Source organism: Cuculus canorus, chromosome 3, assembly GCF_017976375.1.
Source record: "Cuculus canorus isolate bCucCan1 chromosome 3, bCucCan1.pri, whole genome shotgun sequence".
Lineage (NCBI taxonomy): Eukaryota > Metazoa > Chordata > Aves > Cuculiformes > Cuculidae > Cuculus > Cuculus canorus.
The window spans coordinates 231313-808028 of record NC_071403.1 but is presented as its reverse complement, the minus strand read 5'-3'; the positions used below and the strand labels follow the sequence as shown (position 1 = coordinate 808028).

The following is a 576716-nucleotide window of genomic DNA, read 5'->3' as shown; positions in this document are numbered from 1 at the left end:
TAACACCTATAGCCTCTGCCTGTGCCCACTTTGCACAGTCCTGCTGGCTCGGATAAGGATGGGGGCCGGGTAAAAGACTTGCCTAGAAACAAGCTATTAACATGAGATGTGCTCTACAAATGTACTCTAATTTAAGCAGAAGAAGATCACGTGTGTGCGAGATAATTAATTCGGGGATTTAACAGATCAAAGGTCAGAATCACAACAAAATTAGCTTGTTTCTTTATATCACCACTTATGAGGCAGAAGGTGGGGGATATGCATTGTGAGCACTCTCTAGTTAAACTGTTGTGCTAGCACAAAACATTACTGCATTAGGCTGTAGCCTGTAATCAATCCCAGCTGGAAGCTCATATCAACATTACTGTTCTTCTTGCCAGTTCCCTGTTAATCCTTTAAAAGGGTAGGTAAAAAGAGGACTAGTGTCTTATATTACATAAGTTGATTTATAGAACCCAGCTATTCAAACATTTTATTCTACACAGTTTACAAGCCAAATAATTTTATTTCTGAAATGTTTAATTGGTTAATTTAGACCATACAAAATAAATGACAAAAGGCTCCAACGGAAATTCCATCCCATAGTCTCATTTTAGAGTATTTTGTTCCCATTTGTAATGCTGGGCCTCGTTCTGTTCACTATAGCAATTCTTTGTTGGGCTGAGCAGTGAGCTTTTATATACATATGGAATTCTTAGAAATACTGTCATTGAGCCAGGTATTTCAAAGTGCATGTTTTTGCAGAAAACCCGATCTATCAGAGAGCGTGCATATCTGTGCTACTTCTCTCATTTCTGAGAGCTGAGACAGGGTGGATAGGTGGCTTAAATACTGCAGCTTTAGCTGTCCTGAGAGCATCAGTAACACCCTGATGTGTCTCCCATCTTCCAAGCCAATCAGTCCCATCATAATGAAGCCAAAAAGCCTGCAAGAGACTGTCCCCTCGATGAAAGCAGATGAATTGAAACTGGAAAAAGAAAAAAAAAACAATATAATCCTAAGCAGAATACAACTTTAAAAGCTAGCTAGAGCTTTTTACTCTTCTCTCCTTTTTTGGCTTGAAACCTTTTTTTCCTCCCTCTTGTCCCATAATCTTCAAAGTAGTTTGGATCCTTGGAGTCCAGTTGACTCATTGTGAATCCTAGACAAGTTAGCAGCCTGTCTAGTGAAAAAGCCCTTTTCTTCTGAGAGTTACTGGCAAACTCCACCTGCTCTTCACAGAAGAAGCCAGGACCGTTGTCATCCCACATGTTGGTTTGTCTCAGACTGAATTCCCAAAACATGGTTTGGAAGTAAAGGTAGCTGCCTAGGTTTGGCGGAGCAGGGAACACATGACGTTGTATCCCCTCTTTCTGTCTACTTCTGTTCCCAGACATCGATCACGAGCTTCAGTTTCATATATAGCCAGGAGCAGGTCTTCTGGGTTAAACAGCAGGTTATGCGAGCTCCATCTATGTCCTAGATTCATTAAAACTTGCTAAAAGATGTTTCCAGTTTTACTAAGCTCGTCAGAAAAAAAAAATGCTGCTTTAAACAAGAGTAAACCCAGAAAAGTCTACAGAAAACACTGAACAGAGAAAATACCTCTAGTCTTCAAGTGGCTGCTTTGGAAAAATGCTACTGCAAAGGGGGTGCAGTTTCAGGACACTCCTTGTACAGCGAGGAAGGTTCCAGAGTGATCCAAACTGCCTTGATGCACAGCTGAGGGCAATGTTTCTTTTCTTGCACTACTTATTTCCAATCTACAGCGAGCTGTGGTTCAAACCACCACCATGGCTGGTGGTTTTTATTTTGAAGCTTTTTTCCTAGCAAAGTTGAAAGATTAAAGTAGATCAAAGTTGAAAGTCTGAATTCCACAAGGCAGATTTCAGTCCTTTAGCCAGTAAAGGAAATGGCCCCTTGATAGCAACAACAGATAGCCAGAACCTTGTGGAAAGGACTTTAAGAGCTTTTTGATTCAAATCTCTAGTGGATTTCCTAGTGGAAAGAAACTTAATTATATTAGAGGCAAATGTGATACACTATCTACTTCATTGACTTTTTATTACTAATTTTTTTGGAAACCACCACATCATATTAGAGTCTAATACATTTTTGGCAAACAGCTTTCCTGTCGTAGACAAATGGAACAGAAACCTAATTACTTTACACCCATAGTCAGTGTCACCCTGATTTCAGCTCTTGAACTTTTATACATCTCCTTGACTTTTGGATCCCTATTATATCTTCGACCTTTATCTTGTGACTACTTCGCTCTTCTAAACTTCTAACAATAGGTCCAGTGAGGTAAATCCTGTCATAAAGGTTTCTTTAACTGAATTTAAGTCATCATTTTGTACAGAGTGATATTTACTTTTCTGCATTCTCATTGTTTGACTTATGAAAATATTTGATTTAGTCATTAATCACTCAGATGGCTTTTAACTTTATCAAATAACACCTCAGAGCTGTGAGACATTCTTTTGTGAATTAAATGAGCATTTATTACTGAAATTTCATACAAAACAAAAGCCAAATAATATACAGTGTCGTAGATATAGAAGAATAAAAAAAAAATTAGGAAAAAAAAAGGAAAAAGAAGAAGGAAAAAATATTCACTTTAGCAAAAGCCTACGCTACACATCAATCTACAGTGTCTATGGCTGTCTTTATTTGGTACATGTATCAGGCCCCTATATTTATGTCAGAGTTTCTTGGATAGAGGTAGGTGCGTATGCACAAAGAATCGTATCTGATGTGTTTGGGGTTCATCCAGAACACCGGGCATTGCTTTATGGGGAGCCTGTGTTTGCTCTGTTCACCCAAATACGTTCCATGTGCATCAGGCAGGTAAGGAACACGGTGATGTGTAACCATTCCAGTACACACAGAATACCCAATTTTATTACCCAGGCACGGTGTACCCAAACATCCAGTGAATCACGGCACCTGCCTGTCCTGGACATCTTAGAGTCCCTGCGTGTCCAGCAGAGCTGGCCCGACCGCACGCAATGACTTCTGCCCAAGGACTTATGGCCACTGCACTGATGAGTTCTTGTGTTACACCAGAGATCTCATAGAAAAATAGTAAAAGTTCTCTTCTCTGCCTGGATAAAATTTATAGGTGGGAAAAGAGATGTTTAGAGAAACGCCTTAGGCCTGGTAACATTATATTCCTATGGACAGCCACTCCTCGTCATGAGAAAAATAATAGAATTTCCAAAAATCTACTCCTAACTGATCAGGACTGGTTTAAATCATTGGTTGTCTCTGTAACTAATAGAGTCAAGGAACTCTGCCAGACTTCTAGATAGAATCTTAGATGCTTAGATGTTTAATGATTGGTGTTTTATGTATATTCTTTTTGGTAATATCCTTATTATTAAAAGCTTATATTGTTTAAGAAAACTCCAAATGACGAGGAAGAAGATTTCTTTTGGGACAAGGTACTGTGTGGTGTTTTCTAACCACATCCGCTGTCCTGAGGCAAGTAATTTCTGAGGGTAACTCTGACAAGCAGTTGCATTTCTTAAAAGATGTGGTACCCGATTTAAAGATTTGCCTCCAAGCACTGTCGTGGAGGCAGAGAGCAGAAATGTCCAAAAGGTAAGACTGCCACCTGTGTCCATAACAACAGAAAGCAAAATACTGTTTTAGGTTTCTTCATACAACAAAATGAGTAAGCATAAGGAACCAGCCACTTCCCAGGCGTACTTCTCTTTTGTCCTCAGTAAGCACTGGCCTTATTCACTCCTTGATCTTTATTAAACTGAGGTTCTGGAAAAGATCTTAGCTAGAGTTACAACCCTGTGAATATAAACTGGCCTGAAACCTATTAAGGAGTCCAAGTGGACTGTTAGGTTCGTTTGAATGTAAAGAACTGGTCAGCAAATCAAGGATGTGAACACAGCCCTATCATGTTAAGATATGGTTTCAGATGAGGTCTAAAACCTCCAAGAGCCATTTGCAAAACTCATATCTTCACAAAAGAGGTGTTTCTTGATGTTTGCAAGAGTAACACTACTTGTACTGGGCATTTTTGCATCAGATCATCTATTGCAAGTGAATAACCTTTTTTGTATGTTAACCATATTCTATCTTAATGTTTTTATACAGATTTGAAACTACAAGTGTGACTTAGGAGTACTTATTTAGGAAATACAAGCGTCGTAAGAACTACAGGTCTTCTTTCACTCCTAACTGGAGTTTTTTAGCAGATCTTTCTGGTGAACTCAGTGCTCCTACTGACATAAAGACCTAAACTTTCACCTTCCAAAACACCTTCCTTTTTCTGTTTTGTGAAGATTGCACAGGTTTGTCTAATAATAAAATTTGGCCCTTGTACTTGGATGGGAAAATGCTTGAAAGGAAAAAGTCCTCTACAAAATGTTCTGAAAAGCTAAACACATTCAAGATGTGATAGGCACTTGTATGTCAGAGTTTATTTGGTTTATGGAATTGTTCTGAGAACTGAATATATTGCTTATGCAATCTCCCAGAAATCTTGGAAAGGCTCTTTATAAAAGCTGAAAATCTTTATATAAGTTTTTGCGTACAAAGAATTCTAAGTGCTTAACATAAAAACATGAAAGTGTCCTTTGAACTATGAGCTCATAGGAAGGGGGATTTAGGCTGTTTGCAAAGCCTCAGCTAAAATTTCTCTTTGGGTGAGGTGTCCACAGGCTTTATTGTGCTCAAAAAGAAAGTGTTTTACTCTCAGCAATGTCTTTTTCGAGATCACTTCTATACAACGTAGTCTTCTGTGGCATCACGTGGCAGCTTCAGAGCAAATATATTTTCCTAAAGCCACAGTCACTATTAATGCTGGACAAAAAAGCTACAACTCTATCTCACAAATAATGTAAAAATTCTCAGGGTATCATTTTTTTTGCAAGAGGCAGAACTGAGTCTTTTTGACGAGTGTAATGAATCAGCCCAAGGACAGTCGATAGCTATGAGCAAGTGCTTGAATTTGCATTTGCCATAAAACACTCTGCACGTTGGTACCCAGGCTAATAGTCACATCAGTGTGAGCTCTCTATCTCGACCAATCTTCCTACCGAAGTTTCATCAAAGCTAGTAAATTTCTATTAAAAGTTTTGAGTTGAGTTGAAAAGGTATTTTAGCAGTGGAGGAATAAAAAAGAGGAAAAACACCGTTTGACACTTTTTGTTGTTTGCTGTCCCTTGATTCTATGGCAGAAAATACCAGCAAGATACAAAAAAAAGGTTGCCGTGATTCCACCAGAGCTTATTTCAAAGAAGAAAGAATGTCAGGAAATTTCACATTATCAACAGGCTGAAAATAGCTCATTACCATGAACAGAAGAAAGATACTCAAGAATAGGAAAAAAATAAACCTGTTCATTTCTTTTTCACTGTCCTATAGAATTTAAATTGATATCTAATATATTTCTGCTACAGAATTTGGTTGTAAGGTACAAGTGTGCAGTTCTTTAGGCAATTGAACAAATACATCCCATTCCCCATTCTCTTACAAGTTTGGGTTGTGATTCTGAAGACTCCAACAATGATAGCTCTGGTTGAAGTTTTCTGTGGTATTGGTCTCTGAAACGTGCAGGAACATAATATCCCTGAGAGAACTATCCTTCTGTGCAATTGGGTTGCGATTACTAACACATTCAAAAGTTATTAAGGAGGGGCTGACTAGGAGACAAGTAGATTCTCCTTCAAGCCGCCTCCTCTCCCACACAAAATATACTCTTTAACTTTGGAAACTGGAGTGATAGTCCTTAACTGCACCTTGTCAGAGAAATTACTGGGTTTGGGCTTTAATCCTGTTAAATTCCCTGTAAGTTTTCTCTTAGACAGCTTTTAAGCTTTTGATATTTTCAAAGCAAACTCTAGATACCTTTTAAGTAAGTCTTACATAATTCTTATACAAGTCACTCAACATAGGTACAAGTTAAATGCCATTACTCCTTGTTTGCATATTTAACAGAGAGAGGACAACATTTAGGACTGGATGCAAAAGGCAGGAGAATACATATATGCTGAGACTTCATTGCGAATACCTACTGCCATCAGCCTGTCTTGTGTTTCTCAGCATCCCTTGAAAACAGAGCACTTAAACACATACAGCTGTATCCAGGCAAGCACTGGACACGTGCAAATCTAATCCTACGTGGTCATAGGCCACAACATATCACCAAGCTAAGCTTTTTCAGGAGATAAATTGAATATTGGTTGCAGCTCTTCTCTCCTGCCTGTTCGCATTCAAACCAAGACTGCGCATCACCAAGAAAGGGCCACGCCGTGCTGTTGGCAGAACTTCTGCTTCTTGTTTAAGTCTTGTGTGAGAATGTAAAATGTACTGAAAACTCTGTGTGATTGTTTGTGTTTCACAGACTGTAAAGAGACTGAACCACCATTTTTAATGGCACAGGAACCCTTCACTTGCAAATTATGCATGATATTTTGCACAGCTGGAAGAAATTTGTCTTTTTGGCATCATGAAATGTTGAGTGGCCACGGATGTGTGACATGGTAAGAACCAGCAGTTCTCTGGAGGATTTGTTAATGTCATTTGAAATTGCCTGATTCTATACTGGAAAATATAGAAAACATTCATGTCTCACATATTTCTTTCTGAATAGAAAAATACCTGTTTAAAAAAAAAAAAAGTTTTCATAAATGCAGCACAGACTTAAAATTCTGACTGCTGCACGCATGGACTTTGCTAATTTTAGTGCTATCGTTGTCACTATAAAATGTGATAGGATCCTTAACTGTTCAATCCAAGCTGGGTGGCGTGGGGTTCTTCCTATTGCCAGAACTGGAGAACAATAAAGCCTGGTGGAAGCACAAAGGAAGAAAGCAAGCCACTGCTGCTGCCACTTGCAGGAAAACAGACTTGTCATTTACTGTAGAAAACCAATGATTACACTACAATAGCAGCAGCAGCTCAGTGATTTGCTTAGTTTTTTCAGCAAGCAGAACTCAGCACCTGGACAATGGATCTTCCACCTAATCATCATCACAGAGAGGATGTTCGGTTTGACAGGGTAGATACCTCTGCAAGGAATTACAGGTTTTCGTCTTAAGAAGATGCAACGGGTGCTAATTTACTATTTAGGACATTCCATGGCTGAGTTTCAAAGCACAAAGCTAAGTCTTAAGTATTCATTTATTGCTTCATAAATTAATCAGAAAATTGTTTTACACTTAAAAAAGAGAATGTGCAATCTCATTTAAGACTTACACGATATAAGTGTATTTCAGCCTTGTGAAGACTATTTTCATTTCTTCCTTGCAGAATGATACGCGTCTGATGAAGGTTTGGATTTCTTAGCCGCACATTTTAGTTGTGCGAGAAGCAGGCTACTTCTGCCACTGAAAGACCCAGCCGCCTGCCAAAATCTTTTTTATAAGTGACCTTTTTTAAGTGAGAATTATTCACTCCACATTTGATTTCATGAACGTGTTGCTGTGTGTCTGTATCATTACCACTGAATGAGCTAATCCTGGGAAATATCCTCCTAATTGGTTCTTTTGTTATCAATTAGACAAAAGGGTGCCTTTTGTTACCAATTAGACAAAAGGGTGCCTTTTGTTCTGGGGCTCCTCACACCAGTGATCTGATGAAATGGGCTGTTCATATGCAGCACTGCTTGCCATCAGTAGCAGGAACTGGGATCACCTGGAATCATGGAATCACCCGCAGACGGAGAAGTATCTGATGCTGCAAATTACAACCAGGAGAAAAACAAAAGAGAATTTATTTTGTTGCTGATTTGACAGCTGAAGAGACTGGATACAGTAAATAGAATATATCTTATTTATGACTTTTCATTTTATGATGAGCAAATAGCACAACGTCTTAGAGAAAGTGACTGGAACAGTATCAAGAATACAGTGCTTTGGGTCTTACAAAGTATGTCAAGATCTACCACTGATTTCTGAAAACTCGTGACTGTTCATTTCAATCTATAAACATTTTATAGAGTTTATTATCACAAGCACATCACATACATCAGCTAATTGAATTTATATCATGCTGGTGAAGCAGAATAATATTATTCTTTAATTATAGTGATTTGGACCTCTCCAAGATCATATCATTAAACTGCTAGAGAAAGATCAAGAGCGTACTTCTTAGAATCATAGAATCACAGAACTGCTTGGTTGGAAAAGGCCTTTGAGACCATTGAGTGCACTGCCCCTGACCACAACTAAATCAGACCCTGAGCACATTGTCTGCCTGTTTTTTAAACATGTCCAGGGATGGGGTCTCCTCCACCTCCCTGGGCAGCCTCTGCCAGCACCTGAGAACCCTTTTGGTGAAGAGATTTCTCCTGATGTCCAGTCTGAACCCGCCCTGGTGCAGCTTGAGGCCATTCCCACTCGTCCTATCACTTGGCACTTAGGAGAAGAGACCAACACCCACCTCACTTTCAAGGAGCTGAAGGCAATGATAAGGTCTCTTTTGACTGCATCGATTTTCTACAAGGCACTTTAGGACATTGCACAGAATCTAGTTTTGGGTCCTGAACCCAGAGTTAAGAGTTACATCAGCTGAGCTCCAACATGTTGCTGAGGAACCCAGGCTTCTCCCTGTGCTTGCAGATTCAACCTAAATGTTCTGGAATTATTGGCTTAGCAGACATCAAAATGCTGTGGTAAAGGTTCCCTCATATGTGCTGAACTTCTTATCTAGGGATTGTGACAAGAAGAGAGTTTGGGGCTTGCCAACATCAACTTTACATCAGCAGGAGCAGGCTGATGTTCATGGCTTTCCAGCACCCCCTGTAACGACAGGGCAAAAATAGGACTTTAACACATAAAATAATGCAGCCATGGGGAATGGGAACCACCTCTGGGATATTAATATGAGAAAAAGTTGCTTAATGTCATTTTTGCCTCTGAATTGTATCACATGTATTATGTGTCTGATTTGGTTTTAATTACAAATCTTTTGAACACCGCCTTTCAGATTTACAGTTGAAAACTAAGAGTAAAAGGCCAGAACTTATTTAGGCAGCAGTTAAGTGATCAGTTTAAAAAGTTTTTATCCGTACATCTTATTGTATTCAAAATACTAATTTTTTGCCATTACTGTAATATAGAAATGACTGCTGGAAAACAGAAAGTAGTCTTTACAATTCCCATCTATCCTTTAAAGAATTAGATTGCGGAACTGTTTGCTCCCTGTGTATGTTTTCAAGCACTTTGCTTTCTGTAAGCAGCATATTCATTTGGTGGAATCATTTTCAGGCTATTTTATTGCTACACTACCATATTAGTAATTTCAGGAGGGATCTTTTTACATTACTAGGATATTAAAATCATTCTCTCAGAGGAGATTATTGCATAGTACACTAGAATTTACTCTTCAAAATCACATATAAACATTCAAACTACACATCGGTTGGCTTACTTTTAATTGAATTAATGCTGCTTATGAAGACCAAAGCACTCCTGTTCCTCCGGTTGTTGCTTTGTGTATGTTTTCGTACAGTGCTTTGAACTCTGTTGGTTTCTCATTGTCATTTCATATTTTGCCATGGCTTGTCATGCATAGCCTTCTGTAAGAATTATTGTTTTCTTATTCTTTGTCTCCTAGGATTTCTGTGCATTACACTGTGGTCAGTGGTTCTTTGTTTTTTTTTTTTTTTTGTTTTCATAAGCAATATTGTTGTAGATTTCACATCATTTAAGATCCTAATTCTTAATTCATTTGGTTAAGTTCAAGTTAATTTAAGTTAATTCATTTGGTTGTCTGTGTGCATGAGTGTGTATGTCTACTTGACTACAAACCCTCAGTAATATTTTTAGAAGTCATTATTCATTTTGAATAAATGTTGAGAGAAGGTTGAAAGCTCAAAAATATTAAATTCTTACAAGCTTCGTGAAAGACATCTATGTGAAGGGAAAAGATTCTGTTATTGTTCCTAACTGAGACAAAAGTCTGCTGTGTTGTCAGAGAATACACACAGAAGAGAGATGTTATGAAGGCCTTCATCAAAGGAAGATCTCTTCCACATTACTCACCTCCCTTGGCAACAGAAAAGCCCAGCCCGGACACATGAAGCTATGGGAGCCCAATTTCATTGATTCTCTGCTCATAAAATCATATGTTTTAGGATAAACTAACTTACTTGTTTCCGGTTCCTGCTTTTGACTGCTGTGTTCCTGTATTTTGGCTCTCTGAGGTCTGCTTCTTGCCTTGCGTTGTCTGCCTGATACCTTGGATCAACGACACAAGGATCTGAAATAGTAAGGTGTAGGCCCTCTTATTTCCAGAGAAGACAGTAAATACTCAGGAGGCTCAGCGTATCTAGAAGCCTACATGAAAAGTAAATGTAACAAAAAAGTCATGAATTTGAAAATGCCTGAGTCTCAAGGTGTGGAGGATGCATTATTTGTGGTTTATAATGCCTGAAGAGCTAGTTTTACACATTGCCTCCTCTGAAGAAACAGCATTTTCATCTATGATGTTTTTGTTCGACAAGTCAGTGATATCAAAACTTCTACTGAATTCTAAAGATACTACAAAAGAACTACTTTTCCAAGTAGATACAGGAAATCATATATGCTTTGCACGAGCATGAATCACAGGAACAGCATCTCTACAACCTGTGCTAGAATTAGGTATTGCTTTATTATCCTTACAGGCACATCAAATCTTTCTGCTTCTAATCTTCTGGAAACACTTAAAAAATCTGTCACACTGATGTTTACATGGGCGTTCATCTTCAGGGGCTGGAGTTCAATGTTGAACTTATTCCTGATGATAGTTTTTTTGCCTGTTAGTTATATGACAAGCTGTCTGGTCCTTTCAGCCCCATTGCTGCCTGCCTGGCTGGTAGCAGAGGCGCCTCAGTGCTGCTGCACTACGAGTGAGTAGTGACAAGGCATGATCGCTGACTTTGAACATCAAAATAGTTATTAAAATAACCCTGAACTGTTCTTTTATAGAAGTATTTTCCTTGCTGTTTTTGTGAGCAAACATGAAACAAGGAAAGAAGCTGGATCCGCAGTGTAGCTTTTCCAAAATTTAAATACGTTTGTATAGATGTATGTACGTATGTCTGTGTACATGCGCTCCTCGGAAAATAATGCAGAAAAACATTTCTATTTGTAAGCCAGTTCTACTAAGTCTGTACATGGTAGGTTAGAGAAGCCCTCCTAAATCCTACAGTGCAAACACCCGGCTGCCATGAACAACCAATTTAGAAAACTACCACTTATTTTCCAATATAGACTGTAAGACCGAGCCGTTAGTTGTGAACCAAACCTTCTCACTGGTCTATCTGCTTATTGACTGAAGGCCATCCTTTATTTAGTGGTTAGAAGCTACCTTGGAAATAATCAAGCTTGGACTCAAGACTCTCCTCAGCCTGAACAGATTTCTATAGGCAGCTCCCACCCTCCTCAATCACCAGACTGGCATTTTCTGCCTGAGGTCCCCATGTTTTCTTTCCTTCAAACCATCACTGGAGAGGTGTTTGGTGCATGAGAGATGTGCGACACATAAACACAGGGAGGGAAAGAAACTCGTGGTAGGCACTGGGCTGTTGAGCTCAGAGCAGGGAAACCTGCTGCTTCTGGGGGTCTCAGGGGGAGCAGGGCAGTCAGTTTACAGATTAAGACACTAGATGTCAGTGATACAGGAGAGCTAGGATCATGCCAACCTAGGGAGTGATTTGCTTTATCCTAAAGTAGTTATTTGGTCAGCTGTGCTAGGGGTCATGTTGACCACGTTGACAACTCCATCCTTAGGGAACTTTGTTACTCATATTGCTTATATACACCTATATGAGGACACCTAAATGCAGATGTCTCAATCTGAGATCTGAATCCCAACATTTCTAACTTCTTTGATAAGTATAGTGTAGAAAACATTTCAAGGACCAAGATCAGCAGCTCCAGAACTCCATTCTGCTTCTTCCCATGAGGAGGTGGCCTTATTCTGCTCTTTCCATTTTAATCTCATCGCTAAAAGAAGAGATGCTGCACTTCTTCTGTTCCCCATTAATCTCATACTGAAGTGATTAGGACACGTTCTTGAGATGTAGTGCTATGGGTTAAACCCCTCATCGGGTCAGGAAGAGTTTGCAACTCAAATTTCTTCTTTCCAGTGTTCTCTAGCTGCCCAGTTACTCCGGAAAAGAAACAGGTCACTGCTCTGCCTTTGAAAACGGGCTCTTCTGGGTCTACTGCAGATTGAAAATTACTATATTTCTAATGCAGTTCATAACCATGACCGAATGACCTAGATTTCTAAACAGAGGTATTTGGCTTTCCACAAATTTCTTTACCAGTCAGTATTCACTATGTAACCGGTGTTGACACTGTTGAGCTAAAATACCACCCCTATCAGAATGTTTTGGAGTCATTCTGATTCTGAAATATTTTTTATTTCCATTAGATGATGAATAAGTTTAATTTTACTATCTCCATGGCACAGAATATTTCATATCAGGAGGCTACTGATTATTTAACTCAGGGCTTTATTCTTTCTGCAGAATAGTTGCATTTAGTATTCAGAAATGTTTTTAAATCTTTACTGTAAGTGGTCATTCACCCAGAACACTGCAGCTAGAACGTCAGCTCCCAAGCCTCTGAGTCTGTACCAACACGCATGGGACCTCTGGGATGGTACCTGTTCTGTCAGAGCAAGGCTTCTTCTGGCCTCAAAGGCTCTTTCACCTAACCATATCCATATTCACTTCCATTTATTGCTGGAGGCACAAACCCAAAGCTGGGATACAGGGAGCTATGCAAGGTGTGCCTTGTGTTTAGCAATCGTGGAGGTGAGACGTGAGGTCACAGAAATGCAGTTTTCATGATGCTGACTGGTGAGAGGCAGGGAAGCATGGTAGGACTACAGAGTTTTGCTTCTTAAAGGTATGTTAGAAGTGGTACAGAGACACTTCAATTCACTTCTGAGACAACCCAATACATATCGAAGAGAGATATGGATGTTGTTGCCTTTTTGTCCAGACAAGGATGAATCTAATTTTCTTTAGTCACTAGAATGGACTGGATAGCAGCACTGAGTCTCTGTGGGCCTAAGAAAACATTGCACTCCCGAGTCGAAGAATTAAAGGACACATAAATTTGAGATATCAGTAGCAGCCAATAGAGACGATATCCCTTTGATTTCTAAATGGTCTGATTTCCCATTTAAAAATTTATATTGAACACTTTACAATTTGCTGACCTTTGTAATAGATGTATAATGCATGATGTAAGCAGATCGGAAAGAACAGAAAAAGAAATGTCAATACAAAGCAAAAAAAATATGGATGAAATTAGTTTAATTACAGTGGAATTCCTACTGGATTATATTACGCTCACAGTAATACTAAAGGAGTTCACCATGATTAATGTTATTGAAGTGTGTGCCAAACGACATAATGATTGTTCCCCTTTCATAGGAAAAAAGTTTCCACTTACGCTGTAGTAAGATAATATATTTCACTTTTGCTGTGTAGGTACATTAGCATCTGTAATTAAATGAATCACATGCAAGGACGCATTTCATAAAGAATATTTCTTGCTGTTTGACTCCATCTCTGACCCTCCCTCTCCACCAGGGGAGGTTCAGGTTGGATATCAGAAAAAAATTCTTCATGGAAAGAGTCATTGGGCACTGGCAGAGGCTGCCCAGGGAGGGGGTGGAGTCACCTTCCCTGGAGGTGTTTAAGGAACGGGTGGATGAAGTGCTGAGGGACATGGTTTAGGGAGTGTTAGGAATGGTTGGACTCGATGATCAATGGGTCCTTTCCAACCTGGTGATTCTATGATTCTATGAAAACAGCATTTTTAGAATCCAGTTATTTTCATCCATATTTTAGGAATTCTTGATCCAATTGAGAGTTTATGCTTGGTGTGTGTTCATTAAACAAATAAAAAAGTGAAAACCAGTAAATCACAAGCAATGTCAAGATTTTTTTGAATACTAGTATTTTTTTTAAACTCAATTCCCCAACTCCCAATAACTCAGTCTAAGACGCCTATTTTTAATAATTAATATTAGTGAAGAAAAGTTCCTTGGTGGAAAAGCTAGAGGTTGGAAAAGTCATCAAGGTGCAGCTAGTGGTTTTTATCTCATGCCAGTTTCTTGTTCAGAAAATAATTAATGAGAAATAACAGAACAATTTCTAGAATAGCATTAAATAATAATAATAATAATCATCATCATCATAATCATCATCTTGTCAGTGTTCCTCTGGGCTGCTTCCTGTGAAACCCCACTTCAAATATAAAACCACTTCTGAATAAATGTTACCATCTCTAAATGAGGAATGAGCTTGAAATGCGATATCTGAGGTTAATACATTATTTTTTCACAATTTACCAATTTATGCCTGCTTTACTTCACACATAAACCTTGTGCTTCTCAGGGCAGGATCACAGCACTGTTTATCAAAATAGGTGACAGACTGTACTGGTTTGGGCTGGAATTAAGTTAGTATTCTTTACATAGCTTGTATGGAGCTACAGTTTGTATCTGTGACAAAAACAGTGTTGATAACATGGGGATGTTTTAGTTATTACTGTAAAGTGCGTGCACATAGTCAAGGCCTTCCCTGCTTCTCCCACCACCCGCAGCGAGGAGGCTGGGGGCACGCAAGAAGCTGGGAGGGCACACAACTGGGATAGCTTATCTGACCAGTGGGATCTCCCGTGCTGTATGAGGAGCTCAGCAAGGAAAGTTGGCGGAAGGTGGAGGAAGGGGAGACATTTGGAGTGATGACGATTGTCTTCCCAAGTCACTCTTATGGGTGGTGAAGCTCTGCTTTCCTGGGAATATGTCAGCTGGACAGCTGACTGCTGATGGGAAGGGGCCAGTGAATTCCTTGTTTTGTTTTGCTTTTGCTTTACCTAAGAAACTGTCTTTATCTCAACCCATGAGTTGTCCTCCTTTACCTTTCTTATTCTCTCTCCCATCCCATCAAGGAGGAGTGAGTGAGTGGCTGTGTGGGGTCTAGCTGCCAACCGGGGTTGGACTACAACACATAAGAAGATAGAGATGTAGCACAATTTACTCGTGTTTCAAGAATGATATTTAATAATATTAATCTCTATTTTACTCCTTTGCACAGTTTAGACTAATGGGGTAAAACAAGCAGGAAGCACGTGGAGAAGTGAAGTCACTAAACATTTGTGTAATAGATCTGATCTATTTGTCTAAGAAATCAGGAAAATCTATGGAGACCCAGTGAGATATTTATACAAAAGATAGAGACCGGTCATTAATTCAAAATATCACTCTTCGAAGTACCACTCAATTACACAAACATTAAAAAGAGTAAGGAAATCTGCCTAGAGTGTTGCAAACTCACTGAGCAAGAGACACTTATTAAAAAGCCCCAAACGTAAAATACATTAAATCCCATTGACAAATCAGGATGGGGAAATATTCAACAACTGGCAAAAGTATAAAAACAAGTTCAAATGAAAATCATAAATCCCACAACAATCTTGTGAAAAAAAACCACAGGACTACAAGTCGTCTAAATGCTGATTCAACTCACAGGCTATCAGTTGACACCGCGTGATATATGTAATCCCAAAGATTGCCAAAATCCAACATAATATTTAAACTATAAAGGGGCCCTACTGACCCATTCCAGAGTTTTTCTTATTTTTTAAATTATAGGTTGGCCTCTTAGACGTGCTTTGGCCAAGCTCTCAAGAAAAGGGATTTAAGTCTTTTTTTTAATTTGGAATCATGATTTCCTTGAAGTTTCTGCTTCCCTGCCCAAGGCCTGAGCGGGGGCTCTATGGTCAGTGCATGACAGCAACATAGAACAGACACACCACGTGCACTGTTACCTTCCAGGTACTTTAAGCCACACTGCCTATGCAAAAGAACTGTGAACTTGAACAGATTTGGAAGTTTAACCATGTCTGCAGCTGCTTTGCGTTGTTGAAGTGTCACGAAGAAGCAAAACGGGACCAAGGAGTCTGGCCTTGAGGGTGGAAATAAGAATGACGTTGATTAAAACTCGTACATACTGGTGAAACTCGGATACCGCAAGATATTGCAGTATTTGTGTTAAACACCAGCTGAAAACAAACACCTTTTTTCTTTTTTTCCCTAACAAATGAGTAGGGCAATTCTCAAAGACTAGAAAATATCATTTAAGAGACTAAGGTTTGCTTATTGTGCCTATAATTGTAATGTCTTTCTTTTTATTATGTTAAGGTGCAGAAGGATCAAAATTCTGCAGTGTGGCAGGTTGTGTGGCATTTGTGGTCTCACCAGCCCTCAACATTCTGCAAAGAGCAGAAAACTGTTTGAACTCTCAGGATTTATAGTCCAAGCTCTAGACTTCCCAGGCTACCTAACTTTGTTAGAGACAAATTAATGCTCAGTTCTGGACATCTGCAAACCACAGATCAAAATCTGTATCCACGCTCTGCAGCTCTGTGCTTTTGTAGTTTGGATGAATTATCTGAACCAAACATCCAGGGCAACAACAGGGAAAAATCAATCAGATACATATGCCATTTTAGAGCTCTTCTTCCAGCTGCTGAAGGAAATAGAGGGCTGGCTTCTTCCACAAATCCCTTAGGCCTTCCGATCCACCCCGAAAAGCAGCAAGTGGAAGCGAACATGATGGCAATAGTAGTGGAAGCTGTTGCCACTATCCTCTTATACACCTGAATTTTAGGATAGCGTGGTCACCACTCTTATGTGACGACAAGTGTTATCGGTCTCTTCTGCTTCGGTGTCCACACAGGATCGCATAGTTCTGCACTTTTCTTTTTTAAATGAGACTCAATTATTTAATTTAGAACCTCAAGATGTATCTACTTAAGACTCAGAGCTGGAAAGAAAGGGGTTAACATTTAAAAATGTTAATTGGAAATTTGGGGAGGAGGGGACGAAGGTTTTTTTAGAAAGTAGAACATAAGATTTTGCGCAGAGGCGTAAGAAATCTTAGTGTAAGTGTTTATATGTGTGTGTGTATATATGATTTATACAATTTTTAAATTAAGTTGAACTCCGGTGATGTGATCCAGCTACGATTTCCGCTGTGCTCTGTCGGCTGCTGCCTCCCTCACTGACAGTCTCTAATTTAGGTGGTTCATCTAACTGCTCAATGTCCCGTGCCACCATGGGACAACGAGAAGCTCTAGATTCAAGAGGCCTTGAGCCCTCCCAGTGCAAAGGACGCCAGGGACTACAAACCCGGGAAACCAATAAGTCTTTAACCACAGAAAGTCCTGGACATCTGCAGACAAATTCAACTGGAAAGAGACCAGTCAGGCACCTGACAGAAGCCAGTTGGGAGCTTGTTGCCTTCACTGTATGTCCACCAAACATGAAAATCTTCTTTACTGGAATATGCCTGGTGGATTCTGGGCAGCGCTGCCGCATTAAGCTCATGGTTACTGAAGTGCTTTGGATTAAAACATCACTGAATTTTGTAAGAGCTGCCGGAAGGAAGACTAACAAAAATACCATTTAGCTTCAATGTATCCCCCAAACTTGAATATTGTTTTCAGCATAACGAGGCTTATGCAGTACAAGAACAGGAGTTTACCTGCAGTTGTGTGTACTGCTGAGTGCGCAACAGAAACAGCAAAGACAGCCGGGAAATGGGCAAAAATGTTTGTAAGAAGACAGACACTTGTAAAAACGTGTTCACATCAAAGTCTCTTGAACCGTGCAGCATGCACAAATCTGAGATAATTTTCTCAGACCCTCTGAAGAGGAACAAGAAGCCATTCAAAATGTTTCTTGCACAGGACTTTGGTGATATTCTCTTCAAAGTACTTTGCCAGGTTTTGGTGTGCCTCTGTATTTTTATTTTTCCTGTCCCTTTACTTCTAAAGACATTTATGCTAGAGTGGAGTCAGCACCAGTGCAAAAGAGTGCCGATAGCTCAATTTTGTGAAGAAAGGAATTTACAAAGATAAAACTGAGGAATGGGTTTAAAGCTGGTATAACGTCTCTGACTACTTTTATATCTTTTACCATGTTATGTCCACAAAAATATACCTACGCTTAATTTCCTGAGGGAACAGAGTAGCCTGCTTTTCATATGGCTGAAAAAATATTTCTTTAATCTTTACGTAGATGGTAAGCTCAGATTAAGTCAGTTGCAAGAGAAGTAAGTGTTAATAAGAGGAACAGCCTTGGAATTGCTGCAGGAGGGAGCGATATAGAATAAGTGCATTGAACGCCACGTTCTACCACTGTCTGTTTGTGTTATCCCCAGCCAACTCGCTTGCACTTTCTATCCCTCAACTGCCTAACTGTAAAAAAGGGATAATACTGCCTTTTTAGCACCTTCTCTGTTCTCTTTTGGACAGAGAGCAATTCTTCCCATGCGTGCTTGCGTGCTGTCTCCCACAGCAGTAGGTGACTGGTAAATTATACTCAGAAAAAAAGAAAATATTTGCCAACCGGACAATAAATTTTCATCTGAACCAAAACTTTTTGTGCTTACATTCTGGTTTCTTTTATCATTTCTTTAACATACTTCTGCCAGAACTGATCTTCTAGAGTGACACACAAACAGCAACCATGTAGGGAACTCATATGGAATGCAGGGTTTGCATCCAGTCAATTCAAAACAAGGATCCACACTCAGGCATCACAGCAGGAAAGTGCTTTTTTTATGAGTCAAGGTCTTTTATCCCATCTTCTGCAACCATTTGATATCATGTAATTAAATATTCTGTGGAAAAGAAACATCCAATTCACCGTGACTAATTTCAGCAACCTAACTGAGGTTCCCTAATTAATAGCTTAGGTATCCTATAGACTCAGTAGAACGATATAAGCCTCTTGGATTTTTCCAGTGCTCTGTTTTTTATTTGTAATAAGGAATTAATCCTGAATCTTTTGCATCACTGAGGCAAGGTTTAGCCATATTTTTGGGGGAGATCCTATGATAATTTAGAAAAGATTCATTTGTGATCCAGCAAAAAAAGCAAAAGCAATATTGGCATTTTAAATGTTTAAAGTATATAACAAATCTTCATATTGCAAGGAAGAAATAAACAAATCTTTTAGAAAGTGAAGGCAACTCTTTATGTCTTTGATCTGATCTTTCTGGATAGCTAGAAGGAATGTACATATATTCTCTGCCCAGAATACGGTCTTTCTAAAAATAACGTTTCAGCTGCATCCAGAAACACTAAAATAAGATTTATCTGGTATCATTTGGGATCATCTCTTGCCATAGGAGAGTCGCATATCATTTTTAAACTAGAAAACCATACTGTAAAAATGGTGCAGCAAAGTCATTGTTATGAAGTCCTTAACTGAAGGTGAAATTAAATTTAGCCTCAAAAATTTGTTATACTTAGAAGAGATTTACAAATGTAAGTAAACATTGCAACTGCTTCATTATTTATTCTGCTTTTAAAAAGCCTGAGCCAATGAAATGATGTAGTAATTTTTAGTTCTCATTTGGAGAACTAAGAATGGAGAGGGGGTGATTATTCACTTGAGAATTAGGAGAGTTATTTTCTACATGTCAAACACAGTAGACAGCACAGTTATTGTACAGAATTTCATTAGCACTCCGGTTCTTGTAGAAGCATATATAGCCATGAGGGGCGACATATACTTAAACCGTTCTGATACTCTAAAATGTAGGGCAGCGATGCATTTATGTAAATATGTGTATATTTTTCATACATATATTATGAGGGAAAATGGCAAGGCTGCCATTCAGAGAGACCTAACCAGGTTGGAGGAGGAGGCCAACAGAAGCCTTATGAAATTCAGTGAGGACAAATGCAAAGTCCTGCATCTGGGAAAGAAGAAGCCTTGGCAGCGGCACAGGCTGGGGCTGCCCGGCGACGATGCATCTCATCAGCGAGCAACGCGGCCTCAATCGCCAACCCAGGGCCAGAAAGCGGGGCCGAGAGTGACCCCGCGCTGGCCGTGCTCTCACCTGCGGGGCACGGCGAGGGCCACGGGCAGCCCCAGCACGGCAAGGGAGCAACCGGGGCCCACGTACAGCCCGGGCAAAGAAAACAGGGGCACAAATAGGGCTGGAGACCAGAGCCCCCGGCCGGGCTGCGATGGGATCCTGGGCAGGGAGAGCCAGGGGGCGTCCCAGGGGACCTCTTGATGTACTCGGGACCCCGAAACAGCTCTGTTAACAGGACCTGTGGGTGCCGCAGGGCACAAGGTGAAGGCAGGGCAGCTGCGTGTCCTGGCGCAAAGACAGCAAGCAGCACGCCAGGCTGTCCGAGCGGCCCCACGGCCTTCAGGAAACTGGCTCCGCTCAGTACTTGCGAGACCATACCTGAACACAGAATATGGCTTTGAGGCCTCAGTACGAGGAAGATATGCTAAAACTGAAGTTCAGGGGTGGCCTCCAAGATGGGCAGGGTTGAAGCACTCGCCCCGTGAGTGTGGCTGAGGGCACCGCGTTTGTGCCTCGCACATCCTCGCACAGAGGCAGCTTCAGCAGGGCCTGAGAGCAGCCGCCCAGGTCCACCGGGAGTTTACCAAGAAGACCTGAATGTATGGTGGAAGTCTAAGAAGCAACATGCACATGTTGTAACGAAAGAGATTCGGTTCGGCTATCAAGAAAACCTTTTCATCGCAAGGACAGCCAAGCAGTCAAGCAGGTTGTCTGGAAAGATTGTGCAGCCTCTGTTTTGGAGGCGTTAGAGACTTGAGTAGATAAAGCCCAGTGCCACCTGGCCTGATCTCTTAAGTTGATCTGCTTTGAGCAGGAGATTGCACTGGACACCTCCTGAAATACCTTCCAAACTGAATTATTGCATCATCCTATGTATTTTCATAGCAACAGGTACCGATTATATGGGGACCAAGAGCTGTTCAGAGCCCTAGAATAAATTCAAGCTGAGCTACTTCGTTCAACAGGCCAAAATATTTACTGGACAGTGCAGGCAATGCCATGGGCAGAATTCTGTGGCTGTAAGATTGAGTTTTTCTCGGAGATGTCACTCTTTAGATGGACAATGTAAAACTACAGTTTATCCTGTTATTGCTGTTTATCCTTTCTGTATGCTCTCCTAAATCGCTCATCACGGAAATGCTGCCTCACTAAGTTTAAATTAGAAAGCGAAAGTCACAGCAGACATCCTCCTCAACTTCTGCATTAATTTTTGCTTCAATATACTGCAGGCTAAGAAATGAAATCAAGTCCATTCACTTATGTCTTCACCCTCAGGCTAGAGGTAGCAGGTGTTAAACACATCAAGAACACTAGTTATTTCTCAGACACGAGAAGAATTTGACTTTGAGCTTGGTTCTGATTTGATTGTCCATAGTAATGCAAATCAATGCCACTTCCACAACAGTGTGCTTCAGAGAAGTATAAAGTCTTAGAAATGCTATCAAATAAAGACACATCAAAAGCACATTTAGAGCTGCATTAGTGTGCATATTAACTGTAATTACAATAATTAGAAAATAGAAATTAGAGGAAGAAGATTCAAAGAGCACATGAAAGCTTGCTTGTCAACATATCATTAAAATGTTCAGTCAAAAGTTGGACTGAAAGATCTGGCATGGGTGAAATATGGATTTTCTTTTCTATGTTTATGTTTCATTATTGACTGTTTACATTCATTGACTTGAGCCCAATTCCACAGAAAGTATAGTGTTTAGTCTGACTGCTCATCTGATCTCCTTCTGACATCAGCGAGTAGAGATGGACACCCTCAGAGAATGATTTATTTCACCTGTCTTTACACCTACCCTGGGAAAGGCTGGTCAGTTTTCCGAAGGCTCCTACCCTTTGCCTCCACTGCCTTCAAGAGAAAGTGCAGGAGACTGTCTTAAAACAAATGCTCAACTTTTAGACAAATTCTCTTCTTCTTCAATTCCAAATATCGATTCTACAATGTGTTGAAAATAACCTACTTTTCAAATATTTCTTGGACATATAAAGCATTCCAGAGAATCTGGAATTTCTCTTGTATTGCTCCCCTTCCAGTTTTGGTGTCATAATTACAGTGAAATTAGACTTTCATCTTCATTTAAAAAACATATCTCCAGCTAGTTTCTTCCCTATTCTGCAATTCATTGGTCTTACTTGTAAAAATTACTTTTGATCATAGTTTCTGAATTGCTGATACGTTTTCCCCTATCTGGTATTTAAGCTATTTGCTTACTACATGGCACATTTTCAAATGTCTGTATACAATTTTGCATACATTTTCGATGTGCGCATGCAATGAAGGGGGCTATTTTACAGTGTGTCTGCAGTATCACTTCTTCACTTGCTTTTTCTAACTGGATGAAGGCGATTATGAAAGCACCTTTCTCAAATTTCAAATGATTCCTGGAGCTCGAGTTGATGGTTCAGAGGTGGGTCTCTCCTGCACTGTGGTGTTAAAGAATGCATTTCTATAGTGATACTTCAGACTGAGAAGTCTCCAAAGATGTTGTCCTCATCTTCCAGGGGAAACAGTGAATACACTTAAGATGGTAAAAACATGCACATTTTATGGCAAAGGCTGACGGAAGCAAATACACAAATGTAACAAAACAGAAGAGAATATTCTGTTTGTAAGCCTGTTAACAGGGTGGTTTAGTACAAATCAGTTGCTGTAAGGGCAGTTAGGACATATTTATGCCTACACCATCTGCTGTCCTGCTTCTACAACCCTACAAAGCAAACCTGCTGTTTGACATGAGATTCAATATGATTATGACCTATACCTAATAACCAGTGACTGACATCTGATATTTCACATTGACGCTGTGTTATATGCTGCCTGGTGGTGAAGGAAAATAATAGCTCCCAAGTTCTTTTTCTTAATGCAGATTGATGGCAAGAATAGCTAATTAGCAAACGTGCTTCACAATGTTATCCTCTAGAAAGTTCAGGCTTACTCTAAAGCCTTAGGCTGTGATATATGGGATCAATAATTCCTAATCACTTAATATTCTATCAAGTCCATGTCCTGCAGATATTTTAAGGCATTTGTCATTCCTAGCATTTAAATTCTTCATAGTGCTCTTAGAAAAGACTCCAAACTGTCCAGCACAGTATGCACTGCTCACTCAGCTGTAAAATGATCAGCTTGCCTTGGAATTCATCTCTGCTGCTCCTTGCCATCCGACCCAACACCCCTTCCAGCTGGAACAGCATACTATCACCATGGAAAACCAAGTGCCCATTCCCTCAACACCAGATGTCAGTCATCCTCTAAAATCCATCTAGCCTAAAAGGGAAGCACATTTAATTCCCCAGTACCCCACAGGACAAACTGCAAAATGCCAAATGACAGAGCCTTCCCCAGATTCTCAGCCTAAAATCAGGCTCATTGTCCGCTTGCAGAAGGCAGAGGCAGAATAAGTTCTGCTCAGACATATTTACTGTCTGCCCCACTCCCCATTTTCATCTACACTGAAAGCTTCTCACTAGGAAGAAAAGAGAAGTGGAGCAGGCAACATTTCTAACTTCTAACATGTCTAATGTCTTTCAAACAACACGGCTGTAACGGTAGATGAGACACATCAGGATATCACTATGTATATGCAAATGGAAAAAAAAGACTACAAAAATGGCATGGCAAATGGCATGCGTGACTTCAAAACGCGTAGCAGACTTCCACAGAGACAGCGCAGTCCTTCAACATAGTACTTAAAAAAAAAACCTTGAAAGGCAAGGATTGGCAGATTGATTTTCCAGTATTTGTAATATTTATTTGACGCAAATGAAGCTAATATTGACTTACTTGTACTTCTATTGCCTTTTGATTTCTGTATTAGTGCTTGTTTGAATTAATCAGAATATCCCACATAATTTAAATTTCAGCACATGAACTGAATTAACCTCATTAATGAGAATTTTGCCTATGACACCCCTCTTATAAATGCTTTTCCCATTGAGAACCTTGCTAGGAAGACTGCTTGAGTGTGATTATGTTGCCATTCAACTTGTTACTGCAAATCTCCATTCTGTTTTAGAGGTTTTCTTATCCGATGGCAAAATTGACCTGAAAATGTACGATATAAAGAGTTTGATTCATAATTTCTTGAGGACACTGAGCGCAATATGGCTAATTTGCTATGATCAAAGCAATAAATATTAGACATTAATGTTTTCTCAAAAGCTCATCATTATCCTCATTGTAGGCGAGAGTTGCTGTGGAAATCATTACCAAAAGTTAGACATTAATATTTTTGAAGCTGACATGAGACCTGCTGTACTTCCCATTCTGATGTACGTGATTTCAATATCTTTAGCTGGATTACAACACTTACCTATTCAGTATTAGAAGTATATTTTAGGATCCTAGTGTCACTAGTTATTTATAGCTATAGACAATGTGATAAGTGGTCCTGTTCTCTCTTGCTTATCATTATACAAAAAAATATATTATCCAGTTACAGATAAATAATACCTCCACAGAGAAATTCACTTTCAGAAGAAATCAACTTTCCGTTCCTACTAACACCTTGGTAGAAGAAACAGAGAGAACAACTGAAATAAAAAATGTCAGTTGGGTGACAAATTTCTCATTCTGTAATTGTTTATAGAACGGTTTGGTTTCTACTTTGACACTTTGCTATAAAACACTGCGGGTTCAGCCAGCAGCCATACCTATTCTCAGCTGCAGGGCTCGGTTGCTAGTCCTTGGTCACCTTGCTGCTATGGGGTTGGCAGCATATGCGGGTAAATTTGTTACCCAGGAAAATGAAGGCAGAAAGGACAGTCTTCTGAAGTTATACACTAGAAACCCCACTATGACATGGCAAAAAACATCTTGTGGAATCAGAAACCAACTGCATAACATTTTGCTGTTTCCAATTCAAGTGAGGTTGGTGTTATCTGACAGCTATTGTCATCTGACTGCTGTTTCATGTGAAGCAACCAGGCAGACTCTGTCCAAGCTTCACTATTGACTTCAATGGCAGTGGAATAATCTCCAAGTGCTGCTATGATTTAAAACAGCAAAACCAAATCATCAATATTTCCAGTATTAGAAGTTCCTTCACAAAAAGCCTAGAGACTAATTATCATTTTGCCCAAGCTGCCTTTCACTCTCTCACCACAGCAAAGCTGAGGCATGAATACTGAAGACCTTCCAGGTCGTGCTGTGCCGGTAAACTTCCCATCCCTGTGAAATGTTGCAGGACTGGCTTCTTTTATACCACAGAGAAAGCCATAGCTTGGCAGGCATTTTATAACCTGTAATGAATCTCAATCATGAGCTCATAACACTGATTTAAAACTGATTCCCAGGAGGACAGGATTGATCCCATACATAAAACCAGTCAGACTCCAACAGAAAGTCACCAGAATGGAAAGATATTGGGTCTTCCTTAAAAAGATAAAAATAGAAACTTTAGCACAATTACTACAAAATGAAGTAAATTCCTACGAAATGAAGAAATTTGCCTGGATTCTTAGGCAGAACGTAATTTGTGTAGCTCATCTTGTAACCTCTGTTGATACTGTTAAACTGAAATTTCATCTCACAGGGCCAAATGCTTAAACTGTAAAGTTTAAGTAACTCTGCAAAGTTAGCATGCCACAGCTCTGAATCATGTCCGAAAGCGATCATTTCCACACTACAAGGACAATGAATACACAACTATCTAGTCCAAAACACACTTAGCTGTTTTAAAAATACTTCCAAGCTATATTCAAACCATATCCTATAAAAGATGAACCATTTTAATAAAATTATTTTTAAAGCAGTATAATATGTTAAAGCTTTTTTTTCCTTTGAATGTCATTGTATAGCATAGATCGGGTAGAGTACATAAATAGACCAACTAGTTCTTTGGTAGCTCCATGTTGGCCTTGCTTTGCCAAACTCAAGATTCTTCTATGACTCATATCCGCATACATCAGCTGAAAATTTCTCTTAACCTCTGAGTCGAATGAGTATCAACTACAGTTAATTAGAAAGTCTCTAAAACCACTGTAGAATAGCTTGAATATACCTGAAAAAGAGTGATGCTACTCCTATTATTGGGTCACAGGAACACAGGTTTCAAGAGGTAGATTTACTATTGATGAAGAAAAAGCATTTGTCTGTGTCCTGGCTTCCATAAGGGCATAGGGAAGAGGTAGTCCGGGTGTAGCACAAAGCACAGTTCAGTCCTTGTAACTCCCATGGCTATCAGATAACTCAGCATAGCAAAATTAATCTGTGGTCTCATCACATCAGTGATATATCTCAGTACCTTCTCAGTCTTTGCCAGTTCCAAGATCTCCACATGTGACCTTCATGTGTCTTTCCAAGTTCTTTAAGATCTCTGGATGAAAAGTTCAGTGCAAGATTTAAGTGGCATTACCATACCTCTTCTGCCAAACTACCTATAACTCTTCATTCAAAAGCTGCTTTATCAGCCTGCTCACTCCTCTCTTTGCAATAATCTTCATCCTGATAACATTATTAAACAAATATTACGAACCAGCTTTTATCAGACCTCGTTAACTAGATCCTGAAAGCGATGATAACCTGATCTGTAACCTTGTGCCCACGACAGCCGGAGAAACATTTTACAGGAAAGATTCAGAGCTACGGAGCTTGGATGACAAGGGGATGCACCATTCCCCCTGGCACTGTATTATTTTGTTTTACTTGACTTTAAAAATGCTTTCTGGGAACAGGAGGCTTTGTGAAATGTTTATGCCATAGATCGGATGCTATTCAGAAAACAGAGAAAAGCTGAGAAAAATACTTGTTACTTCTTTTTAGTTCCCTTCAATAAGGTGCAACAGTGCAGACTCATCCTTAGTGAGCTGGGGGTGAATGGCAGCTGGCAGAGACGTTCTCTCACCAGATAAAACTCTAGACTAGTTTAAACCTGACATGAATGACAGCAAAGCAACTGAGGGAAACAGAGGTGTAGCCCAACAGGACCAAAGCTGAGCATTCTCCTTATCACCGAAGCAGACCTGCTGCTCTGGTTCTTTGCTTCATCTAGATTGTTTAGTTTGTGTATATTAGTATGTATTTTTTTCTTTCCCTTCTTCCCTGCCTCTCATAGCTCGCTGGCTTCCCGGGGCTAGGCTTCTTCCTACCACCTTGATTTTGCACTTGATCAACGTAACCTTGCTACCCCTGCATCATCCAAAAATTTTCTTTCTAATTATCGTTACCAGAAATTCCCCCTGCTGGACCCAGCACTAGACTGTTTGTCTCCCTGCAAACATACTGGGAGCTTTACTTGATTAATCTTTAACTTACTAGGAAACCTGCTGTAAAACTTTTAAAGATATTTTTGGACTATTCTACCATTTTTAGACAATTAGATACATTATATATCGAAAAGCTGGTAAAACAATCACTTTCTGTGGTGTATTATTATAAATGCTGAAGTAGAGAGACAAAAAAAGAGTAAGAGAGAGGGTGAAAAGGGGTGACAGGAGAATGAAATCTTCCCTCCATAAACACTGGAGCTCATACTTCAGGCTACCTAAAGTCAGTTGTCCTCTGAAAGTGCCTATTCTCTTCACCAAGCACCTGTGAGCCCATCAGACTCCTACCTTAGTTGCTTCCGTTAGGATCTTAAAGCTGGATGTCGAGAAATCAAATTTTAGAGCCTGAAAGAGCCAGTAAGTCTTTAAAAGATTATTTCCAAAGGAAAAAAAAAACCACAGCACAAATCTGCAGAATAAATTAAGGTGAGATTCGACACTGCACTGTGCCAGCTCTCTGTATGACCACATCCCACCAAAGTCAAGGTATATCATTTCATTTTCAAATAATAAGAAAATTATTTGCATGTACTGTACACAAAGAGCATCCAGATGGGAAAATGGAGAGGAGAAGCTAACCCCACCTTGCCCTGTGGTAACATTCCCCTGAAAAGAAAGTGTAAAATTTTGGATCTGTTCCATAGAAATAAAGTTTCAGAGACATTCAGCAACATGCAGGCTACTCGGCACTCGGCTCAGACCTGGAGTCCTAAGTCTTCAGTGAAGTTGGGTCTTGTCCTCAAGATTCAGATGTGAGCACAGCCACCAATAATGACAGTGAATACAGACTGAAGACCTGTGTTGGATGGGGAGGGGGGTGTTGATCTCTAAATGTATTTATTAACAAATATACTCCCATGTGAATATTCCAGCAGCAGCCTCTGGGCTGTAGATTGAGTGTGCACACCCTACCAGGGGCTCCAGCCAGTCAAGCTGGAAAGCTCGTGGGTTGGTTGGTTGGTAAATGGTTTCCTCCTGGCTTACATGTCTTGTCTGTCATCTTATGGCAAAGCTCACTCTTGCATGGAGTCAGAACATAGCTAAAGGCAGAAGGAAGCAACTTCCACAGTGAAAAATCATTCTATTTATACACGTATAACACCCACGGAAGATCAAATTGAAACCAGACAATGGACTTTCTAAGAGTATCTATCAGAGACTGATAGATAATAGCCTACATAACAATTTTATATGTTTAATAGAACAAAGAAACATAGAATCATTAAGGTCTGAAAGGACCTCTAAGATCACCAAGTCCAAACATCAGCCCGACACCACCATGCCTACTAGACCATGTCCATAAGTACCATATCTACACACTTTTTGAACACCTCCAGGGATGGTGACTCCATCACTGCCCAGGGCAGCCTGTTCCAATGACTTGTCACTATTTCAGGAAAGAGTTTTTTCCAGATATTTAGCCTAACCTCCTCTGATGCAACTTCAGGGAATTTCCTCTTGTCCTGATATTAGTTACTCGGGAGAAGTAACACCTTACTACAACCCCCTTTCAGGTAGTTGTAGAGAATGATAAGGTCTCCTCTCAACCTTCTCCATACTACAGTTTCCTCAGCTGCTCCTCATAAGACTTGTTCTCCAGCCCTTTCACCAGCTTCATTGCCCTTCTCTGTATGTGCTCCAGCACCTCAACATGAGGGGCCTAAAACTGAATGCAGGACTTGAGGTGCAGCCACACCAGTGCCAAATACCGGGGCAAAATCACTTCCTTGCTCCTGCTGGCCATGCTGTTTCTGAGCCAAGCCAGGATGCTTTTGACCTTCTTGGCCACCTGGGCCACTGCTAGCTCATGTTCACGTGGCTGTTAACTAAGACCCCTGGGTCCTTATCCACCAGACAGCTTTCCAGACACTCTTCCCGAAGCCTGTAGCATCGCATGGGATTGTTGTGACCAAACTGCAGGATCTGGCATTTGGCCTTGTTAAAGAATTGACCTTGGCCCATTGATCCAGCCTGTCCACATCCCTCTGTAGAGCCTTCCTACACTCGAGCAGATCAATACCCCTCCTTATTTTGGTGGCACTGCAAACTGACTGAGGGAGCAGTCTATCCACTCATCCAGATCATTAATAAGGACGTTAAACAAGACTGACCCCAAAACTATGCCATTGGGAACACCATTTGTGACCGGCTGCCAACTGGATTGATCTCCATTCACCATAACTCTCTGGGCTCAGCCATCCATCCAACCCAGCAAAGAACACACCTGTCCAGCCATGAGCTGCCAGCTTCTCTAGGAGAATGCTGTGGGAAACAGTGTTAAAGGCTTTGTTAAAGTCCTGTAGATAATATCCGCAGCCTTTCCCTCAACCACTAGGCAGGTCACCTGGTCATAGAAAGAGATGAAGCTGGTCAAGCAGAACCTGCCTTTCATGAACCCCTGCTGGCTGGGCCTCATCCTCTGGTTCACCTGCACATGCCTGATGAGTGCACTCAACATGAGTCACTCCATAATATTCCCTGTGCCCAAGTCAGACTGACAGGCCTGTAGTTCTCCGGATCCTCCTTCATGCCCATCTTGTAAGATCTGGAGAAAACAGAAAGGTGTCTGGTGGTTTATAACGAATTGACAATGCTGGTTATTTCTTGGATGTTTAATTATAGAAGAATTCTTTATACCAAAAAGAAGTAAGCAGATATCTTCACTCTCTGCTGCATTTCTCTGGCTTTAATACCAGTTCCACTGACAACACTGAGAGAAAAGGAATTCCTGAACTAACAAGGTCAGCTTGCTTGGAACGGATAAAGAAGATGCATTAGCTGATTTACACAGAATCACAGAATCACAGGATTGGAAAAGACTTCTAGGATGATTGAGTCCAACCATTTCTATCAACCACTAAACCATGTCCCTGAGCAATCATGTCCCTGATTTTTCTTTCTTTCCTCACCCCATATTTCAGCATCTTCAACATTAACAGCATTTACATGTTACCCCTCTAAGAGAGAAAATGGAATGAATGACAATGAATGGGAATTTTAACTACTAGTTTTCTTGTCCTTTCCACCTAATGACAAAGACGATCACTCCTTTGAAGCCAGAATATTAAAGCTGTTATCTAAAAGTAATAGAATCTGTTTGTCACATGCTTAGCTCCGTGAACAGTCATTGGCACAAAGAGAAAAAATTGATCCACCTATTAGTAATTGAGGCAATCATGTTTTGAATTCACCTTACCCAAAGGTGAAAGTGCAAAGCTCTGCAAAATCACAGACCACGCTGGCATGCAGCTGAAACACCTCGTCAGTTGGGAAAGTTCTGTTGGTTTGCAAAGGTCACATTTACAGTTCAGTTACACAGAAAACTATAGACAATCATATCTGTACCAGATATTTTTTTGAGGGGAGGGCTGCTCTTTTTGTGCTCTCAGCATCTTTAATAAACACCTCCCAATTCTGTTTGAGAGGATGTGGTTTCCATCAGAAACCTTTAGAAGCTAATCAACAAGAGCAGAAAAACACACCTACGCAGACACAGGTGCTTTCAGATCCTCTCGCCGAGGGTGACTGAGTAGCCCAAATGTATTAATCTTCTTTCTTTTCTATTAGCCTGTGAACTAAGTTTAACTATATATTTGAGCTGTTTGGTTTGGACTTTTTTTTTTTTTTTTAACCAAGAGAATGCACAACTCTGAAGATATGGATGTAAAAGACCATAGTTTCAGCTGGACCAGAGGATCTTTACTTCTCACCTTCCAGCTATTTCATGACTTAAATTGATACTCTTAGGTAAAAATTCAGTAGTTCACAGCTTTGTAATAGACTGACACTCAGTGTAGCTCCATTCCAAAGGGAATATACATATATATATATATATATATGTATGGAATCTCCTGAAGATCATCTGAATGTCTTCTAGACTTCTTGTGTTTGACTAAGATTTTCTGATATTAACAATCAAGTCCTGAAGACTATAGATGGTAGATCTGAGGTTACTTAGAGTGGGTGATATTCCAAGGTGGAATGAACCTTCTGTTTTGCAGAAACTACCTCTGACTGATCACCTCATTTTGATATTTTTTTTTTCCCAAACGATGCTCCTGAAAAATGCCTCTTTGTAAAATAATGCTCTGTTTAAAAAGTTGTCTGTTTGTCTTAGTGCATTTGAACTGTTCCATGCTCTCCTAAGACATCAAAGGCTTAATAAACTGGCTGTAACCCCAGTATTTAGTCAAAAGCATAGCTGCTTGGCATGAGTCAAGTGGAATAACAAAAACTGGTTCAGGACCCAAACCGGGTAAAGTAAAGTTTAAGTGGTATCAAGCCATACATCCTATATGTTCACAAAATGCTGATTTGCTAAGGATTGGGGATAAATAAAAAGGGAGCAGAAAGGAAATATCCTGAGTCAGCCATGAGGACGCAGAGAGCCGGAGGAGCCGTAAGGGCAGGTGCAGATGCAGTGGGGGTGGATGGGAGTCTGTGGAGAAACATCTGGTGACAAATGTAGAGGTCAGTGCCTAAAGTGCAGTTCCAAGCACCAAACCTCCCCTCTTTTCTTTGTGTTATTGCACTACAAGTAGTTTCTGTAGGGGGTGAAGGAGAATGGAAGAGAAAAGTGAATGCAACTGGATAAAACTATCTTCTGTTCAATCTAAGGCAGTTACAGCAGGGATGCCAATGGGACCAAGATTTCTCCCTTGATGTGTCAGAAAGAGTATTTTTAACTTGGAGAGTGGGATACGTAGACCAGAGGAAGTCCTTAAGTCACAAATTATTGAAGGCTGAATGAGTGTTCAAGGAAAGGGAAAAACTGTTCTCTTGTTCTCATACTCCGTCCTAAGCATCCACTTTTCAAGACTGTAGGTTGAGCTTGGACAGTGTGATCAAGTACACATGTGCTCATGTTGTATTTAGTGATGGTCTAAATCAGCGGGAACTGCTCATCTTAACACTGGATGTAGTCACCGTGGCAAAAGCCGGAGTGCCAGCAAACCGAGTGTCTATTATCCGCTTTCGTCTTACAATTGCATGTGTTGTGTTTCTTCCCAATCTATACAAAATCTATGCTTTTCAGGGTGAGTATTATTCCACAGTAGTACAAACACTGGCATTCTTTGCCATCTCAGCTGTGACTCTCATGTTACCTAGAAAAAGGGAATGCAAGGAAAAAGGGAATTAGAGCTAGGTATCATCGTGGCTTTTCAAGAAGAAGCACTTTCATCTCTATAATGTGCACCAAATCATCACATCCTTTTACACAGCCTCAGCCTTGATGCAAGTGCCTTACTCGCCAATTCCTGTTCATTTGTTGCTAAAAGAGGAATGCTTTGCATGGCTTGGTTCAGGGTAGATGAGAGTGAACTTTGATTTTCTTTAATAATTTTTTAGCAACTCTGTAGCTAAAATAACTACAAACCTTTCATACACTAAAAAAAAACATGTACAGGGCTGCAAAAATCTGTCAATGCATTCACAGGAGGAACAAACAGCATCTAATGTAAGTATAATGGAATTTGGAGTGACATCCAGGCTGTGAGCAGCCTTATGTTGTCATGCCTGGTGTGCAGAATATCAAAAACTCTTTTAAGAAATCAGGCTTGCTTTTCATCATGATTTTTCTCTTTATTTTCTTCTGTAAGCAATGCATGAGCCACCAACATTGAAAAGGACTGCAAGTGTGGCCACTATTCTGGGCTTGTGTTGGTCCACTCAGTCCTTACAGTCAATGTTGCTTATAAGCACAGTAGGTGGCAGTTGTTATCCCAAAGACCTTATAATATTGAAACACAAAAGCAAAGGGGAAAAGTGATTTTCTGTGTGGATCGGGGCACTCTGTGAGGCCCCAAGCTTCTAATACAGCCTTCATCTTATTAAGCTTATTTCACAGGGCACTCAGCTACCAGTTAGATCAAACCTTAACATTTTACTTCAACAATAATAAATTTCCTCTTATGAAGCTATGGTAAACTGACATTATTTAAGAAAGGCCCCTCTCTGCCTCAGAGACAGATGCAGTTTATGGGTGAACCTCTTTTATAACATTGACTAATCCTGAAAGAAATATTGCCTGTTCAAGGGTTTCTTGCAAGATCAGAGTAACGATTGGATAAAATTAAATTTAAATTAAAATTAAATTGAAATTTCTGTGAAACTAAGAGAATTTATAGATTTTAATATACAGCCAGGCAAAACTATGGCTATCTTGGCTGAATTTCTTTCTGTATTGCTAAATTTGGTTGAACTGATTGTTGAAGTGGATGAAATGTGCTTCTGAAAGTCGTGAATGCTGCATTTTTAGGGATAATGTTTTCTGAGAATGTCTTCTATCTCGCTTTTAATCTAATGGTTCTTTTGAGGTACTGGACATCAGAAATGGCCAGATTTGGAGGCAGAGGTTAACTTCATTCCTCCAGTGTTTTAGTTTCCTTAGGCAATCTTGATTTGCATTCAAAAATTTTAACTTTAGGACATTTTCAAACCAAGAGACGTATTTAGTTATGAGGATCTACACGTGAAGAGTCCACAGTTATCTAAATAAAGCCTATCAAGCCACAAGAGAGAAATTGATCTATCTACAAAAGTGCAGGAAACAAACCCACTGCCAGGGCAGCCATGTTTTAAAGGGGCAGGTCAGATGATACGAGAAATTTTCACTAGTTTTTTTATAGATTACTTTATCCCAAACATGCGAAGCAAAGGTGGAAAAATATAATTTAGACTGTGTGTATGATCACCACCTAGAATTAGGAATTTGGCTGCCAGAGTTCAGCCACCAGTTAGGGAAGATAAATAGAACCATTGACACAATAACAAGTACATAGGGACAAAGATGAAATAAAAGAGAGGAAGTTGGCTGCATTTTGTAGTGGAGACTATAAAAGGCTACAGTATGAACTGAAAAGGAGTTGGATCTGCCAACCTTGCTGTTTTTCACTGAGCTTCATCTTTTTACTGTTCTGTTTCTCATCGACACATTAGCTGCTGCACCAATACATCACATGCACACGGCTAAGTCAATCCTGAATTAGATGAGCCATGGAAAACCATAGAACCTGCCAAGACAGAAGAGATTTAGCCAAATATTTCTAAGTAAAGCCTGAGTATGCTCAAACTGCCAAAGAACAGCATTTGCAAAGACAGCAGGGAGGTAGACGGACCCACTCTGCACTGATCTAATCAACTGATCTTAAACCTTTGCTCGTCTGACACTTCTTGCTCATAATACCATGGAAGGAAGGTGGCACGAGAATGAGCTGTAAAAATGAGCTGTAAAAATCAAGTTCTTTAACTATGAAACGAACTAAAATGAAAGATAGAAGGCCTTTGAGGCAGGTTTTTCATTTCAGATGATTACGGAATAGGCATCAGCATTATATTAGGTCTAATTAAAGATGCTCTTCTAAACAAAACAAAAAAGTTATCGTTTTTTGTCATCCAGTCCCATGCAAGTGCTTCACTCGTTTTTACTGCCAGCATAAGGTAAATGTGATATGACATGTAACTTTTTTTGATCAACCACAAAGAACTTTTCCAGCATCTATGGAGCTCAGCTAGTAAGCACAATTTATAAAACAATGAATGACTAACCCCTGTAACCATTTTAATGACCCTAAAATAAAGTGCTTAGAGCAACATCTGTCTCAGCAGCTGGGTTCTCTGCATGAGTGGGCAGAGCGACACATTGGGACAAATTCTGTTCTCCCTTTTGACAGAAACAATTGCAGCAGATCATTTTTATCGTAATCAATTTAGGTACAGTTTCTTGGAAACCATCTGTGTAGTGTTCATAGATTGTGCTTAAGAATTTAAATGTGTGTATTTTTGGTTGCTTGATGTAGCATCTGCTAATGACCACATAAGTTCCACTTTTTATGCATAAAGCTGTTTCCTTGTAAAGGGATTAGTAGAATGACTACTTGATTTTATCCTTTTAACTACCCAATAAGCTGTCGCAGCTTGAATGACATCCGCCACAGAGTGTAAGTTACAGAATTAATTGCATTTTTGAGCTGGAGTTGAAGCCATAAGGATAACAAAGCATTAGCAAAACATTTTATTACATTTCTCTCTCAAGTCAGTAATTTAAAATTAACATAGGTTTTGTGTGAGCATTTTAAACTAAAGAGGAAAAAATGCCTTTTTAGATAACAGATACTTTTTCAGTTCTTTGCTGGTTTTCATGTCGTCCTTTATAAGCTCTTTCAATTAAGTAACATTCTAAACAAGTGGAATAGCTGAAGCGCAAACCCATATTTTATTTCCCAGGGTTATACAAGAATTGCCCGAAAAGGTAACGATTTTGAAAATGCTGGGAATATATTGGGAGGGCAGTTTTCTTGAAAGGAATATGAAACGGTGAACTTTCGTTAAAGAGTAATAATGAAACTCAGGACTGATTATTTCTCTAGTCTCACACATTTGTTGTCTTATTAATCCATTATTATTAATGCTTTTATGTTTTCATAATAAATGCAGTAGTTAAAATCTACGCAGCAGCCCCCAGGTGTGCTGAGGGGTGCGCAGGTGCGCCCTGTGACTGGGATTCACAGGGTGCTTGCTGAGAGAAGAAATATCAGTGAAAAACTCAGAGGAATTAAACAAAACAATTTAAAAGACAGATATTTACTATTTGCTTGTTCCAAAGGTGGTTGCTGATGGAGCTTCGGAATGTTCTTTCCCAAACTGGAAATATAGGGCCACTTTTCAAAATGATGAAAGGAAAATCACCTCTTCCCTCAAGGACTGGGGAAAACCTCTCCTGAGAGTTCTATGGAAAAGTCCAACAGGTGGGCAGCCAAGAGACTGCACGAGACAAGAGCTGATGTGTATATAGAATCGTAGCATCATTGAATCATTTAGGTTTGAAAAGATACTTAAGATCAAGTCCAACCATTAACCTAACACTGCCAAGTCCACTGCTAAGCCACATTATGAACAAAAAGGAAAAGTACGCAAGGAATTGCTAAACTCCCTAAAGAAAGCGAGGGAAGCATGATAACAAATCATTAGCGACAGGTGGTTTTAAGGCTGTATCCAGGAATGATTTCATGTGTTTATTCATTATCCAGAAATGGGCTTAAGTAGCAAGATAGTAAAATTGCAGATAATATGAATATATTCAGGCTTTATTCAAGTCCAGAGGGACAGTGAAGAATTTCAGAAACCATGAGCCACACTAGAATAATATAGTGGCAGATTAGCAGACTTGATGGAGTTTGAAGGCAGACAGCTGAAAATGTATAAAAGGAGGAAAAACAAACAATGCAATCATGTATGAATCGCTGACAGTAGATACCACTAAGGCCAGCAGGTTAGCGAGTTAATGGGGAACTGGACATCTATGGGAATACCGAGTGTACAACGAGTTATAATAGTGAATACTAAAAACAGAGCACAGGAAGTCATGTGAATGTCTTGTTCAGGGTTTTAAGCCAACTTCCAACTATTAGGAATGAAGGTGAGAGAATTTCATAAGCAAGTGGATGACTTCTTGCTGCCCACTGCGAGACCTGCCGCGCTGTCCTCTGGGTGCAGGCACAGAGCAAACACCCACACAGCTGTGACCCAGCCTGGAGAGACGCACTCCTCTGAGTCAGTTCTCTGTGCTGCACTGTATCCCGAAACAAACCTTCTTCTTGGGATTTGGAGATATTTGATCTATGTGAGACTTCCTAGACAAACTGGGTTTGCAATAGGAGTGTAGAACACTTTTCAGGTTCCAGGAGCTCGTGGACTGGGGCCACGCTCTCTCTCTTAGAGGAGGAGGAGGAGGAGGAGGGTGGTGAGTCCCAGCTGAAGCATGTGGGGTTTTTTGTGTGTGACCAGGACCCAGGCCAAACAGGCAAACACAGCCCAGAATGATCTCAGAAAGGGTCCATGAATTAATCCACTTCCGCAGTCCAAGAGGCCATTTCAGAAGAAACATTTTGCTAATTAGAAGTGTCTGTGGTGTCAGGAAGGCTATGTAATCTGAAATCCTAATTAGCCCACCTTCTACAGTTTCATTGTTTAGGTGACTGTTCATTACTGTATTCTCCTAAAGGTTTTTATTATAATTTTTTTTTGTTTAAAATTCTTTTTATTTATTTTCAACATAAAGAGAAAATGCAGATATAATATTAACCATTTGTAGAAGTGGAATTTGATGTATGGGCAAACAACTAGGTTCATAGCAAACCATCTAGTCTGCCAAACTTACCTGTCTATGAGGGAGCTTAACCTTATTTTACAGTAAAGGAAAAGTAATCTGTTTCACCTTTGCTCTGCTCTGATGTTTTGCACTGAAACATCCACTGAAACAACCGTGGAAGCTAATGGGCTTTAAAATCGCACCATAGCTAACCTTGCTGTAATTTTTTCATGTGCCAATGTCCTAGCTCTGTCCAGAAATGAGTGAAAAGCTTTTTGTAACTCTGATCTGCATTGTGGAAATAAATTCAGTCTCCTATCAGATTTCTAGGGTAGCACAGGATATGAATTTGATATGTTCCTTATCTAAGCTGCTTTGTTCATCTCTGCTGCATAATTAGTGCCCTTTGTGTGAGGAACACAAGGCTATCATATAAAATATTCCCCTGTTAAAGGATATAAAATGGTAACCAGCTGCAGAAATGTCTCAGAAGCATCTTCAGTCGGTAAACAGTTAGGCCAAATGCTGCTATGATTTTATACCTTGCCTTCTATACATGCTGAATGCATGCAAACACACAGAGGTGCAGAATCTTTTACCATATTCCTCCCTTGTATTTTTCCACTGTGATTTAGAGGGAGAATATTTTTTTCTCCCAAATGATGCCATTCAGCCTTACAGCCCTGAAAGATTTAATCACAGCCTGTTATCATTAGCTGGTGTTTTCCAGCATATTCAAAATACCAGAGGGTGGATGGTAGTACTGTACAGCAGCTCGTCTTTCTTCCATTCCCTGCAAGCGTATCAATCTATTGCTCAACAAACAAGGAACTGTGCCAAAAGATACTCTGTTAAAAGAAGGGTTCACGGCAGTGGTAGGTAAAGGACATCACGTGAATTTAAACAAAGCGGTAGTGTACTCAAGAGGATAAATGATTTGTTTTAATAATAATAGCTTTATGCTCAGATTAGAAACCTAATTTGGCATGAATCAACAATAATGCTAAAACCATTCTCATGATCTCTCATTTGCTTTTCCATATGAACAGTGCCTTGGAAACTGTGAATAATGACCTACGTTTTATACTTTAATACATATTTTAGTGGTGCATTTATCCAAACAATGGTAATTCTGGTTAGATCATCTGCACAAGCTCTTATACAAGATTTTATAAACGCTCTGTTTTCTTCGTGTTTGTAAGACATGACTTTACAGTCCATGGTATTTTCTTGACTTACTGTGCCAGAGGAATTGTGCCTATTCTGTGCTCATTCTGTGAGGAATGAGTTCACACAAGAAAGCTCCCTTGTCTTTCCCAGTGGCAGCCGGATGATTTCCTCCAGAAGAAAATTAATAAACACTTCAAGATCTGAGCTCCTCCTTCCTTTCCCTTTCCCTTCAATTGCAGTACCTACATTTTTTGGTCACAGAGAGAGAGCTTTGCTGCCTGCTCTCCTCAGCGTTTGCTACCTTGCCTCTTCGCATCTCCATTCCTATGGCTCTGCCTGACCCTATTTTCTGAACTGCAACTTGGCTTCTGCCCTCCACTGCTTTATCACAGTGTCCCTCCCTCCCTCTACCCTCTACATCTTTCCCTTCACAATAAAAGCATCCTTCAGCTCCTCCTTGCTTAATAAATTTTGATGCATACAAAAATAAATTTTAAAAACTGTCAAGTGAACACCCCTGCTTCTCCAACTGTTATTCTCACTCTCTTCTTTCCTTTTTAGATTTGCAGAATATATTCTTAATGTTAATTATGAAGATTTGTTCTCACTGTGTTTTCTCATCTCCATCTCCCTTTCTCCTCTTTCCATCCTCTTGCTTCTGGCACTTTATGGGATCTGCTCTTAACAAAGTTTCTAGCGCTTCTGACTTTTTAGCAAAAACACCACTGGAGTATTTTGTCCTTACCCTGAACCAAACTCAGCCCCTGCCTTCCTCTTACCTGATAATTTTCTCTCTTGGTATTTTGCCACCACTTGGCTTCCGTGATTGCATTTATTCTATTCTTCCTCTTAAACTTGTTATTCTTCCTATGTTACTTTTTTTTTCTCTTTTTCCTAGGGAGTCCCGGTACAGCCACCCCCATCCTCCTTTAGTCTGACAAATCATTATGTGTCCACTTATTTCTTCCTTCACCTCACCTCCAGCTAATTCAGACACATGTTCAATAGCTGTTTCTATGCAAAGGTCTACCTCTGCTTCAGACCACTCTCCTTCTGCCCACACTAAAACCTCATCCTGAGCAGCTCTTTGAGTATATCTACTCATCTCTTCTTTTTAACATGGATGAAACAAAGTTCTTAATCTTTCTGTTTCTAAATTCCACAAGCTCTCTCCACATTTTTTTTTCTCAGTCGTGGTTTCTACTATCCCTTAATGAATAAAGTAAAATAAATCCTCCCAGAAAGTGTGTTTAATACATGTGTATTAAATATAAACTACTAAACAGCAGGCTAGCAGTGAAGAAACTATTTTTTGGTGCAAACACTGACAGTGCTTGTGATTAGTGCAGTGCTTGCAGGGCATGAAGACACAGTTGAATCTCTGACACATCTATTTTTCCTTAAAGAAAGAAGTTGTAGCTGTTCTGAATAGAAAAACGTGTTTGCTAATAGCTAGTCACAACAAATTCATCCCAGACTTTTGATTTTGTAAAAAACCAACTATAATAAAAATGCTTCAGACATTCTTCACAGAAGCCCTCTGAAAAGAATAAACGGAAGAGCCAGAAGTGCTCTCTACCAGAAAACCTGGACCTGAACTTTATTAATATTCTTAATAACCAGAAAACAATTAGTGGAGTGCCATAGTTACATTGGAATAATTATTGTTAAATGGAAAGAATACTTTCTTCCTTGAAGTCGCATGCGCAAGTTTTATAGCTGGAAAATACACATAAGAGCGTTTTGCACAGACCCTGAGTATAAAACCGGGCGACTGTGCCTGCATTCGTTTGTAGATAGCAGAGCCAAGGGTCATTAGTTTAATAGGATATTGGGTTTTTTCTGTCTCTCTAAAACGTCTGTTGAAACATCCTCCCAGGAGCCAAATTGAGGAGGTGAGGAAATAAACAGCAACTGACAGCTTTGATCGCTGACAGCCAGAGATCCATTCAGTCCAGAAAGTACTGTCGCGTAGGAATCGGAAAAAGCGTTCACCGAGCAAGGCAGTAACGACCATGCAAACAACGATTCCAGGTAGGTACCCTCTGACCAGAGAGCACCATCTGGGAAGATAACACAGAGGGACTCCGGCCAAAAAGGAATCACAAGGAGGCAACTTGTGGGTGGTACAGTGAGAGAGATGGAACTCACAGGAGAGGATACCTGAGGTGGAAAGAAATGAGGAAGACTGAGAAGGAACTGCTGGGTTATATGTCCACATGGGTTAAAAGGTGAAGAAAGTATCTCAGCAATAATTTCCTCGCTTAAACGGAGGCAGTGGATAGTATTGGAATGATTTCATTTGGTGTTTGATTTACCAATTATCTTTTTCAGCCAGCAACATAGTTTGAGCTCCAGTACGATGCCTGTGTGTCTGTGGAGAGATATAAAAGGGATTGATTGCTGCAGAACTTGTTGCCTTCCCTACAGTGATCTGCTGAAGGGGAGATTTCAGGGACAGCTGGGAGCGATTTATGATTGTTATAATTTCACTGCCAAACTGAAGGTAAAATTGGGATGATTCCCCTTCCTCTGATAAAATTCTAACTTAGTCTAGATAGTACTGAATAATCTCTGCCAGAAATGAGTCACCTGTCAGGGACACAAAAAGATGCCGAAGAACATTCTAGGAGCTTCAGAATAGATTCTTTCACATTGGACATAGGTATTTCCAGTATATATTAGATAGGAATGCATCTGGAAGCCTTCATCTATTTGGTTTTTTTCTCATCTCCGTTTCAAGCTTTCCAACCAGAGAGACCAAGGCATCCCATAAATATTTATCAAAATATAGCAATGGTGTATCAAAGGCAGTCTTTTCTTCAGGTATAGACTTAAGCCCTAGGCACCTCTGACCACTTCTGTTCATCTTTTCTCCTGTTGTTAAGAGAAAGTGGGTTTGTTGAGCTGAGAAGAGGCACATGTAATTCAGAATATTTCCTCTTTTTTTCCCCTCTAAGTAAAGCCACTTCTTCCTTAAATACAATATTAAAACCTGAATAAATATAGGGTGGTTTTGTTGAAAATTCATACATTAGAACATCAGTAGTCATTCACAGTTTGGCCATGTCACACTTTCGTGGGTGAAAAACTGATTTCCTGAAAAATAGTGTAGGTATTATCTGGATCTGATGTATTACATTGTTCTGGTTTGCTTTGCACTGCTTTACAAGACCTCCCTCTGTTTCGATGTAACTCTCAACGTGATACAGTCAGTTCACAGTCTTCTGATACAACATTTTTGTGAAGCACTTCTGGCCCTTCTGCCTTGGGTAGATGGTGGCTCACCAAACATCACCATCCAGGGCAGAGTATTTCCTCTGGAAGAGAGGAGCAGGAGCCACACATCAAAAGCGGTGGGAGCAGCTGAAAGCCATCTCCTGCTTCTGACATGCTCAACATATGGAGCAAAGCTGCCAATGTCACCTGTGGGAGGGAGTGTGGGCACTTTCCCTCACCTTCCTGAAAACATCTCCTTTCCCCGTCAGCAGCAGCCGCAGCCAAATGTCTGTGTGGAGCTGCAGCTGTGAGAGGGGAACGTCACGTGCTCACTTGGAGGCCCCAAAAATCTCCATCTGGCCCTCATTGTTGCTAGGATTAGACCACCCCTGACTTACATAATTAAGATATAAGTAAACAAATATAGAAGCAGAATAGATGTAGCAATAAATTATTGTATAAATAGCATTATAATTCACTTCTAAATTCATTATTTTTATAATACACAGCTATATTTACTTAAGGGTCCTCGTGTATAGAAGATTGTAAATGAGCTATTGCGAAGGATGAAATTTCATTTTTGCAGGATTAAGAAAAGAAGTAGACCCCAAATACTAGCATCAAGCTTAGAAGCAATTACATAGAACCACATAAATATTGTATGGCAAAGTTCTTACTTCTGTTCTATCGTATCTTATAATCACTAATTGCTTATGACTTTAAATATGCATAGCTTCTCTGCTTCTTATTTTTCACTGTTTCACTTTGTTCTCTTTATTTGAGTTTTAACCTGATCATACCTCTCTCTGCTGCTCAAATCAATTTGCTCATGGAGGGAAGTCCACAATTATCCTATGAAATAAGTACAAAAATAAGCAACGGCCTGGAAAATGGTGAGCCAGCAACTCTTACCTTACTTCTCATTATTTGGCTCGTGTTGCCGTAAGTGAAATAAAAATAACTCTTTCCTCATGCACCTTTAAGTGCACTGCAGAGTTTTCTCACTCTCTCTCCTTTCTTTGCAGGAGGCTTCGTGGATGTGGTTTGGAGAACGCAGCACAGAACACAAATAATCCCCCGTAACAGCTGGGAGTAACCCTCCATCAGAGCTGCCCATATACTGTTGTATTTCCCACAACTCTGTCAGTGAGAGAACAGTTTCAGACTGCTGACATCCAGCAAAACTGCACTGTGTGTGCGTTATGAAATGATTCTGAAAATGTAGAGCTGACGCTTGACATTGCACACACCTGCATATTTGGGGAACAGAAAGCCTTCCTGTCCTTGAGTGTGCCCACATCCTGTGCAGGTGCCTGGAGAGGGATGCGTACACAGCCAATCTTCTCCAGGAAGACTGGAAAATTAGTTCTGACGGAGAAGTTTGCAGTTGATACTGCTCATCTTCAGCTGATAAAGCCGCCTCTTCTGCTCTGAGGCTGATTCAGGGATCCAGTAAATCTCACACTGCTTTCTTTCACCCTCCATCTGACCCATAAAGAGTTTCTGTATCTGCTGCTTAGGCCAATGTCAAAATGTGAAATAAAAAGGTTAAAAGTCAATTACTTGATAATGTGTGAAAATAATCCCCTTTCATCTCCTGAGCTTGTAAAGTCTGTTAGGTTCTGGGAAACTGCTGGTCTTAGGCTGACAAGGGTGAGAGAGCCTTCAGTCACTGAGGCCTGACAAAAAGCCACTTTTCCTGAAGAAGGGGACGGCCTCGTGGAGGTTGCACCAAGAAAACTCGATGCAATCTTATTTCTCAAAACAAGATCATCCACAATGTTCACTACTATATGAAAAACCACAATGGGAATGATTCATCTCAACCATCAGTTATTGCACTGCTGTCATTAGACTGATGCATTACCTCCTGGTCAGCACTGGAGTTTTCAGGAGATGCAGATGATGCAGGAGATGATACAGACCCTCATGCTGCAGCATTCAATATGCCAGACGGCCTTTCCTTCACAGGAAGCGGGGTTTCTCTTAAATAAAATGATATTTTGTTGTCTGTCTTTCTGCAGGAACGACCAAGTAGCTGATCAGTTCTTTGTCACTTTATCTGGGTTGTGAAGTTCGTGCCATGCAGCTGGAGTTCTCCTGGAGGTCATGACAGGAACAGGAATAACTCACCCAGTTCGGCTTCCTGAAAACAGACTGGAGACACAACATGCCCCAGAGGGTCGGAGGACTACGTGCTTGGTGAAAACTACTTGAACAGACACTCTTGGTTCACCAGGACCTTGGAGAAAGGTGAGGACACGGTAATCCTTCATGTTGTGAGATCCTGCGAGGGGACACATTACTGTCTCCATATCAACTCTGCGCAGAACTCAAAGCTCCCTCTAAGCCCCACAAAGGTGCCTGTGAAATGATTAATTTTAATTTCCAGTTCCAGCAGGCCTTAAATATTTCTTCGACTAAGCCACTAAAATAGCAACATTTGCACTATTTCTGTAAGCGCTCAGAGAAAACTTCATTTTCAAAAGTATCTCATAAAATCAAATATGATTCTGCCTTGCCCAGAACTCATCTATTTTTGGCTCTCGATTGTAGATTATATGACTTCTACCTGACTGATTGTGGGGGTCATAACGAGGAGGCCACCCTGTCTGACATACTTCTTTCCATGCTCTCCCCTTAATGTAGCGTTTCGATTAACACATCAGGACACAATACACACTGCATAATCTTTTTTTCTTGTTTTTCAGAAAGCGTTGAGGGGATGGCATAGGGAATGGAGCGAAGCTTATCATTAACAGAGCTAGCAAATGCCCCATCTGAAACCCAGGTGGGTTTGGCAGATGGATATAAAGTAGTAAACGGAATATATTGGTAGAGTATGCAAGCTGGTGAGAGCTAACTGCCTGAGTTATTTTCGTACAGTTCAGCTGATTGCTATTTTCTGTAATGATAAGTGAATTTGGTTTTCCAGATTTTAAATCGGTATATTTTTCTGTATTTTCCTCCTTTCTGACAAAATAAAAGAACCATTTAGAAATTAATATAACCAGGTCAAAAAAAATGATGAAAAAAAAAAAGTACAAAAGGCTGTTTTTCATTGTATATATAAAAATGTATACTTTAAAGTTGCAACATAGTGTACATTTCTCCATATTTACTAAATAGACATTTTATTATCAAATTTACAGATCTGCTAAGAACTTTCAGTCTGATGCAAAAGAGTACTATAAGAAGTGAAGTTCACCTCGATTGCCATGCAAAAAAGCATCTCTAAGATGGAAAATCTTGGGTTTGGGGCAGGTTTTTTGTTTTATTTCACTGTGGTAGCAATCAGCTTTTAGAGCAGCAATTTTCTTATATATTCAGAGCAAGTGACGTGAACGTACCTGAAGAAATATCATATAAGAATGGGGGAAAATAAACATATAACTAAGTTGTCATGCTCTATCTTTCTCTTTTGACCCCAACTCTGACACCTTCCTGTGCTCCGGCACTTATCCTTTTCGTTTGCACAAGTTTGCTTTGGCCGTTTCCTGATGTGAAGGGTCGTACCTGCACAAAGTGGGAGACTGGTAGATGATTTGTGGGAATGGAAGAGCCATTATGGCAGCTTAGAGGTAAAGATTTCACATATAAGATGTACGACATCTCGTATATGCACGTTTACCCACAGCGTTCTCGGTCTGGGGGCCGGGGCAGCTCCTCCCCACATCCCCGTCGCCGCTGCTTCCTAGAAACATTCAGTTTCTGTTTAAAGCTTATTTTCTTTCCAAGTCCTGCCTGCCTCCCCTGTGTGCTGCAGGGTGCTGGCAGAGAGAGAGCAAAGCCTGTGTTTTAGGGAAGGGCTTCTCTGGGATTTATTCAGGGTCAGCATGGGAAAACCTGAAGAGATTTGGATTTATTAAATTTATTATTCATTTATTAAAATAATCTATTTCCCTTCAAATCAGTCTTTTAAGTGTTTGTTTAAGCATCGAATGCCTAGTATGACCTCTTCTTTGGTGACATAACCCACGAAGAGTCTTGCCATGTTCCGAGGCTGTTAGCACAGGATGACTGTTCATGTTGATGCGTTTCCTTGTTTCTGAACTCTCCGGTCAGCCAGAAAGTGTTCGCTGACTGCCGGTCCTCTACCAGTCGGGTCCTGCTCCTCCTTCTATACCCTGAGACAGCAGTTGGGGCAATTAACACAGATTCCAAGAGTTCCATTTGAAAAATGGGAGACGAGAACAATCTCCTACTAAATTCCAGGGTCTGTTGCTTGCTGTTGCGAGTGCCTTTGCCTGCTTTGCGCTCCCCTCTGAATTCACGCACAGCTTTTGTCTGCTCCAGGAGTCATTGAAGCAGACACTTTGCAGAGTTCCAATCAGCACATCTTGTGGCAAGTTATCTCCCACCGCAGCCTGAAACAGGAGATTTTTTAGCCCTGCTTGAGTGGCTAAATTGGCCATAGATTTTTTTATTTTGTACCATGCCTAACTCCGTTTCAAAACTCCTTTATAAAGAAGGCAGTCCCTGAACAGGAGGTTTTAGCAGTTTACATACCATGGCAACTACAATAACATCTATAGCATCCTGGAGGTTTTTAGATAGCCAGTCAGGTTTTTTTGGTTATGGTGGGTTTTTTTTAACATATTGGCATAATTTCTATAGAGAAAGATGGTTGAATGATGAGTTTTGCATTATCAGAACATTTCTATTTGTCCCTCAACAAAGTGTCTCCACTGTGGATTCTGTCACAACTTTTCTAACACTGAATTCCAATTATTATAAGATGTTGCATTTTGTGGGTATATACACAATGTTCAATGTGTGGACTCGAGGTAGAAATAACACTGGTGTTTTTGGAGGTGGGGATATAGAGCAAATGACTGCTGTAGAAAAGAAACGCACGTAGTGTTTGTATGGTTCCTTCAGCACATAAAAGGCACAAGAGAATCTTGAAAGTTTCTGGGTGTGGTGCTTCCAAAATTTGCAATGGGAAACACTGTACCCCCTGTTGATGCTACAGCATTCAGGACAACTGAACTGACTTGTTTGCTTGAAACCACAGCTGACAAATCTTACAGTCTACTCCCCTTCCACTCAGCTTCTTTATTGCTCCCAAAGAAATGAGAGACATTTAAAAAAGTCCAGGCTCAGGGACAGAAGTCAGACGTCACCTATGGATCACCTATGGATCACCTATGGATCCTACTACCTCTGTTCATCATGTGACATTATTACAGGACCCTGCAGGGTAACCGGTTTTATGCCCATACACTGTAGGATACACCTCCCACCCTTTCCTCAGCAATGTTTCTCTGCCAACATGAAATAAAACATAAGAATGTTTCTTATCAAACCCTCTGACCGTGCAACGGTGTTCTACGAATCAGATGTACGTTCTCCGAGGATGTCTTCTTTCAGATGAAGCATTCTATTTTCCTGGCATTGCCCAAATGTGAAGGAAAGTGCTACTCCAACATCCAAGGTAGGAATACACTGAGTAATGCTTTCAAAATTTGTGGGTTTGCTCCAGCAACTAATGAAACACAGACTAGAATTTTTACCTTGACTACTGAAATCTGCTTCCCATGTGAACCGCAACTATTACGGTAAATATCTGATGCTTTAGGTTTGTATCTGCAGTCCGTGGCTAGACTCCTCACCACTAAAGGGAACCAGCTAGCTTTACGCTGAAACTGTTAGATATCAAACAATCCCTGTCTGAGTGCGGCAGTAGGGGGTCCTGGGTGGGTGCAGTCAGACCTCACTGGTTTGCGGTCTTTCCACCTGCAGGTCTGTGCCCTAAGACATAAATCTGATACAAACATGTTTTCTTTCTTCCTCTTAAGGGTTTCTCATTGTTTTGATTCAAGAAAAGTGTGCAGTAAGAAGCAAAATGGTCAGGAAATCCAAATATCCCGATCTCTACAGATATTCTTTTCAGTATAGGATAAGAGAATCAGTAACTTCTTAATCCATTCCTTCTCACCCATCCTTTTCTTCTCATACAAAGATAAGGCAATGTTCTGATGATATGTTGTTTGCATCAGCAGTTTGGGTATACATCAACTCGTTCACAGCTCATGCTCTGAGGCAGACGAGGGAAGAATTCGGGCATTAAGAAACAGTAGCGCCATGACAGAGGAATCTTGAGGGGCTTTTTCAAAGCCAGATCATTTCCCTGATCCAGTTCAGAGATACCCTCGCTAATTATTGTGTTAGAGTAGGGACAGCACAGTTCAGTGTAGCCACAGAAGGCCGTGCACTGGTGAAGAAGCACCGAATGTGGAAGAGTTCAGGTCTGAAATGCAGTGTATGCTTTCACTTTACAAAGCAGAACAGTTCCTGCAGCAGACAAAGATAGAGGTGCACGTGAAGAATTGCACAGTCTGCGTGATAAACACGCAGCTCGGATGTTGGTGACCGACGCTTGTCTCTTCTTTAGGTCATATTCAGATGAGATGCGGAAAACAAATAAATCATTTTTGAGGTTAATTCCTTAACTTTCTCATCAAAAGAAGGATAAAGGAAATGTCTTCCTCATGCTTTTTCCTGCTGTCCCAGCAAGTGAAGATGCTGTGAGGAAATCCCAGTATTGAGGGCAGCTCTGTTCTGTGGATCATAACATCTCTCAAGACTTTTGCCAAAGTTACAGTATCATTAACTTAATCTCATCAAGATTTGAATGATTAGATATGCACACATTGGCAGAAACTTAAAAATGCAGGTTGAGTTATGCAGTGGAACCAGTGTGCTCCGCAGCATGCTCCTGAGTCTCATCCCATCAATGTCTGAGCGGAGGGACCCGCTGGAATATCTACTGCTTCCCTCCTGTCCTGAGACCCGTGTTTCCTCTGCAAAGAGCCAGATATTGGCAAGAGATATGCAAGAAGCAGACCCAGGTGTCCTTCTGATGCTGCCAGGATGCCACGTCAGACTTAGGAAACGTTCCCAGATTTCACGATTTAGACATAGTCCTTGCCCTCAGGGGGGGAAATAAAACTCTGAGGGACATATTGCTGATGCCTGAGTTTCTTTCCCATGTGGGGAGCCCACAGCGGTGGCCGCATGCCACTTGTACCTGGACAACCCCAATTCCTGGCAGCCGCCCCCCTCACCACATCACACCCGGTTTGTCCAGTCACATCAGAGAAGTCTCAGCAGCAAATGAAATAGAGAGCATCATCGCAGTGTTGAAATACCCTCCTTACACCAGAATTTCTGTAGGTAGTGCCATTCTGTTAGACCTTCCCAGTTTATTCCAGGTATTTTAGCTCAGCTCCAGTCTTTTTATCTAATAGATAGTTAAAAATCAACTCTAAATATAGTGTAGTGTAACTGTGTAATGATATGTTTATGTTCAGCTAGGGGAAAAAAAGTAAGTGAAAAGAGTAACAGTTAACAGTGTCACCTCCTGTTGTGCCCAAACTGTGAGATGCAGAAACTGGAGACAGCCTGCATAAAATTATCAAATAGCTGATCCATGGAACCATGTATTCAAACGTGTCTACAAAAGACTCCTCTCCCCCTGCTCCCCTGCTCCATAAAGCTGTGTCACAACTGAATATGACAAAAGTACTTTAACAATCACAAGTCCATACCTGGAACTATTTAAAACAGGTAATTTAAAAGAAATTTTTACCATTACAAATCCCACTCATTTTAACTACAATAAAGCCGTTAAAGAATAGAAGCAGAAGAATGGATAAAGCTGTTTCATTGCAGCTGTGTTGGAAAAATTAGCAGCTCCCATGGGTTTAACAATTAACCAAAGGGTGGTGCGGTTTTTGTTTCTTTTTCTTCTTTCCTTTTTAAAAATTTTAATTAGTTTATCATTATACAACGTATCTGTGATTTCAATTTCTCACCGTGTCTCCTGCAAACTGAACCAGCAGAAAGCCAGAAATAGGTTCAAACTGCAGACTCTGAATCTGGATTTTAGAGACATGAAATCTCAATCTGGCATTTTGATATAGACTTTGATATAGATAAAAAGATATTTCCAAAACTGATCCTCAAAGCAGTTGGTTTCGTGATACTGACAGCCCCGTAACGCAGGAGCATCTAAATCCATGGATCATGTTTAGCTTCTATTTCTGCCTATCTTTTTGATCTAAACTCCTTGGGAAGATCGGAACCTAGCGGATCGTAGTGCAGAACCTGCCAGTATTTTGATAATGTGATCTGCATTATCAAAGAGCTACAGCTCACGGCCAAAGGGTATTACATTTCTGCAAGAAAATGTATTCTCAAAAATTTGAGAGGAACTATGCTTGAATTTTTTAGTATTATTTTTCTCATTTATTTATGACCACTTTTGAATGCAGGATACAGGGATATGTGCCCCGTTAAGCTATTCCTAGACATAGCACAGACATCTTCTAAAAGTGTACTTTGCCATGAAATGAAACAACAGGATCTTCTTATTAGAGTATTTGAATTTTTGGATCTAAGTAAATGATCTCTTTTTCTGGAACCAATTGCCTGAAAATGAAATCAGCTGGGTGATAGCATAGTTGAACTGATCTGATATAAAGCCTCATGCACTCTTTTTTATGTCTGATCCAAATACCAGGCTGATGGAGAAGCCAACAAAGAAAACTTTCTCCCGAACTACGCCAGCATCTCTAAGTGGGCTTTAGGTCAAGGCCTCTCATCCATCTCAACCGCCAACTGATCTCTGCAAATCTGAAAGTCTTGAAGCTAATCTGGGTCTAAATCCAAAAAAATAATAAAAAAAATAAATAAAATAATAAATTTTTAACTTCTGTATCAAGAATTCAGACATTCATGTACCCATAATTCACTGCATCTCGCACTTGGAACAATCTCTTGTCTGTCCTTCAGACTGAAGGCTTCCTTGTAGTTCTGTGTTCGCAAACTCTGGGAGGAGAGAGTTGATGCAAACTTCTTTAGACAATCACTCGATTTGACATCCACTAAAATTTATGGGGTTAGGCAAAAATAGAGTGTTCTGGTTTTGCAATGAATAAAATGCAAGCATCATTTGCCCAGTGTGTGACTCTAAGATGGATGTTTCATAACTTTTCCTCTGTTCAAGATGCAAACAAGAAGTAACTCCATGCATTTCATTTAGGCCTATTGCAAAAATCCTAAAACTGCTTGTCTGAGTTGGCAGTTTTGTAGACAGTTCTTTGACAAGCTGTGATGTTACTTTAATCAATGTAGAAAAATTCCCAGCAAACTAGGAATTTTCACCACAGGTAATTAACACAGTGTTTTGTGAAGCAAACCTCCCAGTCATTCGCTCTGAAATCTGGTGACCCTGTTCTGAAGCTTCCATCTACACTCGGTAATTTAGTTTTTTTGCTCACATATCTGCACATTTCTTATACCACAATTACCAGAGAATGACGATGTGCTGGAAGTCAAAATCCCGCTAGCAAAAAGTTTCCAAATCCTGCTCACAAGAAGTTTCCAAATCCCGTTTGATGATGCGGGAGTTTAAAGAACGGAGGACGTTCTTAATGAAGTCCGGCACTCGGACGTGTTTACTCTAAAATGATGCAATTTTCAAAGGATTAATCTGCAACACAAACATCCCAGTCCCTGCACAACTTGGGGTACAGCAGTTTTATTTTTACTTTTCTGCTGTTAAAACTCAGCAGAAGATGTGGTGGATCCTTACAAAACAGAGAATATTGCCTCTGAATGTCTCATTTGTGCTGCAGTTGGACAGTCCCGAGGCTGAATTTGACATACCTTGTGGTTTGTGGACTGGATCGTTTTGATGGCTTGCCAGAGGGTGTAAGTCTTTATGCTGGTTCAGAGGAGCAATTTGGCCAATGCACAAAGAGAAGAACGATGAGGGAAGCTGTTGGCCGTGTCCGCAAATACCCCAGAACCTGCAGCGGCCGCTGCAACACAGAGACACGTCAAAGGATGTCATCAGACAGTAGGACTCTGGCTTTCAGTGTCTCTGCTGTGTGTGCCTTTTCCTGACAGTACGTCCCTCTTGCTGAGGTTCCATGCTGATTTTCTAGGATTAAGCTATATCTTTAATAAAAGATAATAATATTTCAACGGTGCATTTTGAAAAGCTTCAGCCAATCTTCTGGAATTATTGCAGAGTCAGACAAAAAGCCTGGAGTAACTGCAACAGAAGCATTGTTTTCTCTAGTGAACCTCAGTCATCCTCTAAGCCACGTTCTGTAAAATACATTTTAGCTGATAGAGCTCTTGACCTTGCAGCTACGATTTCTAATTAAGTAAAGTTAGTCAACGAGCTCTTATTTTTCTAACGCTGCATTCCCTGTGTGGTGGCTTCTCCATGCACTCCCTGGCCGTGTTGGTTATTTTAACTGAAAACTTGCTTTAATATACTCCACGGCACCTAGAACAAGAAGCACACACGCTGTATATCCATCATTTCCATCTCGATGAGGAGAAAACAAAGAGATAATTATAAACTGCATCTCATATTGTTACTCTTACACTCGACATGTGCATCTATTTTTTTTTTTTTCCATAGTAAAGAGATTCTGCTGTGGAGATAGCACCAGGTGCATGGGGGTGACCTCACACACACACCAAATCGGGAGCTGACATCCATCACACTTTGAAATTCTGGATTTCATCATTTCCTGATCTTTCTAAAGGGATCACAGCACCTGGCCCTCACAGCTGTAGTTCATTTAGAAAGCAATTTAAAAACCGAGAAAAAAGCAAATGACATCTTGCTGCCTCAGCCTTGTCATTAAGTATAGCAGAATGGCCTTCATTTATGAGACACATGGCTAAGAATTAATATCTTTCAGTGCTTTCTCAAGTCGAGATTACAAAAGGTTTGAAAGACCACTAAATAATTAGTAGTATGACTGAGGAAAAAAAAAAAAAACAACCCAGAAAAAACAACTCCTGTTCTTCATTATCAAGAATATTGAGAATCACACTGGCTTCAGCATGTTCCAAACGCTGTGGTCTTTGAGCATTGTGTCCCCACTATAGAGTAAACCTTCAGCTTTTATTTCCTCTCCTTTTCATCCTCTGTAGCACTGGAATATGGGTACCTCCTCCGTACAGTTAAATACCTTCATGCACAAACAGTTTCTCTGCTTACAGGGCTGGGTTTCGATCTTGAAGCTAAAGTATTTTGAAGTTTTCCACACTATCCCTTTCCCTTTCCTGCTCTGTTACAGCAAGGTTAATTTTTTTTTTTCATTTTATTTTATTTATAATTTTACGGCTACGTTTAATGCTGATGAGATGAGCGGCTGATGGCACTGGCTAGAGGCAGCGATCGGGGGGCAGGTGCTGTGCAAACGCTCCCCACACAGCTCTGCCAACGCTTGCCAGACTGGCAGCATCGTGCCATGGCGCTTGCCTTCCTCCTCCCTGTGCCCCACTGCTCCCCTCTCCGGCAGAGCCCGGCGCTCACACCGCCCGACAAAAACTGCACAGAGGCTTTTTGAATGAGAGTTCAGAAGGTTTCTGAGTCCAATAAAAGCACCTGGGCTCGGCTGCGTGTCCGTCCTACTGTCAGTGAAGTGTCCAAGTCGTTTTGCCAAGACTCTTCATGTTGGGTTTGAACCTGTGCTGCCCAAAGTTTCCCATCGCCTTCTCTATGTTAAACTCATCATTTTCTGGAAGTGATTATAGAAGCAGGGCTCAGATACTGGGTAAGCAGAACTGTTTAACCCTTTCACTATAGCTGGAGACATTATCTTCCAGATGTCATCTCAAAACAGACCCAAGCCTTCACATTTATCCCATAGAGTTCATAGGGCACCAAAAACTCTCGTTTGTTCTGAACCGTAGAGTTTTGGTTTTTGACTCAGCATCCTTGGATGAGTTCAAAAGAATTGTACATGCAAATACAACTCAAACAATGAAAGATAATATTTATTTTTCTTCTTTTGTATCGACTCCGTGCAATACTGGCTGCTGTGATTAGGTGGCTCCTATTTCGGTTCAGGAAAGTGTCAATGGGAATTCTGGGCTTCCAAAGTTACCTCTGAATCTTTCCCTTGGAGAAAGCTTTCAACCTTAGCACTAAGCAGGATGTGAGAACTCACAGGTTTCGGGTTCATCTCACCGGACAGGGTAAGACGCCGTGTTTGCAGATAGGAACTGGGTGCTGGGACTGTGTGTGTGTGTAATTTATAGCTTAGAGCTGGGTCCCAGTCTCTTAGCAATGATACCTAATTGAGTTCCTACTTAGTACACTGCTGAAATCTTCTGGAAATGAATCCACTTACTCTCCATTATCAAACAAAACAATTCGAGCCGTATATTTAAAATCATTTTGACTGTGGGGTAGACATTTCAGGTCTAGGACAAAGCCCACTGAAATCAATTAACCCTTCTATGGATTTCAAAAGGATCTGTATAATTCTGTTTCCTCTATCACCATTCTCTTTACTCCCCCATCTCGAAGAAAATCCTCTGCCCAAAAGGCTATGCTGCATTTTAGTTAAAGTACCCATTGTCTTAGTACTCTACTCATCAGAAATTCATTTTCCTCTGGGCCTTCTTGGGCTGCCCTGTCTTGGCGCGTGGTTTCAGGCAACGGGATACTCCCCTCCACTTGCCAAACAGTATTTCTGTCTCCTCTCCTAACTCATTTCCCAAAATGCCACAACCACACCCAACTCTTTCCTCTGAGAGTCGTATCTGACTGACTCCGTGCATGCAGAGCTTTCACTACTAAATAATCTCAGGGAGCCAAATGATGTGTTCAGGAGGGGGTAGTGCTCTCGGAGGCTATTGGCAGTCATTCAGATGACAACCAGCTGCAAAGAGCTTTAAGAACAGTGTTATACACATACACACACACACAAAGAAAAGAAAAAAAAAGGGAAAATTGTTGACTGAAGACATATTGCCCTTGATTGAATAGTGAGGAACCTGCTGTCAAGAAAATAGATATTTTGGGAAACAAAAAAACCCACAAAAAATATTTGCCCATTTCATTGGCTGTAGCTCAGGCACAATTGTCAGCCTTCAAGAGCTGAGGACAGGCAGTGGTGATTGCCGCTTGATTACCCCAAGTTCACAAAAATTGCTTTTCTAGTTGCCTGTTGATTTTTACTGCAAAGACATTGTTGCCTTTTTGTGAGTTGGGAGCTGTGTAAGAGGAGAGTAACTTACAAGCACTTTGCACGACTCCCTGTAGCAGGGATCGAAAGAGACGGTAGCAGAAAGCCTGCGTGTCCCGACCATCTCCACCACCTCCACTGTGGCCTTCTAGTCTGTCGCACATTGACAAAGGTATACATTTTTTATTAAAATTGCATTGCACGTAACTGCTTTCTAAGTCCCGGGAAGACCAAACCTGAAAGGGTTCTGTTTCCCCTTGGAAGGGATGGAGCGGAAATATAAATACAGCTGTATAAGCTCTCTGAGGGGTACGGTGGTTCCTGTCATGGGGAAAAGCCAAATATTCATCAGTGTTTCCAGAAAACAACATAAAATAATTTTTTCAAAGAGAATAGTTTAAAATCTAGGGAGAGAAACAATAAAAAAGAGAAAAACCTCAAAATATGAAATGTGTGAAAGTAAAACTTCTTCTTCTTCTGTCAAACACTTCTGTACAGTGGTCGAAACACTTTTGCCACTTTCTGAGACGTACTGTCTTTGTTTTCCATGTTCCAAGCTCCAATAATAAAAAATATTTGGTTTCTACTGGATGTTGGGTTTGCTTGCTTGGGTTCTTCATGTGAGCTCATTTTCCCGGCACTCATTTGTGCATGTCAGCATTTCTATGAACTCCGTAGGAAGGGAATAGCAATTAGGGTGGGAATTTTGAAGACAGATATCAGGCTTACACTCAACATGTAGTCACATCAGCCCTTTGAAACACCAGAACTGCCTGTTGGAAATTCTGCTTCTGTTCACTGCCTGTAGACGAAGACCAGAACAGTCACACAGCCGACTGAAGTCACCTTACAGCTGACTGACATCCAAGTCAACACAGTGTGGGCAAACAGCAGCCCAGCCACAGCACCTGTAGCTAGAAGATAAAACACGCGCTGATGACTGTCACTGTCCAACTTGCTAAGTTATAGCAAATCTGTAGGTGTCTGAGCACTTAACAGTTGCTCAAACACAGCCCGGGATTGCTTAGTGCCCACCAGCACTGCTGTGGTGTAACCAACGGTGATGTCACCAGAGCGCGCTGCTCCGTGTCCACCGCGGGCGCGCTTGCTGTCAGCAATGTGAGCAAAAGAAAACAAGGATTCAAAAATTGGTCTTCACTCAAAGAACTTCAAGAATGTCAACAGCTAAAGACAGAGAAATTTACCCAAAGCTTTTGAATCTCTACATTAGCAGAGTCCTGAGGAACATCAGACTGTCGTTTCCAGAACTTATATAACTCGTTCTGTTTTAAAAGCATTTAATAATACCATTTACATTCTGAATATTTACATTCTGGATTCTGGATTACTTAACTGTAGATGTACATTGATCTCCCACCACAAAGAATTAACATATCTTAACACCCTGAAGTACAAAACTTATCCCTGAAAATCTTTTTCTGCAAACCACAATCTACTTAAATTCCCATTAGGAAAAAAGGACTTTCTTATGGAACTGATATATATATATTTCTATATGAATATATACACACAGAGAACATATATTGGTGTTCTTTTCAACTGCCACGCTTTGCACAATCCTGCATTTAAAACGCAGCAAGGTTTTATGCTTTCATCTCTGCATGCTTTCCATCTGAGTGTCCCAGATTTACTGTGTTCTGAGAGTCAAACTATACAATAGCTAAAAGTTAATTTTCTTTCCTGCCTCCGAAAAAACAAACAACAGAAGAAGGAATTTAACCTCATATCCTCACTCTGAAATTAGCTCTATTGTCAAAAGATGACAGCTGTATCCTGATTTCAAGAATTTCATGTTGGAATTAAGCAGCATTTTTGAAACCATTGTGTTACTTCAAACAGATCCATAATGGTCCCTCAGCAAACCATTTTCAGAAGACTTGTGTAAGTAAGATAAAAAGACACCATTTCTGAAGAGATGCTTTTATGGGCTAGGTCAGAGTGCTCTTTCCATGTTGTTCATTCCCAGTCGAATTTCCTAATAGCCTATCTCCTCAGCTAACAGATGCCCAGCCTCATGTCGGAACCAGATCGAGCCACCACTGAGATGATATCCAGCTCCTTTCTTATTGAGCCGTTTCCCTAGCAGATGGTGCAATGCTGCAGGCACACTCCTTCCTGTTAATTACCAGCCTTCGCTACAGATGGAAATGTCAGTCAGCCTCACAGGTCCTGGTTCCTGCCATTGCCTCAGTCCATAGCCCTCTACCTAGGCAAGATGCTGCCAACACACACCATGTGTTTTGTGACTGCTGACTAGGCAGGCAACAAAAAACAACTTAGTTCATGAATATTCATGGAGGAATGTTTAGAGTTCTGTTCATCTGCAATGCTTATAGATTCGCTTAGAGGAGATTGCACTTTCCGAGGAGCCCTGTGCCCCTTGTTTAACTACGGTGCGGGCAGAGGAGTTATCAAAGTGTGTTGCTATAGTAACATATAAAGGGCTATTAAATGTCTGTCGTTTGGAGACTTCTATAGGCACATCGGTTTCTGGCTGGCATTTTTTCCATACCTTAAGTGCCCTTTAATTATTCTTGCCCTGCAATAACAGACCAATAGTCACCAGGCTGAACTGATTATCTAATAACTGTTGATTTTCATTAGAGCCTGATTACCTCATTACAAGTTACCAATATGATTTCCTTGATCTTTCCTGGTATCTAAGCACAGGAAATCCAGATAAATGAAATTCTGTGTAGCCCTTGTAAATTCATTAGATGCATTTATTTTAATAGCTATAGAAAACCTATTTGAAATCGAAAATACATTTTCAGAAAGATTTTATATAAAGTTTGAGTAAGAAGATTAAGAAAAAATCTACCATGGTCTTTTCCTTTCTTCTTTTTCTATTTTTTCTTTTTCTTTTTTTTATTTTTCTTTTTTTAATTTTTTTCTTTTTTTCTTTTTTTCTTTTTTTTTTGTCTAGAGGTAATTCATTCTCTTGTGAGAATCTGTGCAAGTGTAATGTGTAGATATTAAAATAGCACTATGACTCAGAACGTGCCAATAATATTCTTCAGTTTTTCAACTCATGACTGTTCATGAAGTGCGAGTTTAGATGTTCCAAATCAGAAAAGCAGTCATCTAGTTTATGGTAAGAACACACTTTTCAAGAAAAGGAGAATTGTATTTCATTTCCAGCATGCAGAATGAGCAATAAGCACAGAAGTAGGAGATGTTCAAACAATAGTATTTGAAATCCACTCTGGGTTGATTGTTGTCAGTCTGATAATGCTCCAACAGCAAAGCACCCAGAAATACCTGAGAAAGACACATGCTGTTCCTTGGAAAGAACTGCAAGCCTGACCAAAAAAAGTCCTTGTAAATCAATCAAGTACACTTTCCAAGCCCTGCTCCTCTCCTGCAGGTTTATCTCCACATGAGGGTTGACAGTGACTGCTGAGATATGTCTGTCTCTCGCTTTGCTTACATTGTTCTTATGACTTGACACCACTCCCGTCTACATTGCTAACTGCTAAGGGATGGTGGTTTTCAAGACATTGCAGCCCTTTCTGTAACCCTAAAGAGCACAAAATCTGTCATATTTGTCCATACGTTATGTTTTGGGGTTTCTTACAGAAATATATTCTGGATATATTTTTACCCTCATTACAGTGGATCCCCAAAAGAAATGCTCTTCCAAGGTTTATTTCTAAGTCTTACAACACTGTGCTATTTCAATAGTAAATAATGAAAGGTAATGCTGTAACCTATTTGTTTCTAAAATATATCTGGCTTTATCCTTCCAAGATGAAACTACTAAACATAGGCTGCTCTCAAATTTCTGTCAGCTGCACCAGGAAACCAAAACTGCAGAAAAGAAATGGTTCAAAATAGGTATAAAAAGGGTACAGAATTTTGGAGATTACATTGTGTGCCGATAAAACTGAACCTTGACTTTGTAAATCACTATCTGAATCATTATGTAAGCTACACACACACTGTTTGACTCTATAAGTTGTAAAATAATTCATGTCTTTCAAAAACAACTAAAACGGGAGAGGGCATGGCATTCCAGCAAGCAAAGCTCAGATCTTGTGTGGGGCAACCACGGATCTATTAGAGCTTATAAATTCAAAAATAACTAGTCTTACATTCCATGCCAATTTGATAATATTCTACAATGACAGACAAAGGGCAGCGTACACTTCGATGTCCAGCGCTCAGCTGCCTCTCAGCTGGTCATCAGCTTCCTTACAGCCAAATTTACACTCAGTGGAAAGTGAATTCATCCTAAATTACTTTTCTCAGCCTTTCTCAACTTGCACCCTAGAGGTACTTGCCTTTTTTCCAATTACAGGAAACCCTTTTTGTTTTCTTACAAGGGGCAGATATGACTTAAAGAGACGCCACCACTGGTGAGGTGGAGCAGATCTACTCCAAAGGTGCATCAGCTCTGGCTGTGTCTCCACTGCCGGGCAGGTGCTCTCTATAGTGACCGTTTGGGAGTGCTCCAGCTCCCTTCTCGTGCATAAGCTCTCTCCGCAGGGACCGGGGCGTTGGGCAGATACCTTATTACAGCCTGCCGCGGGGATAACGTATTTGCAGTGGGTTTCAAAGCGATGTGCTGAGGTAACTGGGGTTATCAGCTCGGAGAACCACGGGGCAGCCGCAGCTCTGGTGCTCTTCTGCTGGTGGGATCTCAGCAGGCAGGCACAGGGACCTCCTGATCTGGTGTGTCCTCGTCTTGGTGACGACACACACAGTGCCCGGCAGAGAATGTTACCAAGGGCGATCAGCTCTGATGGGAGCAGTGTGGGGGCAGACCATGTAGTCCCCAAAGAACAGATTGTCTCTGCTCTGGGCACTGCAGGTACTCTGACAGCTGAGCTCTAACTGACCCAGTCAGCAAGTTTCACAGCAACCCAGCTGCTGATTGGTTAGATTAATAAAAGTAAATCTAAACCCCTAATTACCACATTAATTCTAAAAAAAAAAAAAGTATTGCTTTTATTTTTATTCTTTTAATTATTTGAGTAATGTGTTTGACATAAGTGGGCTCCTCGGACAAAGAAGCATTCAGAGACCAGTCCACATCATGCTTTGTTATTTCTTTATCGAAGCAGAAGCTGGATTATATGTTCCATAGCTTCTTGGGGCCCACGTACCCTGATGACCCTCTCATCATTAAGTGAAGATAACAGCTGAGGAGGATGACAAAGTTGCTGTAGGGTAAAAAAGCAAGTTCATACAAAATTGATGGCCAAAGTTAAGCATGAGCGGGTGAGAATGACATCCAATCATATTTTTTTGAATCTAGCAATGATGCTTTTCAAATGCCATCTCATTCACTAAGCCTTAAATAACTTAAATCATGGTTCAGCTACATGCGGTAATGAGCTGCGTTTTAGCTAATGGAAACACAAAACCTCGCGTGGAAGTACCCAGGGACAGTATACCTCAACCTCTCTCTCATAATATGACAAAAAGAAAGGTATGTCTTAATCAGCTCATTTCTGATGATGTGAAAGGGAACACAAGTGATGTGTAGCAGCACGTGCTCATTTCCATCCAGGACTATGGCACTCAACCATCCCATACGGCAAGCTAATATCTTACAAGATGGTGAAGAAAATATTGTGGAGCTCTCAGAAAAGAAAGGAAGAGGAAATAAGACGTTACAATACTTCATGCAGACAATTAGTTCTAATTCCTGCACTGACTCCTGCATTGGTCTTATATCAAATTGCTAGGTTATATCAAACTGTCACAAATATTTGCTTCAACCATTTAAACTTTTTACAGCCCTTGGTGATTCCAGCTTCACACCATCCCTTCGGTAGGTCTCAGGTTGCGTGGTTTGCTTGGCTGCAGTTACTGATGTAGCCCTTTAACTGTGTGCTGCGTCCCACCGGCAAACTAAAACCATTTGGGCACAGAATTAAAAATGCAAACCACGAATAATCTCTTTGCCACCAGGATTTTGCTTGCAAGGACTTGACTCTTTCCTTCGCATCAGAGCAGGCCTTGGACAAGTTTGTGAGGAGCTGTTGGGAAGATCAAAAGAGAAAATTATTAAAACTTTCAACTGTTGGTATGTATCAATAGTCGCTTGTTACTTGAGGATACCTTCTCTGCAGGAAGAGAATAAACTTGTATAGGAGGAGCTCAGAGCAACTGCAGCTCACATTAAACAGTGCTGAGTAACAAACAGATAGTGGACAATGGTTATGTGCACTGGAAGAGAGGGTCCACTACAGAATGGACAAACGACAACATGTTAAATGCCTGTGATCCCGTAGGTTAACGATTCATCACCACCGATCCCATGCTGACACGTGGGGTTTAAAACACTTCCACAACCAGGGCTCCTAGACAACATGGTGTGGGCTTATTCCCACATACCTAACTGCAGATAAACACAATCCCACTTCTTTATAACTTGTTATTTTTGGCTGCCTTTGCCACCTTTTCTACTTATCCCCTTCTCAGTGTAACTGCTGCCATGGCAACATACAACCTTGTTCGTTCCCAGCTGGAATGGCTAAAGAGTAGATTCTTCTGAAGCCAGAAAGGACTTGCTCGCTGGGTCAGCCGGTGGGAGGCTGTAGACTAAGAAAAAAGTGAACAGACTGAACATGTATCCAAGAGTACTTGAGTTGAGATAGTTCCCTCTTATTCTTCTGCACTGTGGTTAAGAACTCTTAAGAACTGCAATTATGGGTGTAGCACACAGTTTGTAAGCTCTTAGCCTTCTTATTTCACCTATCTTCTTAAAGAATCATTACAGAGAAGCAAGTGAATCAAGATGCTTCTTCACACTGAATGGGAAACACAGCTTTGATTCTCTCAGTCTTATAAATTTATATGAGCACATATGTGTGCACATGCATACGTCTGTAATAAAAAATACAACAGTAAAGGAAAGTTGCTTGGATTGTAAAGTGAATGAAATGTTAGGAAATGCCAAATATATGAGAACCCATCCCTAATTTTGTTTCTGACATCCCTTCAAAATACTGGGCAAGGTCAGATTTTCATGGGAATTGTCATTCACAGACAGGGTTAAATGAAGGCTGTCTGGAGATCTCCTAATTCACAGGACTTGGACTTTGCAGACTAAACAATGTCATTTAAAAAACAAACCCCAAAACTTTTGCATATGATTTGGTAGAGAAAAGGTAGAATTAACAGTGTGATACACCAGAGAATCCTGACCGCTCAGTACCACAGCACAGATGATCAGTGTCTTAGATCTGCCCAGGAGATCAGTTCATTGTCCCTCAGCAATGGGTCTCACTTCCCAGAAAGTTGTCCAAGGACCGCAGAATCACAGAATCATAGAATAATTTGGGTTGGAAGAGACTTTCATTTTGCTTCCCTTCCCCTGAAATGATCAGGAACATCTTCAGTGAGGTTAAGTCCCTCAGACCCCCATCCAATCTGACCTTGGATGTTTCAGGGATGGGGCTTCTACCACCTCCCTGAGCAGCCTGTTCAAACATTTCACCAAATAAGGTCCTCATCTTGATACGATATGATGACTGCAAGACATGAAGATAAGAAAGCCGAGTAAGTACCTACCATGAATGACAACCAACCTTCCCCTTCAGTGTTCCTGGAACAGTGCTGTTGGCTTTGATTCACCTGCTGCTTTTTCGGTAATGCCTTGCACGACCTCCTCTGGGGTCTTCCAGGATTACACTCATCGTATATATTTTCCTGGAAAGGTTAAGAATGTGGCAATGGTCAATAACACACGGCTCAGCCAATCTCTGTGGAATTTCACCACAGAAAAAAAATGTACTACTCTCACCTGTAGAGCTATCACAAACCAAACGAAAAAGCCTTGCAATGCAGATGTTAGAATTCCTTAAAGCAAGGGCCACAAAGAGTCCTTTAGATGATCTGCAGAACGAGATTTCCTCTTAGCTACTTCCTTAACAATTAGTGAAAACTTCCAGTCTCCTGCCATCTCAAGCAAGCACATCCTACAAACTCTTCCCGAAGCTGATCAGTGTATCATTATTCTGCGGCAACAGCTGAAGCCGTGGGTGAGAAAATTACAATTCTTTAATAAAGGCTGCTCTAATTTAGCTCAAAGATTATCAAAAGCTTTACAGATACCCAGAAAAGACAAACAAAAACCAACAATGGGCATCAGTATGTATCCAGAGATTATCATCTGGAACAAAAGACTAAAGGTCTAGGATTGGCATTAGGATTGTCCGGCATGCTCCGAGGTGTGTGATGGGAGAACGGATGTGTAGCCCTGCAGCGAATTCCCCATTTCCTTATAACAGTGTCTGTCTTGTTCTCACTCATACAATGGAAATACCACAGACTCCCTCTTCTCTTAGTGTATGTCCTGAAAGGCTGTGACTTCTGTTATTTTTTTGTCCTTGGAGTCTCCTTTTATTTTGTGAATACCATTTGCAATCGCAGTTTCTTAAATGGATTTCCATAATTTCTTTCCCTATGTTTCAGCACTTTTCCCCAGGGCTCATTTTCCTCTCCAAACTACTGTAGAACTGAGACTGTGTTATTGGGTTTTTGTGGGTTTATATTTAGCTTGCCAACTCCTAATTACTGTGAAACCACTTTCTTGTATGTCTTTCACTTTTAGCGTTAAGGTTTTTCTTCCTAGTGTGTCCCAGGAAGCAGCTCTTTCCAACACAACATAGGTACAGAGAGAATGAAAAAACAGCTAGAAGGCTTTGCTTTTGTTAGCAAAGATTATTGATCTAATTTTATTTTTTTCCCTGAATTCTGGAGAGTATCAGCACACTCCCAGCTGATGCAGTTGACCACCAGGACATGTGAAGTATTTTGTAAATTATTGTAAATAAATTGAGAAATAAGGCTTCACAGAAACTCTTAAAAAATACGACTGAAGCAATAATTCTGGAGGGTCTCAGAATGTGAAAACAGAGGGGAATAAAGCACAACTGGATTCCTAAAGCAGGTCTCCAGCAGTTTGGGGTTAGCTTCCCACTCCATCACAGACTTCCTATGAACCTTTGTGTAAGATATTTAAGAGGTCCAACACAAAAAACCCCACTTGTAACTTTTTTTATTTAACAAATTAAGAAAATCAGCTGTGATCACCTTCAAAACAGTTCCCTTCAGAGCTGACACACAGCTGCATGTGATGCTGTGAGCACCCAAAGCAATTCCACAAACCATTTTCTGAAAGGCTGTTGAGGATCTCCATCATTTTTGCTTTCAGATCTTCTACTGATGAAAAATGGGATTCTTTGAGCACTGTCTTCACTTTGGGGAGAAAGCAGAAATCACATGGAGCCAGGTCTGGTGAAAAGGGGAGGTGCTGATATTTTTATTAGCTAAAAACTGCTTCATAAACAAAGCGTTTTCCCACCAAGAATAAGAAAATGTCTGTATTTGAACATGCGTCAACTCGTACTGAGTGAAGCCATTGAGCTGAGCTTTGCCTCACTATCACAGACTCATAGAATAGTTTGGGTTGGAAGTGAACTTAAAGCCCATCCAGTTCCACCCCCTGCCATGGGCAGGGACACCTCCCACTGGCTCAGGCTGCCCAAGGCCCATCCAACCTGGCCTGGAACCCCTCCAGGGATGGGGCAGCCACAGCTTCCCTGGGCAACCTGGGCCAGGGCCTCACCACTCTCACAGTGAAGAAATTCTTCCTAATGTCCAGCCTAAATCTGCCCCTCTCCAGTTTATCCCCATTGCCCCTCATCCTGTCCCCACAAGCCTTCATGAATAGCCCCTCTCCAGCTTTCCTGTAGCCCCTTCAAGGACCTATGATGTGTTAGAACATGTTCTTTAACCATCGCTTTACCTCTCCCCTCACACTTTTTGTTCATGAACTATAGAGTTAGTCTCAGGTGTTTTATGTCAGACCTTATACTTTCCATGCTTCATCTTCTCAGTAAAATAGGAGTAATATTTCCTTTTGACAATATTTTATTTCTCTTGTGCTTGTTGAACATAACTTCTTGGGGGGAAGGGACTTTGAGTGGTGATTCACATCACTTAACCTCAGACATCTCTAATGCTGCTGTGCATGCCAGAGGCGAGGTTTCTGCTGGAAAGGAAGGGGTGACTCATCCAGGAAACACGCATTGACTACACCTACTGACCACTCCAGACACCTACCTTTAGTTGGAGCGAAGTCACCTCACTGTCCCAAACATGCGTTTGTGTGAAATGCAGTGGGGTACACATATGTATTTATTTAATATCAATTCATCAGACATGAATTATTATAGTTCAGTTGACTTCAAGCAGTAATGTTTCCTCAAGAGGACAATTCATGAAAACACCTTAACACAAAAGTTTTGATCTTTTATTCTGGTTTGGGCTTTTTTTTTAATCTTTTTAAGACTACAGGAGAAAATGACTGATTACGGCTGTTAAAGTGCCTTGTCTGCTTGTGGTTAATTAGCAGGTGTCATTTCCCTCAAGTAGTGTGAATTATTCTAACACAGGGGCAAAACTTGAAAATAATGAAGTTATTCAACTTGTTTACATTCAGCGACAGACAAACTAACTTTGCCTAATTATGATTCTGCTTTTACAGGGCTGGATTGAGAGTTCAGCCTTAATGGCTGTTGGGTTTGTGTTCTGTTTTGGAGAAAATGGAGAGAATGAGCAATTACCTTTCTTTTAAAAAAAAACCTAGAAGATAAAAATTCCAAAATAGACAAGCAGAGAAAGATTGTAAGCATGAGCCAGGCAGGGGAGGAAAATAATACTTATATGAATAAAACTCTATTAAAAAAAAATTACTAGTAAAATAACCATTTGCCATCTCCTGAATGCAGTTCTTTCAAATGAATCAAATTTTTATCTCCTAAATGTATTAGCAATTATCTTTTTGAATAGTGTATAATACAAAAACATTTATCTGTGCCATAGCTATGTATTTCTTCTAGCTGCGCTATCTTCTAAAAATAAAAGGATATATGAAAAATATCCTTTGTTGAAATGACAAGAGGAGAGTTCAGAAACTTTGCAATCTCCTTCCTCAAAGTCAGAAACTCTCATTTATTTGTCTGCGTTAGGTTTCCATCTGTAACAATCGAGTGGATTCAGTCACTGACAGTTTCTCAGATCCCACTTCTCAGAGCTGTACTGCATTCTTCCTTCTACGCTTTGGTTTCTGCCGTTGCCACTTCATGGGCTCCTTCCCCAGTGCATGAAATGATCTCCTGCAACAACAGAAGAGCTATTTTAGCTCCCTGTGTACTTGGGGCAGGTTAATGCTTTATTGTATTGACAGATCAGTATTAATATTCACCTCAGAGGTGAAAAGGCTTTGATATATATTGCGTTAATCTGTCAGAAGAGGTCTCTCTCCTAACAGGTAAGACACCGAGCGGGTGAGGTTTGTTGGAGGCAACATAGCACGTTAGTGTTAGCAGAAAAGAAAGACCAGGGAGTGGAACTAATCTCAATTGACTGTAGATGCCTACGTCTTAACAAGTTGCCTGAAGATCATTTGTAGTTAGTAGACAGAAATAAGCAGAGAATAGGACATTGTTTATCTGATCTATGTTAGATACCTGCTTTGAGATTGGATGAAACAAACGCCCATTTCTATCAGCAGGAAAAGGATTCTACACAGCTACTGGTTTGGAAACATTTTACTCTGCCCGGGTGGTTAAGTGGATCTGACCTGGTACTCTGTTCTTTATACCAGTGCTTTAATTAGAAAATCATATGGCTTACGGCAACGATTTTCTTATGCCTTTTATATAGTGGCCGGGTTGTTTTTCTTAACAAATGCACCTTACCTTCCATATCCACGTTATGTTGTCAAATGTTATTCTTTTAAGACTAATAACAGTAAATCCTTCAATAACCCTTCAAGCAAGACTTCCACCAAACTTAGAGCAGCTGAACTGTTTGAGACAATATCTCAATGAATCTACACAGATCATGTCGTTTTCCGTCTCCTGCTCCATTTCGAGAAAACAGGAATAAAAAACCTTGCAGGCCACATAAATGAGAATCTCTTTCAGTAGAATTTTTGTGGACATTTTTTCAAACAACTAAATCTTCGCCTTAACAATATCAGCAAAATTTGAAACAGTTTTCTTTATAAGAATGAAAAAAACCCCACATTTGGAAACGGCTTCTTAATAAAATAAACACCAAATTAATTTCACAAGAGGCCCTTTCTGTGTAAAGCTGCCTCTTTCGCTGTGGTGCTGGTGATAAGTATTCTTTTAACATGGAAATTACCACTGTGGAACTGCCAGTATGCGATCTCAGATCACTCTTTTGGCTTTGAAATTCAAACCTAATAGAAATCCTGCCAAGTTATTCAATGCTAGAATCCAAGAAAACTTAGCCCCATGTTAAGCTATTGCTAATCAAGAGCTATCCCCCGACACCTGAATGGGTGGATTCCACAAAGAAAAGAAAGGAGAGGTGTCTTTGCAACTTTGCTCAGTTTGCTGCCCAGCTGCAGCAATTTTGTTCTATAAGCAGTCAAAAAAGAATAAAGTGAAGAAAGCAGCTGTATGGGATTATAGGCACATTTGCAAGATGCTCCATGTGTGGGTTCCCCCCCCCCTTAAGTGCAGCGTGAGTGCAGTGTGACTAATTATACCAGAGAGGAAAGCAGAAGCTCTCTAGTTAAAGTATTTGGGTAATCATGTTTACTGCAGGGAAAGTATGTCTGCATTAAATAAGTCAAAACACGGTGCGTAAAATGTGGAATGGCTTTGTAGGCACTGCAAGAGAGAGGAAGATGTAGAAATGATATAAGTCTCATTTGTCCAACTAGAAGCACTACCAAAAAAGATAAACCATCTGCTCCAACTAACTCCGCTCCACTTGAAAAATGCTAATTGTACAAGAGGAGGAGGTTTAAACTTATTCCGAAAAAAAACCCAGAAACCCCAAAAACTTTGTCAGCTTGTATGTTGTTAAGTGGTTCGACAAAATTATACAATTATACTACCCACAACTTGGTAATGAGGTGACAAGGACTGGTTCTGCCCCTTCCATGTCTCAGTTTCCATTTCTTTGATGCTTTGGGTAGGTACCGGCTCCCCCAGCACACCAGGCAGCAAATGCCTGGTTAGGGACACAGATTTCTTCGGTTACTGATTGTACTTTAAATCCCCCTTTAAATCCCCCTCTGCGATGATGCCTGTCAGGGACTGGTAGTAGTTGGGCAGGCAACGTGCTGGGTGCCCACCTCCTTTGGTGCCTTAGGTGTTCTCCTCACGCTTTGCCTCTGTCTGCTGCTCTGTGTCCACCTGCTGGGTCTTTCTCAAACACTGCTGCTCAGCTCTCTGTCGGCACAAAAGACAAAAGGCCAACAAACAAACCTGGGGGTTGTTTGGAGCAAACTTGGAAGCACTTATTCAGAGTAGGACCGAAGAAACACTTGGCTGCACGATTAAATCTAGGTCTATCAATTTAATCCTGCAACCGAAAGTTCTGAAAGAGCCAGGAAAACAACTTCTGGCCTTGTTAGTTTTTGTCGCATTCATGAATAGCAGAGAGATTGCAAGAGAGAAGGTTGGGGCAATATTTAAAAGGGCAAATGAAATGACCTGGATAAGCACAAGCTAGTTGGCCTGAATCTAATTCTGGGCTAAATAATGAAAACATATGTGGATACAATTGAGAGGGAATTAATTCATAGGTACACAATATTTACGATTTTATGTCAACATATTTTTATGGAAATCAATATATGAGAACAAAAGGGATTCCATTCCTTGAGTAAGATTACAGTTTGGCTGATAGAGACAATTGGATGAAGGCAATATCATTGCCTAATATATCTGGGATTTCTGATCTAGCTTTCTGATATTGAAAACAAAAACACAACGAAGCATAGGCAGATGTTACGGTTATTGGGAACCAATACAGCAAGAGCCAGTGAAATCCTGAGATGCACAAAAGCAACGTCATGACTTAATTAGAGAATTTATTTGACCTTGAAAACAAAACTAATGAACCAATATCAGATCAGTTTCTGGGCTTTATATTACCTATAGGACTATAAGGTAACAGTAGGAGGGTTCAGGTAATCGAGATCTCTATCATTTTAAGTCTGAAGAAAATTCATTCAGAAGTCTAGTCTCATTTCTTCGAAGGAATGAAGGATGACCTGAGAAGGATGTAGCATTGCATTGGTGGGCTGGTGGAGTTTTAGATAATCTTAATTTCATCATTCATTCTTTAAAATTTAAACTTATTTAAACTATAAAATTTAAAATTTGAAAATCCAGTTCCATTTATCCAGAGAAGAAAGACATAACAATGACTGCAATGTTCACTTCAGAGAATTTCCAGATTGAAATCAGATATGAATCTTTAGCAGGAGAATAAATAATCATGCAAACAAAATACCAAATGAAGAATCTATTGTAGGTCAATATCTTGAAATCAGAACTATATGGAAGATATGTTTTAATAATTTGGTTTTCTAGAGGGGTATATGGTGAAATTGTCTCTCCTGTTTAATTAGAATGCCTGGCATAATACAAAATGAAGGTTTATAACACCAAAAAGAAATGAACATGCTCATTGCTATTTTCTTCTAAAACTGGGGAGTTAGACACTACAAGATTTTGGTGTCTTGCAACCTCAATTTTCTTACAGTTTTGCAAGCAATGTCATTGCTTTTCTGATAGCAAGATATTGCAAGTCATCCTTTTTTTTTAGTAAAAAATGTTTAAACATCTCTCCACAGTAAGGGTTTGCAGTCAGAACTGGGAGAAGATTTCAGAATAAAATAGAAGTATTACATAGCAGGTAAATAAGAAAAAAAAACAGGGAAGAGATTAGTTTCTTGTATTAACAGAGCAGATCTTTTTTGGCCTTAACTAAGTTCCAGTTTTCAAGGTTATTTTGACATATTTACAAACTGGCAAAAAGAAAAATTTTTCTTTTTTTTTTTAATCTTTTTTTTTCATTCCTGTTCTTCCCACTCCTCACACAAAAATATCACATATATTTCAGTTGAGAGCAAAGTCTTAAAAAAAAGAAAATGCTGCTGTAGTGGTTTTCACAGGCTGAAAATCACAACCCTGACCAGCTGTAGAGGGGACAGTAAATAACCTATGTGTGATCTTCAGGGAAAAAAAATCAGTGACAAATTTTCAGCCTCAGTCACTGTTTTACATCTGGCTGAGTTTCCAAAGATATCTTTTTGTTCTAAAAGAAATCCTTTACCCATAATACTTTATTCTTTTCTTTTTTTCTCCTATAAGAGGAAGCTCAGCTCCCCAAAACATATGAGTGTGCATGTTAAAATACAATATTAGCATGCTAGCTATACTCTAAACTGCGCCAGATTGCGCACGTATATCTCCTGTGGCTTTTTTGGACAATGCTTTTGGACAATGATCTTTTGCAAAATGTTCAGAAAAATATTAGCATTTATGTCCAGACCTCAGCAAAAGCAGTTGGGCTCCAACCCTGCAGCACATTCACAATGAGAAACGTAAAGTTTCACATATTTATAGACCAGAATATATTCTCAAAGAACTCTCTGGTATCTCTCTGTTGACCTTAATCTTTGTAGTGCGATTATAAGGAAAAGAGGCCGGGTGAGGGTGAGGAGGGGCAATAAAACTTCCTGCAAATCCGTACCGTAAAATGCTCTGATGGGTTTCTGGAGTTACAATGGCCAAACTCCACCACCCCACGTTATGACCGCGTTGTTATAATGGTCTACCAGGATAGCAGGAATAATGCACAGCTGGGGAAAAACTCTCGGATGACATCTGGCACATGGATTTGCATGGAAAGTGAAGGCAAAGAGCAGTGCCAAGATTCTTAACAATACTCACTATGTCCGAGTGAGAAAGCAGGAACATGCACACGTACATAAAAAGATTCGCTGCCTCGCCATCTAGTTCTCAGCCAGGAATACGGTTGCACTCAGGCAATCACCCAGCCACACAATGCAGAACGACTCCATCGGCGTGGAGACTGAGTCTCGGAGTTCTGCAAAGCGAAAATGACTGTGTTTCATATTGAAAACACACTGTGCAGAAAAATCATGTAATTCTGCAGTGCCCAGAATTGAAATCTGAGGCCCAATAGGAATTGTGACTCTGTTCCAAGAAAGTGCGGGTGGGAAGAGGAAAGCATTACCGAGCTGCATATCTGCCTAAACAGTGCAGTAAGAAAGGCATTCCTTTGCTATCTGCTGTGATATTTAGATCAATTTTTCTTTTTTCTTCTTTTCTTTTTTTTCGCTGCTCACCTCAATCAGATCCTACTGCAGATTCTATTTGAAATGCTCATTGCTACACTGACAAAACATTGCTAGGAGACTGGAGACTTCGGGGATGTAAAGAACCCCTGGATTGCTGACATGAAGAAAAGACAAAAATTGACAGGAAGCTTAACTGGGACCTTGTTTCTTAAAAGCTATGGTACCTACATGACTGGAATCTTTACTTTGCAAAGAATGACTTTCTTTGTCTAGCTGGCAATCAACAATTTCTTTTTATTATAAATTATTTTTTATAACTGTTTTCAAGCTGTATGTGAAGACAACTGAGATTCAGGTTTCATGTGGAAGAAACCTAAATGAGAGAAGTCACACGTCTGCATCCAGCAAAACTGCGCTCAGCAGTTCTAGATTCAGATTTCAGCTCTAACAGATTAAAAGCAGAAATCTGAGCCTATACAAAATATATACTGTGTCCACCAGTTGCTTAATTTGCTGTGTCTGTCCTTCTTCCTTGTTTCTAATCTGTTTTCTATTTTATCATTTATGAAAACTTATACCTACTAAAACAGAAAGTACCCTGAAGTTTGGCACACTCAACTGTGAGGGAGTGAAGCTGGATCACGAAGACATTCTTCAGAGTCTCCATGTGAGAGAAGGGCCATGTTAGAATAGAGGGGTAACTGTTTAAGTAGCTTTGCAACTTAAAAGTAATTCAACTTGGACAGTACATAGACATATGGATAGTTTCATACTTATTTTATGCTCGTTTATTTATGTAGTTATTAACCAGAGGATTGTGGTCACAAATGTTAACTTCTCAGCACATAGGATGGACAGGAATCAGCTAATACAGAGCTGTTTGATGTATATTTTACCCTCTTCAGTACCCTCCTTCTTTGTCCTCTTAGTTTTAACCTCTTTACTTTTGCTCATCTTTTTCTGAACAAGCTATGATAATTCAATATTTTTGCACATAATTGCCTCGAGCAGGGAAAATGCAAGGTGAGTGAGGTGGCATTCACCTGCCCTGAGCCTCAGGTCCATGTTGAAGTCACTAGAGAGAAACAGGCATCTCCCTGTTAGTCTCATCTCATGGTAAGTTAGAGACAGAGATTCACTGCAACTGTCTGTCTTTGTCGATTAAAATATGTGCCAGTAATGAATAACAGATTTAGACATCCAGATGCTTAAACCTCTACAGGGAGGTGAGATTAATATAACCGGCAGCGACTAACCTTAAAGGGCTACTTTTAAATGACTTTCCTTTCCTTGCAGGTCTTTGGGGTAGTGACAGAGTCCGATTATTCATGGAAAATGCCACTGATTCACCCCACAACCATCTTTCTCTATTCTTGGCTTGGCCACAGCCGTGGTGGACAGCAGGGCAGCCCATCAGTTCATCTCCGTGCCAGGTCTGCTTCCAGCCCTGAGGGAGAGTGCGGTCCCATGGAAAACAGGCGTGTGATGGTGCAGCTGTGGGTCAGGGGCGAGCCTGGGGAGAAGCAGCAAGTCAAGTGCCTCTCGCCTGTGCTTCAGCACACAGCATCGCCGCAGCTGCTTTAACGGGTGGTTTCCCAGTGTTCCCTGACAAAACTAGATGAAAAGAAAGCAAAGCCATCATGTGACTCTGTTTTGACTTTGCTGTGAGTCAGCAGCTACTTGAAAACTTTGTATCTACCACAGAGACCTCTTCTACATGAAAAAAACGTGGTAATTGAGAGTGCTTTGACTTACAGTTTGTGGATCTGTTCTTGTGCTCTTCCCCAGGCAGAGGGGACAGGGGTTTGGGTTGGGTGGTCTGACCCAGCGGAGTCTGTCTGATATACTCACCATGAGGAGCAGCAAATCTGCTGCTGGTTTCATGAAAATGGCTGGCAGGAGAGAAATGGTAGTACTCAAAATTCTCTGGCTTTGCTGCACACTTGAAGAGAGCAAAGGCTGACATGCAGAGACTTGCCGTCCTCCTGTAGCTCTCCTCTCTCTCCCTGCCAGACCACCTTGTTCCAGCATTAGCCTCCAACCTCAGCTGGTTTCAGTTGCACCTCCTGTTCCAGTCAAACCCTCATTCCACTGCAAGTTTTCCATCCAGTCTCCAACACTAGGATGCTAATGCTAGGCCTGAGCTGCCTGGCCCAAATGAAGTGTCTTCACTCAATGGGTCTTCTTTCATTTGCAGCTCCAGGTGAGGGGGCTGGAGAACAAGTCGTACGAGGAGCGGATGAGGGAGCTGGGGGTGTTTAGCCTGGAGAAGAGGAGGCTGAGGGGAGACCTTATTGCTCTCTACAACTACCTGAAAGGAGGGTGTGGAGAGGAGGGAGCTGGGCTCTTCTCCCAAGTCACAGGTGGTGAGACAAAGGGAATGGCCCCAAGCTCCACCAGAGGAGGTTCATGCTGGACATCAGAAAAAAAAAATTCACAGAAAGGGTCATTGGGCACTGTCAGAGGCTGCGCAGGGAGGGGGGGGAGTCCCCATCCCAGGAGGGGTTTAAAAGACAGGTAGACGAGCTGCTCAGGGTCATGATTTAGTGGTTGATAGGAATGGTTGGACTCGATGATCTTAATGGTCTTTTCCAATCTCTTGATTCTATGATTCTATGACTGCTTCCTTATTGCTTCGACCAGACTGCTCCCACACCTGCAGGAGAGCTTTGTTTACAGAAAAAAACCCAACCTCCAAAGAGCCCTGTACTGTGCTCAGTAACCCTGGGGCAGAGGTTCCTTGTGCCGGAATCTGTGAGCGAGGGGAGCACGGCTGATGTTCACGGAGTCCTCGGCTCTCAGCGACAGACCGAGATTTCTCTCCTGGGAGTCACTGAACTCACTGTGCAGAGTGGGATTTTTATACCACCCTGCTCACTTTTCCTCCATCTTGTCTGAGATTCTCCAGTCAAAAAGATCATTATTACTGCATTTGTTTAAATCATATCCAGCGTCAAAGTTTACCCCTTCCCTTTGATTTTTTTTTTTACCCTCAGTGTGTCCATTCCAAGTGAGAAAATGAAGACTGAAACTTTAAAGCTACTGCCACATTAAGGTGCCATCACACCAACATTTTTCAAATATACATTTCTGGCTAAATGTGTAATGCTCCTGTGAACACAGGTCTAAAACCACCTCTCTTCTCAACAGTTCTCTTTCCCTAATCCTGCATTACCATACTGGTAGCTCCAGCTTATGCGAATTTGACTGACGTTCCAGAAGAGCTACAATTTTTTTAATAGCAAAATTGTTTAATTTTGGTTTAGTTCTGAAAAAAAAGTCAGATATTTTGGTTAGAACTTTTAAAAATTCTCCCTCTTAAGGAGGCATCCAGTGTGAGAAATCCCTGCCCAAATAATTAATTTTTTATAAATATATAAACAACCCAAGACACAGTCAGATATGATAAATAAAAACAGATAACGTTACCAGCCACTACTATATAATTTTATGAATTTAATGGATTTGAAGCCGACATTTTCCCTAATAACAATGTGATGAATAGTCAGGTCTGAGAAGAGGAAAGGGAAATCACAATTGTTTCCTTGCTGGAACTGATCCATTCATGATAATGTATGTTTTATCCTTTATTTCATCCACTGATATGAGCCTTCCATCAGTCCCATCCACCACAGCTTGAAAAATCCTGTTTCAAGTGAATCCCATTCAAACCCAAATGGTGAGGCCAGGTGTTCAACTTAAGAGCAGTAGCTTTAGAATTCCCAACTTTTCCTTTCAGAAAGCCCCATAGAAAACAGCCCAATTATTATTGTTGTTGTTATTATTATTCAAAAACTAGTTCTGAGAAATACTTTAAATAACAGAGGAAAGCAAAAATGCTAATCCTCTTACATAACACAAATCCCAGATGGCCTTGTGCGGAGGGGAGGAAGATGCCATAATAGCAGTCACCATTATCAATTGTGCTCGGTGACAGATGTTAAAACGATGGAAGTGCTTGTGCTCACTCGCAGAACTTCAGTAAGTCTTTCTTTGTCATATTTCCCACAGAACAAAATCATAAATAAATAAGAAGTCATGTGCAGTCAAGCATTAATCTTCACTGCAAGTGCACAACTCATTCTGAATAATGCTTAGAGCTGTAACAGCCTCTTCATTTGCAATTCTCCTTTTTAGCTAAAGTGCCACAGCAGCAGTACTGTCCTGTAGATCTCTGCTCTTTAGCTCTCCATCACTCTATAACACAACCAAAATGTGGCATTGATTACTAATGATGCCTTTGTTAGTCCCCCACCTTCTGCATCACAGACTACTTTTACATTAACATGGAAATAGCTTCCTCTCTCTGGCCTGAAATTGTTTCAGATTAATGGCAGGTTCATGTGACATAAAGAGTGCGCAGGTACCCATTTCCCACAGGATTTTGTCACAGGGATAACCTACCATTTAAGGATGACAGGGCGGAAGTAGAACATGCAGAGGTTACCCATAAAACATCCTGAGGCTGCACAGAAATGCTCATTTAGCAAACACACAGCGCGTGAAGAAACACTTCCATAAAACAGCTTCAGTCTCTTAAGTATCCAGTGTTTGTTCTGAGTGTGTGAGGAGGTGGCCATGCTCGGAGCTCGTCAGTGCTCACAATAATGTTACCAAAAGTCACGATGAATGAGGTACCAAACAAAACCAAGTAGAACCAAGTTGCTCACAACCAAATTCAGGGGCAATGTGAGGTCAACACACGTCTCTTTGTCTACCTCTTTTGGAGTCTCCCCGATTCCCATAACCCTGAAACCACTGTTTCCTGTCCTTTTCCCAGGGATTCACGAGAATGACAGAGGTTTCCCCCGTTGCCATTGCTCAGGCCCAGGTGCTGCTGTAAATAGCGCTCACCGCAGGTGTCGGTCTCTCCCAGGGAGGAGCTGTTGGCCCACGAGACGGTGCTCTGTGTTCGCTCAGCAGCTGTCCTAGGAAATGTAGAAATCATTTCCCAGCTGTCCTGCAACTGCCCCTTAAGAAACACCAGTGTTACTCGTGATCCACTCCATCTCCCCTAATGCCGAGGTAAGCGCAGGTATTCTAAACCGTGTGTATTAGGGACAAAAAGTCCTGGCACTCAACAGAGGCTGAACGCTCTCATTCCTTGCCTTTCTATAGCAACCCTGAATATCAAGGATATCTTGTGCTATTGGTCTGCAGCTGCACGTCTGCAGGCATGGATTTATTAAAATATGCCTCTGAGAATCCTATCTGTATCACAGGAGAAAATCTCACTATAGTGCATGAGATTTGGCTGCACATATGAGCCGGTTTTAGGTTTAAATCACAGCCCGATCTCCTTCCCATTCCTTTGCCTGTCCATGGCAATATTCATGAAACAAATGCTCCCAAACACCAAGGCAGGAGTAGAATTTAAACACAGAGCAATCAAATTGTCCTGTTAAGCTATGCAGACTACACCCCCTTTGCTGCTTTTCTCATCTCCCTCTCTCCTATACGTGTTCTAACTCCTGCAAAAAGCCCACAGGCAGCAGAGCAATTCATACATAGCTTCTTTGGGAAGGGTTTCCTTTAAAGACTCCTTCTCCAAACCCCACTGATGTACCCAATGTTCCCGGCCAGGACAGTGACTTTAAGAAGAAAGGTCATAACCATAAAGGAAACGGCGAGGTCCTCCTCTTTCACCAGCAAGCTCCGAAAAGTCTTTTTGCTTGGCTTTATTTCATCTCACTTTGCAGAACAATCATTTATTCAAATTACAGTTTTAAACATTTCCTCAAAGAGTTAACTTATTATAAAGGAAAAATGCCCGTTTACACCCAAATTATAGAGAAGTCTCTTGTCTTTATCAAGTCTCAAGTGTATTTGCACTTAAAAGCTTCTCCCCCCCCCCCCAGCTCAAAACAATAGTGCAGGTGCATTGCCCTTCAGTGTATAATGTATTTATCCTGGGAGGCAGGAAGTTGGTTTCACACCTGTTTCTTCTTTTTATTTGTTCTTGGCCGGGCTAATTTGCCGAATGTCATGATTGGTACAGCTGAGGCTGTCAGAAAGAATTACCACTTTGTAACATGACGGCCTAATTCTGGCAGTTCAGACTTTACAATGATTTGCCTTTTGTTCTTTCTTTCAGTGGCGGTCTGTTTTCTGTATTTCACGCAAACCGAATCCGATCAGTAGAAACAGAAAATGTAAGAAAAAGATAGGCTGCTTTATTAGATGAGAGGCCCTCTTTGATGTTAAACTATACGTGTTCTAAGGACAATGCGGTGAAGTCTCTGGTAAGGTAAAAATGAGTCTTGTCATGGGCTGAAATAAATATTATTTGCAGGAATTTGTGACCTAGATTTTGCAAATTTTTTACTCAGAATTCAAAGCCTACTGAAAATTGGGAAATACTCTGTTTTCAATGGATTTCAAAGAAGTAACAAGATGTGGTGGATATTTAATTATAATCTATTCATTTAGGTTTTATACCAGTCGTCATTTTTTTAATGGAAATCGAAATGGGCCCTTTTAGGAATTGCATTATCACGTTGATCATAGAATCATGGAACGGTCTGAGTTGGAAGGGACCTTAAGGATCATGTAATTCCAGCTGCCCTGCCACGGGCAGGGACACCTCCCACTGGATCAGGTCGATGACCACTTAAGCTCTGCAGCTGACAGCTGGGAAGTTTTCCCTAAGTCTAAGTTAGCCCAATTAATTTTAATTCTGAATTGTAACATTTGTAGAGAGATACAACTCTCTTAACATCCTCCTCACCCACATTTCTTTTTTACCAGGTTAAAGAAAGATCAGACTATTAAAAATTCTCATAGGCTTCACAGCTTACTTCCAAGGCCAACAAGGACACCCCTTTGCAGTCTTTTGTGTTTACTCCTGCACTGCAGACCATTAGAGACCCACCCTGTGTCCCAGTATGTCCTCACTTCACAGAGCACACGCCGCCTGCGGGCAGGACACCCACCATCCCGCAGCCCTTCCAGAATTCACCACCTTGGACTCATCCATACCATGTGTACCTGCCCCAACAAGCAGTCCGGAATCTCAACATTCATACTAGTCTTGTGATGGCAAAAAGTGATCAGCTGCAGCTTGGGAGGACTCGGATGGAGACAGGGGGAGTAGGACTGGGTCATGGCAGGGTCACCAAGATGCAGCCTTTTCCCATAAACCACAATGCTGTGATGGGGATGATTGTGAGATATGTCTCAGTTCCTCTGTAGCACAGAAGCATGAAGCCATCTCTCTTTAACCTGTCTACAATACATATAGTGAACAGTCACATGTGAAACTACAGCTCCTCATAGACAGAGGCCGCTGATTTCAGGCTGCAAAAGGCCACCTGGGTGGTCTTTTTCCAGGAAATGTTGATAGTTCTAGAGCAGCAGCAGGCTTTTTTCTGGACCCTCTCTCAATAGGGCCATTAGCTTGACTAAAGTGGCTCTGTCAGGCATTTATAAAGCCAATGTTTTACAGTTGCAAGTTAGCAAATCTTTTATCGTTGTCATTATACTTCCTTTTATTATTGTCATACAATGCTTCCACCTGCAAGTATTGTGTCCAGTTCTGGAATCCTCAACATAAGAAGAATATGAAGCTGTTGGGACAGGTGCAGAGGAGGTCATGGAGATGATCTGAGGACTGGAGAACCTCTGCTATGAGGACAGGCTGAGAGAGTTGGGATTGTTCAGCCTGGAGAAGAGAAGGCTCTGAGGAGACCTCAGAGCACCTTCCAGTACCTGAAGGGGCTACAGGAAAGCTGGGGGGGTGCTTTTTACAAATGCTTGTGGTGACAGGACTAGGGCGAATGGCTTTAAACTGGAGAAGGGAAGATTTAGACTGGACGTTAGGAAGAAATTCTTCACAATGAGAGTGGTGAGGCTCTAGCTTGGGTTGCCCAGGGAAGCTGTGGCTGCCCCATCCCTGGAGGGGTTCCAGGCCAGGTTGGATGGGCCTTGGGCAGCCTGAGCCAGTGGGAGGTGTCCCTGCCCATGGCAGAGGGTTGGAATTGGATGATCTTTAAGCTCCCTGCCAACTCAAACCATTCTATGATTCTATGATTATCAAGAAACCTCTGCGAGGTTGCACTCTGTCTGCTTTGTTCTTTTCTTCTTTGTCCTGATTTATGACATCTCAGGCAACATTGCCATGTTCCACGAGAGTACCGTATCCAGCTGCTCCAAGACTATCAACAGAACACACTTCCCCCACAGTCTTCATTGACTCTGTCTATCCTTATTAAAATCATACAACGATGCCTCATCCTTGTAGGCCAGTCGCATTCGTTGCCTTCACGAGCCATGTTCGTGTTGCAAATCTCTAGCATCTTCCTCCTTATGCCAAAGAAAATACCAATATTTGCACTTCAAGCCAACCTAACTGAACCTCAACCAAGATTTTTTGCCTTCTCCTTCTGCCCTGTTAACCACTGCATTCCTAGAGAGCGTGCATCGGTATTTTCAGGTTTTGCCAGACATTTGCTGCTGTGCATTTGGTTGTCTTACGACATTATCAATAAGAATGGTTCAACGCTAGCAGCCTGCACCAGAGGCTGTGCAGCTGCACTCACCTCTTACTGAAGGACAAGCTTTACAGACCAATCCTTCCTACCAAAAGGAATTGAGGAGGGGAGCAGCTCAGTTACTGTCCCTGCGCACTGGCTAACCTGCTTTACTGGGGTCCTATCAGCACAGGCATAATTTATTTGGGTCATTTAGAACAGATTAAGTGTACGCAGAAGCCTTTTTAAGGCCACAGATGGGGACAGATTGCTCAAAGGAAGACAGGCGTCTGACAAACAATCTAGTATTAATGCATAACCATAAAAGGAGAGAGAGGGAAAGAGTCTCCAAATCATGGACTGCCTTTCCATGTACTTGATGGAAATGCCTGCTCCATAGTCTGATGAGAAGAAAAGGGAGGGGGAAGAAACAAAAGGAGTAGGAATCATAGTTTATCCTAGGTTAAAAAAACCCACTCCTTTCTGACCTTTCCCAGAAAAGGAACTCGAAGAGAAGAGAAGAGAAGAGAAGAGAAGAGAAGAGAAGAGAAGAGAAGAGAAGAGAAGAGAAGAGAAGAGAAGAGAATGCAGTCCTACCTATTGGAATCATTTCCATAAACTCTTACACGTCCGCCTCAGTGCCAGACCAGCTGCCAGTGGGTACTGCTGGGGACACTGTGCTAATAATTCTACTGTGACTCCAGTAGGTCCGGTCTCCTGCCCTGGCTTGGACAGATAATAAAATCACTGTTGAGTTTGCACCCTAGATGCCCACTACTGCAGAAACACCTGCCACCAAACAGGGGAGCCGGGAGTGAATTCCAGAGCCATGAAAATCTGGCAAAGTCTTGCAAAAAGAGTCATTCACCACCAAAGATCAGCTTTATCCCCTGTGTAACTCTCCCTGCTCCTGGTTGGAGTTCTAGAACAAGACTGAATATTCCTCATGGAACTCCTGCCTGTCTGTCATTCCTCCCAGCCTTGTGTTTCATGATTTGATGGTGTCATCCCAGGACCTCAGATGGCAGACAGACCTCAACAATGCAAAAATAGTAGTCTGTTACCTTATCCGCTGCCTGGGAGAAGCGATAAGGCACCCATCCATGGCCAGAACTGGAGACATCGGCTGCCAAAGTGCTTCCTTTCAGATATAAGATTTTTGGGAAATTGCACTTATATATCCTTGTTAGATGGTGCTAAAATAATGGGGAACCGGGCAGAACTTCAGTATCCATCTCAGTCCATTAAAAACCCCTTAAATATAAACTAGATCTGAAATCCCATAAATACTGCAAGTATTATGGGACATAAAAAAAAAAAATTGGACGTAACTGAATGGAAGAAATCACCCCAGAGATTCATAAGATCTTGTAGATACAAGTGATAAGAAAAATAATATTTTTATGCTCTATATCCTAAATTCTGGTTCACAAATATCTGCCACCTGAACACTCCAGCAGGGGGCTGTATAGCAAAATAACTGCTTAATATGAAAAGCAGTACTGCTGCTACAACCTGGTACGGTCACTTTGGCACACGAAATGTAGCAAAGAAAGCTGTAGAAATAGAAATCCTTTAGACAAATTTTATTTCAGCATTAGATCTTAACAGAATAAACGGAGATCTTTGGTGCAGATTATTTTAGAAAGACAATGGTTGATAATTTCATTGTGCGGACAAAAGAAAGGAGGATTCAAATTCTTCTGGAAGAGTCACTAATACTAATGTGAGCTGACGATATTAAATCCTGTGATGCAATCCTAAGGAAACAATTAACTGATTGCAAATTATTACAAATTATTAAAGTCCAGGGATTAGTTTAAGATAAATCTTGTATTCCATATGTATTAGTGCCATAAAAAGCACAAGGGGCAAACACTTGTTTATTTAATGGAAAATGGCATTTACAAATGGCACAGATAAAAGGAAACTAAGGCCAGAGGGGAGTGTTTTCATCCTGCAGCTGGATGTACGTCAAACAGGACAAAGACTTTAAGACTTCTGTTGTGAGATTTCTCCTCTTTGACTATACATATTTTATGTAAAGACCTCAATACTATTTAAATGTTAAAAATAAATTTTCATGGCAATAATTATTTTTAATGATATCCCATTTTTCTCTGACAGAAGTAATAAATGAAGTTCCCTGAGGATATAGTGAGTCTGAACTGTTAAATAGCAAGATATATTATGTCTTCTAAGGAAATGAGTTAAAACTGAAAAAGTTTTGATAAAAAGTTCAGAGATTTGAGCTTTTAATGTTTGATCATTGGTCACATAGACTACAAGTTTTTGTGTAGCTCTGTGCTAGCGAGAGCCCAGTGGTTCTTATCCACTAGAGCTACAGGGCAGGCAACAGCTCCATGCAAGTTCAAATACTAAGTTTGGGATTTGGTCTCCATGCTTTCCTCCCCTCAGAATATAAAGAGGTTCAGTCACTTGTCATAAGGTGGTACAAAGAAACCCTTCTCTTATTTGGGGACCCTGTGTTACGGCCTCCAGTTACAGAACACTATGATTTCAATTTCACAGTATCAGTTGCAGTTTGCTGCCTGTTTCCTGAAACTATCCAGCCAAACCAAACAACAATGATGCTCTGATTTATCTTCATCTTTGTTTTAGCTCCTCAGATTTAATGTCTGCTGATCAGACTTATCAAAACCTTGTTTGACACAATTTTCGTGCACAACACAACCTTGCATTACCTTCTGAAGCACCTAAAAAGGTACGATGGGAATCTGATGGCCAGACACGGTTTAGAAACGATGAAGGTGTCTGCAAAGGGAAGGGTTCTGAGAGTCTTCTGATTTGCACGGTAAAAGAGGAGCTGTTTATGCGGAGCATTCTCTCTTTCTCCAGAACTGAGAGGAAACTACCTTCATCCCAGTCGAGCACAATTTCTACCTCAGGTAGGTCAGTGCTGTCGCCTGCATCTCCAACTCTTTGCTTTCATCTCTGTGCGTCTTGCTTCTCTTCTTAATGCAGATTTGCAGCCCTGATAGATTTTGGCAGGATGAAGAGGCTCAGCTCTGCGGCATATCCGTATGCACCAAGCCCAGGTAGGGAATTTTTGGAGAGGTATAAACTGTGATGTTGATGTGCAGAAGAATGGAGGATAAGATAAACAGTGTGTTGGATTGCTCACAACCGTGTGATACAGAGGATGGGGACGACACATTATTTGTTTTGAATTCTCAGAGTCAGGAGCTCTCTTTCGACTGAGCCCTACCTAAGCTTCCTGTTCCTCACACCGACTTCCTTTGTGAAATCTAGTTGTGATGCCTGATGGGAGTAAAGCCTCAGGGCTGAAAATATGGCCCTTTTTAAAAAGAACAACCCAAACTTTATCAAAGGAGAATAAAGTTTCTCACTTGTATGCATTCAGCTTACAGGTAAAGAAACATTACTTCCAACTATTACATCTACAAACACCAGCTGAACTTGGAAGATCATTGCCGTTTGTACCCAACAACATTAATGAGGGCTTCTGAGCTCAAATGAGCCCCTTGGATACAACCTAGCTGGTTTTTATTAAGGTAGGAGATTTTTTCTACTACTTTCATAGATTTCTGCAGAAATAATTAAACCGAAGTTAGCAAACAATTCAGCTGAACTATCACAGAAGATTCCATCTCCACCTTTCTTAGGCACATTGTCTTTCCAAGGCTAAGAGAATGATGCACGGTTTGAAGTTTATATGACATCCAATAAGTGGTATCTTTAGAAGATATACACAAAAGCATTTAAACTGAAGTCAATAAAAATGCATTGCTTCACATCGCTTGTAAAGCTGGATCACAATCTTTGCTAACTCCAAACCACAAGTGAAAAAAATTGCATGCGTTTTATAACTGATGTAAAAAAAATAGTTTGTGGAGTTGAAAGGAAAACCAGCTTAATCTTGGTGTCATGGTCTTTATGCATGTTAATGGCTTTCCTTACATTCATCATTCTTCTGATTTTCTGAAAAACACATCTAGCTTCTTATAAAACAATCAATTATTGTGATTAAGACAGGTACACGTACCTTAGGAAAAAAAAAAAAAAACAAAATAAGGGAGTAACACAAAGGTTCAACAGGTACTTTTTACAGCTTTCAGGTTCTCAGCATATTAATTCAGAGAGGTAACTCAATCTATCATGCCGAGATAACCATCTAAATAATCCCGTGCAGTACTGAAAGAGGTAAACAATTCTTGAGAGCAGACAGGTGGTACAAAACCATAGCAACAGAAGGCCTGGACAGTGTGGTACTAATGCAAACAGAACTCTCCATGTGTATTGTTTTGTCCTTTGCCTAATGTAAAACTGTGCTTTAGCTCCAGAGCATCTCAATTTTGAATTAATTTCCTCGCACTTGTGATGTCATCTCTTCACTCCTTGCACCTACCTCCTTGTCATCTTCTGGCTTTGGTCAACTTTTTGTCATCGGGTGCTGTTCCGTCTCCAACCAGGATCTGGACTCAAACTGTGTACATGTTTCCTTACCAGAAAATCTTACCCCTTCTTTTTCTCCCATCAGACCTACAACACACTGTTGTGTACTGCCAGAGTGGGTGCCAGGCTGCTCCTCACGTGTCCCATATAATCAACACAGAGTGAGAGGTGCCAGCATAGAGTTGCAGAGGAAAATCTTGTCCTCCTTAGTTCATGTAGTGAATCTGGCAGCTCTCAGAGACATGTACTTTTCACCAATTCCATCAGGATTTTAGGCAGTTATGTCAAGAGGACTGTTTCATTACAATTTCAAATTTTATATCTAAACTGTCTGTCTTAGGCTGCATTTACATTAGCATATTGGTTCAGAGCAGTTGTGCAGTCTTGAAATAACTCTCTCAGTCATCTCCAGTCATTGCACATTGGCTGAGTTCACAGATAGGTTTTAGTATTTACAGACCAGATCCCTTCTGGGGGCTGTGCTGTAGGTGCACTCCAAATGTGCTTCGGCTCTTCACGGGGTTCATAGGGATCTCAACAAACAATGGGTCCTTTACTTAGCTCGGAAACGTATTCATTGATGGGATGTTCAGTCCAGAGCATCGCACTAAATCCGGGTGGAAATAAAACCCCCAATCTGCCTACAGTACAGATACAAGGATATCATTCTGATCGTTTAATATATGTGTTATATTAAGTTAAATTATTTGCTAATGCGGTCATATCTTTATGCCAGCTGAACTCAGGCTCAGACTTTTCTGCCCCTTCTACTATTTCACTACTTCTGCTTTTCTTCCATTGCTGCAAACCAGCACGCACCTCCCTTGACGCTGCTTTTCCTGTAACAGCTCTCTTTTGTATTTTTCCCACTCAGAATCTTTCCATCTTAGTAATTTAATCCATTTGCAATTACTCAGCACATCTCTGACTAGCAACAAAAGTGAATGTAGCTGTCTACAACTGAGCCATTGTTGAGATTCCTTATAGTCAATAGAAAGAAATAGGCACTTTTAGGGTATGATTCATCTTAACCTACAGTAGACACTGAATATAGGTCAGATGAATCATGTCTTTAAAGTGCCTACTTCTCCTTATTGACTACGAGGAGAGCCTGCTGTGACAGGATCAGATTTACATCTCCACACCGCAGCCGTCTAAGTTCAGCTGTTTTCCAGCCTGTCTTCTATCTTTTCCAGCTTGTTATTGCTTCAATATGAGTGACAGATAAACCCCTGCAGTCTGAATAAACTAGGAAAAAAAAAGGGGTCTCCATGTTTTTCTGGGGAGAAAGGAGAAACTTGGGTGCTGAGTAAATGGTACCCAACAGGTTTTCTGCAGAGGAAGAAGAAGTGGATTAGCTTCCAAGTGATGCATACGCTAGGTGACATTGGCGTTAATCTCTTCTGCCTGATTCCGACCCAGGACCAGCTCACCCTCACTTTGTACTGGTCTCAGCTGAGGCAACGAGCAGCAGCTCTTACACCCCACCCAAACTCTGTGCTGGCACCTTCCTAGAGGAGACGGCTGCCCGGCTGTGTGAATGGTTTGCGCTCTCACCTCTCTTCCAGTGGAAAGACAGATAAAATCAATTAAAGTCATCAGTCAACACTGCAATAACTAATCACTAAGAATCAGGGTATTGACCTCTTGAGGAAAAGAAATTACTTTAGATTTATCCAAAGGTAAACTAAGGCACTGTTTGGATGTAAGTACATGTCTGCCTATGAAATGAGGAGCGGGTAGAGTGTGGGGATTTGGTTTCACACGCAGATTGTATTTACAGGGCATGTTGAGTACTTAAGTATTTAATAACAAAACAATTAGTTATTTACACAGAGGACAATGAGACTCCTTTGGAAATATCCATCTCATTGCCATTAAAAGCAAATAAAGTGGTTATGAACAGTGTAACCGTACAATTAACTGATTAAATCCACACTCTTCTCTAAACCAAACCTGCTTTTCAATATGACTTTTACAATTAAAAAAAATAGGCTTGTGCATGGTGACGCATACCTAAGCCTTATGAGCATAAGTGAAAATTTTAATTAAAAATGTATGTTTCAAGGTAAAACAGCTTTCTCGAATATAGGATAATGAAAAAATAAGGCTCCTGACAGAGGTTCAGAGCTCACAAAAATGGCTTTGGGGAGAGGGAGAGGTAATTAAATGCCAAACAAATCTAAGTATTTGAAAATTACAAAAATCATTCATTGTAAGGATACTCCCATTCTGCAGATACAATTCTAATGACACTGTAAAAAAAAAGACAGACCACAAACTACAATGTTATGGAAAGCGGAAGGGAGAAAGTAGCCGTGTTTTCTTTTTTTCCTGGAGATTTGAAAGTATTGGATTGTTCTTCTCTCTTTGGATTTTCCATGATGCTGTGTTAAAAATATTCAAAAGACAAAATTCTTCACAATGAAATAAATTCGAAAACCTACAATCAAGTGATGAGCACTCTGGACTGTAGGTAATTTTGACTAAAATGGAGGCCATAGAAGGTAAAATGATGACTGGATCATGGAATAACCCCTCCTCCAGACACCAGTTATGGGTCTGGACAAACAATCTGGTATTTAATTTTTCCGGTTCTCAAGTGTAAGTTTCCATGTCATGTGTTGAAAGTTATTTTTTTGGTTCTAGTGTATTTTGGGGTGAATAACAAATTCATTTTCCTGAAAAAGCCACCTAAGAAGTATATTTTATGGTAATTGAATAAAGGCAAAGAGTTCCATGTTAAGTATATAAAGTTCACAATATCCTACCCATCAAAAAAAATTAAATATTGTATTTCCCAACAAAATAGATGTTGGCACTGAAAGATCTAAAACTGGCCATACAGATCACCGTACATAGATATATGGATATATAGATATATAGATATATGGATATATAGATAAATGGATATATAGAGTCTCATTCGTGCACTGACTTGTATTTATTTTTTTTCATGTATTACTCTATGTTTTAGTATAGTGACCAATCTAAATAAAGAATGAGAAACACCAGAGATTTGAAGGTGCTAACACCCTGTCAAGAGAGTGAATGAGAAACACATTCTAAGTCAGCTGCGGAGAAACTAAAGTTCCAGAGGTAACGCTGTTTTCTTAGTGCACTGACTATAACAAAAGGAGAGTTTTGCGACTGTTTTTCATAAGAGCTTCAGGACTAATTATATGCATTTCACAGAAAAGGATCATCCGTTCTAGCCGTGAAAGACACGGGATGTGAGGAAAAAACCTGTCTCCTGACAATGCAGGACGTTCTTTGCTGGAAGTATATTTTTCATGCATCAGTCAGTCTGTTTTAAATTTTACAAGTGGCAGTACCAGCAATCGCCTGAAACTGATAAGTATTATAAAAAAAAAGAGCTAATAGCAAATTGTTTGGGATGTCTGATAAAATAATAAGAGAGCTCCGGCTGTCTCTGCATGGAAAGCAGTCCTGAATTCCCAAGGAAAATGAAATACATAAGTGGATTTTCAAAATGTATGTCACAAGAATTTATATTGGTTGAGGAATGAGAGAGGTTTAGCAAATATTCAGCTGAAGAGCAGTTAGTCTTGTTTTCTGATAAGCTGTCAGAAAACAGCTTTATATTTTGAGCTCGGATGGGCCTAATAGTTTAGTCACCATGTCAAGCATCAGTAAAACTTCATTCTGTCAGCAGCAGACTTAGAGCATGCCACTACATTTTAAAATGAAGAGTTGGCGTGAACTCTGTTAACCATAACCTCAGGCTCTTCCTGGAACTGTGATACGCCCACGCCGTGCAGCCTTCGCTGAATACCGTGTTAGCACTCCTCCCCCACGCACGGCTGTTATACTGTATGTGAACAGCAACAGTCAAATATAAGACTAAGAGCCAGCTGCACCCTATTATTCAGTTCACTTTCAGATTTGCATACTTACCAAATATTCCCTCAGTGGGATATTTGTTATTCCTAGTATTTTTCTTAGCACTGGTACAAAATTTCCCACTAAAATAGGTTTTTATCAGAAAGGACATCTATTGCTTAAAAAGGCGTTAGAACACAGATATGTATTATTTGTAATGAATTGCCACTGAAACACGAGGGAATTTGGCCTAGAATTTCAGAAAACGCATTTTCAAGGCATCTCTGTCTTTTGCAATGCTTTAAGTGCAGGCGTGTCAAGGCTTCCAGGCGACTTTCAGGCAGAATTAAGAACCTGAATCCTAGAAGCCCCATTTCCCTTTTTCTACCTTAAAAGCATACTAGAAATTATGGACCACAAGCTCACACTAAATTTTGAAAACAACTTTCTGTCTTTTGAAAGTCTTATAAAATCTACTTCTTTCTCCACCAAAAAATAGAAAAAGTGAAGTAGGGTTGGGACCCCCACCTCTGCTTCAGGTTCAGGAATGAAAATTCTTTGTTTGCATGACTTCTGCTTCTAGACCAAGAAAAGATATGTTTTCTGACGGGTAGGACTTAAACTGAAATCGTTGATGGAACCCCTCAGAGATCATCTCCTGCAGCCACGCGTTATGCAAGGTTACAAAGCTCACTACACTTCCAGAAAAGAAGTATTATAGGCTAAATTGTAAAGTCAAAGCACTTCCTATAGCAAAACAACGATTCTGTTTTTCCATAAATTAGAACAAATGGAATCCGCACATTCCTGGAATTCACCGATTCTAAGGTAGTAACATATTTTTCAGCACTGAGACCAGCAGTAGGGGGGGTTCTTATACACGTTTGCTTCCCTTTGGGATCTGTGAAAGATACACACAGAGTGACAGACTTGGAGGGCTCCTAAACCACCAACCTGGACCTGACACCAGCTCTTACAGCTACCACAGCAGCTGCTAGGGTTCACTACGGAACTAATCACCTTCAGCTTACATCTGCTCAGATCCCATGGGACTTCATTTGACTGCTGATACAGTTTGTGATTTCTCTTAGAAAGACATTAGAAAATAAAAAGGCTGAGGATAAGGGGAATTTAAAGGAAGGAAACAGCAAGTAAAAGGTGATGCCACAAACCAACCAAAGAAGAAAAAGTGGAGAAAAAGAGTAGGAGGAAGAGAAAACAGATCCCAGAGAAACAATAAAATAGCATTGTTACCATGCAAATCAGCTACCTGTGACTCCCTAATTGACAGGATAGGCACATCCTATAGGTTCTGCCTTAGTATAAAAAAAGTGAGTTGGGCTCGATGAAGTTCATTGCTCTAGGGGCTGAACTGAATGAAGGATATGAGTGACTTGAAAGAAGTAAAAATAAGAAGTAGAAATACTCCAGGATATTTACAGAGGGAGGAAAGGGCAAGAAAAGACTCTACAGTAACATCTGAAAGGGTTCACACACTCCATCAAGTGCTTCTAATGGGAAACCTGCAATATTCTTTGACTCCCTTCTAAATCCAGACGTGGCAGAAAAAGGATAAAGGAACCTCTGTTGCATAGTCTTTAGAATCCTGTAATAATAATATCATCATATCAATACATTAATTCTGCAAGAGTGCAAAGGAGTAAGAAGTAACAGGACAAATGAAATGAGTTGCCTTGAGTCACAAACACTTTAGGGAAGTATTATAAAGGAATTTATCCTGAAACAGTGTTGGAGGTCTGCAGACCACCAGTTTAATCTGAACATGGCTCAAGATTTGTAGAATACTTTAGACACGTATGCATGCAACACACCGAACACACTGTTGGGGACTACATGACCATGGGAGACCCATTTTGGGTATGCAGAATGGGAAACAAATGCCACTGAGGCACTAAGAGTTCATACTTGTGGGAGAGATAACTCACCGGTAGTGACCTCCGAAGGTTAAACCCAGCTCAAGCTGTCTGAGCAAAGGTGCCCCTGAGTCAAGACGCTGAGCCGAGCCTTTCCAGAGGGAGAGTCAGACCGTGCATGGCCTGACTGGAGCTGTCTGTCTCTCCTCATGGTCTGCAGAAGAAACTTTGCACTGAGTAATGATAAGCTGATTCAGTTTAAATGAAACAAATCTATAAATCTAGTTTTTAATTCAAGAAACAGACTGTGGGAAATGAAGGCAATTAGTTAGTGATGTCAACTGAAGACCTCAAAGACTCATATATTCTTTGTCAAAGTTATAAATTTGCTCGTCATTCATTATCCATACAAGGAGAAAACACATTACTTATCAGTGGATAAATACCTGAGAAGGGACATCAGAGATAAGCAGAGGTTCTACAGTCAACTGAAAAAAAGACTGAAAATACATATCTTGAGATATATATATGTATATGTATTTATATCTTGAAGGTGAGAAGTAAGGGACAAAGTGAAAACTGCCACAGTATAGGTGAGTTACATATGACAGCAAAAATAAAGGCAAATACCTTCAACCATATAAGCAAGAATAGATGAAGGAAAAAAGAGTTCCTCATCACTGAGGGTCAGATAGCAGAGGAGAAATTAAACAATCTGGATAAAGTCCAGGTATCAAAGGGATATTTTGCCCCACTTTTCATTGAAATTCATGCAGAATGGCAAAAGGCTAAAAAAAGAAGATAAAGAGAAATTAAAGAACTGAAATCATAATTATATTCTAGGTAGACACAGAACTCAAAGTTTGGCCTGAAGAAGGCGTGGGAGGGAGGGAGGGAAAACAATCCAGAATATTGACGGAACTGACAGAAGGAATAGCAAATCTTATATCCGGGATTTGTACAGTATGGAACAAATCAAGTATTATATGTGGAAATACCAGCAAATAAAACAGTAATATTTAAGAAAGGAAAAAAATAAGATTCCATCTCTGGGACCTCAGAAATGTGCATCGTTTAGAAGGCGGCGGCAGTTTGTACTGAGAGTGACACTTGTATTTGAGGGACAATATTATTAAAGATTCTTAAAAACCTCTGAGACACTAAATGATTGAAAGCTGTCACAAATAATAGCATAAAATGTAGGAACCTACAATTTCAATTTGGTTTCTAACACAAAGCTGAGACACACCATCAGCATGGAGGGGAATGGGAATATTACGCAGTAAAACGTTATGTTGACCCCCAAGGACTGGGCTAATAGAAATTCATGAATTACCTAATTAATACAACATATGGAAGTTCCTGCAATTACAGTTTCATAACAAGAATAATTCCTGTAAGTTAATAGCTCTTAGGTGTTAGTGACAGCAAAGACGAAGGTCAATGTGATCATTTCAGTATTGATCAATGAGGGATTCTTCTGGCCTAACTTCAGATGTCTGCGCTACAGACGTATTTCCTCTAACTACTCAACCCAGCCTGCTTTTGCAGTCAAAGAAGAACAGCCACTTCCAGACATTATTGATCTGACCTTTTCCAGACCTTTCCTTCAGAACGACATGAATCACTTATTTCTCTCTATTGATTACGAAAGAAGTCTGGACAAGAGTGTAAGCATAGAATGTCCACTCTGCATATATGCTTGTAATGAAGGTATGTAAAGCTAACATGAAAAAGACAAATGCAATATTCTGATATGTTACTCAAATTCTTTCTTCCAAGCAAAGAAATTACCAAGCTGGTTTTTTTTAATAAGTACTGTGAAAAACTTTATGTGGAATACTATGTAAAAGCAATGTAATTCACATTCCAGGAAGATACATTAAACCTCATCATAAAGAAGGGATAATGGGATGATCTGGGAAAAAGAGAGATTACTATACGAGAGGAGACTAAAGGAGTTCATATTGTTTGGGCAGCAAAACAGTCTAAGAGGAAATATAATTGCTCTCTATAAAGAAAATGGTTATGATGAAAACCAGCAAGGGAAATGCTGCCTAAGATGAAGGCCATAAGTACAAATACAGTTGGATAACTCAGTTCCTACCTTCACTTCTTTATGCTTATTGCCTGTGCAATATTTATTCACTTGCAGGACCTCTTTGGGAAGAAATCAACCAGTTCCCACCAAAATACATATGAACCCTCAGCCATCCCTGGCACATGCATTCCACAGCCCAGAACATGCAACGCCTAGTCTCTATTCCATGCCATGGAAACGCTGTTCTGTGGGCTGCAACACAGTCCTCACACTTTTAAATATGATGAACTGAACCACCTCCACAGACGAAAACAGTCCTTATGTTTTCGATGTATGGGAGCACCATATGGGCAATGGTGTCGATTGGGTTCCTGTGCTCGTCTGCTCTACAGAGGATTAGCCCTGACTATCAGCCAGCCCGTGCTCCGTGGGCCAGGGGACCAGCGATCACCCTGTGGGACGGGCGTGCTTAGCAACGTAGCTGCAGCCAATGTTGAAGACAGATGGATACGCAAGGGCCGTGGCCATTAGGAGGTTCATGATGGAATAGTTACTATCACAGGAATGAAGCAAAGAAACAGCTTTCCCATTGCTGCTGTGAGGACAAGAAACTAATCAGCTTCAAAAGGAAGCTGATGTGTTTTGTGATGCCTGCCACAACACAAGGTGATTTTTAGGCTGTGTCTGAGCTGTCATGTCATTGTCCACAAATCACCTGTACTTCCAGTAGATACTGCTTTATCTTACTCTCTAGTATGTGCCAAATGGGGCCTCAGTGGAATTCTTCAAGTGAAAACAGAGTCTGGTTCACTTTCGCATCATGTGCTTTGCAACGATGTGTGCTTTCAGTCCTGTTTTCCTATGTACTGTATTCCTACTTGCTAGGAAGTTTTACAAAGAGCAGTCTATTTCTATTTTTTTTTTAACGTGAAGAGTAGCGTGAGAGGTTCAAAGAGTCTCAGACGCCAAGAAATCAGCCCTCACCTAATTAAGAGCTCATTTTCTCCAAACAGTACTGCTACAGTGAGCTACAGACCGTTTCTGATCTGCTTGGAAAACACCTTTTCTGATGATGCCAGATGAAATACCGTACACAAGAATTTTTTCAAGTACTTATACTTGGTTCTTTTTCACATGTAATGAAGATAAAAGCTCTATCTGCGCACAGGTTTTCTGAATACCTAACCATATGCACATGTCTACATCTATATAGAGAAAGACACATATATACAAGCTATATTAGCAGTACATGAAGAAGGTGATCAAAAAGTAACGTCTTCCTTTTTTCTTTCCTTTTTATATTCTCTTCACCATTCTTTCTTCTCTATTTTCTTAGCCACGTTTCCTACATAGTATAGAATAGATTGAGTTGGAAGGGACCTTAAATGTCATCTAATTCCACCCCCCTGCCATGGGCAGGGACACCTCCCACTGGACCAGGCTGCTCAACAAGGTACTTAAGCATACGCTTAACACTATAAACCTATTTAACATACATACAGAGCATATATTTCTGCATGAATGCGGGTTGCTAAACACAAATTGTGGTGCACTTTTTCCAAGGCAGACGAAGTAACAGTAGCCTTCCTCCTTCCTTCCATCTACACCGTCCTTCACAGCGTGTTCCCATCACAGCCGTGTGATGTGGCTGCAGTAACACGGAAATATGCCCTTCCCTGCTCACACTGTCGCTTATCAAAGAGTCAGCTCGACGGGCGTAAGAATCCCCCTGTGCTCCGGGCTGAAGCCGGTGTCAGAGCATCACAGTGCCTTCACGTTTACTGTTGGTATTGAATAGTGTCTGGGATTTACCTGCAACTGCCACGGACAAGCTCCTGCTAATGAAATCTGAGCAAGTGTCAAAAAGGAGAGGACTCCCTTAGTTTGTTTACCACCTCATTAGCAAAATTAATTAGCAAAAACACTTCACCATGACAAACACAAATGAACCCCCGTGATATCTACCTGTAGATTTGGGGATTGAACCTTTTCAGGAAGGACTGTTTTCTCCAGAATCTGGAGTTAACTCATACACTAACCCAGTTCAGGTTTTCAGTTTCTATGTGCTCGCAGGGATATAAAGAAGCTCTGAAAATAATTGGAAGTGTTTGCAGTATTCACTGGCTGCTAAACATTGCAAAGATTGTTCAGAATTGTGCATTTCAAAGACGAAGATAACATTCAGCAATATAAAATCTTCAGGAGCAGTTAACTTCTAAATTTTGTGCTCAGAAAAATATATCTCCTACTGAATAAACGATTAGTGCAATGCTAAAAACACAAAACCAGAGCAGAAATATATAAATTACGGATTCTCTGGCCACCCTTAAAAGAAAGCATAACACGGATATAATGAAAAGGGAATCTGAAAGTAAAGTCAGGGCTCACACAGTAAAATCAAATAAAAATGTGTTAATTAAATGCCAAATCAAACCGGTGCATTTTTTAACAAGATTTTAGGTCTTGCAGTGATTTGCTTATTCTGCTAAACAAAAGGAAAGGAGTTTCACAGCATGGGAGCTGAGAAGAGGAACACCCTAAAACCAACATCATCTATTTAACACACAGAGTTAGGAAAAGAGTTTTTATTCAGCTAATAAATAGGCATTGTTTTCTTTAACTACTGGTAAATATGCAGCAGAAAGAAATAGAAAATATTTCAGTTTTGCTGTCCTACTCCCAGCCTTTTGCCATTCTGTGCTGTTCCAAACATTTTGGCAGCTGCTAAGCAGCCAGCGAATGCGAGTGAGTGACGTTCCAGAGAACAGGATGACCTTGCCACCAGTAAATCCATGTGGGCAGGTTGGAAGAAAGCTCATGTCTACAGGGCAAGACAGACAGATGACAGTTTTTTCCCAGGGTAAGACAACTCACTTGGTGGACACAACAGACAATCTGGCTACTGCATCTGTAATCCAGATGGTCATTAGTATTTGAGAATGGCTCACTATTACTGAGTCCAGTCTATTTCATTTAATGTAGATGACCTTCTTTGCATCACCTTCAAACCAGACAGCCTCTTCTTGCCCAGAGAACCCCCAGACTTATAAATGATGAGCATTAAAGAACATCTCTGCATGCAGACCCAGATATTCAGTTTGTGCTGCTATTTGTGCAGGTTATAAAATATACATCAGGAATAATACGCTATATTTTGAGGCTTACCACCACACCCCAGGACATGTTTCCAGTGTGTGTAATTTGGGTACAGAGAGGGGGGTTTTTTTATTTTGCTTTGGGGTTTTTGTGAAACCATTTGAAGTTCAGATTTTCAAGTGATAAAAGTGGGCAGAGCTTCTCTAAGATTATCAGATCAAGAGCTGAATCTTAAGGCTCTATTTTAAAAACCATGCAGAGAGCAAGCTTTCAGAGGGCTGAAAGAACAAATATGAGAAGACTGGATGCAAAAGAGATCCCGGTCTTTTATCAAACTTTAGATTGTTACTGCTGGAAGTTAAAATAAGTATTATCTTTTGGGTAAATAATACTTTGTTAAAAGATTTGGGAAGGGATTTAAACCAAATTTACCTCATCTTATTCCCCTAACAGTCTTCTTCATTTGCAGGTAAAGTAGAAACACAGTTTGTAGAGTAAAACTCTGGAATCCTTTCTGTTTGTTTGTTTTTCACTGAATTTATGGTTCATCTGAAGAGTACAGATATTTCAGCAGACTTGAGAGGGTATCCTCTAAACCTTTTCTGTATTTGTGTAAGCCTTTGTGCATATTTTTCTTCATCCTTGAGATGGGAGCTAAGATTTTTTTAAAAAAATGATAATTGTAACTGGGTCAGTGTTTACAGTTTAGAGCGTAAATGTATCAAAGGGATTTTGCAGATGTCCAAAAGGTGATATTTACCCACTGGCACAATTAGTTGACACTTAAATTGTCGTAGAATGGAATTCCAAACCTTGAGATCCTTGAGTTTACCTTTTATTTAAAAAGCGCTGCTCACTGAATTGAAGTGGAAAATTATTTTGTGGTTAAGACTCTTGGGGAGAATATGGGTAATTTCCTTCCAGCTCTTAAAGATTTCCAGGATGGGTTGGGACAGGTGGCATAAGATATTGAAAGATATTTTGACACCTAAGATTTACCATGGATTTACATAAGATTCAAGAGACATAAACAACTAAGCTGTATCTCCAAGGATGTATTTAGGCTGATCAGAAAGATTTAAGCACGACTGTAAGAACTGTAAAACCTCAGCCTTTTGGATTAGATGAGAAGTAAATGCCACATCGTTCGCATGAGAAGGGCATAAACTCTCAGTTGCATCACTAACAGTGATGACTGCTCCATTGTGGTTCAAGGAAAGGCAACAGGTACGTGCAGTAAGTGCCAAAACAGCATTTTTGACTGAGAAATCACCCTTGAAAATGACACAAAGCATCAAGTTCAGCCTAAAATCAAGCTAGTGGTAGTCTTCTCCATTTTAAACAATTGACTTCTCTTCAGAAAATGGGTCACACTGGCTTCAACCTATAGATTTCCAAACAATCCCTGTCCCCACTGAGGAGAAATCTCACCTGATTATAGACTGGTGTTGCGTTCTGTCCTTCCTGTTGAAAACAGTCCAATGGATTCAAATCATGAGAGGCTCATGGTACCAGAGAGAAGAACAACAAATGAAAATAGTTTGGATGTACAGCCCCCTGCCAGGAAAACTCTCTAAATGAGGAATTCTAAGTTCCGTTCATTGCTTTGAGGATGATATTTTTTTTCCCAACTGAGAGTCTTCAGATGTTTGAACTTTGGATGTAGTACGTGGACTGAGAGTGGCTCTATATCTCAGTTACCTCTCTGCAGGGCACGAGAGGACTCCCCTTCTCCTGCCTTTTATCCTTCCTGACATTGCACTAGCATCTTCATAACACAAATTTTCAGAGCAAGGACATCTCTTTGTAGAACCGATGCGGAGGCAGCTCCATATACTGATGCCTGCTGCACTCCAGAAACACCTTGCTCACATACTTCTCCAACACCCAAGAACAAAATCTGTCTATAAGCTTAATGTTTGTTCCAGAAAAAGCCAGAAACTCCAAGCTGTCATTACCTACTGTGTTCATAGCCCTGATTTAGCAAAGCAATGCAGTGGCACAGCTGCCACCTCCCTGTGTCAGCTGGGCTCATTGTCAGGCAGGAATGCCCCGGGAGGCACAGATGATATTTGCGCTCCTGCACAGATGGGCATTTCCCTTCCTGCCCTGGTGTTTGCTGGATTCCCAGCATGAGGCTGCCGCAGGGTGGAGCCCAACCATGATGTCCCCCAGTCACCCTCGTCCTCCACCATCCCTCTCCGGTGCGCTTCCACTGGGAGCTCTACTGCCTGGCTCCACCGGACACCGGCAATAGGGCGAACTCTGCAGCCCTCAACGCTTTTTGTAGCAGACACCAAACCCCATTCTATGTTCTTAAAAGGTTAGTTCAGAAATCAGAAGATAAGGGGATTCCCCAGCTGTTAGGGTTGCATAGGAAAAAAAAAAAAGATGTATATATAAATCCACAGCCATTAAAATAAAATGAGTGCGGTGCATCGGTAGCGCGGGAGTTGGTTTCACTTCTCTTTGCATCCCCAGTCGCTCTCTGTCAGCGTTCCCCGAGATTCAAGAGGGGGAGCTAGTTAGCTAACAGTCTCGGCTGGTTTAAGATCCGCCTTGACAGCAGCCCACAGCTTTAAGATTTTAGGTGAAGCAGAATGAAAACTGAGTTCACAGCTTCAGACTCATCCCCGGGAAGTACTTTGTATGGCATCGCTCCTCCTGCTTTCCCCATAAACCTGACTGATTATTGAAGATATCACACAGACCCAGCACGAAAGCTGATTATGTCTTGACAAGCAAAAATCATAAACAGAATTTTTAATCATGAGACACACAAATGAGCTTGTAAAAAGCTTGAGAATGCATAATACACAGATCTAAATAACCAGGGGAATGTGAACTTACATACGGAATGGCCTGTGACCGAAATTCCTGCACCACAGATTCTAACACGTAAGGAACGTCGGGGAAGGAGAGCGCCTCATCTCCACAGAGCTGAGGGCTTACGGCTCCCAGAAATGCCAACGGTGTTCCCTTGTCTTTAAGACACCGGAGGAGGTCTGGGCCTCTGCAGAATGCTGTACGGGTTTGCTCGGAACAGCGAGTTCTCTTACAGCTCTTGCTGCCTTTGAGTTGTCAGAACAAAGATCAAATGCAGTCCCTTTGTGTGGTTTATCTCTTCTTTCCTCTTCTCCTTCCTCAGTTATAAACCCCCCACCCACACACACACACCTGTGTCTGCGCTGAAGGTGCAGAGGGTGGCAGAGCCCTCTGCTCCTCCCCGGGCAAACCCTCGAGCCAGCGCGCAGCGTGTGCTGAGAAGCGCTGTAACCCCTGCGAGAGAGCTCACTCTGCAATGACACGAAGGTTTAGTGCCAGATCACCGCTCGAGTCCCCAAATAAAATAATATTTTATTTTTTTTTTTAGATATACTCTTTTAATAGAAAATTTGGCAAACAGGATTTGGCAAAATTGCCGTTCGTTCCTTCAGTTGCTACAAGCATTTAGCACATTTAGTGCTTTGCTGCATTTGTGCCATCCAGCTCCATCAAGCCAGGCAGTTCAAAAGGCGAACGACTTCCATAAGCCCTCCTTCCCACCAAGCTCTTGCTCTGAACATTGAGACCTGGCAACAGTGGAGCTGTACAAGGCCCATGCTGTGCTCTGGAAGTCACACACGGTGGCTCTTGTTCTAAAATCATGTTTATTTCTCATTCCTGCTACCAAGCAATACCACGACAGGTCAGGTCCCACGGCGTGCGACTGTTCCATTTTGGACTCTAGCTTTTCTAAACAGCGTTGTACAGCTAAAATCATCTGCTGAAGTGGAGCAAGTAGCATGTCACATTGACATTGTCGATGCTCCTCTGTGATTCTCTGAGGATAATCTTCCGCAGCTGATACATTAACTCTTGTTTTCTGTAAAATTACTTCCCATAAGGGGACAAATCTTCTGTTCCGTGGCAAAACTGATGGGTTTTATATGTGTCTCTTGATACGAATGAAACCTTAAAGTCAGTGGAAATCTCACTGACTTATTTCAAGTATTGATTTAGAATTGTAAAGCTACTGTGAATTCTAGGAATACAGGGAAAGTCCCAGAAACCACCAGGATTTCATACTCTGGAAACATGGAGTCATTTTTCATTTTTCTTTTGACTTTGTATTATTTTATGTTTTCAATTCCATTCTATTTTCTGAACCTTATGATGTAACTTTCTTTATGTTTTACATGTCAACTGTTTCACAGCTCAACCTTCCTCAATCAGACACGTCAAACAAGTACGAGCTGATTGTTACGCACAGAAATGACAATATTTTTGGTAAGCTTGGCAACAAATTCCACCCCTAATATACAAAACTATAAGGAAAAGAGACCAGTTCAGAACATCTGGCCAAGGTAAGCCACTGTGATCAGTGCATCCTAAATGCCATCGTGGCTCTTCCGAACTGAAAGCATGAAAGGTGAGCAAGTTTCCACTCCCCTCCAGATGCTTAGCAAATAGTAATCACCAATGAAGGATCCAAATAAGAGGAGATAGGGTAACATGGCATCTGCGAGAACAAGAGTGAGACAAATAGTAACTTCAAAACATTGCAATAATAAAGTAATTTTATTCTTAGAGGTGAAGTAATTGTGTGCTCACTGAGGGTACTCAATGATCAGTGTCTGTATCAGGTATCAACAGAACCTTTGCAGATTACCTTGTGAGTAGATACACTGATCACTTTTGTACGGCAAATTGCATCACTGTGGTTGCAGACTGTGACTCACAGTTACGAGGCAAACTCTGAGCTCTTTATGAGTTTGAAGCAGAGAATCAAACTGAATCACTATTATCTGAAACTTTTCTGAACTAGAATTTAATATTGCTCTGACCATCACCACATTATTGAATTGAAACCAGTGTGTTATTTCCTTTGCTGCTAAGAGTTTCATACTCTTGGAGAATAATGTTCTCAATTTCATCTGAATGGTTTCTTTCAAGGTATAAGATGAGGCCCATCAAGCCACATTGCTTTATAATTATTTGGATAGTGTTTTCTGCCTTGATGGATGTACCAGAAGCATGAAGTTAGCTGGTAGTGGAGGTAGAGATAGAGCTCATCATTCATTGTCTCCATGGATGAAGCCGAGCTGCATTTAGGTTCTGAGAAAGGGTGCATGCCCTGTTCAGAATGTGAAACCTCAGGTGGATTTGTTTGGTACTCAGGAGATCCTTTCCATTCTTTGGGATGGAAAAGACATGTGAGTATCTGCTCTTGAGCTCCTCCTTCCCTGCCTCTGATCTTCGTGCTTGCCAGATGCGGTCACGGAGGGGACATGACATCTTTGTTCATTCGGTCTTTCAAGGTGATGTCAGCTTCAAAAAAATAAAACCAATGAAGAAAATAGGAGAAGTGAAAACATGACGTGTAGGAGGAATAATTTTTTGGATGATTCTGTCTCCATCTTGCTATGCAAAATGATTCCTGAAATCATTCACAGTCTGCATGGCAGCAGGATGGAGAAGACGGCGTTGATGCTAAAATAAAGCAGAGGGGAATCTTCTAAGGCCAGGTTTCTCCTTTCCGAGTCTTTTTCACTTCTACAGCACTCTCCCCAGTCAAAGAGCAGACGCCCTAGCCCGTAGTGCATTGAAGCTGATCCACTTCAGCAATTCCTAAACATTGATTCTGTCTTGTTATCTAGTTGCAGTTACCTTTTACCACCCCCTTACCATTTTCTTCTGTAATAAAAATTAAAAACTTGATAGCAGCATTTAAGACTCCTTAACAGAATCTTTACTCCTATATAGAGATGCTTTTTAACACTTCTGTTTTTTCGCTTTCTATTTAGATTCCATGGCTTTTACAATTATACCAAAATGGGGCCATCAGCTGAACAGCAGTGAACTTGCTAGCTGAAGCCTACAAGCTTTGTGGGACTTGTTTACCAGGCTTGTGAGTTCTGGCAAAGAGACAGCTGTAGATTTTCAATTAAATGAACAGATTTGCACAGAGCCCTAATACCTGACCTGGACTTCTTGCTAGTAGGAAAATTATTGCATTCCTCTTTTAATTCCTTACCTTTCTCAGCTCTTAATATAAGCGGGTAAGAAAAATTTCTTTAAAACCCATGGGGTACATTCCTTCCTCCCAGTCCCGTCATGAAATTTTCCTGAGGTGGTTCAGAAGCCCTTGTATAGAGCAGTTTGCTCGATCATAGGAGGGTCATCTAGAAAATCCAGATACTCTGTGGTGAATTTCTGAAACCCAAGGAAGTTAAATATCATATGTTTTGAGATCCAAACATCTTTGCTCATAGCTTTTGGCCTCTGCAGCCGTGAGCCTGTGAGGAACTCATGCTTCTTAACTGTTTCATCCAGGGACCTCCTTTATACATCGTGTCTCAATGCAGCTCAGAGGTCCCTTTTTTTAACTTTGGGATTTCTGCTGCTCGAGGGGAGTCATGATCCACCACAACTTTAATTAGCACATTGACACACATTTCTCCTTTGCTTGCCTGGTTTTCACTCCTTAAAGAGATGGCTGAATGCCCCAAATATTTCAATAGCCCAGTGGCATTTTGCAAAGTCTTCTGCAGGTGCGGGTCTTCATCTGTGGTTCAAGCTGAGCGACCCTAAGGAGGATGGGGGCAGAAGTTGACCCTGCCTGTGACACTGGCGTGGTTTCAACAAGACCAGTGGTCAGTCCACTGGAACCTGGAGTTTGGAAGGCAGCTGGCTATTAGAGAAATGACTGCTGGAGCATGTTTGTAGGTACAGTACCAAATTACCAGCTGTCCGGGTGGCATTGCGCTGATTGCCAACTGGCATTGGGACTATGTACACAAAACGTGTCTTGTGACCGCCCGTCAGTGACGTCACAGCTACGTCAACAACCTTCAGTAAATACACAAAGTCTGACTTTTATCCTTTCCCTTACAATTTCCATTACATAATACCTGAGAGACTCTCCAGGCATTGCATTTCTAAGGCGATTAGTGCATTTCTTCAGAAGCTAATGTCTCTTGGCCTCTGGCTCCACGCCTTAGAGCTCCACAACCAGGGCCAGTATTAACCATCCAAACAGCACAGCTTGTTGTGCCTGCTGCCTAATCAAATGCCTGCAAAAATGCCTTAAATGTAAATTGCTTTAGAGCCACTCTAAATGCAGGAAAATATTACAGAATAATTAGAAAAAAGGATTTTCCTTCTCTTATCTCCTGATAAAGAACATGTGAAGCCTCCAAGCCAAAGTTATTTTTCCTGAGAATTCACAATTAAAATCTTAAGTCTTCTCTGTGTGTTAAAAAAATACTTATTTTCTTTCTCATAGAGTGGGATTAAATCGACCATGTTTACTATGCCTCCTTATAGACAGTACAAGCAGACGAGAATATGGAGTGGCAATAGTAAAACCTCAAAATGAAATAACATGTTCGCTAACTTAAGTGCTGTATGACTCTCTGCGGTAGCAGAAAACAACATATTCCATTTCACTTACTGCCAAAAACATGTACATAAAAGCAATGGGACTAGCATGCTGTTTCAGCTCAGTTATGGGGAAAAGACCTGCAGTTTCCTCATCCTCTCAGCAACCTCTCTGCCCTCAGTCTCACTGCTTTGGTTCTGCTGTGCATCATCTCATCAAGCGTGACAGTCTCCCTGTGGCGAGAGGTGCAAGATGAGGTTCGCACTGGCTAAATTTCTGGGAGGCAGAGGTCTCATTGTCACTGGCAGCAGTTCCAAGGAAGAGGAAAACACAGTGCATCGTAACACCCCCGTTCTTTGGAAAGTGGATTTGAATGTATTACAGTGCAGGAAGGCTGCGGGGGAATTTATTAGCCATGATCTTACAAAACTGAACTGCGTTTTATAAGGTGGATTTTTTGCTTTGTGAAGAGTAAGTCAGATCTGACTTCAGTGCTCACTGACTGAATCTTCATTATGAACTAACAGCAGAATCTGATGTTGTAAAGGAACTGTTTTTCTCATTCTCCTCCCAAACCTCTGCTCACTCCTGAGTCTGAAGTTTGAGCCTGGAGAATAAGGAGGGTTTAGATGTGGAGGAAAAGAAATGAGCATTGACCTTGAAAAAGAGTCTTCCATAGCATGTGTTTTGAAACACTGCTGCTCTTTTTCCCATTTGGTAATTTTCCTCCTTCTGTTTTTGGAGTGGCAGTCTATATTTGCACAGTGCGTGCTTCACAGTGAGGATGTACATTTCAATATTTCAACCCTTTCAATCTCTAAGAGCTACAACCACTACAACTAGCAAAACCAACTGTCGTTTTGTGAGATAAAGCTGACTATCTTGTCTTAACAAAGAAACAGAAGCTGAAGACACTAACGTTCTCAGTAGTAACTTCCCAGGGGTCTGGTTTTCTCCAAACTCTCACAGAGCAGCACAGTGTGCTTGTTGGATGCAATGCCATTGATTTTAGCATATGGCATTACATGTATGTAAGAATTACATTCAGTAGCAAAGGCTCAAAGGATCAGTCTTGCTTTTTAAATGGGTGAACACTAATCATTTCAATCTGTTTGTCTCTCGGTCAATCATATTAAAAGAATGGTTCATTTGTATTTTATTTCCTTAATGCACTGTTTAAAAATTATATTATGTTCCACAATAGTTCTAAGATAAACCAATTTAAGATAATGAACCTAATTCTTCCTTTTGTTTAGCTCTGCTTAATGCTCCTCTGCCAGAGATAATGCCATTTTGTAGGTGGCAGCTATTAGCTACAAAGGCACAGGGATTTGAAACAAAAAGAGCCCTCCTGTTGCTCGCTGCTGGTATTATTCCTCTCCTGCCCTTTCTTCAGAAGTTTTGCCATGCAGATGTCCTATGGAATGTACCTGAGGAGCACAGTATTGCACTGACAAGTTTATCCTTCTCTGTTCCACACCAGATTTTTTGTTTCTGTGCAGGGGGGTCCCAGCAGTTATTGAAGCCGTGGCCGTCCTGATACTCTGGATTACACATATTATTGCCATGGAACAGACAATTGCAGGATTTGAAGGATAACTAGAACGCATTCACTTTAAAACAGTGAGCTTCCACTTAGCTGAAAGGTAACTTCCACTCCAGGAAGGGTGGAAGGTTCAGCTGGATGAAAAATTCTGATGAAATATTTTTTTCTTTCTTTGAAGTTTTCCACATTTCATGAAAATACTGAACTTCACTAAAATTCTGGTTGCTCTGCATCACCAAGATACGTGTATCACCTGCATCCTCTGTGCAGGCTTTTTCTGTTAACAAAGGAGCCCAAATATCCCCTGACCCAGAATATCAGGATGACCAACGGGACAAGCTGCCTTTAACCCAGATTTTTCAGGGCTTCCGAGGGTTTCCCAGGCCTGCTCCACACATGAGCTCCAAAGTCAGACAGCAAAGCTGATTTAGGTATCAGTTATACCTATTACTCACCAGGTCACTAGGCAGACTCACTCTTCAAGGGTTTCTAAGTCTGTGTCGATGCAAATGTTCCATTCTTTTCCCCTTTTTTCTTCATAAGCTCTATTACAGACAAAAAGCATTCAAGATTCATTCTTGGTGGAAATCTAATGATCACAATGTGTTGTATGACGATAAAGAAATTAGTCTTGCTGGCCTAGTTTAGTTCATTTACTTTATGCTCTCCTCCAGTTTGCTACATTGCTGCAAATTAATATATAATCTGGATATCCAAATGTCCTTCAGTCTCTGTAATATTCTGTGCCGATAAACTGACGCATAAGAAGATGTTTTCTGTGTTAACAGCTAAAATAAAGCAACTTCAAGCAACACTGCCTCGGTGAAGGTAATCTCAGATCTGGTACAATTCATTGCAGAAAATGCCAATGGAATTTGCACAGAAACAGCCGGCATCACCCATCTCTCGTCATCCCAGTGATACACACCTCAGCAGCAGATTTCTAGGGAACGTGGAGGACTTTGTCCCACGTACATCGCACTGGTTTCCATTTACACAAGCCGGTTTCCTTATCAAGGAACAAGCTCGATCAATGTGTGAAATCAGCGATCTGTATCATTTTAAATCCTCACGGTTTAGCTAGGGGAAGACAGACTATTTCATTACCTGTTACTTTTTTCTCAGCTGACAAAAGGATTCTATTGCAAAGAGCAGAGGCCAAATTTATACTTCGTCTGACATGCACCGAGCACTAACGAACAAAGCAGGGCGGGAAGGGGAATATGTGACCTGCTCCTGCAATGCCCACGGTTGCAGCTGGGAGATGCGGATCACCAGGACGTTCTACTCAGTTTGTTTCTAGATTTCACAACAGTTTCTGAGCTATTCTTAACTTATCTCATATTTTTTACCGTTTATGTTTCAAAATTCATTTTCAAAATCAGACACAGGCATGGAAAATATTGCCTTGAAAGCACCTTACGTAACTGTTTCAGTAATGATTGCAGGTAACTAAAGTGATATCCACAGCGACTCAAACAGCTAACAGGGAATCCATTTAGAATACCATCCTTCCAGTTTCACAAGCATCCATGGAGCTATAAAAAATCTGTACTGTAATATGCTTTTCAGGTGACTAATGACCAGAATTAATTTGTTTTCACATCCCAAGATTCCTTTTCTGTTTTATCAACATTTAATTAAAACCATTCAAACCCCTTTGTAAAGTGCAAGTTGCTCCACAAATTCAACTACCATCAAGCCTGTGAAAACAAGTAATAATGAATCTTGGTGAACAGTCATATTTGTCATGGCAGTGAGATCCTGTCTTGATGTGAGCGTCCAGCTTCAGTCTGTGAAAACTGCAACACTTTTCGTGATAGACTTGAAGTATTATCTCATTCGGAGATACAGTCAAACCAAAAAGGACAGCTAGCATCTACACTCCTGTTTTCCATTGGCAGTTTCAAAAGATTTTTTCTTATTATTGTTTTAATATAATTTTAATAGAATTTTAATAGAATTTAAAGATAATTTAAAGGGAATTTAAAGAGAAGAGTGAGAAAAATAAACTGCTTGGGTAGTGAAGGTCTCCCAGTTCCATCCATGCTGTGAGATTTACAGTGTAAGGCAAAGGTTTGCTGTGCAATCTTTCCTCAGTGGCACCACTCAGGAGGTTCAATTTTCACCACCAGGGAGCTCTCCAGAAACCAGTCTGATAGAACTCTTGCAGTGCAAATGTATTTGCCCCTGTGCTGCCATTCATACTGTAGCAGCGTGTCCCAGTCACAATGAGGGTCTCAATGTCTCAGTAAGGTAGAGAGATCGCCTCTGTCCCACTGAATTTGTGATGCAGTGATCTAAACAGAAATAATCTTCAAAAGCACCTGAGTCAGAAGAATGAGGATGTGTTTCCAACATGTCAAACCTAATGAGTAGTTTTAAATAATGACCTAATACTCAGACAATGTACCTGTTCAAAATGATGTATTTGCTGGCATGCTGTTAACATACAACACCATATTTGTACAATACCAGTAAATTAATCAATTTGTCAAGTATTAATCCAGAGATTCACTTTTAAAATTCTGGGAAATGAGGGAGGTAAGCTCCAAGTCACGTATGCATTTCTTATGGTGCTTCCCAATGAGGACAAATTGACAAACACCATCTTCAACTTATAAAGAGGGATTATGGTAAATACAGATTAAATCAGTTCTCAAAATTAATGCAGAAGATCTGCAGCACAGATGGGAATTCGCTCAAATTTCTTGAGTTCTCATCCAGAATATCATCCTTCCCTTTTATTTTAATGATTTAATGTCTGGATGAAAAGTTCTTTTAAACAAGAGATTTTGCCTTAATCACATGACAACATTTTTGAACTTTCTGCTAAGAGTTTTAAGAAAAATCTTATAAGTTGGATGCCTTTTTTATATAATATTGGAAGTTATATGATTTAATTCAGACTGCTACAGCCAACATTTATCTCTTGAGATATTTACATGGTGTTTGTCTTGCATTCATTTTTAGAGTTCTGTATCAATACACTTCCCACCAGCACAGAATCACAGAATCACAGAATCATTAGGACATCAGTTGTGACTGGCCTCCAGCTGGAGTTAACTCCATTGACCAGCACTCTCTGGGCCCGGCCATCCAACCAGTTTTCAACCCAGGAGAGAGTGCACCTGTCCAGGCCAGAGGCTGACAGTTTCCACATCCTTTCGCCCATTCAGTAATAGAGTCACTTTGTCATAAAGGCCATCTGGTTAGTTTGGCAAGATCTGCCTTTCGTAAACCCATGTTGACTGGGCCTGATCACCCCGTTCTCTTGCATGTGCTTCGTGATAGCACTCAAGATCACCTGTTCCATGACTTTCCCCGGCACTGAGGTGAGACTGACAGGCCTGTAATTTCCTGGATCTTCCCTCAGACCCTTCTTGTAGATGGGTATAACATCAGCCAGCCTCCAGTCCAGTGGAGCTTCCCCAGTCAGCCAGGACAGCTGGAAGATGATGGAAAGGGGTTTGGCAAGCACGTCCACCAGCTCCCTCAATACTCTTGGGTGGATTCTCTCCGGCCCCATAGACTTGTGAGTGTCTAATTGGGCAAGTAAGTCTCTAACCACCTCCTCTTGGAAGCTGGGAGCTTTGTTCTGCTCCTCTAGCTGCTGGGGGTGTACACACAGGGAACAACTTTCCTTACTACTAAAGACTGAGGCAAAGAAGGCATGAAGTACCTCAGCCTCCTCATCATCCTTTGTCACAGTTGTTCCCTTTGCATCCAATAAGGACTGAATATTCTCCCTGGTCCTCCTTTTATTGTTAATGTATTTATAGAAGGATTATTTGCTATCTTTCACCAACTTGGCCAACCTGAGCTCTAGTTGGGCTTTAGTCCTCCTGATTTTTCCTCTGCATGATCTCACTTCCTCCCTGTAGTCTACCCAGGATGCCTGTCCCTTCTTCCAAAGTTCATAGACATTCCTCTTCTTTTAAGAAGATGTTAAGCAATGTTAAATGAAAAGATGCTTTAATCTTCGTTAAAGAAACAAAGATATCAGGCAACGATGCAAAGTTTTAAAAGATGCCAAGTTATTCCTTAAAATATGGCACTGATTCCCTGCATTTGTTCCCTTGAGACAGGGAAAAGTTTGGCATTGTGTATTACGGTCTTCTAAATATGACCATCGTGAATAAAACAATCACAGTGAAGCTCTGTGCTTAATGTCATGTCTGTAAAACTAATATGTCATCAGAGCAGCAGTAAGAGCTCCCAGAGCACAGATTAGGATTAGATCAGTCCTGTTAAGGTGAAAGCAAAGGAAGATTCTTGCAAAAGGACAAAATAGGAATTTGGTTTGGAGTACTCACTTACCTGTAAGTCACAGAACATCTTCAAGTAAAGTCAGGATTTTCTAAAATCAACTCAGAAATCTTAAGGGTTTTCTCAGCTTCTTGTCAAATTGGTAATGCTGTATCTTCTCTGAGAACAATAGAGTAAATTCTTCTGGATTCTAGATCAAACAAGAAAATCACTCCTTAAGGATGCAACAAGTTTTAAAGTTCTAAAATAAATCAGTATCATAAAAGCTGAAGAGTCATTGCAGTCTGATTTGTGCTTTGTAGCTATGTCTTAGCCACCTAATGAAATGACAGAAAGCAACAGTGGGAAAAAGCTGGCCACCTAGAGAAAATGTGAGCTTTAAAGAAACCTCAGTTGATCGGCATTTTATTTCTGGTGTTTGATTTGTGCTTTCACTGAAAGAAAAAAAGCAAACAAATAAACAAAAGAAACAAATTTTTAAAAGAGAAGAAAAAGTCCCTAATCACAGCCAATTCGACCTCAAAAAAACCCAATGCAACAATTAACATAAAGTGCATTGTCTTCAAGTAGAACAGGCATGTGATTTTTATGATTTTTCCAAAACTTGGCATAGGCAACAAATTATTAATGGCTAATAACAATCATACTTTAAAGAAATATTTTTATTTAAAAGTTTAAATCCTGCACTGGTGTTAATGGAAAAGCTCTTTTCTATTTTATCTACAATCTTATATTAAAATTTTAGTGATCTTTAACTTAGGAACAACTTGGGGAGTTGCTTTCAAACACTGCAGAAACGTTTCTCTTTGGAGTTTACCCTGAGCAAACCTGGCCATTTGCAGACAAAACACATTTCCCCCACCTAAATTAAGGGATGAAGAGGACTAAAACAAACTTTTCAATTGTTACTATTTCACAGACCTGAAAACCGTTCACACTTTTCCTCTTCCATAACCTACAGAAAAAGTTATCCCAGTTTTCTTGGCCGAGGCAGCGCGGTGTTCGCTGTGGCTGTGTGGCGGTGACGGCATCTCTACAAAGCACAGCTCTGAGCTTCACCACCCACCGGACTTGCATCGATTCGTCATATTCATTTTCAGTGAAACCTCATACATGTACTGGGTTCTTTCCTGGTGACTTCTCTTTTTGCTTTGCCCTTTTCATTTCATTTATTATGTTACTAAGTCGGAGCATTTAGCATTCATCTTTGATTGCTAATAAATTATTAATCACAATCCATCAAAAAGGCTGAAGTAAAACTCGCTCTGTCACAGTGAGCTGTACACTTCTGTCACTTACAGACGGCACTGAAATAGAAATATTTTCTCTCCCAAATATCTCATATTCCCACAGTTTCCTCCAAAACTCTTGCATTGTCTCACTCTTGGAATATAAAATAGCATTTGCAAATGCAATAGGAACATAAAACAGATTAAGAAGTGTCTTGAATTGTTCCCTGCAGAGTTCTGTCTTCACGTGTAGGCTCTGTCGTTTTACATCTCCCTTTGTGTTCGCAAGGCTGCCGGTGGCTTCCAGGCCGGGTTGCTCTGAGGGGAGGTTGTCGTGGGTGCCACACTGCAGCAGGCTGCTGCTCCCTCAGAGCCGTACTGTTATCCATGTAATTAGTTCACACAGACTGATTAAGAACAACAGCCTTAAGCCTGGGTGACTAAGGCTTAGGTCTGCACTACCAGATACTGAATTCAGCCAGTTAGGGCCGCTCAGAATTTCTGGAAATAGAGATAGTTTTGATCCGTGTGCTGTGATACAAATACAGGAGATTAATCACTGATCTGGACAGGGAAATATTGCTTTAAGACAACAACAGTGTTATCTTTAATAAAAAGAAAAATACGAATGATTGATAAAACCATGGAGACATCATGGTTTCCCACAGTTGTGATTTCACACCATGGGGTTGTGCAGAGGAGTAAAAAATGAAAGAATAACATTTTAACATTTTTTGTTCTTGATGTTCTTACATTAACTACAGGGGCACAGTTCACAGATCGGTTTGTGCTTCACTCAAGCTTCAAGATAACCTTAGAAATGATCCAACGTATGGAAATGCTTCGTAAGCATCTTTTGATTGATTAAAATGTCATAGTTTTATCTAGTTACAAACACTTCTTTCAGAAATGAAATTTTAACAGAAATTGTTGGCACCATTTCTTAATTATTTTCTTCAGTATCCGTGTGCAGAGATCCATTGTCACTGTGGCTATTGATCGGTGGCCCCTTTTGAATACCTTATGCTTGAAAATAACTTATTACAACATAGCAGAAAACATAAAAATATCTATGGCACGGAAAATAACGGAGAGAAACGGTACCAGCTTTGACATGTCTTTCCAGACAGTGTTTTTTCATCTGCATGAGCTAGACAGCAGTTAGAGTTCTGATGAGATTTAATATTCAGATCAACCGGTTTCCTGAGTGCTAGAGTTAACCTGGTGCGGGAAGCAGTAACCAAGGGGAACATGTGATGCTATTTGTCTGTCTGCATGTTGTTTTCTGGCCTCAGAAATAGTTGTGCAGCACGTGTGGCTATCGGAGAATTTGACCGAGGCAGCCCCAGAGCAGCTTCACGAAGAGCCCGGCTGGGGGAGAGGCTGGATGTTCAGACAGGATATTTGTCTCTCAGTCCAGCGATAGCTCACGACTGCAGCTCTTGCTAAAGAACGCCGCTGAACTGCTGAGAACTAAGCATTTCGCTTGTTCTGGCAAAAAGTCAATGAGTGAAAGTAAAATTACACACACACACCCTTCTATTGTTCTGTTTGGAAACCTTCCATTGCTTAACAACCCTTTTCTATGAAAGGGGAGAAATGATGAAAACAATATCCCTATCTGAGGATTTGATAACACTCATTTAAACCTCCCCTCCGAAATATCTGTCTACTGCAAAAATCCAGGTGAAAATTTCTTTTGTGAGATCTTTAGTTCTGCAATCACTATCACAATAGCTTTCAGCCCACCCACCTGGAATTCCTGAAAGAACTACCATTATTTTATGCTGAAAGTCCCTTTTGCAGAGATCATTATAACTTACATATTAATGAACTAATTCGGTAGAATTATTCTGCACAGTAAGTCATACCACAGCTAACAGTCATATCAAAAGGTCTAACTTCTGTGTCTCTGATTATTTCGCAAAATCCTTAATCTTTGCCTGACAGGTTCACTGTAATTTTGCTTCTCCCGGGAAACCTTTATCTCCCGCACAAGTTCAGACTCCCCATTTTCATTATCTGTACAATGTGTTGACATATGATATAACCAGCAGCCGCACAGAATAGTAACACCGAATGGCGGGAGAGCATCTCCCTGTTTATATTACATGAAGGCTGATTTGACGGCTGCAGCAATTGCCTCTGAGAGCAGACAGAAGAGCAGCCTGACTCTTTCAAGTTGACACTTTGCAAATACCATGCAGGGCTCGCCACGGCTGCATGTTTTGTATCAGTTGCGCCAGGAGATACAGTAAATGTCACTCCCCAGAGCTGCACATTACCAAATTAGTCCTAGTGTCAATTGTTATCTGGCAGCGGTCACTTGCGAAGCCGGCACCGTATTTCCAAGGGCTTGCTCTTTTACAATGAAAAAGCACAGGCCTGTAAAGGCTGAAGAACTACAGACGCCGGCGGCTGGAACACGTGAGGATTGCCAAGCGGCGCTATTTCCTTCTGTGCTGCCTAATAAGGCAACTCGTGTCATCCCCTGGGTGCTCGCTCACAAACAGAGCACCACAGCTCTCCCTCTCGTGTACTCTTCCATAAGCTCCGCTGAGTGTAACCAGTGGCAGAACCTGGCCCAAAGGGAACAGCGTCCAAAGCAAATACGGTGTCACACAGCCCAGGGAGAAGTCAATTTTCCTGGTGAGAAGAACGCTGTGAAGTACCACGACCCCACATCTGCTGCCCAGGAACAGCGTGTTAGCAGCGTAAGGGGTTCTTATTCTTCTAGCATTCAATTGTTGCAGAAAATAAACTTGTTCGGGAGCCGTGCACCTCATTTCGCATTTCATATATACAGCATTGTTAGAAGGAGATGATAGGGGAAAAAAAACCACTGGTTATATCTGAATGCTGTTTTCATAACAGTTCCTTTCTGAGCACATTAAACAGTCTATTAGACAAGAAAGGAAAAAAAATGTCTTTCTAAGGAATATGTCTTAGACTATGTTTTGAAATGAATTCGAAGTTATATCTTCTTTACTTCTCTGCGTGTCAACTCTTAATCTTCCTCACCTCATATTCATTCCCCCACAATATAGTTAACTATGGCTTCAACTTCACAACTGAAGTTAGACAGCTGACTTACAAGACACCTTCAGGAGATTTGCCCTAATGCCTTGTCTTCACTGAACACTTTTACAAGAATGTAGAACTAGTCTCAGTCTCAAACCCCTCAACAGAGTCAGTCACAAGCCCCTCGCCTTCAGCATGGTGTAAATAATTCTTGTACGCCTGCACTGGATAATCTTTTTCTTATATTAGGTATTAATCTGGCTTTATGCTTACAATTAGGATTAAGTCCTCAGATGTGAAGTTTGAAGATTTCTAAAAACATATTCAAAGGTTATCTTTAACAGTGGGAGTGGGGAGCAGTCTCGCTTTCTCTGTAAAAGCACTAGCCTTGGCAAAGAGCCCTGGAGACGACTCAGTAGCCAGCTAGGAAATCACGGAGATACAATTTCACTCTCTGATTTAGACAGAAGATAACGAGCCTTTGAAATTCAAAGCCTTTCTCTTGCCACTGACCCTGTTCTCTCCCAGTTTCCCCATTCTCATGTATCCTTAGCATCTCTTTCACACAGCAGGGCTGTTGTTAGCCATGGGCACGGATCTTCACATTCAGGCCTGGTTTGTGAGTGTGGAACTTGTGTGATGACAAAATAGACCTCCACTATAACTGATACTCACTTTCCTGTTTAGGAAAGAGGAATAAAAGGCTACACAAAGAACAGACCTACTCTGCCGGGGACAGTTGCTGAAGAGAGGACTACGAGGTGGTGACATAAGTATGCCTGGCACATAATCAAGGAGAAGCCTCAGAGAGGCACATTTCCATCTTCTACCTGGATGCTGCAGACAGCCGGCTGGAGAGAATTGAAATGCCGCTCTTCTGTTTGCTGGGTGTCTCACTAGCAAAGAAAACAAAGACATATGAATCGCATTCCTCTCTTACCTGGTTCACTGATGCCAAATGAGGTCCTATGAATACACATCAGCACAACTGGCCTTAGTTTTTTCAATACAGTGAGAGGAAAATGTCCTGTGAGTAGGTAACATTTTTTCAGGAGTGTTATAAAATGGCTTATAAAATATCCCACCTAAACCATAATAATATCTTTTGAGATATTTATGTAAAGTAGAAAACCTTTTGCAGAATAAAACGTCAAGAGTGTTACAAATCTTCAGGGACACCCACTTTCTGGAACTGTTCCTGCTGTCTCAGCTCAGAGCTAGGATTTGTGACTGATGCTTGCTGGGTGCCAAATCTATCATGGGGATACCCTTGTCAGGGAGAAGAAATGAAATTAGTGGGATTATGAAAACTTTTGCCAAGACACAAAAGTCCTAAGCAAACGGATACTTGAAGAGGACGTATAGACAGGCGATTGGCTTGGTTCAACTACACTAACATTTACTGTCTCTCCATACACTTTCGTTATGTGTATTTTCAACTAACAATACTTTAAAATACTACAAAGCTCCATTTTCTTCTACAATATAATTTCACTATAACTTTGCTGAAGGAAATAATTTGTAAATCGGCTGAAGGACGTCTCTGCCATAAGTACGGAGTGACTTAACTTCCTGAAGTTGTCGGGCTTTTCAGAGTTCTTGTACATAAATATGGAGGGGAGTGACAGGCTTTACCTAGTCCTTGGTGAAGATAAGGGAGTCTTTTAACAGGCGTTAGTAAACATTATACATACTCTATTATTCCTTCTGAGTGATCACCACTAAAGTCAAGTAGCATAGCCCTGTTGGTACAGAGCAGAGCTGAGATGCAGAGACTATTCCCCCATCAGACTTCTTTTATTGGCAAGTTTCATAGCATACCTTTTTCCTTACATTCCCCCAAGCAATATGAAGAATAAATGTTTACAAGAAAAAACATTTCTTTTGGCTATTTCAAGGTGCCTGGATCACTTGGGCCTTCAAAATCTTGATTCATTCCACATAGATGCAGGTTTTCAGAAAGGTTCATTGTGTCTCTGCAATGAGACACAGACTAAACTTCCAGGATAGTATTTTTTTAAGCTGGACCTCAGTACAAAAGGGACAAAAGAGGAAAAAAAAGTGCTTCTCGTAGAAGTCCAGTCCTGATCCCATAAACTTTACCTCCGAAATGTATAACCATATTGCAAGCTTTTAGGACTTCACAAAAGCTCAGAGGTCTGCAAAGACGATTAGAAGTTGTATTTCAGCAAATTTGTCCTGTGCTTAGCCTACACCCTCAGAAAACTTGCTTCATAACTGGTATTTGCTTAATAAGTTCTCTTACTAGAGAATTTCAAAACAATATTTCTGAGTATTAAAATATTTTGATTCGTAAAATCCCTATGAGATGATGCCAGTCTAACATTGAGGATAAGGAAAAATCTGTGAACATAGGGGTTAAATACCCATGCCAGGTCAGAAAATAGAACTTAGTGGTAGAGCTTGGAATATAAACCAGACCTTTCAACAGCCAGCAATTCGCTTTAGCCACATGTTCGCTCTTACACAGACTGGGCCGCCAAAATAACAGGCAGTGTTTCTCCCTGCTTAATTCAGCAGTCGTGAGCTGTGGCAGGGAGTAAAGCAGAACTGTACTTAGTGGACCAAATTCCCTCTCCGGCCAGTTTAGAGCTATTTATTTGTATGAAGTAATTCTTGATTCATCCTGATGCAGCTAATAATAAAATCAGAAACATTAGGACAAGGATACTTCAAACAATCTTTTACAGTCACTAAAAACCATCTTTACATTTCATATATGAGGATTCAGTGACTTTAAAAGATGAGCAAGGGTTGTCATTTCTCTTTGTTGTTTTGGCAGGACTTCAGACATTTCATTTTGCTTCTTCAGCTGCACAACTTAAATCATACACAGATTGGCTTTGCAATTCTCAGACAATAGTGATACAAAGTTTTTCTACACTTTCCCAGTTTCCCTGCTGACTTTTGATATTATTAAACTAACAAAATAATACCCCATTTTTCCTCCCAATTTTTCCTGTATTTGCTAATGCTATGAAAGAACACAGAATGCAGACCCAGGCTCAATATTATAAATCTACATACTATTTAGGCATATGCACTAAACCAACATGCCAAAATAAACATACAGTAGGAATATGGAGCAAAGCGACTCCTGAATTGCCAAAATACACATAGCAGCATGCCATTTGTAAGCCTTCATCGTTACCAGCCTGCATATACAAGCACGCACAGATCTGTGGCAAGAATGGGTACTGTGAAACAAGTGTATTTCTACCATAAGAAGCCTACGTACGCATTCTGAGTATATAGTGAGATTAATTCCATGAAAATGCAGTTTGAGTTCTTTTCATAACCTTTCAGGACCCAGTGGTCAGTAACAGAAAGCCTCACGCCATGATAGAAAGTACGAAATTCTTCAATTTGGATATCTCCATAAAATGAAGAAAAAATAAGATTCAGAGATTCTTCTCATTCAGAGTTGGAAGATGTGAGGATATTCAGCATCTTCATCACGTAGTAAATCCTTCTTTCTTCTCCAATACTTCTCTTTTTTCTTGTTCTCGATGGATCACAATGTAAGTAGCGATCTAACCCTAGAGACACTAACAATTTAATCCAATGCTTTTATGATTTGTCACCTAGGTCAGATCACCACAGTCAGTTCCAATGCATGTTATCAAGACTCATTAGATAAATACACTCAATGAATGCTATAGCCCATGCCATCTAAAACCTACCCGCAAAGTGACACAGGCCTGCCTGCTTCGCGAATCATTTGGCTCACTGAAAGATGCAATTTTTTTTTTTCTGTACTTTTGCAGACAGCTTGTTATTGAGTGTACACCCATGAAGATCTGTTATTTCTTACTTAATTATATGTATTCAATCATTCAAGTAGTACCTCAAAATTCTACATTCAGGCAGAAGTACTTTAAGTGACTAATGATTCCTCAGGATAAAAGCCAAATAAACTAATTGCAATGATAGTTAGTCAATGTAGATCTCAAAACACCTTTTGGAAGGTAACAATATTATGTTACTTCTACATTTTCTCTACTTTCCTCTCGGACGTGTGTTTATTCCCATATTGAACAATGATTGTATCTCTGATTGGACATAATTTATCTCTTTCTCATAAAGGAGGATTTGAGAGAGCCTGGGGCCTACAGGAAAGCTGCAGAGGGGCCATTCATAAAGGCTTGTGGGGATGGGACGAGGAGGAAAGGGTACAAACTGGAGAGGGGCAGATTTAGGCTGGACGTTAGGAAGAATTCCTTCACCATGAGGGTGGGGAGGCCCTGGCCCAGGTTGCCCAGGGAAGCTGTGGCTGCCCCATCCCTGGAGGGGTTCCAGGCCAGGTTGGATGGGCCTTGGGCAGCCTGAGCCAGTGGGAGGTGTCCCTGCCCAGGGCAGGGGGTGTGGAATTAGATGATCTTTAAGGTCCCTTCGAACACTTACTATACTATGATACTATGATTTAGCTTTCCTCCATATACTTACCTTTAGTCTACAGATCATGTTTTGACGTATTTGGAAAAAAAAAAAAAGTCACAAAAATGTCAAAAGACTTCTAAGAAATTCCTTCTTTCCTTCCGGGGCATGGAAGGGCATTCAGTAGGGTAAAGTCAATCACAATTAACATCAGCTACTTCAATATAAACATATATAAGACTGAAAGCATAAATTTTGTCCATTCACAAGTGATTTTTTTTTTTTTCCTGGGATCCAGGGGTATAATCGCCAGAGACCCTTTCCATCACTCAGACTTATATCTAGTTTTACGATAAACTCTACAGCCTGAATACACAAGAGTCGAGTCCAGGCTATCATAGAAATCTTCTCTGGAGACAGAGGGTAGAGGTCTACAAAACCACTGAGTTGGTGTCTCTATTCATTAACCAGGGCATACGCAACGGGGCACAAATTTATTGCTGCCCTCTGTGTGGGAAGCAGATCCTTTAGCCACAATCAGTAGACACCTCTACTTGGAGAAGCCATGCTCAGTCCCGACAGACAACCCAAAGAGAACTTTTAGTTTAGTAACTTCTCTAGTTTTAGGCCAGTCTCCCAATTTTCTGCCACGGCAGGTGGCAATATCTGTCAGATGATTCCTTGTCCCCAGAGGTGAGTAAAGAAGAACAAGGGCTAGAGACAACAGTGAAGAGAAAGGAATAACACAATGTTCTGCCAGAAACTAATCTAATGTAATGGAAATTATTTAGCATTGACACAAAACCAACATTCATGGGAAAATTTTTGCTGCTCAGGACTTTATTTAATATAATTTTGGAAGATGTTCCTTTTAGAAAGTTCAAAACATATGAAAAATGTATGAAATCTGCTTAAAGGACTAAATTTATTTCCAAAAGATACCATTTAAAAAGCTTACATATGTGCCATTTAATTGTTTTGACTTGTAAAAAAAGGAAGAATTTGAATTTATGGAATTATAATTGTTCTAAAAAAAAAAGGCTTAATGTATTAAACTTGTCAAGACACTTTAAAGAATTTTAAGTTGTCTATCAAGAACTGCTCAGGGATAAATTAAGATTAGTATTTTTTCACTCTATCTCTGTCCAGAAGAGTACCCTTAGTTCCACAAGTCTTTTACAGAGATTTCTGGAGTCAGTTTCTGTTATGCAGGAAATATTGTTCCATCTTTACATGTAACAGCTTAAAAATGCAGAGTAAACATGTCTCAACCCATTTCTCTCATTGGTAATTTATTGTTTGTTTTGGCTTTTTGGGCATTTTTTTACATCACTCCTTAAATTTCTTAATATTAAAGACTAAGAAGTAATATTCTTCCGTAAATCAGAGAAAAATTTTGAATATGCAACAATTAAAGCTTTGCAAGTTTACAATCTGATTTCATAGCACTTCCAAGAGAAAAACTGTGGACTAGAACTAGATACGTATTTCTGGTATTCAAAGGGCACAGTATTAAAAACTACATGTAGTGTGGTGGGTTAGCCTTAGCTAAAAGCACTTTCTCACTCTCTATCTCACCCTTCACAGCGGGACCAGGAAAAAAAATAGTAAGAGGAGGAACGAATAAAGCTCATGGGTTGAGACAAAGACAGAAAGATTGCTTACCCGTTCCTGTAAAACAGACTTGACTTGCAGAAAATTATCTTAATTTCTGTCCAATTAAAATAAAAATGTAATTACTAATTTAGGTAGTGTGGAACAAAAAGGCAAACCTTAAAAGCAACACCCTCTCATTCCCAGGCTCCACTTCTCACCTTCACTTCTAACTCCTCTACCTCCTCATATGGCACAGACTGGATCAGCTGTGGTTCCTTGTGCTAGAAAACAGGGAATGGGAGCAGAATGGAGCCCCATAATCCAAGGGAAAATGGTTAGTGAGCTGCTATACTATTTAGACATATACGGGTATATGGGGTCAGGTAGGGTTCGCTCCAGAGCACTGAGGGAGCTGGAAGGAATGATCAACAAGCAGCTTTCCATCACTTATCAGCAGACACGGCTAACCGTGGAGGTCCCGATTGGCTGGAGGTTAGCAAATGTGATACCCATCTACAAGTAAGGCTGGAAGGAGGATCCAGGGAATTACAAGTGTGTCAGCTGCCCAGTGGAAAAGGACCAGAGGGTGTTGGTTGACAGCTAGATGAACATGAGCCAGCAGTGGCCCAGGAGGCCAAGGAGGCCAACAATATCTTGGCTTGGATCAGAAACAGTTTGCCCACCAGGAAAAGGGAAGCAATCATGTCTCTGTACCTGGCACTGGTGAAGCCGCACCTGGAACCCTGTGTTGAGTTTTGGTCCCCTCACTACAAGAAAGACATCGAGGTTCTGGAGTGCATCCAGAGAAGGGGAATGGATCTGGGGAAGGGGCTGGAGAACAAGTATTACGAGGAGCAGCTGAGGCAACTGGCATTGTTTAGCCTGGAGAAGAGGAGGCTGACGAGAGACCTTATCACTGTCTACAACTGCCCAAAAGGAGGTTATAGTGAGGCTGATGTTAGTCTCTTCTTCCAAGTAGCAAGTGATAGAATGAGCAAAAATAGCCTCAATTTGCATTAGCAGAGGTTTAGGTTGGATATTAGAAAAAAATTATTCTCAGAAAGAGTTGTCAAGCTTTGGAACAGGTTGATCAGGGAAGTGGTTGAGTCATCATTGCTGGAAGTATTTAAAAGTCATGTAGACATGATGCTTAGGGGCAAAGTTCAGCGGTGAATTTGGCAATGTTTGGCTAAGGGTTGGACTCCATGATTTTAATGTTTTTTTTCCAATCTAAGTGGTTCTATGTTTCTGTGTTTTCCCAGAGGTGCCATCATCTTGGCTGATGGGATCAGCTGTCCTGTGGTGGGGCCATTGGAGCCACTTGTAACCAGTGGGAACCAGCAGGAGCCTGCCGTGTCCAGCATGGGGCAGCCCCAATCCCCCTCACAGAGAGCCCTGTAGCCCCAAATGTGCAGCAATTCATCCTTTTCAAAATGAGAATGATGTGTCCTTTCGTGATTTAAGGACAGACGTAGGGACAAATGACTCAATGACATTGTTTCTCGTACCCCGAGATCAGTCACCACCATTTTTTCTTTTTTCTTGTAGAGCTGTGTGTGTTTGGTTTTAGAGTATTGCAGATAAGTATATGCGTTCAAGCACACGGAAAAATCCCACTGAGGTCATAAGGTACAGCCCAGCTTTCAGATGCTGGTCTGACCTGTGTCACTGGTTAAGGGAAGGCTGGTTGTCCTACTGGTCTAGTAGCCTTAGATAATAATCCTAATGCTGATTGAAACAGAAAACAAAGAGGTCTATTGTCCAGATGGCTTATCCATCTAAGTTTTCTTCTTTAAACAAGAGTTTTAGAACGTATCAGGAGACCAAAGCTGCCACATTTTGCTCCTGAGTGAAATTCTGCTGGCACCCAAGGGTGTAATAACCACCTTTAACTTTACACAATGCAGCATTAACATCATATCAAAAAAAAAGAAAAAGAAAAAAAAAAATAATTACTACAAAGACCTGGATTTTTTTGTGTCATTGATATTAAGACACGCAAACTGGATCTCAATGTACTCATCAAGTGGCCACTCTAATTATCAGACCTATAACCTTTGAGCGGGAAAGAAGGTAACAGAAGAGCTTCGATTTATGAAGATCCAAACCACACCATGGCATTTGGAACAGTCATTACTGCAGGCGGACCTGCAGAACTCAAAAATTACTTTCTACTAGACCAACAGTGGAGGGAAACTATGAGCTATCTAAGCTTGAAGGAATCGGATAGAAAATGAGAAAAAAACTTACCAGAGGGAAGCAAAAGTAGCAATAAGGGTCCCCCACTACCACAACCACCTACGGCATGTATTACCTGAGATTTTCTCTGCAGCTCCAGAGTCATTGTTAATTTTCTGTTAATCATGAAACACTCATTTTCCTTTGCATCGATGTGGCAGGCTGAGAACTGTGGAGAATCAGGGGCAAAAATCAGATTTATCTAATTAAAGTAGTTGCACATATTGCAAGTTTTTCAAGGTATACCACTTCTTGTCCTAAAGAGGGTACCCAAAATAAACTTGAGAACTCGTACTGCAAAGTATTTCTCACCGTTTTGGTTACAAGTGGAGCACAAGGAGACCAGCTCGGTTGCAGATGAATATGTTTGGTCAGATTAATTTCAGAATTTAAAATGATCAAATGTGTCTCTTAGCAGGCCGAGGCTCCTTACCACTTCAGATACCAGGTCTGAGCTCTAATATCGTTTTACTGCCATAAGAAAACAGAAAATACTACAGCTACATTATTTCTGTAATGGGAGACAAATTTTTGTTCTTCCACTGTCTTCATACTTAAAAATACATATATGGGTTTTGTAATTTTCAAATGTCCAGTGGAAATAATGACCCATGAGAGGCCAGGCACGATAAAAGTCTCATTGAAAAGGTGATTGGTTTGGAATATTATATTACTGAAAACAGGAATCATTAGTTACTGAACAAGAATTAGCTACTGAACGGGAATGAAAGCTGCTAAGCAAGACCAGTGACATGGAAGGGAAAACAAATATAAAAGGAACAATGGCATAAAGAAAGAGTACAAAGCAGAGAGGGCAATAAAAAAGGAGGATAGATTAATAGTGGCCTTGTAATGCATTCCTCCCTAACCATTCCTTTCTGTAGTTTTGAATACCTTCTCTCTTTAGGCTTCAGTCTCACAGATAGGTGTGAAAATAAAAGTTGATTCATGATCAGCTCAACAGGAGTGCAGTTATGTTTACACTTCATTACAGCTTCAGGGTCTGAAGAAGTGGGAGTGACCTACTTCTTACTGTTTGTAAATAGATGAGGTTTGTAAGTGGTAAGACACAAAGGGAAAGTGTATGTTTACACGGATGGCAAGAATCTAGAGTCAGAACAGCTAATGCAGCTATTGAAATCATAGTAAACTTCTTCTTCAGAGCCTTATCGAATCTCTGACATTGAGTAGAAGGCCTTGATACAGCATATATTATACTCTGCCTGTAATTGTTTTGGATTGTGCTAAGAAGCAATTGCCTTCAAAGACAGGATTTTTCATCAAATGACTCAATGCCTGATGCAATGTTATAATTTTAGGGACCTACTCGCCCACAGTGCTTTCACCTGTGTTTCAGAAAGTGCTAAGCACCTGCAGTTACTGTTGAAGTCAGAAGACACAACATTTGGAGAGTCAACACCATACCAACCTGAATCAATGTTGAGAAACAAGCTGCTATGTGTAAAACCCAGGAATGTGCTTCCTTGTGTAGGCAACAGGAGTCATGTTCAGGTAGAGAAGATCTTCAGTGAGTTCTCTGTACTCCAATATGTTTTAAACCCTCTGTGTGCTTAGGAAAGGAGTTGGCAGTATACCGGACCTGCAGAGCATGTTGCTGAACACTGGAAATTAAATGCAGAAGAAGCTATTTCCTATCCTAAAACCCTAACAGCCTTTGCATCAGCTGGCCCACTTACACTTTTCTTGTGTTCTCCTGAAGCTAAGAAAAGAGTCCTGCCTCGTCGTGCTGTCTCACCACCTCCAAGATGTTCAACTCAGCAGGCAGGTGATGTAAAGGAGAGAATGAAGAGAGTGGGAGCCCAAGCATGTGTTAACACTATGTGTAGCTATGGATCTGACACGTTCCCTCGCAGAATTTTTCCACTTCCCTAGACTCTTCCCTGGGCATGTAAAAATCCACATTGCTTCAACACAGGGAAGGGCAGATGAGAAATACAATCATATTCCCAGCTTCACAACCTTCAGTGAACACGCTGTCTAGAGAAAGGACATTCGCTAGGCAGACTCCTTGGGACTCTTACAGGTACGTAGATTTACTTGCCTGCAGTCAGGCTTTTTGTCTTCAGAACTGATCAAAAGCAGATTTTGTGTTAGTGTAAAGGCTAAGAAATGCACTTGGAAACAGGTAAAATGATTTATACTTTTGCCATCTGATTTGCACCAGAAATCATCCCTCTTGAAGTTCTGTGCCACCACTTCTCACGTTGGTGTTTCGTAGGGAGGTTTAGCTTTGAGGAATCAGAATCTTCCTGAGATTTTACACGTTACTTCCCTTTACAGTAAATGTTGAATTCTCTTGTTAAACCAAAGAGTGGAAGATCCTTCTGTTTATGCTTCAAAATAATCAAATTTACAGAGATGCTGTTGCACTTCACTGCAAGGCAGCATTTTTAGGTTTGAAGCTAAAAAACTCTTTCCTAGACACTTCTACTCTAGGCAGATTTAACCAGTTAATCTATGTTTCCCTAAAGCTTTTGAGGCTACCCCAAAGTTCAGACTGGTATATCACAAGAGTCCCTGTGAGTTTTTTCATTATTCTTTTGCTTAAAGCAGAGTTCTTACAAGACCTGTGCCCTCCATGATTCTTGGTTGGTGAATATTTGTACCCTGACATCTTGACTCACCAGTTATATGTCCTGCCATTTATATGTTGTACCACGAGTGAGAAGGTGTAAATTCTCAAAGATGTGTGAGTTCTCATATCTCACTCTGTTTAATGAAGCTGGCAATTCCCACATATATCACATCACCTAGCTGAAATGACCAAGTGCATGCCACGCTGGCTTCAAGGATAAGGAAATTACCTCATTTGAATATTTGTCAGCTGTGCTTCCTGATCTCTAAGGAAATACTGAAAAATATATAGATATGCCTGCAGTGTCTGATGTCAGCCATGATCTGTTCTCCTTGCTTTAGATTTCTATATTTCATTTGAATTCACACGGCATTAACCATACATGAGGAGTGCATTATGTGAGGATTTAGGTGTTGCTTATCCTTCTCGTTTTTAGCACCACAGTAATCCAGTATTTCATATCCCTGGAGTTTCTCTGCCTCATTGTGATTGCTTCAAATTCATGCAGAAATGGAAAGCTGAATAATCGATCAGAGCCCGTATTGACGTTTGTGTCTCAAACCACAGATTCAACAATCTGTTAAGCTATGACAGACGTCCAAATGTTATTCAGCATCCAGTGTTTACCAGAGTACCTTGATGCCTGTCCGTTCAGAACAATAGCATTTCTCAGTTCGCCAGAGTTTGTTAGTCAGCCTCCCGCACCCACAGATGAGCAGCACCAGACAATTAAGACCCACATTAAGCAAAATTGCTTCCCTCGGACACTGCGGCTCCCAGTTTCCCTACATTTCTTCATGAAAAAGAACTTCTGGCATGATTCTATAAAAGCTGATGAAAAACATGGGGCAGCCAAACAAAAACGACATCCTAGGGCTCAAGTCAGACCTCAGGAGCCTGGAAGGGGTAAGTGCTGAGGGGAGAGTGACTCCAGTACCATTTTCATCACTCCTAGGCTGCTCAGCGCTTCTTCTCTCCATGACCAGCAACCAGCCCTGTGTTTCACCCGTTTATGGACGGTTTTCTCCAGCCTTAAGGTTGCGCAGGAGGTAGGCTGGCACAGACTCGGGGAAGGCACCAACGTGCTCTCCATTCTTCCAAACCTCTGTCCTTCTGCTGCTTACTCCCTGCTCAGTTGGGTAAGAAAGGAGGCTTTCTGTCCCAGAGCCCTTCTCCAGGACAGCTGAGCCATGCAAAGGGGCATTATTGACACGCAGGCTGCGATTATCCCTTTCAAGGATCAGCAGTTAAGCAGAAATGGAATCATTTTCTGAAACATAGTTAGGGGTTTTTTTCCTGTTACTAAAGTATATAATTTTTCATCTATGACACTGTGGTAAAATCTCAGTCTTGGCCTGAGATTCAAGGGGCAAAGCTAGGAGACACCGGGGTCTCCTCATAGAGTAAGGAAAACGGAAGGAATTAGGGAGTTACATAATTAGACAAGTGACCTGAAATCATTTCTAGGTTCTTTTATCTGCTATTTTTCCATCTTTCACAGTACAAAGTAATCATTTAGCATTGACAGGCTGAGAGAGTTGGGGTTGTTCAGCCTGGAGAAGAGAAGGCTCAGAGGAGACCTTATAGCGACCGTCCAGTACCTGAAGGGGCTGCAAGAAAGCTGGAGAGGTGCTGTTCACAAAGATTTGTGGAGAAAGGACGAGGGGGGACAGGTATATACTGGAGAGGGGCAGAGTTAGACTGGACATAAGGAGGAATTTCTTCACCATGAGGGTGGTGAGGCCCTGGCCCAGGTTGCCCAGGGAAGCTGTGGCTGCCCCATCCCTGGAGGGGTTCCAGGCCAGGTTGGATGGGCCTTGGGCAGCCTGAGCCAGTGGGAGGTGTCCCTGCCCATGGCAGGGGGTGTTGGAATTAGATGATCTTCAAGGTCCCTTCCAACGTAAACTATGCTATGATTCTATGATTCTATGACTCTATGATTAACTACTTTCATTGCATTTCCTGCTAGACAAGGGTACTTAAGCCATATATTTGTGATAAAGAAACAGTGGATGATTCTGAAGGAGAGCTGGCTCTAAAATTATTGGGAGAATATGCTGTGTATCTGTCTGAGTCTACCCAAGTACTCTTAAAATTCACCAGTACTTTCATTTTTACAGAAAAAAAAAAGGAGATGAACACTTTTGACTATTTAAACTGTCCCATTTCTATGTGTTTGAATCAATATGAGGATTTCTTTTTCATTTACTTCAAGTATTTATGTATGTCGTGTGCTATAAAAAAAAAGCCAAAATAAAAAAGAAATATTGTAATGTTGTTTAAACAGAAGGCTTTGAAAGAAATAAAACAGGTTGCACTATTTCTTTCAGAAAGAGATCTGGAATTGTCATTTTTTTGTGCTGATGCTGAACAAAGCCAAGTTTTGGAATCATTAAATACAGCATTCCTACTCTTGGCACTGGATTTGTAATGAATTTCTGCTTTTTCTTTTGTTGCCACTGACCACAGAGGGTATGTTGACCTGCACCTAATTCCCCCTAGCAAATTATTCCACTGTAGTATTTTTCTCTTTACTTGGTAAATTCAAGCTCCTGCTTATTACTGTTCAGTTATTCTTTTTGCTCAGCATTACGTAGAAATTTAGCGAACACAACTCTTTTAATTCTTTTTTCCCCTTTCCAGTCAGATGGCTGCCTTAAAGCAATATGTTTTGATGAAAAACAGAGATACTCTTAAGATATGAGTTTCTCTTTTTTCCCCTCCATAATTTTCGGTGGCACCTGGGGTAGGGAGTCCTGCTGCCTGCAAGAAAGAATGTTATATATGTGGTGTTCGTGAGTGAGGCAGCATCACAGGAATGGAATGTGGAAAATTGTCTTGTCTTGCTTTTCCTTTTCCCATTTACTTTTGCCTGTTTGTGTCTACAGACTTTTCCTTTCCTCAGTTGTTTGGAGGGGTGGGGGCTTGGGTTTGTTGGTTTTTTTTCCTTCCTTTCTTTTTTTCTTTCCTATGTTTTAGAGGCACTTTTAGGAAAGTCGGTTCAATTTATGCTAGCAATTATCCCAGAGGGGCAGGTACTAATTGCTCTAATTATTACTTGAGGGTCATATGAGGAGATTTAAAGCCTAAGGCAAACTTCAAAGGAGTAGGTTAAAAATTAACTTGCTTGAATTTGAGAGGCAGCTGATAACTCCTGGTATTGCAATGTTCTTAACTACTGAGGGAGAACCTGATAGAACAGGTGGAACAATGGAACAGAATTATGTTTATATCTCTATTGCCCTGATTTTTCAAAAAGACAATAGGCTATATTAACAAAACATGGTTGCAATGAGACTCTTATTGGTTTAGAGAAATAAATTTTAAGAGTGAGTAAGAGTACCCCATGAGAGCACTGATAGACAGAAAATGTGAAAGGACTAATTCCTACCATCCCTGCAGCAAGGTGATTGAACTCATCTAAAAAGAACCAATTGTAAGAATAGGATCAAGCCCGGAAACAAGTAATAAAACTCGTCTGAATGTCCAAAATAGGAATCCATAGTTACCGATGTGACAATTCAGTCATCCAAATAAGATATTTGCTAGTTCAGCAGCCATGTCCAACACTGAAGTTTTGTTTTGGGAAAGATTTAGTAGCTCTAGGTTCATAAAACTTCCTGAAGTGGTTGTAGAAGAAAAGTCTTTCTAGATCTTGGCATAATACCTAGTACAAATGAAAACCTGCTTGGAGATTCTTGTGGATATTTTAGCATTAATACAAATAATCATAATTATTACCAACCTGAAATAATCATTTGAGGGGCCCGTGTTCACCATTCAACAGTAAAACCTCAACTAAGTCTCAAACATTTAGGAAAAAATGGGAAAAAGGAAAAAGAAAGACGCAGAAATAAACCAGGTAAGAACTTGTTTTGGTTATTTCTGTTTGGACATGATTTTTCTTTCTTGTCTGGACAAGGTCTAAAGATAGGTTTACACCAGTTTTGATTAATAGATTAAAACACATCCTGGTTTTCATGCCAGAGTCTTCCCTTGTGTTAAGTGACAGAAAGCATCCTGACCTGGCAATAGGTTGCGTATGTGTAATGGGAAGGAAAATTTATCTTCCAGATTCTAATCCCTACTGTAAATCTTGTAAGCACATGTACTCACCAGGGCTTTTTTATATTAAGAGATAAAGAAGACTTAGCTGGTACTAGCAGGTACCAGTAAATGTAGCCTAGTTTACAGTCACCTCATCCACTGATAGCTGACTGTAATGGCAGGCAGTTGGCATGAGATTCTAATGGGAAGACAGATTGCCTGTCTTGGCAAGGTTTAGTTAATGACTGAGAACTTAGTCAAAAATGTAACAAAAAAGCTGTTATGTAGGTTATGTATAATCACCAGGCTCTGTCAAGTGTTGATGTTGATTGTGCTCGAGCCTTCACCTCACGTAAAATGGTGCTCACGCCTTTAATAAGAGACTTGATTAAAATTCCATAAACACACAATTCTGTAGGAAAACAGCAGTTAAAGAAGCAGGAGGCACTGGAAGCAGACAATAGAAGGTGATGGCTATGTTTTCTAAAGGTTAGAAGAAAATTTTCTTCAGCAACAACATCTTCCCCATAAACATGGAAAGGATATTTCAACATCTAAGTTGAAACAGGCAAAAACCAAAACAATCAAACAATACGTCTGTCAGAAACTTAAGTGAGTTTCTTATCAACAAAATATTCATTTGAAAGTAGTCTCACTTATCATTTGAGTTGTTTCTTTCCAAGAAGTCATAGAAAACCAGGCAGAAGGAGACACGGCAGAGTCATTGTGTCCATCCCAAACTAGGAGCTACTCTGGCTACATCAGCCCTGACAGAGGCTTGAGAAAGCACCTACTCCATTGAGGAAGAACAATCCTAACCAGGACTTTGTAGCTCTCAGCTAAACCTCCTGAGTCTTATTCTCCTGCTCTGCTCCAGACCTGGCACCCCAAGGCACAGAGCAACAGGCTTCCTCTGCCTCTGTAGCAGCCCTTAGAGGAGATTTTATTGGCTGTCCCCAGTCTTGCAAGGACAGTCAGGCTTCATTTTGAGTGTTGTGTAAGAAGTTGCGCACAGGAAGGATTCATAGGGTCCTCTACAAAGTAATGGTTTTGGTGTTTTAATCTTTTCTAGTATATAACCACTGAGCAGTCCCACAATTAGTATTGTCTTGTTAATGGACAATCTAGAATGCTCTCACTTTATAAGAATTAGTTCCCTTAAACCTTGGTTGTGTTGATGCATATACATAAACACACACACACATACACACAAGTCACTTCAAAAATTTCAATTGAAATCCCCATCAGCTGAAAACCATTAAAAACACCCAAGGGAGGCTCATGTGAGCTGTTGTTAAAACCCTTCAGTTTCAAAGGCCACATGGCTCTCCCAGCCAGTGATGCTACAGACTATCCTTTCGATCATAAAGCCTTCTCTGATGGCATGTTTTTAATTGCCAAATTCACTTTAATATCAAAATTCAATTGAATAGCTATAAGAAGTTTCTCAGAAAGTATTTCCACGGTACCGATTACCCTTTTCACCAGAGCAGTGTCTGACAGGTGTGTTTCTGAGTTTTCATTTCCTTTATTAATTTTTTTAAAAGTGCGAAGTTCAGCCAGTACTGTTGAAGTCTCAACTTTGTCTATGGTCCAACCCTCATGACAAACACTGGATCGTATCATAAAAGATTGTCTGATGCCCTGTCCTTTTAAATGGACAAATTTGCTTCTTCTAGTACACCTGCATTTTTGGAGTGCATGTTCTCCTCCTCCACTCACAGCCGTCTTTGGTTCCTTTTCCAGTGCCAAGATATGGGTAGTGAGTGGGCTGTAGCATCTTCCTGGGGTCAGGGACTTCTCCTACAACAGTCCCTACACAGAAAGTAGAGGACCACACTTCTCCTTTGATCACACAAAACACAGGTTTTCACACCCCTATCCCTTGGGAAGTTTACAACCTGTTAGTGAAAGGTAGGTTCATTGCATATCACAAAGGTGTCTGAGATTTCAGGGATCTGGTATGTTGTGTTGGATTGAAATTACGAAGATGCAAAGAAAAACAGTGGAATCAGACAACTCTGAGTCACGTGATGTTTCTCCAGAAAGTCGTCTTGCTTGGTAACAGATACGCTGAAGCGATGGGAACCCCGAGTGGGACAAAGCCGTCTCAGGACATCAGATCTTTTACCTTGTTAATTCCAAACTCACTGCGTCAAAGCCGATTGAATTGACCAACAGAAAGCATTAAACCCTTGGCATCGTATTGTGCTTTATTACACAGCAGAGAATTCAATGTGCACCTTCTGCCACTATGCCCATACCTGTGGGAATACTCCCAATAGGCTTTAATACATTTTGAATTGTTAGTTGTTAAATTAAATACTAAAGTACTAAACATGAAATGAATAATTAAATAAGTCCTAGTGCTTTTAACAGAACAAACCCACATGGCCAACAGCCTACCAAATTGGAAACGATTCAGACATAGATGATCTCATTTCCAGATTTGGGTCAGATTTTGTTGTTAATTTAGGAAGCACAGCTTTGTAGAATGAGTTGCGTGATTCTGTCCTTAAACTCCTACATGGCCTTGAAAACAGTTTTGTATCTTACCCATTTTCTGATAGTCTGTCCCATCCATACATGCAACAAGCTCTTCAAAGCACAAGTACTTTGACAGTGAGCTTCTACAGTCAGTAGAAAAAGTAGTGTCTGCCTTCCATAGGTATCTCTAGAAGATCCAGAAAAAAGGGGGGGGGTGTACAGCCAAGCCCGTGATCTAATCATAGATGATCTGCAGTTGTATGATTTCTTTCCACATAAAAGTTGGATAACAGAAAGGAAGATGACCTGCCAAACCTGCTGGGGATGTGCTCTCGGTAACACAAACTTTTTTCATATGACTTCCAGAGGTGCCAACAGGAATTTGTAAGCACATCGTTCTACCCATCAGAAAAATATGTTGTGATCACGAGCATAGTGTGACCTGCCACACAGAAATCCCTAGTCGGACCGGAGGACAGAGTGCACGGTAGCCTCAAAATTAGAAAATTAAATTGTGTGAGGTTTAGATGGAGAGTCCATAAACACAAACCAATTCTAACATATTCCAGCTGGTCCGAGAATGCAGGCTGAATGAACACAATAACGGGAAAATTTTATTTTGACCTAGGTTTCACTCCAGCCTTTACCATAGATTTATGTGGGTTTGGCATATATGATCTGAACTGTACTTTCAACTTCAAAAGGGGATAATGACTAATTAAAGGATCCCAGACTGCTGTGAGGGAAAAGAGAGGGAAAAAGGGTTGGGGAAAAGGTACTGGGCGGTCCTGGCTTCGTCAGGCCATCACCAATGGTAGTCACAAGGACCGTGCTGTGCCTCTGTGGGCCGAGAGTGTGACATGGAAAAGAGTAGAGAAAAAAGTCCATAAGCTCATGGATCTTTATTAACACGGAGCTTACGTAAATTGCACATTAAATTGGTTACAATACTTCCACTTGGCAAGAAGAGAGGCAACCATCTGGACTGATGTGATTAGCAATGTTCATTTTAATATTCTTTGACTAAAAAGCACATAGTTCTCTGGAAACAGATATACATGAGAAAAAATGGAGGATTTCCTTAAACTGTATTAATAGTAGAAGTTGTGCTGTGTAATTCTGATTCATTTGGGTAATGAGGTGTACTAATTTTCAGACTCAGTCCAGTTTAGACACACAGCATGCATATGCCCTGTAATAGGATTGTTTATTAATTATATTTAATCGTCATCGTTCTTCCTAATGATAGTTGTGTTCACCCTCGTTCATTTTGTTTCTGAAATGGTGATTAGTGAGAGAGAGGAATATGGGTGAATAGGCAGCTGGAACTAAGGATTCATTGGTGGCTGCAGCAGAAAAATTGGCCCTCAGCAAGCCAACCATCAACACAGTCATCCAGACCATCACGCTCCAGTGGTTGGGAAAGGAAAGCTTCCCCAGCCCCATTGCTGCTCTCCGGTGGCAAAAGGGCCAGTCGTACAGATAAGTTGAGTGCCTTTCGTATATGGCTGTCTGCACCATGAGCACAAGCTTAATTAGAATTTTCCAGTTAGCTGATTGCACCTTTTTATGGGGTTAACTAGTGGTAACCTCCACATCACTCATAGCAGGGGCATTAGGGTTTATAGGCCTTAAAAATGCCACCAGCAGGTGGAGAACGAGTGACATGAATCACACACACATGAGCACACATGCACTCAATCTTCAGACGTTGCTGTAACTTGCAGAGTTGCATTCTGTTGATAGAATACGAGCTCCCAAACACCTCCCAGTTGCAAATTTGCATGTGGTTGCAAACTGATCTCATGGCTTAGCACCAGAACCAGAACTGCAGTCATGGCTCTTCATGATGTTGCCACCTGTATATTTGGAAAAGCTGTGATAGGAGGTGATGTGTAGCCTTCACACACACTTACCCCTGTCTGAGGTGGTTGTATATTTAAACGCTCTTCAGTTTCTCTGAAGGTGCACCATGCACGCTGTGCCCAAGGTAGTATTTTCAAGTTCAAGATGCCATAAAATTACTGACAGTATTCATTTAATATTCTGGCAAGCACAAGCACATAGAATTCTGTGTGCATCAGAGGTGAGCTGACGAGTGCTCCATATATCTAATATGTCTCTTATCTGTGTGTTCACTTGTGTTTTCTTGTACATTGTGATATAGTGAGAAACACCTCACAATTTCATCACATAAACCTGGGGCAGAGGGAGGCTGTTGTCAAGGGTCTTTGTTGCAGCCCTGGCTTTCTTAGTGCTGGGCTTCATGAATTCAGTACATACGTGAGTACAATGATGAACAATTTCATTGCACATCAGCCTGTGGGGCAAAATGTTCTTGAAGCCCAACTAGTTCTGTTGAATATTTTTTAAAATGAGCAAATATTTTCCTGTCAGCATACCTGACACAGGCCACATAAGGCTTCTTAGTTTCTAAGCCCACACAAAGTCCCTGGGTATTGTTTCCTTTCCCTTTTTCAGATGTGTGTTTCTGGGAGATTAGTGTCATTAAAAAGGAAAAGTGCTGCACACCACTTTCATTTTTCATGAGGCTGGGTATTGTTTCCTTTCCTCCATTCCATGGCAGTATCCATGACCATCTTGGACAGCCTATTTCTATGTTGCAACCTGTTCCCCCTCTGCTTTCTGAGCCTCTTCTCTAGCGGCAGAGAAGGCACTGCATCTCAGGGTCCTGCATTTCTCTTTGTAGGACCTCCTGCCTGAAAGAAATTCTTGGGCCTTCCAGAGCAAAAAATACACCTGAAGACTAATAACTAGAACACAGCAGGCAGAGAGATAAATAATTTGTATTGAGAAGACATTTTCTACAGCAAAGATTTCAAAAGGGCTTTAAGAGACGTGTCACGGAGAAGAGAGGGACAGTCCCAGCCCCTCGGCACACTGAGCCAGAGCTACCAGCCAGGACAAGGGGCTGCTTGTGCCTACGGTTTGCAATGCTATCCTCCTCTCTAGTTCAACACTTGCACTCCTCTTGCCAACCTTTACTGGATACACAGCCATTTTCCACTGTTCCACAAACGCTTTGGATCAGAAAGTCGATGGGTTGGAGGGGAATGAGCAATTGCACATTGACAGTTGAAACAGTTGAGGGGAGACCTTATTGCTCTCTACAACTACCTGAAAGGAGGTTGTGGAGAGGAGGGAGCTGGGCTCTGCTCCCAAGGGACAGGGGACAGGACAAGAGGGAATGGCCTGAAGCTCCGCCAGGGGAGGTTCAGGTTGGATATCAGAAAAAAATTCTTCACAGTAAGAGTCATTGGGCACTGGAACAGCTGCCCAGGGAGGTGGTCGAGTCGCCTTCCCTGGAGGTGTTTAAGGAACGGGTGGATGAAGTGCTGAGGGACATGGTTTAGGGAGCGTTAGGAATGGTTGGACTCGATGATCCAATGGGTCCTTTCCAACCTTGTGATTCTGTGATTCTGTGAAACACACTCCTATCTTTGTTCTGCACCCAGCAGTGCGCCGTTAGCCATATCCTGATGCCTTGTTTCACACTCCAGTTGGGACATCTCGTCCCCGTGTTACAGCCTTTTGCTGGAGTCTGAGGCCACATGCTCTACCGTATGCAATTGGGAAGCTGTCACATATATCACCGACAAAACCACGGTGCCCTGGGAGAGCTCCAGCCACTCTGCACACCCAGAGGCCTCCGAGCACACTCCTAAAAGAGCAGCCCCACATTTCAGGAAGTAACACATTACAGAATGATTCTTCCATTGAGATTTATGCTTAAAATAGCGGAGGCACAACCTCGTGCAACAGCAGAGTTTTCATCAGCTGATTAAGCATGACAGATGAAGCAGGCTCCTGACCTTTCAGAGGCTAAGGGGGGAAAGGGGAGAAAAAAAGAAAAAGGAAAGAAAAGAAAGAGAAATGGCCTCTCTTTCACCTCTGCATTCAATTGTGCATTTCCTCAAACAAATAAAAAGACACTTTTGCGGCTGAACAAGAGGCCGTGCAGTTAGCCATGGGCCCCTGAAGTTGTTCGATCAAGAAGGAACATGATACTATATGATTTGTCTCTTCATCGCTCCTGGGGTGGGCGATTGCTCCTGAATGAAGAATAATAGCTGCCATTTATGTTCAGATCACTGTAAGGGTCCCGGCATCCTTAGGCAACCTGGTATTAAAACGTTAACTTCCTGATGTCTGCCTTATTACTTTAAACACACAGACCAAACTGACATTAAACATACACACTGAAAACATTAATAAATCTTCACTAACACTGGGAACTTAATATGCTGAGAGCAATCAAAATTGGGATGTATGCACAACCTGTAATTTTTAATTATTTTTTTTTTTTTACTTTTGAAGAGTTCTGCACAAGTAAGTTCCTTTCAGTGAAGTTATACTTTATACCCTACAGAACGTCCCTGTCACGGCGGTGTCCTGGATCTGGGCATGACTGTAATAGAGGACAGGAACTAATATGTGGGTAGAAGGAATTATTCTTATTTCTTAAAAATATTTTTTTCAAAAAATAAAAGCTAGGAGACTGAAAGCATGGAACAAATATATTTTATACATGCTTTTTGAAGTCTGATTTGGTCTACACTGGTATTTAAAGAGTTGTATAGAGCTTGGTGCGCTTGTGACAGCACATGTGGCACAGCTCATCATTACCAAATTTCCTCCATTTCTTAGCACAATTTAGTCACAATCCAGTTAAGTATGCATTGCCAAAGATGTTAATTGAGATTAGATTCTTTCCTACAAGCTGTATCAAGTAAGAATTAATTCAGGGAAGCCCTATGTTCAAAGTGATGAAGTAAGTTACTCTAGATGATCCCATTAGTTTCTTCAGAGTTTGTGGCATAAAAGTCTGTGAAGACTTTTCACACACTTACAGAAGACGTAGTTAGTCAGAGTTATATATTACTGCAAAGAGAAGTGTTGTTTTACCTTATAGCCTTCCTGGTTTTACACTTGAAAAGTTACTTAATGTTTAAAACTCGACATTGCAACCTTTGTCATTCCAGTTTCTTCCTTTCTTGCACGCAGGAGAAGCAATTGAGACACATTGTTCCTGATCTTCATGTGGTTGCAAAGGTGTTTCTAGAAAGAAAAAGGCTGATAATATGGTGTTCATTCTGAAATTTTGCATTAACTGAAAATACAAAGAGAAAAGTACTGTTAGTTACATTGAAAAAGCTCATATCTATAGGGTTCCTTATCCCTGTGAGCTCCATAGACCAATTCCAGCTCTGTGAAATATTTCTGAGCTCACCAGCTTGTTCTTGGACAGCAGCAGCTTGGCTGGTGGAAGGTACCCACCAAATGCTCTGATTGCCACAGAGGAAATGCAGCCATCAGAGAGACAAAACCGGCTCACAGAAACTTCTAAAAACAGAAGGCGGAAACTTTAATTCAGACTTTGAACTCTTAGGGAAGGGGCATAGAATGAAGCAGGAAAGATACATTTGCACTCTGGCTCTGGAGTTACCTTTCAACAAATCAATGTTTTTTTCAGTCACAATGTGCAGGGATTTGAACATAAATCCCTTGTATCATGCTTCTTTTTCTTTCCCTTCTATTCTCTACCAAAAGATTTTGTAAGATCCCTGTTCATCCCAAAGGAGAGAAAGATACGGAAGACACCTGAAGGATTTTACTAGAGGGGAGCAGTGTCTCTTCTGCAGCTCTACACTCACCTCCAGGCAGATGGCAATCTGGAATTATTCATCTAGGTGAAGGCTCCTGCCTGGACTGCTGCATTAGGAGTGCAGTTACTCTGAGCTTTTCCAGAGGCAATGAAAAACGAAGTCACCAGCAGAGCAGAATACGTGAAAGCGCAAATACTTCTCCGGGGGTTACATTGATTGGGCACAGGGAGGAGAACATGCAATTAGGCGTATACTTTCATTATATAAACCTAATTGCACGTTCTCTTCCCTGCGCTCAATCAAGGACCTGTGGTGCCCCTCTATGGACAACTGAGCTCTCTCTAGTACTTCCCTCACTCTAGAGAACCTCTGTCATCTCCCATGTGGGAAAGTGAGCTCCTGGCTAGCCAGGAAAGCACAACACATTTACTCTTGGCCAGTTGATGTCAAGATCTATTAAAAAATGCAATAATAGAGGTAAATATTTTCAGATGTTCTTATGTATGCGTGTTTATTCTATTAAGAAGGGTAATCCGTGCAGCCTGTTTTATTTTTAAATGCAATAAATTAATCAGAAAAGTCCAAAAGTACACATAATTTTTGCCAGGTCTGCAATTGATAAATAGAAATAGGAATTTTTTTTTTTTTTTGTAGAACATTTACCCTCCTGTGATGGATTCAATATCACAAAAATTGCTCTTTAATGGAATACAAAATACATAAATTAAAAAATTCAAAATACATTATAACAATACTACTTGACCGAGATGTATAAGCTCTGTTTATTGAACTGAATTACCGTGTTTCACTTTTGCTGCATTTAGGAATTAATTGTGCCTGCACCAGTGACTGCAGCATTCGGTGCTTCTCATGTTCTGTTTTCTTCCACAAATCTCCAGCATTCGAAGATATCAGAAACAAAACTTTGAGGATGCAGCTTGGCAAGCAAATAGCACATAAACAAAAGTAAAATCAGCCTTGAATCAAATGTTGCAGTGTCAATCCCGATTGCCTTACCTCAAAATATGTTGTTAGTTTTCCCTAAAAAGAATCCCAGCATTTTTACGAAGCCAGAATCTCCAGGAAGGACAGAGGTCAGCGTCACAGTTGGAGGCTTAGCCTGATGACAATGCTTTTGTGAGGTGTGGGGATGGGCTCAGTAGCAGAAAGAGAACATCGTCTCTGTGTCTATTCTCAACTTACAAAAAAAAAAAAAAAACTGTCTCGCAAAGCTGCCTCAGATGTTTGTTAAATGAGACAATAATTGATTGTATTGCAAAAATGTGCCTGATCAGAGGCAACCAGGATTCATGGAAACACTTCCGGTACAGAAATATTTGCCACAGTCCAACTTTGCTCCTCCTCACAGCTGTGAAAACTCAAAGGAAGGATCACCTCGCTCTCATCTTCCTCCAGGAAGACACAGCACATAGTCGCTCACACCTAAAGAAATATTGAAAGACTCTGCACAGGCCCTCATGTTAAATGTCTTTTCTTCTTTTAGCAGAAACAGTTTAACTTTACTTCATAAAAACTGATAATGTTTTAAACAAGAACGTCAGAAAAGAAACATCTTGTCCTGCCTTCCCATCAGACAGAACCATCCTTTGCTGCTGGGCTGCCCAGTGAACTTTTCTTGCCCTATCCTCTGTGTTAGAAAGGAGAGGAATAAAGAATTTCTCCCAACACAACACAGGTGATTCCTCCTTGCTTAAACCAGTTTACGTCTGCATCATCGTGTAAAGTCATAGACATCCACAATCTGTTCCGAATTGCTGTTCAGCAGAAATGAAACAGCTTTTCCCTTTCCTCTTGCCCTCATATCAACCACCAAGAGGAGCAGAGCACTCTTTCTGTATCCTGGCCATCTTCTCTTGGGGACTGACCTTTCCTGTTTCTCCTTGCAGCTCAAGCATCTCCTGTACTATCAACATGAAGATATGTTTAAGCCCTAGACGTTTAATGCCCAGAACCTGGAAAAATTGTCTTGTAACATTAGACACCCCATGGAGTCTTTCTTTGCTCTGGTTTCCCATCTATGAAAGCAGATAATTATACCTGCCCCTCTGAGAGCTTTAAAGATGGAGAGCTGCTCAAGTACTGCAGCAACAGCGGGCACATCAACCCCTGACACACGCATTTATGGAGACAGATAGTCTCCCATTTTGGACAGGTAGAGCAGAGAATCTGGACCTCCTTCAACACAGTCAAAACAGGAGGAAATAAAACCAGCTGGTCCATGAGTGGTCCTGGAAATCAGCAAAGAGCTACATCACACACGTCCTTTCCAGACAAACTTCGGGAGCCCATTTTACAACCAGTCAGAGCAAGTGTGTGGTCAATAAGCTTTCACTGATTTTGAATTGATGTTCATCCCATCAGAATTTTACGCTTAACATATATCCAGTATTGGGGAAAAAAGTAATCATTATATTGCCTGCCAGGTGCAAAACCAGGCAAGTCTGATGCAAGCAAGAACATTTGTTATCAGTTAACGACTGTAACTATTTGCTATTTGTCACTCTTCTGCCTCTCATGGAAGTTTCAGGCATATGACAAGATAGTCGAAATTACTCCAGAAACTTCAGCTATCTGTCACATACTGCAAGTGTGAACAGTCAAAATGATCAATGTTTGAACATGCCATGTGAAAGGAATTGACACAACAAGGAACAATTTCACCCATACTGAAGAATTAAGAATAATCAATATATTGGCAGGACTGATTCGCTGCTGATTTAGAGACAAGGAAAAAAGCCATATTCCTTGAATCATTTATTTACCATGACTAGTTCTGTCATATCAAACCGCAACGCTGCAATAACTTACTAAATAAGCATTGATTTCCATCAAGCATTTAGTGAAAGTTTACAGCACAGTTAGACTGCTGACATGTGTTGCTTCAGACACAAAGCCCAACGCCTATTTTTCAGCCTGCAGTCACAAATCCCATCTTCAGCTGGAACAACGGATTGAGGTATGGAAACAACATGCCAGAGAGCAGCAATTTTCAAAGCAGTATGAGAGACTGGTGTTTCTATGTAGCTATGTGTCTGTCTTTTCTGTTGGAATTCCTTGATTTAACACAAGTTCAGAGAAGATTAATAACATTTCACTAAATTGCATGTTAAAATATATAGTTGGCTATACAAAGTACAGATACTTGGCACAATATATTCACTATAAAACACAAGCCTGTCTGTGGTTTCCTTACTTTCAGGTGTTCTGTTTTTCCTCCTTGCTGACCATTTTGACATTTCTCTCAGCTTTCTCCAGATTAAACATCACATGTAGTCTCACGCTCAGTCTTTGATATCATCTAGGTAAACTGTCTTTTATGTGTTTTTTTCATAAATACGTCAGTGATTAAACAATTTCTTGTAGGAGTAGTTCCTTTCCCCTCTGCCTTTGCACGGTTGTATTCAGCACGATCCATATCCTAATCACTGTTGTCATTTATCTCTTCGTTTTACTTTGTCACCTACTTAATTCCACTAGAGGCAGTTCTAACATCTCTGTCTAATAATCTCCGTTAACAATGCAGAACACTATTAGCATAATAAGCATTTCCCATCTGCACAAATGAGGCTCCTTCTCATCAGTCTGAAAACTAACTACTGTACATAAAAATAGCCAAGAATCGTTAGAAGCAAAGAGAGAAGACATTCCCCTGCAAACAAGCTGCTTCTCTCACCCTCTCCTGCTGGTGGCAATGACTTCAATTGGTTTTGTAATAGTAAATTATTAGAAGTCCAGGATTGAGCCCGAGGTCCCAGGCATCCTTGCAATTTAATGTTAGAGTGCTCTCTTACACAGTTCTGAGCTAAGGCAAACTGTCAGCAGTGCCCAGACTCATTTTAGGAGTTTAGTACAAACCACGAGCTCATCTCAGTGCTCAGTGTAAAAAGCCACGTTGTTCCATGGGCAAACTCCACTTGGCTGTAGGGACCACACATCCCCTTCCTTTACACCCCTGAGTATGGCCTAAACCCTACGAAGCTGGTGGAAGACTTGCCAGGGAATGTACTTGGACTTTGGATATAGTCTCTCATCTGACTGAGCAATGTTTGAATAATGAGGTGCATATGTCTGTGCTTATCATCTTCAGAAACTTTTCCACCAAATGCAGAAGAATAGGTGTCGGTAGACCCTTATATATGTGTCTTTACGCCAAATTAATTCCTTCCTCACAGCGTCAGACTTATGTGAGAGTCATCAGCCATCACTGGCCCCACTTTGTCCTATATTTACCGGGACCTTTAATTTGGCAAAGTCCTTTTCATAGTTATTTCTCTGGTCAGTATTGTAATGGATCAACTCATTCCCATTATCTTGGGAGAGACCGGCAATCTAAAATCCGACCAAGCAAACCCACTCTTTTTAACCATAAGCCTCTACAGTTTCAACAGCATCTCACAGAAACCAAGGGAAAAGGGGCTGACAACCAAGTAAACAGAAACACAAAGTGGCACCTTATTAATGCCCATGAAGTCATGTCTGTGCAAGATGGAAGCTTGTGTAAAATAGTCTCCATTTTTTCAATGCAATATGGCTTTTGCTCCTGAAAACTTTTGCTCAGATTAAGCATTAAAAACAGGTTTCTTGCCATACCCAATGACTGAAGAAAGTTTCAGAACATCGTTGGGTTTGGTAAAACTCCAGTTCTATGCTTGCCTTCATGTAAGAGCACAGAAAACGTTACTTTTCTGCATTGCGTATTCTACCACATTTTCAGGATCACTTCTCTCTTTCAAAATATTCTGGGTCTTTCTTTGCTATCAGGTCTCTGATAAGAAAGATGAACCCCAAGTCCTTCTCTGCAGGGCTGTTCTCAATCACATCATCCCCCATCATGTACTGAAAACAGGGATTGCCCCAACCCACGTGCAGGACCTTACACTTGTTCTTATTGAATCTTGTGAGGTTCACACAGCCCCACTTCTCCAGTCTGTCCAGGTCCCTCTGGACATCCCATCCTTCTGCTGTGGCAACTACACCACTCAGCCTGGTGTCATCTGCAAACTTGCTGAGTGTGCACTCAATCTCACTGTCAATATCATTGATAGAGATACTGAACAGCATAGAGGCTCAGGGCTTTGCAGAGGGGTTTGGTCCGTGGCCAGTAGGCTACTGGAAAGGAATGGCAGCAACTCTTCAGCTTCACTGACCCTGTGAAGGATCCTTTTGCACTGGTTCCCTTGAGACCACCACTGGCCACATGTGGGTGAGTTGTGCGGCCACCTTCAGTGTGCAGAGGAACAAGTGCTGTCATTTTGATGAGTTTAGGAAGCTCCTTCTTGACCAATTTGAAGTGATTGTTTCTGATGGAGTAGATTTAATTTTCTAACTCCATTTGTACATAAAATCAGGAAATCTCAGGAAATCAGTACATTGTCAAACAAAGACTTTTGCTATGTTGGTAGAATAGGGCCGGATGGTGTAGACAAGCCCCAGTAAGTGTTCATCTCTGCTGTTTTTGTCTGTTCTCTGACAAACACCGAGCACAACGGTCTGATAGCAGTCAGGGTGAGGTCACCCTGCTACGGGACACACGCTTCAGCCAGTTGGCCACAAGGTCAAAGAGGCAGAGCTGGTCTGTGTTATTTGCTGGTTTAGTGTCTCTAAAAGCCTGCGGGTCCCTCGTGTCTGAGGCACACTTTGGTGCCCAATGCACAGGCAACAGAGATGAGTTTGGCTGTGCCAGCCCCTTGGCCTGCTCTCTCCCCAGAATGTCATTCAGCTCGGGAGACATTGCAATCCACCTCATCGTGAGAACTGCCACTACAAATATTTACAGATTATTAAGGTACTAGAAAACATGATTGTTGGTAAACTAGATTTTTGCATCCTTTGCCACATATTTTCAGGCTGAAAGAACAAATTTCTAGAGAGACTCTTCAAACAGTGGGTGGAAAACACAAGGATTTAAATGAGGAGTTAGATAATGTTAAGCAGCTTTCGTCTACTTTAATTAGAGATAATATTTTTCTTAGTAATAAAATTGAATATATGAAAATCAATTTAAAAGTGTGAATTTTTTAGTAATTGGAGAAAAATAATTTTTCTTTATACATTGAGAACATTTCCAGGCTATAAAATGTAAACAAAAAATTCGTCATTACTGTGTTCTGATCCATATCTCAGGTCAGAAATACCTGATTAATCTTAGTGTTCACAAAAAACATAAAGACAAAACATGAAAATTTTCCACATCCACTTGTCTACAGCATACACTTCAAACTCCACATCCTTATCAGTTTGCTTAAAGGCAGATTAAAGTGTTTCTTTATTTGAATTTACCTGAACTCTGAGACACTGAAGCAAATGTTTTAGTTTATACAGGAACAATAAGTAGAAATATTTCCAGCTTTTAGATACATTGTCCTTATGGCGTATCTGTTGTGTTTGTGTTCATGTACGCAAATACGCTGGGAACATCTGATAGTCTTGTGTTTGAGACCAGCGAGAGCACTTGTTATGATAAAGGAGTGTGTCCGTGTCTATGTGCACATTTGTGCTGAACTCAGAAAATTTGTTTCTTTTTTGCCTGCTCACTTTTCAGGTAGTGGGTTATCTGCATGCCGGGTCAAAGCCCTGCTAGATGTCATAACAGCAGGATGCAGACTGGCTGTAAGAGAGAGAACGGTTTGGGCAAAGCCTCTGGTTCTTTCAAAAGCATTTGTAAAGAAAAAATAATAACATATTTTTTCTTCATGTCACCCTGGTAGAGATAGATGATGAAATTATATAAATATTCTAAGAAACAGTGGTATCATTCTTCCAAAGATATTCTTGTTAAATAGTTACTGATGCTGAGCATTTCCCTCACTTTTCCCCCCTTTCATTGCTTGTAATGCCTGCTTAATGTAATAACGTTGAATGTTGCCAATGTAAAAACATTGAATTTTACTAATTTACTAAAACTTTCAGCTTTGCATCTTTCACATATAATAATGTATCTTTCGTATATGTATCTATATCTTACATATATACTCAATATTTGCATATGTGTATGTATATATAATTTTAGGTCATCTATTACTATATCATATGACATGAGTTTAACTTTTCATGGGTTCTTACTTTGAGAGATCACCAATGCCAGGATTCGGAATCGCAAGATACACGCAACAAATAGACAGCTGAGGACTTTGAAAAGAGACCTATGAACTAAAATGGGTGATACGAACAATTCTCTGGATAAATGCAGGATTTAACATGTTGAATGGTGGTTTGTATTTCAATATTATCTTCTCAATGGGTTGCTAACACTTGTTGACATATCAGGGATTTTTTTAGTAACGTGTGCCTGAAAAGGAGAATATGTTTATGGCCTTGCACTGTAGACCTCCACCCCCTCATTTGCAGTCACTGAGATGGAATGTGGAGAACTTAACTTGGTTGATATTAGAATCAGGCCCTGGGACTGTAATTGGACACGCTGACATCTCTGCTGAAACAGTTCCTTAAGGCAAGTGATGCACTTCAGAGGACATGACCTAAATACAGCTTATAGGGCTTTTAGGGAAGCAGAAGTTTGGATAAGAGAGCTCCTAAGACACATGCCTTTCTTCTTCCTGAACAATGTGAACATTTAATTTTTCCTACACATCTCCTCCTCTTCTACTGCCTGTCAGATAAAAAAAGGCTCACAGATGGTTTTGTGGGGGAGATAAAAGACCCTCTTTTAACCTCTCCCCACCCCCCAAATAACTGCATATCCAATGCGAATTTATCAGAAGCCTTATGTGAGTTTCAAAACTTTTGCCAAGTCCACATTTTCTGTTTTACCAAAAATCTAATTTCAGATTTCATTCTTTTAATTAACAGATCACAGATACTACTTTAATTAATTATGCTCTACCAAATTAAATAAACTAGATGTGGGTGCTTGCTCTTCTGCTGAGCTCAGTTGGAATTACACTATCAGCACAATTGTTCACTGATGGAGGGGACCTGTCTTCTCTTATGATGAATGGGATCATTCTTTAGAGCATTGCCTTGGGTCTCACTGACCAGATCTCTTCTAGGCTTACACAAGGACAAGAAAACTTTCCTAATGAATTCCATATCAAGTGCCTAATCTACTCTCTACTAAATTCTAAGAACTTTTACCACTGATTTCAACTGAAAGTTGAGACTGTTTTGAAACTCCCCCACAACTATATTTCCTATCTCATGCATACATGTTGTCCTTCAAGCAAAGGGACCAGATGTCAGGTTCATTCCTGACTGTTCCCCCAGATTTCAACACTGTACCGTATTGCAGTGTTGCACCGTGTGACGTACAGAGAGCTCATCCTTCCCTCAGGACTTTCGGGTGTGCATTTTTCTTGTATTACACTAGAGCCAGGTTGATGGGCTTAATTTAATACGTAGTAAGCCAAAAGTGCCTTTTCCCATGACCTAATGAAAACATTAACATTTATTCTTTTCCTGTGGTCATTCATCTCACTCTCAACTGTGTGTCTTAGAATAAAGCTCAAAAATCAGAGACAAAGGGAATCCCAAACTAAGCAAAGATGTCAAGAGTGGAAAACAATTCTTGGCCCACAGCAAATCAATACAAAAACATGGGAACATTTGAGTTCAGATGGAAGTTCTACAGTTGAGAACAAGAAAAGGACCATAGCATAATAAAAGCAGTTTAGGTTGGAAGGGACCTCTTGAGGTCCTCTAGTCCAAACTTCTGCTCGCAGCAGGGCCAACCAGACCAAGATGACCAGGGCCTTACCTAGTCTAGTCTTGAATCTCCAAGTAAAGAAATCTGACAGCCTTTCCGTGGAAAGTGAGTTTTCTAGGATCACATGGCTATTCGCAGAACCACGGTGGAAGAATCTAGGACACGGGTGATATCTTTGATCACACCTTCTCCTTTGCATGTAGCCCATCACAGTCTTTTACACCATCTGGTATTTTGTCCTAAAGGCTACCAGTTCTGTGGCTACCAGTTGAGTGCACCAAACAGAAGTTCTATGAAATCATCTGGACTATATATCTATTGACTGCACTTATGGCAACTGCACGAGATGACCCAGACGGTCCTCCTGCAGGTCTCTGCTCCTAGCTGAATCTGTAAATATTAACTGCACAAATAAACCACTACTTGCATGAATGACAGTTTGTTTTTCATAGTCTACAACAGCATATTTTTGCATGTGAAATTACCTGCTTGTGACAGCATAGGCATGTTTTGCATGCGTATTTTATGAGAGTTGCCTTTGAAAGATCGTCTTTGGATAACCTATGTAGTCTTCCTGGAAATCCATATAAATGACTTCTGTTCCAAGGGTAAATGTATGCAAATGGAATAAAGAGGTCCCACCCTTCCTAAAAAATTTCAGCTTCACACATGTCAATCCAAAAGATGCATTTTGCATATCTGCTTATTAGAGGAACCACACAAAAAATAAATGGAGTTGTACACACCTCCTGTCAGACCATTCTCTATGTAGGGCTGCAAGACTTGGAATAGAAAAGATTGTCCAACCCTTCACCAGCAACTGTGATTTGAGAGAATTAGACTACACCTAGCTTGCAGATTTGTTTCCAACCACAGTTCCATTCCCTACCATAAATTATTTTGACTGCTAAGGAATTGGGAAACAGTGAAAATTGGAATGTGCAAGAAATTAGAGAAGATAAATTAAGGAGAAGTTATGGAGTAAGCATAGTATTTAACAAGACACATGCCCTGGACTGCTTAACCTGCTCCCCAGGCCCCCATTGCAAAATGACTTTGCAAGCAGTGCTGACTGCTATGTTTTACTGTGGACCATGTAGATAGTAAATGGGAATAGAGGGGGGCATACTACCATGCAATGGAAGAACTCATCAGCAAGAGAAAAGCAATAAAAGAATATATACTGTGTCTTATGTTCCTCAGGCCCACACTGAGATACTTCACAGTTTCTGAATATTGTATAAAACATAACGTTTGTCTTTCCAAGAGCCCTGTCAGAGTCTACCTGTCAAGTGAATAACAGAAGTAGGGCATGAGCAGGGCTGTCCATCAAGACGTCGCAGACATTCTCCATTTGACAAGGGTCCTAGCCCTGCAGAGATACACAAAATGTTGGGGTTTGTTCCTTCATGAACACGTAGGTGGCCAGGAACAACTTATCCAGGCTTCCCACTCCCAGTTCTGCACCTGCAAGATAACAATACCTCACTGAGAGCTGTAAAAAAAAAATGTTAATTACAATGAATGTTCTCTTTCACATTTTTGAAGGGAAAAAAGCTAAGTATGAACAAAAAATAACCTTGACCGCAAGTAAAAGCTGAAAGAACAGGAAAACACCTTTTCACTAAAGATAAAAACTGTGAATAACATTTCTTCCCATCTTTCTACCACCACGCTGAACATATCTTTCATACTCTTAACGACTTTGTGGCGACAGGCAAGCCTTGCCTTTGTCTGTCTGGTGAGCAGATTCCGAGCACCACTTCCTCCGTGACCACCACGGGGAGCCCTGCTCTTCACGGTCTCTCTCAGTAGAAAAGAAAGGCAAAATGAAGTGCAAGGGTAAGACTCCAATGAACCTTTACTTTGGTGTCCAAAGTGATTCCGCAGTGTGTCTCAGCAGCAGGGAAGTGCTTTCAGCAATCTGAGGTGCAGGAGCAGGAGAGAGGAAGGGCTCTCTTCACACAGATAGCAACCTGTTCTTGCACAGGCAAAGTCACTCTGAACCCTGTGAGAGTGCAGATGACTGAGGTTTCCAGAATGGTCCCACCCTGTTTGCATGATGTAGGATGCAATACCACTATGCCAACAAACTGCTTATGAGCCTCCTGCTAATTGTTGTACTCCAGAAGCCTTGAATTTACCTCCTCCATGGCCTACCCCAACTCCCACCAAAGCAAAAGAAATAAACCTCTTTTGAGAGGAGTGCAGCAGCACTGAGGTACAGAGAAGGCAAAGGCTGCTCCCACCACTCCATAAGATCTCTGCGGCAATGCTCTGTTAACTGAGCATGTTCTGCCATTTCTGTAGTTCCAGGAACCAAGTGCAGTGCCATTCACACTCAAGCTATTCAGTACCTCCATCATCTCATGAGCTCCAACCAAGTGGTATTGGTTCAAGTACTTTATGAGTGTTCATGGTACACCTCCTCAGGAACAACAAAGTCAGACTTAAGTTCATCAAACTTAAGTTCATCTTCAACATTGGAAATATTTTGTATAGCACATAAATGTTTAAAACATGATTGCCCTCTGCCTCAGCTCCTTTCAATACTGTCTTAAATTCAGGTAAATAAGTGAATACAACAAAGCCACATGGAAATCCTGGTGTTTCAATATTCACGATGCAGATGAAATTACTGATGTTGTAATTCGGATGATTTTATAAGGAAAATTGGCAGAAAAAAAATGTGTATTTTGAAAGGAAAGTGTTACTGAATGGGGAAAAAAAAGCAGCAGAATCAAGCCCTTCATCAGTACAATGGCTTTTCTAACTATATGAATGCCCAGAAGGACATTGAGCTTTGTCTCCTTGTTATAGCAGGTTAGGCTTATCTTTTGATTTGTAATCTCTGAAAGATGTGTTCCTTATTACTTTCTGACCCCTAGTCATTATTAAAGTATGAAATAAAGCTGAATTATGAAATGATCCAGGGACATAAAGTTAATCAGTATTCTTTAATGAGGGCCAAAATATTTTTCTTCAATTGCTTCAAAAATTTTTGTAAAACTGTCTATCTTGAGTTCTATTTTCAAAAAGAAAAAAGAAAAAGAAGGGATGTAAAAAGACCTCTTTTAGTCCTTGCTCTTTCTTCAAGCATCTTGGATAGATTTATTATTCTAAGAATAAGAATGCCAGTATAATTTTCAGAAATCTTTTGTTTCTGTCAGAGAGTTGCAATATCTTTTATTGATAAATCTTCTGTCTATTATCTGTAATTTAACCACCCAAGATTTAGCTTGTAACATCATGATATTTTCTGAAGGAACTGTGTAATGTGAATTATCTTATTCTGGGTCCCCGGTCCAATGGGGACATAGACATACTTGTGCAAATCCAGCAAAGGACAATGAGATGAAGGGTCTGAGCCATCTGACTGTCTCTGTTCAGCATGGAGAAAAGAGTTAATGGGAATCTTATCAATATAAGTATCAGATGGGAGGGGAATAAAGAAAACAAAGCCAAAGGATTTTCATGGGTCCCTAGTGAAATGTTAAGGAGGAATCAATTTAAACTTAAGAAAAAAAATTCTTTATCTACAGTGATGCTCTCCAAACACCAGAACAGGTTGGCCAGTCAAAGTGTGGAGTCTCCATCCTCACAGATACTCAAAACTCAGCTGGGCACAGCCCTGAGCAACCTGCCTTAGTCAACTTTGTGTGGAGAAGAAGTGTTATACTCTACATTCTCTTGAAGTCACTTCCAGCCCTCTGTGTCTTTGAAAATCTGCAGCCTGTAGATTGACAGGTTTGAGGCAATTTCAGTCTTTACATCACTAACGCTGACAAGACAGCAATCTCGCTGCTGCGGAAATCACAAAACAGTTGAGGTTAGAAAGAATTTCTGGAAGTCATCTAATCCAAACCTTCTCAAGCGGGGCCACCTACAGCAAATTTCCCAGATCCATGTCCAGACAACTTTTGAATATCTTTAAGGAGGGAGACTCTGCCACCTCTTTGGCAAACCTGTACCAGTGCTCAGTCACCCTCAGAGAAGCAGTTTTTACCGATGTTCAAAAGGCAACCCCTCTGTTTCAGTTTGTGCTCACTGCCTCTGGTTCTTTCACTGGGCACCACTCGAAAGAGCCTGGCTCCATCCTCTTTGACCCTCCCTTCAAGCATTTCCACACATTTATGAGATCCCCCTTGAGCCTTCTCTTCTCCAGGATGGACAGCCCCAGCTCTCTCAGCTTCTCCCTATAGGAGAGATGCTCTGGTCCCTTCATTATCTTAGTGGCCCTTCATCAAGCTCTCTCCAGTATGTCCATATCTCCTGAGAAGTCCAGGACTGCTTCCAGTACTCCAGGTATGGCCCCACCAGCACTGAATATAGGGGAAGAATCACTCACCTCTCTTGACCTGCTGGCAAGATGGGACACCAAAATTTGTGTGAAACTGAGAAAAGGTTCCTTGATTCTGGTTTGTGTTCAACTCGGTGTCCATCAGGACCCCCAGGACCTTTTCTGCTATGCTGCTCTCCAAGCTCTTGACCTCCAGCACACACTGGTGACTGGGGTTACCCTTCCCCAGTTGCAGGACTTGTCACTTCTCATGAGTTCATAAGGTTTCCATCAGCCCTTTACTCCAGGTGATATTTTCAGCTGGAAAGACCTCCCAAAACAACTTGATTGTGATTTATTATGATTAAGATGAAATAAGCCCTTCATTTATATACAAATGGTTTATGTTTAGGAAATATGAACTCTTCTACAGAAAAAGGATATGCAAACAGGTAAATGGAGGAAAGAGATCCCATTTTTCTTTTTCAGACACAGTCAAATAAAATTAGGAATCATTTACTGAATCTAAAATGCATCAGCTTCTTAATGGTATTCCAGATGTCACTAAATTATTTTAAGTTAATATAAAGCAGAAATTATAAATAAATACTAAAGGCCACATCAGATAAGAATTCACATCCAGCCTCCAACCCAATCATGGACAAGATAGTCCCCAAATCAGTTAACTACAATTTATGAAGTCTGGTTTCTGGTGTTCTTCTCCTGTATAAATTATCTACGTCTACTGGACAAGTTTTTATCTTTTCTTTCTTTGCCCTCTTTCAGCTTGCTTATTTCCATGAACCTTGCAAGAATACAATGTCCTTCAAACTTCTGCTTCCCAGTCAAATGCGATTGCAAAGTAACAATATTTTCAAATGTTAATGTATGATAAACAGCCACACTTAAAACACATTAATAAGCACAGGATAATGAATCAAAGCTGCTCTGAATTTATGCTCCTTACAGTTATGCTCCAGAGAAACAGCTTGTATGAGATTATCTCGGAAAGTACTACAGAGGTAAGAAAGCCCTCTTGCTTACCAATGCAAGCTGACAATACAGAAACTAGTTCCCTCTGTAAGCTGTCGCAGCAACGATGTAAACCAGGTAACGCTAAACATGCTTTAGCTCTAAGCAGTCGTGTTTCATAGCACCGCAGCTAACTTAGGAAAATCCAGCTCCTTGATTTAATCAGATTAATAAAGCATCTGAGATGCACTGACTTAAACATAATCCTTGGTCGGGGTGAAGGTTTACTTAGAATGGTTGAAGATAGAGCTTTCATTTACTAATTTTTAGGAAAAGCAAAAATTCCATGGCAATAACTAGGTTTGATTCCCCTTCTGCTCAGTCAGAATACAAATGAGCTGACCTACAATGCAAGAAAGATATGTGTGTTTATCCACGCTTCTGCCTGGACCAGTATTAGATGAAAGATGTCTCATATTTAAACAATCGTGTGCTGTAGGACTTCCAACTTCTGGTATTTGTTAGTAGCAATTAATACCAGGATCATCTCCTTCCTGACAGTCTCTGGCAGTTTGTTAGGAAGTTTTTTTACTAATATATATTTTAAAAGTTAAAAAGCCATGCAATAGGTGCACGTTTAATAGATGTGTGGACGTATATTTAAAAAAGGAGTGGAAAATCCCAGCAAACTGAGAATGTGCAAAAAAGCAGAACCAAGGAAACAGCACCTTCCACCGTGTTCTCTACCTTTACCAGCTTTATTCATTCCTACTTGGTTTTCCTGGCCTGGTTCATGTTTTGTCAGAAAGAGATCATATCTGTAGTTTGTATCCTTCTAGAGACTTAGAAAGGATGAAGATTTGGACTGCAGAAAGACAAATCACAGACAATTATTGAGAAGGAACTACTATATGGTTTTAAAGATGTGTCTAAAACACAACCAGCTAGTAAAAATAGACATATTATTTAATTAAAAAGCATTTCTATGGTTAATGTCTTACTCAATCTGTGTATGTTATTTGATTATTCCACGTATGTTGCGTTTTGTATCTTTTTTTAAAAAAACTGGACAACAATCGTGCATCAATACTGATAAATTACTTTAGAAATAAGAATTATTTACTAAAGAAAAACAGGTGTCTTTCCTTTAATTTTACATGCCTTCTTGTGGTATGGCTTCAGTAGCAAAAAAACAATATTAAACCAAGTGCAAAAAAAACAAGACAGCGAACCGGTGTAACATTTGTCTTTATCTGTGTGTGGCTGAAGGAACTCGTAGGGCAGGGAAGGCTTCACTTCAGTTTTACAGCACTGGGGGTTGCAAGTTGCAAGTCTGCTTAATAGAGAAAGCTAAAAGCACCCCTGTATGGATTTAAATGCCAGTCTCATCTATTCTACAGAAATACACCTTTCTTACTACTGTGGTTTTGATCACCTGCTGTTCTCCAATGAAATGATGAACAAGTAAAAGGAAAACAATATATTTGCATGTGAAATGCCGCATAGTAACAAACAGAGCATTTATAAGAAAAGATCAATTTGGGAAGAACAACGTGTGTCTGTAGTGTAGAGTGAAAACTCCTTTATTCTTCTGAATGGAGAAAACAAAGTGCTGGGAGCTCTGTTTTCTTAATGAACGTATTCTAGGACGATTTGCCACCCACGTGGGACTCCGCGTGGCATGGTGAGTGGAAGGTAGAGAAACTCTGCATCTGATAGAAATGCCTTCAAGAGCTGTTGGTGGAAAGGACTAGTTCAGAAGGTAGAAAATATAGGTTATAATCTTCACTTTATTGCCTACTTAGTGTGGAATTAGTAACGTTATTTCATGTCTCTGCCTCAATTCTATCTGTCAAACAAGGATTTTCTTTGTTTTGCAATCTAGTTTGGTCTAAAAGTGCAGGAAGGTCTCGGTTACTGAGCTATTACAGTGGTTTGCACCATTCTTAAGTCATGCCTGCTTTGTTTCACAAGTTTAACATTTTACATGCACAGAGCTCGGAAAGGTAGGAAGAGGTGCATGGAAATAGCATCCCTGTTGTTACAGGAGAGGGAACTGAGCTGCAGGGAAGCGAGGTGCCTGCTGGCAGCCACCTCACACAGCAGCCGGGAAGTCAACGATGGCAGCTGGGTCCCCTGGTATCCCATAAATGCCCCAATCCATTAGATTATATCTCTGTCATCTAATAATAGCATAGCTCTGACACAAATTAATGCATAAAGGAGGACTCGGTCTCCTATCAGTCCTGTTTTCTTTCAGATAACATAATTATCTGGGCTTTCAGAGATGCAGTTCACATAAAAAATACCCAAACAAACAACAAAACAAACAAAGAAGAACTTCAAAAAGCTGGGATAATTGCAAAAGGAATTTAAAGTGGCACAAGACAGGTGGGGAGAGTCAGTGCTGGGGGTGCCCTCAGAGCTCTGGCAGAAAGGCGGGTGTGGAGTGACTCACTGTGCCGAAACGCACAGGTGACTTTTTCCATCTCAGCCTCGTTTATCAGATGCAACCCATTAGTCTCCCTTGTATTTTAAACCCCACACTCCAGGATTTCTGAGTGCAGAGTGCTGATATATTTGTTGTTCACGAGGGAGGTAATACAGGTCTCTGCTACTTTCTCCCAGAGGCTTGTGAGATTTTAATATAACCTTACACTCGCCTCTCTAAAGATTAGACAGGCAGATAAGAAAATACAGTCCTTGCAAATGTCCTTTGAAATAATTCAGCCTAGAAAATTACCACTTTTTCAGGGTCAAGGCATTTTCTTTGCCACCTCCTCTGCAAATCTAATAGTAGTTTCAGAGGCTTCATAAGGCTGGAAAATTTCAGCCTCGAGAAACCATCCAGCAATGACCACTGATGTCTCGGGGGAGTGAAAAGAAGGAATCCCACATGGATCACAGTGCTTACTGGTTTTATTTCCATAAATCCCAGTGCACAGGGTGTAGGGTTTTCTCTCTAATTCAGACTGGTGTAGACACAAGGTCTGATGGTCCATGGCAGAGGCAGCAGCTGAAACCATCCTCCCAGGCTATCACCCCACACGAACACTCCCGTTTATCTGACCAAGGATAACCTTCAGCACGTGCTTTTCTATAGGTGTCGGGAATCTGGTGTGCGTAGCCGTACAAGCAGCAGTTTGTGCAGTGACAAGAACAGAATCAACATCAAATTTAGGAGTAAGAGAGACAGGCGTTGGTGGTTGTCTAATTCTATAGTCCCTCTGCCTTTATTGCTTTCTTCCAGCAGATCTGAAAGATGCGTTTTAGTTTGTTTTGGGTTTTTTTTCCCCACATATTACCTTGATGAGAACAAAAAAAGGAAGGCTGTGGAACTGCTGACCACATTCCAGCAGTGTGCCTCTTATAAGGAGACACTTAAACACTTGAGAACTAAGAACATGTAGTTTTTAAGTAACCCAGTGATTTACATTCTCGCCCACTAAAGTCAATGAGGATTTTGCCATTGATTTGAAAAGAGCTTTACCAGGTACAAGTGCTTTGGAGAGTGCAGTAATACCACCGTGTTTCTAATCACAGGGCAAACCTTTTGTTCTGATGTAACAGTTTCAGTTACACGTGGGTAAAAATCCCCCAACGGACTATAGACCATCAACAAATTACAGATTTTTCATGAGTCAGACATTTCAATGTATGTGCCAATTCTGAAAAATATAATTCTGAAAATAAAATTGGAATTTTTAATAGGAAAATTCCATTTTTCCTTCCAAATTACTTTTTTAAAGTTATTTGGTTAACTGCAAACAGCATATTCAGCACTTCACTTCCAGAGAAATTTCAGAGGCTTATTCTGTCCTCTTTTCCTTCATTTTCAGAAGGGAAAAAATATTACAGGTCCAAAGAATTTTGTGGCCTCACATAAGAAAGCCACATTTCAGCCAGTTCAAACCATACCACTATGTGCTTGTGCTGATGTAGTACCTGTGCTGGATTCTCTCTTGGTTCTTATTTACTACCTTCATAATATTGCTGGATTTCCAGAGCAGACGGGATAGTGACATTTTATGGTGAAATGAGGTTTAAACTGCATACCAGAGATGAAAAACTGACACCCACCATAAATACACTGTAAACCATCCCTGTCTGAATCTGCATTTCTGGTTTCGTTCTGCTGAAAAATGCATGGTGTTTGTAACACTTACCTGACAACCGCATTTATTTTGCTCAGGTGAAGTTAGTTGTATTTCAAGTTCCTAAACCCAGTTAAATGTTTTTCCATTCATTATTATAGTTGGAACAGTTCACTTCTCAGTCAGCTAAAAGAATCCTATTGCATACAAACAAGAAATAAAATGGTTGCAGCTTGTTATATTTTCAGGCCAAGAGGTGTTTCTTCTTTTTCAAGGTTAAAATTAATTGCTTGAGGAAAACAGTTAAGTATTTCTTCAAAGACAAAACCAAGGAATAGTTCACAGAACATATCTATAGGAAACATTCAGGACCGTTACTGTTGTTCCTCTGTAAGTATAAGGAGTATATTTATAGATAAGAGAGTAAATAGTGAGTGAATATCCTTCCAGGAATTATAGATATCCTATTCAAAGATGTATATAAAATAAATTAATAAATAAGAAGCATGCATTACATTAAATACTAACCTAGATTATGCCTGCATACCGGTGCCTAATTACAGCCTCCTTAAAAATACATATTAGCAGGCAGCTTAGCAATTCCGCCTTCAAGAAGCCTTCACCAGGCAAGTCATTCCATACAAGCTGTAAACGTGTCATTTGTAAGTATAACTCAGAGCCATAACCTGGATTACGTGTGTGGTGTTCATCCCTGGAGAAGGGTTACGTGGTGTGTCCTCTCTCTGTGGAGAAATCTGGTAGTTCATCTGCAAAGCCAAGCAGAGGAACCTTCCAGAGGCACCAAAGAGCTCCCCTGCTGCCTCTGCAGGGTCAGCTACCACAGTCCTCATCCCACCATCTGTCTGAAAACGTGCTTTCACTAGCGTGAACGAACCCTGGCACCTGTGTATTGACATCTCAATATCTTTTTAAAAACTGGGCTTTGAAAGTTTCTGTTGGGGGTGAACGAAAAAAGAAGCAGCTTGATTTTCATTCGATTGTCCCGATATCTTTTGGACTACAAGTGAAATCTCTCGCTGCAGATTTGAAGAAGGAAGATGATTTTAATTCTCCGGCCATTCATCATTGCCCAGGTATTTTCTCTGCCTCTGACCTTATTATTGCACACTGCTTCGACATAAATACACTGCAAAATATAATACCAAACACCAAGATATAGAGGAAGATAAGAATGACCATTCCCATTCAGACTGCGGGTCCACCTAGCATGACAATTTGCCACTATCAGCAGCCAAGAGAGCCTGAGAAAGAAATGGAGAGGGGAATGCAGGCAGATACATCCTCAGCTTAGTTTTATACCTTCCGGTGGAAAGTCGTCCAAAGACTTCAAGACAGAGTCAACATCTTTGTGCTTAACTGTTCTTATGAGCATTCCTGCCACGAATTTGTCTAAAAGTTGTTTGAATCAAAGTATTTCATATTCACTTCCATTTGTTGTATATTTCAAAGTTGTTCAGAGTAACAGAACTAATGCAACTTTTTAGCAAGTTTAGGAACTTCTCAGGTGACAAATTTTAGACATATGCAGACGGACAGAAGACAGCTCAGCATGCCGTGGTCCCCTGCTCTGGATCGCACGCCGGCATTGTGGCTGAACTCCTGTTCCTGCACCTTTCCTTCTCCACAGCGCTGTCTCGAAGGCAATCATAAACAAACATCTCTCCCAAATCCCAGTCAAGCCACACACACACACTTTATTGCACCTACTGCCCTACCTTGTAATGTCACACTGGATCAAACCTCTGTGAGATATCACGAGCTGGGTTTGGATCACGGTCTTTCACCACCACAGCACGTACAGGTATCGTATGTGCCACGGGATGAAATACAGCAGAATGAGGTGACAGAAACACCATTTGTGCACACAGGTGGGTATGCGCATACCCTAAGGAAAGCGTTAATATATGGGCTCAGTGCTTGTATGCAGCAGAACAGAAAAATTAACTACTGGTCACATAAGCCATATTTCTATTGGCTGTCATGATTAGGGTCTGCCTTTATCAGGAAAAAATAGTTTTCCTCTGAGCATTGCAAGCAAGCAAACATACTGGATTTTCCTGTTTTTCTTTTCCTTGAAACCCTAAACATTCAAAACCTGAAATATTTTGACTGGAAAGGAAGGTGTCAAATCAGTATTGACACTTGTAAAACGTTTGCCTCCTCTATCTCACAGAATAAGCTTTGTTTGTATTAGTGAGTCCCAGACAGTGTTTTGTCATTTCCAGTGACTTTCTCGCTGCTGAGACACAATGTTTTCATACTTTTCAGGAAATTATGGAACTGAAGAGCTCTCACAGGCAGCCACTTGCATTTATTTTGGGAAGGGAGACAGGAGAAAAGTGGGACTCACGGAGTGCATCCGTGAGCAGATAAAACCATCTTAAACGTTTATTAAACGTACCGCATATTTGTAGAGCGTCCAATAACCGTCCGTCCCTTGGCCCCGCAGCACTGCTGGCTGTTATCTGCTATAACACAGTGCTTTGGGGGAGGTAATGGGCACTGTGACTGCACACCCACAGCCAGGGTGGTGCTTTCTCCCTCCTTTCACCGGCAGCTCCTCCTCTTCCTTTCAGACGGTGCAACTCTTTACTGAAGGCTCCTACACATAAGGGGCCACACATAAAGCATTCATCAGGAAGCTTGCCAAAGTATTGTAATGGGAGGTAAGAGCCTAATTGCCTCACAGGTGAACGCCTCCAGCCTGGATCCAAGCTGCAACGTCTTTAAAAGAACTCAATCAGTTGTTTTAATGCCATTATGTTTCAAATTTTAAGTGCAGACACTTAAGGAAAAGAATTCCCCAGTTCAGGCCTATCTCGTAGCTCTTTATGTTTGAATGAGTGACACCTGTTAACTTAATTAGGTAATTAGTTTACTTTGAATTATTAAGGGAAAGATCTGAAATGATAAAAGCTATAACAGGGCTGGAGGGCTTTATTATTTTTTCTCTTTCTTTTCTGGTTTAGCTGAAAAGATAAAGAGCAACTGCACAGAAACATATGGCTCTAACCTTCTTGAAGATAGGCCTGTGGGGGATTTTTACAGGTTTGTGAAGTCAGCTCCAGAGTGATGTTATCCATTTTCAAACATTTTCTTTCCCTGTTTAGCATTTCGAGTTTCCGCAGACTTCTCCCTCTCTGCGGTTTTGATGAGAAGCAGTCATTGATTGATTGAAGTATTTTGAGAAAATATCATTCTACTGGTACTTTCAGCCTGGCCAAAAGTAGGACAACACTGCAGTTGCCATAAGGAGAAGGCCTATTCCCAGGACATTTCCTAGCTGATTTTCATAACAAAGAAGTTAGAGAAAAACTTTTTGTGTCGCCTGAACCAAACCTTTTCAGATTCATCCTCTAGTGGAAGCCTTTCGTTTTTAACAAGTTCCCACTGATGTGTAGAGTGAAGACAGTCTCTGTGCATCAAGAGCAGCTCACAATACAATGGGGTTTGAAAGGCAGTGGCTTCCCCAGCTTTGAAGCACCTGGTGTAATAATGGCTCTGCTGATGGATGAGCTGATGTGTTACCCAGACAGAGTACAGCCCATCAGCATTATGCTGATGAGTCTCTCTAGTACCTAAAGGAGGTTTTGAAAGGAAGACCTATTTCAACTTCAAGGAAAAAACAATGGGTCTGCAAAGCTGGGGGGAGGTGTGATGTATTGCCACACTACAGCTTCTGCTTCTAGGTATGCCTGTCAGAGCTTCAGCGCTCCCTCTTTCCAAATAGGCATTTTTAAAGGTTGATGAGATGGATGGCAAGAAATCTAGTAGTACACTACGTGGCCTTGGAAGCATGATTATATTAAGCAGAAGAATAATAGGTGAGTTGTTCCATTACAACATCAATGTTATCTCTAAGGTGAAGCAAATGTATGCTCTAGGCGATACGTTAACATCACTTGCTTTGGAGAATTATGAATACAAACCACAGAATTCCTTAAGAAACATAACCAGTAGTAACATAGTGTAGATGGAAGAGCACTGATGTTATTTCAGTTCTATTTCTCAGTAACCCACTTTATGATGTAAAATGCAAAAAACTTAAGATAACATTTCTGAGGCCGTTGATATCAGTTCCTGTTGGGCACCTTGGTAAAAAGCAAGCTCAGAAACCCTCGCAGGTGGGGGATATGGTGTCCACTACCTGCAGCACAGTCTCCAGGTACCATAGGGCACTTTTCTACACCAGCGTGTTGAGATCAGCTCACTGACCAGAGCCCAGCTGACTTGGAATTTCTGATTGGATAATTACATAGAAGTCTTAGCACTGCCTTGTGCCCAGGCAGTCAGCGGGGTTAAAGGCAGGTTATAATACTCTGGACATTAACTACACCTACAAATACCAGGCAAAGCTGAAAGTACTGGCAGAATGTGTCTCTGTCTCCATCAATATAAACAGGTAAACATCTATGCATCACTTGTTTTGCTAGACTTTTGTTGCAGTCTTAAATTGACTGAATTGCAAAGTGCCGTTATTTCTTTAAGTGTACACTGCACTTCCTCAGCTCACAGATAAAGCTGAGAGCTTTGATCAGTGGTAATCACATGCTCAGGAGAATTCAAAAGGTGCAATGTGTTGTTTGTCCTCAGACTGAGGCAGCACTGATGTTGCCCCATATCAGCTTTCTCACAAAGCATAAATGATCATGAGAATTCTCTTTCAGTAAATACCGGTGAGAGAGAGAAGGTACAGACAACACAAGTTCTTTTGGAAGGGAGGAGGAAGGCTTGGGAGGTTCCTAGCCACAGGAGTTTTCAAAGGATCACGCTGTAGGTAGATAATTACATTCCTGGGAACCACCTCACTCCTGCTTGCTTAAGTAATTCACTGCTTTAATTAGAACCAACCACAAAGCACGGATAACAAAGGGGAGTCCATATGATATATGACAGTTATTTAACTTGCCTTGGAATCAGACAAGCAACATTATGTCTCTGGCTTCAGGTGACTGAAACAAGAAAACCATGATTAGAGTTAGCTATGTAAGAAAAAAAGTCTCTGTGTGGCAGTGGAAAGGATGCTGCACTATTATTGTCACAGACACAGGTGACACCAAGTGTATCAATGTCTTAAAAAATTCATTGTCAATTATATATACATCTCTCTAATTTACACTTCAGGGACTTACTGAGGACAAAAGAAGCTGTGAGCATGACTCTGTGCGATGTGTTACGTTTTTGTATGGCAAGTCTGAAGGGCAAGGATGATATTTTTCTGTTTAGACTCAAAACAGTAATGACCATGCGCTTAACCTAGGAACCAGACAAAAATGAAAATGAGTGGTCTTCCTTCTAAAATCAATAAAGAACCATACAGAGAGTGCTGTATTTGCACAGCTCGTAGTTCTACGTGGGTGCGTGGGGTCATCTACCTGCAGCTTTCAGTGCAGCATTTTCCTCCTGCACAGACTATGGGGACTGCAGGCTGAACCGTGCCCATCGGCCCTTTTACAAGACTCTCTTTTACTGTCTAAGTGAAGGTCAGGATGCAGCAAGTAAAGAAGCAGATGCAGTGTTGAAGCCTGGTGTGCTAACAAGGCTGCAGGCTTGCTTTCCTTGATGCCAGCCACATAACGGCCAGAGAACTAAAAATGAATCCAGAAGCTGACACGACAGAAGGACATGAACTGGAGATATCAGCTCTGACCTTGGAGGCGAGAAGCAGAACGGTACACAGACATTATGCCGGCTATAGAATTTCTCACAACGGACCCTCATTAGATAGAAAACTGATGTTAAGCTCAGGCTGGACTGCCAGGGTTAGATATTACACTGACAGCAGGTGAGGAGCCTGAAAACTTTGTTGAGGTCAAAAGAAGCTGTGAAAAAGACATACCATGTAAAATGTGATTTTTTTTCCACCGCAAGTTTGAAGTTTGTGTCAATATTTAGCACCACCACGTTCCATACAGAGAACGTGAGAGCATGGCACAGTCCCGTCCAGGGATAAATGGTGATCAGCCATGGGTCACTGCAGCATGCGAATCAGCAGGAGGTTTTGTCCAGCAGGAGGTTTTGTCTTTCTTGCTCACAGTGCATGAGCTCCCCCATAGCTCCACTGAAATGAATAGGAGAACTCCTGCAGTGAGGTGCCACCAGCACGAGTGAGCAAATCAGAATCTAGCTTCTGATCATCTAAAAACACAGATTTTGTGCTCTCCAGCCAATCATCACATCAGCAGTTTTTACACCGGTTTCCTGACCCATATGTTCTCTGAAAATTTTTCCCAACTCTTTCTTTCTTTTTCATTCTCTTTTATTCGGTAGATGTTTCTAAAACTGCAGCTGTCAAACCAGTTCATCTGAACAAGGCATGAAACAATGAAAAGCTTCACAGCCCAGGGAGCTTGGTGACAAACAGTCCTTTGGTGAAAGCCTTCCTCTTTTTCACAGCCTTCATGAACAGAAAGACTTTTGACCTCAAAAGCCCCCTCAAAAGGAACATTTATCCAGAGAATGAATGCAGGGGAAAGTTGCTCTGAGCCACTCAGCAAGTGATCCATCACCTGGGACCATTTCTCTGGCATTTGTCTGGAATTCACTGCAGAGTTCCAGGAGGATTTTTCAGTAGAAACCTTATGCCGCCGTTGATCAGAATCAATAAATTCATCAATGTTTTCTTTTTACTCTCATACAAGTATTTAATTTCTTTTCCTTTAAGCTTCACTTTGGGACATTAAGGGATAGTTCTAAAAAGCAGCTCAGATCTGGTCAAACCAAGAACTTTAGGGACTCTCCACTTGCATTCAAACACTAAAAGAAGTGGTGACATCTTCAGAAAGTCTCCAACACAGTCACCTTTAGTTCTATCTGTCTCTAACATTTGCCACATTCTGCTTTTGAGTTGTTTTCCGTCTGTTCTTCTTAGATATATCTATACAGGCCCTGCAAAATAAATGAGTGCCAAAGGGCATTTTCTGGTCCTGAGACCAAAGTGCACACATGGGTGTCATCTACATCATATTGTGCTTAGTCCAAAGACTTCTTGGGACTTCAGGTACTTCCAGGAGACAGTTATTGTGTGTTGTATATTCCTCAGTTCAAGGATCTAAAACAAATCAAGGACCATGTTAGAGTCCACCACAGTGAGACAGTTTTTGTGGCACAAAAGGGAAAGTTACATACCAAGATCATAGAATCATAGAATCATAGAATCATAGAATCATAGAATCATAGAATGGTTTGGGTTGGAAGGGACCTCAAAGATCATCCAGTTCCAACCCCCTTGCCATGGGCAGGGACAGCTCCCACTGGATCAGGTGCCCAAGGTCCATCTAACCTGACCTTGAATACCTCCGGAGGGGGCAGCCACAACTTCCCTGGGCAACCTGGTGAAGCCATGCTGGCTGCCATTAATCACCTCCCTGCCCTCCATGTGCTTTAGCAGAGCTTTTAGGAGGATCTGTTCCTTGATCTTCCCAGGCACAGAGGTGAGGCTCTACTCTTCTTAAAAATGGGGACAATGTTACCCTTCTTGCAATCACCAGGGACTTCTCCTGATTGCCATGACTTTTCAAGTATGGAGAGTGTCTTGGCAACCACATCTGCCAATTCCCTCAGGACTCTGGGATGCATCTCATCAGGTCCCATAGACTTATAGATGTTAAGATTCTTCAGCTGGTCACAACCTGATCCTCCTCTCCTGAGGGAGGGGGTTTACCCCCCTGGTGACCTTCTTGCTGTCCCATGACCCAGGAAGTGTGAGGAGAGCAGTTATCGGTGAAGACTAAGGCAAAAAAATAGTTAAGTACCTCAGCCTTCTCCTCATCTGTTGGTAGGAGCTCACCATTTTCAGCCATCAATAGGGGTACGTTCTCTTTTGATTGGCATACCTGTAGAAGCCTTTCTTGTTAGTCTTTACTTCCCTTGCCAAGTTCAGCTCCAGCTGTACCTGGGGCTTCCTGACCCCACCCCTACACAACCGGGCAGCGTCCCTATACGATTCCCAGGTTGCAAGACCACACGGTATTTGAACACCCACAGCATCCATGGACCTAGATGGAAGGACATGTAGAGCAGAGGGAAACAAAACCGGTCCTATCCATAATGCCTCTGGGACATAGTCCCACCAAACTGTGCCCAGACAACATCTAGGAGAGCACTAAATCATTGCCCTACACACTGGCAAACAACCACTATGGACAAGCATTTATCCAGTGCTCAAGCTCATGCTCTGCTCCTGCTTCATTTAGCAGTCAGTCTCTCATGTGATATTTAGCGCAAGCAGCATGGTGTTTTTCATCTTCATGCTTCCAATCACAGCATTGCAGTCTGTGTTATTTTCCTGTCCTTTAAAAACATAAATATTTCCTCAAACATTCTAGCTATGCCGTTCACATCATCCAACGTCCATACTAACTGAACAGTCTCAGGCCTTTTAGCTCTGGAGGCAGAATCCATGAGGCAGAGCTTGACCGTGATGGGTGTCTTACAGACTTGAAATATTACATAAAATAAAGCACTGTGTCATGAAAAAGGTTGATCAGTACTAAAACAGCAGCCTGAGATACCCATCTCTTAACTTGCATTATATACACTGAGAAAAATAATTATTAGGTGTTGGCCATTAGAATAGTCCTGCCTTCTAGCCTTGCATCTTACCTGTTTCAAAGAATACCTCAAGCTGAATATTTGGTTAGTAGGTATACACACATACACATAGACCAAAAGAGAAGCACAGGTACAGAAAAAATAAAAACAGATTACATTGCTAAAGGCTCTGATACCAGTTTTAGGAACGAAGGTAGTGTATGTTTTACTGACGTCAAAGGTTAAATATTCTTTAGCTGATTATTAGTGTACTACTTAAAATATTCCCTTGGATAGTTCATTTTCAGTGTTTTTTTTTAGCGCAGTGAATGTCAAGCGTCATTGGAGAAACATATTACCTGACACTAATAGGGTTTTACAAAGAAGCAGACAGTGTTACTAATATCCCTATTCTGGTCCCATAGATAAGGAACCTTTTTAATGCTTTTCTTTGTAGTAAGAGAAATTTCCCATCCTTATTTCAGATTAAATGTCAGTGGTTGTTGAAAGCACATCTGAGCTTTCAGTTTAACAATTTGTTAATGGAGTGGGGTACACTACACACTTTCCAGGATCCAATTTATTTTTTCTGTATTTTAGCCAACAGCTATGGTACCTGTTGTGTTTCTTACAAATACAGCCCTTCACCAAAAAGTTGGAAACAAGTACTGAAATAATACAGAATTTCTTTGTTGCCACCACCCATCTCTGCCTAATCTAATTAAAGATGCAGTTCTCAGATCTGAAAACTTGAATCTGACTTCATGAGTACATTCAGTGTGCCACATTGCAACATCATCTCGTGGTTTGCCTGAAACAGCAGAAAATATGTGATCCAAGAGATCTGAAAATCCAACACCGTCTTCTTGTATGGTTAAATACCAATACTGATCACTAGGTGGTTTTTTGGTCTTTGGGGCTTTTTTGACATTATCCCTTCCCTCAGACTTTCACTAATGAACCAATAATTCTACTCATTTACTTTCCAAATCAAGAATAGTCCTAACAGGCCTCCTGTTGACATGCAGAAACCTCTGTCTGTGTGGCATTGATCGAAAAGCAAGATAAAACTGTATTGAATGCATCCCAGAGTCCCTCTAATAGTGTAATCGACACAGCAGGTGAGACCATACCCCAGAAGACACCACAAATTCTCCTTTAATGTCTACCTACATCTACCCTTACCCTGAAATGATGTCAAGCTGAACTAGGCAGCCCATTCCTGGACTCTATACCTGCAGCATTCCTAAGCTGTTCTTCTCCAACACAGTCATGTTAGACAACGTCCAAGACAGCACTCACTTATTTGGATTAGCTCTGCTGGCAAAGCTACAGTTAATTTGTGAAGAAAGTACCAAAAATCCTGTAGGGCCAGTAGCAGATAACAGAAAAATCTGGGATTTCATTAAAGGCCACACCGTCCAGTAATGCCCCCAGGTCAGATGGCAGAAGCTGGATCAAATACTCCTCACCACTTGGAGGAAAGACTCATCCATCGCAGAGTTCTGTCCAACATCCCTGTGGTGAAGAGGAGGGAACAGCTTCAATGTCTTTTTGATTGTAATGGAAACTTTCTTTTGCCATTGAAAACACCGAAAAAAATTCTTAAGGAGGTTTCAGGAGGACTCCAATGGAATTCTGAGATAATCCCATGGCCGTGGTCACCCTGAGAGCTCTGAATCTATGACCGTGGTTGGTCTTCAATAACACTCTAATAAATTGTCCTTCTATGAGTTGTTGCTTTACCTCTTCAAAACTTCTTTTAATATTTCCTTGCTCCTTGGCTGTAGGTGATTAAATGTAAATTCTGAACAGTCCTTGAATGTTATCAGGCAGAAATATATTCATACACTTAAGGAAAAGGCTTGTTACATAAGATTACTTTTGGAGGGAAAGTGCTGAAGAGTCACAGTTTCAGAGTAATTTAGGTTCAGTCACTGAGACTGGGGTTTTTGTTTATTGTTTAGGCACTTTGGGAAAATAAAACAACCTGGAAATCAATATGATTTTTAAGGACTGAAAATGTCCGTACGTCCCACGTCCCTGCTGTAACACATTTCTGCCTTTGCCTCCCATCAAACACTAAGAAACTCTGTTCTCTAACCCCGGACAATATATGGAGACTGCTCACTCATGAAATGCTCTCTCAGCATGCACAAATCTGTGCTTATGTAGCGGTGAGAAGTCAATAATATGCAACGTAACTTTGCATTGAAAGACATTACAGATACATTCTCTTCTGTACCGGCACAAGAAGAACTTGCTAAAAGCTGCTCTTAAATGCCAAGTGCAGTATAATTGCTCTTAAATAATGAAATGTGAGAAAAATAACACAGGAATCAAAATAGGAGAAAGAGGTTTTTAGAAATAAAGTGCAATATTTTACTAAGTCTGTGTTGTATTTCAGATCCAGCTATTCCTAAATATATATATCAATCCATTTTGCTGACACTATGCTTCTTTTGGCCTGCCAGCAGATTACATCCTCAACATGGTTTCACCACTGGCAAGTAGCCTAGCAGAGAAGTTTGCAGATGGAAAGGGATGGAGAAATTCCCAAATAATCTGTTCTGTTCTGGCCAGGTTCTTACACCATGCCCACCACCATTGCATCAGGGACCTCGCCTGCTGATGCATCGGGGCCTTGCTTGCAAAACACAAGCTCTCAGGTCTGAAATAATGATGGATGAACATTAGGTTTTGGTTCAGTTACAGGTCTGGGAAAAATTAAAAACACTTCTCATTTTATCAGAATTAATTCACCCATCCCTAATATAAAGCTGGCGAGGGGTTTTTTTTGCAGCATTAGAATACTGTTGCATAAGCATAGTGACTAAATGATAAATGTCTCTGATGGGGATGGAGTAATGGGCTTGAACTACTGTAGGTAACTCCACCGGAGCTGCTGTTCGTCGCTTACAGCACTGCTCTGTAGGTTACCAGTAAGACAGACATTCTTCTCCCACCCAGTCCTGCCCATTCCACTTCCACTGAAGTGCTGTTAAAGGGAGCGTCGTCATTGAAAAAGGAGTCACGGGGACTGGGGATATACAGTGCTGCGTTAGAACTTACACCATCACTCCTAATTCTTCATGCTGACCTGAGCATCTCTTTCTCCAGAGTTAGTTGACATTCCACATCAAAAGTACTTGTCAGAAAAAAAAGACTTGGTTATTGATGGTGCAAATATATTTCCTCGTTATTAAGTGAATTACAATTAGCTTGGATTTTAACGTCTATTCATAATGATAGCAGAGGGCAACTTGCAGCAGAAAAAGGGTTGTAAGCTTTCCACTTACCAATTAATTCTATTATCAAATGGTAAGAAAAAAATAAGTGCCTGCCAGCTGTGGCTTTATTGTGTTTTCCCAGAACTAATAATGGGAAAGCTGTGAAAGTTTTTATTTTTTCACGGTTTTTTTTGTTAGCAAACAACAGCTACAGCAAAAAACACAGTCTTTTGTTTCCCTCAGAAATATTTCTTTTCAGGAGGTGATCTAAACAGGACGGTCGCATTAGTACTGCTAAAATTAGGAAGCTCCATTTCAAGCTGAAACGTCCTTCCTGCTAAGCACGTCTGAGGTGTCACAGGTAGTGATTTCCCTGACACGTAGATGCAAAGATAAGGTGAACTGATTTGGATGAGTGGCAGTGCGGTCCAGAGCAAACCCGTTTGCACATCTAGCGCTGGCGTTTTCGTCAGTCATTACACATTCAGTCTCGCTGCACTCCAGCTGTTTGCTGAATTGACCACAGAGAAGTTTAGGGGCAGGAAAAGCTTCCCCTGACTTCTGCAATGGCCTCTACAGTATTTTTTTATAGAAGTATGTCAATGCCAACGATTTGTTTCTGACTGAGATGGCAATACCAAAACTTCTAATTTGAAATTCTCAGTCATGAATCAAACTTTTAACCATTTGACCCTGCTTGGTGCTCGCCTGTTTGATGGACTCAAATACTGGGCTCACAGGCAGTCTTCTTATTTTAGCATGCTATGATCAAACAAAGGATTTTAAGCTATTGTAGTTACATTTTCTTCGTGGGATGAATTTCACTCTGCCCCCTAATTTGTGAATTTTATTTCACCAAAACTTTGAATTGAGTCTAGCATGGCTCCTGGATCAACAAACGGGAAAGGAGTACCAGCTTCCCTAGGCCAAGCCTTAGGCAAAAAACAATGAAACAACCTTCTCAGCTTCTTTCATAAGGGATAAAATTTCCTCACTGAAAACATAATTTGACTGTGGAACTCACTGAGGCGGGGTGCCACCAAGGCCAACTCAAATTAGGATTTATAGAATAATAATGTCCAAGGTTATAGTGGCTACTGCTAAGAAAAAAGAAATGTAGCAACTAGAAAACTTTATACTTCACAGGGTGAAATGCATTTTATGTCGGGGATTAGAATTAAATCTTCTTGAGGAAACTATTACCATTTCAGGGAAGTTCTAATATATTTTTCTGAGGCATCTGATATCGGCTTCTCTCAGCACCCGGAAAACTTCCAGTGGATGGAAATCTGACCAAGTACAGCAGTTCTATGGAAGCGAGTTGTATAACGTCTACCATAGATATTTTAGTGACCTGTATTGATAGGGCAGGGTGGCAAGTTGTAACCCACAGCCCAGGTTATTCTGATTTATTTTATTACATTTAATTGCTGAGTGTGAAATTGAAGAACACTAAAGAAAACGCTGATTTTTTATTTAGTTTTATTATTTTTATTATTCAGAGCTGTAGCAGTTGTGAAGTTCCTTTTGATCAACAAAGAATATTGATATATGCCTTCCTCATTAGCAGCCCCGATACCTGACAGACCCTTGAAGATTTAAGCAGACTGTTTAAAGTATACCAACCGCCATGCTTAATTTTACATCCATTTTAAAAAATACACTTTATAGCACAGTGTTGAATAGGATGGGGTTGTCCCTAGAGAAGTTGTCAAAAACCAACGTGAGTCTGTCCTCTCTGAACATAAACTTTTAATGTACACACACTGTAGAAATGCATTGATAGGTCAGGAGATAGTATGTCTTTCATAATTTAAGACATGTAAAAGAAGCACCTAAGTGGAATAATGTCTAATTATTCTAGACTGTGTAATAAACACTTGGGTTCCACAACAATACAAGTTCTTCAGCTTCTTCCTTGGCAAGCTCGTTGTGTAATTTGCAGATGAGCTGGCTCTGGTTTGGTCTGATGAGGTAAGCTGTAGGGCTCATAAGGATTTATGTTCACTTGGAATCAGTCTGGTTTCAAACAAGGATTTTTTTTTTTTTGCTATTGTTTTCAATACAGATCTGGCCCAGAAATGGAATTTCAGCTCCAGAAGACACGAGGTTTTGAAAAAGAAATGTTTTCTAAATCAAGTCTATAACACCCAACATGCTCACTCCCACTCCCCATCTCTCCCCAGTGATATCCTCACAGACCTCTAATCCCACAATATCTGGTTTAGGAAACACCTTAGCACCACTGCTGAAGGGAAGGAATAGCGTTTCTAAGCCAAAATGTGCCCATTCTCTCCACGCTGTGATGGGAGGTGCAGCCAGGGAGCTGCTGGGCAGCTCAGCGACCCCGAGGCTCCGGGCAGCCTGTCCATAGCTGGGGCCGCCTGGACAGTCAATCACCCGCCCAAAGCAAAAGCAGACGTGGTCTCCCAGGGAATTCTCTGCTTGCTGTTGAGGCAACTGTGTGAATCGCACCTAAGAGCCTGTGCCCAAACCTACAATAAGAATCAAGATAGAATTAATCTCTTATGAAGTCCCAAAGAGAATTTTTGTCAAACATCTAAAGCTGCTCACTTCAGTCAAGCTCTGATGTTGTCTTCACTTGCTCAGAACAGATATAATGTCTTAGAAGAATAATTTAAATTATAAGCAAAGCTGTTATTCCTGTATCTATCCCATGGTAAATTGCTTTTAGAGGATTTTGGTTGGGTATTTATGAAACACATTCTAGCATCTAACTTGAAAGAATCTTCCAGCCTTTTTTATAGCCAAATTCATCTTTCCTGTCCAGTCAGACAAAGTGGAGGTATGATGGCAAAGAGAACCTTCAACAGCTGTCAAAAAGGCTTTACAAAGTTTTGCAGAGTAAGATGAGATGGTGCAAGTTCTGGCCTTTCGACTTCTTAAGGAGTAACCAGTGGGGAATAAAAAGCAATCAGACAAAAATAGAGGAAAATAAAAAAATTAATCCAGAAAAACATTTAGAAAGACTCCCAACTGATTTACCATACCCCGAGAGACACAAAGGTGTGAATGCAGTGACTTGATGTTAAAAATAAAAATGTAAAAAAATAAAAAATAGCCTGTATTGAATTGCTGTCAAAGAGAATTTATTAAATAATGAGATAAAAGCTATTATAAAATGCCCTCAAAATGCCTTTCAAGTTCTATCTTTTGTTACTCACTTCCCCAAAGGTTAGAAAGTGTCTAACATTTCTTTTCTGGCCAAACACCTGTCAAATTCCTATTTTAGTTAGATTTTAATTAGGAGCAAGAACTAATACCCCACTAATTAATTGAGCATTTTCCTTTCCCAATTCCTCTGCTGTCTCTTCTTCTACAAAGATAACCCACAAAATAGGGTTGCTGTACAGCCATGAAATTCCCTAAAATAAGACTATGGAGATAATAAACAGTTGAACACTCAAAAAAAGTAATATATTCAAATTTATTCACATACTCTTAATTAATCATTAAAATTTTGTTGGAACTGAATATCTTGAAAAAATTCATTTAAACAGCATATTTTCATGTGTCTGATAAGAGAGTTGCTATCTGCCTATATCTGCAGATTGCTTAGGAATTGCTTGAATGAAAGCAGAAATGGATCTCCTTGTCTTTTAATGCGGTCTTTTGTTCATCTTAGATTGCTCTGTTGATAAAAGACTATGATTTCCATGTGCGTTGCTCTCAAAGTGCTTGCCTGCAACTCAGGAGACTATGCATTTTCTATAAACTTAATTCCACTGACCACAGGAATTGTATGGTGCATTTCAATCAGGGAACTGCCCGTATCTGTTCTCCAAAGCTTTTCAGCAGCAACCTAATCTCCTGCATCACACATTCGTGATGGGTATTGAATGAAAGACACTGCAATGAGAGGTGAAAGAGAACTACAGAGAAAGTGTGCTTCATAAACTCTTTAGAGCAGCTGATCCCCTCTTTAGCCTCAAAATGGGCAGAGGCTGCACAAGTTGGAAGAAAAGTATTTCTTTCACTTCATCTGAATTAGTTTTCTCCTCCTAAACAGCCACTTATTAGGGGGGAAAAAAAAAGTGCTTTCTTCTGAAAGCTTGGAATAATAGTTCTGTATATTTACAAAGCAGTTCTTGGGTGACACCACCAAAGAAGCACCTCTGGAGGATGCCCAACTGTGTTATATTGCCATTGCCCTTAAAATAAATCTCCTGATGCCATCATACCTCACAGTAGTACTTTCAAGAGATAACATCACTTGTGAAAGCTGATGAACCCCCAAATAAATCATTCCTGGGTCCTATCATCTAGAAAATCTGTCATGCTGTCACAAATAAAAGAATGGACCAAAAAGAATATACTAGAGGTTCAATAAAAATCATGCATCCATGATGACTTCATTGGAAGATACGCTTATTTTCAAATTGAATGATGAAAGTAGTCTGTCATAAACCTGTGATTATTCTATGATGGTTTTGCAACAGGTTTTATTTTCATCAGCTATTGTATATAAGTTATTCACCCTTTTATTTTATTTTTATTTTTTATTTTATTTATTGCTAAACTCCTGCAACGGCTTTCAATGCCTTCGTCTTGTTAGGTCATTCTTTGAAACAATGAAGGAACCAGAATGAAGCTTATGAACCACTCATGAAGCTACACTGATGAGTTCTACTAAATGCTGGGTTTAGGTTTAAACAATTGCACATGACAAAAAGATCCTACGTTTAAAAAATAGTTGTCTCTTCTGACAGTCCCCAAGTCACTGATATGACTGAGACATTTCTTCAGCACTGATTTTGGGTTTGGTTCTTCAACGGGCAGGTCTTCCAGTTGAAGGTCTGGCATATACCAGAGCAGCAAAAAAAAATAAAAGAACGACTTGGGCCATGTGGGCAGAGTGAAGACAAAAGAATTAAAAGATTTGATAATACTCTGCTATTAAGTTCTAAACCAAGCATCTGTCATGGGCCAGCACTGGAGACGGGGTGTGAGGCCTTACTCAGATGGAAAACTGACCCCATTGAAAAAAGCCAAACTTACGCTGCTCTCTTTGGTTTAGATAAGGATACATTATTATACAGTGCTTAATCTAAACTTAATTTATTTTACCCTGGAGGAAAATCTACATGATGGCCACCCATATTTAAATAAAGGTAGCCCTTTTCCTCCAGGTTTCAATGCAGCAAAGGTTAGGATTTTATTAATATGCTGAGAAATGTATTTGCATTATATTCTGTAAAGGGATCTCAATGTCTGCTCGGGTGAAGGTAATTTAAAAGCTGCTTCTTTTTAAAATAGTTTTACAGACTTATTAAAGTAATTAAACATCTCTATGAGAGACAGAATTGCTCTTACACTGAAGTCTGAAGCAATTTATAGCTGTATTTCTTAACTAGAATAGTGCTTTAAATCTATTCCATTCCGTTATAACGATCTTTTTGCTAAAATACATGATTTGTGGCATTTCTGTAAAAGCAGTTGATAGCAGCCTTTTAACACAGACTCCATGCACCCATCAGGCTGTATACGCGAGTGTGTTAAACACACCACACCTTTATGAAGCACTTATAAATCGTTTAATTGCTGCCATAAATCATTTAAATTAATCTTAGTCTGAGTAATTACTTTTGATTGGTCCAGTGTGCTGTTTTACTTAATACATTGTGTTTTTCTAATTGGCCAAGGTTTTAATAACAAACTACAAAAGGGCGGGGGGAGGATGGGTAGTACAACTAACAGTTTTAATATATGTGGTGTCCTGAACTCAGTTAATTAATTCAGCCAGCAGTGTTTCAAATGGCACCTGGTTGATGCTACTGGAAGCGCTTTTATAATCCTAAAATGCTCTTTAAATAATCTGCTCAGGCTTCTTAAGTCTTTATTTTTAATTACTGTTATTATTTGAAATAAAACAAATTTGGACAAAGAAGTCTATGGTGACTGGAATCTTCAGGTTACAGCCTCCTCACATTTTCTTTTTTATTCAATTGGGAACTCTTCCTCCTTAAAGAATTTTCAGCAATATTATAATTTAACTTTCTGCCTTGAGACAAAAAGTAAGCTGGTGGCTACAGCATCCTTGGAGCAGATGAGAGAACTTGCTATGGCGCTGAGGGCTGGTCTGGTCAGGGAGGCCGTTCTAACTATAATTATGCCAATTCTATTTCTTTTTCAGATAGTCTGTTCTCAAATATTTTTTTACACAATAATTGGTATTTAAAGTACAGAATTGGTAATTAAAGTACATAATCAACAGGGGTGTGCAGGAGAGAAACCAGCTGGGGCTGTGATCCTAGAAACTGGTGGATTTTAATCATTCTTGTTTAGGTTTCCCAGGTGGACACTTTTCTATGGAATACGTCTCTACTTCATGAAGAGTAGGTTTATCTCGACATGAAAGATGGAAATTCTGGAATTACAGAATAGAGAAAATTGACTGTGCTATTTCCACAGAAGATCCTGAACTAAGACTGCTCTGCAAGGAAGAGACATCAATTCCCTTCATTTTGGCTCATTCTGTAAATTCAGCCCCTGCATGCTGGAGAATCGAGACTAGATCTTTGACTTCCATATGAGCACAGCTGATGGATAAAACAAGGGATTTATACCTGCTGCAAGTTCCGTTTGCATCCCTTTTAGAGACCATCAGATTTGGTTACTGTGGCAAGAGGGTGACAACACCAGCTTTGTGAAGATTCCTCCCAGATATCAAATGCCACTGCCCCACTGATCAGCCCTTCTTCATAGTCCCAGAGGCTGTGTTTATGTCAGGATGGTGGGAAGACCTTGGCATCTGTTGCGTCCTGGGTATTGAACCAAAGACGCTGAAGTAAGTATCACTTGTGGCTCTAAGACTTATGTTCTCCTTCTAAGATATTTCTTTTAAGTAGATGTAAAAGAGTGCCTATAATTGAAACAAACTCAAAAAAGCTTTAAGCTCTGTGTCTCAGGTCCTGCTGGCTGTTCAGCTGGAGCAAGACAGACCTCAGCTCATATCAGCAAGCCGTCCACGAAACAGAGGCCATATTCAGGATGCAAGAGGCATCTCAGCATAGGTGATTCCTGAAGCTGTACGAAATGGCTGGGAAAGTTCTTTAAATATTTTGTATTTTAAGCCTCTGACTTATTTTTACAAATTAAATTAGTAAGAACAGTGCTCAAAATGTGTAAAATTAATTCAAAATAAAATTTAAGAGGTAAAATTGAAATTTGGAGCTCACAGTCCTCTTCCCTGCTCCCGGCTTTAAATGGAGAGTATAGTGCTACGTCTGTTTCAAATGGATTTATTTGAAAAATTGGTAAAATTCCACAAAATATTTCAGACAGAAATATTTCCACAGAAATATTCTGAGGCAATTCTGAGGTTCCGAGGCAACCCTCTTCACCCCTTGTCAGATTGCAGGGTGCTTCTTTAACAAGAGAAGAAAGACCCTGTACCTGAAATTCCAGCAGCATCTTCACATCAGCACTGCTGCCCCCACCTCTTCAGAGCCAGAAGGAGTCTCCCTGAGAAGCCCCGGGTTCAGCTGTTTCCTTCCAGTCCACATCGTGCTCTTTATTTTTAGATGCTAACAATTACCAGAGAGTTTCAGAGGAAGGACATCTCACTCCACCCGCAACTCTCCCAGGACCTAGTTATTTGTAAGATTCTCAGAAAAGGCTGTGATCTCACACTCCGGGGCTATCCAGAAGAGGGACTTCAATCCGAGTGGAAGTCTTGGCTCCAGATTTTTGGAGATTTTCAGTTTACAGTCAGCCAGGCAGTGTTACTCAGCAAAGTTCTCCTATGCGAGTTGTTATTGGACTCCTGTTCCTATTTTGTTGCTTTGTGCTGTATTGTAGTTTTTTTCCTCGTAATTACAGGCTAATGTTGTAATTATAGCCTTCTTGATTTTTATTTATTTTTGTGGCAACACCTCTGGTGATTTTTTTATTTAAAAAGCAGATACAGATTATAATGAGAGTCGTGTAATTTAGGGGAATCTGTGAAAACGGATCAGTAAAATATCAGGTTAGCGGCACAGATCAAAAAGCAAATACAGACATTGAATAACCTTTCTAGGTTGGAAAGCAGGTAAAAAAAAGTTCATTTCATCTTCTCAACAAAGGTTTCAACATCTGGACAGCAGCAGATCTCTGTATGTGTTCAAACAGGCAGTCCAGTACCCTCAGCTTTCATAAAACTTGAAAATCGGGCAGCGATGGTTGGGATTGGGCCCACAGTCTGTTTTTCTCATCCTTCCGGGATCCCCTTCTCTTAGGAAATGGAACCCTCATTATAGTAGGTGGAGTAAGAAACAAAAACACAAGCCTCCCTGACAAAAAATAGTGAAGAGGAGAAATCACCCAACTGATTAACAGCTCCTGTATTGCAGCGCCATTCAGAAATGTGTCCAAGTAGTTGGTTTCATGTCCTTTGCCACAGGCTTTGCTCAGCCCACGAGACCCCAGCTGTATCTGCAGCAGTCTGCCGGTTGCCACTGACTGTAGAGGAGCCAAAATTTGCCACTCCTGTATTAGAGAGTCAATCACTTGCCCTCTAGAACACAGACTGTATGGGACAGAAGTCACTCATCAGCCAATCACAGTTGTACTGTATGTGCCAACCGCCAGACTTTGAGCGTTATGTGAGCACAAGATGGATCACTGAGTAGTGGCTTAACTTTGAACCGCGAGTTACCTCTTTCTGTGAAACACTATGCAAAATAAACTGCGTTTTCAAACCTTTTAAAACATTTATTTGAGATTGCATTTGAGAGTATGGGCTTGATTTGATACGCTGGCTTGGGTTTATCTCTAATAAGTTAAAACTTCAAAGAAGGCTTTCACCTTTTGTATTTGACTAATGCTAATTACTTTATTCTCCTCGGGTTCTCGTTCCGTTGTCTTTACCGCTATGAAGAATCTTTGTTTAAGATTGCACAATGCTTTTGATGGGCTCGTGTTCTTTTTGTAGAATGGTTTTCTGCAAACAGTGCATTTAAAGCATGCTTTAAATCAGTCAGTACCGTTCTCTCCTGTCCCATCTTCCATGTTCTGCCTTTTCATTTTCATAAATAAACGAATACACAAATAGTTTCTCAGATAAACATGTCTTCCAACATTCTGTGGGTGTTCACATATGATACACACTACACCATTTGATTAAAAAAAGTTTCAACTAAAATAAACAATGTAAATGGTACATTCAAAATATCCATCTGAAAAAGTATATTCTTAGTAGAAACACCTTGTGTGCAACCGATCATTGCAAGACATGAAAAGCTCAGATTACACTCTATGATGATCTTGCATCAAATCACAAGACTGTGAGTACTCTGTAGACTTAACAAATTATTAATGTAATATACAAATATCAGTTGTTCCACCTCAAAAATGCAAACAAACCTAGGGTGCCAGAGGCAGTTGTCTCCCAACACATGATAATGCTACACACAGGTTTAGAGAAGAAATTAAAAATAACACTGAATTGAAACAGCCAAGGGAATTTAGGTAGGCAGAACGTAATTACCCAAGCTGGAATTTGGCCAAGACACCGGGGCTAACACTCTTTCCCTTTTGAAAAGTGCCAGGAGATCTTTAATGAGAACAAGTACCCAGGGATCTCTAATGAGAACAAGGTCAGGACCTTCATTTGATATCTCAGCTGAAACACAGCAATCTCAGCAGCACCACACTACCTAAAACAAGGCTGGGGCAGAAGTTCAGGTCTGATTCGGAAAGAAGAGTAACACCAACTGCATCAGCAGCACCTTCTTCTTACACACCTTGCTCTGCCTGGTTTTCCCGTATTCCACAGCGCAGCAAAGCGCTGTTTGTCAAGTGTATCAGAATATAAGACCGGCATTTCTTTTTAAATGTATTCAGCTCAGCCATTATTGTTCTTAGTTGGTATATTCTGCTGGGTAAATCTGCCCTTGGGTACTGGCTGACTATGAACACTGAGCTAACCAAGGGCACGAAAACAGAGTCTCTTGACATGAGAGAAGAAAATTATGACCAGAAACACAAAAGCAGAAAGTGTACAATTCTAGTTGTTTTAATCACTTGCATTTGTTAGTAAAAGACCTTAAAATAGTTTTGCAATGACAGTTTTAGATTATCAGAAGAGTCTTTACTATATAGTGAAACATTTTAACACGTATTTTTTCTGTCCAAATAGAATCATAGGATCATAGAATGGTTTGAGTTAGAACGAACCTCAAAGCCCATCCAGTTCCATCCCCTGCCATGGGCAGGGACACCTCCCACTGGATCAGGGGCTCCAAGCGCCATCCAACCTGGCCATGAACACTTCCAGGGGTGGGGCAGCCACAACTTTTCTGGGAAACCTGGGCCTCACTATCCTCACAATAAAACATTTTTTTCTAGTATCCAATCTGAAACTACTCCCTTTAAGTTTAAAGTCATTACCCTTTGTCCTATCACTATGTGCCTGTGTAAAAATACTCTTTTTGACCTCTCCAGTTCTCTGTGTTATAAAGGTGAGAATTTGGCTATTATTGTTACCACTTCTATGGTTCAGGTATGACATATTGTAGTCATATTTAGACATATTTACATATTGCGATTTAATCATTTCCAGAACAGCCACAAAAATATCAAAGGAAAGGAAAAAGCGATCATAATTTTCAAATGCTTCTGAATTCAAACCCCACATGTTAATAAATAGTCCAGTTTTCAGAGGCACTGAGCACACTCAGAATCTGTTTATTTCAGTTTATTCCTACTGATGGCACATGATCACATGCTAAAATTGGGCTTGGCAGGATTAGGCCCCAAGCCGAAACAAACTAATTTAAAGACACTTCAATAGTATTCGCAAGGGCAGCAAAATAAAATCACAGGCAGTTGCTCTCTTATTTGTCTTCCATTTATTCCTACTAGGTCAACAATGAGCACAGCTGGTCCCAGATGGTCTATGGCTCACACAGACAGAGAACGCTGTCCTGGTTTGATTGATCAAGATATACAAAAACCTCCCATGTTATAGGTGTCAAAGTGTGCCTTTAACCTCCTAACACTACAGGAACCACCATAAGAAAGGCTTAGTTGAACTTATTAAACAATCTTTTTTCCTACTCCTTTCTGCTCACTCTCTGCAAGCCCGTGAGCTCATCCTCAAAATAACACTAAAGAAAAGTAACCCTGATGTTTCTGCACCAAACAGAAAGCTTTCTCCAAGTGGACAAGCCATACTGTCCATACACTTTGTGGAGCTCACATTTACATCAGTCTGTTGATGAGCTTAATGCGCTGTAGTATAATAGCATGATAGCTTACTTCAGCTTGACTTCTCTCCATGCCTAGCGGATCTTAAAGATCCTATTTCTGCATTATTTAAATTACACGCTATCTTCCTTCAGAATAACTGCTTTGTTCATAGGATCTTCCCTTGGGAAAAAAACTACAAAGCAATGAAGAGTCAGGAAATGCAAGTCAGCCACAGATTTCTTGGCATAGCAGGATGACTCTGAGTAACACACATCAGGAACACAAAACAACTCATGCAGTCTGTTTGGTACTCATGTTAAACACTTGATTTGACAGAGGAACCTAAAAAAACCCAAAATAATCTGTCTCAAAGGCCTTATTTGCTAGGATATTTGTAACTATTGTCCTTTATCTGACACCTTGATGATAACGACACACCATATATTACCTGGTAAACAGCAATAACAAATTGCGTTCAAAATTCAGTAATCCAAAGGCTTCAGCATGAAGGGATCCACCTGACACAGGAAGCGCTTATTATGACAAGGAACTGGCACCTGACACAGTTACAATTGGACATGGGGAAGACCACACAGCCACATTGCCACCTTCTTTTCAGCTAACTACAGAAGATGTCACCATATCATGTGGATGGTTGGAGCGAGAAAGAGTTCAGCCTCCCTCATCCACCGTTTTCACATGTAAACCTGCCTGGGAATGAAAAGGGTCCTGTGTCCAAAGTGCAGCAGTTCACTCAACTCAGGCAACTGTCTTGAAATCTATGTGACTTCACGTTTCTTTACCTGAATTTTGAGCTGATAAAATTTATTTCCTTTTTCAGCCATAGTGTATATGTACATGTGTGTGCATCTGTCCAGTTTAACAGGAAGGATATAAATGAAAGTCTAGGTATCTAGACGTTTCAGTGTCACTATGCTCATGTTATTCAGCTTTTATTCATGCTGCACTGTGTACATGAACAGACACTATCTACATGATATTCAGCACATAAGAGCTTGAAGCCCTTGTCCAAGGCAGCACCTAAATTTAACTGAGAGAACCTGCCAGCGACTGGGCAAGTACTTAAATACCTGAAGTATTACAGCTGACTTCATTAACTGTGTCAGATTTTCTCATTTGCAAAACAACAGCTCTCAAACAGGCATTTATATCCTCAACTCGCCCCAAGTAGGTTTCAATAGATAGAACAGATTACTTGTATAAGTGTATATTTGCACTTAGCAAACACATGTGAAAGTTAAACCTGAAAATGTTGAGTCCTAGTTTGAATGAGCAATGAAAAGCCCAAAGGAATCAAGATAATGAAGGAGTCAAAATGCGTGCTGAATTTGGATGAAGAATTCTAAAAAGAGACCCTCCTTTATCTGTGCAAAAAGTGGAAGAAAAAGCATAGTGTTACCACTATGATACCATCCCTGTCCCTGGGTGAGCTGCAGCAGCTATGGTGCTTGACAGGAACATTCGAAGAATCATAGAATTGTTTAGATTGGAAAGACTTCTAAGATCATCGTGTTCAACCATTAAGCTAACACTGCCATGTTCACCACTAAACCATGTCCTTAAGTGCCACACCTACACATCTTTTAAATACTTCCAGGTACCCTGTTCCAAAGTTTGACAACTCTTTCCGTGAAGAATTTTTTTCTAATACCCAATCTAAACCTCCCCAGCTCAACCTGAGGCCATTTCCTCTCGTCTTATCACATGTCACTTCGGAGGCCAACATCCACCTCCCCACAACCTCCTTTCAGGTGGTCGGAAAGAATAAGGTCTCCCCTCAGCCTCCTGTTCTTCAGACCAAATAAACCCTGTCACGGCCGCCCCACGTGCTCCTCAGCAGGACAATACCTCATCACTGCACATTTCCCCAGCTGCTTTCTCAGCAGAGTGGGAGGGATGAATCCTGCCTTTCAGCTCATCGATCTGCTCTGGTCAAGTGTTTGCCATGATTCCTTTGCTCGTGCTTAATGTCTCTCTCACCTGGGTTTTGGATAAGTCCAAGAAATCTTGATTTCCAGGACTAGAGGCAGTAACCCAACACAGCCAAGATCTCAGAACATAGCAAAGATGTTTGAAATGCCCGTCAGTCACTTAGCCAGTACTAATAGAAGCTTAACTCCAGTCTCACTTGCCTTTCCTTGGGCTTAAGAAAAACAATGAGGATATTGCAACCCATGGCAAACCAGGACACTGCACAGACAGCGGCACATCTAGTGCCCAGCCCCAGTTTAGTTCAGAGAAGGGGTTTACCTGAGTGCACATTCACCACTGTATTGACTTCACCTCACAGCAAGGTCTTTTACAACTTCTGTACCAGGTGGCTGACCAGAGAATAGAACGAAAGGTGCATGTTTTCACTTGCCTTTATATACAGAAGATTAGTGTTCAACAAACCCCAGAAGTGCCGAGTATGTTTCACACAACCCCTAAAATGCTGCCGTGAGTATCTCAAGTTTGCTAACAGATTCTTGCTATCGTTTCCTGCACCTGCAAAATTAAGCTTGGAGTCCTGTACGAACAAGATGCAACAGCCTATTGCTGAGAAACGATTAGGGCAAAGCTAACATTTCAGAGCTCTCTAAAACATTTAGTTGTAGCAATTTGCAAAGGGTTAAAGGTAAAGAGAGATTGTATTTTATGAGCATTGCCTCACCAGTTCTTTGTTAAGATACTGACTAAGCCTCAATATGATAGAAAAGAAACTGAAGCGGTCTTTGCTTGGCAGTGGGTCGAGAACAGCTGTGAAAATAAATGATGACTAGAGAGAGACAGAAAATGTATGAGGTACCAGTACGCCTTACTGTACTTTTAAATTTATGCTGCAGATGGTGGAGTGTTTTTGAGTCTCAGCACTCTGAAATAACTAACCTGGCAGGTGCACACCTGGTGGACTTCTAAGGGGAGCGATCCAACCATTATTATCATAGACGATCCAGTTGTTAAAGATGAAGAACTGCATGGCCATGCAGGTTTTGGTGGGTTTGTTTTTTTTTTTTCAGCTGCATGCCAAATCTACATATCAAACCACGGGCAGAGATTAAAGTCTGCACGCATGTACAAATACTTGTCCATGTTCACCTGCATTTCATGCAAATACACATTTGTGAGTATCTGGAGTTAATGGGAGATTAGAGCATTCCAAGGATTTTTAATTTTTTTTACTTTTATTTCGCCTTTTTGGCATATTCTTATCAGAAGTGCTGATAATAAGAAGGAGGCTCTACCTCCAGTTACAAAAAAATAAACAAAAATAGCCCTCAATTGACGTGATTCTTTTCAACATCTGCCTCTTTTCTTTCATAGAAAGCATACATGAATAATCAGACCATAGCGCTGCTGTTAATTGTAAAAATCATTAGTAAACTTCCAGGTGCTGTTTACTATATAACCATTGTAATTTTCTATCCTAAAATCAGCATCTCACCAACATCATTGTCTGCCCTGGGGCATGGGGATTGCGTAGCTTTTACATTGTCAAAGGCAGTTGCAACCCCATTTGCCAGCAATGAAAGAAATGGATCCACACCTGCAGCGTTTGAGGCAATAATTCCTAATATTAGCCAGACCTCATGAGGAGAGGGCTTTTTTGCCAATCCTTTATGATTCAACACTTTACAATCCATTTGAAATCATTTAAATATTCTTTTATTTTGTTACTCCTACCCCATGTTTATTCTTCCCTTCATTTCCCCCTCCTCCTGAAGCAGACCTATGAATACGAGATGGGCTCTATACCATACCTATGCAGCTGAAGAAACTGAAGAAATAAAACTCACCTCTTATTTCAGAGTATGATTTATTAGACCTATCCAAGAAAAGGGCAAAGAGGCGTTCTACAATACAGTATGACTAAGTATAGATGAAATCCAAATCTCTCTTGGAAATAACACTTGGTTTCTACCCAAAAAGTTATTTCAAAGTCAGAATCGAATCTCTGGGCCAGAACAAACTGTATCTCGTTAGCCAAACTGCAGGTAGCAAGACCTCAGCTGGTTCAAATCAGAATATTTTCCCTCGACTTCAAGAGGGCTGCACCTGTTTGCATCTACCAGGGCTCTGCAGTTCTGTATTGTCAGCCTCCCACAAGTCTCTGGCCCTCTCAAAAATTCCTTTGGAACTGACAGATTTATCAGTGTCTCTGAAATGCCTCCGGAATTGTCATCTTCAGTTTTCCCAAGAGACCCTGCTCAGAACAATTCATTCAAAGACAAGTCAAACCATCTCCACTCTAATGTGGTTTCTGAGAAACTTTGAAGAATGCTGGCTGCCAATCCAGAATTTGCTAGAGATTTAACTGAGGGAATTTCATCTTCAGCATTATATATATAACATTACTGGGATAAAATTAATACTAGAACAACAACCACAGTTATTTTTGACAGAGCGTACTCCTCATAGGATCGAGGCAGAGTAGCTGTGCCTAAATAGATATTTTTGACTTCTAGCACAGACAAAAGAAGAAGAGCCACGTGAATACAATACTGAATACCTTAATTAGACACAACACAAAAATAACATGTGATTTAGAAAACCCCTACTTCTGTGAGCTGGCTTGGAAGCCAGCGAAGCTGCTGGGAAGAAATAAAGGTCACAGCGCTATAGACCAAAGAAGACAGTGGAGATCCTGACTTTCATAGCGCCGAGTCTCCCACAACCTCTTGGAGTTCCTGCGGACTGGAGAAAGCAGCTCCTCTGGAAAGAAGAGAAGCCGAGAAAAGAAAACCAGAGTTTTTCAGCAACAGCAAGGGGAGAGGCGGCCAACAAGAAAAGGAGGTATTGCTGGGGCTTTCTTGAAAAATGAAATCCTATCAGCTCAAGAGCAGGCCATCCCTGTGTTCCGGAAAAGGAGCCGGCGGGGGGAAAAGCCAGCTTGGTGGAACAGGGTGATCTCAAGATGCGTCAATAAGAAAAAGAAGCTCTATGTGCTCTGGAGGAAAGGACAGGCATCTTGGGTGGACTACAGGGACGAAGTGAGATCGTGCAGGGAAAAAATCAGGAGGGCCAAGGCCCAACTAGAATTAAAACTCGCTAAGTCTGTGAAAGACAACAAAAAGTCTTTCTACAAGTACATTAACAGGAAAAGGAGGACGAGGGAGAATATCCAGTCTCTAGTGGATGCAGAAGGAATAACAGTGACAGGGGATAAGGACAAGGCTGAGGTACTTAATGCCTTCTTCGCCTCAGTCTTTAATAGCAAAGAAAGTTGTTCCTTCTGTTTACAAATCCAAGAGTTAGAGGGGCAGATTGAGGCTCCCGTGATCCAAGAGGAGGCGGTTAGAGACTTGCTTGCCCAGCTAGACGCCCACAAGTCTATGGGGCCGGATGGGATCCACCCAAGAGTATTGAAGGAACTGGCGGATGTCCTTTCCAAACCCCTATCCATCATCTTCCAGAGGTCCTGGCTGACTGGGGAAGTTCCACTAGACTGGAGGCTGGCTGATGTTGTGCCCATATACAAGAAGGGTTGCAGAGAGGATCCGGGGAACTACAGACCTGTCAGTCTCACCTCAGTGCCAGGGAAAGTCATGGAACAGGTAATCTTGAGTGCTATCATGAAGCACATGCAAGAGAACCGGGTGATCAGGCCCAGTCAACATGGGTTTACAAAAGGCAGATCTTGCCAAACTAACCTGATCACCTTCTATGACAAAATCACTCAACTACTGGATGGGGGAAAGGCTGTGGATGGAGTCTTCTTGGACTTCAGTAAAGCCTTTGACACAGTTTCTCACAGCATTCTACTGCAGAAACTGTCAGCCTCTGGCCTGGACAGGCGCACACTCTCCTGGGTTGAAAACTGGTTGGATGGCCGGGCCCAGAGAGTGGTGGTCAATGGAGTTAACTCCAGCTGGAGGCCAGTCACAAGTGGAGTTCCTCAGGGCTCAGTACTGGGTCCAGCTCTGTTCAATGTCTTTATCAATGACCTGGATGAAGGCATTGAGTGCACCCTCAGCAAGTTTGCAGATGACACTAAGCTGGGAGGAAGTGTCGACCTGCTGGAGGGTAGGGAGGCTCTGCAAAGGGATCTGAACAGGCTGGACTGCTGGGCCGAGACCAATGGGATGAGGTTTAACAAGACCAAATGCCGGGTCCTGCACTTGGGGCACAACAACCCTATGCAGCGCTACAGACTGGGGGAAGAATGGCTGGAGAGCTGCACGGAAGAGAAGGACCTGGGGGTGCTGGTTGACAGCCGACTGAACATGAGCCAGCACTGTGCCCAGGTGGCCAAGAAGGCCAATGGCATCTTGGCTTGTATCAGAAATGGGGTCACCAGCAGGTCCAGGGAGGTTATTCTCCCTCTGTACTCGGCACTGGTGAGACCGCACCTCGAATACTGTGTTCAGTTCTGGGCCCCTCACCACAAGAAGGATGTTGAGGCTCTGGAGCGTGTCCAGAGAAGAGCAACAAAGCTGGTGAGGGGGCTGGAGAACAAGTCTTATGAGGAGCGGCTGAGAGAGCTGGGGTTGTTTAGCCTGGAGAAGAGGAGGCTGAGGGGAGACCTTATTACTCTCTACAACTACCTGAAAGGAGGTTGTGGAGAGGAGGGAGCTGGGCTCTGCTCCCAAGTGACAGGGGACAGGACTAGAGGGAATGGCCTGAAGCTCCGTCAGGGGAGGTTCAGGTTGGATATCAGAAAAAAATTCTTCACAGTAAGAGTCATTGGGTACTGGAACAGCTGCCCAGGGAGGTGGTCGAGTCGCCTTCCCTGGAGGTGTTTAAGGAACGGGTGGATGAAGTACTTAGGGACATGGTTTAGGGAGTGTTAGGAACGGTTGGACTCGATGATCCAATGGGTCCTTTCCAACCTGGTGATTCTGTGATTCTGTGTGATTCATTCAGCACAATGTGCTGTAAAAACAGTACTGCTCAGCAAAGCATTTAAGTATTTATTTAATGGCTAATGCTTGATTAAGATCAAGTCACTGGCACATAAATCCTGCCAGACTTGAAGGCTGACATACTCCGAAGCACTTTATTGAACTGGGGCCCAGGCAATACTGACTCAATTAGGAAGCAATTTTAAAAACTCTAAAATATATCAGTGTCCTTGTAACAGATTGTATTGTTTTCCATAATGAAGACGGTTCTGTATTTTCATCAAGGACACGATGAATCGTCTGGTAACATTTCTGTCATGAAAAGACATTTTCTAGGACATTTGATCTTACCTTTCAAGAATTCATCCACATAAACTTTATTCTGATAACATGGAAAATCGATCATATAAATATGTTCTCTGAAAGCACATTTTAATGTCTTAGATTTTTTCATGATCTCATATCTAAAGGATACAACTAAACTGTCCCAGAGCTAGAGCTGGGGAACAGTTAAGCACACACTTAGGACAGCATTTCCACACTGCCTACTTTAGGAATTTTACTTGTGACGTGATGCCTTCACAGGACGCTCCAGAAATTTTAGCAAAACTTCAGAGTTGATTTAGTGTTTTCAAACAGATTTAGGTCCTTAATCATTTTAATGCAAAGACCATATATTTGTAAGTATTTGTCCCCATTTTTACCTTTTACTCAACAGTAAAATGCCTCGAAATGTAGGCTGAACTCATTTGGGAAGCCCTAAGACCCCTGTGCATCTGTGAAGGCTTTAATCTGACTTCTCAAACCGTTCATCTGATCCGAAGCACTTTGAAGTAAATGGAAAGAACTTTAATAGACATGGGTATGTTTAACTCAGACCCACTGGGTCTTCCGAGAACCTTTGTTTGGAACAGACAGACTATTGTGCTTTTCATTGTTAGTACCGACTGTCTTTTGCATCACTAGAAATTTATTTAAAATCTGCTCCATAAATAATGTGGTATTTACAACAAGAACCGTACAGTGCCATTTCCCTCCCTGGCTTCCACATAGCATTGTTCCAGATACTCGACTGGAAGTTTTTAGTGGGTTTAATTTTCATAACTCTATGAAGTTTGTTCCAAGATTTCCAGGTGTGTCTGATCACCGAGTTATTTGTCTTTAAATCTTTCAGGGTGAATTCTTGGTAGGTGCCAACCTTGCATGTGTCTGTTAATTGATGCTCTGTTTTCACCCATGGCAATTGCACTCCATCAGCCTGCCAGGCTCCGAAAGCTTGAGCCAAATTAAAAGCCCATTGCTAAAGCTTTACATTTGGTAATTTTAAACCTCCATATTTAAGGTTGGCAAAATGTTTTGTACTTCACATCTTCTTCCTATGCTTTGGAGAAAGAAAATAGCAGTGGCCTTAGTCACTTGCATGTAATCTGTGCAAAAGCAATCTTGGAAATGCACAATTAATTTGTGAAGCTGAGATGATTTAAAATGTGGACTTGAACAGATTCTGGTGTCTGAGATGTTCTTTTATATTCTGATTTATATTTACAATTGTTATGACTTTCAAAGTTTCTTTCTGAAAGTAATTTCCTATCTTCCACACATTAATAGGAGCTGAAGGGGACATATACTACACCTGAAAGAGTTCTGATTTCCGACCACTTTGTGTGGTAGGTGGATACCTGAGTGAAGGCAAATAGACAGCCCAAATGTATGCAAGTATACGGCTACATCTGTACCATCCAGCCAAGCCAGCTGCCTTCGTGAGATCCTCTTTTGTTTTAAACCGTTTTTGCTAGATGCTATTCTGTAGATTTCTGCACAATCGTGGAGTTACATATTTAAAAAACAGCAATTACTTTACCTTCATATGTATGGAAAATTAACTTGACACAAGGCAACATTAACCTGATTTTATTCCTATGTGGATAAAAGCTCAGGGAAAACGAATATATTTGGTTGTGTCTCTTAGCCTTCATCATTCAGATGCTGCTTCCCCTGCTAATCCTGGAAAAGGTCATTGTCTGTTAATCTGTGTAGGAGGTACAGGGATATAAATATTACTACTAATAATACATTTTTGACACTTCTTCATCACACATGAGTTAAGCAATCATCCAGCAGAAAACTGTCAGAGCAGCACCAACCCTGAGCGTGCCCGGCGTCTCCACGCCTCGCCCCACCCTGCCCACGGCTCAGGACTGCACCGCAGCCCCTCTGGGTCGGTCGGTCCCTGCCCCAGCGGTGGTGTAGCACTGCTGGTCTCAGGCCCCATCTCTGCCTCACGTCCTTTTGCTCCTGGACGGAGCCCCTGGCCGAGCCCTGGGTCATCGCTGGCCGTGTCGGGTCCTGCCGATGGGCCCCACGGCCACCCCACGGGCCGCGCTCCGCAGGCGTGGGCACGGCCAGTGCCGGGGCACCCTCCGGCGGGGCGCCGCCAGCCCACGCTGCTCCACCGCTTAATTGTACAGTGTGAAATGAAGATGCAATTTATGCATTTCTTGAAATAAGAAAACACACCCAACTTACCAAGCAGCTCTTACAAAGGTCGCACCATTCTCTGGAGAAGAGTTTCTTGGGAAATTAGGCCCTGATTGCTGCATTGATTTTTTTCTTTTTTTTTTTGAAGTTATGTTTTGAATTCACTGAGAAATTCATAATGACACACCCTGCGGGCTGAACATGTTTGCAAAGAGTTTCATGTCAGTTTTAAGACTACACTGTGTAAGGGACAGAAGAATATTCTTTCCTGCACCTTAGGAAAACAGCGATGGCCTGACAGCCCACCCAATGAGACCTGAGGAACATTGTCAGGAGCACGGCAGCATCACGTGCCCCTAAAGCCATCAAAGCGATCTCCAGAAAGCACTTCTCAGGGCACCTGAACTCGTTCTCCAAAGAGAGTGGGTTTTGCAGGAGGAGAGCTGTGTCCCTCCGCACCATAGCCGCTCTCATAACCACAGCTCAGTGCATAAAGCAGGTGGCTCCCACGGGGCTCTGCTTCGTGGCGATCCCTTCACACTCCAACAGCTTTCTCCAAGCGCTGCTTACGGGAACCTCCATTAGAGTCACACAGAGCAGAGGTAGGTGCTGGCGTTCACCGCCACTTCTGAGACATGAACCAGAGGCTGTCAAACAACGTAGGAGGAGAGTGATTCAGGCACAAACAGTAGCCAGCAGTGCGCGCTGCAACTCCTGTAGGCGCGCATGTGTTCTATGCAGGCTGTGAATCGCAGCTGTGGACTGTTGGGGGTAACGAAATGCAGTGGCTTTGTCACCCTCCCACCCCAGCACCCCCCGTGTCCCCTGTAGCTGTGACGTCGCCGCAGTGCCGTGTCCCCAGCCGGTGGCAAGGCTGCTGGGCACACGGGTGTACGGCTGGCCACGTGGATCGGCACAGACAGCACTGCCTTTGGTAACTCTCATGCAAGAACACGCTCCACTCAACAAACATCAACAGCACCGAGGCTCAGTCCTGTCCCTCCTCGCCAGCTATCAGGACTGAAACCCACTGGTGGAGTAGGCACACACAGAGTTTGTGTCTCCCCAGTAGCTGTTCTTAGGCAGACGCTGGCACCGGGACCTGTGAGCCCCCAGGCCCGACAGCCTCTCGCTCCAGTAGCTGGCACTGAGACCTCTCGTGTCCCCTGCCAGCCCAGCTCAAAGTTTGCTGGCTTCCACACTCACAAGCTCAGCATAGAGAGTGTACCCACACAAAATATAGTTATAAACAGGATTTAATAAGGTTATATGATAGTCCATAGAGTCCATAGAGGCATCATACACAACAGGGGACACGGACAAGGGTACTGACCTGTTACCCTCGACCAGCCTCTTTTATCTTCTCATTGCAGAGAGACAGTGTCTTTGACCGGCTCAGCTCTGCATTTTCTGCTGAGTTTCACAGCAGGACCAGTGGTCTCACCACTGGCCTTGGGTTGTTTCAGGAACAGCTAAAGTTTACACACATTCAGAGGAGAAATGGTTGAACTCATGGGCGATAAATCCATTGGAGATCAGCATATGCTGCCAGGTCAGGAAGCCCCTGAGCTGCAAGCGATGGAAGGATGGGAGAACAGTAAACTGAAGCATCTTATATACTTGTTTTGTTCTTAAGCTCTTCCCTTGACAGCTGCCTTTGGTTACGGTCTGAAACAAGGCACTGTGGAGATGATTCTTCAGACTCCTCCACGGTGGCTGTTTTACAAAGCACTTCTCCACCTTTAAGGGCAATGCAGACCTGCCCCCTTCTGACACACAAAAAAATGACTTGGCTGCCATTTTAATAAGCATTTATCTCTGTCACACCTTTCTCTACTTTAGTCCTGCTTCATGAGAAAATATATCAGATGTCTAACCCAAATGAAATTACAGAAGGAAGGTCTCATTTATCACATGAGGGTAATGGCAGAAGCAAGGAGGAGCAGTGAGTCAGAGGGCAGGTGAGAAGCATAAACTGATTTGGGGAACACTTCCCATGTTGCAGATTTAAGGCCAACCAGCACAAGCTCTCATTTTTGTAAGCTAAAATGTGAGATTGCTCTTCTAGCACGCTATTTGCCATGGGTTTTCTGCAAAGCTTATTTTAGCCTTCTTTTATCTGAGGACAGGGCAAGACAAAAGGCAAAACAAGATAAAGCAGAACAGGAAAAGTCAGGTACTCTGCAGCCCCGAGATCTGTTATCACAAGCTGTTTCTTCATTTAACATCTCCACCGTGCCTTTCTCCATAAAGCATTATGGTTTCGCTCTGAATTAAAACTGAACTATTTGCTGTTTAATGTGAGGGGTTTTTTTACAGATTATTTAAGGCACAATTTCTGTTTATGGTCCCAGGGTATATTCTAATCACCTTTGTTTACCTCATATTCCTCTCCTAATTAACTGACAACCTATTAGCATACTTTTTTTTTATCCCAGGAGTATTAATTATACATAATTTATATCATAAGCATTTATTCCTTATCAGTCAGCTGAATAAAACATTTACCTGTTTATAGCTACTCAAGGTTAACACTTTTATACAAAAAACTCACCTGAGACTTCCAATCAAATTATCAGATTTTTAATTTTCTGTTACATAATGGTACTGTATTAGTCATTGTAGTATTTTATTCCACTCCAGGCTAAACAATCATTTAGAGGAGCAGAGTGTTGGCAGCATTAATTAACCAATGATACATGCTCAGTTGAACAATAAGCTGCAAATAATAAAAATGTAAGATGAGATAATGTATAGACCTTCTGTGTTAATTGTATGCTGGAGAGCAGTGCTAAACCCTGCCCTCGACGGTACGGGCGCAGCTCGGTGGCAGCTCCAAGCTGAGGGCAGGCTCTGGCTGACAAGGAAGGGCTGAACATTGTCACTCTCAGGCTGCAGTGTTCATTGTGAGGATTTTATCTTTGCTCACTAACACAGCCCTTTCCAAACGCCTGCTGCAGAGGAACCAGGTGGAAAATGGACTAATCTATCACCTCAGGAAAATAAGCTGATAAAGACACCATGGCAAGGAGCCAAACAAGGGAAAAAGAGAATGCAAACGGTCCACAGGTGGAGTAAGCTTGGTAGCCTCAGCTTAGAACATTGCGCTCTTACAGGACCAGAGTCATTCACTTTATCCCAAGCCATGTTATTGCCCTATTGGCCTTTTTTTGCCCCACAGCCCTCATCCTCGTGTTTTCTTCTGAGCGTCCGGGGTTTTTCTTCAGTCCTTCTGTGGCTTTCTGAACTAGTTCCACATTATACACCTTCAACTGTTGCTTTCATGAAGTATCTTTTTTCCAATCTGATTGTTATTTTCCATTTCCCTCCTAATCCTTCGGCACTGTGAGTTTTCACCCTCAGACTCCAATAAGTTTCTCACTGCACCTTCTGATTCTTTCTCCCTTTCTCTGTGTTTTTGGTCCATGGACTCCCCTCTCCCTCACCACAGTTCTCTATTTACTTAGCTCTTACTTCATTTACTATTCATTATTCCCCTGTTCGTTGTACAGCCATTGTGCTTGGCCACGGACATTGTACAAGGCACTATGGAAATACAAAGCAAATCATGTGTCTCTGACCCAAGCATCCAGATACAAGAGAAGAAACTAGAGCAGACGATTGCTAGATCAAAAGAAAACTTTCTCCTTTCACCCCTGCGTATAGATCATTCTATTTACTTTGGAAGAGGGACAATAAGGGCAGCGTTGTTAAACAAAAGTAGTCAGGGTTGGAAGCACATGAGCACTTGGGAATAAAAAAGTAAGGGAACAACACAGAAGAAAAGCTTAAAAATGTGGGCCAAAAATGTTCATAGTGGGAGATCTTCAGGGGCAAGAAGCACATAGAAGGACGTTAAAAGACCATACAACATACACGGCGCACAGTTCAAATGGCAAATACAGAGACTCAAAATGACCAGTTCTGGGGTCATGATTCATTGAACTGACTTAGATATCTAAAATCTGAGGTTAGTTTCTTGATTCTCTCTATCGCCAGCCAAGAAAGGGAGTTTCTGAACTGCAATTCATCACTAAAGTAAGTATCTGAAATAGCCAAGGTTAACAGCGTATTAAACATGTGTCCACTTTTCCCTTTGGCTGAGAAGGAACCTGACTACCTCAAACACTGACTCTGTGGAAACTTAAACCTGGGTGAGAGGGACCCTGCAGATATGTCCATCCTTTGTAATCAGTGGGTCTGAGTGCTAATTTTGTCCTTTGTGTTCCTAAACCCAGGATTCGAGTTACAGCCGCACAAGTGCCGAGTCCAGGGTCAGAATCCCTTCCCTGCTCCTGCTGGCCACGCTGTCTCTGATACAAGCCGAGATGCCATTGGCCTTCTTGGCCACCTGGGCCACTGCTGGCTCATATTCAACCACCTGTCAGCCACCACCCCCATGTCCTTCTCTGCCAGGCACTATCCAGCCACGCTTCCCCAAGCCTAAAGCTGCACGAGGTTGTTGTGTTCCAAGTGCAGGACTCGGCATTTGGCCTTGTTGAACCTCATCCTGTTGGCCTCAGCCCACGGATCCAGCCTGTTCAGATCCCTCTGCAGACCCTCATCGCCCTCAAGCAGATCAACATCTCCACTGAGTTTAGTATCATCTGTGAACTTACTAAGGGTGCATTCAATCCCTTCTTCCAGATCATGGATAAAGATGTTGAACAGAACTGGATCCAACACAGAGCCCTGAGGACACCACTTGTCACCAAAGCATAACGATCATAAATACTGGGTCACCTTTGTGTTCAGTAAAACTGTAGACCAACAGGATACATAGTGGCCTACAGGAATGCCCAATGGTTGGCAAAAATTCTTCCTGGTTTGTCAGAAACGTTAAGGGTTGAATAATAGCTTTGCAGTCAAAAAAGTGAAAAATTCTGTTTCAAGCTGTACAAGTGTTTTAACTCACACCAGACATCGCATGAAATCCCAATTTATGAATTTAGCAGTTTTGCTGCCTGCATCTCTTCAGATCTCTCTCTTCTTACTTTGTTGATGACAATAAGGCTTTGGGGCTTTTAATTCTTCTCAGTCCTTCTGATCCAGCTGGGGGTTTATTTCTCCTGCTGTAGCAACAGTGCCTTCGGTGGAGCCACTCCTGCCTGCCCAGGCAAATCTGAAAATACCGAGGCTCCGTCATTGCCACCGACGACACAATCTGGCTTCCCAGTACCTTTGATGCAGCTGAAGAAGCCACTGGCATCCTTGACCCCAGAGAGAGTTCACAATATGATAGCTGAATAACTATCTTCTACTTGTGAACTTGGTACAATTAATGCATAAAATCTGGTGCAATTAATGCATGAAATTATTTCAAGACCATCAATATGCGATATTGGCAATTTATGCGCATATGGTTAGTATTGTACAGTCACTCTTAAAGCTTTTGAGCCCTGCTTTTACAGGTCTGATGCAAATGCCTCTCAGGAGCAGTGAATGAAGACAGCAGTGCTTACACAGAGCAGAACAACAGCCTCCTTTCAAAAGGAAGTCACAAGGTCAACTTTTCCAACTTCAGCTGCTTAAAATTAAGCATCTTGCTCAACAGGGAGGCATTTAGGTGGCTCCTTTTTTACTGAGGGGCATCACATAAAGCAGCCAAGATTTCAAACAACAACAAAAAACTTGGCTCAGGTCCTGAGGAGTGTTGAAACCCTCAGCAGTTCTGTGTGGGATATTTCATTCTCAGAGCCGTCAGCTCTCCAAGTGCAGATCCTCGAAGTTTCCTGCCCCTCAGTGAGCGCTGCACCTGTCTAAAAATGGAGACAGGGATTATTTGGGACCCCAGCTTTACTTCTGCTGTGCAAAGTCTCCCTGTGAGGGGCAGAGACCTTCCCCGGGCTACTTCACTGCTGCCTCAGACAGGGCTGTCCCAGCCCGTTGGCGAGGGATGCTTCCTCCTGCCCAGCCACCCCTGGGTCCCTGCCCTGGCCCCACCACCGCCCCCACCCCACTTTCCCACCAGGGCTGTCCTTGGCTGCCACCCTCCAGCACAGCCCGGGGCCCTTCTTTCGCATGCTTGCCTGCCTCCTTCACCCATCTCACGTTCATCACCGTGACTATGAACTTCATTACTCTTTTCTCTGTCTCAGTTAAAGAATAAGCCATAGGGAAGCTCCCCTTTGGGGAAAATATCCCATTTGGGGGATCTTTCAGACACTGAATGTCTCATAAAAAGTAAGAGAGGCTGAGGACGGGGTATGCAAATCTTGATACCTACGTGTCTTCAGACACCGTTAGTGTCTGTGCTTCCTGATATACATCTCACAAATAACCCCAAAATAACACAAAACTTACACTTACAACCTTCAGAGCCCAGAAATGGAGGAACCCCAAAACATTGGTCATTTTTATCATCACAACCAGTTCTTCCACAGCCTGCAGCACTGGTTAGTCTGTGCTCCGCCGAGCCTAGACACAATGTTGTGTCTTTTGCCATCAAAAGTCAAAATTTCAAATTATCTCAGAAAAATCAAAGAGCATGTAAGAATCTCCTGAAAGAATAAAATCCCCACCTTAAATAATAAGGCTTACTTTCTCAAAGGCAATGCCTCTGGCTCCATCCATAGCGCATCAAGAACTTGCATTGGTGCAAATTCACTTGATCCCCTTTGCTGAACACAGACACAAGATATAGGAATGATTTTGCTTCCCATTTTGGTTGCTCCCTTGCGTTCTGAATAGTAAAACAAATATTTATGTTCCAGAATCAAAGCAAATTTTCAAAAAACATCCTGCAATGTAAACACTCTTTCAGAATTACAGCACAATATTAATTAACTCAGAGTACATTTAATGCTGGAATTGGCCATTATATGGAGTATTGAAATACTTTGTGATATTTTGAGCGTTCTGATTGTGTTTTATGACTGATGTGATTTTTTAATATGTTAAAATATTTTTAAATTTAATATTTTTAAAAATTTTTTTTATCAGTTTTAATATGAAAATCAGCTTCATGTAAAATGCTTGAAGAAAGCATTTAATTCCTTTTCCTTTAAGAAACAAACTTCTGCCAAATCAGTATTTCGGGTGCGAAATATAGAGGGAAACCTGTCTTACATGACCAAGAAATTAAAACAGCAGTTGTCACAGGAAGTGATCAGTTAATAAGGGGCTTTCCACAAAACTTGCAGCAATTTGAGATGTCTTCAAAAGCCAAAAGAATGTTGAGCAATTCATCGATTTACTATGAATACTGCAGTATTTGTCATTTTTTCCTGAAAAATTAGCTCCCAAAGTAGAACAGCGTAAGTTGTTCTACTAAATGTCACCTTCCAGTGTAAGACCAGCAGGTTTCAAGCCCTTCCACAGACTACAGAGAAAAAGAAGCCGTTTAAGATCTTTGCCTCATTCCCTCCATTTTTCCTTTGGCCGCCCAGTGGACAATGAAATCTGCACATTTCAGTGGTAGCTGGCGATTTCACGTACTGCGTGCTCAGAACAGGCAGGTCTGGCAAATTATTTCTAATGAACAATGGCAGCAGGAAATGTGGAAGCTTTGTCTACATCCAGCTTCAGACCTGACTGTCCTGTTCACCCATCTTTATTCATCCTTTTTTGATCTTTTTGCCCATTCTTTCTTCCTCCCGCAGATTTCATCCTCTTCTTCCTCTCTTGATCTTTGGCATTCTGTCCTTATTTCCACATAACTGGCCATTCTCTAGTCCTTGGGTAAACTGTTTTGTAAGTCCCAGCCCCACCAGCCCCTCTTGTCTTTCTGCTAGCCGCCGCCGGGAGCCGGCAGCAGAGTGATGGAGATGAAACTGTTGCATTCAGATAGACCTTTCTGGATTCTGTTCATGGGGGAAGGGAATCCCAAGAACCACACTGGAAACTCTTTCAATTCCCAATGAAGTCTATGAAGAGACCGGTAAGCCTAATCCATCAGAAATTCATGTCAGCAGCTGCTGGACCACAAATGTTTGGCTGCTCTACAGACCACATATGGTAACTGATGCTTCGATAATGAGTGAGAGATCTCTTGTCCACATCAGCTGTACAAAGCTTAATTATATTTCACCTTGCCCCTTTCCCAGAAATAGGTCAGCTACGTGGAAGATAAACTAATATCTCTGGACAAAAGATGATGGAAGAGCATTTAGTCATTGCATATATTACTAGAAATGAGAAAAATTCAGTTTCTAACTAACAGCTTTTTCTATTCCCTCCTCTCTTGAATATGATGAGCTAAGGTGTACCTTTCCACCCCTCTTTGGTTTCTTTTTTTAAGCATTCTCTGGGTAACACATATTTTTGTGTTGTTGAAACAGACAATATATTTCCCTGCTTCTTGAAAAGTCACACAGTTTACACCGGGAACTTCTGCCTATCCTGATTTCTGTTCCAGAACCACTCAAACTGAGAGCTGAGTACATTCCTTTGTATGAATGTATATGAAGCTAAACTGGGGTATTATGAAAAACAGTTCACAAAGCCAGTAGAAAGCTATATATAAAATGATATTCTCATTTCAGATGAAGCCTGAGACAAAAGGGATATAGGTAAACACAGCTGCAACATTTTTAGGCATATAATCAAAGGCACAAAAAAAATATTGGAAAACTATGTTAATTATTGTAATTAAATTGTGAACAGTATTGATAGAAAAATATCTTTAAAGCATATAAAATCAAAATGAATATTTTAACATATGGGAATTTATTCTAGAGGAAAGATGTGTCAGAACAAAAGTTCCAGTTACTTACTTGCTTCTTACTGCTAGTAGAGGTTGAAACTTAAGAGAGGGAAGCAAGAAATGGAAGAAAAGTTCTTTGATTCTGGTTCACTGAGTCCCCTAGTTTATGAAGAAATAGAAAACCAGCATCAAAATGACAGGCGATTTTTGTCAGCGTTCTGCTTTAAGACACTGCCCTCTCCATCTGCGAATCCAATGTCATACCCTGCTCATATTGTGTTTCTGTAACCTTTTCTTTCATTCCTTATCAGAGTTTTGATTCTAATCTTGCCCTTATTCCCTGTAGATATGTTCTTCTCACTGTGAATGTAGAAGTGAGTGCATACTTAGCTTTCAGCTCGACTTGTTCCCACTAAGCTTAAGCACATGCGTAGAACAGTATTTGTCAGTGGAAGACCGTGAAGGTCCCTATGCAGCCTGTGGAGACAGTCAAGCTCTCCCCAGACGTCTTCACATTCAGAGTTGAAGCTAAATTAGACAGTTTGGTCTTCCAAAACATGCTATGGCTGCTCAGGCAACCATGCACCTGACAAAAGTCCCCATCAGCTCTTGGTCAGTCCATCGAAGACAACCAACGCCCCACAGACTTCCCACTGCTTTGTCTTTCTCAGGTTCATGCAATATTTTCAACAGATATAATTAACATTCTGATCTCCAGAGCCCTTCTATTCAACAGGATCCTCTGAATTAAGTTACAGCAAAGGAGGAGGAATAATCTTGAATACGTCAGGCAGCATATACCCACCTAAAGACATTAGGACTAAAAATAACCATATCCTATTTTAATGTCTACTCCTTGCCATGACTCTGGCCACACGGGAATAAAACCAGCTGCAGGACTGCTAAACCTCCTTTCAAAGTGGGGCATGAATGCAGTGGTTGTGGCTCCACCACTACCAGTGGTTTGCAAGTACAGCTGGTTGCTGTGGTGCAGAGCATGGGCTGAGCTTCTGCACAGCCCTGGTCCTGCTCCTCGCTGCTTGGAGCACCCTTTGCTCCATGCAGGCTCCGAAGCCTCAGTAGTGCGAGGAGAGGGGTGAATTACCTGCCCTAGAAAGTCAATCACACCTTAAAGCAGGATGTGAGAGCTCCACGTAACTGAACGGCTACGTTGTAACTTCGCAGAGGTGGGCTTTTTCTGTTTTTCCAATCAGAAACTGTTTTTCTCAATTTATCTTTTGGAGAGAGAGCTGACATCTTATTTCCACAGCGAAACATTTAATTTTAAGATAATTTGCACATAATACTTAGCTTTTGCATTGCTTTGAACAAAACAATTTTCCATTAAAACAAAGCAAGGATGAGCAGGCTGTGGTCACCGAACAGCGTGCTGGCAGAGCACAGCAGCAGTATAATGACATTAAGACCTAGCTTTTTAGAACGTTTAGAAAATAAATCAAATTACAAAAGAAAAAAACAGTCCAAAATTGTCTGAGCAGCACAGTGTCACTTGAAGGTCCTTCACAAGTGCAGAACAATTGGCTTCACCTACAGCCTTAACTGCTCCAGCTGGTCATTGCCTGACCACTAAAGCTCTTTGGACGAATCGGTAATGTTTAAACGATCCACGTCCAGACACTGACTTACACCTTCCTCAGTGGGCTGCAGCGCAAATGCACGGTACAAGTAATTAACACTGGGACCAAAACCAGAGTCTCCAGCTTCCAAAACAAATGCTCAGCCATGTAGCCAAAAGCACAGCTCCAATGGCATAAGCCAATTCACTCTCTGTTTTATTAAACTTCCACAGCGTTTTGAATCACTAAATCACAGTGGGTCTGGCACTTCTTCTGATGAACCTTGGTGAGCATTTCCCTACCCACCCAAACACACTTGTAAGCCTGTGTTGCCAGCTCCTCTATCTGAGACGCTTCTGGTTTCCTATAAATCGTATGTAATGATGTGAAATTTGGCAACATCCGTAAAAGTGTCTGAGCCCAATTAAGACGTGCATGTGCCTGTGTCTCCTTTCCTTCTGAAAGTCTGACAATTATTTTGCAGCCTCTGTGTTTCTCGCGGCACTGCCTGAGAGCTCTCTTGAGGTGCTGGCCTCCAGCCGCAGGCACCTACCGTCACCTTGGCTTTGTAGCCACTATTCACCTGCGTCTACTTGGAGTCATCTGAAAGTTACTTTTCAAACGTGCTGATTGTCTGGATTTCCTGTATATTCAACAGACCGATGCTCCAGAAGGCAATCTGTCCTGCCCTAAGCTTACCTGTCAAAGAGACAATGGCTCATATGCTCTGAGGTGGCCCTCCATCACTGGAGGTATTGTCTCCATCCCTGGAGGGATTTAAAAGATGGGTAGATGAAGTGCTTAGGGGTATGAGTCAGTAACAGACAGGTACGGTTGGACTCAATGATGTCTTTTCCAACCCACAGATTCTATGATTCTATGATTCTCCGATCTCTCTCTGCCAAGAACAGACGTGGTGTAGATGCTACTTTACAAATAAACAGTTTTTTCAGACAGCAAGGATCACCTGCGAGGCATACCATCCTTACAGGCTATTTGGCTTCTAAATAATATCTCAGTTTTTTAATTTCATACTAATTCCCCTTTATAAACGGGGAGATTGAAGAAGCTAAAGAAAGTACACTTCAGGATATAATTTCAATTAGGTTTGAACACTGTATACAAATAAAGGAGAACAGCCACAGGTAAATTCTAGAGCTGAGCAAACACCTTCTTTGTTTTCTATTGATGCTCTTAATGAAAATAAATTTTATCTAAATATTGCTTGGACTCCATGTGACCAGAAGCAACCTGCCTGTTGATTCCTCTTAGCTCTTCTCATTCCCTCATTGGGAGTGGAAGATATAGAATCATACAGTCATAGATTGCCAGGTTGGAAGGGACCTCTAGGAGCACCTCTTCCAACCTTTTTAGGTGATCTATAGTTTAAATGAGATGGCCCAGCACCCTGTCAAGCTGAGCCTTAGAAGTGTCCGGTGCAGAGGAATCCACCACTTCCCTGAGAAGATTATTCCAATCTTTAACTGTTCTCATGGTAACAAATTTTCTTGTGGGATCCAATCAGAATCTCTCCAGGAGTAACTTATACCCATCATCCCTCATCTTTTCCATGTCACTCCCTGTGCAAAGGGAATCTCCATCCTCTTGGTAGACACCGTTTATGTACTGGTATATGGTGATAAGGTCTCCCCTAAGCCTTCTCTCAAGGCTGAACAAACCCCATTCTCTCAGCTGTACTTCATATGGAAGCTTTTCCAGTCCTCTGATCATCTTAGTATCCTTCTCTGGATCTTCTCCAACCTGTTATCAACTGGTTTTTTATAGTGGGAACCAAAACTGGACACGGCACTGCAGGTGCAGCCTGACAAGCGCTGTGTAGAGTGGGACAATGACTTCTTTACCTCTGCTGGTGATGCCCTTGTTGATGCACTCCAGCATCCTGTTGGCCTTTGCTGCCACAGCACACTGTTCACTCCTGTAGAGCCTGCAGTCCACCGAGACCACTAGGTCCTTCTCCACAGAGCTGCTCTCCAGCCAGGTGGAACGCAGTCTGAGCTGCATTCCAGCTTTATGTATTCCCAGGTTCAAGACCTTATACTTATCTCCATTGCACTTCATAAGGTTCCTGCTAGCCCACTCTTCCAGCCTGTCCAAGTCTTCCTGGAGGGTAGCTCTTCCCTCTGGAGTGTCAACCTTCCCTCTCAATTTAGTACCATCTGCAAACTTAATGAGGGTGCTCTTGATCCCAAATCCAGGTTACTTATGAAGACACTAAGCAGCATTGGACCCAGTATCAATCCCTGGGAGACTCTGCTTGTGACTGGTTGCCACTGTAAGAACCATTTACCACCACCCTCTGGGTACGGCCTTTCACCCTCGCACAGACCACTTGTCCAGGTCATAGCACATCAGCTTCTCCAGGAGGAGGCTGGGAGGAACTGTCTCAAAAGCCGTGCAGAAGCCCAGGTAGATAATATCTACCTTTTGCCCAGCATCTATCCATGGGGTCACTATGTCATAGATGCCAATCAGGTTTGTTACGCATGCCCTGTCCCTAGTGAATCCCTCTTGGATTTTCCCAGTCACATACTTCAGCTGACTTGTGACTGTCACCAGGAGTATTCACTCCATAACCTTCCCTGAGACTGATGGGTCTATAACTAGATTATAATATTAAAACCTAGTTAATATTAAAAAAATTAATATAATATATAAAAATGTATATTCCTTTGCTGGTTCCGTTCTCTATTCTTCTACCTTCTTGCAAGAAGCAATAGTAAAGAACATTTTTTAAGGACCTAAGTATCTTACATACGTAAATTGGTCAAAAGAGTGTTTGTATCAAGGTGAGAACCCAACGTTACGACCAGAATTCATTAGGTCTCAACACCAGTCTGGGCACCCTAAGCTCCTTTGGCAGAGAGAAATGACCTCTTTTATATGATCTGATGTCCTTTAGACTGAGATGAAAACTTGGCCTCTGGAGGGCCCTTTTCTCTCTCTTGATGACAAAAGAAGTTTATGGTGGCTAAATCAGTTCTAGAGATCTTAAACACAGACAGCAACAATTTCATCCAGTGAGTCTGGGGGTCACGGGGACGGATCAATGAATTTCATATTTAATCACTTCTTAAATGGATTAAGGCAATTGAAAATTGCCACACAGAGACTGAGACGCACTTAATTGACTAAATTGCTCTCTAGGCTGTATTGTCCTTATTGCTGAGAACACCCCATCCCTCTGGGAGCTCAGGCACCTTCCTCGCATGAGGATGGTGCATTGCGGAGGATGGATCTGAAGCCAACCATTGTTAAATGTTCACATGTTGCAGCACTTAACCATGATTGAAACATTCCTAAAAGACCAAATCCTAACCACTATCAGGGATTACGTAACACAATTTCATATCAGTCCATCTGTATCAAGAATGTTGCGAGATGTAGTTTTCTGTTTATAATACACAGATGAATACTAGAGAAATTTTTTCACCAAGTATGAGCTGGATGTCTGAATGTTTGAAATCTTCCTGCCCTCCTAAAGCACCAGCCCTTTGAAGAACCCTTTCTAGGCTGGTCAAGTAAAACTGTGACTCTTTGTTCCCACATATTTAGAATTTTACAGGTTGATGAAATACCACAAATTGGAAATTATTGCGGTCAGCTGGCATAGTGCAATAATTCCATTTTAGTTCATTTCTAGCCTGTGCTTGTTAATAAAGCATCTTGTTGGTTTAACATCTGTCACTGTCTAGATGTAATTATCACTTCAGTTCTTCTATTCTGTTTCAAAATAATGCTGAGCAAACAGAGGTTATTTGCCTGTCTCCCTTTTCCATCCATAGGTGTAGCTGACTGATAGTAAACCGAAGTCCTCTCTATTATCTGTCCTCACCTACGCCACCTCCTCTGGTTTCCCCGTCCTGACAGAGCAGCAAGATCTCAGTCTTTATTTCTGCTGTAAAAGTGACAGCCGAGTGCACTGTCCTGACTTGCTCGTAACACTTGGCTTTCTCTTTTAAGTAGTTCTACCGTATCATCTTTGACAGTATTTAAATGTGGTATTGAATGTTTCTTTATAATGTTAATGGTCACCAAAAAAGGACATGAAAGTGTTTCCAGTAGAAGACCCCTTAGCTAATAGAGGCTGCCTGTTGCTCTGTGCTGGCAAACTTCTTTCATGATGATAAGATCACTCCTCATAGGAAATGTTTTGAAGGTTTCCCTGGCACCTACAACGCGCGTTTAATGCAAATGCTGTCGTCATTAAAATGGCTTTGATATAATTCCTGAAAGTTGCATTAGGGTACCTGCAGAGAGGAAAGGAGAGAGGAGAAGGACAGAGGGAGAGCACCTACCCTGGAGCCCCAAAAACAGCTACCAGTGTCCAGATTTCTTGAGAACATGAGACACTCCTGGAGCGAGTAGAGGCCATTTGGCTCATCATGTCTCATTCCCTTTTCCATCTACACCATCATGTCTTCTAATTGTTTCTTTAATGACCTCTGTGTTCTTGCCTTAACTATCTTGCTTAGTAAGCCATTCCACATATTTATGATTCGCTGCTTGAAAAAAATGCTTCCTGACATCTGCTGTGAATTTGTTTTTCTTTAATTTTCATTTATGCCCTCTCATTCTATCATCTGTGTTGGGCTGAAAATAGGAAACCATGTTGACATTTTCTGAACCATTTAAATTTTATATTCTTTAATTAAAAATTCTCTCTTAACTAGATGGAAGTCCAACCTGTCAGTAAAGAATATAATACTGTATTTAAAACAAAATATTAATCTTATAAGTACATAAATTAATTGAGATATATATTTAATATTCCATAGATCAGCTCATTAATGTCTCCTAAAGAAAGAATTCCAACATTTGCTAAGGTTCACTCATGGCAAGGGCATGAAATGCACCAAAACACTAAGAAGTGCCAGGACCGAAGGTTTTTTCCAGTTTCATATTTTATGGTTTCATTCATCTTTAGATGTCCTAATGTTATGACCATCGTTGGAACTCCAGTTTTGCCTTAGTCAGATTTTCACATTAAAAATCCAATTTTCAAAAAATGTTAAACCTTTTACATTTTCAGGATTAGATGTTTTTTAGGATTTCTCAATTTGGACTGCCACAGATCGGAACACCGTCCCAGTCCCTTTGAAAACAAGGAACTAGTTACGTTTTAGTTTGAGAGCTGTCAGCAACTTTAGTCACCAGGGCTTTGCTGACATTAACAAGCCATGCCAGGCTCGAGCCCTTCACACTGCATGCGTCTCTACTTGGTGAATTCTGTGAATTTATTTAGGATCATGTTGTTCAGCACGTGCTTCCTTCCTTCTGTTTATCCCCCATCTGCTTTTTCACTCAATACTTTTTCTCCTTCCCTTCTGCAAAACAATGACCAAAGTGTCAAGATGACCCTAATGCTCTAAAATTTCGCCCTCCACAGCCAGAGACGGTATCAGCACTAAAAGAGATTTCATTCACTAGATATAACTAATGAAGAAACTTCTCATCAGTTGTTCCACTTGGTATCCTCAGGCAAACCTTTCATCCATAGGTCCTGAGGAGCATTGCCTATTCTAGCCTGGTGTGCCAGCAGCATCCTTGGGAAGGAGCAGCACGAAAATCCAAACTATAGCTGTGCAAAAATATGATGATGAAAGTCCTCTCCTGGGACTCAGTGACATTTTGATACCTTTGAATCCTATTAGGATGCAACAGACCAGTAGCTAAATTCCATAGCAAAAATCTTTTCTAAAAGCCCAGCTATTCTTGTTAGTACAGAAAGAAGAGTGAGGGGAAAGAAGTGCAGACTGCAAAGCTTCCCAAAAAACTGAATGAGAAATCTGACCATTCTGAGTATTTTTTTTTCTTTTACTGGTCACCCGAATGCCTAGTTTATGATCCTACGCATTTAAGCAATATTTCCAGCTATTTCTGAGTATGTAATTGATCTGTGAGGGAGGAATCAGACTCCGGCACTTCCCATATGCCTATGGAAAAGGACCTCTTGTTCTTTCTATGCAGATTAGAAGTAGCCCGAAAAGCAAAGGGCAAAGTGTGTGCCATTTACTTTGACCTGAGGGGTGCAGGGGAGAAAAAGGGCAAACATTAAACCCCTCCAAGTACTTTAAGAAATAACCCTTTTCTGCTTCACGTTAGTACCTTTCTGCTTGGACCCGAGCATGCGTCAGCCAAATTCTCACTGCCTTTCTTTTCTCTCTTATTACCAATACTCTCTGATCTTTTCTGCTGATGTTCTAAATGTGTGTTCTGATGAGGTCACGTATTATTACCCAAGCAGATAATGGGGCCCAGGAGCTTCCATGTGCCATGTTTGAGTGCCATATATCCTCTGGAATTTTGCAGTTTCTGCTGCTTTTGGGGCCAAGTGCCTCGACTGAGCCCACACCAGAGGAATTTAGAGCAGTTTCAGAAACTTACACAGAAACAAAGGAATGTAGAATCAGTTTAACAGAACGAGAAGCAATAGCCATCTCGATAATTTTCCAGGGTAATTTGGCTTGGTGCTTATGCCTAAAATTCATTTTGTTAGAGTGACTGATCTTCAGTGGAAGAGTGTAATGAATGGACAGTTAGGTTAATGTCAATGTGCTGTTAGAGGCAGAAGCCAAAAATTCTCTTTAATGTTGTCTCATTAGGAAGCCCCCGTGAAAGCATCTTTCCCGGAATGCTGTGAGAATCTGAGTGCCAGAGCTGGTGGGAGGGATCCTCCACCAGCTGCCAAACATGACATTTCTGGACAGGCTGCTGAACCCTCAGCAGGTGACATCTGTGAAGCAGCCTTTCATCTTCCTGTCTCTCGGTGGCTGGATACCTGCATGGGGCAGGGATCCCAGAGAGGCTCTATGAATGCAGCCTGTCTCTTCCTCCCAGCTGGGCTTCCACCGCCACAGGCCGAGGAGCCCACAATTTGAGCTTCCAGTGTCAACATCTGCTCTCAGAGCCTCTTTTGTCCATTTCTCTCTTTATGCGCTGACAGCTAGAGCCCAGTTCAGCCAATATAAACCGTCTGTAATCAACAGAACACAATCTACTGACTGTTTACAGCCTGCAAGCAATAGGTATATTTTTTTTTCACTTCTGCGGTGTATTCAACTGCATAGGAGAGCGATGAACCAGCAGACAGACTTGAGCAGCTCAGAGATTTTTCAGTTGCCCTAAAAAAAAAGGAAAGCTGCAAAGCATGATCTGAGTGAAAATTTACTTATAGATGATAATAACATCAGAAGCATTTAAAATTTTAAAGCATTGATGCACAACTTCTGGCTTTCTTGCATAGACCTGCTGTTAAATGAACCGGTTTTGGTGGTGGGAAAAATAACACAAAATGGAAAAAACAGAAAAGTGGTTTAATTTTTCCTTTTCACAAAGCCACCGAAAAGGCAAATGTTCTCTTCAGGAAATTCCAGGTGACGCTAAATGTAATTTATTCATCACAATTAATGTTATCGCAATGAATACCAAATGAATTGCTAATCATTGACCACCTTGTTTGAAAGTGTTACCTATCCATCTGTCTGTTTTGCTAAAAGTACTTTTCACAACATATGTTTCTTTTGGCTCTTTGAGCGCCACTAGCAAAGTCATAGCCACCCATCAGAAGGACATTCAAATAAATAATAAGCAGAAATTTGCTCAAGAGCATTTCCGTGTCTTTGCTAGCTACTTCTGGTTTACTTTTCTAAGTTTTACCTCGGTGTTGGATAAATGTCGGTGGAAAGATTATTTCTTGTGGCCAAAGGATAAGAATAGGAAATATAAGGTCTGGATACTTTTCTTATTTCTGCTACGGGCAATGAGGCTCCCGTGATCTTGAGTCTTTCAGAACAGAAAAAGAACTAAGCAAGTATTTATGGGTTGAAATGTCATTCAGTTTCAAATTGAATTTGTGTCCAAAATCATCTTTGAATAAGTCAACTTTTGGGCTTTTCTTGTTTGGTATTTGTAAAATAAGCATCCCAGCAAACCCGGGATAAATATTTTATGGCCATTCATAGTGTACGTTGGGAGCCTTGGAGTAAAGGAGCTCAGTAACTGTGAGCTATAACCGTCTTCATGAAGTTCAGCCTCCTTGGGTGAAACAATATGATGACATTTTCTGCTACCACTTCTTTGCTTCACTTCATATAATAGTTGATATGGGTATGGAAGTGCTTGGTGGGGAGCACTGCTCTGTGCCAGATACGATCTGTAAACAAACCTCTGGCCTGGCCTGGCTCTTCAGCAGGGGCACTGCACCCACACTCGTCTCAACAGTCACTGAGAGTGACAGTAAAGATCTGACTCATAACATGAGGGAAGGAAAGAAGCCCGAATAGGGTACCCCTCAGAAGGCCAGCGGTGCACGGGCTGGTACCAAGAGGTGTCTCCGGTACAGGAAAATAAATAGTGCATTGCTACCCCAAAATAATTGAGAAAAGACTAAAGACTCGGAGGAGGTATGTGATATGAATAGAAAGGAGGCGACGTGAACAGACTTATAATCTTAACAAAAAGTTTAGTTTTATGTTATAGCCAGATAGATATCAGAAAGATATTTACAGTGAAAAATATATGAATATTTGAATATATACTTATTGAATATATATATTGAAAATATATTTAGAAATTAGTTTTGAATCTCTGGGTATCTGCTTGTGCATTTAGATCATGAGCAGTTGAGAAAGCACCAAGTCTTTCTCTGTGTGTACAATGTATGGGTGAATGTTGGATAGTGTTTTGTGAACAGTGTAGCATAAATACAAACAATACAACAAAAGCTTTACACTTAGCTGCTTAGTTTTAACTCAGACCACACTAAGTATGAAGTAATCTCACAAGCAGGATTTAGATGCAACATCAATGTTACTAGATCCTGAGAACATTTCCAAAGGGCTACAAAGGAAGACAAGAGCTGAAATATCTCTGATTTTCACCACTTTAAAAAGTCACTATTGCTCACGGGAAAGCAAGACCAAATAGATCAGAAGGCAATACAACCACTCTCCAGGTCATCATCCCGCTCGTCGTCAGGGGCTTTTGGAATCAAATTGAGAAAAGAAACTCACAGAAAAGCAGTGTAGCAGATGTTCCCAACTCCACTGCTGTGGAAAACATAGACATTCAAAGATAAAAGTATAATGCTGCCCTCTTTAGCCATTATGTCATTCAGGTAGCTAAGAAATGCCTTTTATGTCATACACCTTGCTACGTGACATTGGGGAATCGGTTAGTCAATACTATTAAATAAATATCGTCCTCTGTAAATGTGCACATCTCATTCCTCTCTTGTATCTCCACCTATATCCAATCTCACCTATGCAACCTCACCTCTCTTCAATCTTCAGTCCACAAAACCAGTATCCCGGTAAAGGGCCTTCCCAGTGAGCAAATTCTTCAGAGAGCACTGACAGGCACTGACAGGCTTCTGCTTATCCCCACCAGCACGAGGGCAGGGGAACCACCTGTTCATGCCTGAAAAGCTGCTTTTAAAAAACTGTTGCCTTAAAATTACATCATCTCCAATTCTTAGACATTGTTGGAATTGAAATGCTCTAATTTCTTGCAGATTTATTTTCCCAGTGCTGGGTGTGCAATTATTTTGTCACTTCGAAGTGCAGAACATCAGTGCGGTACTTAAAAAAAAAAAACAAACCAAAAAAACCCAAAACAAAGCAACCTGGAAAGGAGAAAAAACAAATTAAGAACAAAATTATCAGGTGTTCAGGATATTAAAAGTGTTTGTTAAAAACGCTGGTTAGTGAAGAACGTTCTCTGGCCAAGGACAGGAATGCAAACTGTCTTTGAATTTATGTCAAATGCATCCATATTTTTTTAAAGATTTTTTTTTAAGTTATTGTAAAGGAAATCATTTGCATGATAATTTTTGTGGAAATAATGATACCTTCCATCTGATTCTAATTTACTGTCAGAAAAATGTCAAGGAAGGAAGGGCAGAATCTTCTAATGTTTATTTCTGCTGTTTGAAAATGCTCTGAAAAAGGCACAGTGACTCTGGCGGGGGCTCTTTGATGGAGGTTTTTATGAAGTTAATGTTGCAGAGAGATGGTCGGAAGCCCCCAACGAGTGGACTGTGGCGTGTCGAATGGTCAAACGATTCCATCTGTAGTTAAACTTGCTACTGGAAGCATTTATCAACCTCCCAGTTGTTTAATTTGGGACCCTGCTGCTCCCACACTCTATCTGGATTTTGTCATTTACTAAAGCAGCACCCTTGCTATGTCTGGAAAGAAAAGCAAAGCCATGCAAGTGTTCCAACTGCTTCAGATACTCTGTTCTGAAACCAGAAATACTGACAAACTCAATAGTCTTAAAGCTTTCCTCATTTACTCGTATAATCTATTTTTTACCTAAGTGAGGAGGGTTTGAGTGAGGGACTCTTTGGAAACTTTACTGACGGTGTTAAGTAAGCTACATTGACTTTATTCTGAGCTCAATTCTTTTTACTGGAGAGACTCAAAGCCAGATTGCAATGGGAGCCATCCTCCCTTGAACTTGTAAAAATCTAAATCTCAGTTTTATAGCTCCATCCTTCTTCTCCAAACAGCTCAATCCAGCAGCCCAAGCCAGCAGAGTTAACACTTTTTCCTCCTCTCCTCTGCCTTCATCTGCACCTTTCTTCCAGTTCCACCCCAGGCCTGCGGCAGCTCTCAAAACAAGGGGAGCGAAGAGTTTCTGCTCTCAGACCATCTCCTCTCTATGCTATCAACTTACCACGAGACTGAAACCGAGACACAAAACTTATTGACCTGAATAAAGTTAACAAATGGTTTTTTTTATACAATGGAGCCTGGAGCCCCAGGACGCAGTCTGGGATCTCCTCCCATTGCAATAGTCACTCTCCTTTATGACAGCGTGACCCTTAAGCGCCTTAGCTGGAAATTCTCTCTTTATCACAATATCTTACCAGCACACCTCAGCCATGCTGCAGGACCCCTTCTGGGCAGAGTTTCATCACCATTTGATTCTTCTTCAAGGAGGAAGAGGGCACCACAGAGAGCTGTTACTGCGAGGAGTGTCAGCACCCATCAGGGGCATCTCGAGATGGAAGGATCCAAATACTGCTAGTAGTCATGTCAGCCAAGAACTCCGGTTAAACATTATCAAGTTACTGGGAGAAATCCTTCTTCCGACGGTGCTGGATTGGCAATGCTGTAGAGGAGCTGCAGAGACCAGCAACAAAAGCAGGATGAGTTAATGGACACTTAGTAAAAATGAACATGTCACCCTAAAAATGGCAAATGAATGAGAAAGAGGGAAACACAACGAGAGAGAGGAAGTAAAGCAGGAAAAGCCACAAAGTACAAACCCATTTACATGATTTCTAGGTGGCAACCATAATATGTTGATCCAACAGCTTTTTGGAACTAAAAGGTACATGTTTCATTCCAGTGCTGGCAGTGTGGTTAGAATACCTGATTGTGCAACGTGATCTCTTACTGCTGGAAGCACCTACAGTAGGACAAGTTTCATAATATTTCTTTTATTGTGGAACTGATAGAAGAAAGAATTAATTACAGGAACGATAACTTGCCTTAATGTCAACTGTATTTCATACACTGCTTCCATACAAACTATCATAAAAGGAAAAAAATGAGATGACAGAGTGAAACCTGGAAAAAAAATACCCGAAACAAAACAGAGTAGTAAGGAAGGAAGGAGTTGGAAAAACGCAAATAAAATTCCTTGCTGTGGTGAATGTGCCCTGTGGGTCTGTTTTGGAGATTCTGTTTCTATCTGACACAAGGCAACCCCCGTCTCTTCCCCCACAGACAACTCCTGCAGCCATCCTTGCTGACAAGACTTTACCATTTACACCAAATACACTAATGAAGAAAATGGACTTTTGGGAGAAGATCATGGGAAAGTTAGACCTATACTTCCACTGATACACTCGATGACAGCATTAATCAGTGCCAGAGGTGAGAGAGGACCCAAACCACTATATACATTATCTGTGTATGCAAGGATGCAAAGAAGGCGTGGGCCCTTCCAACCCCCAGACATCTCTTATCAATGGCTAATTCCTTTCCTTCCAAATCAGAGTCTTTTTTTCACAAGCAAGAATAGCTGTGGACCAATATGAGATGTGGTGGCAACTTGCTCTTTTTGCAGTTACTCAGAGCTGGGAAAAAAACCTAACAGACTTGCAGAGCCTGTCTTACAACCCCAGAAAAGTTACACATGAAATTAAACCAGCTTAAGTCATCAGTGCTGGAAGAATGCTTCCAGGTACTTCGGTTCCCAGTATCCAATGTACGCACCAGAGGAACTAATTTGACTCCCTGTGTGTCAGCTGGTCTGCCAAACTCAATGTGCTTTGGAGTAGGCTGTGAATTTGTTTGTTTAACATTCAGGCATGAGAAGGATTACAAAGTCAGTTACTGAAGTAACTCGGATCTTCTAACATTATATTCATAATGCCCATGTTTAGCTAATGCATGGCCTAACAGGGTGAGCCTGGTCTGCAGTGCAACATTGTCCTCAGCTCAGACTCTGGTTAAGTAAAGGAGTGGAAATGAGGACTGATTCCCAGCTCGTTTTCAAAATTAAAGCATTAGCACTGTAGCAAATGGAGATCATTGCAGTTGTGTAGCTGTGGGAAGAGCAATACAGTGTAAAAGCTAGATAGCCCGTATATTAGGTGCCCCAAGACAGAACCAATAAGTGGTATAAATGCATTCTATATGGCCTTTTGTAATTAGTAATGAAATGCCTGAAATAAATCCAAAGCCTTGCAAGAAGTCAGCTTTCCCTAGAAATCCTGTTTTCAAATGGTATCATACTTCAGCATTCTTAAACTTCGTGAGTTCACAGCATCTGCTGCTTAAATATAACAGCACATATGGCAGCATCATTTTGGAAAGCGATGTAAAAAAAAAGACTGAAGAAACTATTATGAGGACTGCTGTCATGCTCTTGGGGCACAATTGCAATCTTGTGTTCCCATACGGCACCGCTGGAAAAAGAGCATGAAGTTTGAGTAGGGTAGATAGGGTCAAATGCTGTATAAGAAACTTGACTCAAATATTCCCTGTTTGTACTTACATTTTACAAGTACCGATTGAAATACACAATATAGTTTAGGTCCTAACTTTTCACTAAGGGGACCAAACGAGGTTCTTCAGGTTTAGCATTCGGGTAAGTGCTGTTTTAAAGCCTAAATCAGCAAACGCTGACATTCTATCTCTGGCAATCCAAGTCTATAATTAATTTGTAGATCATCACACACCGCTTTTGTGAACCGGTATCAACATCTAGCTATTCTGCCACTGGGTAGACATGTGGCTTTTGTCAATGAATGGGTTTTTTCTGCCTGACTGTATTATAGTAGAGCGGAGCTGTGTCTCTCTGGAGTTAGCACATTCCGCTGTAATTCTACTGATGTTTCATTATTGAGGCAGTTTCATAACATGAAAACAATGAGGGTGCAATTACTCCGTTAGGGCACAGCCTCCACCCAAAGGGAGAAGAATAGCCAAGTTGTTTACGAAGATACAATTATTTCATGAATTCCTGGAAACACTATTTCCTTTCAACAATATCAAAGGAGAATATTATCCCTTTTTGAGGAGATTTGTACCTTTTGGAGAATTTGGAGGAAGTCTTCTGCAAATATGAATACCAATGGCCACCATGAGGGGAAAACACTTATTTTCTGTCACTAATCACCCACAGTAATTTTCAGGTTTGTGGGGAAGTAGTTATGAAAGAGGAGAGTAAGTAGAGGTTTGAGGCCCTAAACGAGCTGAGCACTGTGAAGCTTTACTGGGACCAAACATAAAGAATCTGTGCCTTCTCTTGGTTCATGGACTCCCATTTGATAACACTTATGTCCTGTCACAGCAAATGAGTGCACCAGGAACATAATAAATAGCAAGCAAAGAGCACAAGGAAAGTTACTGAGAGACTGATATAGTCCTGTACCTTCTCTGATGTTGCACATCTTTGGAAGCAAATTCAATAGTGGCCAAGGGAACTCCTTATCAAAAAGCATTAGTGAGCTTAGCAAGCCTTTCAAAAAGAACTGAGCACCAATGAGGTTTAATGGCAACTATTTTTCCCTCCTTTCTGCTTTTTCTCTTGCAAGCAACTTAAAAATACACTTTTTTCCCCTCATTATTAGGTTATTTTTAAGTTATTGCTAAGTAATTTTATAACAGAAAAAATCCCAGAGCAGCAGAACAGCACTTCATGTAATCACTGGCACGTTCTTATTCCAACCACACGGCATTGCCTTGTCTTTCTGTGACAGAACTGTGTTAGAAAAAATGATCTCTGCTGCTGCCGAAGAGCCCCAATTTTTACCACAAAAGAAGCGCCATGCTTGAAGCACGTTTTCTTTAAGAGCTATTTGTTCTTTACTGGTCATCCTCAGGTTGAAGTGATTTGTCTCTGACTGACATTTTTAGCTCCGTCTATAGCACGTAAGGTCATTTAGAACCCAAAGGTTTATCCCGTAGTGTGAGATCTTGGACTACCCGGGTAGTCATTGCTGGCCTGTAAATTAAAATCATTCAAACTATTCACTCTGGAGACTCCAATTGCGCTGTAACTGGTCCGAAGATTGCTCTGCCATGCAGGAGACGTACAAATTACAGTTTTGCTTAAAGGAGGTATCTACCTAATTATTTATTTCTTTGGGCATTATACTTAGATGAGACACTGTAGAAGTTAAAGATTTAAAGTTATCAGCATAACATTATGATAACAGAATGCATTTGCTTGCATACTGTCATCCCTGCAGCTCTTGATCGCATATGGGTAGAGAAGGATGTATTCAGTGTCTGTTCCGCTGTGCTACATAAACCAATATCCACTTAAGAGCACAGAGCCTAGGACCACTTTTTGGTAGAAAAAACTGCTGGAAAACTGGAACTGTTTCACTAATTCATCTTGAGAAGGCGAGCACAGATCAGTTATTAACACAGCAGCGAACATTTTTGTTTCAATAACGGTCAAAGGAAATCATATTGAGTCTTAAAAGAGCTCAGTAGGTTTTCGAGAAATATCAAGAGCTGAGAATATTTTAGACTGCTTTTCTCTTTCTTTTTTACTACTTCACACCTCCTTCCTTTGATATATGGAGTTTGTTTTTTATGAATACAAAAACAGGAATTTCATGCTGTGACCCAGATTTCTATCCCATCACGTACATTCCCCTGTGCATCAAGTTTAAAAGCTAAAAAGACCCAGAGTTTTGCATGAAATTTGCAACTTGGATTTCTTTTTTTTTCCCAACTTTTGGATTTTTTGAAAATGAGTCATTTTGTAGCAAAGGAAAAGGTTTCTGGGGGAAAATGATCCTTTTACAAGTAAGGTCTCTACAGGAGAACATTAAGAGAAATTTTGTGTTACAGACAAGGAAAATCAGCTATAACGCCATAAAGAAAGCTTTATCTTTACTCTAATGTCCAGCTACTTAATTTCTCTGGGCTTTATTGTGACTAAGTTAAAAGCCCATTACAATCTACTGCACTGTTCCAGGGTAGACAGAGGCTTTGAGACTGGGCTCAACAAGATAAAGAGATTTAAAGCAACTTCAAGCTGCGATAACAGAGGAGGCAATAACTTAACACAATAGTACAATATTTATACAGTAAGTGGTTGTACAGAATGTCTTTTTTAACTGTATTACACGTCTGATTTTCCCCTAGCGATTTCCTCTCTTCTAGGCTCTTGTTTTGACTCCTTTCCCTCTACTTCATGAATGGCTGTATTCATCATTTGTCTTCTGAAACATGGGTTTCAGAAGATGCTAATCTATCTCGGTGGTAATCAGTTCTTCTTGACAGTTTCTGTGAGTTGAACTACTTTCCTTCTAAAGTATAAGCCCTGCACCGATCCTCAACTGATTTTTCAGAGCAAGGTACTCGAAAGAGCAAGCTTAACCCCATGCATGAAGCTCTACGTGGCGTTTTACTAACAGGCACCAAATGCTAAATGTGGAATCAGATTTATCTGAGGAGTCTCACAGTAGCAGTTTTATATTTATCTCTATATTTAACTTCAGCTCAAAACGTGAATGATGTTGATGACTGTATTAAAAGATCCGAGGCATACCTGCAGGACCTGGAGTCTGTACATTCAACCATGAAAGAAAATAAATCACATGTGATTTTCATCAAGCCATAATAATAAAGTCCCTCCTTTTTTCTAGGGTGGAGATTCTTCCATGTTTTGAAATGAAATTTACTTCTAACACTTCTCTTTGCTTTTGTTTTAGAAAACACCTTGATAGATCTCTCTACAAAGCAATCTTTGAGAGAGGAAAAGGTTATACTCTCATGATATGCCCATTTTTCTGATCTCACTGTTCAATACTTTTCCAAACTGCACGCAAGGCAGCAGGGCTCGGGTCTCAGAGTCGAGTGAGAGGGACATTTCTTCCGAAAAAACTGCTAAAGACACTCAGCAGTTTCAAGAGAACATTCAAATTAGTGTAGAAACTGGTCCCAATCTGTAACTGTGCTAATTACCAGATTTTAGCTCTCTACACAAGTCAGACTCTCGCGCAGTCACCCAGGTGGGGCTTTAAGCTTAATCTCTGCTTACCTCAACTGTCCAATGTCAGTAGCGTTGCTTTTTGCACTACACCCACGTACTGAGCTGAGGAGCACATTGCAAGAATTTCTACAAATAAATTTGCCTCTAAACTAGTTAGACCGGGGGGTGGGGGGTGTCCTTAGGCGAAAGAATAAGTGTAAAACAAATTGTTTCTCAGAACTGGAAGCCATACATTGCCAGAGTCCTGAGCGCTGCAAGGCCATCAGAGCGAGAACGCCACAGCAGCACTCTGCTAGGAAAGACGCTGCATCCTGCTTGTCTGGGTAATAGTTCTTCCATTAGAGGCAATATTAGAATTTCAGCTTCTGATCTCTCCTTGTGGACCCCTTAAAATCCAAGCTGTGAAACAGCAGCTGATGCTTTACATACTATCACAACAGCCGCAATATATGAAACCTGGAAACGGCATGCCAGGGAAATTAATGACGGGCTGTTAAGGGATATACAGTAACTCACGTTTGCATTACACAACATACAGCAAATTAAAGCTGCCTTTCCTTTGTTTTGCTGGGTTGAATGAATAAACATCAAGCAGCACTGCAGAATGGCGCTATCTGAGATTACTTTTAATTGCTAGAAAGCCCAGGAAAAAGGGATATTTTTTATCAACAGCGCAGAACAAGCTCAGAAAGTTGCACTAATCAGTAGACACAGAATGAGCTCTGCGTCACCACCGCCAGCTCGAATAATAGCATATGGTACGGCAGATCCACACCGGCAAGAGCCAGGACCAGATCCTGGAGCAGTCGTTTGTCAAATTAACAATTGCTAAAAGCACAACAGTAACATTAATGCATTTGTTCCTTATTTTGTGCGATTTTATTATACTTTTGCATATGATAACTTCACAGGGGCTGTCTTGGATGTATATATTTTGTTTCAATGCAAATGAATCCACGTAGCTAAAGGACTAGAACACTGTAAGTACAATGCAGAAAGAGTACATTTGTGGAAATATCCCATAGGTTACACAGTTTTTGCGCTACGTGTAGTATTTCAGCTTCTCTTCGACATAAACATCGAGTGATTTGTGCTTAATATTTTGCTGTTAGGTGTTTTCAGGCTGAATACATATTAAGGAAATTTTCGATGGATTCTCTATAAACTGTGAGAGCAGTTAAATTAGTTTGTCTGAGTGTACTGTCAATTTGTATTGCATGATCATATCTTTAATTAAATCAAATATCAGACACATAAGCTTAATTACAAAATACAAAAAAAAATCAAACGCACTTTCACTTAAATCCCAAAGCCATAGAATCTGTAGCCTTCCTTTAAAGTAAATTACTGTTTCCTGGGTGAGGTCTTTTGAAGCCTTCCAAGCTAATTTGCCTTAGCTCCCATTCACCTCGACAGATGCACAGCTGGACCCAGGGGAAGGCTCTCTCACAGCAGTCCCAGTCACTGAGGGAAGCAGAGAACTCAAGGAGCCTTGGAACTCTTGGAACTTGGAATATTAGTATTCTCCTTATTAGTGTTATTATTAATATTTTCACAACTGCTCTGTAAAAAGGTTTTTTTGGGTTTGTTTTTTTTTTAAAAAAAACCATCTACAGGCAGATAAGAGCTAAACCCCCTCACAATGGTTGTGCTGCAGCAGCCACGAGGCAAAAATGCTATATGTATTCTTCTGAACAATGGCACACCATAACCACGAATGAGAAGTGTTCCAAATCTGCCAAATGAGATATAGGAAATATTACTATGTCATACCAGGTTTTCTGAAATCTAAGTCAGAAGATTGAAGAGAATGGGGCAGAGTCTTTTATACTCGTGTATGAGGAAAAATTCTGCCCCTGTCTCTCTGAACTCCTATATCCCTACTCCATCTTGCTGGACCACACTGGCAATGCTAACGCCTCGCCATATCGCCTTATAAGCAGGATGTGTAGGTTTGCAGCACCATGTGAAGACCACTACAGGGCAGTTAGTTTGTCGTTGGCACCCTAAGGTGGGCTCAGAGCACCCGGAGATCCTGTCTCAGCCTGTGCTGTCCCCTGCACTTGTCCCGTAATTCCTCCATGTTGTCTCTTACCAGACATGGGACACCAGGAGCACCCACATACCACCTCCTGGTGCCATTCCTGACAGAGCTACCCAAGGTAGCTATAAAATAAGCCAACTTTCAGACTAGAAACAGTATGGTCACCTGGTGGTGGGTCCTACTTAAGGCTGATCCCTTCGTTTGAGGCACAACGCTTATTAGCTTGGACTGTCGCATTAGTAAAATTACCTCTCTTTCAGGTTCAAGAAGATATCTTCCCACACGATGGTCTGTCTCCCGGCCCACAGACACACGCTCGAGTTACAGTTCTATTCTGTCAATATTTTATTCTCCCTGCAGCAGAAAGTAAAGCACTTGGGAAAGTTTACTGACTGAAACAACGTGTCTCAGAAGATGGACAACAGCTGAAACAGTCGGAACGAAGAAGGAAAGTGTTGAAAATATGAGGTTTTACTTTTATGCCTAAATTGGCAAATAAATACCTATGTCTTTCTGTCGATCAATTCCTTTGTGTGCGATCTCCCTGGTCCCTGTTCTCAATCTCTGCCAAAGTTGTGCTGGAAAAACTCTGCTCTGAGAACTTTTGATTGTCATTTATTTTATGTTGCGTTTATAACCTACCTATCATAGGGTATTTTCATAACTTAGATTTCATAGGAAGATTAAATATATATTTAAGCTGTGTCTAAAGCCGTATGTTTCGTGTACAACCATCAATTCAATAAATCTGTCAGAATCAGCACTTGACACTACTGCTGCATCAAAAAAATAAAACTATCCTACTCTAAATGATATCCAAACAGACTAAATGATCCTTTTCCTGTTTCAGAGCAGGAATTCAAACCTTATTTGTTCAGGATGTCAAATTGCTGGCAAAGAGTACTTGGCTTGGCACGCTCTAAATCCTGTACTTAAATTGAATCTGATACCTTTTGAGTGAAAACACTCTGCCAGTTTTTAAGGCACACACAACGGGGATAAGAGACACTAATGGTGCGTTACTCGAAGGTGTCACCAGTCACAGAAGAAAAGCAAAACCAGTCAAATGGTTTTAAAGGCTGCAAATCGGTCTGAGAAGTCAGAACTGGTACAGACATGGGGATCCCAGAGTACGGCCATTGTGTAATATCCAGACATTTATCATGTAGCATAAACCACTCAGACATACCTTTATCTCCTCCTTCATTCAGTCAAGTCTTGTTCACTGCCGGTCTTCTCCAGGAGCAGCAATAAGTTCCCTACTCTTGCTACCTCCCAATTTAGATATTAGCATGAGCAAAAATTATCCAAACACCCCGTACATGTGCACACACACACACACATATTGCTGCACCAAGTATATTTGCAGTCATATCCTGAATTGCTCAAAAAGATGTCAGCTGAGATTTTTCTTAAGCAAAACATGTTAAAAATGCTTTGCTTCAGACTTCTGCATTGCCAATAGTCTGCATAATAACCAGTCTACTTAAAATCTAACAGCTCAGGTTTCCTACATAACCAACAGAAATAAAAAGTCTGTTTTATGGTGCAGCTTATCCAATCTCTTCTGGATGGCCGTTTGAGGATGAGGTGATGTGCACTCCAGAAGTATCTACTGATTTCTATTGCTTACCAAGGAACCAGCACACACGCAGATGGTGGATGAGGTGAATCCTACCTTAAATTTCCTGTGTTGTCGATATGTATAAAATGACTCCCAGCTTTCATGTCCTAGTCCTACGTGTAAAGCTCTATGTCTCGCATGACAGAAGTAAGAAAGGTGAACACCTTTGCTCGCTTACTTTTCCAGGTGTTCCACCCATGCCTCCTACTCCGCAAGCGCATCTTTGTCCTAAGATTGGATCCTTAACTTTAATTACGCCATATGGTTCTTATGCTTCCATCCTCAACTCTCTCCCCTCTTCAAGGGCCTCTTCCATCCTCTTTCACAAGGGCTTTCAGTCCTGTATCCCTCCTCGTTGGTCTTTGCTTCCAAATCCTTGATAATGGGCAGCTTTATAAAGAATATTTTTTTTTTTTGTCTTGTGAACATCAACCCATCTCAGCTACAACAACTTCTGCAGCTTCTCTTAATGTAGCATGAAGTAAATTCACGTAAAAAGTACCATGGCCAGGCCTATGCATCACTTCAGATGCTGAATGGGCCTTGTGCTGGCTCCGCAAAGCGGAGTTCACCCTTCGGGAGGAATTCCTCTCAAGTCAGAAAAGAACAGAAGGGAACTCTGTTCTTGCTCTCCATCAAACTGTACTCCTCTTATAAACAAACTTTGAATGTGAGACGCTTTGTATTGCCAAGGCTTCCAATTTTATCACAAGCCCAAACACGGTGGATATCCCCCCTCCTTCCACCCTGCCTGTTAAATCCCAGGACCTGGAGTCATGTGAATATCCAAGGAATTTCAGTTGTCTTATAAAAAGATTGCATTTCTGGCCCACACAGATGCAGAGGAAACCCAGCAAATGTGACCCCATTGCACCCTAAACACTCAAAACCAGAAGGCAAATAAAAAGAAGCCAAGTACACTCAGTTGCATGATTTTCAGGCCAATCTCATGATTATTTCAAGCCCGATTCAAGATTTTTGGATGGTTTGGGTTGGCAGCACTGAAGACTTCATTATAGTTTCAAAGACTATAAAAAGAAAAAAAGTTTCCAAGCTGTATAATTATCAAAATGATGGAGAGTCTGAAATACAGCAGAAATGACAGGCACGCTTGGGCCAGCATTTTCGAATGGGGCCTGATAGAGCACGCTTCAGCTGTTTCTTTGCCACATCCAGACACAGTGGACCTGATTAGCCTAAATATAGCTCGCACTGGAAATCAATTGGCTCAGGCAGGAGTTCGGCGACACAGGTCTTGTTCTTGACAACTGCCAGGGGTGAATTTCACCCTGAGAAAGTCAAACAAGAGGAGGGAAGGATTGCTGACCTTATTCAAGCTGTGTCTTGAGAAAGCAATTTGTAAAATACACGACAGAGATTTATTCAAAAACATGTGGAAGTGATTTATGGATTCAATGGAAGGTTTCTGGTGTCCTCAACATAAGCACTACTCCTGTATTTTGGTCATAAGAAGGGTTATATTGTGATGTTTCCTCTTTAAACAGGCACTCTAGCTTCCTAAATTCCATTGCCCTTTCTCTCTCCTTTTCTCTTTTCCCGCATTTCCTTGTTTTTTCTTCCCAGCAGTCTAAGCTTTGGTTAAAAGGTAGGCTTCAGAGACTATGGAATTGCATGCTCTGTATTTTCTTATTTGATGAGAATTTTCTACCCTTTCTTCATGTCAGCAGCACATTGTTCCGCAAGCAGCCCCACCGCCGTCCACCGGCACCTCCTGATGCCGGTGTGGGCATAACACAAAAGAAGGAAAGGAGGGAGAAACAGGCAAAGAAAGCCAGGAGGTAATTTAAAGGATATAATGAGACAAACAAAAGCTTGTAATCTTTCCATGGATTTTTCCATAGTGACTTACTTTTTCTTTCATTTAAGTCAGTGGGAAAATTCCTATTGATTTCAGCAGCAATAGGCAATGTTTCCTCTAGCCTGTAACCTTAATTAGGATCTTACATTGCAATATTGAAGTTTCCTATCTATATTAGCATTCTTTTGCATTTAAATTTAACTCTTACTTCAGGAGCAGAAATTCTACACTAAAGACCAAATTCACCACAGTGTTCACGTACACCCCAAACTTTACGCACACAAGCAGGCCCACCAGTGAGTGTTAAGGAAGCTTGCCAGCAAATCAACCCCGGTCATCACCAAATGGGAATTCCTTTTGTTTATCAAAAATAAAGATACGTGCAGAAACCATCCCCTCAGCCTCCTCGGCTCTGCTGCTGTGCAGCACCAGCAAGAACAGCAGCTAAACCACTCTTGGTGGCAACACCAAGCGAGTTGTTTGCGTATCACTAATAAGGGGGAAAAAAAATGAAAGATGCAGGAGTTCATGACTTTCCAGGGCCAAAGATTTAACATCAGTTACTTAATGCCACGTACAGAGGAAAGTCACTTCACTTATTTATTTATTTTGGGGGAAGGAAGAGGGGGTGAGGGGCTCCTTCAGAAAACCTGCAGGCAGGAGGCCCCACTTGGTGGGGAGAGAGGGGGTTATTTCACTTACAGGCATCCTGGTAGCTATTCTACCTCCTTGAAACATTTTCCTGACAATCTTCAAAAGCAAAGTCCCAATTTGCATTTTTAATACTGAAATGTAATACGCTGTTACCGGGAGACACCCCTGAGTGTTATTACTTATCACTGGGCCATTATAAACAATCATGAAAGATTACAGTTGATCTGCCTGGCCAGATGCATTCTTGAAAACCCAGAAAGAGGGTTAAATGAGAACCAACATATGTAAAAGATTCACAATGCTATATTTCAAATAAGAAACATGTCGGGAGTGGAAAAAAAAAAAAGCCAAAGAGCATAGTGGTTAAAGAAAAACTGAAAGAAAAACACATAATTGCTTTTAGTCTGTCATTTCCCCCCACAGAGTAGTAAATAAGAGCTTTGATACATAAAAGCCGTTATCAAACAGTAACAAATTAGTTCTTCACCATCTGTGATCCACGCGAGGGGGGTGACAGTTATAGGCAAGATTTTAAAATATGAAATCAACTATTTATGAACTGGTTTCAGAGTCTTGCTGTCTACTTTGCCTCTTAAAACGTGGCCACAAGAAAGAGATGGGGTTTTCAGAGCTAACAAAAAACAGCAGTTGTGGTTCCACTCTTTAAATGACGCTAATTGCTGGCTGACATTTGTAAACAAGATGTTTCCTTTCCTACCACTGCCTCCTATAGCTCAGCATCGCTTTCAAGAACAATATCTCATTTGAAAAAAAAAAATATATACTCTGACCTTACCAAATCTCATTACTTTGGACTCCTTTACGTTACACCATTGGCCCATTATCTCATACTGGATCCACTGCAAAAAGAAATATTGCAACTTAGGTCAAATTCCTTCCTTCCTTCCTTCCTTCCTTCCTTCCTTCCTTCCTTCCTTCCTTCCTTCCTTCCTTCCTTCCTTCCACAGGCACACTTTCTCACTTTCTTGCTTTCTCACTACCTTCCTTTCTCTCTTGCTTCTATTTCTCTCTCTTTCTCCTTTTGCTCTTTCTGTCCTTTCCTTTATTTCTCCGCTTCCCTTTGGAACTCGGCAGGGGCACAGATATATCAGCTCTTTATTTTAACAAGGGAAGTACTGAATTCTTCACAATGTGCAAATAGCTATATATTAACTGACAAGTAACCCTATGTTAATTTAGAAGGAAAAAACAACTCAAAAGCACTCATTCTTCACCAATTCACGCAGCATTTCTTCTTTTGCTTCATTCCTCTGTGCAGACGGGGTGTTTTTCTGGAGTGAAAGCAATTAAATCTCAGAGAGATGGTGGTAATTTGTTTCTGCTTGGGAAGTGAGCACATTTGAAAAATGAGTTTGAATTGATCTAGGGGTTTTTCCATCTCCTCAGTGGAAAAAAACAAAACAGAATTAAAAGCCTGAAATGTTAAGAGACTCCATTACTTAGAAACTGCTGAGAATCATTACTATTATTTTTTGAAGACAATGTTTTTTCTTGCAGTTTGGGGCAATATGAAAAGAAACGAATATTGCGTTAACATGCAGCGGATTGTTGTATTTCATGGGACAATCCAATGCCTTTGCAATGTGTCATTTTTACTTTCAGTGAAATACAATGGACATTTCAGCAGGAATACAAAAGCGAAAAAGGATTGACCATTTATTCCCGCCACCCCACATCCATTGACTGCAGCGCCAAGAGCTCTTTCATTTAGATTAAGAGCCTTTGACTGACAACAGTGTATTTCTCTGCTATCACCAATTTCTTCCAAGACAATAAAATATGTTCATGTGGTAAATCAAAAAGACTACACAACGAGACAAATGTAGATGCATCTGCTTATGTTCGTGAACAGTGGAAGAAGCACACCCAGCCTTGGGTGCCCTGGGGTAATCTGATAATTATGTGAATTATATGAAGTAAGTTGAATTTCTCACTAAGATTTTGGCATCTGTAGTGGCATTTATCTGGCCAAATGTAAGCATCTATAATGCACAATATGCATAAGAGCTTGTTGTCTATGGCAAAAGCAGGTTTATCACAAGATAGAGCAGCTTAACATGTCTTTATCACTGAAACTGTGGCTTGGAGACAGGCAGACAACGAGCAAATAAGTGGAAGGAGACAGATGCTTTTACCATTATTCACCTCAAGTGAAAATAGGTACTAAAGAGAGCCGATAAATTGTCCTGTGTTCTCTCTTTAGAAGAGGTGCGGGGGTGTTAGGCAGAGTCTAGCTGGCCTCGGGCTGCAGCAGTAATGGTCAAGAATATGGTCAAGAATTTTCACTTCCGGCATTTTTAAAATTAAAAATGAAGGAATACTTTTCATTAATTGCACAATCCCTTTGCTGGGTTCTAAAAAATGTTCAGCTTACACTGCTACGACTGAGGTCTTGGTAGCACCAGTAGTGACAACAGTATTAATGTGTAACCCTTTCGTTTCTGTTCAGATAACTTAAATTATGTTGAGTGGCATCATTCTGTTATCATAACATAATTCATCTAAGAGATCAGTATATTTCTGAGATAATAACAACATTTTGCCAGGATGGTGTGATTTAAATTCACTTCATAGCTTTTAGGATACTCATGACTCAGAAATTAAAAGACCAGGTAGGCTGCAATCGCAGCTGGAAGCAATTTGTACCGGTCATTTCAGTGTTCCTGGTATTTATAATGATGCTTCTGGAAAGGATACAGTGTATCTCCTTCTTACCTCATTTAACAAAAAAAAAAACCAAAACCCAACAATTTTTTATCTTTTCTTCCACTTTCAAGAGCTATCTGAGCTTTCTCTAATAATTCAAGTACCTCTCGCTGATTCTTCCAGTACCATTCTCTCTCCATTTCTACAACAAATGACTGTGGCTCTACCAAGGCAATAATGATTTTTGCTGCCTTCCAGCTGTTCTTGTTTGGTCTCAGGTGGCCTGGCTACCAGCCTGGACAGCAGTTTTCTATGTCTGTCATAACACTTCTGTTTCTTTTGCCTTTAAGCTAGATTTGGAAATTTGGTGTTTGCTCAAGTTTGACTCCTGTGAAAAGAAAAGCCAATTAACATCTGTTCAGGAATAGGCAATCTTAGGCCATTTCTTATTCACCAATGGAAAGAAGAAATTTTCATCTGTGTGTTCAGTTTCTGAATTCAGTTGACTGAATAATAGCATTCAGGAGGACAAAGCCAGCAAATAGCTTAAACCCTTGCTTAACCAGCACAAGAACAAGTGCAGTAACTTCAAGACTTTCAGCTATTTTCCTGCTTCAAAATCCCATTGTTTTCAAAAAAAAAAGGTAATACCTGTAACTTCCCGTGCAGAACAGTTTTCATTGTTTCATTTTGCTAATAACTAAAGCTCCATTAGAGACAGGTATAGCAGCAGTTAGGCACTTTGCTCAAGGATTGGCCCTGATGTCTCATTAATCTTGAAAGAATGTGAGGAACAAAACCAGACCAGAGTTAATCCGTTAGGTACTGCGGTCCATTTTCAATACACTGATCTCTACTGTATGTCTTACATATTGTAATTTCATACAAACATCATCCTAAACCTCAAACTGATTTTGAAATTTTATGAGAAATTTTTATAAGTTTCCGCATGAAACAAATCCTTTTCAAAAATACTTACTATATCACTACTTTTTTGGGGTAGTTTTTGTTTCAGAAAGAAATGTACATCTTTATAGATACCTTGTTTCTGACCAGAGCAAAGCAAAAAAACCCAAGAGTTTTCAGAAGTCCTTTGTCCTCAGCAGATTTTAAGTTGAGCTTCTTACACATACTGAAAATATTCACCCTTGATTCTTCTTTGTGGGCATGGGATCCTTGCAAGAAAGCAGAAATATGAACTGTTTTATTAATATGGATTTCCTTGGAGAGGACTTAAGACAAGCCACAGCTCCTTTCATCCGGTAGATAACGTGTAGCTGGTAGATCTGGAGGACTCTAGGTGCCCCTTCGCTTACACGAGGGACAAAACAAAAACCACTTTTCAGGAGCATAAAGGGATGCTCCACCAGGCGCTTTAAGATTTAATCAGGGTGCCAACCTGAAGAAGGATCATCACATATTGATGATGAGACATATTGAAATTCTTTAATTAATCTGTTATCTGAACAACGTGGTGATTATTATCTGTGACTATGTGATCTGAGACAATAACTAAATACATCTTCAAAGAAGAAATGAATGTCCTAAGAAGTTTTAAAGTAAACTTTCACAAGTAATAAGTAATCACGATCTTCTTATGTCAGAGCTAGTGATGGATTACCAAGTTATTGGTATAGCCCAGCAAAGTTATATTTAGCTTTCATCACTGCAAAAGCACATGACTGAACTGGTTTAATTTGATGTCGATGAGGACTCTCGGGTACTTTTTAGTTGCTCTGCTGAACACTCACTCTCCAGTTTGTATTCGTGCACACAGTTAGTTTTTTCCCAGATGCAGCACTTCACACTTGCTTCTGTTGAACTTCATGAGATTCCTGTTCTTTGAGGCTGTTGAGTCCCACCACATGGCAGTCCTGTCCTCTGGGTTCCAGCTCACTCCTCTAGCCTGGTGTTTCCCTCAGACGTTGTCTGTATGAAGACAAACTTTACAAGCCCTGGTCTCAAATGCAATGCAATGCTGGTCAGTTCCCTGGTATCCTGGGGTGCACTAAGAGTAGCGTGGCCAGCGGGGCGAGGGAGGTTCTCCTCCCCCTCTACTCTGCCCTAGTGAGGCTGCATCTGGAGTACTGCATCCAGTTCTGGGCTCCCTGGGTCAAGAAAGACAAGGAACTACTGGAGAGTCCAGAAGAGGGCCATGAAGATGATGAGGGCTCTGGAGCATCTCTCTTATGAGGAAAGGCTGAGACACCCAGGTCTGTTTAGCCTGGAGAAGACTGAGAAGGGATCTTATGAATGTTTAGAAATATCTAAGTGGCAGGCGTCATGAGGATGTGGCCAGGCTCTTTCCAGTGGTGTCCAGCAACAGGACAAGGGCAATAGGCACAAACTGGAACACGGGAAGTTCCACCTGAGTGTGGGAGAAAACTTCTCTACTGTGGGAGTGATAGAGCACCAGAACAGGCTGCCCAGGATGCCTGCAGAGTCTTCTTCTCTGGAGGTATTTGAAACCTGCCTGGACATGTTCTTATGCAATCTGCTCAAAGTGACCCTTCTCTAGCGTGAGAATTGGACCAGACGACCTGCAGAGGTCCCTTCCAACCCTGACAATGCTGTGATTCTGCACTATAGGTCAGCTTTAAATGGTTCCTTTGCCCTTCAAGGCAGCCACACGTAGGATCCCACTGATCTTCAGAGATCAGTTATTTCATGTTATAACTTTTTTTCAATATGTAAGGTTTAGGAGTTCAGTAGACAAAATTTCTTGAGCCAAGTCACTTACAACCTGTTCTGAGATACCTGGCATGTTTTCAGGGTAAATAAATGAGATACATAGACATCCCAGTGGGGAACTGTTTCTTTAACTTCGTCTTCTCCATCATCCACAGTAATTTCTCAGTGTTTTGTTATTGTTTTAAAATTCTGACAATTTTGAAGCTTTGGTGTTTTAATTTCACATTTATCATTCTTACAACAAAAAAAAGCAGAGGACTCTTTCCTAGGCTGCCAACAGAACCTGTACATGTTTATTAATTCCTTGACATTTAGCATTTCATGTGGCAATTGCAGATTTTCTGTTTCAGCATTAGAAGTTGGATTCCACATGAAGGTAAGAGTAAAATATTTTAAACAAACTTCAGCTGCCTTATGATAAATGAGATATTGTCCTTTCGTATATACAGATAGAAATTAACCATGTACGGTCATCAGAATCTCCTTTCCACCCTTTCTTAATAGCCTTTCCAGTAGGTTGAGTGTCATCCTTCCAAAGTCCTGGTCCAGTGAGTTGCTGACCTCTGCATTTGGTCCTACTTACACCATCACCAAGTGCTCCCTTTCTCTCTCCAATACACTTTTGCTGTCAAGGAAACTATCTTGGTTCAAAAAATAATATTTTTGTTGGTGTTTGCCAAAACACCTGCTTTGCCAATATATGCCTCATTTCAGCTACTCCCTGAAAGACAAACACTAACCCTTTCAAATCAAAATAGTAAAACCATAGTTAAAGTTAAAGTGATTTGATTTGAGTGGGATCTGGAACTGCATAAAAATGCTGAGCCACGCAGGTCACTTTCAGATAACTATTTAAAGAAGGTACTTGCATTTATTGAACTGTGCTTTTTGCAATGTTCACTGATCTTGGCTTAGGAAATTATGCAAATGCTATAAGGAAGACAAATATCACAGCGTGATAAACAGCCAATGTTTACAATCATTCCCTTTCTTCGAAAAAATGCTTTGTTTCTGTCTTAGAAAAAATATACAGTAATGATCCAAAACAGTGTAATCTTGTTACACTATGAACGTCGAATGCTCAAGTGTGTTTCAAGGGTCCAATCTATTTATATATGTTTGTGTATACACATGACAACACTCTTGCCAGTATGCTCAGAAGTATAATTCTTATGCAGTCTATAGTTCCTATAACTCAGTATAAAGTGTGCTTCGCATGAGCAATGCTCAGAGATTTTGCAATGGAACTACTTTGATTCAACGTTTATTATAATGGAGTTTTATTAATGACATGATACCACTACTGAATTGTCCCATAAACAGATCTCTTTATTGGCTGTAAGGGGGTAAATGCCGAAGTTTTCACACTTGGCTTTGGTTTAGAAGAGCACCAGGCAGCTTGGATGCACACCTGAATGCTCTTGCGTTTGAAAATTTAACTGGCAATCTTAAAAGAATCTAAATACTTCCTGCTCTAAACCAAGTCTGAAATATCTTGAGCACTGTCTTTGTTGTGGTGTTTTGATACTTAGATTTCCAGTCTCAGACAGAAAACAGAAGTGCAGAAGCTTGTAAAAACCAGAAGAATGGAAAAAAGGTTAACCAAACGTTTCAGAACGCTCAAAAATGTATGACTGTTTGGAGGTCTGAGGTACATACTTCAGGGTATTCATCATTTATCTCTGACAGAAATATGCAAAGCTATTCTGTTTCAGAGGTTTATCATCCTCCACACAGTATATTGTGACATATTTTTTTATTTAAATATATGTGTATATAATCATAAGCTATACATAAGAGTGGAGTCCGTTATATCTACATTATATTTTTTTTGTATTACGTTTTCAACCAATATTATATTTACTGCATGAAATCCTGTGGGTGACCAAAAGGATAGTTCACTGATAGCATTCATTTTACTGTTAGAAGGGAGGAAGATAGAAGAAACATATATCATGGTGACACTACTGTCCTGTGTGCATTCTCTGAGGCTCCATATGTACGTTACCAGAAGTTCATGCTCCACTGGGATGGATCAAGATGAGCGAGACTCCCACTACAAATGCGGACACTGCTCCCCAGGCTGTATGGTCACACCCACCAAGCCTTGCTTTGCAGCCCTACCTCCTTCTGTGTAGGCACTCTGGTCAGACCTCTCTTCCCTGTTTTTCAGCCACACTCCAGATGCAGTGACAAGAGGAAACAGGCATAAGCTGAGACACAGGAGGTACCTTCTGAACACACTTTTTTTCTTGTGAGGGTGACTGAGCACTGGAATAGGTTGTCCAAAGAGGTTGTGGAATCTCCATCCCTGGAGATACTCAAAAGCCATATGGACGTGGTCCAAGGCAACATGCTGTAGGACCATATGACCCCTATAGGTCCTTTCCAACCTCAGCAATTCTGTGATTCTGTGTGTGTGATGTAATCCTTCCTTTAGGCTCCTTCCAGTGCAGTGTGAGGATACGCGCATGGCACACAGCAGACCCATGAGTTAGGAAGTCCTGGAAGGGGACCTGGAAGTCCTGGAAGTCATTTCCATCCAGACCATTATCTTCCAAATGTTTTCCCCAAGACAGATAAAACCGACTTCTGTCACTAACGAAACTCTTCTGCCTAGGATTTTACCCTGTATCTTCTTTGAAGCAAGGTCATGTCTTAGGGTGGTTGATGTCACAAGACTTAAATAATAACTAAGAAGATATTTTTTAGACTAGCAAGGATAAACTTTGAAATTAATATTGCATTCAGCTTAGTGACTTAGGATTTTACATACCCTTCTTTTACAAAAAGGAATAAGAAGAGTATTGAAAGAAACAACTTCATTGTTCTCCAGCCAGCTTGCAATCCAAATTCCTGTCATCAAAAGAGTTTTTTACATATACAAGAGAGAAACTACATAATATTGATTCTCGCTTACCATTGCAAGAATACTTTCTAAACCAGGAAAATTTCCCTGTATTCAGCATTTCCTCCTCTTTCTCATCTATATTTGTGTGGCCTTCCATGATATATGACATCTCACTCTTTTAAAAGATAAAAGATTTCATTTCTTTCTCATTTTGACTTCCTCTCCTTCCTGCACATCTGATGGTTTTTAGAATCACACAAGAAAATTTTAAGCATAAGACCTATCTTTTTCTTTAAGAGTCTAAAAGACATTCATACCTAATTCATTTCTGGACAAATTCGAGAAACCATGAGGAGCTCATTGTGTTCAATCAGTAGAAAATGAATAACTGATAGAATTTCAAATGTAAAATTCCATTAAGAGTTCAAGTGTTGACATAGCTGTAACATATGTCCCACATTACTGGCTTGTGTTTTACATCCATTGCAGGGTTTAGGGTTTTTTTTAATTGTTGCAATTTTGTACAAACATAGCAAAATCTGTGGATTATGTAAATTGGGATGTTTTGTATTTAGTCACTGAGCAAAGTCAAAATTGGACTGGAAAATCACGTCCAGATCTTTTTTCCCCTTTGTTTTCATGGTCATTCTTCATGTAGCCTATTCACTACCTTTTTCGACTCAGACCCTTGAGTGAATGTATGTGAGATGATAATTCATTTCTAAAGCGAATATAACACTGTAATAGTTGACATACTATTTCAACAAAGAGTTTCTACTACAGGTATTATTCTTCCATCAGAATATATACAGGAGTCAAATATGAGCAAGGAAATGCAAAGTAAATGTCTCTTTTCTGGTAATGTTATCAGTGAAACCAAAAATGCTGCGGTTTCATTTTGGTCTCCAAGTTGCAAAAGTACATTTTCAGTCCCTGTAGCAGCATCCATATGGATGTAAATGTAAAAACAAGGCCTCCCTCGTGATTTGAATTCTCATTAAATTTCTTTTTTTTAATAAAGTAGTGATAGAAACCCTATATTGCTTTTCAATTCATAATGAACTAATATTTTTCTTGTTTGAGCTAAATTGTAGTAGGTGGATTATTTCGTCAGAGATCAAGGACTTTGGACCAGGACCCTTCACCAGTGTAAACGCTACCATTGCAAAGGGAATCCTAAGGGAAAACTGTACACAGTGAAGTGTTGGGTTCATTGAGAACTAATGAATTTCAAATGTTTTTGATGGAAAGTGGAACCTTTCAGTGGAAATTATGACGAAAATAATGCTGTTTTTCAAAGAACGATCAGCTGGTCTGCAGGCTAGAGCTGATCCAGCAGTATGTGCAGCATACTGTAGATACTAAATCTTGGCGGCAGAAATCTTTGTGCCTGGATTTATTGTTCTTGAGCAATACATTCCACGATGCTTTTTGACACTGGAGTTTATTTAATAGGATCAGTCCCAGACTCATTCTTTCAGACTCTCCTATTTCATTGCTCACAGTGGGTTCTTAGAAGTTCGTTTTCTTACATGTGACTTCTTCATAAATATGAGACAGAAAGGTCTCATTTTATTCACCATCTGTTTATACTCCTTCATTGTTCTTTTCCTACATTAACTTCCACATCTGGTTCCATACTTTCTATAGCAGGCCAAAATTATGGCCACAGCCACTATCTTCATGACCCCCTCTCCATTTCGTGAATTCACCCGCAGTAAAAATTGCCAGAGTAGCAATGTGATCTGAAGCCTTTTGGGAAGCTCATTACTTTTGGGTGCTTCGACTTCAAGATTCTCTCCACTTTTTCCAGGCTGAGCAGAATCCTAGAATATAATGATTACTTCTAGGAGTTACCACTCTAATACTGTCACTGTATCCTGCTCAGGGTGAGGGTGGCTGCCAAGCGTCCATTGTGGTGGTAGGTTTAAACACACAGATTTACCCACAGAATTCTGACTGAGTTCTCTGACTCATTTCATGTCATTTCTGAGAATAAACAGTTCTTACATGGCCATGATTTTCCACCCTTGTAAATTGACCCAGATTTGCAGTGGTGGACTAGAAATAAGCACGCCTATTATGCCGTGACCGTCAAGTCACTGTTCCCCTCTCCCACCATTCATTAAAGTTGTTTTGGACTCTTTTGACTTTGATCAAATGAGACCATTAAATGTTGTGCAATTTGACGGCTCATGGCTATTCTTCTCAAATCTTTCCATTTCATCAGATTTTCATTCAAATTGTTGTTTCCTAAAAGCCAAACATTGCTCACTCAAATCAATCATAGCTCCTGCTCACCAGCCTGTGCCCTACTCTGGCTCACGCCAGTGTTGCTCACACCACCTGTGGAAAAAATACACAAGTATGAAGTGAGGTCAGAACGTCAGGACAACGTCTTTGGCTGAAGGCGTTCAGCTGCATCACCAGAGCACCTGGAAGTCAGAGCATATTCTCTGCCCATTCACTTTGTGTCTCCTGAATGCCCTTCGAACATCTGAGAGCTGCACACGTATTGCCTGAGCTCACTCTTTGAAGACGGATCACAGAGTTTCCCATCTCATCACCGAGCAGCTCCACCACAAAGAGGTTGTTCCTCAGGAAATGTTACTTACTATTTTCTGGTTTAGATTTTCAATTTCAGTAATGTCATGCCACCCATACTTTTATAGGATAATTTTAACTGCATTGTTTTAAAGACAGATGTTTTCTAGGAAGTTGCAAGGCAAGTAAGGTAACTTTTCATTGCTACTCAAAACATCCAGTATATACTTTCTAGGAGGTCCTTAGTGTTAGATTTCTAAACTACTCAGCTTCTTTTTTAATGCCAAAAGACGTTGCCAGCCTTTTTGGCTTTAGTTGCATCCAGGTGCCAACCTTTCTAAAACAACTGTCTGTAGATGTTGCAACAAGGACTGCAAAGGTCCATGAGGACTTCAGAAAATTTGGCTCCTTTTCAGTATCAAGCACAAAATCTGACCGTGTTAGATCAAAAATTTACCTCCATACATTGCAAAGTGGTTTCCACCTCTCTGAGATGGTTTAGCGAGATGATGCATATATATATGATCTTCTAGCACAACCATTCAATGTGCGTTCATAAAGTACAGCATGTTTCTTACTTTTAGGAGTTCCTCTATCATAGGAAAAGGAGGAGGAAAATGAAAGAACTGCAAATTTAGTATTATTTACAACATCTAGGCAAGTGGGAAGGAAGGAAGTTCTCCATTTGCTCAAAGGTAGAAAAGCTGGTTTTGATCTCGAGAGCTTTTGGTATTTTGATTAGCAAAAACAATAGCTAGAAGAAGATGAGAATTAGTGGATTGATAGCTCTACATCCACTGGCACTCCTGGACAAATATCGCTGTTAATCACATCTCACCTGTGATTAACCTGTGATTTACGTGAACACCACGTGCAGCAGCCGGATGAATACAGATGACCAAGTTAAAAGATCAATTCCAAATACTTTCCTCTCTGTTTTCTGGTAGCAACCAATTTTTTTCCTACTCTAGTCTGGCAATGTTTTCAGTGATACCTAAATTATTTTAGGGACTGAGCATTTCTCAGAATTTCACAATAATTTGAGATCTTTATGAGAAGTTTAGTGAACTGAGCCATATTCCTTCAGCTAATTCTGTACAATATCACATGCCAATTAAATTTATAGATGTATTATTTTTTTAAAGTATTTTTTAGCTATTCTCCTTTTACTTTCTGTAATGTCTTGAGTGCCTCCTTAACACACCCAAGTGGAATTATTATGGAAATTCATGGAGAAATATTTTGATGTTACGTTGTATGATAAAAACATACTCAAGTAATTTCTGGGTTTTATATTTCTGCAAGCTGATCTCTTGTATTGTAATAGGACCAATTTTCACCATTTTTATTTAGGAAAATATTACATCCAAGAACCGTGATATACAATCTGAATTAAATTTTCTCTTTTACAGAGGATCCAACTAGCTTTGTTTTGTTGATTTCTCCAAACAAAAGTGTGTCTGGTGGGGTGACCCTGTGTTGTGGCCCCATCTGGGATGTAAGAGGTGGGCCCTGGGTCCCCCCTGTAAATGTAGGGACTCCCCTCAGGTGATTAAGGTAAAAAAATAACACTAATGATTGATCTAAAAGGTATTTATTCTCACAGGGAAAAATCTTGGGAATAGGAAAAACATCGGATTATCAGACCCTCAGTAGAAACGACAGAGGTGTGGGGGAAAAGAAGGAAAGGAGTGAAATAAGGAGGAAATAAAAGAAAAACAGTAAAGTTTCACCACTCCAAAGCCCCAGCAGTGAAAGGACCCTTCCAGGATCGCGGGCATGCAAATGGCCCCTCTTCCAGAGTTTTATTTACAGTTTTTGGTGGGCCTGCAGAGTGCTGCTTCTAGGAAAGTTCTGGAACTGAGCTTGGGGGCTCTTTGGGAAGCAAGCGCAGCTGGGAAAGTGAGCTAAGGTGCCTCTGCTACAGTCTCAACCATGATGGAAGGCTGCCAAAACAAGTGATTGATGGCAGCCAAAAAGGATCAGTCCCTCACACCCTGGCTGGATGCCAGATGCCCACCAATCCACTTGATTGCTCCCTCTCCTCAACTGGACAGAGGAGAGAAAATACAATGGATGACTCGTAGGTTGAGATAAGGACAGAGAGACACTTATTGCCATCAGGGGCAAAACAGACTTGGCTCAGGGAAATTAATTTATTACCAAATCAGAGAAGGGCTATGAGAAACTAAAAAAACCAAATGTTAAAACATCTTCCCTCCACCCTTTTCTTCTTTCTAGACTCAACTCCACTTCCAATTTTTCTCTGCGTCTCCTCCTGAGTGGCACAGGGGGATGGAGAAAGAAGACTGCAGTCAGTTCATCACACAGTTTCCCTGCCACTCTTTCCTCCTCACGCTCTTCCCCTGCTCCAGCGTTGGGTCCCTCCCATGGGAGACAGCCCTTTACTAACTTCTCCTACATGAGTCCTTCCCATGGGATGCAGTTGGAGATTTCCTCCACCATGAACCTCCATGGGCTGCAACGGGGACAGGCTGCCTCACCGTGGTCTTCACCACAGGCTACAGGGTGCCTCTGCTCTGGTGCCTGGACCATCTCCTCTCCCTCCTTCCTCACTGACCTTGATGTCTGTTGGCCTGTTCCTCTCACACATTGTCTCTTCCAGTTGCTGTTGTGCAGCCTTTTTCCCCCTTCTTAAATACGTTATCCCAGAGGTGCCATCATCATTGCTGATGGGCTCAGCCTTGGCCAGCAGTGGGTCCATCTTTTAGCCAGTTGGCATTGGCTTTCTTGGACATGGGAGAATCTCCTAGCAGCTTCTCACAGAAGCCACCCCTACAGCCCCCCGGCTACCAAAACCACGCCTTGCAAAACCAATGCAGTTTGAAAGGAAAGCTCAAGCCTGAGATACGGGTCTTTCCTAGGCTTAATAATTTTTAAAACTTTGTCATTTTATTGGACAAAATATATTTTGGTAAGTGGTACTTCTAAAGTGGTGTTGAGGCATTCTCAAAAATACTTAGCATTAGCTAAGCTCTGCTTCTGTTAAAGTCAAAACGTGTATTACCACCACCTCCAACACGCTGAATTGAGACAATAGCCCTCAGTTTTCAAAATTTTAGTCAGAGTTTACAAGCAAAAATGTATCTTTGAAGAAATACAAAAGTTGCCTGCTCTGACAACTCTTCTGCAGACTGCGAATTGAGCAGGATTATTTCTGATTTTTGCCACATAACCAATATCAAAATCCTTTGAAAGCCCTTTTTTAACTCATTAAGCTTATGCAGCTCCATTATGCTGAAGAAGATTGTACAGTTCTTAGCGATGATGACAGAATTTAGCCCAGCAACTAAGGCTCAGTTTCCCATTATGTTGACAATCTGAAAAACAGTAATCTAGCACACTCCTCCCCTTCAACGAAATTGTGTTTGTTCCCATTCAAGCAGATTAGCTCCAAGTATACACAGAAGAGATGATGTTTACTGATAAAAGTGTGATTGCATAAATGGGTCTGTTATTTTGCTCTGTGAACAGAATTCCTCATAGAGTTAATAGGACCTGCTTGAACATCGTGGAATGAAACAGAGAGACACCAGCATTTCGTACTTATAAATATTTGCTCACCGTTTAAGAGCAACAGTAATATACCATAACTCACTGCTGAGTGGGTTATAAGTGCCATACCATGCCAATCCACAGATGATATAATGTGCTACTTCCCTCTCGCCAGCAGCCTGAGTGATCGGCTCAAACTGGACGTACCTCTGTCCTAAAGCCCCAGAGGCACATTGCGCAACTTCTCCACCAGACTCTAGAAGTGGGCATCACATTCATACGCTGTCCTCTCTGTATGCAATATTATTTTCCCAGTCTTTGGTTCATTTTGCAGAGTGATGAAAAGAAAATCTCATCATACAGTTTTCAAGAAGCAATAATGAAGCATTCTTGTATAATGCTATTTATCCTAAAATATCCTGACTCACACATACACACACAAACCCTCTCACACATTAGGAAACTCAAGTACCTCAGGGCTGTTATCAGACAAAGGTCGTGTCATCGCATCCCCTCATGACTACATATTGTATCATGATACAATTTCTAAGTGTATTTTAGTCTCTTCCTTGAGGTACACTGCACTGTTCAGAAGGAAATATCAGCATGCTTTCCAGTTTTAAAGTCCAAAGGGTTTAAGCACACACTTTTAATCAGGAAAAGGAAAAAAAAAATCAAATTAAGTGAGTTTTTAAAGAATTCAGAGCGCAATTCCCCGTGTACCAAGAGACCATTGTCCCTTGCGTATCTTCAGCAGCTGCCTCCTGTATCAAAGGTACCCCCCTAAGCTGAATCCCACGGAGCTGAATCCCAGCTCTGATGCACCGATAATGCCAGAGTTTATAGGTTCCAAGGATTTTCTTCCCCCATCCTCTCCCGTTGTGCATGCCAGAGGTCCCCTGCTTCCTGTCTCCAGCTGATAGTGGTGGGATGGCGGAGGGTCAGGGAGAAGGGGAGGCGAACAGCCCCTCAGCGGCTCGGGGCGGGGGGCTGGCGGTGTCTGACAGCTGAAACAGATGATGCCGCACACCACCTATGTAAACAGAAATAGGCGCTGGGGCTGATGGAGCACAGAGATATGACCCTGCCCATAGAGCCGCTGAGTCTAGACTCCAGATGTGTTCTCACTGTTACCAGGCCAATTCAGATCCAACTGGTAAATATTTCTACCAGATGACAGTGGGCTCGGTTACAGAAATGAGGACAAAGGACAAAAATAGGCAGAGAAATGAGTACTGGGCATTATTGCTGCTTAGAAAAATATTCTGCATAGTTTTAGAGATGTGAAGGGGCAATTATTTAAATAGATCGTATACATTCTTTTATTTTCTTACCATGCTCAGCTGAAAAAGTTCCAAGGCAAACTGAAGGCTATTTAGGCAAATTAGTCACTTAAAATGAACTGAAACAGAGGTCTGTAAAGGATAAAATAAAATTTATACTAGGGCTTTACCATGTGGACATAAAGAAATGAGGGAAAACCGTAGTGTTGATAACCTCAGGCTGGTAAATACCGGTTTATTGGGAAGTGAGTGTTATGTGATTTATTTACAGAAATGAGTGATTTTAGACCAAGAACATGCTACAGAAACAAAAGTTGGGAAAGAAACCCCTGGCTGCTGGTGTTTCATCTCCCCAGATGTAGTACTGAGGCTCCTGGTCTGTGTGGCTTTCAGAACGTCATAAAGTGTGTCAATTAAGCAGCAACTGGCACCGCTGATGCAATCGAGACTCTGACAAGTTTGAAGAGGTCACCAGTTTGCATCTGCCTCAGACAACTAGAACAAAGCAACAAGAGATCTGCAGTGATCTGGGCTCTTATCTTATGTCTTTTTCCTCATACATGGCATCCTGCCACGTAACGAGGGACGAAAGATTTGTCTTTGCAGAGAGTTTCAATCCTGGGACAGTAAGCATAGGAGAATATAACTATATCCAATAAAACCGTATCCTTTATGAAGACATTTGTAATCAGCACAAATATTATATGATCCTCTGTTTGAGTCCCATGTTTGCAAGATGATTGCCAATAAGTGATTCCAGCAGGAGGTAAGTGAACAGAAGATATATGATTTTAAATGGTCTTCGTTAATATTGCTTGGGAAATGTAGGAGTCCTGCTTTTAAAATTTCGTGATGAGCCTTCCTGAGATTAATTGGCCGGTTGATGAATAAGAAAAAATACCACAGTATATAAACAGGGGAAAGATATGGTGTTTCAGCTAAAAAAGGAAATTATTAAATAAAGATATTTCTTTAAATTTTCTTTCACCAAATCAGAAGTTTGTATGACTGTTGTTATATTGGTTTGAAAACTATTTGTCAGAATAAAGATATTTCCTTGTATGTCTAATACTGAATGCATCGGTGAGAAATGTACAGCCTCTGCTTTGCATCACAGTATTTTGGGGCTGTTTTCTCCTCACTCCAGTAATTGGTATCCAAGTAGTTACTTTTATGACAAACACACACATATGAGTAAGCAAAAGGGCATTCGGATCAGCAAAGTCTGGAGCCATGCTATCTATAAAAGCAAAGTCAGAAATGGCTTAGCTATTAAAACGATCGCATTAAACAAGGAATAGCTTGGTTCCTCACTTTGGACTCATAAACCAGCAGCAGGAGCTTTGAACTGAAGAAGAAAGGCTACCCTAATCTAGATGTTCCTTGGGATGACCTTTTAAATAGTTAACCTTCTGGTTATGTTATAACTGCAACCTTTCTGTGCACACCTGTGAAGATATTACTTCGTGTTCAAGAGACAGAGTGGGTTTACTTTCTAATTGGCTCTCATCACACTGTACTCCTTTGCTTTTTCTCTCCCCTCTCATCTTCCCTTTGTGTTTGAGGAGCTCTAGCCAAATGTTAAATATTCCTAAGGAGAAGTTTGCAAGCACTGGTACAAAATGGTTTGGCTGACTATTCGGAGAATATCGGTATGTATTCTCTGGTGAGCAGTAGTGTACTGTGAAATTGCTGCGTTTAATTGGGTTACAGCTGCTGATCATTTTGTGCAGCTATACTGGGAGTTTATGAACAGATTCTCTGACTTAACACAGCTTTTTTTTTTTTTTTTTTCTTTTTCTTGGACCTTTTCACCCATATACAGAGGAAAAGAAGATACAAGTCTGAGAATTTGTGAACTTAGACAGGGACTCTGCCTCTGTACAAAACCACACTGCTTCATTCTTCCGTAAGGAGCACACTTCTGGTATCTCTTCACCCAACACGTTGACACCAAGGTTTCTGGTACCAATATAAACAATATTAAAGATGAAGATGAATTAAACATATAAGGCTGAAGTCCCTGAAGGCACAAAAGAAGTTTTTATTTTGGTGGAGAACAAAGAAGAGCACTGGGGAGACCCTACATGGAAAAATACAAACCAAACCCCCACAATGTTTGGCGTCCTTCACCAGAGGATCCCTTCTCTTCCATCACTGTCTGTTCTCAACGGGATCTTCATCTAAGAACTGACCCCATCGTCCACCCCCTTCTCTCTTGAGAAGAGCTTTTTAAGCCATGGATAGCTCTTTGATCCGCTGGCTTCCTGCAGTTACTCACACCATGGTTATTCAGCAACCTCACCTCACTGACCAGGTCAGCGAACACACTTGAAGCGATATCACATAGTACTGTCTACAGAATATTAACCTGTAGCAGACTTCCATCTCCCAAAGCCTGTGTCTCAGAAAATCTGCTGGCTTCCCAGCTTCGGACCCATGAATCCTACCAGAATCACCTATTTTGAGCAGACTGAGCGTAGGTGAGGACCTTCATGTCTCAAGAGTATCCGACTTAAAGACTGGAATGCCACTTTCCATGTTTTCCATATTAAGGGAAATGTTAAACATTTTCAGCCTCAAGCTTAGTTAACCCAATGGTGTACACAAACCTTTTTCCTCTAGGAAAAAAAAGCCTGGAAGTTAAAGGATGAGAGAAACAGAGATAGAAATTCATGAGACAGCTTAAAGCTAAGTAGAACAAATTGGAACCAGTTGACATCTTAAGGTACCATAAATACCTTGCCAAGAACGTTCAAATTGCCAAAACAGCGACAAATATGCTTACACCAAATCGTGGTTTTACACATTTTTTCAAGAAATTTTTAACCTAGAATCTGAAAAAAGTCCATTTCCTTCCAAGCTCCTATTGATAGCCACAGTGAATTAATTTTTTAAAAACTGCCTGAAACACACTCATTGATTTTTCAGTTCTGAACACATTTATTTGCCCATACAAATGCAATGATGTATACATAACAAGTAAATATTCCTTCTAGCCTGTGTAAAAGAATTACTGCCTATCATGAACTCTCCCACCTTTTCCCTTTCCCTCTGCTTTTCCCTTTCCTTTTTCCTTTACACTTTTCTTTACCTTTGACTGTTTTGGGTATTATTAACAGTCCTATAGGCCTCTTTTAGACCTGAAATTATAGCAGCCTTCAAATCCTTAAAGGGGGCTACAGGGAAGCTGGGGAGGGGCTGTTTCTCGGGGAGTGCAGGGACCGGATGAGGGGGAACAGTTTTAAGCTGAAAGAGGGGAGACTGAAATTAGACATTAGGTAGAAATTTTTTACTGAGAAAGCAGTGAGGCCCTGGCCCAGGTGTTCAAGGCCAGGTTGGATGAAGCTATGATCAGTTTGATCCAGTGCGAGGTGCCCCTGCCCATGTTAAGGAGGTTGGATCTAGATGACCTTTAAGGTTCCTTCCAACCCAAACCATTCTATGATTCCACGCTATCTTTAAACGTTCAGTTGTGTGCTCATGTACATTTAAATCCACACTCATAGACTCATAGAATCACAGAGTAGTTAAATATCATCCAGTTCCACCCCCTGCCATGGGCAGGGACACCTCCCACTGGCTCAGGCTGCCCAAGGCCATTCCAACCTGGCCTGGAACCCCTCCAGAGATGGGGCAGCCACAGCTTCCCTGGGCAACCTGGGCCACTGTCTGACCACTCTCATAGTGAAGAAATTCTTCCTAATGTCCAGTCTAAATCTGCCCTTCTCCAGTTTATACCCATTCCCCCTGGTCCTATCCCCACAGCCTTTATGAATGGCCCCTCTCCATCTTTCCTGTAGCCCCTTCAGGTACTGGAAGGTCGCTATAAGATCTCCTCTGAGCCTTCTCTTCTCCAGGCTGAACAACCCCAACTCTCTCAGCCTGTCCTTATAGGGAAGGTGCTCCAGCCCTCCAATCATCTTTCTTTGTAGCCCTCCTCTGGACTTGTTCCAACAGCTCCATCTCCTTCTTATGTTAAGGATTCCAGAACTGGACACAGGATTCCAGATGAGGTCTCACAAGAGAGGAACAGAGGGGCAGAATCCCCTCCCTCCCTGCTGGCCACGCTGCTCTGGATGCAGCCCAGGACATGGTTGGTTTCTGGGTTGTGAGTGCACATTGCCGGCTCATGACGAGCTTCTCATTAACCAGCACCCCAAGTCCTTCTCTGCAGGGCTGCTCTTGATCACATCATCCCCCATCATGTACTGAAAACAGGGATTGCCCTGACCCAGGTGCAGGACCTTACACTTGGCCTTGTTGAACCTTGTGAGGTTCACACAGTCCCACTTCTCCAGTCTGTCCAGGTCCCTCTGAATGAGCCCCCAGTCCAGTGGAACTTCCCCAGTTAGCGAGGGCCACTGGAAGATGATGAAAAGGGTTTTGGAAAGGATATCTGCCAGCTCCTTCAATACTCTCGGGTGGATCCCATCCGGCCCCATAGACTTGTGGGTGTCTCACTGGGCAAGCAAGTCTCTAACGGCCTCCTCTTGGATCATGGGAGCCTCATTCTGCTCTTCCAACCCCTGGGTTTGTACACAGGGGGAACAACTTTCCTTACTATTAAAGACTGAGGCAAAGAAGGCATTAAGTACCTGAGGGTGCACTCAATCTCGCTATCAATATCATTCATAAAGATACAGAATAGCACTGATCCCAGTACGGACCCCTGAAGGACACCACTCGTCACGGGTCTCCATCTGGACTTTGAGCCATCGACCACTACTCTCTGAATAGGACCATCCAACCAGTTTCTTATCCACCTTACCATCCACCCATCAAATCCATATCTCTCCAATTTAGAGAGAAGGATGTTGTGGGAGACTGTCAAAGGCTTTACAGAAGTCCAGATAGATCATATCCATCAGTTTACCCGTGTCCACTGCTGCGGTTACCCCATCACAGAAAGCCACTAGGTTGGTCAGACAGGACTTGCCCCTGGTGAAGCCACGCTGGCTGCCATTAATCACCTCCCTGTCCTCCATGTGCTTTAGCAGAGCTTCTAGGAGGATCTGTTCCATGATCTTCCCAGGCACAGGGGTAAGACTGATGCGTCGGTAGTCGTCACAGTCGTCTTTTCTATCCTTTTTGAAATTGGGCATACTCCGAGCACATGTGGATTTCTTCATTTTTATCCCAACTATTCTCAAAAAAATTTCTTCCAGTCTTTGGTCACTGGTTGTCCACAGGACATCAGAGGGTAATTCACAAAATAATAATGAATTTGAGTTTGGGGAAAGGAAAAATATATGCATATAAGAATTCATCCGGACAAACAAATAAACGAAAGAAAATAAAAGTAATTAATGGATGTTTATTTTAGCTTATTATAGCTTTATTTTAGCAAAACAAAGAAGCCATAGCACCAGCAGGGACATATAAAATGGGCCGCAGAGGAAAGGCAGCAGACAGGAAGAGGTGAGAACTCAGTCCACTCCTAGAGGGAATGTGAAGGGAGCTTGAGCTCATTGAGGAACCAGTCAAATTCAGGAGAAATTGTCCTGGTTCATAAAAAAAAAAAACCCTCTGTGTTTCTGGAGAAAACTCACATAGGGAAAGGATCCGGATCTCCAAAAAGCCTCAAAGAAGAGTCCAGAATGAATGATCCAGACCATGAAACTGTTGGCCTATAGCAGGGAAATGAGGATAAGGATTGTAATTTTTGCTTTAATTTTGGAGGTTTTTTACTAAATCAGTACAATCTTTTGCTGTATTTTTGTAACAACTCAGGTTTGCACGGGTAACTACACTTAGAATGTACGCAGTGCCAGGAAATGTTCCCAAGGGCTGGCAACTGATCATTTACGCCTTTAAATTGTCAAAACGGTCCCAGTACATTTCTAGCTCAGGCCAACAAGCCCCATCCCAGACAATTCCTGGGCATGGTGCAGGAGCAAGCATTGGCCAACGACCACTCCAGGAGGCATTTGGGAAGGGGCCATCCTGTTTGGAAGGTAGGGGAGCTGAACAGCATGAGTACCAATCATTTCATTCCAGTTTGCCTCAGTGCCAAAGAACCACACGATTAATTTGCTAGCATGGATATAGGCTATGTATGTGCGTGTGCTGTGTTTATCACGGAGTCCTAAAAAGACAAATTATAAACTGGCAATATCAGACCATTCTGTAGGATTATGGAAACTATATAAGAACAGCAAGAGGTATAGTATTTTGTTTCAGGGCTATAACATCAGTATCACAGGGAGAAAGAAATCCCAACCTTGACTGCTGGGATTCTCGCTTCAATCATTTTTACAGAATAGTTGAGTTTCTCAGAATAGTTGAGTTTCGCAGAATAGTTGAGGCTGGAAGGCACCTTTGGAGACTGCCTGGTCCAACACCCATGCTCAAAGCAGAATGAAATACAGCAGGCTGCCCAGAATCATGTCCAGGCAGTTTTGAATAACTCTGAGGATGGAGACGCCGCAACTTCTTTGGCAACGCATTCCACTGCTCAACCACCTTTATATTAAAAAAGTGTTTCTTATATTCAAATTGAATTTCGTTTATTTCGGCCTGTGCCCATTGCGTCTCACCCTTTATCTGGACACATCTGACTCCAATCTGTTCCAGATCTCTTAGTCTTTCTTCCTATATCTCATGCTCCAATCTCTTCATTCCGTTCATGGCCCTTTACTGGCCTCACTCCAGTATGTCCATGTCTCCTTTGTACTGGTGAGCCCAGCAATGGACCCGGCACTAGAGATGTTACTCAAGTAACTTGAAACAACAGTCCCACTGTTCTGTCACAATAGTCTATACAAATCATGGGAACCAACCACTAATGTTTACTACTGTGCTCTGTTTGGAGCTATGCTAAGCGTGATTAGGGCCTGCATATTTAAAACTTGGTTTAGATTGCATTAAGTGGTAAACAGGCACGGGTCCGGTTCATCTTTTCAGCAATGTTGACAAAGTCACTGCAGCATGTTCAGTATTTTAAAAGTATAAATATTTTTAAGCAAGTACATGGATTGCCTCTAGCAACGTTCAGAATCATTTAGAAATAATCTGAAGGCTGAAAATTTGGTTCAGTGACAACTTACGCTTCCTCTCAACATTTAATTTGGCACATTTCATTAATAATGTCAGACTAACACAGTACCACTGGCACGTGGTAAGTGGAGGATATTATCTCTGGATTTCACGCTCGTGAGGCTCTGCCGTTATTATGGGAACCCCACAGTGTGCCCTGCAGCCCTCGTATCCTGATAGACCAAATTATAAACTCTGCTTAGAGGTCACCGTGACTCCTTTCCTTCAGATTTCACATTTCTTAGAGACCCAAGTTGAGATAGCCGGGGTACATAGTGTGTGCACTGGTATTTCCTGGTAAGAGGGAACACAACTCCATCCTTGGGAGCTGGGAACTATATGGTTCAACGTGTGTGACAGAAGCAATACCAGATTTTCAAACCCTCCTGTCCATTTGTCTAAATATTCTCCTTTGGCAGCGCTGAAATACCCAGGGTTTCACTGGCAGAGACATAACTCCTTCCTGAACATACCACCAGTAAGGAGATAAGATGTCTACGACTGCGAACACCACTGAGTGTGTCTCGTGCTGCCCACGTGGCAGTCAGAGCAGGGAAATGCTACATCTCCAGCAGTAAATGAAATACCATGCATCATTTTAAAGCACTGGCACATCCCTGGAACTGATTTGATCTGCTTGTAGTTGGCACCTCCCTTAGGCAATCCCCAGCCATGGTTTAGAGCCAGGGATCATTGTCAGGAGACAGTCCAGCCAAGGCTACAGAGCTCAGCTACGTGAACACCAGCCCTGGTCCTACTTTGTGCACTACTATAGACACAGAAAGTGTAGCAACTTCCAGACTTGTTCCATAATATCAGACTTTTACATAGAGGAAACCCTACAGAAAATGGCCCCTCCCAGAAGCTACTGTTGATAATATAGAAAATGGTGAAGAAGAGTTGTAAGACACTTGTTATTAACCTTTTTTCCCTAAGTGCCCCGTTTTTCTGAGGTTTTGTGCAGCATTTAGCACAAATCAGACATGGTCGTAATTTGGCTACAGCAAAAAATGATGCACGTAGGTCAAACCAAACTCTTTACCTGCTCCTCTGTTTTAATGGCAGTGAATTTCAGATGGCCATGAGTTTGCAGCTGCAAAGGTTTTTTTCATTGTGAAAGCCAGTCTGACATACAGGTGACACTGTAGGCACAGGATTGTACTATTGTTATTGACTTTTCCCAAGCAACCTTCCCTACTTTTCTTGCAAATTAAGACAGAAATGAAGATTTTGATTTATTGTGTGTGTTACTTTTTGATTAACTGACATCTCCAGGGTAATATAAGAAACCTTCCCCGTTTCCACCTCTAGAGCCCTGCAGAACAAAATAGCAATGCTTTTCAGTAATTCTTAGTCATACTGATAGATTTGTCTCTTTCAAGTGACCGTTCATTCATAGTCCTGTTCTACAAAACAGCTGAAACCCTTCCAGGTAATATCTCTCTTCCTCTTGTTTCCCCATTAACTTTCCTTTTGTATTCCTGAAAAGTCTTTGTGACATATGTCCTCAGGAACATCTTCATCACACGGCAACTGCAAGTCCACATTAGCAGTCATCTTTGTACAAACTAAAAGGTAATTCATCTACACAAGGAAAGCGTCAGAGACGAATGGCATTATGTCATGGAAATGTGCTGAAAGATTAACAGAGAAATGACATGGAAGTTGCAGGCCCAGCCATTTTGTCACTGGCCAGCCTAAACAGGCTTGACACCCAACAGCGATCTGGGTAGAATCTGTGAATATTTTGTGTCTCCTCCTGCCTTCAGTAAATATTACTGTATTGTCATCAAGAAGCTTCGACAGAAACTGGACACTGATCTTATAGGATCTCTGCAAACATCCAGGATCCTGGACAGCTAAACAGGTGATGAAGAGCAAAGAAAAACAAGAGGATCAAAAGTACCCATTCCAAAGGGATGTGTTCCAAAGGGTGATCATTCGTCAGGCTGAGGGAGAAGTCTCCCAGTTGTGTTTTCCGACAGCAGCGCTGCATCTAGCAGAGAGGCTGCCTGCCGAATGCAATTTGAAAATGTCTTAAACAGATTTCAGCGTCGTGAGGACGGCTCCAGCGCACTGCATGAGCACCGGATTACACTGCTGGACTGCAGGGTTTCTGGAGGATTCATTCACACACATAGGCACTTTCAAAACCACAGGTAATTTCGTGCCCCTCAAGTTTACAGTTAGCAGTGACAAACTGGTATGAATTGCTTAGCATTCAAAATCATAGTTAGAAGAAGTGGAACCTCCTACTTAGATAAAAAACCAATAAATCTATCAAGTGTTCAGGGCTGTTTAAAAAAAATGGGCTAATTTCCAGTCAAGTGTGATTAAAAGCCTAAATATGTTGTCCATTTTAAAAATACAGGTTTTATTCAGTCACATAAAAATTCTGGTGATAAAAGTAACTTCTGTTTCAAACTAATAAAAAATAGAATCTGCTAAAGAATCCTCAGTATAAGAAGGAGAATTGGCCTGTTGCTGTTTTCCCATTAAACCATCTATAATAGAGGTCAGATAAACTAAGTGTAGTCTGATGGAGAGTGACACTTTATACTCTTTTACTGAAAATAACACATTTTTTCAGCCGAAGCACTAACGCATTATCTTCCACATGATGTGCATTCATTGGAATCAGTTTATACAGACTCATCTATTAGAAACACATGCAGACCCAGGTCACACCCAGTATGTCGTTGCATACAACGCGCCAACAGGCTTAACATCTGCTTTTGCAACCTGCCTTTTGGTCGAGTTGTGTGCATGTGTGTCATTAGCTAATCCACAATATCAGTTTCCTGATCTGTGTACTGTTAAACACTCCAGAAGAGGTTTTGATTTGAAACTTAACAGTTGCAAAAACTATCATTTCCCGAAGCCCATATGCAAAAGCACTGTTCTTCTGTAGCTTTACAGACTGAACATTTCCTGCTACATCCAAGAAACACTGACTCCAGCAGGGTGTGGTACGCAATTGCTTTGTTAAAATAATTGTCTAATGTCCTTCAAGTAAAGAAGAAAACCTAAATTATTTCCTGAGACCTGCTGAAATCAGTGGTTCTTATATTAATAAATATATTAACCAAAATTAACCATCAGAAACTGATGGTTTTTTCTTTTTTATTATTTTGTTTTGTTTTGTTTGACAATCCTTTTTCCGTTTTCTTCTAGAGAATGGAAGCATTGACTACTGCATAACAGCATCTGCTGACAATCTGAGCTCTCACAAAACATAAGCAATCTCTAAATCCTGAAGGACTGCGTCAGGGCTTCCTTCAAGACTTTCCTGCTTTTATTTCATTTAACTGGAGCTTGGTACAGGACTTGTCCAGGGTGGAGAACAAATTAATTCATGTGAGACCGTGTAGGACCTCCTATTTTCCCGTGCTGACTAATAGCAGAGAGTGAAAAAATCCCTATGTATTACTTTTTCCTCCTGAAAGTAAAGGTGTTGTAGCCTGCAACCACAGTGCATCAACTCAAATCCCTGTATTGTCATAATGAGAAACTTGCATTTCACCACTCAGGGCACCAGTACAGCTCCACATACTCTTTCACCATGATGCAAAGTTACAAATAATTGAATGAGACTGTACGTTTTGAAGTCATGGGGATTGAAAAAAAGCAGGATATCAAGGGCATCTCAAAGAGAACAAGATAGCAATGTGGCCTTTAGTCTTGTCTCTAAAAAGGTCAGGAAGACATCAATTGACACTTTCCCTGAGCTCTCAAAGTTGTGCCTAATACATCACCTTTCACGATGCAGGTAGTTACTGCAGTAGATGCTGAAATACCATCACAACCATGATGTTGCCACAGGCAGGGGCAGATCTAGGATTTGACACTGACTACAGGAAATGGTTGGGTTATCCCGTAGGCGCACTGCAAGGCACACTTGTACAACACCATTTTAGTTCTTTTGGGAAGTGGTTCTTCTACATGAGTGCCTGAATTTCTTCTATGGCTCATTAAAGGCTATAATTTCCTTTCAAAGCCACTAAACGGTGGGCACAAATGTGGTTAAAATCTATTTCTCCTCTTATTGACTATGAATACTTGGGCACTTACTAAGAAACACTGCCAATGCTTTAGGCACGTAGGCCAGATGTATTGGTCCGACCTTGAGCTACTTTCCTCTTTAATTCCATTCCATTCACCATTGCGTTTACAGTGTTAACTTTAATGGCATTTCAGCTCAGCTCACAGGAGCCTTAATGTGTTTTCCCAAATTTTCGCTGTAATCTCCTCCTATAGTAATAATTTTTTAATAATATTAAAAGAGAGTCAATATGTAATGCCAGTGCCAAACAAGAAGCTACATTATGCTACATCCTCAAAGGAAGCGATAGGTTCTTGTTGTTCTAGGGCGTGCTTTCAGTGGAATGGGAAGGTAGAAAGTGGAAGATAAATGCATAAAGATAGATTATTGCAGGAAGCTAAAATAACAAAAAGCAGCTAAAAAGAGGAAGTCACCCTCCTTACAAAGATGCTGGAGAAAAACAGAGAGACAGAGAAAGAACTGCAAAATGGATGAAATGTTTGGTACAGGCAATTTTTTTTCATTCTCTGTGTATGTCTATGTAAGTGTCTATGGGATCTAAATATGTCTAAATATTCTTGTCCCCTTCAGTGAATATGCAGTACTCCAAGGGAAGTCACGAACCTTCTAGAACCCTTTGAGACAAAGTACATCATATTCCTATACTTTTACTAAACTCTTCTTCCTCAGCAAGGAAGCACCGCTGGACCTCTTCATGCAGTGAAGATGTGATTCTTCAGCACTCTCAGCACTCTACTTCTGCCAAATTTTGCCCAGAACAGAGGAAAGAGACTATTTGACCGAATACTTTTGCAAGAGAGAAGACTTTCAGTCAAGGCTGAAAGACAGAAATGCTTTCTTTGGGAAAACAAGATTTTTTTCCTGTGGAAATAATTTACATGCTAGTATGATTTCCAACGCCAACCGTGCTGCTAGAGATCCTACTGAGACAAACCATTATGAAAGGTCTCTGGCCCTAATATTTCTTGTTTTATAACTTCAGATGTGACAGTCACTGTATGACTAGCTTTCTATCCCAGGTGCAGTTCTGCTGGTAGCAAGAAACTTGAAATTCAGCTCGTAATAAATATAACCTGTTACAATCAATGCATTTTGAAATTTTCACTTTAGAAGTAATTTATAAAGATTGGAGGCTGTACTTCATGGCTCATAGAAATAATATAGAAAAGGCAATTATTAGAGATAATTAAAAATTCACAGATCTGGGGCTACGTAAAAACACCTCAAGATAACCATTTATCTACCCAAATTGATATCAGACACAGTGAGCATGCAAGAAAGACAGATGGGTGCTGTGTTTCTGGGAACATATATACACTATTAGCTGTTAGATGTGTTTTGTTCATATCTCTGTTTCTTAGTTGGGAAAAAATAGCCCTCAGGTTCCAACAGAGAATGACACAAAATGCAACTTGTGCAAATGTAACATGTTGGTGCGATTGAGAAGACCTCCCATATGTTGAATTGACTGCAGCATGGCACCAGCCACTCAGGGCATTTGGTTAATGCATTTAATTTAGCACAGTAATTGCTGTATCAGACCAAACAAATTGTCAAGCTATTTCTTATTCTCTGCTTAAGACTAGTTATTTCCCTTTCTTTTACCATGTACTATTTACTAGTTCTATTTCCCTCCTTACTGTCTTAAGGAAGTTTTCTGTGACTCTAGTTAAAAAAAAAAAGACTCTGCCACATTCAGATGTACAAAAGAGCTCATTTCTGACTGCAGGGTTACTCAGGCTGATGAGATTGCCTGGATTGTGGTCTGAGTAATCCTGAGGCTTTCCCACCTAATTTGCCTCTTGACTTAACGTGCTTATTTGTTAGAATCAAATCAGCAGATACATTTTCCTACCACATTAGTCAAGCCAAAAGAAATGCTCCTAAGTAATAACTTGTTTCATTATCCCATGAAAACAGTTGTTTGACATATTTATGAACAGCTGAAAGTACTAAGTAGTTCTGCAAGTGCTTCATAAGGAGGACGAATACGTCAGGTCACCTCTTTGAGCTCTCTGTCTGTTTTGTATATTATCACTGTGAAAAACTATGAAAGTAAACCATGGCAGGTAACAGGTGGAGCAAAGATGGAAAAATAGAAAGTCCCTACTCTAGAGGCAGGAATCCAAGGGAAAAAATATTGGTAATACCTGAATCAAAATAACAGAAGATAATGGGATAAAAAGAATTAATATAGAATCATCTAATCATTTTTATTGGAAGAGACCTTAAAGATTGTCTCATTCCAACCACCCTGCCACAGGGGGAAGGAAGATAATCCAATGTACACTGACTGGTTTCATACATTCATGATGTCTGTGCAGGAAATATCTGCTTATTTCTCTTTACCATAAATGTAAGAGATATATGTGAACTTTAGGATGAGATCAATCCATTACTCCTGTCTGACTTGACTACTGAGTGAGTTGTGCCTAGCTCAGAAGCAGCTCCTATATGAAGAGCAGTGACATTTGAGCAAGTGTATCCTACTAAATCTGTCAAACTATTCCTATGTTTTCGTAGGTTTCTCAGCAGAAGTTTTACAGAAAAGCTTTGGAGAAGTAGAAGGAGGTAGTTCTGTGGATGTTTAAGGTTTTTTCCTCCTAAAGAAAACACAAACAAATTCAAATAAGGACATTACAGCAGCCGACATCAAGTGCTAACTAAGGTCAGAAATCAACATCTCACCAGCAAATAAGAATGGAGTGGGGACAAACTGTGAAGGACTTTGAAGGTCAAGACAGTGATTGATTCAAAAGGAAAAGGGACACCACTGAACTGAGATGTAATTTCCTTACCGTAGTTGAAACAAGAACCTACATAAAAAAAGTCTTTACAGCAGAAGAGAGAGAACATATGTAAAAGGGCAAAACTGCATCTCTGAAGCGATGCTAGTATTGAGATTAAAGACGTTGGAATTAATTGGGAATGAAGATGTAATGAAAAGTATCACGACAAAAGTTTTCATAGTGTGAAACAATGAGAAAGAACACACCTTACATACCTTAAAGATGTTCCAGGAAAGCATCCACAAGACCTAGCCATACCCGAGCTGACAGAACATGATGAGAGGTCCAAGTGAAAAGCAACACTGAATTATATTGGTGACTACGAGGATGATGTCACAGCGATGAAGATAAAAAAAATTAGGATGGGGAGGGGCTTTTTACAAAGGCTTGTAGTGATAGGACTGGGGGCAATGGCTATAAACAGGAGAGGGGAAGAATTAGTTTGGACATTAGGAGGAAATTCTTCACGCTGAGGGTGGTGAGGCCCTGGCCCAGGTTGCCCAGGGAAGCTGTGGCTGCCCCATCCCTGGAGGGGTTCAAGGCCAGGTTGGATGGGCCTTGGGCAGCCTGAGCCAGTGGGAGGTGTCCCTGCCCATGGCAGGGGGTGGAACTGGATGGGCTTTAAGGTCCCTTCCAACCCAAACTATTCTATGATTTTATGATATTTAGAGTTAGAACTTGATTTTTACTCAGGCTGATCTTTAAAAAGACTTGTAAGAATCCACAAAGACGTAGCATAGTAGTTGAGATTTTTCTGTTGGTAGAGAAAGCAGAGAAATCTGAAGGAGATCTGTCTGAGTCATCTGCAGAGAAACAGTAGTTGGGTTTGCATGTGTTAGTCAGAGATGCAATATAGAAGGAAAGGAGAATGAGAAGAGTGAGTTTTATTAAGGGATAATCAATAAGAAGAAACTATCAAAGGAAAGACTCAAAGAACTATCAGAAATGTCAGAGGAAAAAACAACAGATGTTGACAACTTACAAGCCTGGGGATGGCAGGAATTTAAGAAGAGCGTGGTTGATTGTGTCAAAGACACCTGACAAGACTGAGAGAACAGGGTACAGAGTAAGATTTGGCTAATGAGAGGGCATTTGAAATTTGACAAGAGTGATTTCAATTGAATGAAATTGGTCCGTTCTAGGTTTGGAGAAGAAAAATGGAGTGACAGGACATGGTATACACAGGAGTGAAATGCAAAGTGGAGTAGTAACTGGGAAAGGAAAAAAAGGACAAGGGTCAATTGTTTCGAATAGGAGATATTAACACAAAGTTCCAAGAAGAATAGGAGAGGAGCAAGCACTACCTTTGTTTCTTCAAGAGAATACAGAATCACACAATTGTTTAAGTTGGAAAAGACCTTTAAGAGCATCAAGTCCAACCAGACACCTAGCACTGCCAAGTCCACCACTAAACCATGTCCCTAAGCACCATACCCAGCCATCTTTTAAATAGCTTCAGGGATGATGCTCAGGAGGTGACACAGACATAACATAATAGTTGCAGGACCCAACATTTAGCGTTGTTGAACCACTTACAGCTGGCCTCAGCCCACCTCTCCCGCTACTCCCATCACGTTTGTTGCTACCAAATTGCTTTAGTAATAATCCCCATTTTATTTATCATACCACTTTATCACACTAACAATCTAGCAAAGGCCATTCCAGCATTCCACTGTCAGATTTCCAGACCTTTCTTCCCAAAGAATAGGATACTTTTACCCACAGATTGCCAGCACTCACTGATAGTTAAATATGTCCCTCTTTTGTGGGTTTTATGAACATAACCAGTCCCTGTCCTCCTTCAAGCCAGCAGTGTCTATTCCGGTCAGCAAGCTTCTAGCTCTCTAGCCGCAGATGGTCTCTCTGGTAGCATGGCTACTGACTCTGATTTTTATTGATCAGCAGCAGACAAACCTCGCTGTGCACACAAACTCAACAGCTGCTAGTTCTTGAGCAGTTCATAATTCATGCTTTCTAACTTCCTTTACCTATAGCACACCAACAGATCTGCACTCAGCTTTTGTCGAAAGCAGGCGAGAGGGCAACAATACTGATGGCACTGGAGACCACGAAAGGCAGACTTACATTACGCGAGTGGAAAGGTGGAAGAGTCATGCTGAGGGAAGACCAGGAGATGGTCAAAGCCAGTGAATTCTGAAACAGCCTTTTGTACGCGATGAGAGGCAAAAAAGGAAACAACCCTTAACGACTGAGTCATGTGAATGGCCCTTTGGCCAGCTGGAGAGTTGTTCCAAAGCTGCGGGTTTAATGAAGAGCTGAATCGCGCGACACACAGCTGAGGCATTAGATGGGTCACAAGTATGGAAGTTAATGTCAGCGATGATGCAGAGCAGAAGACTACGAAGGAACGAAGAACAATCTGGGATGTAGATAGGTAGAATGAGACAGAGAGCAAAAGACATCAGCTTCTTACAAGAGAGTAAAATAGAGTCAAACACAGAGAAGGGTATAAAGGAGGGAACTTGATAGTATAAATATATTAACAATGTACATCCTTCAGCTCTGTGTCTGAGATTTGGGGCTTGTATCCTACTAGTACTAAAACATAATGCTTTATACGATGGCACTTTATGCTATTTACAAACATACATTACAACTTATCTCAGCTCTCCCTCCATAATATCAAGAATTAACAAAGCCTACTGTCTTCTGCCCTACTGCCATACACCAGCATGACTGTAAAGACACTGCCTTTTTTCTGTTAGGCTCTATGTTTGTCAAGATTTTCTTTTTTTTTTTTTATAAAGATAATAGGTGCATTAAGTTTCTATATTCCTGTATTTATTTCCATGTAACCTCTCTGATATCATTCTCTGCCCAGAGAATTAACCTTCAGTACCCTTAGTAGGGTCTGTTCCGCCAAATTAAGCATGAATCTGCCCTAATTCAAGAGTACGGAAACTTATTATCATTCTGATGGCTGCTCAGTGCCCTTTTTCGAATCAAACTGTGGTTCTGGTCCAACTCCTGGTGGATGGTCCACATCTCTAAGCACTGTTACAGCTGGCACTAATTGGCACCCTTGTTCTCAGCCTTAGTAGGCAGCTTAAGCACCAGATTGTGCAACGAATTATTTTCCCGCTCCTGGGTGTTATCTACCTAGGTCAAAGTTGAAATAGAATACAGAGGCAGGGAAGGAAAGACCACATAATTGCTCCTTTTGCTGTACCTTCTCTGTGACTCAGGTCACCAGGGCTTTTCAGATTAACGTTCTCCAAGGTAAATATAAAACAAAGTCACTTACGAGATGTCCTTGAAAAACTGTTTCTAGACCATTTGTGTAATTCTGCAGTGACTGATAGCAATCTGAAAGCTAACAAAATAACAGGTTGGCAGAAACAGTTTATTACCTTAATTGTGGATGAGAAGAAATCCTGCAAAAAGAAAGAAGGAACTTGTCATCCCACGCTTCAGTGGGATTCTCAGACATATTCGAATAGAAGCCGAGTGCTATGAATGTCAGATGGTGGGTCCCCCAGGCTCCCTGGCAACCTGCAAGCGACTAAGAAAGAGGCAACAGCTTGCTTCAAGTATCCTTCGTAGAGATGACATAGTTAGATAAACCCAACAGGGAGCATAGCACGTGGAGGGAGCAGTCTGGTAAGAGGAAACCATTCCCTGTGGGACCGGCTCCATATTGCTACATGAAATGTTCAAAACACTGCTAGCCAGAAAAGTTGAATTTATTGCTTAATGAGCAGAGGACCCGGAAAAGATCATTGACAACTGCAGTGTAAACACAGCCACTTAATAGGGTGTTACTGAATGCCAAGAGGAAATTAAAAAAATCTGTCCTACAAGCAGCACTTTCTACCATATAGAATATGATTGGAATAAATAGAGAACACAGAAAGCAGCTGTAGAGAACAGATGAGATATTAGATAGAGTGGAAAGAAGAGAAGAACTTAAATCTAGAGGGCATTTATTTTAGACTGCCTTGAGTATAACACTCGTGAAAAAGAAATGATGAAGGAAGACATGTTAGCATAACAGCAGCAGAGTGACAGAGGTAACACAGAATGACACTGTGACATTATTAAGAAGCTCAGCAACACACTCAACCTCCATCACAATGTCATCAGGACAGATGGCAACAATTGGCAAAGACAAGGCACAGCATGTCTGGAAAGCAGTAAGAGCCTATAGAAGAAAAAAAACAATATGAGCAGTTACGGAAAACACAAGAGTATTACAGATTTTTCTAGAGGTAAAACAACAATTTGGTCTCCACACTAAGCGTATTTTTCACAACTGCCTGATAGATGTGACATCACTTCCCAATTTGTCAAACCTTTGTGAAGAATCAGTACTTTCAAGGAACCCATTACTATCATTTATTATTCTTGTTAGTACCTATCAGACCCGTTGTGAAGGACTGCTTCGTGCTAGACACTTCCCTAAATCAGGATTAAAAACTGGTCCCTGCAAAGCGAGCTTACAATTCAATCATAGCATGAAACAAAACACTGGGGTGCAGAAAGAAGCAGGGGTGAGCAAAGACGCTTACCATCTAGACAAGGTCACAGAGAAATGACAGAAAGAGGAAAGAAAAGCTATGGAGAATAAGGAAATATGGTTATTTGGTCACAAAGATCTCACTTTTAAAGCTAATGGATGAAAAGACAGGACAGCTACAGTAGGGGTGAAGGCCATGAATGTGAGAAACAATAAATCTCAGATAGGAAGCAGAAGCTCTCAGAAAAATTTGTTGAATGTGCAATTATATCTGATATCTATTAACACAATAGGAAACAAAGAAACATCTGAGGCAGGGAAACCACTCAGAAAGCCAATTATTAAGTAACAGACAAAACACCAGTCCAGCCAGAGCTGGTGTAAGCTAAGCAGGACACATGAACCTTTTCTTCCTGCATCAGCAGTGTCTGCCATGAAGTCCATTCTACTGATGAGCAATACCACCAAAAGGCAAGTCTCCACAGGCTGATCACTCGCTGGAGGAGAAAGTTAATCTCCTCTGGCTAACTAAGCTCCTGGAGAAAACTGAACAAAAACCTACAGCCAGTAGGGCAGTGGCTGCAACAGGTTGGAAGAAGGAAATCTTTTGTTAACCAATAATTAGAATTACATTGACTTTGGCAAGCCACGTTGTGGTCAGGAAGGGCTATCCACTTTTTTTTTCTTAGTAGAAATTCATACCATTTATTTCTGCCTGAGTGTTTTTGCACAAAGACACATTCAGAACACGAGTGGAGGGAAATTTGCAGAAAGGTAGAGAGCAGCAATACATAAAAAAGCAATGTGAGAAGCCGTATGTGGCACCAGGCCCTGCTGTTCAATTCCATGTGTGTTGGGTATTTGCTTGACCCTTCGCAGCTGTTGTGTACTTCCTGATCCCCCAGATGATATGAGCCCCTTGCCTGATCAGCTTCCAGATGCTATACTGTTCCCAATTCCTCCTGATCGTAAGTCTCAATGCCAACTCAGTTCCAGCTGCCACAACTCTCATCCTTCCTCGCCGAAGAGCTCTCGACCCAACAGTTCCCCCAAATGTCATAACCTGCCTGACCCCCTCCAGCTGTTGCAATCCTCCTGATCCCACACTGCAAAACCTCTTTGATTTGTCCCCTTCCCAGCTGCTCTGCCCATTACCACCGAAGGCTGTGGTCCAGATCCTCTCTCCTTGAAGTGTCCTACAAGTGCAAAAATTTACAATTGTAGCTCACAGATACCTTGGTGAAAGTCTTCTTTACAGGATACGACTTTTCAGCCAGATTTCAGACAAGCCTTCCTTCTGCAGTAGATTAACAAGTAAAAATCTAATTTCATGTAGATTTATCAGCATCTAGAATACTACATAAATATGCAATGAAAAGTTACTCTATTGTGTAACACTATATCAATATTCTATTTCAATAATTGTATATTATATAAACAATATGTAATGTTAGTATTATAAGATGAATAAAAACATAAATTAACAAAATATACTATGTGGAATATAATGCAATCAATGTATTCAGGATTTTCTTTTAGATACGGCAAGTGAAAGGACACTGTACAGAAAACCAAGGTTCCTTTTACTTATGAGTTGACCCCATAACACAGGCCTAATTTAATTATCCTTGGGCTTCTTTATCCCATTCTAACAGTATATTCCAAATCCTTCTTAACTTGTGTCCCCATTGTAAAAGCAATGCAAAGAAGCACTTGCATAAAGAGAACTCGGAGGTCCACAGTTTGATGCTAAGGTTCAGATTTTTTTTTTGTATACAGATTATTACAACTCAAGAAAGAATCACTGTGTTTTCAAACAAAATTACTAAATACATTAGGAGAACAATCTCATTATTTACATGATTTTGGTATCTGTTGAATATACATTAAATTTTTTCACAAATCAGTTTGATACTATGTCAAATGGATCATTTTCTCCAGAACTGCTAAAGTACTTGTTATACTCCAATTGTTATAGTCTTCTTTTAAAATATTTGGTTATTTATTTAGAGGGAGAGGGGAAAAAAACAAACAAAACAAGACAAAATCTATGACTTCACCACTACTCTAGCTTAAATAATCTATATTGACTATATGGAGAAAGCATCTGCTCTTTGATATTAGTCTCAATCATTCAACTGTACCCAAAGAAAAAGAGCAATCAACATAATAAGATTGTCAGATTTTCAGTGCTGGGACTACTCCACCTCTACCCACAATTTCCCTGCTGTCCCACATACACCGTTAAAGGCATTTTGATAGTTTTACTAGCTGTCCTCATGCTTCCTCCCATTCCACAACCATCTTACAGCCCTTCACCATACCCTTTGGATAAGTGAGCACTAGTGCTGGCTGTGGCTGCTCTCCAGATGGGTGTGTAAAGATTGACTGCAATGTATGGCCCACAGCAGCAGCTACAGGTATCAGAAATACCTGTTTAGATAAAGGAATAATGAACCAGTCCCAACCTTACCAGCATCTCTATGCCACCATCTAGACTTCATGTAGATTAGAGATTTGGATACATGGAGTTAACTGAGAGCACGATGCCTGAAATCATCATCAGGAATTTTAACGAGAGCTTTAGACAACTCAAGACATGAGGAACTTTTAGATCTGAAGAATTGATTTTCTATGATATGAAGGAAATACGGCAATTTATCTTTCACTGTTTTAAAGGGATTTTTGTTTGATTTGGATTGGAAAGCACAGATTTGCTAATGATACTGCACATCACTCTCTATACATGGTAAAGGAACATTTTTGTTTTCTTTTAAAGAAGACAATGTAATCCATAAACCACGTTATTCATTCTGCCTTCATGCCCTTCTATGCATCCTAAAACAAATCAGAATAAGCTTACTTCAGAAAGATCCCCTTCTATTGCAAAAATCTCCCCTAATGTCACAAATGTGCAAAACTGTTATGTCATGAAAGACATTTCTGAAGTTCCTTCATTTCTGTTCAGTCATTGGCACAACACAGGTAAGAAAACAAAACAGGAAACTGGAAAACAAAAACATCAGCAAAACATTTTAAGCAGTCAGACACAGTTAGGTTTTCTTCCAAACTAACAGATTAGGTCGTTGCTCTATACAGCTGAATTTGCAGCCAACTACAAAATAACTTGAGGAAGGGTTGGGTTTTTTTTGTGTTTGGGGCCTTTTTTCACTAAGATGCCAGGCTAAAACAAATTGTATTCATGATATAACAGACTGAAAGAGCTAAGGAAGGCAGCAATGCCTCAGCGTTGATTTAGAGAGGCAAATATAGGGGAATGTGAAACACAGTTAATATATATCTTTCAGTGAAAGAGACTTTCACATACTTATCATGCATGTCCAAATTAAAATGTAATATTTTCTTCTTTATTCCTTAATAAGTAAAAGGGCTAGCCATTAAACAGCTTCATTTAACATCTTAGTTATATAAGATAATAACTTCTTCTGAGAAGTCTTATATGGACAGTGAAGAATGGGCAAAAAGGTGAGAGGGGAGAGATGGTAGAGGTACTCCTCACAGACAGGTTAAATGACTGACAGGCTTGTCAGCCTCTATTAGCAGCAGTTCTCTTGATGACATTTTACAGATATGGGGATCTGAGGAGAAGCGCAGATCGAAAATTTTTAGCACATGTAGGAAAATGAACTGGAGTAAGAGAAACCTTCCATTCCCCATTCATGTATCTGTGTGTGTATAAGAGAGATCCAAAGCAAATCATATCTCCATGTCTCAGTTTCTCATTCATAAAAGAGAAAGCATTGGGTAATTTATATTCCTTTCACAAGATGTATAATTCCTAATGCACAATATTTGTCATCACCTTTCTTAGTGCATTTGTTGTGCATAAAACTAAAAAGGATTGTTCACCTCATTAATAGAATGTGTTTCTATGGCATTAAGCACTCCATCAATTTTAATCTCGGTTCCTATATTTGAGTAATGGCTGAATACTTCTTTTCTGGTGAAGTGCAATGCCTTTCATTTCTGTTTTTTCCCATCCTCTATGTGTAGAGAACTTACACCGAGTCTCTTGAGGTCAGAAGAGACCAGAAAGCCAGGCTGATTTGTTAGGCCCCAAGGCTTGGCCTCAGGCACAAGTATGTACAGTCTGAGAGCTTAATTTTCATCCTCAGTGCATATGTAAGCTCTGTTATTCTTAATAGAAACGTAGCACATGCACAGAAAGACCGGATAGTTTCTTTTGTTGTTTCACTGTCAAAGCGTATCATAAATACAGAGCAAAATTATCCACCCAGACTAGAAATATCTCAGTCCAGGACATGTTTTGCAGAGGAACTATCTGGGATATAACTTTTAAAATGAGAATTGTGATGTGTTCTTAAATGAAAATATGTTGGATATACACCAGTAATGAAAGCTTCTTCAAAGCCCTGAGCAGTGACAGTGGACTACTCAGTGATAACCTCAGGAGCCAGGTCACGGCATGGCAGATGCAGTTGTTCCGCGCAAGAGAGAGAAGGAACTACAGTTGTTTACATCTCAAGAGGAACCACTCTGCATTGGATCAGCGCCCTTAATACAGCACCCTTAGGCTCAAGGATAACTTACAAAGGAGATGTAGTTTCCACGTGTGTACAACCACGTGAAGCTTACTTAAGACAGATGGTTTGCCACAAAAAGGAGGGAATTAAATTATTACAGGCTACCAAAAGTCATATTCAAAACCTGATTCACAGTCCTTTAACATCAAATCTCTGATGTCTCATGGTGCAAATATCCATATTCCATTTCAGCAAACTCTAATGAAAGACCTAAATTCATGCCTGAAATACATTCACAACAAGGATATCAGGAGTGTTACTGCCTCAGTTCAAATCATCCTTAGCAGTTTATTTTGCCTCATACTCTCTTCTGCCCATTTTAAGGCACATAGTTTCACATGTCATATCATAAGATGACCGGACCAGTAAATGGCTCTGCTGGTGAGTCACTAGGGATGGGACAAAGGAAAACTAATCAGGATGGCAGTTCCTCTGAAGTAAGGATGCGGGTGTGGATTAGCAGCTATCAGCCAGATGCTGGAACACACGTATGTACTGCTGGTCATTAAAGGGGAAGAGAGCCTGTGGTTTGACTGGGAGGTGAGATCGTCTAATGAGTAGACTTCCATTAGAAATTGGATTCAGTAGTTTCATAAGACCTTAGGTGTGAAAATATTATTAATAATAATATTAATAATAATAATAATGTCTCATTCTTTCATTGACAGGTTTTTAATGGTGTAAGAACACATGGAGAGGCAGTGAGGCAGACAGAAGGGCTGCATATGTATACAAGGAACTAAATTTTGTGGCTTTATGAAAGTTTCATCAGTCTCCAACAAAGTATTGCAGAAGAAAAGTTCAGCATTTTCTGGCAGATAGTCCGTAGAGATAACCACATAGGTTATTTCTTTGCCCCTTCATGATTCAGGAAGAAATATGTTTGCCAAAGGATAGGGCAGTTGTATATGGGGTTTAGAGAGATTCTTGTTGTTGTTTTTATTGATACTTTTATTATTGTTGCTACTGATGTTTTTATTATTATCTAGATTTTGCCCCCCATGTGAACCCCCACCACATTTGGATGATTAGCCCACGTTTGGCCTACACTCCACTGGTTAGAAAAGCCTTCCTCCTTTGTATATTCAGAACAAGTTTCACGAGAAGTATCTTGGAAACATCTGCCTTCATTATAATTATATTTCTATTTCAGCTGCACCAAGCTATTTACAGATGAGCCTGTTCATAAAGAGCTTTATAATTAAGCAAACAGAAATATCTTTTTATAGGATGCAGATCTAGGGGTGATAATCACACACAAAATACACAGCAACAGTTGCAAATAGAGTGTTTAATGCTAGTTATATAGTTAGTGATGTGCTCAATAAAGCCTGACATGCCTTTGTTCCTAAATGTAAGAAAATATGGTCTTCGCTACACAACTGTGTAAACTGCCTTTTTTATATACAAAAGGCCATATATTTCAGTGGGGATTGCTTGAAAGCCATGACGAAAACAAGCCTCCATGTCTTTAGTGTGACATGGTTACCAAGCTTTTGGGTGGAAAAAGGAGATGACAGCATATATATGAATTTCAGAAGTGTGATGTTGTCCTTATGTATGAGATGTTACCTGACACTTCCACTGATGGACATCAGAAGATGGAGAAGTGAAATGAGCAGGTGCTGGCAGAAAAGAAAAAAAAAAAAACCAAAAAACAAACAAACCCCCAAACCCCCATTCTATTATTTAAAGAAATTACTGTCTAAGTTACTATCTAAGGTCTTTTCACAGCATGTATGCTCCAGATATCCAACCTTATCTCTTCTGAACATCTTTGTCACTTGCATTTTTGAAGATTGCAAACTTGCTCTTTTGCAGAACTTCTGAATTTTTATAACAAATTGTATTCCAATAAGTGGGTTTGTAAACTGAACTGCTGTGATGCATCATATGAAACCCAAGCGTGAGCAACATGCCAGAGAAAACCACACAAAGATTAAATTAAACTACACATGACACCTCATTTTTCAAAAACAAGGTTTTGTTTGTAGGAATTTCAGTGGCGGTGGGGTTTTTTTTTCCTCTTTCTTCACATTTAAATCAGACAAAATAGATGTCTGAAAGAAGAAAGCAGAGAGCAGGCTCCTATATATAACCTAAAAAATCCTTATGAACAGAAGTGATATGAATCATCTTTGCTAAAACCATGTAGAATCACCTTAATATAGTCCAGGTAAACAAAATAGTCTAATTTGGTTTAGAAGTTGCTATTAATTTATGCTTCTTTTACGCCTTTGAACAGATTGTAAATATTCTGGTGAGATAGTCCTAGAAGGAGTTGAAAGGGAAATATGTGGAAAATTTCAGTATTTGTCAGTGCCCTTTAGTACGAGTTCTTAGATGGGTAATTCCTGCTTTCGCCTTCAGGTTGGTTTTACACATTCAACATGGGTGCTTTGTCTGTCTGGAGGACCTTTCCTTTGTCTGGTGACTACACAGAGTGCCTCTGGAGGCAGAGCTACAAGTGGGCAATGTAAATACACTCTTACATTCAACTGGACCACCTCTAAAGCAGTTGCTGCACCACAGATTTCAGAAAGCATTAAGTGGTTCTTACAATCATGTTAGACAAATAGTTTTAAACTCGATGATGGGATTACAAAGGTGTTCTGATGCCTGATTTGTACTGCTGTTTTATTTGAAAGGGTCTCACGATAAACATCCAAAAAATACTTCATTACACTCCTTGAAACCAAAGACCTGATGGCTACTCAGCACTGGGTGAACTGTGATATTCCCTTCTTTTTCCCATTATGCCAACCAATATTTCATTCTCATTTCTCCAGGCTCCCTCTGAATCCACCCACTGCCTCTTGCCCTGTATTTCAATTGCAAGCTCTTGGAGAATGAGATCTTTCTATTCTTTCTGTGCAGTGAAGCATAATGGCGTCAAGAACTGTCACTCTTAGGTACCACAACAATGCAAATAACAAACAGGGCAATATTTCTTCATTCACAGCACTGCACAGAGGAAGGGACTCGAATAGAGAAACATATTATGCAAAACAAGAATATTGTTTCTCTATTATGTTTTCACGCACTAAAAGCAAGCGTGTCCTTTCAGTATCACATGGTTTCTGGTTTAAATTACAGGGGAGAAAGAACTATGTCTCTCCAAGGGTATAAGATGTATGTTGCCTACAATGTGGACAGTAAAATCTCAGAGAAAATAATGCCTTAAGGGATCAGTGCTATTAAAATTGTGACAGAGACCATATCTCAGATAAGACTAGGCAAGAACCCCACAATCTCCTGATGACCAACACAATCAATCCTTGAAGCCTGGCTGAAAGTGTGACACTTAGTTAAGATGTGGGAATGCGTGAAATTTGGCATCCCTGAAATCTCAAGTCTCACACGCAGAAAACAGAAAGCATCACTGCTGTCTGTTCCAGGTTCGTTCCAGTTGTAGCTTCCTACCACCACTACTCCCTGCCAGACAGACCCCAAATGAACTGATATTTCTAAAATTCGAGCTACATTTAATTAACTTAGTCTGAAGCTTGTGAGGCTAAGAACATGGTCCTAGGATTTGTGTGAAATTCCCAGCTGGATAAAGTGTGGAAAAAGAAATGTTAAAGAAGAAATTAACATTGAACTTATTGATGGTTTCCATCATCTCTCTCTCTCCCCCAGTCTGAAGTTGGAAGCAATGTAAATGCAGAACATCTGATTCTTGAAGTCTTTACTCCCAGAGGTGCTGGTTCTGGGTTAAGCACTCACTTTCTGGCTCACTCCCAGCTTGCTATCAACTCAGATTACTGCACCGTTTCAGACCAAAATCCAATTCAACAGAAGAATGTTAAATGCTAGAAATGGGGGAATTGTAACGGAGCAGCTTTCTATCAGTTCTTTTTGATTGTGGCTGACAGTTGCATTTACATAACTGCTGGTGAGCATGAATTACTGGTGACTACCGGAGAGCCTTTCCAGCGGAATAAGTAATACGGATAGCTCTGTGCACGTCAGGTACGCAAAAAATTTCATCATAACCAAAAACTGCAAATGAAGACCTGTTGCTATTTAGCCTGAAATGCTGGCAGAGTGTGTGGGAGATGCAAGTGTCGATACTGTAATTTAGTGCTGTCCCAGGGCTAGCAACGTGGCACGAGGTTTTAGGTGTTGTCATGTTCTCACGTGTCAAACCATCTGCTTTATGTTGTCCTTATGATGTGGTCAGAGCCTTATTATAGAACTCTTTGATGCATCTCAGTGCGGGCTGGATGAAAGAATAACTTGTAGTAGACAAATATAAAGCCTCTTAACTAGGGTTGTGATGTGTTCTGTGTGGGACATGTTTCATCAGCATATTCATAGCATGCGCCTCTGACAGATATGAGTTTGATTCTCAAGGTGTGAAAGTGTCAAGCTATCATCAAGTTCCATTTTCCCATGCATCAAGTTTCTCATGTTTATCAGGAGAGGAGAGCCATAAAGCTCCTCAGAACGGGTATCTCCAACTGTGACTGCCAAAAGAAAAAAGATGAGAGTTGTAGCTGCCTCTATCAGCCTTCTTCTCAGCCAAACAAGAGGTTTTCACTTCTTTCTTCATGCAAGAAGAACCTGGCAATGCAGGACTGCTCCCAGTTTCTTCTTGTCAGTATCAGAAGGAAAGGAATCCAGTCTTTCTGTCTCTCTTGAAATGACAGAAAAAAAGGCATGGAAGGAATTAGCTTGGACAATGCATGTTGTTAACAGTCTATCATCCACATTCTTAATGTGCTGCGTGTGGTCTCCAATATCTGAACTCTGGGAATAACAGCAATATTGCAAATGTAATAAGTTTTATTATATCTAATTCATGGAATGTTGGGAAGACAGTTTTTTAAACTATCTTCACCAGAGAAAAATGAGCTAATTAAGGCTTTAACAGCAGACTTGGAGAAGGTGAGAAGTAGGGAGAGTCAGAATCTGAGAATGAAAGATAGCCAAGTCAAAATAACTCTTAAAACCAAATTTGGCTTATGAGCTGTCAAAACTATGTTGCCATTGGCTAAGAAAAAAATATGAGTTATCAAAATATGTTGCTCTATATCTAAGGTAATGTAATTTTAAAAGCAAGAGAGAGGGAGGAAGAAAAGGGCAGAAACACTGTCATCTTGAAAGGAAAAGATGAAGGGAAGTCCACTGGGCTTCTGCACTACATCTAAATCTAGATTCTGAAGAGGTCCAACGTTCAGACCACAAGGTAAACAGAGATGTGTTGAGACACAGCTTAAGATGAGGGGGACTAAACAAATAAGAATAGATCTTATTATGGGTATATTCTATGACTGAACTGATGTTTTATTTACTTTTTGTGAATGTCTTTCCGACTTCTCACTAAAGACCTTAACGCATTGAGAAGGCTTTTGAGAATGAGTATGGAGGGATGGAACTGCAGAGTGGCAACACATCTGGTCCTACAGAGCCCAGCTCCCCCTCACCACCGCCCCAGCTCCCTTTCCTGGCAGCACCATAGCATGACATCAGTCAGTCCCCAACTCTTGCTCCATACCATGGTCAGAAAGCTGGAAAACCTATTTGTTTTCCCCCACGGCCAGACAGACTCGGCGCCTAGTGAACCCTGTACGTGAGTCTGGGGCAGCCAGAATGCCAGTGACATCGAGACATAGCAAGCTGTAAGCTCGGAGGACGAGGAAGAAGTTGCAACAAGCTGGACAAAATAGCTTTCCTGGACTGCAATAGCCAGTATCCGTTGTGAATGAACTGATGAATAACAGCTGCATCTGTACTGTAGAAAATAAAATCCTATTTTATCTATATATATTTGTTTTAAAAGAGCAGAAGGCTATTCAAAGCCGAGTCAATAGTGGCATTACTGGAACTCATTTGGAATGGACGATGTTTGGCCTATTGTGTTAAATTCCTGAGGGTTTGCCTATTTTTGTATCAGATTACAGCTTTATTAGGTACAACTGTTTTTACATTGCATTTTTGTGATTAATGATGCTAAAAGGATTTTGGCATTTCCAATGTTGTACACAAACCTAATGGGCAAAATCTTCTGTAAACTTCTTCTAAGCTCTTGGCAAACTTTCCTCGGGAGCAAATATTAACTCCAGATAGTGTTTATTAGCTTTTATAAAATAATCACTGTAATAGTGGCATGTAATTGCTGGAGGTAAGAGAACATTCACGCCAAGAATTAATCAAGTTTGAGCCCCTTAATAGAAACAGGTCAGGAACAATTTATTTCTTGCCCATTTATATTTAAAATAATATAATTTTCCTCTGATTCTTTGTCATATTCCAAGAGTGATTTCATACACAACGTTCCCTGAATAAACTGTGTTCTTAACTAAAGACGGGTCTGAACAGCAAAGTTCAGGACCCACTTTGTAGTCTGACAAAATACGGAGGCGTTTGGACTTTAAGCCTTAATTTGCACATTACGTGGGGTAAAATGAGCAAAACATTCAGATCTGGATCCAACTCCACTGCCTTCTTAATCCGCTACCCAAAGTCTGAATGTTTCTCTAGGCAAGCTTTTATTTCAGGATGTCCTGTCAGCATCAGACAAATGGGAATCAAATACTGTTCTTCAAAGAGATCAGAGGCTGCATGCTCCGCTCATTAAGCTTTTACTTGTAATCGGTCAGAGGTTACAGCTGATCTGCAGGAGAAATGCAATTATGACCTCTTGCATGCAGTATCTTTCACGTCATGGGAATAAAAGTCTCTTGCAATTGCCCTCTAGAAAGTCACTGAAGACTTCCTATTGACCCACTGTGTGTCAGGTAATTCCTTGAGCAGAAACAGTGCAGAAACAGTCTTTTGGGAAGAGGCACGAGGAGTGGTTAAAGCATGAATATAGACATATCTGTGTATCGTGAATATAGACATATCTAAGACAATACCAGATGAAAGAAACCTGGAAGTTCCACCAAAAAATAAGGACTTAACCTGAGTTCAGTCCAGTATGACCACCACGACATGACCTCACAGTTTCCCACACTAAGTAGGGTAGATTTATCACTTAGGCACCTCTGATTCCCACTCTATCTAGAGTGAAGCTGTTGGTCATGCATTGTCTTTGAATTAAAAGGCACAGTGCAGGATGCATATCAGGAGACGTGATCTCTCGGACATGTCAAGCTGCATCAAGGCATCCAAGTACAGGTTCAACACAGGAGATGAGTTCTACTCATCAGCTTAACCGACATCTCTGCAAAACCAAATATGCCCCAGACCTTCTTCTAGCACTGAAGACAACACACTTGGAATAGTCTGTGTCCATATTCAGCTCTCTTACCCTCCAAAGCAAGGTGATTGCATCTAAAACACTCGCCGGGTAAAGTCAACTCCCCGCTCCTGTCTGGATATTGTCTGGGATCGTGCCAGCTAGCTCAGGCAAATACCATGCCTGTGATCAGCCTAACAATTTGACAGCATGGATAACTGAGTTCTGGTACCTGGCAGTGTACTCTGAAGCTTTTTAATAAGCTAGGAATAGAGACAAAGAGGCTTCATGAATGCTAACCCATACGGGGCGTTTTTGTCAGTTTGTTCTGGGAAAGAAAGGCATCCTTATTCACAGGCCATTCCGGGAATCTGCCATTTTCCTGCTTATAAGAAAAGTGAGAGACCTGCCAATCAAGTTTTAGGCAGTGCTCTGCCTGGATAAGCAGGAATCAAAAGCACAATAACCCCACTACAGAAATTTATTGATTCTGTGGTGCTAGAATTCATATTCGTATACAAAACAGCTCACAGGAGCTAGTCCACTCTCCTTTTATAATCTGTTGAATATCAGCCATCAATCATATTTAATGTATATAAACACCTCTGCACAAAATCTTAGGGGATTTTAATTCAAATAAAACCATTAACTATAAGCTTTGAAACTCCTTTTTTTTTTAATCAAAAGATTTACCTTTAGATTTGTCCTAACCAAACCAAAGCCATTTCAATGTTATTATTTTCCTAACCCTAACCTTCTAGTGTATACTGCGAAATCACAATACTATACAGAAGAACACTGTAAATGGATAACGACTCACAGTTGTTCTGCATTACATCATGGAAAGGAGTGTTTCCCACTACTCGTTACTGGAGCTTCACTTAGAAAACCTGCCATTTCAGTGCCTCACGGGGCTCCCCAGGTCCACGGGTGTTAGAGACTTCTATTTATCTAAATCACTTCAGCTATCAGCAGTGGAAAAGGTAGTATTAAAAGTAAATATGAAAGCCTGTCCAGACCTGGACCTCCTCCAGCTCCATGCAGAGCCATGCAGGTGTCTCCGAACGCTGATCTCCAGGGCGCCAAGGGAAGAGAGAGCAGAAAATCCCATGCTGACCCTGTCCAAAGACAGCACAGGCTGTGGATTACTTCATTTGCATGGGCTCTGTATTTAATGATTGCCCTGCAAGATACAGCTCACAGAATAAAATACAGTGATCATTTTAAAGAAGTTTTTTATTAGATGGATACTTTGTAGGACTAAACATTGACACCTAACTGCTATTCAAGAGCACGGTCAAGAACTTACCACTTACATGGGAAAAGAGTGGAATAATTCCCACGAGCTATTCTTCAGTCTGATTCATGAAAACAGACATCTCTGCCTTTTACCTGGATTCAAAATCCTAATATCAAACTCAGTTCTACATATTGATTAAGAGCCTATTGGTTCACATTTACAACTCAGTTTCCCCACAGCCAAAAGAACTGTGGAGTTACAAAACCAAGCTGATTTCTGTGCTGGAAATGAAACGCCAACTGAGATAAACCTGGTTTTGGTTGGGAGTACTAGCACGAGCTAAGTTTATAGAGGCCCTATGGCTAGAATGAGGAAAGAAGCAAAACTCACAGCGCTATTCAGTGGCATTTACAAGAGTCCACAATAACTCAATTGTTTTCAGTGTTCCGCAGAAAAATCTTTAACAGGCTTGTGAAGAAACAAAAGGAGTTTTCTCACTCCTCTTCACAAATTGGTTAACCATAACTGCAGCATAAGTAAGGAATTCACCTTCAGGAAAGAATCTCCATAAGAGAAATGAAAAAAAGCAAGAGAGGAAAGGGCCCTTCCCTCTGCAGCTGGCCAGGAGCGTGAGCCGGCCATTCCAGGCATCGGCACCACAGCACACGGCAGCACTGACAGAGATCCTGAGCTCTCACTTTGCCATACGTATCATCACTCAAAGTAAAAAGTTCAGATTCATACCAAATTACGGCCCTCGTGAGCACAAATGCCATAGGTTTATATTGCTCTGCAATTTTATATTATGGATATAAAAGTACAGGGATTGCTGCACAGCTGAGTAAAGCGAAGATTTCTCCCTAGAAAATCCATGTAATCTTGTGTTTGGTAGGACATGACAAATATCATTCATGAACGAAAGAGAGGGGAGAAATAGAAAGACAACGACAACATGAGGTATTAACTTGAACAGACATTCATCAAAAATTACAGTTTTCATCCATTTCTGGTTACTTATTGTAAGCTTGTGGAAAAGATAGCATTTAGAATGAAAATACATGTCTCAGAAGTAAACATGGCTTTCTGGATGGAATAGGCTGCACAGGAGGCGGCACAGAGATGTAACCCAGGAATACACACAGGACTCGGCAAAGTTTGTTTTGCGTGTAAAGGCATGAGCCACAGGGAATGTGAAGGCTTCCTTTCAGCCTGGGACCATCCCTGAGACCTTTTGGGGGGATCCTAGAAAAGAGTTATAGCCGCTGGCATGTGTTCATCTGCGTCTTCACCAAAGCCTGTAAATTATGTGAAGCAAAAAACTCTGACTTGATTTCCAGACCCTGAAGAATCTGCTCTGGACTTTTGACAGCACATCATGCCAAGCAGAGTTGCATCTTGAGCTGCACACACACACACACATGAAAGCCACACTGCTGGGACTGTTCCAGCTCACTTTTACCAGTCGGGCAGCACTTGCATTTGTCACCTCCGCAGCGATGGTGTCAGGTACGTGTGTTTCAGACGCATCATTAGGCGTAGGATGAAAGTCTACCTATAACTTTATAATAGCTCTGGAAGCATATTGTTATGCCAGTGTGACACTTACTCCAGCAAGCAAAGACTGTTTACAAAACCTTTTTCTAACTGCGTATTATCTGCCTCACACTGAACATTTTCCTGATGATTAAGAATCAAAGTCCTTGCCACAAAAGGTTTGTAGCCTAAATGAAAAACACAGGCTCGGGACAGATTATGAGATGCAAGTAGTAAGGCAATAGGAATAAAAAAATTGAGAACACAGCTCTTCAGGTTTGGCCCGTTTTAGAGAATGATAAAAATCAAGATCTCCTAAAGAAAAAGGGAGAAAAATCCTACCTATTAAAGCTGCAATAGGAAAGCATTCTAGAATCTTCCATGTTTCTCGGTTATGTTCTTTTTGGGTCTATTTTCATCCACTTTTTGCAGAGCTTTCAGCCTGCGACTGAACTGAAACCAGCCAATCTCTCTTTCTGGTTCATGTATATTAGCTCAGTGCTGTTAGGTTTGTTTCTCCAAAACAGCAGGGTGCTGGGATTTTTTAAAGGTTTCCACAGAAATTAAGAGGAGAGGGATATAATACCTTCAACTCAAATTTATTTCTTTTAATTCATTTTATATGCACTTGGGGCCTAAATAACTCAAGAGTAATTACTGAAAAGTAGCCTATTGTGTGACTTGCACCCCTTTGTGAGCAACTATTGCCTTAACTCCAGATGCAGAGTATTTTGTAACATGACTACGCTCCGTACTCCCTTTGTGGAGCGCACAGACAAGCAGTGGATCCATTTTTCAGTTGCATGCCAGAAGAGCTAACCATATGTGTTCGGTTACCCACGTACATAAAGGCCAGCGATCAATTCCTACTACCAGGAGTTAGAACAAACCAGGAGACAGACGTAACACCTCACAACCGTCTCTCTAAATAGCAGTGCCCTTCCAGCCTACCCCTATAACAGATTAAAGTTACTCCTGACAACGCAATGTAGTCCTTAATATTTTGACTAATAAGTGCCAACCTCTGGAAATGCAGCCTCGAATAACAATAGCAATGACAAGCAAGACGTTTAAAGCATTCATTCAAGTTTCTGGTCTCTGTCCAGATTGTTACCACTCATAGTGCAGCTTGAAAACTTTAATCCACACGCTCATGTGAACAGAGTTTACTTTGCGCAGGGCGAACGAGGTATCTCACACAAAAAAATCTGTCAGCTGCACAGTACGTGGTCATATCGTTCTCACAGGCCTCTGGGGCCGGTGTGAAACACAAATGAATGTGCAAGTGTTATCAGAATGAAAGGGCAGAAACGAGGAAAACCTGGAGCCAGCGAGCCACGTTTCACCCGGCTAGATAACTACATCTCTCCTCTCCTCATTTTTCCTCTCCAGTACAAGCATCTGGAAAAAAAATGAATAAGGTGTGTGGGGAGAGGAGTCATAGCTGAAACTTTTTTCTTTGCTTCAATAAGCTGGAAATCTAAAGATCTTTAACAGCTGAGGTTTTTTCCTCCTCAGTCCAAAGAACGGGGGTTGGGCTTTTTCCCTCCTCAGCATAAAGATTATTAATTTTTCATACAGAGACCAACGCTTCTGTCTCTTAGAAATTTTCTTTCAACAGAAAGCATTTGTTATGAAATTAGATTTTAGATGAAAGCATTAAACCAGTACTGCTCCGGGATGGTTTATGTTTAGGTTTTCCATGTACCTATTAAGATAATATAACTCTGAATCTACATTGCATTGTGTAATGTAGATGGATGCACATCTGGCTGAACACACATACACTGCAATGTAGTTTAGAATTATGTGCTCTTAATGAATACATTGAAATATATACAAAAGACATCAGTATTACACAATCTGCCACTCAGAAAACAGCAAATCACAGAATTAGCATTGTCCACGAAACCTTAATTCATCCCCCTTTGGGAATATACATCATGAGGCGGTACAAGATGGTACAACTGCACCACATCCTATTTTTGCAGAGGACCTTGACTCATTCTTCTCATTCTCATTGCATTCTTCTTTCAATATGTGATGGCATGAAGTCATGTGCTGAGTATAGGATTAATAATTTCCTTCTAGGTATTATGTCCAGCCTGTCACCACAGTAACGGAATTTTTCACAAACATGAGTAAATAGCTCTGCCTGACGCATCTTAAACATAACAATAACAACAACAACAATAATAATAATAACAACAACATTTTTGCAATTTATTAATAATAATATACTATATGTATATCATGTGTATAATATGATTATATTCATAATTATAATTTACAAGTTAGGAATAAACGAGATTAAAGCTGAAATTTTCTATTTAGAAGAGTTTGTCATCTGAAGACCCTAGTTTGAGACCTTTAGAACCAGATGTCTCAGAATAATTGATGTTTTAGAGATCTTCGTGTATTCAAACACAGCAACAATTAGCATTAGTTATACCTGTTAGGAGTCAACATTCCTGTAAAGCTGTAACAGCATCCTGTGTTAAGCTCCCTATAAATAAGGAAAGCTCAGTCAGGGGCCAAGAGTAAAACTGTAGGTTTAAATAATGTTTGCTTAGTCACAAAAGAACTCTGTGGAGAGCTCTAATCACAGAGTGAAATTGCATGGCACTGCACCTCTTGAGCCAGAAAGCTGTTCGTCCTCCCTGCAGCTCCCCTGCTCTTTGCCCGTGCACACTTACAAGACAAGGTCAAGAGAATGTTCTTTACTAAATACCTTCCGAGCAAGTGCATGCTCTGTCTGATCCACTAAATAAAGCAGTGATTTTGAGGCAAAAATAAAAATAAAAAATCACATACTTTTTTAAGTGAAGACCAGGACGGGGTGGGGAGCAGTATTTTTAAAATAAAAGGTACAAAAACTTTGTAATTAAATATGATCCATCATACCATATCAGTTTTGGAAAAAAGAAAATCAACTGCTGCAGAGATTTCAATTGTAAACACATTTTCTGTAATATTCTGAAATTTGGGTATTTTAGAACACCAAAACCAAAATTTCTATTTGAAAATTTGTAACTTTGATGAGACAGGCAATTGATTTCCTGTCAGCTGTGTTACAGGCTGTCGTAATTAACATATGGAAAGAGATTGAATGAAAGTTATGTAGACAAACTTAAAAATTATATTTTCTTCCTTTTCAGCCCTTCTATTCACGGTGCTAAAATTCTTCCTCTCTCTCCTGTGTCCCACAGATAAAATTACAACCAATCATATTATCATATGGAACTTAACTGGTTACCAATAGTCTTTGCAAATCCGCAGTACCAGCTTTATTCCTTCGAGCCAACCAGCAACCAAGCATTACAGTAAATAACTAATGTCTATGCAAATGTTATACACATTTCACAAGGGCATCGCAGAAATAAGGAATATGTACTTTCAACAAGACTGAGCTAGTATCAAACTCCTGGAGGAAAATGTCTCCTCTCTCTCACAGAATCATAGACTCATTTAGGCTGGAAAAGATCTTTAAGATCATTCAGTCCAACCGTAAACATAACACTGCCAAGCCGACCGCTAAACCACATCCCTCAGCACCACCCCCCTTGTTCTGTCCAGTCACTCAACACCGGGCAGTTCTCGCGATCTTCTTCTACCTGTGGTTCCTCAAGGAAGGGCAAAGCCAGTGCCTCAACCAGCACCAGGACTGCAGTTCTCCCTCCAGCCACTGCTCTGGGAAGAAGACAGGCAGCTGGACACGCCTGCCCCTTCCCGTGCTGTGGTCAATACTCACGTAGAGAAGAGGCACGCATGTTGCTGATGGGCACGGTCCAGGTTGACTTGGAGTGCGCATGCCTACATTACACCATCCAGTCCAAGAAGAAAGGTCATCAGTGTCTCACTGTGATACCAGTGTTTCCCTTTCCTAAGCACTGGGGTCTTAGGGCTTTGTAGCTCATCTTCCCAGTGAATAAGAACTAAAAAGCCAGGGACGGTCTGTGAGTACTTTAGCTGACATATTTACCTCCACACACAGAGGAACACTGAAAGAGTAGAGACTGAATTTATAAAGGGACTGTACATGTCTTCTTTCAGAGTTCTCTGTCCAACACCAAAGCCTGGTTGGCAGCCAGCAGCTTTCCCTGAAAACATCAGGGCACCGGAGCAGGATAGAGCAAATGTCTAATTTGCTCCTATATGCCCTGCTAATAAAGTGTTGCGGGTTACTTATGTCTTCTCAAGACTGAACATTTGCTCAAACACAGAACAATAACTTGGCAGACTATGTATAACAGCACCACCTAATGATTTCCTGCAAGAACCACGTGCTCCAGCACTGGTACTATAAAATTAAAATCATTTTAAAATACTTAAACAGTGATGCTAATCTATATGGTCTATTGTGCATCTTAAATTATTTGTAAAGATTTCAAAACAAATTATTCTTAGAATAAAGTGATTTTTCAATGATTTGTGAGCAAGCTCACAGGAGATGCAGAATTTTTTAGAACAGTATTGAAAGTAGTAGAAAGAAAGTTTTTTGCCTTGCTCAGGAATTCACCTAGGATTAACCTTTCAAAGGGAAGATGCTTTTTTAATTGCTTACTTGAAAATGTACCATTATAGTCTAAATTATTCCCTTGCAGCAAAAAGACTGACTTAAAAAAAAACATACATGGTTTAAGAGAAATTTGGACCGCTTCTGATCAAAGAGCTGGAAGGATTGTAGACCACACAAAGTTCCCCGGTTGACAAATATTGCCAGGAATAAACTTCCCCCTCAAAAACCCCACCCACTTTTTCAATATGTCACAGCAGCAAATACCGAAATACTTTAGCTATTCCTTTTTTTGTCTGTACGAGGAGCTTTTACTCAATCCATGTTTAAATTCGGATGTGGCCTTGTGACATTAATGCTTTAGATGCACTAAAATGTGGGCCTACATAGAACTTACACGGTTTAAGTTTCAGAAGTAAGATGAACATCAGTGAACACAAAGATTAGATAGGATCCAAGTCCTTGGCCTGCCCTGCTGAAGGCAATGGAAAACCTTCGAATGAAGCTAATTCCAAAAGATGCACATTGTGTGTATACGTGTGCATAAACATCTACGTTTGCATATATACACACCGACATTTCCACGGGTGCGCATATCTAAGTGCAGATTGCCCTCAGAGGAAACCAGGCCCTCTGAAAACACAATGATGATTGTTGTGCGTTGGGATTCTCAGCTTCCCCAAAGTTATGCATATGTCACAATGCGCTAAAAAGCATAAATAAATAATTAAGATTATTCTCTTTTAAAAGCGAAATGTCTATACTCTGCCTCTCCTCGACTGCAGCCCTACCCCTCATCGGGATAAATGAAGGCGCAGTGGTTACAGGCAGCTATTTAAGGGAAGAGAATGGGGCCAGAGCCACCGTAAGTGCAGCACTGTCGCTGCCTCATCCACAGCCACTGCATTCCTGTGCTCCAGACTGAGTCACTCACAGTAGTTCTTGTGAGCAAAGCTGTCACCGGTTTGACTTTTTGTCTCTTTCTCTCTGTTTGGCATCTTCCTGGACACAGATCTCAATTATTCCCCCTGAATTTGTGCATTATTTTAAATACTTGGGGGTTGTTCAGTTTTAGCTTAAAGTTTTGAATCCAAAGATGCATTGGAAATGCCTTCAGGTAAGTGGTTAAGAGCCGGAACCTTTAGATCTGGTGATCTAAAGTCTGTATTGTGTTTCTTCTTCCTTGACCAGACAACCTCTCATTAATAAGACCGAACAAATAATTGCATCATGCCATCAAGTCAGAATGAAGTTGCCTGAACTAATATTGCTCCAAGCTGAATTTTCCCTCAGTGCAGCATGGCACTAGGAAAGAATCTGTGCTCCATCGGAAAGAAGCAAAGCAGAATCAGTACCGCACCAACTGACGTACTTGCTAACCCCTGACCAACGCAGCACTGACTCTGCTGCACCACATGCAATAGTGCAGCAATCCTGCTCTCTGCCACTCATCCACCCAACCCAATCTGCACCCTGGGCCAGCTGGGAGTGTCACCTCCTAGTACTACACAGTGAAGTCTTCTTCCCTGGGATGTCTTCCAGTTGTTTCATTTAGTTTGAGAAAAGAAAAATCATCATCTCTATCGCCATCTCCTTCTCCTTCTGTGACATCTGCAGGAGCAGATTCCGCCTGGCTGCCCGCCACTGGTGCCCGTGTGGTGTCAGGGTGACTCTTCACCCTACAGCTGAGCACCACAAGGACAGAATGTGGTTCCAGGGCAGTGATGCTCACGCCACAGTACCCAGCAGGGGCTAGAAATGCTCTGTTGGCAACAGAAGATCTACAAGACACTCATTTTCCTCTGTGACCATGGGACTGGGCACTCGGAGACTGTGTGATCTGTATGGAATGCTACGAGAGACTCGTGGGCTCCTGCCCCGTGCAGGCACACCACTCTCGGGTTGTTCTTCTTCAGGTAACTCACCTCCCCCTTACTTCCTCTGGGAACACGAATATACCTTCATCTATGGTACAGACTGTATCAACTGCATGTCAGTACTCTATACTACACGGAAATCTTAAATGTGGATCTGCATTTTTCTACTATTTTTCTGTGGCATCTCCCTCACTCACATTCTGTTGTCATCTACACACTGTTTTCACAACTCATTTTCACCTTCCCACATGAAGGATATCTCTGGCAGGGGACATTTCTATTGTAAGTAACCTAAACATTTTAGTTTGTGCTCACTGCTTTGGAAGCGGCAGTAGCCTCAGAGCGACATGGAAACGCACCTCCCGCGTGGCCTTGAAAACACAATGTATTGCACACCGGGCCTACAGTCCCTTGAATTTCCTGTGTGCGCGCTCCTGCATTTCTCTACATTCCTGTTTGCCCATAAAACTTAAAACTTCTTTTTGGTTCCTCAGTGCAAACTTGAAAGGCAAATGAAGGGCTAGAAGAGGGCCGAGGTCTGTCTGCAGATGATTCAATGGAGGCTTCAATGAAGAGAACTGCCCTGTTCTAAGGCAGGAGAGAAGCACAAACGTCACTGAGTGTTGCCACCTATTTTGATCTGGGAACCAGCTTTAATCCTACTGTGGCACTACTTTGCAAGTTTCCCTTTGATTTGATTTTATTTTATTTTATTTTATTTTATTTTAAAAAAAAGGCAAGTAGGGAAAGAGGTAAAAGAGGCTTAGGTTTGGCAGTAAGAAGGGCTGCTGAGGAAATCCAGCAGCTTGCAGTGCATGCTTCATAAAAAGGTTTCTTAAGAAAAAGAGAAGTCGCTGTACTCTATGTGGGCACTTCTCCCGAGGGTCTTGAAAGCAACCCTGGCAGATGAAGTGCAAACTCACATGGGAGACTCAGGAGATGGCACTCCTCCCCTTAAGTCAATGCAAGGGCTCAGCTTTGGGTTAAAAGCCATTCTTCTAAGCATAATGGGGTAAAACCTCTTTTTGAAGATATAGGATTTAGTGTATATATATATATATATATAAACACACAGAGATAAATGCACACGTATATTCAAGTAGTAAATATGTATAAAACTTGAACAGCCTAGGACCCAACTTGTTTGGAGACTACTTTTCTCCATATGTCCCAGTGTGACCCATTTCCTCCTAACTCCAGCCGTGGCAGTTGGAGTGACAGATGCTGTGGGTCCTGGCATGGACCAGAGGAGCAGACAACAGGCTATTGCAATATGAAATTGCCTTGGAGTATGACGAGCGTCTGTTAAATCTTCCTGCTTGCACAGGACAAGGCAAATCCAGTTCTTCAGTTGCCCTGCCTGGATAACTTCTTCTGTTTGAAAATATAAAATCATCCCCTTGTTCTACCCAGGAGATGGTTGCAATGTTTGGATAGATAATTCCTGTATTTATACAGAATTTGTAAATTCTTACACTATCTTTAGTAACAAAAGTCCACGATAAATGTTTACTATTAATGTGTACAGAGAAAATATCACATTTAAATCTAGCTAAGTCAGTCCTCATGTCAATGATATTAATTTACACTGCAGTTCCTTCATCATGGAATTTCCATATATTTTACTCTGCTGAACATTTTCTGAAGCACTTACCAATCCAAAAATACATTTCACATACCTCTCTACTATCTTTCAAATCAGAGTTTGGAAGAAAATTGTAAAGTGAAATGATAAATAATCCGAAGAGGGAAAAGTAAGAAGATCTAGAAAATAAAGAAGTGTTGGAACAGATATTAGAATTTTCCATTGCAAATTATCACCACTAACCGGCTGTCTGGGAAGCACTCCAACCTGATGTTGGGTTCTCTTTGATAACGTGGTGTTTCTAAGCAACATTTCTAGTCAGTCCATGTGTACGAGTGGTCAGCCACCACTCTGCAACTTCAAAACAAGAATTCCTTTTGTTAGATGTAGATCCAATTTGCTGTTTGGTTTTCATATGAAAAACACAGCAGGCTTTTTAAGATACAGAGTTTTTTTAAAAAAGGAAGTGGTGCTAAATATTGTAACACGTTTCAACACATATAGCTGCATGGCTAATTTATTCAATACTACATTAATGAACCCCTTTTTTGTTCTTAAGCTAAGCAGATGGGTATTCAGGTAGCACGTGTTAAATTTGTCAAGAATTTATGTTCTAATTCCATTCACACAAGCAGCCAAAGGCACTTCTTACATAGGAATGACAGCGATAACAATTAGCTGGTCTCTTCACTCAATATGTTTCCACTATAATCCCAGATGAAATGTTTTTCAGGACTTGAACCTACTGAACTACAATTTCTAAAGTTCATTCCTTCCCAACCTTGTATGTGAAAAAGATGTGAATTCCATGGACTTCCCATGCAGCCTGGATCTGCGCTTTGCAGGCGTCAAGTGCAAAGCACACATAATGATTAGGTAATTCACAATTTAATTTGGAAACTGTTCCTATCTCACCCCAAAATATTTTTAGTTTGATATGCAAGGATTCATATCACTGATAAATAAAGAACGGGCATGTTCCTGTGAAGTGAGAGATAATAAGTTTTGCAACAGACGGGATCTCTCACTGACAGTAGAAGGGAACCGGACCCGTTCTTGGCTGATGGGCGCTGGGCTGGAGGCCTGCAGACTGCTGGCAGGAACGGGGATATGGTGGAGCCGCGGGAGATCACTGCACGCGCTGAAGTTAGGCACCATTTTCTGCGGTTGTGCTTACATCTCAAAGAGACTGACTTCAGATCGCTGGCAAGGACAGTTGCATTCCACACTCAGGCAGAAAATATTTTAGACTTCTATAAAATCATCCTATCAAAATGAATATATTTTATCAACTCAGATCTGGAATATATGCATCCTACCGGTGCTAATTATAACGAGACATATGGTTAAACAGCATTTCAGATTGAGACAGTTTGGGGAATTTCTCCATCTATGATTTCTTCTTGACACTGGAATCTTTCTTAGGGACATCTGTCAAGATGCATGTTCCAGCAGGAACGTGGCACACTCAGCTCCTTCTCCTGATCCTTTGCTTCCATGTTGACATAAAACCCACAGTAGGTGACAGAAAAGTTGCTTGCACCTGGCTCACCGCTAAAAATAGTGAACCATTAAACTTTGATGATCCTCCATTTAAATGGAGCTCATTTGGATAAAAGATGGCAACTATCCAAAGCAAACGGTTATTTCAAGTCTGATTCCCAGGAAAGATAGTAACTGAACTACAGATTAGTTACCGAGAAACAGATCATCTGACACACCTTATCTAAAGATCACCTGAGGTATAGGAAAGGGACTCACAGAAGTTATTTCCTCTGAGATGCTTCAGAGAAAAGAAAGAGGGAGTAGACTGAACTGAAACTCAGTGGTTCAGACCTGAAACTGGAGAAATGTCATGGACAACCCAAAAACCTCAGACTCAAGGACAGAAACCACCCATGGTAAAGAGGGAACCGAAGCAGGAGGCTGAGTGTGCAAATGTTTTGCCCACAGATGTGTACTTCTAACGCTAGCTGAAGTAAGACGCGATGGGTTTTGCTACCCATCTGTTCACCTCAGCTATCTCTGAGAGGAGAAACTGCAAGTTTATGTTGACCATAATGTGGAGTTCTGGGAAAAGGTATGTGTGGAGAAGTGGGGAGGAGGTGACGGGCTGTAGGAGTCTTGCTTTTCTGAAACAATAGTAGATAAAAAACATAGCAAAGAAGTCTGCCAGAAAGAGACACTAAAGCTTACTGAGACATAAGAAAGCTTAAAACATTTAGATATCTTGTAATATTACCCAAACACAGCAGCTTGGAGTGTACAAAGAGAAATGAATTTTATCAAGGCTGTGACACACACAGTCCTAGAAAAATTAATTCACATAGCCTGCGGCTATATGTTCCTTTCTTAGCACGCTGGCTCCCCTCGTTACAGTCACGAGAGTAATTCTGTCCTGCACTCCCTTTCACAACAGGCAGTCTTCACACAGGCCTGGATCTTAGCTGCTTACGCGGACCATGCCAAGGTACGACACAGGCCTTTTGACCTTTCAAAAGCATCCACGAGGGACCTAAGAAGCCTGTGGACTCCCTGAGTGCAGTGGAGAAACCACCAAGTGCCTCTTGTGGCATTTCACAGCCACGCGGAAACATGACCAGACATATCAGGGTGCAGGCAGAATCCTGCCCTCAATCCGGCTGCACGCACTGCGGGCATCTCTCACATAGCACCGTTGGAACAATATTTGATGGCTTTCTCTGCCAGTGCTGGCTGAGGCATTTTTTCCTCAATACCTCTGGGATTCCCCATGTTTTCCGGAAGTTTCCTCTAGAGACTTACTGAAACCACTGAAGTTCTGCATCATACAGTCAACATGTCTATCTTCCAGCATGCAGCATGAGCAGAACTTAGATGACACAGCTCATAACACAGAACCCGCATTTAAATTCCTATCATAAAAAAATGAGTCTCAGTTTAATTATATCCAATCAGAAAGACTACAAACATGGGCCTTGGAAAATACAAGTGGAGCTTAAGCAAAAAAACTCATGGAAGAGGTTTATCTGTAGAAAATTCATGACAGACAGAATGAATTCACAGTTAAATGTAGAACTGAGAAAAGCATTCCCAGCAAACAATTAATCTCTGTAAATTAATCCTTACTTATCTTTTTTTAGCTGGTGCTGAGTTTTGTGAGTTGTAGCGTTTGCCCACAAATATGTTTGTCACCAAATGTTGTGAAGAGATCTGTTTGATGGGGAGTCCCTGTGACTGACTTGGAAAACAGCAGCACAAGCTTCAAACCAAAGGTCCATCTAGCACAGCATCTTTAAATAGCAGCAAAAATAGACGGTTAAAGAAAGTGTAAGTGCTAGGAAAACAATACGATATTTTGTCCACTATATCATTCCAGCTTCTAGCGCTGTGTAGATAAGTGACTTCATAAGCCAGATGTTGTAACTTTGTGGTAAGCACTGCTTGATTGATTTTCTACTCGTGATTTCAACTGGTCAGTACATCTGTGGCTCAGACCACGGGCTCATTTAATTTCCTTCTCTCATGAGCATTTCCATGCTTTCTACCATGCAGGCCACCACACTTGAAGTAACTCTTATTTATTACTTCATTTCATTCTCCCCATCTTAAAACTCAGTGTTGCTCCAAGAAACCTCTGGGAAAGTATTAATGAAAAGATTAATGAATGTATCTTTCAAAATTCTGTGTGTGCTCTAAAGCTTAATCCAAAATCCCACTGCTGGCTGAGTAGAAACCTATACTGATTTGAGTCAGATACACACTGCTTCCAATGTGATTTTGTTCTGAGAGATGCCAGTAAGTCTCAGGGCACTTGAAAACTCAAAAGTCATGTAAATTGCATTTGAACATTAGATCCTATATTACTGGGTTTTGTTCCCTGATTTAATTAAAGCAATAGTGTTTTCATTGCAAATACGAATTGTTTTGGATTTGACAACGACATTTGGAATGATTATTACACAATGCGCATCAAAATATTTTTGCCAGTTAACATGCTTGGTGAATATTCACAGTCAGAACAGAGTTTAGTATTATAGAAGCAATAAACATTACAGTCCCTTTTGACAACCATCATCATTCTCATCAGTCCATGATTATGCCACTGAATACTGTGTAAGAAGTAGCAGAATCATCAAAGCTCCAAGAAGTCATTCAAACCTCTTTGGGTGTTTGGTAAACTTGTCATTGAGTCTGCAAATACGAAATCAAGAGTTCAGCTTTCTATACCATGAATGACGCCCAAACTTTAAATTCACCAGATGGATGGGAGTCTTAAAAGACTCTCTTTTCTCTCTTTGCAAATGGAGTGGAAAGGATAAATAATCTATGTCACAACTGATCAGTCTGGCAGGACTACAATTTGCCATTCCTTTTTTTTTACTTTCATAAAATTTCTTTATCAGATACCATATGATAAAGCCATCCTTACTGGGAGCCTTTTCATTTTCTCTACCAGACACCTGTTGAAGTCTGAACACAAAAGCATTTTCGATGTCTGCATCCTTTGCACATATATACCCCAACATGTACTTCAATACAGTATCCCAAATACCAGCTCTTTCTATTGGATCCCATGGTTCCTTTGAAGCTTTCCTATTTTAAGATAGACTGCACATCTTGATTATCTTTCCCTGCTCTACTCAGTCTCCACTATGATGTTCTCCTTCTCTGTCCAGGACCAGTTAGGGTGTAAGCCCTTCAGTGGCACTTCATAGCCTGTTATGGGGAGCTTCTTAAGGAAGCCAGTGTACCAGCTAGTCTACCTTCAGATTTCACATTCTTCCAGTGAGAAGCCAGCAGGAAAGCCTTCCTCTTATTCTCCTGCCCCAAGCCTTTTCCTGCACTTAACCACCCAGTTCTGCTCTTCTCCCTGGTTCAGTTTTAAAAGGTTCGTTACTCCTCCACTCTGTCCTATTCTGCTCTCCCAGCTCTCAGCTTTTGCCAAAACATGTTCTGATGTCCCCATAGGGTCCCCTTGCCAGTTAACTGACTTCTCCAAAGAACCTCTGCAAGCCTGTGACCCCTCACACCCCTCTTTTTCCAGTTATTAGATTCAAACCTTACTAATCAGTTCCAGTTGAGGTGCAAATACTCAACCACAGGAAATTACACTTTGGTTTATTTGGCATCCTTCTGACAAACACTTCCCTACTTCACAGGATTGTACAGAGTGAGTCCATCCAAGATCAGAACACGTTCCGAAGTCTTGGTTTGATTACCCAAAATATTTCAGAGTGCAGAATCACATTTTATTCCTAAAATGTTCCTATTCTTTTAGAAGTCAGGACATACTTTACTTGAACGTTCCACCTCGGTGAATAAGAGATGTGTTCTAAACGCCTTGTGAGAGACACGTGGAGCTCCTTACTTGCATGGAGTCGATTAAAGCATGAGCAAGAAAGGCTCAGCACCTCGGGGCTCTCTCTGCAGTGATGAGGTGGTATGTGCCCTGACAGTACCTTTGCAAACGGAATTGCTTTTCTTGCATGGCATTTTTTTTTTTTTTTCCAAAATAACTTCATTGCAGGCTCAGCCCTTCAACACGTTTAGCGCTAAGAACACAAATAGCTTAACTGATGCGAAAGAAATCGTCAACATGCCTGCACATGTGATTAAATGCTTTGGCGGAGCAGGCCAGAATGCCAAACACGTTGTTGAATCAAGCAATGAGTCTGTATATAAACAATATCTTTACAAACTGACATAAACGCGGCTATGCATTTCTTTAAGAATTGCATAACTGAGTTCAGCCCTGGCCAAAATGCATTGACTTCAGCAGGAAAAGGCCAGCAACAAGTTTAGACTCGCTTCTTTTTTGATGTAAGGGCTTAGGTAAAAATCCATAGTTCTAATTTCATTAGTTACAGACATATTCTCACCAGTTGTTATACGATCTCGTGTGATGATTTATAGTATTGACAATACGCAAAAACTTTCAAAATATTTGGATTTCTATTTTTACCGAGCCCCGATTGCTTTCATGAAGGACGATGTTTGTGTTATTGGCCACTGGAGCCCAGCTAAGAACTTCGGAACATTATCCTGCCCTGCCCCAGCAAGTAATGAACTCTTTTCCAGTCTGCAAAATGTTGATGTTTAGTGGTTTCCTGGAAGGGAGATAGCAACTAGCAGCGCCTGCTCCCGCTGAACATGATGTCAGGGTTGTTGGTTTGTATCAGAGATTGCAGTACCAGCCCCCCTGCAGGCACTCGTGCACAATTAGGGGAGCAACTATTTCTTACTTTATTTTATTTTACCACCATGTAAGTAATCTCCAGCCTCCAGCTGGTATAGCTCCAATAATAGTCTATTAGCCACAACTCCATGCACCAGGACAAGTAGCAGTGATGCTTTTATAGCATCAAAAGTAAACAGGGATTTACATATGCTATTTTGATCTTGATCTTGTTCCAGCTTTTTTAGAAGTTTAATTACTTTTAATAGTTGCCGTGAATTTTTGTTAGAATATATAGCACTTCCTTCTTTGCTCCTACTTCTATGTCGAAACACATCACAAGCCATCGCAAATGGGGTTAAACTAATCCTCCCCAAAGCCTCCTGGTAGAATTGCTAAAGTTTTAATTTCCTACTTTAATCAGTCATTTATTCTGCACTTGGAGAGATTTCTATGAAGACAGAACTTCCATTGATTGCAATAAATACACATAAATGGGATTATTTGCATAGGTTAAGAAAGCTGATAAAAAAGTAGAAGTAACTATTTATTTTTGTAGATGGCTTCAGAAATATTCCATCTTCTCTGGCATTCATCTTTTAGCAACAAGTGGAAGATCTGCATGCCTCAAACCTGCCAGTGTTAATGAGAATGATCTCTGCAAACTTACTGCATGGAGCGGGGAAAGGAAGAGACTCCAGTGCTCTTGCCTGTTAACATTCTCCTTTGTTTCTGCCCTTTCCAGCTCAAACGCTTTCTAGCTGTTTTGCTGGCAGCTTTAGCAGCATTAATGCATTCCAAACTAGAAAAGTTTCTACTTTAATATCTTACAACTAGCTCAATATGTACTGACCTCAAACCCAGGATAGCAGTAATTTGATATTGCAGCTCATTATTGTTACTCCCAGCAAGTTTCCCCTTGAAAGTGCCTGATGCTTCCCCCTCCCTCTCACACGCACCCTCTTACCCTCCATTCAGAATTTGTTTTTAATTGTTCAGGAGAGAAAATTCAGACTGTGAGCCAACAATATATTTCCAGGGGGTACAAGATATTAATAGAGCTACATCATGGCCCCATATATTGTAATAAACTGTGCTGTAATTTGTTTACCCACCGTAGACAGTAACTAACATTCAGATAAATGGAGTTGGCGCCTGCAAGATTTATGATATACTTCTGTGCTTAGCAATGTTTAATCAGGGAGTTAAAATATTACAGTGTAAAATCCTTTACAAGCATGCACAAACAGAGAACTACCATTAGAGGCTTGGCAGACACACTCAGTGTCAAATAGTACCTCCAGACACTCTCGAAACACAAAGAGGAATATTCAAAGCAGCTACTAACTGACTAGCATTATTTGAGAACCACGTCAGAGCTCATTTTTTTAGGGGGACTTGCTTTTGAAGTGACAGAATGATAGGCAGGGACAAGTGGGCTTGTCTGCAGAGCCCATCAAGCTGAAAGAAATTGGGGTGGGTGGAAAGAGCGGGGGGGGGGGCAGGGAGGGAGGGAGGTGAATTTTGGTCAAAAAGGTGGTAGATGCCTGTCACAGAGCTTAGTGTGTTTGGATAAGACAGGCTAGCATGTGGGGGGATCAGCATGAAGCATCACACCTGGAGGAAAAGACAACTAGCTCCAGCCTCAGTGCCATAAGCCTGGCTCCACGAAGTCTAGCCAACATCTGGAATGGATATCAAGAGACACAGTGCAGCCCTGACTGGCGCTCTACTCTACCTTTGTACTTTTCACTGCAAATTGAAAAGCAAAACAGACATCAAGGATATATTTATATAACTGTCTTCAAGCTGCATTTTCTACTCCCATCTGCTGCACATGATAAGTTTCAAGTGTTTTCTAATAAAAAAAGGATTTTTTTTTTACTCCTTGTTCAGTATACAGACTGACCTTTTTTTTTTTTATTCGCAGTTTTAAAGGAACAGTAAATATTTTACAGCCAGAGGAAGTGTCAGCACCATAAGACTTTCTAGTATTGACATTATTTAACCACGCTGGCTATCGAGCCAAATGTGACGGGGAGTGAGTTTGTGCGTGTGCAGATGCCTACATTTGCCCGAGTGTGTAACAGAGTGCACCCATATGCATTTGTATGTGCAGATGTGCTTCAGAGAGGAACATTCCCACATGTTTTTTCCTTTATTTTCACATCATGTTGTTGTCATGTTGCTCAGAGAGGGAGGGCAGTGCTGTATGTACAAACAGGAGACCCTGTGGAGGGCACGCCGAAGGAATGCAGCCACTATATCAGAGAGGCTCTGGTTTTTCTCTCTCCCTTCCCACTATGAAGCTGATGAGACCAGATCAGCCTTCTAGTCAGGTTGATTAATTACGAGGAAAATAGCCAGAATGAGAAATGGTTACATTTGACTGTGAAAATAATAACTTCACCCTCGGACCCACAGGGTACCAAAATCAGCTTAGCCATACGCGGGTTTCAGCCGAGACACAGGGAGCACAGCCTGATGCACTCCTCAGAAAAAGCCAGCTAGATTCCGGTGTTCCAAAAGCCATTCTGAGTCACACGGAAAATGATGTGTATGAATAGCCATGAGGAAGTACAGGGAGAAGACTTCAACCCATGAGAAAGGATAGGAACCAGAGATGCTCATCCAGCCCTAAGAAATAGCTCCTCTTCAGCACAGAGCAGTGAGCCTCACCCCCTTCTACCTCATTCACTGACATGGATTAGAGATGGCTGCGTTTGCTGGAGTTACACTGGTATAAAATGTTCAGAATAAATGCTTTCTGTATACACCAGTGAAAAGTTTCACCAAGAGTAATAACAGGAATAACAATCCTGTAGAAACGGGATGGAACATCAAAACTGTTATTTGCTATTACTTATTGCTCTCACGAGAAAGGAGAATCATACCGGAAAAAGCCTCACTTTCTCTCCTGCATATTGTAAAGTACAATTTTCAGCTGTTTTAGTGCTGTGAACAGGAGATGGGGATGTAAAACCTACAGTTCTGTTGTGAGTGCACCAATTAACCTTATAAACCTAAAGAATTAGTAACATCTCCACCTACTCCGTTGTAAAATATATATAATTGACCCATTACAGGAAGAACATGAGGCTTAAATAATGGTCCTAATAAAGATAATCCTGAATTTTGTGATGGAAATGTATTGCTGTGTTATAGTTGCTCACTGAAACAGAAATATTTTTCTTTTCTCCATGGGAAACAGTACTTTTTTTCCATAAGAGAGCCTTAAAGGAAAAAGATGTTCTCTCTAAAGAAAGTTTTATTTTTGCAATAAAAATATTTTCGAAAGTGAAAAATGTTGTTTTCACCAACATTTCTCATACAAAAAAGCCCATCATTCCTAATTAGCTCTACTTGTAATATGCTTCAGCTGTTTCAATGAAAAAGCCCACTATAAGAGCAAATATTATATTTATAGCATAAGAAGTAGTCATGCACCCTACATCGTGAGACCTCATGAATTTCAAAAGAGCTAAGAGATGTTCGTAGATGAACTTTTCTAAAGAAATATCAAAATGAGTGCAATTTGAAGAGTGGATCATTTCATAACATCTATTGAGAATCGCTCTGTGTTAGCTAAAGAAATGTATTTGCCCTCTTCCATAACATGCAGGCAAATACAAAAACATGGTTTTCATTTGCTGCTGTGTTATCAGCAGCAATTATTTCATTAAGTGGTTTGGGTTTGTTTGGTTTTGGGTTTTTTTCAATCAAAATGCTATAACTTGATTGAACCTCCCAAGTTTTATTTGGAAAAAAGGGTGACACAGGATCTGTGAAGTGAAACTCCCAGCGCTGGTAAAGCTGATGAGAAATCACAAAAAGGAGAAGCCTTTTCTCTGTCTGAAACCAGACATTCTGCATGAATCAGGCAAATTTCACAGGCCAAAAAAATTCGCTTGCTCTCTTATTTCTGAAAATATTGTTTCTCTTTGCAAGCTCACCAGCAAACTTCAGGCATCTTCCCAATGTAATTTTCGGGTTCGCTGCTTCTAAAGCTACGGTCCAAAGTGAAGGTGTCACAGCAAAAGTAGCACTCGACAAAAGCTTTGCTCACACTTTTAATACGGAAACTCTGGGGAAAGAAATTCAGGCCAGTGTTTGGACAGAAAGAAGGAAGTGCTTTCTTCTTTCCACATTGAGACTATTCCACAGCAGTTCTGGAGATGTGCTTTGCCCTGTATATCCATCCAAACTAAAAGCTTCACGAGTTTGCTTTCTGCAGAGTAAAACATTTCTGGTTGCCTTTTAACAGAAGGGGTCATAGATCAAAGGAAAAGCAGCCAGGTGGGGCAGAGGGAAACATCAACATTTCCCGCCCCCCCCTTACTTGTTTACAGATAAACGCCAGATAGCCGTACAAGTGACAATTTAACGTGTTTGCAAGAGTAAGAAGGAAATAGAATTGAACGAATCTGAAGAAACAGGAATATGTTTCCAAATTTTACAACTCTTGAGTTTATTTAAGAATGAATGTTTATGTAGTGACTTGGAATATGTTCAATATTATGTATCAATCCTGTAGGTGTATTTGTATTGTCTCATTTGTTAAATTTGGATGGAAGGAGTTGTTCTCTACAGGGGGTCTAAGGAAAACCGAGAGTCATCTGCACTAGTCACAGTGGTAGTGAGAGGGATGGTCTGCAGCGGATCAAGCTACCACGTCATTTTGTACACGGAAAGTAATTAAATTAGCACTCTGTAGATGTAGACATCCCATGCTGAAAGGCACTGCCTACAAATTCGGTATCAAGACTACATTAAACCCCTAAAATGTGCTGAGTGAGGTTCAGTTTCTGAGCTTGTTCCTCCCTCACATCTCCTGTGGGATGTTTCTCAAACGGGGAACATGCTCATTCTCTCTGTTTACCAGTATCCTCCTGACAAAGTAGAACAGAAAACACTGAGTTGTACTGGAACGTGAAGAAGTTCAGAGTTCAAAACAATTGCTTGCTGCAAAAATAAAGGAAGGCCTTTCCTAAGAAATCTGTGAACTCGAAACAGGGATACAGAACCAGTCATTGCCAATAACTTTAACTTCATTTATCTATATTTGGCAAAAATTGTGCTGCAGCTGGAGATGAAATGCTGAGCTAAATAGCTGCAGCGACGTGAGCTCCAAAACAGCAATTACTAAGCTGTGCTGCCTTGTGTAAGATTTTACTTTTATTTATTGTATTTAAAGCAACTCTCTAGCTATGTACAGTACAACAAGAACAGCCTGACCAAATAATGCCTGATTGGAAGGCATCTCAGATTCACTGTCAATACAGTTAAGTGTTCAGCAAGGCAAACACTTTCATTAAAGCAGATTAAGGTGGTAGGCATGGTAGTTTTACCATTCCACAAACCTTTTTATTGTCTCTAATTGCAAGGAATAACTCATTTTAAAGCTAACTCGGCTTATGACAAATCCTGAATGTATTAAATTTATTTTTTCTTATTATTGGAAAAGCTATTTATAGTTTTAAAAGACTGAAGAAAAGGAGCATGCAATCCCTATTCACTGTTGCAGTGAAAACCTCCATCTCTAAGGGCTTGGTTGTTTAACACTTCTTAATGGTTATGAGAACAAAAAAATACCCACAACATATTAATAAAGCTGTTGGAGGAGCTACTTACCAACATGATTTCTATCACCTACGCTTTTGAAAAAGAGGACAAGAAAGTTGGGGGGGGGAGGGTTCTGCAGTGTCCTCTCTTCCTTCCTGGTGGAAGTCTCTGTTCTCAAGTGTGAAGCCCACATACCTGTAATTAAGGGTCTTCTCCAACACTATCTAACTCCACGTGTGTCTGCTATTAATTGGAGCCTCACAGTGTCTTCTATCTCGAGCACAAAGAAGCAATACAAAAACATTGAACAAGTTTCAACATGCATAAACAACTTCATCTAGGGAAACGTTGACATTTCTGAGAAAGGAGAAAACAAAGTGACATATGAGTATTCTGCTAGTTGTTCTAGAAAATGGATGCTGACATCATAAATCTAGCTCATTCCCCAAAAAAGTAACGTGACTGAAATATTACCACAGTGCCAGAAAGGCTGACTAATTGCCTAGATTCCAAAGGTGACATAATTTTTCCAAGATGACATAGTATTGTTTGTAATATTCAATTCTTCAAACAGGAGACTTTGTCCTCATTTACCATATTCCCAGATTAACTCTCTTGCACTTTACTTCCACAACCAGAAATCCTGACACAGAGCATCTCCTTCTTCATTTTCTTGGTCATTCTTGAGCTTTTTAAACCTAAGCGACTGCAAACTTTTAACTACCTCAGTCATTTCCTAGACGCAGACAGCAGCACTTCTTTGGGACATTTAGCTTTTCAGCAGCTGCTTCCCAAACGCTTAGGGCTAATGGATCATTGCTGTCATTCAGATTAATCAAAATTACTCTGCACTCTTGCGATCTAACTTTTACTTGAATGTAATACTGAAAATCATTCTTAATGGAGATCCAGATTTCACCAGTGGACAACCTCCCACAACTTCATGGACTGACCACCAGCCACTGGTGAGTACAAAACTACTGATCTGTTGCACACAGAATTGGCATCGTTTGGTCCTCATCATTTACATGCTGGAATTAGCTATGCCAGAGGAAGCAGCTGCCTAGATAACAGTAGGCTGCATTGCTTAATTTCTTATCAACTTCATCTAAGGAGAAGCAGTGTTAGACTTTTCCTTGCTTAGGGAGCACCAAGCTGGCTCCTTGTATGCCCTAGGATGCCTTTCCATTTATCTCAAGACATTGAAACTTCTTGTGAGAGGTGGAAGTGGGAGACTTGTTTCTTGTCACTTTCTCTCAACTTCTGAGTCTGCCTCATTTAAATAAATAAATTTTAGCCCAGCACTGCGCACACAGATACGCCTTTTGCTCAGATTTTGTGATTCCAGCCTAGCAAGGGGAAGCAAGGCAAGGAGAGGAATACAGGTCCTGTATGAATCCAGAATTCTTGACAGAATGTATCCGTCTTTCATTGCTGGATTTAGCCCTTCTAAACTTGGCTTCTCTCTGTATTTCTTTACCCATACTACGGGTACCTCTTACAGTTCCACAGGCACAATGTAGAAACATTTCAACATGTTAAACCTACAACTGTGCTACCATTAAAATCACGTACAAACTACAGTTGTTCTCGTATGCCTTGTTACTACAGGAGATCTTTCAGAATGGAAATGAGGAATTGCTAAGCACATGCATCTAGTGGCCATTTACATCCCCAGTCCAACTCTGTTGTACTGACTGAGAACCTAAGGCTAAAGCCTCTTTAAGCTTCTAAGATTCCAGTCTGTGTAGATCAGTGATCAGCTGCTCTTCACACCCAGGTCCGCGCACCTTGGAAGACATGAGAACCATATCATGGTTTCTTCTTCCTTTGCAAAGTTCTTAAGAGAAGGCAGAACTAAACATTTCAACGGCCATCACTAAACTCAGTAAAAAACAAACACGTTGGAGCATTCCAGCATCACTGCTTGTGCTTTTAAAGCACAGCCCCTGTTTTCTGTTTTTAATTCAGAAGGCTCATCCTCACGTCAACTTCCTACTAAAGAGAGACACTGCACACATACTTCCAGAGCAATCCAACTTGTACTAGAGGCTGCTAGAGATTAACTTACTGGGTGTTACTGATGTTGACACTGATATATGGATCTCTGCTTCCACTTTAATATCCCATGGCCAGTGCACATGTTGAATGTTGTTTGGACTGTGGCGCTCCAACATAACATGAAGTAGGAATTACAGCAACATATAATTTACAATGGAAAGTCTAAGTTTTACTTTCATGTGTAGAATTCTTCCTTTTAAAGTAAAGCTTCCTTGTCCATTCATCACACACCACTAATCGCCACCACTTAGGCATCGTAAAGCAAATGCTGCACCACGTATGGGGAAAGCTGACAGGGCAAACAACTGAAACTGAACACATCTGTACAAAATGTGAAGAAACTGCAGGAGCGTTATACAAACAGTAATAATGGCAGCCACATTTCTTTTCTAAAAATGGAATCATTCCCCTGCCACTTACAACAGTTTGGTATTTATACACCTCCACAAGTCTTCAAGCCGCTCTTCCTGAGTGATTCTGAGGCCTGGGCAGTGGTTCTGTTGTTTTGGAAAGATCAACAGCTAGTCAAGCACATAACAGAATAACAATCTGACTAATTCCCTGTATTATGCAGGATAATAACGGTGAGGAATCTTCTCCTTGTTAACAAGGTTGTATTCCGTTTAGGAAGATCTACGTGCACACAGATCACTGATTGCATTTACTTTTGCATTCAGTTCTGGTCTCGATTATGCAGTTCAGTATCCTTTATATCTTATATTCCATTCTTAGCTATTAAATAGGAAAACTATGGCATTGAAGCTTGTGTTAATGCATATAATTACCGTGGTAATGGAAGCATTTTGTATGTTTTTTTTCAAAAATTCCTGATACGCATAGGCTGCACTCTGTGCTGTAAAGTCTTCCCCCTGTTGGCTACAGTGTCCCCTCTTCTGTTCCCAGTTCCTCTGTGGCAGACTGGACATAAAAGTCTATGTCATTTCCACAACCAGACACATAAAGACACAAGAAAACACTAAGCCTGCTAAAATATGGAGCTTCTTCTGGAGTGGAAAGCATTTCAGCTGAAAGCCAAGGAGTAAGACAAAGGCAGCCCTTGGTTTTTCCCAGCCCTGCCCCAAGCAGATACCCTGCTCTGCCCTCTTAGACACACAGCCTCCCAAGGTAAATTATTGTCACAGCAGTAAGGTAATTCCTATTTCCACACTCTTCTAATCTGCCTCTGCCTCATGTTCACTTCAGCTCTTTATGCTGATTTTGAGACAGTAATTCTCTCTTTTTTGTGCCAGCTGAGGGCCAGGCTCCACCATCCTCCGAGCTTATCATTTATCACCTCTGTGAAGCCCATGATCTTTCTTTTTATAGCACAGAATTCACTTTCACCCGTGAAAAGAATGACTTTGCTCTGTACACAGGACCATCCTGCCTGTTTCCACCCAGCACAACATATTGCTGCCATTCCAGCATGACTCTACTGCAAATGACTACTCAGACACAAGACCGTGCGAAACCTCATGCCCCTGTGCAAAAGAAGAAGCTGAAGTGGGTCTGTGCCTTTTACAAGGATGCACATTATTGATAGCTTATAACCTGCAATCACCTAAAAGCTCCAGCCTACTCATATTGGGCATCGTGAATTGTGGTTTCAGACAAGGAAATAACTGAGTAGCTCATATTCTTTGATGGCAGCCGTTTTCTGGAGGGAAACTGTTGCCCTAACCTTTCTAAATAAGAAAAAAAACTTATGAGGCTTATACTAGACTCAAGGCCCTCAGTTTTTATTCGTTTGTTTGGTCTGTTAGGATTTTTTGTTTGTTATGGAGATATTTTCCTTATAGAGAATGCAATATTGTTAAAAACAAAAGATATACTGTTGTCGGTAGATCTGGCCTGAATATCATTCCACTAACGTTACTTATTAGGTCAGAAATAAAACTTACCCTGTTATTAAATCCATATTCTACTACAAATACTTTGCTAGTAAGAGAGCACATTTCTTCATATCACAGACGGGAGCTCAGGAGAAGCAATAGTGAAGGATAATAACAGTGGAATCTCATTTATCCTAAACCATTGCATAAAATTAGGTTGTAATTTTCCCCTGCCTTATGGAACTGGTTTCCTTTAAATTCCCAAGAGCAGCCAGGTGAATCAGGAAAGCACAAGAATGAAGATTAAACAGATTTCCTTTCCTACACTTCCACTCAGGTGAAGGGAAAGGATTCCGAAAAACAGTTGTTTTAACTGCATTTGTTGGAGAGAAAGAAGAAAAAAATCAGAGACATTGCCTTGTCATTTACAGATTATTAGCAACTTTTAGCTAGATTTATAGATTATTAGCAACTGTAGAGAACAGTGCAATTACAGGTCTGCCCGAGTGGCCGGCTTCATTCGATAGAGATTCATGAGAGAAGGAGAAAAATAGAAAGTGAAGGGATGAAGATCTTGGATAATCCAGCATATTCTGCCGAAGCCAACAGTGCCAAGGATGCAATTATAGGTGCATAGTTTCCAATTTTTTGTTTCCTGTATTTTCACACATTGCCTACGAAAGCAGCCATTACTCGCAACTTGATAGGTGCCGTGGGCTGATTACGTGATAAATCGAGTTCAGGTGAAATAATATACAGCGTTTGCCAAAAAGTATAATTTCAGTGATCCTGAAATTATTCCTGGATTTGCACTGGACGAATGGAATAAGGATTTGAGAGAAAGATGCTGATAATACTGCTGTCACTCTGGTTTTGTACTGTGTTCTAGTATTTAAGGCTCTGCCGAGACATGTGAGACCAGTTCACTTCTGTCCTTCACAAAACACAATTTGAACTCAAACCACTTCTCTACAAAGATAATGCCCTAGACATTGAACTAGGCATTCAGAGTATTCAGTCTCTCTTTAACTGTATTTTAATATTACTTGGGTTGACAAGAAAACATCCCAGTAGCCTAATGGCTACTAAGCCCCTAGAAGCTTCAGGTGCTGTCCTGAACAGTCATAAGATGACCTGAATGGGGTTCTTGCATTTTTCAAGCACACATCTTAACAGTCTGTCAATCAACCTAAGCACAAGCTTCTTCAACCTGCTCCTGGTGGTGTTCCACAATAATTGGTTATTTGTCAATCCAGTGAGCAAATGATGGTTTAGCCTAGTGGTTAAGGCATTCCCCTAAGAAACATGACAAGTGGCTTCTCATCCTCCTCCACCGATTAGGTCACAGATGCAATTGAAACAGCAATGACTTAAGACCATTTTTACCTTGATATCTTAAGCAGATGGCTCACATTTTCTGTAATACTAAAAATAAGACACTGGGATTTGGTCTTAATTAGGAGAAAAGGGGACTGTCTCCCATGCTAAATAAATGTTCAATGCTCCAGACAGACACAGTGTGGGAGGAGGAAGATGGGTAAAAAGGAGGTAACGATGGAAAGGGACCCTGTCTCAGGTCGAACAGACAGTAGTGTTAAATGTGGGATTAAAATTCAACCCCCTGGCAGACAGTGCAAGACGGTGCAGCCTCGGTTAATAGATGGCCTTGCTGGCCCTCACTTCATTTGTTGCTGGTTTTCCTGACTTGTCAGGACACGTTCATCAAGCCAATCCCTGTCACCTGGCTTTAGAAATTAAATATGGGTTGACAAAATGTCCCTGAGCAGCATTTCTGGGCAGTGGAGACCTCTCTTCCTCTCATCCTAGGACAGGCTCTGACACAGCTGAGGTAAAACATCCCCATAAATTGCAGAGCATTTGACTCTAAGAAAGGCCTCAGGTGATAAACTAGACTGAGATGACTACATTTCAGATGTGTGAATTAGGCAGGAGGAACCTCTAGGGCCCAGCCGCCCTCTCCAGACACTGCACCTTACAGAGACATCATGATCGTTACTGCACGTTCCAAAATCCTCACAAAAAGATATTAAGTACACATTATTTTCACCAGCTTTGCAGAAACATTCAGATTCACTTATCAGCTGCTCTTACTTTTCAGCTATTAACAATCTCATTGTATACTTTTACCAAAGTTTGATTTAACAATGGAGCTGAGCTCCCACAGCACAGTAACCATCCCTAACAGCTGGCTTTTTTAATGGCAACCAAGACAAAGAATAGGAAATGTTTCAGTGATGCTGACCAAAAAGATGTGCCATCTCTTCATAAATAAGAGAAAGGGAAAAGCACTCCACAACTGAGCCTACTCACCAGCTGGAACAGAAGGAGAGGCAGCGAGCAGGTGCAAAATAGCCATTTCGGGGCTCCAGCCGGTTTTCTCTGTATTCCAAAGGACCAACACCAGAACAGCTTTCTGTGAAAAGCGACAAATCTAGACTGAGTCCAGAAGTGACTAGTCAATGAAAAGGGACAGTATCCAAACTCCTGCATTTTTAAGGATTAGGCCCCTCACACACACACTGTTTTTCAATATTGTTCTCTGCAATAAAAACTGAGATTGTTTTCCGAGCAGGACGCCAGCTGCTTCCTGTTCATGCTACTAATGCATAACACTGCCATTGTACCAAATCAAGGGATCCTCACTCTGATCATCAGCCAGCAGAACAAATGCACTATATTAAGTAAATCCTCATTAAAGCTTCGATTGGTGCGATTCAGCCCAGCCACACTGACTTGAGCAACATTTTCCTCCTGCCTAGGACCTAATCTGCACTGAAATTTACGTTTCACATGATTAACTAATCTGTTGCGCACTTACATATAGAAAACATTGTTCTATAGGTCACACACGTAGAATGTTGGTCACACTGGTTGTGACCTCACAGCTGCACGAAAACATACACAAACGGCACAAAGCTCCCTGTGGCACGAGGCGAGGAATGCTCTCCTTTGCCACAAAGAAGCATCCTCCGACCTTGTTGCAACTCTTGCTGTGAGCAATCCCTTCCTGCCCAAGAGGCGATCCTCCCCAAGAAGCCACTGCCTCGCTCCGTGCAACTCAGATCTGCTGTTACCATGGTTAATATTTCTGACTTGATTGGCACCACTGGTAATTGAACTGCAGTCTCTCGAGCGCAGCAAGCTCTGTTCATTAGCCCCTATTGTGTTAGGACATTGCATCAACCCACAGTATTTTTCTGTGTTAAGAGGAAAAAAATCAGCCACAAACACAAAGTTATGTTGCCATACAAGATCATGCAGTTTTGCTCTTGGATTGATTTTATGAAATTAAATAAAATATTGCCCATAAATTTTATTGATATCAAGAGCAGTGCAATACAGAGGGAGGCGCCTTCATTTTAACTGCATAATGTTATATGTATTTAAAACCTGAAATAGCTCAGTATCAGCTTTATAAGAAGAGTTTCAGTTTCTCCATGATATGAGCAAAATATTTGCAATCTTCTTTCTCCTTTTTTCCACTTTATACAGAACTATACTTTATACAAAGTTGCTGATTTGAATCTATGTGTGACAGAATGCTATACAGGTAAAGAAAAGAATCATATACGAACAGCACAGATAAGCTTCACACTGCAGCTTCCAACTGCCTGTGGAAGTTGGAAGTGCCTTTATATATATTATGTATCTTTTAGCAGATATTATGGATGACCCGATGGTGTACATAAGTTAATTAGACCAATTAGAAATTACATAGTAAATCTTGATGATTTTGAGCTGAAAGGTTTAATAGAGGTAGCCAAAGGATGAGAAATATTTGGTATGCTGTTCCCATAAAGTCTTCCACAAATGAGTAACCTCTGACAACAGCGAGATGGGCGCTCCAGCAAGGTGTTCCAGGCTGATCCTTTTGTGCATCCGACCACATTTTTACTGTGATAAATACCCTCCTGGTTTCATCTTTGCAAAAACGGTCCTGTTTTCTCTGTTTTATTCCTTCTTCCCTTCCCCTTTAGAATGCTGCATTAGAGAGTCCTGAGAAATATTCTACACAAAGATTCTTTCCTCTGGGGTAAAAGGGAAAAAATAAAAGAGGAAAGGAAGATAAGAGAAACACAGGTCCCAAAGGACAAAGTTCTGCTTTACTCCATCAGTCTGTCTCGGCATTATGAGACAGATCTGGGAAGACAAGGAATTTGCAGGGCTTCAGGAATGCAAGTTTGAGAAATGTGGATGAAAGGGAGAGCAAGAGACACTGAGATACTAACAGCAGACTGTGTCTCATTGTAGATCGGTATTAAGTGGAGTAAACTGTTCTTCACGCTCCCAATGCCAAGGTTCTCACCTTTCCACGATGTCTACGCTGAGTTGAAAATGCAATAATATATTCCCTGTTTCTTCAATTTCCAGCCTCAGCTAAGTCCACTGTATTATGTGGAGCCAAGCAGGTTTAGAAGGAGCACGGCGAGCCACCCGGAGCAGCACGTGTTCTAGCAGAGGGGCACTGATACAACACAGCGCTGCACAAGAGCACTCCTGCGAGGCAGGAGTCCCCGAGCCCGCAGGACGGCTGCACCTGCCGGAGATTCTGACTTGTCTCAGCTCTGCCTGAGAATTGCCAGTGCCTGGCACATCAGAAAAATCTAGTTGTGCCTCATTATATAAAATTACTATTGAAGCACCCAAAATCTGTGGCACTCTGTTTTTAGATGCTCTTCCACAGCACGCAGATAATAACGCTTATCTTTCCATTTATCATTGTAAAGCTTACTTGTATTTGCAAGGCACTCAGCTGACAGAGTTGCCAGAAGAAAGTCCATGGCACTGTGAAAATTCCTTATCTGGTGAATGCCTGCTGCTGGGACGGTGTATAAGGAGCACTGTGAGTGAAAAACCCAAACTGACTGTGAAATGAAGAATTAACTGAACCTGCTTCACTCTGAGCAAGCCCATGTTGATTCTCTGACGTCTAACACGCTGGGTGAGTTGACTTAGAGAGGTTCTGAGGACACACACTACATCCCCTTCCCCGCGTCAAGCTGAGACTAGGCTGTCCCATAGATTTTAAAGTCATTGGAGAGACGACTGGCCAGCAGAAAATAATAAAAGGCTCATTTCTTAAGAAAACAAGGCTAAAACTAATTATTGATCATCTGTCTCAACCAGCAATCTCTGTCCGTGCTACTCGATAAATGAGGTAGGCACCGTGTGGAAAACCACTCGATGTGACATGTAGTGGCTTTCACAGTCCATGTGCCAGTGAATGTGCCTGTAGGCATCCAATAACGGGCGTAGCTGCCGCAACACTAAACACATTCACACTTCAGATTACCACATTCCACAACTACAATTTTTTAAGTGTAATCTGCCCTTAATTTACCTTCGGATCTGCATAATCCAGTTACCGGCCTTCTTGTACTCGTTCTGCACGGTAAGGTGGTGCACCAGCCCACACTCAGTGCCGGGTCCACTATGACCAGAGCATGGACACACACAATCCTACAGCTTCCCGAGTTCTTTCTGCCCTTTTACAGACTCACCACCGTGTGGGATAAGGAGCGTTAAGTTCCCCCACAACTGGTCCTCCCTGACTGCATTAACTATGCACCCTTTGTTTCACAATTTACAACGTCCTCTTCGAGCTCCTGCTGGGACGACTGCAAGCAAGACTCATGTACCACCAGACTGGTTATTTTCATGCCCGTCAGCTTTCATTCTTTTTGTTGGCCAACATGCCTGCTACATAAATAATCATGGTTTAAGAATAGAGCTAAATTCTATTCCTCTGTTTGACATACTGAACTAACTTCAAATATTCTCAGCTCAGCTTTTTAGAGCAGTTTGTAAACAGCACAAAAAACAGATATGACTCAGAAAGGACACTCTCATATAAATATAAAAAGACATAATTCAAAGTACAATGTTAAGTCTCAGTAATTCACATCCATTTGAACTTTACACTTTGATGTCAACAACCCTGACCTGACAAATACTACTGTGTAAATTTGTATAAAATTGAGTACATTACAGGATCTTAAAGTCATAGTCACATTATAATAATAGCAGTGGACTTCTCCCTTGAGCCCAGTACACACACACAGATTTTCTAAAGCGCCTAAGGAATGTAGGTGCATAAGCACTACTGAAGGTCAGAGGGATTTCCATGGCTAAATCCCTAAGGCATTTTGGAATCAGTCTCTTGCGATTACTAATTCAGGTCCAAAATACAGTTATTGACTTCGATATTTTAATGTTCACTGTGGATAGAGTCGCAGGCTGCATTTGGACTGATTCTGAGTCACACCTGCCCGCGCACCTTTCCAGTGAGGCGATTCGTGTTGGTTGAGTCATCTCTAATGGGAGACAGAGCACCTAAGCCTGGCTGTGGCTGTTTATTTTTCTTATCTTTGATTTTACTCTCTCGCTTTCTTATGATGTTCAGCATCTCCCATTCTCAAGCCAATTTTCTTCATGTGCATTCTGATACGTGCAGGGGTTTTTTCTCTTGGCCACACGCTCTTTTCTCTCTGCATCACCAGGCTGAATTCAGAACAGATTAGTGATTAGTGATTCTGCCCCTCTATTCCTCTCTTGTGAGATCTCATCTGGAGTCCTGAGTCCAGTTCAGGAATCCTCAATGTAAGAAGGAGATGGAGCTGTTGGAACGGGTCCAGAGGAGGCTACAAAGATGATCAGAGGGCTGGAGCACCTCCCATAGGAGGACAGGCTGAGAGAGTTGGGGTTGTTCAGCCTGGAGAAGAGAAGGCTCTGAGGAGACCTTAGACCTTGCAGTACCTGAAGGGGCTACAAGAAAGCTGGAGAGGGACTGTTTACAACAGCATGGAGTGATAGGATGAGGGGGAATGGCTTTAAATTGGAGACAGGAATATTTAGACTAGACTTTAGGAGGAAATTCTTCATGCTGAGGGTGGTGAGGCCCTGGCCCAGGTTGCCCAGGGAAGCTGTGGCTGCCCCATCCCTGGAGGTGTTCCAGGCCAGGTTGGATGGGCCTTGGGCAGCCTGAGCCAGTGGGAGGTGTCCCTGCCCATCGCAAGGGAATTGGAATTAGACGATCTTTAAGGTCTCTTCCAACTCAAACCATTTGATGATTCTATAGTACCAGAACACTGCCAGGGGCCAGAGTCCCAGCCAGACAACCCTATGTCCTCTATAATCCCCATCCATCCAGACTTCCTCTCCCTCCCATTCCCAAACAGAGAAGTGAGATGCTACCATGGGCTCCATAAAGAGCTGTGTGCTCGTCAGCAGCTGCTTGGACACACAGCTTGGTGTTAAGCTTCAGATTCCAGAGGAAGAAAATGTTTACTGTTATCCTCCAGAAATGTGAGGAACAAATGCAGCTGAGTCCAGGTGTGTCAGTGCTGCTCACTGCATCGACACTGAACAGGTTCTGAAATTATTCAAACAAAAAACAAAAGTGAGAAGACATTTTGGTAAAATATGATCTTAATATTTGGACCCAGACTCCCAAAGATATTGGCCATGTGAGGATCGAAGCCTCGGGGTGTGTTCAAGCTCCTTCACCACTGGAAAGCAGTAGATTTGATTATTTTGTGGCTGGAAGATACATACCAGTCCCTATAGGAAACTGCAACTAGTATTGCTAAAGATTAGCCTCATTTGGGGTTGTTTTCTTTTACACGGAGAAACATAGCTGCTGAATCATTATTAATAATTGTTTATGTAACTGTAATGCCTTACGCAACCCTCCAGGACACAGAGTGAAAGGGATAAACCCTGAGCAATAGCTCCAGCAGAACAAGGGCATTTTGTTTTCCCTGCCCCCTGAGCCTTTTGCACCTGCAGTTGTGCTGCTCCCCATTCTGCAGGTCCTGAACTGTGCGCTACGTGGGGCACTGCTGAGGAAGCCGTGCTACCACCCGCTGGTCTGCCCCGAAGCCCGGTCACCCTACAGCTCCAGAACTCCCCAAGGCATCCGACAAGGAAAATAAAACAAGTCTGGCTTGCGCTCAGCTATGAGAGTCAATCCGAATAATTCCCTAGCTTTGGTATCAGGCACCACGCAGCTCCCACTCACCTCCGCAGGAGCGAACTGGCCCTGCGCGTTGCCCAATCTATCAACATGATATATTAAGTCTGTCTGGAAGATAAACAAGGGGACATATTGCAGTGACATACGAACTCTTCTCAAGTTGTGCGTCCTAGGAGATGGATTACATGATGAACATGTGCAGCATGCCCTTCCCAGCTCACGCTTCTGTGCTGAGCTGCGATGTCCTTCCTGAGGACAAGCTGCACTTTATCCCATGGATAAAGCTGGCTTCCCTTTTAGGGGGAGCCTCTCAGAATTCGTTTGCTTGGGATATTTGACAAGTGCTTAATGAGAAGAAATCTATCACCCTTTGCCAGATGAGGTTTTTGTGTTCTTTCTGTTGGAGGAGAGGTGAAGAAGTACACTTCTATTCAGAGAAATGCAGAGGAAAAGGACCAAGCCCTGTGGTGTAAAACTGCCCCTAACCCTGTCTGCATCCCACCAAAGCTGACTGCAAAGGCCGTTTGAACCCACCTCCTTCTGTGCTTCCCCTCTAATTCACCGTCACTTGAGGGAGAAGCGAGAGCAGCCAACACACCGTACTATGTTAAAGGCGTTAGTAATATTGTGACAAACAAGTCAGCAGCAATTCAACACCTCCAAACACAGAATGGCAGAAGGGTGCCCATCGAAACACAGCTTAAAAAAACCAATTTCTGGACTTGCTAGTCCCCATGCAAAGTACCAAGGTGGAAAATCTCCAGGAGCCTAAAATATACAGAAAGACAGCCTCCCCTCTCCCAGCCAAATTGATCTGGGGATCTTTGCACTCCTTCTGTCTCTAAAATCTTCCACTTCAAATGTACCTGATGTTAGAGTTATTACTAAACCTGCACGTACCTTGACTGCATTATTGCTGAAAACACTTTATCTGAAGAGAGCAATCTTTTAATATCTTCTCAAAGGATCTGTTCTCCCATTGTCACTGATATGTTGTCATGTGCTCAAAATTCATTACAAATATTGATGTTAATCTTGAGTCACCTGTCTGGAGAAAATGGGATGGCATGGGAATTTTTATGAGAGAAATTCACAAAACCCATGGCCCTTTTAATAAATGTATTAATATATGTGTAATACATATCTATAAACCAGATAGCTGTACTCAACAGGAGGCTGGCACTGGCTACATATTTAGATTATGTCAATGTCAAAGTACAAATTAAGCAGAATTAAAATGCTAGGTGCCATAATCCAACCACTTCCAACCACATCATTTACTCCGAGGCTACACTGAGCTTGTACCTGACCTGGTCAGTCCCAGGAAGAGGCAGAGACGCGTGTCCTGACCCCCCAGCACGCACCAGTGCTGCAGCGGGGCTGCCTACACCTCCCTCGTGCCCTGTTCTCCCCTAGCCTGGCGCCTCTCTAGGAAGGATCGGTGGCTTAGAGTCACTCAGGCAGTGGGTCAGCTGTGTGCTACCACCACCTACAGAGCATCCACGCGGGTCCATGTGCAATATCCCTGTGCCGTAAAGCGTGCGGTTCAGCTCGACAGTTTAGCTCCTCAACAACAGCTGTTGGGTTACCTCAGGGCTACCGGATTGGTACCTGAGTTTGACCCTTTAGGGCTTCAAGCAACAAGAAAAGGGGATTGGTGTGACTTATCTCTGCTCCAGCCCTATGACTGCTGCTACACAGCTACGTCTATACTATGCTACAACTGTACAAACAAAAGCAGACAACAGATTTTTTTGTTTCGACTAAAGATCTCTTTTAGACTAGGGATCTTTTTCCGGCCCTGAAGCCAAGCAGCGCGGCCCAGCCTGCCTGCACACACGCTCAAGCCCCCCCAAGACAGGATGGCCAGACCCTAACTGGTTTTTGGGAATCCTTGTTGTTACATGTTCTGTTCCCACCCATCCCCAGCTGAGATAACGTGCTGATGGGACCCTGCTAGCAGTTAGGGTGTGGACGATCACACACCGATGTTTGAGCACAAACTCGCAGCTCAGGTTAGTTTGCCAGCAGAGATGCAGCTCCTGCTCCACATCTGCCCAGGGAGAGGTGAACTCAAGATATCCACCGCTGGTCTGGAATGCCAATGCAAGGTCTCACCAGCATCCCAGGAGCAAGAACTCGGATCCACTTTATGGTCCTAAACACACTCTGTCCCGGTGCTCAGAAAAGCCTGTCTGGCTGTAACGGTGTGACTGGTAAGACAAGATTTGGAAAGTGGCTTTGACTAAGACTGACTGAGTTGTTGTGCTTTAAAGTCTATATCAAAGCACTCCAAAAGTGGGAAGAGTAATGGGTTCTCCGCATAATGGCAATAGACATCAGAGCAGCCTAAAGGATTAATGAAGCAGAAGGCACAATTTTGTTACTTTGATGCTCAGTTTCCCATGCAGCCTTTTAAATCAGCATCCTCCAAATCTGCACACACTCCCTTTTGCACAGAACCACAATAGACACACAGAGGAACGCGCGATGGAATTTGGAGAGACAATATTAGGTTGGAGAATTTTGGGCCAGAATTACAGATGCAATCAATGCCAGTTTTGTGTATCTTTCTACCTGCACAAACACAATAATTACCAGACTACAGCATTCTGCAGTAATGATCATTAACTGCAGGAGCAATATTGCAGGCTCTGGGGCCTTATTGTAATCTTCCTCATTTCAGTGTTAAACTACTCTAACTTCATTAGCTTCACTGGAGATACTCCACTTTACACCTACATAATTGAGAGCAGAATCAAGCCTCCACTGCTGTGGAAAATACTGTGTAGTGCAGCACTTTTCAAATAAAATGTAATTAACATGAAATTCTAGATCCATATTGCAATTTGCAGAATGATCACTGTGGGTGCAGCATGACTTCCAACTCCCTCTCTCATCTTAATTTAGTTAGAAATAGGAGTGCCTGTGTAATATTTTCTCCATAGCAGCAAACAGAGGCATATTTCTTTTTCTTTTCCTATTGTTATTTTTTTTCTCTTTATAAATCTTTGTCAACAAAGGATTACTGGCTCACCTGAGAGAGGGAGTTAAAGTCAGATACTTGCCCATAATTAGGGAAACTTGGAATCCTTGACAGTGAACACCTGGCTTCTCATTACTACCTGAATTTTATACTTCCAAGTGTTAATCTCTCCTCAGGGTTTGCCATGTAGTTTCGCTCTGGTATTCAATGAAACCATCAGGTTTTCCAGGCACTGACACCTTTGAAATGTTTTCCACATGGGAACCAATATGAAACATGTGTGATTATTACCGATTTCTCTGTGTTGATTTCTATTATGGTAGCGCCCTGGAAAAATAGTGCGTACAGTGGTAATAAAATCTTTTGTTGGATGACTTTATACCAGCGGGAAGAGCCGTGTTTAAAAGGGGCTGCTTTGGCGGGAGGGGCTGCTACAATGAATGCTGTTATCATGGCGATAGTTTGCTTTAAAGGATTCGAAGAAGCAGTTTCTAGCCTTGAGTGCAAGTCCTACCAGCACCTCTTTCCTCTTCAGAGGCAGCGCTGCTGCCGTTCCTCGCAGGCCTGTACGAGCTATCGTGGGCTGCTGGAAGCGGGGAGCGGCCGGAGGGTGAACTCCCAGCTCACGCTGCAGGGTTACAGCTCGGGCAGATTACTATGATTTCCTTTACTTTACTGAGTGCAGAGTTTTCTTGACTTCCCAGCCTTCACCAGCCTCACGGGCAGGAAAGTTTTCTCATTCCTATGAGATCAAATGTGCTGAGAACTTTGTACTTCTACTCCAGGCACTGGAAACCCCAGGCAAAGGAATATCTTCGGGGTTTATCTTCTGTTAACTGGAAGGGCTTACTACCCTGTGCCTGAATTAGAGTTGTTTAAAGCACTCCAGGCCCAAATCTCTTATTCGCTAATGCAAGGCAGTAGTGGTAATAAGAAATCAAAATAATCTGAGAGAAGAACAGCAAAGATAAGAGTTCCCATGGAGCTAAAACTCACTCACAAGTGGCTTTTAAACAATAGTTCATTTGGTTTCTGACAGCGCCAGGTGTCACTGAGAAAGAAAACAGCCAGGTTGTTTTACCTCTATCAAGTCCAAGCCCTGACATGCTTGACAATTTTTAAAGTTTTCAGGGAATTCAGGAAAAGCAGACTATGAAATTACTTAAGGAGCACATAGCACGGTCAGTATCCAAATTAGCAGGATTTTGCTGATAGAAGAGCAACTGTGATTGACTCTCAGAAGAAAAAACCACAGAAGACAACCGAGAAAACTCAAATTAACCTATGGTGGGTTTTGTATCTGAAAAGATTAAATGAGTGAAGAATGCAAAAATGAATTAAAATGTCAGAAAACCAAAGCTGTTGACCAAAGTGGTCTTTGTCTTGCAGTCCAGTGATAAGAAGTGGAGAACTCAGTTGCCTACTACATTTCTCTTACATGTTTCAACTCAGACTCTAATGTTTTATGTGTCATGGATGCTAAAAAAAACGAGCATCGGTATGTTCCTGCAGAAGAAGAGAGTTTGTTCTTCCAAAATGGATAAAGGAAGTTTCATGTCCATATTTGCCAGAACTCAGTCTCTTTTAAAGCCAGCCATAGTCCAGTTCCTACCATTGCCAGAGGACACCTGACAAATTTTCTCAGGAGAACGAGATTTTCTTTCTTTCATTGCATGAGTATCATTTGAGTTCTGGGCACAGCCCTGGGAGAGACCAATGCATCTGCTTTGAAAGAGGCTACATAATCGTGCTATCAGAACTGGAACACAAGCGTGTTTCCCCAGAGTCTCAGCGAGGTCCTAAATGCACGGCATTTCCCAAATTCCTTGAGGATATTAAATAATCCTTACCAGCCTCCTGGTCACTTGGGGAGCAGATGCAGAGCATTGCCTCCTACTCAGAAGAGCTCGGGGGGGGGTGGGGTGGTGGAAATACTCTATCTTCATAAATTTATGCTTCAAATTACCCTTTTTTTTTTCTAAATCCCCAAACGTGCCATAGGGACAGCACACATTATGTAAGCAACGCAAGGGAAAGTTTAACCTAGAAGCTTCATCATTCTCCACTGACTGTTTTTCAGTCTCTGTTGACTGTTTCAATTCCTGCATCAACCCCTTTTTCCTCAATTCCCCCCGTTCTGTTTTCTCTCTTCACTGTAATACCCTTCCTGTCTCTGTTTTTATGCAAATGTGGGTTATCTGATGATTACAGAACTGAGAATAGCATAATGCCATAGTCTTGCTCCAGAGCATTAGGCTCAAAGCACGGTGGATCGGTACCTACTCTGCTGTGAGCATTTCTGGGCACTTAGCTGCATGTTCTGATATTCTTGTCTTCCTTCCTTTGGTTCCCACAATTTCTCTTCCAGTTATTTGCGTCAAGAATGAATTGCCTCACAAGGCTCGAGGGCAGACCCACGCAACAGTCCCGCTCTGTGGTACTGGTGCCTTGCATCACAGATGTGTTCTCTGACACAGGAGCGACACGACGCCGGCTTCCCAGTACGCATTCTTCATATATTTAGATGTATCTGTCATTCAGATACACTTTCTTCTCACATCAGCTTCTCTCATTATAGACACTACTGTTCTCAGCTTTCTGCTAAGAAAAACATCTGCAGAGGAGGTGACGACTTGATGTCACAGTGGTGCCTCCTGTGATGAGCTGTGAATCTGCCCCAGTATAACTGACAAATTCTGGTCATCGATGAAGTTACAAGGAAAATTGTTGGGCTGCAAAATGTTTCCATGAATTCACCTCAGCTGTTTTCACAAGATAAGGAACCCTGAGGAACTGCTAATCTTAATAGCTATGATTTGACCAACTTTGGTCAAGAGATTGACTGATGAGCCAGCTTTAACTGCCTGTCTGCCAAGATGAATGAGAAATAGAAAAATCCCAAGAAGCATTTTAGAGACACACACAAAAGTGGAGAGGGAGAAGCATCACAAAACTCACAGGACAAAGACACGTATGTTCGTTTGATGGGGAGAACCTGACAGGTAATGGATCAGCTCAAGACATGGAAACATCACCTTATTCGGAAAACAGCAAAAGAATTATTTAAAAGGAACCAAAGGACCTGTTTCCAGCCTAATTGATGCACCAGGGGAATAAGGAAAAGGCAAAGAAGCACATACAGGATTTATCTTGTGCTGGTAGGAGCAAAGGAGTTCAGAAAACCTGAACAGAGCCCTCTGAGAAAGCATTAATAACTGTATCCATGCCCTCCTGAACACTTAAAATGTAAAACAGCATGCTCAGTACTTGCCAGGAGTGATTTCTAGGAAAGCATATTTACATTTAGGAACTCTAAAGAGTTGGTGTTTTGTTTGGTGGAAGAAACAAAAACAAATGTTGTTTTGGATGAGTACAAATGTTTCATTTTGTGGTTTGTTTTTTCTTTTTAATTCAGTCAACAACAACAAATACTTTATTGCTACATCACTGATGAGTCAGGGCTACACACAGGAAAACAAAACCCATAGATTTATGTTGTCTTCTCTCACACTGGAGAAACCCAAGGGGAAACTATGTTTGACAGGCAAGAAAAAAGAAAACAGGAAAGAATTTTAAAAATCTCTAACAGGACTGAAGTGATGGGGAACAAATGACTACAAACCTCAGAAACTAAGGATTTCCATCTTTAGGTGTGTTAGCGCTTCTATTATGAGTCCCCACTTCAAGTATAACTACAGAGAAGAAATTGATTTTCTGTTTTTATGACTTCTTAAAGGCACATTAATGTTCTGCATAACCGAGTATTTGCACAGTACTTTTATTATGTGGAATACCATTAATTTCAATGGGAGTTTGTGTAGTGCGGTAACGACGTCATTAAGCAGGGCTGTTAAACTCATTGGGCTATATACCATCCTGAGTTATACCCGCGCACCCCGCTCTCCCCGATCAGCATGCCCTCTCCCACACCTCTACCTGAGCCATACAGCGTGTCCCTGCTCCCCCCAATAGCAGGGGCCAAAGACCAAAGTGCTGCAGCTGCAGCTAATGACTAACACTTTTGAGACACAGCCAGCTGCACGAGAACAAGATTTGTCCAAAAGACACTCACAGACCTTCACTTTACAGTGGTTGTGCCATGGCGAGGAATGGCTTCATTTATCGCTTCATCCTAAAATGCTACGGGTCTTTTCCCACGACACCTTTGCGAAGAAGTAAAAGAGCAACTTAATTCCCTGGAGCAGAACTGATGCACGCACAGAAGATATGGTCTACACACAGCAAATTCCTCCGGCAGCCCCAGCCCCGAGCGGCGCCATGGCTCGAGGCTGCTTTGCAGACCCGTTGCTGCTGCAGGCAGCAGGGACATTAATATATGACATGTTTTAGAGGGGACTATTTCCATTTCAGTCCATGGGGAATAACTTGCATACTCAAGGATTTACAGGACTTTGTCCTTTTAATGCTTAGGAATTAAACTGCATCTTCAGAAAAAGCTTGAAATCATGGGTGGTGAGTAAGCTGCACCATCTTTGAAGTAGCTCCAAGAAGCATTGTGCTCGGCACTGCTCCTCTGAAGTGCTGTCAAGCGTCTTACCTGTGTGCGCTGAGCCAAGAGAAGGTGCCACATTTTCCCTCCCTTCCTTCCCTACCCATGCCTCAAAGGGAAGAGAGAACTTGATGTACGTATAGACTGGGGAACAAGAGGCAGGAGTGGAGCCCTGCGGAAGGGGTCTGGGGGCTTTGGTGGGTGATAACTCAGTCTGAGTCAATAACGCGCAGCCCAAGAGGCCAGACCTACGCCTGGGGGCATTAGGCACAGTATGGCTGAGTGGTCGAAAGAAGTGACCGTCCCACCGAGCTCAGCGTTGCTGCAGCCTCACCTCAAGCACTGTGTGCGGTTTCGGGTTCCACAACACAAGGATACAAAAATTTTAGAATGTGCCCAAAGGAGTGCAACAAAGAGGGTGAAAGGACAATAGGGCACAACTTGAGGAGTGGCTGAGGATCCCAAGAGGATCCTGAGGATTCTTGAGGGGACTGAGGGGTGACTTCAATGCCGTCTACAACCTCCTCAAAAGGGGGAGTAGAGAGGGAGGTGCTGATCTCTTCTACTTGGAGTCTGGTGACAGAACATGAAGGAACGTTTAAAGCTGTGTCAGGGGAAGTTCAGATTGGATATGAGGAAAATGTCCTTCCCTGAGAGGGTGGCCAAGCACTCGAATGAGCTCCCCAGCGAACTGGTCATGGCCCCAAGCCTGTTAGATGTACAAGTAGGGATCGGACAACACTTTTAGATATCTGATTTAACTTTTAGGTTGCTCTGTGTGTAGTATAGCATTGGACTCTGTTATCCACTCAATTGTTAGTCTTTTCCAACTGTGGTCATTTTATAATTCTAAGAAAATACAGTCCCATCCTCAGTGCTCCTCCTGGCCTAGAAGCAGCATAGCAGAATGGACCACGAGCCAGAAAGGGCCTGGTATGAAGGAAGCTCTCACTTTCCATCTTCACACGATGGCTTGCAGCCCGAATCATCTCTTCGACTTGAACCTCTGTCCTTGGCTCTCTTTTCCAGTCATGGACTTTTCTTCCGGATGGTTTATTCCGCCCCATTGAATTCAAGGAGAGGTTTGTCAATTTTGAGCAGAAGCAACATCAAGCTTTTTATTTTTCTTTTTTTTCCTGTTGGTATCTCATTTGGATTGCAGTTATACTGATTGACAACTGCACTACAACTGCATTGAATTGCTGCCCAAATCAGTAATCTACTTTGGTGTCTTAATTAACTAGAGTCAAATTTGAATTGAATTGCTTTTCTTGGAGATCTTTTAGGGTGGCTGTCAATCCAAAGGTAAAGACTTTTATAAAATTGCTGCTGCTTTTTATTTTGTACAATTGCTTTAGATAAAGATATTTTTCTTCATCTCGTACCTCTCAGTACTTACATTTCTTATTTCAAATTCCTTTCTATTTCCTTTTTTCATTTTTAATATATTCTTTTCTCCCTCTTATTTTTTAATTAGCCTTCTATTTGAATTTAATTATTTTCTTCTCTTTCAGCTAACTCCTGTCTTACACAGCACACTATCTCGCCACTGCCTTCAATAAAGCTCTGTCTCTCAGCTTCACCTGCTTCTTTCAAGTCTCAACTCTCTAATTTATTTTTCGCATTTCTAATCCCCCCCCAATAATTCTTTTTTAACTCATGAGTTTCCCTTCCAGCCACAGAGCCTCAGGTTCTCCCCTTTTGCTTCCTCTACCTCAGTGCAATGCTGCAGGTCCCAAACGAGCAGCACCAGACCCGTCTCCTTCCAGTGTAGAGAAGAATCAGGCACACAAAAAATACCCAGTAAAGAAAACTGGGGTATTTTCCTGGACAAAATTGAGGTGTTTCCTTTTGAGCAGACAGGGAAACAACTGTTCAAAGTATGACAAATAACAGGAAAATTTTTCACATTCCTAATCTCAGGAAGGTGCAAGAGCACTGTAATTAGCAGTTAATAAATATTCCTGGCCTTTATCCATTCCCTACCAATACTTCTCTTCCCGCTTCTCTTCTTCCTGCAAAATTCACATATGCCACCTCTCTTGGGCACAGATTCTGATCTTGTTTTTACTGCTTTTACACTGGCTTCACTGCACTGATTTCTGTTTCTTTTCTCTTGAGCTATCCAAGTTAAAGCAAGAGCAGACTTGGGCTCTGGTTGCGTTGGGATTTTCTTCTCTTTTCCTTTTCCTTTTTAAATTTGATGTCCCAGCTGATCATAAACAGCTGGCTTTTTTCATTTCAGGAGTAGCTTAAGTCTGCACTCCCCAGCAGCCTAGAGCAGTTATCAGTTAATGAGATGACTTGTACCCTTGTCCACACTTGCATCACTACGACTGCTTAAATAAACTGATGTGCTGCAACTGAGGATTAAACCGTCTCTTTCAATCCTGCATGCACTGCAGCACAAGCTACTCACTCCAGCAGCCACAGAAGCAATTGCAGTCCTGGGAAAGACAAGATGAGCACCAAACCTCGTGCATTAAAGGTAAAGCAACTTCAGCGGTGGAAAAATTACGAGAGGAACACACCCTCGGCCTGCTGTTCAGATGCTGCTGAAATCCCCTACCTGTTTTTTTCCAAATGTACATTGTTTTGTGCATTTTCACTTTCTTTTTTAATCCACCCACGCTTTCATTTTTGAAAAGTCCTCTGTGAAGGTGCCAGGGTTAATAAGGACACTCCAAAATTCATCTCCATGGACTTCACCATTCCAAAGCCATGCACACACAGCACACGAAACATGTTCTAGGAAAACTAGAAAATTCCCAGTATTAGAATATGATCTTTGGGGCTTCATCTTTTCAGGGCAAGGTAACAACTTTGGTACCCTGAAGTTTAAAGAAGAGCTATTTTTTAATAATGCTACGTTTGCTGACTCCACAAAGAAATCACAGATTTGGAGATATGGTTCCAGAGGATTTATTGCAAGTGTTGGTCCCATGCTGAGGGATATTCAGCTATAAATGACTATCTGGTCATTTAAACTGGGAAACTGAAGATAATTACAAACATCTTTTGGTTCTTATTGATTACAGAAACATCACAACCTAACTATTCCATCCCCAACTATTCCATCCCTAACTAGGTTCAGATGTACCCTCTTCTTGCTACACAGACCACATTAACAAAGATGCCTTAAGGAAGAATCACAAAATCATAGAATCACTGGGTTGGAAAGGACCCACTGGATCATCAAGTCCAACCACTCCTAACACTCCCTTAAACCATGTCCCTCAGCACCTCATCCACCCGTCCCTTAAACTCCTCCAGGGAAGGGTGACTCGACCCCATCCCTGGGCAGCCTCTGCCAGTGACCAATGACCCTTTCCGTGAAAAATTTTTTTCCTGATGTCCAGCCTGAACCTCCCCTGGCGGAGCCATTCACCCTTGTCCTGTCCCCTGTCACTTGGGAGAAGAGCCCAGCTCCCTCCTCTCCACAACCTCCTTTCAGGCAGTTGTAGAGAGTAATAAGGTCTCCCCTCAGCCTCCTCTTCTCCAGGCTAAACAACCCCAGCTCTCTCAGCCGCTCCTCATAAGACTTGTTCTCCAGCCCCTCACCAGCTTTGTTGCTCTTCTCTGGACACGCTCCAGAGCCTCAACATCCTTCTTGCGGTGAGGGGCCCAGAACTGAACACAGTATTCAAGGTGCGGTCTCACCAGTGCCGAGTACAGAGGGAGGATAACCTCCCTGGACCTGCTGGTGACCCCATTTCTGATCCAAGCCAAGATGCCGTTGGCCTTCTTGGCCACCTGGGCACACTGCTGGCTCATGTTCAGTCGGCTGTCAACCAGCACCCCCAGGTCCTTCTCTTCCGTGCAGCTCTCCAGCCATTCTTCCCCCAGTCTGTAGCGCTGCATAGGGTTGTTGTTCCCCAAGTGCAGGACCCGGCATTTGGCCTTGTTGAACCTCATGCCATTGGCCTCGGCCCGGCGGTCCAGCCTGTTCAGATCCCTTTGCAGAGCTGGGGATCTACTTATCAATGCAAAGTCATACTTTGTTCAGAGAATCTAAATTTGTTGTTCCATTTCCATGTTACAGAGACAAAATTAATATCATTTCTTCGTATGTGGAGGCAGCATTTGCACTGAGGTGATCACACTTGCCAAAACAAGCAAAAGCCTCAGTTGCTGAATATTTTTTCTGTTATCCGCTATTACTCCCTTCTCTGCAAAAATTCTGTTTCAGGCTTCTTTGCCTTATTACAGTGGAGAGCCGAGATACCATTCTTAAAAGCAGCTTTATGTAGAACCAAGACTGAGCAGTACACCGGCACAGCTACAGGCGCTGTGCAGACACCTACCAACAGACAAAGCCACACCTCCGCTCAGCCCTGGAAGGTATTTATACCAATGCAAAATGACCGTATTATACTGCCATTCTGGTTTATGGCAACTGAGGTCCATCAGCTAATCAATTGCGTGTGGCGCCAAAGGAGTACTGAAGGGACACGACAGTCCCTGCCCAGGCAACCTCATAAACTACATTCCCATCCCTCCCGTGTTACACTTGTATGAGCTCTACACACAGGCAGCAAGTTTTCAGGCTTAGAAAGGATTCAAAATAAAACTCGCACCAAAACAAAACCCCTATTGTGTATATTCTGATTAATTTTTGAGTGCACCTGAAGCAATTATGAGAGTAGTAATGATATTCTTCATAAAGCCTGTCCCTTAACGTGCACCATAATTAGAGGAAACTTGGATCCCAACAGACACGGTCTCCAAAGACTCGAGGGACTGGAGGGGGGGGTGTGAAAGGGAAAGGGCTACAGCCATAAACACAGCCAAGGCACCTCTGCCTGCCCCTCTCAGCACAGACCAGTGCAAATACATGGCCTGAAAATTAACCCAGCTAGGAAGGAAACATCCCACAGGGAGAATCAATACCCAGCAAAGGATAATGGGAACCCTGTGCAAGCAGCTGTAATCTGCCCTCTGTACATTAGCACCTGTCGGGCGACAGCAATCGATGCTGGTCAATGGGCAGCTCTCCTTACAGCTCAATTCACACAAAGATCGTTAGCTGGAACCAACGCGGGTGGCACCCCGTGCTGCTAAATGGTGTCCCTTTCTTCCTAAAGGGGAACAAACAATGAATTCCTCAAATAACTGGCACTGCGCTTTTTAATCCTTCCTCTTCCCTTCTGCATTGGCCTTTTTGCAGCTCACAAGGACAACCCAAAGATCCCACCACTAGAAATGGGGTTCTCCAGCTTAATTTCAGAATAGGCTCTGCCACGAAGTGAGGGCACTTCAGCCATAACAAAGAATTCAGGCTTCATCATTTCTATTAATACCATGTTTGTCCTACACTTTCTTATCATCACTAAAGAACCTTATTTATTACCCTTTCAAGGACAGTGGAAGAGCAAAACTGGAGATGCTCAGAGCAGGTTGGAATTTGAATTAGTCTCCTCATGACAGAGAGATTTTGCAGACAGTGACATTTATGCCTGTCTATAGTGGTCTAAGTTGCATCACTTCACACCATTCCTGTCACAGCCCTTGTACATGTCACACTGCAATGTAATAAAAAGACTAAAACTGGATATAAGCAAAGAGTTGTGATGCTTTCACTGAGTCCACTGGGCAGAAGGAGGAATCAGCCTGATGTAGTGAGCAGCAAGTCCCGAGGACGTTCCTTTCACTCAGAAGGACCTTGTTTCTGGCGCAAGCACTAGGAAACAATATCAAAGTCTGGAGAATTTTCTTAGAAATTTGAAGTATGCTGGTTTGACCAGTGACCGTATGACTCCTAATATTCTCTAAGTTCTGTTGTGCTTCAGTATCCCGAGCTACTGTGAAACACACACAGGAAGCTGAACTCCAAAGAGATTTAAGCCTCATTCCTCTAAATGCCATGCGGCTACTCACATGCTCAAAATTAAGTGTGCTTCATTCGGCTGGGGTCTGTGGATCTGCTCTAACTACTAAAAGCTAGAAGAATGACTCCAGAAGTTTGCAAGAAATTACAGTGCCGCCAAGAATTACTCCAGATCTTGCGGTTCCTGGTTCCAGGCTCTCAGCATATTGATATCCAGTTTCCCACCGGAGAACCCGGTGGCATTAGCAAGCACAGAAATGCAGATTGAGCTTACTGAGATGCCAGCGATGGCTCTGAAAGGTAGACAGCTGAGCAGCGTACTGGAAAATGAACAGATATATTTAAACTGGCACAATCCAGTTCACTACGTTCTGAACGGATGCCAAAAGTTCAGGGGCATTGCGAGCACATCTTACATAAGGGACACACGTTTCTGCCATCTACGCCCAGCACTGAGCACAGCTGAGCAGAGAGCCGGGAGCAGAGGGCAGAGGATATCCTAGAGTGTTCTTTCAAACTTGACACAGATTTCCATTTTGTCACGTTCTTAGCATGTGTGTTTATTTTCCTTGAATATTCAAGCATTTGGAGCTTTACAGTTGCCAGAGCTTATGAAAAGTGCATATTTAGCTCAAAGAGTTCCCAGATGTGGATTTCAAAATGACACTGTGTTGATTAGCTATAGAAGACAGCCAGTCAAAGAGCAGAAACAACAACACGCGACTTGGCATTCCCCAGTCAGCCAGAAAATAGTCACCCATTGAATTTTTCATGGATTTTTCCAAAATCTGGGAATACAGCAAAAGTTGAAGGCATGCACAAATGTTTCTGTTTCCTACTGCACACCTAATGTCTTACCCTATCATCGCTGCTGTTTCACCTCCTCTTGTTGAGAAAGGTTTGGAGAAGACCTGTGCATCCTCAGAAAGCAGCGGCCAGGACTCCAAGGTTCCTCCGCCACTGAAGTTATCCTGCCATGAAGACACCTGGGGCTCTGCTCCACCTCTGGGAGGGAAAAAATGAAATTAGGCTGTAATGCATTTATTTTCTCTTAATGTTATGCATTGTTTGCAGCTGATCATTCATCATCAGAGCTCCCCCCTATGAATGATTCATGAGGGGACAGCTGCTCCTGGGTCTCGGCTCCGAAGCCACACATACCACAGAAGGCATCTCCAGGCTGCTTGGGGGAGAAGATGAGCACCTGAAAAGCGCTGAGGCCTCTTCAGCTCAAAGGGCTCCTTTTTTTTAAAGAAGGCAAGGCTACAATGCACCCTAAACGTGCAAAGGGCAGAGCAGTGGGTCAGTTACCCAGAGAAATAAAAGGTGCTTCAAGGTATACAACGAGTAGTCTTTAATGAAAGGTAGTATTAGTCTGATCGTCTGGAAACACTGGGACTCAATATCCTGTACAGGATTCTTTTAGCTTACACAAAAAATGTGTGCATAAAACACACAAAACTTCATTAAAACGTTGATATATTTTGTAAATCTTACTTGCTTTGTGTCCTATTTTTCAGGGAAAGGTCTATGCTTAAGCTGCAGGCACTACCAAGGACACAGGGAAGCCAGTTTCCATATCCATTCCCGGTTCCTCCTGAGTGCTATCTTTGTATAACAAGCCCTATGTCTCATACGCCCGTGCACAGCATGTGTAGCGCTCTCCACTGCAGACAGAACGAAACCTCTGCAAATGAGGCTTCCCAGCTTTAAATTAACAGTAATGTAAAAATAATATCCTCCCTCCTTCTTTACTATTACCTCAGCTGAAGGAGAAAGACATAAGAGAGGATGTAAAAATCTACTCACAGAGCACAGTTGGTAATGTTACACTAATTAATATTACAAACTGGCTATTTTTTTTCAAATACAATTTTGCCTTAAGAAAACAGGAAACTAGCAGTAGAACTGAAGTGGCAATTTCTGTACCGTGTGTGGATCTTGCACAAATCAGGAACATATCTTATGCTTTTTCCCTCTCTCTTGTGCTCTTGCCCCTTTAATAAATGAATAGATAGATAGATAGATAGATAAATTGCTTCCAGGAAATTCTAGTAGCAATTTTAGGATATCCCTGGACCCCAGCAATTACACTTAAGAAAGAGAGGTGCTATTTTTTTCAAGCTAAACACACAAAATAAGATTGAATTGCCAAAATCTGATGCTATTCTTAACAAACAGCACAGTTGTTTAGAATGCAAGAGAAAATGCTACTCTAGAATTTCAGTTTCAAAATCTTTAAACCCACCTTGATTGAAAAAAGCATCACAGACTGACATTTCAACAAATAGTTTCTAATAGGGAAGCCTCTAAATCTACAGCTCTTTAAGGAACAGTAGTTTACACCAATGCAGAACAGGAATTTTATCTTTTTTTTTAACCATATGGCTTCTGTGTTCTGTGTTCTTTATCCTATTTGGATAGTGCTTTCTCTCAGCCTTGGGCTGACCTTTCACTCATCCCACCACACAGCTCCATCCACAAAGTATTCAAGGGTATTTATACCACAATGGTTGTTTATACAGAAGTGGGCAAGGGAAACACAGTTGTTTGTAAATGCAAGAGGACAATTTAAAATAGAATGAATTTCAGCTGCAGTGCTGGAATTCTTTACCGTGCCTCCATAAGAGATGTACAAACCACTTACTCTGCAGAGAACAAGGTTACAAGTCGTACATCATGCATACACTGGAATTACATGGTTTGTGGTAGACCTCTCCGGTGCCAGAGCCAAACTCTGTTCTTGATCCCTGGAGACAACGGGCTTGTGTTCATACAAGGTTGCAGAATTTGGCTTTAAATCAGTAAGCAGGCACACCAGACAAAAAACAACAGGCCTCTGCAGACATATGTCCTTCATCAGATGTTACTTGCACATGGAAATCATTTTTAGTTACAGAAGAAAGCCTTTTGTTGTCTCCAGGAAGACCAGTACTATGTCTAGGCAACCGAATAGTGAGAAGCTCCCCGGAAGCAGGAGAGGATTTCTCAGGGGCAGAGGCAATGTGTCTAGCCACCTTTTTCCCCACTAACAACAGTTTAGTGCCGTTCAACCTCCTCATCACATAGACATGTGGCATCAACACCATGCCCAGGGAACTTATTATGCAGATCTCTGCCTCAGGGAGTTGGACTCAATGATCTTTATGGGTTCCTTCCAACTCAAGATATTCTATGATTCCATACATTCCCACTTCCTTCAGATAACATTTTCCAATGACAAAAGTACAAAAGGAAGAAACATCAAAGCATTATTCATTCAATAAACAAGCTGCTATAGGATTCTTTCCTTTGATATAAAAACCCCTGTTAATTGGCTCAGGCTCATATTTCTCTAATGAAGATCACCTCCAATTATATGGCGAGAGAAGACCAAATTTGTACAGAACAGTAGGATCCTTGAAAATGAAACAAGGGCGGTTCCTTCAAGAACAGTGTGGCTATAATATAATGCCTCTCCTCTTCTCAATACCCTTCACACTCCAGCTGTGTGCAGAACACGATACTGTTATCTGTAGGAAAGAAAAACAAAGAGGCAAAGGGAGTTGGTTGTCTGGAACAAAGTGCTGCTGCTAAAGGTGAAGCATTACAGAGCTCAGAAACTGTTAGCATTGGGTACACTGCGTATGCCCATGTTGGTCACTCTCTGGGAAACTTCTATTTTTCTCCAGCCGTTAAGTCCTATATCCTGTATTCCCAGCACTAAAGATCAGATTCAATCTGCACACTCCACACCAAATATTAAATCCTCATCCCTTGTCACTATGATTCTCCCCACATTTGGTGAAGGATGGTGATTCTCCTTAGCCCTCGTTTTGTTGTTAATGCGTTTCTATAAATATTTTTTTATTTCCTTTTACAGCAGTAGCCAGATTAAGTTCTGCTTGGGCTTTGGCCCTTCTAATTTTATCCCTGCATAACCTCACGATATCCTGTTAGTCCTCCTGAGTTGCTTGCCCCTTCCTCCAAAGGTCATATACTCCCTCTTTCTTCCCCTGAGATACAGGTAAAGCTTTATGTTCAGGCAGGTCAGTCTTCTTCCCCACCAGCTCATCTTTCGGCACACGGGGACAGTCTGCTCTTACACCTTTAACAATCCCTTCTTGAAGAACATCCAGCCTTCCTGGACTCCTTTGTCCTTCAGGACTGCCTCCTGGGCACTCTGCCAACCAGGCTCCTAGACAGGCCAAAGTCTGCCCTTTGGAAGTCCCAGGTGGTGATTTTGCTGACCTCCCTCCTCTCTTCTCCAAGAATCAAAAAGTCATGATAGCTCTGCCCGAGGCAGCCTCTAACCAGCATGTCACCCGCAAGCCCTTCTCTGTTCACAAACAGGTCCACCAGGGACCTTCTCCCCATGGCTCACACACCGACTGTGTCAGGAAACTAAAGCAACCGGCCTGTCCCTAAACCTCTATGCCCAGGACTGACCCGATTTCCAGTGTCCTCCGGTGATCTAAGAGAGATCCCAGAGGTGTTACCTTAACTGAAAACTGATAAAGAAGAAGAGAGAAAAAAGATGCTGTGCGTGTAATGGACATGAATGGAAATTCTTTGAACCAATCAGCACAGCAGTATGGTCACAGTGACGTATGGAATAGTTATGGACTTCGGGCATTTTTCTGTGATGCTTAACAAACCTTATAACAAACTAAAAATTGAAAGATCAGGGTTTTTACAGTAACATTCACTGCATTTTTTCTTTGAAATGATTACTTTTCTGTTCTCACAGAGAAGGGCACTTTCTCACCCTTGTTGAACACAGTAAATATTTGAGACAGAACTGAAATAATTCATTCAAACAGTTGCATATCTCAGAAGAAAATCAACCTGCATGAAGGCAGGTTAGAAAGGGAATGATTTTGTAGGTGCTGTTGTTCACCTCCTGGAATATCACTTATTTTTATGAAGAACTTGTCCTAGAACAACTCCAGGCTCTTTTCCACATCACTGGTAGGCTTCTGCGCATATGTTGATATACAGACTGTCCTCTGGATGTTCAGTCATTGGCAGAGATGTCTGTGTGCTGTGGCTTTTCTAAAGACCATTAATTCCTGCAGAAGTAACCCACCGCCCGCTGACCTACAGCCCAGCATCACTACGGGAGACAAAACCTCAGTGCTGCAAACAGATGCTGAAACGACTTCAGATCCACTCTGCCGCTGTGAGTGTGCTTTCTGTAAAGTAAGTAGCAAAGTACAGTGTAAAGCAGAGGTTGCACTAAATGACTTCTTAAGGTCACTTCAAACCTGAATTTTCCTATGATCCTATGACAGGTGGCAATGTGGTACATGACACAGAAGCTGCTCCTGCCGCATAAACCTGAGGATTTACTATTATTACCAAGCTGTTGTTACAGTTCTGCCATCTGATGGGAGGTGCTGCAAGAAATAACATTCTGATCACGTGAATTGACTGCCTCGAATACGCTTTTCCAAATAAATTACTAGTTTATTTTTATTTATGATTTTAAAACTTCTAAATTATAAGTAATGTAATTCATCATATAGGACCGCGTGACAAAACCTAGTGAAGACAGTGTGAGCTAAAATAAAAACCAAGCAACTCTCTGACAATTTAGCAGTGTCTGTGCACTGTGCTGCATCCTTCCAGCAGAAGCCCGCGCGTGAAGATAGAGTGTGAAGTGCCTTTTCTAGGGCTTTACAGCAACCAGGGCTGTGCTGCCAGGAGCAGTACAACTCTCAGCCACGTTCTGCAGTTGTGCCACAGTGATTTGGAGCAACATCAGAATGGGACCCCCCTCTACGACAAATATAGGGCTGACAAAGTTCTGGAAGGAGCCAACACTTAACAACAGATAGAGCACGTGCCACAAGGGAATGTTGCTTGGAGCGGAATGTAAGATAAGATTACACTCATAAAGCGTTGCTGTTTGCAGGAAAAGTGATGTTACCCCTCCAGCACAGACACATTCACACATTGTAATGAATCGCAGATTGAATATTATGTTATTCCTGCAGATTCAAAGGGCTGTTGTAGAGTGGAAGGCTGTGGGCGAGGTTGTCCTACTGCTAACAGTGCCAAAGAGTTGCCTCATTAAACTTGAGAGAAGGAATTCCAGCGTTACACTAGCAGATGTTCTGCTCCAAAGCCCCTTTTCCCACCGATGCTGTGCTTCCCTTCATGAACGCAGTGGGTGTTACCTGTTTCAGAGTATTTCAATAAGCAGTCCACTACCTGGTGTCAGTGGCCGGGCACTCAAAATCCACAGAGTGATTCGAAGCATGCACACTCCCATCCCGACTCCTATGAGCTGGGGGTCAGGCTCTTAGAGTCCACGCATGACTGGTAATTTTTAAATTATTACAATGAAAGGAAAGAGTGCCTTTTTAATGCCCAAGAACAACAGCTGCAATGTCACAGGGGTTGTGTTCTGAGATGCTCCGAGACTGCAGCCCAAATAAGTGTCTTAATGATACTTCGAAAACACGTAAAGCACTTCTTTTATATGCAATGGCAATTCTGTCTGGGTGCATCGCCTGTTTGTCCAGCCAGAACAGAATTAGAATTAATGAAGCAGATTCTACTCCGATTTGCACAACATGCAGCTAGGGGAAATCCAATGAAGCTACGCTGTGTGTAAATAAGGGGAGACTTGGACTAAGTTATTTTCCTAATGACAGTGAGCTTACAATTACAGAGCACCTTTCAGCTACAGGGGATCTCTGGGTTCTCTGAAAAGTGATGTACTGTGCAAAGCTCTGCTCTGTTTACATGCATCTCCTGTTTAACAGCTCTGAACCAACAGCTCCAGAAAGCTCATACGAAAATGACAGTTTTTATCAAAGATACAGAAAGAGTTTGGGGAAGCAGACTCTGATTACTTGCCCAGAAATGTGGAGACCACGCAGGCACTTCATCTCTGCTTCTCTAAGAAATGCCTTTGGAACCTTTAACGATTATACTTGATGATGGCCTTGTCTTGTTGCCATATAGACAGGACAGCTTCTCTGGCACAGTGTCCCAAAGGTGACAGTTTGAGCCTCTCACAGATGACATCAAATGACAGTCCAAAGGTGCTTTACAGATTCAAAGAACTATCATCTCTTTGTTGCAGTAATTGCCAGGCATGGTAATTATGCTATGTTATTAATTATGTTATATAAGGTTCTTGTTATATATGGTAATTTATATGGTATAAGAATATATCTGGTGCTAAAATAGTAATAAAATATAGACTGAGTTCTTGTCTTTAAAAAAAAGTAAATTAAATTAGTTCATTGGGGTGCACAGCACTGTCTACAGAGGGGACGGTGGAGGTCCCACAACTCACTGCTATTGACATCTCAAAGGAAGCAAGTCATGACCTACGTGGGCAGCCTGGTTTAGTGGGATGTCCCTGCCCATGGCACGGGGTTGGAACTAGATGATCTTTAAGGTCCCTTCCAACCCAAACTATTCTATGATTCTAAGTGCAACATGAATTAAAGTAGTGATCATTGACAAAACAGTAGTAGCTGCCTGTAACAGTGAGAGGCGAATTAGAAACAGACAAATGAACTAAAAGTAGTTTCAGCATTTCTCTCATATTGCCACCATCCTTGCACCAAACCAGCATCAGTGCAGCATCATTCCAGACAATATCTGATGTATCTTGAGATTACAGTTACTTTCCCTGATAGACATTTAGGATTTGTGGGTTCTTCTGGAGTGGGCAAAGTGTTATTCAGGAAGGTACAAGACTCTTCCATTCTGAAAGACAATCCACCGCTAATTTATAAGCCCATAAGGGAAAAAGAGGAACTGCTTTATTCCAAAACTCTTAGCTTTTTTTAGTCAATGTCTTGCTATAGACAACCTAATGACCAATACCTGCTTGTCAGCACTCTGCACACTGAAAGGCAGACATTTCCATATACCAACAGACTTATTAAAATTTGGAGGACATTCGTAACTCTTCCCCATTCTGGCCATTCATTTGGGTTTTTTACCTAGAAAATGCAATTGTCTGCTTTCTTCTTTCTTTCAGTGACAGTTCCTGTAATTAAGATCTGGAGAACAGAGCGCACAGACAGATAGAGAGGAAGGATGTTAATGTGAAAGTCCTGAGAAACTTTAAGAGGCTTCAGCTGCTCATTAGGTAACATCTACACAGCCACTAGCATGCAGGTAAGTAAGGAAGCCAAACCTCAGGAACAAACAACAAATCAAGTGTGACACTCCAGCTTATTGGATGGAGAAGAGGCCCCTGGGAAGTGGCAGCAGAGTCCTTGATAGTAAAGTGACTTCAGTGAAAATGTATGGAAGACAGCATATGGTTATGCCATCTGACTCCTTATTAAAGGACAGAGGTCTGGTAATAGCACGGGGTCGTAATGCTACAGCAGCCCACAGCATATGTGCTTCTCTCCCAGTAAAAACTTCTGTCTCCTTCACACACCTCTCAGGCTGTGTCTGTCTGATTGACCACAACAAGTGACTCTGGCAGGGCAGCACACAGCCCGAGCAGGAAGGGCTAGGGCATATTAATATAAGAATGCAGCTGATTACAATGTAAGCCGCTGAAAGTGAGCCGACTATAGCACAAGACTGGAGGAATGTGGCTGTCTGCAGGGTCCCGCCGCGAGAATGCATCTATCTATACCTAGGAGCGTGCGCCTGACCGCGGGCAGCTGTCGTGCCATCGGAGTGGTCTGGTGGGGTTGTCACCTATCAAACCATCGCACCCGCAGTTATTGTGGGTTTAAGTACACCCCCATCCGCCTCCCGGCAGCTAACTAGTGTTTGTCTGTGGGGAGGAGGAGGAAGGGGTCTTGCTGGGCTTGTTTAGAAGTTTCTGGATCTCCTCATTGACAGAAATTTTGTCCTTCAACTAGAAAATGCTGTTCTGCTCTTGTTCTCAAGGGAATGATTCCGTTATTAAGAATCTGATTTATTTTTAATAACCCTTCCGCTGTATATATAGGAACACCCTGGATATTATAATCTAAAAAAATCCCTAAGGGTAATGTGCTCTGGATTAAATATACTGTCTGGGATTTTTTGAATAGTGGGCAGTAATCAAATGAGGTTCTTTTACTATATTTGTTATGTTGTAAGAAGACGCTGCAGTGTATGGGGGTTTTTTGTTTTCTTCCTCTGCTATACAAAAGCAACGTTTAAATAACAAAACATTAGAAAAAATAGATCTAAATAAATTCTTAATAAAGGACAACCAATCCTGCAATCAGACCCACCAGGCCCATCCCGCCTGAAAGCCAAAGAGTCCACCTGCTCTGCGCTGATTTCTATATATATGTATGTGTCAGACTGGGATTTGCCAGTTACTCTCTGCCCTTCGTTAACGGAGCTCAGCCCTGCACGGTCCCAGAGAGGATGCTTAGGATAACTCCGCCTGGGCCTGCTGCCGCCCTCTCCAGCTGGCGCAGCATGCCTTCCCATGCCCAGCTGCCCTCTGGAACGATGGGCACTTCCAGGCACCTGTCCTCTCCCTGTCGGTGGAGCAGCTCACTGCCTTCCAGCTCTCACCTTTCCCTTCCGAATCTCCTGCCTCAGAGGTTTCACACGCAAGCACTAGCTGCCCTTACCTCTCTTTCTTCGGTAACGGTACATGGAAGTCCATTTAAACATCTCAGGTTGGAGCTTTGGACCTCACTCCTCATTTCCATGGATCAAGCAGGCTGCGCTTTTCCCTCTTTGGTTGTATGAGCTATTAGTATGTGGATGTTTTGTCCCTTTCTTCCCCTAGAAAAGAAAGCTTAAAATGTTATTTGCTTTGGATTCTGAGAAGTATAAACTCCACCACATGGCAGACACATGTGAATCCATATGCTAGCATGTCTGTAAAGCCGAGAGAGATTAAAGCCCAAAGCTTCTACTAAAAGCTCTCCATTTTTTTTCTTGGATGTAACATTTTTAGATCAAGCTCTAAACGTTCACCGATTCATGAATATCTTTGAGCTAGCTCTGTTCACTGTGATAAATCATGCTGCTTGTGTGTTGGTTTAGCGACAGATAGATACCTGAAAACTTCCAATATGAAATGGTTTATGGCCATCTGAGGGGGAAAAAATCTGTGATCTTTGCCTGACTGCTGGAACAGTATGACAAGAGGAAACATACTGTATTCAAGCTCCACAGCATGCCAACTTGCTTTCTTTCTTCTAGAAATGGACAGAACTGAAAGGAAAATGACTGCTGGCATATTGTGAAAGCACTTCCAAGTTTGTACAAGCTCCAGTAATAAATGCAAACACAGACAAAACCCTTCACAAGAAACGAAAAGTTTTGCAAAGAAAACTGAAAAATACCCTACGAAAGGCACAGAACTATCATGGTTAGGCCTTCCGACAAAAAGAAACAGATGCTTTCTAGGCTTGTGTTCCAGAGTCAGATTTATTGTAGTTGCTAAACCAAATATAGATATTTAAGAATGTTATTCACACTGGGAAAAGCACATTTCATATTTAAAGCAGTGCAAAGAAACCTTTTCTACTTTTAAAGATCTCAAATACAAGGATTGCCTTGAAAGTTAGCTGCTTTGGATCACCCGACATTACTGTGGTGCATGAGCATATAAACAGGCAGCTGGCTGACCGGTTACCCTGCGTGAACTGCCCTGGGAGAGCCGCTCGTATTCACCCTTCGCACAGCCATCAACGCCGGACAGTCTGAATTAGCCCATCTCAATGGCCATCAAATTCAACTTTTGAATTAGAGATCCCTCTGGGATGGGGAAAAGTTGTCTTGCATTCAGGAGTAGAATGAGAAGGAAACTGCTCAGACAGCAGAGAGCTGCTCTCTCTCCCTGTGTTGTTTACGGGAGTCATCATCAGACACCTCCGATCGCAGACCACGCCAGCCCCATGCTAATGAGAACACACAGACAGGACTTTCAGCTCTTTCCCTGTCAATCCTTTCATCTTAAATCAACCTGAAAAACTCCCATTCATCACAGAATAGGGGTTCTCCCAGTTCTAGAAAAATATGAGATTTCATTCCTTTGGAATAGAAATGAAAGACGTAATAGAAAAAAATTTCTTCTGCTGCTCTGTGGAAGTGCATTACTGTAACACAGCGTTCTGTAGTTTGGCTAATAAACTGTGCAGCTTCTCTTGATCAGAAGCAAATCACCTCACATTGATACTATCGCCGTTAATACAATATGACCACGCTGTGAATACTCCAGCTCCAGGCTCTGAGCGAGACCTGGTAAAGATTTCTGCAGGATGGAAAATAATTCCACTGTCCGTTTTAATGATCAAAGTCAGCAAATCTAGAGTCTCTTTTTTCCAAAGGAATCCAAGGGAATAAATCAGCAAGATCCTACTGATTTTCAGTGGACAGTAACCCCTAGAGATGCCTTTGAAAACATTAGCCTGAAGCACTCAGCCAAGAATGACATTTTGCTCAGTAAATCTGGAGAACACCACTAACGTCAGTTGCACTGAGCGGGAAGGATGGAGGGTAATTAGGGTCCCAGCTGCCAAATTCACCTTGGTTGCAAGTAATCATCATTTGCACCAGAATTAGAGCTGGGGGGGGGAGACACAGACACACTGAAAATCAGGCCACTTTTATCAAATGGTAAAACACGGACATAAGCACTTCATCTGTGTTTGAAAATCTTCACCTTGATGACGAGGGAAGGTCAGAGAGTAAATCTGTGCAGGAATGTGAATGACACCAAGACCACCCTGTTCCCCAACAAGCAGACCATGCCTCCCCTTTTATTAAAAGTATGAAAGAGTACCTTGGTCTCTACCCAGATTAGTACTTCTGCATCTTTTAGAATTAGATAATGCTAACAAAGAATTCCCCATAATTTTACTGATACAGTTTACAGTTACATGTATTTGTAGTAAAAGTACTGTTATTAAACTATTATTATACTATTACACCGTTGTTCTTTATTATACTATCCAACAGCCATTCTTTTACATATATCTGATCAACTAGCCTATTAAACCGTCCCTGCAGCAGCAAGCGGTTATTTACAGTGTAAGGGCAGAGTACTGCAGTAATCCATGGGCACCTGAAGCTCTCTGGGGTCCTCTGCAGGGACGGAAGGCGGCACAGGTCTCTGAGCCGCAGCAGTTCTTTCCTGACTCCCAACCTTCTGTAGTTCCCAGTCCTCTCCACGGCGGCCCCTTCCAGAGGCACTGCTGCCCAGCACTCCAAGCAAGTTCCCCGGCCAGCCCCGCGGCAGCCACTGCACACACTTGCTGTTCTAATTTGGGGGGAAACTCCATCCTGGAGCGTTCAATATAGGGAATAAGGAGACAAGATATTTAGGGAAACAAATAGAGCTCTGTTAAGTCACCTTCCATTTTTAGCATCAGAAGCCTGTTGGGGCCATTTTCATATGATGGTACTAAACACAAGGATCAAAACCAAAACAGCAGGTGGAACCAAAGAGATTTTCCGCAGGAGAAAAAAAAATAATCGGATTTTATGTTTTGTAAATTTTTTGGCTCAGTGGCCCATTGACAACACTTAACGTTACTCTCAGGCTATTCTACATATTTATCAAAAAAATGTCAATAAAACCCAGTATTGTTTGTAAGGGCCTGGGGTCGGCTACGAAGCAGGCGTGTTGGCTTCATAGAGCAACCTCTATCTTACAGACAATCACTCAGAAAACTTCAGTCCAGAGCATCTTATTGGTCTCATAATTGTAGTATCTGGCCACCTTTAAGAGCAGATTATTGGAAGAAGGTAAAGATCAATAAATTAAGGAATTAAGTAAACACACCTGGAGTTTCTCTGCAGCAAACACTCTGGTGATTAGTGATCTGAATCTAATCTCTTTCTTTTGGTGAAACTCAAATTCAGCAGTGATTTGGATCTCAATCCAGATTTGGAACTTAGGTATTTAATAGGCCAAACTAAATCCTCAATCTGAAGACATTTGGAATTCAAGCAAGAATATAACTGGGAACAACACTATGTCTTCTTTAAATTAGCCTTCTGTTTCCAACTTCTTAGCTTGCCAGCTTCAGTCCACCTTAAAACGAGTCACCATAGAGGAAAACACAGTCACCTGTTACTGACAACCTGAGAGGAGAGGAGAAGAGAAGAGAAAAAAATAGCCAACCTAAATTGCTCTTCTCTGAATCATCTAATTAAATTACCTCCCCACAGTAGCTGAGCTAATTGCTCTGACCCTACAATTTTATATTCCCGTTTCACCTTTGCTGGCTATTTTCTAACCACATTTCCTATCAGTTTCCCAGAAGAAACACTCCACCACTTAGAGTAATGTCCTATTTCTTTGAAGGAGAGGCAAAGTGCTTTGGAGCTCCTCCAGAGTTTTAGGGATCTGAATTGCAAAGTTCAAAAGCACCTGCAAAGTTCAACAGCATTATTCAGTATTCCCACGTTTCCATACAGCCAACAGACCCCAACGAAAACCATCCTGCTTCTGCCCCCTCCGCCAGGTGAATAGTTCTGAAGAGTAGATAGAAAACTCCAGCTTCCATCTGGCTGGCAGAGATCTTCTCCTAACGGCCACCTCTCAGGCTTCTCCAGCCTGAGGCAGTTATCCGATATCCCAACTCAGCGAGAATCCATAAAGCTGAACAGAAACTAATTCAGGTAAATTCATGAGGAAGAGTCCAAAAAGGAGGGAAAATATTCCAAATGCCAAATTGGATTATCAAAACAGCCCATTGTAGGCTTAAAATACGTAAGTATAACCTCTTTTCTTGCAGTAGTCTTTACATGGTGCTGTCACACATTTCCTAGTCATAGAGACTACCGATGTCTCTCAAGTGCCCCCAAATGATTGCTACCACACGGAAAATATCCAAGAAAAGAAGCTCCCTTCATTAGAGAATCTCCAAAGTTGTCCTCAGCCACCTGCAATATCAAGCATGCCACGACAGGAAACACCCTTCAAACAGGTTTCCACAATTCCACACACAGTCCTAGTGAAATCAGTCCACGCGGTACCGGGATAAGTGTGGTCTTCACAAAAAAAAACCAGCCTTACTGCTCCCCTTTCAGGTTAATATCGGAGGCTGGGACTGGAAACAATCAGCACATCAGTAGAGATCTATACTTCCACATTTTCCTTGCTTTTTTGTATACAGAGAGAGTACACATATAGGTTACGTGTAAGGTTTTCAAATAGTTATTTTCAGACTAAATGTTGTTGTCTTGATTATGTACAAGAAGGAGGAGACTATCCATTTTCTTCCTCTATTCTGACTCAATATTAGTTGACTCAGAGGCAGAGTGTTTGTTTCTGGTAAGTACGCGCTTTATTTCTTTCAGACTGACATAGCACCGTGTCGCTATTAGGATCACAGAGATTTGCCAAGGACCACTTTTATTACCAGAATCTAAAGACTGGGCCCAACAACTGGATCTCATAAGAAATCTTGGGCACAGAGATAAGTCCAGCAAAGAAGAGATTACTAGATTTATATATATAGATTACTAGATTACTAGTAATCTAGATATACCAGTAATCTAGATATATAAATCTAGTAATCTCTTCTTTGCTGGATTTATCTCCGTAAGATATATCTAGATTGCTAGATATATAAATCTAAAGTTAAGAAGGTGGAAATTACATTATATCATTTCAGAAAAAAAAGGAAATCTTTGTCATGCTTATTTGGAAACAAATATTTACTAAAATCTATTAAAATCTTTAATGAAATGAGAGGATATGTTTTCCAATTTGCACCTTGTCCTGTTGTGAATATCCCAGGAAACCACCAAAAAGACCATAAAATTCCCAGTTTTCAACTGTGATAAATTTTAACTGGCATCTCGCAGGACAAGAAAAGCAAGGAGAGCGTTTCCATTATGTCGCTGCAATTGTGCAAGCCTCCAGCAGCCCGCGTGGGTGAAATCAGTCTATTTAAATCCGATACGTCTGGCTCACGACTATTCAGAAGAGCCTTCTTTCTGCCAATGGAGTGCGCAGGTGTGTGACACCCTGCTCCGATGTGAGTAGCTGAAGCAAACACCTCCTATCGAACTCATCCCTGGCTGCAGCGACTGTAAATGTGACAACCTCAGCACAGCAGTCGCACTCCTGAAACTCCCGCAAACAGTGCCAGTGGAGACCTGCACAAAACGTCCCCCTCCCGGCACCAGGACAAAGTCTTTCACCAAGTACAAAGAACAGGTGTGCACGTGAGCTAAGTTGTCCCTATTGTTTTATAACAAGCCCTCTCATTTTTTTGTACTTCAGCCCTGTGTCCATTAAATGCAATTTAGTGGGATCATCAGAGCTTGAAAGGGCAGATCAAACAGCACGGAGCATCCCAGCTGTGCAGGCCCCGATTCAGAGTGAACATTAACCTTGGCATTTAGCAATAATTTATTCTACTCAAGACAGGGAGATGGTCTATTTCTGTCTCGCATGTCGGTCCCATTGTTTTCCTCCTCCTGAAAACAAAGTCGCATATGCATATACACCTGATAAACCAGAGCAATTCATATACGCGTCTGTGCCTGGACACGTGTATATGTGCACAGAGAATTATCTGTCTGTCTCACAACTAATTTTAGATGTGTTCAGGGCTGAACTAATATCTCAGAAACCCTTCCAGAGGAGCAGACTAGTTTAATATTATTGTTATTGTTGTTGTTATTATTTTACAGTGTCTGAGCTGAAAGAAAAGAAGCCTTGGTAAACACAATGAGTCTACAAGCTCGTATTCACATCTTTGTGGTACTGCAGCCGAAACCTGACAGCTGAGGATCGCGCTGAAGACGCTTTAGGCAGAAGACGGTGATCAATGATTGTACTTTAAAAGTAAACAGAGAAACAATGTTATGTTGGTTTGGTTTTTTTTTCCTTTGTAGTCTGCTGTTAGCTAAAAGCTCTCAAGCAGTGCTTCTCCCAGCTGAGGACGAGGGGCGTGCAGGGGGCGATTTGCCTCCCGGTCAGGCAGGCTGCTCCTCCGCTGGTAGAACTGTGTGTGGTGTAACTGTGCCCCACTCCTGTTCGGTGGTGACACCGGCAGAGTGAGCCTTACGGCTGGACTTGGTCTTAAAGGTCTGTTCCAACCTAAACGACTCTGTGATTCTATGATTCTGTGTGTGATAGATTTCTCAGCTTCACAATGTATCTCCTCCTGACATATTTTTTTTAACTCTATGAGATGCATAAGAGCACAAATCTCAAAAGGTGGTCAAGAACCAAAATCTGCCACTGTCCTTCAGGCAAAAGGCGGCAATGACACGGGGTTAGTGTCCACAGTGCTCATTACACAAATTGTTAAATTACGTACTAGAGAGGTAATTGTTATTATAACGAGCAGTGACAGGGCTAGCAGCGAAGCAGCAGCATTTCTTTTGCCACCCCAGCACCGCAGACATCCAGGGAAAGGTCGACTCCAAAAGACGAGTCATAGAAGCCTTGCGATTAATGGCCAAAGTACAAAAATAACCTGCTCGTGTTTTTTCTCCTTCTCTTTCTCTCTTCCTCTTCTTTGTTCCTGTAGCAGATTGTGCTACATAAAACATTTTGCTTGTTTTGATTTTTACTAAGCACTGAAGTTTATTTTGAATCAGTGAGGTGAGAAACCTTTGAAAGGCTCGTGAGACTCCCTAAGCCCGAGAGTCCAGCGTTTGCACCTGTCAGGATCACAGTTTCCTTCAACAGATTGCTAGCTTGGAAATCTAGCAGACATATTTCTGCATTTTTTTCCTTCTCTGCCTTAACAAGAGAAAAAAGCAGTACTGTGTAGGTAACATGCAATCAGAGGTTTCACTTGTCAGATTAAATGGACTGTGATTTTTTCAGAAGTGAAAATAGCTGCAGCAAACTCAGACTGCATCGCACAATCCTCCAGGTACACAGACAGTAGTCTTGGAGATGTTAGAAGGATTTTAAAAGACTGTATTAAAAAAAAAAAAGAATAAATAAATAAATGGGGTTATTCTGATTAAGGAAAGCAATGGTTGCCTCTGTATTTGTTTAAATCTTCACAGTCATATTAAGGGCTTAATTACTTTTTAGACAAGGATTCAGGTTCTGCAGAGGAAGAGAACTACAAAGAGACAAAACTAATTAATGCAAAATATCCAGAGTTAGGGAGCACAACAAAATTCTTGCAATATCCATTTCCCTTAGATACATATAAGGTAGTGACAGTTACAGCCAATAACATCAGACAGATTACTTCTACTGAATTATTGCAACATTGCTTTTCCTGCATTCTTCCTTCCCTTTAGAAATAGATCCTGTGTGTAAATTCCTTCCACATGTAACTATTCACAAAACAGAAAGTGAAGAGGTCCTGGGATCCGGACATCTGCAGACAGTGCAGATCACAGCAACAGAAAGTCAAAACAGTCCGGAGGTCAATAGTTTCAGAAGCTCCTAAGCTCATTAGCAGTCTAAGAACAACAGATAAGCCCTGCTTTGAAAGGCAAGCAAATAAGAAATCAAGTTTCACCAAAAAGAGAGAATTAGGCTCCCACATCAGTTCCAAAAATCACATGCAATCAAATAAATTCCTTCAACTCTGCCATTTTTCAGAAATGCATGTCTGCAGTCACAAACCCTACTGGAAAATAATATTGTGTGGTATGTGAGCCTCCAGGTTCCTACATGCTTTTTAGAATACAGAATTATGGGCTCAAGGTATCTAAACTTGACCTGCTGGATGGCACCATCTGAGTCGCACTGAACTTGGTGTGGCTTTGTGAAAGGGCCATTTGCTGTCCACTGTATCAGAAATGCTCAAAAATTGCTCCAGTTGGTGCTTACCTGTGAGGTACCGTGAACCCAAATCACAATGAAGAGCCAACGTGAAGGAGCGTGAATGAGGACTGCGTTGCCTTCCCCACTGCCTTCCCCCTTGGCCACACACCTTTTGGATGTTACCCCAATGACACTAAGGAAGAGAAATGTAGGCGCCCCACAGCAGCTCCTCATCTCAGAACTGTGTTTATGCTGAGCCAGGTCCTCCAGCTTCCGCACTGGTTTATGCTGACAGCGTAGAGAAGAGCAGCTGCACAGTAATGGAGACTCCTGCCCTACATTTCTATTTCTATCTAGCCCAAAGGAATCATAAGAGGATGACCACATCAATCATAAACAATCCAAATGTATTTTGATGCATACTATGAAGTTGGATGGATGTTGCATTAAAGAAGGTTGTGCCTATTTGCTAAAATAGAAACCATGAATGAAATGACTTTGTCCTTCGTGACTGTTCAGTAGTATGTAGCGCTGTTAAAATGTTCTGAGGAAGCACACGTGCATTAAAACATTTACAAGCACATTTGTGTAGAAGTAACATTCTCAACGCCGTCTCATCATCTTGTCATCAAAACATCATTTACGTAAATCAGGGGATGGAGACAGTGGTATGTGCCCTTCTTAATCACTGTAATACAACACATAATGCTTGAGGTAAAAAGATCACAAAAGTTAGAGAGATTGCATAGGCTGTTAAACAAGGAAAAGCAATAAAGGGATTATCAAATATCCTATCCAATACATGGGAATTTCATAGGTGAAATATGAATAAATATTTCCTGGAGCTATTTGGTACTTCCCCAACTCATCACAGTGACGTGGAGCACACAAGGACATAAGCAAATTAGTTTTACCTTTTATATTTGCACTGATACCAAAAGCAGTAATACAAAGTGAGAAGCAGTCTCAATCTTAAGGAGCATTTTGTCCAAAATGGGCAAATGAGATGAACACCAGCATGGAGCCAATGTAGATGCAGCCCATAGACGCTCACACTAAATCCCGTCTCCCGACACTGGGGAGATGTGTTGTAGAGGATTGCTCTCCCATGCTCACCCAGCTTTGCGCGGCACGGTAAGTGGTCCCAGGCTGGAATATGGGCCAGGAAGCAGAAGAGAGCCCACACAATGTGTCATAGGTAATCAGCAATTGGAGGCAAACAGAGAGAGGATAGAAATCTCCTCCAAGCTCTCTTCCCCTTGCAAATCCATGCCTAGGTAAGTCATAGAGGAGAGAACCTATTTGTCCTGGTAGTCCAGCTACAAATCTAGGAAACTCCAGGCTTCCCAGCTTTCAACACAATGTGCTTTCCATTAAAGCAGATTTCTTCCAAGAGCTCTTTTAAATTAACGCTACATTTAAAGCCTAGCACACAGCTTGTCATCTATTAACAGGTCACCCAGTTCTCGTACCATCTTTACGTCCCATCCACCTTTCCATCCACCAAGAATAAAAGGGTTTTTTTGAAAATTATATCCTTCTGTATCTCACACTTTTGAATACATCTCTAACAACCGCAACAGCAAAGCTCAGCATGAAGGCTGCAGAATCAGCCATAGGATTGTCTGAAATGAGAGCCACGCACTCATCGCTGCTGGCCTGGGTTTCACCACTGATTTATGTAGAGGTGTATGTGAACTACGCTCACTCGTGAGGAACTTGTCCAATTGCAATTGGAATCAGCAAGCAGCCTTGGAGGACTGGGCACGGGCAAGTCTTCTGAGAAGGTGTTTTTGCTAAAGAAAGAAAATGAACATGGCAAACTGGCACCCAAGTAAAATATGAACCATGTAGCATTTTATTTCCTAAGTCGCGCTTTTCATGCTGCCTACCAGCTTTTAAAGGTCAAACATGAAAACTTAAGAAGTGTCTATGAGTGTATACTAGTTGCAAAGCTCTTTTTTTTGTCAGTTCTATGAAGCAATAACCCATGAAATATGGTTGACATCTCATGGGCACAGTTCTCCATGCCTGCAAACATTTAAAATTGCACTTGTGGTACATAAAAGATTTATAATGATCTCACCCACAAATATAAATTTTATTCCACATAGGAGAAAAAAGACCTAGAAGCAGAAGCAGTGAACAGCTGAATATGAGCACAGTGTCATAAATTCATAACACTTACAGCTTTTTAACAACCAGTCATAAATGTGACCGATTTCAATTTAATTTATGAGACTTTTTGATAGAACCAGGATTACCTCCTCAAAACTGAGTTTTAAAACACAGTGGGTACAATTACTGCCTTACTAGGACGTCAGTTGAGGCAAATGGGATTGGAGTGGCCATCTGGAAGGTCCTTGAGACGTGCTCCATGTGCAGGGTCAGATGACCAGATCTGAAGGGGTTCCACCAGACTGCATGGGAGCCCTTACTGCTGCTCCAAGCCAAGCAGCACATCCCTTCACAGCAGAGGCTGACACCAAGGGACGCGTTGATGGGGGCTAAGCAACTTGCCAACACCAAACCTAGCAATCTTCCTGCGGTCACTGCTGGGCGATAGGTGCAGGAAATATCAGATTCACCTCATCTCCATCACTCCATCTTCTCCCCAATACATTCACATGACTTAATTCTTGTAGCATTTCACACTTATTTAGACAGTTTTGTCTGGACTGGAATTTTTAGTGGCAGTTATTTGAAAGAAAAAGATAGTTGGGAAAGGACTGGAATACAGGAAACAGCACCAACCAAGAGAACGCAGGATGAAACAAAAAGTCATATATGCTCGCTGAAGCATGCTCCCTCAGGCATCACTGGAACAGCTCATGTCAATCAGCTGCCATGAGTTAGAAACCCTTGCTTTCCAAAACGCAATGTTACCTTCCTCCCAGAACTGTGTCATCTAAGCCTGGTACCTCTGCTAAAAAAAATCTGAATTTCAGCTACGTGCGTCTTATAAAAACTGCAAGACGAGCCCTGATTTCTGGCAAGTCAGCAGAACTGTTTATTTTCTTGGACATAGACACTGAATTTTACTTTGGATCTGGCAAGAGGAAAATTTTTTAAATACCCTGGGGACTCAGAGTTTGCCTCAGAGCTCTCTCTTTCTGCACCTGTCAGAAGTTTGAATTGTTTATTTTTTCTCTGCTGTACATATTGGCAGCTTGGAAACCTAACAAACAAACAACTTGTGTGTTTTTCCTGTACCCTCATCAGAAAAAAACAGGAGGAAGAAAACATGTTTTACTACCTAAGCTTTTCACTTCCATTTTTATCTTACATTGCACTTGTTCTTATATGTGGAAGATAACAAACAGTCCCTTGTGTTGCCTATGTGTATGTATTTGAAGGCAAAATATTATGTCACAGTGTGAAGCTGTAATATTGTGCCTATTAAAACATCAAAACGAGCCCAATATAGAAAAAGACACGACGAGGTCAAGCTGCAGATGTATCCCCAAAGGTACTAACTAACGGGGACAGACATTTTACTCCCAATCATTTTTAAGTGTGTGTTGATAACCAAAACCTAATTATTCTGGTTTTGAGTGATAATTTGTTCGCTAATAGTTGATGGTTACGTCATCTGAGGAGGTAAGAAGTTTCCTATTTTATTTCTGTTTTTTAAAAACTTTAAAGGAATTACATTTTCTTAGGAAGAAGAGCACTGATCAACTCAGGAGAGAAACTTCTAATGAGTGAGAGGTTCATGGCATTTGGTACTGGTTGATGTCCTAGTCAAACCGATTGCGAACCCTTGGAGAGCAACACAGCGGACAACATGAAATGTATTTGATATAGCGGTAGTCAACCCTGGCTCAAAAAGTAATGCTGAATTCACACAGTTCTCATAGTAACTCTCAAAGAACATTAGAAAACAACAGAGCAATTTATTACACATTCTCTAATAAACAAGAAAGCAGCTACAAACACCAACAAAAAGTTTCTGGTGTCATCACTGGGGTCTGAGAAGGCGGTCAGTGCTTTGTAGAGATGGGGGGGGGAGGTAACGCCAGTTGGCAGGACAGCCCTGAGGAGCTTGCAGAGCCCTTGACCTCAGAATAAAGTGACTAACACCAAGAGCTCTTCAGCACCTGAGAGGAGACCCTCTCTGTACCACACTGATATCACTGCAGTACCCAAATAATCTGGATGCACCCTCGACTATGATGTGGTGAAAAGCTGCAGCGGCCAAAAGCTCCAGTGATGGCCTTAGACACCACTGGTCTGATTTGCCGCTGAAAGCCCAAATTTGTTTTCCAAAGTCAGCTGTTGTAATGCAAGATGCCTATCCTTCTTAAGATACCTCTCTCAGTTTATGTTCTCCAGACCATCAAAACCAAAGAGTACTGTTTCAGGTTCAGAGAACAAGAACATTTCTCTCTTGGGGAGAAGCAAGGGAATCAATATGCATCCAAAAGTTTCACCAAGAAGTAAAGCTTTTCAGATTACAGAATAGGATATTTCGTTTTAAAAAGACATAACATCATCACCAAAATGTCTCACCTTTCCAAGAAGGTAAAGTGGATTCAAGGTGCTGAAGAAATCCCACTAGAAACTTCATCTATCACCTTCAGTGGGATCTTCCACACAAACAAAATTTGGCCTAGAATGATATTCCATTTATCTGGCCAAGGTATGTGTGTGGATTTGGATGCTCTCCTAATTTTCTACAAATATTTTATGACACATTTTTGCCTCCAGCTCAGATGAAAAGAAGAAGCTGAAGCAAGAAGAAAGAGAATTATTTGTGTAGTCAGCACGTGTCGGCGAGCCATGTCAGGCTCTGAGTGAGGCTTCTGTTGCAGTGGCAGAAGTGCAAGTCTTTCGTTTTCAGTTTCATCATAAAACTGTTAGGGAAGTAGTCTTTGTTGAAAACCTGACTGTAAGGTTTTTCTACACCTACATTTTGTCTTGCACTCACAATACTTCAGATGCTAAATTTAACATTGCCTATGTTAAGTAACCTGCAGGAGGGAGGAAAGGACAGGTATTTATATCCTAATAGATGCAGGAACACAACTTGCGTTTGCACTGGTGCTTCACCTATTAGCTAAAAATGAATATTAATTCCTCAGAGCCTGAGAAGAAGGAATAAAGGTAACCCTTTCTCCTTAAATCAGGGATCAGGAGAAATGACTGGAGAAAACCGAATAAGAGGTTTCTGTTCTTTTAGTTTTTCATGACAAAATATAATTAGTCATATTTGTATGATCTTTTTCAAAAAGTCTTTCAAATAGGGCAGCCCCAGTCCCACTGATGTGGGCTCATCTCCACTTGTACTGGGGGCAATATGACCATATTCAGGTAGCCTGTACCTGAAGAATAACTTCACGTGCTACAGAGTCTAGAGCATCGAGCTTCAGAGGAGTCGAGGAGGCTTTACTACTCGCTGCTGTCACGTCCCGAGTCTCGGTTCACTCAGTGGGAAACAGCAGCCGAGCAGTCAACCCGGGCAGCAGCTGCAGACAGCTGAAGAGCATCTCTTCTGCCTGCGGTCAAGATTTATTCAAGCAGTTTTGTATGTGCCGATATAAAAATAACAGAACCCAGAAAGGCTCTGAAACTGTAAATATTAGGGTTATCGGAGCTAAACAGTTAGCAACTGAGTCACACCAAAAGAGCAGTTATTCATCTGCAGAGCGCAATTTCAGTAGCGGATCCTAAACCTGCCCTGCTGCAGGGACCAAAACATTCTCCCTGGTTTTTCAGAATATTATACAATTGTCATCAACATTTGTCACCTCAGATAAAAACAAGTATTCAACTTAGCACTTTGATTACAGGTGGTAGAACGGCTATGGAGCTGCAGCAGACAAATACCCAAACACTGTTTGGTATGCGCTGAAGAAGCATTGCAAGTAGCATGAAGTTACTGCTTGCTCCTCTTTCTCCTCAGATGCACAAATTCCCGTGTGTGGGATGCCAAGTTTAAACTGAACTAGACACCACTTTGACATCAAAAGAACAATGCGTGATTTTAAACGACTGTTTGACAGCCTGGGTACAAAACTTCCCAGGTAAGGACTGAGGAAATGTTTTCATTTCCATTTAACTGTTCCACAACTCCGCACGTTTCGGATGCAAAACCATGCAAACCATTTACCTACCAATCCAGAATGTATTGCTAGGCTCTTAATAGTCCCCAAATCCTGTCAGGCATTTTCCCTTTACTGGAGGAGATAGCAGAGGAGAGATTTAAAAAAAATCAAAATCAAATCTATTAGGTAATTAATTGTCATTGTTAGCAGTGCTATTCCAGCACCTGTATGCATATTTATTGTGGGATCTTTTATCTACATGTACCTCAGACACTGAGCACACCACATCTGTTGATGATCGGTAACCCAGATTTTGAACTTACCTTTTGATCTTCTTGAGTTTCCTCCAGCCCTTTTCCATTGGACATTGAGACGAAACATTTAGTTACATGATGGAATACAAAGCTTTTTTCCATGAGATGTGAGGCACTGGATAACTGAAAGTACTGGAGACTCCTAGGCGGCAGACCCTTGTTGATCTCAAACATGACCAAAGGAGAGTGGACCAGCACCTTAGCCAACAACTGGGAATCAAGGAGAGACACAGGAGTTGGTGGTGTTGAAATTCAAGGGATGTTGTTTCTGGTCCTGGCACTATGACCTGGCTTCAATGAAACTGAAAAGGGAAGATAAAATGTTGTGCCCTATGCAAAGCACAAGGAAGTCTGTGAGCAAGAAAGAAGTAGAAAGAGCTAGAAATAATCATTATTTCAGCAGAATAATTGCGCAGCCACCAGAGCATGTTGAGTCACACACTCTTTCGTGTGTCACTTGAACAGCTATCAAATTCACAAAGCAGTCAGCCCCTGGAGAAACAGCTTTACTCATCACATTGCTCCTGGACACCGCGGGGGTTCTAAAAGACAGCCGGTGCAGGGTAGGCCACCAGCCTCCTCAGTCTGACCAGAGAGCAGGGCCACGTGCGGCTCTGAAGGGACACCAAGGTGTACGCACATAACGCTGCTCTTGACCACGCTACCATTTTATCTGCTGCTTCTGATCTTTCTCATTCGCCAGAAACTTCAGTCCTGAAAATTCCTCTGTCTTGAACCTGACACAACATTAAGAAGTCTCAGAACCATCAGAACACCCGTGGTGGTGGGAATAAACCTTGGCTGAAAAGGTAAGGGCTTCCATTTTTCTTGTTTAACCATATAAACACAAACAAGAAAGAAGGGATCATGGCATACCTGAGAATGTGCTGTTTCACAGAGGCTTTTCTTCACCTCCACACACAGAGCAAGCTTCCTACTACATCTTTCTTATCTACTTTAAAGCTTGTGAGGAACAGTAAACGAGTCTTATTGTTCTGCAAAGGAATGGGTAGACGGACTAGCGTAACTCAGAGTTGGCTAATGTAGACCAGGAGACAATAAAAGTCCGTTCAATTTATTGCTGGTTTAATGAAACATATTCACACTGAAGAAGTGCTACTTCTTTTCTTTTACTAGCTCCACTCACTTTATTACACAATCCTTTGCGCCCGTGCCATTAAAAATACCAACTTTCTGGACCATAGCCTCTACAGACATCTTCCACTCAGCTAATGAATATCTCCCAGACAGCATTCATTTTATTGGCATGCATAAAAGTCCTCGCTTATTTGCAAAAGTTGAATCTTTATTGGTTATTTATGCTTCATTTAGTTAATTAAGAAGTAACCAGCAACAGCCTTGGCTTATCTCATTTAGAGAACTTAGTTTGGGTCCATTTCCAGTGCTTTAACGTGCTTTATTTTTTTCCTGTACATAGCCTAAAACAACGACAAACAATCATTTACTATTATTTGTTTCTACTCTAGTTGTGTCTGAAGATTCATACTAGACTGGGCATCTGGTATATCTTCCAAACCCATGGTGAGAGAAAGTCCATCCTTCCCAGAAGCTCACAATACAAATGAGAAACAAAAAAAAAAAGTGAAAGTAAAAATTATATTATTAATGAAACGTGACTGATAAAGTGACCTACCCACAGCAACATTTGGAGCTCAGGGAAAAGCCACAGAAGTCAGAAGAGGTAATTAATTTTTTTTTCTACTTTCTGTGTAAATAGATAACAAATTCAGTTAAACTAATTTTAAATTCTGTAAAGGAAGTTTGTAGTCCTGTATCTGAAAACCAGTGAGCATATTGTAGGCACTAAAGGTGATTTTTTTGGTGGGTTTTTTTCTCTCCACATTAGGTTTATTCATACTTCTGAGTATTCACATACTGATGGTCAGCCAAGCCCAGTAACAAAGCTCAGCCTTAGTGAGCCTTCGTGGTGCTCGTTCAGTAATCAAGTCAAAGATGATGAAATAAACAGTCCTCTTGATGGACCCTCATGACTTGTACGCAGTGCCATTACAGGATCAGGCCCCACGAGGCCTCCTCCTCTCCTTCAGACGTGGTGCTGGGTGACCGGCAGGACGGTGATCCGTTCACCCAGGGACCAGCGCCTGGCACTGAAGGCAGAGAACCCCTTTGCAGCGGGGACGCTCACTAGCAAACCTCTTGTGAGACGTGGCAGAGACCCACGCGGGATGATCCACCGCCTCATCAAGTGTCTGCACAAGGCACTGGTGAACAGGAAAACAGTTGTGATTTGAAAATGTTTCCTGTGAGTGTGGAAGAAAATATTTTGTGGACAACTCTGCACATTTTTAGCAGCTTTTCAAATCTGTATCTGTGAAATCCAGGGCTGGTTTCTACCCTATCAAGTGTATATTAGGAAATTCGCCTGTTAGGCAGGTGATTGTTTTGCAGTTACTTCTTGACCAAGGTAGTAAGTGCTATGTAAATCCTTTATACTTTGCACAGGACAATCATTTTATGGGCACAGATTTTGTGCAAGGCCAGTGTAAAGAAGCAGAGGACATGAGGCACATGCAAAGCTCCCCTCTGAAACACACAGCCCAAGGTTTGCTGTGCTGTCCCCACAGCACTGTTCTCCCCAGGCCATTCCAGCCTGATGAACTTTGTAATGCAGAAAGAATTCAGAGACCTCCAGTACATTGATCTTTTGCTTATTATTACCTCCTTATACAAATACATTCATTGACTACAGTCAAGGATCTCCATGCTTTTGTTTGTCCTTGACTTGCAGTTGGCAAGAAGGAACAAAACCCAGCAATGGCTTTTCCTGCCTGTTTTACATTATTTTAATTTGTAATATTTACTGCACCGAACAGGAAGTCTCTCCCTGTCCCTGCGGGCATTTCTAATGCATTGATATACATTCTAAAGAAAGACTGCGGCTTCAAAAATAGCAGCAGCTCTGCAGTACAAAAGGTGCGTTGCTCTGAGGGAATGTTCTGCAGCCAATCTGAAGACTTCTGTGACCTCCTCCGACAAGACGAGGAAGATCATAAGCCCTACGCATTGGCCCCTCAGTCCGCAGCCGCTGTCTTGGTGAAAGCTGTAGCTGCACACGCTCCCTTTGCAGCAACCGCTGCCTGACATTGAAGTTGCCTTCGAAGACAGAGCCAGGCTAACCACACAGAGACAAATCAGCACAGCGTTGAATAGACACTTTAGACAATTTTTCTGATAATTGCACATTATTAAAATATTTCCTGAATTTGTTATTAGAAAAAATAAGCGTAAAAATAGAGAGTCCTGCATGCAGTGGCCCATCATTTTAAAAGGTAACATAAAAATCCCAGCAACATGTGACTGTGCATTGGGAGTGAAAACTGTTTAATGTCTAAAACGGAGGAAGAACAGCTAAGATATCTGGGTTGTTTTCAAAGGTCTGCCACAGATTTCTTGTATCTTTTAGGGCTAAAAGTACAGGAAACTGTCCAGTAGGTGCAGCATGCTTTGGAGCCCTGGACCTTCGGCCACCCAGAATGGGACCCAGCTGGGACACACCAGGGGTCTCTTCTGGCCTTCAGTTCAGAAAAGGAGGCTTCATCTCCCAGCAGAGCTTGGAGAAAAATCAAAGAAATCATCCAGGACCTGGGAAAAGCGTACTCTAGCTTCTCCACCAGTGACCTCCCTTAAGAATAAAAGGGTAGAGAGCAGCAAAGGCAATATAAGGAAAAAGATAAAAAGTAGGAAAGAGGAAACTTCCAGCCCCAGAAGGTCCAAAAGTATCAAAAGTCTTCAGGTTAAAAAGACTGTAAGAGTGTGAAGCGTTATTGTCTCTTACACACAAGGTGCTGCTGTGCCTTTGTGAGTTACACCGAAGGAAGACTGCACGAGCTGAAACAGGTCAGGAATCAACACCGGATTGCATACTTTGGGGAGCCGAGAAGTACAACAGACAATAAGAATACTCCACTTCCATTCATTCGTTTGCTTGAACTGTGCACCCAAAATCTGTACAGAGGTCTGGGTAACACGTCTTGCATTCTGACATTTCTAAAGTTTGACTGACAGAAAGCAGAAATGTCATCGAAAAAAAGCGCATCAACAGTAGAGAGAGGAAGAGAGGCAATTAGGCCTTCACCCTGACACATTTCCCCAGGCAAGCACGCTCAACCGAGTCAGAACTGTTGCTTGACCAGGGTCTGAGATCCCCGTGCAGAAAGCATTTAAACACACGCTTTTGATTTGAACAAAACTTGACCAGACACTTAAAGTTAAGTGCAGTTTGATGAACTGAGCTTGATGAATGGCTGCAGGATCAGACCTTTACACCACACATCTCGAAGCCGCTTTTAAAGATCCTTCACTTCCACGTTTATAATGTTGCCTTCTAGAAACATCGCTATTCAATACAAACCTTGCTTGTTTTCCTTTACAGTGGCATTAAATCCTGAAATTAAATTAATTAGTTGCTAATTTTCACTCTGTAAAAATGTGTTGACACAAGGATTATAATAAACAGTGGTTGGGGCAGATAAATAGTGAAGCGTTTACCTGACCCGGAGCCATTATTATAATTAGCTCTCTCCGACACGCTGCAGTCTGCTCTCGTGCTTCGAGCTACCGCTCACCAAACATCCAGGACACCCGCACAACAGCACCAGTTCACGGTTCAAGGCATACTCGGGAGAAGCGGTTTCTGTCCTGCAAGCAGCACAGCAAAATAAGTCTTTTAAGGCTTTAAGCGCTACTGGAATGGCTGCTATTTCAAGTTATTCTTGTTTTGTGGGGTTTCTAAGGCATCGTTTCACAGCAGAGTTGGACATCTCAGTGTTCTGCCGGGGCAAACAACAAATTTCAGCACCTCATTAGGAACAACAGCAATAAATACCCAGGGCTCGTACAGAACCGCACCCCCTCGCGAGCCTACGAGCCAACTGCGCACCACGCTTATTGCCCCTTGCCATGAATTTCCTCTCACTTGAATATCTGGCAATATTTGGGATGGAAAAAAAAAGATTTAATTTGAAGAAGACTATCAGCTGTTCTGAGTCTTTGAGTCAAACACCAGATCTTTCCACTTTCCACTATAAAATACAAACAAGTTATTTTTACAATATGAAGAATTCTGGGTTAGGTTTTTTTCATTTAAAAAAAAAAAAAACCAACAAAGGAATATATGATGTCACGGACAAACAAATATTGTGTTAGTTTGTTTCTAATAACGGACACATTTTTTAAAGTTAAGATAACAGGAAAAAAACAAGATAAAAGGAAAAAAGATGAAGTTAGTGTTGAATGAATTAATAGCAGGCAGGTGGCTGGGTGGGTGTCATGGCAGATAAACACTGAGATGAAGCCAAGGTAATTATAATTATAATCTGGCTAGTAATGCTTTCAGCTGAGGGTGTATAAAAACGTCCGCAAGTTAATACTGAGATGTTCAGATCAACCTCCTCCTTGTCTGCACCAGCAGGACACAATCTCATATATTCAGACTCACGTTTTGTGCATTTTTATTTTCTGAGCATTTCAATTAGTATTTTTTAAGTGCGCTATTCCGTTGTAACTAGAGTTCAACCAACTTTCCACTCTCCTTGTGCAATCCTGGAAAACATGAGTATGCAACCAGCCGAGTCCCTCCTGACCTCCATGCTTTGCTGGACAGAATTCACCTCTTTCTATCATTCTCTTTCGCAGCCTTTCTCTCCCCACTGTGCTATTCACGGGGGTATAAAAAGCTCAGGCAAACAGAAGTCAATGGCAGATGTGTCGGCAGCACTTCTTTCTGTAATTTTACTAAATGGATGTAGCCCATAAAAGCAGCCTTAATTAATGGAAACATTTTAAAGGCACTTATAATAAGCAGGGAAAACAACAGTTGCCAAAGGCAAACTTTATTAACAAAGTATGTTCAATTTTTTTTTTTTTCCTGAAGATGACAGAAGATTTTATGTGCGCAGTAATTAAAAGAGGTATCTCTTTATTCAAATACCTTAAAAATCTTAAAGGACTCAGGTTTGGCACGTATTTTACTTTCTGGAGGATGAAAGCGAGGGAGGACAGTATTGTTGCTCCTGTGTTACAAGGGGGGAAATGCTTTTACTGTGCCTCAAGGCTCTTCTATTATTTAGAAGTCTGAACCTGAAAGGTGCCGAGTGCTCTCAGGTCTCATTGACTTCAACGTCACCCAGTCCTTCAGCCAGCTCCAAGAGGACCTGGGGGAATGCCCAGCCTACAGCAGATGTCTCCCCCACGGAGCATCTCCTCTGGTGCACCCCATCTGCAGAAACACCAGGGCCTCGCTTCCGAGCCCGCGAGCTCTAAGGTGCCCAAGCACAGCCCTAAGCAAACTCCACTTCAGCAGGATTTAGCGACATGTAGAGAAACTCACACCTACTTAAATGTTTTACCTTCCTGGAAGGAAACAGTGTACTTTTTTATTTTCCATGGAAGATGCAAAAATGTATCCTTTTGTTTAAATATTAAGTCATTCTTTTGGAAAAAAAGTAAATAAATATTGAAGGTTAATATATCCTCAGCAGGTGAACAACCTGGGAAAATCCTCTTGTCCAAAGCAATCGCAATTCATTTTTGCCCACATACACTTTGCATCATTTTGTTGCGGCACACGGAGAAACTGAACACCCCCTATGTTCTCGTCTCATCAAAGGAAGTGGCTTCTTGAGGAAAATGCCCCCTCACGCACCATCTGACTCTGGCTTTCCAATCAAATATGAAAAGTAAAAGCAAACTGTCCCCACCATCTGTGACAAAGTCCCTTTAATTCTTCAAACACTTCTCTGTAAAACGTGGCCGTTAGTAACAGCCATACATTTTGCTACATTTGTGTATTAGCGTTGCTTTCTTTCATTCCTCATTGAGACGGAATCATTGTATCATTAACCCAGAGAAGTTCTCTGTCCTTTATAATTCCAGAATAATGAAACTCATTGGAACTTGGCGGGATTCGGTCCTGCTGACTAATCATTGGCATTGGCTAATGGCAATTTTTAATCAAATCTTATTATTAAATCAGAATATAAAAGATTTAGAAAATGCAAGGTTGCAGCTAGAGGTCATTAGTCATGAGCACAAGAAGTAATCAATACAATTATGGTTGCTCAAATTGTGTTGGATGGGCCAGGTGGCGCGGTGTGATAATGCGTTAGCCTTTCACCTCTGCTGTCCTGCTTGCACCGCAGATAACAGCAAGGCTGCTGGTTTCCATCTAATCTCTGGTGGACGCTTGAACGTGCAGAAGCCATTAAAAGGAATTTAACCAAATGGGCTAAATTCAATTCTTAGTCACACTGGTGCAAAGTTTCAGTGGGGTTATTTCAGATTTACACTTGCCCCGCTGCGATTGATATAGCCGTCTCTTCTCTAAACATAACGTATTGTATTGGGTGAGAGCCACGAGCCAGAAATGCTCACCTTGCAAAGCCATCAACAGCGTAACCTATTGTTAATCATTGTAGCACAAGTATGAAGTAATTGAAATTAAGTCATTGTGCATTTATAGTGATGCTAACGAGTGCAGAACTGGATTGTTGAACAGTTCCTTCTCATTATGAGAATGTGATACTGAGGGTGCCTTATTCTGTTTCTCTTTGGAGTGTATTTAAGAAAGGATCCTTAGGAAGAAAAGAAAGGACTAGGAAAGGCTAAAAAAAATGAGAGTGTGGGTAGCAGGTGGAGCTACAAACAATCTGTGAAAAAGCTGCACTTCATCCTAATAAATGAATTTTCCATCTCAAACTGGTGTTAACTCAATGGCACTAGAAAAGTTTACACCAGCTGTGAATCTGGCCCTACTGGCAAGCGTTCAAGCAAAAATATTACCATCCGCAAGCATTTACTTTCCAAAAGACGTGCTTTTATTTATCTCCTTTTGACAAAATGATTGGCTCAGCTCCAATGTCAGGCAATTTTTTTAAGGATTTCACACATACATCTCCGTGGGGCAGCGGCGCGGCTCTCCCACCCCTCGCAGCAGGGAGCACTGAGAAATGCCTGGTTACCAGAAGAGGTTGATGTCTGGGGCATATACACATCAGCAGTATTACCTTCACCAAGAACTAAAAAAATTCCTTAAATACTCATTTTGGACACAATTTGCTCTTACAAAAATGTCATCAATTTCACTCCGTGCCACTGTATTCCTCGCACTAATCTCCACACCCACCCGCTAAAGCAAACAAAGGAAATTCCAATACTGCAAAAATACTGTGTTCACATGAAGGTGAGATTTCCTTATGAAAGCCCAAGAGGCCAAAAACACATGGACCATCCTGAAATCTCTTTTTCTTCCTCTGTAAATAGTGTAAATATCTCCTTTTTCATACATTATGTTTCTCCTGTGTACCTTCATGTATGTATCAAAAAGAAATAAAGATCAGCCCAGCAAGCTAACCACCAACCACACAGACAGAATTGCTTTTGGAAATATTGTACTTGAAGACATTTTCATGTCAGCTGTATGTGTTCGAGTATCATCATAACATGGTGTTTACACCAGATTAATACCATATGCTGTGTGGGAATTATGTCAGGTTATAAATGGAAATACTGTATAATATCTGAAATTCAGGAGCGCGCTAGAGTCTGATTTCTGCTAATCAAAAAGAACATAAGTTTGAATAACATTACTTTTGGTTTACACATTGTAATGAGGGTAGAACCTAATTCAAGCTGCCTTTAAGTTTCGTTACACAACTGCTAAAATTATTACTAATTAAAACTGTTTCTGCATGCTATTAGTGGATTCACAACCTCATTAATGCACCCAGAAGTGCACCCACAAAACCACGGTGAGTCCTCAGATCCAACGAGAATCATTTTTCTATCTTTTTTCTCCCAAAATGACACCACTTTTCTGAGTCTCCTCTAGGCCTCTTGTGAGTCCTGTCAACACATTTTAGCTCAAAGCTAAAAGCACTTCTTTAATCTGCATTTTACTCACTGCCTAAGTAATTTAACAGTTGTCGAGCGGGTCAGGAATAGGAATAAAAGTATATGAAAGTGGGGGAAGATGAGGGATGCGAAGAACGCAGCAGAAGTGTGTCTAAACAGAAAGTGGAGTTAAAAACAGATGAGAAAGGCAAATTAAGGAGCAGAGCCCGTGCACCAAAGCCAGTAAAATCCAAGGGCGATTTCCACTGATTTTAATCAGACCCCTTGGGAATGACAGTGGGGAGAATAATGAAGGACATCGAGAGAGATGGCATCATTACGGCATCAGAGCTCGGCAGAAGCAGGGCAGATGCTGACAGAAAGCGAAGGTTTACCAAGGAAGCATCTTCCCACCCTGCCGAAGAAGAGCCCTTCACAGTCGACACTGACCGGCTCTGGGAGCCAGAAAGTGCTCCAGGTCCTGATCCCACTCTCTGTGGGGCTTATTAGCCGTGACGCCTGGGTAGGCTCCGGCTCCCACGCAGCGCCGGAGCAGAGCAGGAGCGGAGCAGAGACGGGTCTCCTCACCTCTCTGCAGACCTCACCCACCTTTCTTTCACATTCAGGCTGCCAAAAATTAAGTGAACACCTGACTCTTTGGCCAACTCCTTAAATTCACATTCAAATTCTTCTGAACAGCTCTCATTACTCAGTTGGCAGATTGGAATAAAAGAAAACTACCAGAAAATGCTCACGCGTGAAGTTAAAGCCCTGAGTTTAAATAACATTACATTGTTAAATGTACAACATTATATGAGAAGCTTTCAGAAATATTAAGTATTTGAGAATATCACAAAAGCAAAAGGTGAATTAACCTTCCAAAAAATAGAATTCAGGTGTAAAGATCATTTTCATTTTAGAGCAGATACACATGCTGTAGGATCACAGCTTCTAGGGTGAGGAATAAAGTATCTGCGAGATACTCTATGGCGTGTTTTCCTGTGCTGCAGTTAAGTTGCTCCCTGTGTTTTCCATTAAAACACAGTATGTATTCATGTCATTCATTTAAACACTATCTAACTTTCTTAGGGACGACAGATTGCCATTTTGATTAAAAATTTAAGGGTATGTTGTTGATTTGACCCTGATTCATATACTGAGTAGGACGTGGTATCTTTTGTGCTAATCTAGTTCCAAGCAGATTCATATATATATACATATATATACACAGACATATATAAAAATATATGTATACATAAAAAACTGTTGGAGGATTGCATGTAGAAGGAAAGCATTAACTCTCTCTTTACACAGGACCTATTAATATGAAAATTACTGTAATATGATTAACTGCTTCTCTTAATACCAAAGAGAGTGAGTCTTGAAAGATTATTTTGCAAGGTGATAACGTTTCCCTATCCAGTTCGTAACCCTAGGGAAAACTGAAAAAATATGGGTTTTGATTTGAACAATAATGGAAAGGTAAGTGATATAGCTTTGCTGCCTTATAATGACCGTATTAATTTGCAAGCTGCAGTGCTAAACCAGAATAGAAGTGCTCGAGGAGATACGCCTGTTATCTAGGCAACAGTTAATATGATGAAAATGCTATTTAGAAGCAGCTCCATGTTTTTATCATAAATATAACTTTAATTCCTTGAGAATCTCCATAAAGTCCTGGCAGAATGTAATAAATGCAATATAATCTAAAAGAGAAGACTGTCATTTATAACCATTCCCAATATTAGTTATGGATCTTTTAAAGTTTAAAAGCACTTTCTGTAAGAGAATCTATCCTATATTTTCCATCCCATACTACTTCCTCACTTTAGAAAAATGGCTTAACTGTGATAAAGAGATTCAATTTTTACCTTTTGCTTGCTTTTGAGTTAGCATGGCAGACCTTATCTATTAATTTGCCAGGGAGAATTTCTCTTCAACGGTGCTCTTTTCCCCAAAAGCGAAAAAAGTCTTTTCAATTTTAATTTTAGTGTAGGAAAGAAGTGCTCCATAAGCAAATGACAAAATGGAACTATATACAGACGGATGTTTTATCACCAGACTGAAAGGGCAAAGCTTCTGCAAATGCAACTCTCTTACAATTGTCAGAATTTTATATTACTGACACATCTATGACTAGGCTGAAGGAGCCTTTTTATTCACTGGTGAGGCTAAACTATACAGATTGCGTGTCACTGTCACTGAAGCTAAATTTAATTTGGCAAGACTATAAACCACAGTCAATTTTTCTGTACAATGGCCTAACTTCAGGCCTTGAAAAACAATATTTTTAAAGCTGCTTGGAGGTCAGCCTAGTGGCCTGAGAAATGTAGGACTGAACCAAACAATAAACGCAGGCTCATACCGAGTTACCCACAATATACAGTTCAGAGCCGCTTTCATCAGGCTTCTCTGTGGCACTCATGTTTTGTCTTGTCTTACCTTGTACCACGGTGCAAATAAACCGGCGTTCTTGACACACATCTTCGTTTGGGTGGGAGGCACCATAATGGATCAGGATGAGAAGGAGCAGTGGCCTCTACGTTCTGCAATACACCACCAAACGTGGTAGGGTGCTGCAAAGGGCTGTCCTCATTCACAAGCTGCTGTTCCCAATGCTTCGTTCCTGAGAATCTACTTCCCAGTAGCATCAAACACAAGCTACAGGCTGACGTGCATGAAGGGAAAGCATTTCAGACGGCATTTTTAGCAGATTCCTCTTGCCCAGCTGCATAAAATTGACATACAGTTATCTTTTTCTCAGTTTTCTTACAGAGCGCTGAATGAACCTTAGGTCTAAGCATTGTGGGAAGCTCAGAAGCTGTGTACACCTCATGAGGCAGATGTTTGCGACAGTGCTGTTGCTACAAGCTTCGCAGGCACGTGCCATGTTACCAAATACTTTGTGGTACCACAGAGGTAAATGAGGATTTCCTAAAGGATGGGGAGTGCTTAAACGCTTCTGGGTAAGGGCAAAGAGAAACAAAGAAGGTGTGGGGTCTTATAGTCCTACAGAGCGAGCAAGAGAGAAGAGGAGTTATTGGTAAGCTTCAGAGTATGTCTTCTGAAGTTTATCTGTGCAGTAAATTATCATAATTTTTCTCCATGCGACAGTGGCACCAAAATGTGCCATGGCATGTTGAAACAGCACTGGAAAAAGAAAAACAGTAGAGGAAAAAAGTGTGGGGAATGTTTGTATTGAAATGTACGTATTCTGTTTACCCCTTCTCAAGCAAATACAAAGCACCTCCAACTATTCATCAGTCAATCCATTAGCTGCTTATAATCACCGAGATTGGGAATACTATTAGATTTTCTCTGCTTACCATCCACATAAGCAGCTGCTCCCATAAGAAGCTGTCTTCCTTTCTATATATTCTACATGTTCACATGGTAGACACACATGTCTGTATCGTTCAACACAAAAGCCTTTGCCACCCTCTCCTGAGACAGAACTGACAGAATCTGACTTAGAATCTGAAGGATATTCTCCCCACACTGGTATTTCCCTTTAAACGCTCTCTCCTAGGTTCGGGGAGCAGGAAGGAAGGGGTTTTTGTTCAGCTTTGGTGTGCACAAAGTCTTACTTTCTGTGCAGATTGCAGGATGTTATGGTGTTGGCTATGTCAATATTGTCTGAGTGCATTCTTAAACCCTGTAGCTCCGAGCAGGTAGAATTCTGTCTGTAGCTAAATGATAAGGCTGTATCTGCTATAAATATAATAACATCATCGACACACATATACAGATGGCTACAAAAGAGTGATGAGACATCTTGTTTTGCCAAATATAGAACCTAATGAAAGAAAGTACAGACTCTACATTTTAAGCTCTTGAGACTTTTAATCTTTGAACTTTTGAGTTCAAGTTCTTCTTGGCTCTGAGAAAATTCAAGGGCTTATTACATTATTTAGTTCTTCCTTCCCCCACTAAAATGATTGGGCGTGAATTAATCACAAATGTGAATCTTGGCACAGGTTTCAATTTAAAGAGAAACATTTTTTTTTCTGCTAACTTTATGCCTTTTCTTCAAGAGATCCAGTGAAGGGACGAGTTTAAATTGCAGCAGGGAACACAATTATCCTGGAAAGATTTGGAAAAAAGCTAGTTTTCTTCTAGAGTTTAAAACACTTTGCAAAACCACAATCCCGGCAAGGCTCTTTCAACACTGCTATTAAAATACGCGACCATTTTCATTTAGGTTTATGCAAAAGGAATTCATTGTCACGTAAGTCTACCGCCAGTTTCTCAGCTGGTATAAAACACCGTCATTCCAGCTTGGTGGAGTAACACTGCTGCACATCCAGCTCAGCATTTGGCCCCTGCTTTCTATTAATTCTGATACAGGGTAGCTGGATGAAATTCCATGGCCTGTGTTTTACAGGTAGTTAGACTAGATGCTCTACTGATCCCTCTTCTGCCTTTAAAACCTATGAATCTGATGAAAATTATCAAAGGGAAAATACGCTTGTTTGCTGCACAAGTTTCTTGTGCCTCATTTCACAACCAACATAGAAATCTGACTATTTCTTAAGGCAGGATTCCTTTTCACAGTATTGATAATTATATTACAAACAGTATTTAGCACATGAAATTAATAAATCTTTCACTTCCTCGTTTACACCAGTTTCCCATATTGTATTAGTAACCACACATTAGCTAATCAGCAGGTTGAGAGGAAAGCTGCCAAAAGCAGATCTGATAATTGGCAGCAGTCAAACAATCATAGCAGGAAACTTTACACTTCCTGCAGACAAGGCTACTGATGAAGACAATGCTGAGATACAACTTTGGGGAAAAAAATTAGGATGTTTAGCTCTTTCATGTTTAATGATCTCTTGGAAAACCAAATTCACAGTTCAAAGGGAGATACAGGCGTTTTGCACAGAAAAAACACAGATAACAACCTAACACTGGTTAAGGGAAGCTTGGTAATCTAGTGATCATCTAGAAACATTCATGCGCTTTGTTATCTGCCAAATTTTACAAGTCATTTAAAACACCTTCTCTATTTGTCTCAGTGCATATATAGTACAGCTATTACTGTGGTATGCGAGTGCTCCACCCACTTATTTGCCCAACATTCCCCTGAAATACATATCAACAAATCCATCCTACAGGAAGGAATTTTAAATACACATCAGCCGAGTTTTAGACTCGCCTAAGACCTTAGGTGCTTCAGATGGGATTTACATCAAAACTTAGTATTCTAAACTTCCGCTCTTCTATTGCTTAGCCTTGGCTCCATTTGAATTCCTTCAATTGTTTAAACTAAAGTTTCCCAATTCCCCTCAGGGATTCTCCTTCAAGGCATAGATAGAGACACTTCAACCTGTACCATATGAAGAAGCTGGGAATCCAAACTAGTGTTGATCTCAAGCTTTATCCACAGCTTGGCATCCTTCATTTTCTTCTTGGAAGCATTCTTGTTAATGTTTTACGTCAAATATTTCTCAGACTAAATACAGTAACAGTGGCCCAGAAAAGCAGAGCTGATGATCTCACGGTTCTGCTCACACCTGAGTGACCCATCCTCTCTGGGCTGCCAGACTCACACCTGTAAGTCTCTTTCACAAGGAGGAACAATTTCAACATGACATATTCCCACTGCAAAACATCTTGTGTCTGGACAGGCAGGACAACTCCAAAGAGATGAAGGAGTAATAAATACATGTCTGAAGCACTACAGGGCTTTGAGAGACAGAACTGCTGGTCTGCACACTTTAAAAAGCAAAGGAGTAGGAGAAGAAATGAGACTATGAATCCTGAGAAGAATTACCTTTCTATATCTTAGTATATAGGACCTACATTCCCATAAGGCACGGATTTAAGAAAACCCCTGGGCACTAGCAGTTTTCCCTCCCTGCTACAGAAGGCTGATCGGGGCCTCTCCTCGAACTCCACCCTGCTCACACCAAGTTGTCGAATTAGATACCAAAACCTAACAAATTTCTGATTACATAGGAAACCATTCTAGGCAGCTTCTCTGTTCTCAAAGAAACAAGCACCTGCTTTCACTCAACAAACAGGGAATGGGCGGGCCAAAAATTAGGTACGAGTTCTGAACTTGAAATTTTAGCAAAACTCAGAATGAAAGAATTTCAAGTGCCTAAGGGAGAAAAGTCGTGTGTCACATACCCGCCTGTCCTATTCACTGTCTCTACTGTATTTTATATTGTTTCCATTCCATCTATATACAGGGTCCAAAATACATGGTCCTGATCCACACCATGGTCTTCAGGCAGGGAAAACATAAATAAACACAGAACAAATATGAAAATAATGACAGAATCTAACAGCTGAAGAACAGTCAGTGCACTCTGCTCATTTCCGAGTACCTTATGGTGGGAAAGCTTCAAACACAACATGAGGAGTTCAATACAATGTACAAAAAGTGACACAGAGAGTAGAATCATAGAATCATAGAATCATAGAATCACCAGGTTGGAAAGGACCCACTGGATCATTGAGTCCAACCATTCCTAACACTCCCTTAAACCATGTCCCTGAGCACTTCATCAACCCGTTCCTTGAACACCTCCAGGGAAGGTGACTCCACCCTTACCTGGGCAGCTGTTCCAGTGCCTGACGACTCTTTCCATGAAGAATTTTTTTCTGATATCCAGCCTGAACCTCCCCTGGCGGAGCTTCAGGCCATTCCCCCTTGTCCTGTCCCCTGTCACTTGGGAGAAGAGCCCAGCTCCCTCCTCTCCACAACCTCCTTTCAGGTAGTTGTAGAGAGCAATAAGGTCTCCCCTCAGCCTTCTCTTCTCCAGGCTAAACAACCCCAGCTCTCTCAGTCGCTCCTTGTAAGACTTGTTCTCCAGCCCCCTCACCAGCTTCGTTGCTCTTCTCTGGACACACTCCAGAGCCTCAACATCCTTCTTGTGGTGAGGGGCCCAGAACTGAACACAGTGCTCAAGGTGCGGTCTCACCTTGAGAGAGGAGGCAGAGAAATAAGGTGCAGTCTGATCTTTGAAACGGCTGCCTTTGCAGCCTTTGAAGGCATATACGGTCCTTGGCAGGAGAGAGAGATTTGTAGTACCTGTGCTGTCTCAGAACAGGATCACCATCTGCTCACGTCTACTGAATTTTGCCTCTATCATCCCCATTAGGGATCTAAGATGAAGTTCTTTGGCCAGCATAGGAACCGCAGCTTCTGGGACAGAACATCGCACCTTCACCTGAGGTACCTTCAAATACACAGAAAACGAGGCGATAAATTCGCATCACATACTACGTGACGAATCCTCCAAACTATCAAGCATAGCAAGATCTCCAAGGATATTCCCATTACTACCAAGTGTCAAAAGCAGAAGGAAAACGCAGGGTGAAATATCATCATTGAGGTAATCCCTAATCTCACAAAATATCTCTGGGAGGTTTGGTTTTATTTTCAATGAAAACAGATCAGGACCCTCTGGCAAGCCATGTGTGGATTAAATATTCACATTTCCAAGGTCACACAGCAAAATGGAATGATAGTCTTCCCCTACAAATTTCAGATTTACCATTTAATTAATTGACTTTGGCAGTTGGCACACAACCTTTAAAAAAAAAAAAAACATTCTGAAATGTCAGCCTTGAAGGGGGAAAAAAATCATTTGATGAATTTAATCTAAGTGCCAACCAAAGCACAAATGTTCCCTGTGGACCCGTTACAACACTGGAGTTCACAACTGATTGCTTGGGAATGAGCAAACTAATGCAGAAAAATATTTACTAGCTAAGTAGATGTAGTTTAATATATACACTCTACTCGCCAGATATTTACACCTGTACCCTGTAAAATGCTGAAATCTTCAGACTTGTTGAATTAATTAATTTAATTAAGGTAAACAAATAGAAATACAGGTTGCTGTTTTCACCAATAAGTTTCACAGACTGAGAGTGTTCATTTATGATTTCTTTTTCCGTTGTTCTGGTTTTTTACAAATGTGAGAAATCAAAAAAAAAAAAAGAAAAAAAGTTTTCCTCCTGCTTCCTGTACACACACGTCGTGCAAATTATATATAGTTTAATGGATAGTCTTCAGCAGTCAACTTCAGGTACCATCTGTACATATTTCTGGCACTATTTATTTGCAATTAACCAGGGCCTTATGTTTTATCCCCTGCAACTTAAAGTCTTAAATTCTGGAGGAGGTAAGTTTAGCAGAAGGGAATATTGAATTCAGCATTAGGCTTTTTAATGAGAGAAACCTATCCCGCTACTCCATATTTAAACCATTGTGACTCAGAAAGATTGCACTTGCTAGGTAAAAAAAAAAAACTCTCTTGGTTAAAAAAAAAAATGTTTTAATAGCACCTGCAAGTGCAGATTAAATTATTTGTAACGATTCATTAAACTTGATGGCTTAGATACTACACCAGCGAAAACAACCTCCACTGACTTCACCGGAACACAAGGACTTAACTAATAACGGAGAGAATGTGGTAATTTACCCGAGGTGACTCAAGGCATCGAGTCACATAATAACCCTTTCATCCCGCGGAGCTTCTCTTGAGGCCAGTATTGAAAAAGCAGAACCTGTAAGCGAACAGATATTGATGTGAGGCACCAGAAATTTTATTGATGCCGGAGACCGTTTCTTCTTCTCTTCTTTCACCCCACCACACTCATCCCACCCCACCCACAAGCAGTTAGAACAGAAATTGCGCATCTTGAAACTTGCAGATGCACTCATCCACCCGCAGAGACACCCAGCTTAGGAAGAACGCTTGAGCAAAATGGAGTAGGTTCAGAAAAATCCCTCTATTCACAAAATCACTTGAATTATCTATCTGCGGGTTCCCGTATGAGAAGCAGGAGTCAAAGATATCGCAGTGCAGCAGAGCTATGAGCCACACTGACATTTTCAAGAAAGGAACAGGCAGAAAACACAGACGACTGCATCACCTATCAGCTGAACCACTTCTCCGCTTCTGAAAATGTTTGTGACAACACAGTGCACCCAAACTCTTGATAGCGCTACTGTCACTAATGTTCTTGCAGTGTCCTAAACACTGAGTGACAGGTGCTTTAGCACCCTTCCCAGAAACACCCCTCTACGATGGTAAGATTGGTGGAAATGACTCGTGATGCTGAAAACATAAACATTTCATCCCAGACATTGGTCACGTTCTCCTAAGCTGAGTGAAATTCTCTGCAACTTGCTAGTATGCAAGTACATCTGTGTGTCAGCACGTATGAAAGGGAGTGGGTGGGGGAAGTATGTGTGGTACAGAACAAATAAAACAGAAAACCCCAGCCTTATCTCTTTCTATGCACAAGAAAAGTCTATTTGTGCCAGTGCAAGTACTTCTGAAGCAAACAAATAGACAAGAGGGAGTAAATCACCATGTTTCCCTCCAGTTTTTTATACCATCCTTGAATGCTGGTATCAACACATTAAGGAAAAGGAACTGGTGAGCTGTACAATCAAGAGCTGAAAAAATCTCGACATAAAGCAGTGAGTCAAGAAGTGATGAGGATTATTGAAATCTGACTGCATGGTTAAATTAAATCAGGACAGGGAAAAAAAAAAAAAAAGAAAAAAATTTCAACCGAACCACAAAATGCTGCCCTCACCACTTCACAGAAAGAAATGTTACCATTTCTTGGCACAAATTTCCTGGCATTGAGTAAGAGAGACAGAAAGTCTGAATTGTCCTCCCTCTCCTCAGGTTCATGAGCACCAAAGGGCACAGCAAAGAAGCCGCGATGGGGAAGCAGTGGCCCTGCTCCCCACCGGGGTCACAGCAACTGCCACCAGCTACCTCACACATTCACACATCGTATAGATTCCAAAACAGAATACCTGAAGGTACGTTTCCACACAGGAAGAGTTAAACAGTTTTGTTGTGCGAGTCCAAGAGCCCTTACAGCTCTTTGTCACGTTTCCGGCAATGGAGGTAAGGAAAAGAACCCAGTAAATACATACTTGTTTGGCTCATCCCTTCATGATATTAATAAACAGTTAAGTAATATTTTAATAGCCCTCTATGGATTTTTATTCTACTAACCTGTTTAATAACTTTCTGTGCATGTCTAAGTTTTTGCACTCATGAAGCAATGAGCTGCACGGTCTTAACTCTGTGCTGGGTTCCCGCCATCCAGTAGTTTACACGTGCCGTCTTCTGGCTCCAGTGTAGTGAGAAGGGTTGAACAATCATTCATTACTCACCTTCTCTGTGCCCGTCACAATCTCAGGGATTTCCATAACTTCCTCCCTTCAGGCCAAAGATCCCTACCCTGTTTCATCACTCCACCTGAGGAAGTTGTTTCACACATTTAATCACCCTTCTTGCCTTCGTCTGTGCTGAGCCCTGGGCAGATGCTTTCAGGGAACCCAAAGATTTCTTCTGAATGGTGCCGTTACTGTGCGTCTGAAATCAGCACTACTTACACTCTTACCACTGAATTATATCTGACATTCTATCACACAATCAGTACCATCACATCCCTCTGCAACACTTTCTAGCATTTATTTTTCCTAATGGCTTTGTATCAATATTATTTTTAAGCTATGTTACTTCAGTAATTCTTTTGCCAGATCTACTAACAGGCCCTTAAGTATATCTTTGAGGGACTTATTGATGAGCTTCTGCTGGGAAAGCTGACCATTTATTCCCGTGGTTTTAATTGGCCCTTACAGAGGAGCAGAGAACCAGGAGAATGGGGTAGAATATATATCAGAACTCAGCCTGTGCCAATGAAGTGCTGGCAGTTCTGCAGTTTCATTATTACTATGTGGTACCTGTGTTGTGTGGTTCACAGAACGAAGTCTCCTCCTAAGATATCCGGCACCGCAAAACTATGAGCAGAGCTCTCTCTTTGGGTAGAGACCGTTTCTCTGCACACCCCACAGCCCCAGACTGCTCACGAGCTTAAGAATTCAGACTCTGCCTTCCCCCTCAAAACAAAAGCAGAAAACCTCCATTCTCCAACTACTTTCAGTTCTTGTGCTCTCTTTTTCTTGAGGTAAGTAATTCATGAATGTCTGAGGAACAGACACTCTCCAGCCCATTTCAGTTGCTGTTTACTGACCATTACCGATTTTGGCAAATGTTCAGATTCCTTCTGGGACATTGTAAGATCAGGAAGCTGCACTGGCAAACCATAAAATGATACTATCATATAGATTAACTTTAAATAAGCATTTGAAAATGCAGAGTATGCACAGAATTTACCAGATGATTCTGATTCTTTTCTCACGAGAATAACCTACCTCTTCTGCAAGGCTAATGATTTGCTTTTGCTCTGTAGATTATCGCCTGCAAAGGCACCTGATCCCTCTGCTTGCCACGATCATATTCTGCTGAACTGGTGGTACTTTTTCACTTCATGTCTCAAGTATATGAGATGAGCCTAAGCGGCATGGAAGTTGCTGACCAGAAGTTATGTAGAATGACATGAGTTGAAAACACGAGAGAAACACATCTGTGGCTGTGGCGTTCTCCGCACCTTACTTTTCATCTTGTAGTGAAACGCAGAGTTTGCATTAGTGGAGGAGGGGGGGGATTTTCCAAGACACTTTTCACTTTTTTTATATCACTTGCTTCCCAAGATTCTTTTCTTTTGAGCGGGATATTTTCTCCCTCCCACATTTGCATGTCTTGTGCCAGAAACCAAAAGGAGGAAATGAAAATTTCATCTTTTTGGGGGAAAGATTTTTCCTTTTCTAATTCAAAAGACACATACCAGCAGCCCAGCAGAATTTGTATTTTCTTAGGTTTTTTTTTTATTAGTCTCCATCAGAAGTGCAAATTCAGAAGGCCCAGTATGAGCTTATTCATTCAGTTATCCATCTCTGAAATATATTATTATATGTCTGTGATAGTCATCAAAGTGACAGTACAGCAATCCTCTCATTTCCCTCTCTGTCCATCACTCAGTAGTTTTCTACCTAATCATCAAGATACAGTGACAATCCCTAGGAGAAAGGAAGTCCAGAAGCCATGCCTGATGATGCCCAAAACTCAGGACAAAATAAATCCAGACAGGAAGTCATGAACATTTTGAACATATGGTTTTCCTCCACCATGGTTCTACCATAGCTAGGTCCTTCACCTCTGCCTTGCCCCTCACTTTCGCAAATTCATGAGAAGACATAATTAGAAAGCACAACGTGGGACTGGAAAGTTTCTGGATGAGATAGGCAAACTATCTGGCACGCATGAGATTATTCCATGAGTCTGTGATTATTAAGGGCTGGTTGGACTATGACGCCCTGGTATTTGTTACCTAAGTAGTCATTATAGAATCACAGAACCATAGAATGGTTTGAGTTGGAATGGGCCTTCAAGCCCATCCAGATCCAACCCCCCTGCCATGGGCAGGGACACCTCCCACTGGCTCAGGCTGCCCAAGGCTCATCCAACCTGGCCTTGAACCCCTCCAGGGATGGGGCAGCCACAGCTTCCCTGGGCAACCTGGGCCAGGGCCTCACCACTCTCACAGTAAAAGATTTCTTCCTAATGCCTAATCTCAATCTCCCCTCTTTCAGCTCAAAAACGTTACTCTCATCTTATCCTTGCAACCTCTGATCAAAAGCCCCTCCCCAGCTTTCCTCTGGGCCCCCTTTAAGTACTGGAGGGCTGCTAGAAGGTCTCCCCAGAGCCTTCTCTTCTCCAGGCTAAACAAGCCAAAATCCCTCAGCCTGTCCTCACTGGAGAAGTTCTTCAGCCTTCTGACAATCTTCATGGCCTTCTCTTGACTCACTCCAACAGCTCCATGCCCTTCCTGTGCTGAGGACTCCAGAACCGAACACAGGGCTCCATGTGAGATCTCATGAGACTAGGGAGGAGGGGCAGAATCACCTCCCTAAACCTGCTGGTCACACTTCTTCTGATACAGCCCAGGATACAGTCCCCCAAGTCCTCTCTTCAGGGCTGCTCTCAGTCCCTTCTCCACTCAGCCTGTATTTGTGCTTGGAATTGCCCTGACGCGGGTGCAGGACCTTGCACTTGGCCTTGTTGAATTCCATGAGTTTTGCAGAGGCCCATCTCTCAAGCCTGTCAGGGTCGCTCTGCATTGCATCCCTTCCTGCCACTATATCGACTGCACCACACAGTTGTTGGCAGATTTGCTGAAGGTGCCCTCAATCCCTCTGTCTATGTCTGTGCCAAACATGTTAACACCAGTCCCAATACTGACCTCTGCAGAACGCGTCATCTGTCTCCACATGGACATCGAGCCATTGACCACAACTCAATGTGGTCATTGAGGGCAATGATCCAGCCAGTTCTTTCTCCACCAAGTGGTCCATCCATCAAATCCTTGTGTCTCCAATTTAGAAACAAGGACATTGTGCTGGACAGTGACAAATTCTTTGCACAGGTCCAAGCTGATGATGTCAGTTTCTCTTCCCTTATCCACGAACACTGTAGCCCCATCATCAAAGGCCACCAAATTCATCAAGCACAATTTTCCCTTAGTGAAGTCATGTTGGCTATCACAAATCACCTCCTTATTTGCCACATGCCTCAGTACAGTTTCCAGGAGGATCTGCTCCATGATCTTGCCAGGCACAGCGGTGAGACTGGCCAGCCTGTAGTCCCCCAAGTCTTCCTTTTTAAAAATAGGGGGTAAGTTTCCCTTTTCCAGTCAGTAGGAACTTCACTGGACTGCCATGACTTCTCAAATATGATGGATAGTGGCTTAGCAATTTCACCTGACAGTTCCCTCAGGAGCCCCAGAAGCACCTCATCAGGTCCCATAGATTTGTGCACCTTCAGGTTCCTTAGATGGTCTCACATCTGATCTTCTCCTACAGTGGACAGCTTTGATCTCCCAGCCCTTGCCTTCGCCCTTGGCAACTTGGGTGGTGTAGCTTGATTCCTTGCTGGGAAAGACTGAGACAAAAAAAACGTTGAGTACCTCAGTTTTCTCCATATCCTGGGTAATCATGTCTCCCATTTCCTTCCAGAGAGGCTCCACCTTCTGCCTAGTCTTCCTTTTATCACCAACATATCTACAGAAGCTTTCCTTTTTGTCCTTGATGTCCTTGTACAGATTTAATTCTGTCAAGGCTTTAGCTTTCTTAACCTGGTACCTGGCTGCTCGGATAATTTCTCTGTATTCCTCCACGCCACCTGCCTTAGCTTCCTTTTTGTGTTTACCTTTGTCTAGGAGTTCCTTGTTCATCCATACAGGCTCCCTGGCGTTTTTGCCTGCCTTCCTTTCTGTTAGTGAGCATCGCTACAGAGCTTGGAGGAGGTGATTCTTTAATATTACCAGATTTCCTGGGCATCCCACCTTCCCAGTTTTTATCTCACAGCACCCTGCCAAGCTGATGCCTGAAGAGGCAGAAGTTTGCTCTCCTGACGTCCAGGGTAGTGAGCTTGCTGTGCACCCTCCTTCCTGTCCTAAGGATCTTGAACTCCACCATCTCATGGTCACTGCAGCTCAGGCTTCCCTTGAGCTTCCCATTATAGTCCATTTTACAAAGCACTCTTTTACCGGCAAAGGCTGCGCACGGCAGAGCGAGCACTTACCCCTTGCTGCTCGGTGGGTGTTAGTGCCACATCATAACGCCGCTGATCTGTAAAATAAAGGCAAACTTTGAAAATAAGTAGGACCTCTTCTTCTTCCCAGTTAATGAAACAGAGTTTTCACACAGTGCTTTAATTTCAGTAGGACTAACCCGAGAAGGAAGGTCAAGCCCTCGTAAGAACTGCAGGGGCTAATGTTGCTGATCTTGACAAATTAGGCAGAGTGCCACAGCGTTACCCCTTGCATCAGTGTAGGAGGCCAATAAAACCATTACAAGAGAGGGAGTTTTAGAATATAATACTAATAACAGTGTCCCTATAGTTCTAGAGCTAACACAATGCTTTGATTTGGAGACTTGAATGCGTAATTTGGAAACTGGAAGGTACCAAGCTCTGTTTCTTCCTTTGCTAGCAATGCTGTATGTGGGCTTGAGGACCATCTGCCTCTATAACACTACCTTACCCGTTCCACAGAGGTGCAGTGAGCATTAGTTAATGACTGCCAAGCGCTTTGAACACAGAAAGCCCCACGCCTCACAAATACATGTATTGTGAAATATAATTATGTAGTTATTGGAAAAGGCCCTGGTTGTCTTTTAGAAAGAACTGTCACGCAACACTTACTCTACCTAAGGAGTGACACACAATGATGAAGCAGTTAAAACTGAAAATGATACTCTTGCTTCTAGACAGAGCATTTGCATTTTTGGAGAAAATTCTTGTTTCTTTTTAGGGATTGGCAAAAGAAGCTTTCAGAAAGGCTAAAAATACCTTTTTGTATTAACTAGCTTTCCTTTTCTTTGGGCTAAGCACACCAAGGTACAAAACCATTTTGACGAGCTCCTGGATAGTGACGTTACAGCTAGAAAAGTGCAAGTGCTAGTACGTTATATGGGCCCATTTTATGTAGCAGTATGAAACATTCCTTTCTAAAGAATGTATATACTCTAAGATTACGATTGTATAGGTTGCCCTTGAGCACAGCACATACCCTCGCGTTTCACTCAGGGACTTCTACATAAACCCTATAATTTCTGGTAAAGGTAGAACAGCTTTTAGCAAAGATGTGTTTTAAATTCTCAAAATGACAGAGACTCCACCAGTACCCTAAAAAAACCCCAATTGTCTTAGCTGTTACCGTCTCATACTTATTACATCTCGTGTGAACTTGTCCAGATCAAGCATTCAATCACTGGATCTCGCTATGGCTTTGTCTGCTAAATTAGAGATTCCCCACGTATCGGAAAACTGTTTCTCAACTTGGGACTTTGAGACCACGATCAGGTCACCCCTTAACCTTCTCTCAGATAATCTAAGTACACTGAGCTTCTTTAATCTTTCAATGTCAGGCAGGATTTTCAGACTTTCAATTGTTCTTGCTGTTCTTTTTTGCAACCTTTCGAGTTTGCCTTAATCCTTCAGCAGTAAGGACATTCAGCAAAAGGATTACAGGATTCTGGGATAGAAATCCATGGGAAACATCCCTAGCTCTGGAGTACCAGCCATGGGAATGGTATTAAAATCAGTGGCCATCAGCTTTTTGCACGGCTCCAGCTAAGCCAGGCTGGGAGGGTGTTCTTAGCACAGAAATTGAAGAATTTTCTCTACCCAGTGCCTGGATGTATGCGAGAACAAGAAGGAGATCTTCAGAGTCAGAGCCTCTAGAACTTAATCCTCAACAGAAGAATTGATGTTTTAGTGCATTTTCATTTTCCAACCTGAATTAAACAATTTTGGTTTAGAGCTCAGAATTCTCTAGGAAATTGAATCAGCTTTCCTCACACATTTTATTAATGATATAAGCATTTTTTCATTCTTTACTGACTGTATTTACAAGATCTGCGATTTGGAAAATAATTCTTTAAGCTTTGAAGATTGTTTTGCTAAATCACGTAGACAATGTTTCTGTTACAATCAAATGCTAGCAGACCACACTACAACGATAGGGCAATTAAAGGTTGAGAATGCCGGTATACATTAATAATTATACATCACAGTTATGAAGCAGTCTAAGTATTTAAAATTCACCAATTAACACAAAACCATGCTGGTGAGGTAGACAATAAATTAGTATCACACTTAATGTATAGATTTGTGTGTCTAGCCAAGACTGTACAGTTGCATCAAGGTAAAATTACAGGTATGTAGACAGAAGAAGAAAACAGAACCAGGTTTTGCCAGGAGAAAAATACTGTGTACCAGTGCTTTTGGGTGCTCATCCTGATAATTCTAACTCCCTACTGACTTCCCACAAATGGTCATTAATAGGTAAAAACAGAATGAATAACTGAAATGATTAATAATGTTATTATCCTCCTTCCCTCCTGCTGTCATCTGTAAACTGTTGTCTAGGCTAATTCATCATTGCCCTAACACTTATTTACTTGTAACTGGAATATGCATATAAAATTCCCCTAAAGGAGAATAATGTATTGGTGCAAGTTAGGTCACACAGTGCTCAGCAGCAGGGAAATGGGGCTTGAGTTTCTATTTTTCCTCTCTTCTCCTCTCACTGCTCTTGTCAGAGCCCACCCATGTACATCAACCCAACCACAAAGGGATTTATCTGAATATATTTATTTCATTTACTTATAGTGTTATGCCCTCCACTGTGAGCGAAGAGCCGGGCGAGATGCTGAAAAGATCCATAAAGTACCAGCCTTTCTGCCTACATCCTCCCCTCCTTAACCACCTACCCTGCTCCCATCTCTGAAAACCAACACAAAAAAACCTGGAATCCCAGCCCCAATCTCACACAGCGGGATGTGCTCTGCCCAGTTCAACAATGTTCGCTGTAAACCCAAAAAGTCGAGGAAGCAATAATGTAATCAATCTGTGTTTGCAGCCTTTTCTCTAAGCAAACATAAACAACAAAAATAACAACGCCGAAGAACAGCTCTCCTGTAAAAAAGGAGGAGGACTCTCTGTGCCTATCGCAGCGGTGGGTGGACTGGGCAGTATGGCATGGGCTACACCTGAGGCAACAAACGCCGGCTTCAAAGTACAGCTGCACACCGCCTGTCTGAAATACTCCTTAGACTGACACGCCTGACCATGGCTCGAGGAGAGCACCCTCAAGGTCGCCCCTCAGGAAAAGCTGGCTTAGGGTGTCAGCCAAGGTCAGCCTGAGCTCCGACAGCAACGCCCCAGAGGATCTTTCGCCTGGGGGAGCAAAACCTAACTTAAAAAAAGCTACTCTAATTTCAGACCAATCTCTAACACCCATTCCGCTTCTTCTGTGTCGGAGATCAAGATAAAGGATGGGAATGAAAACTTCTACTCCTTTTGTTTTTAATGTATTTCTGTTTATCGCTCCATTGTATCGTTTTGTTAGGCAGCTTCAAAGCTTTGTAGGCAGACTGAATATTAACCATCCGCTGCGATCCACTCAGTCACTCCTGGCACAGGTTAATCCCTGTATCATAGGCTGCCACCAGTTTGCTAAGCAGCTTAAAAGGACATGTTATAACTTTGACAATGACCTGCTAATGGTTTTACATTTCTCAGAAGTATTATGAGCTATCTTTGTCATTTTTATCTTCTAATGAGATCAATAAATTTAGGAAGCAGACATAGATGGTGCAAACTGCAATGCCACAGCCAAGGACGTGGCATGTATAACTGCTAAACTATAAATAATAATGCAGGAACTATAATCAAACCTTGACTTTTACAGAGGAAAATCAAGTTGCAAGTGCCTCAGCATTAAAAAAAAATCTCCTCATTTGTTAGGAAAACAGTATAACCTCTGATTTCTTCTCTCACATCACACCACGCCAATCTCTTAATGAAAAGCTTCACACTGAGAAATATGTCTCACTCGATGATTTTTTTTCTTTTCCAGTGGGAAATAACAGTTTTTGATGTTTTAAACCTTCCTCAAAGTCTTTGGTGCCTCTACATGAAATAAGTGTGTCAGGTTAAAATTTCTGCACAGCTGCACAGCAAATTTTACTGTTCTAAAATACATACCATTAGCTCTGCTGTCACCCCTCCAAACAACTATGAAAAGTCTTGGCCTTCAAAAAGGCAAACAGAGCTCTCAGGGTGCTTCCAGTGCAGGGGACCGCAGCCTGGGGGTCACACGCAGGGACCCCATCAGTTCACATGCCCCCCACACTCCTGCTCTGCCACACCGTGCCCACTTTGGGGCTGGGGTCCTGCGCCACCTCTGAGAGGTGTGAATGCTTAGAGAGGTTCCTCCACGGGCTGATCTCTGGGAAGCACACAGTCCAAATGGTCTCCAGAGATAACAAACCATTCTCGATGTGTTTGCAGATGGGGTAGGGGCACACAACACCTGAATGGCCTGGGAGCAAGGTACCTTTACCCTCCTCTGAGTTTTACACCAGCGATTATCCCCTCCAGCACATATTTGGCCCAAACAAGCCTGAAAGCAAACAAACGTTCAGTGGGCCCGAGACCCACACTTTATTTTACTGTGCCTGCAGTTTCTGTTCTATGTAATGAATCAAAAGCTTAGAGTCAAGCAGCTGCACCATTAGTTATTTCTCCAGGCCAGTAACTGTGCCATGGGAAGGTACTAGTTGTGTAGCAAAACAGAAGACACGCCTCTGTAAGAGTATGTCTTTAGGTGTAGGAGACCCAGGCAGAAAATTATCAAAGCGAGTATGAGATAGCTAAACATTTCGCTAGTGCTCATCTCTGCAGAGTGCAAGCATTTGTCACGTAGTGGTTGCATAGAAGACAGAAAAAGGAATGCACCGTATTAGAATACACAACACAGCTGGTCACAGCTTCACCTGCAAGGAATATAGAGTGCATTTCTCAGAGCGTGGGTTTACTTAACTTATCATAGTTATCAATCTTACCAAACTCAACCTGTACAATATGCTATGACAAACAGCTCCGCATCCTACCTGCCTCTCGTGTACAAAAGAATCGTTCCCTTTAACAGGGCTTGGATCTGCATGCTAGTCAGATTCAGAACTCTCTGACTATGAAATGGATTTGATGGATTTTTGCCTTCTACAACAAAGATATGTTCAAAGCGATTAACCTTGAAAATATTGAAGAGATATTCTATTAGAGCAAAGCTATTCCTCCCCATTCTTAAACACAAATCAAACTGCACTGCTAGATCTCAGAGACTTCCTTTGGAACACTATTTAAGCAGCAACAGTCTTAAATGTAGAAAGAGATTCATACCAGCTGTACGTGTGTCTATAAACAAAGAGAGGGCTAGCTGCTAATCCAAGTACCCCAGGAACTTGACTTGGCAAAGATTTTCCCACTGCAAAACAGAATGGTTTGGGTTTTCTTTTTTTCTTTAGCAAATGATCACAGATGATGAAAATTAAGGCAATTGAGCACCTTTGAAATGTCAGTAGCTCCCGCCTCAGTGCATTGCATTGTTGCGATGTCAGGAATGAGCCCCAGGAAGGCTTTCAGTGGCACCGCAGCCATGCTGCTCTAAGTGCTCACTGCTGACACTGGTGCAGATGAGCCCAAGCTACATGTGAGCAGAAAACCAATTACAGAAGCTACAGAATGGAGAAGGGAGAAAAACAAGTCTCCAGTTATCAAATACTTTTCAAACTACTGTATCCTCACAAACTAAGAACATATTTTTCCACTAGCTTTAAAAAATATTGCTTCTGATTTGGATGACAAAACAGGATTATATTTTCTAACAGGAGTGCACATTATCCCAAAAGGACACAAGAGTCGCATTGCTGGTTTTTGCCCAAGAAAAAGCATAGAGTTCAACACACATGATATCCCTCAAGCACATGTGAGCAGGACTAATGCAAAGATACACGTGCCCTATTTAATCTAGGCTTTACTTCTCCAGCAACATCTGCATTCTGCTCTTCACCTGCTCCAAAATGAGGTTAATAAGGGCTCCAAAATGGAAATACTGGGCCCAGCTCTGCTCCCTCCCTCACCACATGCAGTAGCAAAATCTCTTTGATGTCAATTGAAACAGAATAAACTGCACTGTTTGTTGGGAAGTCTGTGTTGCTCTGTTCCAGATACTGTGAAAATCCACCTGGCCCTTTGTGGAGGATTTCCCTCCTCTTTTATTTACCCACATAAAACTGCTCTTTCAGACCCTCTATTTACAGTCAGGCATTGTGCAACAGATGAACACCCTGCAGTGTGCCTCTGGCGTGACCAGGACACAAACCACCTCACCTATTTCTGATTATCTATAAAGTAGCTGTCTGACTGACTTAGCAGGATAGACCCCCTCCTCCTAGTCAACAGAGAGGAAGAGAGGCATCACTAGTACGGACTTAGATAGCACACTGAGAACGACACAGACCATGCCCTAGCAGTGCCTGTTGCTCTTTGACAGCTGTTAAATGAGTCCAGAAAAAGAGCTCGGACAGCAATGTCAGGACACTCACCTGAGTTCTACCATGTCTTCCACCTATGTGTTTATTTTCCATTCCCATAGACTTCCACAGACATGGTTGCACAGGGCCCTGGTCTTCCTCTATCCTTACTATTTTTAGTCAGAGTTTCACTAACTTCTGACATTATCCAGACGTTCAGCTTCCATTCCCATAGAAACGTAGAATCATTAGATTGGAAAAGACATTTGAGATCATCAAGTCCAACCGTACCCGTCCACTACTAAATCATGTCCCCATGCTCCTCTTCTACCCACCTTTTAAACCCCTCCAGGGATGGGGACTCAGTCTCCTCCCTGGGCAGCCTCTGCCAGTGCCTGAGAGCCCTTTCGGTGAGACACGTCCCTCTATGTATGTATTTGGTAGGGATTAATCTCGCATGACAACTTGGAATCTAACATAATTTGACCATTCAGCCATGTCTCAAGCCCTTGAAAGACCAATGAAAATCATTTATTTTCCACGTGCAGATCAGTAGGCCTAAGGAAGAGAAAACTAAAACCTGTTTTGATCTCCTCCTGTCTCCACATTGCATCTAGTTTGGCTCTGGCACTTCCAGAGGATGTAAAATCCTGAGGTGAGAAACACTGAGGTGATTGTATGGGACTTACCAAGAGCTGAGTGCAACTGCAGCTATTTTTTATATAAGAGTCTGAAAGAGTCACAGCCTCTGGATTTTTCTATACCAAAACAGATCCAGGAAAATGATAGCGAGGAGAAAGAAAAGATCAAAAGATTTTACAGCTATTGCCTTCAGCTGTGTTTCACCTTGTTCCAAATATTTCATGTCAAAATATTCATCTGATTTCTAAGTAGAATGCTATCCTTGTTAAATATATGCTTATTATTTGCTGATAAGGCTATGGCATGATATAAACCATAAAGCACAGTAGACAAGCAGTGAATTCCTACTGTTGGATTATCCCGTGTATGTGGATTTCATGACATTTGAATATTTAATATTTCAACACAAAGGTAAGGATATATATTTTACAATTGCTTAAAACCTTACACATATGCTTCATGCCTTTACTAGTGACAAGCTAAATACAAAGGTCCAGTATTGTTATTATTATTATGGCTGAAAACTTAATATCTACTAAAGCCACTGACCTAAATACATACATAAAGCTACCTAGATGTACTGGGGAAGGTCTACCTTTGAAAATAATACTTCAATGCCAGAATATAAAGCATGGCCCACACACACACGGAGTATCAGTGACACTGATGAATGAGTATTAGCATTTCAATGATGAAATGAGTAGACATGAGTGAACACCACCTGATATTGTAAATAAGCATGCTTCAGAGAAAGGAAGCATAATTTTCTATCTACAATCTAACCATGACCTCAGTCCTGACCTGAAAAGACCACTTTCCCTAGTGATTAGATCAGAGATAATCCTGCTGTGGCATGCACCCAGGTGTGTTAAGCAGAGCTGAAGTGGTTTTGTGATGAACACTGGATTTTTAATATTCAAAAGCAGGACCAGGAATATCTTGCAAACCAAGCTCAATTTGTGCACAGTAAGAATCCATTATTTTTACTCTGTTAACCAACCACACCCGAATTTCAGACAGCATACTTTAATATTCTATGAGTATTCCAATTTACTGGCTTTTAAAAAAAAAAATTACTCATTATTAGGACTGCTTTGTAATCTTTAAAACCCTGATCTGACAGTAAGTTTCACATGATTCTTTATGTGTCCGGAGAATCAATACACTATTGGGCTGATAAGAACGTGGCATTTTACTGATAGGAGTACTCCAATGGTAATCCAGAGTCCCAAGTTTAGCACTCAGAAGAAGAAATACCATGCTCACAATGCAGCTACTGGTGTTGCCTAAACTCACGGCATATGAAAGCACATTTGACCTCTTCATGCAAATATCCATCCAATTCATCTACACAAATTTCAGCTTCCTATCTCCAGATTTCCTTATTTTTCCTTTGCACACATCCATCAATAATCCCAATCTCCAGCAGTAATAGACTTCAGCACCTGAAATATTTATCCTAAAGCATCGAGTAGAAAAAAAACCCACGATGCACATGCTGCAAGACAGCGGAGAGAGGGACCTCCTGCAGTCAGTCAGAAAAGTTCATCTTTTAAGTCTCAGATCTCAGACAGACAAGACACATCCAGGAATCAGTTGATCTGAGTGAATCCACAGAAGGTCTAAGAGTCAAGCGATCTAAGTGCCTACACACTAAAATCAAGGGCGAGCACAACCTTCGGCTTGTCCCAATCCCCTGGTCGTGCAGCTGAGCCCACGGAGCAGCAAGAGACCAGTGAGCAGCTTCCCTCCTCCGCCCGCATTCCCCTACAGGGCCGTGGACACCCTTCTGCCACGCGCCGAGCTGCGAGGCTGCTGCAGCCCGCACGCCTGACAGGCATACTCCCCGATCCTGGGTATTTACTAGCGTGTATCTGTTGAGGTGTTCCCATGTATAAATCCCTGGTTATTGCAAAGGGATTTTGTGCACCCCTATTCCACACAAATTTTTAAAAGTAGCGAGTGCTTTCGTGAGAGTTTCACCTCACAAAGTGGTGAAACCACTGAGCAGTTTCACCTGATGCAGCTCCACGAACACCATGAATACTTCGGTCTGGTGAGAAGAGATTCCAATAAACGGTCGCCCAAGTGGTTTTATTTTAAATGTCACTGTCTCGGCTTCAAGAGACAAATCAATCGTGATGGAGCATCTCCCATCTACCTGTTCTTAGGGTCGGTTTTCAGAAACACAGCTTCATCCAAAATGAATGCAAATCTTTCTTAAGTACAGCAATTTTTTTTCTTATTTTGTACCAACCACCACTTTGGTCTCAGTATTGCAGTTTGTCACTGTACTCAGTGATAGGCCCACTCTCAGGAAAGAACTGAAGTAAGTGAACTGACTTGTGGTGCGTTTCCGCCTACCAAGAAAAGCACTGAGCAATGACAAGCAGAAATTTTAGGTAACTACAAGAGAATATTAAAGTATCAACATAGTAATGCATTCTCCCATTGCAGCTCAGGCTTGCCAAGACGCAGTGCTCCTTACCATAACTATCAACTCTTTCGTATCGATGTGGAAAGACACTCAGGTCCAGAAATACATTCAGGATATGCGAGGAGGAAGCACTCTTCACTCTGTATCCCAATACTGCTACTGACCTTCCCTCTGCCTCCGCATCCTTTGAACCACTCTGAAATGTTTATCAAAATCATAAACGAGACACAAGTCAATTACCCTCTTAGAGCATAAAGCTCTTGATTACATGTGCAGGAGGAATATTTACTTTTTAATCAGGGTTGACTGTGGGGTGTGGAGGTAAGGCTATTTTGAAGATTAATTAGTTAGTATTTGTACATTACTTTGAAGACCTAAGGTACTTAGTATGTTTATGGCACCCAGCTAATGGCCTTAACTCTTTCAGCCGTACTGATGTCAAGGCCTTGAAAAGCGGTCCTTCTGGGCCACTGTTTTCTTTGGTAGGCTGTTCTGACAAAATGCAAAGATGGAACATGCAGTTCCAGTCCTGAACACAATTCCACCTCTGCCAAACCCTGCAAGGAAATGGCATATTTTTAAAAAATCAGAGGAAGAGGCCGATAGTTGCATAGTATCCAGTTTTACCTTGTTTTGACCCAGCGTTTGGGCTTGGCAGAGATCAGCAGTTTATATGTGACAAACATGGTGCATCTGTTCTCATGACATCCTGCCGAAGAAAACCATGAGCTTCCATGTTCACGTTGCAGATGAGATGCTCTGAAAAATGTAGGATCTTTGAAAATTTGGACCTTTCTCCTATCCAGGTGGCTCAATCCCACAGTGGGATTTAGGTGCGTAAGTATTTTCTGGATCTCAGCCTGCAGGACTTGCTCAAGGTCAAGCATGGAGCATACCTATACCGTAAAACAGAAAAAAATTCCCGATTATTGCTCTAACCGCTGCCTTATTTCTCCTTTCCCACAACAGACGGCTGAGCTCCCACTTTCTGCAATACAACAGCCATTTTTAAATAAGAGTTTCAGGAGTTTAGCTTTATTTAATCTCAAATTCACGCAGAGGGTCTGGGGTCACGAGGAGACACAAGCACACCCCCTTTTCTCAGGCAAGCACAGACTATAAAATCACAGGGGATGTTCAAACTATGGGATGTACCAACTGCCTCCCTTTTGTATCCCCCGCAGCAGCTGGCCAGAGCGCAGTATCAAACCCCAGGAGGAAAATGGCTATTCTGTCAGCCACAATGCTGGTGTGCATCTGCCACTGCGAGAAGGGGAGATTATGAAAACAGGAAAAACAATAAAGGTGGCACACTGACACCAGACGATATTCCAAGATCCATCCTCAGGAAAGTTAAGAGGCCTCTTGGCATATGGCTTCAGCTGAGACGATGGGCAAGATAAAACCCTAAGGTCTCCAGCTGAAAACACAAATGACAAATAAAGAGAAATTTCTGGAGGAGAGAGAGCAGAGTGAGCCGCCATGCATGTAACCGGCATTTAAAATCAGATAACAAATGGGAATCTTGTTATCATCAATTATGACAAAGCATAATTTCACATAAAAGCTCAAAAATGGAAAAGAGACAAGGTCCTTTGACTGAATGTGCTCTAGCCACATCCAGCGCAAATTGCACAGGCTCGAAAACTAAGCAGATTCTTACAGGATCAGGTATTATGCGAAGTGTTCAGGATTTGGGTTAATGAATACAGCATTCTCCCAGATGTTCCATCATTGTTCCAGAGTGGGAGGAAAGCTGGCTGCAGACCAAATCAAATTTTTATATTCCTCTTAGATAGTGCCAGACACTAAGATTTCATCAATATAACATCTGAGGCACAGAGACAACGCATCATGGTTGGATAACCCTATATTCAATCCATTTTGCTGAAGACAGGACAAATAAACTAAGAATCAGAACATTCAATGAGTCATATCAAAGGTATAAATTGAAAGTCAACACTTGTACTGCATATAATCTAGCCAAAAAAGAATTTATAGTCTGGAATTTCCCATTTAAACACTGTTGCTACTTCTTGAAGATATACTCCAAATGCTAACTTTAAACACTGCCAGTCCTTTCAAGTTGGGTTTTCTGCTTACTTTATAGCATCTTTAGGATGCACATCCTTCTCCAGGGTAACGGAGAGTTTGAGAAAAGAAAGCAATTGCTAAAAATGCCTAGCTTGCTTAGAAAAAAGAGCACCAATTAGTTTTTACTAAGGAGCTAAAAATCAGTTTAATTTCCTTTAAACATATCATCTTTTTTGTAAGCAGAATTAAACAAGGAAGTTTCTGATATGTGCAGAAACAGAGATCAGTGGAGACAAAAAGGGTGGTCAGCATAACACTCTACAAATGCCTAAGAGGTGATGACAGGAATAAAGAGAGCCAACATTTACACCGGCCAACAGAAACCCACCACGAGAAATAAACCAAACTCTTCAAAAAGTACACAGAGATTAATAATCATTTGCAAAATAAAAAGGTCCAAGTTCACCTCGAGTGCAGGGCTGGTGCTCATGCCAAGCAAGCGGCGAGCCGAAGGCAGAGCAGACAGTGTACCTGGGGAAAATGAATTGCAAATTTGAGGCTTAAAAGTATACTGGATGGGGTCTGTCATTAAAAAGCCACGACACAGTTCAGTTACACTAATCTGATTTGGTTCGCACTCCTGCTTAAACTGGTCACAGCCTAAAGGATTGTGCATGTGTGCACTTACTTGTGCACACGCATCCATGAGACCCAAACACCTGCGCGGGGTTTTTTACACCCACTGAAATCAGGTCAGCAGTGAGCGTTCACTGGGCATGAAACAGCATTAAACTCTGAAGCACTCCCTGCCTGGTGCTGGCGAGGGCTGCGGCTTTGGGGGGACAAGCACATACCCGGAGAGCCTCCACCGGGAGTACCAGAGATATCCACCACAAGCACCTGTGCATTCTTTCGCAGATGCCCTTGCTCGAAAAACACACATCTGGGGTCACATAAGAGAGGAGGAAACAAGAAGGGGAGAAGTACACGGGGTGAGGCGGCTGCCCAAGAGCAGGACCTGCCTGGGGTGGCACCGGGAGTGCCACACGATGCCTCTGCAGCTTCGGAGCCTCAGCAGAGCGTGGAGCTGGCGCCTGTGGGACACGTGAGACAGGGGCTGGGGACAGCTGACCGACGCGCGGAGCATTGTGCTAAACTCAGGGCTGCGCCTTCCCCAGATTCAGCAACGCTGCGAATCAGAACCACAAAAAATATAGTCATGCCATTGAGTATATCAAATCTGAAATTCAGCCAGAACACAGCGCTCACAGGATCTTCTACATGGGAAAAACCCAAATAAACCAACCTTTTAGACTTAAAGGGGACCAAGAAAGTCTCTTCTTTATTTATGTCTCATTCGGATCTTTTCAGTTCACCACCTGCAGAAACATGGCATGTAAGTGAAAGAATATTAACTCGTTCTTAAGGGGGAAAATAATTTGCATAATATAAAAGAATAGTTTTGTGAAGACTATTTCTCTGTGTGTAATAAGCTGACAAGTTGATACAGAGGGAGAGGTATTCTTGGAAATTCAGGCTTCAGATCTCACTGACAGTAGGTGAAAAACTTGAACTGTATGTATTCATCTGGGGAATATCTTGCCTTTTTAGCATAAAACATGTTCTCTTCACCTGCATCTGCCTAAATATATCTTGAATTTCCATTCAGCTCTCGCTTGTTGGGTTTTTTTTTCTTTTTAAGTAACTATTTACAAATTAGATTTCTTGAGCATAAACTATCAGAGGAGGCACACTCCCCTCTCTTCAAATGTATCCAATAGATCTAATTATTTCCCTGTAAAACTACAAACAACCTTCTAAATAATGACAATCATTAGAAAACATTAGGGTCTGTCACTTATAATCTCTGCCAACTGCTGATAACATTTTATTACTGCTTAGAAAGGTTGATTAAAGCTTGTAATAGATTTAGTGAGGGTGAAAGATTAACAAAAAGGTATTTATGATAGAGACACTAAAACATAATATGTTCTCAGTAAACACTCGAAAAAACCCATCCCTGTGACATTTATAGATGTTGCTCAAGACGTAGTTTTTCATCTGCACAACGAAACCGATAACAAGTTTCTACATGCTCAAAAAAAAAAAAGAAAAAAGAGAGAGAGAGAGAGAAAGGGAGAGGAACACATTACCTTTGCATATCTCATGTCAGAGCAAGGGAGAAAGTGCATTTCAGAAATAAACCAGCTGAACTCCCTGAATAAAGTCCTGGGACTGCTCGTTTGTCCACATGGCCAACCTCCTTCTTGGAAATTACAGCAATGGGAAAGTAAAAACCAGTTTGGATTGGAAGGCAGTGATAAAGGGGCATCTACTTATTCCTGGCCTTGGAGGAGGACGTTACCTTTGGCCCTCAGTTCACCCACCCCGCATTCCTGGGAGGGGGCACAGACGCCACGTGCAGCTGGGCACTGTAGGGAGCGGCCAGCAAACGCATCCTAGCCTGCACCCCATGGTGGGCTGGCAAGATGGGCATCAAAGCTGTCCTCCTCTCATCTGTCATGAGGGGAAGATGCAGCCAACAACTGTACAGCAGCTCTGAAGAGCATGTTCCAGTACGTAGCTGTTAGAGCGGATGGAAAGAACTGCAAGAGCATATGGGTGAGGCTCATCATCCTCTGAAGATCCTAACCTTGCAGCATATTGCAAAGGAATCAGAGTGGCTTCATGAGCTGCGCTCATGGTGCACACACGGGGCACCAGGTAAGAACATGCATTCCTGTGGCACAGTACGGTGTCCCTGAGAAGCCAGACTGTTTATTCAGTCACAAGGGCCACTTGCAGGTACTAATTTAGTGGACTGCAGGATCAGCTTGCTTCTCACTTCAGAGCAGCTTCTGCTGAGGTCAGATGTGGAAGACCTGGTGCAGCTGAGAAGCAGGTGTCCAAACTCAGCAGTTACAAGCTCGAGCTGAGGATGTGAACGCACGTGTCAGGACAGAGAGCTTCAGCTGTCCTCGTTCAGTCCTGACCTCCAGGTGTCTGCTCTACCCCTCTAGTCAAGAAGCTGAAGTAGGAGGGCTGGCCTGGCTTGCGCAGCCTGTGGCTTGCTTCAGTGAAACAAGCTGAGGTCTATTCCAATAAACTGGGGGGAGTCAAAGGCTGCTGAACACCCCCACTCAGACATCAAGGAGCAGGACAAGCCTCCAGGAGTGAGCTGGAGCAGACAACAGGGGGACTACCTGGTTCAGAATGCCCACCTTAAGCCTGCACGACAGGACTAGAGCATAGAATCATAGCACCACTAGGTTGGAAAAGACCTTTGAGGTCATCAAGCCCAACTATACCTGTCCACTACTAAATCATATATCTCTAAGACGACCTCTCAAGGTATTTTCTGACCTGATTCTGTAACACACGCACCCCACAAATTATCTTCTTTGTTCTGTTTTTTGGTTTTTTTTTTAAAAAAAATGATGTGCCAGTATTTAACAGTGCTCCTCAACACTGACGAACTGACACCGGGAAACACTTAAACACTTTAACTAGGAATAAGTGACCAGCCACATCACAGCCAAAACCAAACAAGTTTGAAAATAAAAATGATTTGTGCATGCTTTAACAAGTCTACAGCCAGATACACCTGCACAGCCTGTAAACACATCAACGGGTGGCTCATCAGAGAGGCCAAACTGTGGCGATGCAGAATGATCCTGTGGTTAATCCAAGTAGAGAGCCACCGTCTGCAGCTTGTGACAACGGTGTAGGTTAGAGTACGCGAAGTGGATGACAGATTACAGCAGCTGTGAGCACAAGGCAGCCTGCCCCAAACCGTTCCTCAAATGCGCTACACGGGCGACACTCAATACAAGGATGAGTCACAGCTTTCGTGTTGAAAAGTGGAAATTGTTCTTTACAGTCAAGTGATGGTTAAAACTAAGGTTGTTAGTTATCGCAGAAGATGTAAACCCAAATCTGTCCCATGTTCAAACACACTCCACAGTGTCAACAGCCAACACTTGAGCCCAAATGCATCTTCCAAGATTAAGTTGCACAGTGATTTATTTCCTCACTCTTTCATACCTGGACTATGAATAAAGCCTTGGAAACAATATTTCCAGGCTATATAAAGATACACAAAAAGCAATAAATGTAAACAAAAATCTCATATTTATGTGTTGATATAGTGAGTCAGAGTAAACATCACAGCTTTACCTGAGAATTTAGAGTCTGAAAACAAACCTTGCATGTTTGGCAACAGGCACAGAAGACTTCTAAAAGAAATACCAAAAATAAGCTTAGTGACATACTTTACAACTCCCACAGGTAAGCCTCGTTCACCCAGGCAGACTCTCCAAAGTCAAGAAAAATGAAGGATCCTATAAAGAGCGGAGCATCCCTCACGGCCAGTATTCCACGTGCTGCCTGCATCCCACACAGCTGCCAGCCAAAACCCGCTCCCATGGGGGTAACCTGCACAGACAGCAATATTTCTCCCAGAAACAATAACAAACAACAAGTCCAGCAAAGGTTGGCATGGTGAGCTGAACCACAGAGCACCTGGAGCAAGGAAAGAGACTGGCATAGCTCTTCATTTTCAGCATTTACATGCTGGCCACCAGCACAGCCAGGATGTGACACCCCATCCTAGGGCAAGGACTTTCCACCTCCGCAGGAGTGCTAGTGTGAACCTGGCAGCCTCCTCCTCTCCTTCCTTGGTAATGCTGCTCCTGATCCCCGTGGCACTTGAACACCTTGAGAAGATTGACAGCAGCCAGCAATGCCTGCTCCCAGCCCAGAAGGCCAACTGTGTCCTGGGCTGCATCCATGGCAACGTGGCCAGCAGGGCGAGGGAGGGGATTCTGCTCCTCTGTTCCTCTCTGGTAAGAACCCACCTGGAGTCCTGTGTCCAGTTCAGGAATCCTCAATATAAGAAGGAGGTGGAACTGTTGGAATGGGTCCAAAGGAGGCCACAGAGACGATCAGAAGAGGGCTGGAGCACCTTCCATACGAGGACAGGCTGAGAGAGTTGCGTTTGTTCAGCATGGAGAAGAGAAGGCTCCAAGGAGATCTTATAGTGACTTTCCAGTACCTGAAAGGGGCTGCAAGAAAGCTGGAGAGGGACTGTTTACAAAGGTTTGGAGTGAAAGGATGAGGGGGAATGGCTTTAAATTGGAGAGGGGAAGATTTTGACCAGACAATAGGACGAAATTTTTCACAATGAGGGTGAGGAGACACTGGCCCAGGTTGCCCAGGGAAGCTGTGGCTGCCCCATCCCTGGAGGTGTTCCAGGCCAGGTTGGATGGGCCCTGGGCAGCCTGAGCCAGTAGGATATCCCTGCCCATGGCACAGGGGTGGGACCGGATGATCTTTGAGGTCCTTTCCAACTCAAACATTCTATGATTCTATGAATACGATCCAGAATGATCATGTTCTATCAGGGCAACAAGGACAACAAGTGGACTGTGAAAGATGCTGCTAACACCTGATTGTGGTTACGGAAAGTTAACTCTATGTAGTCAAAACCATTTTGAAGTAGACAATGGACTTCCACCTGGTTGAACTTCTGGCTTGACCCAGTCACAGAAGAAACCGAGGGAAATTTTGGAAGCTAGATGGTAAGTCCAATATACATTAAACTAAAGGATAGAGAGAAGTTCAGAAGAACCGTGAAAGCCATGGAAACTTCCGAACCATCAATGTCTGAACAAAGCCAAATATCCTGAGTTCATCAGATATGAAAGTAGAAGATAGCAGAGAAATTCAACTGTGTTGTACTTGGAAGGATTTCTGGCCCTCCGATAGAGACAGTATTTCAAATTTTACCTCCCAATTAGAAGGTACCACAGCACAAATTCACATCAAAAACATTGTTATTATGTCTGTATCTCCTTGATTTAATAAAACTATTTTGATGACAGGCATTCCTCCTTTTTTTTATTACATTTCAATTCAAGGCTAGTGAGTCAGAGGTTAAACTTTGATATTTTTTTTTTCTATCAAGACTCTTCACTGTTGAGTGCCAAAGCACTCTTTTTTTCTGCTGCCTTGGGAAGCAGCTGCATGGGCAGAGCTATGGCTTGTCCTAAACACATTCAGAGAAATGGCATCCCTTCTCTTTTTTTTGCAGAGTACAGACATTTTAGGGAAAGATGCTGAAATTCACAGATTAAACAAGTACATTCAAGCAGCAACAGAATAATCACCGTTCCCAGGACTGTAAACTCCAATTTTTGCCTCTTCTGCTTCTAGTGTAGCACCATTCCCACATCTCAGGTATCACACATTCCCTAATGGTGTGCCGCAAACAGGGGGAGGAGAAGGTATAACCTGGTTCTCTGTATGTTATACCTGGTGGGTTTTATAGGAAAATAAATTAAACCTTTATTCTCCACATACTAATGACTAAACAGCTAGGGTTATAGTTTATCTTTCCATGACCTCAGTTCAGCACCTCTTGGAGTCGGGGAGACTTTTTTCACAGGATGTTGAAATAACGCTTGCTTGATAGCTGGGACTTATGTTCCCCAGATATCAGGAGAGCTTTCTGTGATTTTTCTCAGTTTCATGCCCCACACCCACTCTGTGCTTGTAGCCAAATTTGCAGCATAGTTAAATGGAAGGGATCACTCTTCTAGAGAGGCTTCCCTTCTCCTGGTGGCATCTTAGATGTTGACAAAGCCAATGTTCTTTGAGGATTTAGGGCTCCAAACTTACTACCCTTAGGGCAGGAATAAACTCTCTAGAAGATATCACTGCTAGGAGTGATGGGACAGGCCCTAGATGGTGAAACATCTTTGTTCCCAGCCCAGAAAGCCTTATCACTCCTGGCCCCCAGCTTCAGTGGTGCCCTGGAAGCACCTTCTCTCAAAACAACTCATCATTAATCTTCTTCTAATTCTACTTGAAATGGTAAAAAGCTTCAGAAGTATGATGGGTCTATTATCTTTCCTGAAGAAAAAGAATTTAATTTTAAACATTTCTTCATGATTGCTTTCTTTCTCCAAGTTACTCCAATGTCATGAGTTAACAGTACATAACCTGAGCTCTTAACCTGAAACTAAATCCGATCCATCAGCAGCAATCTTATCTATCTCACCTCTACAAACACAGCGTCCAGAAGCAAACTAGCCAGACGAGAATAGAAGAATTCATGTTGTGTATCAAATAGTCTGGCAGGAACTACAAAATATCTTTCCATATACTAGAGGCAGAGCTCTCAATGGAAAGCTAAAACACATTACTAGCTTTAAATGTGCTCCCCAAGAGCCCTGGAGAGGAACCCAAACCCTGAGGATCACCTGGAGGTGGTCAAGGCCAGGTTGGATGGGTCTCAGGCAGCCTGATTTAGTGAGATATCCCTGCCCATGGCAGGGAGGTTGGAACAAGATGATCTTTAAGGTCCCTTCCAACCCAAACTATTCTATGATTCTAAGAAAAAACTCTTTGATCCTCTGTGTGCACAAGACCTTTTCTGCCTTGTGCTGGTCACCCAAAACTCCAACTTTCAAAGTTTCCCTACTGTACAAGTTCCCAAGGTGTCCCATGCTCAAGTGGCAGCTTCTGTTGATCATTGGATCTCATGGAGCAATGCGTTGGGGATGTGCATGTTACTGAACTGTGCTGCTACGCTAGTTCTCAGGGTAGGTTTCTTTATGTCAGCCTGAAACCATCCTCCATGAGAGCCACGTTAAGTCGAAAGCAAGAAAAATTACTTATTTATCCAATCCAAAATAAGAAATACAGTTGCAGAGTTTTATAAAATATGGATGGCAAAAAGGAAAGAAAACTTTTTCTAAAATCAAATTCCAAAGGCCCACCAGTCTCTCTTTCCTTCTCCCTGTCACATCATGTATCCTGCTGCTAAACACGACCTAAACCATTCCCAATTCTCACGGCCATGGTCTCAGAGCTGTTGTACACTCTCAACCCCAAATATGTATCCACGGAAGGGAGTCTGCAAACAGGGAAGAAGGCTGACATATAACCTCATTCGCCTTGTCGAGTTTTGAGGGAAGTTTCATTCAAATTCATTTCCTCTCCTCTATTCAGGGGGCCTTCAGTGTCCTCTCTCTGGTCCAGTAGCTGGCCTCACTTCTTCAGATGCAAATGTCCCTTCAATAGGCCAGGTGCAGACACCCCTTATCCTCACCGAGCTCCCAGTAAATCATTAATCCAAAGGAGCAAAACACTCCCACTTAACAAGACAACTCTCAATGCGAAGCTTCTCCAGGGTCCAGATTTCCCATTTTAAACCAGTGTATACGTTGGCAATCACAGCTGATACAAACATTGAAGTGTGGTCTGTGCTTTTCAGATGGGGTGATTGATGCACCCCAGCATCTCCTAAAGGGCTACTGTGAGCCTGATGTAACGTGGTCACTGACTCTGGAGCGAGAGCAGAAGGAGTCCCTGTTGTCAAGCGTAGGAGGGACAAGCATTTGATCACTCTTCAGAGTTTCAGACCACTGGAATCTGCAGAATCCCTGACAAAAGGTCTGAATAGATGTATACTTCCACCAGATTCTGCCATGTGTTTATTAACACTATGTAAGAAAGGGGGAGAAGCCAGAAAAGAATCTAAGCCTTAAACATTGCTGCCTCCAAAGCACCTCATCAAAACCACCAGAGACAGTCAGAGAGGCTGCTGACTTGCAGGTGGCATCTGGGACAGCCTGAGAACAAACACCGCTCCGGCACGAAGCTGAAAGAGGGGCAGGTGTGCCTGCCTTCAAAAACTATCAAAACCAAAACTCCGCTCTGCCGTGCCCACGAGCGGCACCTCAGCCTCCACACGTCGCCCAGCCCCGCTCCCGTGATCAGTCATCTGAAACCAGATCCTGCACAGCAGCGGCTGAACACGGAACCGCTGGCGCTGAGTCACTCTGTTTGGGGCTGCCCCCACATATAAAAACATTTTACTTATTGATCTAAAGATACATGACTCACAGGCTCAATATAGCACTGGCTTTAAAAGACTGCTTTGTTCTTGGAAGTGACACATACAGTCTCCTCGGGGTAGGAGCCCTCCCCTGTGACACCTGCTCCTTCAGAAGAAACTCTGCAAGCATTTCAAGACACTCAAAAATAAAGGAACAAGGAATTAAGGAACAGTTCTAACTCCATCTATCCACCCTTTTCCAGCTTGCAAGGCTTGGACGAGGCAAGTTCATCCATGCTGTGGTGTGTCACAGAGTATTATCATAATATCTCTTCTCACAGCAGATGCATCCAAGATCCATGGGACCATAAGAGATCAGCTGCTGTGTGAAGCTATGTTTCATCAAACAGCTTTAGCGCCGAAGAAGATCTCAAGTCAGAATCTTTACACCTAAAAATGTGACCTTGACCTAAAGAAGCACTTTACAGAGCCAAAGAAATATGTAGGGCCCAGACTCCCAGGACCTCATCACGTTTACACACAGAAGCAGTACCAGCTGCAACCGACCTCTTCTGGTGCTCAGCCATTCGCAGAAAGTGCAAGAGCTTTCTCTTCCAGTGTACTCTAGTACACTTTTCTTGCCTGGGGAAATTCGTATGTGATATCTCTTTGAATTAACTGGCACCAGTCTTGTAATCAAGCACTGTTGAGCCAACAGGGAGACAAGGACTTACAGTGTGGAATACACACAAAACCCCCAAAATTGGCCCAATATGCTATAAAAGACCACAATACACGCATTCATTCATACAAAAATTAAGTATATAATCACATGATGAGCAAAGGACTTCATATGATGGTATACAAATTTAAAACACACACAACCCTATTTAAATAAACTGCACACTGTGCTAGATTCCAAAAAAGATGAAGTTACAATAATTGTCACTTTCAGTTTTATATAATTTTCCAAATAAAAATGTGAGAGTTGCCATTAACTAGAGCTGACAATGTGCGTACAGTACACACATTTGTCAACTTCATTAACCTTCCAAATTAGGTATTCACAGGGAGCTAATGGCAGCATAACACATCATTACAATATTCAATGCAATTTCATGGATATTATGTATAGGGAGAAATTTTAGGCTCTCTTGTCCTTACAGCTGTTAGAAAATATTATACTTTGCAAATATCCCATTAGGGATCGGCAAATGCTAAATAGCAGAATCTGAATAGCATGAATTACGTCCCACTCTCCTGCCTCTCCTCGGCAGGAACAGGGTGCCTCTATTTGTGTCATATTTGGCCATAAGTGAGGAATACAAATCATCTGCCTGGGCTTTCCACCCTCCACACCATTGCTGTTACAGCATCCACAGCCAGGATTAGGATCCACGAGGTTTGAGTTTAATCTACCCATTAACTTCCTTTATGACCTTGCGCAAATCACTTAGAATTCTTGCATCTGCAACAGTTCCTTGTTTCACAGGGCACGGCGCACGTAGCTATTATGGATCACGAGGGACTGAAATAACAGTAGAAGGGTTACCATTCTCCTCACAACTCACAAGGAAAACATCTGAAAAAAAAAAAGGTTTTATTACAATGAGAAGAGGAGGTCTACCAGCTGGGAATGAGAGTGGGAAAGCACTCGGTGCGAGAAGAATAGTTGAATGTGGGCAGGTGTGGGAAAGAGAAGAAAACAACAGACACTTTGCATTATCTAAAGTAAGATTAAGTCGGTAGTGAGCTGGGGGAAGACACTCAGAAAAGAAGCAAAATGAAAGGATCTTCAGTAAAAGGAAGATTCTTAGGGAGCCAGAACACAGGAGAAAATAACTTTGTGGCACACAAACCAGAGAGATGGATCCTAGCGCTGTACATGTCAGAACAGAGTATGTTCTCACCACCAGAAAATAAACATGAAGGGAGAGACTGTGCTGCAGAACCAGAAGAAGAAGTGAATGACAGAAATCAGATTTTTCAGCTCTGATGTACTTTTTAGGGATTTCTTTTCTGGACCACTTTGAATTCCCCAAACCAGTCATTCACGAGTCATGAGTCAAGTGAGTCCATCTCATGGAGATCTCCCTAGCACCAGCAAAGGATCCTTACCAGATATATTTGTCTCTTTTAAAGTAGAAAGACTTTGGGAAACTAATAGGGTGTAATAAAGTCTCAGTCTTTTTTCTTCTCATCAGCAATGAAATGTTTTTAAAACAAAAGCCATCAGCAGTCACATTTTGGCAAAATAAATACACACCCATGTGTGATCTATAAGAACAACAAATTCTGATGTAAACCATTCCCTACAGAAATGGTCCAGGTTACATAAAGCAATTTTAACTGAGCTTTGCCTTTCCGCTCGATGCTGTTTTCCCTGCAGGTCCTAACCAGAGCTCAGTATAGGATCTGTTCACCTTGTGAAACAGGACCTGAGCTGCACTCCCCTTACCAAAGACAAATGTTTTCTGTAGGTGGCAGCCTGGTGAGCAGTGTTAGCAGCAACCCTTCCTCACTGTTTCGAGCCCAGTTGGCTATGTTGCATCTTACAATATCCGAGATTCTCTGTTCATGGGAAACGCTTGGGATGGTCCAGCTTCGCAACAGCCAGCTCGTGTTAATTTGAATCACTTTGGTTTTCTTTTCTCACTGTTGCTCTCACTGCCAAGGGCTGTCAAAACACATTGTCCTGCTTTCAGAAAAGAGCCACATACTGTGTCATGGAGAGATACAAAACACAGCTGATAAAACTACACAGAAGAGTTCAGCTGTCTTCCTAGTCTATGAATTTAAATGGCATTCTCCTATAGAAACGAAGCAGCTTTCACATTAAGTTAATTTGTCTTTTTTCTCCTCCATATGGAGCACCTGCTTCTCTTTGCCACCTCATTTTGTATTTGTTTTTATCTCTAGCTCAGTTTTCCATCTTGGACATCTGATGTCACCTATCCTACCAGAAATGTGACCTTTTAGTCATCTTCCTTTCAGAAGAGTCGAGCGATTCATCCAACCACCTCTGGTGGTTTAAAATGGTAGCTACACGGGTAACCTTTTATTGCTCTGTGTCTCAACTCTCTATTATAACCTACAGATGAAGCACAGAAGGAACGGGTGACTGCATCTCCAACAACACATGTAAAAAAATACTAACGTAATGTTCCAGCCTGTTTAAATTCTCGCCAGCACAAAACCGTCTGATAACTAGAGAAAAAAAAAATAAAATAAATATAAACATTTTTTCTTATAGTTGCAGACTTCCCACAGACAGAAAAAGTGTAATCTTTGACACAGGAGAAAGGGGGTGTTTTTAGTAAGGCGCTGTGCCGATCTGGCTGGGTATTGCTATACACAAAGCATCCCGGCGTCCTTTAAATTAAAAAAAAACTAAAGAAACAACAAACCTTCAAGCCAGACAGAAGTGCCAGCAAATGTTATAAACCAGTGGATAGTGGGTGGGTGGTGTGAAAACGTTTCATAACTGCTAACAGCAACCCTGTTGTGAACCAAACAGCTGTGCGCAGAACACAGGTGTGCCAGCACAACAAGGGCCATTCATGCCTCCCCCCGGGCACGGGCCAGGTTTGCAGAGCCACAGCTGACCACATAAAGCGGAGGGGATGGAAAAGGCCGAGAGTGAAACGTCCACTACAAGTGTAAACACCGGATGCCGCACCGGCGCACGCACACACACAAAACACACGGACGCTTTTAGCACGTTCTGCTCGCTACTGAAATAAAAACAGGTAAGGAAAGGCTGCTCTGCCGTGGGAAGCAGAGTATATCCTGACAGGGGAAGGTAATAGGAACATGATATGAGTGAAAAAAAAATAGGCAGGTAAGAAATTATTGGGGTATGGCCAAAACATTAGTATTTTGATTGCCTCTGTTGTTCCAATAAATCCTTCCAACCACGTACCAAAGACATTTCCAAATAAAGAAAATTTAGAAGAGATTCTGAATAATGCTAGCAGAAGGGTTACAGGTCTTCTTTTCTTGTGCAGATCCTCCAAGAGAGAAGATAAATTTCAGCAAAGTAAAATATTATTCTTAAAAATTAAAATAATTTACCTTTCATATATCCTGCAAAAAGTGTTTTTGCAGCTTTTCTTCCACAAATACCAGCGCAGTAAAAGGTTAGGAGGGAGGGCTGAGTTTTGTTTCCTTTTTATTTAAACAGATTCTTATGCGATGGTTTAAAAAAACAACTTATATGAAAAAAAGGAATGGTCATTAGCAATCCCTGAGTTCTAATTCTGGATATAGAAACACTTTGGGCATTTCAGTTGAACAGACAATCAAACATTACAATTCAATTGCAAAAGGTAGAATTCCTTTGTGGAAAAGCAAAGGATTACCTGCCCGAGTAGGTCTTCTCTATCTATTGTACCTATTATGAAAAGGCAATTATTTGTTGAAAACACAGTCTCCAGATACAATATTTGTATCCAGATGGTACACACCAGGAATGAATGCTTTCCATTTGCAGATATATAAAAGCCACCTTTCATTAAAAAAAAAATGGCAATGAAATTACAACACAGCATTACCACAATGCTGACACCCCCGCATCTCCAATGCTCACCAGTCAGTTCGAGGTGAAATCACAGAATCATAGAACAGTTTGGGTTGGAGGGGACCTTAAAGAATATCTCATTCCACCCTTCCTGCCATGGGCAGGGACACCTCCCACTGGCTCAGGCTGCTCAAGGGCCATCCAACCTGGCCTGGAACCCCTCCAGGGATGGGGCAGCCACAGCTTCCCTGGGAGACCTGGGCCTCACCACCCTCATCGTGAAGAAATTCCTCCTTATGTCCAGCCTCAGTCTCCCTCCTCCAGTTTTCAGCCATTGCCCCTCATCCTGTCACTAGATACCTTTTTACAAAGTCCCCCCCCCAGCTTTCCTGTAGGCCCCCTTCAGGTACTGGAAGGTCACTATAAGGTCTCCTCGGAGCCTTCTCCAGGCTGAACAACCCCAACTCTCTCAGCCTGTCCTCCTAGGGAAGGTGCTCCAGCCCTCACATCATCTTTGCAGCCTCCTCTGGACCTGTTCTAACAGCTCCATATGCTGCTTACGAGGATCCCACATTACAATAACTTTGACACAGCAAAGCCCTGTCGGATTCCTACCAGCGCTGTGACTCCCAGATTCATTTCTGCTTTCCAAACAGAGTCCAAGCTATCAAGTCTGAACAGGGTTGCTGTGTCAGCTAATAAAGCTAATGACCAAGTGACCCTATCAACCTAGAAATTCTTCCAATTCTCCAAGAACCCTTTTGCATGAACAAAGTGAAGAACCCTAGATTATCTTTCGTATGAAAGCCCAGTTTCAAAAGCATTTAAATAGTGAACCAAAAATCTTCTTCCTAGTAGATGTGGGGCCTCAGTACAACAGTTAGAAACGTGCAACAGCAGTGATAACCATGCATTCACCGAGCAGCTGCAGCCACACACTTTTGGCTCCTGGCCGCGGTGACCTAGATGTGTATCTGCCCAACGTTCGGAGTGTGGCTGTTCCACTGCTATTACCAGCAGCCAGTGGTCAGCCTCCCCGAACCACGCTTCAGAAAGTGGCATGTACGAGCCCCGCTGTTTACGTGTTACGGCTACTATCTGGGGTAAACTGAACATCCTCTCTCATCAACTACAAAGCTCTAGAGAAATGCTTTTATCGCATTGTTATCATTGCTTTCTTCTAAGATGGCCCCAGCTCTCACAGGAAAAATAGGTCCTGAGATCAACCAAGATCAACAATTTGCATGTGTATTTTTGATGCCACTTGAAAAATCTGATAAAAATCCAGTGTTAATCACCATAAAAACATTTGCAACTGAAAAGTGGCCTGCAGGTCTCACACATCTAGCGAACACAAGCAGCTGTGCTCCAGCAGGACATACATTTCTTGTGAGTCACAATCTTGCCCATAACCCTTATAAGAAGGAGCCATCTCAGGGAACTGGAGCATGGATTAACCCTTGCCTCCATCAGTCCCCGTGCTCTCTGCCAAGCTGAAGAAGAGTGCCCGGAGTAGCTGATCACCCAGATTTTGGCTGAGGTCCCCAGTTTTTTACCTGCACTCCAAGAAACCATTATCATATTCAACCAAAGGCATTAGTTTGTCTTCTTCTCACTGTTATTTCTACACAATTCTACTGATGTTGCAGGTATTAATTAGTCACACTTTTTTGTCTGTAAAATATGCTGTAGTAATTTAAGCAGTGCTCAGGCAAAAATAGTGTAAAGATTGGCTAGCAGCTTGCAGTTATGAACATTTTATTCGTCACAGCTTACTTAGAAGAGATTTACACTTGCCTCAAAATGTTGAGCAAACCTGAACCACATGCTCACAGAATTCTCAAGTTCCTTTTTGAGATTTCCCTGTAATCGACAAACCCAGCTTCTTTCCAAAAGCATCAGAATTTGATGTCTTCCAACAAAATTACATCGATCTGCCTTGCAGCACTGCCGTTACTCGGCGTCCTGTGCTTGAGTCCGCCAGGGAATTACAGGGCCATTGGATCTGCCATCCTTCACTAAGTGCCTGTACCGAAAATTCTGGCTTGTATATAATGTTAATTGTTTTAACTCCAGCAGCCTTGAGAAAGATTTATAAAACACAAGAAAAGCTGAGGATCTAGCCCATCATATCCATCAAAAAGCTGTTAACACCATGGCACTGACTCTACATTTATTCAATTGCTGGCGGTTTACACCACCTATGCCTATGCAAAAGCAGGACTGATTTCAGATCTAACACCTTTAAAGAGAAACCTTAACACTGACATTCTCATCCTAAAGTTTCCAATCAGTCTTACAGAAACCCTATTTTTGTGCTTTTTCATGTGGAAATGAATGACTTGCTGTTCTTTTGTGTGATAATTTAGCTAAGCAACAATTATTACTTTGTGTCCTCAGCTGCGGAAAGGACAGAGTTGAGTTACTTCAGTTCATTCCCTTTTCTCTCTCTCTTTGGATTTTTAAATTAGGTATTTTTGTCTTCCTAGGCAGTCTGCAATAGGAAATAAATCAAACTCATCTGAATATTACCCTCACCTAAATATTACCATAGAAATCCAATTCTTAATCTCGAATATAAACAAAACTTTGCACTCATATTGTTTCTTAAAAATTGTTTAATCCATTTTTCAAATCCAGACCAAATTCTGCCCTTCAGCTCCATAGAGGGATCTGTGCAACAAGGATTAAGAGAAAAAAAATGGACAGAACTGCTGTCGTGTGAAGCAGAGATACAGTGTGCGAAAAATAAAATCTTTGGTCATAAACTCCTTTTCTTCTAGAACTGTGACTTTATAAAGTTTTTAGAGAAAGCCTCAATATAGATTAGTCATGTATTAAAATACATTACACAAAGCTATCTTTGCAGCACTAGATTAGTGTACTCGTACGCCAGGTACATGTCTTCTCCCCGCTTCCTACCGTGGCGAGCCCTGTAGCACTAACGCCACGAATGCCACTGCAAAAATTCAAAGCCCACTGAAGCCTCCCATGCACAAATTGCACTAATCACTTCTTAGAAGCAGATTACCTTCAAATGAGAAAATGTGAAGAAATAGCACCAACTGCAGCAAACAAAAAACCCACTAGTTATTTGAAGAAAATTGCACACAGCAATGCTGCCAAGATGCCACAGTGTCTCCATCACAGCCGGAGGTGGATGGCTTCTGTAGGCTTGGGCAATTCACATTTCAGATTCCTTTCCCACTGCCCACATGTTCAATTTTACTCAACAGCAAGCCCTATTTGTCCCTTATTTACCTTCTAAAGCAAAGCCCACATTGGTGGGAACGAACACCGAAGTGACACTTAGAAAAAGCAACATCATTTGAACAGCTGTAGACAGTCTGTTATTTATCAGAAATTTTAACAAAGGCCAAAGGAAAAAAGCAGCAGTTCAGCAGAGAGCGAGTCCTGCCCTAGCACAGCTGTTACACAAGATGGGAAAATTTCAAAATGAGAAAGTAAACACCACTCTATATTCTAGCAAAGAGGGAAGAGATTTTTCTTCCCAATCCTTGGAAATGGCAAACTTAACACTAATGAAATGCAAACATCCCCCTGTCCCCGGAACATAAAAGCTGGGATCCAGTTGTGATTCTTTCCTAGTGGTATTACTTTGCCCACGCTACCCACAGGGCAAGAAGCTACAGATGCTGAAGCAGACCCACAGCAGCAGTAAACCAGGACGGCTTTATTGATGTTCACGTCCACTGCTCTGACGGTTCGGCTGGACAGGCGCCGAGCTCACGGCCTCTGCCAACAGCTCCCTTCCTGGTGTACTGCAGTCTGGGGAAACACCCCGTGGGGTGAATTCTTCCCCCAGCAAACAGATTTGTTAAAAACACTGCAGAGAGACCCTCTCAAGGGTTCTTTGGACAGATTCTTGTCGAGGGAAGGAATTGATGCTCCTGTGATACCAGCAGCAGGAATTCAAAACTGTCCCCATTCTGCATCTGGAGCCACAGTGACAGCAGCTCTAGCACAGACCAGTTTGATTCAGCTGCTCTGTCATTTGGAGGCTCACGCTCCTCAGTGCTGCCTGTTTACTACTCAGATGGCAAACACAGAGAAGGAATAAAACCCCAAACCTCCGATTGAACTAAGGGGGTACTTAAAAGGACTACTACTCTGCAACAACAGAAGACGAGCAGAGCACAGCTCAGCACCAGCTAACACAGACCTGCTCTCTTGAAGTCAGACACACAAAAGACTTCTGTGGAGTAGTGTGGTCCTCAAAACAGGCACTCGGCACTGAGGAGAGGTGAAGAGGGTCCCACTGCTCATCCACTTGGATGCAGGACTGTAACTGATGTGGGCAGCCTCTCGTCACGGTAAGCAGTGTGTGGGTGAAAGAAAGTCACGCTCCTCGGTCATCAGCGCTCACCACAGAGTCCTCTCAGCACCTCTGTCACCATCCTTCCCAGGAGTTGGCTCCTAAAAATTAAAATGTGCCAGTTTTCCCAGGGCAAAACATACTTCCAGGAAGCTGTTTAGAGTTACATACCCTAATTTACCAAAATCAACATCTCAGGCTGTCAGAGGATGTTAAGATGTGGAAAGAGGAGTTGCTGTTTGCTAGCACAGGAATTTGTTGCCTTCACTCCCAGTTTATGTCCTCATCTCTATAAAAACCGGTTTAGGGTATCAGCATCCCCTCCACATTGCATACGGAGCTCAGGTCCCTGACCCAAGGGGGACCCAAGGCTAAAAAATCCTGCTCTGGTGAAGACAGACACCATTGCTCCACTCAAAGGGATAATGTTGTGGGTCCAAACTCGTCCTGCTTCATATTTTGGACAGGCAACAGCTGATGGAGATGGCCAAGCTCCGTGCCAGGCACAGCTACAACTAAGCGACTTTTCCAGCAAGCGTGACGCTGGCCACACGCACAGCACCCAAGGGTCCATCTGCTGCCAAAGGCATCACAGAGGCAAACTCAGTAACTTAGGACATGATGGGAGATAAGCCACAAGGTAGCAGAGGGGGTGTTTCTTTGTTTAATGCAGTATTCCACTACTGGGAGTTCTCTTCCTGTTGTTATGTCTGGGACACTATGGGAAACAAGGCATGGAGATCTGGGGTCTACCAGAGCAGCTGGTTTTGTACAGAGGATTGTGGCACTAAGCAACACCACCTCTGGGTAACTTCTGAGCACCACCAACAACCTTTGAAGAGCCTTCTTACAAAGCAAGAGAAGGCAGCAGAGCACCACAACCCAGTAGTCTGATGACACCTAGGAGACATTAGATGCGGCTTGGGCTTCAACCTTAATCTACCTCTCACCTGAATGCCCGAGTCACTGGTTCAGGGGTATTCTGGACTAAGCTCTATCCATCTCCTGTGTCAGATTAACTTCATTTTGTGTAAACAATCACATATTAACTGGAGAGGAAATCTCAGTTGTAATTTTCCATCCCTTGTGGAACTCTTCACTGTATAAAGTCCACCTTTTTCCCCCCTGATTCTATTTATCTGTACAAATAAGGACAACTTCTATTCGAGAAAGTGAGAGGCCCATGACAAAAAGGCTCAGGGGTCCCCGAGTTACACCTCTTGCCCACCTCTAACCAGCAGGTGCTATTAACAGCCTGAGGCACAGGCTGGAGAAGGTGACCAGAAACTCTTTCCTAGCGTCACCACAGCTAACGCACCCCATGGTTACAGCGAACGGATATTTGCCAATGAAAAAATGTTTAGTCAGAATTTTTTTGACCATCGTTCCCCTTGACTCCGTTCTGCAGCGCTTTCCCCTGGTTATTCAGCAAGGAAAAATCTGCTGCAGCGCTGGATGCTCCGTGCCTTATATCAGAGCCCAGAGGTCCAAAGCAGGACAGCAATGAAATAACACTCTGCTGCATTTCTGAATTTCAGCTTAGTTAGAACACTGTGGGCAATAAAAAAAAAAAGTGAAGGTTCCAGTTTCTAATAGAAATTTTATTAACTTCTGAAAGCAGAATTTTTAATCACTCACTAGCAGTATTTTCCTTTTTAAAACAAATATTCACATTTCTAGGAATTGCTGACTACCGTGCTTATAAAATGGAGCCCATTTTTGCTGTGTCTAGGGAAGGATAAGGAAAACATGATGCACAAACTAAGAAAACTGTAAGAAAAATATTGGCTGGAAAGTCTGTGTTCCTGAAGACAACCAAGGATAACATTTAAGCTGAAACCGGTTTTGACATTCAGCTGTCAGTAGTTCCCTTAAGCACTGGAGACTCTCAATCTGCAAATAAACCCCTGATTCATACAAATGCATAGACTAAACAAATGCATGAATCCACCAAGTCTTTTTCAGAAAATTTAATGAGAAATAGCCCTTCAAAAACATTTCCAAAACTCCAAAGTCTGTTTTTATACGCATGCAAACTGATATACCTCTTTACTATATATAACGCATTATTTGTAATGTTTCACTTCAATTTCAGTGTAAAATCTACTTCTTATTAGGAGAGAAGGATTAGCGTAGACACATTAGCCAGGCGATTACCAACCTGTGCGTATGAAATATGATCGTTTCAATCCCATTTACACTAATTACATCCACAGCAGCACTTCCACATACCGGCTCACACGTGTTTCAGCTTCAAAACTTAAAGCACATTAGCTCACACTTAACTTAGGACATCGATGTCTTTATCTGGAATAAAGCATTTTTGGTTTATTTTTCCTTATCAATAAGGTACTCATTAGAGATTCAACACGTATTTTCATGTTCACAAACTATGGCAATTGAAATACACAAACTGCAAACCAGAAGAGTGAAACAAAGGCATCAAAAGTCCCATCTGTGGTCAATCTGCATGTAAAATTATATTTATCAATATATATTTTATATAATTTTTCAATATGTAATCTTAATATAATATGTTAATATAGTTTATAATTACATTTATAATTTAGGTATAATATATTCAATATATATTTAATATATTTTTCAATATAATTTTTAATATAATTTTCAAGAAATTTTCAAGAAATTACTTAACACCCCTCCACAAATTTAAGACTCTTCAGTGACACTTGATATAGTCTTGACTTCTGAACAAATTTATCAGAAAATATTTCCTATTTCTCTGCCAAAATAACTTCTAAGTATTCATTTCAAAGGATCCCTATTGCCGGTAGGTAATTCTGCCGTACATGTAACAACTCATATGCTTTCTGCAGCAGAAAAACTATGTCAATATCTTTGCGTCCATACAAAATACGGGTGAAGCTCAAGGATCTTTTGCTGCTATTATTTTAGGTATTCAAAACAGATGTAAAAAAAAAGTTGTTTCCTTTCTAAAACTCAAAACCTAAATTTTAGCTGAGGTGTAACTAGGGACAATTAACAGATGAGACGAGGCAAGGGAAGCAGCACGGTGGTAGCAACTCCTCCGCAAGTCAGACAGCTTAGGGAAAAAAAAAGTCCTTGTCACACTTACTTTCAAACGATAACTACTCGAGGGTATAGAGGCTCTGAGCCAAATCCTGCCTCCGGCAGTACGCAGACAGGTAGTGGCTACAGCCGCGCTTTGGATGGTAACTAATATTGTTATCTAATTTATAGCTAAAGCCATAAACCATCTCAGCTCACTCTGTTCCGCTCAGCGAACCTTACATTTCTGAGACGCCTGATCAATGTCTGAATAAGCTGCACTCCGGGCCAGGGGAGGCTCCGGCAGTGTTTTACATGGATAGCAACGGCTTTCCTCAGAGCGCTTTATTGCTGTGAGAGCCTGAGGCGTGCGGTGCCGGAGGTTGGGTCACACACCGTGCCAGTGTCCGGCTCCTCAACCACCCACAAGCATCTCTGTCGGCCTCGGTCAGACACAGGACACCAAGCCGGGCAGCCTTCGGCTAAAATGGCCTCCTGGTGCTCTTCTGTACTCTACGGGCCATCAGACAAGCGCCTTTGCAAAACTTCTTTCCTGCCCCCTGCTCCTCCCCGCTCCCTCGCGGGTGCAGCATTCACTGTCAGCATTCCACAGGATATCTTTTCAGAACTTTTTCATTTCAAATCGCTATCAAATTGAAATCGAACTCACAAGATCGGCTCTATCTGACTGTAACAAGCAAGTGGCTTAAGATTATTCCTTCTGTTAATAAAGTAGCGCGGTACTCTTCCTGCCTAGCATTTTACCAGAGCGTCTTCCAGAAGCATTAGCAGAAGATTACACAGTCCTCCTTGATTATCTCAGAACTTAAATTTATTATGGCCCTATCACACACAGCTATTATAGTCAACTGCAGGTTTGTAATTGCTCTCAGTGGGAGAAGGTTCAAGCCCTTTATTTCTTCCTCAGAAGGATATTGGGTCTGCTCCAACTCAGGCCAGGCTCATGCTGTTTTCTTCTCTAAAAATCTATTTCCTTATTTTTAGATTAATTCAAGCTACAAGATACCATCTTTCTCTCTGGCCCTTGACCTTGTAGATAACCCTTCTCTATGCCAGAAAATAAATGTGCAGGAGAACATAATATTAATTAAAAGGCAGCATACCTTTGATTTAAGCATCAATTAAAAATACGATAATATCCCCGAAGGAAAAGATCCTGAATATAGTTCGTTGCTGAAAGAGCGAGTAAAATCAAAGTGTAGCTGTGAGCCAGCGTTAACAACGTGGGCATTCTCCCCTCTGCTGCAAACACAGTCACTCAGCTGCATCATCCCTTGAACTCAGGGGTGGGATCCTTGCCCACGTGAGCAGCCTTCCTTTACCCCACCACCCCCTCAGGTTCTGCCACCCAGCTCAGAAGGGAATGAGCCTCACCTGTAATTGTACTACGGTGAGCTTGCACCTCTTTTCTTAAGTTAAGATGCGTTTGCCTCTCCAGTTAGCTGCCTTCTGTGAAAAGACAAACTTCAGTGTTTATTTTTTCAATACACTTACGAAATAACATTCATGATGAATTAATGTGCATATGTGAAAAATGCATCTTCTTTTGCAGGAAGAGATCAAAATAAATGCTTGTTTGGGACTGGAGAGAGGTAGAAATCATGAATTTACTGCTACTTTTATTCTGGCTTGATAGGGTTTCCAGGAATTTAAGAGTTTAACAGTAGCTCAGTAGGGCAAACAGTCAACACGTAGGCTTGGCTCTCCCAGAGACTACAAAAGCTCCCTCTCCCCAAAGATGCACTTGCTACTCAAACTCTTCCCCTTGAGAAACCCCCGCAAAAATTGCTTCTAAAGAGGAAAATCAATGGAGTTCTTCATTGGACAGAGAGATGCTATAATCAGGTTTAGGAAGTGATTAAGATGGAAAAGATGGCTGATGTAGGAATTAAGTGACAGTCCCCTAGCATTTCATTTTGTTCATAATCTGCTCTGCAAAGTCAACTACCCTTCCCAGCCCCTCACTGCTGAGCTAAAACAAGAAAAGGACTAAAATCGTCTTACAATATTTGCCGACTCCAGCTGCTGGTTCTGTCTTCTGTTTAAATGCTATTAATTTCTCCTTTACTACATTCTCAGCAGAAAACAATTGACTCTACAAAACTTACATTTGGAACCAATTCTATATTTAGAAATCTTTCAAAGCTGAAGACTGTTGGATAAGAAATTCTCATTTAACAATATCAGAAGGATTATGGAGTAATAAAATGCTCATATAAATTTTTTATAATACAAGTAACCAAGCTAAGCTGGAAGATGAATATTAAAATGCCTAATTTTAATTGGTGAACTAAAAAGCCTAACAGTCAAAAGCCCACTGCATGACACACAGCACTACTGAGAAGTGTTAATGGTCTTTGGGTGGAGGTAACAATGGTGTATTTTCATCATTATTTCACTGATGTGTCATTTTAGCATTAATTTCCTGTCTTACTGCAATACACATATAATGTACGTTAACCTCATGTCACCAGAAGGTACTGTCAATTTTAACTAAAATGAAACATTCTTTTCTGGTTTAGAGTACAAATCAATCATGGCTTTCTCTCATCCTCTGCATCATAAGTTACCCTTAAGACTCCAAATATTGGTGTCTTTAAAAAAACTTTACAATGTAAGTGCTATGATACAATGTTTTGTCTTACAGGGGTTGAGACACACCTGAGTTTTGATATCTGAGGACTTCTACATCAGTGAAGCACTTAAATTTGGACAATTTATATGCTGAGCTGCCAGAGAGGCTTTGGGAAGGCAAAAGCTCAGCTACAGTGCTGCGGCATGACACAAGGATCCAAAGTGAGGATGTTAGTCAAAAGGTTTTTGTTGAGCCAAAGAGATTTGATGAGACATCAGCACGGTACACCATCGTTAGCGCAGCTCACTGTTTACCCAGCGCCATCGTATTTCTGAAGAACGCAAAAAAGTGTGACAATAAAAACTATGTAGGTTACAAATACAAACTCTATAATCCCCAGCAATTCAGGGAATTTTTGTTGTTTCCTATAACAACCTTATCACACTTTTTAAGAACTGTCATAATAAAGAAACAGTTACAGCATTGATGTACTTAAAACTGTGCTACTGAAAGCAGTCCATTTCACAAATTGCCAATTAGTGACATTCAAGTAGTTACTACTACAAATTTGCTGGAATAAATAAGTTAAATAACAACTACTTTGATTTATTTTTTCATTTTTAATCTTCTGGAACTTGATCTTTGGGACACTGCGATTTTCAAAGTGCTTTACATGCTGATTTAAAATATGGAACCTGGAAGTTGCCCAAAATGATGATATCCCCATAAAAAGGCAGGCCGGTCAAATTTGTTAGCATGAAGCATAGACATCCAGGCTTTAAAGACCCATGTGCTGAGAGAGTCTCACATTGACATGGCTTTAAAGGTCACATGCACACTCTGCCTCATGTGAACCCCAAGGGATGCTGTGGCTAAGCGCACAAGATGTTCAGATACTACAATTAGGTTTAAATGGGCATATGGCAGAAGAAATCTGTTCCCATAGGAGGAGGAAAAGGAGAAGTAATATCACAAGCGAAATTAAGAAAAATCAGGATGACAGCATATTACTAAACTAATAGAACGGGTGATACTAAAGGGAGGAGGTTGAGTTGCAGGGAGACACTTGAAATTAAGAAGCCAATTCTGGGAGCACGACAGTGTGTTCAGGGTTCACACTGACCTTCAGCTGGAGAAAAATGTCATTTCTTCTGATTCATTTGGATTTTGGTACATCTTACATTTATCTTATGCTTTCAGTACAAGGCAACTAATCTCAAAAAAAAGCTTGCGGGAGTTCACACAGGACAAAGAACTAAATAAGCAAGTAAGGAATGAGATTTTTTTCCCTCCTGTTCATCCACCGGTCTCTAGACCTTGCAGTCTTTCAGACGCCGCCGCCCCTCTATGTGCCAGCCCAGCTTACAGAGCAGATGTTAATTTGCTAACAAGTTTGGACCCAGACCCATCTAAGAGACTTTCTTCTTGGGTCATTCTTTCCTTGGGCTAGTAAGATAGAAATCAGCCTCGGAAAGAATGAACATTTTGTGCAATAGCTTTCCTTCTGCCATGCCTAAGCTCAGCTCTAAAAGCAAAGCTGCAAATGCAGAAAGGCTTATTGTCTTCCAAAAGACATTCTGGATAGTTCTCAGCTCTGCATTATCAATGAAAGTGCAAGCAGCAGGTCGGTGACCTCTTTGCTATCGGCACTGGAGTGTGATGCATCTTACTCATTTTTCCCTGGAGAAATACGTTAGAAGAGCACAGGTATTTAAGCAATATTTCTTCATATCTTTTCCATCAGGTATACTTTTAAAAATCCACAAAGCATGAAAAATTCACCAGACCTTCCATTTAAAAACTCCTCAGGTCTACAGAGTGCCTTCTCCACCCATCTGGAACAACATCATTTTGGGGAGGATTTTTCCATATGGACATATGACAAATGATGCAAAAAACCTCTTCTGACACCTCCTCTATTGTATCCAAACAAGGCCGCGCGTGTTTGGTAGCCCTCACCAGGGTGGGGAGCCGGCTGCTGCCGGAGCAGAATACGGTGTGGGAGCAACAGAGTCCCAAAGAAGCACTACCAGGAGACTGCAGGAGAGGGGCAAAACCTTCCACCTCCTCATGGACCCACCCCCCAGTTCGAGCTCTCGCTCGGATGTGGACTCCATCCAAAGCACAGTGCAGATGGCGAGTGCCTTTGCAGTGGATGGGAACGGCTGGATCGGGTTCCTCTTTCCAACTTTCAAATATTTGTGGTGTGTTTGTTTGCTTTGTTTTCCTTAACAGTACATTCTAACAATATTATTTTAATTATACTCATATCTACATAGAACTTTGACTGCATCTTAATGAAAGTTTTTTTGTTAGTGGTTTGAGTTGGTTTTTTCTTTTTTTTTTTTTTGGAGGTTTTTTTGTCTGGTACTTTTAATATCTAATTACCAAAGAAAATATAATGAAATCCATAAATGTGAAACAACAAACGGCAATTCCAATCAGCAAGGGGATTGTTAAAAGAATTTACATTTCCAAAGTGGTAGCCAGATACTTTTTCTTATTATGTTACATGCTATTCATTTCACGCTATCAAAGTTCTTTTGCACAACAGAGAAGCATTTATAAATTCCACCCATGATTCTTCCCCCAGATAAGCAGCACTGAGGGGGAAGGAAGGAGTGGGCAGCAGAGAGAGAAGAAACCTGGGAACTTTCAGAGAGAATCCATTTTGCACCTTTCCTTTTTTCCTACGTGCCTAAACCCCCTGCACAGCTTTTATACACCGGAGCGCACTCAATTCCATCAGGAACTTTTGTAAACGTTGACCGTAGAGCCAGTAGAAAATTGTGACAATAACAACGGCTCCTAAGGCTCCTGCAAGACACTTCCCCGCACACAGGAAAAACAATGCCAGAAGACATCTGACTACGTCTGCTTTCATTGATTTTGCTGCAAAGAAGAGCAATCATCTACCACAACGCCACTCTGCGCCACTCTGCTGAGAAGCTGCACCTCAGCTTTTGTTTACAGACTTTTTTAATTACTTGGCGCATCCCCCACAACTGAAGGATCTGTTGCACACAAAGTGTAAAGTAGCAGACTGTCACCCTCACTGCATTCGGGCAGACTCAGGAAATGATTGGCCCAACACAATTTCTTACAAGAGTAAGAAATATTTTTTTTTCCAACATAAAAAGGGCAATTTAACAGAATTGAGGTGGGAAACATCAGTTATAATGACAGTACTTGAGCGCTTATCACAGAAACCTCAGTCTCAAGCTTAGTTCCATGGCAAGCTTCAGCTCTGTCAGACTAAATTTTCAGCTGCCAGAAATTCAGACAGAGCAAGGGATTTTTCACATTTCAACTTTAAATCCTAAGAACACATGGGAAAAAAAAAAGGGCAATCATTTCTAGATGTTTACAAGAAGTCCAAAATATTTTGTTTAAAAAAAAAAAAAGAACTGCGGAGGATTGCTGATTTTTGCTGAACTGTTTTTGTGGGGAACTATTTTCTTTTCCTCCCTTCACTCTTTTTTGGTCCCTCCTTCCGCTCCCTGAGGAGCCTCTCCAGGGGGCTCTGGGAGAGCAGTGGGAGCCAGGAGAGCCCTCCGACTAAGGGCAGCGTCAGGCTTGAGCCCAGCTCCTGTTCACCAGTCAGCCCTGCCGCTTGGTGCTGGTGTGGCTGGGAGCGGGGTAGGAGGCATGAGAACCAAACTCACCCCTGTTTCAGGCACACCAAGAGCGGTCCCTGAAAGCGCTGCATTCAGCCGAGGCGCTGGCATCTCAGTGCCTTCCTAACGGGGTCCTCTGAGTGGAACCTTGGGCACACAGCAAGAATAGCTGCAGGGAGAAATGAGGCAGAAACATAGAGCAGAGCCGTTTCCTGCCCAGATACCCTTGCCCAAGTCCTGGGAACCCTCTTGACAAATATTGTGAAGGTCAGCTATAGCTATTAATAACAGTACGCGTCACCAGCTCTGGTGATACCGCCAAAGAAAAACACAGAGCTGATTTTTATCCTTTCTCTCAGTCCTCTTTGAATCTTAATTTCAATCTGTTCCATCTTTTCTTATTTTATTATTTTCCTTTGTATTTTCTGCTTCTTATCCCAAAACGCTGGGTAATGCTGCTGTGCGCTAGCAGAAAGACATCCTGCTCCCCAGAGCTCCCCGTAATTCAGTGGTGTGGGAACTGATTCATGTAGCCACATGTAATTTGTATAGCACTTTGGGACCCTTCTAGAAGAAAGACACTATAGAACAGCCAGATCATTTGCATTATAAAGGTTCTGATGGCTGTTTCTTGGATTAGACATTAGATTTGTATTATGTTTCGATGTCAGAAATAGGAGCCAAAATGGAGAAAAAAGCCTGTTCCCCAAAGTCAGATATGCATTCCATATATTAAGTATTGTATATTCATTAGCACTCTGATTTTCCTTTCCACTTCCAAAACACACTTATTTTCCAGATTCCGTCTCACTGTTTAAAATAAAACCTACCAAACACTCTGATTATTTATGTTTAACATAAATACTGCTCCTTCACAGCAGCAAACCCAACCTCAGAGGCCATTCCAAACGTACAGCTTCTCAGATGGTACAATGTAGTATCACAGCCTCTCTGACGGGATTGTCCTCCCCTCACAGGGCCAAGTATTCATCAGCACTTTATTCAAACCAGTATCCAGGAAAGGGCCAGTAAGGTTGTTCTCAGGCAAGACATCAAATCATCTCTTCCCGCTGAAAAAGCATCTGGGGAAAGATGGCCAAGATGAATGTGGAGAAACTTAAATTCTGAATGAAGGAAACATCGTAAGTAAAGAAGGGGTTAATATGAAGAGAAGAGTAAGGAAAATACTTTCTGAATCCTCTGGTCCAGATGTACAACTGATACAACTCAGATTAGCTTCACTGACTTCGAACCCAATGTACGCCAGATAAAGGATTTGGTTGACTTATTTTTTACCCCTTACTCTCTAAAACAATGACATGACACTATCTACAGTCTTGCCTGCAGCAATAGGTGAGCAGAAAATAGTCTGTAACAACGATAAGAATCCACCTTAAAAAAAACATAGCTTTTAGCTACTCTCATCAGCTTAAAGTGCCCCACAGAGAGTTTTCTTACTCATCTTGTAATGCCAACTTCTTCCACATTCAAGAGGGTTATTCCAGACTTTGTTGGAATTAGTCCAGATGCATTGGACAGTAAATGCTATTATGATCGTCCAGTAGCCCTCTGACAAACTTATATGTACACACCATGTGCTGCTCTGCCAGCACAGCACCAGACTGTCATATTTTCATGTCATTTCACATAAACAGGCCCTCTTCAGTTTTTAACTTATTTTTTAATAGGTAAATAAGCTGTCCAAAGGGGTACTTTTCAGTGGGGGGACACAGTCAAATATTACATTTTACATGTACAAAAAAAAAGTGTCCTGTTTTAAGACATTCTAAAGAAGTTCAGCAGTTTATACACTAGCAACATTAGGACTGACTTGATCTGCTTCCTTATTGCATGACGGCCCAATTATACCGCACTTTCTCCCACTTGGAGATGGACCAAAAGCTCACTGCAGTTACCGCAAATCCAGCTTTGGGTCAGGACCTTATTTCATAAGAAATGTTCTGTCTGCAGCAGGACTTTCTGCTGGTACGAACAGCTGTTCAGTGTGAGTGTGGATGTTAAAATCTGGTCCTGAGCAGTTTTAAACGCATTCTTCCATAACTTGTCATGCATGTTCTAAAAAGTTTGAGCACAGCCTTTAAAAAAGATGATGCTACAGCAAGCTACCCTGAAGCATATCACAGTAGCAAATGTGTCAATGTTATCAAATAAAACAAGATAGACATGTTATTTAACCGATTACAAAGCATTCGGTGTCATACTCAATAAATAATAGTCTACGAAACTCAAATGTAAACCTGATGGACACTCAGCAAAAATAATTTCAAAATTAATAGCATATGTTGAGAGTATCTCATGGTTTTCCACTCTGAAAAATGAAAGAGAGCTATTTGTGCTAGGAATTGACACTCTTCCAGTTATCGCCGTGCTAGGGTAGCTGTGCTCCAATACAGTATACCATGTGCATAAAATATTCTCACAGTTTAATGTGGGCCAGAAGTGTAGGAGAAGGAGGAAAAAAACATAAAGAAGAAGAAAAAAAATCCCACTACTGATGTAGTTTGAAATTCCAGGCTGCTAGTTATTAAAGTGCCCTTCATTCACCTGCTACATCCAAATCACAGTGTGGTGATTGGCATTTTCTCTCGTAATCAGGTATTGTGCGAGCAGTGGGCAGCTGGAACCCTCCGAGAATCTTCACTTGTCAGAGATGAATCAATCATCTCAAAAGATGTCAGCATCTGCCCAAACTATTTTATATTAGAATAAATGGCAGATGGTGGTGTTTTTATATTTAATCAGTTCCACCAAATGCAGTTTCATCTCTTATAAAACTAAACCATCTGCAGTGTGTAGGTGTACAAATCTAGCTAAATGCCCACTGTAGAGCCTTTCCTCTTAAAGGTAAACTGTACATGTTTAACACTTGTGCACGCAAAGTTCAATAAATTTCAAAAGCTTTAACAAATTTCTATGTTTTTATAAATACTTTTATTTTAATTTTGTATTTTAAATATTTGGTATCAAGGGTGCATGCCTAACTCTGGCTTCTGAATCTTATTATATAAACTGCTCATACTTGACAGTATTAAAATGCTTTCTATGAAGGATCATTCCTCCCTTCTTTCTACATAACTGTAAACCCCAGACACAGCCTTGGAAAACACGGCACCGAAAGAGCCTTAGTGACTTGTCCGAGGCCAAAAGACCTCAATGTGGTATCATTCAGAAAAGAAAAGGTCTGACCCTGGCAGGAGCAGACCCGAAAGTCTAGCCCTCAGCAAGGCTGAGTCTTGATTTTAGCGAGGTTTTTCAACACTGTCTCCTAACAACCCCACAGACAAACTAATGAAGTACAGATGAGATAAAGAACAGGGAGATGGACGGAAGGCTGCCTGAACTGTTGGCTGAAAGGGTTGTGATGAGCAGCACAAAGTCCAGCTGTGGAGTACTACAGGGGTTGATTCTGGGGCTAGTACTGTTTAATCTCTTCATTGTGGATCTGGATGATGGGGACAAGGGGCACCCTCAGCAAGTTTGCAGACAACACAAAGTTGGAAGGAGTGTGTGATGTCCCAGATGGATGTACTGCCATCCACAGAGACCTCAACAGGCTGGAGAAATGGGCCAACAGAAAACTCAGGAAGTTCAACAAAGGGAAATGCTGAGTCCTGCTGCCGGGGAGGAAAAGCCACCTCTGCCTGTATATACGGGGGACTGACCACATGGAAAGCAGCTTTGTGGAAAAACAGCCTGAGGTCCCTGGAGGACAGCAAACTGAACACGCAACAGGAATGCGCCCTTGCAGCAAAGAAGGTGAACAGCCTCTCAGGCTGTGTTAGGAAGAGTTTTGCCAGCTGGTCAAGGGCTGTGCTCAGCACTGGGGAGAAACATCTGCTGCGCTGGGTCTAGTCCTGGGCTATCCAGTTCAAGACACATGGGCATACCGGTGCCAATCCAGCAAAAAGCCACAAATCATAGAATTGTAGAAACATAGAATCATAGAATGGTTGGGGTTAGAAGGGACCTCGAAGCCCATCCAGTTCCAACGCCCTGCCATGGGCAGCGACACCTCCCACTGGCTCAGGCTGCCCAGGGCCCCATCCAACATGGCCTTGGACACCTCCAGGAATGGAGCAGTCACAGCTTCCGTGGACAACCTGGGCCAGTGTCTCACCACCCTCATTGTGACGAATTTCTTCCTAATATCTAATCTAAATCTTTCCCCCTCCAATTTAAAGCCATTTCTCCCTGTCCTATCACTCCATGTCTTTGTAAAAAGTCCCTCCCCAGCTTTCCTTGAGCCCCTTTCAGCGCTGGAATCTGCTCTAAGTTCTCCCTGGAGCCTTCTCTTCTCCAGGCTTAACAACCCCAAGTCTCAGCCTGTCCCAATAGCAGAGGTGCTCCAGACCTTGCATCATCCTTGTAGCCCTCCTCAGGACCTGTTCCAACAGTTCCACCTCCTTCTTATGTTGAGAATAGATCACAAAGATGATGAAGGAACTGTAGTCCAGTTCTGCGGAAACTAGCGTTCTTTGACTTCACCTTGACTTTATCCCCGTTTCTCTCTTTGTGGCAGGTTGGTGCTGTCAGTTGCATGGAGACACAACTGGAAAATTAGTTCCTCCAACTGCACCTGGGTGAAGTTTGACCATCGGCAGGCTGGATAGCTGATTCCCAACACAGACAGATGGGATTTCATGTGGGCAAGAGGGGCAGCAATAAAGCAGCCACACGTCTCAGCATTGACTTCTGTCTTTGCACTTTTTCCCTTTTATTCAGTCAGCCCTTATGCCGGGGTGCAACAACCAGTACAAATCAGAACTACTGACAAACACCGGACTCTGCTCAGAATAAAATTAAGAGTGAAATCTCTCGTGGTCTAAAGGGTTTAAAAGTTCCCCAAGTCTCGTGATGGTGATTTATCTATCAGAAAGAATTACAGTCCAAAAATGGAATATAATAAGCATAGAACTAGCTTTCTAATATTTCTACAACTTTGGAAAGTAATCTAAAAAAAAAAAAAACAACTTGCCATAAATTTAGAAAAAAAGATCATTTTCTGTGTCATAAAATTGTAGTACTAAATATAACATTTTCCATAGCACAGTGGGAAGAAATATGGTGTGAGGCTCTTGTGTATTGTTAAACGACACTTACTTTCAACCCAGCAGTGGTTATACTTTGGGGAATGGCCACAGACTACAAGATATTGAGGGGAGAGGAGCACGTTGTAATCTTGCTATTTTGAAGATGTGAAAAAAAATAAATAAGACTGAAACGTAGGCACAGAAGATATCTGTGAAGGCTGTAACCTATCGCTTGCATGCAAATGTGCTGCCCACAGAGGCTGTACACCCCAACAGCACCAGCAGGTTGGGGACAAGACTTTGCCAAGAACAAGCTGCCAAGAGGAGAAAGAACACAACTCAGAAGGGTTTATGCCTCTCCCATCTTCCACCCTGCACAGGAGAGGAACAAAGAGTGGTTTGTGCTCAAATACTGGTTCCTTCCCAGCATTGTACCTGAGGCAGAACTCAAGGTCACCTCTTAGAGCTACCTGCTCACCCATGAGGAGCTAGCAAAGGAGGTACCTCAGCTGGGAAGTAGGGCAGCATCTAGGTTAACACAGTGGTTTCCATTTACAGCAATGCATGGAAAGCTTTACTTCAGTTTCAGCCCAAGTACATTCACAAACGCTCCACTTGGGTTTCAGTCTGAGTTCTCCTGTCAAATACGACTCATCTGAAACTCCTTTTTACTGCACAAAAGTGAAAACTGTCCTATGCTGCATGGTTTAAGAGGGGTTTTTGTACCATGGGAGCTCAAAACATTTTTCTGAGTCATTAATATAGTTTGGGGCCTAGGTGAGTCTTTTTTTCCAAAACCTTTTAAGAGTCATCCAGGACACACCCATATACCATATAAAATCTTAGTTTCGGTGTAGGAATCACTTGTACTTTTATGTCCAGCTGTCTTCACCATACCTTGGTTCAATGCCATTTGTATTAATAAGCAGAGAAGTGGGGCCAAAAAAATCTTTGAAAAAGAGTCTTGTAAGGGTTGTTATCTGGGCATCAGAGCAGGGAAATGAGAAGGCTAACATCTAGGGAAAGGTACTCTGTCTGTACGGGGTGCCTGGGAATTTTCCTAAAGACAGAAGAATGAAATGAAGCATTGATACTATCCTAAAGAAACGCATACTTTGCCTCGATAAAATCTCACAGATTAAGAAGCTGGGGAGGGCAGGCTACGCAAGAAAGAAATTGAGACAAAGAGATGGAGAAGGCAGTGGGCCAAGTACGGAAGTAGGAACCAAATGACACTGAGTCCGTGCACCACATGAGGACTGGGGACAGCCTGAGGGCTCTGACAGACAACTGCAAGTGGTAGGGAAAGAGAAGAAAATGCAACGAACATACATATCCTTTCTTCTCTTTAGAAAGAAACACATATCCATTTTTGTACATAAATATACATTTTTGTGTCCGTAAGTATCTATGCATATATATATATATATACACATACACGTACGTATGTATATTGTTATTTCTTGTGCTGTTTCAGTAGAAAAGTGACTGGTGTGCAAAGAGTGTTTGTACGGTTGCTATCAGCTGTCACATCCCCAAAGAATAAATTGTAAACTCACTTTTCCAGCAGAATAGGCACTCTCAGCAAAGATGAGTTGGAGTTAGTCAGGAGCTTAGTGCAGAGGCCAAAGGGGCTCATACAGCTGCAAAAGCATAACAGGCTGACGGACTGTTTATTGGAAAACTGCCAGAGACGCCAAAAGATGAGACCACATTTCAAACCACCCCGTCAAAATGGAGCTTGGGAGTTCACCGCAAACTCGCAAGCAGAACTAAGCACCAGCTCAGAGGTGCCCTGCCAATGCTGTGACACATTTTAAACAGTGGTGTTTGTATAAAATTCTTACTTGCTTCGTTCTGAGCTCCTGACAAATCATCATTCCAAAGGGAAAGTCTCTGCAATATTAATTTAATCAAAACCATTATTCAGAATTTCCAAACAGATATTTTTTTCTCCTAGAATCACTGAAGTGCATAAACACTTCATCTACAATATCTACATTTAGCTGCAAAGTACTGCTGTAATTATTTAGCCACAGATCATGCCGTGAAGTACTGTTTTCAGCCACCGCGCTCGCATCACAGAAATTAAGATCATAGAATTATACAATCATAGAATCATACCTCACAAGGCTCACACCGGCCCATTTCTCCAGCTTGTCCAGTTCCCTCTGGATGACATCCCATCCTTCTGGCATGCAACTGCATCACTCAGCTTGGTGTCACCTCCAAACTTGCTGAGGGTGTCCTTGACCCCACTGTCTGCCATGAGAATAGTACAGATCTTAGCCCAGCCAACAAGTGTAAGTACACAGCATCCACGACAAAGCAAACCCAACTATTCCCTTACTTGGAGACCTAGCTGGAGGTCTCCTAGCTGGAGAAGGCAAGAAAGATATGGGAGGAGAGCAAAGAATTATTGACATGTTGAAGCAGGTTGATTTTCTGGGGAAAAACTGTGCCAAGGACAGAAAATACATGACAGAAAGCACAATGTTGTAGGCAGGGGACAGATGTGAAACTCGTACAATAGTACAGGAAGGTGATGAACAGTGAAGGCAGCGTCTGTAAGGCCCTGAAGCTGAGGCTGGGAAGATTTGATGTGATGCAGCTAAACAGGAAGCCAATGAGTGGCATAAAGGGAAAGCAAAACTGCTACTGGATGACTTCATCTACTGTATTGTCAGCTCTACGCAGCTCACAGCTCACAGATTTACCACTGAACACATCCCTGGCTGCAAATTTCCAACTGAGCCAATTGTGCAGTTTTCAGTTTGGCTCCACCAAGAATGCTGGTTTGTTCATAGCACGGAGCAATGCAGGAGGAGAGGGCGCTCATTTTCTGCCATCACCACTGTATGACATTTGACACGCTGATGGTGGCATCCTTACGGAAACACACTATGCTTCGTGTAACCTTGTGAGGGACCCAGATGCAGAAACCACCCTGGGTTACGCTCTCCAGACAACGGAGGCCACGTGCGTTGTTGTCATGATCAACTTTGTCACTGGAGAGAGGAAAGAGGACTGTGCAAATCACTTTGCTCCAACAATACTGCTTCCCCACCTGATTTATGGATATGGATATGATTTAGAAGTGGACAGGTACAGTCGGACTTGATGACCTCACAGGTCTTTTCCAACCTAGGGATTCTACGATTATTGTGCAATTTTAGCAGTCATGGGGGACACATTCTTTGGCTGCCCAACGGGGAACACAGCTAGCAATGAAGGAGGAGACGAACAGCAGAGGTAATGGAAATCATAACACATAGGCCACAACATCATGAGAAGTTACAACTCTGAGTTACAACCCTTTTGTAACTCAGTGCAGCAAATAGAAGTGGAAAGGGTTAGTTTGGGGGACCAGAGTATAATCTGGAGTCAGTCTCACCCAACTAAATGCAAATGAAGTCCTCTGGGAGAAGCAAAGCAATTCTACATTTACACCAAAAATAAATGAGAGCATTGTCTCACCCAACATAACTACTTCTGTTCATGTCTTTTGGCTTGTTTCTTTCTCACCCCACAAAATGCTGCATAATGGACAAACAAATATGGAGTTCTCTTGCAATAAACTGGATGAGTGAACAGAGGGAAATCAATTTCTTTATGATGGCTCCTACTATGAATGAAACCAGAATGCCTAACGAGTGCTGGAATGATAGATGGAGTTCTAGGACAGAGTCTATTATTACATTATGTTAAACTAAAACAGCTTTATTGACTTCAATACATTTATTCCAAATAGTGCCTGTATCTGGAAGACACACAGCCTACAAAGTTGTGAAGCAAGTTCTGGAAAGTAGGGGGTTTTCTGCTTCTTCTAACGCTTAGAACTAAACTGGATCAATCACCAATTATACAACACCTAAGAAAAAAAAGTCTAACATTACTAACAACAGAAATGCCAGACAAATTAGCGGATAATTTCTCTAATTTATGAAGTTAAAAAAAGAAATTCTTACCTGGGCTGAAACTAAAGAGAGAGAAATGAAACTTTGCAAGGACATTAAATAAATCAGTTAAAATAGCAAAACATGCTCTTTCCCATGATATGCAAGTGACCGACAGATATGCAAGTCTGTATATATCTTATATACAGATGTGTATAAGATATTACCTAACTCAGAGTTTAACTGTAAATAAAAATGTCATATACAATAATTAGGACAGGTGTCTCACACTTTTTTTTACACACTTCCTTTTAAAGCAATAGTTTAATTACCCTGTTTATAGTCTTAAACAAAAAACCAAAATACTGTCTACATAATTCCAGACAAATTCAGAGTGCTGCTCCAAGATCCTACTCCCAGCAGTTGATAAGCTTTGAGGTGGGCTGTCCAGTCGATTCTTCATCCCTCTATCATCCCCCACAAGACCACGTACCTCAAATCTCACAAATCACTAGATTATGACAACAATTTATCAGAGGTACATTAAAGGCAGAAACTAGCACTTGTATTAAGGTCTAATCAAAGCTTTTAAAGACTCTTCCTATTGCCAAGCTTTACAGCGTTGCCCTCTGGCAAATCTGAAGATAGGTACCAGACCAGAAAGCGCTCCTATCTGGATCACTGATTCCTACAATGCTGTAAAAGAGCACTGTTCAACTCGTGAACTTCTTTTGTAAGAGGACATCTTTCACATCAATGCTCAGAAACGCATAAAAATGCTTAAAAATTTAGGAGCCCTCCACAGATGTTTCCTCACAATGAGGGTGATGAGGCCCTGGCCCAGGTTGCCCAGAGCAGTGGTGGCTGCCCCATCCCTGGAGGGGTTCCAGGCCAGGCTGGATGGGCCTTGGGCAGCCTGAGCCAGTGGGAGGTGTCCCTGCCCATGGAAGGGGGTGGAACCGGATGGGCTTCAAAGCCCCTTCCAACCCAAACCGTTCCATGATTCTATGTTAGGATGGAGCATTTGAGCCACGTTAGGAAGTTACCATTTCTGGGACATTCCTCATGGTGCATGTTTCAGAGAGCAGGTAAGGACGATTGTGTTCGGCAGTCTGTCATGGCTGGGAGATCGTGTTGCTTCAGGTCTGCATACAACAGGGGAGAGAGCAAGATACTGCTGCTGCCAATGGCACGCTGAGGCAAAAGTGGTCCCGTGTTCAAACTGCAAACATCTTTGTGGAGTAGACTTTGTGGAACTCCTCTGGGAATGCAGAGGATAGCATTCCCAACAAGCACTGGGATCTAGGAACAGAACATCCTTCAACATGCTGATCCTAACATATTTCCTGATACAGAATAGAAGACTTTATCCCTGATCTTTCTGCTCCTTTTATTCTGATTCCTCATGTCTTCACTGCATCATGCAGGGCAATATCAGAGAAATGGTGGAGCATATCTAAGTAGTTATGTTTATTTATTTGTTCATTTATTTGCACATTTGTACAAACCAGGATCTTGGAAAAATTACCTAGAAAGGGAAAGCCTGTCTGCAGCCACACAGACCCTGAGGGTTAGGACCGCAAACTTTTTCCGAATTACAAATTTTTCACTTAATTTTGAAACAGAAATGTCACTCTTCCAGAAATTTTTTTCTTTTAATATCCAAATGTTAAAAAACTACCTCTGCTTATTTTATACCTACTCACGGGTTTGGCTGTTGTTTTAAGAGGGGTTCTAAGATCTCCTGCTAGCTGTTCATCACTAGTTGTGGTTTCCAGTGACACCTCCTGTGCCAGTCCCTTCCTAATTAAAAAGGGAGAAATGTCACACTATGAACAAAAAATTCATGACTGATTTTCCCATCCAGAGGCTCAAAGTCAAAACGTAGCTTTGCAAAGCATGTAAACCCACTCTTAATTTTAATCTCTGTTCCTGAAGCACGTATTTAAAGTTAAAAATTTTGCAAAATGGAGATTGCTGTAGGCACATCTTCGACTCTCTTCTGGATTTATTTGCAAATGCTGATCAAGATGGAAAGCTAATTCTTATCACAAGGAAGTTAAATACAATCTTAGAAGACATCTATATTTTAAGGTCTGATTCTCAGCTCTGACATAGGCCTTTATCTGTAACATCTCAGAAAATGTATAAACACAGCTGGCAAACGGGGATGCACTTCTGTTGGCCACTCCTGGTTACTAGACCGGCTATCAGATTTGCATCACACACGTATGCGCATTTCCTGGCTCCCCTCATGACCTACTTGAGCTTCCTAAGTGGAAGGTTATGGTTTAAGAGGCAAAGTTCATGAACCAGCCTCTTCATGCACCCTGCCCGCAGACAGCATGTTTGTACATGTAAGCCCCTACGGAACATTTCGTGCTTGCAGCCATTGCAGCAGACGTTTTGAAATGGTTTGCACATGCCAACACCTACCTGGAAGTAAAATTGCGCTGTTAGAGTATACTCAGGACATTCCTTTTGTCAGCTACAGAACACAAAAACTCCTATCATTTCACCTCAGCGCAGTGCTCACTGGCTTAACGAGATTCTACAGTAAGCAAACCATGGCAAGGCTGAGATTTTCAGGGAGGTATTCAACATATCAGCCCTGCAACAGGAAAAAATATTCATCAGCTTTGCAGGAGACCTTTGCATGTAGCACAATGCCTCCTAGACCACTGAGCCAGTCTGTCCATTCACCTACCGCATATACATAAAATACACGCTGCCTCCCGTCCTCTGAGCAGTTTGAGGAGTAAAATCACTGCTCCTTCTGTCAACCCTGACCAGGCAGTGAAACCCGTTATTACCTCACTCCTTGCTCAGCCTCCTCGGAGAGCAGTGTTCAGGTTTCTTTTCTCCACGGTACTACATCCGTCACTATTACCAGCCTTCAGCCCTCGCTGGATCTATTACACATCTTCTGTAAATACGTTCACAAAATTACTTTCCGTCCCCGCTCTGGATTCAATGTGTATCAAGAAGCCCTGTCAAAGGAACAGAGCCATCAGACGTCACGTCATTCTGAAACAACCCCAAAGAAACAAGTCAGCTTTCTGGAGGAGACAATACACTTTGAACGTGGTAATTACCAGCTATTCCTGATGACTGCGTATAGGAAAAGCCACAACCTCTGCTTTTCATGGTCGCTGCAGATATAAACCCTTCATTACTGTTTCTGCTATAAAAATGTTCTTTTGCTTCCCCGTGTATTTAACCTTTATGATGGCAAAGAAATTCAATGTTTAAATCAGCTTTAATTATATTTTTTCTTGAGTGTTGCAATGTGGTCCCTTGAGTTACATCTTTATTTGTGTAAAAGGCAGAAGACTTTGCAAAAATGGGTTTTAAAACACTACTTCTGGCCCACAAAAGTAATTCTCTCACAGGACACAAGAGACAAAGAAATGAGACAGAATTTTTGCCTAGAAAGTAAACTCAGATGGAAAAAAGTTCTCAGGAATCCAATTAAAACACCATGGGTTATAAAGATTACAGATGGCACTGCAACCCACGAGGACCACACAACTTGGGCTGACCATTTTCAAGGCTGTCTATCTAAATCAACTCTAGCGTCCAAGGCAACACAGCATTGATAAGGCACAAAGTCATCTTTGCTCCTCTCCCACATAATGTGCTTTTTGTGGTGCATTAGATTTTACGTGTAAAACGACTGCATTTTTAAAGACACTTAAGCACCTTAATCTTTGGAAAACACAAGTCCAAATACTTTTAAATCCCGGGCCCATTATCAGCTGGAAACCTTATCAGATTCAAGAAATCGGTAAAAGCAATTTCAGTCACTCCTTTCTTTTCTCTGTTCATCAGAACATACCTTTTTCATATATTGGTCTAATTTAGACTGCAAGCTCTGCTGAGCAGGGAATGTGCTTCTACATTTATACAGCGCCCCATATATTTATGACACTAGATGTATTTTTATAATAATAAGTAAGAAAAAAAAAAATCAATGATTTCACTGAGACAACACTCCTCAAAGCAGCAATTGCCACGAGCGCCCCCAGCAATAGCTGGTGCTGGCTATAGCAACAGCAGAGCCTCAGAAAGATCCTGGAATTGTGTTTCTGTGTTTCTGTAGTGTTTGCATTTGGGGTTCTCGGAAAGTAATAAAGCATCGCAATACAAGACTCCTCTCGGCTCCTTGCTGACATAAAGGCACTCTGCTTATCAGTGAATTAAAGGCAACTTTTAACATTCCCGTGGCTAAATCATCACTGATATAGCACCATTACATCAAATGACTCGGATACGTACCAGTGCGACGCACTCAGCTTTTGTTTCATTATTAATTTCTTTGAACATTATGAACTGCTGTACCTCCTTTTATGAAGGTCTTCTGTCCTCTCTCACCTTTTTCAAGTGCTTCTCTGGCCCACATTGCGGGGCACACAGCGTGGTTTCAGGAATATGCTTTGCTCTAGAGGTATGCATGCAAAATGAATGCAAAATATGCAGCCAAGATAAGCCCTGGCAGATCTGGAAAGCAGAGTAGAAGGAATCATTATGCTCCTGAATTGTTACCTTTAAAATCTCTTCGATGTGATAATTACACAACCAATAGAGGGAGAAAAGCACTTTTCATTTTCCTGTGATCGTCCAGAACTTTTCAGGATGCCTACTCCCTGTTTGAATCCTTAGGAATTAATTGTTTCATCCACCCATTTCCACAGGACAAGGTCACTAAGTAATGAGACCCATAAACCTTTACAATTAAGGCAAAATATAGATAAGACAGGAAAAGGCAGAGCATTTGGTGGCATAAAAGAACACCTCTAGCCAGTTAACGGGAATAGCCGATGCATTCCTGATCATAAGTGCAACGATTCTAACAGCTGTTCTCACAAAATAGATCCCATAATTAATACATCCGAAACAAACTTGAGCTGCTAGATTAGGGCACTGTTCGAGCAGTGGGAGCATCAGTTAAATTGCGCATCAGATAGCTATTGTCTGGCTGTGGTACTGAAAGTCGCGCTGTAGAGCTGATTCTCTAATATTCTTGGGATGCAATGTACTGCATTTTTTTTCATCATTTCCTCTACATGTAAACTGATCTCCTGCGTTGAAGCAGTACTATTTAAAACAAAAGGGTTTGATTTATAGCCAGTCCCCAGCCTCATAAATCACACCTGCAGCGTGGTGCTCTGAGCTCCCTGCGTTCTGCCAGCATTTACCTTTTATAAATGATTTGGGTTTACCTCCCATTGTGATGGAGCCTAATACGATTGCATTCTTCTCTCCCAGCATTCACTCTTGCTGTTGCTCATTATTCCCACTGGGAATTCAGACCTAGTTTTTGCAAGCTTGTCGGGGGGAGGGGACTGGTGGTGGTGTGGGGTTTTTTTTTAAATTGAGGAATGTTGAATTAAAAATTTATGTTTGCATTCTGTAGCTTTTTCTGTCGCTAGACGTACTATGCAGCGCATTTCTTTCCTCCCCGTTGACTATACTTATATTTAAGCTCCCATTTGCTAAACTATTGATTTGGAACTTAAGCAGGACAGCAGCTTGAAATGTAAAATAAAGAGAGCATTTGTCCTTCAGAGTAACGCAGGTATGCACATCAGCCAGACTAGAGACTGAATAAGGAGCTTAAATTCTCATTAAAAAAAAAAAAACCAGACCTTAAAATATAAAATAATGACTTGAGTCCCCCAAGAAACTAAGTGCAGGGATTTTATTTTTAACTCTCGGAATGTACTGAAATGCCCAAAAGACATTTATATAATATTTTGCAATTGTGTCTAAAGTTCACAACCGTATACCATATAATAATTCTAGCTGGCCAGGCACAGTTCAGATACTCGGGGATAACACGACTTGCTTCTGAGAGCTGACAGCGTTAAGTCCCGATTCAGGGAATTATTCCTAAGCTATGGCACCTTTTAACTGAGATTGATGGTGTTTATGCACATGCCCTGATTTCCTGTGGTACCAAAACAATCAATGACTTAATTTCTTCGATTAATGACCATCACCACTTAAAGAATGCTACTACTACAAAGTCAACAAAGAATTAATTGTAGTTCGAAATCGGTAAAAGCCAGAACACCTAAGTTACGTTTCCGTCATGAATACTCAATACAGCTTAAATTCAGTTTTGGAGTCCAGTCTTCCGTGCATTTAATGGGATAAATTATTTGATGGGATTGGTGCAAAATTTAGACTTGAGATCTGGAAGGCTGCAACATGTGTCAGCTGAGATCAGGCTCAGACCTAAGTAGTTAGAAAAATATTTGTGAAATGAATAGTAGTTATTCAGAAAAGCTACTCCCTTTCCAACATAGCTCACAGGTGGATTGGAATAAGTGGACCTGTTCCAGTTCAATGAAGGATTAAGCTAAACACTTCTATCTTCAAAGTAGATTAAGTGAAACAAGAAGGCATTTTGATTCTCAAATTAGAACTGTCCACACATGCCCTTAGTCAAGAAGAGCTTTTGCTCTTTAAATGCAAACCTTATTTTCATCAAATTAATTTTCAAATGAAGGCAGTGAGTCTTGAATTATTGTGTCCATTGTCTGAAAATTCATATGAAAGTATTTGTAAGAAAAGTAGGCTTCCTGAGTTCATAGTGTGGGCACATAAAGATAATCAGTCAAAACTTCTTGCTAGGTAATGACTAGCCTAATTTTTAGAACCTGTTTTGGGTTTATAATGTCTGATGTGTAAAAACTATCAACTGCAATAACTGCTTCCAAAAAAATAATCTACTGAATTAAAATGAACAACTGCTTTAATTCTCCAGCAGTTCAAAATCAGACCTTATTCCGAGCAAAAAAAAGTATGTATAAATCAACTTAGAACTATCAAGAAGAAAACACCAAATTATTAATGCCAATATCTGTTACCTCAGATTTAAATTTCTTGGATTTGTAACTCAAATTTGATAGGGCCATGAGAAGAGATGTTAACTCTGCAAATATAGTCCATCTGATGTTTTATTGCAGGACAAGGTAGAAAATCACTGCATGAACCTTCTCCTTCGTTGCAATTGTTGTTCGTTCCACAGGTTAGTTTTACTGTCGGATTTAACTGCAGCAGAGTGCAATTATGCAAATCTTGGTACACACATATAAGGTTAAATTACAACTTGCTGTCTCGCCTTCCACAGCCCCAAAAGCAACCCTGCAAAGTACATAACTCCACGAGCTGTTACAAGTCCTCATTCATTTTATAAAGTACTTCCTTCTACTGAGCCTCTCATGAAAAGGGGTCCAGGATTACAAGCTCCATTCTGAAGCAGCCTCACATGCAGTCATATCCACTGAAACATCAGAGAGCTTCTTTGCAGGTTTGGTCCAGCACTATTTCAAGTCTTTTTTATCCAACAGCACAGTCATGACATACAAGATATCCTTAACCATTGGTTTCAAACAACCCTAAAATGCCAAGGTTTCTACCTGAAAACCTGATAGGACTTTCTTACTCAAAGTCCTATCAAAATTGAACCTGCAACAAAAAAAGGTTTGTGTAAAAGAAGATATTTTTAGTTGAATGCATAAAGCCTGCTTCTCCATCAAAGTAGTCATCTGGGTTACTTTGATGATGGATTAAAATATTAGCAAATGAGCAAGATTTATCGCTGTCTTTACACAAAGCAAAAAGGCATTAAATGTGCCCCAATGGCTTCAGTAAACATAGATACATTTCAGTTAATGGCTTTGTTTAGAATGTGAAACAGCAATTATAAACTATATCTGGAGCTCTGATAAACTCCTCCAATGACCTCTCTGATCCTGTCATGGCCAACTTAAGCAAAACTACTAAACTTATGCCTACTAAATTTCCATTTGCACACACACTGTGTTAGATTTGCATACACAGTTTTGACGTCTTCACAGACAGCACTGAAGACGTATACCTAGTACTCTACTGGAAATTTCCCCCTGTGATTCCTTACACACTAGTATTCTCGTCATGGTCCATCCAGCTGTTTTCCAAGTTCACATTTATATAATAAAATGTTTTGCAATCCATTATGTTATTAGAATCCAAATGCCTGCCCCAAATGTTCCTGCAATAGAACGGATGCTTTGTAAACACATTTCAATATCTAGACCTAGCAGAAGACAACCGCTTATTTCCACTTCTGCTGCTCGTTTACACCTGGGAGAAATCAATAAAGAAACTTTAACCAAGCAACCTGCAAAATAAATATGTGATGGATCCATTAATATGCAATAATGATCAATAAGGAGGGATTTCCTGGCAGGAAATAACTAGCTGGAGGAACCATTAACGCTGAGAAATTTCCAATGTAGAGTACAATCTGATCCTGAAAACACTTATTCACATTATCAGTCCTTATTCTTAAAAATAATCCTTTGCGAGAGCCAGATTTACTCACTGAAGTAACACCCTGCCCAAGTACCACAACATACCTGTCGTTTCTTACGCACACGAAGGAAGTGCCATATTTAGACCATTTGTTAAAAAGTTTTGCAAATACTTCTGCAAAAATCACTTTAAAAGAGAAAAAAAAAAATAAAAGCAGCTGCTTTCTTAAGAGCTTTATATTAATAAGTTGAGTTCTGGGTTCCCATGGATACACTGTTCTGGTCCCACACTGGTCTTGCTTCAGCACAGTAAGCAGCAGGGAAACAGGCCCTCCTCTCAACGTTGCAGTAGGTTTAGCGCCCTCGTTACCTCAGTGGTCCTCCAGTGCTGCCCAGTGGGGTACATTTTTATTTTGTTTTTTGTTCTGAGAAAGAATTAATTCTTGTTTGTGGCCCTGCAGTTGATCTCAACACAACATGAAAATAAATATACAACTGTGTCATTGCTCCCCAGTAGGCTCCAGGCACCTTTCCCTGGCTGGGTCACACACTGCCAGGCACCTGCAAGCTACTCATCACCATCCCGGATCACTTGTACAGCAGCATCACACTGACCTCCCCTCCAGAAATGTACAGGTTTTAGTTAAAGCACAGAAACCTGATTTCCAGAAGAATTCTTAAAACAACCGAATGATTATCAATGCACATAACAGTCAAATGCCTTTGCTGCAACAGACATGAGCTATTCTCAGGTGTCACACCAATCCCATCTCATCCAATCACACGTGCAGAATAATTCTCTGGTGCTACAGGCGGTTCCGCTTTCTCAGTCTTCAATGAAGACAAGCATTATGCTCACTGGGACAAGTCTTAAAGACATTTTTAAGGAAAGTGTTGAATAAAAGGAGAGAAATTTTGAAAGAAAAAGAGCCTATAAAGAAGAACAATTTTCTTAAGATGCAAAGGAGGCAGAAAAGGGTAATGTATTTCTCACAAGGTCAGTAACGGAATACAGAGCTTTTCAATTGTGCGTCACTAGTTGGGATCTATCTGGGGCTGTCAGTGAGCAGAGCGGAGAGCCTACAGATACTGGTAGGCTGCAAAACAGCCAGGAGGCAGAGTGATTATTTACAGCAGCATAGGAGATGGAAAGGAGGCAAAATAGGGTTAAATTAACATTAGTTTTCAAAATAACATGAAAACACATCTCCAGACAGAATACAGTTAAGATAAATCCTATCTTCAGGGTGAGGTGGACCAGTGATCTAACAGCTGTTTTCTACAAGATGTTTTCAGATCTAATAGGATCATTGCTACACTCAGGTCAAATGAAAATTTTCCCTGGCCTAACTTCTAAGACTGCTGCTGGTCTTTCAAACATTCATCAAAACCCCTCCATCATCTGGTCCATAAAAAATCGATCATCTATGTTAGCTGGGTTCAGAATGGCCAGCAAAGTTCTTTCTAATTAAAATATGATTGCCAAGTTCAATATTACTACAGTCATTATTTTTAGGGTATGCCAAATAATGGTAAATCTCAGTGTCTGTGAAGCTAGCCCATGCATCCTCGATCAGCAACAACACCATTGCGTTTGTTTTTTTACTGTTGTCTTTCAAGTTTCACAGAGCCTTCTCAGCCCTGGGGCTATGCCATCCAATCTACTGCTGACTACATTGGATTCTGATGCTGTCTGGGCTTTCAGGACATTGCTGCAGAACAAATCACCATCGTGATCAATATCTGGGGGGCTGTGACATTGCTGGATGTGAGCTTGGCTCAGTGACTCCATTAGAGCCATCAATACACATCCGATGGCCACGTGAGCAGCTATGTGATGTAGTAGCAGTCACTTCAGAAGAATCATTGACTGACTTAGTACACACACACAGAACTGACAATTAAATGAACTAACAGCTTCAATTTACTTGCCATGATCAATTCAAGCTACAGTGCAGTCATGCAGGAAAAAGATGGGAGCAGCATGACCAAGCCTGAACCACAGCTCCCAGTTTGTGACACGCAGTCTCCCAATAAAGCTTTTCCGTCAAGGGCAAATAAGAGGCTTTAAAAATAATTTTTCTTGGTTAATTTTAAAGGCACTCTTTGAGACACAAAGAAAAATATTTTGGCCAAAAAAAACTCCGAAACAATTAAGCAGAGGAGCTGCTGAGTGAGTTGTAGATCTTATTCGCAGAGAGCAGGGAAACCTCCTGCATCTAGAATGGAGTCGGACTCTACTAATTATTTGCCTATAACCCATAACTGGGTCTGATTCTTTGCTATCTCGCACAATGGGTATTTAAATCTGCACAAAGACTGCAAAATATGGTCACTCTGAGCAGACTTTTACAGCCACTTTGCAGCTCGCAGAGCAGGACAGCAGAGAGCTGCTCCTCAGAGCCAGCACAGTGGCTCTGTGCCATTATATGCAGCAAAACCTGTATTTACAGTTTGTTTTTACACACTCCTCCTCATCCACTCTTTTTTTCTTCATTCCGGATACAGAAATGGTTTCTTTACTTTCCATATCCCTATCCTGTCTGAAAAAGGTACAGCACTCTTTAAAACTGATAAAACACTAAGTTACACTGAAGTGGTTTTGTGAAACTCATCCAAGTTCTTCAGTACAATCGCCGTGGTTTCCTTTTAACATAGATGTGGCAGAGCTGAACAGGCTCCCTGGAGACTCCAGCTATTTTCAGTAGCAACAAGAGCCCATCCCAAACATAACTTTCAATCTGCTCCTTGAATACCAAGTAGAGCCTTTTCATTTTATAAAGTACTGAAACCAACTCTGTATAACAAAACCACCTCCAGCACTCCAACACCACCTGAATTACTTTCTGTGTCCTAACGCCACAATTGTTCCCATTGTTAAATATAGATAAGGCAAAAAAGACCATGCACTGTACATATCCGACCCTACCACATGAGAAGTTCCAGTGAGAAAGACACATTTGTGTCAAGGGCAGTATACAGCACCCTGAAATTTAAAAGAGGCACGAATGAAGAGATGATGCACCCAGAGGGCAACAGAGACTTAACGCAAGACAGAATGTATTTGGACTCCTAAAAGTAAACCAATTACCTTTATTCTAAAAGTGCCAACTTAGTAGTAGTGCTATGTAGCAGCACCAGTTAAAAGCAAAACCAGAGCATTTACACCCTATTTTTTTCCCCCAGTGACTCTAAGTAAGTAGAGTATTCCCCATCACTGGTCTTTCAGCCATTTGTATAGATATAGGATCTCTGTAAATGCACTGAAAATTCAGTTTTAGCAAAGCCATGGTTATCATGGAAGCAGTAACTTTAATTTTTCCAACTATCTGCATATAATCTCATCTAAAATCTTACTCTACAACAATAAAGTTTGGAGACTGTTTTCATGGACTGCAAGATTATTCCAAAGAAAAGAAAACAATTAAGATGCATTGTTTGACTGTGATCACTCATTCAAACAAATGTATCATTTACAGAATACATTCCTCTCACATTTCACAAGCTTCACGTTAACAGTGCGCCTCTCTTTCCAACAATTTGCATGCAAAGTCCAAAAAATTTCTCTCCTACTACTACCGCCACACATGCAGGACAGTTTGGACGGCGCCTTGAGCCCCCTGGTCGAGTGGGAGGTGTCCCTGCCCATGGCAGGGGGTTGGAATCAGATGATCTTTAAGGTCCCTTCCAGCTCGAACCATTCAATGATTCTATGCTAGACCCCTTTTTAATGACTTTTCAAAGGGAGATGGGTCCCATGATAAAATGCAAGAGATGAAAGGCCCAAAGACTGCACACAATTCTCTCGTGAAATGAGAAATGACGTTCTGACAGCGCAGCCAGCCTTTAAGCATTACTGTACGTCTGCAACCCAACCTGTCTCCTGGCCCGCAGCACAGATGCGGTCCCATGGGGTGGTTTCCCCCAGGCTGGCTACTGGCTCTGACGTCCCTGGCACCGGCCTTTTCACAGCTTCGCACATCTCAGCCCCTCTGCTGAGTGCACGTGGCCAAGGGCCGGTGCCCAGCTCAGAGGCGGCGGCAGTGCACAGCTGGAATGTAAATGGGGATCTGGACAATAACTTACCAGAGTTATTTTAATTGGCTTAACGGATCCAATTAAAAGCAGTGACACAATGCAAGCGCAGCTATACAGATGTCTATGACAAAGAAAGAGAAGCATGGGGCTGTCCTGCTGTCTCAACTCAGAAGATAATTTCTTCCGACTTTGCTCGGCATTGCATCAGTCAAAGAGTCGCAAAGACATTGCTGTTGGCTGAAGAAACTTCAGTTGCATGACATACACATTCAAAAGACAGCAGCTTTGGTCTGTGAATTCATTAAATTATGTTTAATAATAAGCATAACATTATAAATATTCCTGAAATCATCTTGTTTATCTTCTGTCATTTAATTTGACATAAGTAGAAACAATTCAAATTTTGGTAAAATTTGTAAGCCAAATGTTATCATCATGGAAGCTCATGCAAGCGCTCATGCCCATGTACTGGAAAAATAAGAACATCACATCATATTGGCATCATTATTGGGTGGTAAAACGTGGTAGAACAGGTTGCAAGAACAATTTAGAGTGGTACCGAATGGTCATATTATTAATTTTCATCATATTGCTTAAGACAGCAAGTAGATGATCTCTTTCCACTTTTTAAATTATTATTTATAGGGACGTAGCAGTCCTCTGTTACATAATGCCGTAAACACTGACACAGAAAAACAATTGATCAGCTAATCCACAAAGAAAGATTTAGCATCGATACACAATGCAGCAGCCCTCTTGCAATTTGTGTGCCTAAGATGAAGTACAGCTCCACCAGTGAAATCCAGAAAAATGCATCTCCAAAGGAAATTAGTTGGAATGACTTTAGCTGCCTTGTTCTAGGATTTTAGCGCAATGCCAAATTTTGCCGGGAAACCAGCCGTGATCTCTTCCTATTGCTCACTGGAGGCAGACAGGAGGTGCAGGCGGGTTGGACACTTCATTTTCCATACATTTTTGACTTCTCAGTTCACGGTTTACCATGACTTTGACCTCAGTGGCAGTAGTGACCAAAAGTAAGACCAGACTTGGTGTGGGACCAGCTCAAAGGATAGTTCATTCTCTGGCCACTAAACATGATATAGACTATTAAGAAGCAACTTTTGCTAAACCCAGCTACAGGCTTTGTTGCAAACTGCTTTAAGTTGTACCTCACCAGTGTTTACACTGCCAGCCATTTCCTGGTGTTCACCCTACCTCCTTGGAGAGGATGTCTTCACATGTCCTCCTTGGAGAGGCATTCTCAATGCAACGGTCTCCCCTGCACGTTCAAAAGCAACACCACCAAGAATCAAAATGGTTCTCCCTCCTATGCCATACTGAAGGAATTACTAGAACTTTTAGTGTGCCACGTGACCCACTGCTGACACCAAAACCAACATTCCCAAGAACAAGAGTCGGTAACACATTTTGTTCAAGGCCTTTAAGCCTCTGAACTACAATATGGCAACAGCCCTGATCACAGAATCACTGGCGAGGGTTGGAAGGGACCTCCTGAGGTCATCTGATCCAATCATCCTGCACAAGCAGTGCTACCTGAAGCAGGTTGCCCAGAACCACTTCCAGATGGCTTTTGAATATCTCCAAGGACAAACAATTCACAGCATCTCGGGGCAATCTGTGCCAGAGCCTGACAACCCGCACCATAAAAAAGTGCTTCCTGATGTTCAGACAGCACCTCCTGTGTTCCAGTTTGTGTCTACCTGAGTCCACAGCCTCACAGAAACATGACAGAGAGCAGCCAGCTGCGGTGCTGGGTTGAGAGGCAAGACAAGCAGGCATTGCTATACAAGAAGACAGAAACTACTCCAAATCTTTCTTTGCACAATTATAGGCTCCCTACACACAGGGACAAGCTCTTCACTTCTTTAGTAGTCCTGTCATGAGGTTTGTGATACAACTCCTGTGACAAGCTCAGCTTGCTCCCCTCGTGCTCTTCTATTGCCATCAGATCAGCCTCAATCTCTGTAGTGATGGGCACACTGAAATAAATTACAGTGAAACTTCTGCAAACCGTCATCTGGAAAGGGCCAAAAAGCCCAATTTTCTTCATTACAGAAGATTGGGGGCAGGAGTTTGAACCTTTGTTCATTTTTTTTCTCTAGTAAAATAGCACTTTAATGTTTTTGGAAAGATTTTGCCTTTTTTTTTTTTTTGTGGGCATATCATTAAAGCCTATTAGTGCAATATTCGCTATCGTTCATTTACTGGAGAAAACTCGTTAAACACATGTCACTTCAAAACTGCGTGACATAACGTGAAATTGAAATGACCTTTATTTTGGCACACTACTGCACTGAGTTAGAGAATTACTAAGTCCCAAGTGTTGCCTGTTTACAAATGCCAGTCAGGCTACCACTAAGGCTCTAATGTGCTCAGAGATTGTGCAGCCTATGAGCCACTGCAACTAACTGCAAATAGCAAAGTAGCTGGGGGGGAAGATCCACAGCTTACTGGGGAGAAAAGCTGCTACTTTGAGACAATAGATTAATTTATGCTGGAAATTTGACCGAATGGAAGTGGAAACTTTGACCAATTATTCACTTTTGTCAGATGCTGTTTCAGTGTCTGGCCTCTTGTCTTGCAATCTGTGAACTTGCATCTTGGGTCTAGGTTACTTCTTCCAATCCATATGGTTCTCATACCAAGTCTGTAAGAGTGACAGCTGAATGAGTCACGGTCATGCTTAACTTCAAGCACAAAGGTGTCTAATTCTTAGTCTTAAAAATGCACATGACTGCATCATAAAAAGCCACAGGCTACAACACAGATCTTCAAAGCACTGCCACAGAGCGCACAGATGTGTACGTCAACGTTCTTGCACCCACCGCCCCACTTTCAGGACTCAGGATAGTCAAACAAGAGTCAGATTTCCACTTATTTCCTGAGGTTGCTCAACAGCTTTGGACAGCATCAGATAGATGCTGTGGATCACTAAGTTTCTGTCCCCTGGACCTTTTAACACACATTCAGCCGTCTCCCCCTCTCATTAGGAGATTCCTCATGAAGAAGTGCTGAGCTCCCAGACAAAGACATGACTGATTCTTATATCTGTTCCAACAAGGGGCTCCACGGCTATAGCAAATGCAGCATTTCACTGTGTCCAACTGAGGTCCTTCTCCTGAGGCCTAACAACACAAAAGACATTTTGTAATAGCTTCCTTTGAAATCAAATTAGTAATGTTTCAAGGCGTGACCCGTAAAGGGCTGCTGTCCAGAATCTACATGTGTTTGACAGATACATCTTCCACCTAACAGGCCTCTTCAAGAGTACAGATGGAATCAAGATGTGTGAATAGAGATCCAAAAACAGAGCCATGGGATTATCGGGATACACAGCAAAGAACTCTATCACAACAGATAAAAAGGAAACAATATCAGATAAAGCATAAAATAGCTCACTCCAGCTGGAAGGACAGATTCTGACACCATTATATAGGTGAGATTATCACAGAGGAAGATGGTATTCCATATGTGCAGAAGTTAGCAAAATATAGCCCTGAGTAAATTACATAACCTTGTGCCAACTCCTTAAAGAGGTCATACAAAGTCACAATGCCCTTTTTACATGTGTCCATACACTGATAAATATTAAAGGTTACTGTGGGCTGTAGCTCTGTATGTCCAGGTACCCTCATGGGCTGGAGACTAGAATCTTGAGAAAGCAGCTTATTTTCACCTACCTAGCCAGCCATTTGGTAGCTGAAGGACTAAGCCTGGTAACTTATGCACAGCGTGTGTTCGGTTTCAAAGAGCTAATAAAGGGCAGGGGACAACATTTTGGAGACAAACGTTAGTGTACCCCATTGCACAGAAACTGTGGGTCTTGAGGTTGAAACCAAATGAACAGAGAAGTCAGAAAAGAAGATGAGTTTTCAAGTTTGCCATTGCTTATCTGCCAGAAAACTAACCACACCATTGTCCCGCAGGGTGAGCGTCTCTGGAGCAGGGATATGAAGGTGAGATCTCCTTCCCAACGTGTATGAAAAAGGGAAAGCATTTGGTGGCTGGCCTTTCCAAACACCCAAAGGTGCTGTTTGACTGTATAGAGAATTAATTTAAAGCAGAGCACCTTCCTAATGCAGGCCAGGCCTCAGCTCCATAATTCATTTTCACATGAATTCACAGACAAGGAAAAAAAATCACGCTAGTATATCAAACCCTCCTATAGCAGCCAAATAAAATGAAACACCTGCTGGCAGGAATCCCACCAGCTACTTCTTGTTGCCAGCGTCTCCTTTCTGAACAGAGGACATTACTAGAGACAAACTAGGTGTTTTACAAAACAAAACGGAGAGCAAGGCAAGGCTCTAAAACCAGGCTGTGTGATCGACATCACGTGTCAGGGCCAGGCACTGCTGAGAAGAAAGCAGATACTTTACCAAATCCAGTTGGCGGTCACAAGTAGTGCTGCCCAGGGCTCAGTGTCGGAATCAGTCTCACTTCAGATCTTTATCAATGATCTGGATGAGGGGGTACAGCGCTCCCTCGGTCAGTTTGCAGTGACACCAAATTGCGCAGGAGTGTTGACCCACCCAAGGGAAGGAAGGCCTTGCAGAGGGATGTGGACAGGGTGGATCAATGGGTTGAGGTCAGTTGCATGAGGTGTAACAAGGCCAAGTGCCAGGTCCTGCACTTTGGTCACAACAACCCCATGGAACACCACAGGCTTGGGGAAGAGTGGCTGGAAAGCTGCCCAGCAGGAAAGGACCTGAGAGTGTTGGTCAACAGGCAGGTGAACATGAGCCAGCAGTGGCCCAGGTGGCCAAGAAACAGTGTGGCCAGCAGGAATAGTGAAGTGATCGTGTCCCTGTACTCAGCACTGGTGAGGCTGCACCTCAAATCCTGTGTTCAGCTTTGGGCCCCTCACTACAAGAAGGACATCGAGGGGCTGGAGCACATCCAGAGAAGAGCAACAAAGCTGGGGAAGGGGCTGGAGCACAAGTCTTATGAGGAGCGGCTGAGGGAACTGGGGCTGCTTATTCTTGAGAGTAGGAGGCTGAGGGGAGACCTTATTGCTCTCTACAACTGCCTGAAAGGAGGTTGTATTGAGCCAGGCGTTGGTCTCTTCTCCTACGTAATTAGCAACAAAATGAGAGGAAATGGCTCAAACTGCATCAGGGGAGGCTTAGATTGAATATTCTAATATTGATTCAGGGAGATTCAATATTAGAAAAAAATTCTCTACTGAGTAGTGAAGCATTGGAACAGCTGCCCCGGGAAGTGGTGGAGTCACCATCTCTGGAGGTGTTCAAAAAACGTGCAGATGTGGCACTTTGGGACACAGTTTAAAAGGCACGGTGGTGTTGTGCTGACGATTGGACTGAATTATGTCCTTTCCAACCTTAATAATTCTATGATTATACTTCAGGTTAGGACTAGGAGCCAAGGCTAAAACATCATGGAGAAACACCTGTGATTGACAATGTCTATATATTATATCAGACTCCCAGTGGCTCATTTCTTCAATGACATTCAAGTCCTGTCTCTGCTAGCAACAGGAACAGCAATCATTTCAGGAAATTAAACAAATTTATGCCTTCTCTCAATAAGGACAGAGGTGCATGATGTTCCCTTGCTCAGTTCTGAGATAAGGTTATAGCCAAGATTTGGCCTAATTTCTTACATATTAACATTTTTGGCTGCATTTTATTACTTAAAAATGCCATAAATCACTGACTAACACTCATGATTTTCACACTGTTTTTACAGGAAGTTACTTTAGTGACCAGGAAACACACATTGATTACAGAATTTTGTCAGTGCCATCCTGATAAAATTGTAGAATGACATCCTCATGAGATGTGTGCAACATGAGATTCAGATCCTGATATGAAGGACCATCCCAAAGGAGGCAGGAATTCAGCTCACTCTCCATGTTCAAGAAAATCTCGCTACTCAGACTTTGAAGGTGGTCAGTTATTGCGTTGACTTTGATCATTAAGAGCTGTTCCTCAGGACAGGAGCAAGAAAACCAAACCACTACAACAACAGTTTGATCATAGAATCATAGGACCCACTGGATCATCAAGTCCAACCATTCCTAACACTCCCTTAAACCATGTCCCTAAGCACTTCATCCACCCGTTCCTTAAACACCTCCAGGGAAGGTGACTCGACCCTCTCCCTGGGCAGCCTCTGCCAGTGCCCGATGACTCCTTCCATGAAGAATTTTTTTCTGGTAAATTTTTGATGGTGAATGACTTTGCATACGAATCCTAGTGCGGCCACAGCTCTCTCTTGGTTTATAAACCTAGTTAAATCTTTGATTAAGGAGTTAGTAAATAATGGTAACCTGACCATTCTCATCAGTGTTTCTGTATCAGCAGCAGAGTAACAACCTCTCACGGTATCCGAAGTAGTAACTAGTGTTCTCCATGTGACCGGTAAATAAGCTCGGCCCTGGAAACTGTCCAAGTAGTGGCTAAGAGGAAGCTTTACAGAAAAAAAGCAGCGCTAAAACTAGGACTGAAGCCCAAAGGCAATGATCAGTCTATCTTGCAGACTGTCACTCAGGTTAGGGAACATGAGTTCATGCTTACTCTCGGGGTACCACTGAGAGTGGTACCTCTTTCTTTTCAGTCTATCATGACATATTTACAGCTTTGTCTCTCAGCAGTCCCTACTGAGACTCCAGGGATCCACACTGGCCTGCCATTAATGTTATTTTTCTTGAGCTACCACTGCTTAGAGCCAATGGAAGATATTCGGAAAGGAATTAAGAGTCTGTCTTAATGTGATTTCTGTCATCTCCATACAGCCTGGATTAGGTTAAACATATTCTTTCTCCCCCTCTCTGTTTCAGCACTGCTTACAAAGGTATATGGTACAGAAGCAAGCCTGCACTAGCTACATCTGTACTAGAAAACTGAACAAGCCTGAGACTGATCTTGAAGGCTGAAGCTACTGGTTGCAGATAATTCCAATTCATACTGTTTAACCCTCTTAGCCTCCAAAACAAGATGGTCAGGTACCTGTTCAGAATGGGTCCCTGAACTGTGTTCATAAATTATTTGAAAGAATCCTAGTTGGCCCAAGTCTAAAGCCTACGAGGGACTCTTTTAACACTTTAAGTGTAGAGAATGCAGTGCTTGGGAATGTTTTCTCACAGTTTTTTTAATAGTATAAACATTCCCTATAGAACAGAAAAAGAAACTCAATGTCATACAGAATCCAATGTCTAGAGCTTTAGTTTTACAGTTGCTTTCTTTTGTTTTCATTTAAACTCCTGATCAAAACCACCTTACAAACTACCAGTATCATGTCCTGCTGATTTACAAAACTATTCAGTGCTCCTATGAAAACCCTGATTAGCTGTAAATGTATTCTCAAACCTAACCCATTTATTAGACACAGGAAACACTACGGGTACACAAACTATACAATCACATCCCTCAATGATGCAATCCTTTCAGACCAGAAGGAGTCTAAACGTCTTTTGCACCTCCCTGGAGAGAGAGAAGAGACACAGTCTCTCCTAAGATCTGTATCATTCAGCAGATCTAAAACAGAAACTAAGTCTTCTTAAAGAGCAAGCAAGCATTTACCCTAGGACGGAGTTCCCCAGCTCTTGTCTGAGTGTGACAGATCCCACTCTAAGGTCACCGGTAATTGGGTTATTCAAGCATTCATTGTTGATGCAGAGTCAATCTGTTCCTGCTCAGTTATGCAGGTAGGCCACCTCACCCCTCAGTTTCACTGTCCTTTCTCGAACAGATAAGCAGACACAAGTACAGCAGTTTCAAATCCTTCCAGAGTGGAAAAGACCTCTGCTCAGAGACAAAAATCCCCGTCCCTCCTCAGTATCATTACTTGGTAACAGTAACTCCAAGGTGTTGAGACCACATTTAGTTTTATGGAATAAAACATAACAAGCTGTCAAAATGTGCATAAATAAATTAGAGTCATTATTCCAGCTTAAGGTTCTAGGGACATAAACAATTCTCTTGAAGTTCGCTGTGACATATTTTGCAGCGGGAGCCAGGCATTAAAATCACGTCCGGCATACAGAGAGCTTTAAATGCATTCTGTCTTAAAGCCTGGCGCCGCGGTGCACAAATCAACAGGCCTGCCTTGGAACAGAAAATGAAGCAGCGCAGGGCCAATTCCCTGCCCCTGAGCACAAGTTTTATGGCACAGCCCATGTCCATATGGCTAAACCCCGTCCTTCTGCTCTCTCCCCAAAGGGGAGCCCTCATCCATATCTGCCTGTTTGGAACAGTCCCTGGCTCGCGCTGCTGCCCTAACCCGTATCAGACACCACCGGGGACAGTGCTGGCTGGCACAGGCAAAACCGTGCAATGGAGCATGCTAACAGTTAAACATCACAGGTCACCACATGCCACCACTCCTGGCCCTGTCCAGATACAGTCCGGGGCTTCTGCTAGGATATTATCCTAAAACATGTTTGATTTTCATAAGTGGCTTCCAGTTCCATAACAAGAAATGCAAAAAAGGAACAAGAAATGAAGTTATAGATAGGTTTTGTGCGTACACAGACATAACGGAGCTGTACCAGGAGACCGCAGATCCATCGTACTTCCAGCACTAACCAACAGCACAAACTTTGGAAAAAGTATGAGATGAGGATAAGCATGCAGTGATACCTCCAGAGCAGACCCTCCTGCAGCACTTGTGAGTCAAGGATTTCCCAAACCAAAAGTGGTATCTTGGTATTTAACAGCCCTCTGAGGATTCTTCTGAAAGAAAATGAACTCTGGATTTAAGCGCTGCATAATTAAAAAGTCAGCAAAAATAGGCTTTAGCAATTTGAATTATAAACAAGGAGCAAACCTATTCATTCAGAAAATGCATTTTACATCAAAAGAACATCAAAACAAGGATGAACAAACGTAGTGTCATTACAAGACATTTCATCAAACTCAAAGCTACAATCTTTAAGAGCAAAATGGCACTGACATCCTCACAGAAGGCTTCTGCTAGGGCTCAGTGCACATAAAACAAAAGCAAAACAAACTCCATCGCATACTCTAGGCAGAACCTGCTGTGACAGAAATCACAACAAATGGCTCAGTGGCAAAATATAGGATCTTTTCCTATTTTGCAACCAACCATTTTTATAGACAAGCTTCCTCACAATGTTTTGTGGTACGCCCCTTTAAGGTTCTGAAAACCACGACAGCAGCTGTGTCATTGGGTCTTGATGGGTATTTTTGAGCTAGTTGCGAAATCCATATTAGGAGCTGAGGCAGCCGTGGCAGTATGAAGAGCTGTTCCATTCCTGAGTGGGAAATTCCATGAGATAAAACATTCTTGCATTTTGTCCAGCAGAAATACTGTATTTCCACTGAAAATGCCATACTAATAAGCTCACTAGTGTTTTTTCTACAAATAAATAGGACAGAAAGATTTCTGACACTGTATTCCCTTTTTTCTCTCCATCTTGCTTTCTCCTTCTCTTGAAAAGGGAGCAAGTCGGTCAAAACAAAAATGTAAATGTGTATTTTTCTCTGTAATAATAAAGAAATGGCTATTCCCTTACTTTTGTCTCAATGTATCAAAAACATACCAAAGGAAAATCACTCTGCTTTCCAAAACTGTTGGAGCAAGGAGAGGAGAGACTCCCCAGAAACACTCCTAGCTTATTCACAGCTTGGTCACAGCAAGCAGGTGCAAGTTTTAACATCCGTGCTCGGAGGAGTCATCCTCCGAGACTTCCCCTCACCTCTATGTACTTCGCAAACATGACGCAAAAGCATTCCAATGTTTTTATTTGGGAAATCAGGGAAAACCTACACAAATTAATTTGGAGAAGATGACGGGCCAATTCATACTGGGACAGATATCAAGAAGAACTCACTGTATTCAGCCAAATTTGGGAAGAAGGTATAAGGTGCTGCAATGCAGAATTCCCACATTACACACATATCAGATGGTGATACATAGATTAGAGGAATGTTGGTTATGTCATTTGATTCTGCGCCGCCAAAAATTTCCTCATCTGCAAAATGGTGACAGCAGTACAGGCAGCCCGACAGGGACCCTGTGAGGACAACAGAGTGCTTCGCAGTGCTCCTACACCCGGGAAACATTACATGAAGAATAAGGGAGTCCATCACCACTCTATAGCCTCTTCATATGCCGGAGAAGCATGCAGGGCTCCTGGCATCAAAAGCAGCCCTATTCATTCCCTCTTGTAAATACTGTTATTGGCTATCAGCCATTCAAAGGAGCAAAACACAGGCCCAAGGTTTTGCCAGCAACGGCTGTGAACATCCTCTCAGAGGGAAGAGTTTCATACAACAGTGTTCCCAAGCCTCTCCCACCGCTTTAGTGATCTATTTATCTGGGAACGTACATGGAAAAAACAAAGGAATCTCTACCAAGCATCCCTGGAAACAGGCTAATACACTGGGGGGCAGTTTTGCAGAAGGACACCGTGAGGTTCCTCATTTCTTTCCCTCTTAGCCAATGTTGTGGCAGGAGGAAAGCAGACATAATAAATATGGGAATCCCCCAAAATCTAAGATCGGCTTTTCTGAAAATACTGTCTGTACATTATATCCTACTCTTTTCCTCTCTGGTGACCACAGTCCAGATTACATAGGCACGCCTTATCACTGAAGACAGACAATTGAATATGAGAACGGCTGTCAAGCAAATGGTCTGTGTTCTTGTGAAATTATTTCACCGTTCTTCCACAAACAGGAAAATATTTAGCAAGAGGTGTGCAAACTGGGCACAGATGCAAGAGTGCGATTGAAAGGTGAGTGTCATCTGCTGAAAGCAGATCTCCTTCATCCTCCAGACTCTGAGTTTTCTTCCACTGGCATGAAAATATTTGTTACTTTTATTCTGAAATTTCAAGTGTTTTCTATTCACACTTCCAACAACAAACTGTGTCAGCTCGGCTCTCATATTTACAGTATTTCTCAGAAACCCTATTGACCACAATAAAATATTCCCCTTTTGATCACATAGAACAAAGCATTTGAGCCACTGGAAAATATAGCAGAGAATAAAACATTCAGCTGCTAAAATCCACTTACTCAGTCAGTTTCTCTCTAACAGCCCTTCAAAGTTTCAGTTCAGTGACATTAGAAACTCCCGAATCTGGAAAGTGATCAGTTTGCAGAGAAAGTACTACTTTCCAACAGCTTTGATGAGTTCTGGTGAGACTCTATGTTACCCCAGAGGCCCCGCAGACACACACTGTAGTAATACAAGGGCTGAAATCTGTCCTTATACTTTTGCACCACTAAAATCCTGCATAAACCTCATTCTGAAGACTTAAGTGAGACTTAAGCAGTACATAGCCTCATACCAGGTCTTCTTTGTGTTGGCACAAATTTCACCTAGGCAAGACAATATTTGCTCAGGTGCAGTACCTTGGGTGAGAGTTAATCCCTTTCATTTCTGACACAATAGTTATTATGTACAATAATTAATAAAAGCCATTCTTGAGATCGACAACCTACACATTTTCAATTTCCTCTCATGTACTCTAGCCTTTCATACGCTTCTTTGATCCTCTATAGGTGTCAATCTTTGTGTGCATATAGGTCACAAGAAAGTTCATCTCATGTTAATAGCCCGGTTACCTTCACATGCACTGACTTTAAGCCATTTTCATTTCCAAATTGCAATTTACCATCTTATTTCAGTCACTCCGTTATTCTCAAATACCAAGCTACTGGACTATGATTTTATTTGGACTACGTATTGAAGAGGAAAACGTCAAGTCAAATACCAAAGCTTCCTTCTCAGTTGGAGACGTGCACACACACACTGTATCCCTCCCTGCCAAGGGAAAGGTGGGCCATCTGAGGCAGGATTTTCTAGGGCTCCTAGCCCAGGAGCAATGTTGTTGAGACAGTGATCAGACTGAAATAGCACAAAACACAGAACTGAATCAGGCAGGCTCGGAAGGCCTCACGAAATCTGCACAGAGAACTTGGGAAAAGGCAGAGGGCTGCCTGAGGCAGGCGCCCCTAGAAGAGCTCTGATGAGGGCAGGGTGCTGCCCCAGGCTTCCGTGGGGAGCACCGCCGCCCCTTCCTCCCTCCAGCCCCAGAGGCTGAGCACAGCCCCTCGCAAGCGTACAAGACAGCCCTTGCCGCAGCCTGGACTCCCCCTCCCAAAGCAAGACATCTTCCATAGTTTTTCCCCTTTTTCCACAAATCACCAGCACCAGAGCAACCCACCGAAAGTCCTGCCTCCTCTGCTGCCTCAAACCCAAACAGATGCTGCCTGCGACAGTGAGCGAGGCAAGAGGGACTGGACTTAATCTTTTCTGGGAAGGCAAACCTTATAGAAATGTTTGTTTTCACTCTTCTGTTTGACATTCCAGCTAGTGGGAAGCTTCAGGAACGTGTTCCAATGGCTTGTTTCTCCTGCTCCCTCCCATGGCAAACTGAAATCAATATTTTTAGATTCTTGTCATTCCCTTAAAGACACACTCTTTCTCCTTCCCCCTCCCTTTCCGAGGTCACACAAACTTTGCTTTGGACTCCAAACTATTAATTTTTCACATTACTCATTGTAGGTTTCTGAAAAGCTTCTTACTCATAAGCCCATAGAAGGATGTGTTCCTTTTTAATCTTTTTTTTTCTTTTTTTTAAGAAAAAGAAGAGATACATATCTCAGCAACAGAACCAAAGCCTTGTCTATGTCCTCACAACAAGGTGTCTCCAAGCCTGTAGTCCCCCCCTTGGTACACACTTGTTGGCTTTGCTTCACACTCATTTGGAGCCCTTTATTTCTGTAGGCACAGCAAAAAATTGTGCCAGTCAAGGAAACCTGGAGTGGCTTCTCATCTAGGTAAAGTAACTGCAGGGAATCATAGTGAAGTTTAATTCATTTTTCACAGGACATCAAATAGTGTGCTGAACGTTAATAATTTTTGGTAGCTGCTAGCTTAAGCTACACACTTAACTAGAGTTTAAAAGCTGTGTAGGCCGTTGTTGGCCTCCAGAGCTCAGCAAGGATTCCTCTCAGCAATGCCTGGAAAAGAGACAAGCGTGTAACACAGGAAGTGGCTTGTGAAGCAAGAAGCAGCCTTCCTCATTTACCAAAAGTTCCCCTTTCTGCTCAGCTCCTCTCTCAGAGTAGCTTGAACCAGCAGAGGAATATACCTCTGCAGCCCCACCTGTCAGCAGCTAAGAACGGTTGTGCGTCTGATTCCTCTCTCTCTACCAGAGCTTTGCTCTTGGATCTCCTCAGGCTCTTGATACCCTCCTGAAGTTACCGCAGATGTTTGTTCAACACAAACCCATAAAATTCTTGAGGTTGCCACATCTCTCTTTTCTCCTGTCCACACCCAGGTACTCATCTTCTTACACACAGTAAACAATTCCCTGCAGAGTCCACATTTACTGTGATAACTAATAAATAGCTCTGATGCACACTATCCAGCAAGAGTCAGTGTACTGCTGTCAGGTAAGACTCTGTTGATGCCTTCAGACTTTACCGATAAAATAATATTCAGGCTGTCACAACCATCCATTCAAGTCTCCCAGAATGCCACAGAAGAGCTTAAGAAAGAAAAAAAGAAGAAAAGAAAAACAAAGGAAAAAAAATATTTTTTCCCATTGAGACTTCAGCAAGCCTGAGGTTGTGTAGAAAGGGTGGAGAGTGTTTTGCAAAGGCAAAAAGCAGATGTTGTCACAAAGCCAGTTTTGCCCAGTTCACCTATACAATCCCTTTGGTTCAGAACAAATCGGATGCAAGCAGCACCATAATCAAGTATTTCTGGTTTGGCCTCTGGATGGACAGAACACAGCTGAAATCCAGATGATCCACATTTTTTACATCAGGTAAGCTAGGATCACATACAGGGCAAAACAAAGTAATTTGAAATGCCCCTATCTAGACTTCAGGCCTGAAAACTATGCTGAGCTGCTTGTGCTTGTTTGGAAACACTGTTAAGTCTAAAAGTCAGCAAGAAGGTCGCCGCATTGCTTCATGCCTACCTGGGATAACGTCCCACGCAATTGTTTGTACAGCTGGCTAGAGCATTCAGGATGTCTGCTGGAGGTGCGAGGCCTAATTCCCCTCCCCTGCGGACACTTGAGGATATATTCTGTGATGGACTATATTAGGCACAGTTCCTTCATTCAGTTTTCTCTCTGGCTGAGACTACCTTTTTCATAAATGCCTCCCTCTACGTATACACAAATACATAGGCACACACAGCAAATAGAGAATGAAAATACTCGTCAATCCCTATTAATAAACTTTGTTTTAATAATACAAATATCCAAAAGCGTGTCTTTGTAGTGACCTTTCTGAAAGCCAATAGCCTGTTTCCCAATCAAAGACAAGGTGTTGCCCATGCAGCAACAATAAACCTGTCACACCATCGTCAGCCGTTAACTTCCAATCTGTCCGTGTCCAATACCTCACTGAAGAAGAAAAGGTACAGGCCCTAAATCTGGATGAATTGACTGGCAAGAGGCTGTGCTTCCTAAAGTTCAGCTCACTTTTTTCTTGGCAAAGGCATTTAAATCCGCTAATGTAGATTTATGTCATTTCGTCTGGGTGCCTTCCCCATAGAGGCTTCAGAAATTAATCATGGTTTCTCCACAATCATGGAAACATCCCTGAGTTAGCATGAAACTACCATTTTTTCCCCCTCATTTTTTCCAGCTCTTCCCGATCCCCAAATATATCCGCCCTGGCTGAAAATATCACATACTATATTTTACTCTTCTGGAGAATTTTATCAGTGATCGTTAACGAGATGCTGCAGATTATCATTAGTACTGTAACACCTTTGACATTTCTTAGATCGTTTTATATATATATATTTTTTTGCTATGTTTCATGTTTCACTAGAAGATGCAAAACACCCTGACAAACAGGAACTGCAAAAGAAAACGTTGGAGCAGGGAGGTATGTTTGTAAAGATGTCAGCTTAATATATGCAAAATGAAAGATATTTTATAAAACCTATTAATAAAAAATATTCCCAAGCTAAACCAAAGTTAACTGCAGTATTTCTGCTCTACTTTAAACAGCATTAGTTTCATAACTAATTATCTCACAATTACTAATATTTTTCCTTGATGAACTCTGCGCTGCCTCATCCTAATGAAAGTGCTGCAAGGTAATACAGCAGTTACATGACAATGCAAATAGGACCCATTCAATTTGCACAAAAAAAGGTTGCAAGGAGCAATTAGCACTTCATTAATATGATATAAAATGCTAATTTGCCATATATCCCAAGTGACTCAAAACTCCTTTCCATCCATATGTGCAAATAATAGTTAATATGATGCAGTGTGTGTGAACCAGGTTCACGGTGCATTAGCTGGAATCCCTGTGTCAGTTTTCTGTATAATAGCTATTAGTTAATATGAACAGTAGCTCGTATTTAACCTATGACAGCGGTGTTAAATGATAAAAGGATCTGTTGGCAGCAATATCTCATAATTCCACTCCTGTAAAGTTCTCCCTTCCTTGCTATCCAGGATGAAGTATTGGAAACTGACTTCTAATCTAATTTATAAAGCAGATTGAAATGAGGTGCTGGTAGCAGCACTGGGCTCGGCTGCTCAGCATTTTGAGAGGCAAGATCATTCCTGGTGAATCGCAGAGCTCAGACATTCAAGCACTCACTGGCAGCTTCTAATGATCAAAGTATTTGACTTAAATAATTGATTTATTTATACCAGTAAAGAAGCTCCAGGGGGTTGTGAATATTATGAGATATAATCACACCACCAGGGAATTAGAGACACTCAGATGTGCCTTGTGCCTGCTAAAGCCCTGCGGGTGTGATTAGTATATCACACATCAAAGGAATTTGCTCTAAAATTTTTCATATAATAAATTAATAAAAATAATTTATTTAAATAATTTCCTGATTTAACAGGACAGATCTGATCCGAGATGTGGTGTACGGAGAACTACAATGAAGGGTGTCGATCTAGGACAGTCCAGAAGCCCTGACTGCGCTCACTGACACGCAGGTACCAGGATCCTCTGGCCAGCATGTCCTTACGAGGCATTAGCATCAGCTCAGAGCTCCCTGTCTGTGATGAGCGTTCCCAGAGATGTTAGCCAGCCTGCATTGTCTGAGATGGAGTAAAGCCATGCTCCTTCCACAAATCCTTTCAGGAAGGGAAATGTTGATTAACAGTGACATACGAGGCAGCACGGCATGCTGGCACAGGCAGGCTCAGCAATGGTTCCAATACCCCATGGAGAGCCCAGGCTCCACCGGCCAGATTGTTTACCCAGGTATTTTAGTAGCTATCTTAGTGGTTTATATGGCTTTGCCACTGCAGACTAAGTATTTTACAGTCTCCAATGCACTTCTCACCCCAGCATACAAAGACAATAGGGAAGGTTCCTTATTTCAGTTGTACTCAGAAAAAATCAAGTTACACACAGAACAACCAACTTGCTGAAGGGCACACCAACAATCTGCACAGACCAGGGGATTAAACTCGTCCTGACATTCTGAAGCATGTTGCTATTCCAGAAATACACCAGCTTTTCCACAAAGTTACTACCGGAGCACCTCCCATACGAGGACAGGCTGAGAGAGTTGGAGTTGTTCAGCCTGGAGAAGAGAAAGCTCCGAGGAGACCTTAGAGCAGCTTCCAGTGCCTGAAGGGGCTACAGGAAAGCTGGAGAGGGACTGTTTACAAGGCATAGAGTGATAGGACGGGGAGGAATGACTTTAACTTGGAGAGGGGCAGATTTAGACTAGTCATCAGGAAGAAATTATTCACAATGAGGGTGGGGAGACACTGGAACAGGCCGCACAGAGAAGTTGGGGATAGCCCATCCCTGGAGGTGTTCAAGGTTGGATGGGCCTTGGGCAGCCTGATCCAGTGGGATGTCCCTACCCATGGCAGGGGGCTGGGATTAGATGATCTTTAAGGTCCCTTCCAACTCAAGCCATTCCATGATTCTACAGCAACAGGCAATCAAAAACACACTATCTTTATCCTAGCATGCTGCAAGGAAAGTGTACAGATGTTCCACCTCCAGAAGTACAATCCTTTCCTACACGCCAGGACCCACAGGGGACCATTCATGGCAGTGACAGAAAAAACAAAGACATGTTTTTGGAGAAGAGGTGTGCATAACCCCAGCAGATCCTGTCAGAGCCCTGCATGAAGATGGAAAGCAGTATCTGGGGCAACTTGTACCTTGGACAAACCAGTATTCCAGGTGCAAAACATGACTGCTGTCCTTGGGTTGCAAAATGAATGAGTAAATAAGACTTTTTGAACCCATGTCTTAACTCCCTTGAGGTCAGACCTAGGCTGTCTTACCTTACTTTAATGTCCTCCAAAGACGTTGCAAAAGAGCTCCACAACTGCAATGCTGTTTAAACAAGCCACGCAGCTTCTAAGAAAAGAAATCAACAGCAATTATAAATTCCTGCAAAAGCACTATCTCTGTGACTAAAATTAGAAAGGGAGAGGCTACAAGGGATTTCTTCATGCCTATGGGAAAAGCCCAAGACTGCGCTCAATTTTTCCACACTTAAGCTTCATTCCCATCCTTGTATCTATGTTCCGATTTTGGCAGAAGTAGCACTGTGGGTGCTGGCTGCGCCCATTAGCAACTTGTGCTGCAGAGGCACTTGGGGCCATATCACAATCCCCATGTTCTCCACATCATACGAGTTTTTATTGCAAGGGTCAGATCTGAAATCAACCTCAAATGCACCCAAAATTCAGTCTCTCTCACTCAGTGAATTCAAGAAAACCTCCCCAGTCTTGGAATTTCTGGATTTAAACTGAGCCTGGAGTCATGCAGTCCACCACCAATTAGCCTGACAGCGCTACATGCAGCATGCCGTGTTGAAACCAAATGTATGTATTTCTTTATGTTTATAACCTCTTCCTCTTTCTTTACTTCATTTTTCCACCACGGACATAATAAATACAGTCTGTCCTACAGATGCAGTTTCACTAGGGCGTACGACAAGAGGGCTCTTTTCTCCCTGGCACTTGAGGATACAGCACCTTTCACCTGGCAGGATGTGGCAGAGACTTTGAGGGGGCAGCTCCCACTTTTGGGTAGGTCTTGTGACACGATGTGTATTTGCTTTGTACTGCTTGTGTTCCTCTTCTGCTGGGGTTATCCCGTGCCAATATACCCTTGTAGAACTGAGTTGAATACAATTGCCACGAGGAATCAAAACAACTCAGAAGTAGTCTTCATATCTCAGCCCACTCTTAAAAAAAAGGAATAAAAAAAGCCAGTAAATCATTGACATATCTCTCATCATTAAAGACAGAGTCACATCACCAACTCTGACAACAGTTTCAAATTCTTCCAGTTTTCAGTGACAGCCAACTTGAGCTTCAACAGCTACCTGATCCGAGGGAGTCCCTGGGACATCTCAGATGTGATCCTGGATCAGATTATAACACAATTCAGTAAGTCTGATCCTAATGATATCCCACTCTGCAACCCAGACACAGCTGGCCAATAGTTAAAACTGCAAATACCACTACTCTACCCTTGAGGCACACTGTCCGAGTTTGCAAGCAGCCAGTGAAGATCAAGGGTTATTAACATCAGCTCTTAGAACTGAGGGGGGGCCTCAAACAGTGTCTGTTTTGTTATCCATACCAGCCGTGACCTGTGTGTTCTTCTCAAGTATAACAACAGCTACAACACCTTGAGCAAACCAAGTACTTAGAAGCCCTGCTTACAGAGAGAGCTCAGCAGTGAAAATATCAGTTCCTGATTGGAGGCAAAACTTGAGTATCAAGGAACATAACAGTATTAAAAGCTGAAGCTTACCAATATACTAGAATTTTCCATGTTTGTTTATAGCTGAAGGTATTGCTTATACCCATACACGAAGGTCTATAAGGGACTATGAAATTCTCTGCAAAAAACTGTGCCCTTTCCCTTAGCTGAAGTGGGAGGTAGATAGCAGTGCTCAAAACCAACCCTTAGCAGAACAATGAGCACCACAAAGAGGCCTGATGTCTACTATTAACGCAACAACAGCCTGCTGACTGGCAAGCCTTGGCTGAGCTTAGAAGGAGGAATGTAATTGCATGCCAACACAGGCCTATGAATCACAGGACAAAGGTGATTAAACAGGAGCTTTCATGATCAGGAACTGGCCTTGAAAGCTTGGCTGTAGTGAATAAAGGATGGTAGTGACTAACACATGGCTCCGATGTGCCAAACCACAGCTAATAACCAGAGAGAGCTGGGAGCAAGGTCAAGGCTGGCATGGTAGTGGCTTGTCTTCCCGAAGATACAAAGAAACTGAGTCTCCAGCTTGCCTCCATCATCATCCTCTACTGCAGGAATTCAGTCTGAAGGTAACAGAGACATGAAGCACTATGCCAAAACACATCCATGTGAAGATGCAAAGTCAAAAAACATCTAGAGTTGGGAAAGAAAAATTTCAGGGCATAAGAAACCCAACAATATACGCAGCAAGGGCAGCTGGATTTGTAAATGAAAAGTAAGGGGGCAACTCTCCCTTCTGCAGAAAGCCACCCTTCCTCACAGCCTCTCTCACTGCCTGAATTCAGTTTGAAGCTGCACTCCTTCATCCCAGTGGCTGTGTCCCAGGTATTATGAAATACCAGTGCTGGCAGCATTTGCAGCTGTAGGAAGTCAGATAGAAGCCCTCGTGCCACCAGCACACTGCTGGCAATGGAGCCTGGCAGCCCTCTCGCCAGCTAGGCCTTCAGCACACAGAAAACAGTTAAATAAACCACAGACATGATGATCAGCAACAGACTTGCCTGCTCATTCTGCCTGGAAAGGAAATTCCCTCCTTTCGATCTGGCTGTTAACTCTCCGAAAAATACCCCATGTAACATGGCATCCTCTACCCAACCCAGCCACGCTCCTCAGCAAGTTTCACATCTGGGACTGAAGTTACACGACTGAACCCACAGTGACTCTCCAGGAAAAGACTGAAGGAGTTTTAGGGGCACCAACCGCTCAGTGGCTCGTAAAGATGAGCTGTATGAGAAATCTAAGTGCCAACGTGGGCCACTGGAGCTCAAAAGTGCCGCACAGGGTACTGATCTCCTGGTCTGGCAGCTCCCCTCTCATGGGAGGAGACACCTTACCTTACACGGTGTCTGCTCCACGTTCCTCCTCCCCACGTGTTGAGTAGAGGTCCCATGACTTGAACAAACACAAGGTCACCTGAAGGCCCAGACTCAGCCCCTTTTCTGCTTGTAAAGATACAGCCAACGCCATCCAGGGAGGAACCCAAAGGCACATTTCCACACAAGGGAGAAAGAACATTACTTATCTTTTTAGGGTTTTATACTGCTCCTGATAAAATCTGTAGGGAGTTTTCCTTTAGTTTTAAAGTGACCAGAAAGCCGCACTATAAATTTTAAATGGAGTTTTCAAGGTGTTTCTTTTTTAATCTTTCCTTTTTCAATAAACTCACAAAATGAGAAAAGCTTCTTTGCAGCTGATAAAAAGCCAACAAAGGTACAGCTCATTACTTCTTAGCAGCCATTGTACAGGACAGAAGCACTGGTTTTTAAAGGCCACCCCCCTTTTGACAAAGAACTGCAATGATTTCCAGTAAAACATTTAACTCCTCCTTACTCGAAGTTCCCTCCCCACCATCAGCCTGACAGCCTTGGAGCCTGGGAAAGGAGGAATGTAATGAGTATACATTAATGTTATATACTTTCCACAGCTCTTGTTCTGGTGTGACCGGATTTATGTACAGAGCAGCCCGAATGCTATCCATCAAGGTTATACATAGCACAACATTTCTGCAGGTAGACACCGTCTCCAAACCCTCGTAGCGGCGGTGGTATGAAAGGAACTGAGATGTGGTGACACAATGTTCATTTGTTTTGGTGGCAAGACTCAATTAAAACAACATAACGGGGTTAAAAAAAATACTAATCTGTGAAAAAATGTGAAAGTGAGTTAAGTAAAACCTTCAAGTATTCCCTTGTTCAGGACAAGCTGTGTGGGCTGACAGCTTCTCCCGAGGGAGCGAGAGGTCATAGAACAGCCCTGCTAGGAAAGGACCGGCTGCTGAGGCAACCCCTCACCAGGCAGAGCCCCGAGGAGGGTGAAGCACAGCTATTGATGCCCAAACACAGAGAAGACATTGTCAAGGAAATATGGGGGATGAGAATGGCGGTGGAGGAAGGAAAACAGGGACTGCCTCCCACGCAGAGGGACAACAAATCTGTAAAAATAAGAAACTGCTTTGTCACAGGACAGATTTTTAAGGCAGAAAGGCACGTGCCACGGTTTTCAAAAATGCCACCTGGGACGTTAAGGAACTCCACACGATCGCTGCTTGAGGCATGGAGGAGACACGAGGGCAGGTTATTAAAAGTATAACAGAAATACAGGGAGGCTACTTTGCCAAAAACATTTCAGTTGCTGCTGTCTTCAATGGGGACAAAAAAATAAAGTGACCTCAAGTATTGCTGACTCCCCATTTTAATCTCAAGTTCTGCAATAGCCGATGTTGTTCCCCGAATGCCAGGATCCTCAGGGCTCTCATTTTTCAGTAAGGATTGCAGTCCAACACGATCACATTTAAAGCCTTTTCTCACGCACAAGCTATAATCATCCATGCAACACAAACTGTTAGAAATAAAGTCATTTTAAACAGTCTCAGTTGGGAGTGGGCAAAAGAGAGGAGGAAGAGCCATGCAAGGAGGTTTGAGTCTCCAGAGCTGAGAGTAACTTCACAGAGCTAGGACAGCTGAAGGGAAGAAAAGCTCTCTCATTGTTGGCATATGTTGACAAAAATGGATTGCAATTGAAGGCAATAATAATGTGCATTTAGAGACAGCTTTTCACTGAAGAGCTTACAGGTGATTTTACACATCTGCGGTTCTCATACCCCATTACGCCTCTCTATACAGTTACTCCTATAGCTGTTTCATGGCATCTGCCTGGAAATACACAATGCTATGCCCCAGGACACAAAAGCAGAGCTGCTAACAGGACTACAAAAGCCCTCCTCCCAGGCACCAGGTCTCATCAAATTCCTCAGCATATCTGTACAGCCAGTGCTGCTAAGTGAGACAATTATAATGACTAAAGAAAAAAAGAAAACATAGAAGGCAGATTTAACAGTAAAGAAAGGCAAGAGGCTTCCATATTTAGCACTGAAATGCTGTATCTCTAAGTCTCTTGTACTGCTCCTAAGTTCTTCTAAAAAATGAGCTGCGGGAGAGCAGAACAAATTGCTGGAGTCCTGCGTATGAAATAATTTGTCCCATGTGTGAGGCTGAATTATTTCCCCAGGACTTTATTCCCCCAGAACCTTTTTCCACGAAATAAACCTGCTAAGGGCAAGGAATCTATTTGCAACCTCCATTCTTCACAGTGAAGGCAGAAGTTGTTCCCACAAAGTAAGCAGGGTATTCAGCTGTGGAAGCATAATTAAAAGACATCTGTACAGCTCCTGGAGTACTCAAAGAGAAGATGTGGCCAGCAAGACGGAGGACAGCCCATTAGCAGCCTGGTTTTCTCGTGACATGAACTTTCTTGCATATCCCATGGCAGTTTCCATTAAGAGCAGTGTTGCATTTCTTTAAATTTGCATTAAGAACAGTAATACTTTGTTTCTTCGAAGGCAAAATCATCCGAGCAATTACTTTACAGGATAAGCATCTCTGCTTTCATTTTAGAATATAAAAGGAGCTGTCTCTTGTGCGTGGAGCGCTGCGGGAACAACATGGAGTTGGCAACACGGAACCTACCCAGGAGGCTGGAGGCTGCTCACAGCCCTGAGACAGTGCCAGCAGGGCACTTGCAGGGAGGTGACAACAGGACAGCCCCATGGCCCTATCGTACCCCGTTATTCCTTTCCTGACCCGCTGGTGGCCTCCAGCGAGCCTGTGAGAAGGGTTAAAATGCCCAACAAGCACAACTCCTTACCTTTCTCATTTTCTACAGTTCCTGTCCGGGCCCAGTAATGCTGAAGCTCAGCTCTCTCCACAAAGTTAAGGAGAAAAAAACGTCATGTTTAGCACTCATAACAGCCAACACAGGTCAGTTCCAAACGCTCCCGCTCCTTTCATCGTGCTGCGTGGCTTTATCTACCCCAAACAGGACATCCCTCCTGTATGTACACTGGGCCTCTACCTTGAGACACTGAGATAAAGCCGGGAAAGTGAATTAGCGTGCGCTGCTTTAACATATTCAAAGTTTCTTTCGGCTTTCTGTCTCCTGTGTCAGCACTTCGGTGCTCAGGAACTGACAGCACCAAACCACGCGCAGCCCAGCTGAGCTGAGGCTACACGTGCCCCGGCACTGTGAAAATCATGAATTTGCAACATGGGGCTGTTTAGGAACGCTCCAGCCACAGGGCACTGGCGTTCTCTGTGAACAGTAAGAAACACGGCATTAGTTACCGGATTCATGACAGCTCATTTCTTGTAGAGACAGCATATATTTGGGTCAAAAATGGGTGTGCTTCTATTGAAGAAATTGCATGGATAGAGCCAGCAGTGTTTCTGTTGGCAAAGGCCTCAAACAACGAACCAATGCCATTTCCAAACACCCAAGCTGACCACACAGCCGCAGCAAGTACTGCTGCTGATGCTAATAATAAGGAAAGTGCATCAACATAGGAAGAGTGTGGGAACACCAGACTTTCTCCCAGGTCTCAGTTGTTACTTCATTACTGTTACCATCTCAAAATCCCAGAGAAAGAGCTAGGGATTTAAAACAGATTATCAACATTATAGCCACATTTGTGGAATTTGGGTGTAAGTAGAAAAGTTGCAAGAGGGAAGACTTCGGAGGAATTACTGGAAAGGCGGTCTGTGTGCACTGCTGGAACGCTCAATGCTTCTCCAACAAAGTTTCGGTTTAGTTTTACAAGTATGGCATCCTTTTCACATTAGCGCATGGTATGCGAAACACCACCCTGCTTTCCCAAAATAGCAGCTCTAATGAGTTTCATAGTAGATGTCCTGCTGATCAAACATGGGTTTATGAGCAATACAAAGAATCAATAGGATGCTTTCACTCCATGCATCAGCCCAAGTACAAGCACACTGCAGAATGCCTGCCTCTGCCCACACGAGCACTGTTTGCTGGTTAATGAGCAAGGAGATGCAAATACAGTCGTACTACAGCTCATGAACAAGTTCAGCTGAAGTAGCAGCACACAGTGGAAAATGTCCGACAGAACATTCCAAAGTGGATAGACACAACTTGCTATTTGAAATAGGGCACTAAGACTCCCAATACAAGGTTCACAGGGTTTTAGCCTTTCTCCTCCAGTGGATGTACGAGAGAGGAAAGGAAAGAGACAAAAATGTAGCGTGCTTTCCACCCTCTTCCTTCTTCCACTAAATGTACACAAGCCCCTTCACAAGCCAGCAGTGAGCTTGGGCTCCACCTGAGGGCATCATCTTGGCACAGGGACACACATACATCAGGTTTATGTACAGCATTGGATCCCTAAACAGGAACATTAAACCCCCAAATTGGAATGTTAATACTCATCCTCCATACTTTAAGGCTCCTGTAACAGGGCACAGGAGTTAGGCAAAGCAACGCAGCTTGAGAGCACTGAAGAGATGTTTCTCTGGCAAGGTGGATCACACTGCTTCTTATGGAAGCATGAAAAAGGCAGTCAACATACTGTGATCCCCATTCCTAATATATGAACAGACACATCCTAGATTTCTATTCAAAACATCACTATTTTGGCTCATGATGAAAACACAATCACGCAACCAGAGAAAGAACTGGAATTACAAAACAGACACCTTGGTCCATGACCAGAGTGAAGCTGCATGGCCACAGCCCCATCAGACAACTGAGTGAGATCCTGAGAACGTGACAAGAGCAGAAGCGTGCCAAGAACGTGGCTATAAATCCATAAGCCCTTATACCACACAGTCCAACATGCTGCCATCACACAAGGAAAGAGATTTCCACGTGACAATTACACAAGAGGGAGCGCCCCATCAAAAACAACAGGCAGTCTGCAAGTCACTCCCTCTCTACAGCTGCAGGGAGCTGGCCTCTCCTCAAGCTGGATGAGTTACACAGCCAAGCTGGATATGACTTGCAAGACCTCAAATTGGGCAAACCTACTGCAGAGGGACAAGAGAAATATTTCCTACAGCGCATAGTTTCTAAGCTCTTCCCACTGTCCAAAGAAGCTCAGCAATTTTTCCCCACAATATCTATTTCCCAGGAAGCAGAGACCAAGCCTAGTTAAAATAACCAGGTCCCAGCTCATAACATCTTGCCCTCCTTTCTGCACTGGGAGCACCATTATGCATTGCTCAGCCTCTCACTATCACACATACAATTAAGTTCAGCTTCTAAAAGCCCTACCTGTAATTGGAGCCAGCTGCAACCTTTCTGACACATACTAATTGCCAGTAATGACTTTAATGCAGTAAATTCACATGCTGCAATTGTTTTAAATAAAGGAATCTCTCGTAGCTTTTCCCTGAGAAAAATCTGTTAATCTTTGCTGCTGACTTATCAAATCCTCCAGTCACCTGTTTGCCATCATTTTCATGAGCTGATAACGTGTTTATTAGAGCCATAATATGCAGGTGGAAGCGTAAAGGTCTCATTTGATGGAGTATGAATTCTGTCTTGTATATCAGTATGGAAAAAGCTTGGTTTCACCATTCAGCCGTGCCTCAGAAAAGAATAGGATCCAAAATAGTATCTTTTATTCTTTTCAAATAGAATGTTAGCTCTTCTAGGCTCAGTACATATCTCAAAATACCATTTCGATGAGCATGACAGGTTGGTTTTTGTTAAGTCACAGATATCATCGCTTCCTATGGTGAATCTATCCAACCTTAGTTAATTTCAGCTTAATTGTATTTACTTTTTAATTATTTTTTATACATAAAAACAAGTTCTACAAAACAATAAAATTACATGTTTATTCTACAAAGCTGGTTTAGGAGCATTTAGCAGACGCTATTTAGGTTTCCTGCAGAAGACCTTCCCTGAGGTACTGCAGGCAATACACTTCTGGCAGAATTAACCCAATACCTCCCTGGAAGTTTTGTTCTCACTTCTGCATAGTTTGGGGATTACTGTTGGGGTTTGGGTTGGTTGGTTTTTGGGGGGGAGAGGCAGTGAGGGGCAGCGTCTTCTGTTTTTTAAGGTTTGCTAGTGAAATTACTGCAGTTTGGAAATCAGTGCCCAGGGTTTACCAGTCTACTTTTTCCAGCAGTGAGTTACTCAGAGTGTGTAATTGCATAGCAGATGGATGTTCTGCTGTAGTTGCGTTCACTGGCTCTCTGGTTTATGTGATGTAGTGAATTCCCTCAGCTTCTGGGGCAGAGTGTACTGAAACCCAGCCTGAAATGGCCCTACCTCAGATATCTGCCATCTTCAGAAAGAGGTTCATAACCTTTGCCTCCCCTGTGAGTTTGCAGGAGAAAAAGTATGGACCAGAACGTGAGGATGCTCAACAAAAACTTTCACTATATGAAAGAGAAGAGAAATAAGTACCAAAAGCACTGACCAGCCACTCAAGGAATCAAGGCAAATTTTTCATGTGAAAGTGCAAGCCTCAGTCTGAAGAGAAAAAAACATGAGAAAGAAAAGAAACTGTAAACAAGAAGCCAAGTGTAAACCTAAATTATGTTATGGACAGCCAAACTTTCCAACTGCAAGAGGAATTTCATCTGAGTTGGGACTCCTTGACTTGGCTTCTGAGAATGTCAAGTAGGGGCCTAATTCTAAGACAGTATGTGGTTTACTATAAAACAAATCTAGCATATAATAATTTCCTTCCACAATTCCCATGACTTGTGGCACAGACCCAAAACCTCTTCCATGATTCACGTCCAAACCTCCCAGGAGAGACGTGATGGCCAAACTGTTAGTTTTAGTACATGAGTAGTTTGGGTGAAATGACAAATGCTAACACTCAGTCGTGCTGTGGAGAAGAGATGACCACAGCTATGAGCAGACAGCAGAGCTCCGCTGACAGTTTATTATTAGCATCTTGAACATGCGTAAAAAACACCATGCTTTTTTAAGGTAAATAACATTTTCCTACCTAACTGGCCAGTCCTCAGGAATAATTTGTTAGTCATTCCACAGCACAGGCCAATTTCTCTTTTCCAGAGAGGAGAAAAGAGCATCTCAGCAGATCAAATAATCCAACGAGCTGACATTCCGAGGTGCCTTACAACCCCTAAACTGTGCTTCTGTGCCCAGTAATCTCCTGAATCTGCATTTTATACAAACTCTGAGCCAGTGCTGACCATGCCCAGACTAACACCTCCTGGAATAGCCTTCCCTACTGCTGAAAATCTTGCCAGAGTAAATAATGTACCAGTTTGCTGATGCAGACTATTCCAGAACTCCTCCTAGCTTTAACCTTTCCAAATAGTCTGAATCTGAAAATACAGCTAATCTGCAGCTTCAAGTAGTCAAATTATGCATTCCAAATTTCATGTTTGTTGTTAATTATTGCATTTTTCTTCCTGTTTGCAGATTAATCATGGATCAATCCATGCAGAGAAACAAGTCTCAGCCTCATGGTGTCTGCCCACTACTCATTGCTCCTAATACAAGAATGATCCGTCTTACCACATTGTGTTCTCCTTGCCCCGGACCACATTGCTGAAACTCTCAAGCTGAGAAGAATACTGACAGGTATTAAATAAGGTACACACTTTTGGTACCGCTTTGCAGAAAAAGAAAGTCACTTCTACTCAAATTTGTGAGCATTTCAGATTCACACCTTTCTTAAAATACTTGCTAGATATCTTAGTATTAGCAAACAAAAAAAATAGGCAGTACAAAGAGGAAGAAGATGAAGGAAGAAATGGAAAATACTTGCAACATTTGACTGTAAAAGCTGTGACTAGAGAGCTCATGTGGTGCAGGTAGTGCTATCGAACCACCTCACCTAAAACTCGTGGCAGTTAGAGGTAATTCAATGGTGGGAAGCAGAAAGGCAGAGGTATCCCTCAGAAGACCATCAACATCCTATTTTTCTCTCACAGCAGTTTCTACTTCATGTGTGGTGTCCCACACACCCAGAGGACCACAAGCTCTGAGCAGGCGCAGGAAGCCAGTTATTCCTGTTTTTGAAGGGGAAACGAGGGCAGAGACAGGAGGAGGCGAGAACGGTGGTGACCACTGGAGAAGAAGAATTTGAAGAGGAAGATTTCCTGATTGAGGTTGAAGAAAAGATGACTAAAGAAAGAACTATGCCTCCCTGGATATTTTCCAACACCTCCCAAAAACATATCTGAACAGCACAAGTCTTATCAGATAGCGGCACTGAGAAATGGAGGTGAGCCAGCGGACAGCCACGTGAGCAAAGGAGGGCAGGGGACAGGCGACACAGAAAGCTCATGCTACTGCAGAGCCGGGGAAACCGTGATGCTTACCTCCCAGGCAGCCCCTCAAGCACCAGGAAAGCAGAGGCATAGACAGAGACAAAAACAGGCCATGCCTGAAACCCTGGGTGTTAAATATTCAAGGACAAAACAACGGCAAGGAGTTGCTTAGAGCCATTACAAACCCAGCAGTGCTGACAGGAGTAAGAGTTCAGTTGGGGCCAAGGCACTCCAGCCCAGCTTGCCAAGGTGGAAGTGGCTCCATACAAACCTAAGCAGCCTCCTACCCTCCTATCTGATGGGCTCTTAATGCAGTTCCCTCATCTCCCACTTGTGAATAGACAGTTGTAATGTTGTGTTCTTACTTGCTATAGAATGCCAGAGCTGTAACAGCAGTGGAAAAACTGGAGAGAATTCAGGACAAGAACCAAGGATTTAAGAAAGATGCTTGGTTAATTGTCATTAATAAAAACCCTTCTCAGAGTGGCAAGTTTCTGTATGCTATGTATCATGTGAACTTCCCTTGAAAAGAAACCAGCACCAGCCCCCCGAGGACTTCAGCCATAGAAGATATCCAATGAAACAATGTGTAAGAGACCTAATTATATGAAAAAAATAAACCTTGATAACCATCTTATCCCACGTACAGCTCAAATATGAATCAGAGTTTATTTTAACCATCCTCATAGGTTAACACAGCGCAGTCCAAGCTGCACTGCAGCAACACAGCTCTGAGAGATCATGAAGAGGAGCTGGGAGCTCACCCACAACAGGATGCCTGGCCAGAGGTGAAAGAACAGAGCTGTGATATGGAGGACTGAAAATAGCAGCCTTGAGAAAGCAGGGCTTTGCATTGAAAAGTAATATCATTATACCAATTTTGGCCACTTTGCTCTGATCACCTGTGTCAACAAGGCATTTCCTCTGTTCTGTACCTTGAGCCACACTGCTGCACCTGCCCTTGAGGGAGGAGTTATTGGATTAACCCAGCTTCCTCTTATCTGTGTTTACTCACCAAAACTACTCTGCAGAGAAAACTCCCTGAATCAGTCCCAGAGCTGCCTTTTCACTCATATGCAAAAACCCGGATGTAGCATTAAACATGCAGAGCCAAAAGAAAAAAAAAATAAAAGAAAAAAATATGACCTCATTGTGAATAACCACCACAAGCCAAGCTGGGTGAAGTCACTGGGGATTTTTCTTTCCAGCACGCCCACACCGCCGGGACTCTTTCAGAGGGACAGACACCTGCAGTGCTGCTGGGCACAAGCAAACTTTTCTTCCCCACGTTCCCTGAACTGGGGGGAGAAGAAAGTGGGTAACCAGCAGAACAGACAAGCAAACAAGTTCAGACGCATCACTTTTCCCACTTCTCCTGCCTACACCGGGCCAACAGAAAAAAAAAAAAAAAAAAAAAAAAAAAAGTCCTAAGGAATTCCACTTCCTCACACCAATGCTGGCTCTGCTCCAAACCCATGACCCTTACAACATGTCACCGTAGGATTGCTGGGCAAACTTCTGGAGTCGCTGAAGCGAGACAGAGAAGTCCCCAGATTTCCTACTGTGTGTAATTCTGTATAGCACGAGCTAACCATAAACCCCCCTGAGATACCTCTTGGTTTTAATCTTAAAACAGGCTCCAAAAAAAGAAACAGAAGAAAAAAAAAAATTAGAAAATGAAAACCACACAACCTTTAGCTATAAAGCATATGAAGATCTGATGGCCAAAGATACCAGGCTTCAGCATTATTCATTACATAAAACAGCCGTTCAGCTCAGAATTGGGAATAAAAACCTCAGGGCTGACTGCCCAGGTGCTGAGATGGAGGAGATGCAGTTCCTAATGAGCCTTCTCACCAAACAATCGGCTGCTTCAAGGTGAGCAGAGTTTCCAACTGAAGGACAAACAGGAAACTGTTAATGACAATCTTAAAAGGTTAGATAAGAGAACAGGTGCCAAAGTACCTTATAGTTATGTACTTGGCTTTCTCGTGCAATACTTGTCACCACTTACTGCCGCTTCTGTGGGCCTTTAATGACCACCACATTGCTTACCTAAGCCTTCAAGTAAGTTATTTGTGTACAAGAACTGCAAACTCGTATCTACTTGTGAAAAATCTGGAAATGTTCTCCTTAAAGACAAAGGAAGCTGACTATTTCTCTCACCTGTAAACGGTATTTTGCCTCTGCAGAAGCCATTCTCTCATTTATGTCACAAACAGCAACTTGCCTTTTAAACCCAGGAACCTAAAAGTTATTCAATCAATACATCTCCTGAACCTTTTATCTACGGATCTGTAAGGGACAGAGTTCCCTTCACAGCATCCTCAAGCTCGGGAAGTTCTCATGGTGACATACTGGCCGATACAAAATTTGCCAAAGACAAAGCACACTGATGTAACAGATGCAAAGTTAAATTGTGTCGTGCAGCTTTCCGAGCCCATGTGTAAACTCTGGTCAAAACGAGTCCACACCTACAAACTGCAGCTCCAGAGAAACATACCGCCGTTTTCCAAAAGTGTGCAGGAGAGCAGGGTATCAGCACACGGAAACATTTTCTCCCCCTATATTTCTGAGCACTTACAGCAGCGCTTCTCAAGCCCCCTTCTTCTATCAAGTGGAAAATTTCTGAGATTCCAGAGGCTCACACATGACTTGGCTAGAAAAACGCAAGGCTCAGCCTTCCAGTGCACGGGGCACCCACACGAAGAGACTTCCGACCTGGGATAAGAAGTCTGAACCCACAAACAAACCAAGACTTTGATCTCGGGCAGGCTAAGCAGAGCTTGGAGTGACATCTAGGGAGTCAAATGGATGCAATACTCTGGACATTTGCTGCTAAAGCTTTGTGATAGGAGAAAAAAATTATCAATATTGAAGAATAAATCAATAACAGGAACGTAGAGCGGTGGCAGAGGTACACTGGAACACTAAACATCTCGAGTTTTAGGAGAAGAGGAGATGGGGAAACACAATTTCTTACCAGGGGAAGGAAAACTGGGACAGAAGTGAAAGAGAGTAGCTGACGAGCATAAGAGCACTCTCAAATAAAACCTACTGAATTGAAATGTTCTCCATACCTAGAACACAGAATGCACCTAAGGTGTTTTGATGCCTTGGTACCACATCGTTTTCTCATTGTCTCTAAGTTTACATAGCTGTAAGGCAGCAGTTTTCCCCGATAAAATCATTCAGCAATCAGATTTCTCATGATTCACTCCACTTTTAAAATAAGCACTATCACAGCTGATTATGAGCACTTGGCCGTGCTGTAACTGCCGTCATGTTCAGATACACAGGAGTATTACACTACCTTTTATAACAAGACCGGGAAAATGACATTCGTTTTCTGAGCCAAGCAAGGTCTTACTTGCAGCTTGAGGGCATTCATCTGTCTGCCTGTAATATGGGAACTTTTGAATGTCATCTCCAGGTAAGCCCAATGTTCAGGAGAAGTTCTACAAATCAAAGCACAGACCATATGATTTTGATGACAACCCGTTCACCCAAAGAGAAAAGTGCAGGATGCGTGCAATCCCTCGCTTCTCCCTAGCCAAAGCAACACCTTCGTTTCCCCTGCAATGGCTTAGATACTGAAAAGGAGAATAACAGCAGCTATTAACCATCCGCCTCTCTCTCCATTACAGCTAAAATGTGGGCAACTGAATAATTTGCTACTTCTTTTGCTCCATCTGGGTGATAAGAGTGGAGGAAGGGAAAAGTGCGTTCCCAGCTCCTAGCACAGGGACAGATTAGGGACCTTCAGCAAGTGAGAGGGAGATGAGAGAGAGAAGGAAGAGAGATAAGGAAGTCCCTGTTTCCTGGTAGAGGTGCAGATGGGAAGAATCCAAGCCCAAGGGGGCAAAACTGTGACCAGCAGGAACACCTGAAGAAGCAATAGGTGTGAGAAGAGCGTGGAGAAAGCCCACGGGATGAAAAGCATGATGCAAGGAGCCCTCGGTGCTGACAGTGCATTTGGGGCTGCAGAATACATGTCACATGGTGACTTCCAGTGGCTTTACAAAACCTTTAAAAGGGTCCCTTGAACAGACTGCAAATGTTTTATAAGCCAGGTTTGTCGAAGTGGGTTGAAAGGAATTCATGAAGGACACCGGACTTACACCAAGCCATGAAAAGCAATGGAAAGGCAGAAAGAGATGGGGCAGGCAAAGGTAGTGGCTGAGTGTGGGGATGGCCGGGGAGCGGTGTTGGCCTGCACGTATGCATCCAAGGGTTGGTGGCTGCTGATAAAGAGGCGGCATTTTTACCTCAGGGTAACTAACATGCGTGTCAGCTACCTCGAGGTAAAAAAACAGTGACGGTGAGGCACTACAAGTTTTACCGTGAGGTGACTTGCAAAGATAAGTGTTGTACCCCTGCCTGGGGTTGACCTGAGGGAGTTTACCTCACGGTAAAACTAACGTGTGCTGCGTTCACTGAGCTTTCGTATTCAGATAGTTGACATGTACCTTTGTTACCCTGAGGAAAAACCACTTAGATGTTTCTGACAGTGAAAATACGATGATTCACATCTAGGTGCCCCGTTCAAGAAACTGAAACCATTTTGCACTGGCTCTTGGGTGTCATTAGTATTTCTTCTCCTCTTACTTTCACTTAGAAGCAAATACTTTGACTAATGCACAGATGCATGCGCACACCAGACAACCTTCTGCAAATTCTGCAAAGAATGTTTTCATACACTGCAAATTTACTTTACAAAGATCTGCAGGTACCAAGTGAGTCGCGCAGTTTTGATTTCTGCACACAAACTAAACATTTCATCATGTCACTGTCTTGCAAACAGTTAAGAGGAAATTAATACAACACAAATTATTTTTTTTCTACCATCACCCTGGAGGAATAACTCATCTTTTTTTTATATAATTTGGAATAAACCTTATTGTTCAGCATTAAAAAAAAATAATTAAAAGTCAACATGCAGGTGGAAACCCTTTCATGCATACACGACCCCTTATTATTCTGCTCATGTGCCAGTATTGCAACATACTCAATAAATACATATTAAACCTTTCACAAGCGTTAATTACTGAGACGCAATCTAGATTTTTGCATGAAGTCCATATTATTGAAACATTATCAGAAGCTTCCACACTAAACTAACTGAGGTTCATTTTCATATTCCTTAAATCATCCAATACTGGGCAATAATTAAGCACTTCAGGGTAGGGTCTCACCTTTCCTTATTTAGGAAATGGCCAGAACCATACAATTTTTTGCTCCTAGTTTACTGTGAACAACGACCAGTTACAACCAGTAGCAGTCTTAATGATTTGTGAATGCTCCTTTACAAAGGATTTTAGAGAGAGGTCGTTTAACAAAAAGGTCTTTTAACAAAAAGGTCTTTTAAATACAACAATCTTGGCCTTTCTGCAGAAATACAGCACAGGAATTAGGTTGCTTTTTATACAACAGGATGGTCAAGAGTCCTCTGACCCTTTTCCACATTCTCCCAGTAAAATGACCTTTTCCATTCTGTGGTACCACAAGCAGCTGGGCGATGAATCCAAGTAGTGACTGCCTCCAGTACAAAACTCAGAAAGGCTGTGTATCCGTACACAGCCACCAGGAACACGTGGCGTGTCTGCTGCAAGCGTACTGTACTCAGTGGCAGGTACGCTCTCGGCTGGTGCCCCCAGCATTCCCCACCAGGATAATGGAACACACCGGCAGGCACATCCTGGCCGAGACCCAACACTTCACATCAGCCCTGCACGCAGTGAGCCACCAGCTCCGACGCCTGTCCCTCTGCAGGACCATGTTAGGACTTTGTAAATGTGGGAGATGTATGCAACAACCTAAGTCTCTGGGAGGCTGGGTCATATAACAGTAAGAATTAAGCAGGTATACGTAAGCATCTAGCTTTGGGCCTAGATTCTCCTCTCCAAACATCCTAAAAGACTAAAGCTTTCCAGGCTTGCAGCCACGTGAAGATTTAATGTTTTGGTAGAAACAGTTTTGCAGTCACAACTAAGGCAGCCAGGGAGAACATGCAGGCATAAAACTCACCTTCTGGTCCATCTCTCAGAGCACTTCACAGGTCAAGAGAATTATCCCTCTTGATTCATTTGTTTTCAGTACAGGACAAGGTTATGTATTACACAATTGCTCAGAGTTGGGACATCATCAATCAAAGCAATATACAAACCAGTAAAATATGGCCTGGGTTTTCTTCTATTTCAGAGAGTTTGGTCATGTTTCCAGACCTTACTGCACTGATAAGGGGGCTAGAAAATTTGCATCCTGGTGAGAACAGAGATTCTTATTCCTCTTACTTTCATCCAGGAGCTCAAATATTGCAAGAATCATGTTAAAAGTCACAAGCGACGTTAACTGAAAATCTAAAGGAAGATCAAATCTGCCATGCCACATCAGGCCAACCGCTCAAGTCCAGAATCCCATTCCTAGCAGAGATATTTAATCACTGTCTCAGGTTTAGAGAAAGACAATAACCCCATAATGCACCTGGCCAATTATGAAACGCTGTATATGGATAAGGAAAATCCTTCCTGATCCCTACAGAGACTAGCCAGTGTCCTGAAATATGAGATTTAATTAAGCCTGTCTTATTACTTCAAATGTTACAACTGTTCATAACATTTTCTAGGCTCTTTTCAATCCTGCATGGCATTCACAGTTACAGCCTCCCGTAGCACCAAGTCCACCGGCTCAACCTCACACTGTGAGGCGCTTTCTGTGGATGAATAAAATCATCCACCCTGTTTTCTCATTACAAACCCATACCAGCCAGAAATGTATGGCTTTTCTGGTGGCGTCACCTACCTCAGAGTCAGTCCCAAGCCCATGTGGCTGTTGGCCTGGCGATAGAGCAGGGAGGGTGGGAGAAGGGAAGGAGGCCAATATAGACAATGCACCAGGACTAGCAACACACCCCTTCTCAAGCACGCCTACAACTCACTGAGATTTCCTGCATGGGAAGAATCAGGATTATATCTATGATGGAACAACTATTAATTCAACCAAATAATCAATTATATTACTGTTCCTTTAACATCCCATCTGTAACATCCTCTGTTTACTGCCCATGCGATCTCATAAAAATCCACTATTAACATGACGAAAGCAGCAGAGAAGAGAGAAATGCAAAACCTTAGGTCCAACTATAAAGAGAAAAGGAAGGAAGGAGGAGGGTAGGCTACAAGTTAATAATTGTTCAGAATCTGAAGTCTACAGTAAAAAGGGAAATAGTTTACACTGTTAAACAAACATCTTACGGATGACAAGGTCTCCTGCCCATTTCTCACAATCCTCTAGGTAAATTAATATAACGGATTTGTAGGCGCAGTCTGAGCCTTACGCGAAGTTGGTTCTGGAGAAAATTGCTTCAAGGGGGAAGGGAAAAGGGGAACCGAAGAAGTCAGTTTGGAGAAGAGAATGTTGTAGTTTTGGAAATTCTCCTCCCTGAAATTACACAGTACCTCTTTTTGGAAACACCAGAGTAATGTTTAATCAGTCCTGGAACTACACGAGATCCTTGGCAACACCAGCTGAAAATGTGCCCCTGCAGGGCCCGTGAGGCCGGGAGCCCTGCGGCACGTCGGCTGCTGCACGCAGCGTCTGAATGGGGAGCAGCTTCCTACGGGGGAAACTGAAATTTCTGATGGAAATATTTTATTTTGAAGGAATTAGGTTTCTTCCTGTAAAAATGTATGACAGAGAAGCAGCGTTATCAACAAAACAGAGTGAATTCAGCAGAAGACCATCAGGGCTGGAGCACCTGCGCCACGAGCAGAGGCTGAGGGAGGTGGGCTTGGTCAGCCTGGAGAGGAGATGGCTTTGGGGGGCTGATAGCAGCCCCCACCGCCGCTGGTGCTTATGAGGGGGTTATCAAAGAGACAGAGGCAGGTTCTTCACAGCAGCACACAGGAGGACAACGAGCGTAAGTTGTAAGAACCGTCCCTGAGGAGAAATGTTTTATTGCAATGAAAGCAGCAGAAATCAAGCAGGGAAATGGGCTACCCCGAGAGGCTGTGCCATCTCCATTCTGGGCGGGGGTTAATACCTGACTGGACGAAGCCCTGAGCAACCTGATCTGATGGTTGATCCCACTTCGAGTAGGTTTGACAAGAGAGGTCCCTTCTAACCCGGGTGATCTTAAAGCTCCCAACCTGCTCCACCCAACACAGATTTAAGAACTGAAGCTTTCGGAGCAGATGAAGTCGCTCAGGTGCAAAATATCATCCCCTTTCATCCTAAATCGCCTTAGAAATCATACAGCTTCTCATCATCATCAGTGCCTCTCAATCTGCAGCCTGTGAGACTAGAGAGCTCATCAAGTACTTCTTCTGTTATCCGATACTTGTTTATAAACATGTCTACAGCATTCACAAATGATGTGCAAACAGTGCACTAAGGATAATGAATCGCGGTTCCTGGAACACCCAGAGCACGGCCCGCAGCCAGGACTCCCTGCAGAGCCTGAGGAGGCTCCTTCCCTCCTTGCAGTTGTCCCCCCTTGTGAATGACCCGGCCTGCCACACCGAGGGCTGCTTGCCCGCCTGAAACACATCATGAGATGAGCAGGATGCCATCAGCTATCACAGAATCATAGAATCACCAGGTTGGAAAGGACCCATTGGATCATCGAGTCCAACCATTCCTAACACTCCCTCAACCATGTCCCTCAGCACCTCATCCACCTGTCCTTTAAACACCTCCAGGGAAGGGTGACTCAACCCCATCCCTGGGCAGCTGTTCCAGTGCCCAATAACCCTTTCCGTGAAAATTTTTTTCCTGATGTCAAGCCTGAGCCTCTCCTGGCGGAGCTTGAGGCCATTCCCCCTTGTCCTGTCCCCTGTCACTGGGGAGAAGAGCCCAGCTCCCCCCTCTCCACAACCTCCTTTCAGGTAGTTGTAGAGAGTAATAAGGTCTCCCCTCAGCCTCCTCTTCTCCAGGCTAAACAACCCCAGCTCTCTCAGCCGCTCCTCGTAAGACTTGTTCTCCAGCCCCTCACCAGCTTCGTTGCTCTTCTCTGGACACACTCCAGAGCCTCAACATCCTTCTTGTGGTGAGGGGCCCAGAACTGAACACAGTACTCAAGGTGTGGTCTCACCAGTAAGTATCCAAAAGGTTTGAGGAGTGTTTGCAGCAAATGGATCAATCCTTTCTATGTACTAAATACTTTTCTCCCTGTTAGCATCATGCTTGTGAAATTCATGGATATCAACTGAGTGCCCAGTACCTAATGAAGCACAGATTTTGACAAGCTCTTGGCTGCTCAACAGCCTCTGAAATGTGAGGACATTCTGCACACAATAATAAATACGTTGGTCCATATGGGTCCTGAGGTCATTAAAGTCCAACACAAAGTATATGAAGTTCCTACACAGATTCTAATAAACCTTTACAGGCTCTGGAGCAGAACAGCAGAACGTTATGATTTTAGAGAACTTTGTGATTTTCGCTGTTTGGAAAAGCAAAGAACAAGAATCCAGGGAACAACAACTGTATAGTCTGCAGACTCTTCCCTGTCCTGTACAACCACAGCAACTGTGCACACACCGCTCTTCAATGTACTGCTCCCCGCAACACCGCGGCGCGGCAAACACAGCAGCTCTGTTCTACAGATGCTGCAGGGAGGCACCGGAGCACTAAATGATACCTTGAAAATCATACAACAAACAGAGAACTAAATACAGGTCTCCCAAATCCCAGGCCAGTGTCTATACCTGGTAAACATTGTTAACCTACACTTTCGTGCAAAAATTAAGGTGGTTTTAACCTCAGAAAAGGCTTGCAAAGGTTTTTCGAAAACTTAATTTTCTCTCAATGTACCAAGAGTTCAATTTATCAAAATTTAGTCAAACGTTTGATTGAAATGTAACCGCGCAAGTGTTCAAACTAGATTACTTCTGAACACCATGAAATGGAATTACCTTGGAAATCCTTGAATCACATGTTTTTTCTAACTTTTTATTTCCATTTTTTTACAGCAAGAATAAACCTTTGCTGGCCAAATAATGCAGAACCTGTGGTGGTGCCGACTAGAAACTATAAGATTAGACAAGTAAAATCTACCACAACACCTGCTGCTCTTCTCGATGCCCCACACGCAGCATTTTTAGCAAGAATTACTGAGTTCAAGAGATGTCTAATTAACACTTAGTCCTCGTGCTTTCTGAGTCTGACCCAGGTGCAGCAGTGAATGTGCCAGCTGAAGTTTCAGTTTTCTAGCATTTTGTTTTTAATGAAAAAAAACCTCTATTTTTCTGTCAAACAATAGTTTTAATGGAAGCTTTTTTGAGCAGCTCCATCCCAAGTGCTCTCAAGCCCCATTATTCAGAGAGTAAGGGCATTTAGTATCTCTAAGTGCTCAATACTTTTGTACTTGACCCTCTGGGATCAACATAACATGATGCTTTGAGCCAGAAAAGCAGTTCCAAGTAGCACAAAACCTAAAGTGCTGGTTCCCACTGGCTGGCAGATTTAACTGGGATGGATGCAGCATTCACCATTGCCAGCTGTCACCTCTGTCCCTCTGTTGGAAGCTCCCGTCCCAGGGACAGTTCAGCAGAACAAGTGTCCGCTCTCGAGTCAGCAGCGGCAGCTCGCTGAGCTGGGCAGGCAATAAGCTCCCCTGGCGGGATGCAGGCACACACTCGCGTTCAGGCAGCACCGTGGCAAGGCAGCATCCCGGCACAGGGTGGGGAAGGTGGCTGGGAGCCATCTCTGCACCAGCTCTCTGACTGCCACCGAGCAGGAGTCAACAGCCAAAGCCGGTCAGGTGTCTGCTAGTCTGTAGTGCTGCTGGTTTATAAAAAGGAATGACCCTATAGAAATAGTTAGGGCTCAAACTTTCGGTGTGCACATCTGTTCTTTGAGACAGACTCTAAGGCCACTTTGAATCACGGAATGAAACATACGGCTAGTGAAACCCAAGAAAAACGACCGCCTTTTCCCTTATGTCTGAACTTTTATCTGCTCATCTGAACATTTTGCAAAAAAACAACAGAAAACCTATTACAAAGATTGCTGGTGCATGAAATGATTGAGAAATATTTGCAGTTTGAAAGCAGTTTCACTTCCTGACTGATACCACAAAGAAGCTTTTTAATAAAGTTAACATCATCGTTATTTGTTTTACATCTATGTCCTTATTTCGTCTATTTTAGATTTCTCAAATACTTTTGTTGAAACAAAAAAAAAAAGGGCTCCTAAAGCCAGAGTTCATGGATTTTCATTGTAAGCCACACTGTTGATAATGTAATAGTGTTTCTAATAATAATACTCAGTGCTTACACCGTAAAGCAGCTTTCATCCAAATATTTCAATGCATGCCACCAATTTTAGTTAAGCTACCTAAATATATGCATACCATTTTACAGCTGGGTAGCCTGAAAGATTTTGTAGTCCTCTTTCCACAAGCGTCAAGGCTGAAAAACTAGGTTGTGGAGTCCTGAGTTAAAATACCCCAGGAACCATTAAACTATACTGTCTGTGCAACAGCTATTCACAGTAGTTAAGCTCCAGAGCTGGTAGAATACTAATTAAATTAATTTTGCAAATGTTTCTGTGCTGCTATTTGTGAGGTTGTGTTCCAATATGCAGACAAGCTGTTAGATAGTCATAAAATATATTTGTGAGTCCTGAAAGTAATGAATGCAGGCATGAATAACTAGCTAAAGACTGTCCTATGAAATAGAAATCATAACAAAAAGCTATCGTATGTTCCCTACTATTATTTTTGGTTACTTAAAATGTTTCAGCTACCCACTCAGAAAGCCACGTGACCAGTATCATAATCTTGCAGGCTGTGTCTCTTTCTAGAAACTACTTACAATGTGACCAGAATAAGAAGGCTAAATTTGTTCATTATCGTTTTGAACAATACAGTTAAATACAATCCCAGTACTGTTTTGACCCACAAGGGGATTGCCTCAGGGATGGCTGACCAATAGTTCTCGCTTTTAGTTCAGAAGGAGGGTCACTGGTTTCTATGACATCCTCTTCCAAGGTTGTGTCACTGGCAGTGGTTGTGTGGCAATTACTGGATTAAAACCACGTGGTCAGTCTTTGCTAACACAGTGACGCTTCAGCCTATGTTCTGCTTTACATCCAAGGTCATGTTTCTTGCATCTTCTTCTGAAGCCATCTGGGGGCACCTGCTGGCTGTTGGACTTGCTGGACCCTGGGTCAGCTCCTGCAGGATGTTGGACATTCCTACATAACTAAGTAAAGTGACACATGTATGTTGGAAGGTTTTTTCCCCACCATCTTTTTCTGAAAGGGGAAGCTAGACACGCATATTTAAACTTTATTCCTGTAGGAGTAAATGAGTTGCAAGCCACGCACGAAAACACGATTCTGCTGAGTGACAAATGTGGGAAACATGCAGTAAGGTGAGGCGTGAAGGGCAGGAAGCAAAGATCGTATCTGGGCAATTCATGTGTGCCTCTTTCTTTCATACAAAAATTTCATTGCCCAGGGATAATCCCAGAGCGAGCTGAAGGGTGTGAAACCATAACAATGAGTATATTTCTCCTATGTCGGTAGACTGTGTAATTTAGATCCTGGAAAGTTTATGCACCAGGACCTGAAACAACTGGAAAGAGGCAAAATCCTAGCAAAAAGGTTTTTCTGATGTGCAGAGACTTCCTTCCCCCTCAGGAAGCCCTCACAGCAGGCTGAGGCTACTGCTCTTCTCTGTCTCAGGTCTCACACAGTCTCCTGCCCACCACGCAGCAGGGAAAGGCTGCACTGCCATCAGGCATGCAGGATTTGCAGCAGGTTGTTTCCAGGTGGGAAGTGTCACTATGAGACCTGCAGAATCCCTGATGCTCCAAAATTCTGCCTTTCTTTCTTTCTTTCTTTAAGCATACCATTTCTATTTTGCTGATCATGACCATGCCCTCAAACACAGACCATCAGGTCGCTGGGGGCAGGGCTGGGCTGGCAGTGACCTTCTGCGCATGCACACGGGTGTACACACACACTTCGCAGGATGACCACATTTCAAACCGGAAAGCAAGACACTGACAGTGGACGACCATTCAAGCAGAATATATGAAAGGAAACTTGGGCATAAGACAACCTTTACCTGTTTCAGCAGGGAAAACAAGTCCATTTACAGCAAGGGACAAGGCGTTCTAGTGGCAGGACTTATCCCTGTATGATGCTTTTATTCTGCCACTTCCCAGCACCTCCAGTGTCTGTGTTGGGACATCTTCTATACCCATATCCGTCATCCTTGCATTGCAACCCACTAATCTTACTCTTGCCCCAGTACCTTCATATTCACTACTCCAGCTTCTTATCACTCCAAAAACTCTATACAGGCCTATCTATACATATTTAACATATAGAACATACCTATGTTCATTTTCATCCACATGAAGAACCTTTAGGCAACACCGTCCACTCCGTCCACTGCCCTGAACCCCCTTTATTCTCCAAATCTTTTCCTCTGTATGACCCAAGATTTAGGACCAAACCTTATATATCCTTTTAGAAACAGATGCAGGCACAAACTGCGATGCTAAGAGTGCTGGGAATTGCATCTCTCCATACTAACTTTCCAGCAGACCTGAGAACTTGGCATTCGGTGCATTAGCTTGGCTTCTTAGGTCTACGGAGCCAAGATCTTCAGAGATCCCAGGCTGTATTTGTTCATGCTGTTTGGCTCACGTATATAAAATATATTTGCAGCCATCATATGAAGAATAGATGTTACCATATTGATGGGCACTGTAATAAATAACAGGTCACACAATAAAATGGAAACAATCGGCCCTGCCATAGGAATAACAATTGGTAAACACGCTGGCTCCCTTTTTATGGAGCATTTCAGATTTTGTCTGGGTTTTACTGCACTGCAAGCAACATTTGCTTTGTGTTAGGTTACTCTTCTCTTTTATTCTCTTTTAAAAGCAACAGAGATTTGCTCTATAGTTACTGAATTTTTATTCTTATCTTATATACCACTGCACTATCCACATAAATGCAGTAAGATTAACCGTTCAAGTGTGACTAAAGCAATCTTGCAAATAACAGGAATAAAGTGATACTTTCCCCAACCCCCACTTCAGCAGACAAACAAAAAGTTGCTAAACAGCACAACTCAGCCAACATAGAAATCTCCAGCATTGTTCCTTTCTTGATGTTGATCTAGAAGGCAGAAAAATTGGAAAATGTGGAAGGAAAAAGAGGCATAGACTAGTACAGTTATGAGGATAAACAGAAATTCTCACATAGTGCATCGTATCTCTTTTCCAAAGCTATTTCTAGTGTATACCAAACACCTCCTCATTGATTCAACTGCAGAGGAAACTGTAGCCCATTAATCCAGTTAGCGTTGCTGCAAGTCGTATGTGAGCATGCAGAAACACATTAAACACATTTGGGGAACAAGAAGTAGTTTTTAACACATCACCCCTCTCAACATGGCTGTAGCAATGCTGCCAATTGTGGTGCAGTTTAATATAGATTTCCTGCAGAAATTAATTCCACGTGCCGACAGCTTCCTAGTTAATGCCTACGAGTCCCTCATTTATCTGTTTTGCATTTATCGATGTCAATGGCATAGAATACCCCCCACCTTCTCATGTTATGAGACAGTGAATAGTAGCTCCTCACGTTTCCTCTCCTCAGTAGTTTCCAGTAACTGTCTTGTGCTTCTCAAGGAAATTTTATAGTGTTTTAAATCTCTTTTTACTCAGGCCTCTCTTAACTTGGATCACTACACTCTTACTCAATCTATTTTATTTCATACAAAGTTTGTGGGGTTACCAAATACCTTTAGTATAACTGAGAGCTTCTAAATTATAGAGGTTATTGTTAATATTCTTTTTAATCAATTTAATTATTTGCAGATAAAAAGCAGCTGTTCGATGAAAACATGTAAGCATCATTGCCAAAATTACAGAGGACAAGCTGTGTACTGGCTTTCTCTATGTGATCTCACGTATCTCTGAATCTGTTAAGGCAACAATTTGGTTTGAGATCCAGTTTTGCAAGGAAAGCATTGTTAACCAGAGCCGGATCCTCTTTCTCTTTATACTCCAGCAAGCCTTCACCTAGGAGATTTGGAGCTCCAAAACAGCCTGAAGTCATTGTCTCATATTAGGGATGCACATCTAGGGAGACCAATCTCCCTTCTGTATTATCAGCGCTCTTCATGTACGTCATAATTATAGGTCAGGGCCCCGCTCTCAGCTTAATGCAACAACACTGAAACTCCACTGATGTCCACCGAGTTGTCCCCAATAAAATCGAGATTTCCAAACCCCACAGTCACTTAAGGTAAACATTACTGTTTTGTGAATGACCTCGTGTGGATCTTGCTGACCGTATGTTTGGATTCTAACATGCATGCTGGACATAAACATCACTTTTTTATTTCTCGAACTGTGAAAGTGGTTATGTTAAAAGCAACATTTGGTAAAAAGTCCTTTAGTAGATGAATTTCTGCACTTAACAGAAAGCAAGAAAACAATTGTTTCCTGTAATTGGACAGTTTGATTAGAGGCAGGTGGTGCAGAGCTGAGAAAACTGGAGCCACGAAGCCAATTTTAGCGTCAAGCACATTTCCTTTTGCTTTAGGATCCAGAAGCACAACATGTAAATTGCTTCCAAAAAAGGTGGGGGGAGAATAAAGAAGAATGTAAATTTAGTTCCTATTTATTATCCCTACTGGTAGTCCATAGTATAAGTTTGCAATGTGGAAAGGAGGTGCGTGCTTGATATTCATAATACACAGTGAACACAGGATAAAAAGAACATAGATGTAAGAACAAAATAAAAGATCTTTCAGATTTTCTTGAAAAGGTAGGCAAGAGGTGGTGAGGATTTGTTCTTGCACACCCCAATTCAAACAACACACCCTCATTAACCTGTTATCAACGCTAGCTGTATTACTTGTTTCTGCAACCAGTGCACCGAGGAGCCCCAGTGATGGGCGCTGCACCGGGCACCGTACAAAGCAGTACCTCGGAATGCAATGCAATTAAATTCCATTCAGCTCTTGCTGAGATTTCAGTGGGCATCAAACTCAGTTACTGCACACGTAAATGCAATAAGCAGCCTACTCAACCAGCCTCAGCACGCGTTAAGCCAAACACCACATCTAATCACGGAGAAACTAAAGTCTTGCCATGAGATGAGAAAGAGGTTCACTATTTTATATACAGCCGATTTGAAGGATACAGAAGATACCCAAGACTGAACTCAGACAGAATTAATTTTCTTCTTCATAGCCCACTTCACACTGATCATTCCTAAGAGTATGGTTTAAACAACCAAAGGATGAAAACCCCGGGGACGAATTGGCTGCAGGTACAGACCAACACTTAACTTTGGTCAGCATGCGGTGTAAGAAACATCTGAGCAAAGGAAACCTGCCCCTCAAAGGATAACAACACATCAAGTACTACCAGTGCCACCAAATGCCCCTGGAAGCTGTCCCCCACCTCCTCCCACCGAGATGTGAGATGCTCATCACTCTCATTCTGACGTGGTGCAGAGGACGTGATCTCATCCTACCCACTCCGACCTACAACCTGCTGCACATCTTGACAGCAAGCGAGAACAGAAAAGCGATTCAAGCAGCACTGGGTTCACAGCACTTCTCAGCTGGGCCCTGCGCGTGGGAGGAGGAAGCCGTCTTGGTTAGATGCGCGACTGCGAGCAAGTGCACACTCCCACTCCCACCACCTGCATCCTACTCAAGCGAGCTACACCTCTGGGCTGGACTTAAATGCTGTGTAAGCACAAACTCTCCTCAGCATTGCCGGGAAGGGGACGGGGAAGGCCCGTGCGAACAGCAGCACTAAACCACTAAGCACTGCAAGGAACGCAGAGGCAGGAAGGAGCTGAGCGTCTGAAGTGCATGGTAAAACTTGCAAGCGCTTTTCCCAGGCTTGTGAACATTATGCATCACATACGGCTCACAGCTGGGCCCGATGTCCCCACCTAACCTTGAGCATGGGAGTGCCTTTAGGCAAAGCTCCATCCAAAAGCATTGCCTGGTGAGGTATCTTAAATGCAGACAGATCAAGTTGTAAGTGTGAGCAGTGTGATCACTGGGACAGCCGGCACTCACGTAAAATATCGGAGGATGATTTGCAACACAGGTGAGCAGCACCACTCACGTATTTGATGGGGCAGAATGAGCTTCACCAGCTGATGCTTTCATGAGGGGTGACTGACACACAGAGATATGTTGGTACTGTTATAATAGTAATATTTTTACAAGGAAAATTGGTACTGAACAATATCTTTACTGGCACAAACATAGCTTCAGTCAACATCAACCATACACAACCACTTCTCCATCTATTCTTTCCCTCAAAGAGACATTTACTGTGGGCAACACCAGGTATACTTGCAGGGCAAGTAACTCTTCACATCAGTACTTGCACCTTTTAGGTGAGGGCAATATGCTGTATAGTACACCCTCGGTACTTATAAGTTAGGATTAGTAATAACATGAGAGTAAGGGACAGCTGACATTCCAGGTGGCTTCTTAATGTCAGAAAAAGTTGCTCTTTGTTAAAGAAAATTACAAATTCTGAGGGACAGAAGTGAGGCTGTATGAAATCCAGGAGTGCCTATGTGTCTCTGACACACTTTGGTGGTCAGCACCAGTAAATTGTTAGTTCCAGCTCAAAATAGTCTCTGGCTTTTTCTTAGCTGTTCAAAAAATGTTCTTACTTTGGACATTAATTATTCCAGAGCATTCCAGCCAGGATCCAGTAAGATAATTCTCAAGCCCCGCATTGCTTCAGTTGTGACCAGACACGAGGATCTGATGTAAAAGGAACAGTTATTGCCAACAACATGGGAAAAGAAGAACTTCTTGACCACCTCCCAGAGCTCACAGCTCCCTTGGCAAGTCCCTGTAACATTCCACTAAGAAGTCAGAGAAAGAATCAGTTCTGATTGTAACACTCTGGGCGCTGGTCTGAAAGAGGCCCTCTAAAACTAGGAAAGTCCCCTCAGCACTGAATAAGCTTGATTATCCTATGTTACATTTATAATATCCAGTTGTTCCACAGTTCAAGTTAAATTCTAATCACAATGTCAATACACTGAATTTCTTTGCATTCCCTCAGAGATGTCAAAACCAAACAGATTTGCTTTGGTAGAAATAGTATTTTTCACAATACCGTGCTATGAATAATCAGAACACAGCATTTGAGCTGTCTCACTATATTCTTCCTCAGCTTTTGCAGCATCATCCCCATGGCTATTGTCTCTTTTCATGCTACAGTATTTACCTAAATGATGCAAAAGCACAGGGACACTGGGTACACTTGTGCAATTGCTCGATGGACTAAACTGGAATAAAGTCAACACAGATTTTAAAGATGTTTAGGCATTTAGCTCCCACGGCATTAGGAACAAGACATCTTACAAAATGTGGTTGTTAGACTGGGACTGGAAGAAAACTGCACTCCTCTCTACAGCTGGAGTCTGATGGTCACGTCTGAAAAGGGTCTCTATCTCTAAAGCAGACAGAAAGCAGGCTCAAATCAGCTGGAGATAAGGTCAACAGTTATGGCGAGGGAGGAGGAAGACCTGTCCTGATTTTTCTAAATCTCCAGCAATTTCCAGTCCAACCAGATCTCTTCCAGGAGCAACCAATGCTGTGAAATGCAGCCTCTTCCCTAACCTGCAACCTTCCACTTCAGGAATGAGACACATTTCCCCGTCCATTCTGTTGTAACAAATATTCTGCAATACGCAAAAATAATAATAGCAAAAAAAAAAAAGAAAATGTTACTGAAAGGAGGCCCTCCAAGGCATCATTGTTCTCCCAGGAGGACAGGCTGAGAGAGCTGAGACCACGTGTCTGATGTTACCAAAGGTGCTCTGATACTCCAGTGATGGGTATGGTGCAGAAACACACCTAAAATAGAAACCACCCAGCTGATATGCTCTCAGATACTCTGACTCTCTTTAGATCATCATTGACGTTGCAGTCTTACCAGTCTTCCAGTACCTCCCAGTTTTCTCACGTTGTCCCATTTGCCTCAGAATTCAGAGGATCTGGTTACCCAGACGTGGGTTATAGCGACCTTGAGAAATTGAGTTTTCAGGTGTTTTGATTTCATGATCACCTGTGCGGGTCTGATCCTGATCTTCTCTAGTAATTCTCTTTTCTCCCTTGGGAAATTTCTGCCATCTGTCCTCTTATTCCTTCCTGAAAATGGAGGCAAAAAATATAGCTTTTAGCAACATCCTAAGTAAATGCTTTCACTTTCTCTCCCAGGCCCCATCATCCCTTTCAGTAGCCTGTATTTCAAAAGCACTGCAACCAAATAAATTTATTTATTTTTAAAAGTGAGCAAAGGTTTCAATTACCGGTTTCAATTACCGGTTTTTTCTTGCCCACTGTATGTATTTATTTCAAACACTTAAGCACATTTCCTTTCATTCTCCATCTGTCTTTTTTATTTCTATTCATTCTCTCTGTTGTGGATTGCCACCTAATGTAAAGCATTCTTGTGGAAGTCAGGTCTTCTAATTCAGCTGCTTACCCCTCAAACTTGTGCTGTGACCCTGCGTGTGCCAGTAAACTCCAATAAGCCTCAGTTTCCTACCTTTAAATAGGATGTTGTCTGTTCAAACCATTCCATTAAAATTGTTTCATCAGAATAGTAATACTTTGTAAATGCTAAATAGTACTTCTATTTCATGCCAATCATGCCACACACGTTACTAAACTTCTTTGTGTTTACCTCTGGGCTGACACACTTGTCACAAGCGATTGTCAGGCTCTGGGTTCTCAGTGAACAGGTAAATATCACTTCACAGAGATTGCCTTCGCTCCGGGACACTTTGCTCTCCTGCACAACCTTCCTCCAAAACTGCTTAATGAAAGCACGCAGAGAAAACCTGTTAAAAAGAAAGTGAATTTTTAAGCTGAACAACAGATAATGTAAATAATTATTCTCATTTTAAAAGTTTCAGTAAGAGCCTGTGAATGCATGCGCACACCCAAAGCATTTGCGACACCATGTATCACAGTGAAATGGGAAGGAGCATCCAGTGCAGCCATATGGGAGATGGATCCCGTCTATTTATTTGTGGCTCAGAGAGAACAGAAAACACATAATGCTCAAATAATGTTAACAAATTAAAAATTGATACGTGTTTTGCTTGGTTTGTTTGAGGTTTGTTTTTTGTTTTTTTAATTTCAGTACGATATTATTCAAATTAATTGACAGAGATGGACTACTCTCATTTTAGTTTCGAATGGTCTCATTAACACTTAGCTCCACAAATTGTAGTTTCATTTAGCAAAGTAAAAATGTCCTTCCTACTCAGAGCAACTCAACAAAGCCTCTTGTGGTTACTGCTGCTGGGACCTTTGTAGACACAAGTCTAGGTGGTCTTTGTGCTTCATGCAATAATTTGCTGACACCTTCTGCCCACTGAGCCTTAGCCACGTTCCCCACATGCCCCGAACTACACTCAATATTATTCGCACATAAGGATATTCAAGAAGTTCAGGATCTGACCCAAGGGTAACAGAGTCTGTATTGTACAATTCATGGGAATAGAAACATCTCAGTCATCATTTGTCCTTCCTAATAGGAGGTTATACCATTATACTACTTCTGCTCCGGTTGCTCCAGCAGAGAGGATTGTCTTTACGTTGCTCTCCACTATACTGTCAGGTGGCATCTGCTCTGGGCACCTCCAGTACCGCACGTCTGCGGGAGCGAGTGCGTAAGGGGGAGAGTGTGAGAATTTTCATTATTGTTTTGAAATAGAAAGGCACAATCAATGGCTTCATCCCAGTCATTGGGAGGACTGGAGCAGAGCTCAGTGCCTGGTTCATGTCTGCTATCTCTCTCCTCCGACCAGATAAAAAGGGACAGTGGGAAAACCATGATGCCCTGCCTCAGTAAACCTGTTGGGCAGAACGACCCACAGCAGGAGCACTATAGGAGACTTTGAAGATCTGCAAACCACAACTTTTTCTCTAAGATTCACCTCACTTCTTTTTCTTTTTTAGTGATTTTTTTTAGTGATTCCTGACTAGGCTGTTACAAAACTCAACATGTGTTCATCGTTTCCAAACATGCCTTCACAAGGATGCTACTTTTGTGCCCTGGCCCCTTTGACATTTCCATCTACCCAACATTCACAATTTTTTCCTTGGATTTTGTTTTCTAAAACTATTCTTCTCCGTCCAACATTTAGAATACATATTGCTGCCATGAATTGTAGATAGTTAAAAGAAAAGGAACCCTGTGGAGACATCTGAAATCTAAACTCAGACAGGCAGCAATCTAAAATAAACTACATCCGGTGTTTCAGCTTTGATTCTGCTGCCACCAAAGGCAAATGGCACAATTCCCATTGATTCCAATTAAATCATAGGCTAGGTCCTCTTCTTACTCGTCTTTCTTTTTTAGATGTCTGTACTTGCTTTTCAGTCGTAGGTTTCCCTGCAATACTGTGTGGATCTCAGCACCGTGAAAATTTTAAAAGAGAATTGATTTCTCTTTTACAAGTGCAAATCTTGGTATTATTTTTTTTAATAAAGAAAGTAGGTAAGCTTTTTAACTCCTGTAATTACAGATATGGAAGAAAAAGCAGCATAGTTTTGTACTCATGATTTAGTTGGTTTCACTTCACTCTATAATCTGTCCTAAGATCCAACATTCCTTCGGTACATGCCTCTCTACTTAAGAAAAAAAGAGTCTTATGACACCAAATATATAAACACTGAAACATTTTGCAGTGAGATGGCTGCTTAACCCTTACACATCTTGCTTGAACTTGACATGCTTTATCTCAAACAGAACCCACACGCGCACATTTTAAGGCTGCGCTTTGCACACATGTGCATGAAGGGAGCCACGCTGGTGTGTTGGTGCTGCCATTCTTGTAGGAGTTGTGTCACCACAAGCTATGCAGCTTTTTGCTTCACTCTTCCTTCTTACAAGGGCAGCAGGAGAGTCTCCTGGTTTACGTCTCAACGGCAACACAGAGCATGGTACCAGATCTGCTGTGGGCAGTTTGGGTACAGCTGTGTTGAGACATCTGGGGGTAAAGTTTCAGGGTTGTTCCCTCCGGTGCTCTGCTAGGCTCACAGTCCTCTTTCCCAGAGGTTATTACCCGCTGTCCTTGAAACTCTGGCCTGCCTGGTTGCAGAGAAAAGCCTGAAAACATGGAATCTTACAGTATTTTGAGGTGTGACTCATGACTTTTCGCCATGAAGGGCGCATACTATTGCCTCCTTTCCACTTCCCTTTGTCTCTCTGCATGCAGCCGCACCTTGCAGATGTTCAGGGAGGAGTGCTTGCACTCAGGCACCCTAAAAGCAGCTTCTGTGTATGCAAAAGTCAGCATCCGCGTACCCAGGTGTCACTATTCCCAGCGGGCGGGTTCTGCTTGACGGGGCCGCATGTGTATAAGCAGTTGCCCCTTTGACCACACTAGTCTCTAAATATCACACTTTAGCAAAGTAGTGCAGCTACTTCCATGTGTTCTTTCACATTTTTGAAAGTAGTTTTAGAGTTAGATACACAGCTGTCTACCTCGGACTTCTACTTTTCCACTTGTACGATTTGACACTACCGCGCAGAATTTATGGCTTTATGCCATTGATGGATCCTGGATGAATTTGCTCTCCTTTGCTTATCAGAATTCTTAAAACAGTCAATGTCGGTTCTGAATTTTTAGGCCAAGATGCAATCCATTTCCCACACGTGTACCCAGGCAGGGCAAAGGGTACAAAGAGCCCCCCAGAAACAAATTAGTATCTCTCAGGCACAGAAAAAGACGTAAATATCAAAATGACACTGTCTATCATCCCTTCAAAGTCCTCACTTCTTGCCTTGGTCCATTTCTGGCTCTTTGTCTCTGTGTGCGTATTGTTATGTTTGCCCCATCCCACCCTCCACGATCAGGCCAGCCACTGTCTTCCCGCATTTCCTTCTCTTTCATGTCTTTCGCCAATCTCCCCAAGACATGGCTTTCTCCTGAAGAACAGGATGGGAAGGAGGATGCCCCCCATTTGACTCTCTGAATGCAACTCAGGTAGCAAAGGGAAACACGGACCCCCACACAAGCCAGCCTGAGCATCTGTGCCCCAGAGAGTGGCGATCTTGGGGCAGGAAACACCCCGGCGTTGCTGTTCTATCCAGCGCCAACAGTACCAGACCTCAAAAAAACACCACCATAATATAATTGTGAGATTGGTGCAGGGAGGAGGAGGATGGGGATGCCACGGTGAGCTGGCACGGGATCCCAACAGTGCTGAGCAGGCAGCCCTCGCTCAGCTCCTTGGGGAGCTGCTGCCTCAACCACCCCCCTGGTCACAGCGCCCCTTCCCTCCATATCGATCACCACTCTGCACCTGAGGAAATGACAACCATAACTGGTGCTCAGGCTATCTACCAGGCATAAACAATGCTGTTGATGAGGGTAATTTTCAGATGAGTTGAGATAAGTACGTTGTGTTTTACTGTGACCTTCGCAGCTATTTCACGCAAAGCCCAGGGCTCGGTTAACTGTTTCTAATGTCTGCTGAGAGCGCTCAGCAGAGAAAGAACCAGTCCAAACAAATGGACCGCTGTCCTCCTTATCACCAATCCCCCTCGGCTTCCTCCGGGGCTGGGGGGACGCGTGGCCTTGCCCCATATCTGATGTGGCTGGGGTGGTGGCAGTACAGATGAGATCTAGGCAGCTCTGCCCTGCAGATGCTTCCCAAAAGAACAGCCCTCCTGACCTCACGGCTTTCCAAGGTCGTCTAGCAACACACAACGAAAAACCCTCTTAATTCAGATTTGTCTTAAGGCAGACTAAAATATGTACCAACACAAATGTCAAAGAGCTCTGTCATTTTGCCCCAGAGACAGCAGAACGGGTTTACTCCTTTCCCAAATCTAAAGGCAGAAGCTCTGTCCCTCCAGCAGAGTCACATCCTGGAGCTCTGCTGGCAGAAAAGCTTCTGCAAGCTGGCAACAAGTTTTTATATCAGGCGGATCACTCAAAACACCCCTGCTGCCTTCAGAGCAGCACAGAGGGAGCACAAGTCCTCATTTCTCTTTATACTCCCTGGATCATTTCATCAAGAAATGCCACTAGATGACAACACCGACACCACATCAGTCCCAGAGGAACCTGCCCAGAATGGCCTAAGCCACCTTCGACGTGAAGCTGCCCAAAGAAATCATCACTCTAGACACCTTTAACAGCAACGCCTGTGACTCAGATAGCGCTTCCCATCAGTAAACGTCGAAGGTAGCTAAGCATCGCTACCCCATGCAGATGGGGAAAACCAGAGCCGCTGGGCTAAGTGATTTGCCTGCAGCCCCGCAGCACCTGGCAGACCTCGGAGCAGGAACCGGGGCCAGGGCTATCTTGTGCTGATTCGTGGCAGCCAGCCAGCGCATCCCACCTGCCTCAGCAGGGTTACAGCCCGCTTGCTCCTCTGCATGCATGAGCTGAGTGTGACCTCACAAATTCTTTCGCTTGGAGACCAGATGAAATATAAATTTAACCGGTTATTTTTGCCATTAAATGCGTTCCACCAGCCAAGTCCCACCATAGAGTATACATGAATACAAAACAAGACAGAATGTTAAAAGTTAAAGCCTAAGAGGCTGAATTCAGTAAAACAAATAGTTACATTCAATAAAGTATCATATTTGTGATTATGGAGTTTTGTTAGATAACATCTTATTTCTACAATGTAGCTAAAATGAATGGTTAGGCTAATCAGTGCAAGGGTTTAAATAGTCTTAAATACATTAGCATAATCACTTATAAAGCAATGTGTAGTTTATAAATGAATTAATGGCTACAAATTAAAGAAGAAACATCTGCTTTTTAAAGCACCTGCCCACTTTATAGAGAAAAAAAAAAAAAAAGCAATGTTGGGCATTCAGATTTTCAAATGCTCTCAGGCTGTGCCCTGTGGAAATGCCCACTTGTGCCCTCCCCGGCCCAACCCGCCCGGCCCTCCAGGGACTGCTCACAGCAGGTACGACTCCGGCTGTGAATGGAGCTTTGCAGACTCCAGTCCTGAACTCTAATCAGTTCTACCTCGCTCAACTTCAAGATGTTTTATGTTATGTTGTGTTCGGGTTAAACTGTTCCAGGATTTTGAAGTGCTTGTCCCTTCTCAGAACTTTGCAAAGGTGTATTTTCATTTACACGATGATTTTACAGGCATGTTGAGTCTTCAGGAGGGAGCAGGGTGCGTGGTTCTCACTCTGTGCTCCCTCACCCCTGCACCTCTTTCACGCTATTCAGTGAATAAGGATGGCTTCCTCACGGCTTCCTCGGATCAAGCACACCTCAGCCAAGCTGACTGCCCGTTCCCCTTGGAGTTGAGGGAGACAAGTGCCTACATGGCTGCTCTGCAGTCAAGGAAGGAGCCACACTGAGCCTACACTGAAGAAATCCCTGCTAGAAAGACCCTCTGTAGCCCCATATCACAGCCCCCGCTGAACACGCAAAGCTGCACATATAATGGGGGTTCAGATGTTTCATTTTCTGGAACAGAAACTGTTGGGTTTACAGTTGGGCTCAATGATCTTAGAGGTCTTTCCAACCTAAACAAGTCTATGATTCTTGCAAAAAGTGACATTGAAAAGGCGAGTAAGGAATGTTCACTGAGAATGAGGGACCCAAACAAGAAATCGGGAGACAGAGCCAAAATGAGGAGAGGTACTTCTCAACAGAACTGGTAGTTAAATGGAGGAGCTCCTTGCCAAAGGATATTGTCAATAGTACCTGTGTCTCAAGACACAGTTACACAAATTCACAAGGCAGATATCAATTTGAGTACCAGACACAGACTCCTGTGGCTGAGGAAGGAAGGAAACTCATAGGGAAAAATTCCTGCATTTGCCCTGTATACCATTCCTGAGGCATCTGTTCGACCTTTATCAAGAGACAGACAATGCGGCACCAGCCATTTCATGTTCCTGTGTTTTTTACACTAGATTGGCACAAGCGGAGTAAAGAACCGTGTTTTCCAAAAGGGAAAGCAAGGGGGGACATTTTGCACCAAGGAGGCAGGATATCCCCTTAGTGGTTTGCTGCAGAGTATTGCTTGAACGAGCTCATTAATCTTCCCTTCCTTAACATCCACCCCACCCACTGGCAGTGGGTGTGTTGGGGTGGTGGCAAACACCTCTTTTCCCCTCCCTGCTCAACCCAGCCTGCATAAAGCTCTGACTGAGGAGATCGACACACTCAATAGTCGTGCTTGTGCTACAGTTTCATTCTGCACAATTGTCTTCAACTGTGTGTAGAGCAAAAATTAGTAAACACATTGCCCTTTTGGCTATACTCTCTTTTTTTTCCTATGAAAAAAAGATAGCACTAAAGCATATTTAGCCTTTCATACACACTAAATCATCAAAGGTGAATTTTCCTTGTATTTTGGATGGATATGTTTGTTTTCTTTGTCTTCCTGACTGACTGGGAACCACTGCAAGGGAGTCATCAGGAGCATTGTGCTTGTAGTTCAACCTTCTAGCTCAGCTCCCTAGTAAATGTACTACTATTTTCATCTTAGGCTAAGGGCTGCCCAATCACCACTCACACTGAGAGCTATTAAAAATACTTCCCCCAGTTCTCAGAAAGAGAATAATCTAAAGTCTCAAACTAACTGAACTGAAAAAGAAAAAGGAAAAAAAAAAAAAAGAAGAAAGAGGAAGCTTTATCGTGAAGAGCTATTATTATGTGTTCTCACATTTTGCTGTAGCTAAAAGTATGAGTTGTATATATAACTAACGCACCACCCACCCAAGCAAAAAATACATGCTTGAAGAAGTAAAGGCAAGCCTGTCAGAACTCATCCTCTTCCATTCAGTCTCCATCGTATATTTTTGTTCCTGAGATAAATTAGCCCACTACTTCTCAGGTGATTCTAGCATTTCAAATTCTAACTCGGGACAAGTGAAATCAGCAGCGCTTTCTTAAATTCACTGCAGGCTGAAATCACAGGGCACGCAGTACTCGGCAAAGCAAAACCGAAATGTGAAGGTAATGGGGTGAAAGTTTGAGGCCTGCCCTCCACTTGCACTCGCTCGCACACATAAATGTTTCCATCCTGGCAGCTATAAACACTGTTTACCATCAAACACCTGCAACAGATTTCCAATACTCTCATGCTCGCAGCCTAGGTTAGGATGTAATCTGCTTCGTGTGCTCGTACACAGCAGAAACCTGAGATCGCCCTGGAGGGTTACGGTTTGTAGGTGGAGCTGCCTGGTCACATCTTTCTTAGAATGCTCATTTCTGTCCTTCTCTTTCAAGACTCTAAACGTTCTTCTCAGTATCACTGCCAACTTAAATTCTTCTTTCATCAAGCACAGATACCCTCTACTTCAGTCTAGGCTGTAGTCACTTTGTGGTGTACACGGACTTTCCAGCCAGTGGAAAGAAACACGGGAAGATACACAGAGACACCTCTCAGTCAGTAAAACAGCATCTCTGCACCGGCATCCTGCAGTTTTAGCTCTAGAACCGTGCTTACAGATACAGGGAGCAAAACAAGGAGATTTTACTTTATCTTTTCGTGAGAAGATGGCAGAGTCTGAGAACAATTGTACTTTTGGAAGGCAGTGGTGACAAATTATTAGTATTTCTTTGAATTCTAAAACAAGGTTGAGAATTTCTAGACAAGACTCCAGACATTCAAAGCATTCAGCAACTTCACAGGTTGGTTTTTTGAGGATACTCCAGTAGACCTTTAACTCTACTGTGCACCATTACTGATATGAGGACAGAGAACAGGTATTCTCATTAGTTCTGAGGCTTTCAGAATCTCAAAATGAACTCAAGCTCAATGTAGTCGGCCCAGCTCCTAACTTTCATGCAAAACAAAAATATGCTCTAAGGCAACGTCCAGATAAATCCATAATGTCATGCATTATTCCCAGTCCAGGGCACCTCCCCAGACATCATACGTTTCTCCTTCTCCACCACACCCTTGTGATGCACCCGAATTTCTCCCTAACAACCCACCAGAGAAACCTCAGCAGAGTGGGCTGAGAAGCAATTTCACCATTCCTAGGACAACTGTTCCTCCAGTACATCTGATATTTGGACCAAAGCTGCATGGGCTCCAAGGGAGAGTTTTAATAAGTATCTGGACTGCATTGGGAAAGGTATAAAATTGGGGAGCAAGATGCTTCGGAAAGCACCATCATGTACATGTTTTGCAGCTTGTAGCTGAGGTCAGCATACATACATTAACTGCTGGCATGCAGGGATAGAAGGAAACGTTCCAGAAGATCTGAGATGAAGCATTTATCTGCTCTCTGGCACAGCAATAATTGGTATAATTGCAATCAGGTATTTATGAAGTTCAAAGCCATTTCAAGCCTCTGCTTGGTCACAAGCAGTGATGGATGTGAAAAGTAGGAGAAAATTCTGGTCCTTCACTTCACAAGATTTGTGTGCTGGTTTAGTCAGAAACCACAGACAGCTCTGCTCAGCATGGGAGGAGCCCTTGGGATTACTCCCTATGTATACTTTTACCTGGGCTTGGGGTGCACAGGAAGCTCTATGTGCTACTGAGCCCTTCAGAAAAGTGGGGTTTAGTTTCCTTATGCTGATTTTTCTACCTTTGTTATTATATAAGTTTAACGCTTCTAAATCATGTAAATGTGTCTAGAGATGGCGATGGGTGTGTGTTTGAGAAATCCAAAAATAAAATAATGTAATGCAGCCAAATACTTAATTACCAACATGTGCATCTGTTGTCAAACCATACGCTAAGTGAGTGGCACTGCTCATTAGTTCTGCTTTCAGGAGCTACCAGGCATTCGTGTCATCACTACCAAGAGTCTTCTGAGTCTGAATCATCTCCGGAAGGGACAGATTCTGTCACTCATGCAGTTACTGTTAACAAGAATGCTGATGGCGTAGCAGGTGTTTCCTCCACTCTCTAAACCTGGAAAGGTTCTGGCACAGCTTCCCTCCAATTTTCCCTCTTCAGAAAGGAAAAACAATCTTTCTCTCCTGGCTCACATGAACATGCAGGCATGTTCCAATAACTCGGGTATTGGACACAATTGCTCCTATTCTCTCTGTTGCCTGCAATCCCGTGTGATTATCAACACCGTGCTGGGTCCTCGGGAAATACTGCTGCTTTATCCAGCCCAATCCCTTTTCATGCAGTAAAACTCCAGGCTGAAACAGAAGGGATCTGTGACCCACGACAGTAAAAAAGATCTGCTCATTGTTTACCTGACCCATTAACTCTGCAGCGTGTCTGAAACGCTCTTGCAGTGCCACTGACCGATAAGCCCTCTCAAACCTTTAAGGGCATCTGAAATGAACTTGGAGAACTTCCTGCATTCCATCCACATCAAGCAAATGCCAGCTGGATTCCAAATTAAAAAGCAGAGCATCACTATCAAGAAAACAACACTCAAGCACCAAAGAACAGTAGTGGGGGAGAAAGGACCTGAGAAATCCCAAATATGGGTCACAGCCTGATGCAACGTTACAGCAGAAGTTCTACAAAACTGGCTGCTCCTTGCAGCCTGAAAATCCCACGACTTTGATTAGGAACAAGAGGCATTAACGAGCAGTAGAAACTGAACGTAGCTCCTGCGGTACCGAGGGATGAGGGCTCACTGCTGCTTTGTGGCGATTGCCCAGAGGTGGGGCTGACACCCACAGCAGCCGTGCAGCCTCCGCGGTTTAGTGTGGGCTGTAGAAGGGCACTACTCGCCTCACACCTCATTCAGGCTGCTCCTGTTGTCAGCCAGCCACCTACCATGGCGTGCCAGAGCCGATCCGGCCCATGCCGGGGATGCAGCAGAGGACTGAGGAGCCACAGCTGGGCTTCATCCCAGACGAGGCTTTGCTAGATGCCAGTTAAATCCCGGCCCAGTTCCACTCAGCTCTCTCACACTGCCTCTGAGCCAGGAAGGCACAACTGAAGTCTCTTCCCTCATTTGTGAAATGCCTCATGGCCACACAGAGCTCTTTATGAAGGCAAAAACTCAAGAGCTGGGCAACGCTGAACGTGGCCAAACCCAGGGTCAGGCTGCGGCATCTGTGCAAGCACAGCAATTCAAGGTTGCACCCAGATTCCTACTGTGGAGTAGGAGAGGGCAGGGATTCTCCCTCCTCCTCTCCCTCCCTCCCTCCTTGTGCCCCACTTTTCTATGCAACAAAAAGGCCAAACTAAATCCTTTATTTCAGATTGCTGAAGATGGCTCAGGCAATCCTTTCCACTCATAATCAAAGACACATTTTCTTTTTAGTACAGCGGCGCCCAAGAGCCAAAGTTCAAGCTGGAACATTGAAACTCACATGGCTTAAATCACCAGCGGGACACCCCTGGTGCTGATGTACCCGCTTGGACCTGTTCAGGGCTTGGACAGTATGGGGCCTTCATGCTCCAAAGCTCCCTCTGCAAGCTTTCAAGTCCCTGCCAGCTGCAGCCCCCAACAGTGCCTACAGCAAACGTGTCACATGTAGGTAGGGCACTAAATACTGTGCCCAAATGCAACACAGGACCAGATGCCATTAAAAAAAAAATCTTGTTGATGTAAGCACTACGCTTTTACTTCCCCAAGTCTGACAACCTCCCACACAGCCAGCAGCACGCAGCTATTTCCCTTGTAATATCATCAGCCTCCAGTAATGTTCACTTGTCTGTTTTTAATCCCCTCTGCAGCCCTTCCTACCACCCCATGATAAGTCCCTTCTCCCCTACCTTTTCTCGACCGTCCAGATCTTTTCCTTTCCTTCTCCACCACATAACACTTCTAGACCTTCTCCACTTCTTTCTGTTAACATTTTTGAAGTTTATCTAGGGCTCAACAGACTTTTCTCCCTTCTTGGTGGTGGAAGGAGGAGGAGGGGGAACCTGTTACTCAGCTGGCTTTGGCAAGCCTGGGCAGCTGTGGCTGAGCTCCCCAGCCCTCTGCCAAGAACAGTATAAATAGGAGCACCAGAAACATCTTTTAATGTTATTTGTATTACTACTTTTGGAATCTTCACATGCACTCTCGAAGTGGCTTTAAAAACATGAAAAATAGAGGGAAAGGTTTGGCAACCATGTGACGCTCAGACTGTATCACACACTGTACTGTCACAGGGAAGTGGCTACAGCAGGATGAGAGTCTGAGCCATTTGTATCAAAGGCCTATTTTTCTATCACTTTACTGAATAAAATTGTTCTTTAAACAAGATTGCTCTTAGCCTTTGGACAGAAATGACCATTCCTGTCTTTGCTCCTCCTAAGGAAGGTGCATCAATAGTGCACGTGTTCTCGAGGAGAAAAAGGCCCCATCCACTCACGGTATGTCCAAAAGGGGAAAAAAAAGAAGAGCAGGATGAAAGGGACCTGTGTGCCTTTTCCCTCTCCAGCTCCTTTCCTCATTCACCCGTTTGCCCTGCCAGGAAAGCAGGGTGGGTCTCTGGAAGGCTCCTGGTGTTCTACTTACTCACATTATCACGGCCAAATTGCTCCTCAGAATTTCACTCAGTGTGCCTTACCCTTGGGTCTGTAATCAACAGAGACTTCCTGTGTACTCGCTGGGCCATCAGCTTTAGCGTCTTACAGGATCTGATGAAGAAGCGATCAACCAGCAGTTTTAAGGAGACTTAAGGCCAACCAGATTCCTGGTGCCTTCCTTTGCCACCCTTGCTTTCAGAGGGACGCCATGGGATAGGTACAAAAGATTGCCTTTCAAGGACCACAGCCTGACTTTCAGGCTGCTTTTCTGATGTCCAGATCATACAAACCAGGCCATGAAAATTTCAGGGACAAGGGAACTGGAAACACTTCTTGTGCTAGGGAAGAGGCCGGACCGGGAGAGGGGCTGCTAAGCCTTAGACCCAGGGCGCTGCATAGCTCTCAAGTTCATGCCACCTTCTCCTCTTCCTCCCGCACACAACGCAGCAGAAAGGCTTTAGCCAGTGCTGCGAGGGTGTCACCTAAGACCCCCAATGACATAAATGAAATGCCTCTCCAAGGCAGAGATCACACCTGTCTCCATGCCCGAACTACAGCCCAGACACAGCCAGCGGGTCTGCTTTGGGACAGCAGCAACCTGCAACCACAAGCGAAAAGCCTCCTGACAATAGCAAAACAAGCATGAAAGGAAGCAAAATAATCTGCATGAGTAATCTAGATAGATATGCGCATTTTAGGAGGGAAAACAGATAAGAATCTCTCAGGTGAATTAGAGGGCATATGCTTGCAGAGAAAGAGTGCTTCTCTAGTCTACAATCATTTCATGATTACATCTGCTTCCCTGGCCAAGAAATGCTGGTTTCTATTTTTCCATAGCCCAACCCTTGTTTCTAGCTGCTAGATGGGCTTTTGCATTTTAGTTGTCCCAGTAGGAGACATCATACTCATTCCAGCTCTGTTTGCATTTAACAAATTTCTAGGCTATTATTTGTCCCCTTATTTATTTTTTTTATTTTAATTAAAAATTACACGTAATTAAAAATTGTTAGATTTCTGCTAAATTTCTGATCATCTGTCTCTCGGTTGCTGTTAACAATATGGATCACAGAACAATTTATATTGTGAAAGGCAGAAGAAAAGGAGTCTATGAATTCCACAATTATTTAAAGTCCCCTAAAGCTTGAAAGAGAACTTGTCAAAGCTTTTTAAATGTTTTGGCCTCATCTTGTGATTTCTCCTTTCTGAGAAGAACCTTTCTGAGGTTATTGCAAGACTGAAAAGTTCCTTTTTCTTCCATCAAGGAGAACACCTTTCTTCCAATGAAAAACAAAAGTCGCCGTATAACAGGTGGTGTCACCTGAAGGTTGGTCTGGGATAATGTAAAACCTCCTTTGGCTTCTGTGGCAAAAGGCAGCCCAGTTCAGGAGAGCAGTTAAGCACATGCCTCATTTACGCACATGACCTAACAAGCTGCACAACTGAAAAGCTTTTCTTCCTAAGAGGACAAGAAGGTTGTACTTTCAGGCCACCCCCCAAACTTCATGGGAATTGGCAGAGCTTAACCATGAATTACACAATCTTCACTTTTCCAGAAAGCAAGAGGGGTTTGGGGTTTGGGTTTTTTTTGTTTGATTTCTTTCTGCCATATGCTAAAAGTGACTATAATTTTATATTTATTATAATATTTTGAGTTGTTTTTATATGGTATACATTCTTTCTCCTCTAAAACAAGATCTGCGCAGGAAATTTGATAAAGTCATTATATGTCTTCTATTCATTGCTACGAATTTCACTTGCTGAGAAATTAAATTCCAGCCATCTGAGTCAGCCTCTAATTTCAGATCATCCCATTTTCCCAGTGTTTTGTCAAATAAATACACTTGTATGTGTAACTACACACAAAAACCTAGCAATGATCTACATGACAACCTATAGCAAATTAGAAGAAATTAGTTGTTCTACAATAAGTTACTTAGGTTTCATAATCACTTTCCACCCCACTTTCCAAAGCTATAGCATTACCAGACCTCCATTGTCTTCTGCAGACAGAAGGCATTTTATTGTCTGAGACCCACTTCCTCACCTCAAAGTTCTCTCAGCTCGGAGAACTGCCCTGCGAGCGCAGCTGCAGTGTGGTCTGTACGGGCACCAGTGCTGAGACAGGACACTGACCCTCCCACTCCTCACGCACCGTCCAGCCACGCGTACGACGCCAAAGGACCACGTGCCCCTCCGCTCTCCAAGCAGGCAGCGATGGGCCGGGGGATCCGACCCACTCCAGAAGGCAGTTCAGATCCTGACAACGCTGTTATGAGGCGAACAAATAAAACAAGAACTGAAGCCAACAACACAAAGAAAGTCTGAAGGAACAGGAGGATGCAGACGAAAGTCAGAGACATACAGGCAATCTGCAGCAGGCAACCAAGGAGGGTAAGGGCACGGGCCCGAGAACTGGCGCGGCACTGCTCGACTGTCAGTGCAGTCCTTAGCACAGACTCGTCCCACAGGAACCAGCTCCCTCTCAAACAATGCCTGGACAATCGTCAGCAATAGTCAGGGACCATTCCCAATACACAGCTTGGATGGGCCACCTTGTTGGGGTGGGGGAGAAAGAGAATTTATGGTCAAAAGCCATGACACTCCAGCTGCCCTTGGGGCCAGCAAACAGCTCCCTGGCCTGTTTTATTTACTAGTGTAGAAGTAATCTTGAATACCACAATTCATCGAGCACAGAGAAGTTCACAGAACGGGCACTGCCTCTTACTAGGACTGCCCTCACTGCTCCAGCATAGCGGACTCAGTTTCTTTGTATTCTTTTGTTCGCTGAGATACTTCTGTAGATTCTATTTAATCTTCCCAGTCTTCATGCATTGTCTGGGCTGATTTTTAATTGACCAGAAAATTAGATGAACGCATCTATTAGGCCAGAGCACTATTTCACCTTGATCTGGCCCTCAAACTGAGACTGCAGATTGCATCTCCAAGCAGCAATCTACTGCTGTACAAAACTTCCCTCCTCTCTCATGGTCATTCTGTCCCTGAATCTAAGCTTCTCCCATTGGATTTCATTCCAAATACATTGAGTACAAGCTGAGATCAGTTAGAGGAAAGATAAAGATCCTGTTTAACAGAAAAACAATTTTTGATTGAGTTAATGCTACTTAGCAATTTCTATTTTCAAAGTGCATTATAAACAGGAATTAATCTTTGCAATATCCAAGGGAGTTAGGTATATAAACACTGTCACGCATCTTTTACAGACGAGGAAAACAAGGCAACAAAATCTTCTGCTAAGTTAGGGTTCCTTGGTTTTTGAGCACTCCCATGCCAAACAAAATCAGTGTCTCACATCATAGAGCCCGTGAAAAGCACGGCTTTCTTGTCACCATTCCACGACACTGTGACACCGCTGTCCTGACAAGCTTCCAGTGCCCAACAGATGCAGAAAACATGGAATTAGTTAGGAAAAGAACCAAGACAAGAAAGCATCAGGAGCTGCTGGCGCTCAGCCTGTAGCTCAAACACTGGGCAGTGTTGCGGCTCATGGCTAGAGAGATTCACAGCTCCGAGGGGCAAAAGGGCGAGTGCACGCTGTAGCAGAAGTCTGCCCACTCCGGAGCATACGGTATAGCTGCGCGAGGTAAAAGAATAGGTATGTATGAACACTGCAAAAAGCAAGTGGTTGTACAGACACTGCCTAATAAAGATGAGAGCAGTGTCTGTGAATGCTGCCCAGGTGTTCTGTGCAAAGCTGATCTCACAGGGGCTTTCTTATAAAGAGTCACAGTGAAAGAATACTTATAATGTTTTTAGAAAATGCAGATCAGTCAGTTTTCCCGCTTGGGGGTCCATCGTTGTCCCTTTCTGCGATTGCAGTGGTTCCTTCCACCTCTCCGCTACCGTGTCGCACCTCATCTACACAATCCTGCTTAACCCTGCTGCCGCCCTTACCAGTTCTGATGCAAGAAGGTGTTTGTAACTCAGCGAAGGTGACCAACACAACCTTTCCGCAGACCTTCCATTCTTCCCAGAGGGGCAATCTTCCCTGTGCTGCGGTCTCTTGTCCACCTATGGCTTGAAATAATTATGCCCTCGTTGCAAACAAATACGAATAAATTACAGCAATATTCAAATAAGGGGAAGAAAAATAGGAGTAACAGGGAGGGAAACTAGGAAACCAAGGAAGAAATGCTAATTAATTCAAATAGATTGATTTGCCCTATTTGCCCAAAAAATTAATTACAAAAAAAATTTGTAAATTAAGAATTAAAAGCTCCCAATAAGAGGAGCCAAAAGGTTTTTCTCTGGAATCTATTACGAGTATCTGAAAAGGGATTGTGTCTAATTAGACATTATTTTGCATCAAGATGACCCCATATTATAATTAGAGATATGCTAAATTACTTGGAAATAATTATAATGATTGGATATCCTCCATGACTGCCAGTTTGGGAGCTTTCATGATCACATTGATTCTACCCACTTCAGTTGCTTTTGGTCAGGAGTTGGATAGCAGGTATCTAACCTGCAAAGAAACATCATTCTCTGAAACCTCCATCGGGTGTCACTTTTTATAGACACTTAAAAACTCAACAGAGATGTGTAAATTTCCATGTAGTAAAACCACGACTTAAACATGCGGCAGGTACCCAGGCACAGTTATTCGCAGCCCATTCCCTCAGCAGAGCACTCGCTATGCAGACTGGTGGTGTTAATTTTTATCTTTACAATGCATATATCCACCCCGGGGTTCCAAAACATACTGCTCCAGGACTGAGTTTAATTTTCACCTACCTATTGTGAACACGGAAGCTCAAGCTCTAACAAGCGTCGGTTGTTATTGTAGTGCTGCGGTCTGGTTCAGTGAATCAACTGAACTCCAACTACTCTGCCGGCTGCAGAAAGGGAGGCAAGACAAGTCCAGCACACACGCTGGATTGCATGATACAGGTAAGAAAATGCTAGTTATGCTGGAAAACAGTCACAAAGCTAGGTCAGAAAGTCAGGTCAATGGCAAGGTGAGCAACTGGAACAAGCCAGGAAACAGCTACAGGAGATCCTCCTGCATTTCAGCATCTTTCTAACCTCCATGGAGAGCTGGAAGGATCAGGCTGCGGTGAGCAAAAGACATTGAGATAAAAGTGAACCTGCATACCCTCAAGTGCCACCTGAGGAAGGAAACCGCTTCAAAGTTATCCAAAATGCTTTGAAAGGCGCAAAGAAGAATGGCTTGCACAGCTACCTCAGCCACTGCACGGGGCCAGCAAATGAGTCCAGCTGCAAATCCGGCTGCACAGAACAAACAGAATGTCTCCTCCAGGAGGAAAGAAAATGCCTGCGTCAGCCTTTACGTCAGCGTGGCAGCAAGGTGGGCAACTTCAATTTTGTGGGAACACGTAAGGATGCGATGGGGTGGGCACAGCTGCTATAACTGGTCTCAGGAAACACAATTTTTACAACATCAGCATCTGGTTTTGAGCCCGCTTCACAAAGCATGGATAGGGACCTTCCTGAGGGCCACAAAGAGGACTGACTTTGAAAGGGAGGCACAGACCCTGGCTGTGATCAGCTGGCAAGAAAGCAGACACACAGAACAGGATCCCTGTGGAACAGCCACCTGCTGACATGGCAATGAGGGGGACACATGTCCTCAGCAACCAGCTGCGCTCTCCTGCCTAAGGAGTGGCAGGAGACACGGGGAGAGTGAAATACTGAAACTGTTGGGCAAAGCACAACTGAGAGTTAAGAGCAGAGCCCACCACTGGTTCCCAAAATCACTGGCACAAAGGGTAGAAGGAAGGACAGCAGGACCCCACGTTCAGGCTCAGTGCCCCCATCCACCGGACTGCTGCGCTCCGCGTCTCACCACTGGGCACGACTGTCGGCACAGACCATCCACAACTCCATGTCCATTTCCAGCACAGCTCCATACATCTCAACTGCTGCAGAGGTTCAGAAACAACACATTTCGTATTTTGTGGTGTTGACTTACGCATTCATTGTGTAGTGACACAATTAGCACCCATGAATAATCATAAAATAAAAAGGGGATAATTAATATTTAACTTTGCCAGAGGGACATACTTAATGGAGAAACCACGGTTTAGAAAGAGCGCCTGATATTTGTCTCTGGAGAACAGGACTAATTAGATGCATCAGGCAGTGGTGACATGAAGTTGAAAAACACCTCATCAACTCTGAAATGACTTAGAGCAAATCATTATATATAAAGATGCTTTGTGACACACTCACACACAGGTGTGTTCCTCATTTTCCAAATACTTCCTGCACCTTTTGTTTCTGTGATAAAACAGGTGCAAAGCAGATTTCCTGCCCATAGACACGCAGCAATTATATTTTAGGTAGAGCAGATATGTCGTCCACTTCTTGCGCCCAAACCAACAAGGTGTTGAACACTGAAGCACTCTCCAGTCTCACTGATTTCAGTGGAAAACGGTCAACAACTTATAGGATCAAAGGCCTGACGTCTGAACCCCCTAGAGAAAGGGATGTTGTAGGGGGATGAGGCAACGGACCGGGAGGCCAAATTCATGTCTGTTGTAATGTTGGTTGACTGCAGCCAGACAGTTCATTGATCATAGCAAAGGATTTGCCCCAGGGTGTTTTAATTTAAAACAGATTGACATTAATCTGAAGAACAAATCACCCAAATCCTAAACTCTGATCTGATGCAAGTCAGATGCAATATGACAGCAACTCAATCTCCTGGGCGGCAGAGCTGCTAGCTCCAACTTCAGACTCATTTCCGAATGGTGTCTGGAAGTTCTTGAACGCTGCTGGAATAGGCCCAGCAAGGAATAATTTATCCCAGGCAGAGGTACCCATCCTTCAGGACATGCAAGGGATACCAGGAAAGTGAAGCTTGGAGGGGGAACGGAGGGTAGGTACTGAGATAGGGAAGGGGCTGGGTTAGGAAATGAGTGCTTGTCTAGTGAATGAGCAATATGAATGCCGAGCAGGCAAAACAGAAGCATAAATTCTGAGACACCAGTTAAACTGCAGTCATGAGGTTTGAATCATCAATCTAAAAAGCTTATTAACTTACCCTGGAAGTCGAACACAAACTAATCATTTGCATTGACCTGATCAGACAATAAAAACATTTGAGATGTCCTGGGAGTAACTTGTTTCACACAGCATTTGAACCGTCACGAAAATAAAAGACAGTATTTCTCTCCATCCATAACAAAATCATGCCAATATACACACTTTGGCACCAGAGAAGAATTTCTAAGGCCGTATGTAGCACCTGTAAAACATTGCTTATATTTATAGTCCTCTTATGATTGGTTTCTAAAGAAAAATTATGTCCACAGACAGCAAGTTTTGTTCTTCCTCATTACTCATATGCAAGAACGAAAGATCTATTACAACATACTCTTCCTTCCACCTGCTTTGATGAACTGCCTCAAAGCTCTCTGGGGAGACTGCTGCAAAGCCTGTGACTTAGAGCTTAGGTTCAGGAAACAGATACTGGAGTGCAAGAGCAGACTCAAAGGTCAGTTTGGAGCAGCAGGGGCAGCAGATTGCAGTTCCATTTCTAAAACCAAAGGATACCGCTGTGGTACAGGTGATTCCCCTCAAGCCTGTATGCTCACAAAGAAAAAACTTAACAGATCTGCCTTTAGGGACAAACGTAAAAAGTTCAACTTGAAACTCTAACACCTGTTTTACAGAGACTCCTCCAGATTGCATATTATTTAAAAACTGTAGTTCACCTCAGCATCATTTCTCACCGAGGCAGTTAACGATTTCCACGTCTGTGCAGTTTTCCAAACAGCGTATTTTGTTCAGCTCAGGTTTGTGCAGCAAGCCCATCGTCGTGATATCTCAACACCTCCCTGCAGAGTGACAGCCACTCCCTTGACGTGCATCTGTCACATCGGTCTGTCTTCGTCGCTCTCTTCTCCTCCCAGGGAAAAATCCTTATAGATAAAAACAAATATGAATATATGACATTCATTTTTCCAATATAGCTATATAATGCATTTATATTTTCATACATCATATATAACTTCTCAAAAATACAGTTATTGATGCCTGCTATTATCTGTGCTTTCAGTACTGAAGGCAAAGTTGAAGAAATGTGTCTTAGCGAAGCAGGTAGGTTTCTGGGAGGTCACACATCTTACTGAAATTTATTCTACAGGCTTGTGCAGGAGCCTGAGAAATTTTAGCATAAGCAAAAAAAAGGGAAATAGTTGTTACAGACCCTCAGACAATCCATCAGGTGTTCATAGAATACACTTTGCAGATAAGCTCTGGGATCTCAAACTGGACATAGCAGATATCCAAATTTAACAGCAGGGAAGATAACACCAGGACTAACACAGAGCTTTGTACCGGGCATCTCGATAGCTCTTTTAGCACTGGGCGACTCACACAGACGCGTGGTCGCCCTGCTTTGTGATGGCACTGACTTGGAGAAGTTGAATGCTTTGTCCTTTGTCACATGCCAGGCCACTGCAGGGTCACAAACAGAACCTGGGGCATTGGGACACAGCCCCGTGTTCTCCTTATGTGGCAACCAGCATCTGGCTTAGACGGCCTGACTGCATCTGCACAGAGAGGCGATTGACACACTTCCCATCCTGTTTCTTGCAAGTATGCATGCAACCATAGCGCATAACGTGCAGCACCTACACACGGCTTTGAGTATTTCCTCAGACCTGTTTTCCCTTAACCCTTTCAAGGACGCTGCTCACTGTGGTTAATTACAGCTTTCGAGAAAACCCAATCAAAACACAGCAGTGTATTTCCTAGCTCTTATATAAAGCTCTTAATGTGCACATCTGCACAGCATTGATCGTTTTTCTGAACAGTCCTGCGCAAAACAACATTTCTGCCATTACATTTTTAATACAACAGTTCCCACGGGGAATTGTTGATGAGGACTGGGATACAGATGAACGGAAAGCAGGGGGAGTCCAAGGTGAAGGGTTGTTTTCAGCCCACAGACAAATGACAGTTCTTGTAGAGGTCTACCATTAAATACATATCCATGGTAAATTCCACCATTTTTCGTACAGACTGCTACACCAGCAGGAAGACTGGGTGTCATGGAGGTGTTTTTTAAGTGAAGAACTTCCTTGAGTATAAGAAAATGTTTCAGATTTCGGGTGTGGAAACCATCAAAGCCCACAGACATTACCAAGAACACCCAGAGCCAAAGCGGCTCTTTCGGCTCCTTTCCCATGCCTGGATCTGCAGAGCAGATCTCTGAATCCCTACAGATCACTTCACAGGAGGAAGGACTTTAACACAGGACAGCCAGCTACTGAGATGCTGTGATGGCCGAGGAAGTCAGCGGAGCCACGGCAAGGCTGTCCTAAGGCCCCACAAACGCTGAGTTCCATGGCTGATGTACTGTCACGCACATCACTCGTGACTACAGCACGTATCCTGCCAGTTTTCATAGCTCAGCTCACCACTGGTAACTCATTAACTCAAATGCTTGCAAGTGTCTATCCACAACATTACAGTTTGACCTTGGGAACGCCACTCACACCTGATTCTCTTAATCTACTAATTGCTCCCTAGCAGGCGCTGATCTTCCTTGTCTTTTTCCGAAATGGAGCCATGGTGGATTCAGGCTTTACCTGGCACTGTGCCTCAGATTCCCCACCAGAAACACAGAGATAGTAACATTTACCTACCTCAGCAGGTAGTTTGGATGCTTAATTAATCCTTTCAAAGCTTCTTAAAAAATAGATAAGAAGTAAAAAAATTAACTTTTAATGTAATTTTCACCACGCAATTAAAAAAGCACAAAAACTTGGTTTTTAAACAATAAATAACTTAATAAATAAATAAAAGAACTCAAAACTTATCAAACTATTCATTACATTAAGTTCTGGTAAAAAAAAGTAGGATCCTTTCAGCATTTAAACTGACTCGATGTTTAATTAGAACAAATTCAAAGGCAACAACCCACTCATGATTAAAGTAACATGGGTTCTGCCATTTCTTTTTATCGAGTTCAGAGTTCAGGCAAGTCTCACGTTTTGTAGAGAATACTTTAGTTGGGGTCTGTTCAAGCCTCTGAAGACAGTCTAACAAGAGCCAGCCCGCGGACGGCCTGCGCAGGAGGCGGCTGCACCAGGAACGGTGTCGCTGAGGCACAGCTGCCAAGGCTGCCAGCGGTCCCCTACGCTGTGCACGACATGATGGGCAATCTGGTGGGTGCCGATATGGCTGATCAGGTCTGTCACTCGGTTAGTCCAAGTCATACGAATCAACTCGATTGGAATCAGAAGGATTTGCTTTTGGAAAGAGAGGGTCACAGGCTGTCTGTCCACAGGAGAGGCCATCATTCGGGCCCACGCCTGCTCTTCAGTGCAATACCTTCCACCTAAGAAGTTTTGACCATGGTAGGAGGCACAGGAGACACACGAGGTCCTTTGTGCTGGGTAAGGTAAGAGCGTATGGTGTGGGGGAGCACAAGGACAGTGGCCATAATCAGGAGCACGTGCCCTTCAACAAGGATAATTTATATGGGGTGTTTGCTGTTAATTATTAATATTTAAATATTATTTAACACCTTTAACAGTAACACTTCTGTAGGTGTAGAGGTAGGACACAGTTAAGATATGAAAGCCTTTGATAAAGTTTTGCTTTTATCACTCACATACCAGCACGAGGTATGGCTGTGTAGGACTGTGAATATGAGACTCAACACTATAAAGGTTTCACGTTAAGAGAAAACATGGCAGGTGACCATTGTTGGAGTAATAACTAACCTCACAGTGCCTTAATGCATTGCTCTGAAGTGTTTGCAAACAAGATAAAAGGATGTTTTACTACTGTGTATCCTAAAAGGTCAGCTATGTTTTTCAATGTCTTTGTACGAGCAATATTCATGCACCCAGAAATTTTGGTGACACTACAACGTGACAGAACTGCCAATGTGATGTTCGCCAAGAGACTAAGTTGTTCAAAATACAATGTGAAACAATGAAGCGATGGCCGTAGCACAACAACGTTAAGGCATTAGGAAGCTCCCTTGGTTTCAGAAACATTGCTGTTTCTCCTATAGGAGCAGTTAGTTTTGTCCACAACAAATCTTATGTGGCTTAGCAAAGAATTTCAAACCTGTCTTTACTGCCCGAGCTTTGGTTCACGTTCTACATCAGCTTCATCCTGTGTCTCAGTGGGAGAAATGATGAGTGCTGGGGCAGAGAGAGAAGACAAGGATTGCTCCAGGCAACCAGCTCCTGTAATCGCATTTCTCCAGCCAAGTGGCTGGATTACAGAATCCATTTGTCTTTGTTTTTTAATCAGTTGTGTTTCAGCTCAGAATGCCCCAGGAATGTGCAGCAGAAAACCAATAATACAACAGGTAAGCAACTGAAGGATGCCTGCATGTGGAAATAAAAGCCCAGGCTTAGCTGCAGTAGGAGGGACATGATGCCAATGAGAAATCCACAACCCACCCCAGCAAAAGTCACTCTGTGACTTTTTAGTCACTTAAACCTGTGCAAAGAAGATATAAAAACTTCCTGCTTTTCCTTGATGAAGTTTTACATCTATTATACTTTTCAAAGGCATAAATGATGCCACAAGGCTCGTGGCATTGAATACTTATGGCCTATATATTTCTTATTAGCTATTACAATATATAAAAAATATTTTACTAATTTGACAGACTTTATTAGTACAGAGGTTAATTGCCTTTCTCTGACACATTTTCACTGCCTACATCTGTGTCACAACATTATTTGCTTCATTAATTTTTAAAGTGGAACAGCTAAAACTCAGGTTATTGAAATACTGTGTCTGTGGCTGGGCTCCTGCACCACGCTATCTGCTCGCAATTCAGCTGATGAATCGCCTATATTTCAAGCAAAGCCAGCCTTGCCTTTGGAGGAATGCCAGGAAAACAGGTCAGTGTTATCAGCTGTAGGCACTGCTACCCCGTTTCATTTCCCTTGCCATCTTCCAAAAATAGTTCTTTCCTGCGAGAAGGTATTAAGAGTTAAGATGACAGCAGATGAAATATTCCCTTCTCTTTATTAGGAAGCTTTATTCCTTATTGTGCCAATTTTTTAAAGTTTGATTTGCGGTTTTAGCAAACTGCAAGGTTTGGCGAGGAGTCCCGGTCTTTAGGCCATTACTCAGAGGCACACATCGGTGCCGACTGAATGATTAAGTAGGAAAAGGATTAGTTTTTCGTGCTGAAAAATCACCGGGAACCTCAAACACACACTAGCACCTACTGATCAAAGGAGAAAACAGAAACACGGGCTTCCCACTGTGAAAATGTGGCTGTCCCAACGGAACAGCTCTATCTTGCAGCCCACGTCCAAGAAATGTCAGCGGATGTGTCTGAAGTGCTGATGTGAGCCTGTGTGATACCGGCCCGCTGCACAAATGATGAGAGCGTACGAAGAGCACCGCTGCTCAAGCAGCTAACAACCCAATTAAGGCCAGGAACAGAAAGCAGACATACAGAGAGAAAAAGAAAATGATGAAACAACATGGGCACAATGTGGCTTTTCCGGTTTTTAAGATTGTGCTTGATCGGGAATTACAGGACACGATAGCAGAGATTGAGCACACGGTCCCAGGAGGCTCCTTCCTGCTCTCTGTTCCCATGTAAGATGAAGGAGCATCACGTGTGGCGCAGCAGCTGCCCGGCTCCGGCTGCCTCTCCTGCAGAAGGGGTAACTCTCACGCTGGGGATAAGTGCATGAGTCAGCTGGAGCGCGTCCTTTCACTTTCTGTCCTAAACGTGCCTCTAAGCACCGCTCACCACCCAAGGCAGACACGCTTGTTTGGTACCAGGCCCCTTCACCAACGATGATAAAATGCATTTTGGCACTCCTGACTTCTCCCCATTAATGACTTCCCTGTCAGAGCTCACCTTCCACTGGTGATTTTTTTCTCTCCTTTCTAAAGTAAGGAGGATACTATGAACATTTCCTGACTTTTTCTGCCTTCCGTAATATAAGAATCCAGAAGAAAAACAGCTGGAGGAAAGCCCAGAAGCAACAGCATCAAAAAGATGCCTCCACGTGGTCTGTGTGGCTTGTCTTGCACAGCTCCCGGATCCGGGCTGCTCACCCAGCCTCCAGCGCCGGGCCAGCGTCTGGCAGCACTGTGAAGCACAGCTGAGGGGCACAGCTTCCCCTACTTGCACACCCGCTCCCCACAGATGCAGCTCACGGCTGTCCCAGAGAGAATTCTCTCCCAAAAGCACGGACACGAGCTGCCCTGTGAGAACCTGCCGACCGGAGAAGGCTCACTCCCTGCTGCTGGTTACAAGGGGACAGACAGCCTCGAACTGGGGTTGTTCAGCCTGGAGAAGAGGAGGCTGAGGGGAGCCCTCATCACTGTTCACAACTGCCTGAAAGGAGGTTGCAAAGTGGGGGGTGTTGGTCTCTTCTCCCAAGTGATATGTGACAGGACGAGAGGGAATGGCCTCAAGCTGCATCAGGGGAAGTTTAGATTGGACATTAGGAAAAACTTCACAGAAAGGTTCTGTGGTTTAAGAGGCGGGTAGATGAGGTGCTTGGGGATACAATTTAGTAGTGGATGGGTACGGTTGGACTTCATCTCAAAGGTCTTTTCCAACTTAATGATTCTATGAAACCTGCTGGCCGCAGTGTCACTGGTCTTGTCCCAGGCTCTGCTGCGGTTTGCATGGGTGACCCTGCGCTGGTTTTGTATGAGCTGCAGTGTCTCAGGAGAGCAGAACAGAACTCACTGCGACCGCCTGCCCGGCTGGTTGTCACCAGCTCCGAGCAGCTGAAACACAACTCTGCATCACTATGGCTGCACCAGGTTTGACACCCAGCTCAGTGCTAGCTCAGGCACACCTAAAAGCCCATCTTCAGATCGCAGGATAAACCCAGCGCAAGCAGCCCATCAACAGCAGCAGCTCCCTGCGCAGCTAGTGCCTTGCATGCCTCTTCCTCTCCCTCCACTCGCTGCAGAACAAAACCACCATGTACAGTGCACACAGGCCAGAAACATAATTACACACACACACTATCTTGAGCCCTTCATAATTACATTTTAAATTGGTTTACTCAGAATCCTTTCAGCTAATCATTTTCACCCAACTCTAATCAACTCTAAGCACTAAAACATATATAACAGCATCTTTACCTGGTGTTGCCCCTCTCTTCTACCTTAAGCCCCCATACTCCAGTGTATTGGGCATTGGGAATTTAAATATGGCCAGTTATAGGTTCAACTTTCATTATGAGCAACCACCAGACTTTCTTTCTAAGCCACCAAAACGCACTGGCAAAATTCACACGTGCAAACCAGCGGCAGCTTCTGTCTCTGTGGAATCCCACAAATATTTTCTTCAGTTTCAGTTCCCGTGCCTCTGGATAGCTCATAAATGTATGACTGAAACAGGATGCAAACAGTCAGTGCAAACGGATGCCTGATTCTCATTCAGAATCAGCAATTAGCTTACTTTCCCTTAAAACTGAGCCTGTACCAAAGCCGACTAAGCTCAGCCTGCATCAAGGCAAGCAGTTCACAGCTTCTTACTTGCTATGCGAATGTTCTTACACACACAACTGTACAATCTGCATTTCCATGAGCAAGTCAGCATTTGTTAGAGTTGTCTCTGCCCTATACTTGCCTGCCTGCACCTTGCATCCAGTTTAGGAAAGGAGACTTGAAAATTCAACCCTGAGTATCTTCAGCTTGCCTCACCAGAGCTCTGTTTCCCGTGTCCTCCAAGCTGCCCTCTGTGACCCACCAGATTCTCTCCCCTTGACCTGGGCGGGCGAGCCCGGTGCTGGCTGGAGCCAGGCTGCTGGAGCGAAGCCTCCAGGGCTGCTAAGGAGAAGGGCAGCCACTCTCCTGCTGTTCTCAGGTGCCCTTAATAAGTCTCAGCAGTGCAGCTGTGTGAATCCAGCTCTCGGCAAAGCTTTAATAGCAAACTGAGGGTGTGAAGCTTCATTACTTTTAAACTATACTACAGAGTTCTGCATATTCTCTGGCATACATAGTGCTCCATCTTACAGCCCAGAGTGCTTTCCAGCCACCAAGCTCTGTGCTTTATTCATACTAAGGAATTAAGTTTCCCAGAACTCTGAAAGACCAGCTACTATTTTTAATGTCTCTTTGTGGGTGGTGAGGGAAAAACCAAGAGGCTGAGTGCCTCGCCAGAGGGCTCAGCATGGGCACCACCACCTCCCCCACCTGGCTGTCCGGAGCCAAACCCAGCAGGGGTGTCCCAGTCCTTGATGCCCGTTCCTGAGGTTTCACTGGTGAGGAGAGGTGGATTGCTCTGCTCCAGAGACAGAAAAACACGTCAGTATTTTAATTGCTGGACAGAAAAACAAGTAAGGAGGAAATTAAATTTCCAAAAGCCTTTTTTTTCTGTCCACATCATGAGGCACCTTACCTGCAACCAGCTGGCTCACAGGGATCATTTGCCCTTGGGCTTTGCCTTCCCTCGCCACATGCCCTTCTCAAGCAGCTGTGACCACATCACGCTCCCCTCAGCACCGACTCCCACTCCTGGCCTCTCCACAGGACCCGAGCAAGCTATTTGCCCTCAGTCAACTCTTGTTTATGGGTTCCGATACAAAAGACAAGTGTTCATATGGCAAACTGTATCTAGGAAAATGTCATGCTTCATACATTCAGTTATCAACCACTATGCCAAGTGCTTTATGTTATCTACAAAAAGCAGACTTCAGAGGGAAATGAACTACAGCAAATCAAAGTCTGTTACTGGGAAAGAGAGGAGAGCTGTAAGCCAGGCTTGCAGCGTTCTTCCAGCTGCATAACTTTCTAAATAACTTTACCCCGCTGAAGAGTCAATAAATGGTCACCCAGTTGCAATCAAAAATAACAACTCACCTGCTATTACCTAGAAGGGCTTTTCTAAACCCCTGGGGCACAACATCCTGTGCACTACTGCAGCAGACAGCAGCGTGCTGGTTCAGAGACAGCAGCAAAAAGGGTGGAAAACACCTCACACCTCCCTCAGCAGCTAGCAGGAAGCAATGAGCAAGTCCCACTCATTCCACCCAAGTGTGTCCAGATGCCATGGCCGCCCACCACCACGCTCGAAACACGGCGGCACTTGGCGTACCCTCCTACCCACACACCGCAGGGCTGAGCACTGTGAGCGACTGCCCAGCAGGACAGGGAGGCAGAGAGCACAGCAACAGCCCTGCTTCATTGCAAGGAATTCATTACTCCCACTGTCCCATTACGTCCCATCTTCCCTTATTTATACGCACCACAGCAGCACCTGGACCACAATGCAAGAGGCTCAGCCTCGTACTGAAGAGTTGCTCCCTGTCAGCAGAAATCCTTTAGCCTCTGCAGTCAGCTCTGCAACAGGACTGAGCCCCACATGGGAGCAGAGGATGAGCAGCCCCAGCCACAAGTTACTTCTGTAGCTGGGGATACGCTCACCACCCAAAAAATAACCCAGGTATTTTGCTGTAGTACCAACTAGTTCATCCCTGGTTCACAGGAATTAAACATTTTTTTCCCCCTAATCTTGATGATAAAAAACCCAAGAGCCACTGAATAAGAGGTTGCTTTGAAACAGGCCAGCATTTCTGGATTCGGGGAAAGGGATATGATATTCAGAAATTAAACCTCAATCCAAGCTTTACTGATGTGTTTGTATTGGGTCAAGACAAAAACAGTGGGCTTGGATTCATTAAAACTTCGGTGGTTTGGACTTTGGACCTACATCTGGATTTGACAGTGTGGGTGTACATATATCAGCAGTGAGGAAATTACCATAGGAAATTAAAGGCACCAACACACAAATCTGCAGCCAGCAAGAACAATAAAGAGGAACTGCTTCAATGTATCAGGAACAAACAAAATCCTAACAATGGGATAGCTCTGCAGCTAGACAGGAATCTCGGAATTGTCAGTCATGATTCATAAAAGCAGAAGTATTCAATAAATATTTCAGGTTTGTATTTGGAAAGTAGCAGGATGAGGTATTCTTATCTTACAGCGATAAGGAAACACTTTCTGTTCCGTCAGTTACTTAGGGGAAAGTTAAACAGCAGCTATCAAAACTGAACATTTTTCAATCGGTAGCACTTGGTAAGCTGCACCCCAGCATATTAAAGAAATGTGCCAAAAAAAGTCTGCACAATGCTAGTGCTGATTTTTCACACATCCTGGACCACTGGAGAACTTCCAGAAGACTGGCAAAAAAGCTCATGAAGCATCATTGTTTGAAGAGGGTAAAAGAAACAGCCTGGAACATTGCAGGCTGGTTGGCCTAATGCTGGTCAAGGAATCACGAGGACGGATGGAAAGGGTTAACAAGGTAACAGTCTTTCCCCCCCAAATCCTTTCTCAACTAGCACCACCCAGTGCAGCTCCTGGCCTGGAGATGACACAGCTCAGCAAGTCTCCTCTGCCCCCGTGTCTCATTTGCATCACAGCTTTATCCCACTCAGACAGCCTCGTGTGGGTCAGAGTTGAAAAAGGCTTAAAAGATGGCAGCGTAATTAATAGTCATCAGCGTGGCTTTGTGGAAGTCTTGTCAAATGAGCTTGGCGGCGCTTTTTAGTGAAATTACAAGTTTAGCAGATAAAGGTAGCTGTGTCTACGTTGTGGGTTTCAACATCTGCGAGGCATTTAAAGCAGTCCCACGTGGCATTCTGATTAAAATAATTAGCACCATCCAGAATGAATGTACCTCATATTAAATTGATTAAAAGCTGGTGAGCCAATAGCGCTCAGAAAGGCAATCCTAACTGAATCATCCCCATCTTCAGAAGATGTCTAATGGGATCCCAGAGAAACCTCTTCTTAGCCCAGTGCTGCTCACCATCCTTAGCAGATATGGAAAAAATGAAAAACTGTTCCTATTGAAAGCCAGATCTGGTTAAAAAAATTGCTGGAGTGGTAAATAGTGGAGGGGGTAATGGTTATACTAGCAGATCTGCACCACTGGGTCAAGTGGATTTGCTGGAAAGAGAGTTCCAATAAGCCAAATGTGTCAATGCCTTAAAATCTGTAGCTCCCTCTATACATGGCAGGAGCCCCACAGAAGGCACACTAAGATCCAATGAGTAATTTACATTTAGCATTCTGTGGAGCTCAGCTGGACTGGATTTTTTTCTAGGTATGTATACTAAAGTGACCAGAAGAGAAGCATTGAACACAGAGTATTCAGACATGTTGGCTCTAGGATAGCGAGACAAACCTCCCCAGGCATCCTCAATGAATTGCTGAGATAGACAGACTCCTCCAAAATGTGTTTCAGAATAAGAACATGACCCTCACCCCCATTATCATCATTAGGCTTCAGAACGAATGCTGAATGGGAAAGGATAGAAGCAATCCCTGCTACCATTTGGACGGCAGGAAGACATCTCTGCTTTGCTTCTTGTTTGAGAAACTGTGCCACGAATGCTCAGTGCCCAGGCTCTGCTGCATGAGCGTGAGTTCTTCTTCCTCTTGAGTTTCCATGTGGTCTCCTTCAGCCTCTTGCCTAAGTGCTCCTCTTCCAGGCGTGCAGTTAGCCTGCATGGTTGAACGGGACACGGGCACAGGCTTATCCATGCTCTTATCCATGGCCTCCCTATGTTTAATGACAGAGAACACAGCTACTGACAGCATGACCAGGATTTAGGAAAGAGCACAGAAGTCACAGGAACTTCCGCACTGCCCCACGGCCCAGCACAGGGATCTTTACATGCTGACTCATAAACCTCATCAAGGTTTAAAGCAATTTCTTTTTTCTTTAAAAAAAAAAAATAAAAAAAAAATAAAAAAGGAAATGTTTTGTCAAGGCTCTGAGCTCTTCTCCTTTCACTGCTCCAAAGCTTTTGTTTTCAGTAGGCTGGAGCCCCAGATTCCTGCCCCACTGCACAGCCGTCTCATCTGGGGCTGACGGGGGCACTCCCGGGAAGGGAGCTCCCACACCGGGGAAGTCAGGGCAGAGGGGAAACCTCCACGTCATAGAGCTGAACCCCACACTTGGTTCCCCCAGAGTGGGTGCTTCCCAAAACAGCCCCAACAGTAAACCTGAAATCTGACCTGCCAGGAGCGACAGCAGCAGGGGACCCGTCTGCTGGTAACGGAGCCTCCTCTGTTCCTGCACCCCACTGCAGCAAAGGGGAGACCTCCAAACCCAGATCAGCTCCTGAACTGCGCTTCAGTGCCATCAGCTCAGGCACAGCTTGCAGAAGCAGCAGTTTTCCAAAAGGTTTAGGCAGAGGAATCATCATCCTGTAAGTCACCAAATTCTGAGCAGGGACTCGTGACTTCAGCTGCTTTAACACCTCTATGGGACAAATCAGCAAAGGAGGGAAGAAGGATACCAGACGCTGGGATCAATTTTGTGCTTGTCAAGCCTCAACCATAACACTGCAACAAAGCAAGAACTGAAATAAAATTAATACCGAGCCATACACAGGAGGCGTATTTCGTAGAGTGACATTCCTTAATTGCCACGATGCTACATACGAACACATCCTGTATTTAAAACTGCAGAGCAGCCTTTGCAAAGCCTACATCCAAGAAATAAAGTGTCGAAAGGCTCAGAAAGCTCACCATTGCCTGGCGAAGCTGACTAAAGACCAGTAGCAGCTGGCAGGAAATGGGTAAGAAAGCTGACCACAGATAAACTGTAGGATGCTAAAGAGTAGCAGAAGATATACTCTGGGAGAGGAAGCCAAGCTGTCGGGTCACACTGCAGTCTAGTGCACACAGTACATACAGGCCGCTATTGAAGTATGCGGCCACCAGATAATGGTCAGGGGACACAGCTGTCAGGCGACGATGAAGTAACTCCAAGGAGCCCGAAGCAGAGTGTGGTACAGCTGCGGATGTTTCTGTTGAGCAGGATAAAGCCTGCCTGTCTCAAGGGTACCGTAGCAAATTCAGTGTCATGCACACAGCACTAAATAATTAGGTTCATGATGCTTATTTAAATCATCATTGATCAAAACAGGATAGCGCCGAAAGCTCCTCAGCACACACATACTTACCGTGTAGCCTAAATAAAATGACATTCCGGTTTCATACTTGTTCTGCAGGTAACGCTGCCAGCAGTGTCACGGAGGGTTTTTTTCTCCATGCCACAGAATTGGGAAGTCATCGGCTGTGCGGAGGCGGTGGGGGATTTACCGCCACTTCAGAGGGAGAGGACAGGGCCTCGGGTATCATTTGACATTGGAAGGCTGTGCCTAGGCTGGATGCTAGCGCATCCGCTGTGGAGATATTGAGCTTTCCTCATTATATGAAGAAGGTAATTATGGGTCATTAACCTGCTGGGTGGCAAACGGCGCGGCGTGCTAAGTGGATCCAGGAGAAATGTGATGACAGAGCAGGGCACGTTTTGCCAGTTTTGCCAAACGGCCAGAAAGCGGCTGCTGGATCATACAGGGATCAAAGAGCAGGAGTTTAAAATACACCGAGTAATGGCTTATAAACACCAGTTCTTAGTCACACAGCTCTCCAGGAGGGTATTTCAGATGATCCATTGGCTGAAACCTTATTTCAGGCTCAGGAAGCTCAGGAAGCCTCATCCAGATCCACAGATGTCTGCTTAACATTTGCTCGATGAGAAGGCAGGGACCCTGACGGGCGACACTGGCCTTCAGACCACTGCAGGAGACACCTACACCCACCCCTAGCTCCCAAAGGAAAAATTAACCATGCTCCAGCTGTGCAAAGACCATTTCAGCATGAAGGAGAGCTGCTGCACTAGCGGCTGGCGAGCCCGCCAGGCACAACCTGCCCTTCAGCCTTGAAGCAAACGCGAGAGGGGGGAGCTGCCATGCTGTAAGGAATGGCTTTTCCCTTCTTACTCTGCAGAAGGAGAGGAGTCGATGCACAAACTACTGTGACATTTGCTTTGGCGTTGGGCTTTTAAAAAAATTCCAGGCATCCTCTAACTAATGGAAATGCCGGGGCCTTGCACCTGGGAAGGCCGTTGTGCATTTCTCTCCGATAGGCAGGATATCAGGGTTAGCTAAAATATGAGTTCAGCTGTGGGACTGACTCACCGCTTGTTCCTGGAACTGTCTGAAGGAGGGGAGGATGCTGTGGGCAGGCTCTAACTGTATCATCTGGGTTAGGGCCGGTAGCAGATGGTCCTAAAAACATACTTCCATGTGGGTTTAAAATAGCGCAGCACCCACAATCAGCTGAATGGGGAAATGTGAAAAAGGCTTGTCACACAAGGAATGCTGCTGTGAAGATCTGCAGTCAGGGGGGGATCCAAAGCTTCATGAGCCCTCAAAGCGTGTAAATGCCCAAGCCCCGACCCTCCTTGCTTACACCAGCTCACACCGCTGCCCCATCCCACCAGCCCTGCCTGGGTGATTCTGGCCTTCGTATTGCATTTCATGCAAGAGAACATCATTTTTCCCCTCATGATAAAACAAAACGAGGAAACTTTTAAAGCTGTTTTTCTAGTTAAGCAGTAATCCCTGTCCACTGGAGTGCAAAATCTTCTGCCTGAAAAGCTACATTCAAAAAAAAGAATCCCTTTTCCTTCACAAGTCAACCTGCTGTACGTGTTGGTCAACAGCAACAACAGCCCCAAATAGTCCCGGTCCATAGTTACATCCTGCTGGCTGCTGTGGTGCCACGAGCAGAGTAAAGGACTGGTGACAGAGGAAGAATTGACTGGGAGGGGGTCGGTGGGGAGCGCCCAATGAGCACTGGAAAGATCCCTCGCACACGAGGCACACTGTGAGCTTTCAGACTGGGCAGCAGCCTGAGCAGAGGGCTTGCGGGCCGTGCGGGAGGCGCAGCAGCGCAGGGAGCACCGCAGCCCACCCGAGGCTGACCCCCCATAACCAGCGATGGCTAACTTCGCTTCAGAGGCGCTCGTTCCTTCCAGCTGCCCCTACAGCCAGCACACAGAGACCTCCTCCCAGCGCATGTTCCAGGACCCAGTGGCTGACATTGTCTGCTTGAAAAGAAGCTGGGGTGACTTGCCTATGGAGATTTAGAACAACCCCCAAAACTCCTAGAGCCCAAGGGAGTGCGCTGAAGTGAAACCCAAGGAACCGCATTGCTGTTTGTGTGCCTGGCTTCTTTGGGCTGATGGGTACAGAGATGTGGAGAAGAAAAGAACACCTTAGCGTTTCCCCTGTGCTCCCTGCTGAAAGGGCTGCTACTAGAAAATAAACCCGGTTCCTCCTCAGGTCCTGTATTTTGTCTTCGTAGATGTGCAAACAAAGCAGTAAGGTTTCTCCGTCCTTCCCCTCTCCCCCCCTCCTCCCTTTGTGCCATGCAAGCACCAAGAGCAATTTGGGCTGAAAGCTTTAGAGGAACGGAGATATCACAGGCATGTCTGGTTTTATGGCTAATGGGCCATAGTTTTTTAAATGGGCAGAAGTGGCTCAGATGAGCAAAAAGAGACCTCTGAGAAGCCCTGGCCCCTGTGGGGCCTGGCTCTAGCTCCTAGAGCAGCTTGTGGCCCAGTGACATTAGACAGAGGCATCAAGGTTAGCTTGAGATCACACCGACCCCTGGTGCAGACGGGTCTGGCCCCGTGTGCTCCTCCAGACCCTTGCACGACTACGCAGCAGTGAATTTGTCCCTCTGTTCAAAGCACGCTGTGAAAGCAGAGATGTTCCTAGGCATTACCCCAGTCTCAAAAAGAAAATACATGGTATCTACATCTTGCACTTTGTTTTCAACATCTCCTGTAAACTGTTTTTAGCTCTGCACGAAAGTATTTCAGAACGTATTTCAGAAAACTATTTTCTGTGTTTGGCTTGATGGAATTTTTATCAGTGCAAAACTGTTTTCATAGCATTGGCTTCTTACACGCTTAGTGTCAATGAAGTAAAACCTGCAACAAGAGATGTTTTAGATGAAGATTATTAATTATTGCCAGTGGTTGCAGAGAAAGTGTTCATTTGGGCAGAGTGGGCTGAGGGAAGGGAAGGCTGTTCTGCAGTTTGCTGCAGCCTTCACTCATTACCTTTTCCAAAAAGCATTAATGTTCCCACCTCTACTTGCAGTACAAGTTGCCTGGAGAAGAGAAGGCTGAGGGGAGACCTTATCGCTCTCCACAACTACCTAAAAGGAGGTTGTAGCGAGCTGGGTGTTGGTCTCTTCTCCCAAGTGACAGGTGATAGGATGAGAGGGAATGGCCTCAAGCTGCCCCAGGGCAGGTTCAGATCGGACATCAGGAAAAATTTCTTCACAGAAAGGGTTCTCAAGCCCTGGCAGAGGCTGCCCAGGGAGACAATTGGTGGCCAAAGGCATCTTGGCTTGGATCAGAGACAGCGTGGCCAGCAGGACCAGGGAAGGGATTCTGCCCCTGGACTCGGCACTGGTGAGGCTGCACCTCGAATCCTGGGCGTAGTTTTGGGCCCCTCACTGCAAGAAGGACATTGAGGTCCTGGAGTACGTCCAGAAAAGGGGAATGGATCTGGGGAAGGGGCTGGAGAACAAGTCTTACGAGGAGCGGCTGAGAGACCTGGGGTTGTTTAGCTTTGAGAAGACTGAGGGGAGATTTTATCGCTCTCTACAACTGCCTGACAGGAGAGCGTTGGTCTCTCTGCCCAAGTGACAGGCGATAGGACGAGAGGGAATGGCCTCAAACTGCGCCAGGGCAGGTTCAGATTGGACATTAGGAAAAACTTCTTCACTGAAAGGGTTCTCAGGCCCTGTCAGAGGCTGCCCAGGGAGGTGGTGGAGTCCCCATCCCTGGAGGGGTTTAAAAGACGGGCAGATGAAGTGCTTAGGGATCTGATTTAGTAGTGGACAGGTACGGTTGGATTTGATCTCAAAGGTCTTTTCAAACCTTACGATTCTATGATTCTATATCCCAAAATTTTCTTCAGGAGACAGTCCCAAAAATGTAGACTTAAGAGACTGGAAAGCTATCTGAGTTCACAGAGGGTCGCCCTTTCCACCCATGTTGTCACGCTTTGGCCCTAGCCAGCTGCAGCAAAGGCACTGCCCACCACGTTCTGCACCCAGCAGACCCCATCGAACAGACGCAGTTGTGCAGGAACCATCACTATTCTGCTTAAACTGCAGTTGCCTAAATCGGGCAGGGTACCTTCCAGATGCAGAGGAAGGCACTAAGGTACAGTCTTAAAAGATCTGAATAGCACTTCTGTTCCTGCCTCCAAGTACACAGAGAGGAAATTCTCCAAAATCTCCAAGATAATCTCTTTCCTTGTTGCTTATGCATACTCTCTATATAGGGAGACACACACACCACATAGATACCATATAGATATCATATAGATATATGTGTCCCCTTAACCGGAAATGATCACCTCCCCAGGACCCTACTTATTTTTCCTATCTCCCTCTCATCTCCCCTCAAGAATACAATATACAATAGTGAAATAGGAGCCCTAACCAGCACCACAGCCCAAGTACATAATGTTTTGCAATAAATGTAAATTTTATATATATATATAAACAGAAAGAGCATGGCTGTGAGAAAGAGCAACCCTACCTACTTCCCATTCATGTTATGCAAACACCTTTCACATGTGTCTTTGCTCACTGAATGCAAACAGTGAGTATGCACACAGCCATGCCCACAAAGCACACATTCCTCATTGAAATCTATGCAATAAATTTGTATCTGATTGACTTTTAAATCCTTCACCTTCCCACAACTCCATCTTCCCCAGATCTAGTGATCCAAACCCTGTTTTCGTCCTCAAGCAGCCTGTTGCAGTCACGCTCTTCTGTCTCCATCAGTGGAGAGAGCCCTCTCATCTCTACAGATGTTACTGGCTTGAACCCCAGAATTGGTCACATCCAGTCTCGCACCATCACCAAAAAGGTGAAGAGGTGATTCACAGAGTTTGGTATCGCGCACAGTGAACAGACCGTGCTTTCCAGCAGGGCGCTGTTTTTTGGGAAAATCAAGGCACACGAGGACATTAACATGCTTCGTTTTCACACAGGGAAAGTTTTTCTTAGGTTATTTTTAGAAAGATTTACTGGTTTTAATTTTGGTAGTCGGATCCTAAAAAAGGAAGCATGGCACATGGTCTCTTAAAAAGTTGCAAAACCCACTCTCAATAAAATTTAATATGCCCTGCCTTGGCCTTTCTTTAATGTGCACCGTGTGGAGTGCAGCGGTATAACATTTTTAGCATCAATCATTTCAGCACACTCCTGACTAACGTGACTAACTCACACTTCTGCAGATAGAGCGTTTATTCTACAGGACCTCTTATTTTCTCTACACTATTCACACGTGTGCAAGCGTGTATCACTGGCAGCTTTTCCTTGCTCTGGGATGTTACTGCCCAGTGCAGGAGTCACTAAGTTCACGGATATCAAGAGAACTGTGCTCTAGGTGAGTGCATGCTGGTACGTACACTGGGTGTGGGCTGATGCATATCTCTGTGTGTTTAGGCAAATTTCTCAACCACTAAATCCTGATGGAACAAGGGTGGTCAAATCTTCTGCTGCAGTGAACCGGAGTCCTGCGTAATTTGACAGAGCTGTGACATGTTACACCAGCTGACTGGCTGGCTCACATGCTCCGGAAAGACACTCCAGGAAGGCATTTTGCAGCCATATGTATTACGTGAAAGTAGTGCTGCTATAGATTGTATTATTTATTGCATGCCTGTTGTGCCCCGTGCAATCGGGAGAGTGCAGCATACAACAAAGAGGAGCAGGACCACCTGAGTCACCAAGGTCAGTCCGTCTGAGATCACATTAATAGATATTCTGCGCAGAAGGGCCTCTGAATATTTTGTCCATAAGACACACACACACATAGAAGCACAAACCACAAAGCCCTGCCAACAACCTGAGAATAAACTAAAGGTGTTAGGATACAACACTAAAATAGATAAAATCTGTAGGGTACAGAAGGAAGCATGAGAGATCAAAGTGTCACCAGTTTCCTAGGTCCCAGAAGTAACAGGGAATTTGCTGTCATCCCCTAAAAGAAGGGACCAATCAGAAACCACCATGTATCCTTGATGCCATCTGGAGCTTTGGCTTTGCGAAGCTACAACGTGCGCAACAAGGGAGTGCACACATCAGGGCTGATCACTTATCCTTGTGGGTCATGACGATTAACATTTCAGCTAACAACACACACCTCCTCGAACTATAGCCCAGCTTTCTGCAGGGTGGGGTAAATACCGAGGCCGTATGGAAGAGGACTTCAAGAAGAAGCCCCTGTTGGTCACTTTGGCTTTGTCAGTTAGCATGGCACTGCAAGACTACATAAATAAGCTCATATTCCACAGGTAAGGTTATAAAGCAGCAATGTGAAAAGTACTACCGATTTAAAGCAAACATCTAGTTTTCCTTTAGGGAAAGTTTCTCATAAAACACAAGGATCCATAAGATTTGGGGTTTTAGTGGAGACAAATCAGTACAGCTTTGAACCTCTCACATGAGATATTCACTAAGCTTTTCAAAGGAACAGGTGGATTTTAAAACAGAATTAGACACTTCATATTTAATTATCCAGCGTTATCACCCAAGACTGATTTTCACACAATTAGATGTGAATTGGCCACAGGACATGGTTAAAAGGAAGTTCATAGAAAATAGAGCACGTGACTTCTAGAGCTAAAATACATATGGCCTAATTTAAAAACAGGATTAAAGGAAATTCACAAAGTCATTTTGCTGCCAGATTTAATTAGTATGTTTAATATGTGAGATCACCTGAATTTACTTTTACTTGTTTTGTGTCCCATTAGGAGTTTCACAGGAGCAGTAATATGATTGAGTGGCCCTTGTGAGGGACGGAGCTTCGGCTGCTTTGAAACAAATTGAATTTATTCAAAATGATTCTTTCCAGGTATGACATTCTTGGAAACAGATGTGGGGACAAGGAGGAAGGGCATCAAAAATACAGGCAGACAGACCTATAACCGTGCCCATTTTTTTTATACATTGGTACCTTTTTAAATATTTGCAGAAATATCGTAACACCAGAAAGCCTATTCAGGTAAGATCATAATTGATGGTAGTCTCTGGAATTAGGTTAGTATTTGCGATACTAGGGTGGCAACAGTCCACAAAAATCTTCCATCTTTACCAGTTCCCTAAGATGTGAAAGCTGTGGGGGGCTGGGTCCTGGGGCTTCTTTTGGAAGATGTTGGAGGGCAAATTTGCACCCAAAGGCTCGCAGTGAGTGAAAGGGGACAGATTTCAGGTCGATGGCTGAGTCAGAGCCATGGTGGAGGAAATGGGGCCTTCCTTTAGGTGACATTAACAGCCTTTCCACTTGAGTTCACTATAATTGATTGATTTTACATGGAAGTCACTCAGGAGTTTACACCGCTAAGTAACAGTGCAAACCCTTAAATTGGATAGAGCAGATTTTATACTGTTTCCCAAACAAATGGTATCAGATATGGTTTAAATAGTACCGTTTCATAGCTAAAACACAATGTAACAGCAGAGGAGATGAAGGCAAGGGTGATAGGGATAGTATCAGGGGAAAAAAGTTCCGAGACCGATTTCTGGAGACTCAGAACATCTAAAACTTGCACCTAACTCTGCAAGCTGCAAGTGCTCAGCTCGCCTGAAAACAAGCCCATGCATATGCATTCTCATTTTAACCTACGAAAAGATTTCAAAATCCAGGCCCTGATCTGGCAAGACGTGGAATGTTTTCCCTTTTCATCAGACAAGCCTCTAAAGAGATACTGAAGTGTGCGTACTGTAGACTCCGAAGCGCAGCCACAAAGGCTGATTTACTGAGCCAAAAAGCAGTCACTGTCGCAACTGCGGTGCAGACGTACCCGCTGCCTTCAGCAGAACTTCAGCGAAGACTGAGGGCACTTGTCACTTCACAGGGGGGCACTCAGTGTCCCCCAGGCTCACACTGGGTCTACATATGGATGAACCGAATATTTTTCACTACACTCTTCCCCTTTCAGGCCTCCCTCCCTTTCAGTTCTGAAGGGTGAATTCATTGAAAACATCTGCACTACTAGAAACATTCTGTGCTTTTTCCGAACCTCATCCCCGTGTCAGCTGTGTGGTAACGGAGAATAGACAGAGCTGCACCAGGCGAGCCCGCAAGCGCTGAACAGCAGCAGAGAGGGGCTGTGAGCGCTGGAGCTCTGCCTCCCACGTCTAGGCGCTACCTAGGCTCGCTCACCTTCTGCGCTCTGCGCCGCTCGTGTAGCCGAAGGGTTTCCACAGCAACTGCCACATCACGTCGCATCGCTCCTGCCTCGGCAAGGCAGAGCCCTGCTTAAACGACTTTCACTCAGCAGTCTGTCATGTTAACTTCTGCACACCTACGAGTTGCGACACGTTCCCCTTGGCACCAAGGCCAACCCTGGAAGTGTTTTCAGGCGAATCTTATGTAATATGTATTTCTCCTTCCTTTGTCCTTTTTCCCCCTCTTCTTTTCATACTGCAGACTCGCAGCAGTAAGGGAAGGGCTCTGTAACCATGTCACAGTGGCACAGTAGAGCCGCAAACGGGATTGATCCCGTCTCGCCCACTGGCAGCAGAGACGTACCCAGGCAAAGACTGCAAGAGCGTGTTTATGGCTGTAAACTTTAATGAGCCACATGAATTCTTCAAACAAGAGAAGAGAGAAGATTTATTTTTGTTTAGGGAATAAGGGATGTGGACCAGCCTCCAGCAGGCCTACCAGGAAGGCGTGTGTAAGGGCTTGCGTGACCATCTGTTTCTCCTCCTTATCAGCGCTCTGATGCCAGCTGCCTCTGCGGCTGAGCCGTCCCACGTGCGGGCTCCCCTGCCCGGTCCTGTGCTGCCGTCTGTCTGCTCCTCACTAATCCCACGTAACCGTATGTGCCTGCATCCCACCGACCCTACTTGGCCACACCCCACCCTAAACCCGTATAAATCACGGGAGGGGAAGCTGCCCGTCTCCTCCATGGTGCCAGCTGGCTACACTGCTCCTTCCCTCGAGCGTTTCTGGGGCACATGGGGGATGCCGCACTCGCCTTGCTTCCCACATCACCTTTCCCAGTGGTTCTCTGCCACGCTGAGCCTCCATTTCTTGCAACACCATCAAAATGCGGTCCAAGCCTGAACAACTACAGGATTTATGTTTCCTGATGTAGCACCCACAGCCCAGCGCGGCCGCGCCAAAACTGCAGTTAAAGCTGCAAAGGCAGCCCAGGAGTCAACACCCGACAGACGGGTGAGATACAAACCTGACACCCCACAGACAGGCAGAGAGGCGAGTTTTAAAGCTGCAGCCACCTGGGAGACACGCACGGTGATGCAATCCAGCAGTGGCAGCTGCCAAAGTCGTTCTGACAGCGGAGGCCAAAGGCGGGCAGAGCGCCCGCAGGGGCGCGGGGAGGGGAGCAGGGTCCGCGTCCTCCATCTGCGGGGAGGTGTGAAAACAGGCAGAGCCGCAGGCAAGCTCCCTTCGGGGTGACTCACGGCACTGGCGGCGCGGCTCTCCGCTAAGCCTTGTGCTCAGAGACCATGAACAACCGGGATTGAAAAAATATGTATAACCTGGCTGAAGGACAGCAAGCTGCCGGGGAACGCGAGGGGGAGGCGGGAGATGGCGGGGCTGGCTGAAGGACGCCGACCCCAGCCAGGGCGTGGAGGCCGGGGAAGAGGGCGAGAAATCATCCAGGACGCTAAGCTCTGCGTTAGTGTTCCCTGAATGAATTACAGGATGAAATTAAGAGAAGAGCGATGAAGCCCAGCCAGGCAGAAGATGCACTGGCATTTCTTCTCGTTCTCATTCCGTTACCTCTGTAAGGAGGGTAACAGGGAGGGCGGCAGGGGGGTTGCTCCCATGGCTCATCCACGGAGCAGCAGCCAAACCTGGCGTTCTCAGGTCACTCCCAGAGGAGCAGAGGATCCATCTGTGTCACCAGAATATCTCTGAGCCCAGGAGGCACGGCCACAGACCAAGCATGGACACAATTCAGAACAAAACAATGCTGCTACTCCCTGAAGAATTTACCATCGATCTAAGTGTGAGAGAAGTAACAACAGTCAGATGTAGTCTCTCCATCTGGGATTTAGACATTTGCAGTGAGTTGCCACAGCAGTTTCACCAGCATTTCAGCCTCTCTTCAGCCTAACTCCTTTCCAGCCTGTACAAAAAACACCACCACATGCAATTTTCACTTTAACCTATGTGTTGAACTTCAGAATCTTCGGTGAACACAGGGGTAGAGACGGACTGATGCACTTTTCCGGATGGGTATACAAACTCAAATCTGACCCAGGTTATTACAAACTAAAATCCATAATAACAGCAACTTCATAATTTAACTGTTTGTCTGCCAAAGGCACTACACAAAAACTATTTTCTCCTATGTCCCCAGTACTGCTGCCACCACAGCGGGCTGTGGCTTTGTGACTGACCTCCACGGCAAGACTAAGGCCTGAGCAGGACCAACAGCTGAATTACAGACCCCACTAGAAGCATTTGCTTTGATTCCAGCATTGAAGGGTCTGGCAAGGCAATGCAGCAAATGTCAGCTGAACTAACTACTGCAAATCTTTGACTATGGCTCAGAGAACAGTCAGTCGTCCATCCAACTTATTTCTCATTTTAACTTTTAAGTAGTTATTTGTATTACAGAACAATGATTCCCAACCCCCCCTGAGCTAGGCGCCGCACACAGTTTTTTGAGGCATTTTTTGCCAAGGCAACCTGTAAAGTAAAAAAAAAAATATTTACGGAGAAATGAAAAGGAGAGATGTTCTGTCACAGTGTCAAACCTAAATGAATACTGAAGAACACATTCTCACCTGAAAAAGTGCTTACAAAGGCTATCAGAATTCCTGGGGATTTTACTCAGACTGAGTACTCAAGGTATGAATTATTTGAAACAGGGTAAAACTTCCTAACCAAACACGGTGTACAATGTACAAATGTGGATTTGAGTGAGATATGAATTCAGGCTGGATCCAGTCCCGCAAGGTTCAGTCCCATGTCATACAGTACAAAGCATAACTTTGAGATTAAAGAGAACAGAAAATAAATCCTTGTTCTGCTTTGGTAATTTTCATTTACAGAGATGCAAAGCACAACCATTTATAAACAATATTCTTACAGGACTTGGAGGGTATTCTTCCCTTTCAAATAATTCCTATTTAAAGAAATTCTGACCTCACTTAAAATGAGATGCAGCATGCGAGCACGCAGAGCTTTGTTGGAGAAAATAAATACTATTAAAAATAAAATTAGCTTTGGAAAACCTCAGGCAATGATCCCAACCAATCAGCCCAGCAGGCTTGAAGGCAGACATAGAAGAAAGGCTCAGATAATGCAGTGATGCAAGACGCAGAAGAATCTGCTTGCTTGGGTGAGATAGAAGATCACTATTTAACGCTACCAAGACAACACCTCCAGGCTCTTTTATTTAAGTACTGAGCTAACCCAGCTCTGTTTAGCTCACAGAGTCTGCTGCAACTAGATGGTGATGAAGTCAGAGGTAAGATAACTGGAGATTAACCTTTACAGACATTTCTGTTCCCGAAATTACTTCTCTTTCTATGCTCTGCTGCTGGCACTGGCTCACAAGTTTCTTATTCTCTCTTAATGCTAAAGTTAAAAACAATTCACTCAGCTGAGGATCAGGCCCTGAACATTTTCCGCTCTTAGTATTGGTCTGTTCAAAGCAGGTAAAGTTAATGGTGCTCATAAAGCCTCCAGAAAGTCAGTGAGAGGTGCACAGGGCACCCTGAGACTTGGTATTCCAAGAAAGAATTCCAGTCCCAGTTTCTTGGCCACCATAACTCCAGAGATGCAGGAGACACCATATACATGCGAAGTGCAAATGAGGAAGGGGATGTATGTGATGAACTGGAGGGAGTAGGTAGTTACTCAATAGTGCAAATAATTAGTTGGAAGAAGAACTTATGAGTACAGCAGTGGCAGAGGTGCTTATAAGCCCAAGGAGGAAATGCAGCCACAGATCCATGGAAATATCAGCACTGCCTGCACGGCTCCACGGTGAGTGCTATTCTGAGGAGATGTGGAATACGAGGCAGGGGGTTTGTGATCTATGGTTGGTTTTTCCATCAATAAATATGTCTGACTCCAAGTAAAAGGTTAACGAGACAGCTAGCAAATGTCCTAGGAGGCGAATGGATAAAATGCTGTTTGTATGCGTCAGATGAGGGAGGGCTCATTCTCTCTCAGACTCTGAATGAGTCTGATAGGATGCACACCTGCACCAGGAAGATTTCCTTAACAAGGTAACCCTTTCCACTGCAGAACGCAGGAGCACATCAGCATACAGCTTACCTGACACGTACATTCTTTCAGTCGATGTGGTTTGGAAAGAACCTTCCACCTACTTTTTTTTCTGCATGACGTACACTGCTGCATGTTGCAGAAAAGCCCCAGGTAAAGTAAATGGAAACTCTAACCAGCAGCTATGCACCTGGTGTTTTTGCATTTCCCAATAGATATTACAGTTGCTGGAATGATGTGTGAATCTTCTACAACACCTCCTATTGACAATTTAGTTTAGGTGTGGCATGAGAGAGATCTGTGTTATTGATACTAATGACCCACAGCCTGTTGCTAAAGAGAAGGAAGAAAGGAACTGAGGGGATTTATAGTTTAAAAGAAAAAAAATACCAACAAGAAAAACCATAAAACCCCACAGATATTTACAGTCTATTACATTTGACTGCAACCAGTCTGTTACAGGCTGAAAAGATTGCAGACAAGCATGCTGATACTTTCAGTTTCCAGGGATGGGCAGAACAGCGAGGCTGTCACTAAAGCTCATCCTTCCTAGGGCTCAAAAACCGTATTGCCTTGTCCTCTCCTGTGCTCCTAGTGATCCCTCAGAGCTGATGGTGTCATGCTATTGGCCTGAGTCCCGCTGCAAGGAATGCACTGGCGCCCAGTCACCACCAGCACTAACCACAATCTCTCTGCAGATCTTACTGACCTGGCAGCTTAGCTCTGTGGAGTAACACCACAAAAAAAACAGGAGCACCTTTTCCTTTCCTCACTGCTCTCCTCCTGGTTTTTATTTTTATCTGAAAAAATCTGAGAAAGTTAAGCAGATTACCCAGGGAGCACAGTGACCCATCACATAACACCGTCATTAACTCCAGCATCTCTTGTGTTCTGGTTTCTGCTTTACCTGAAACCTATGAGGTTTCCATTTTCCTTACGCCATGATGGGGAGGAATGCTGATATGTGGGAACTGACAAAGAAGCATGAGGGAACCAATGTTCACCCCTTCATCCCGATGAAATCTGCTGGTGAATCACAGGGTAAGAACTTGACCTCACCCACAAAGCTGCACGAAGATTAAAAGAACTTCCTCGTATCTCTCTGCTGTGCCTCTGACTACCAGATTTATTGGCTAGAGATGAGCAGTTAAATCACCCCACTGAGCTCAAGGAGAATGAGTTCAAGTCTTGTCATGGGTCACCCTTGAAAACTCAGCTCTAAAAAACATAAGCTACTCCTTTTGGTGGGTCAAGAGCAACCAGTGCTGCTGCAGATGCAGTTGGCTGAGGAGGGGGACACGTGCAGCCATCCCAGACCCTTTCACATTAGTGACATCAGATCTATCTTTGTGATAAATGCTTGGAGCCCTGAATGAGAAGGTGATGTTGCAGGAAGTCAGCCCTCAAGTAATGTTTCTATCTCACTCAGGTCTGCCAGCACACAAAGGAGCATGGGATGAGCTTGTCCAAAAAGCTGGAAAACCATTAGAAAATTCTAAGGCCATCTACAGCCACTTCTGAAAAGCTGAAAAAGGGAGCACCATGAACTGAAGGTGATTTGTTACTAATTGAACAGCCTTCTGTATTCAAGGCTCTTTGTCACCTAGGGATTAAAATGGTCCTAATACTCCTAAGACTTCAGCTCTCTTTCCACTCTTGAGCGCAGCTCTTGAACTCTTGGGGATTTGGCCCACAGTCACCGCCAGGGTGCCGTGTCCCTCCTTGCCGAGAGTGCTGCCAGAACGCAGGAAATAAGACACACGGTGGCCCATCCTGTACTGTACTCTTACTTCTATTTTTTTCCTTCTTTGCAGCTGCAAAATAGAACCGAGCAAGTCAAATTCCACTTCCCTTGAACACGGAAGCAAGCAGTGCATTTTGTCACATGGTCACATCAGCAGACCGCAACAACAAGCACAGTCACCTGGTGAAACAATCCACCCGGAGATTTGGAAGGAAAATTTCCTTAGGGCAGGTGACACTGGACATCTGGCAGCCCTCTGCTTTTGTTCAGAGAATAACACCTACGTTGTAGGGCACGGCGCCAGAAGCTGCACCCTGCTGGGATGTGGCCAGCCCAAGATGAAAGGGAACACCAAATCCAGAAGGGATGATTACTGATGTTCGGGACAGAGGTACTTGCGAACGCACTAGTTCCCCTCAGGTGTTCTGTACTGTTTGGTAAAGTCAGGCAACTAAGAAAGTTAATCGGGTCAAAGCCAGGCTTGCATATGCTTTTTCCACAGGGATAATGAACTACTTGCCAAATATTCAGATTGGGTAATTGCTACCTGAATTACCAAGAGCATGCAGCCCAAAAGAAAATAACTGCCTAGAGTTTCTGATGGATTGCATCACTGCCTGCCAAAGTATACGGCAGAATGAGAATCATCAGCACATGATGTAAGGATACAAGCCTGCGCATAGTTCAGACAGCAGAGATGACCCCATCGTGGCTGGCTGGAGCAGAAGAAGCGTTAACCCTCACACACTGTTTATAGGAAAACAATCAGTTGATTCTGAACTCCAGAAGCATATGTGGAATCCAGAGATTCCCCAAAATAACCTTTCTTTTCTTAGCATATAGGGGACAAGCATTCATCCCTGCTCTAAAATGTAAATTTGACCAAAGCTAATTTTACCCTAGTGTCTAGCTATGAGATCATTGTTCTACCAGCAAACAAGTTTAGCCTCATGCTGCCGCATATTTTATGACCAAGCACAACTCGGAGCAGAGCCTGTACTGCCTGTCAGGGGTTCTGCCACAGGATAAAAACCCACCATCGACTTCATTTAACCATAAAGCTCTGATGAAACTCAGGTTCCCTCTAATAAGGGTGGGTGGGTACTGCCAAGATTTACGGAAAAATTAGGCACCCATAATATTATAATAGAATTGATTGTGAGAGCATGAGAGTCCTGAACCATTTTAGAGGTGCTTTTCTGCTTTGCAACCAAAGGGCAATACAATCCAGGGAAGAGAACAAAAATTATTCACACTTTCACTCTATTCCAGCCAGCCATGCACACAGTGCTGACTCAGGAGCGAACATTAAAAAGCAGGAGCCATGCAGGAACTTACAAATCCAACTGTACATCCTCCAGTCAGGGTCATTACAACGGTGTCAAACAGGTCTTAAGCAGGAGGAATGAACAGGTGGGGGGAGATTTGACAGCAGGGGAAAAACAGTGCTGATAGAAGAGGCCCAAATAACAACAGGTCCAATCGATAGGTGCAGCCTTCAGACTGAACTATGATCCTGAGGTTTTCAAGAAGAAAAGTGATAGCCCATATCAAAAGTTAATGAGGAAGACATGGTGCAACAACAACGAAAGAGAGAACATTAAGATATCCAGCGCAGCACCCACTTCTGCGTGTCTGTAGAAGATTACAATCCTCCTTGGTTTGTTAGGTTTATAACTAAAATAGTTAATTTTAGACATAATTGCAAACAAGCAAACAGACTCAAAGCCACATCTCTAAGAAAGCTAGGAGATGGCAATATTATTGTGGCTTATTCAAGGTACTAAACCTGGCCATAGGTAAAACAGTATTCAAAGGCTGCCCTCAGTGCTTCCAGAAAATCATTCAACACTGCAATGATGTTTTGCCTAATTGTGTGATGAAGTTTTATCTTACTATGCAGAGAAGTTTAAACCAAATTGCTAGCGCAAGAAGATCACAGAGCTTTAATGATGGACTGAAACTTGAGAAAAGACGTTTGTATTAACATTTGACTTCCAAAAGTATCCAAATCACTTCAATAACAATGTGTTTGTCTTCTATATGAGATAATGGATAAATAGCCAAAAGCCTTTACATCGTTGTTGAGTAGATCATCAAACTAGTGTCTAAACTAGGGATCCAATTAATCTCTATTAAATAATTTGTCAATAGAAATAAACTCATTGCCATTTACGATAATAATGCCAGGGTGGTTTTTTTTTTCTTAATACCATTATGAATAGGTTTTTTTTAATCAATGTCCAAATCGCAGTCCCCTTAAGGTGGGAGGTATTCAAAATTCAGAACTTGTAGCAGACTTCCCTCTCCTACATATACATTAAAATACTTGTTTAGCTTTTGTGAAAATACCTTTCTTCTTGAGACAGGAACAACAAATTCCACTTCTCCCACTCACACTGAGGAGAATACTACTCCCTAAACTGTGCCACTTAATCCAAAACAAACAGCAAGATATCTAAAATATCCCTTAGTTTACTAAGCAATGTAAGACTGAGAGAACCTCCTTCGTGGGACAAAGGAGAGAAAGAGCATAGATTCAAAGGGACTGTAAGGGAATGGGTCTCGCTCATCATCAAGTACCATGGTCAAATTTGTAAGTGTTTCCACAGAAAAACAAGCGTCAGAAGGACATCCTGGGTTGGAATGTGGCAGAACTGACTTCCACAAGCTCAGGAACGTTGCTGGTTTTCACGATAAAACTGTTAATCTTGCAATAAAGTCATTTTTTAATGTATTTTGCACTTGACGATGAGCTCTCCTAGCACTGACCTCAGTGTGTAGCCCTCCACAGTAACAAGGCTGTGGAAATATTGCTAGAGGCAGGTCTTGAACTGCTTTCTTTTGTCTCTCCATTTACTATCTGCAGAAAGATACTACCAGAAGCAGGGAAAGGCTGTAAAACTGACAACATCTTTTTAAATTAAAAGGCTTTTAGTGGTGGTATTAAAGGGGCTATCTGTGCTCCCAACAGTGGCTACAGCAGCTGCATGATGAAAACATCTAGGCAGGTACATAATTTAAAACAGAAAATCGACATCCCTCCCTCTTCAGGAGAGGTCAGACTTTACATTTCATTAGGTCTGTTGGACTAAAGAAAGAGAAAAAATGAGGGCAGAGTGAAAGAAGGAGGAGTGGTGAAGGACAGAAAAAAGACAAGATGAGAGAAAAGAATGGGGGGGGGGGGGAGGGAGCCGGGAAGGAGGATGAAAGAGAGATGACATCTGAGTTGGACAAGGGATGAACCACAAACCCAGTCATTGCCAGTGTCCAGGAACAAAAATAACTGGTGGTTTGTCCACCAGCAGCAGGGCAGCTGCCAGTGTGGCGGGACGGTGTCTTCCCCACGGCACATCTCCAGCCCACTTCCAGATCTGACCCTTTCGCTGTGCTGCACGACACTCAGGGTGTTCTCTCAGTCCCTGTGGTTGTGGTTAGGAAACTGCCGCATGTTGGGTCTCAATAGAAAAAGTATTTTAATACAAGAAAAACAGGAAACTCAAGCACATTTTGGGTCTAATTCAATTTCAGTTCCCTGATTCCTTTATTTTCTATGGACAAAAGGCATGTAACAAAATTATGAACTGGGACGTGAAGAAAGCAGAACTGTGCACATGACAGATAAAGCTGGCTCATTATATGAAAACTGAAGCCATGCAAAATACAAACTCAGAGCAGATTAAAACACCTCTCATCCAAAAAACCAGTTAGGACCAGTCAAGCAAATCCCAGCACCTGGACAGAGTTTGAGCAGAACGTATATGAACTGGCACAGGTCACGGTTTCACAACAGCAGACCAGATTATGAAGAAATGCAAATATTCTTTCTTCATTTCAAGCTGAAAGCAACCTCTGGCTTAGGAATCTCCAGAGAGAAGGTACGAGGTACCAGTTCAATGTCAGCCGCCCAACGCTCTCTTTGCAAGAGCATCGGTGCATTTTAGTGCTAATGTACTAAAGCATGACACTAGCTCAAGATAACCACAGTCTATTGAGAAACATAACAATAGAAATAAAGGAATAAGCGCTTCATGCAATTTGCTAGGAATGTAGTTTGGACACCAACAGCCAAAACAAACTAAAATGGCAAATGCAAGGACTCTATTTTGAAACGATCTGCAAACAGACTCAGCAGCTTTACGGGGGGTCATATTTTCCACAAGGATAAACTGTCCTTGAACAATATTTTCAGTGTTCTGGCTACTAACATGCTTTCTTTTCATATGGATTGTTCTCACCTCCTCTCCTTTTCCTTGAACAAATATTTACTGCGACCAATAAAATTTTGCTCTCCATTTATGAGTTAAAGAGCATCGCGTTCCTACACGCTCTTTCGTATTTCCATACACAGAGCATACGTGCCCGCAGAAAACAACAGCTCTAAATTACATCTGGTGGCATTATTTTTAAGCAATCGTATTCACTGTAGATTCCAGACCTGATTCATCAATATATTGAATTCAATGTGGTATTAGATCCCTGAGTGAGCGGAATGAAGCACCCAGCTCAAGAAAGGTGATGACATATTTCACCAGAGATAAAGCATTTCTGGGAGTATGTGAAAGAGTGATGCAGTGCTCCTCAGCACGGGAGTAAACACATCACCTTCACAGGGAACTACCAAGTTTAATTTTAAGAAAGCAACCAAAAATGTGTTTAGTGAAATTATCGATACACTTCTAAATGTGTTCAAGGGTTTTAACAGGTTAGAGCTTAAGTGAGCAAATCACAGCCTGAGAGATGCCAACAGACTACTAGTGATCAGCATGCTGGACTCCCATCTGCTACTCACTCCTTAATTCACCTGTTGGTGTTTGCTGCTTGTTGTCTTGAAAGCTGCAGTATACAAGTTAGGAATAGAAAGCATCTTTACATATGAACCAAGATTGTCCAGCACAAACAGGTGAAAAAAGGGTGAAAATTTCACAGATTAACATATATAAACATATATAGCGTGTCATCTAAACCTCTTCTTTTTACAGGGCAGGGGACACCCTTGTCACACCAGGGCCCGCCACTGTTTCTGCTGTATTTAAATAGCTTTGGGGAAGTCAGGGACTGTGCTCCACATGCAGGTCTTTTTTGCTGAATTCCCCTCCAGGAGCACAGAGGCAAAGAGGAACACATCTCTCATGAACACCTGCAACCCGCAGTTCCTTCCTCAGGTACTTAAATAGATTTTCCTCACGCTACAGTAAAATGAGATACCAGCTGTTCCCCTTCGCACACCCCATACACAGTGATACTGGCAAGAAAGAAGGTGCGAGCAGCAGCAGCAGGTTCCTCCAGGATGCAAAAGCAGAACTACGTAAAGCATTAACATCTATGCTGGACTTGGGTTTGCTTTGCAAAGCCCAACTGCTCTGCGGGGCCCCCCAGAAGAGGCATCAGAGGCACGCTCGTACTCAAACACCTTGTGTAGAGTTGTTCCTAGTCTTAAGGGTCTCTCTCAAGTCTTCTGGTCTTTACAAGGGAGCCTCAGCAGCCACAGACCCTCCAACACGGCCTGTTGGGATGGTCCCTCTCTGGAGGAAGAGGCACACCCACACAGACAGCTGATGCAGACGGGTCGTGTCAGTATCCATCACCTCCTAAAAACTTGATTACTACTGACGGTAACTCGGTTTAGGGCCCAGCTCAGCCTGCTCTCTGAAGTGATCAGCACAGGCATGCTTGCTTTCCTGTGTGACACTTCCACTGGTGGTGGACAAGCTGTGGTTTTAGTCAAGATAACCAGACTCCAGGACAAGGCGATGGCTGCGAGGCAAACACCACGCTGAGCCCCATGGAGAGGGAAGCTCCAGCTTCCCTGCAGGTGGAAGGAGGAGAAACGTATCAGCACGGGCCCTTGGTCAAAGCAGAAGGGGGTGAGAATTCCCTTCCAAAAAAGAGACGTCTGTCCAGCAAGAACAAGGACATAAAGAGCTCACGCTACCTGCTCTGTTCTAGGAGATGAACACACCACACAGCAAAGCCCTCGGCACTGAATGTCAGTGAAGTGTTAAGCAGCAAGAAAATAGTCTCAACCCTAGCATGCTGGAAAGAGCAAAAACTATTGGCTTTGGCACGCGTGCAAAGCACATACGCCCGGGCTGCCTCGAGTAGCAAGGGCTACAAAATGCAGGGCTGACAGAAGCATTGGTGAGCGGGGCTGAGGAGATGCTGCGCTGCGGGGCAGAAAAAAGGATATAATCCCACGTGCTGAGCTCAAAGGAAATCCAGATGGTTTCCTGATAATCTTGAGAGTGCGAATTTCAGATCCATCAGGCCAAGAAAGGGGAACTACAAGAGAGAGAGCCACATCACAATGCTTAGGAGACTTTCTGTTCACAGGGTTACTGGACTCTAAGGTGGGTTTTGTACTTAGCAGCAAACATTTTCAATATTAACACCTCTATGACAATTTGACATTTGAAAGCTGTGTCACCTGAAACCTTATCTGTCTCACTTGAGCAAATTTACCTCCTGTCAGACACCAAAAATCTTTCCTTTTGCTTTAGCATGACTTTCCCTCCAAACTCGTAAACACTGCTTTACAGAGAAAACATCTTTCCGTCTATTATTTGGCCACTATCGAGCAATTATCAACAACAGTATAGTACGAGTCACATTCATCTACGCATCATGCCATGCATACAAAATGTTTGTCTTTTAACTAGTTGCTAATCAAGTCACAGTGCCGGTTTCAGGAGCTTTTCACGCACATCTGAGAAGAGACAGTAGGCCGAGCAGTGGCAAGCAGGTAGCGTGCAGGTGAGAGAAGAAAGGGCCCCCTTCCTTGGTCTCTGCCCAGCATCCCCATAAGCCTGACCCCTTTCAACCTGTATGAATAAGATTTCATTCATTTTCATAAAGGAGATGCTATTGAACAACTACTAGGAAGTCATTAAGCACTGTAAAAAACTAAAATAGAAATATTGTCGTCAAAATACACTGAATAATTGCAATTTGTGATGCGTGAGCTTTGCTGTGCTGGATATGTTAACCTACTAAATTGCAAAATTAATTCAGCCACAAAGGGTCTCCCAGTCAACCATGCAAATTAGCGCAGTTCTGTTCATACTTTATATTTCAATGGTGTCTTTAATCAGAGGATCTCAAAATATATTTGTGATCCATAATTAGAAGATGTACTATATTTCCTTGAGCTACTGTACAATTATGGCACAGACTGCTCTACTCTCATTACACTTTCTCCACATCTGCAACACTGTTGAGTGGTCTCATGCAACACCAATGAGCTCTGACCATGGCCTTGTTTCTAGTTTCCAAAGGTGCTGGTCATACGACCGGGTGTCTCCGCTGTGAGTACGAAAGATACAAGTTGGTGGGAGGATATAAAATTCACAACACTCTTTTCCCACGTGCCTATTTCTTGCAGTTTTCCAGTGGGATCCTCCAAAGGAGGAGCAGCAATGGAACTGCAATATCAGAGTGTTTGCGTACACATGTGGACACGTGAGCTGCAAATCAGCACCTCACACCGCAGAATCACAGAATCATAGAATCCCTAGGTTGGAAAAGGCCTTTGAGATCATCAAGTCAAACCGTACATCCCACCATAACATCAGAGAAGCAGACAGGTAAGCCTAAAATTTACCATTTGAAAACAACCACATACCTAACTCGTCGTGCTAATCACACGGAGAATTACTCATGGTGAAAGCGATTTAAAAATCCAATTTAGTTTTAACCACATATTCTTATTTAAAGGCTCGAAGGAAAGTATTATTTTACAGATAGAGATCAGAGACACCAGGAAACTCACCTTCCCACAGTTGCATTGTAAGTCTGTGGCCACACCAGCAACTGCACCACTCAAATTACTATTAATTCTTTTTACAACATCAGTGCCTAAAGACCACTGAGAACAGAGCGCCTCCAGCCTTACCAGGCTCTGAACACACAGAGCTGCAGTCAGGCCCTGCCTGGAGCTCTCGCAGCCAAAACAAAAAGGGATGGAGGAAAGGCAGTAACACAACCAGCAAACCGAGTGATAGAAACAACTTCAGAAGAGGTTCATTCATGCTTTTTTCAGGGTTTAGATAAAGTGGAGTGTGTGGAAGAAGCAAGAAACTGATGGGCAAAGATATAAGGACAAATAGGCCAGGAGAGCTGAATATAAAACAGGGTGGACATGGAGCCAACACGAAGTGAAAAGACTGTGGGAAACGGGAAGACGCAGAAAAAAGAGAGCCAGAGCTGCAGCAAGAGAGGATGGGGTGCAGAAATCCTCCAGACGTGCAACAGGCTCTCACAAGCTTCTAACAGTCCCTATTTCAGCAACTCTGGTAGCTGTTCCTCTCTGTGGTTCAGTGGAGGCACCTCTTGTGTCCTAACCCTCCTCCGAGCAAAAGAGCTCCCTGCACAACTCTGCATTGAGGGAAGCGGGATGGATGGGCACCAGCCAGAGCCCATCTACTTCCCCATCTCCTCACAGCCACCTCAGCTCCGCCTGCTTCTGCAGCTGCTCCACCAGCTCGGCCACAAGCCCAACCACAAGCCCAAACTTCTCTTGCTGGTTGGTTCACCACTGGTATCTCACACAACAGGCCTGTCGTGAGCATGCTGCAAACACATTGCATGCTCCTGCTTCTCTTCCATATCCACAGTGCTTCCCTTTCTGATTCAGATGAGCAGAAAAACATGCAACGGATGAGTGAGGAACAGAGAAAAGAGGAGAAAAATGGATCTTTCTGGCTCATCACCTAGATGGTCTTTTAGGTGTGCTGACAAACATGCAATCCTCTTAAAAGCTGTTCCTATTAAACCTAACTGAATTTGAGGGACAGGCTTCTATCTTCATCATTTTTTCATAAAAGCTTTCAAAAAATCACAGTTAAAAAAAAAAAAAAATTGGACCCAGGCGTACAGCAGATCATGGTTTATGTTAGTTGGAAACAGAAGATGGAGGCACTGCCACTTACCTCCACATCCCTGTCCCCCATGGGAGGAAATGGAGTTCAAGGGGGTGGACGTACAGCCATTTCTCGCAGTATCTTGCCAATCCTCTGCCTCGGGGTCTATTATGATTAATGCTGATCCACCACCTGGAGTCTACGTTGGCCAGTCCTACTGTTTTTCATGGCGAGTAACCATAGTAAGCATCTGTAAAGGATCTCCACCCACATTTTTGAAGAGTTCTGGGACTGCTGGAAAGTTGAAGCAAAGTCAAACTGGGCCCCAGACCGCACCATGTAACCGAGTCCTCCATGGATCCACTCTCTGCTGAAGGGCTTGTAGCAAAGGTTTCCTCTCCCTTTCGCGTAGGAGTAGCAGCAAGAAAGGGGTTAGAGCAGCGTCGCTTTTCAACAGGCAGCAGGTAAGAGAAGATATTTTCTGCTCCCAAGCCACTATGAATCCTGTTCAGCAGCAAGTTGTCAGAACCCTTCAGACAATACGACACAGATCACTGCCTGTAAAAGGTGACCTAAAGACAAGAATATCAAAATTAGAGCAGCAAATTTACAAAACATTTCAAACAATTTATCGGAAGTCATCATTAAAACAGCCACTCGTGGGTAAGAACAAAACCTCAAGTAAGGGTTCACCCTCAAATGCTTTGAAAAGCCATGTGCTGTGTTAAAAAAGACCTATTACAACACTAGCTGCAACCTATTCCCAACATCCAGAGCCAGTGACCGTATAAAACTATCAGATTAGATTTGTATTGTAAAGTTTCTACTAAAATAACGTCACGCCTGATAACGCTGATACACCACACACTGTCCGTAGGTAAATCAATATTATCATTACCCCCCTGAGTGCGACAGTCAAGCAAAGTTTGGTAATCAAAGCAGACTGCATTTAACAGACTATCAGAAATATTTATGACATCTTTTAACAACTGCAAGCCTAAAAGCCAGGGCCCTGATGATTCAAAATACAAAAGCAGGATTTTGACAGCACTCAACGGAAAGAGAATTTTCTTCCTCCTTTTGGCACACCACCATCAGATCCTTCGCATGCAATCAAGCCCTCCAATAAATATGCAAACAGACAAACAGACAAACACGTACGCATTCCTGGGCACCCAAAGCTTCAGTAGTGAAGAATTACCATTGCTTGCAACTGTCCACAGCATCTGAGGATCCGGCCCAAGGAAAATAGTCCATCAGAAACCAAAAAGCACCAGTTTCAAGGTAGCTTTTGACAGATTAACAAGGCGGTTGTTTTTTAAAAGAGCATCTTGACAATTCATGACAGGTCTTCAGCATTTTTATGTAACAACAACCATGTTTCTTATCTTTCTGTCCAGTCACTAAAGCACATAGGTCAGTATGATCACAAGTTTTGTAAGGTTTAAAAACTAAAATCTGCTTTTGATGCAGTCTGGGTGGGTTCTTTTTTTTTCACTAAACCGGTTCATAAGAAGACTTTGTCTACTCATCTGTTTATTCTCAAGAAGTGTAAACTCCTTAATTCACTGCACATTTAATCGGAAACCCTACAGCCCTGTGATGTATCCAGAGCCCTACCACCCAGAGAAGCTGTGCCATTTGATGACACATTAAACAGTGTCATTAGTGGGAGCAACTTCTAAGTATAAACATGGAAAATCTTTACAAGCAGTGGTCAATTGCTCGTTAAAGAAACTGTCAGACGGTCCCCTCTTCGGCTGGTCACTACCACCCCTCTGAAAGAGGTAGCTGCCCCCACCATTCTTATTACAAAGGCTAGCAGGTTAATTTAACCCGATGAAAACTCTTTGCTTTAAGCTGGCTGATACTACCCCAAAGCTGATTCTCACTGCCTCTTTCCAAATGGCTCTGCCAGGGCAACAGCATTATTAAAGAACTAACCAGTAACAAAAAGGAAAGAACATCTGAAACCAGTGTGCTGCTCTGCAGTGATGCCTACCACATCCTACAACAAAAACCAGCATTCAAAGATGAAATCTGCAGGCAAACCCAATCTTTGCCTGCCAATGCCTTTGCTTTGAAAGAGATTAAAGAAAAAGTAATTGCAGTGAAAAAACACTCCTCCTTTATCTAAACAAAATCTGGGGAAATTCTAGGAATACAGACCTTGGAGAAAATGGATATGCTCTGGAAATAAGGTTCTGGAAATCATTAATAACTACATGACTTCTCTTATGGTAATGTTATAATTTGAAGCTAAGGAAACAGTGAATTTCAGCAGGTAGATCTGAATTAACCTTCTCTAACAGTCAGACCTGAATGGTAACTTGACAGCAGAGCTCAGCCACAGCAAGGTTTTTACCTTTATTTTTGTTTCATTCTTGTGGAACTATGAAAGTGGGTTTTTTTTTTTTTCAATTTCAGGCTGGTTTCTGTTCTTCAAATTTTATGTTTCTGTACAATTGTGCAAAATGCTGAGTGTTCTGTTCATTTACACAAATTTCAAATTCAGTTTCTAAGGCTTTCTCCTGGAAAATGCCAATTTCCTCTAAAATGCTTCTTTTCAAGGAAGGGAGGAATAATTTCCGAGCTTCCTCTTTCTCAGGATGGATCTCACTTCAAACTTGCAATAATTTGTCACCTTCTATTTCAAATTTTGGAACACTAAGTCACAATGATTTTCCATGTAGCCGGATCTTGAAATAAAGTGGAGGAGGTACTCGCATGGAGCTTGCACTGGTCTGTAGGTTCCCCCTGTGGTTGTTGATGAAAATCACCTCTTGACAATGGCAGCGTTGGACTTTGCAGGAAAGGAGATTTGAAAGAGTGGGGATAACCAGTAGAGAACAAAAATCTTTTCAGAGAATTTAATACTTCTACTCCACTCTGCCAGGTCCGTACTGTCAGCAAATCTCAGCACAAATATAAATTGTGGTGTTCAATACTGCTGTAAATTCACTCCTTTATGTTCCTCCCTTTCCTTCTTTTAATACTAGTCCAATGGAAAATGAAACCACGTAAGTGTTCAACCCAGGCATGGAAACCAGCGTTGCATTATGCAGACAAGCAAGGATCTCCCTGATTTCAAATGGGAATCTGCAAAGCCGAGCGAGACCAGTCCAGGACTCCTGGGGGAGGGTGCCCCGTACCCCTCGCAGCTGTCCCTCGGCTGGGACCTGCCTCATCCCTGCTGCTGCAGCCTCGGGTCTTTTCACACCAGCAAACAGCACTTACGCCAAATTGTGAGGTGGTTTTATGAGGTGGAAGGGCACCAGCTACAGGCTAAAGAAAGGCCAATAAACTCCTCCAACTTGTAAGAAAATAACAGATTTAAACCCAGGTCAGCTGAGGTGAAGGGCAAGTGCATTAATCGCCTGTATTAATGAGGCTCTGTGTGCCCGCGGCAGCACTCAACTGGAAAAGACAGTACGTCTTGCTGTAAATAAGACAAACAAACAGCAGCTACAACAACAAATCTTCCCCCGATTTCTTTTACTTTTCATTAAAAGAGTAATCTGATTTTTATTAAGTCCTCTTCAAAGCCCGCGTGGCCCGGCCTTTGCGACAGCACGTGTTTACACTGCCGATACGCTCTCACCCATCCATCGCAGCCCGGCCAGCGCCTGGAAAGGAACTTCAGCCAGTTTTGTTCTTAAGTGATAATCGAAGAAATCCTCCGTCACGTGTGGCGGCAGTGTGAGTTGGCCATGCTGGGACGAAGAGTCATGCAGATGTTACCCAAATGCTTCCATTAACTTAATCTTCCTCAGAAGAGCCCTTCTGCTGCCAAGTACTTAAGAGTGTCACTTGGGATTTAGATGCCATTTCTGTTCACTACTGAAGACTGGTCATGTGTAGGAATCTGCAGCCCTGATAATAGGGTTTACAGAACACCATGAAAATAGATTACTGGCTGCTGAAAACATTTTAAAAAGACAATGTTACCTTTTACTAGTCTGAAAGCGCTTTCTGGCATGGAAGGCTTAATGGTTGGGTTTTTCTGTTATGTTTTCTAGAACACCAGCTTGGAACAAAATAAGGATCTTTATAATAATTAGCTAAGATGCTGATGGTATGATACAAGAGTCTAGGTCATTAAGTGTTTTCCTTGACATCATTTCAGAAAATAAAACTATATTTTGTGGATCAGGTTTTTTCAATTGTCCTGGCATATGCTGTTATCTCAGTAATGAAACCAGTTTTACTTTTTTCCTTTTTTAACTCGGCTGTTATGTGGGAAGATGTAGTAGTATAAAATAGCAGGAAATAGTATGAGTAAATTTCACTTGAAAAGTTTAGTATGTGTTTTAGAGAAAAGATTAACAAGTCCTATTTTTTTAAAATGTCTTTTTATCTCCATTTTTTTCATCTTGCATTTGCTTCAGCCAAGCAATTCCAACAGTTCAGAAGGACAGATGTTCCATCTCATTCTACTCCCAGACAAGTCACTCTGTAAAATTACATTTCTTTTGTTTGATGGTTTAAAGACCATCCAAAGTCTTAAAGGAGAATTGCAGAGGAATAATCAGCAATGTGTTTGGATCTAGTTTCTATGCTGGATTTTTTTTTAGTTGCAGTACTCGGTGAGAGACAGCCTCAAATTTATTTTCCACGTTGGGGTCCTTCTTGGTTTGCATCTATATAAGTACCATGAGCCTCGCTGCAATCCATGCAGAATGTGTATATTTTTGCTGTTCAAGGGTGATGTGTTCAGGATGTGTTCGGTGATCCACAGCATGCCAATACACCTCACAAGGAGAAAAAAAAGATTTAGAATACATGACTATGCTGACTGGCTAATCAAAGCCTACTCAGTAAGGACATCCAGATCACACAGCTGCAGTTCATATCACCGCTAATCTGCTCGTGCTGATACGCTGCTGCGACAAGGCCAGAGAGGTAGAAACCTTTGGACCCTACTGTCAGGAACCACACACCTGCATTGGCTCTTCCTGAACAGGTCAGAGATGGCAGAAGAATTAAATACAAAGTCTCGAGAAAAGCAAATTAAGACTTTAAAGTGGTCACTTAAAGTGAGCAACTCTCATGCACAAATCACTCTGTGTGGGTGCGTCTATATTACTGCCTTAGCTGGGATCACAAAGACCCTTCTGAGTCGAACATCTCAACCATCCCCATTTACTGCGCTTAGGTTCACATTGCAGGGTGGTCTCAGAAAGATGTGTGCCCAAGAACCCCTAATGTACTCACTTGGATTACGGGCATTCAGTCCACAGGACTGGACCAGCACCAGTCTGAAGTACCTTCCGAAAACGTGCATGGCATGGGCGCCAGGTCCAGAGCAGCGACGGTCTCAGTCTGCACTGCCTGCCTATGCACACACACAACCTGGATCACACCAGATGAAAGGCACATTACTATTAGAGGCCTTCCAGGTTCTTCATCAGGTAGAACCAGAGAACCATAGAATCGCAGGGCTGGGAAAGACCTTCGAGGTCATCCAGACCAACCGTACCTGCCCGCTACTAAATCATATTCCTCAGCACCTCATCTACCTGTCTTTTAAACCCCCAAAGCCTGAGAACCCGTTCAGTGAAGAAGTTTTTCCTAATGTCCAATCTGAACCTGCCCTGGCATGGCTTGAGGCCATTCCCTCTCGTCCTACCACCTGTCACTTGGGAGAAGAGACCAGCACCCACCTCTCTGCAGCCTCCTTTCAGACAGTTGTAGAGAGGGATAAGGTCTCCCCTCAGCTCCTCCTCTCCAGGCCAAATGACCACAGTTTCCTCAGGCGCTCCTTGTAAGCCTTGTTTTCCAGCCCCTTCATCAGCTGTTTCCCTTCTCTTGATGTGCTCCGGGACCACAATGTCCTTCCTGTAGTGAGGAAAAAACATTGATGTTTATAAAATGGAAATAACACCTCATATGCATCTTACATGCTTTAAGTCAGACCACACGAGCTTTAGGAAAGCACAGAATTAGCCCCAGTATCTCAACTCTTAATAATAACCAATCAAATCAATTGACTGCAGCTCATACGATCTATTAAATATATTTGATTCTGGCATATAGAAATATATTTCAAATTAGGATCTTAAAATCCTGTTCAATATAATGTCCCCCTACGTGAATTCTTTCTCAAAATACAAAGGCTTACATTTACTAACACATCCAGCATGAATTTGTTGCTTAAAGCCCCAGACCTGCAAATATTTACACACAAACAAAAACCTCTTTGCATGTGAGCATTTTATGTAACCCCGGTGTTGCCTACATATAATAAACCTTAATGCACACATCATCATTTTGAGATCAAGCCACGTAATCATGGCACATACTCAAGATCAAGACCTCCACAGAAAAGGCTCACGCATCCTCTTATTTCTGTCACTGAGATTCGCCACATAAAACCGTGGCAGATGAGTTCAGGCCAAACCATTCAGCTTAAGGCAGCTCACGGAGCCGCAGAGAGACTCCTGGGTTTATCCGCCTCCCCGTATCAGACACAGCTTGTTCAAGGCACACCAAGAATTTGACTCCTAGCTTTTGAACTTCAAAGGCATCACTAGAGATGGTGGCAAGGTACTTCAATGTTTGACTTGGGCTTTTTTTCCCCCTCTATTTGTAGCTATTTTGGAACTATCGGAGTTAAGCACGTAAGAGTCCTCTACTGACAGTGGAAAGAAACGGGACCCTTGAGGGTATCGCTTTTACGTGATGTGAAGCCCACTATTACAGGAGTCGACTATGGAAATAACCAGGTGTAACAGCGGCAAAATTCCTGCCATCCTAACGTCACTAGGAATTTTACTATTGGTTTCAACATGAACCAATGCAGCGAGGTTTCAAGGCAATTGTGGGTACCCTTTAGTTCTTTAGCACTATTTACAACAGCATTTTGCCTTCTCTCCTTTCTCTAGCAAGAATTAAAAGGGAAAAAAAAAAAAAAAAAAGAAAGGATGCTTGTGTTTGAGTGCAGAAATAGAAAATGGTTATTGTGTTAACCTCCCTGAAAAGCAAGACAGCACTCAGTGAAAAGTGTATTAGGTCAAATCCAATTATTTAGTAACTCCAGAGAGGTCAATGGAATTGCAGCACAGATGAATTTGGTCCAGTGTTGCAAATTAAGAAAATTGATCTGAATTCTGCCCAGGGAATGTGCACTGACGTAAAACTACACATTTAGCAGATAGGAAAAAAAATCAGCTTACACCACAGAGGATGGAGTCATGCTTGCTCTGGCAGTGCAAATCTCTTACCGAATGCAGCGGGCCTGCTCCTCTAATTTGTAGAAGCGAGACTTCGGTTTTTCTTTTCATAGTTAGGTATAAGAATGCGATCACATTAGGAAGATTTTCTGTCATCACTTTTCCTTCAATTACAAAACAGAACACACAGGGTAGGGGATATTATGAAATCACAGTATTGGACTGCATCCCAAAACAAGGATTAAATAAAAAGGGAAATGCAAACTTGTTTCGTGACTGTGATGCTTCAGTTTCACTCAGGTATTTCTGACAAAAGTAATCACTCATGCCAGAGTTACAAATGTGTGTACCCCCAACACGGGATGGAAGAAAATGTGGAAAATACATACACATTAATAAAAGCAGAAACCCCTTTTATTAATTCATGGCTAATCTTATTCATCTACCAACAGTATGCTAACGGACTGAGATAACCTGTAGCTCCAAAACACAGCAACGGCCCCTTTCTTCCCTCATTCCAGTGCGTTAGAATTTCCTCTCTACAAAACCTACTGCTCAGCTACAAAGCAAACTTTCATCTAATAATACAGCTAATGCTCAACGCTTAGAAATTGCATAACTCCTTCATCATTAAATGTAACAGAGCTTATGAACTTTCAAAATCCTGCAGGTATTCTTAAGACTTTGCACAATTGGAATTGCAAACTGGGACCCTTCTGGCTATCCAGCTGCCCGGTTCCTTTTGAATTCCATCGAGTATGGTACTCGCCTGCTTTGGAGGACGTGGGCCCCAGTCTTCCCCAAAATAGCCCATCTATACTCAGAGAATGAGGACATCAATGTGTTTTTTTCAGGCTGAGCCTTGAATGAAAAATGTGGGAAAACCTTAAGGAAAAAAAACTTCCTGTGCAATGATAGCGACTTATCTTCAAGTATCATCTGCTTTTTAAAGTTTCAGACACTAGAAGGACTAAAATATCACATAAATGTTACATTTTAAAAAAGGAAAGTCCTGGAAGTATCAAAAATAAATGCAATTCTCGGGGGCAAATTCTGTACCCTTTCAGTGGGAGTCAGCCTGGGAGAGTGGGAGTGGAGTCAAACTAACTGCTAACAAAGTCACTGGGTTCACTCCTAGGCTGGTGCTAATTTCATTAATACACCACACAGAAAACTGTAACTATTTACAAATAATTTCACAAATACATTTTCTAAATTTACAGATTAATAATTCAACTCAAAGTTAAATTTTGCTCCGGAAAACAAAAAAAGCATTTTTCAGTAGCTTCTAAAGGCCCAGAATTTAAAAAGAGGGACCGAAGCAAACATCACCTCTGTATGTTCTGTTGATCTTTTGTGAGAATTGGTTTAACATTAACAATATACGCTGCACAAAAACTCATATGGGCTGAACATTGCAAGGCTGCCAATTTAATTTGAAATGAGTTGACAGAAAATCTCTAGGCCACCAAATGCTATTATAAAGCACTGTATTCTCATTAAAGGTCTGAGCCCTTTTCTTCTCTCCCCGAGGGCAGACTCCTCGTGAGTCTGTCCCTCTGGCATAACATGTGATAGAGCTAATCTGTCTTCACTTGGACAGCGCTGCGGATATGCAAACCCAGGTGGCACTAATAGGTTTACAGTAATAACTATGGAATTGGATACAGTATGTTACACTGTGAGAAATTCCCACAGATCAATTTTTGTGGTGAAGGTTAACCAACAGACACAGAGCCATAACATTCTTTTTTTCATGGGTCTGTTAACAATTTTATGGTTTTAAAAATAAAAGAAGAAAGACTCTCTCATATTTGGACAGAATACAAATATTTAACTTTTCAAACATATCTACAATGTATGTGCATAAAAAATACTCTCTTGGAAAGACAACTTCTGTTGTCAGTTATTCCAGCACAGATCTGGAGGAATTCCATTGGCTTCAAAGAAAGATACCAATATAAATGAGAGCAGAACATGCCCTCCAAATGTATTTAACATAATACCACGCCACACCGTTTTGTTCGTACACTTTAGTGGCACTTTCGTAACTTTATTATTGGAAATTACAACGAGAATAAAATTAGCTGTATAACCATAATGAATGCACTGTACGATTGAAAATACCCTTGTTGTAGTAAAGCATTATAGGCAGAGACATGAAATTGTGACCTGACCATTTGTGGTCATTAGAGATCCCATGGTACTCTTTGTAAGATTAGGGGTTTTAATCTCAGCGTGCTGGCCAAATTCCAGCACGGGTAATTACATTCTCTCTACCTAAATTCCCTGCATTTCACCCAAGGTGGCTGCATTTCCATGGTGCATGAAGTGTTCCTTACACGTGGATTTTAAAATTCTGTAGTACTCGCTAGCATGAAAGGTGTTATACAAGACGCGATATCCTTGTTACAATTAAGTTAGAGTACATTCATTCCAGAAAAACAGAAAAAGCCATCTGTCAATCAACCACAACATTTAACGTACTGATTAAAAACATCATTTCAGCTCAAGAGGCACTCCTGTATTGTGGTATGTTACAGTCTTTGCAGTCATAAATTCCATACCCACGTTAGCTACCACAGATGGAACATATTGAGAAGTTAAACACACAACGCCGGTGACTGAAGAGGACGTACACAACCACACTGCAAATTCACCCAGCGTCTCAGCCCCCAAACGGCACTATTACCAGCTCAAGCCAAAGCAGCTGTCTCGCCTGAGACTAACAAAGAGATCTCCTCCAAGGGCTGTAATCATCTACGAGAGGGAGTTCTGAAAGTGAAAACAAAGCCAGACAAAAGAAATCCATTTGTATTGCACAGCCACCCGAGCACTTCAGAAGCAGGGTACCTGTCCACCTGCAGGCAGGACGATGGGCGACTGCCGATCCAAGCAATTTGATTCTGACTCAGATGATTCAGGTAGTGCCTCCTACTTCAACACCTACTCGTCCTCACTAGTAAGCAAAGACATATGGAAAGAGGGATGATGTACTACGCAGCACCGCAAGATGGTTTTCCAGCCCAGAATGCCACCTCACGTACGCTTTGTGCCTATGATTTTGTCAACCATTTTGGTTCATCTTCTACAAAAAGAAATGGACTGGAAGCAAAATAATACAGCGTCACAAGAAAGAGCAGTTGTGAAAAACACTTCTAAGCCTTCAGTTCACCAGCGTCTCTGCCACAGTCAGCTTTTCCAGTAAGAGGCTTGAGATTCCTCAAGCACGGAATGAAATCATTAGAGCAGATTTGAGTTTCATACACTTAATTCATCTACTAAGGGGTTAAAAAAAACAACTTTCAAGATTGGTCAAATCATTGATCCAATAAGTCATGGGCCAGGTCCGGAGATGTCCACTCTAGCGGAATGGCATATTCCTTTGGATTCACTGAAACCAGTGACGCACAATTCAATGTAAACAACATCTCACAGGTTCGTGCGTGTATGTGTAAAGTGATCAACAGACAAATCACTCGTGTCGAGCGGTGCCATGTGCAGCGACTGACAGTAAGTGCAGCTGGAAGCAGGAAATCACTGATTTTCAATTGATATTTAAGCAGGAAATCATTTACTATTGATCGTTATTAGGTAGGCACTGTTGTACTGAATTAGCGCAAAACGATCTGATACATAAAACCCCTACCATTAATTTTAGCAACATCTTTGAACAACAAATTATTATTTTCCATCCAAAAAATTTAAACAAGAAAATTTCAGTAGGAGATTTTTCCTACTTTACTTCTGAGGAAAAGGCCTCATTGAATCCTCCAGCTTTAGAGAAAGGTCTGACTGAGCTTAAAGCCAGCTAATAAATCAGTTAATTAAAGAATTGGCAGCTCCTGAAATGGCTGCCACATTTGCAGTTACCCCCATCCAAAACCAGCTTTTTATCTCAGTTCTTCTTCCCCTTTCAGTGAAATTCCACATCACCTGTTCCTACAATATCACAGCATCAACCTCTGAATTTCCTTTATCTTGAACAGCTCTCTTTTCTGAAAACAAGATATCTGATCTCCTGTATTACACGGACTCTTGAAACTACACCTTACGCAGTTTTATTCTTCCCTGACTTATCTTCACCTCTTCATCTTTTCTCCATCCCCAGACATCAGTAATCGTGTTTTCCCCAATTATGCAACCCACATTTCCCCACACAAATCACCGTGCTAAAACCACTGTGCTGCTTTGTTCTGTACCTGCTTATCTGCCTTGACTACTCCCTTCCCTCTATCGTATCTGCCAAACAGCACAAGTTTCCCAGCCTCTCCTCCCTCCTTCCAAGCTCTCTCTAAAATGCCCCACATGAATCCTCCTCCCATTCTCATCCTCCTGCCCTCCTTGTCTAGGCTTTGCTCTCTCTTTTGTTCTTTACCAAGTTACCTTTCTCCTCATTTGTCACTCACTCGCAGCACATTTCTCCCACAAAGCATCGTAATGTAACGCTACAGAGAGATCTTTACATTAATAAGAACGGTGAATATGCGCCCCGTGTATTTCACACCGCTGCTGTCTCCCCCAGCCTACTGGAGGCTCCGTGGGGCAGAAGCGTTCCTGCCCTGTCTGGATGGGACCAAGCACCCTCTTGGAGCTCAGCAAATGACAAAGCAGTTGTGTATCTTAAAGGAATGAGATAAGGCAGTGATAATGACCATACGCGCATGCAGTAACTTTTTCTCCAGATGGATCCCAAAGCACTCTATACCATTTGCCAATTAATGGTACAAAATGATGTATTTACATAGGAATCATTTCACCCACGAACAATGGCACAATGCCAGCCGTGCCTTAATTGCATGGAGTTATACAATACAAATTTAAGACAGGAAGTGAAGACTCACGTCATATTTCCAGGGAGAATTAGGGCTGGCATATTATAATTACCAGAACTGGTTGTAAATCGCAAAGAAATTCTCAATTTAAAAAATGACACTTGTCCCCAGAATTTTGAAAACATCCAAACCATTTTTATCTGGTCAATGGAGAGAGGAGTTAAACACAGCCCAAGCTCTGAACACTTCCAAAGATTGCTGCCATTTAAAAAAAAAAAAAAAAAAGGCAAAACCTGGTGTATTCCTGAATAGCTTTAATAATCCTCAGAACTGGAAAGTAGCCAGGACCTGAGCCCTCTTCAACAATCGTCGTAGGATTTTACTCATCATAAACTGGGACTTCAGATGGCAGGAAATATCATGTTGTGGAAAGCTAAAAAAAGCAACTGAATTGTGCATTCACATATCCAGATTCAAATTATAACTTAGATGAATTAGCTTAATAAAAGCTGAATTAATTCCTGCTCATTTTTTTCTTCACGTTGACAAATTCACAGGCAAGTTTACTAATATTTAAACCAAAGTTGGGTGAAGTCCTGGCATCAGTCAAATCATTCAGAGTGTTTTCACTAACTCTAGCAGAGTCAGAGTTCTGCCCACAGTCCACGGGATGGAGACTGAATAACAGAAAAATATTTTGAATAAATTATTCCCTAATTACTAAAAATTTATGAATAATTTATTTGGAGAAGAGTATTCAACCATACATAAAGCTTGTCAAAGAGGGGCAAATGTGTTTCCGAGCCATTTATTCAACAATTAATGGAAAAAAAAACTATTCACAAATGTCATTCAAATAGCTCTAGACAACAGTAACTTGGTTTCCAGTTGACTCAGTATGTATTTTAGAAAAGCGCCAGGTTTTCATGCACACAAAGCTTTCTTTAATTATTTGAGAACCTCTTGTTTCTGTTTTTCCCTCTACCCTAGCAAAATAAGCTCTTTTTCCAGTACCACCGCCGCTGTTGCAGGCCTGACTTGCTTTGACTGCAAGCCCAGTATGCGGCTGTGGTCCTGGGCTTGAAACGATCCCTGCCTTCGCCAAGAAGCCTGAAGCAAAGAAAAACGAACCTATGGATGTTTCAACTTCTGAACACATCCTAGGTGGGAAGCAGAGAGGAAACGCACCTCCAAACAACAGCATGAGTCAGAGGAAGCACAGAAGAGGTGAGACAGAGCAGGTAGCTGCATCCCTCCACAGCCCCTCTCTCGCTCGGACTCGCGTGCCTGGAGGGACCCGGGAGTATGAGCGCACAGCCCGAGCGAATTCCCGTTCTCAAGCCACAACGTGATTCATCACAACCACTGGCCAACTAGGTCGCTGTTGAAAATAAACCCTGGCGTTTGGTGCAATTGTACTTTCTTAACGATAGCGACGTTAAACAGAGAAAATTCTTTTTGTTATCGCTGTTTTTCCAATATGCATTTAAATGTAGCGCTGTAAACACTGGCTGGTGCTACTGCCTCAGTGGGAGCTTCTCAGTGCCTTGAGTGCAGCACGATGGAGTGCACTCATCTTCCAACAACTTGACACTTTTTTTTTTTCAAATGCAACTTAAACAATAAAGGTCAGATTTAAAAACACAGCAAGATAAACCACTCTGCTTTACTTTTTTTTTTTCTTTTTAAGTTAGTCACTCGCATTTGATGAGTATTTCCAGGGTACTGTAAACCATCAAGGTTAAACAGAAATGAACTGCAAGTAGAATTTACCTGAAAAGGAGGGAGAGGTGGAAGAAGGGCTGTTTGGTGCTCTGATAAATATGGAATCGGTCCTCTTCATATGCAAGGTGTGCAGAAACTGGCGATTTATTTCTCGTGTTCTAATTAAGAACAAAGGCAAAGTGAAATGAAAGAAGCAGAAAAGACGAGAGCACAAGGTTGTATAACAGCTATTCAAAAGCAAAAAAAGCCAGCATTTTTCATCCAGGTCTGCTTTAAAATAATGGCACATAGAACCAGGTACAATATTTTCTTAAGTTAGACTTGTATAATACAATCTGATTCGGCATCTAGATTATATAATCATCACCAGAATGTAAATGCTATAATCCTCGTGACAACATCTATTCTACCTACTCTTTTTGCTGCTATTTTGGCTCGATTCTAAGAAATCATACCACAGCAAGTATTACTTTTACTAATAAAGGATAAGTGTAGCTGAGTACTGTTAGCAAAACATTATTTACCTGAACAAACAACTCCCTAGAAATGACGAATACACACAATAACGCGCATGCTTTCATTTCCACATAATATACATCCATTAACACTCACTGTGCAATAGAAGTTATCAAAGCTATGTGCCCTGTATCAATTGAAAGAGCTTTATATAGCTGAGAACGATTTTAAAGTTAAGTACTTTTTTAATCCTTGGACTGTTTGTCAGCCTGTACCAGAGAAGTGAGGTCTGTGGCTGGAACAGAAGTAAAAAGCGAGCGGCGTGCGTCACAGTGCAGGTCACCCCTTCGGTGGCATTGATCCATCCGAGTCACACCTGAAGCCGCCCAGCGCCACGGACAAGACACTGCCGGAGGTGCTGCCTTCCAGAGGAGATGTACAGCCCTGGCGTTAACCTACGTGAAACCGGCAGAAGGATGAGGTCACAGCAGGGCACAAAGGGTGCAATTTGGGGAACCTGCTGATCCCCGAGCAGCCCTGGTGCTTAGCACAGCTCTGGCTGGACCCCCGTCCCCTGACCTCACTGATTAGCAACATGGGAGAAGGAAGGAGATGGGGTTTGTATGGAAGATGAAAGAGCAACTGAATCCTGACAAAAACAACCTTCCCGAGACCCCCTGTGTCTAATGTCAGTAGTTAGTTTGTATTTTCGCATTTAATTTGGACACTGCCAGACCAAGGTCTCCCAAGGCACAACCTGTCACCACGCTGATTTCAACAGCTTTAAAGTGGGATACGTTTGTTCTGCTGATTACGTTCTAAATTGCCATCATCTCCTCTTTATGCTCGTAGCATTAGACTGAGATTTCTTCTGAGCGTTTATTTCAAGCAGCAGCCTTGCCACACATTAAAGCGTTCAAGGTTCTGACCATTTCACCACTCAGCCCCCTGGAAGAAGAGAAGCCTGTTTCTTTTCACCTCCTCTCTCTCACAGATCAACGTTCAGGTCCCGTGCATTCTCTATGCAAATGATCCCTCTGTAAATATCCTGTTACCCAATATTTACCACACTAGTGCAGAGTCCGAAAGGTAAATTTGAGCAGAGGTGATTTCAGCCCTCAGAAATAACAAACCAAGAAATGCTTTGGGGACGGCAGGCACATCGGATTCAGTACCCGCAGCAGGGCCCCCAAAGCCACCCACAACACACCTGTTGGTACTGCTTTACTTCTCCAGGACCCCACTCGCTAATGAAACCGCTAAAGTATTAAACAAGGAGTTTCACAGAAATCACTACAAAAAGCCTTAGCATTTATAACTCTCCTCTTGCTGCCCTGACACAGCCGAATTCCCATTCAAACCACCATCGACGTGGAGCACAAAAGGTTTCTTCCTAAGAAAGGGACAGAAGGCAGAACAAATTTGTGTCAACAAACCGATAACAAGGAATTGAATTTAAAACTTTCATAGAAAAATTAGAAAGGAATAATGGAAATTAATATCCACATCAATTAAATGAATCACCTCTCCGAGGTCACAAATTCTAGACCATCCCGTACCCTTGAGAGCAGGGGGCAGGCCAGGATAGGTGCCACTTGGCAGAGGAGATACTGAAATGCTTCGGGAATAGCAGCTTTAGTGTCGTGACAGCTGCTGCAGCCTTCTACATTCAAATAGCAGAGTAAAACCAGCTCTAAAATACACTGCATTTATCCTCCTGCGGTAATGTTTTCTTCCACAAGAAGGCAGGTGCAGGGGTCACTGCTCTAACCAGGACACCTCACTGGACCCCAACAGAGAAGAGCCTTCGCTTCTCAGACACACGCTACGAACCTCCAGTGCCAGGGAGGAGCCCCAGACCTCAATTTTCCAAGGGTTCCCCCTTTCCAGACCGGGGCTTGTTCAGCACATCGACGCAGGAAAGCTAAGGCTGTTCATACAAATCGTCTACACGTGAAGACTTTGCCTGAGGAAGGAGGCCAGGATTGGACTCCTCTTTATATCCTCTGTTCCTACTTCAAGCAATCATTTCAGTGCACGATCCTACTCCATTACACACCTCATTAAAAAAAACCCAAACCTCTGTTTCATTTTGCTTTCATGAGCAATTTACATTTCATTCGTGATTTTTAAGCAGAACACCCTTGGCACCGATTTTACAGATGACATACTGGAAAGGTTGGGGGGTTTGTTGCTTTTTTTTTTCTCTTAAAGAAAATAGGATTAGAGGTAGAGGCTTTTATATTCCACCACTTCTGAGACATATGTTTTGCTCTCCCACCAGTTATGGAGTGATTACTGGAGTGGCACAAACAGATTTTTTTTAACAAAGTGAAGGTGTGATTTTCTCAGGTTCTGTGAGAACATGCACACTTATTTTTACCAACCCAATCTGTTTTCCAGTAGTTTAATGTCCGCAGGGTTTATAAGGCTATCTTAGGTGTCGGATTCAACGCAGCTTGCAGGGTGCTACCTGACTACAGAAGTTTAATGAAAAAGACATAGAGAAAGCAGAAATTATGCAAGACTCAAAGTAATTCGGAGACATTTAAATACACAAAAAGTCTGACCCTCTTTGCCGCTTGACCATATATGGTTCTCCAAAGCTTGAAGGCTCTCATATCATAAATACTTGCTTCATTCTAGAAACCTCACTGAAGATCTATCCCTAAATAATTTACATATACAGCCTGACTTTTGAAAGTATTATTTTTACTCCACAAAAAGGAATTTGGTCTTATAAACACTTACTGCCAGAAACAGCAATTCCCATGCGTGAAATGGGACTTGATTTCTTGCACCTTGCCTGTTTAAACAGGCCACAAAATGTTACCAAAGGAAGAAGTGAAGAAGATCTCATTTTCTACCAACTCACACCCACTTTTCAGGTATACAGAAACTGCGACAAGGAGATTTATCTACAAGGCAGGGTAGGGAAGGAGCTCACACCTGAACTGGGCTGCTCATTCATTCCGGATTGTCAGCCAAAAAAATCTATAAACACACCAACAGAAGACAATGCTCCTCCATGAGACGCTTAAAGCTAAATTTTGGTCTGTTATGCTGAATCAAATTTAGGATAACCACTTCAAATGCAGTGAAGTTACTCAGGACCAGAGGAAGTGAGAACAAAATTTGGCACAGATTGTACAGGGAAGTAGTCGGTTAACACTTAATCCTTGGTGAAAATCCTCAGATTGTGTCCGTGCAAAGAATTTATACTGGTTTAGAAAACAGTTTATCTGAAAACACCTTCGTGGATGTATTTCAAGCTACTGATATATCAGTTTAGCTCATAATTTAGCTAAACAAGCTAAACTGTAGGTTTCCTGTCTGGTTGAAATCTCTACATTTGAGCTTCTGCAAAGTTTTGAAGCAATTTTAAGTATAGTACTTGCGAAAAATTGCCTTTTTTGGCACACCACTGAAACACTGTAGGTAGACAAAACTCTTATGTAGGACAATATGCCTTAAATATGTTTGCGCTCCATGGCTTTACTTTGTCAGTGCTACTCAGACACAAGGTTCGTGGGGTAGTTTGTTGACACAGGATAGTGCAGCCCTCCCAATCGTGACTTTTCCCAAGAACAGTCTTCATCCTTACCTCTGCGCTGAGGGATCGGACAGTAAGGTCAAAGTCATTAGTCTCTGATAAAAGCCTTAGCAGGTCCCACTAAGCACGCCTGGTAGGATTTTTTGTTGTTGTTGCTTGTTATTTGGGACGAACAGTACCCCCCCCCCTTGCAAACCGGGAGTTAACACCAGTTAATCTGGCTGAGCTCACAGGAGCAGCAAAGTCTTGTGTTCAGCAGCAGAGTCGATGGAGATCCTTTAGCACAGGGGGAAAGGCACTCCAGAACCCTCTGAAATGCAGTTTTCACAAAACGAGAAGTTTGACTGTAAAGCTGACAGGAAAATGGAGACTGGGGAAAATTCTACACATTGAAACTTCGAGGACAGATAACCCTTCTGCAGGAAGTATCTAGAGATACCCTTGGTCACGTCGTCTCCAGGCCTCTTGCGATGCTAAAGGAACTTCTGACTTCAAAGTTGTCCTTATAGCTTTGGGTTTTCCCTGCTTGCCTTTACACTATTATCTGCTACCGAAACAGCTCCTCAGTGGTGGAATCAATGACATTTCACTCGGGTTTTTTTCACATAAGATCCCCATCTCCTCTTATCCCACTCCCCTCTTTCCTATTGGCTTTACCAAACTTGTATCAGACAAAGCTATGAACAAATAAACATTCCCCTGTTAAAATTTACTATTACTCTTTTATCTATATACTATTACTCTATTATCCTGTAACAATACGATGGTCATCTCAAACGTCCTGCATGAATTATAACAAGTTATTTTTATTTATTTTTACTCCCTGCTTATTAGCATCATTAAAAAAAAATCACGATAGGAATTAAAGTACAATAATCTACGGCAATGCAAAATGTTAAGTATCTGCTTTAGATCCACAAAGGCAAGGAAATTAAAAGAGGCTTAAACTATGAGCTAATGCTTCATCCCTAACTCATTCTCTCGTGCCCATATATTGAAGTCTCAGCACAATGAATTGGTGAAAGGACGCGTTAATGTGTTGTGGAAATGGTGTACAAAAAACTGATAGGGAATTTAGTGTAGCTGTGATCAGAGACTGGGCCAGAGATTTCAGTGATGAGTAATACCAGGGAAAGAATTCACATTTTAATTCAGGCTTTCCTTGAATTTTTGGCTTTAATTCATACTCCGAATACTTCTGGGAAAGAAGGCTTCTGCTGAGGCATCCTATACAAGGCAATGAATGTCTGACAGCAGTCAGTACTCTGTGATTTAATTGCATCGGTATTTCTTAAAAACAAGAGGTCATATGTCACAAAGCAACGTCAGGGTCCAACCCTCCTCTCTTAAAGACCACCACAAATTACCAAGTCCCATTTACAATGAGAGGCACATGCTAGTCCTAATATTGCAGAGTATATTTGTACTCTCAAAGGGCTCACAAGATCTCATAATCCTACGTTCTAACGAAGCAAAACCATCTTACATGGTATTAACATCAAATCAAACAGAAACTCATGCTCTGTGATAGATTTTTTTCAAGAAGAAATGCTTGCTTTTCAAAGTTCTTTCTGCCCCGAGCTTGCTTTTTCGATTTGCTATGAAATGAGACAAGATTTTAAAGAGGGGAGATTCAGAAAAAATATAGAAATGGTGTAATCTTTCCACTGTAAATACCCGTGCTGAAATGACAAAGGCAAGTGGAAGGTGTATGCAAAGCACTGCAAATAAATTGCTACATGTGCCATATCTGGTAGAACTGCTGAACAGTTTTTATTACATTTTTGTTCACTGGAGATTGCTATAGAGATTGCTGCATTGCAAGTAGCCACACCATTTCAGCGCTTTGCTGTTTCAGAAGAGCAGATTTTCTTGATTAATAACAAAAGGTTTTGTTGGGATCAGAGCTGTTTCCCACCATCTCTATGCAAACCCGGCAACACAAACTGTGTACATTAGCATTTCAAGGAGCCTCCTATTAATGATGGCAAGAAAAGCTCCTCTCGGTGGGTAAAATCCATTTTGTCCTCTCTTGTGACATCTGTTCTAACTTTTAAAGCCAGAAAGGAAACTAGATAATGCCAGAGAGTCTTTTGATTTACTGTATTGGCACTTGTGATGATGCTTCAGACTATAAAAGCATGTAACCCTAGTGGACATACATGACTGTGTAAATGTGAACATCTGCATATTCCCACAACATAGGGTGAATTGAAGAAGTAATTCCAAAGTTCTTTGTTAAACTTTTAACTAGCTTTTTTTTTTTCAGGATTTCATAATTATGCTTTCAATTACTTCTATACCGTACAAAATTCAACATTTTAAATTGCATTTTTATGTAAATGTTTACTGCTACATATGTTTTTTGATTTCATTTCATTTCATTTCCCGAAAGCTTTTTTTTCTTTTACATTTTTTCGTGAATAAAGACATTTAAGCAAATCAATTTGGAGAAATTCAAATATGGTTAAAAAAAAAAAAACTCCAAACAGTGTAGGATAAGAAAAAGTAAACTAAACCCTGCAGATTTCTTACCTCTTTACACCATCTGTGCAGTATTGCTCTTAGGCCTTTTACATTGGTCATCCTGGGAACAAAGCTGAAGGCAGATTCCAGCAGTTTTTCCATTCACTATTCATTCAGAGGTTCATCAGCTCCATATGGATCCAGCCAACTGCTGTGTTAAATCAGAGCCTTTTCCCAGAATTGACATGGTAATGAAGTCATGGTATTGCTCACAGAAAAGGCCTCCATAGGTATTTTCCTCTCTAACAAATCCAGCCTTTTCACCCCATTCACTCCCTAAAATTATCTCATAACGTTACAACATCTGTGAACTGGGTTTTTGCCTTTTAACGTCTCGTATGTTTTATTACATGACTATGCGTTACATACTGGTTAACAAGACTCCTACACAACCAAGGAAATAAAATAAACTTGTGCTCTTCTCTTTCTAGCTTAGATTGTTTCATCTCCTTTTCTTTTAACTTATATATGCTAGATTTCTTTTTCTCCAGACAAAGATGTCCAAAGTAGTGGTGTGCAAGATGAACATCATTTTTCTGATTTCTCACCAGAAACGGGTTTTAGAAATATTCCTGGGCATAAAGTCATTTCATCACAAAATGGTAAATCCATCAATAAAAAAAAATTGCTAAAAAGAGTCTTTGTTAGTGGCAACTACGCTGTAACAGTTTCCCTCAGTTAGTCAGATGCATGGACCTGAACTTCGCTTTAACGGCAATTGTTCAATATTTGTCAAGTTACAGAATAAATATGAGAACATTTATTTCTGTAATACACCATCTGCAATGAATATTAGATACTGCCTTGATAGGACATGACGTAGCTTTACTGGAAAACCACATCTTTCCGCTAGTAATAATGTCGTTGAACAACTCGGATCTATAAGCCCAGGTATCGTTACCGATGCACACATCCAAGTTTAGCCCTACACAGACTAAAGAGGACAGGCGGCTGCTACAGCAAGCACAGGCTTTTGAGACTGTCTGTCAGCACGTATTCCACTTTGGACCTGCATGTATCCCAAGACTTTTCCTGCAAGTCAGCTCTGCCCTATTAGACTCTGACATTTGGGACTGGAAAGCAGAACGATGTGGCACTCACAGCCTCCCTCCTGCACCCTAGCACGACATCCGTCCAGCTCCGTAACCTAGAGGGAAGCAGTACGGCTCACAAACACACAGCGGTCAGAGGTACAGTGGGACTGACGCAGCAGTGATCAAAGACCCTTCCTCCAGAAACTCTGTGGTTACCCTCACAAACTGAGGACTTTTTGCAGCGCTGGACCCTGCATCGCACGATGGCGGTAACGGAGTTACTGCGTACGCAGAGAAGGGCAACTAAAGCAATGGAAGGGACAGAGAAGTTGCTCTGAGAAGGAATGAGCAACCAAAGATTAGGGCTCCAGTTTGGAGAGGAGGTAGCTGAGAGTGGGAATACGAGTAAGGTTTATAGAATCACAGCAGTGGTTGAAACACTGAAAGCAGAACTCTTCAACGACTTTTGCAATACTGGAACTAGGGGGGCACTAAATGAAACCAGTAGGAGATTTGATTTAAAAGAAGTAAAGGCATATCTTCACACAACACTCAGTGAACTTCTGGAACTTGCTGATGCAGGCGGCTGGGGAGGGGCTGCATCTGTAGGATCATAAAAAAATATGAGGTAACTTGATTGACCAAGAGTCCACAAGCAGATACCAGAAGCAGGGCTACACTCTAACAGCCCTAAGGCAACCACCCTGGGCAAAAGTGACCAGGCTAGTACGGGCGCCCTAAAGAACAAATCCTGTTTCTGCTGTCGGAGATAGAATACCTGGGCAGCTGGACATTGGTCTGACCCCGTTAGTGCCAACCCACGTTCTTTTTCAGAGCCTGTGAGTGTCATTCAGCCACTGCTCAGATGCTAAAGCTCAGTGTTCTTCCTACCCAAAAAATGACCGCAGGACTGCGCTGCCAAAACTGGCATCGAACACAGGCCTGGCAATCAAGTCAAACTGTCTTTGTTTGACCATGTCAAACCATAAGTTAAGACCATCGGGAACAGCTTTGGAGTAGAAACTGCAGATTTCTTATTCGCATCCAACAAAAATATTTCATAGTGCCTCCAGTAACGGAAGGCACATTGTACGAGGCAGTAACAATTTATCGTTGTCTGATGGGAGCCCTCCAGCTGGGCGTGAGACCTGGGAGACGTGGGACTGCACGCAGTCGCTGACACCTCAACTAGATGCCGCAGTGTAACCCCGTGACAACATTTCTGCTCGGTTAGTTCCAGGGAAAAGGTATTCTTGCCTGAGCTTAGTGCAGTAAGGTGCTCTGTCACAATTCCTGAGATGTATTTCGTACTCCTCTGAAAAAGTAGCAACAAAAAATATCAGTAGGACACACTTGATTCTCATGGGTGAATTAATTCAGCAGTATCCATTATTAGTGGGACCAGCCAAACAAATGTGTCTTTAATCCTGACATCTTTAAGACTGTCATATTTAAGGGTACAAAGGTCCAAGTCTGAGGCTATTCCTTCTAAACATTTAATTCCAGAGGACTAGGCAGCTGTAAGGCACAGTGACAGCTCCACCAACACAGTTATTCAGAAACTTAGGGCTGGGTGCATCCAAACCTGTCCTGGGATGCATGACTCAAGTCTGCATGAAAAAGCAGCACTTGATGACCGTGTACAACATCCTTAAAATATTTTCAGTATTTGGAAAAAAAAAAAAAAAAATCTTTGTTTGTATATAAATGGAAAGAAATGCAAGAAGAAATAACATCTGCAAAGAAACAACGCAAAGAAAAAACATATGGAACTTCTACAGCAAATTATGAATACCCTACCCACAGCGACTTTGTTTTACCTACCCATGAAAAACAGCTGCTGAGTCAGTTAGAACCTGCCTACTCCCTTTGTGGAAAGCTTTAGCTTTTAAATTAACCAAAGTTTCTACCACCTAACACAATGTTAACTGTTTGAGCGGGACATACCAAGCAAGGACAAGCACCAAACTACCTAGAGGCCTCTCCGTTCCCTCTGAAGTACAAGACCCCGTCCTGTGAAGTGATACTGGGCCTTGACGCAACTGCTGCAGCAAAAATGTGGAAGCGAGAGCAAAACCCAGGCGCGTTTCAAGTCCTGGTTGGTTAGTCCTGTTGCAGCAGGACACTGCGGCAGCCTTGCACACCAAATGGATGGTTTCTACCAAGGTTTCCTGCATGACCTTCAGCAGCAGGCAGTTATGAAGAGGAAATGTAATCACGGTCCTCAAGAAATCACATACGCTGTCTCCATGACACACTACGTCCCCTCCTCTCCAGGCAGCAGAGCTTCCAAGATGATTATAAAGCCAAATGCTCCTGTGCAGTGATGAGCTGAGATGTTGACTTGCCCCTTGGAGAGCAGAGCAGGGCAGGGAGGAGGGGAGATAAATCCTCAGTGCTGGTGAGGAAGATACACTTGCTCCTAGTCTTTGAGGACAGATGCTAAAGAAGTTGGCCATTCTCTGCATGGGACACCTACTGACAACTGATCTCACCCTTTCTTGGAGAGAGGTTTTTAGCTATTCAATGCACTTTAGACCTCTCTGTTCTTGACAGAGGCAGAATAGCTGTTTAAATACAGCCCGGGGCATGGATGTATGGCATTGTGTTGCAATTGCTTCCCCAATATTTGCAAAGAGATTGTTTATCTATTATCTAGGCATTATGCACCTCCCCTGCTTGCTTCTCCCTGTAGGTTACTATGAAGAACAATGCAGTCGTCCTTGAAAGTCTTTAACCCAGTATTCAAACGCTCACCTCCACGAGCAGCTGACACAGACTATTTACAAAATCACTACAAGTAATATTGCGAGATTGCAACACCGCATCTCTCCGCCCGCCGCCTCGCTATAAACCCTCAGCGATGTGTGCCAAAGGTAACGCTGATGGAGGGAAGGACTGCTGGTTTGAAACGGGACGCTGGCACCTCGTCAGCACAGCACTCTTTGCTTGGTCAGAGCAGCTCAGCCCTGCTCCCGCGTAGCACCGCTCCAATCTCAAGAGGTAATTCTGCTTCCTCAGCCAATCAGACCCACACTTGCAGGTGGAAACCTGTATTCCAGCTCCCTCTTGCACTCTTGTAACGGCGCTTTCTCTGCAACTTCTGTTCACAGAGCACAGGCTGTTTGATTTAGTGACGCTACACAAGACAGGAAAAAAATTCCTTCCTCTTCTCCCAGGAGTTAGAGATATTTTACTCCTCTATTACACTTACTAGGGTTCTACTGAATGAAAACAAATGAAAACAATTTTGATTGGAATCGGACTCACAGGAGTTTGTACAGGAAGGCAGGATCCTTTACTGCCTTGCTCAGTTCATCTCTCCTTGAGTGAAACAGCACCTACTTCACATCTACTCAGGCATTTGGTACAGCAACTCAGTTAATTCCAGTTCTACCAATGAACTGGGGAAAAACTGCAAACATGCAGAACAGCTTTGCTAGCTCCTCAGAAGAGGACGTGAGGTAAGAGGCTTGAACGTTTTCCCAGAGGTAAGTATCCGGGGTTCAAGGCACAAAAGCACAAAGTATGGAGAAGACTATGCTGCTGTTACCAATGAAGGAATGAGGAAAGACATTTCAGGGTCTTGTCCTGAACACTGAGTATAACACCCAATTTACAGAATGTAAAACATCATCTGACTCACACGTGTCCATCTAGGACCAAAACAAGATAAACTTTTTTTTTTCCTCCATAGCTCACAGAGGGCTCAATCCTGCTCTTATGAAACCAGCAGAAATATCTGCCTTTGTATTTCAAGGGGCACACAATCTTTTGCTTCCCCTCAAAGAGTCTTCAAACGTTTCACCTCCCTTGCTTTTAGTCCAGCTTTCAACAACATTCACTTAGCAATTCTTGGAAATCAGCAGTAAGTGTACAGCACTTCTATTATTTATCTCACTTCTTTTAATCCTTCCCATCTACTGCTGGTGAGGTTTGGTTTTTTTTCATTTCTAGGCAAGTGTTTTCAGCCTCCCCTCATCTGTTCCACTCTGGAGATGCTGTCCTTGCCACTTCATTACATTCTTGCTTTCCACTTGATGCTTGTGTATAGGTACACTTCATCCACATCATTGTTCCCAACCTGCAGCTTTTGTCCGCATTGACCACCAGCTCCCAAGTATTTGCTGCCTCTATATTTAATCCATCACAAGCCCTTAAAATGAAGATTGCAGATAATACGACTTATAATCAACTGATACATAAATCAATAAAGAATTTTGGCTCAATTAATGACCACCCATACTTTACAAACTACAGAAAAAAAGGTAGCAAAATATTTCACTATTTACTTCAGCACTTCTGTTCAGGCGTCTTTTTTGGCCCTCCATAAGAGCACAAACAATTCAGATGAGCATCAGCGCACAGAACAGGAGCACATCCATAAAGTAAGGCACTCATTAACAGTAAATTTCAGCATCCAGATTCCTTTCCAATATGCCAAGAAAAGCGAGATGAAGGACTGGCAGGGATTTCAGGCCTGCTGTATACAGTCTTTTGTAATGTCTTTAAAGATGAGGTGGCAGAAATTATGCTCAGTCATTTGCAAGACTTCTTTAGAAAGAAGCAAAGTTTGCTTTGAAGCTCACAAACTTGCGAATAACTTAGCTCGTGGCTGATCTATTGAACTGCCTGTTAAGTGCAGCAGGACCAATCTGCTGCACTACCAATTTAAGAGATCTACGTACCTGCACTACTAATGATGTTGTCATTAAGACGAGAGGGAGTGCTTCCCTCGTAAGACCTGATCCTGCAGAGATCTTTGTGTTAGCAGGTTATGGAATGAGCGGCAGGATCAGGTACCAAGCCCCTACTTTCTCTTCTTTAGAGTTTGTTTATATCTTTTGCAACTTGCTTAATTTCATGGCACCTTAGAAACCCTGTCTGGCCTCCACCCCATCACCCAGGCAGCAGCCAGAGCAGGTCAATGACAGCACACTTGAGTTCACTCGCGTTCGGCTGATTTAGCCGCGTTAACTGCAAGCAGAGCAGAGCCCAGGACCCTGTGCCAGGGCTGCTTACTACTGGCAGCAACACCAGAAGCAGATAAACAGACAAGAAATTCCAAATAAACAAAACAGAGAGCCTGCAGAGTGTCACAGAGCACAGGAGCAGCACGCAGCGGGCTGTGCACCGGCCTGTCTGGAGACCAACACAACAGCTCTTCAGTCCAGCTCAGCCCTCTCTCCCTGTGCTGGGTACGCGGGGCGCCGCAGAAAGGCACGGTGTAGCAAACCAAGGACACGAAGGGTGGAAGGTACCTTCTGGAATGAGATAAATAACTTCAGTGTCTATTTGTAGGCGTTGATGTTGTGAGTTAGTGGTCACTGTCTACAACTGCCTGAAAGGAGACTGCAGAGAGGTGAATGTTGGTCTCTCTGCCCAAGGGACAGGACGAGAGGGAATGGCCTCAAGCTGCGCCAGGGCAGGTTCAGATTGGACATTAAGAAAAACCTCACAGAAAGGGTTCTCAGGCACGGGCAGAGGCTGCCCAGGGAGGGGGTGGAGTCCCCATCCCTGGAGGGGTTCAAAAGACAGGGAGAAGAAGTGCTTAGGGATCTGGCTTACTAGTGGACAGGTGCGGGTGGACTTGACTATCTCAGGGATCTTTTCCAACCTAGAGATTCCATGATTCAAAGGCTACAGAGCCATGCAACTGACTCAAAAGCAGACATGCACGTTTGGGCAGCTGGTTAGACACCCCTCAGGAACTCATCCAAGTGTACCGATGAGAGCTCCACTGACTGCAATTGGTGCCACCTGAGGCGCAACGAGGTGTTCAAGAAATCCATGCAGGGCTGACGAGGATGGCCCACCACGCGTGGGACTCCTTTTATGGAGCAGCAGCTGGACTCCTACACATAGACAACTAAACCAAGCCTCCAAATGTTGGTGTTTTAATCTGTGAGGCAAATCCCACGCTTACTTGCAATAACATATATAAGAAGCTTTTAGCACACATCTCTCTAAACTTCATGGGACACAACTGACCTCTGAGAGACAGCAGAGGAGTCACCACAGGTTTGATGGGTTTGCCGAGGGAAGAATGCCCAATTAACCTTTTACAATTGTTTTACATTTTCAAGGGTCAGGTTAGTAGAAAAAGGACTAAAAACATTTTTTTAAACTCTGGAAAGCCTAAACACTTTGAGAAGCACACAAACAGAAGGAGTTGACACATCTGTGTCAAGTGTCACATCTGAACTCTAGAAGCATTGCTTCTGAAAAAGGAACTCTGAAAGGCTCCATTATAGTCATTCAGACTTTGTAAGACACTGAAATAAAGAACCATACATCCTACCACTGACAAGGAGACACCTTGTGTGATTGCATTGCAGGGGATGTTGCTGCAGAAGGTCTTGGAGAAGTACACAGAGAACAGAAAAATGCATTCTGGAAAATCAGACAAAAGTTGCATCTCTAACCTGCTGGGCTGCAGAGCTTACAGCCCTGCCAGAGATGTTCAGAAGTAATCCAAAGGCAGCCTTTGAACGGTACGTCACATGCAGCAGGGCGCTGCTGACAAGCCTCAAATGGGACAGAAGTGACAGATCAGGTATCCTCTCTCCTAGCTAGAAAGGTACCACAACTGCTTCTGGGCAAAGAGATCCTCATTTCTCTTTCTTATTGGATGTGATTCCTCACAATAAAGGCTAATTCTTCATTTGATGTTCACTCAGTTTACTGCCTTTCTGCATCCTGCAATGTCCACATCTGGCATAACACTTGGTATTTATTCTAGCCAATATACATTTATTCATCAGCTGCGATTGTTCTAGCCATGGTTGAGATGGCAATTTCATTCTAAGTCTCTGCATGCACTGATGGATACATTACCTTTCAGCTGAACTTTCTCGTGCTTGTTCTCAGGCCAGAACCTACTTTTTTTTTTACCCCCTGAAAATTAGAAAAAAAATGCATGGCCCTTTTCAAACCTCACAAATTTGGATGTGAGAATGAAGCATTTTAATAAAAAATCTTTTTGATACAAGTTCTTTTTTATTTGTTTTTGAGTCCTTCAATTTAAAGTAACTCTGAAATTATGGGCACAAGTATTTCTTGAAGCATTATCTTAAACGTGAAAAAGTCTCAAGGTTTTGTTCAGGAAAGGTAGGGTTCGTAAGGAGCGGGAACACCACCGCTCCTGTTTGTGCATGAACTCCAATGGGAGGGGAAAGCGTGTGACTGTCAGAATGTTTAATGAGTCACATTTGCATACAAATAGTTACAGAGCACTCAAATGAGTCATGAAAATTCACAGTTTCTAAAAATGAGCAGATATGTTAATGCAATGGTAAGGTTGAGATTTCAATTGAAGATAAGCAAAAATATTTACTGTTCTGATTTCAAAGGAGACACTAACTTCTGCCCATTATTCCTATCTACAGCAACAGTCTACGTAACGTGTTCAAATCAGATCTTGTCAGGATTTACCTACAGAGGGCTTTGATTTTTTTTCTTTTTTTTTAAGGGAGGGTGGCTTTTTTTGTGCAATCCAACATTCTTTTTCTTGCATTAAAGGTGAAGTGTATTATACCTCTATCAATTTCTATTTTGCGGTCACAATATCTGCTGATCTTCTTACCCTCCCTTCAAAAGAAAACGCTTAGAAACAGCACTACAGAACATCCTGAAGGTTATGAGACGCAGGGCACAGGGCAGTGCTAACCCACTGACCACAGAAGACACTGCAAGGACAAGACCATCCTCTTGAAGCTTCACCCCCTACCTGCAGGGACCACTGTGGTGAGAAAGGTCAGCCTGAAACCAGCGTGTCGAGAGGGTGACGCTGAGAGGTGAAGGGGTAACTGGACGGGATTTCTAGAAATTAAAACATCAGCTGAGCAAAGAGAAAGCTCAGGTTGTCTGGGGCCCAAAGCAGACAGGAGACGTATTTCTGACAGACATCCAGCAAAGGGGCAATAGTGCCATCTTATCAATGAGTCACAAATAAACTTAAATTCTGGTAAAAACAGGTACATGGCCAAGAGACGGTCTGATGTGCTGTTCAGGAAAGTAAGGAAGGAGCCACAGAGCTGGGCTTCGTGCAAACAGAAAGATGGGAAGAGGGAAGAGTTGTTGTTTTTCGGAAGAAGGCTTGGTGCATACTTGCAGAACGGTGTCAGGCGGTATTAGAGGACAACTGAACGTGAATCAGGATGAGTGCAGTCTTCTTTTGCTATAATGACAAAAACGTAAAAAAAAAAAAACCCGAAAACCATCGAGTGCTGTTGATGGCCAGGACCCAGGAGGCAAAGCAGAAGGCCTAACACAGCCTGAAGAGCTCGCTCTCCATCACAACGGTCTATAAAAGCTAAAGTAATGTAACAAACAGCAGAAAGAACAAAGGGTTTTTCTTTCTCCAGTACCAAATGCAACAGCTGAACAACTCGGCAAGCTGACTCTCGGGGATAGCTCTGCTCCCACAACTGCGATCGGACGCACCTACCCATGCCACAGGTAACACTTCTATTGCTCTAGGAGAAGCCATCACGTGAAGACTACAAGAACTACGAACGGCCTGACTTTTGCACCTGTCATCCTTGCAAGCTGCTCGATTTTGAAACATTAGCAAAAATGGCAAGGTAACAGCTTGTGTTTGTTCTGTCAGCCCCCCACTTCAAGACCCCTGACGCACCGAGAGACAGACTGCGGGTCGGGTTCTGCTCTGCCCCATTCTTTCTGTAGTCATTTACACCTGTGCAAACTGAGTGGAAAACATGCAAAATGATACCATTTTGTTTTGATAGTGTTTTACCCTCACTTCGTAGGGGTGAGAATGAATAGACAGGGTGCAAGGCAGTGGAGAATCAGGGACGCACTATATTAAAAAACAGTGCAGACAGCCGCAGAAAGTGTCACAGCATACAAAAGGACTGTTCATGCTCAGCATCTGTGATCCGGACAGTATAAACAGAAGTCAATATCTTTGTGCTACGTGGGGCTTATAGAGTTTTGTTTATATAATTTAAGAACCAGCCGACCTGCAAGGCTGAATGTCACAGGGTGCTTTGCAATATCACCCGTTCACAGCATTTCCGAAGCCTCCGGAGCATACGCTGAGGAATTCCCTCATTTTCAGTAGATGGTGAAGGCTATTTTCAGATGACCGATACTGGCTCTCCACCACACATTGCTGGAGCCTACAGCTTTAATTAAAACTCCTAAAACAATGTGAAGAATCGCCTGTCTGCAGCCCCGATTAGCCAGGATGCCTGCCCCTTCCCAACAAGATTAGCCAAGGAGTAGCAACAGGGAACGAAGCCCTTCTGCCCCGCTGAAGGGTTAAGATCTGTGGCTCCGTATGCAAGAAAGCCACTCCCTCAAAAGAGACCTTTGATGCCTGGAGCGAAGATGTGTTAAGGTACTCTGCCAGGGTGGACTCTGCATCAGTGCCACTGCGAGGACACCGAGCTGAACTCACAGCTGTGCAGGAGTCACAAAGAACGAGGCATGATGGCTAAAAGCAAATTGGTAGAGTTGTGGCCGAAGGAGAGGGAAGGGAACAATCAGCGGAGCTGAAAGCTGCTCTTATCTATGTCGTCTTCAGCGACAGCTGGTGATTACTAAAACAGCATCACGGCCTTGTCCTCCCCAGCAGGAAAGGGGCTGATAGTAAAACCACAGCAGAAATAATGGGAGCGTGTTTTCACATAGGCTGCCCAGAAAACAATTTCGCTTCCACCCTGCCTAGCTATTATCAGCAATGCCCCACCAGCATCAGGGTCGGAGTGTGTCTTAAGGAGGGATTTGAAGGAGAGCAGCTGGAGAGAATTTTCCAGACCTTTGTTCCACACATGGAGCACAGGATGCAGTAAAGCATGAAGATATCTGGGTGGGAAAAGGACTAACGCGTGGTAAAGGCCAGCATCGCTAGCGGAGCAAAGGTCATGTTCAGCAATGCGCTAAGTTAATAGAGCTGGAAAAAATGGATAAAGAGAGTTCTAAAAAAGAGCAAGGTTTTTTGGTTTGTTTTTTTTTTTTTGCCTGGAGCACAGAAGATGCAATGTGAGGTTACTGGCTGTGGGTGCCAGTTCTCCTCTTTCACTATCTGGTTTGTGAACTGATGGCATTTTTTGTTGTCTGGAAGAATCTCTCATGCATCCTGGGATTTTGTTTTGGTCTCCCTCATACAGTAAGCATGCTTGAGAGCTATTAAGTCAAACAGCCACTAGTTAAGCAGTTAAAGCTGGGCTCTGACAGGTTTCCCAAGCTGCTTCTGAATGTATTTGGCAAATAAATTCCTCCTCATCTGCTAATTTCAGACTTTTAAAATAATTTAGCTCTCAAGTACGTAACATAAAGTGATTATCTTGTTCTTCACAGTCTGAGGGCAGAATCTATTTAGAACCTGAGCAGGCTGGCTACATGCGAGTGGAAACTTTAGATAAAATGCACTTGCCAACCCACAGCAAGGAAACAAATTTCCCCTCCGCTCTCAGGGGCAATGGCTATACTAGCCCAGTTCCACCTACACCACTCATACACAGTGGCAAACACACCTGAACCTGCACCCAAAGCTGTGAAGCTGACAAGGAGAGGCTTTATGGGTTTCACTGGCTTCGCATCAGGCCCCACGAGTGTGAAGCATCAAGACTACCGAGTCTCCATCAAAGGAGCTTCCATGGCTTGCTTCAAGTCTTGCCCACAGCCACCTCCGTAACAGCTGATCCACACAGACAGCCTGCTTATTCCTCACAGCAATGTACATTTGCTGCTTATATACATGTGCTTAACGCCACAAAACACTACCAAAATAGTAGAAAAGAGAGCAACTGGCATACCACAGATCACTCCCCAAGACAAGCAAGGTGTGTTACTCCGCTCTATAGTGAGAGAAGCATCATCCCCCCAGATGGCAATGCCTTTGCCAGGTTTAAAATAGGAACATGTGCATTACAGAATAAAACACCCAGACAACAAAAAAAAATTACCTAAAACTCTCCCTGACATTTGTTTTTCTTTGATAGAACGTATACAAACACCATTGAGAACAAAGCAGAAGCTCACATGAAAAAAAAAAAAAAACAAAACCTTTGAAGCAGAACACAGCCATTCTGTACTAAATAATTTCTGCAAACACAGTCAAATATTCCCAAATATCAGTCAGAATTTTAACATCAGTTATATCTTGAAAGTGATGCTGGACCCTATGGAAAGATCCTGTACCCCAAATGACACTGAATGAATACAGGAACAAGATAATCACTTTACATTATGTGCTTGAGAGCTAAATTATTTTAAAAGTCTGAAATTAGCAGAGGAGGAGGAGGAATTTATTTGCCAATTCTCTTCCCCATCTTATGAAACTTTTGATGATTTCAGCAGTCTTACTATCATGCGTCAGAAGAAAACCCAAAGTATTTTCCCCAGTGTTTTCTCAGAAAGCTCTCAGAGAAGCAGTTTGAAATCTAAAACGCCTGTCAAAAAACAAGGCTTCAAGTCCCGTTCTTCCCAGTTCAGACTACAACTCAGACTTTGAATTGCACCAGGCGAATGTCCCAAATCGCCACTTCTGGAGTGAGGCTTATAAGGACCTCATCAGGCTAGGAAACGTACCTAGCTGGAGCTAAAACCATCACAGTTTGCTTCACAAGTTGTCCTGTCTGTAACAGGAGCCAGAAACACAGGAAACTTCTTCAAAGCATTCACTTTCTGGAGAGCATTGCTTATTTCAGCTTTTCACTTGTCACATCAAATGAAAGAAACCTAAAACAATGAATGGAGATCTGAAACTAGAATTCTCCCTCTTCCTCATTCCCTTTTAATCCTTAGGCTTCCTTGTTCCAGCTGAAAGGCCTCATCCAAGTGTGACGGGTACTTTCTTCAGCCCTCCAGCCCTATCATGCTCAAGCCACTGTCCTTCTTCTCCCCCTCTCCATCAGCATCACCTGGTCCCTGACAGTTGCCTTGAAGGCTCTGCACCACCTTGAGAGCTCCCAGCTGGAGAGAAGGAGCTAAACACAAATCTACAGGCTCTGAAAGCTCACTAGAAAGGAGGCTGGAATGTCCATGATTGCAATGAATTTCTGCCACCCAGAATCATCTCCCACACCTACTAGAATACACTCTGTCCTACCCTCGAAGGGAAAATTCCCTTTTCATGGAAAAAAAAACCCAAAACAACACCCAACAACTCTGTTACCTCTGTTAACTTTAACCTAATGGTCATTAGCGAAGTAGCTGACTAGAAAATGTGCTGTTAACAACTCTAGTTCTGGCTGCCAAGTTTGTGATAGATGGCACCTGCTACTTCAGAGCACTCGTGTCCTGCTTTTGGCTGGAAGAGAGTTAATTTACTTCCTAGAAGCCGGTACAGTGCTGCATTTGGGGTTTAGAGTGAGAGTAATGTTGATAATACACTGATGTTTTAGTTGTTCCTAAGTAGTCAAGGACTTTTCAGCTTCCTGTACTGGACTGTGCGGGGAGGTGGCCGGAGAAGCTGGGAGGGGACACAGCCAGGAGAACTGGCCCAAACTGGCCAAAGGGATATTCCACACCACACAATGGCACACTCAGCGTACAACCTTGGGGGAGGCTGGCAAGGGAAAAACCTGGCTGGAGAACTAGCTGGGCACTGGTCAGCAGGTGGTGCGCAATTGTTCTGTGCATCATTTGTTTTGCATTGTCTATTATTATTATTGTCATCATCACCTTGCTTTTCTGTCTTAGCATAAATAAGAATAATAAAAAAACCAGACTTTTTCAAAATCTCTGACCTAAACTGTTTAAACTGTTTTTATCTCAATCCACGAGCTTCACTGTTTTTTCCCTTTCCTAATTGTCTCCCCCATCCCACAGTGAAGGAAATGAACGAGCGGCTGTGTGGCTGTTTTAGCCGCCTGCCAGATTAAACCACGACAGCCTGGCGATTTCACTACGCTTCAGGTATTTAAGAACAACTCTCATTGATTTCCCATGTGGGAAACAGTGTCCTGACAAAATTCTGCTTTAAATGACTTGTCCATCATCTCACAAAGAACTTTTTTTGGAGAGGCATGGATCAAATCAAGTCCTCCACAGCAGAATTTTGCTATTTTATGGAAGCATCCTTCACAATCCTTTGCATACCTCCTACGAGAGCTGAGCTGAGGCTTCCATGGAAGGAAACCTCCCTCCCTACATAAGACACATCTATGCTGCAGATGAATAAGCAGTCCTGCAAATGAAGATTACCCCAGCTAGCATGGGCTGAGCCATGGTGCAGAAACACACAAAGATTGCAACTACGAGCACGCAGCCTAGAGGTTACCCACAGAGGCCTGTAAATCCCCGGAACTCCACGAGACCACAGCCAGAACAATGCCTTGGTGAAAGTATATCAGTCACTGCTCATCTTCTCACTGCTGTCACGAGTTTTAATTAAAACGTGTCAAGTCACAGAAACAAAAAATGGAGAACTGTTTATCAATAAAGTCTGAGAACCAACCCCGGCACAGACCAGGGTGTGCAGTTAAACTATACGCTGGCTGGGCTAAGGACAGCTGGACTCAGAACTCAAGGGAGTAGCAGAGGTAAGAGTCTTTCTGCAGAGTTCTCCATTAGGAAGCAATAAGGCACCACAGAAGATACAATTTTCTCAACCGTCTGTAAACAAAGTCTTGAAAGACAGGCTTAGATGTAGACATCAACCAGACATGCCTGAAGTCAAGCGAGGTGAATCCCAGCTCCAGTGCCCAGAGACCTGTAGAGCTGTGAAAGCCAGCAAGGAACAGAAAACTATTGCTACTGAAGTGAAAACAAAGCAGAGTGAGCAGGCAGGAAATTAAGAAACTGCAAAAGCCCCAATTCTGACTGTTCAACGGAGAACAACCGAGATCCTCAGTTAGGTATAAACCAGCTGTTTCATTCTGGCCCAAAATATTCTAAAAAGTTTGCACATCCTTTTAATGTTTTCAGACCTCGTCTCCGCTGGCAAAAATAGCTTGAGGCCTTAAGGAATTTAATTTTTAGTCCATTCCCAATTACTTTTATGTTGCCAAATTCCACATTTTGGGTGCGCATATAGTTTCAGTATTTTGATAAAAGAAGTAGAAGGGTTTCTCAAGCACGTGTTTGGTAACACTTGAAGGCATTCAGCCTTACAGAGCAATTGACAGGAACCACGTGGTGGAATCACCTTCAACTCTATTTGTAGCTAGAAACCCACCAGGAGAACATGCAACTTGCTGTATGTAACACGTCACCAAATCAGACACACAATTTGTCCACCACTGCCTCTACATTCTAAATTTTGCAAAATGACTGGACATAAACCTTTGATGACTTTTGACAGATTTTAAACTATAAGAACACCTAGCTTGTCTTTTCGTGCACCCATCCACGTGCAAGGACCACAGCGCACCAAACCCAGCCTAGCACAAAAAAACCCACTGGCCCTCCTGAAATCTGATAAGGCAGCTGGGTGACCTTTTGCTGACCTCTGATGACCCTCTGATTTGGGATTCATCCCACAGTACACCTCAGCATCACTCCACATTATCAAAGACTAAAGCTTTTTGAAACTGAAAATTGCAGCTTATCTCTTCAGGGCTACGACTACAGGTAACGTTTTTAAAGGCACTCAACCACACGTTTTAGAAGTTTGGGACAGCTTTTTTCTGGCTATGCAAGTGCATAAAATGCACTTGGTGATACCTCCTGAGTACTTAACTTTGCTTCATTTAAATAAGGAGCCTTCCGGCTTTCTGAAAATCCCAGCTGCAGCTTCTTTATATTTTTCAGACATTTTTTAATGCATATTTTTATGCAACTGGCTCCCCTCTTACAAACAGCATGCAGCGTCTTAGCCACTTACACCATCCACAAAAGTTTGCACGACAGCATTTAACAGTTGCACACTCAACTTGCACACCCCCAGCAGCAGGATTCACAAGGGGCACACGTGGCCTTCAGGCTCTCCATCATGCAAGGACAACTCACCCCAGCTCTCATCTCCAGCCTCCCCGTGGAAGAAATGACCACGACACCGAGACAGAGCTCAAATGACTAGCTTTGATCCAATTTTTAAAGGCTACGATGAATGAGAAAAATTAGTCACCTACAGTGGAACCCCACTCACTCGGCAGCTGTTCGTCAGGCTCCTGTTTGAGACTGGCTGTCGGGAACTGGTGGGGAGCGACTGCCCCCAGCAAGGAGATCCGTTTCACCCGGAGAGAGGTGTCGAACAGGCACGGAATGAATCACTCTGCAGGTGTCTCTTGTTCTCTCTTCCCACTGACTGTAGAGAGAAACACCGAGCCTCTCAATCGTTAAGATAAGGCGAGATGAACCTCAGCCTCAAGAATGGGTGAGGCTGCCAGGCTGGGGCCAGCGCCCAGGCCTCTCGCCCTCTGGGGGACACCATCACCCCTGAGCTGCGGAGTCAGGCTGCCTCTTGGTTATAGTCCCTCCGGCCCTTTGAAATCCCATCTGTGGTGGCAAACTGGAACAGCGTGGGTGGGTGTCCTCCACCTGAGCCTTATCTTCCCTCCTCATTAGGGGCACTTGGTGAGTTTGTATCACCTGTGACGAGGAGAACGCGGGATCTGTGTCTCTCACTTCCAGGGCAAGAGCTCTTACGAGGAAAACTGCTGATACAGCAGCGGTTCTTTCCCTTCTCTGTCCCTGAACGTTGCGGCAGGTGCTGCGTTGAGTGCCGAGCTCCACGCTGGCACTGCACACCGGAGGCCATCCCAGCACGCGCCCGGGAACAGCCTCTCCAGAGACCCAGGAGCACCTCCTCTGTGACCCCCAGGTGGGTTTATGCAGGCAGCACTCAGCTTAACCGAGAGAACGCTCATCCCGGGCCCATAAAGAAGCAAAGTTTGAGAGCCTGGGAAGCGTGACTGGAACTGGGGCAGCTCAGCCGGAGCCGTGAGGGTGCACCTGCCGTAGAGAGGGGGGGCAGTTCTCTGGGATGCACTTCCAGCACCAGAACCCTCAGCAGGATCGGGCCCTTCTATGACAGCAAGTTTGCTCTACGATTTAAACAGGACTGAGAACGCTGTGGGTCCTGCCCGAACCTAACCAACAACCACAGCTTTGGTAAAGCTTTTTGGTAAAGATTAGTCCTGCCCGCTTAATTCCGGGAGGCTTTGTCCCGTAACAGAGGGTTCTGCCTGCACAGGCAAGATCATGGATTCACCAGCCACGGGATAGCAGTTGTGGCAGATTCCATTTCTCCTTCCTGTTCACAAAACATTTTTACTGAGTAAGAACAAACACGCGCCGCACCCTATACAAACACATCTATACTTGAAAATATCATATTTTTACAATTTTAACGGGAGGGGGGCATTTAAAACCATACTTCTAACAGATGTTCAAAATCCTCTCCCACCAGCCCAATTCCCAATCCCTCCTTTTTCCAGTGGAATTAAGCCAAGCATTTTGCAATCATATTCCCATAGGATTATACCTAAAAATCAAATTTTGGCCAAAATGAGAGGCCAAAGGGAGCTGGACCAGCAGCCAGATAACTAACAAGAGAAAGAACAAGCCCATTTTTCATTCCTTGTTTTATTCCTTACCACATGCAAGGTACTGTCAGTGAACTCCAGCCTGGCCGCTCTTCCTTTTCTACTCTAAATGGATTTTCCACAGAATTGGGGGGGGGCAAAAATTGCAGTTTTAGGCCTATACTAATTTAAAGGTATGACTAAAAAAGCTGCAGCAGATGAAACCCATTTGCTATATAATCCATGCAGTAAGAAGGGAACTCGTTCAATGACAGATTTTAGCACCCCCGAAGTTAGAGAGCCACCTAACCAGTTCCCTGTAAGCACTCCTGGAAGACAGGCTACGCAGCTTAATTAAAGAGACATCACATTAGTAAAATAGTTCAATATTAAAAAATTATAAAAGTATTCGCTCTTGAATACAGGCATAGGAGTTAATACATGGATTTAATACGCTTCACAGCAGTAATACGAACTACACCAGAGGGATGCTGCTTCCAGAAGGGTTTCAGGGCAGCATTCTTCCAGCAGCTTCAGGTTAGCAACAGCCCTTTGCAGGTAGCAGCTTATGTCAAAATGCCTTCAGGGCACTGATTCTACTCACAGAAAGGAGAAAACCCATAAAAGAGGAAAAAGCATTAGAACTGAAGAGTCTGAATTTGGGCTTGATATAAATGTCCTGGCAAACCCACACAATTCATGTAGAAACACCCCTCTTTGCAGAGCGGTGCCAGAAAACACAGTTTGAGTAAAAAGGCATTCCTGCAGAAGAGCAGGGAGGGAGTGGGATCATAAAATGATAAACATGTCAAAACTGAATCGGAGCAAAGGCTTGTCCGTCTTATAGTCCAAGGCTTCTGGCCAAAAAGCAGGAACCTAGGAAAAATGACTTAATATCAATGTTCGTAGCAATACTTCCCAAGCCTCCAACAACCAGCAGCTTGGGAATACCCCAGCGGCAGATGAAGGGCGTTGAGGAGCAGGGATGAAGGGAATGGTGCTGTACGAAAGCAACGCTATTCCAAAGCATAGTGGGGGGAAGAGAGAGGAAAATGGGATCCTGCATTTGGCAGATCCATGGCACTTGTGGACAAGGGCCAGAAAAGAATGGAGATTGGAGATGGGACTCGGAGAAGGTGTTCCCGTGCATCCCTCGAAGGACACGGAGGGGCTCAGAGGGGGGTGAGGGAAACAACGAGCCCCCTCGCAGCCAAGTGAGGGACCTGGAGGCGCAGGGGAGCGGCGAAGGCAGCCCCGCTGCCCCGAGAGGGACACGCAGCGGTGCCACGGGGAGACGGGGACTCGCGCTCCCGGCACCGCGGCGGGTCACAAGCAGCGACGGGAGCGGGGAGACGTCACCCTGCTGCCGCTCCGGGGTACCGGGGCACCCCAGCACCCTGCGGTCCCGGGCGGGGGGCCCGGCAGCCCCACGGGCAGCCCCACGGCAGCGGCGCAGGCGAGCGGCGGCCACACGCGACGGGCGCGTGGCAGAGGGCCGTCGGGGCACGGGCAGCGCGGGGCCTGCTGCCTGCACAGCGCAGCGCTGAGCGCCCGCGCAGCCCAAAGCAGGGACGGGATTAGAAGAAAAATCACGCTCCCTTCCCCCAAGGCAGCTGCAGAGCGCGGTGAAACCCCCTTTTAGGCACAATCAGACCCGAGCATCTGGGCAAGGATGAGGTGGGTGCAAAGTGCACGGGGAGGAAATGTGTCAGCTGCACCATCGAGCGCGGCAGAGCGAACTCAGACGGGAAATGAGCGCGCAGAGCGCACCCGACGAGATGAGCGCGGGGATAAGTCGCTTCTATGGAAACTGCAGCGCGATGAACCAAAAAACAGTCGGATGGCAAAGTTTTAGCAGGAGCCGGCTCATGCCTGGTTTCAGCCACATTCCCCACCCCCTAAAGGAAAAAAAAAAAGAGAGAAAAAGCTGCACAATGTGTTTCTTGTTATGGACCAGAAAGAAAAAAAAAAAAAGAAGAAGAAATGGGGACACAGGTTTTTTCCTGTATGGGCTACATCATATTAAGCTGTAAGTTTAGTTCTGGACAAACAATCTCTTGTTGCATCTCTGGGATGGAGGTTAATGAATTCCCACAGATGATGTTGGCCAAACAGTGGTCGGCTTGTGACTTGATTTCCAGCATCATGATGTGAGGGGATCAGTATAGAAAAGCACTTTGAAGGGAAGAGGCTGCCTACAGCAGGATTGTTTCTACAAGCTAATTGTACTGAGTGCAGCTGCACAAAGCTGGATCAACAGTAATAGAAGGCGGCGCAGACTTCCTGACGCCAGCCCCGCAGAGCTCCCACCAACAGCCTGGCAATTCCAGATTGTTTTCCAGACCTTATCTCTCCCCCAAGTTTTTTTTTTTTTTTTCTTTCGCCTTTTTTTTTTTTTTTTTAATTTTGTGACCGGAACAAAAGTAACAGGAAAATCCTTTGTGAAAGTAGAAAACGCAGTTACAGACGGGTGCCTCTCGCAGAGGTTGTAACTAAATATTTTGCACGCATTTGGTCCCCCCTCCCGCTACTAAAAAAGAAGGGCGGGGAGGGGGAGGCAAACCCCGAACCCCTCCATCTCCTCTCTCTGACGCAGCCGCGGGGGGGGTCCCCGGTGCGGGGGTACCGGCGCTCCCCTGACACCTTAAGTGTTTCTGTTTTTCAGGCAGGTTTGATGGCTTAAATAGGCGGCAATTAAAGCCATTTCCACGATGTGTCTGAGATGAGGGGGAGGAGGCGACCCCTGTGCCGGGGGTCCCGCGCACGGACCGCGCGAACCCCCCCCGGGGGCGGCCGCTCGGGTACAGAGCAGGGGTTGTCCTCGCCGGGACCGGCACGGAAAGAGTGTCCCGGGCCGGACCCGCGGCCGACGCTCCCGCAGGTGCGGGGGGAGCGGGGCGCCCGGTCTCCATGGCAGCCGCCTGCGCGGCGCCGCGGGGCGGGACCGGCGGGGCGGGGGCAGCGGCGCCGGGCGGGGGGGAGCGCGGGGGGAGCGGCGCGGCCGCCCCGAGCGCCGCAGCGCATCCCGGCGCCGCGACCCCTCCTCGTCCCGCACCCCCTCTTCACCGCGCGCGCCGGAGCGCCTCCCGTCCCCGCAGCGCATCCCTGTCCGCATCCCACCCCGCGGCGCGACTCCCGGCGGGGAAGGCGGCGCTTTGTGCGCGCGCCGGGAGCGGGGGCAGCACCCGGGCTCCGTGCCGCACCGGGGCACGGGAGGAGGGACGGGGGGTGCGGAGCCCCCCGAGCCCCCGAGTTAGGCGGCCGTCCCGCCGCCCGCAGCCCTTCCAGCGGTGAAGAGGGAACCGCGGGCAGGGGCGGGCGCTGCCCTCGCCCGGAGCACCCCGGGGCGCAGGACGGGTCGGGGACGGCGCCCCGAGCCCCCGGCGGGGCACCGCGAGGCCTTCCCGAGCGGGGTGCGCTGTGCGGGAATGACAAACAGCGCCGGGGGAAGCGGGAGCGTTCGCGTTGGCTGTTATTGTACCAAAAATAGCGTCAGAATTTCTCCCGGCGCTGCCTCCGTGAGACGGAGCGCAGGGTGGGACGGCGGCCGCTCGGCACGCAGCCGTTAGCGGTGGCGAGGCGGGAGCCGCTGCCGGCGCCGATTTTAACCGGGTCGTTAATCGACAGGTCGGTTTCCATTATCGTTTAGCGTCTCCAGCGGCGCTGGGGCCGGGCACGGGAGCGCCACGGGGACGGGCAAGCGCCCACCCTGCGGCTCCCGCCGCTCCGTGGGCAGCGCCTTCCTTACCGGTGTCCGCGATGCGCGCCCCTCCCGTGGGCTATGGGCGCTACCGCGCTTGCAGCGTGCGGGTGGTTATCGCGGGACCGCAGCGTATTCTGCCGGCCCCGCCTGGGCTGCGCGCACCGCACCGCGCACCGCACCGCGCGGCTCCGCGTCAGCCTTCGGGGCGGGAGCGGCGCGTCCCGCGCCCGCAGCGCGGCGAAACGCCGGTACAGCGGAGCTAAGTTTTAACCAAACCGAAGTCCCTCCTCCAGCCAAACAGAAACCCTACAACTTTTCCCTCTGGAATGTTTCTGGGAGAGGTTTCCCTGGCTGCAACCAAAAGCCGCGGAAAGCGCAGCGTTCGCATTTGTCCGCGGGAACGCTCCGTGCGTGACGCGCGGCGGCGCGGGAGCAGCCTCCGCTCACTGAGAGCCCCGCCAGGACCCGCATCACCTGAGCGGCGCGGGAGCGGGGCCGGGCTCGGCGGCTCGGTCGCCGCCCCTCTCCCACAGCTCCCCCCGCCCCTCCGGCCCCATTGGCCGCGCGGGCGGAAGGTCCCGCGCCGCGCCCGCCAATGAGCGCGCCCCGCCGTGACGCGCGCGCGGGCGGCGGCCAATGGGGGCGCGCGCGGGCCGGGCCCGGAGCCGGCGCCGCTATAAAAGGAGGCGGCGCGGCGGCGCGGCTCAGTGCGAGCCCCGGCAGCGCGCGGAGCGGAGCAGCGGCGGCCGCGCTCCCGTCCCCTCCGGCACAGCGGAGCGGCGGCGTTTCTTTCCCCCTCCTCGTCCGTTTGTCTGTCCGTGCCCGCGCCCCTCCCAGCATGAAGGCGTTCAGCCCGGTGCGGTCCGCGAGGAAGAGCGGCCTCTCGGAGCACCCCATGGGCATCTCCCGCAGCAAGACGCCCGTGGACGACCCCATGAGCCTGCTGTACAACATGAACGACTGCTATTCCAAGCTGAAGGAGCTGGTGCCCAGCATCCCGCAGAATAAGAAAGTGAGCAAGATGGAAATCCTGCAGCACGTCATCGACTACATCCTGGACCTGCAGATCGCGCTGGACTCGCACCCCACCATCGTCAGCCTCCACCACCAGCGGCCCGGGCAGAGCCCGGCCGCCAGGACCCCGCTCACCACGCTCAACACGGACATTAGCATCCTCTCGCTACAGGTACGCGGGACGGCGCCGAGGACGGGGGTGGAGTCGGGGCTGTCGCCCAGAGGCGTTGCGGACAGGGCTGGGGTCGGTGCTGCCGCCCGGGGGGCTCGGGGGACCCCTCCTTCCCTCCCCCCCCGCGCTGACCGCGGTGTTCTCTCCTCAGGCGGCCGAATTCCCCTCGGAGCTGCTGTCGGGGGACCCCAAGGCGCTCTGTGGCTGAGCCGCGCGGTGAGTGCAGCGCGTCCCGAGCCGCGGGGGCGAAGCGGGGGGGCGGGGGGCGCCGCCAACACCGGCCCCGAAAGTTGCCGGGGATGCCCTCGGGGCCGCCGAGGGGTCGGGCCGGGTCCCGGCCAGCGCTCCCGATGCGCCTCTGAGCTCGGATTCCCGGCCAGGGGAGCGATTATCTGGGGGCTCTTGGCACCGCCGGCGCCGAGATGCGGGATTCGGGCGGGCGCCGCGTTCCCACGGGGCCGGGGTGGCGCTCCGGGCGCCGCGGGGCGAGCGCTCAGCCGGGCGCCGGCGTTTGCCCAATCCGCGGGTGTTTGGTTAAGGGCTGGAGCTGCGGCTTCCTCCCTGGCGCCAGCCTGGCGGGTCCTGCCCTGCGAGCGCTCCTAAATACGCCTCTTCTCGATCTCTTGCAGGTGTGCCGCTGACGAGGCTTTGGTGGTTTGGTTTTTTTTTTGTTTTGCACAAGAAAATGTCTACAGTTGCTTTTTTTTTTTTTCTTTTGAGGCGCTGAATTTATTTTTCAGCTCTATCTGGAGGGGAAAATCCGCATTTACCTAAAAGGACCTTTTAAAATGTAATAAAGAAGAAGAAGAAAGAAGTCGAGATTGATCTTTATCCCCACCCCATTCTTCAACTTGGACTGAACCTAGTTATTTATGAAGAGACTCTTAAATACCCTTTCCCTAGTTGGAAGGCTTCCTTTATATACTATTCCCAACCTGGGGAGCGAAACAGAAATCTCACAAGGAGTTGCCCATTTTAAAGCAGACTTTACCTTTTTTTTCCAAAGGTGGAGCGTGAGTACCAGAAGGATCCAGCGTTCAGCTTTTTAGGGAAGCCTGTGGTCAGAAATTACCTTTTTGACACAAACCTAGGACTGAACGCCATGTATATATTTATATATAAATATATATATATATGAGTGAAACCTTGTGAACTCTTTAATTAGAGTTTTCTTGTATAGTGGCAGAAATTTACATTTCTGCAAAAAGTGTAATGATGTACTTAATCATGCTAAACTTTTTATAAAAGTTTAGTTGTAAACTTAACCCTTTTTATACAAAATAAATCAAGTGTGTTTATTGAACTGATTGCTCGCTTTGTTCTTTGGGGACCAACTGTTTGCTGGCTTTGATTTGTGTTGTAGTTTTGGTGTTCAATTTTTTTTTAAGTACTTAAGCATTCTGTTATGACTTTACCAAGTAAAAATTCAAGTATGTAGAGAATATAAAGAATAAAATTACCTGAAGTGAATAATTCTTGTAACTTGGAAAATCTTATTTGAGTGTATATTCTAAGCTTGTAAGCGACCCGCCTGTAAACAGTGTGAAGGGGACTAGAAGAGGAATTTATGACAGAGGGGATGCTATTGACAAAGTGTTTAGGACCCTATGAAAGCAGTTAATCCCGATACAGTTCCATGCCTTTTTTTTTTCCTCCTCCCACTCCTATGGATGATTCACGGTAGTAATGGCCCAGATCTGTTAATTTGTGTTTAGAATAATCACTCAGAATCAAGGGTTGTGGGTGGCTATTAGTCCTCCAACTATTAAATTTCTCTTCAGAGGCTTTGAAAGTGAGAGTTGGTGATGCGTTAACGCGGGACCTACAATGATGAAGAGACTGCTGCCTTTCCACACAGCAATTTTCATGCTTCCATGAAATATTTCAATGAAATGGGGTTTCTAATCAGTTGCAGCAGCTTCTCCGTGTGACTAAGATACTGAGAATTGAGCTAAATCGCTCTTGTGTTACTGATTAAACTTTGGCTGCTCCTAAAGGGACTCCTTCTCCATAAGAATTAAATTAAGTTTGAAATGGGAGTCTTGAGTTGAAAGCCAGTAACAGTTTATGTCTTCTTTCTCTTGTGCCCTCAAAGGGATGCACTATCCCTTCCTCCAGGGACACTTATGTACCAGGTCCGCTCCGCTCAGCTGTCGGGAGGCAGGGGATGCTGGAACTGTGCCTTGGCAGATGATGTTCTAATTTAAACTCCCTTCTCCCAAGGCCAGGTTGGATGGGGATTCGAGCAGCCTGGCGGGGCGGGAGGCGTCCCAGCCCACGGCAGGGGGTGGAACTGGATGGGCTTTGAGGTCCCTTCCAGCCCGAACCATTCTATGATTCTAAACTTGCCGGAGCGGAGGTGTCCCTGGAACCGGAACCCAAACCATTCTATGGCTCCAAACTCGCCCCGCGTGGGGCGTTCCGTTTTGAGCGGGGAAGGGCAGCACTGGTGCCGGGGTGTTCGCGCCCCGGGGACGGGCAGGAGTCTCACCCGGCCCCGGTGCCCCGAGCCCGCGGGCACCTTCCCTCGCCGCAAACCCATCCCGCGGGGGGAGGCGGCGCCGAGCGCAAACGCCGCGGCGGTGCCCGAGCCGAGCGCGCCCTCCCGAGGCTCGGACAGAGCCGAGCCGCCCCGCGGCGAACCGGCCCGCAGGGACCGGGCAGGGGCCGAGCAGCCCCCGGACAGCCGCCCCGCGGCGAACCCGCCCGCAGGGACCGGGCAGGGGCCGAGCAGCCCCGCGGCGAACCCGCCGTGTCCCCAGAGCGCTGCTGTGTTCCACCGCGCTCCGAACGGGTAATCGGTACTGAGAGCCTCGTCCTTCCTCGCCAGCAACGACCCAACCCCGTCGCTGCTCCCTTTCTCCCCAAAGCGCGTTTTGCACCACATTTTTCATTTCGGAGTGAGACCCCAGGAACCGTCGCTTTGGTCTCACCGCTCAGTTTATGACATTAAAGAGCTGCGGCGTTCGGGTCACCGTAATCATTCCGACATCGGCCCCTCCCGAAACAGAGGCACCGGCGCTCGGGTATTTTTAAGCTACGGGATGATTAACACGCTGTAGAATGAAACCGTTTTCCTTCTCAGGCGTAGCCAAAAGAGAAATTCACAACTCGGAAGGCGTGGGGAGCTGAGCAGGAAAACAAACAAACATGCTTTTAAAAATGTAAATTAAGAAAGGCAGAAATGTTTCCTCTTTCAGGACTAACTAGCGCATCCTCTCGCCAATGCATCCCTGGGCTCGGAAGGGGCTGAAGCCAGGGGCTCTGCTTAGAGATTCATTCACTCTTTGGATTTGTTCTTAAGATTCTGGTGTTCAAAGAGAAACGGCAAGGGCAAAGCCTTAACGGTAATACCTGAAGTTTCCTTGAAGGTGTGGGATTGATGCTATAGGATTGTCCTGGTCTCTCTAGAATATATCAGAGGAATCTGAGACATTTCCACTCTTCCCTGGCCCATTTGCTCTCTCCGAGCACAGCTGTTGCCACCGGTACCGGTGACCGACCAGCTCAACACAGCAGACCGAGAGGACCCACGCTAAACCGCGTGACAGCAAAACAGCCTGACCACAGTTACACACTGACAAACCTTTTCGAGCAGGCCACGCATGAAAGTTGCAAATGTACTTATAGACACCCCTCCTTCCCTCTCCCCAAAAGGGCGCAACAGCAGATGGAAGAGGACTCTCCTGTCTATAAGAGAGGTTTCCAAACCTGGCATTGCTTGTGCATTGTCCTCGACAACACACAGACCGGCACAAGCTATGACCATGCACTGAAAGATCTCATTTGGATTTTCAGGGAACACCTTTGTAATAGAATCATAGAATCATAGAATCCCTAGGTTGGAAAAGGCCTTCGAGGTCATCAAGTCCAACTGTACCTGTCCACTACTAAACCAGACCCCTGAGCACCTCATCTGCATGACTTTTAAACCCCTCCAGAGATGATGACTCAACCACTCTCCTGGGCAGCCTCTGCCAGAGCCCGAGAACCCTTTCAGCGAAGAGATTTCTCCTAATATCCAACCTGAACCTGCCCTGGTGCAACTTGAGGACATTTCCTCTCATCCTCGCTTGTTACTTGGAAGAAGAGACCTATACCCACCTCACTACAACCTCTTTCAGGCAGTTGTACACAACGATAAGGTCTCTCCTCAGTCTCCTTCAGGCTCAACAACCCACCCTGGCGATGTGTGCTGCAGCGGGTCCAAAAGGGCCCGTCCCTGACATGGGTGGTGGGAGTCCTTCCAGTTCCCCCCAGGTGAGGGAACCACAAGGAGTAGGCGCCTGCGTTTTATTTGCTCCTTCCTGAGAGAACAGCATTGAGTCACAGAACCACAGAGTGACCCGAGCTGGAAGGGACCCACAAGGATCATCAATTCCAACTCCTGTCTCATTTTCAGCCGATTGCACCAAAAACGTCCACGAGCTGCTTAAAGAACCAGTGCCAACGCTTGACCCAAACACCACTGGGAACGCCAACTCTTGTCGGGAACAGTGCGGCCCTGGCAGCTGCCGGCCTTGGTGGGAGCAAGGGCAGAGTGCAGGAGGGGCTGAGCGGGGGCAAACGGAGAGCGCGGTGCGTGTAGGGCAGGGACAGGCGGGGGGGTAGGACAGGGTGCCGGTGGGGATATGGCCTAGCACGTGGAGGGCAGGGTGCGGGCAGCACAGGGTGAGGGCAGGGTGCGGGACAGGGTGCGGGCAGCGCAGGGTGTGTGCAGGGTGCGGGACAGGGTGCGGGCAGCACAGGGTGAGGGCAGGGTGTGGGACAGGGTGCGGGCAGCACAGGGTGAGGGCAGGGTGCAGGACAGGGTGCAGGCAGCGCAGGGTGTCTGCAGGGTGCGGGACAGGCAGCACAGGGTGGGGGATGCCTGAGTGCAGAACAGGGTGCGGGACAGGCTGCAGGAGGGATAGCCAGGTAGACAGAGGGCAAGGTGCCAGCAGGGTGCAGGCAGCACAGGGTGAGTGCAGGACAGGGCATGGGCAGGACAAGGGCACAGGACAGGGTGCGGGATGCCGGGGGACAGCAGGACACGGTGGGTGCGGGATGCCCGGGGGCCGCGGGACACGGTGGGTGCGGGATGCCCGGGTGCGTGGAGGGGCAGTGCCACCCGCTGGCCCGGGCGCGGAACGCAGGCGCCGCTCCCGCTGCGCAGAGCAGAGTTGCGGGATCGGGAGGGCGAACCGCTCCCCTCTTCCCTTCGAACCCGGAACAACCACAGCTCAGGGCTCCTCTGCATTATTTAAAATCACATTTTTCCATCTGGAAAATGATATTTTGGCTAATTTGATTCTGCCAGCAGGGAACTTCACTCTAGGAAGTAAAGTGGTTCATAAAATCTGAAGTCGCATTAAAATAATAAATACTTTGCTTGTCCTGTTACGGGAAAAGCACCGTTTGATTGGCGCTGGTTTGTACTTGACTCTGGAAAGTAGAGTGTGTTCTCTAAACAACCCTGTACCTGCTAGGGATTCCCCTACACAACAGTTTGTGGTCCGGTTCAATTCATGCAATGAGGAAAAGGTATGAAATGATTTCCTAACTAGAATTACCATGTTTGTGAGCAGGCACCTCTTCTGCTCACCACTCGCCTTGCATGCTGACATGCAAAGAGAAACTATTGACAGAGCTTTTACTGGAAGCTGCAAGGAAGAGGGATAACAGAATGCAACCGTCATGTGACAAAACACGGAGTAAACCATGTAAATACTGGTATTGAATTTCATTCAGAAGTTTTTCACAGGTGCACTCCTTATCATTTTGCAAAGGGATCAGTATTTCTGATTCTACAGATAAATGAAAGTTTCAGCTTTGAAATCCAATTTCTTTTACCCACATCACCGTTTTCATATCTAGAACAGCCATCAAAGTTATCGTAATTCCTAAGTGTAAGAGCCAAATGCAAACATTCTTTCGATAAAAGAAAGCTCATATTGCACAGTCAATGCTTGCGTGAGCGCCTTGCTAATGTAAATCACAGGAGGAAACAAACAATGCGATTACTTTTGGAGTCAATCACAGGAACTGAGAGAAATTCATATTTCAGTTGGTTACTTCCCTTGAAAAAAAATACTAAAAATCAGCGGTCACAGGGCAAAGATGATAAGCAGGGCCAGACTGAGAAAAACTCACTGCACAGAAAGTGTTGTGGTGGACTGACTGCTGCGAGCTGCCCTACAGACAGCCCTTCGCTGGCTCCCAGTCCTTACAAGGACGTGGCAAGTGAATAGACAGTGTAACATCACCCAAAGCAACAGGACCTATCCAGACTCAGAATAATGGAACTGACTACATTATCTGCCAAAAAGAGTCCATTGTTACAATTTCCAGTAAATATCCTCACAAACTGCACCATGTCTGTGGCGAACAGTTTTATGAATAGATCAGGTATTTCTACTCAAAACTAAGAGCTCAAGTCAGCTCTCAAGCTTTACTGCTGATGGCAGAATTTCAAAAGCTCAAAGCTCCTCTTTTTTTCTTTTTTTTTTTTTTGTTTAAACAGAACCGGACTGTAAACCTGCAAACCTGCTGAATTTCTCTTTCATTCAGAAGAGAACAATTTACTTTACTTTGGTACTCACCGCCTGGTGTCCGAGCAGGCGCAGGACCCGCAGCGCCGCCTCACGGAAGCCTACCTCGCGCAGCCCTCTCGCCACCACCTGCAGCAGCCGATGCCTGGAGAAGAATGTTAAGACCAGCATTAGGTGATGCCTCCTCCATGTACTCTCAGCATCTCATGCACTCTGAGAACTGCCTCCAAATAGGTTTGGCACATAGATTCACTTTCTTGTACTGTTTGTCAACACCAAACATGAACATCCTAGCTGAGTTACACCTGCCATCCCATTTTTAACTCATCCTGAGAAGAGCTGTGGTGCTCTGGAGGGGGAGAGAGGGCAGGAAGAAAAGGGGAGGACAGGGATGATGGGACAAAGCATCTCCCCAGTGGCCCAGTCTTACCACTGACTGGGCAAGATCAAAGCAGCATGTCTTGCCTTAAAAAAGCCACGAGAGTGAAGTCTGAGGTTTGCTTTTAGTCTTGTGCAAGGTTCTTTCACCTGGAGTGGAGAGCCCAGCCTCCTGCCCAGACTGACCAGCAGAAAGCTTCTGACACCCCACAAAGCTGAGGTGGTTTAGCTATGTCTGACACCAGCACGGTACTAGACAGCCCCAGCAAGGGTTCTTCAGCCACATTTGCGGGGAAGCTTATGCTTACGTGGGAGAAATTTGCGCAGTACTCGGGGAGAAGGAACATGATTTACTCTGCAGTCTGCTGGAAACCGATGCAGAGAGCACAGGAGAGCCTGTGCTCACCACGTGCTGCGGCTGATACCTCTGCCACAGTCAGACCAGTAGCTTCATACCCATAAACCTGTAACAGTACCAGAAAAGCTCACTGGAGATCAGAGAATATGTTACTCGTGCACGCAGTTAACTACAAGAGACGTGGAAGATGACACAAGACACTCATCTCCAGCCTGTTATGAATAGGACAGACTGGCTCCCAGAGCAAGAATGTGCAAAAAAAGACCAAGAACATGAGCATGTAAATAGGTTTTTAAGTTCAGCCATTTTCAACATGAGTTAATACACAGGAATAAAGTGACAGTAAGGTTGTAGCTGAAAAACAAGTTAAGCTACATTTCACAACTTGGAAAAGCATCTCACTTGTGCTTTTGTACTTGTGCTCGTATGCGTATGAAAAAGCCTACGCCACCACTGGGGGTTTGCTTTTTTAATTAAAAAGTTTGTGTAAGACACATCAAGAAAGACTCCCATTAGTACTTTTCGAAAGACGTAACGGTTAGAGGGCTGAGTAAATCACACGCCGGATCTCCAAACTGTCTAGTGCTTGCTGAAAAGCTGTTTCACCCACACAGGCTTTTCCATCCAACAGACATGAAGCAAGGTGCTGTGCATGTGGACACATGCTGTTTTCTAATCCTTACTGATTCTCACTGTGCTCAGATTATCCCATCGTTGCTCTTACCACTCTGACAGAAAAAGCTGGAAGGGTTGGTTGGGCCTCTTCCTGTAAGCCTTAAAAATTCACAGTGCCTACAAAATTCAGTTTCTAAATTCCACTGTAAATCTGCTGCTTCGGTCATTCAAAAATTTTAAGAGTTCCTTGGAGATTGAATTTTTTTGCTGAATTCACTTGATTCATGCACCTATCTAGGAAGCTCTCCATTCTTTCAACCTAAGTCTGACTTAGGAAAAAGGCATATTTAGGGAGAAAAAAAGCTTAATTGTTTAGAAGTTTGAACCTTTGTAATAAATACATAAAAAGTGTGTAGGTTACATAAGCACCACATCCAACATGCAATTAGCAGTTTATTGACAGCATGATGAAAATTCCCATAATCTGAAAATCTGAAACAGATTGTCACTGATATTGAATGGTTTGTTATTTTTTGGCAGCTTCGAGTACTTACCATTATTTTCATGACTCTTTTAGGGGGTTCTGATATCAGCAATGTTGTCCAAACAGATAACAGAAAGGTGGATGAGAAGGACTTGCCAGGGGAAAGGAAGCACTTGTTGAGAGATATCCAGAGGCAGAAACAGCCACCTGGACTGTGGCAGACCTGGAGGAAAGCAGATTTGTCAGTTATGAGCCTTAGAGTAACAGAAATTTTTCAAATGGAAAAAGAAACTCAGAAGCCAGACATAAGAGTGAGAAAACAAAACAGGTACTTTAAGATTTATTAGAGTTCCACTGGAAAATGTGAAGTGGCAGCAACCTGTCACAAAACAATGAAAATGTGACTAAAAGTGGAAGAATGAGAGAGATGGATAAAGAGTATGGACAGAACGAGTGGTATATTCCCACACCCCTTCTAAGAAAATCACCGTGATTCTGCCAGGGGAAGGGAAGAAAAGCAGGTTTTACACAAAGAATCACAGGTAATAAAAAAGCAGAAAACATTATATAATGAGTAAGACAAAGAAGAACTGTCTGGTAACTGTCTGGTAACTGTCTTAGCTTCTGTAAGGCAGAACAGAAAAAAAGTATTTTTACAAGGTAGAAAGTGAATGCAGTCACAAATTCTACAAGAAAAAAAAAATCGGAGTACATATCAGAACTACGGTATAGAAAACAAACTCGTCCTATGAGCTAAGGAAGAGAATGGACAGATTCGCTCTGGCCTCACAAAGAGTTTTAATGAAGAGCTAAAAAGCCCTATTGTGACCCCACAGTGTTTACAAATATAAAGTGCTCGTTCCAGCTGGCCTTAAACCTCAGTCACAACAGAAATTATTTTTTTCCCATTTTTTTAATTCACAATGCATAACCTCTGGAAGATAAACTGGGCTTTTAGCCCTTGCTTCTTACATCTGCTATAACTGACCTGATTTAACACATTTTAAATGAAAAATAATATAATTACCTGTAAAGGTATTTCTTAAAAACTTCATTTTGCAGGTTCATTTGCTAGGAAAATTATGAATTAATCATGTTCAGTAACTCAGTTCCTGCCAAGCGTACTGTAACAACAAAATATCACAGGAAGCAGGCAATTCACTTAATTAATGGAGGAGAAAAAATAGGTCAATTTAGATAACTTTTTTTTTTAATCCCACACTTAGGTTCGTTGAATAGTGTTATTTCTGATGAAATGCCATGAGTTTAAAACATCCATGACATGATTTCAGGGGTTACTAATAAATGTATAAATAAATAAGTAATCAGGAGGGTTTTTTTTAAGGTTGTCTACATAAGGAATAAAAAGCGTGACTTTTTTCCCCTTCAGATCTATATGCAGCAAAGTTTATAAAGGACTACTATTATATCAGAAATAATAGGCACGATGAGCAAAGTTCAGTCAATGACAGAGTGGAAAGGAGGACTGTGATACTAACAGCAAGACTTTCGTAGTCTAAATTTATCAATCACATTCGCCAGTGAGAGTCGTCCACTAAGAAACAACAACAGCTTAGATACACAATTCCTTAGATACACAATTTTCTGGTTTACAAAGGGAAACCAACACTATAAATGCTATTTTTGAGGGCATTAATTCATGCAGCCCAAGGGTTAGAGAGGGAGCGGGTGTGAAAACGCGGCTTTGATCCAAATGTAAAAAAGGAGACATCCGTAGCAGAGCCGGGCAGCAGGAGCGCAGGGTGTGAAGAAGAGCCCCAGCACGCTTGGGCCTGAGAGGCTCAGTACCGACACCAGAGACTGTCAGGTACAGACCTCAGTGCAGGAGAAGGACGTGCAAAAAAACACGAGGCTGCGCTGACGTCTGAATCTTCTTGATGATTCAGACAACTGCCCAGGTGGCCAACGGCATCTCGGCTTGGATCAGAGACAGCGTGGCCAGCAGGACCAGGGAAGGGATTCTGCCCCTGGACTCGGCACTGGTGAGGCTGCACCTCGAATCCTGGGCGCAGTTTTGGGCCCCTCACTGCAAGAAGGACATTGAGGTCCTGGAGTGCGTCCAGAGAAAGGGAATGGATCTGGGGAAGGGGCTGGAGAACAAGTCTTACGAGGAGCGGCTGAGGGACCTGGGGTTGTTTAGCTTTGAGAAGACTGAGGGGAGACTTTATTGCTCTCTACAACTGCCTGACAGGAGAGTGTTGGTCTCTCTGCCCAAGTGACAGGCGATAGGACGAGGGGGAATGGCCTCAAGCTGCACCAGGGCAGGTTCAGATTGGACATTAGGAAAAACTTCTTCACCGAAAGAGTTCTCAGGCCCTGTCAGAGGCTGCCCAGGGAGGTGGTGGAGTCCCCATCCCTGGAGGGGTTTAAAAGCCAGGCAGATGAAGTGCTTAGGGATCTGATTTAGTAGTGGACAGGTACCGTTGGAGTCGGTGATCTCAAAGGTCCTTTCCAAGCTAGGGATTCTGTGATTCTATGAACTGGTTCAGTCATGCTCATCTGCGTGAGCTGACCTAACACCATCAGACATACCCAAAAGGGAACGCTGGAGGGCTTTGGTGGAGGCACCCTTGGAACTATTATTTCACATCCCCAGTTGCTGGATAGCTCTCCTTATCTTCAAGACACCATCATAATGAAATACAGGACCTAAAGGTAACTGTGTGACAGTTTCATGTGAGTCACAACAGACAAAGGTCTCAAAAAAATAGACCTTCAGATAGAGATGCCTCTTAAGGAAATGAGTACCTCACCTAGCAGGCATCTATAGACATTGGTTAGTTTCTTGGAGAAAAAAACCCCAGCTTTATATTTTTACCATCTCTTCATCTCTGAACTATTGCTAAAATGTATTTTTAAGCTTTTTTGATCAAATGATGGCTTCCACACATTTCTTATGCGCTTAATTACAAGTCAGGAAAGAAAGTCCATTTTATTTGATGCCTGTAGAGTTGGTGAAAACACTTAAAAGCTATGAACACTCCTTACCTTTCCCTTCGAAGTTCTGATGTTTAAGCAGCTTCAACAATTTATCAGCTGTTGAAGGTGATGAAACACGGTTTCACTGATGTGGGGGAAAATAATCTTGTGGTTAAGACTTTGAACTGGGAGACACAGCTTTTATGCCCCATTTCCCACAGACTTTGTATCTGACCTCTGTATGTCATTTTGCTCCTCCACATTTACATGCATCTGTAAAAGCAGAAAATTTAGTCCTCTCTTTCTCACTCTGGAATTCTTAAGACCCAGCACGTCCGAACTGGTAAGATACTGGGCTACTTTTGTGATTTTAAGCAGTGGCAGCAGCATTCTTGGGCACTGAAACTGACCATTTATCAAACAACGGTCAGCGATGACTTAGGAGATACCTGGCCTGGAAGCCCGGCCAGAACAGCCACTGCTTCTAGCGGCACGCTGTGCAGAGAGAGTGTCACGATCAGCAGGACAGACTCCATCAAAACAGGCCAAAGAACGGTCTTTATCCTCTTCAAAGGATTCGAGCCCTTGTTTTGCCTGTTAATAAGTAAGAAAGAGCCAGGGAGAAAGCACGAGCGCTGGGCACCCACATATCTGTCTAAGGAAGAAGCTGTTTCTTTGGGCCTGAGTGTAGATGGGTAACGTGACTTTATAGTGGATGCATTTTTGCTTAAACAAGCATAAGATACACATTCTCTCTCTCCTTTCTTACTATCCTATAATAGTATAAAGATAGTTTAAATTTAGCAGACCCGCGAGGAACTGAGCAACATAACATAAACAGTGCAGAGACAAAACAAGAGCTTGCCTGACACAGTGACGAAGAAGAGACAGGGCACCAAACTGCAAAATCCCTCAAGAAGTTAAAAAGTAAGGAGCAAACCATTTTACTTGGATTCTTCGAGATGCATACAATTAAATATCGATGTCAGCAACACCATAACAGAGAAACAAACACTCAGCACAAGGTGAGGCTGGGTGTAAGGTCACTGCGAAATACAGGAATGACACTTGTGACAGGAAGCCTGGCCACCAAGGGCAGGGACAAGCAGCCAGAATTCCCGTATGCAAATCCACCGGTTTGCTCCTCTGTCTGAGCTGGCAGCCACTGCACCCCACACGAGCGGATCGCTCTGGGGTTTCCCCTGCGACCGCTGCTGCTGCCTCTTTGCCTCCAACCAGCTTTGTGTCCCCCGGCACTTGCTGTTTCACAACATAAAGTGTGACCTTTTGCACTTGAACTTCTATTTCTGCTCCTCTAGGGGGAATGTTGCAACTCTTGCTCTTTCACAGGTATTTACAGCCAGGCCTACTCCGTCAGTGAATTTCCCAGGAAAACAAATGGTTTGGAACATTGTGTTTTTTCTTTGGGAGTCCCATTGGTGGCAAATGCAGTGACAGCTACTGCTTGACACTAATTTCTGTGCATTTTGCTATGCAAAACCAAGAAGTGCCAACCAGAGTAGCAGGAGGTCATCTCATGATTCTTCCCCTTCACTTACATTACTCTCAAGTCATGGAATCATGGAATGGTTTGGGTTGGAAAGGACCTGAAAGCCCATCCAGTTCCAACCCCCTGCCATGGGCAGGGACACCTCCCACACGACCAGGTTGCTTAAAGTCCCATCCAACCTGGCCTTGAACCCCTCCAGGGATGGGGCAGCCACCACTGCTCTGGGCAACCTGGGCCAGGGCCTCCCCACCCTCACAGGAAACAATTTCTTCCCAATATCTTACCTCAATCTCCCCTCTTTCAGATCAAAACCATTCCCCTCATCCCCTCTCTGCACTCGCTGATCAAGAGCCCGTCCTCAGCTTTCCTGGAGCCCCTTTCAGTCCTGGAAGCTGCTCTGAGGTCTCTCTGGAGCCTTTTCTTTGGGCTGAACAACCCCAACTTTCAGCCTGTCCTCATATCAGAGGTGCTCCAGCCCTCAGATCACCTCTGTGGCCTCTTCTTG

At 42.5% G+C, this 576716-nt stretch overlaps 1 protein-coding gene and 1 long non-coding RNA gene across 24 annotated transcripts; one reads left to right on the top strand and one right to left on the bottom strand.

Moving 5' to 3' along the window:
* Positions 1 to 186626: 186626 nt before the first annotated feature.
* LOC128851851 (uncharacterized) lies at positions 186627 to 538644 on the bottom strand. Of its 23 annotated transcripts, XR_008449359.1 has the most exons (28): positions 535197 to 538644; positions 534548 to 534657; positions 528051 to 528163; positions 526491 to 526665; positions 526042 to 526179; positions 523193 to 525578; positions 520897 to 521399; positions 485864 to 486052; positions 466429 to 466585; positions 465676 to 465890; positions 408907 to 409083; positions 404322 to 404459; positions 392329 to 392403; positions 390065 to 390210; positions 387751 to 388004; positions 371513 to 371585; positions 371225 to 371395; positions 368800 to 369068; positions 352762 to 352846; positions 351363 to 351510; positions 346760 to 347045; positions 339977 to 340126; positions 321002 to 321158; positions 312315 to 314968; positions 292469 to 292571; positions 206364 to 206619; positions 193966 to 194054; positions 191230 to 191933 (listed from the first exon to the last, which is right to left on the bottom strand). It is a non-coding gene; the product is annotated as an uncharacterized LOC128851851 (long non-coding RNA). The 23 variants fall into 23 exon arrangements; XR_008449361.1 differs by lacking the exons at positions 387751 to 388004; positions 390065 to 390210; positions 392329 to 392403 and adding an exon at positions 186627 to 191010 and having other exon boundaries at positions 191555 to 191933; positions 535197 to 538643; XR_008449365.1 differs by lacking the exons at positions 387751 to 388004; positions 390065 to 390210; positions 392329 to 392403 and adding an exon at positions 186627 to 191010 and having other exon boundaries at positions 191792 to 191933; positions 535197 to 538643.
* Positions 538645 to 562895: 24251 nt separating this feature from the next.
* Positions 562896 to 564699, top strand: ID2 (inhibitor of DNA binding 2). Its single transcript, XM_054063813.1, has 3 exons — positions 562896 to 563396; positions 563548 to 563612; positions 564026 to 564699. Exons 1-2 carry the CDS (start codon positions 563049 to 563051, stop codon positions 563602 to 563604), a joined length of 405 nt encoding a protein of 134 aa, XP_053919788.1. The 5' UTR covers positions 562896 to 563048; the 3' UTR covers positions 563605 to 563612; positions 564026 to 564699.
* Positions 564700 to 576716: the final 12017 nt, after the last annotated feature.

What these genes read in the sequence shown, in the direction of transcription:
- ID2 (XM_054063813.1), top strand. Translation starts at nt 563,049, where the DNA reads ATGAAGGCGTTCAGCCCGGTGCGGTCCGCGAGGAAGAGCGGCCTCTCG. An exon ending in TTAGCATCCTCTCGCTACAG is followed by an intron (nt 563,397 to 563,547) that starts GTACGCGGGACG and finishes TTCTCTCCTCAG; the next exon opens with GCGGCCGAATTCCCCTCGGA.